Raw genomic sequence first — 567,661 nt, 5'->3', positions numbered from 1 at the left:
GCTGGGCTCTCTTACCCGCTTGCTTGCTTACTCCGAGGCCGCCTCAGCTCCTGGCAACCAGCACCCCCTAGCCAGCCCCAGAGGCACCATTCTCCTGGGGAGCTTGCAGCCAGGGCTGCTGCAACAAACAGCTGTGCAAGCCTTTGGGAGGCAGAGACGCAAGAGGGCATCAGAGGAGGGAGGGAAGGAAAGACAGACAGATGCCAGTGTTGCCCGCGGCACCCCTGACCATCCTTCAAGGCACCCCAGGCAGCAGCGGAGCATATAATAAAAATAAAAATAAAAATAAAATGTTTTATTTATATCCCGCCCTCCCTAGCCAAAGCCTGGCTCAGGGCGGCTAACAACAACAAAAGTAACACAGCATTCTAAAATCAATTCATTCTAAAATCAATTCAGAATCAAATTAATGGCAACCATTGGGCTAGAGTTCTGTGAGGATTACCAAAGGAGGGGGTCAGGCTGTGCCCTGGCCAAAGGCCTGGTGGAACAGCTCTGTCTTGCAGGCCCTGCAGAAAGATGTCAAGTCCCGCAGGGCCCTAGTCTCTTGTGACAGAGCGTTCCACCAGATCGGGGCCAAGGCCGAAAATGCCCTGGCTCTGGTTGAGGCCAGGCTGACCTCCCTGTGGCCCGGGACCTCCAAGATGTTTTTGTTTGAAGACCGTAAGGTCCTCCATGGGACATACCAGGAGAGGCGGTCCCGTAGGTATGTCTGCGCCGCCCAGGGCGGCCATGCTCCCAAGGGGGACGGGGCATGGAGGAAGCACTCCCAGGCGTGAGATAGCTGCTCGGGTGCACGGAGCGGCACGCGCGCCCTGCAGCCGGAGGTAGAGCAAGCCGTCCATTGCAGTGGAATGAGCCACCAATGGCGGACATTCGGTGCACCACCTGCCCGTGACTCCCAAGCCTCCCCCAGGTAGGACCCTCGTACCTACGGGACCGCCTCTCCTGGTATGCCCCACGGAGGGCCTTAAGGTCCATAAATAGCAACACCTTAGTGGTCCCGGGCCCTAAGGAAGTCAGATTAGCCTCAACCAGAGCCAGGGCCTTTTCAGCGCTGGCTCCGGCCTGGTGGAACGCTCTGCCTCATGAGACCAGGGCCCTGCGGGATCTGATTTCTTTCCACAGGGCCCGTAAGACAGAGTTGTTCCGCCTGGCCTTTGGCTTGGAGTCAACTTGATCCCCTCCCCTCTTTCCTTTTTCCTTTTGTGATGGAACTCCTATTTGGGGACTTCCCTGGCTTTTTTTCTGGCCCATGTAGGACCAGTCTGGATAGTTGGCCTTGGTGAAGACGTGATGTTTTCATCCCCCAAAAGTTTTCGATTTGAGTTTCTACTGAAATGAGGCTGCATTTTAATGTTGTATTTTAATCTTGTTCTTAAGTTGCATTTTAATCAATTGTTTTTATACCTGGTGTTAGCCACCCTGAGCCCGGTCTTGGCTGGTGGGGTATAAATAAAATTTATTATTATTATTAGCTGTCAAAACAAAGGGGGAAGGAGGGAATACCGCTGGCAAAGCGGCGCAGCTCCCCCCCTTCCCCCAACGGCTTGGGGTAGGCATTGGGCAGGCAGCACGCCAAATGTCACCCCCCTCAGCGAAGACCCCCGGGGGTGTTCTGCCCCCACCGTACCCCCCTCCCTCCGCCCCTGACCCCAGGGTGCCACAACACACTGGTTGAAAACCACCTCCTAGGCATTTGATGGCTGAAAGACATTGTTCCTGGCAAAACCTTGAGATCCCTGGCTGGGAAAAGGGTTTTAAAAAAATATTTTCAGAATATTTTAGCAGAAACTGAGTGATATTTGTAAAGAAAAAGATCAAAGGAATGTATACAAAGCAGAAAGAAATGATATTATACAATGTAAACCTGTGTAAAAAAGAATGTTATATCAAACAGTATAATGAGAAGGACGGGGAGGATTGTGCGGATGAGTACGTTTACTATGTAAATAACTTTGTCTTTTTTTAAATTTGATTTCTTTGTTTCTTATCTTCGTTACTTCTTTATTTCTTTATAAATTTTCTATTTTATATAATTTTCTCTTTTTTAAAAACATAATGTTTGTATAGACATGCAAATTTTTTAATCAATAAAGAATTGATAGTAAAGAAATAAATAAATTCAGAATGCTTTTAAAAAAGAAAAGTTTTATTATTGATGTGTTTGCTACACTGGGCTCCTTCGGGAGGAAGGGTGTGATAGAAATTGAAAAGTCGGTAACAATAATAATTCATACTTTGCTTGTTTGCACTGTATCCCACCAGACCGCTCACTAGGTGAGTTCTTAGTTGGTGGGTATGAAAGAGTATCACCCACCTCTTGGCAGCTGTGTGCTTTCCTGCTTACACAAGCAACCAGCTAGGCGGTGGCCCTGGATAAAGATCCCCCGAAAGAAACAAACAAAATGGGTGTGTGGAAATCCTCCATACGATGATAAGCTTCCTTGTATAATCACAAGATAGTGGTGTGTAAGCTAGGAAGGGCTGATGACCTTTTTTTGTTTAATGCAAAATCTAGATTAAATGCTCTAGGGTTGACAACAAGTGGAAGGAAGCAATTCTCTGCCCTCACCCACAAAGCATGTGTCATCGTGATATCCTTTGCCAGCAGGTGATGTGATGTCCAGTAACATGAGCTGCGGAAGTCGCTTTCTCAAGAGGAACTCGCTTCCTGTCTTATTTCTAGGTATTTGCCCCTTCCATCCTGCCTATATCACCTCCCTCCCCATTTCCTCTTCTGCTTTGGAACGAGTCATATCTGCACACACTTTCTCCTCCTCAACTAGACTTCTCCTTTTCTTCCAGTGCAGGCCCACCCAGGAGGCAACGTGAGACGACTGCCTCAGGTGGCAGGATACACAGGGGTAGCAGATCCAGCCTCCACTGCTACGGCCACTGCTGCAGTGTGCTCCTTCAAGGCCAGATATGCAAGCTCCTTGGCAGTCCCCCATGCCACCTTGCTGCTGGTCTCCCCCCACCCTTGATGTTGATCTTTATTCCCCCTCCCTTATTCTTGATGGAGATCTTCACTCGTCCATTTTTCCATGGCAGACGGGAGGCGCCATTTTGTGGTTTGCCTCAGGTGCTAGAATATCTTGCGCCGGCCTACTAGTCCTTGGTAGTTGGACGATATATTATACAGTTGCCTAGGGAACTGCAAGGCCCCCCTGTTGAAGCCTGGCCTACGCAGAGTGCAGAGAGTGCAGAGCTACAGTTCCCAGCACCTTGAATTTATTGCAGTCCCCAGGATTGTTCAGGGAGATGACATAGCTGCATACGCACCATGGCGTGCCTCTGAGTCTTGTTCTACCCCCTAGGACCCTCGTACCTTCGGGACCGCTTCTCCTGGTATGCCCCATGGAGGACCTTAAGGTCCATAAAACCTAGAGGTCCCGGGCCCTAAGGAAGTCAGATTAGCCTCAACTAGAGCCAGGGCCTTCTCAGCATTGGCTCCAGCCTGGTGGAACGCTCTGCCTCATGAGACCAGGGCCCTGCGGGATCTGATTTCTTTCTGCAGGGCCTGTAAGACAGAGTTGTTGCGCCTGGCCTTTGGCTTGGAATCAACTTGATCCCCTCCCACTCTTTTCTTTCTCCTTTTTTCTTTTTGTGATGAAACTCCTATTTGGGGACTGTTGTGTATTGAGTCAAAGGATTTTATATCTGTATTATTGTTGTCTGTATTTGCATTAGGGTAAAGTAACTGCCTTTTGGTTCCAGAGGGTACAGCTACTATTGGTTCATTTAAGCTGCTGTATTTGGATCCTCTCAGTGGCGTAGCGTCGGTTGTCAGCACCCGGGGCAAGGCAAGTAATTTGCGCCCCCTAACCCGTGGATTTGCGCCCCCTAACCCATGGATTTGCGCCCCCTAACCCATGGATTTGCCCTAACCCCAGATGTTGCGCCCGGTGCGGCCTGCCCCCCCTGCACCCCCCACGCTACGCCACTGGATCCTCTGTCTTATTGGTTTCCTCCAAAAGGCAGGACTGTGATTGCCTGATATTGTTCCCTCCAAAATGTATCCTTTCTAGCTAGTTCCCTGTCCCTATAAATGTAGCTCTCCCCTCCTCAGTTCTCAGTCTTGTTTGCTGTAATAAAGAAGCGTTACTACAGAACTGTCTCCAGCATATTATGTCAAGAGAGCTGAAATCACAAACCCCACGTCACAACAACTGGCGACGAAGGTGGGATCCGGAATGCTGAGGAGCGGTTAAACGCAGCCCTGCCTCAGAGTCCGGATTGTAGCTAAGAACAAGACTCACTGGCCGGCTGAGAAGACGACCCTGCCCACAGGACAATGGAGAGTCCAAGGGTATTGGAGCCCTTCCAGCCATCAGAGCCCCACACGTGGGAAGACTACGTCGAACGCTTTGAGTTCTTCGCAGTGGCTCAAGGGATCACCGATGCCAGCAAAAGAAGGGCCACATTCCTGAGCTACTGTGGGCCTGAGACCTTCAAGCTGGCCAAGGCATTGCTTGCTCCAGCGAAGCTAAGTGAGACACCTCTCAAAGATATTCTTGCCTGCCTGACAAGCCATTTGGCGCCTACTGAGACCAAGATGGCCCGGCGGTTGGAGTTTCATAAGAGGCAGCAGCGTGCTGGGGAGTCTGTATCTGCATTCCTAGCTGAACTGCGGAAGCTCGCTCAGCACTGCGACTTCCAATGTCTGGAAGAGACTCTCCTGGATCGGTTTATCGGTGGTCTGAGCAGCAAGAAAGCCAGAAGACGCATCGTGGCTAAAGAAGAGGTTACCCTTGCTTCAGCCTTGAAGGAGGCCGCTGCCACGGAGAATTATGAAAGAGAGGAGCTTGATGCCAGTCGCAAGGCCCCTAAGATAGAAGTTGCGCATGCCATGGACGAGCTAGAGGCTACTCCGAGCCAAAGCCCAGTCCGTGGGGTTGAGTCAGTGCGTCAGGCCTGCACAGTGCACAAAGATCACCGAGGCAGGTGCCCTGGTTGTGGCGGAAACCATGAGCGGAAGAGTTGTCGTTTCCGGGATGCTATGTGCCGGACATGCGGGAAGACAGGTCACATCGCCAGGGTCTGTAGATCGGCGGCGCTGGGAGCGACAGGAGCAACTAGACTGGAGCATCGCAGACCGTCCACGGCAAACCATGTTCTAAAGGACTGCCACTACGTAACGGAGATCAACGGGAGGGTCGTGCAGTTTCCAGCGCAAGGCAAGGCACACGTCAAGGTGAAGATTGAGGGTCAGCTGTGCGACATGGAGGTGGACTCCGGATCTGGATTCACTATCGTGTCGGACCAGACCGCGAGGACATTCTTCCCCAGGGGTAAGTTGCCCCCTCTGGAGCCCTTCCCGGCAACCTTGCAGTCATACTCAGCGGGCCGCATCCATGTCATGGGAATGTGTGCCGTGAGAGTACAGTTCCGGGACAAACAGGCGGTACTCAAACTGGTGATTGCGAAGGGCAGTCGCCCCAGTCTCCTGGGCACTGACTGGTTCCCCGCCCTGGGACTGAGTATATCAGGGCTTCATTCAATCCAAACCTGCCCTGAGATGAGCGAGGCATTATGCAAAGAATTTGCCGGTCTCTTTAATGGAAAACTGGGTTGTTATAAAGGGCCCCCAGTTGACTTCGAATTGGACCCTGGGGTGGCCCCAATCCGACTCAAACCAAGGCGAGTGCCATTTGCACTGCAACCCAAGATCGAAGCAGAGCTGGATAAATTGGTCAAGCAGGGAGTTCTCTCACCCGTGGACTCTGCTAAGTGGGAGACTCCAATTGTCACGCCCCTTAAAGCAAATGGGGAAGTCAGGATCTGTGCAGATTACAAATGTACTATCAATAAGGCACTCAGGGGAAACTCATACCCCATTCCAGTCGTATCACATCTGTTGGCTAAACTGGCTGGGGGCAAGGTGTTCGCCAAAATTGACCTGGCACAAGCTTACCAACAGCTGCCAGTAACCCCACAATCAGCGGAAGCACAGACTATTGTCACACATAAAGGGGCATTCAGAGTTAACAGATTACAATTTGGAGTTTGTGTGGCCCCAGGGATTTTTCAAGGGCTCATGGAACGCCTGTTAAGAGGTCTGCCGGGGGTCTTGCCATTTTTTGATGACGTTTTGATTGCTGGAAAAGACCCACAGGAACTGGTTGCGCGTGTCCGTGCAGTGTTGCTCAAGTTCAAGGAGGTGGGGTTGCAACTGAAAAAGGAAAAATGCAGTTTTGGGGTGCCAACCGTGGATTTCTTGGGGTTTAAAATTGATGCATCAGGCATCCACCCCACAGATGCTAAGATTAAGGCCATCATCGAGGCACCACGACCACAGAACAATACGCAGTTGCAGTCATTCCTGGGACTTATTAACTTTTATCATTCGTTCTTACCCCACAAAGCTTCGGTAGCTGAACCATTACATCAACTGTTGCAGAAAAAGAATGTGTGGCGATGGGGGCAGGGGCAGCAGAAGGCTTTTGACTCCTTGCGAGGAATGCTGAGTAGCAGGAGCGTCCTTGCTCATTACGATGAGTCGAAGCCGCTGGTCCTGGCATGTGATGCCTCTCAATACGGCCTGGGGGCGGTGCTGAGTCATAGGGAACCGGATGGGTCGGAAAAGCCAATCTCTTTCTATTCCCGTACGTTGTCGCCCACGGAGCGCAACTATGCTCAAATTGACAAAGAGGCGCTTGCAATTGTGGCAGGAATCAAAAAGTTCCATGATTATGTGTATGGTCGCCATTTCTCCATTGAAACGGACCACAAACCACTGTTAGGGTTGTTCAACCCGAACAAACAAACGCCACAAATTCTCTCCCCCAGAATGTTGCGTTGGTCTATATTCCTGAACGGGTTCCAGTACACCTTGACCCATGTGCCGGGGAAACGGTTGTGCCACGCTGATGCGCTGAGTCGATTGCCTCTTCCTGGCGGGAGCAATGTGGATCCTGCTCCAGCGGAGCACATAATGATGCTGGAAACACTTCCGGGGGCTCCTGTAACGGCTACTGATATAGCTGAGAAAACGAGGAAAGATGCTGTTCTCTCCCGTGTGCTCACTTGGGTGGGGAGGGGGTGGCCAGGTGGTCTGCATGAAGACAAATTCAGGCCTTATGCGACAAGGCAGCACGAGTTGTCCATGCATAAGGGTTGTCTCCTGTGGGGAGATAGGGTGATCATCCCAGCACCACTGAGAAACAGGGTTCTTGAGACGCTTCACATGGGACACCCGGGAATGGTCAGGATGAAGTCGCTAGCCCAATGTTATGTGTGGTGGCCTGGAATGGACCAGAACATAGAACAATGGGTACGAACATGCAAGGCATGCCAAGAGGTGCGGCCAGAAGTGGCCAGAGCACCAGTTCACTGGTGGGAGCAGTCCAGATCTCCCTGGAGCCGGCTGCACTTAGATTTTGCTGGGCCATTCCAGGGGAAGATCTTTTTGGTTATTGTCGATGCATATTCCAAATGGTTAGAAGTGGCGATGGTCCCTAGCATGGCATCAGCTGCCGTAATCAAGGTGTTGAGGCAGCTGTTTGCAACCCACGGGTTACCTGAGACCATTGTATCAGATAATGGGGCAGCTTTTGTATCCCAAGAATTCAGGGCATTCTTGGCTGATAACTTCATAAGAGGGGTCACATCCGCGCCCTTTCACCCATCCTCCAATGGGCAGGCTGAGCGCATGGTAAGAACAGCCAAAGAATCCATTGCGCGCTTAATGGAGGGTAACTGGTCAGCTCGCATCGCGCGAATGTTATTTTTGCAGCATGCGATGCCGTGTACTGCGACGGGCAAGTCGCCAGCTGAGCTGCTCTTGGGTAGAAGACTGGTAACGGTGCTGGATTATGTCCACCCTGATAAAATGCCAAACCGTAATTCAAGAGAAACCCCCCAGGCTGAGGCTGACACAACAAGGTATCTCGCCCCTGAAGATCTGGTCTGGGTGAGGAACTATTCACGAGGTCCGTGGTGGGTGGCTGGTGTGGTCACCCGGACTAGTGGACCAGTGTCCTACTATGTGACCTTGGAAAATGGGCAAGTTTGGAAGAGACATATAGATCAGCTGAGGCGCCGGGCGCTCAGCAGGGAGGGGTCAGATAATTCATCCCTGGCTAACAACGCAGAGCTGCAAGACCAGAGTGAAAATGGCCCAGAGGTGCAGTCACCAGGGGCTTCAGCAAGTGAACCAGGGTCTGCTAGTCCTCAGGATGACGAGGTACAGGTAGGGGACCCTGCGATGTCTGGGACTCCATCTGTTCCTGACGAAACCCCTATAGCAACCCCCCCTACCACAGGTAACATCCAATCCAGAACCGGCAACACCTGTTGTCAGGAGATCAAGTAGAAGTTGTAGGCCCCCACAGTACCTGAGAGATTACGTCTGCAGTGCTCACTAGGGGGGGAGGGGTGTTGTGTATTGAGTCAAAGGATTTTATATCTGTATTATTGTTGTCTGTATTTGCATTAGGGTAAAGTAACTGCCTTTTGGTTCCAGAGGGTACAGCTACTATTGGTTCATTTAAGCTGCTGTATTTGGATCCTCTGTCTTATTGGTTTCCTCCAAAAGGCAGGACTGTGATTGCCTGATATTGTTCCCTCCAAAATGTATCCTTTCTAGCTAGTTCCCTGTCCCTATAAATGTAGCTCTCCCCTCCTCAGTTCTCAGTCTTGTTTGCTGTAATAAAGAAGCGTTACTACAGAACTGTCTCCAGCATATTATGTCAAGAGAGCTGAAATCACAAACCCCACGTCACAACAGGGACTTCCCTGGCTTTCTTCTGGCCCACGTAGGACCAGTCTAAATAGTTAGCCTTGGTGAAGATTTGACGTTTTCACCCCCAAAAAGTTTTTGATTTGAGTTTCTATTGAAACGAGGCTGCATTTTAATGTTGTATTTTAACCTTGTTTTTAAGTTGTATCTTAATCAATTGTTTTATATCTGGTGTTAGCCGCCCTGAGCCCGGTCTTGGCTGGGGAGGGTGGAATATAAATAAATTATTATTATTATTATTATTATTATTATTATTATTATTAAGTAGACCTGCTGAAATTAATGGACATGACTAGGTTTGTTCATTTTGGTGAGTCTACTTACAGCTCAACACACTTGAAGCGCCATGGCCTTCCTCCAGATTGTGGGAACTGCAGCTTGTTATTTATTTTGGGAATTGTAGCACTGGGAGGGATAAACCACAGACGCCAGGATTCAGCTGGGGGTGTGCTTTAAATGTATGGGGTTGTTTCCAATGTGAGTCCTGTTCAGAGTAGACCTATTAAGGTTAGTAGACCTGACCAACTTAGGTTAATTAATTTCCTCAGTTCGACTCTTGGTGCAACTTGGTTGAAAACAGCTGATGGTGTGCATAACCCGTGGCTGTTAAAAGTGGTACAACAGTGCTTTAAAGTGGTATAATAGTGTGGATATGACATCATCCGATGTTCAAAACGTCACCCATTTCCCTTCTACTTTTGCACCCTTTTTTCATTTCCTCTGTTCTGCACAGACTCATCTCCTAGCGTCCCCTTTGGCTTCCTTCTCTGGCGCCTTCCTTCCTGTTTTGCACCATGTGGTTTCTCTTAAGGGTTTACTTGGTGGTAAGGGTGCCCTGGGACAAAAAAAAAATGTGACAGTATTAACAAATAGAGAATAAGAGAAGGGGCAGAACTATGGACGTAAACCATCACAGGCAGACGGCTCACAGTTAACAAGCTTTCCACGAATCATAATTTCCCATGACTTTCCTTTCATTGAACATATTTTACAGGAGGGCTGCTTAAGAACGTAAGCACATAAGAACCCCCCAAGTGTCCCTATTTCCCAGGGACAGTCCCAGATTTACAGAAGCCATCCTGGTTTCTGATTTGATCCCGGAATGTCCCACTTTTCCTTAGGATGTCCCTATTTTCATCGGAGAAATTTTGGAGGGTATGCAGTTATGCACCCCCCCCCCCAAGTCAAGGAGATGAGTCAAGGAGATACAACCTTTAGAAAACGTCTTAAGGCAGCCCTATACAGTCATACCTCGGGTTAAATGTGCTTCAGGTTGAGCGTTTTCAAGTTACGCTCCGCGGCGACCTGGAAGTAACGGAGCATGTTACTTCCAGGTTTCCCCGCTCGCACATGCGCAGACACTCAAAACACGACCCACGCATGCACAGACGCGCAGTCGGATCTTACGTTCTACTCAGGATGTGAACGGGGCTCCGGAACACATCCAGAGGTACCACAGTATAGGGAAGTGTGTGTGTTTTTAATGTTTAATGTTTTATTATGTTTTTATATATCTTGGAAATCGCCCAGAGTGTAATATAATAATAATAATAATAATAATAATAATAATAATAATCATAGAATCATAGAGTTGGAAGAGACCACAAGGGCCATCGAGTCCAACCCCCTGCCAAGCAGGAAACACCATCAGAGTACTCCTGACATATGGTTGTCAAGCCTCTGCTTAAAGACCTCCAAAGAAGGAGACTCCACCACACTCCTTGGCAGCAAATTCCACTGTCAAACAGCTCTTACTGTCAGGAAGTTCTTCCTAATGTTTAGGTGGAATCTTCTTTCTTGTAGTTTGGATCCATTGCTCCGTGTCCGCTTCTCTGGAACAGCAGAAAACAACCTTTCTCCCTCCTCTATGTGACATCCTTTTATATATTTGAACATGGCTATCATATCACCCCTTAACCTCCTCTTCTCCAAGCTAAATAATAATAATAATAATAATAATAATAATAATAATAATAATAATAGAAGAAGAACAGGACATCCCTATTTTCATCAGATTCAGAAAACAACAAAGATGGCCGAATGACGAACAGGGAATGGCTGGCCAAGGTGAGGGAACATTTACCTCAGGGGTGCGATACCTGAGCTCTCAAGAAGTGATATGAAATGTTTACGAAGGCAACTGGAAGACGTCCAACAAATTCAGGTTGCAATCAAGCAGAATTTAGGGCTTGGCGTTAGGAAATCGAAAGCTTCCTTGACTGCCTGTCACAATTCCGTGAGAGTGATTTAGTCACAGTAGGTTTATGCAACAAAGGCAGGTTAAATGTGATGTAACAAACCCACTCTTCAGAAAAAAGAGGATCAGACTTTTTGCAGCAAAGAAGGTATAGCACCCCTTTACCTAAAGTTTACGGTGATGATCGATTGACGGGAAGTCGTGCAACCTCCCTGCAAACAGATCTGGATGACTGCTCATAGCTGTCAATTTACAGATTTGAAAATAAGGGACCAGCAGCCTCGAAAATAAGGGATCAGCAGCCAAAATAAGGGATCAACAATTACTTTGATAAAATACATATTTTGTTGCATGCAAATGGCTTTAGATCCCTATTAGGTCCATAAATTACCATATAGCACATATTCAACACAAAAAAACAGCAACAATTTGTTGTTGACAAAGCACAGCTGGACATAGAAAGGGCTCCATTACCTTCAGTAGCTTATTTAAGGGATAGCATCAATAAGGGACAGCAGCGGGACATGGCGCTGGGATAAGGGACTGTCCTGCCAAATAAGGGACGCTTGACAGCTATGTGACTGCTCAGTGACTAGTGGGTGTTGTACAACATCCTCATGAGCTTTGTGAAAACAAATCTAGATGGATGCTCAACAAACAGGCCACATGGAAGCTGCTAGGCACAATGGCTATGCTCTCTGCTTCTACAGTCAAAGAGGCAGCCACGTTTCTGAATGTCAGGTGCTGGAAATGGCAGGAGGGGAATTGTGTTCGATATTTGATACTGCTTTAAATGTATGGTGCCGATGGGACTTGTGTGCTGCAAGAGAGAGGAGCCCATAATATCTGGTGTGGCAACATGCTTTCCTTTCACCCACGTTTGCCACGGAAATGTGGTGAGGAAATCCAAGGCTGATGACAGCTTTTGAAATCCAAATTAAACGCATGCCATAGGGCAGCTTCACGCTTGGTTTTGTTGCAGGTTCGCCACAATAACACGCTGGTCTCAGGTCACTGCACACACACAAAAGGCAGGGTGATCGCACAACGTGTCACTTTGTCGAAAAATGGGCCTACGTTTGTCAAAGGGCTTTCAATGGGGCTGCCATTGTGAGAGAACTGGAAACCTCACCACGAATTAGAATGAAGTACACAATGAACTGTAGTTTTTGTTTCCAGATTGCATATCTGCTCCTGATTATTATTATTTGCCGCTACCACCAAACCTCAAATATGCCTTTTCCTTCCCTTCCTTTGCCTCCCACTGAAGCCTCAAGGGGAAACTTAACAGTCTTCCTCTTTTCCCCTCAAAATGGTGGGGCTATGACGCGTCCCTTGCATCTAACAGGATTTGCTCAGCCTGATAATGCCCCGTCTTTCTTTTAAAAAAAGGGGGAATTTCCGCACTGCAGTTCATTTGTGCTCTTGGTGCTTCTCCTGCCTGCACTTTCCCCCGTAACATCTACACGGCGTCATCCTCACCAAAATACCACCCCATTTTGTTTCCTCGTTTAATCCAGATGATTAATCACCAAGGGGGGATTAGGATTTGTTTGGCTTGCCTTTTCAAGTTCAGGTGGAGTACAAATGGGGCTGTCAACCATAAAGGCTTCTTTCCTGCTGGTTTCATATATATATTTTACCTTGGGGGCGGTCAGTGTCAAATAAAACCATAAGAAGAGCCTAAAGATCCATCCAGTCTGGTGTCCTGTTGTCATAGTGGCCTCTTTCAAAACCATCCTAGCTGGTGGCCATCACTACTGTACCTCTTGTGGGAGTGATAATTTTATTGAATAATGCAACCATTTTGAACCAAGGGGGGGCTTTTTTTTAATTGATTCCACAACCCTGATTCACAGGCTGTACTCCACAACGCATCCAAAAAATATGTGGGATGACCAACACGCAAAAGGTCTAGTCAAGACACGAAGGGGTTAATGCCATAGAGTGAGCTGTCCTGCCAGGTTTAGCTAGGTCACTCTTCCACACTCTTCGAAACTTTCACCACTGTGACTAAGACAGTTTTACTGAATGATGTATGGAAAATCACACAAACCTGACCTTTGAAGGGTTTGTGAGTAAACCAATTGTTAATTTACCAAACGTGTGGTCTTTTCCTATGCTGGAGGAAGAGGGAAGCTTTATAACTCACAAGGGCATCATTTTAATGGTCTGATAGCCTTTATTTCCATGTTATACTTTGCTGCATGTTTGTGTCCTGAGGTTGGGACTTTAGGGCACCACACACAGCAGCTATGCTAAGCTGCTTGGCTGTGCTAAGGTGTTCACCATAGGAAACTCATTTCTATGCTCAATTCGGCATGCTTTGGGTGTTCTGCCACAGAAGCCTGTTTCCTGCAGTCACCAGGTGTGTGAGAGAGTTGCTTGCAGGGAACTCTTTTGCACACCTGATTCAGCAGGTTTTGGCTGTGCCGCCCATCAGCTGAAACCTGCTTCCACTCGCCAGCTGGGTGTGCACTTTAATGCTGATTGTGCCTTGGCAGCTGCGTCTCAACACCCACATATCTGATGTCACACATCAGGCGGCTGTAGTTTGGGGGAAACAGTCTCACAGGCCAACTTTGAACCCCTGGTAAGCCAAGATTAAAAGATTTAAACCATGTGATTCCCCCCCAAATAATCCTGTAGTTTATGAAGGGTGCTGGGAACTGTAGCGCTGTGATGGGTAACAAAAGTACTGTTCCCAGGCTTTTTTTGGGGGGGGAAGCTGTGTGCTTTAAATATGTGTTACATGTGTTTTTGATGTATGGTATGGGTGTGACCTTAGAGGCCTTAACCTTCCTTTGCCCTGAGATAACAATCAGCTCTCAAGTCACCAGAAATATGAATCAAGTATTATTTCCCCATCGTTTTTGCTCAACTGATAAAAAAAAACAACGGGCTGGATGAGCCAGCAGGGTGTCGTGGTTAAATGTCAGATTAGGACCAGGGACACCCTGGTAAAAATAATTAAAAAATCCCCACCCACTCACGAAGCTTACGGAATGACCTTCAGCCAGTCAGTGAGCTTCTTCTGCCTCACAAGATGGATGAGAGGATAAAACAGGCTGTTGGGTCATTACCTCCCCGAAGGAAGAGCAGGGTAGATATGACCTTTTTGAAATGGGTGCTTCACCACTCTGTCATCTTGGTTCCCCCACCAGAGTATACGAGTGACACTGAAGCTGTGGGCAGCTCAGGGGACCTCTGAGCGACAGCCTAGCACCCTAAAACCACATATATTCATATACCGACAGGCCTGCCAGTTTAGACAATAGTTTATGGGAAATGGGTGTCCCCCAAAGCCTAGTCAGGCACGGGTTTCCACGATAAACTAGACGTTCCTAGACCATTCTAGGAATTGTGGCTCTCTGAAGGGAACAGGGGTCTTCTAAACAACAGTCAACACCATTAACTACAGCTCCTAGAATTCTCTGGGGGGAACCCACAATTGTTTATAGTGGTATTATAGTGCTTTAAATGTATGGTGCGAATTTGATCTTTATCTGGCCTTTATTGAGCATTCATCCTGATTGGTTATGGGGAAGTTATATGGCAAGGAGTGGTCCTACTGATTTTCTCTCAGGATGTTTGCATGTCTTCCTGTTAATTGTTCATTCACCCCCCCCCCACACACTTTTCAACATGTTTCCTTGTAACTTTCCAACCTGGAAACAGATACCCCGCCCTCTGGCAAGTGGAATTCCCCCCCCCCCGACTGACAGAGCATTTTAACCCACATTAACAGTGCAAACCTAAAGTTATGGCATGTGCTTGAATTCTTCCTGCAAAATGGCGCCAGCCTGGAGATACACCCTAAGTACATCCATGGTCAGATTGGTAACAAGCTCCCTGGATTTTGCTTCTCCTTGAAGGATACGGCTTGACTTTGTTGCGTACGTCACCCAGAGCCCTCTACTCTGCACACAACTTGAGCACAACCTCTCATTTGCTCCTGATAGAGTGAGTTGATACAGTATGTAAGAGCTAGTTGGCAATGAGCCTTGTGTTCAATTGGGTTTGTTATTGGAGCCTTTCTTGGCCGTTTCTTGTGAAAGCCAGTGTGGTGTAGTGGTTAAGAGCAGTGGACTCGTAATCTGGTGAACCGGGTTCGCGTCTCCGCTCCTCCACATGCAGCTGCTGGGTGACCTTGGGCTAGTCACACTTCTCTGAAGTCTCTCAGCCCCACTCACCTCACAGAGTGTTAGTTGTGGGAGAGGAAGGGAAAAGGAGATTGTCAGCCGGTTTGAGACTCCTTAGGGTAGTGATAAAGCGGGATATCAAATCCAAACTCTTCTTCTTCTTGAGTTCATTCAGCTACTCCTAAAAATAAGAAATGTACCTAACACAATTCTTGGTAGCATTACCGATGCTACTGCCTTCGGAAGCAGAGGGTGGAATTCAACCCTCTTGATCAGCACAATAACTTTTAACTGTGCAATTGAACTGTGCCCCTCCCAAATCAGTTAATGATTTCCCCGCTCCCCAACCCTCTGGAGCAGGCATAGGCAAACTTGGCCCTCCAGATGTTTTGGGACTACAACTCCCATGCTCCCTAGCTAACAGGACCAGTGGTCAGGGATGATGGGAATTGTAGTCCTAAAACATCTGGAGGGCCAAGTTTGCCTATGCCTGCTCTGGAGCAATTTGGGGGAAAGGAGTGGGGGAGTCCCACTGAGCAGCTAAAGGTCCTTGCAGTGACAGAACGAGTGCATTGGATACCACCCAAAATCTCCCATCTTGGTGCTTATCACTCACACCTATGTAGTAACAGGGAAGTACTGCTAGGCTATAGCGCTTGACCAGGGTCTTGAAGACCTTTAAATCCCTTCTGAAGCAAGGAAATTTCAATATGCTGAGCTGGTCCATTTAGCTCAGTGTTGTCTACACAGACTGGCAGCAGTTATCTGGGGTTTCAGACAGGGATGTCTCCCAACACTACCCAGAGATGTTGAGGATTGAAACTGGAACTGCCAGCAAATGTTCTTCACCCAGAAGTCCCTCTTTGCTGTCATCTGTTTTATTTTTCTATTATATCTCCTAGCCCACTGGGCTATCCTCCCTCCCCACAACACTTTGACAAAAGTGTCAGTCAGACCAAAAAAAAAAGTGTGTCTCATGTAAAACATTTATTCACTTTTGTTCACAGAACATACAGAGTTCAGACAGTTCATCTGCAATAGCGTGGACACGCACAAGTGCAATTCACAAAAGAAATCTACTGCAATTTCGGAAATGCTGGTGTGGAAGTGGTCGCTGCTTTTGAGAGCATGCTTACACAGTAAGCAAACACTGCTGGCTAATATCCAGAGCAGAATAAATTTCAAGTCAAGTCTCCTATGATGCCTTTGCTTTTCCTTTTCACTGTGTCCTTCTCTGTCAGTGAGCCAGAATTGCTGTGGCTTGTTTTTCCCCCATCAGCCTCAGAAATGTCAGAGCTTGTGGGAGGGCTGTTACCTATCTGATTTTCTGTACTCTCAGAGCTGTCACACTAATAATTTCCCCACCAAACCAGCTAAGAACATCATAGCACCAACCTCCAATGTTCCTAACCCTATTTTAATCTTCATATTTTAAAAAAAATATTTCCCCACTTAAGCTCTAATATGATTATGTCCGGCCACGACAGAGAAAGACGTACATGACAAGTTGTGTGTGTTTTTATTTCAGCCCAATGGTGTAAGCCAGCATTTTCACTTGCAAACTCCCAGTTTCACGCAGATTTAAATTAAGTCAGTTTAAATTAAACACATTAAATTATACATATTATTAACAATTAATTAATATTAATTAAATAAATATTAAATTAATATCCTTCATTCTGCCTGCCAGATGTCTGATCTGCTGCAGAAATAAAATAACATTAAAAAAACACAAAACCTTCCCCTTTCCGTTCAAAATGTAGTGCTGGTTCAAGTTTCTTTTGACGTCAGTCTTGCTGGGTTTGGAACAAAATTGCTCCGGAATGCCAGAAGGAGCTGGCTGTGTTTCAAATGGCATTTAACTCATTCGTGGCTTGAATTCTGCTTTTTCTCAAGCCAGATGTGAGCGCTCCAGCCTGGGCTCCCCCCTCACAGTTCTCTCCCCTCGGGGGTCTTCAGAAAGCAGCTGGCCTCTGCTCCAAAAACTGAGTGATGTCGATGGCAGATTCGGCTGCCTCCCAATCTCCCCAGTCCCAACCGGTGCTGTTGGCTGCCTCTTCGATTTCAACGGAGGCCACGATGAGCTGCTCAAGGAGGTTCTCCTCCTGGGATCCCCTCATCTCTGTGGAGCAGACAGAGACGTTTTCCTCCGCATTCTGGGAGGCGTCCATGACAGAGAATTCTTCTTCAGCACTGTAGACTTGGAAGAAGATGATAGTGAGAAGGATAACGAAAAGGTGTTTGACGTAGCTGCGCTCTTCGGCGGGATAGTAGCGCTTTACCTGTAAAGAGAGGAAGAGCAGGCAGTTAGAAACACAAGAATGATCCCAGATTCGCATTCAGAGTTATGCGTGTTTCCCAGAATCCCTTTCAGCTGGCCTAGAAATCCAGTTGCAGGGCGGCCCTTTTCCCAGAATGCAATGCTGTTTACCACTGCCCTGCACCAAACTCACGAGTGATTTCCCTCTGCTGTCAGCATGTTGCAATGCATTTTTCAAAATACACCCCTCCTAATCTCACCTATGCAGTTACTTAGCTCCACCAACCAATTCACAACCACCCTTCCTCAGATCAAAATTCAAGGGGGGGAGAACCCAAAACAAATCTTGGCTCTGCTCCACTAGGGAGAGTCCTTGCTACCAAACCTTATGGAGGAGAGGGAACACTCTCCTCATTGATTCAGTGGGGAGGGGAGGATCCTATAACATGTTGAAGCAGCTAACATGGGATGTTTATCTGTGAACAGATCCTGCCTCTGTACCTGTTTTAGCATGTTGACTGGATTGCCATCTTCCCTGCTGGCAAAGCTCTTTGGGTTTTCCCCCTTCATCCACTCCCCGCCCCCTTTTTTTTTGGCAAAGCTCATGCGTTCCTGGCAGATGCATGACGTAAATTCAAGAGCTTGCCACCTTACCTTGCAGATAGATGCAAGGATAGGGAAAGTTTTGCCTGTGGGGGGTTTTAGTCAGCCGTGCAACTTTTGGCAAAGCTCAGGAGGCCTGCCAGTAAAGGACTGCATATTATGAAACACGCACCATACACAGAAAACACATTCTGCCTCTACACAAAGAATCCTGGGAACTGTATTGTTTTGTAAAAAAAGTGTGCTGGGAATTGTAGCTCTGTGAGGGGCAAACTAAAGTTCCCAGAATTCTCAGGGGGTGTTCTTTAAATGTAGGGTGCTTGCAAAACCTTATTTAGCTCCTCTCCCTTCTTATTAGAAACCTAGATTGGGAGAATCTGCTGATCTCCCCCAAAGCTGCCACCCTGCGCACTCTTACCTGGGGGAAAAGGTACTACTGAACTCAATGGGCTTACTTCTTGAGTAAATGTGCATAGGCTGGCGCTGTTAAGAGGGGTCCCGTTTCTCTGCCCCTCAGGAAAACCCCTCCCCCTTCCAGATGAACCCAGGAATCCGAGCTCCCCTGCTGGGCGTGGGTGCGTTCACTTACCACTCGGGGATAAAGCACCCTCCGGGATCGCTTCTTGATCCTGTTCGATTTGGAGAGGTTCCTGGGAGCCGGGCTTTCTCCGGCTTCCGGGAGAGGATCGAAAGTGAAGTATTGGGGCCCGGTGGGCTCAGGCCTGCCGGGGCCGGGGACCATCTTAAGGGCGGGCAGAGCTGGCGTGCAAGCGTAGCACATCGTCGCAGTCGCGCCGTACAAGGTATTCATGCAGCGAGAGCGAGCGCAGAGCGAAGCGACTTTTTGTCAGATTGACTTAGGCGCCCGCCGGGCAGGAGCTTTTATGAATGGCAGAGGCCACGCCCCCGCCGCCACCCGATTGGCCGAGGCAGCCTGATGCTCGGCAGACAGCTCAGCCTGGAAAATCCAGACCTTCCAAAGTGCAGAGCTGGCTGGGCGCCCGGGAGGAAATGTGAGGCAATGGCACGCAAACAGAGAGAGAGAGTGAAAACGGAGGGAGGAAGGGCAGGATTGCGTAATTTGCAAAGAGCAGAGCGATATAGGCTGAAAACAAACAAGCGCGCCAGTGCCCTTTCCTCATTTAATAGCTCGCTGCCTATATGGATGCACACATCCAGGGCCGGATTGAGGTTTGATGAGGCCCTCAGCTACTGAAGGTAATGGGGCCATTTATATGTCCAGCTGTCCTTTGTCAACAATGAATTGTCGCTGTTTTTGTGTTGAATATATGCTATGTGGTAATTTATGGACCTAAAAGGGATGCAGGTGGCGCTGTGGGTTAAACCACAGAGCCTAGGACTTGCCGATCAGAACTTCGGCGGTTCGAATCCCTGTGACAGGGTGAGCTCCCCAGAGTCAGTCACTGGACCCTAATGGTCATGGGTCCCTTTACCTTTACCTATTAATATACTTCTTCTTAATCGTATTTCAGTTCAACAATTACTTTGATAAAATACATATTTTGTTATGTGCAAATGGCTTTAGATACCCATTAGGTCCATAAATTAAAAAGGTAAAGGGACCCCTGACCATTAGGTCCAGTCGTGACCGACTCTGGGGTTGCGGCGCTCATCTCGCTTTACTGGCCAAGGGAGCCGGTGTACAGCCTCTGAGTCACGTGGCCAGCATGACTAAGCCACTTCTGGCGAACCAGAGCAGCGCACGGAAAGGCCGTTTACCTTCCCGCCAGAGTGGTACCTATTTATCTACTTGCACTTTGACGTGCTTTCAAACTGCTAGGTGGGCAGGAGCAGGAAAGAACAACGGGAGCTCACCCCGTAGCGGGGATTTGAACCACTGACCTTCTGATCAGCAAGTCCTAGGCTCTGTGGTTTAACCCACAGCGCCACCCACGTCCCCTATGAAAGCTTACGGTGTAATAAATGACTGTGTTGGTATTCAGGGTGCCACAAGACTCTGCTGTCCCCCACACACGCACTGAATGGACAAGGAAAGATTTCTGCATTGCCGGGGGTTGGACTAGATGAAGGTCACAGACAGCAGAGAGTCGAGGACAGAGAGAAATAAGGGCAGGGGAGAGGCAAGGAAGGCTTCGAAGGTAAAGATGGGGATCCTGCACAGGGCCTGGGTGCAGGTTGAAAGCCTGTGTAGGGACTGAAGGAGAGGACACTTCTTACACGCTCTTAAAATATTGTCCTGAGTTTGGGGAGGGGAGACTAGGTTGTATGCCAAGATCCTTCTAATCCTTCTAAGGAACCAAATGTTGTATAATACTGTTTTATAATTTATGATAATTGTATTTTCATGTAATGTTTGCTACTTCCAGTTGATGAAGGTGAATACATCGAAACAGGGCGCTGTCCTGGTTTCTGATCCACAATTGACTTCTGACTTCTGCTCAATGATTGAAACTAAGACCTTCACGTCAAATCTTACTATGGACTAACATGAACTTATCTCTACTCATAAACTCTTATCTTTAATACTGTAACGAATTATTGTGTTATACATATGCTTATGCGTTTGAGTTTGTAATCTCTGTTTGAGTTTGTAATCTCTATTTGAGTTTGTAATCCTTGTCAGAATACATACTTTTGAATGGATTGGTTTTTGTTACAATTGACTATTGATTTGCGGGTAGGGACCGCTCCCTCTATTGAAACTTACATTGGCCTGAGTTCTTGGTGTGCTTTTTTCTTGGTAAGAGCCTTCTAATGCCTGGGTGCTTTGAACAGCCAGACTAGCTTCCTGGTGAGGTGATAGCTCAGGACTGGGCTATTAAGGGAACAAAGGAACAATGTGAGCTAGAAGCTAGAAGCAACAGGCTGGGAAGCCAGAGAATCAGAGCAATCCTTGATTTCTGTCTGAATCCAAGGCTGCAGCTATGGATGAAGCAAGACTCTCTTACGGTGTTAATGCTGTGAACCCCTCTGTCATAGGCTCAGGTTGTACGTAGATACAGTGGTACCTCAGTTTAAGAACAGTCCTGTTTACGAACGATTCAGCTTACGAACTCTGCAAAACCAGAAGTAGTGTCCCGGTTTGCGAACTTTACCTCAGTCTAAGAACGGAATCTGAACGGTGGAAGGGCACTGGCGGCGGGAGGCCTCGTTAGGGAAAGCACCCCTCGGTTTAAGAATGGTTTTGGTTTAAGAATGGACTTCCGGAATGGATTAGGTTTGTAAACCAAGGTACCACTGTATATGTAAATAAACCATACATAATAAAGACACTGCAGTCTACTGTACCTCATTCCAAAGGAAACATGAATCTTGGGTAAGCGACTGGAACCTCTGGAATCTTGCACCACTCAGAGATTGGGGTCGAACATAACAAGATGTTTGTTGTATTTTAAGGTAAAAGGTAAAGGTAAAGGACCCTGGATGGTTAAGTCCAGTCAAAGGCGACTATGGGGTGCGGCATTCATCTCGCTTTCAGGCGAAACGGATCATATGACCAGCATCACTAAACCGCTACTGGCACAACGGGACACCGTGACGGAAATCAGAGTGCACAGAAATGCTGTTTATCTTTCTGCCACAGCAGTACCTATTTCTCTACTTGCACTGGTGTGCTTTTTTTAAATGTATTTTTATTAAAGATTTTCTTGAGTTACCAAGGTATGTGCAATGTCTCTCTCTCGTATGCAAATCAGTATGGCTAACCTGATCCAAAACACCCACCCACCCCACTCACACATGAAAACAAAGACCACCACAGCCAATAACAAATGAACAGCCACACCCTAGGCCAACCCCAACCTGTCTCACCACCAAAGGAACACAAGTGAACAGCAGAGAACCTGCACAAGCAACGCTGACACAAAACCCCATATATATTAAGTAAAATAGAAACATCACCACCCGACCCCACCCCCACTCACCTTTCACCCCTCCACCTCTTTCCCCCTATTTTTCCTAATGTCTCGACAAATGAAACTGATTTGTAAAATCAGTTGTAAAAAAATTTAAAATGTTACACTGGTGTGCTAGGTTGGCAGGAGCAGGGACTGAGCAACGGGAGCTCACCCCGTTGTGGGGATTCGAACCGCCAACCTTCTGACCGGCAAGCCTGGCAAGCCCAAGAGGCTTAGTGGTTTGGACCACAGCGCCACCCGAGGACCTTAAGGTGAAGAATGGGTACATAACAACAATCCTCAAAATACCGGTAGGTAAAATTGGTGATGTTTTCCAAAGACCATCACTTTATCAGGAAGGTATGAGGAAGCAACAGGGGGTGGATGTAGCCGTGTACCCCCCCCCCCCGTAATATGTCATTTTGGTCTCCCCCACATAACGATTCTTTTGCCAAATGTAGCTTCTCTCTGACACACACCCTCCGAGAGCATGAAATAAACAAGCAACTGCTGCAACACAAATATGCCCTTGTCCCGGCATAAACATCCTGCGCAAGGAACACCCCCACAGCATCCCACTGCTGCCTTTAACACGCTCTCTGGCCCCATGAAATTTTGCAAACACACAAACAGTCAGGCCACATTTTGGACATGTGCAGTTGTTGAAATAGAGGTCTGACACATGAAAAGGAGAAGCCAGGGAGTCGTAAGCAGGCCAAGAAGAAGCGTAAAGTTCAGTTATTGGAGAAAAACAAAAAAGAACTGTGGATACGAGAAACAAGTTTAAAGATTGTAATACAGTCTCATTCACTATTTCCATTCATGTTTGATAGCTGTCGGCTGCCACACAACATGATGGGGGCTCAGGGCAGCTGAGACAGGATCATTAACTGCAAACAAAAAGCATGGAAAACCCCCCACCATACCTTCAAAGTTTAATTAATACTTACAATCAGTTTACAAAGTGTTGGTGGGGAAAGTAAAGTGGCTGATAAAATATATATTGCAGTGGAGAAGCAGCGATGAGGTGTGTGCTTAACCCTTTCTCTGATATGTTTTCCCTCTACCCACCATCATGTGCATACACACACACACACACACACACACAGTGGTGCATTCAAGTCATTTTAGACTCTGGACGTAAAGGTCTTACGGAGGGGCTCTTTAGATCAAGAGTCAGCAAACTTTTTCAGCAGGGGGCCGGTCCACTGTCTCTCAGACCTTGTGGGGGGGCGGACTATATTTTGAAGAAAAAAGCATGAACAAATTCCTATGCCCCACAAATAACCCAGAGATGCACTTTAAATAAAAGGACACATTCTACTCATGTAATAACATGCTGATTCCCAGACCGTCCGCGGGCTGGATTTAGAAGGTGATTGGACCGGATCCGGCCCCCGGTCCTTGTTTTGCCTACCCATGCTTTAGATGGTAACGCACATTTTTTCAGTTACTTCGAAAAAAGTCATAAGCCGGCCGTGCTGAGTTAGGGGTCCTCTTGCTCCTTCTGCCAATCAGTGGCACCCATTGAGACTGGTAGGGTGACAGGCAGGGGGGCCACCAGTAGGTGGAGCCAGAGCCAATGACAGGCAAGACCACCTGATTCTTGTTCTGCCCCCCTCTTCCTCCCAGCTGAGTTCTGCAAAGGCAAAACTGAAACTAAGGAGGAGGAAGCGGGCAGGTTTGTTAAGAAGGCAGGCAGGCAGGCAGGCTTGTGGTGGTGGCGGCTGGCTGGGGTTGGTGTGGCGATGTGTCCGTCATCCTGATGGACCAGCCTCTTCTGCTTCTGAGTGCAGACTGCCCAGATGCCTAATATTCAGGACAATTATACATGTCAAAGGATGGGCCAAATTGGCAGTAGAACTCAGCCACCCTGGTGTTCCCTGTAGATTTTGTTGTTTAGTCGTTTAGTTGTGTCCACCTCTTCGTGACCCCCTGGACCAGAGCACACCAGGCCCTCCTGTCTTCCACTGCCTCCCACAGTTTGGTCAAACTCATGCTGGTAGCTTTGAGAACACTGTCCAACCATCTCTTCCTCTGTCGTCCCCTTCTCCTTGTGCCCTCCATCTTTCCCAACATCAGGGTCTTTTCCAGGGAGTCTTCTCTTCTCATGAGGTGGCCAAAGTATTGGAGCCTCAGCTTCAGGATCTGTCCTTCCAGTGAGCACTCAGGGCTGATTTCCTTCAGAATGGAGAGGTTTGATCTTCTTGCAGTCCATGGGACTCTCAAGAGTCTCCTCCAGCACCATAATTCAAAATCCCTGTAGATTAGAAGCTCCTTATATCTCAATTAATTGGCTCCATCCAGTTTAGGACCCCTCTCACTTCTTTTCAGCAGTAAATTTGGATTTCCCGTATCCAGGGGCGATCTTGATAATCCGGCGCCAAACTGTCGTCATTTTGTTACTGGACGCATTGCAGTGGGGTTTCCCTCCCATCATGCCTGAGTCAGAACATTTTCCCCTCCCCACCCTTCACATAGATGCTACTTCCTCTGTGTTTTTCATTGGTTTCTCAAGCATGGATTGCGGTAATGCGCTCCGCCTGGGGCTTCCCTTGTGCTTGACCTGGAAACTGGAGCTAGTCCAGAATGCTGCAGCAGGGTTGCTGACAACACCACGATCCTGTCAGCATATTACACTTCTGCTCAGAGATCTGCACGGGTTGATTTGTTACTGACCCAAGCTCGAGGTTTTACTATTGGTATACAGTGGTACCTCGGGTTAAGTACTTAATTCGTTGCAGAGGTCCATTCTTAACCTGAACCTATTCTTAACCTGAAGCACCACTTTAGCTAATGGGGCCTCCTGCTGCCGCTGCGCCATCGGAGCACGGTTTCTGTTCTCATCCTGAAGCAAAGTTCTTAACCTGAAGCATTATTTCTGGGTTAGCGGAGTCTGTAACCTGAAGCGTATGTAACCTGAGGTACCACTGTATAAAGCTATTACTGGCTTGGGACCAGTTTATTTGAGGGGGAACCACATTATCCCATAGGAGAAGGCAGACAATGTGGATAGAGGTTAGTTCAGGAGTCAGCAAACTTTTTCAGCAGCGGGCCGGTCCACTGTGCCTCAGACCTTGTGGGGGGCCGGACTATATTTTGGGGGGAAATATGAATGAATTCCTATGCCCCACAAATAACCCAGAAATGCATTTTAAATAAAAGGACACATTCTACTCATGTAAAAACACACTGATTCCTAGACCATCCGCGGGCCGGATTTAGAAGGCGATTGGGCCAGATCCGGCCCCCGGGCCTTAGTTTGCCTACCCATGGGCTAGTTCACACAGACTACAGGTATGGATAGGAAATAGCAGTATGGTGTGAAGAGCGTCGAGATCAAATGTGCTTTTGTGTGGGCTACACTTGATCAAATGGGGGGGGGAATATACCCTGAACGTAGTATATATCCTGCTTGCGTCTAGATGGACCTTATATTTTATGAAAGTATTTCTGACGGAGTGTCAACTGTATTCCTGAGAAGACCAAATGTGAACTGGAACTTGTTCTGTTTGCGTCATCTCACGTTCATAGGATGTCAACTCCACTAACATAAAAGTTATAAATATCTCACAGCCCCTTACTCATCGTTCTTGCCAAGAAGTGTGAGGAAATGTGAGAAAGCTGGCAGTAGAGGCAGCAGGAGGAACATTATTTTTCTCATCAAGTAAAGAACTGAAAGTTAGAACAGAGAGAGAGAGAGAGAGAGAGAGAGAGAGAGAGAGAGAGAGAAGGGGGACTGCGGAACTGTTCTATAGAATGCACCAGTTCAAAATGAACTAGTTCTATTTAACAAAGTTCATTGAATTAGTTCAAAAAATCTCTGAACTAAACCTTAAGGTGGTTCCCCCAATTTCCGGGTGAACCATACGTGAATTAAGTTCATTTGGGGGCAGAGCTTTGAGTGTGATCTCTCACCTGTGCTTTTTTAAAACTCTTTTGGCCTTTAAGCTGAAAGATAGCAATTGCAGGGCAAAATAAATTAAAGAATTCACATTCCATTGTGTGTGTGTGTTTTAATATTTTCTTAGTGTTCTTAAGCATATTTAATCCCTAAGCACAGTATTTTGTAACACTCCCGAATGCTGAAAATAAATTGCCAAATATCATTTGGGTCAACTTGAATTTAACAATGAACTGAAGTAGTTCGTTCTGTAAAGGGAGAAAGGTGCACAGAAATTCTTCTTTTCTACATGTTGAACTAGTATTATTTGTTCCTTTTTAAAATGAACTTTCCAAATTCTGCCTGTATCACATTTCATTTGGCCCTAAGTGAAGGTCTCTTTTAAAAATGGAAATTTTACGTGATTTGTTACTAATGTAGGTATATCTGACACGCTGCGTATTCTACATTCCTCCCTATCGTTGGATGTTTGCAGTACACAATCCTAAGTTTCCTCTTTCCTCCCACCACATGACCCAATATGCCCCAAGAAACTGTGTTGTTGTTTTTTAAGCAGTGGGTGAATTTGACAGCTGTTTATAGGGAACTCTGGCAAGAGATATGCTTTGTCTGCAAGCAGCAGTTACTCTTCAAGCCATGTTTACATCTGGACCCAATTCATGGTTATACAACAAAGAATAGGAATTTGGGGAAAGTGTTATCTTGTTTTTTCCTAGTCACATAAATAGCTCGTGTGTCTAAGGGCAATTTGGGTAGATGAATGGAAAGGAAAAAACACTGTACAGTGGTACTTCAAATACTTAATTCGTTCCGGAGGTCCATACTTAACCTGAAACTGTTCTTAACCTGAAGCACCACTTTAGCTAATGGGGTCTCCTGCTGCCGCCATGCCACCAGAGCACGATTTCTGTTCTCATCCTGAAGCAAAGTTCTTAACCTGAAGCGCTATTTCTGGGTTAGCGGAGTCTGTAACCTGAAGCGTATGTAACCTGAGGTACCACTGTATTGGCAATCTTGCAGGCAGTTTCCCCCCAGTGCAGAGGAACTCTGCCATTCTAGAGGGAGAGCCAGCTCTGGGTTCCTTTCTCTCCCTCTCTCAAAAACTATATAATTATTTTTTTTAAACCAGCTTTACAGTCCAAGCAATCCAGGTTCCCTTCATTGCAAGCCAGGGATGAAACATTTTGCATCAGATTTCTAGGAACCTCCATCAGATGATGCCATAGCTGTGTTTCCTGGCCCCACGGCAGCCTCTGAAACTGCTTTTGATTCTTTATTTAAAAAAACCCCGACTGAAACATGAGCAGAATCACGTCGCTGAGCATCATGTGTCGTTTGAGCTTCTGGGAGTGGATGTGGTTGCAGCAGCCACAAAGCCAGCGCTGAGCGCCTTGCAAAGGCGTCATCTGCTGCCAAGTGCTATTTTGGGTTGGTTGCTTCCTGGAAAGAAAGTGGAAGTAAGCTAACGCGCTCCATATCATCTCGCACAATTCAACCGGTTCAGCTGGGTCCAACAAACAGGAAAAGAAAAATGTGGGGGGTCGTGGGAATGTTTCCTTGTTGACCCTGGGCTATCCGTCACGTTGTTCCGAGGAAACCCATTCCACAAGCGCCAGGGTGCACAAATGCAGTGGGCAGTGTTGGGCAAAAGTGACACTAGACGAAATTCAAGTGAAAATATAGGGCAGTTTCAAGAGAAACATTGCAATCTGAAAGTGATAAATGCCACGAATGCCAGAGGCTATAGAGTACAAACCCATGTCTTGTTGGACATTTTCCATATCTGCTATTGAGTCCTCGGAGCACACATTCACACGAAGCAGAAACCAACCTTGCAGGATTTAACAGGATTTATTTGAAATGCATATGCAGGACAAAGGTACAGAGCGATAAATTCGCAATCTGCACACCCCAGTCTGGGTGCGCCCACTTTTATACCCCTTAGAATGCATAGACACGTGTTCACATGTAAAACATGTGATTTACACTAATAGCAATAAGATACAGCTTTGTTTCTTGTGTTACCCTCCTCCTTTTCAGTTCGCCTCCTCCTTTTCAGTTCCCCCCTTCCCATCTGGGGTTACAATAACACCCATTCAGCCTTGCTTTTATCTCTACCCGCCCAGACATTCCAGAGAGAGAGGCCCATTTTCACTGTAACATTTAAGCAAGAAGAAGGGGGGGGGAACCTTGCTCTTCTGGCTGGTGTAAAAACCTCCCTCCCCCCTTTAAGGAAGGGGTTTGGGGATAACATTTGAGAGAGGAGAAAATGCCTCAAACAGTTTTTGGGATCATATAGAGAACAATATTCTAATGGCCCTTCAGTCTCATTTAGCAGGATTTCTGCCTATACTGTCAAACCTCTGCTCCCGAATGCCGCCGTCACTGTACGTTTTGGCTCCCGAACGCCGAAAACCCAGAAGTGTTCCGGTTTTCAAACATTTTTTGGAAGCCGGACATCCGACGTGGCTTCCGCTTGAGAGCAGGAAGCTCCTGCAGCCAATCAGAAGCCGCGCCTCAGTTGTGCAACATTTCGGAAGCTGAACGGGCTTCTGGAACAGATTAACTTTGACAACCGAGGTTTGACTGCATTACCAAAATTACCTACCCGTTCACAACATGAAAAGAATGCTACCCGCAGCGGCACGTCTGCGCACGCGCGGGTTGCTTCTACGCATGTGCGTGACGTCATTTTGCGCGCATGCGCGAACGGCAAAACCCGGGAGTAACCCTTTCCGGTACTTCCGAGTCGCCGCGGGACGTTACCTGAAATAACGTAACATGAAGTGGACGTAACATAAGGTATGACTGTATGCACATTTGCATATTGCTATTTTTTATTATTATTTGGTAAATAAAATATTCTGCTTCTCCTGTTTGTGGTGAAGAACGTTGGTGGGCTGTGACATCCCTAAGACCACTGTCCCTAATCCTGTTCCTGCTTTGGAGGCAATGTTTGCAATCTTATGGTATAGAAACTTGCTATGCCTTTTTAAAAAAGAAGCTGCTGAGAGTCTCAGGAGGCTGGATTTGGCATGCAAAACCAGTGTCCATGCTTGAGTGGTGAGTAGGGATGGGGAAGAAGTTTGATTCAGTTTGCATTTAATGGTGAATCAACCCAGTTTGTGCTTCCTGAAACAATATGGGCGTTGAAACACAGCCATCCTTTGACCTTTGCATTTCTTCAAATTTTGCAGTGCAGTTCTCTAAGCAAGTAAAATGTACCCAAAAAAATATGTACTAGGGAAAAGTAGGCATGTAAATGTATGTATTAGTGAAACTAGGGAAAAGTAGGAATATAAATGTATGTATTAGTGAAACTAGGGAAAAGTAGGTATATAAATGTATGTATTAGTGAAACTAGGGAAAAGTAGGCATATAAATGTATGTATTAGTGAAAATAAGATACAAAATTGTATCATACTGGGGGAAATTGCTTGCAGTTATCAAAACTGTATGCGAAATGTGTTTATTGGGAGAAATTTGCACCTCAATGTTGATGAATTTTCCACTTTGGTGTCCTGCTCCCCAGTCTGCTAGAATTGGCCAGAGCCTGTGCCCTACCATTAGGCAGCAGGGTGAACTGGCCACACCTCGGTCCTGACGAGAAAAAGGCTGCAAATTGTCAAGATGGACGCGGTGTAGGTTTCCATTCTGATTCATTCTCTGACTCAGCAAAGTATCTTTGGCCATCCCAGCCCAGAGCAGTTTTGGAAGTGTTCTTAAGGATTTAATTGCTTTTTAATTAACTGAAATGATGAGCACCTCCTTACACAAACATATCCACCTGCCTGAACATGTACGCAATCCTTTGAAACAAAGAAGAAGAAGGCAAGGTGAACTCTTGTGATATTTCGGCAATGTTTGAGATCTTCCTCCCTCCTTCCTTTCCTCTTTCCACTTGGGAATGGACTTGTCCACATGGGCAGCACTGGGGGGGGGGGAGCAAGGGGCAAGCACCCCCCAGGCAACCCACTTTCCCCAACCCCATTGATGGATTTTGTCAGTAACATATACAGTTGTACCTTGGAAGTCGAACAGAATCCATTCCAGAAACAAAACGTTTGGAAACCAAAGCAGCTACGTTTAGGGAAGTTTTTAATGTTTTAAGTTTTATTCTGCTTTTAGTGTTCTGTTGGGAGCCGCCCAGAGTGGCTGGGGAAACCCAGCCAGATAGGCGGGGTATAAATATAATAATAATAATAATAATAATAATAATAATAATAATAATTATTATTATTATTATTATTATTATTATTATTTCTGTGGGGAAACATCAAGACTGGTGTTGTTTGAGGGGAACATCATGCGGACTGCACAAATTAAATGGGAAAATAATCAGCTGCAGCCACACAGTAAACTCTGGTGTGGACAGGCCCAAGGCCTGTAATTTCTCCACAGAAAAAGGTAGACAGAGGCTTTCGGAGGCGGAGGCCCTTTGTGTGAGAAGAGACAGCATGAATGTCCACTTTGGCATTTTGCCTCTTTGAGGTGCATCTGGAATGCTGGCATGACTGGGCTGGATTTGGAAAAATTTAGATGTGGGCCCACCACTTATTTTTAGCTCAAGGCAAGCGGAAAAGTTGCGTGCCCAGGCAGCAACCTGGGCATTTCCCCTGAAATCTATTCCCTCTTCCCTTTCGCTCTTCTCACCCTGAGGCACATCCTCCTTGGCTAAGGACCAGGAAACCTGGCGGGTGATGCTATTATGTTTTAATCTTTGGTGGGAGTAGAGTGATTGATGACAATTAGGGAGAGGGATGAAGACAAGCTATAAGGAAGGGATTATCAGCTCTAGCCCATGTGAGTCTCAACTCAGAAGTAAATCTCTACACATTGGAGTAGCTGTAGGGTAGAAGTGGTGCAGGCCTCAGGAGAGATGCTGTGCAAATCTTCCTCCAACCTCCAGATGTGCTTTGACAGTAGCAGTAGCAGTAGCAAATAAATAAATTTATTACCAGCCCTTCACCAGCAGCTCTCAGTACAGTGGTACCTCAGGTTAAGTACTTAATTCATTCCGGAGGTCCGTTCTTAACCTGAAACTGTTCTTAACCTGAAGCACCACTTTAGCTAATGGGGCCTCCTGCTGCCGCCGCACCGCTGGAGCACGATTTCTGTTCTCATCCTGAAGCAAAGTTCTTAACCCGAGGTACTATTTCTGGGTTAGTGGCGTCTGTAACCTAAAGCATCTGTAACCTGAAGCGTATGTAACCTGAGGTACCACTGTATAAATATATTTACTTAGAATCGTAGAATTGTAGAGTTGGAAGGGACCCCAAGGGTCAATGCAGGAATCTCAGCTTTAAGCATCCATGACAGATGGCCATTTCCCTGGAGGGAGATTCAGTAGCAGCATGGAACAGGGTCCTTTGGGTTGTGGCTCCACAACTGTGGAATGCTCTCCTCACCGAAGTCTGCCTGGCACCATCATTTGCATCCTTTCAGCACCAAATGAAAACTCACCTCTGCTGCCAAGCATCTGGTGGATTATGAGAAGCTGGCTTGCTGGCCTGTTCGATTGAATGTTCTTGTTGGTTGTTGTTTTTCTGGTGGGTTTGTTTAAGGGCTACCAGAATGGTTTTATGGAAATGTACTGTTTTCTGCAGTACACCTTTTTGACTCATCCCCTTTTCCAAGGGGGGCTTTTTTGCAGCGGGCAACGAATCAGTCAAATAAATAAATAAATAAATAAATAGTAATATATGTTAGGCAGCACAATAGCAGATACAGTCATCCTAAGGCACGGCTTATTGTGAATTTGCAAGCTGTACCATACTGAGCTAAGCCATAGCTTGGCTTAGCATGTGCTCTAAACCTGGACTTGTGGTTTAGCTCTCTCTACATGAGCAGAGACAACACCTTGCCGACAAAGGTCCATATAGTTAAAGCTATGGTTTTCCCAGTAGTGATGTTTGGAAGTGAGAGCTGGACCATAAAGAAGGCTGATCGCCGAAGAATTGATGCTTTTGAATTATGGTGCTGGAGGAGACTCTTGAGAGTCCCGTGGACTGCAAGAAGATCAAACCTATCCATTCTGAAGGAAATCAGCCCTGAGTGCTCACTGGAAGGACAGATCCTGAAGCTGAGGCTCCAATACTTTGGCCACCTCATGAGAAGAGAAGACTCCCTGGAAAAGACCCTGATGTTGGGAAAGATGGAGGGCACAAGGAGAAGGGGACGACAGAGGATGAGATGGTTGGATAGTGTTCTTGAAGCTACCAGCATGAGTTTGACCAAACTGCGGGAAGCAGTGGAAGACGGGAGTGCCTGGCGTGCTCTGGTCCATGGGGTCACGAAGAGTCGGACACGACTAAACAACAACAACATGAGCGGTAACCAAGGTTTGTCCAGTGGTTCATAGTTCGTGGTTTGTCCAGGGGAGATAAACCACAAGCCTGGTTTCGGAAACTTGTGGTTTAGCTACGCACACCAGAAAACAACCAGGGAGCCATGAAGCAGGCTCTTCTGGAACCTGGATGCTTATACAGTCATGTGAAGCCATGGTTTGGCTTGGCTTGATAAGCGAACCAGGCCACCAATTGGCCGCATACGCATCACCATAAACATACCCTCCAACACGTCACAATGAAAAACTGGGGTGCCATCTTCTGGGGCCAAACTCCTGTGCGAGTCAAATCACGCACACAAAATCATGGGCCTGAAAAAGTGCTTTTTCGGGAATTTACGCCCAAAACTGAGATCGTTTTCAGGGGAGAATCACAGCGCAGAATCACATGAGATCACAGCACCCAAAATGGCTGCCGTGCTCTCCTGAGAAGAAACGGGATGTCTGAGGCAGTTGAGGGATGGGCAAAAGAGGACAGAGATTTGCATAAGATGCATATGTGGTAATTTATATGTACAGATGCAGAAGTGGAAATAATCACTATGATAAAGCACAACAGTGGGGAAGCCAGTGACCAAGTGTGCCTGCTCTGTTTGCTGCCTGGATGCTAACTGTTGATGGGCAACTTCAGGGATCCAGCCTTATCTTCCTCTGATACTTTAAATAGACCTTAAACTAGACTTGGACAGGACAGAACATGAAACAAATGGCTCCTCTGTGAAGCCGGACACACACAGGTTAGGGAGAGGGCATTTCGGCATAATAAAGCTGCTCAGTCCTACACTAATATCTTTCCTCCATGAACCCAAGGAACTGCTTTCTTCTCTCTTCATATCTCTCTCTCTCTCTCTCTCTCTCTCTCTCTCTCTTTAATTGCACATGCATGACCTCAGAGCGGCTTCTCGGCTGGTGTAGCATGACTCAGCAAGCGAGTGACGTAGGGGCAAAGAGGTTCTAATGGAGCAGGAAAAGGGGGGAGGGAACGATGCACAGAAAATCTTACAGTAGCGTTCTCCGGATTCCAAAGTATGAGTCAGCGGCTTCAGACAAAGGCTGAAGAGCGAATGCTTGGGCTTGGTTTGGGCTTTCTCTGGCCCCGCGTGTGACCGAAATAACAGAGTGGGAGTTGGCATCTGGAATCCAGGTTGACTACAGTGTCAAACCGAGTTGACGGAAACCAGAAACGAGGCCGACCGGGTCTTTCCCAACTCCTGTGCCTTGATGCGGTGTGTTTACTTTGGGTTCTAGTGAAGCATCTTCCGAGCCAGAGAGAGAGATTGCAGCTGCTGTGTGAGGACATCCTCGCTTTAAACAAAGCAGATGGGAAGGAAAGTTTGGGTTGCGTCCCTGGCTAGGGGAACCACCCCTGCTGCTGCCCACTGGTTTCTGGTCAAAATAAAAACAAACCGATTTCCATGATTGTGTTCCCTGGAGGTCAAGAGCCCACCTCCAGTGGAAACTTTTCTGAATAACAGATTGCTGAGTAACAATTGCTTGAAGGCTTGGGGGAAAGCCGCAGCTGTGTAACAGAACCCCTGCTTTGCATGTAGAAGGTTCAGTCCCTGGCCTCTCCAGGTACGGCTGGGAGAGATCCTGTCTAAAACCCTGGAGGACCACTGCTGGTCAGGATTGACAATGCCGACAAAGTACATGGACCATTGATCTGACTCAGTGTTAGGCAGCTCATCAGCCCACCATGTCCCTAGTCACACAGACCCTCCAAGTTGTTTTCCAATGTTTTCCAATGACGGTCCTGGATTTACAGTTTCTGATTTGATCCCAGAATCTCCCGCTTTTCCTTAGGACGTCCCTCTTTTCACTGGAGAAATGTTGGAGGGTGTGGAATTATGCAACGACAAGAAGATAAGTAACTATACAACCTTTAGAAGACCTCTGAAGGCAGCCCTACATAAGGAGAATTTCAATGTTCAATGTTTTTATATATATTCTGATTTTGTTCTGTGAACCGCCCTGAGACTTTCGGGTATAGGGCGGTACAGTGGTACCTCGGGTTACATACACTTCAGGCTACATACAGTTCAGGTTACAGACTCCGCTAACCCAGAAATAGCGCTTCAGGTTAAGAACTTTGCTTCAGGATGAGAACAGAAATCGTGCTCCGGCGGCGCAGCAGCAGGCCCCATTAGCTAAAGTGGTGCTTCAGGTTAAGAACAGTTTCAGGTTAAGTACAGACATCCGGAACGAATTAAGTACTTAACCCGAGGTATCACTGTAGTAATAAGTCATTTTAAATGAGGTGTGGAGGTCCAGATAGATAGATAGCTAGACAGACAGATATGGCCTGATTCAGTACAGGACATCTTCAGAAAGCAGAAAAGATTGCACTTGCTGACATCTCTTCTGCTACGCAGCCATGAAAGTGACAAGGAGACCTGACTTTTTTTGCCACCTCCAAGGAATGCTAACGGTCAGGAACCTCCTCTTGCTGAAACCCAGGAATTGCCCTTCCGTGGCAGTCTCTGTTGCCTGCTGCTACCGCAACCTTTGCTAAATAATTAGTCAGGGGATAATTAAGGGTTTTGGTATGTGGCTTCGCTCTGGGCAGGTCAGTTGCATTGCGTAACAAGGGTGTTATTTAATGCGCAGGACAGAGATGGAAAAAGACTGATTGCCTGTCGGAGCACAAAACAACAAAGCTCGTATATACGTGCAGATCTATTAAAATGTTGGCGCTAGAAAGCAGTAGCATGAAAAGGTCTGCAGCCCTTCAGTGGGTGCTTACATGAATACAAAAGGACTGTTCGCCACAGCACTAATTGGCAAATGTATAAAAGTCTTGGTATTGCAGAGTGAGGTGGCAATATAATCAGAGCTGGAACCATAGCTCTCAACCGTCCCTTATTTGGCGGGAAACTCCCTTATCCCAGCGCTGTTTCCCGCTGCTGTCCCGGATTGATGATGTCTCTTAAATTTCCCGGGTTTCATGCTCGTCTGGCTCGGGAGGGAAGCAGTGGCTCGGGGTCCTCCGCCTCAAGAGAGCAAGAGAGAGCGCGCACACGAGCTGCCACGTCTCCGTCTCTCCCTTTTCCCCCTCAGGGGCGCGTCGTGAGGAAATGGGTGGCGGCGGGCAGGCAGGCAGCCCCTCTCTTGCAAGACTTCCGCCGCGCTGCTAGGGGAAGCCGGAGGCGGCAGCGGTGGCTGAGGAGGCAGCCTGAGGGAGGAGGAAAAGGAGGGGATGGGGAGGGACGCAGAAGGGCGGCGCTTCAGCAGCCGCCCTGGCACCGCAACCGCCTCATGCCGGGCTCGCGGGCGGCACGGGCAAGAGTCTCTCTCCCTCCCTCTCTCTTGGGCAGGGAAGGGCCGATGGAACACCTCGCGCCAGGACGACGGCAGCCCCGACGTGCTGCTTAGCATCCCGTCCAACCAGTGCAGCATCTTAATGTAGTGATTTCCCCCTCTGCACCCCTTTCATAACTCTATTTTTATAAATAATTTGTCCATCCATAGCTCAAATTTTTACTACAAATTTTCTGTCAATCCTACCAATGTATGTAACTCTTAAAATAGCTTTTCAACTAAATTATAAACTTTCCCCATTCTTTATTAAAGAGGTCCTCTTCCTGGTTTCTAATTCTGCCTGTAAGCTTTGCCATCTTGACGTCGTTCATCAGTTTTGTCTGCCCCTCTTCTTTGGTGGGAGTTGTAGACCCTTAGGATCATCTAGTCCAACCCCCTGCAAAACACAGTCAGTGGCAGCAAAAGCAGCATGGCTCCATGAGTGGCGGATTTCCGTATAAGCTTAGCCAAAATCCCTTATTTTGGCTGCTGATCCCTTATTTTCGAGGCTGCTGGTCCTTTATTTTCAGATGTGTAAGTTGACAGCTATGTTTGGAACATATGAGAAATTAGCACAGTGACATTTCAGAGCTGGGTCTAGGGGCACCACCAGCCCCCACCAACCTCAGCCAGCATGGCCCATAATAGTCAGTGATGGTGGGAGTTCTGAGAAGGAAAGGCTCCCCCACCCTTGTTTTTAGAGAGACAGGCAGAGGGGCTGCTAAAAGAGGGAGCAAACCTAGCATCCACAGACTGCTGTCCATTCCACTGAGTTCAACTGGCCTTCCAATTGGACAGCATGGTGAGCTTATGGAAGCTATTCTCATCCCTGATCTACACTGCTGCTGGGGGTTGGAATACAGTGGATTTTCCCTTCTCCTGCCCTCCACCAGCCTCTGCCAGCTGGGAGAGCCTCTGCCACCAAACAGCTTCCTGCTGCAGGTGCAGAAAGCAGGACAGAAGAAAGGGTGCAGTTGGTGGAGGGCCCTGAAATGGCAGACCCTCCAAGTGCCCCTATTTTCCAGGGACGGCCCCAGATTTACAGAAGCCGTCCCGGTTTCTGATTCGATCCTGGAATGTCCTGCTTTTCCTTAGGACGTCCCTATTTTCGCCGGAGAAATGTTGGAGGGTATGGAGTCATGCGACCTCCGAGCCAAGGAGATAAGTAACTTTACAGCCTTAAGAAGACACCTGAAGGCAGCTCTGTATAGGGAAGCCGCCCAGAGTGGCTGAGGCATCACAGTCAAGTGGGTGTAAAGATGACGATGGAATATGTCCATATTTTATTGGAGAAATGTTGGAGGGTATGAAAAGGGGGATTGGGAAGGTGGAGCTGAACTGGCCAAAGATCCACCAGATCCTGATTCAGCCCAGTGCTCAGAGAAGGACCTTATTTAGACTTCTCTGCTGCATCGGCCTGGAGATGGTGCAGCAAAATGAATTTATGCATTTTACTGCTCCCCCTACCTTAAATAAGAACAGCCCTGCTTGATCAGTCCACTGGCCCATCTATAACGATGATGATGATGATGATGATGATGATGATGATGATTATGATGATGATGATGATGATTTATTATTTCTACCCCGCCCATCTGGCTGGGTTTCCCCAGCCACTCTGGGCGGCTCCCAACAAAATATTAAAAACACATTAAAACATCAAACATTTATGTATGCGGCGTCAGCAGCAAGGGCTATAGTGGCAAAACACTGGAAAGATAAAAATACACCCACTAAAGATGAATGGGGAGTCAAATTGTGTCAGTACTTGGAGCTCGCAAAGCTGACAGATGCAATAAGAGATAAACCTAAAAAGATGGTGAAAGAAGAATGGGAATGTTTAAATAATTATCTAGGGGATAAGGGTTCATTGAGAAAGACCTGGTTATGTTTACAATGATACCACATAGGGAAATGTTCCCTGATACCAAGATGAGGGATTCTTTGGAATGCAGATAGAGAGGACTGATAAGAATAATGATCTGTTGTGACCTTGACGGAAGCGTACAATAGATGAGCCTTCTTGTGTCTTGGCTCATCTTAGTCTTTCTTTTTTCTCTCCCCACCCCCATCCTCCTTCTTCTCTCCTTTTTCTTTTTTCTTTTCCCATAATGCCTTATATTTTTTATAGTTTTTTAGCTTTTTTCATTATTATCATTATTAAGGAGTTTTCTTTTGTAATTTTGGTTGTCTATATTTGTATGTATTTGTTTAAAGCAAAACAAAAGTATTTAATAATAATAATAAAACATCAAACATTAAAAACTTCCCTAAACAAGGTTGCCTTCAGATGTCTTCTAAAAGTCAGGTAGTTGTTTATTTCCTTGACATCTGGTGGGAGGGCGTTCCACAGGGTGGGCGCCACCACCGAGAAGGCCCTCTGTCTGGTTCCCTGTAACCTCACTTCTCGCAGTGAGGGAACTGCCAGAAGGCCCTTGGAGCTGGACCTCATTGTCCCGGCTGAACGATGGGGGTGGAGACGCTTCTTCAGGTCTACTGTTCCAGCATCCTGTTCCCACAGTGACCAACCAGATGCCTGAAAGCAGGACCTGAATACAGCAAGAATTCTTCCCCATTTTGTGTTTCCTGCAGCTGGTATTCAGAGACAGGTCCCCTCAGGCAGTAGCAAGAGAACATCAGGTCTAGAAGCCATTGCTGGCTTCATCCTCCATCTGCCCTGGCTGGTCAAACCTAGACAGCATCTTAAAAAGTAGAGACATCACCTTGCCAGCAAAGGTCCATATAGTTAAAGCCATGGTTTTCCCAGTAGTGATGAATGGAAGTGAGAGCTGGACCATAAAGAAGGCTGATCGCCGAAGAATTGATGCTTTTGAATTATGGTGCTGGAGGAAACTCTTGAGAGTCCCATGGACTGCAAGAAGATCAAACCTATCCATTCTGAAGGAAATCAGCCCTGAGTGCTCACTGGAAAGACAGATCCTGAAGCTGAGGCTCCAATACTTTGGCCACCTCATGAGAAGAGAAGACTCCCTGGAAAAGACCCTGATGTTGGGAAAGATGGAGGGCACAAGGAGAAGGGGACGACAGAGGATGAGATGGTTGGACAGTGTTCTCGAAGCTACCAGCATGAGTTTGACCAAACTGCGGGAGGCAGTGGAAGACAGAAGTGCCTGGCGTGCTCTGGTCCATGGGGTCACGAAGAGTCGAACACGACTAAACGACTAAACAACAAAAAGCCCTGGCTGGCAGGAGAAGCTGGGTTTTGCATGCAATGGTGGCTCCCGCTTCTCTGTTCCACTCTGTTGTTCACCAGGCAGAGTTAGGATTGCTCTCTAAATGTGGGATTTCAATGGGCCAACGCAGGCTCTGTTGTGTTGCATCCCAACCAAGTTGCACAACTCCAGCTTCACCATGAAACTTTTTCCATTTTGGGGGAGGGGATCGGATGCACCCTACAAAGTTTGTGAGCCCTATGGGTCCCGGTTTTTGTGTAAATGTGAAGCTGCAAGCAACTCAGTTTCGCCCATGAAGTTCATTCGGCTAGTGAAAACCAGCTCTCCCTAAGGTGCTGTCCAAGTCACTTCCAAGAATTCATGCTCCAGCAAGCTCTGCATAAACATCTTGCAGCCCATTAACAACCAAAAAGAGCCCCCCTGGCATGTTTACCAAACACAGCACCTTAATAGCTCCTATTTATTCCTTCCTGGCATTCTTTAGGCTTCTGGTATCCAGAGAGACTGTTCACAACACTGTGGAGCGGAGCGGGGAAGAGTTCAGGTTAATGGGCTGCAACTAGGTGACCAGAGGCAAATTGCAAGGTGGGGGGCAACTCCTGTAGTGATGTACTTGGCAGTTTCGAAAAACATTCTTCCAGTAATCCTTGCAACAATCCAGAAAGGTCTGCCAGCTTCCCTGCACTGAAGACGAGACCAGCACTGCGATCCTATGCACGCCTATTCAGAAGTACACCTGAATGAGTTTAGCAGATATTAAGCTCCGTTCACTGCAAAACTGTGACACGGGTTTGGAGTGAAAGGGACAATGCTGGGTTTCTAGGGGATACCAGTGACCCCCAGTCAAAACAAAACAAAACAAAAAATTCCTTCCAGTAGCACCTTAAAGACCAACTGCTAGTTATTGGTATGAGCTTTCGTGTGCTTGCACACGTATCTGAAGAAGTGTGCATGCACGCGAAAGTTCATACCAATAACAAACTTAGTTGGTCTCTAAGGTGCTACTGGAAGGAATTTTTATTTTATTTTATTTTATTTTATTTTGGTATCTGAAGAAGTGTGCATGCACACGAAAGCTCATACCAATAACTAACTTAGTTGGTCTCTAAGGTACTACTGGAAGGAATTTTTTAATTTAATTTTATTTATTTTGTTGTGTTTCGACTACGGCAGACCAACGCGGCTACCTACCTGTAACAATGACCCCCAGTTTGAGTATCAATTACTCAGTTTGGGGGGTTTGCACTACAAAACTTGGAGTTTGCCCTACAAAATGACTATAAAACATTGGCACAGATCTGGAGTGAATGGCGCAATGTTGGATTGAACTACGAAGTCTGGTTCAGCATATCAGTTACTCGGTTTGGGAGGTGCTACAAAAAGCAGGGTTTGCCCTACAAAACGACTACAAAACCCTTGGTACCTTGGCTTAAGAACTTAATTCATTCTGGAGGTCCGTTCTTAACCTGAAACTGTTCTTAACCTGAGGTACCACTTTAGCTAATGGGGGCCTCCCGCTGCCGCCACGCTGCAATTTCTGTTCTCATCCTGAAGCAAAGTTCTTAACCCGAGGTACTATTTCTGGGTTAGCGGAGTCTGTAACCTGAAGAGTATGTAACCTGAAGCGTCTGTAACCCAAGGTACCACTGTAAAAGCATTCTGGGAAATAGTATACAGGCATAATGAAATTTTTAAAATGTTTAAACTAACATTTATTGAAAAAAATAAAAAACAACCAGAGGCTTTTCTACTAGGAATTGTAGGTGCTGATATTCCGAGGGAGCAGAAAAGACTTTTTATGTACATGATGACAGCCGCTCGGATGCTATTAGTCCAGAGATGGAAAGAAGATAAAGTCCCTCGCAGAGAAGATTGGCAAATTAAACTGTTGAACTATGACGAAATGGCAAAACTGACTGGAAAGCTCAGGAACCAAGAAGACCAAAACTTCAATAAAGAACGGGAATTTTTTATAATTTATCTTGGAGACGACTGTAAGCAGATGAAAACATTAGCAGGATTGCAATAACACTTGTAACGTAGCAAGTATTATGGAGATGATGGAGTTATATAAAAAATGGACTATTGGAAAATATGCAGTAGAAAAGGTTAACAACAGGACCCACGGAGAGGAAGGTGCGAGGTCCAGAGATCTGGACGAATCTTTAAATGTGGATGTACGTGATTGTTTTATAATTTTATACTTGCAAAGTCAAATAAAAAATATTTCAACAACAAGAAAAGATTCCATCCTGCCTTTTACATCAATGAATGCAAGGGGGTGTACACGATTCTCCCCACAACTCCAAGCCTGTGAGGTAGATTAGGCTAAGAGGCAGTGACTGGCCCAGGGTCACTCAGTAAGGTTCATGGCCAAGTGGGAATTCGAACCCTGGTCTCTTGGTTCCTAGTCCATCACTCTAACTGCTGCACCAACGCTTGAGGAATATGTTGAAGCACGAGCAGCAGGGCTGTAGAGAGTGGCCATGAATAAGCGAAGGACAATGTTTCTGAAGAAGTGTGCATGCACATGAAAGCTCATACCAAGAACTAACTTAGTTGGTCTTTAAGGTGCTACTGGAAGGAAAAAATTTTTTTGTTTTGACTATGGCAGACCAACACGGCTACCTATCTGTAAATGTTTCTCTGTGAGGCTGGTGCTGCTACTTTCTCCACGAGAAACATCATAGACAATCGCATTGTTTCTTATTCCCAACCCATCCCCATCGCTAAATTAGGAGCGCTGTAAGCCGAGGGTTGTAAACTGCTCCCGCTGGCCCCGCTCAGGGGAGGAAGGCTGTGATCTGGCTATGAGACAGTGGACCTTATACGTGAATAACGGGACCTGCGACGACTCAGAAAGTTGTCTTTGCTGATGTCAGGCCTGCTTGGCGTCTGGGCCGTGATCCCGGCGTCTGACCTGCCACTCCCCTCGTGGTCTAGACATGTCAAGAGAGGACATGTTGCACAATCACTGAATTAGGGGTGGCCGGCCAAAACCAGTCAGCAGCAGCAGCAGCGGCGGCCGAGGGATTCCTAATTCTGATTCTGGTCTGTGAACGTAATAAAGTTCATTCATTCATTCATTCCTCATTCTGCTTTCCTGTTTCTCTCCCTCCAGGCAACTGCTCACAACAGACAGACAGCAGCCCCCCCCCCCCAGCAAATTAATACTGTAATTGCATTGTGGGAGATGAGACTTATTGGGCTCTCTGGAATCCTGATATCACCAGCTTCCTGGATTAATTGCTGGGCCTCCACTCATCTTCAAACAGAGCACATTTTGGTTAGGGTAGGAACTTTATTATTATTTTTTTAAAAAAAGCAAACAGTAAGGGATGGGGTAGGAATAGCGAAGCCATCCATATCAGTTTGCCTTGTTTTCTCATTTTGCGATATTAAGTTGAGTTCCACATCGGTTTGAGATACTTTATTTTTTTAAGTGAAAATTCAACGGTTGAGTGTGAATTTTTCCAAACAGGCACTTTCCTTTTGGAATGCAGTTTTTGCCTAATATCGAGAATGGTGCAAAGGACTTTCCCCATTATAATGCATTTCTGTATGTGATTTTCACTCGTAAGCACATTTCACCCCAGTGAATGCGTTTCAACACTAGTGAGCTTTGCTCCTTCCAGTACACTGGCATTAGTTCGCCTGTCTTCCCAAGTGATGTGTAAAAATTTTCAGAGACACTGTTGGTGGAATCTTTCAAGGAGTTGGAGATGGCATTTATAAGTGGTCCATGTTTCACAAGCATACATGCATACATACCATAGATAGATAGATAGATAGATAGATAGATAGATAGATAGATGATAGATAGATAGATGATAGATAGATAGATAGATGATAGATAGATATAGATAGATAGATAGATGATAGATATAGATAGATGATAGATAGATAGATGATAGATAGATAGATAGATAGATAGATAGATGATAGATAGATAGATAGATAGATAGATAGATAGATGATAGATAGATGATAGATAGATATAGATAGATAGATGATAGATGATAGATAGATGATAGATAGATAGATGATATAGATAGATAGATAGATAGATAGATAGATAGATAGATAGATAGATGACTCTCATTGTTACAGAGGCCAGTCCACCACCACACCCAAAGCAGCAAGCTAGCTAATTGGGGGACAGGCTAAGCATACCCAACTCTGTACTCCAACAGAAGGAACAGATGGGGGCTGGTGGCTTGAGGCAGCCATGCCACTCTGCCCAATGGTAGGGCCAGCCCTGCCTGGTCCAGTTCTGCATCCATTCCATAGCATCCAAGTCTCGTTTCATAATGTGTTTGAGGTCTGCATTGCACTTTTCCATTCCTGTTACCTTCACCATCACAACTGCATTGTGAGCACGGTTGTCACTTTCCCGCCCACCCCCAACCTGGCCTTCTCTTGAGTTTCCAACAGCTGCCTTCTCTACAAGAAATGGAGCCGAGGTAACATTTTAAATCACTCCATTTCCTTGCCAGGGAAGGCATTGCATTCCAAATCGCTGTGGGTCAAACTGGTGTTTAAAGGCACTCCAAGTATGGTCAGGGGGAAAGTGCATGACAACCCTACTTGTAAGACAGGTCAGTGATTTCCCCATTTAACAACCGAGATTCTGGGGCTGAGTCAGAGAGGTGACTATCTTCTGTCTTTCATTGAAGATAAAAATAAAGCATTGTGGGTCTTCCTTGCCAGCTTCCCGGAGACAGAGGGTTGCCACTGTGAGAACTTAATTGTCTAGATGCATTTCAGCTGGGGTTTAGGCCTGGTTTTGGCACACAGACCGCTTTGGTTGCCCTGTATGATTACCTCTGTGTTGGAATTTGCTTTTGGTTAAAAGGAAAATAGGGTAAATAAAAGGAGAATTACCTGGGTGCCAATATCCAGGTTCGGGGCAAGTTTGGTGAGAGAACTCCCAGCAGAGATTTAAAATCACAAAACATGCAACAAAGTAAAGTGTGGAAATATAGGCTGTTAGACCTTTAAAATACCCACTTCTAAGTTGCTTCCAAAGTCCCCCTCTTCCTTTAGCATAGAAAGAGACCACATGTTTGTTAACGATGGTTTCCTCACAAACTCTTCAAAGGTCAGATTCATGTGCTTTTCGATACAGCAGTCAGAATGCGCAGGCAGTGAACCTTAGGTTCCAAATGTTACTAAACACAAAGATGGCTTGATGAAGCCACGTAGTCTGAGCTTGATGCATCCAGCTTGTGGGCTTCTCATAGGCATCTGATGGGCTACTGCGGGAAAGGAGATGATAGACTAGAGTGGCCTTTGGTTCTGAGCCAACAAGGCTTTTCTTATGTCCGAACGTCTGAACAACAGCTGCATCTTATTGTACATTAGGAACATAGGGAGCTGCTTTGTACTGACTGGGACCATTGGTGCAACTAGCTCAGTTGTGTTTACACTGACCGGAAGTGGCTCCCTGGAGTTTCAAGCTGGGGTCTTTCCTGCCTCTATGTGGAGATCCTTCTGGTGGTTCCCTCGCTGCGAGAAGCCAAGTTACAGGGAACCAGGCAGAGGGCCTTCTCGGTAGTGGCACCCGCCCTGTGGAACGCCCTCCCACCAGATGTCAAAGAGGACAACAACTACCAAACTTTTAGAAGACATCTGAAGGCAGCCCTGTTTAGGGAAGCTTTTAATGTTTAATAGGTTATTGTGTTTCAGTACTCTGTTGGAAGCTGCCCAGAGTGGCTGGGGAAACCCAGCCAGATGGGCGGGGTATAAATAATAAATTATTATTATTATTACTCTGATACTGAGCTACTGCTATTCCACTGAAAGAAAATGTCCCTCTGGCAGTTTCACGCTTCCCCTTTCCTCTGTATTTTTTGGTGCTGGTGGAGAAGTTCTGGGTTTCTATGTGATCTTCCCAAGGGGAAAGAAAGGGGATACAATTTGCTCATCTTACACACACACACACACACACACACACACACACACACACACACACACAACGTGACCTCCTTCTGTTTCCTTTGTTGTCTGCAGTTCTGCTGGGGGTTTCTCACATTTCCTCCCCCCATCTGCCTTCTTGCAAATGCTGAACAGGCTTCTCCCTGACCTTTTCGGGAAGTTTAAACAGGGCCTCAGGGCAGCTCTGTGCATGCAGAATGTGGCAGCGAGTTTAAAAGCCTGGGAATGGAGGAGAGACGGGGGAGAAGAATAAGTCATAAAGAAGCGGTTGAGTTCTCTCTCTCTTCTCTCCAGCTACGTCTATTTAATATACATTAGTTCTATTTTTTCACCTTTGCATTCTATGCACAAGTTTCTGGAGAGCCCAGAGGTGCCGTTTAAAGGTTGCTGTCGTTTTTGATCAAGGGGGGAAGAGATTGAGAGCACACAGTCTTATGCAAGCCTATTTAGGGGCGCCTCCTGATGACCCGTTTGTTGAGGGTTCATCTTGAACTACTTGTGCAAAGTACACTTTGCATTTAGATTGTATCTGGTCTTTAATGAGCACTCCATCTGATGCAAGGAAGAGCATTCATCCTGTAATCCTAATTTGCTTCTGGGGCATCCCACACTTCGATGCATCGCCCTGCCACTTTCCAAAGTCCTCAAAAATGGATTTGTTGTGTGAGGGCAACAGAGAACTTCAATAGACTTTAAAGGGGGAAACCTACGTTTCCTGGTGTGCGGGTGAATCCCTCCTGCAAAATATTGACAGGTTGCATTGCTCTCTAGGAGAGGAAGGGAGGGGAACTTGGGTCCTACCAAAACCAGTTCATCATCATCATCATTTATTTATACCCTGCCCATCTGGCTGGATTTTCCCCAGCCACTCTGGGCGGCTCCCAACAGAATATTAAAAAAACAACAAAACATCAGACATTAAAAACTTCCCTAAACAGGGCTGCCTTCAGATGTCTTCTAAAAGTCAGATAGTTGCTTATTTCCTTGACATCTGCTGGGAGAGCGTTCCACAGGATGGGCACCACCACCAAGAAGGCCCTCTGCCTGGTTCCCTGTAACATCACTTCTCGCAGGGAGGGAACCACCAGAAGGCCCTTGGAGCTGGACCTCAGTGGCTGAACGATGGGGGTGGAGATGCTCCTTCAGGTATACTGGGCCGAGGCCTTTTAGGGCTTTAAAGGTCAGCACCAACACTTTGAATTGTGCCCGGAAACTGGGAGCCAATGCAGGTCTTTCAGGACTGGTGTTATATGGTATCCGTGGCCACTCCCAGTTCCAATGGGTCTTCGCCAACCAGTACCTGATGCACTGGGCTACAGCAGAGGATGAGAAGAGAAGCAGAGTCACACCACCAGCTCTGCTGAGAAGCTGGTTCTATTTATCAGGCTCATTCCTTCAGAATAGTCACCTAGCAGAAGCCATTCCATCAGGTTGCAGTTGAGGGAGACTAAAAGTTAAGCCAGGCCACTCTATCTTCTCAGCTGAGATCCACAACTTTTGGCTCTCCTTCAATGTTTCCATTCCAGCTGGCCATCATAAGAGCGTCCTTAGCTTCTCACTTGCCCTGAATGTTAAAATAAACGTTTTTCCCAAAATGCCTGTTCCTTTGACATCTTTACTGGCTCTGGAATTCTTGTGTTAGGAATAATACCTCCCTGCCAAAAGAACCTTATCACAGGCTACTTTTTAGGGGCCCAGCAAAAACACTTCTTTTCAGCCAGGCTTTTGACCTTTAACCTGGATAGTTTTCGATATCGTGGCCTCCTTTAGTGGGTGGGATGTGATAGATCACCTTTTATGTTTGTAAATGTTTTCAGCTCTTACCTAGTTTTATATTGGTTTTCATGTTTTGATTATATTGCAAGTTGCTTTGAGTTTACTTTTTTTAAAGAAGGTGGTTTATAAGAGCAAATAATAATAGTAATAATAATAATAATAATAGGAAAGATCAGGGATGTCCAGTGGCGTAGCGTGGGGGGTGCAGGGGGGGCCGGCCGCACCGGGTGCAACATCTGGGGGTTAGGGCAAATCCACGGGTTAGGGGGCGCAAATCCACGGGTTAGGGGGCGCAAATTACTTGCCTTGCCCCGGGTGCTGACAACCCACGCTACGCCACTGGGGATGTCCAACCGGTCTACCGCGATCGACAGGTTGATCCCCGGTTGATAGCAGTTGATCGCGGGCTCATTTTTCTCCATGGGGGAAAAGGAGTATCTGGCCCTGCCCCCTTGCTTTGTCCTTTATTCGCACACAATTACAAGAACGGAAGACGCAGAGTCACCGCTAGCGGGATTAATATTTGTGTAGCAATTTAGGGCGCCCCCAAAAAAGCGGCAGAACTATTTGTCTTGCCCCCCTAAGAAAAGCTCAGCAACTTTGCCTTGCCCCCCACCCCCTCAAAAGGGTAGATCACTGCTAGTTCCCCCCACCCCTGGAGTAGATCGCAGTCTCTTGGGAGCTGGACGTCCCTGGGATAGATCATTCCAACTCCACCCAACCTTCGTCCTGCCCCCATTGTAATCTGCACGATCACTGCCTGTGCTTTTCTATCTGCTTGGTTAATCTGTTAGGAATGTTTTCAAGTGAATACAGTCTTACATCTCTCCCTGATTGCTTTACAAATTGCCACATCCGAGATTTTGTCACCCTATTTGGCCATGTGATTTGCCTATGACCAGCCAAGGCCTCCTTTAGCCTCTTTATCTCTCTATCTCTCTATTGCATGACAGCCATCCAGCTGATTCCCCCACAGAGCTGACTCCCACTCAGTTCCTCGCTTGCCCCTCATGAGAGATGGGTGAGCTTAATCATTTTTGTACCTTAAAGCACTCGTAGCCCACTGTGAGTTAGAAGCCTCCAAGGTGACAAAATAAAATAACAAAACAAAACAAACCACTCAATATAAATTTTAGCAGAATCACAGAATTGGAAAGTTGGAAGGGACCATCATCATCGACTTTTATTGCTCTAGCCATAGGCCATGGCATCATTCAGAAAAATAACAAAAGGAAAAACAGCAATAACCATAAAAATCATCAGGCACCACACACGCAGTATAAACCACAGCCAAAACTACTAAGATTGTTTGTTGCATAAAATAGAATAGCAGAAGGTTCTCTAGTAAAATGTGCCAAATTAAATATCCGAATCCCCTTTGCAGTTGACCGCTATTTTATCTAGTTCTTTCCTCCTGATCTTCTTGGCTGCCAACGCATAGATAGTGCACACCCTGGAAATTATCTCTTTCAGCTTCTGCCTTCTGGAAGAAAGTACAGGGTTATAAAGACTAGGACTAGCCGCCTGAGAAACAGTTTCTATCCAAATGTGATTTTGGTTTTAAACACAGTGTAAGGTAGTCTCTATGGGAGTATATTGTATTTAATTATGGGGTATCAGAGTTTTTAGGGTGCTAACCAGGCTGGGATAGCTGGGATAGCAGGCTTCTTGGTTTTTGAATGTCTGATGTAGATTTTCTCAATTTTGTTGTTCTGTATGGGACAATGGGGACGCGGGTGGCGCTGTGGGTTAAACCACAGAGCCTAGGACTTGCCGATCAGAAGGTCGGCGGTTTGAATCCCCGCGACGGGGTGAGCTCCTGTTGTTCGGTCCCTGCTCCTGCCAACCTAGCAGTTTGAAAGCATGTCAAAGTGCAAGTAGATAAATAGGTACCGGCAGGAAGGTAAATGGCATTTCTGTGTGCTGCTTTGGTTTGCCAGAAGTGGCTTAGTCATGCTGGCCACATGACCCAGAAGCTGTCTGCGGACAAACGCCGGCTCCCTCGGCCAGTAAAGCGAGATGAGCGCCACAACCCCAGAGTCGGTCACGACTGGACCTAATGGTCAGGGCTCCCTTTACCTTTATGGGACAATGACAATAAAGATAATCGTATCGTATCGTTTCATAGAGTGCTACTTTATAAGTTACAAAGTCATCGGAATCGCTCAGCAGCCATTTCACCCTTTCCACCCTATTCAAGTGAGTTCCATTCGGAAACAGGGGTTCTATGAATCAGTCTCTTGGGTCTATATATAACGGGCACTGCAATAAATAGTGGCACAGGTCCTCCACATGGGGTTGCCCACACAGACAAAGTCTCTCTTCATAATGTACTTTGCCGCTGCGTCCATCCAACACCGCCGAGGGCATCGATTGGAATCGTAAATCTGTGAAAGCGATTCTAAGCACGGCAAGTGGGAGCTTTGGCAGGTAACTGGCCCAGGTATGCTCTGTTTTAATAAGTGGGAACCATTGCGAACTCTTGGTAGAAGCCATCATGGTTCGATCCTTTCTGCATCGGACATAAAGAGACAACCTCTTAAGTGCCTCTTGTCCATCTTCATAGTCACCTGAAAATCTTGTACAGTGGTACCTCGGGTTACAGACGCTTCAGGTTACAGATGCTTCAGGTTACAGACTCCGCTAACCCATAAATAGTACCTCAGGTTAAGAACTTTACCTCAGGATGAGAGCAGAAATCGCATGGCGGCAGCGGGAGGCCCCATTAGCTAAAGTGGTACCTCAGGTTAAGAACAGTTTTTGATTAAGAACGGACCTCCGGAACAAATTAAGTTCTTAACCCGAGGTACCACTGTAACTGATATTGGGACAAGAGTTGGATACCATCCTTCCAACATTTAGTCTGTTTCTGTTCTGTGTGTGACATAGCAGGGAATCTCTCCTCTGAAATAAATTGAAGTGTTTTCACATAATTTAAGCACAGGTAATCAATTCTAGGGATGCAGGTGGCGCTGTGGGTTAAGCCACAGAGCCTAGGACTTGCCAATCAGAAGGTCGGCGGTTCAAATCCCCGTGACGGGGTGAGCTCCCGTTGCTCGGTCCCTGCTCCTGCCAACCTAGCAGATCGAAAGCACGTCCAAGTGCAAGTAGATAAATAGGTACCACTCCGGCAGGAAGGTAAACGGAGTTTCCGTGCGCTGCTCTGGTTCGCCAGAAACGGCTTAGTCATGCTGGCCACATGACCCGGAAGCTGTACGCTGGTTCCCTTGGCCAATAAAGCGAGAGGAGCACCGCAATCCCAGAGTCGGCCACGACTGGACCTAATGGTCAGGGGTCCCTTTACCTTTACCTTAATCAATTCTAGGGAAGGGACCAGGAGGATAACCAACACAAGAATCTTTTGCCCAACGTTGGGCTCGAACCTGTGACGCTGAGATTAAGATGGATACCTTAGCTGAGAGTCCTGCATTGCAGGGGGGTTGGACTAGATGACCATGGGGCCCCTTTCAACTCTACAGTTCTCTGATTCTATGCTCTACCGACTGAGCTATGAGCAGCCACATTAATCAAAATGGCAGAAACAATGGGGGGGAGAGAGGGGCTACTCAAAATATTTCAGAATACTACAAGGAAAATGTCAAAGTTTTAGGTTGCACAGTGAAATGAAAGTATTTCATTCTGGTTATGCAGCATCTTCACAAGTGGTTGTTAGTTTCATTAGGGATAAGAAGTTGCATTATACTGATCCACCAAGTTCAGCGTGGCCTACACTGGCCAGCAGGGTTTCAGGCAGGGGTATTCCCCGGCTGTTCCTGCTAGGTCAGGGATTGACCCTGGTGACATTTGCGTGACCAGGCGCATTGGTTTTATGTAAGCCATTCTAGGAACCTTATCGGCTGAAAATCAGTGTAAAAATGTCTTAGATACTTGAGGAAGACACAGAGCTCAAAGGTAGGGCACATACAGTACAGTGGTACCTCGGATTATAGATGCTTCAGGTTACAGACACTTCAGGTTACAGACTCCGCAAACCCAGAAATATTACCTCAGGTTAAGAACTTTACCTCAGGATGAGAACAGAAATCGCACAGCGGCAGCAGGAGGCCCCATTAGCTAAAGTGGTACCTCAGGTTAAGAACAGTTTCAGGTTAAGAACAGACCTCCGGAACGAATTAAGATCTTAACCTGAGGTACCACTGTACTGTGTCTGCAAAAGGTTCCAAATTTGACCCCTGACATCTCCACCCAGGTCTTGCTCAAAACCCTGGAGAGCAACGGCCAAACAGCTTGGGCTGGCGGGAGCTGTAGCCCCAAAAATAGGGAGGCAAGCAGCTTGGTGGAGGCTGGTGTATACAATACTGACCCAGATGGAGCAATGGCCTGGTGTAAGGCGTCTCTCTTTGCCCCTAGAAAATCTGTGACCCCTACCCTGCTTAAACCCTAGAAAATAAATGGTGGGATTTTGCTTACTAGGGATATGGATTAAAGTACAAGCGGCAGAACTGTGCCAGACAAGCAAATCTGTTAACATGACAAAAGGGGTTGACTGGCCATCAGAGAGGAATCCTTTGGCCTGGGGATGCAGACGTTGCCAAGGTGATGGGGGGTGTATTTGAAGTGACAGGAAAAGAGAGGGGTTTTTTTTAAAGCATGGTGTTCTGGGAAGAAGAAAGACTGGGAGCCATCTTGGGCAGGCTGGCTGAAGGCAGGCTGGGAGCGATGCCTTGCACTCCAAGGCTGCACTGCTGTGGGTGGCAAGCCCCTCTTGAAAGGACCACGTTGTAAGATCTGGACTCCCTACATGGTACTGACCTTTAAAGCCCTAAACGGCCTCGGCCCAGTTTACCTGGAGTGTCTCCACCTCCATTTTTCTGCCCAGACACTGAGGTCCAGCTCTAAGGGCCATCTGACGGTTCCCTCCCTGTGAAAAGTGATGTTACAGGGAACCAGGCAGAGGGCCTTCTCGGTATTGGTGCCCGCCCTATGGAACGCCCTCCATTCAGATGTCAAGGAAATAAACAACTATCTGACTTTTAGAAGACATTTGAAGGCAGCCCTGTTCAGGGAAGTTTTTAATGTTTGATGTTTTATTGTGTTTTTAATATTCTGTTGGGAGCCACCCAGCCAGAAGGGCGGGGTATAAATAAATTAATAATAATAATTATAATTATAATAATTACAGGAGTATTGGTGGCCTCTCTCTGGTTCTGGAACTTCCTCCCCCCGGAGGTATATGGGGTGCAAATGTAGAGATCTGTTCAGCCTACTGAGATACTTTGCCTGAGAATCTAGTTGATTGGCTTGTACTCTTAATTATTCTTATGTAGATAGAAGCCCACTCTCTCTACTGCAGACGGAAGGTGTAAATAGGTGAATAAAGTATATTTCTGAAACCTACGTGTCCCAATTTCCCAAAGGACCACAGACCCTGGGTGAGTGTCTGGACCTCCTCGGCAGAGTGAGGGGGAAACACACTCCACTTTTGTAACAAGATTCTTGCCCGTGGGTGATTGTGCCCAAATATAGACCTCTCCTGTCCTTCACTGCAAGATTCCTTAATGGTCACCATAATGGTGAGGGAATGACTCACCAAGCTATATAGGATGAGAGCTAGTCACCATGTAGGGAGAGAATTACGCAAGGGGGGGGTCTGAACAGAGTCACCCCCCTTCCGATGCAGGTGGGCGGGGTCCAACCAGTCACATGAGATGAAGGTGACTCAGGAGGACATAAGGAAAACTTTTCCACCAGAGGTGTGGAAGTGCTGGAACCACCTCAGAAGTTCCCCTGAAGCAAAACACCACGTTATTTTTATTGTGTGTCATGCCTCAAGGGCCAAGCATCCCTTTTTGTCTAAGCACGCTCTTCCCCCACCCAGACAGAGACCAACTTCAAAGCTTCGGCCTCTAGATCACCACCCAGATGAACTCACCCCTCCCTCACCATCAGAGACAGGGCCGTATAGCCAGACTTTCTCACTAGGCGGGGCTTCAAAGAAATAAACAAATGGAAAACCAGCCATCTCCTCACTGCCAATGCAAACCTCTAGGCGCCGGCCCCCAAGTACCTATATAATTTTAGCCTGTGATTCATTTGCGCCAGAAATGTGTATGTTGCGCAGCGGCAATTCCTTTGAGGGCCTCTCTTTTAGTGTGTGTGGGAAGAGGGGATATTTCGTGTCACGCCTATTCGGCGTTACTAATTTTTTCTGCGATAGTTCCCCATTGCTACCACGTTGTTGCTGCAGCGCAATGAAAACAGGAGAAAAATAAACCACTCGTGAAAAGGTTTTCGTTCCTGAGAATGAAGCAGGGCGACTGCCTCCAGAGTCCATAGCTGTCAACTTTTCCCTTTTCTTGTGAGGAATCCTATTCGGAATAAGGGAATTTCCCTTTGAAAAAAGGGAAACGTTGACAGCTATGCTCCAGAAATCTGCAGGTGCAAAGGGTATTTAACGTGGAATCCTGTATCACTGTCCCAATAGCGTCGTGAGCACAATAAAAAGGGCATCTCAGTGGGTCCTAAGTCCAGTAGCTTTCTTCTCATCCTAAGCTGGAACGTGTTCAAAGGAGGGCAACTAAGATGATCAAGGGTCTGGAAACGAAGCCTTAAGAGAAATAGTTAAGGGAGTTGGGTATGTTTAGCCTGGGAAAGAGGAGACAGAGAGGCGATATGCCATCTTCAAATATCTTGAGGGCGATCTTCAAATACAGGTGAAACTCGAAAAATTAGAATATCGTGGAAAAGCTCCTTTATTTCAGTCATTCAACTTGAAAGGTGAAACTAATATATGAGATCGACTCATGACATGCAAAGCGAGATCTGCTTCTACTTCTCAGAGGTCCAATCTTGCTCCATTTGCAATCCTTGTTTTGCTGATTTCATTCAATATTCTCATTTTCTGAGATGGTTCATTTGGGGTTTTCATCAGCTGTACGCCATGATCATCAGAATGGTAACAAAGAAAGGCATGACATATCTCCCTTGGCATGTCATGAGTCTATCTTATATATTAGTTTCACCTTTGACTGAAATCAATGAACTTTTCCACAATATTCTAATTTTTCGAGTTTCACCTGTATAAGAAATAAAGGCTTGATATATCTCGCTTTGCATGTCATGAGTCTATCTAATATATTAGTTCCACCTTTGAAGTTGAATTACTCTCCTGTCTCCCAAACGCCTGATTTCCTCAGCCTATCTTGCAACAAACTTTCCCATGTCCTGTCTGTGTGCCCTGTGTGAGATTTTCTACCTATCCAACCCAACCCAACCCAACCTTCCGTTTCCCTTGCAGCAGCCATGCTGAAAGCTAACTTTCCACAGCTGATTCATCCACACCAAGAGTCAGAATTCACACGAACCTTCTGTGACATCACAGCTGCTCAGCCAATGGCTAATGGGGCTTCATAGAAAGATATATTTTTAGTTCTGTCAGTTATTCCTTCATGTTGCAAGGGAAGTGGCGTGCTCTGTGTGTGTGTGAGATAAACAGAAATAGTTATTAGCATGTTTGATGCACGGAACAATGGGAATACCACTATCAATGGCCCAGCAAGATCTCTCAACCTTCAGGTCTTCTGGCGTCTCCTTCCACTCTCCTGCCTCCCCCTTGTATGTAACACTCCATTAGTCTGCAAAGAGGATTTTGAACCAAGTTACTTATTATCAGTCCCTGGGTTCCAATTTCCTTTTTCCGCCGCCTCGTGGGGGGTGTCTGAACATTAAGAGTCCTGCTCGGTGACTGCTAATTCTGAGCTCCATTTGAAGCCAGAGGGAGCGAGACTGGGATCCCTTAAAACTAATATACTTCATAATGACGCATTGTTTTTTCAGATTGAGGCCCTGGGAAAAACAGTGCCGGAGGCAGAGAAAGATTACCGTTATTGCGACTCCCAAGTGATAAGTACCGGATGCAAGAATTTCTTATTTAAAGACACCCTGCTCCTATCCAAAATGCCTTCATACCTGACTGAGTCTTCTCTAGGGGAATAATTATTTTCAGGAAGCATAATTCCGCCTCTGGTCCTCACCACCGTAGACAGGAAGTTCTCACGGTGAAGTTACGGCAAACTATCTTACAAAGCCTTGGTGGGACGGCGGGATTGTTCAAGCAGTCCTCACAGAACAGTCTAGAGAGCAGGATGGCCCCTTAGGACAATAATAATAATAATAATAATAATAATAATAATAATAATAATAATTTACTATTTGTACCCCGCCCATCTGGCTGGGTTTCCCCAGCCACTCTGGGCAGCTTCCAACAAAGATTAAAAATACATTAAAATGTCACACATTAAAAGCTTCCCTGAACAGGGCTGCCTTCAGATGTCTTCTAAATGTTATGTAGTTGTTTATCTCTTTGACATCTGATGGGAGGGCGTTCCACAGGGTGGGTATCACCACTGAGAAGGCCCTCTGCCTGGTTCCCTGTAGCTTTGCTTCTCGCAATGAGGGAACCACCAGAAGGCCCTTGGAGCTGGACCCAAGTGTTCGGGCAGAACGATGGGGGTGGAGACGCTCCTTCAGGTATACTGGGCTGAGGCTGTTTAGGGCTTTAAAGGTCAACACCAACACTTTGAATTGTGCTCGGAAATGTACTGGGAGCCAATGTAGGTCTTTCAAGACCGGTGTTATGTGGTCTCATCAGCTGCTCCCAGTCACCAGTCCAGCTGCCACATTCTGGATTAGTTGTAGTTTCCGCGTCACCTTCAAAGGTAGCCCCACGTAGAGCACATTGCAGTAGTCCAAGTGGGAGATAACTAGAGCATGCACCACTCTGGCGAGACAGTCTGCGGGCAGGTAGGGTCTCAGCCTGCGTTCCAGATGGAGCTGGTAAACAGCTGCCCTGGACACAGAATTGACCTGCGCCTCCATGGACAGCTGTGAGTCCAAAATGACTCCCAGGCTGCACACCTGGTCCTTCAGGGGCACAGTTACCCCATTCAGGACCAGGGAGTCCTCCACACCAGCCCGCCCCCTGTCCCCCAAGAACAGTACTCCTGTCTTGTCAGGATTCAACCTCAATCCATTAGCCACCATCCATCCTCCAACCGCCTCCAGACGTTCACCGCCTTCACTGGTTCTGATTTGAAAGAGAGGTAGAGCTGGGTATCATCTGCATATTGATGAACATAGGCTAGCCTCCCCCCAAAATGCTGTCCTCCAGATGAGAGCCAGTGTGGCATAGTGGTTAGAGTGTCGAACTAGGACTTGGAGGACGAGGGTTCAAATCCCCACTTGGCGATGATGCTCACTGGGTGACCTTGGGCCAGTCACTGCCCCTCAGCCAAACCTACCTTCACAAGGTTGTTGTGCAGGTTAAATAAGGCAGAGGAGGACGTTTTAAGCTCTCTTAGGGGAAAATAGGTGGGATATGAACACAAAGTAGGCCAGGCTGAGAGAGATTGGCCCAAGGTCGCCCAGTGAGCTTCACAGCTGTTCAGAATTTGCATTCAGCTCTTAGTCCGACATTCTAACCACTAGACCACACTGCTCATTTCTGATCCACAGCAGAGAAGCTTGCATGTCTCTTAAGATGCTTTTGAAAACAGCAGCATCCCCCCTCCACGCCAATACCAATACACAGTTGAACAATATTTTTATAAGGAGCAGGCAAATTGTCGCATAATACTGCACAAGCTTTCAGGTTCCACAGAATTCTTCATCAGGCAAGATGTTAGAAAAAGGAGGGGTTGGTAGGAGAAACCACACACACTCTCTCTTTAAAGTTATGTTGGCTCTTCATGTGAAACTTTTCTCTTAAACTATTTAACTGGCTTTGCATAATGTTACTGAGTTCAGTACAGTGGTACCTTGGTTCTCAAATGCCTTGTTTAACTTGGAACCCAAACACTGCAAACTCGGAAGTAAGTGTTCCAGTTTGTGAACTTTTTTTGGAAGCTGAACGTGCTCCGTTTGGGGTGTTACGCTTCCAATTTGAGTGTTACGCTGGGGCCTGTCTGTTTTTGCTATTTGTTTTTGTGGCTCTTTTTGTTTTGCTTTTGTGACTGTGTGGAACCCAGTTCAGCTACCAACTGATTGATTGTGTAACTGCAGTACATTATTGCTTTCATTTTATGGAGTTAGATAGTAAAATTCATGTTAAATTGCTGTTTTAAGGGTTGTTTGTAAAAGTCTGGAATGGATTAATCCATTTTGTATTACTTTCTATGGGAAAGCGCACCTTGGTTTTGGAACGCTTTAGTTTTGGAATGGACTTCCGCAGTGGCGTAGCGTGGGGGGTGCAGGGGGGGCCGGCCGCACCGGGCGCAACATCTGGGGTTAGGGCAAATCCATGGGTTAGGGGGCGCAAATCCACGGGTTAGGGGGCGCAAATTACTTGCCTTGCCCCGGGTGCTGACAACCCACGCTACGCCACTGGACTTCCGGAACGGATTAAGTTTGAGTACCAAGGTACCGCTGTACTGTGTTTGCAAGATATCTCCCCCTGGTGGAATAAATCTGTATGCATCTCTCGGAATAATAGGATTCTCTCTAGGAATGTGAACGGTTTTTAACAGAAGGCCTCCGCTTCTGTCCTTATTACTCCTTCTGATCTTAAATGGAACTGGTTTCTAAGTGATATTCCTAGTGAAGAGGACTATCACCACAGTGGTGCAGAAATAGAGAGATGCTGTTCGATTCATCCACAGAGAGCAGCACAGACTGTGTGTTATACTCTTAATATTTTCTTACCAGGGTGGTTTTCTAGGTATAGCACTCTTTAGGCAGTTTCCCACAGGCTGTGAAGCTGGATGGAGTCATTGCCCTACATTTCTCTAGTGGGTAATGTAGGTTTAATCCTCAACGGATTATTTCCATCAACTCCTAGAAGCATGTATACAACGCCAACTTCCAGGGAGACTTCCTGTCCTTTTCAAAAGTGTAACAAGAGCTCTTCAGGATCAGGCCAAAGACCCCTTTTCTCACAGTAGCCAACTTCTTCAGGGAAGACTGCAAACAGAATTGTAGCAGGTTTTTTTGTTTTTGTTTTTTTAGGAGGAGGGATTTTGGCAGGTATAGGTTTTGACATGCAAAGACAGGGGGAACCTTTTTCCCTAGCTGAAAATGACTGAAAATTCATTTCCCACTCATTCAGGTATTATACGTACTCAGTGCTTTTTTTCCTTTAAAAAATGTTTAGGGGTACAGTCATTTTCCTACTCATATTGAAATACTGCCCCCCAATGAGGCCAAACTTAGATTCACAAAATGTTTAGGGGTATGTGTACCCCTGCGTCCCCCCCAGAAAAAAGCACTGTATGTACTTGAGCATATGGCCCAGTATACCTGAAGGAGCGTCTCCAACCCCCATCGTTCTGCCCGGACGCTGAGGTCCAGCACCGAGGGCCTTCTGGTGGTTCCCTCATTGCAAGAAGCAAAGCTACAGGGAACCAGGGAGAGGGCCTTCTCGGTAGTGGCGCCTGCCCTGTGGAACGCCCTCCCAGCAGATGTCAAAGAGATAAACAACTACCTGACATTCAGAAGACATCTGAAGGCAGCCCTGCTCAGGGAAGTTTTTAATGTGTGACATATTAGTGTATTTTTGGTCTTTGTGGAAGCTGCCCAGAGTGGCTGGGGAAACCCAGCCAGATGGGCGGGGTACAAATAAATCATCATCATCATCATCATCATCATCATCATCATTATTATTATTATAGCATGGCCCTCTTTTGCATCGAATGATCCACAGAAACATTATCTGCATTAGAATTGGTATCCTTCTCTCCTTAGCTGGGCTCCTGTGACTTTAACGGCGACACGGCAGGCAGAAATTCAACAGGCAAAGCTTCCTCTTCATTGCATCTTCATGCTGTGTGTTTGTGAAGGTGTGTGTAGATGACTTATTTATATTTGCATTGGGAGTAAATGACACAAAAAACTGTGGCAGGCCTGCTTCCTATTCAGTCTTTTTTAAACCTTGCTGTTGCTGCTTCTAGTACTGGTTTTCTTAAAAGTAAATTAGCCCAAGCTGAAACAACCCAGTGAACTGTAGTGTTAATAGCTGCTGCCACCTGCTGACCAAACTTAGTTTTGCACAGTACCCTTTGGGCTTAATACAATTAGATGTGGCTCTCAAAAGATTGAGGCTTTCATGATGGCACTGGGGCAGATGTGCGTGATCTCACTTTCAATAAAGTGTGTGCCTGCAAAAGCCTCCAGGCAGAGTGGTTGGGACAGTGCATGTCCCATAGCTTTCCACTGAAATCCTGTAATGTGTCTACAACAAATGTTTCAGGGTTTGTTTTTGGTTCTGCTTTTGTTCCATTACAGCGCAAGAGTGGCCCCTCTCCCCTGGATGGTTAGGTCTAGTCAAAGGCAACTATGGGGCTGTGACATTCATCTCGCTTTCAGGCCGAGGGAGTCAGCATTTGTCCACAGACAGCTTTCCGGGTCATGTAGCCAGCAGGACTAAACCGCTTCTGGTGCAACGGAACACTGTGATGGAAACCAGAGCGCACAGAAATGCTGTTTACCTTCCCGCCGGAGTGGTACCTATTTATCTACTTGCACTGGTGTGCTTTTGAACTGCCAGGTTGGCAGGAGCTGGGACAGAGCAATGAGAGCTTACCCCGTCGCAGGGATTTGAACCACTGACCTTCTGATCGGCAAGCCCAAGAGCCTCAGTGGTTTAGACCACAGCGCCATATAATGCAGCAACTTTGGTGGAGCATTGCAGGACAACAAATAAAGTGGCATGGTTTGTGGAGAATCTAGTGTGGAGTGGAAACGCCCCCCCCCCCAAAAAAAGCACTATTATTGCATCTATGACATGTTGCCAAGCACAAACACACTCACCAACAAACACACATCTCAAGTCTGGAGAGATTCTTACTTCCCTATATGTCCCTCAAGCTTTGAACTCGCCATCTCTCTTGCATGAGGGTTTGCATTTGCACTGTGGGTTAAACCACAGAGCCTAGGACTTGCCAATCAGAAGGTCAGTGGTTTGAATCCCTGCAACGGGGGGAGCTCCCGTTGCTCGGTCCCTGCTCCTGCCAACCTAGCAGTTCGAAAGTATGTTAAAATGCAAGTAGATAAATAGGTACTGCTCCGGCGGGAAGGTAAACGGCATTTCCGTGCGCAGCTCTGGTCCGTCAGAAGCGGCTTAGTCATGCTGGCCACATGACCTGGAAGCTGTACGCCGGCTCCCTCGGCCAATAAAGCGAGATGAGCGCTGCAACCCCAGAGTCGGTCACGACTGGACCTAATGGTCAGGGGTCCCTTTACCTTTACCTAGCGCAGAACCATGTGTGTGGACTGGGGCACTAATCCAGCAGTAGAAAAGATGCAAGGCAACTTCGCCACCTCCTCAGCCCATGCACATTCAGACATTATTAGAACAAAGCAGTCTCTTTGTGGGTGTCATGGACTGGTTTGGTGCAGAGGAAAGGTGGGAAGAACCAGCTGAGGAAGGAAGGCTCAGAGTCTGGGGAATTGTTATGTACTGAGTTGAATAGGATCCAAAATGCAGCAGTCTGATTGGTCCTAGAACAATAGGATCCAAAATGCAGCAGTCTGATTGGTCCCAGAACAATAGGATTCAGAATGCAGCAGTCTGATTGGTCCTAGAACAATGCAGCAGTATGATTGGTCTGCAGGAGCCACCCAATCCAGCTCCAGATGGAAGTGAATCCACAACCTGATTGGCCTACAGGAGAATTCCGGAATTAGCCAATCACGTGCAGCCCATTGTGTAAATAATGTATATAAAGCAGATACGTTGAGGGGACTTTCATTCCTCCTCACCACTATGAGCTGAATAAAGAGCATGAAATCCACTCTCGACTCTGAGTATATTTCAGGAATGATGGGAGGGATGAAGATTACTGGCCAGAGGGCAGGTGTCAGAAGCTGAAGAGGTAACAGGGCTTAGTGAGCTGGGAGAGTCCGGGGCAGAGAGAAGTTCAGAATCAGAGGCAGAAGCTGAAGTAGGACAGAGGCCAAGAGGCAGAGAGGAGTCTGGCTGGCGAAGAGCCACAAGTGTCTCCCCCTCCTGCTGCGACCAGCTCCCCTCCCCGCTGGCCTCCCAGAACCAGGAGAGGCATGATAAGAATGGAGGAGCGGTTGGCTTCACACAGGCGCAGTCTCCAATTACTTGGGGGAGAAAACCCTGGAGAGGAGGGAACTTAAGACAGCTGTGGGGAGATGGGGACTTTCAGTCTTGGCAACTGATCCATGGGGCAAGACCTACCGGGGATGAGCTGCTGCGTTCATTAGGCCCGACACTCCGCCAAGTCTGTGCAGGTCGTAAAGAGTTAACTCCAACTTGAACAGTGTGATTTACTGACGGCTCCCTCCTGACCGTGGGGCTCCTTCTTCCCAAATCAGTATGGACTGATGGAGCAGTGGGAGGGGAGCATCTTTTCCTTCACAAACGTAGTGTGGATCTATGAGGATCCTCTCCTAGAGGGCATTGAGCGTACCCAGTTGCTGGCTCGTAAGAGAAAGCCTCCATCGGCCTCAGGAGCACTTCCCTAAAACTTCTCACACACCCACTCCAAGTGCCCTGTGCCCCCTTGACGGTAACATGCACAAGGTGAGCAAACATGCCGCCAGTGGAGGCTGGTCCATTACGGGGACTGGGGCACTGCCAAGCCAATCTGGTTCTGCCCTCATCCAACTTCCTTCCTGCCTGCTTGCATACATCCAGTCCAGGAGATGGCGCTAGCTCTCAGCCACCATTAACAGCCACATTACTAGGAAGTGACCCATCTATGAAAACAACACATAGGTGGCACGCACGCACGTGCGTGCGCACCCACCCACCCACACCCTGCATGGTCCTGAACTGAGCTGGGGCATCCAAACACAGTCAGCTCAATACGTTTTGCCGCCTGAGGCAAAGGACAAGATTATATCTTCCTCCCATTCCATGTAAAGAAACTGACCAGGTTGGGGATAAGACAGTGTCCTGCCCCAACCTGAAGGCAGCAAACAAGCTTGTGGGGGGTGGGTGCACAGCAGGTTGAGCGGCATATATGCCAACATCTTGCTCTGCTTCCCTGGCCTCCAGCTCCTGCCTCCTGAATTGAGTGACACTGTCAAATGGTAGGGCCGGCCCTGCAATGCCATAAGGGGGCCCAGAGGCCTCCTTTCACAGTGATATAAAAAAAGGAGGAATTTCAAGAACCGAGGCCCCGAAGAACAGCATAGTTTCCTTGTCAACACAGACCACAAATGCACACACACACACACACACACACACACACACACACACACGTACGTGCATGTACAGAGGGAGAAAGATTGGTGCTGACATTTGGTAGTGCTGCATTTATTAGTTCCGCCCTCCCGGGCTGAGTCTGCAAACAGCTTTGCAGAGGGCTGTGTAGTCATGCTAGCCTCCGTAATGGATACTGGATCTACGTGCAGTATTCCAGCTATGCGCCACATGCGTAAATATGATAGCGAACATGGGCCGCCAGCATGGCCCATGCAGGGATTGCTTCTCGGAAACGCTCCGTCTTTCAGAGCAAAGGTTACGAAGCAATAAAGCTGTCGCAGAAATATGTCACTGGTCGTCCCACACCAACGAACAGCAGATTGTGTCTTCTTCTATGCTCTTACTATATAGGTCACACTGATTTCCCTTCCAACAGTGATATAAATATCTTACTTGCAGCACTAAATAGTAGTTTCCTAACCAGTGTTTCCGTACGAGTGAAGGCAGAAACATTCCCTGCTTGGAAAACTTTGACTACGCAACGTTCTGTCTCATGACAGAACTGTAAAACTGTTAATTCTAACCTGGGCATTCAGCAACTGAGTGTCAGGTCCGAAATACATCCGGACTGATTTCAGAATCGCAAGGTTTTAGAACTGGTGGAGCTCGACGCTTGTCACTTGTTTCAGTGGCTGAGAGTTAGGTTGCACTCTGCTGAAGAATTTCACCTGTCCTGGTGTCCTGGGGACCACAAACCTGCCCATGTTTTCATCTAAAAGGAAAGCTGAGGCGGTCATCTTCATCACAGGCCATTCTTAAAACTGACTAGAGAATGCCTGCACTAAAACAGAGACACAATCCTCTGCCTAGTTACCCAGAAGTAAACCCCACTGAGTTCAACGCGACCGGCTCTCAAGAAAGTTATGCTTGAGATTGCAACTGCAAGAACGAAACAAGAAGATTTCTAAAAACAGAATGCGTTAGGATGTTTTCTTGCATCGCCTGGTTTTTCAGCCTACTGGCTCTCGTAGCAGCAGCGCCACGAGAAAGCATTTATCGAGTGCTCAAATCGCCAAAGGGAGGCTACCCTCTAGGATTCGAGCTTGGTCACTTGGGCTGGTGACTGATTTATCACTGCACACACACACAGAGGGAGTGGCAGCTAGGAACACGGTAAAAGTGTGGAAAGGTCCTTTGGCACAGGGTCAGCTCTTAAAGTTTCACGTCCCCCAGCAGGGCTGTGGAATCCGCCTCTGGTCTGAGCTTTCCAGCTGCACAGCCACTTCTTCTCAGCTGAGCAATCTCCACTGTTCAGGACCCCCTTGCTTAGGAAAGCGCAGTCTCCGTCTCCTTCCACTTCAAAACTGCAAAGGGAGAGGAAACAGACACGTAAACAAGACAGCTGTTTGCCTGCAAAAATTCAGAGGTGCTTTCTCAACCGATAGGCGCAAAGCAACATGCACTATTAGTTTACTTATATATAGCTCAGTTGGTAGAGCGTGAGACTCTGAATCTCAGGGTTGTGTGTTTGAGACCCATGTTGGGCAAAACATCCCTGCCTTGCTTGTTTTGCTCTGTGCTGCACTCAAAGCTGTCGCTTGCGGCTTCCCTGGAGACCTGATGAAGAAGCAAGATCTGCTAAGAGCAGGGGTCAGCAACCTTTTTCAGCAGGGGGCCAGTCCACCATTCCTCAGACCATGTGGGGGGCCGGACTATATTTTTTGGGGGGAAATGAACGAATTCCTATGCCCCACAAATAACCCAGAGATGCATTTTAAATAAAAGCACACATTCTACTCATGTAAAAACACCAGGCAGGCCCCACAAATAACCCAGAGATGCATTTTAAATAAAAGCACACATTCTGCTCATGTAAAAACACGCTGATTCCTGGACTGTCCTTGGGCCGGATTGAAAAGGTGATTGGGTCGCATCTGGCCCCTGGGCCTTAGGTTGCCTACCCCTGGCTAAGAGTGTTAATGCTGTGAACCCCTCCAGCATGTACTCAGGCTGTATATATGTGTCAATAAAACCATATAAGGTAAAAAGCTAAAAAGGAAAAGGACCCCTGGACATAGCTGTCAAGTGTCCCTTATTTGAAGGGACAGTCCCTTATTCCAGCGCCATGTCCCGCTGCTGTCCCTTATTGATAGATGTCCCTTAAATGTCCCTTAAATGATGTCCCTTAAATTTCAAAGGAAGCAGCTCCTCTCCCTCCCTCCCTGCCAGCCAGGGAGGAGGGAAGCTCCAACTGTGTTGCTTGGCTGTGTTGCTCACCCAATAAGAAGTCTAAGAGCGACTGGGGGGTAGAGCTTGCATGCCTTGTGTGTGGCTAGTTACTGCAAGCTGAGGGATTTTTTGAATGCTGGACGCCATTTTGTTGCATGTGCTGCTGCAAACTTTGCAGTGCAAAGCCAGGCCGGGGAGCCATCTTAAGTTGAGGCTGCATAGGCCTTGTGGTGCATGTGATTCAGATTCTAGTCAGTTGAACCTCTGGTTACAAAGTTGGCTGGACAGTGTTCTCGAAGCTACCAGCATGAGTTTGACCAGACTGCAGGAGGACAGGAAGACTGGAGTGCCTGGAACAGGTGAGGCTGCAGGTCCCTTATTTTGGCTGCTGGTTCCTTATTTTCAAGGCTGCTGGTCCCTTATTTTCAAATCTGTAAGTTGACAGCTATGCCCCTGGATGGTTAAATCCAGTCAAAGGCGACTATGGGGTATGACACTCATCTCGCTTTTCAGGCTGAGGGAGCCGGATTGTATCCACAGACAGCTTTCGGGGTCGTGCGGCCAGCATGACTAAACTGCTTCTGGCGCAACGGGACACTGTGATGGAAACTAGAGTGCACGAAAATGCTGTTTCCCTTCCCGCCTCAGCAGTACCTATTTATCTACGTGCACTGCTGTGCTTTCGAGCTGCTAGGTTGGCAGGAGCTGGGACAGAGGAACGGGAGTGGGGATTTGAACCGCCAACCTTCTGATCGGCAAGCCCAAGAGGCTCAGTAGTTTAGACCACATATATCCTAGACTGACAGCACAGCTCCCACTGACCTCTGTTCTAAGAAAACAAAACCCTGGGTAAGTGCTGGAACCATTGGTGCCTCTTGCCTTTCAGAGATTGGGGTGAGCACAACAAGCTAGATGGCGGGGTATTATTATTATTATTATTATTATTATTACTATTATTATTAAGCTAAACAACAACTACACAACCCACTATGAATGCCTCCAGGCTGTTACTACTTTGTAGGAGGGATTCAAGCACTCACCAGATATTAGGTTTCTGGAGTTCATGTGCATTGAATGTCAACCTAGCGCAGCAAATCCATTATGGAAAAAACACCCCTCACTTTCTGCGGTTAGGAAATGCGCTGAAAAGCGTGGGGTGAACAAATGATGAAAGGGAAGACATGTAAACACCCTGCAAGAAGATCAGGATGAACGCTCTCTGCGGTACAACTGGACCGTAAACAAATCAGAACAGCTGATCAATCAAGACTAGGCATAGTCTAACCGCTACGTAAGCGTTGAGCAAGCAAATCAGGATGTATGCTGACTGGACAGGTTTTGTGAAGGAGCCTGTAAATTGTCAAAGTATTTCAACACCAGAACAAACGACACCGAAACAGCACAAGAACGCCACCAAGCGCAATTCCCAATGATGTCTAGCAAACAGCTGTTGAGAACAAGAGTCTTTAGCTGATGGTGCAATGGATATACGGTGGGGACTAAGCTAAGCTCCCCAAGGGTGTCATTTCATAGAATTATAGAATTGTAGAGTTGGAAGGAACCCCAAAGGCCATCTAGACCAACCCGCTGAAATGCAGGAATGTCAGCAGTGGCCCAGTTGCAGGTGCTCAGGCATGAAGAACTCACAGGTTGTTGAAATCCGTCCCATCGGTCCATTTCCAGCTCCCTCCTGATTCTCTGAGTAGGCCAACCCAGTGGTCAAAAGGGCCTTTGTCTTGCATGGCGACTTTCTGGTTCCGAAAGAGAGAGAATGTGGGGTTCAGTATGTTTCAGGGCTGGATTTTGTACATTTAGGATAGCCAAGGGACCTGACTTTAAAATAACTTGTTTGTTTCTAAGTGCTGGGCCAGCTACCAAATTTATGCATATTATGCGTTTATATGAAAACCAGAGCAGAGTTGAGAGATTAATAGCTAGGTTTCATCTCAGGAGCACTGGGCACCAAGCTCACATATTTGTTTGTTTGTTGGACTGATAAAAATACTTCAGTGCCATGATTTCATACTATCAAAGTGGTATAGGAGTGTCTGTGCATGTGTGCCTACACACACATGATAAAAAAAAAACCTCATAAAGATAAAAATCATAGATTACTGCGTTTGGTGACATAGAGAAGTTTTCAGCCAATGATGCGTGGGAATGTTCAGAGAGGCAGGAGAGGATATATTGTTTATTAATATCCTTATATTAATATTATCCTTATTAATATTGTTTATATAATATACTTAGCAGAGTTTCACATTCCCCTTTTAACGCACAGCAGCTAGCTGGTTGCAGGCTTGTTTAAGTCTCTCAATATCATACAATTCAGTATTGAATTGTATATTCCTGGTAAGTCCCCTTTGTATCCCTCCTAAATGAATAAACATGTCACAATCTTGTGTGAAGTACTAAAAGAAGTTTACTCACATCATCATCAGTTCACAGTTGGATCCCTGAAGGCAGACTTAGTTACAAAGTATATACATGTGGAACTATCTCATATGGGGATAGTCCCAGCGTCTTCTGTTGGCTGGAAGTCAACAGAGCAACCTTAGCTAGAAAGCTGCTCCAATGATGGAGGAAGTAAAAAAGAGAGTCGGAGAGAGAGAGGGCGCTGCGTGCCCTGTCCTTTTGTTACCTGGACAGGTAAGGTCACACCCACCTCTAGTCACATGCAAAGGAAGTATGTCCCAGCCCAGGAGGAAACAGGAAGTTCCGACTGGCTGGACCAAACATTCCCTTGCATGTCCACTCTAGGAAAACAAGGAATGTTGCACTTGACTGCTACTTATGTATCACATCCCACTTGTTGAAACATTAAAACTGAAGACACATCTCTCAGTTTGGATACAGCAATGCAGGAACTGCTGTCATGATGCCTTCCAAACATTGCTGGACTTCAACTCCCATCAGTTCCAGCCAGTGGGAGTTGTAATCAGACAACACCTGGAGCGAACCACATTGGCTACCGCTGCATATTAACAGGACGCATGCTCTGAAAAGAAGCCTTAAAAAAAGTATAAAGCATGCAATCTGAGCACGCCCCTTCTCTTACCAGTTTCTCCAAGTCCCCAACCACAGCCAGGGAGGCACCGAGCGAGGAACAGTGGCGCTGGCCAGCATCCCAGGACCCTTCCAGTTGCAAGACGTGATAGCAGCTCCCTTGGTTCACGATCCAGCCAGACGGGCAACAAGGGGCTGGTAGCTCAGCTTTAGCCTCTGATGACGAGAACCAGCATTGTTTTGTTTGTTATAGAAACCCGTCTGCTTCCCGAGGGACTCATGGCAGGAGACACAAAGATTCCCCACCTCCCGTAATGCAACTGGCCAGTTGTCATGTAACTCCACCCCTCACGGTACTCGCTCCCACCTGTTGCTATTCTACCTGATCATTATATAAATGCATTATATGACTGTCCTGAACTGCAGTCCGAAAGGTGGGATCCTGGCAGCAGTAGGGTGCAGGGATACCAAAGAAGGATGTCCACAACACCAGAGTGATCAGCTCTAGTGCTTTATTAAAGAAAGGCACATAATTACCTCACACTGGTGCAAGGTGAGGATATATATAGCAAGAGTAGTAAAAAAATTTTGTTATTTAGGAGATCTGAATTTAATTCTAAATTATATACCAGAAACGTGGGAGATTACAAAGGGTCAAAAAAAATGGATGTACCGTGCTATATTAGAAGCAAAAAAAACTTGTTCTGATGAATGGGAAGAGCTGCAAAAAGATCCCATTGAGCACATGGATCGACAATATGGACAGACTAGTTACATACGAATGAATTGCATATCGATGCAAATTAAGAATGGATAAATATGAAGAAATCTGGAAGGATTACTTAAGAGATAAGGCGGACAGTGGTGGGAAGTAGGGGGAGGAGAGGTGGGGAAATATTGTTAAAAAGGTGTAGTTATAGTATATCAGAACTCAAATCTGAATTGTTAAATTGTGTTATTGTGGTTTTTGCTGTATGTGGTTTTTGTGGTTGCTGTCTGTATTGAAAAAATGATTAAATAAATTTTTAAAAAAGAAAAGAAAGGTGCATAATTACAGCAAATCAGCCTGCTTTACAGACGCAGGATGGGCACCGCAGCAAGGAGATGGCATGTCTGCACCCAAGCAAACCTTCATACATTCTGTATACACAAAGCAGCACACGTCACTCTGGCCAGGACTTCCTATCATTTCACCTGCTGTCAGGCTTTGAGGAAATGGCTTCCTCCCTCCCTTTGGCCGTGGGTAAGCAGAACAAAGCGAAAATAGTCTCTTACCAGTTAAAGAGATGTTTAATGTTCATAGAGAAAAACAAAGATTCCATTCTCGGAGGAAAGATGCCCCCAATTAAGGTTTTCACCCACTTCCCTCTTAGCCACCCCCATCACTTCCTCATCTGGCAACCTGATCTTGCAACCATTTGGCCTTCTGCATAGCTACCTTATCTGCTCTCCTTGACCTTAGACTGAGTGCTGGGACACTTTCCAGCAAAAGGGAGTCTGTTAATTCTCTCTCTCCCTGTTCTTCTTCTCCTAGCTCTTCTCTACTCAGTTCTACCCAGCTGTTGTCTTCCGAACTATGCCCCTCTGCAAACCACTGCTCCAAATCTATACTGCTCCTGGGCAGCTTCAGGGTCCTGGTCAGGAACAGGAAGAGGGGGAGGCTCCCACCATTCCTCATCAGAGCAGGACTCCTCAGCCTGGTCTCTGACATCTGCCCAGGTGAGGTCATAGGTGGCAAATACCCAAATCTTACAGATAGCTCCCCTTTTCTGGGCTTTTCGGAGCCCAGCACCCCAGTCCCGCAGATAAGGGTAACATCAAAGCAAGCCAGCTAGCTTATAGTGAAGCAAGCGAATATAATCATTTATGAGCTTGTTGCTTCAACAACTACCAATCTTTTGACGGTACCCGGCTGATTCCTACTCACTTGTGAAAACGAAGATGGTTGTCACCAAGCCCACAATCTGGATGATGAACAATATCAGGAGGATCCATGTTATGGAATTTTGGACCCTGGAGTTTGATGGAGTGTCTGTGAAGAAGGGGAACACACTCTGCTTATTTATTTAGGGGTTTGGGTTTGTTTGTTTGTTTGTTTGTTTGTTTGTTTGCTTTTGCTGCGTGCCCGAATTTCCGCTCCGTATATGCTCCCTAGGTGATGTACGACTAAAGCAACAACGAACACAGATTCTAAACTAATACAACTTTAAAAATACAATAAAATCAATATAATACCAAAACCCCGGGAACCCCACCACCAGGCAGAGTATAAGACAGCCATGCCACATAAATCCAATCATAATAAGCGCTAAAACAATCTTGTGAGCCCCATATCCAATTGCCATAGCAGCAGAGTCAATAATAAAATATCAAGCTGCTCAATGCCATGATTGATGGTTAAAACTATCACAATATTATATTGCTTAAGAGGCCCGAGAAGAATAATCTTATTTCACTAATTTCTCTCTTTTTTGGGGGGGGGGGGAATTATACAAAACAACAACAACCACACAGAGTTTTTGTTGTTAGGAAAGCAATGGGACAATGCAATGAAAAGTGTGGAACGAACGAAGATGTGTAAATATCCCGCAAGCAAATCAGGATTGCTCATTGTTGAGATATGTGGCTCTTACGTTCTTTTTACCTTCTTCCTTGTTTTCCTCCAAGTTGAAGTCAACCTGCGGCTCGATCAGCATGAGCTTATCTGTGCTGTCCTTCTCATTCCCACCAGGGACCTCTCCTTTGAAGGGTAAACACAAACCAACTGTCAGGGAACTGCCATCAGGGCCGGAGGGAGAGAGCGGGCTCCGGAGGGATTCCAGAGAGCGTCCTGGGATGGGGAGAGGCAGCCCATCTTCTGGGGAAGGGAATCAGCGTAGCACCAGTGGAGAAGGGAGGCAGATGGGGGAATCGGCGAGGCGGTCCCATGACTCCTTGCCGGGGACCAGCGGGGAGAGTAAGGGTCCTCCACTGCCCACACCCTCCTTGTGCAGAAGGCTTCCGCGCAGGGAGAGTAGGCGGCGACTAGGCGTCAAAGAGCTTCTTTGCTGGAAGAAGTTCAAGAAACGCCCACTGACGGATTCTGCCAGTGATTGAGACAGCCACGGGCGAGTGGCTGTCCGGACAGAAAAGGTTCACTCAGGCAACCCAGCCAGGTGTGGCGCCGGTTTATGCACGAGCAACCCCTAGAACCAGTACACCAACAATGATTTCTGACCATATCTTCCACAGCCGTTGGAAACATTTTGTCCAGATATGTACAGTGGTACCTCGGGTTACATATGCTTCAGGTTACAGACTCCGCTAACCCAGAAATATTACCTCGGGTTAAGAACTTTGCTTCAGGATGAGAACAGAAAATGTGCTCCGGCGGCACAGCAGCAGCAGGAGGCCCCATTAGCTAAAGTGGTGCTTCAGGTTAAGAACAGTTTCAGGTTAAGAACAGACCTCCGGAACGAATTAAGTTCTTAACCCGAGGTACCACTGTATACTATACCTAACATTTTACTACCTAGGAAAAACTACCACATTCATCCATATTTATATTCTAAATCCAAGGCATGGTTTCCGTTTATCTTTAAAATGTTCTCTTATCTGCCTTCTCTCGCTCTAATCAATTCTGGAAGCCTGTACATCGCTGCTACCTTCCAGATTTTTGTGAGCTATTCTTTCACTGTCGGTGGGGACTTATTTTTCCCGTTTTTGTGCTGCAAGCCTTTGAAAAGCTAGGCATGCGGAGTTGAATCCCCACCTCCACCTCAAAAGAAACCAGTTCTGCAAAGCTGCCCTGGTATATCTCCCTCCCCTTGACAGGGTGCAGGGCATGGAACCATAAAACAGCGTGAGAATAAACCTGTGGTTTTACTTCCAGACATTTATCTAATAATTCCCGTAACGTTTGCTTCAGGATATCACAAGCCATGCACTTTTTGTTACAAAATGCTACATTTCTTTACCGTTTCCTTTGATGCAAGTTGCTGCGTTTGAGTATCCTATAATGCCAGAATTGGAAGGCTTTGATCTTGGAAAACTGTCCTCCCCTCTGGGAATCACAGTGTGTGATGAATGATCCCAGGATTTTCTGCAGACTGAACAGAGTGGGGCTTGATCCTCAACACAGAAAAGATTTAATATTTCCTTGTGTATCGCACAGATACTCTGAGCTGACTGTTTTGTTTCATCCACTGTGGTCAGCCGGGTGGCCTCTTCCATTTTTCCAAGAGGTTCATAAGAGCCTGCCTTATTTCTCAGAAAGGTTTCTCTGCATTCAGGGCAGGTGACTTTTTCCTTTAGTTCATCCACCCAGGATCGGTTGGAGCACGATGGGCAAAAGCTGTGCCCGCAGGGTTGTGTGGCTGGGCATTGGCAAGGCTTCAAGCAGATTGAACAAACCCTTTCGCCACCGGGACATATTAGAGAGTGCGCATCCATCACACTGGCTAGAAAGAAGAGAAGAAGAAAATTCTTACGTTTCTAGTAGAGAGCATCATTGTAAACTGGTTGTGTTACAGCATGAGTAGTCAAGATGTTTTTGGACTACAGCTTGCATTAAGGTAAAAGGTAAAGGGCCCTTGGACAGTTAAGTCCAGTCAAAGGCGACTATGAGGTTGCGGCACTCATCTCGCTTTCAGCATTTGTCCACAGGCAGCTTTCCGGGTCATGTGGCCAGCATGACTAAACTGCTTCTGGCGCAACAGAACACCGTAAAAAAACCCAGAGTGCATGGAAATGCCGTTTACCTTCCCTGCCACCGTGGTACCTATTTATCTACTTGCACTGGTGTGCTTTTGAACTGCTAGGTTGGCAGGAGTTGGGACAGAGCAACGGGAGCTCACTCCATAATGCGGATTCAAACCACTGAAAGATTTCTGCTGGAGACCACAACACTAGGCTAGATGGACAAATCTCTGGCCTGGTATACGGCACGTTGTGTTCTTAAGTCCCAACCCATTTACATAAACACTCCAAAGCGTCCCCTCCACAGATACTCACACAGAGAGCAGAAATGACCCAGATACACTATACCCAGATGCCTGCAGAAGAGCTCATTCCAGACTCGACTCAAGCAGAGGTCAAGAAGCAGGGACTATAAGGGATGGCTACCTTCCTGCTAGCCAGCTACTGTAGTTATTTCTCGAACCCCTAATAAGGTGGTTGGCTGGATCCTGTGTGGGAAGCACAACCCATCCATTACCTCTCCCCAAAAGGAATGCCCTCAACAGTCCGTTTCATTGCAGCTGCCCTGAATATCTCTCAGGGTGTGGTGGGCAGTCATCAACTCAGATGGGTCGAAATGACCTATCTGCTGACCCCAATGGACCCTGCAGTGGTTAGGACACCGGCATAAAAATTATAAAGTAGATGCGACCAACCCCGTCACGAAAAACAGGGAGGCTGAGGTGGAAAAAAGATCGGTAAGGAAAGAACAACGGGGTGAAGTCTCAGAAGTGATTGCTGCACTTTAATTAATCCGGCTGCATATCAGAGGAACTGTCGCTATTGTGGAACGAGCCAATTTTCTATTATTCGCAATAGCTCAACATCTAGAAGAATGATTTGCAGTTAATCTAGTACATTTTGTATAACATCTTCTCCGTCAGAAGAATGGCAATGAAGAAAACGGCAAGGTGAGCTTTTGAATCTTCAAAGCATTTCAAGTGTGAAGCCTTGCTATAAACCTAAAGACATCCTTGCTTGGCCGGATACTATTGTTAGTCTCTGAGCAGAAAGAGTTCTCAGTGGTCCCAGCGTGTTCTTTGGCATAAAGGCCACTGGTGAATTTCCCAACAGATCTTGCTCCCACACTTAAATTTCTAAGGTGGTTGGAGTGGTGGGGAGAAACCCGAAGCCACAGTTCTGGATTTTTGCAGAGAACAAATCAGGCCCGGGTGTTCCCATCTCTAGGCTCAGGAGTTGGCTGTTCTGCTTTCTGTGATCACCCCCAGTCAGGAGGGGGAGCAGGAGACTGAACCCCATTCCTTATGGTTCTCTCCTTCCAGTCCACCTATTCAGAGATGTACAGTGGTACCTTGGGTTACAAACACCTCGGGTTACAGACTCCGCTAACCCGAAAGTAGTACCTCGGGTTAAGAACTTTACCTCAGGATGAGAACGGAAATCGCGCGGCAGCAGCGGGAGGCCCCATTAGCTAAAGTGGTACCTCAGGTTAAGAACGGTTTCAAGTTAAGAATGGACCTCCGGAATGAATTAAGTTCGTAACCAGAGGTAGCAGTGTATCTTTTAACAAAAACAGTCCTTGACCTCTTCACCACAGCCCCGATCCTGCCTGTTCTGCTAACTGTTCCCTGACCAAACTTCAGTTTGACAACCAAGAATGACAAGGCTGCGTGGGGCACCTCAGGCAGCATCCAGACTAACCTCTCAAACTTTAAGCAGCATTATTATTTCCATATTACAGATGATGGGTGTGTGTGTGTGCATGAAGGCTGGAAGAAAGCAGCTCGCCTAAGACACCTGGAAAGGATGCTTTCTGGATTGTAGCTCAGGCTAGAATCCTGCACACACAAAAACTGGGAGTAAGCCTCATGAAATTCAATGGGACTTGCTTCTGAGCAGATTGCACTGGCAATATCTTCACTCCCTGTATCATAAGACATGCCGAATAACTTGGAAGATTTTATTCCGCAAGGCAGAATGATAGGTAAGGCAAAAGGTAAAGCACCCCTGGATGGTTAAATCCAGTCAAAGGCGACTATGGGGCTGTGACACTCATCTCGCTTTCAGGCCGAGGGAGCCGGCATTTGTCCACAGACAGCTTTCCGGGTCATGTGGCCAGCAGGACTAAACTGCTTCTGGTGCAACAGAACACCGTAACAAAAACCAGAGTGCACAGAAACACCATTTACCTTCCTGCCACAGCAGTACCTATTTATCTACTTGTGCTGGCATGCTTTTGAACTGCTAGGTTGGCAGGAGCTGGGACAGAGCAACGGGAGCTCACTCCATAATGGGGATTCGAACCACCGACTTTCCGATCGGCAAGCCCAAGAGGCTCAGTGGTTTAGACCACAGCGCCACCCGCGTCCAGCTTGCATTAGCCGCAGCCAGAATGACCATTGGACAAGGAATCTGGAAGGCACCATTCTGGCTGCTCCTGCGTCAAGAGCCTTTTCAGCCGAGGGTGAGCAGTAGGAACAGAAACTGGTCAGTTCAAGCTCTGGTGGAAGAGGAGTTCAGGGGAGAGAACCTGCAGTTTTCAGGTGTGGGAACCACAGCTCTGGGGTAGATCACTTGCTTTGCAAGTTCAATCTTTGCCTTACGTTAAAAGGGATCTGAGAGCAAGTGAAGTGAAAGATTTCTGCTGGAGACCCACAACACTAGGCTAGATGGGCAAATCTCTGGCCTGGTATATAGCACGTTGTGTTCTTAAGTCCCAACCCATTTTACATAAACACCCCAAACCGTCCCCTCCACAGATACTCACACAGAGAGCAGAAATGACCCAGTTAGACTGTACTAGTCCAAACCCCTGCAAAGCAGGAATCTCAGCTAAAGCAGGCCATCCAACCTCTGCTTAAAAACCTCCAAGGAAGGAGAACCCACAACCTCCTAAGGGAGAACGTTCCCCTGTTACTTTTAGCTGTCCTTCACACACCAAGCCTTTACAAATTCTTGGTGACGTACCTGGAATGTCACCGTCTCGAGTTCCTCTCAAACCAGTTTAGGGGGGAAAGTTGAGCTCCTGGCTGAATCCTAGTTTTCCACCCTAACCTCAGGCCTTCTCTTGGCTCTTTCTCAGGGGCAAGGAGATTTGGTCAGTTCTGACAGCTCCCAAGGAAACCGGCAACTAACTGAAAGGGGAGCTCAGCTCAGCACTGGACCTGGGAGGGAGCTTGGAGCGTAAGATGGGTCATTCTGCTAGCTGAGCAGGCTAAATCAGGCCCAGCTTCGTTTTGCCAAGGCCAGCAGACATTAAATAACAGAGGGATGTCAACACGAAGGAGGCCGAGAGGGTTTTTGGAGCGACAGGCGCAAGTGTGACCCACAGTGACCCATGTGGAAGGAGGGAACATTTTAAGGGAACCATTTCAAATCCTGGGCAGTAAACAGGTCAGGTCCGCCAGCTCCAAAGGTTCTGAAATTACAAACCTGAATCCCCTGAGTCAGTACGCAACAGGGCTCCTCAAAATAACGGTAGTATGGAAACCGGAATGCATTTTTATTCACCGCCGTTCTGGTTCCTGGGTCAAACGAGGACTTGGGTCTTTTGGCATGTATGCGTGTTCCAGTTCCCTTCTGGGCAGTTGGTGCCTCCAGACTGTGACAGATATTTGGCATTCGAGCGCTTATGCCTTGCGTTTCATGAAGCTGCAAGTGTAATTCCCTCTGCCAAAGAAGAGGGAATGCTGAATTGCAGAATAATCTCCCTTGCAGAAGATTGCAGAATTCTTGCAGAATTTGGCCGATTTGCAGAACTATCCAAAGTTGTTTGCTGGTATTTGACACACACACTCTGGATTTCTAAGGTCCTCAAAATCATTTTGCTGCTGTCAGTATTCACTCACTGACCTGGCTCGTATGTCACGGTAAACTAAATAATAATAATAATAATAATAATAATAATAATAATAAGAAGAAGAAGAAGAAGAAGAAGAAGAAGAAGAAGAATGATAATTTATTATTTATACCCCGCCCATCTGGCTGGGCTTCCCCAGCCACTCTGGGCGGCTTCCAAAAGAATATTAAAATACTGTGATACATCAAACATTAAAAGCATGTAGCTTATTGGCATTACACAAACATAACAGGCCTATAGCTTGTACTTCCCTGGTCTATTTTACTCCTGCACTGTGCTGAGCTTGGCTTAATGTGTTGACCAAAGATGGGATCATGGTTAATCTCCCCTCACCAGCCACGAGCTGTAGCCAGTTTTATTCATGGCCACTGTTGCAACAGTTATGAACTAATAAAGGCAAGACTTACAACGGTTTCATACATTAAGACTTGGGGGCTTCAGAGAAAGAATCGAACCACTGCAGTTAAAGGTTATGTGTTTATTTAAAGATGTTTTCGCCCTGCTCACTGACCAAAGAGGTTCCAAGAGCAGCTGGCATAAGAGGGCCAGTCGAAAAGTTGCGGCACAAAAGGAAAACGAAGCAGGGAGGGAAGAGGAAAGTAAGCAAGCTCTGGCACCAGTTCTTACAAGTAATCACATTCTTAATAATGATGGGATGGAGAATTTGGCAAGAGGAGGAACTAAATGGAGCCACTCTCTCAGAACAGCCAAGAGAGAGGTCTTGCTTTAGCCTGATGGAAAGACTGCTGTCAAGTTAGTCCAGGCTTTCCCAAACTTGGGTCTCCGGATGCTGTTAGACTACAACTCCCATCATCCCTAGCTGGTGTGAACAGCGGTCAGGGGTGATGGGCGTTGTAGTTCAACAATATCCAAGGACTCAAGATAGAGAAGGGCTGGGTTAGTTAGCACTGGGTTAGTGTGGAAGGTTCTAGAAAGACCACTGCTAATAGGGTTGGCTTACCTCACGCAACACAGGCTCGCAGATCATAGCTTGATTATTATCTACACTTATTTTAAAATATGAGCTCTCATTATTTCCAACAGCTTCTGTTTACCACAAAAATTACTGAGGCAATATGGGATGCAACCTCTTTTTTCTTTTTTTCTCATGCCCTGGCTCATTTACTCCTAGGAAAGAAGGTAAGCAGCCAAATTATTTTTCTGGCATGGTGATAAATTACAAGAGAGCCCCTGTAAGCAAGCCTTATTTCTCAATGGGCAAAATGAGGCTTTAGCTTTTGTTGTTGTTGTTAAAAAGGGGGAGGAATATTAATTTCCATTTTTAACAAATACTTTAAAAACTGAAGTCTTGCGCAAGATTTTTATATTTGCCAAGGAGTGAAGAGGTCTTGTGAAAGACATCTCTCTCTCTCTCTCTCTCTCTAAAAATCCTGATGTACCAGTATGTATTGTTATTCTCTGAGGAGTAATCGCTTTGAGGATTTTTTTAAAACTATCAATCGTTATAGAAATGAAATGAAATACTTAAAATACCCACACACACACACATTATCCACCAGGCTGCCACCCCACCCTGCCTGCCTTCTTCTTCTTTGGCGAACACTTGTGGCCGAGTAAGACTGTCTTCCATAAACACAGTTTTAACAATGAGTCCATAAGTGACTGTGGAGGCCAATTCTGGATCCACATGTCCTTCCACAGTGGGGACATTGGTTTCCGGGCAGGTGTTGATCACGGTGTGGATTTGCCAAGCGTGCCTTCCTCTTAGCACATTTCTCCCTTGCGTCCTGAGTTCGAGTGTCTTCAAAGCCCACAACACCTTTGGTAAAGGCTGTTCTCCAATTGGAGCAGTCACAGACCAGTGTTTCCCAGTTGTCAGTGCTTATACTACATTTTTAAAGATTTGCCTTGAGGGAGTCTTTGAACCTCTTTTGTTGACCACCAGCATTACGCTTTCCATTTTTAAGTTCGGAATAGAGTAGTTGCTTTGGAGGATGACAATCAGGCATCTTCACAACATGGCCAGTCCAACAAAGTTGATGTTGAAGAATCATTGCTTCGACACTGGTGATCTTTGCTTCTTCTAGCCTACTCCTCGCCCCCAGCCTGGGCACAATTTCTCTTCTTCTTCTTCCTCTTCCTCTTCTTCTTCTCCCATGTTTTCAAAAGAGGGCAACCTTCACCCACGCCAAGAGGGTGATGGTGAGAGTTGGGTGCGCCTTGCTTTTGAGGTGCGCTCAGTCCCAGCCGGGTGTGAGCAACAGAAGGGTGCTGTTATGTACTGAGTTGAATAGGATCCAAAATGCAGCAGTCTGATTGGTCCTAGAACAATAATATTCAGAATGCAGCAGTCTGACTGGTCCTAGAACAATGCAGCAGTATGACTGGTCTGCAGGAGCCACCCAATCCAGGTCCAGATGGAAGTGAATCCACAACCTGATTGGCCTACAGGAGAATTCCGGAATTAGCCAATCACGTGCAGCCCATTGTGTAAATAATGTATATAAAGCAGATACTTTGGGGAAACTTGCATTCCTCCTCATCACTATGAGCTGAATAAAGAGCATGAAATCCACTCTCTTCTCTGAGTATATTTCAGGTGCAAACTGGCGACATGCTCCCTTTTTTTAGAGGGAGGGGAAGACTTCTGTGCAGGGAAGAAACCGAAAGCAAACAGCTCGCCATTGCTGCAACAGAGGAAGCTTCCTAGCCCTTAGCCCAGGAATCTGCCTTCTCGGTCAAGATCCCTGGGGCAGGAAGAATCGGTGCAGAGCACAACTTGCTCATCCATGCTTCCGCTTGTCGCATGCCTAGGAATCATGGGTCTATCGCAAGAAAATAGGGGTTCGTCATACATGATTACTACTAAGCAGGGGCAATTAGAATAAGATCTGTTACAGTATTTGATTATTGATGTAAACCCCCAAAATGTATTTTCTATACAGTGGTACCTTGGGTTAAGTACTTAATTCATTCCAGGGGTCTGTACTTAACCTGAAACTGTTCTTAACCTGAAGCACCACTTTAGCTAATGGGGCCTCCCGCTGCCGCCGGAGCATGATTTCTGTTCTCATCCTGAAGCAAAGTTTGTAACCTGAAGCATCTGTAACCCGAGGTACCACTGTAGTTAAGTTTTTACCTCTATCTTCAGTACCTTTCATTTCATTGCTATGGCTAGTGGCTGATGCAAATAAAGATTCTTCTTATTCTGATTCTACTAAGCTACTTTTTTTTTTTGCATGTAAAAAAAATAAAAGGACTTTTGGAAATGGGCAATTCAGCGTTACAACCTGCGCAACAGCGCCCCCTGCAGGAGTCAGCAAAAGGCCAGGCGGCATCTGCCAAACCAGAAACATTTCATTTTAGGGCTCCCGCTTCATATTTGCAAGTGAAAAAATACAAAGTTGAACTTCAAGTAAAACCAGAAAGCAATGCCTGACCCTGCGGTCACGTAGACGAGAGATCCTCGGTAAACAGGGTCTCTCCCCCATGAGCTGTCGGTGATCGGGCTCTGTGTCTCAATGCCCAAGGAAAAGGGTTTGTTTTGTTTTTAAACGTAGCAATAGAGGAGAATTGTGCAAGCACAAGACCCATGGAGCAGCGTGGGAGAGGAGACAGATCCGAGTAGCCGTGCGTAATAAAGGCGCCCGAATATGAATGGCAGAGTCAGTAATTTACAAAGCATCATGATTGACAGGTTGGAAAATAAGTTGAAAAACGTGTATTCCACGCATGTCCCAGTTCCACTGGGCAACAACTAAAATGTGTATGTACCAAAGGATGGGTGTATCAGGGAAATCCAGTTTAAAGGATAAAGAGCATCAGGAAGAAATTTCTGACTGTTAGAGCTGTTCGACAGTGGAGCGGTATCTGTCCGGGGGTTGTGGGTTCTCCTTCCTTGCAGGTTTTAAAGCAGTGCTTGCATGGCCATCTGTCATGGATGCTTTAGTTGAGATTCCTGCATTGCAGGGGGTTGGACTAGATGACCCTTGGGGTCCCTTCCAACTCTAAGATTCCAAGTACGCGCTGGCATTTTGATGGTGATGTCATGTGGATGCTGCAAAAGGGTTTCAACCATGAGCAGCACTGACTCTGCAGTAAACCCAGGGACTTTCACCCTTGAAAGTGATTTTTCCCAGCCCAAATATAGGGATAGACCAAATGGCCTCAAAGGAATGTGGACTCAAAAAGGATTTATATACAGTGGTACCTCAGGTTAAGTACTTAATTGGTTCTGGATGTCCGTTCTTAATCTGAAGCGGACTTTCCCCTTGAAAGTACAGTGGTACCTCAGGTTAAGAACTTAATTCGTTCCAGAGGTCCATTCTTAAGCTGAAACTGTTCTCCCCCCCCCCCCGTTAATATTTTATTAAATTTTACAAGAAAAAAGGAAAAAACCATACAAAAAAGAACAATACATATTAAAACACCAACAAATACCAACAATTAAAAAGAAGAAGGATATTAAAAAATTTAACAAAAAAAGAAAAAAAGAAAGAAGAAAAAGAAGAAGAAAGAGACCTCTTTTCAAATTCTTATCATTCATTACCTTATTTTCCTGACTTCCACCCGCCTCCCTTTCTTGTATTCCACTTTAAAATTGATCAGCAAATTCATTCTTATTAGTTTTATCCTTAGATAATTTCCCTCACGTATTATACTTTCCCAATCCTTATTTACTAGAACCCCTTCATTTCATTTCAATGTCATCAGCATTCAAAGATTTTACAGTGTTTTTGTAGATAGATTTTAAACTTCATCCAGTCCTCCTCCACCCGCTCTTCTCCTTGATCTCGTATTCTGCCGGTCATTTCTGCCATTTCCATGTAGTCCATTACTTGCATCTGCCATTCTTCCAAGGTGGGTAGATCTTGTGTCTTCCAATGCTTTGCAATAAGTATTCAGCTTAAGCTGAAACTGTTCTTAACCTGAGGTACCACTTTAGCTAATGGGGCCTCCCGCTGCCGCTGCGCGATTTCTGTTCTCATCCTGAGGTAAAGTTCTTAACCTGAGGTACTATTTCTGGGTTAGCGGAGTTTGTAAACTGAAGTGTATGTAACCCAAGGTACCACTGTAATGGACAGTGGATTGATGTTGGGGCTTGGCTCCCGGCATTCGCAGAGGCCTCCGGGAGCTCCATAGGCCCCGCGGACGTCCGTGCTTGGCTCCAGGCAGCGGCAAGGCCTCTGAGAGCTCAGAAAACTTACTTCCGGGTTACAATCGTTCGTAACCCCAAAAAATGTAACTTGAAGCGTTCGTAACCCGAGGTACCACTGTACAGCCTTTATCATGGGAAAAGTTATTGAAAGAAGATTTAAAATTTACAGCTTTCTATACGTTGAAAGAAAATTATATGAAAACGATGTACCGCTGGTATCTGTTATACCTAGTAAATCAGCAAGAATGTATAGAAGTGCTTCAAATACGTGTTGGAAATGTAGAAAGAAAGAAGGTACCTTTTATCGTGTGGTGGACATGTGGGGTGGTAAAAGCGTTCTGGGAAATGATATATAATGAACTGAAAAAAATGTTTAAGATGACTTTTGTTAAAAAAACCAGCAGCTTTTTTTATCAGGAATTATAGGTACGGAATAACCAAAAGAGAAGAAAAGTCTGTTTATGCACGCGATGACAGCAGCAAGGATGCTTTTAGCCCAGAGATGGAAAGAAGACAAAGTCCTGACCAGAGAAGAATGGCAGACCAAGTTGATGAACTATGCGGAAATGGCAAAAATGACGGGGAAGATCAGAAATCAGGAAGACCAAATTTTTATTGAGGACTGGAATAATTTTATAACATATCTTAGAGACCAATGTAAACAGGAATACAGTGGACGCTCGGGTTGTGAACGTGATCCGTGCGGGATGCACGTTCGCAACCCGCAGCGTTCGCAACCCGCGTCTGTGCACACACACGTTGCGTTTCGGCGCTTCTGCGCATGCACAAAGCGCGATTTAGCACTTCTGCACATGCGCGACCACTAAAACCTGGACGTAGACCGTTCTGGTATTTCCTGGTGTTGGCGGTCCGCAACCCGAAAATCGCAACCTGAAGCGGCTGTAACCCGAGGTACAATAACACTTGTAAAGTAATATGAACTTTGGACACTATGGATATATAATAGATATAGTACAGTTACAGATAGGTAGCCGTGTTGGTCTGCCATAGTCAAAACAAAATTTTTTTTTCCTTCCAGTAGCACCTTAAAGACCAACTAAGTTAGTTCTTGGTATGAGCCATTGGATTCTTATCTCATTATACATGACAAAGCCATTTTTCACCTTCTCACCCCTTGCTTTTTCCTGTAAGACCTATTGCAGTCGTTAAGAGTCGTCAACAGGCTCATCACAGCTATCTGCCAATCACCCATTCCCACCACCCTTCTGAGTAATACCCCTCCCCACCTTCTCACTATATAGAAGGATCTGGCAACTTCTGTTTCAGTGTATCTGAAGAAGTGTGCACGCACACGAAAGCTCATACCAAGAACTAACTTAGTTGGTCTTTAAGGTGCTACTGGAAGGAAAAAAAATTTTTGTTTTAGATATAGTACAGTAAGAGATGCAGGAATAAAATTTAGAAATGGAACTGAGGGAAGGAGGGAGGGAGGTCTGAAGTTTCGAGAGAAGCTTTTGTTTCTTTTTCTTTCTTTTTCCTTTGGAATTGTTATGTTTGTTGGGTGTAATCATTATGTAAAACTAAATTTACAAATTTGCAAAACAAAAAACAAACAAAAAGCATTTACACACTACACTGGGCCTTCTAGCGGTTCCCTCATTGCGAGAAGCAAAGCTACAGGGAACCAGGCAGAGGGCCTTCTCGGTAGTAGCGCCCGCCCTGTGGAACACCCTCCCATCAGATGTCAAAGCGATAAACAACTACCTGACATTCAGAAGACATCTTAAGGCAGCCCTGTTCAGGGAAGTTTTTAATGTGTGACATTTTAGTGTATTTTTGGTCTCTGTGGAAGCCGCCCAGAGTGGCTGGGGAAACCCAGCCAGATGGGCGGGGGTACAAATAATAAATTATTATTATTATTATTATTATTATTATTATTATTATTACTATTACACTGCACACATGAGTAACGTGTTTTCCATGAATGCTAAGAAGGATCAGACAACAGAAGATGGGCAGAGACCCTGGGGACTTGCTGCCAGTCTGTGTTGGAAATTCTGGGCTAGATCATAGAATTGCAGAGTTGGAAGGAACCCTGAGGATCATCTAGTCCAACCCCTCTGCAGTGCAGGAATTTGCAGCTGTCCCATACGGGGATCAAACCTGCAACCTTGGCATTATCAGCACTACGCTTCCTATATTCCTAAAGGTACCAGTCTAAGCAAAACATAAACAAATATAAGGTTGTCTCACCAGGCTCTCACTGTCAAAACTGTTGGGATAATCAGACCAAAGGGATAGGAGGCAGATGTTCAGTGGCAGGAGCTCTGAGTTGCCTCGTCTGGGGAGGTATTTGAAAAGCCTTCCTTCTAGTGTTCGGGTTCTTGCCACGGGGCATAGACCCTTTCAGCCCAAGATAACAGAAACATGGATGGGTCATGTGATGTTTATCACTTCGGATGCCGAGTGGAACCAGACCAAACCGAAGCAATCTAGTTCCAGCGTCCCAGAAGTTCGCTTGGTGGGGTTGTGTGTGCATGGGAAGCTGGGTGATTTTGCTCCACCCAAGGGTGGACGGCATGACCTCACCAGCGGTGTGCTTATCTGTTCCCAACAGCTGAGAAATGAAGTTCTGGCTTCATACCCTGTATGCAAACATCTACCCTGATCTAGCCTCATTCACTTATACCGCTTTAATTCTAAAACAATTTAAGGTATGTAAATCCATTTGGACTAAACATCAGGTAGTGAAGCTTTCTGACAGTAAGAGCTGTTCGATGGTGGAACGGATTCCCTTGGGAGGTTGTGGACTCTCCTTCACTAGAAGTTTTTTTAAGCAGAAGTTAAGTGATCATCAGGGACGTGGGTGGCGCTGTGGGTTAAACCACAGAGCCTAGGGCTTGCCGATCAGAAGGTCAGTGGTTTGAATCCCCGCGACGGGGTGAGCTCCCATTGCTCGGTCCCTGCTCCTGCCAACCTAGCAGTTCGAAAGCACGTCAAAGTGCAAGTAGATAAATAGGTACCACTCTGGCAGGAAGGTAAACGGCGTTTCCGTGCGCTGCTCTGGTTCGCCAGAAGTGGCTTAGTCATGCTGGCCACATGACCCGGAAGCTGTACGCAGGCTCCCTCGGCCAATAAAGCGAGATGAGCACCACAACCCCAGAGTCGGTCACGACTGGACCTAATGGTCAGGGGTCCCTTTACCTTTACCTTTATGTGACCATCAGTCACGGATGGTTTATTGCAGAGTTTGGGGTCCCTTCTAACTCTACCGTTCTCTGATTCTATTATCCTTTATTTTCTGATATGCTTATCAGGGGAGTCACCTTGCCACTGGCGCTCTGAACGTTATACAATATTTATACAGTAGCTGACACATAACAAGCTTGCAAATCGCTTTGTCAAATTTGGAAAATTGCAAGAGGATTTCAACAAGTTACTAAAACCGGCTATAAAATACTTTTAAATTCAGCTTGTTTAGTGGCTATCTTAGCATCTGTGGTTATTTGCTCATGTGGTTAGAGCAGGATATGAACCAAGCAAACAGCACCTTCATCCCCCAACCCTTGGTACCTGCACATTTTAACAGTCAATCAGAGCAAAGTTCATTTGTGTTATTCAAAATTCTAGGCCCTACTGATTTTTCTAAGAGTCTGAAAGCAGGACCTGCCTTTTAGGAGTTTTATAAGTTTTATCTTAACTATATTTGCTTCAATTCTATGGTTTATTTTAGTGGCAGGAGACTGGATTTTCATTGGGGTGGGGAGTTAAACCAAGTCAAACACACACACAACCCTCAGTGTGAGCATCTCACTTTTATTAGAATACAGCCAAAGAGCATGAAGAAACAGCCGAATAGATACAGGAACTTTCCAAACAGCAAAAGGGTACCAACAACATCAGTTTTTTTTAAAAAAAGAACTATGCAAATCCCTGGGTACAATATGTAAAAGAAAACAACCTAAGAAAAGGCAACAAAAAAGAGTATTATGGCACCCTAAATAACAAATTTATTACGGCATAAGCTTTTGTAGACTACAGCCTACTTTGTTGGATGCAGAAAATGAAATCATAGTTGGCAAGTATATACGAGAAAATGATTAGGTGGGAGCTGGATGGCAATGAGGTATGAAAATTACAGTCAGTGATAACAGGCAGTTTAAATGTATGTTCAGCTGGCACAGTGAGAAAGTTACATTAACACCAAAAGTGGGAAATAGAACAGAGAACCTCCACTGCTTAGTCAGCCCAATGCACTTTGGTTTCTAATTTTGTCAGGGGCACTCCAAAACAAAGCAGCACAGTATTTGTGCACGCTCTGTCGCAAAGGGGTTTTGCATAGAACACAGCACATAGAAAACCAGAGAGTATTGTTTCCTTTGGCAGTGCCTCAAGGGAGATTCGTGTGGGGCTGAACGAGTAAAGGATTTATTTTAATGTTGGTGCCTTCCCTCCACTTCAGTGCCAAACTGCCGTGCCATAGGGAACGTGGAGTGTGTGTGTGCGCGTGTGCATGTGCCAACCTGGCACCCTCCAGATGTTCTAAACTCCATACGGCCATGCTGCCTGAGGCCGATGAGAATTGTAGTCTAAAACATCTGGATGGTACCAGGTTGCCAACAGTATTGATAGAGACATCCCAACAAAGCAATGCACGTCGCATTCCACACCACTCCACCCCCCCAAAAAAAACAAGGCATGCACCGAAAATATGTCCTGATTAATTCCACACCCAGCATTGCATCGATAGGCATGGAAGCTGAGGGGAGTGTTCAACTAATGCGTCCCGCCAGCACCAGGATTTCTACTTGCACAATGAGACTTCCCCCCTCCCCCAAACTGCTGCAGAGCGTTGGCAAGACCGCAGAAATAGGTTGGAGGGGGCAGGGGAGCAGAGGGAGAGAATATTCCATCATGCAAGCAGAAATCCCAGTGTGTCACTAGGTTGGCTACAGCCCCATACGTACAACTGCTGCAATCGTTTGTGTGCCTTTCCCTTCCGAACTGACTGCCTCCTGAAAGGAAACAGGGTCACATGCTTAACCACCTGACCGGTACTTAAGATTTCCATACAGGAAGATGCCCTGAGGGCGTTCCCACCCAAGTGATTTAAGCAGAGGAAGCAAGGAGGGAGCTGGCCACAGACCCCAACTGATAGAGGGGGGTGTATTGCAATGAGAAGTAAGAGTGCTTAGGAGTTGCAAATCCAGGGAATGTCTATATACAAAGAGGAGATTCCTCAGAAATCATAGTACAGTGGTACCTCAGGTTACATATGCTTCAGGTTACAGACGCTTCAGGTTACAGAATCTGCTAACCCAGAAATAGTACCTTGGGTTAAGAACTTTGCTTAAGGATGAGAACGGAAAACGCGTGGTGGCAGCGGGAGGCCCCATTAGCTAAAGTGGTGCTTTAGGTTAAGAACGGTTTCAGGTTAAGAATGGACCTCCGGAACGAATTAAGTTCGTAACCAGAGTTACCACTGTATCTTTTATCAAAAACCAGAGATACCACTGTACTCCCAAGGTTTAATAAGCCCAGCCTCTACCAGTTTGAACTCGATGTCTTCTGGTTCTAACTGGCATATTTTGATGGCCCCCTTCCCAACCCAAAACCAGGGATAGATTTGTTCTCCATTGAATGTGGCCGGAGGGAAGGTAAAGATTAAGGTTTCAGGATTGCTGGCATTGCAAAATGACACCTCCCCTTTGTCGTAATCTAGATACACCTGGATCTTCTTGAGGGGTTTTGGCACGGTCAAGGGAATAGGACCTTGAAGGGTGAAAGCCCAGTACCCCTTGTCTAACCCAACTCTGTCTAGGCCTACTCCCCAGATTCCGGCATCAGGGTTAAAGTCCAGAGGGCCCTTCCTCTCCACAGATTTTCTGGCCACCCCAGCACCCCATTCTATCGCCTCTTCCACATCAACTTCCCAGTAGACTCTCCCCGAGGTGTATCCGTTTAAGCCCAGAACACACTGACGGTCCTCAAATCTCTCAGGGTGATAAGGCATCTCCTCAGGCAACTCGTGCGACTCCCAGGCGCTTCCCTGGTCCTCTGAAAGGACCAGCGAGGTGTGCGCTGTGTCACGATCCAAGTACACACTTTCTGCAAGAGGAAGGGGAGGTTATAGGATGGCTAAGCTGCTCTGCTGAAAAAGAATTACTGTATTTATTTTAAAAATATACTACTTGATATAATAAAAAATCTATGCTGTTTACTTTTTAAAAATTGTAATAAAAATGTACTGTTTTTATTGTAATTATTTGTATGATGTATAATAGATGATAGATGGAGATAAAATACTATCGATGTTTAGTTGTTTTTTAATTATTGGTTTTCCTATGTTTTTAGTGTTTCTTATTTTTATCGGTAAGCTGCCTTGATGTAACGATCTCAGGCAGGCAAGCAAGCCTCGATAAGAATTAATGACTCCCTGGCAGTTTTATGGCGCGTTCATTTACAAGTTACACTCAGAGAGTGGCTCCCAGCCTGCCGCTCTTGAAAGGAGTTGCTCATTCTGAAACTCTGCCTTGGTCACAACAGAAAATACGCCAACGTCCAGCCTTTCCCCTGTTGCACTTCCGTTGCATTCTGACGTTTACAGCTCTCCTGGAATGAGGAGGAGGAGGAGGGGGGGGAATTCCCACACCCCTCTCTCAAAGGAGGAACTCTGACCTCTGACTCTCTGCTGGTTGCCTAGCAACTTCCCTACTGCCATCTATTTCTCCCCCTTCTTGTGAGCTGTCCATGTCTGCTCTAGCTGAGTCAGAGAACTCTTGGTGAAGGGGGAGAGTCGAGCCCAATTCCTCCTGCTCCAGAGTCAGACTCTGTCTCTGCTTGTACTAGCAATCTTTCATCTCCCGAGTCCGACTCTTCCCCGTCCAATTCAGCCACGTCCCTGACACTTGAGGCTGTCAGGGCAAAAGGCAGAATATAAAGAAATACATAAGAGGAAGAAGAATTTCCTTCACCTTTAGCCATGATTGCAAGGGATGCTAGGTTCAGCAGCATCTGGAGGGGAAAGGCTGCCCACATCCTTTGAGTACCGTGACCATTTCTGGGCTCCATCACTATAGCAATCGTAACAGCATCCCAATAAGGGCCATAGTATACAACTGCCATAACAAGGGATCCTGTTCGTGGATCTGCCACACCAAGTCCAGTTTGACTCTCAGCTATCCCCCTGTGAACTCACCTTGTTCATATTTCTTCAGGACTTCATTTCTGGCTTTCCACAGCTCAGTTGCCATCTGACCTAGAAAGGGCAGGGAGGATAACAGAAAGCATTAGAATAGGGGTCCCTAAACCCTTTTGTGGATGAACTTCAGTGATGTTTTCTGCAGCTTGTCTGAGGATTTGTGACTGAAGATGAGGGACTGCACATCCATCACACCAAATATTCCTACTGATTTTTAATTGCATGTTTGTGGTTGTAATTTAGTGTGCCATATCGCAATTTAAATTCTGCTCTGCTGCAAGTGAATGGGCACTGAAGAGAGCTGTGAGGAGGAAGGGGCCTTCTCACGAGTAGGGGTCCACCAAGGGCATCACGCCCAAAGGCGCTCCAGGACTGTGAGCCAGGATTGAAGCCGATAGCCTTGTTTCACTCTATCACAGGAAGTGAACCATCCACTCCTCTCCTGCTTACTGATACCTTTGAATTTCTGAAACGTCTTCTTCAAAGTTTTATTTAGCTCAGTGATTTCGTAGCATTTGTTTTCCAGATCCCCGGAACTGTTTTCCTTATAATGTTCTTCACCAAACCTGGAGAGGGGGAAATAACAGCATGCTGTTCACTTGTCTTCTGTTGATTTGCTTCTGCAAAAATGAACTTTTGAGGAACACAAAATTACACACACACGCGCGTCACTGAAAGTATTGAACCATCAGGAAAACAGCCCAAGTCTATCTCCCACTACACTTATGTTAAGATGGTGATAACGGACAGATCAAAAGGAAGGAGGCCATGATTAGTGCAAAAGTTCCTCTGGAGAGGGACGTAAAAAATTCTACTTGTGGAAGGTGGAGGGAGGAGGCGAAAGGATGAGATACATACCAGTTGATTCTTGACCTCCCCTGCAAAATGAATGAGTCGTGTGTAGTCATAGCTATGTTATTCTGTCTGACACCACGGAAAAGATAAGGGGAGGCATTTGATTTAAGCTCAGCAAAGGATTTAACAATGTTTTATTATGTCCTCCCCCCTTGACTGAGGTTGAATGGACTTTATTTAAATTATCTTTGGACTGGACCAGGAGTTTAAGGGAGCAATTAAAAGAAGATGAACGGCTGCTAACTAAATCTGGCAAGAGCCTGCGTTTGTGAAAAGGCTGGGTTTTTTTATTATTATTATTTATAGCCGTAACCTGTTGGTGAACAGAGGAAGGAATGATCTCCAAGGAATGGAATGTGACCGAACAAAGGAGGATGGGAATTAACTATCTCAACACACCAGGTCTGGGAACAACGTTTATGCAGGACCACAAACATGAAATGGATTTTATATTTATGAAAAGTAACAGAGGTGCTGAATGTGAGGAAACTAGCAAGGTCGGCTGTGCGAATGGACTAACATCAAGAGAAGGATGAAGAGGAGTTTAAACAAGAATGAAGTGGCTACATCAGGAAGTAATGAACATATGTTTGCAACAGGAGTGGGAAAACATTTTGTATTAAATTTAAATAATTTGGACTGGTTTGTAATAATTTGGAAAACCAATAAAAATAATACATGTAAGATACATACCAGTTGGTGAACGTTTCATCTTCCTAGAAGAAGGAGAAACAGAGAAAACGAGTAGTCAAGTTTCTAGGGATATGAAAAAATGGGTATCTATGAAGTTGTAAAAAGTCAACTCCCATTAAAATCCATCGGGATCCCAGTTTGGTGTGTCTTACCATTTTGCAGGGCTCTATGGTGACGTGAGAGAATTTCCACCCCCAAGTGCACCAGTGCCGCTGTTTTTAAGGAATTATTCTGCCAGCCTCGTGTTTAGTTGTAGCACAGAGATTGGTGCAGCTAGGAACTGCAGTTGCCACACAGTGAGCAGATTTAATCCTTAGACCTCATGGCCGTGTGAGGGAGTCTAAACGCATGCGTTTTCCTCATCGTTCGAATCTTGGGGTGGATTAAAACCCCAGGGTGCCATGTGAGATTGCACAACCCTGCTTGCAATCTACCACTTCAGACGGGGGGGGGGGACGGGACCCTCATTGGATTGCTCTCCCCTATTAAACACACACAGATGCCTCCCTCTAGATGGAAAGCTAGAACAGAAAGATAGATTAAAACCCTTCGCTTGGACATGCTAGTTTCTAATGTGCAGATATTTGGGGTTGATGCATTCTAGCATGGAACCGCCTCACTTGTTTTCTGATAGCATTGCTCAGGAAGGCCTATTCCACATTCTGTACATGCATGTTCTTCCGTTTTTGTTTGGTTGGTTGGTTAGTTTGTCGTAAGTGACTTTGGGTTGCCTTGGGCAAGAAAAAGTGACTAACAAATGTAAATCATAGTAGTAGCAGTAGTAACAGCAATAATTGAAATGTGATCAGTTTGGCTAACAGGAAAAGCAGTCTACTTACTTCTGTCAGCTTTTCCAACCTGTTCCGGCATCAACTAGCATTTTTTGAAACACACCCATATGCAAAATTGCATCATTTCTAGCATACCGTACTATTCCTGTAGCACCCTGCTTGTGGTTAACGCTTAGCTGGAATGAAATATTCAACGCAGCAATAGAGAAATTAAAATAATAATTTATTTGTCAGACAAATAAATGAGAGACACAGTGGTATATGGTTACCAAAGCTCTGCCCACTCCAGCCCTGATGGTCAGCACTTATATTTCCTCAGCTCAGCCCCCTTGCTCCTCCTTTGGCTGCCTCTGTCCAATCAGCCTGGTTGAAATTCCTATTGGCTGTTTGCTCGAACCAATCATAAAAGATACACCCATTTCCTATTGCCTTTTATGGGAGACAAAGAGCTATATTTCCTTCTATCTATAAATGGCAAATAAGTAGTCATATATCTTAGATTAACATTATTATACCTTAATTAACATTTCACCTTTTGCCCTATTGCCCTATTCACTGCAAAACAGATGGCTAAAACAGATGGTGCATGGTTTTTTAATTTTTATCTTAAAAGGATCTTGGGTTCTCCTCTCACACATTATCAATGAAAGATCTCCTTCTTTGGAGGTCTTTAAGCAGAGGCTTGACAACCATATGTCAGGAGTGCTCTGATGGTGTTTCCTGTTTGGCAGGGAGTTGGACTCGATGGCCCTTGTGGTCTCTTCCAACTCCATGATTCTATGATTCTATGAAATAAGAATCTAACATAAGAATCTAACATTTCTTACTTTCTAAATCTTTTGCATAATTACATTTAAGCCAATATATTTCATACATTAACATATATAGCTTTTTAGAAGGAAAGGAAAGGCCTTTTCAAAGTAAAAACGGAACTTAATAAAAACAGTTTTGAAAGCAACTCCTTAGATCTACACCCCCCCTTTCAAGCCAGCTGCTGTTTCTATTAGCTCTTTCCCTTTTAACCTTAGGAAGATGTGGCTCAAGTTTAATGGGAGGCACAATAATTATTACTATTTACCAATTCTTAATTGTGTTTTTGTAGCTTGATTGTATTCTATAATTTGTATGGTCAGTGTGACCTTTTGCTCCCAGCCTGTAATTTCCTTTTACAACCCTGAAATACTGCTATAGATAATGGGGCCCTTAAACAGGAAGATAAACAGCTGCCAGAGTATTCAACCACCTGCTTTATGCCTGGCATGAGAGATACAAACATTTGCAAATATATATTTAAGCTCATTTTAAAATACAGATCTTGATCAGATGCCTCATAATACAGATCTTGATCAGATGCCTCATTCCGTCTATAAGACGTTTTGGTTTTTTTTAGCTTAAAACAATGCTTATAAACTGGGGTCGTCTTATACATGGGTAGTGCAGGGGGGCAGTGGAAATGATTTCTATCTTGAGTAGTAGATCACTGGTGTTATTGCGTGTGATAGCCTGCTGCAGCAATGTTCGCTTGCAATTGGTCGCTGCTGCAAGAATGTCCGCTGGCGATTGGTCTCCGCTGCGGCAATTGGGTGTGTGATTGGCGGCTGCTGGTGTCGATCGGAAATAAGATAGGAGTCTTCTCCACTGCGTTTGATCGGAAGCGTTTGGAATTTGGGTGAGCTTTCTTTTGGCATTCCTCCCATTCTGGACAATCTCTCCCCCCCCCCCTTTTAATATTGAGTCCCCAAAATTAGAGGGCGTCTTATCCAAGGGAATAAGACAGGAAAGTGTGGTATTTTTCTCAAATGTGCATTTGAGAAATGCAAGTTTTCCCTTAAAATGCACGTTTTCCCTTAATATGTGCATTTTTGTATGGCATTCACCTTAAAATCTGCCCACAAATTTGGAGAAGTGTGGACTCTGAAGCATAGCTGTGTTCTGATCCGCATACCAGTCTCTGGAAGTTCCCGTCTAACTTCTTTGCCTAAAAATGCAAATTAAGAGCTATCTTTGAGCATCAGGAGCAGTAATGGATTGTGCTGCACAGGGTTCAGTTCCCCACAACAGGAAAGGGATTACGACTGCAAATGAACCATGTCTGCAACTTGCACTTTGAAAACCGCTCGTGCCGCTGCATGAGCAGTGCAAAATCCCATGTTGATTTCTGAAACCTGGGCTTCGCAATCCTCACTGCAGGAGCGTGCATTTTTTACAACACTCTCACCTTGCAAAATTCATCCGATCGGTGACGATGTATCTTCTCTGCCTCACTGATCAAGACATCGACTTGGGGTGGTCCTTTCAGGAGCTCCAGGAACTGCGCCTGATCCTTGAAAGACTGGCAGAAGTTTTCGACCTCTGACCACAGGTATGAAATTTATGGCATGCAATGCCTTAAGAGAGAATATTATGAAAATGATATACATGACCCCAGTCAAGCTTGCAAAAATATATCATTTGCCCGATAACAAATGTTGGAAATGTAAGGAGGTTGAAGGTACATTCTTTCACCTTTGGTGGACGTGCCCAAAGATTAAGGCTTTCTGGGAAATGATTTATAATGAAATGAAAAAGGTATTTAAGTATACCTTCTTGAAAAAACCAGAGGCTTTTCTCTTGGGCATAGTCGGCCATTTGGTGCCAAAGAAGAACTTTTTTTATGTATGCTACAACGGCAGCAAGAATACTTATAGCAAAGCACTGGAAGACTCAAGATCTACCCACTCTGGAAGAATGGCAGATGAAGTTGATTGACTGTATGGGACTGGCAGAAATGACCGGCAGAATCCGTGACCAGGGAGAAGAGTCGGCAGAAGAAGATTGGAAGAAATTTAAGGACTATTTACAGAAATACTACAAAATTAATGAACTCTGAAAAGATGCTGGATTGAACTTTTGTGGTCTCTAGCTGTTATGATAAAGATAACAGGGATTAAAATTGTTTAAGTCATAAAATTTAAAAAGTTGAGTGGAAAATAAGGTGTTAATTAAAAGGAATGTTAAGAGATTAGGATTTGCTGGATTAACAATTTGAACTAGAAAACAAGAAGGGGAGGTACGAGGAAGTCAGAGAAACATGTTACTGAAAAATTGTTATTGAAATTGATTTGTTTTCAATATTTTTCTTTTTCTTTTTCTTTTTGTGTTTGCATAAAATTGGAAAACTTAATAAATATTTATAAAAAAAAATAGTAAAAGTTATCCCGTGTCCTGACAACAACAAAAAAAAAACAACAAAAAAGAAGTTTTCGACCTCAGTCACTAACACCTGGTGTGCAAGGCTTGCCTGATCCTGTAGTGGGACAGAAACAAAGAACAAGCCAAACAAGAAAATTATTCCTCGCAGCAGAACCGTAGGGTCAAACTATATATGCTAAACCTATGATGACTGGATCATAGGCCTGCAAGCATCTTACCCATTGCCTTTCCCAACAGATTTCATGTTATTATTTGGCTGCCTACAGACAATGCATTTAAAACACATGACTTAGCCCCATAGAATCCTGGGAAGTGTAGTTTGTTAAGGGTGTTGAGAAGCGTAGCTCTGAGGGCTACAGTTCTCGGGATTCTTTGAATGAAGCTGCATGTTTTAAATGTATGGTATGTCCCTGGCAAATCAAGTTGATGGAATATGCCAAAAATTAACTGGAAAGCTCAGAAGCCAAGACGACAAATTCAGAAAAGAATGGGAAATGTTTATTATATATATGCAAAAGTATTGTAAACAAGTTAACACACTGGCAGGATTTTAAGAACACTTGTAATTTTAGAAATATAATAGGAAAAAAAAGGTTGAAAATTTTTTGGAGTAGTAATGATAGGCAGTTGAAAAGAAAAATTAAGGAATCAGAGGAGGGGGTGGAGGGAAGATTTGGAGAATTCCTATTTTTGGATTTGAAATTGTTTTGACATACAGTTGTGTGTGTGTGCGACTATTGTTTCTGTTATGGTGATTTTTACCTTTGTATAGTTGGAAGAAAATCTAATAAAATATATTTAAAAATAAAATAAATGTATGGTATGTCCGCAGCCTCTTTTTGATTTATTTCACACATACGTGAGTATTGCTGTTTTCCTTCGGACCACACCAGCGAGGCGGGGTGTGTGTGTGTCTTGTTGTCTGGGCAGCCCAGGACCTCCATACACACCACCCAGGCTTGCACCCTGGGAAGGTCACTTCATTGCTGCTAATGTTTGACTTCACCCTCAGAGGCGCACTCCATTGTCTCTTGTGACAGGCGGGTGCCAACAACATGAGTAGACAGATACAACAGCTTGTACTTGCATTCAGTGCAACGTATAAACAAGCCTCAAACTAGTGGGCAGTTCATACTGTCAGGAAGCTCTTTCTAATGTTCAGGCAAGAACTTTTTGTTCTTACGTGAGGGCTGAAATAAAAAACGATGATGCACTTTTTAATGGACTGGAAAGCGTGCAGGCAACGTGCTAGTTTAGGTAGCCCTCTCATAAGATGGTCAGAGTGTGGTGGTTTGGACAGGACTTCTGCCCTGAGTACTCACAGCTTGGTTGTTTTGATGGTTTTATTATGCTGTGTTACTGCATAATGAAAATAAACACACACACAGAGACACACACACACACACACACACACACAGAGAGAGAGAGAGAGAGAGAGAGAGAGAGAGAGAGAGAGAGAGAGAGAGAGAGAGAGAAACTTGAACCCATTGGTTTGGGTCTTACCATCCAGGGCAACAGAAAATAAAATTTGGTCTCTTGAGTAAGTGCCTGACATTCAGTTACTTGAAAATGACTATCAAATAGCTTCTTAATTCTCTCTCTCTCTCCTCCTGGGGAATGAGATAAGGCATAGCAGTGGGGCAGGGACTTCTCCCAGTCCACAGCAGGCCTCATATGCTGTCTCATGTAAACCAAGCATCCATCTGTAAGTGCTGAGTGCTTATGCAAGACTTACCAGCAGTTCCTTGGCACCACATGCAAGAGCTTCTTTGAACCTTTCAACCGAAGCTTGTTGTTGCTTCAGCTTGCTCAGAATTTGCTCCTAAGAGGAAGTTGTGAAGGGGAGGAGAGAATTGGATTTTAGTTTGTTCCTGCCTTCAGACACATTACAGTTAGATTTCTCAGGTGTAAGAACTTGGAGAAAAGGTCCTTGCATTCAGGAGTAAAAGGTAGTTGCAGTTTCTTTGCAGTTTCCTGCCCCAGAATACAACTCAGTCCCCCTGCCCACATTCAGGCTGCATTCATAGGACAGTTGGTTCTGTTTCTCTGACAGTTGAGTTCTGCAATATATCTGAGCTTCTATATGGAATAAAAGCCACTTCCAGACATATAGCAGAATATAGCGCAAATTTTATTGGCAAGCATTTCTTTTTTTTCCTGGATGCAAATAACATGGGAAATTGGCTATATTCTGCTGTACTACTGGAAGTGGATGGTTGGTGCCTTTTACGCCTCCTTTCGGCAACTCCATCTTGTTCCACCTTGTGGCAGGTGGGAGTCCTGTCACGACAGTCTTCAAGAAAGACCAAGCCTACTGGCTGCTGTTTTGCTCTGGTATTCCTGGCTGGTGTCCTTGTTTTTTTGTCCAAGGGAGCCCTCAGATTTCTCCGTTAACACAACCATTCCCCAGAAGGCCACAATTTTATGTCTCCCACAATGCCTCATTCCTGCGTGAACCAGCGTTTCCCAACTTCACTATAGGGGGTCTTGTAGCCTGGGCAGCCCAAGACCTCCATAGACACTGCCCAGACTGGCACCCCAGGGAGGTCACTTTGGTGTTGCTAATGCAGTGGTTTGACTTCAAAACAACCACATAATCTAAAAAGGGAGATGGGGGGAACCCTTATACAGTGGTACCTCTGGTTATGTACTTAATTCGTTTTGGAGGTCCGTTCTTGACCTGAAACTGTTCTTAACCTGAGGTACCACTTTAGCTAATGGGGCCTCCCGCCGCTGCCATGCAATTTCTGTTCTTATCCTGAAGCAAAGTTCTTAACCTGAGGTACTATTTCTGGGTTAGCGGAGTCTTTCCCAGCTTAGTTCGCTTCTCATGCAACTGGTTTACCACACAGGCACCACGTAAGGGAATAATAATAATAATAATAATAGTAATAATAATAATAATTTATCCAACCACTCTGGGCGGCTCCCAACAGAATATTAAAAATATAATAAAACATTAAACATTAAAAACTTCCCTAAACAGGAAACTTCGGCCACAGTGCACCCAAGCAGTTGTTGCTTTGCCACAGCACACCTAATCCCCACACATTCTAAAAAGATAGGGGCTGCAGCAGACAGTGCTGAGGGAAATACACATTCACAAGTGACAAGGACAAAACTTGGGGTAGGGTACTTAAGTTTCTCAACTTCGCTAGGTTCTATCCCTGCTAGTTCAGAATTAGTCAAGTTCAAGCAAGACACCATAGCCAAGCCAACTGAAGCAAAACAGCGGCTTGGAAGCCTGATTGTTTATTGTTGCAAAAAGGTTCCAACTCCCAAGCAAAAAAACAAGGAAGAAGAAACCCAGAACAAAGGACCCATGAGTAAATCTCATGGGAATGTGTGCAGCTGGTGTTATCTGGTTTCAAAACTTTCAGCACAGCTCGACCTAGTCAGAATACTTGGATGCTTGACTGATAACACCCAAGGTTCTGAGCAGAAGGCAGGCATGAAGGGGCTGAAATAAAATAAAAAAATGGAAGAAGGTTCACACATATCTGTGTTCTGGTCTGCCTGCTCCAAGGTGGATATTGGGGCTTACAACTCATGCAGATAGCCTTTTGGTTGGACCAGAGGAAATTAGAAAGGAAATTAGAGGGGGGGGCGGGAAGAGAGATTAAAAATTAATATTCTGGAATATTTGCACTCTGCGTTTAGTGTAAAAATCTGCCAGAAGCACCTTTTATTACAGTATACATGCAAGTTGGGTCACTCAAAGCATCAGGAGGTTTTTCCCAGGAAGTTCCAAGCAGATCAGACACCTTATATAAAGGCATTTCAAAGTTTCGCTAACAGCAGGCAGAAAAGTACAGAATAGGTTGATGGGCGCAGAAAGACTCTTGCTGTGAAGACAGCATAAGGGCTGCTTTTTTCAGTTTCGTTTTCTGAAAACTCATGACTCCCCCTAACCTCACCCAGACTTTTGTTAGAACTTGAGAAGTGATGAGGCCCAGGCAGCTTTCCCCAACAACATATTGATTAAATAAATAAATGAAACAGAGATAGAAAGCAAGGGAATAGGAATGGAAAGCTCTTATAGGAGGCAGAAGTGAATGTGAAATGACCAGAGCAGGGGGAGGGATGAAAGAAAACTAACAGTTTGGGGATGAGGAATAAGGTATAAATTGAATGCAAAAGGGGATTGGGAGAAGAAATTACAGGAGATGGGTAAAAATAATTTGAGAGAAAGGTGGGGATGGGAAGGGAGCACTAAATTCTGCCTAACATGGGGAGGCTGAGTCACAATACCTCCAGAGCAGATGGAGGAAAACTGAGCTATGGAACTGCTTGCCACAAGGAAGATATTGTGGGAAAGATTTCAGCTATTTCCAAAGATGGGTCAGAGAGCAGTAAAAAGTGATGTTAGTAATTGCCAGCTGATTATGCCAACCTCGGCCTCCATTTTGTGTCTGGCTCTGCCCTTACACCGCCACTAGACACTTGTGGAGTGATTTTGTGGGGTTTTTTTGGCCCCACAAAAATAAGTCTGGCGACTTGTTTTTTTCAATTTAGGGCTACAGATTTAAACAAATGAGAGATGTGATTTGGCAAAAGACGTATTTCTTTTTGTTAACTGATACAGATTGCGCCACATTAAAAAGTTTAAAATGTTGATAAATAAAATATGTTCTGAAGGCATAAGGTTTTTTTTGTTTGTTTAGTCATTTAGTCGTGTCCGACTCTTCGTGACCCCATGGACCAGAGCACGCCAGGCATAAGGTTAGACCATCACAAACACATCCTCTCAGATCGGCTGATTATATAAACAAACCACTCACCCCCCCTTTTTGGTGCCTTAATTTAATTTTGCGTGTTGTCATTTTTCTTTTTTATGGCTAGTGGCCTCAGAAGTTGAATGGGTCTCTCTGGACATCATGTAAGGGCACTGAGGGAGAGTCCTGGCTGAAATTTGACTTTGGGCAAGACGCAACCTATTCTAAAGAAACATTAATAACAATTACAGTGGTACCTCGGGTTAAGAACTTAATTCGTTCCGGAGGTCCGTTCTTAACCTGAAACCGTTCTTAACCTGAGGTACCACTTTAGCTAATGGGGCCTCCCGCTGCCGCCGCGCAATTTATGTTCTCATCCTGAAGCAAAGTTCTTAACCTGAGGTACTATTTCTGGGTTAGCGGAGTCTGTAACCTGAAGCGTATGTAACCTGAAGTGACTATAACCTGAGGCACCACTGTACATACTTTTGCCACCCCCCACCCTATCTGAAAGCTATTATTACCTTTCGCTCGTCAATAGCCTTCTGTATGGGCAGGATGGTGTGGTCCTGATGCTGAACCTCACACTTTGCACAGATCAGGATGCTGTCCTTTTGGCAGAAAAGTGTCAGAGGCTTCTTGTGCGAAGGGCAGGTGCTCTCGGACACGGCTGGCTCTTTCAGGCTTCCCCAGGTGATCTGCCGACTTGCCTCCACCATCTTCTTCAGCGGCCCGTTTTGCTGCAGCTCGGCCTTCAAGAAACACCTCTTGCACCGAGGGCAGCAGACGTTCTTAAGGGAGCCTTTCCAGTGCTTAGTGATGCAAGCTTTGCAGAAGTTATGCCCGCATCCGATGAGCATCACTGGGTCCATGAACTCCTTCAGGCAGAAGGAGCAAGTGAGCTCATGGAGAAGGGACTGGACTGGGTTTGCAGAAGCCATGGCTTTGCTTGAGGAGCGAGAGAGAAAAGAAGAAGCTGCCAACAGTTTCCGGCTTCAAAGAGTGAGAAGGAGAAGAGGGAAGTGTCAATTCTTGTACTGAGATTCTGTATTGTGATGACTTGCATTCCGCCCACTCCAAAAAGAGAGAGAGACACACCTACCTACCCCCCCTCTTTTGGTGGGCACAAGTCTGACTCCGGCCATATTTACACAGGGAACTACTTCAGTTTTATTATAATACATGGTTTAACACACTTTTAAATTCGTTTTTAAGTTTGCCAAACTGCAGGGAAATGCAGAAGCTGTCCAAGTCAAAGTCATTAATTATTTGGGAAGATACATTCAAGCAGTTGTTGAAATTCCAATATCAGCTACAGTGGTACCTCAGGTTACATACGCTTCAGGTTGCATACGCTTCAGGTTACAGACTCCGCTAACCCAGAAATATTACCTCTGGTTAAGAACTTTACTTCAGGATGAGAACAGAAATAGCGTGGTGGCAGTGGGAGGCCCCATTAGCTAAAGTGGTGCTTCAGGTTAAGAACAGTTTCAGTCTAAGAATGGACCTCCGGAACGAATTAAGTACTTAACCCGAGGTACCACTGTATATGGTTACAAAACATGCGTTATCCTCAACTGCACTGTTTACATCGAACATAGGAAAATATCTGGCTCGTATGTCTGAGCAAACTTTAAAAAAATACTTATTGCATTTATATCCAACTTTTCTCCTCCAAGGAGCTCAAAGTGGTGTACGTGGTTCTTTCTGACATGAAAATATGAAAGCATTCAATTTAATATGCTCTCATACATTCTTATATTAAATTTGATGTTATTATGCTACATTTTCTTTTTCCTGTATTGTATACAGTGCTCTTATTCTGGGGGGACGCAGGGGTTCGCATACCCTAAACATTTTGTAAATCTAATTCTGGCCTCATTGAGGGGCAGTATTTCAATATGAGTAGGAAAATGACTGTACCCCTAAATATTTTTTTAGGAAAAAAGCACTGATTGTATATATTTGTATATTGCTTCTTTCTACACATTTCTGTACCTTTTTATGTTTCTTTTATTTTCCTCTCTATCTTTGTATCACTTTATAATTGAAACCTTTTCAATAAAAAGATTAAATATGAAAAGATGAAACCCTGCCTAAGTGTTAAAATTTAGGAGATTAATCTTGACACCTTGGACCACCAGAAATGTAGAAACAAACTTCTCTGTGTTAAGATGTTTCCCAACATTTACATACTTTCCTGTTTTCCTAAAGAGTGTATCTTCCATTTACTATTTTAGGCTTCCTCATCTAAAACCCATTTTTCCTCAGGCATTCCGATGAATCTCAGACAGACAGATTCACTAAAGACAAAAGTATCAAAAGAATCACTACTCAAGATAGATGGTTTTATTTTCCATTTTATTGAAACAAAACTAAGAGGCTCACATACTCAAACAGAAACAATAGCTATGCAAAACGTCTCCACCTCAGAGCAGTAGAAAGGGTTTAGTAAGCAGTCAGGAAGATCTGTCTTCAAGGGGAAAAGGTATAGACAGAATCAGAATGCTAGCATTTCATGAAGATTATACAGGAAGATTATCATTCAGAAGAACCACCCAAGATCTCCCTGACGGCCCCCACCTTTAGGGTGTCAGGAAACTCAAAGTGTATTTCAAATCCTTCTTTTGTAAATGGAGAACAGCAAGATGGATGACGTAGAAATCATAGCAAACACTGACATTCCATAATGGAAGAAAGGATTGTGTTAAATTGACAAGAGATTGAAGCAATCAGTCAAAAACCCACCCCACCCACCCTTTTAAAATACCGGGAAATTCAAATGCTTCTAAAAACATTATTTTTGTAAACAGAAGTATATCCAAGCACTGACTAGATGATCAGTCCTGTTTTTGAATTAATCCCAGAAATATTCTTAGCTGTGTTCCTTTGCAAGTAGATGCAATTAATTGTTTTAAGACATTTACCTGTAATTAAGAGACAGGGGTGAAATGACTGTATTTGTGTGCCTGTAACACCTTTCTTTTCCTGTAATATTGGTCCTGGTAGCAGTTAAATAAATACAGTGGTACCTCGGGTTACATACGCTTCAGGTTACAGACTCCGCTAACCCAGAAATAGTACCTCGGGTTAAGAAATTTGCTTCAGGATGAGAACAGAAATCGTGCTCCGGCGGCGCGGCAGCAGCAGGAGGCCCCATTAGCTAAAGTGGTGCCTCAGGTTAAGAACAGTTTCAGGTTAAGAACAGACCTCCGGAACGAATTAAGTACTTAACCCGAGGTACCACTGTATCTCCTTTATTAAAAGGCTTCTGCTATTAGCCTGGTCTCTATCCCCATCTCCTTTTTCACCCTCATTAAAACTATGTAAAAACTTGCTGGAACTATGTAAAACTTGCTAAATCCTCAGGAATATCACACCTTGGCCTGCCTGAGCCACAGTAACCCCAACATGTGATATAATTTCAGACTGTTTGTAGAGGGGATGTCCTTCTTCTGCAACCAGGCTAGGGACAAAGGTGAGAGCTGTTTCCTAGTTCTGCTGGATCTCTCAGCAGCTTTTGACACCATCGACCATAACATCCTTCTGGACCGTCTAGAGGGGCTGGGAGCTGGGGGCACTGTTATACTGTGGTTTCGCTCCTTCTTCCTGGGCCATGTTCAGAAAGTGGTGGTGGGGGATGAGTGTTCATGAAGGACCACACATATCTGCTATTTGGGTCCCTGAAGCACAGATTCACACAAAGCGGCAAAACGCTCTTGCAGGTTATTAACAGGATTTTTATTTGAAGTGCATATGCAGAACAAAGGCACAGGGCGATCAGTACGCAACCTGTACACAGTAGTCAGGGTGCGCCCCTTTATATAGAATTGCAAAATAGAATACCACCTGATCTCTTGTAAGTCACCTGATTTCTGGGAAATCAAAACTTATAATAAGTTCCTATATTACCATATAAGGTCTTGGTCTTCTCTCCCTCCTTCCTGCAACCTCCCTCATCCTGGTGTGACAATAAATCCTTGTTCTTTATCTCTATCTGTCCAGGCTAGACATTCTAACGAGGGGCCCATTTGCAATGTAACATTTAAGCTTGTCCTTCAATAATAGAACAATTATATTGTAATATGCTCCTTCATTCAGACCCCTGGGCTCTCACTTGTGGGGTGCCTCAGGGTTCTGTCCTCTCCCCTATGCTCTTCAACATCTACATGCAGCCACTGGGAGAGATCATCAGGAGGTTTGGGCTGGGTGTTCATCAGTAATTGGATGATACCCAGCTCTACCTCTCTTTCAAATCAGAACCAGTGAAGGCGGTGAAGGTCCTGTGTGAGTGCCTGGAGGCTGTTGGAGGATGGATGGCGGCTAACAGATTGAGGTTGAATCCTGACAAGACAGAAGTACTGTTTTTGGGGGACAGGAGGCGGGCAGGTGTGGAGGACTCCCTGGTCCTGAATGGGGTAACTGTGCCCCTGAAGGACTAGGTGTGCAGCCTGGGAGTCATTCTGGACTCACAGCTGTCCATGGAGGCACAGGTCAATTCTGTGTCCAGGGCAGCTGTTTACCAGCTCCATCTGGTACGCAGGCTGAGACCCTACCTGCTCGCGGACTGTCTCGCCAGAGTGGTGCATGCTCTGATTATCTCTCGCTTGGACTACTGCAATGCACTCTATGTGTGGCTACCTTTGAAGGTGACCCGGAAACTACAACTATTCTAGAATGCAGCAGCTAGACTGGTGACTGGGAGCAGCCGCCGAGACCATATAACATCGGTCCTGAAAGACCTACACTGGCTCCCAGTACGTTTCCGAGCACAATTCAAAGTGTTGATGCTGACATTTAAAGCCCTAAAAGGCCTCGGTCCAGTATACCTGAAGGAGCGTCTCCACCTCCATCGTTCTGCCTTGACACTGAGGTCCAGCACCGAGGGCCTTCTGGCGGTTCCCTCACTACGAGAAGCCAAGTTACAGGGAACCAGGCAGAGGGCCTTCTCGGTAGTGGCACCCACCCTGTGGAACACCTTCCCACCAGATGTCAAAGAGAAAAATAACTACCAAACTTTTAGAAGACATCTGAAGGCAGCCCTGTTTAGGGAAGCTTTTAAAGTTTAATAGGTTATTGTATTTTAGTGTTTTGTTGGAAGCCGCCCAGAGTGGCTGGGGAAACCCAGCCAGATGGGTGGGGTATAAATAAGAAATAATAATAATAATAATAATAATAATAATAATAATAATAATAATTACCAAAATGCAAACCCTTAAAAGAGATGTTTCTTCTTGGCTCGGGGTTTCTCTTGCCTACTTGCCAGCAGGGGGGAGGGAACTCTGTTGCAACAGAAAAATAAAGATCTGCCTTGCTTTCACTGCCTCCTGCCTCCATCCATTCATCTCTGACCAATCATGGACTTAGGGGACTCAGTCGCTTGGGGAGTTGGGCAGCAAAAGCCACCCACCCCTATTTTTTCTATCTTCTTCTTCTTCGTCTTCCATAAACACGATCATCAACAAACCTTTTATTGGCATCACATCCAAACATCCAAAACAAATCAATACAGAATTACCACTTCCCCAGTGGCACAAAACATTTGCTAAAAGAAAGGAGGCAGAGCAGTCTATTATCACATCTCTCGGTCTCCAGGGAAATCAGACGTCTGCAGTGTATTTCGACGACAAAAAACCAAATAGAGATATTTAGCCACTAACTTGGTGAGCTCCTGATCATTCCCCAGTAATAGAAAATGTATGACCTCCAACTCTGGTTTCAGAGAAGTGTGACCGGCCTAAGGTCACCCAGCAGCTGCATGTGGAGGAGCGGGGAAGCGAACCCGGTTCACCAGATTACGAGTCCACTGCTCTTAACCACTACACCACACTGGCTCTTCCAACATTCCTCTGCATTGTGCTGTATTATACTGGTGCGTTCACAAGTTATCACAGTGGAAAGACATGGGAAGGGGCTTCCCCAAGGATGTGTGTCTGTGGTTGGTGCTTTTTAATGTCTTCATGAATGACCCGTAGTTAAGGGCGGCGGAGAGGAGAAAAGAAAGAGTGTTAAAACAGAAAAGGGACCGAGAGGAGCTCTAAAGGGACGTCTCCAGGTGTTCAATGTAGCCACATAAGATAGCGTACCAATGACACTCCCTTCACCCACGGAAGGGTTTTCCTGAGCAGGGAGTTGCTCAAGCATGCTCTGGTTGTTAGAATTAAGTCACTCTAACCCCTTTAGACTAGACAGCATCTTAAAAAGCAGAGACATCACCTTGCCAACAAAGGTCCGTATAGTTAAAGTCATGGTTTTCCCAGTAGTGATGTATGGAAGTGAGAGCTGGACCATAAAGAAGGCTGATTGCCGAAGAATTGATGCTTTTGAATTCTGGTGTTGGAGGAGACTCTTGAGAGTCCCAGGGACTGCAAGAAGATCAAACCTCTCCATTCTGAAGGAAATCAGCCCTGAGTGCTCACTGGAAGGACAGATCCTGAAGCTGAGGCTCCAATACTTTGGCCACCTCATGAGAAGAGAAGACTCCCTGGAAAAGACCCTGATGTTGGGAAAGATGGAGGGCACAAGGAGAAGGGGACGACAGAGGACGAGATGGTTGGACAGTGTTCTAGAAGCTACAAACATGAGTCTGACCAAACTGCGGGAGGCAGTGGAAGACAGGAGTGCCTGGCGTGCTCTGGTCCAGGGGGTCACGAAGAATCGGACACGACTAAATGACTAAACAACAACAACCCCTTTAGAAATAGCTTGCCTCATTTCCTAATACAGTGGTACCTCAGGTTAAGTACTTAATTCGTTCTGGAGGTCTGTTCTTAACCTGAAACTGTTCTTAACCTGAAGCACCGCTTTAGCTAATGGGGCCTCCTGCTGCTGCCGCGCCACCAGAGCATGATTTCTGTTCTCATCCTGAAGCAAAGTTCTTAACCTGAAGCACTATTTCTGGGTTAGCAGAGTCTGTAACCTGAAGCGTCTGTAACCTGAAGCATATGTAACCCAAGGTACCACTGTAGATCAGAGTTCTCCAAACCTGGGTCTCCAGCTGTTTTTGGACTACAACTCCCATCATCCCTAGCTAGCAGGACTGGCAATCAGGGATGATGGGAATTGTAGTCCAAAATCAGCTGGAGACCCAAGTTTGGGGAACTCTGGTCTATAAGGAAATGAGGCAAGCTATTTCTAAATGGGTTAAAGTGACTTAATTCTAAACATGATCATAATCAGGCACGTTGATGAACTTCTGCGAACATATTGTTTAGGATTTGCATATGATTCCGCTGAATTTGCTCTATCGCCTTTTCTAATGCTGCTGGCTGACTTTTTAAAATATATATATATTTTTATTAAAGATTTATTGGTTTACAAATGTATGTGCAATGTCTCTTCTTTCAATTTACATCTTCTACAGATCAGTTTCATTTGTTGAGATATCAGTGTTACATTAGGAAGAAAAGGGGGAAGAGGTGGAGGGGGGATGGTGAGTGGGGCAGGGTGGGGTGGCAACACTCTTATTCTTCTACTTAGTGTATGTGTGGGGTTTTGTGTCAGTGTCACTTGTGTGGGTTCTCTTTACTATTCACTTATATTCCTTTGGTGGTGAGAGAGGTTGGGGGTGGCCTAGGGAGTGGGTGGTTGTCTTTGATTGGCTGTAGTGAAATTTGATTTCATGTGTGAGTGGTGTGTGTGTGTGTGTTTGGATCAGGTTAGCCACATTGATTCATATGCTGTTGGTGGGTTGCCGGCTGACATTATGAGATTGTTTGTGAGACTTTGGTATTGCAGGAGAGCATAGGAAATGGCCTCCATCTGTGTACACTTGCTCTCTTGAAGAAAGCAGTGCTGCATCATGACTTTGGATGGACACCGAATTCCAAACTGAATCAGGCTTATTCTAAAGAGGGGCAAAGCAACTCTGGACCAGTTTGAAGTGGGTCAGATTGATCCAGAGTGGTTTGGACTGATCTGTATCTCAAAACAAGCTAGAGCAGGCATAGGAAAACTCCAGCCCGCCAGATGTTTTGGAACTACAACTCCCATCATCCCTAGCTAACAGGACCAATGGTCAGGGATGATGGGAACTGTAGTCTCAAAAAACATCTGGAGGGCCGGAGTTTGCCTATGCCTGAGCTAGAGGCAGGGACTGATGGAAGAGTGGGGAGACAGCCCCACCCTTCCCGCGAGCGGCACCCACAGCATCAGTACATGTCCCCGCCCCAATATTATAATCATTATTATTAGAAAATAAAATAGAAAAGTTCTGGGGAAATGGTTGTCCCTCAACAAATATCAAATAAACACCAAGCACTTCTTCCACCAGATGGCAGCAGGTTGCCACATACACACATAAGTCTCTTTTCTTTTTTTCCTTTTTTTATATAATTTTTATTAATTTTTACATATTAGTTATCATTCATACAATAGAACTTCACATCTTATACAATCTTTTTGGACTTCCATCAGCCTCTCTGATGGTCTTCCGTTCTTATCACTCATTCTGCATTTCTTAAATTCCTATTGCCTTTAATTATCTTAACTAACAGACCCCCTCGTTACCTTTTTTTTTTTTTTTTGCAATATTTCAAATAGTCCACCTTACAAAACTTCTCACAAACCTACAAGCGTAATATGATCGTCACAATTACTCTCCAAATAGTCCGTAAATTTATGCCAGTCTTCTGTGAATCTCTGGTCCCACAGCTTTCGAATTCTTCATGTTAATTTATCTAATTCTGCATAGTCCATCAGTTTCATCCTCCCTTCTTCTTTTGTCGGTAATTCTTCTTGTTTCCAATTTTGTGCCAATAATATTCTTGCTGCCGCACACAAGTCTCTTTTCATGTTTATTGTTGCTTTAATGAACATACAGAACGAAGGTACTTCTGTTTCGTGTTTGCAACAGTGGTGAAGTGAGACCTTTGACTTGTAAGTTTATCACCAGCATTCTCTTGGTTCCATCCCTGCCTCTTAAAGCCTTCTCGGACAACACCCACCCACGGTTTGGAGACCTTACAGAAACTTGCTTTCCTCCTCCAGGCTGAGCTCTCTTAGGTGCGGCTCAGTATCCCCATTTGCAGGCAGCACGGCTCTGATCTCCCTTTCAATGGCCTGTGCTCTGGCCTCCAGCCCTCTCTCGAACTCTGCCTTCTTCTCCAGCACCAGCTCCTTCACCGCTTTCCGTGCCGCGTCGCAGCCCTCAGCTAACGCGGCTCGCTCGGCAGCCAGGCTTGGTTGGTCAGCTTCCATGGCCAGGAGGCGGCCTAAGCTGCTCACACGCTCCATGAGGTACTTCTCCGACACCAGGGTGTAAGTCTCGGAAATCATGCCTACCAGCTGGGCCATGCTGGAGGCGTTAAAAACATGCCCGTAAACCAGGTCAGCTGTGAAGGCTTTGGATGAGTAGCTAGAGATCTTCTGGGCTCCATCCACAGTGTCAGAAAATTCTTTCACACTCCAGACCAAGCAGGAATCAATTAAGTTGGAGATCATTTGGAAAAACCTCACCATCTTCTCCCATTGCTCCTTCACCCGCCCCAGGGCTTCCAGGCCTTTGATGAGCATTTTTCTGGCCGTGTCAAAGTCCACCTCCTTAACTTGATAGCCTCTCATGGTGCAGAGAATCTCCGCCAATTCCTCGTTCTGCTTCTTGAAGTTTTCAAAGCTCCTCTGATACTCCTCCCTCGTGGCCTTCAGCGTCTCTCGGCTCTGCTGTACTTTCAGACGGGCATTTTCCACCCCTGAGCTTGCTGCTCCCCCCATCTTGGACACGTTGGGTGGTTTGGGAGAAAAGGCCGGAGACCGAGTGTAGGCCTTGCTATAGGAGTCGAACTCCAAGGCCTTCTTGTGGAGCTGGTGTATCCCATCCAGCAAGCTCTTCCCCACAGAACCAATGCCACCCACCGCCGAGGCCACCTTCTCCAACTGTTGGCAAATATCCAACCCACCTTGGCAAATCTCCTGGGCTTTGACTTTGGGGTCGCACGCTTCCTCTTTCTCAATGGAGTCTCTCAGCCTCTGTAGGTTCTTCTTCACCCACTCCGTTTTGACCTCCCCACTCTTCTCATCAACAATCATAGATGCCTTAAGGCCTCCATGTTCATCCAAGACGTTCTTCAAGCTGGTAGCAAACGTTAACAGCTCAGCAGACTTGGAGCAGATGACACTAGCTGATATAAATGGAAACATCCTGGCCAGTCCCTCCCCACTGCCCATGCCAGCTGCTTCTCCCAGACTCCCCTGCCTCCCTGCTGCCATCCGTGTAAACTCAACCGAAAAAGCACTAAGGGTCTGAGTGAGGGTGGTGACCAACTCCATTCCCACTGCATCCCAGCCTGTGGGGATGGATTCCATGGCTTTCTTGTACTGTTGGAAGGACTCTTCCACATGCTCCCTCATCTGGTGGTGGTACTTTTCAGCCATCTCCTTGGCCTCCTTGGCCGACTTTTCTCTGATCTTGGCTTGCTCCAGAGCCATCTGCACTTCCTCCAGCTCCTTCTCGTAGCCCTGCTTGGCGTTGAGACAAGCCTCGAGGAGTTCCTGGATGAGGTTGATCACATCAGTGAACTTGGCCCTCACCGCCTTGGCCAGCCCACCACACTGCTCTGTCGCCGTCTGGAGGTTCCTCAACTGGTTAGGAAGCAAGGCGGTGACCACCTCGGCCTCCTGGATGAGAGTCCGCACAATCGTTTTCATCTGTTCCGGAATGCCGTTTGCCAGCAGCCTGATTTGGTCCATGTTGACGTGAGCCTCATTGAAGGCGGTCCAACCTCGATTGCTGACTTGGCACAAAGAGGCCTTGAAGGATTCTGGGTACTTGAGGTGCTGGAAGCCTCCCTGTGGTGGAAGCAGGTTGATGGAGAAGTCTCTCTGCCCTGTGGAGATGAAGATCAGCTCCCCCAAGATAGCAATGGAGATGGGCGCTGGCATGAGAAACTCTTCCCAGTTGGCGTACGGTTTCATGAGAAGCTCGGTTTCTTTGCGGACGTCATGTCCTTTGCTGAGGGTCTCCACAGCCTTGACCAAACCATGTGGTTTTCCTTCTGGTGATGCCATCGTGCGGAGCCTGCGGGACAAAAGTGACATGTCATTCGGGAAAGAGGACCTTGAGAACAAGCCCACCACATTTAATTTTTTCATTCACTCACTCACTCACTCACTCACTCACTCACAAACATTACTCTTTTAACCAAACAGATCCACCTAAAAACTGGAGCCTGAGTCACAAGGGGCAGTCACCTGACTAGTGATAGGTCTCTTAAAACCAACAAATTCCTCACCAAGTGTAGGTTGTTGAGACAAGCAAAATCTTGATACTATAGGGAACCAGAAGTTGTAAGTCTCTGAGCATATTCTTGTCAACGTACCTGAAGCTGCAAGATTATAACTCTATCCATTTACCAGAAATAATACTTAGGGGTTGTATGAGCCAGAAAACTGGTACCGTGAATTGGTTTCTTGAACAAACACAAGGGGCCATGATTCTAAGATTGGTAGGCCATTTCGCTTCCCCTTGAGAGACAGCCAGCAGGTGACTCCCAACAGCCGTAATTCTACAGATCTGATTTGTGGTAGGTCATCTGATACTATCTGCATCCATGGGCAATACTGATTATATAAACCATCCTCCCCCAGCTTGGTGTCCTTCACGTATTTTGGACTACAACTCCCATCATGCCTCATCACTGGCCATGCTGGCCAGGCTGGCAGGAGCTGGAATCCAACAACATCTGGAGGGTACCAGTTTGTCACAGGCTACACATACTTGAGCCTTGGAGACTCCCAAGTCAGATCAGAGCATAGTGAGAGTTGGGTTCTTTAGAACAGAGGTGGGGAGAAAGTAGATTGGTATCTACTAGTAGATCTCTGGGTGATTTCCAGTGGATAAGCAACTCCTGTTTAACAAGAGCAGCATCAAAATGATTATTCTCCTTGTCACCACAATTAGACTGCTGAAATGAAGAAAACTTAGGTGTGGATTTTTATGTGGAAAGTCTGTGAGTATAGCTCAGTTCTGGCACTCAGAACAAGTCAGTGTGCTCAGCAGCAGCAGCTCACAGGTAATAATAATAATAATAATAATAATAATAATAATAATAATAATAATATTTATACCCCGCCCATCTGGCTGGGTTTCCCCAGCCACTCTGGGGGGCTCCCAACAGAATATTAAAAACACGATAAAAGATCTAACATTAAAAACTTCCCTAAACAGGGCTGCCTTCAGATGTCTTCTAAAAATCTGATAGTTGTTTTCCTCTTTGACATCTGGTGGGAGGGCGTTCCACAGGGAAGGTGCCACCACCGAGAAGGCCCTCTGCCTTGTAACTTGGCTTCTCGCAGTGAGGGAACCGCCAGAAGGCCCTCGGCACTGGACCTCCTTCAGATATACTGGACCGATGCCATTTAGGGCTTTAAAGGTCAGCACCAACACTTTGAATTGTGCTGGGAAACGTACTGGGAGCCAATGTAGGTCTTTCAAGACCGGTGTTATGTGGTCTTGGCAGCTGCTCCCAGTTACCAATCTAGCTGCCGCATTCTGGATTAGTTGTAGTTTCCGGGTCACCTTCAAAGGCAGCCCCACATAGGGCGCATTGCAGTATTCCAAGCGAGGTAGGGATGGATGGATTTGCCAACTGCAATTCTCTCATTTGTCCAACCTTAGATTTGGTACTCCAATTTCTGCAGCAAATTTGCAACTTTGGAAAAGCCTCATGAAAATCTACTGCATTTTAGTGGCCATTTCTCCTGATACGCTATAATGCATTCACGTATGCTATTTTCAGGAATATATGTGTTTTCATGTCCACTTGATCTTAAAACAATTCCTGTACACATTGCTTGGGTGGAGAACGGCACTGCAAAATTCGGAGAAGTGTATATTTTGAATGGTGGCGTGTTTTGGAATGTGCCAATTTGGTAGGTTTGCCTTCAAAAGCAAATGTAATCTCCCACATCCCTAATCACAGGGAAACATGTTCTTTAGTTCTAAGCATATGTTGTTTTGCATCTTGGTCTGTTTTGTGGCTCTTTGAGTTCCAGTAAAAAAAAAGCAAGGTCCTGCAAATCTGATGCCTGCCCTCCCTTGCTATGGATGGTGCTTGCTTTCTAAAGGCAGCATAAAGGTAAAGGTAAAGGGACCCCTGACCATTAGGTCCAGCCGTGGCTGACTCTGGGGTTGCGGCGCTCATCTCGCTTTATTGGCTGAGGGAGCCGGCGTACAGCTTCCGGGTCATGTGGCCAGCATGACTAAGCCGCTTCTGGCCAACCAGAGCTGCGTACGGAAATGCCGTTTACCTTCCCGCTGGAGTGGTACCTATTTATCTACTTGCACTTTGACGTGATTTTGAACTGCTAGGTTGGCAGGAGCAGGGACCGAGCAACGGGAGCTCACCCCGTCGCAGGGATTCGAACCGCCAACCTTCTGATCGGCAAGTCCTAGGCTCTGTGGTTTAACCCACAGCGCCACCCGCGTCCCTTAAAGGCAGCATAGGGCGCCAGAATGTCAGGATTTTCTTAAAACTTAGTAGCCGTCTGTGAGTTACAGCTGGGGGCGGAAGAGGCCACTGGCCCCAGTCTCTGGATTCTCTTGGAAGGTAGCAGATGTTGAAGCTACAGCCAATTAACTTAGAATCAGGAGGATTCTAGAAGAGAGAGTTATAGGAAAGAAACCAGGCAGGGAAGTCTTGGGGCAGTCTAATGGGTTACCTAGATGGAAGAAATGATACCGAAAGTCAGGGTTTCCGTGTTCTCTGAAATGGCAAGAAGATGTAGCAATTCATGGAAATGAATGGATTTGACAGCTTTGTGCAAGGAATCTGAAATGCGCCTACTTTTAGCTTACTGAGTCAATTTGCCATTTGACTGACTGGTTTATGGGCTCAAACAACTCTGTTGCAACATAATTTGCTGCCCTCACTTTTTGTTATCCTTCTTCAAGGATTGACAGCCTTGGATTGCCTTTGGGTTTACAAAAACACACAAGCCGTTAATCAACTACCCCTGGTAACAACAAGCGGGGTCTGAGCTGGGGAAGGGCAGGGGAAACGGATGGAAAAAGCAGATAGCCATAAAAGTGGATGGGTTTATTAGCCCTTGCTTAACATTCCCTCGTAAAAGGCTCGGAGAGCCTTCCTCTCTTTTGAGGCTATAAAACATTATCTTGCAGATGGGAATAGTTCCAAACATGTGGCCTGTTAGTTAAGAGTGATGTGTCCACAATCAAACAATTAGTTTGGATTCATAATATTGAAGAAGAAAGAACTACAAAATTTGCAAGTTCATGTACTACAGGTCAAAACTACAAAAGTAAAAAATAAAATTGTGTTGCCACTTTAATATAGGTCAATATCAGTCCCTTCATACGATGATAACCATTTGCCCTGAGTGCATTCTTGTGCATATCTCTCTCAGGGTTTACACACTTTTCTTCTCGTCCCGCTGCTTTTCCCTGGGGGAAACTGCTTTTTTACACCGAATTGGAGCAAACGGCAATGGGCTTTTCCGCAGATTGAGGTTTGTTCTGATTAAAAGCTAAAGAGAAGGTCCCCTTTGCAGGGACAAAGAAAGGACAAGCAGAGCGGTCAGTGGGCTGTTTGCCCTTTTCATTTTTTCCATTACAAAACACGTTGCACAAATGTGTGAACTTTCAAATGGTCTACTTCTAAAAAATACGGTACACCCCACCGGGTGCGGGTGGGGGCAAGCTTCTTGTCGCCTCCCCAGCTCTGCTGTTTACAGAATTCCCACTCTGTGTATACACCAGACATTCAAAGCACATTTCCCCCCACATTCTGAGAATTGTAGCTTACCCCTCACAGAACTACAACTCCCAGCGCCATTAACAAATTACAGTTCGCGGGATTCTTGGAAAGGGCAAATGTGCCCTGAACATGCCTTAAAGGTCTGGTGTGGATGCAGCCCCTGATTCCTAGCATTCAGCCCCTTACCCTGATTAACTAGAATCTACTTCCTTTCCCCCAATAAAACTAGGAATCTGTTGTTCTGTTGAGGCAGCCAGTGCTCCCAGTGCTGCCCTTGTGGAACTCAGCAGAGAGAAGGATGTGAGCAAAACTGCCTATCATTACTCTGGCTCCACCTACTGTCCTCTTTTTGTCTTCTGCCAATAGGCATCAGTCACTACTGTGTTGACCCCTTATTCCACTACTGAAGGGTGTCTAATGATGGCTAATGTTTTTCCGTGATCTTCCTCATACGTTATCCCTTTTCTTGCCCTCCCTTTCATAAGCTTACTTCTTAGTGGTGTTCTCTTTTTTAATAATAATAATAATAATAATAATAATAATAATAATAATAATAATTTTTACTGGTTTTACAAATCCGTTCATATAAATAAAATTGTTGCAAATATCAAAATTCAAACAAGATTCTTCCGAATCTCAGGACTTCCCTCCACCCCTCAGTGGGTTCTTAAAATACGTTTGTCAACTGCATACAGTGGTACCTCAGGTTACAGATGCTTCAGATTACAGACGCTTCAGGTTACTTTGCTTCAGGATGAGAACAGAAATTGCGCAGCAGCGGCGCAGCGGCAGCAGGAGGCCCCATTAGCTAAAGTGGTGCTTCAGGTTAAGAACAGTTTCAGGTTAAGAACAGACCTCCGGAACGAATTAAGTTCCTAACCCGAGGTACCACTGTATTATAAGTTCATCCAAATTACAGTCCTCCGTTATGTCCAAAGTCTCTGTTACGTTGCAAGAGTTATTAAAAGCCTGCCAAATAGTCCAAGTTTTTACAGTGTTCTTTTAGACATAATCTACATTTCCCCCAATCTCTATTGAAGTTTTCTGCTTTTTAGTAATGTTCTCCATCCAGCCCCCACGCCGCTCCATTAAAATCCCAAGGCCCACAACTTTGTAGCGCCTCAATAGTCCTCCTCACCACCCTGTTCATTTCGCACTAATTTTTACAGTAAAATGAGCCGCCAGTGCTAAAATCTCCAGGGATCCGCCCTTGCATCAAAGCTCACTCACCTTTCGTCGAGCCAAAAGACAAGGGTGCAGTGTGTTCAGGTCTCAGCTTAGGGCCCCATAAATAGGCTGTGGGTATGTTAAGCCACATACCCCAAGCATTTCGAAATACCTGGCTGTACATGGACATAAATCCTAGTTCCTCCCAAGTTGATGTTTAAACCCTTGGGCTGGGTAGTGAGGAATGGGATGAGCTGCCGCGTCTGCATTCTACATTCCGATTGGCTTACCATCCCTGTTATTTGCAGGTGTTCCTGGAAAGCAAAGTGTAGATTTGGAAGCACGGACAAGATCCAGAGCAAACGAAGATTACGCAAGTGGCCGCTTCCAACAGGGTAAGTCTCTACAGCAAAGGAAAAGTTGGATGGCTGTCAGTGGCGAAGCTGCATGCTCCGGCACCGGGGGCATGGCTTGCGTGCGTCCTGGGGGCATGCGCCCGGCGTGGGGAGTTGCGCGGCGTGTATCTGGGGGTGTGTGGCCACGATAGCACCCCCTCCCCGATGGTGCCAGGGGCGATGCGCTCCCTGCCCCCCCCATTCCTCCGCCAGTGTGGGCAGTAACATTGAGTTTCTGGCACCAAATGGAAAGCATACACAGTGGTACTTCTGGTTGCAAACGGGATCCGTTCCGGAGGCCCATTCGCAACATGAAAGGAACGCAACCCGCAGCGGCGAGTCTGCGCATGCGCGGGTTGCGATTTGCCGCTTCTGCGCATGTGCGTGACATCATTTTGTGTGTCAGCGCAAGCGGTGAAACCCGGAAGTAACCCTTTCCGGTACTTCCGGGTCACCACAGGACACCACCTGAAAAAAACGTAACATGAAGCAAATGTAGCATGAGGTATGCCTGTATGTTTTATGACAGATGACTTCTATCCCCGCTCCCCCGCAATTTAAGTCGGTAGCAAATATAATGGGGCAGGGACCACAGATCATTGATTTTGAAAGGAGGAGTGGAGTTTGAATGCAGAAATTCCAATATTCAATCCCTGGTATCTTCGCTTGAAGATGAAAGGGAGTGGAATTGATCGGAACGGCCACTGGCTACCAGTCAGAGTAGACAATACCGAGGTGAATGGACAAATAGTCTGAGCTGGTATATTCAAGTTTCCAAATAATGCAGAATGTTTTTTTCAGGCAGGACAGATCTAACAACAACAACAAAAAATGGGTATGTTCAACCTTACAAGACTTGCCAATAATGTTACAGTGGTACCTCGGGTTAAGAATTTAATTCGTTCTGGAGGTCCGTTCTTAACCTGAAACTGTTCTTAACCTGAGGTACCACTTTAGCTAATGGGGCCTCCCGCTGCTGCCACACGATTTCTGTTCTCATCCTGAAGCAAAGTTCTTAACCCGAGGTACTATTTCTGGGTTAGCAGAATCTGTAACCTGAAGCGTATGTAACCTGAAGCGTCTGTAACCCGAGGTACCACTGTACATGAAGTCAGAATGTATTTTAGAGCAAACTGGGGAAGGGGAGAGATAAACAAGCTCATGGCTAAACTGGTGACTGGTAGCGAAGAGGGCGTAATTTGTTCAGTTCAGCCTAATATGTACACAAACCGAAACATACCTAGCTAGCCTTTTAAATTCATATTTCTCCAGATACTGCCATGCAGTTCCTTGACCCAAAAATCGGTACCAAAAAACAAACAAAAAAGCATGTGTTAGGGGAAAGTGCACATGAAAATGAATATATTGCTCGATGTAATATACAAAAATGCATTTTTTTTAGAGGGAATTCCTTGTAAGATGTTACATCAGGCAATGTTATTCTGCACAGAAATGCACAAAATTATGTACATTGGTGTACATAAATTAGGTGAAATGCGCATGAGGAGGTGAACAAATTTTAATGCACCTTTTTTTAAAAAAATGCAAACAAATGCAGTCACCAAGGCATTTCAGTGCTAAATAAAAGATTGATTTTAGAAAGCATGATGAAAGAAGAAAAAACAATTATAGTAAAACGTGTAGAAGAGGATAGGTTCCGCTGCCTGATATATCACTTTACTTGTCAAAACCACACCATAGAAAGGTAGTACAATGTTGTCTGTTCTTTCAACACAAAAAAGGCCAGGTTTTCAGCAAACTGAGAAAAATGGGGAACCACAGTAAGTCAATGATTTGATCACAGGGGCCAGCAAAGTTTTTGTGGCTTGGGCCGGTTCACGGTCTCGCAGATGCCGTGGCGGCCAGAGTGTGTGCGCACGCATGCGCAAACACTATTTCTGGCGCTCCTTCCAGCGTGGAGAGGTGCGCAGCTTCCCATTGGCTGCTGGAGCTTCCTGCAACCAATGGGAAGCCGGCCAGCGTCGTGAAAGGCGGTCCCCGCTCTGCTCCGCACCGGTTTAGCGCAACGCACGGGAGCCGAATAAGCAGGTGGCGGGGGTCCCTGAGTGGGCGGCAGGGGTCCATGGGCCAGTAAACAACCCTCATGGGCTGCTTGTGGCCCATGGGCCTTAGGTTGCTGACCCCTGATTGATGGCATCATGCAGACGCCCAGTAAAATGTGAGTGAGTGAAGCATGCCAGGGCTGGGGTTCAGGACACCAAAGAGCTACTTCGTCCGGTTACAAACAGATGATTAACTTGCCACATTATCCTCCAGTTCCCCTTTCGGACCACATTTCATAATGACAGCTATGGTCCTCAGGTGGGTCTTGTCTTAACTTCTGACCTGATATCCCTGGACAATGGGCTTGCATTCCTGAGTGGGGTGGTAAGAGGGGACCCTCTGCCTTAATCTGAGCAAACACGAGCCTGCGTGCCATTAAATGGTCTCGTCTCAATTCTAGTCAGGGATCCTTTGTAGCTGTTGGACAACATTATCCCCATAATTCCTGGCCATTATTTATGTTTGAGGGTAAAGGGCCTTCTCGGTAGTGGTGCCTGCCATGTGGAATGTCCTCCAGTCAGATGTCAAGGAAATAAACAACAACTATTATTATTATTACAGGGACGCGGGTGGCGCTGTGGGTTAAACCACAGAGCCTAGGATTTGCCAATCAGAAGGTCGGCGGTTCGAATCCCCGCGGCGGGGTGAGCTCCTGTTGCTCAGTCCCAGCTCCTGCCAACCTAGCAGTTCGAAAGCACGTCAAAGTGCAAGTAGATAAATAGGTACCGCTCCGGCAGGAAGGTAAACGGCATTTCCGTGCGCTGCTCTGGTTCACCAGAAGTGGCTTAGTCATGCTGGTCACATGGCCCGGAAGCTGTACGCTGGCTCCCTTGGCCAATAAAGCGAGATGAGCACTGCAACCCCAGAGTCGGCCACGACTGGACCTAATGGTCAGGGGTCCCTTTACCTTTACCTATTATTATAATTATTAATTGAATTTATATATAAAACCACAAAATATATAATCAAAATAAAAACAACAGCCCAATAATGCCCCCCCCAAACCACATTTTAAAAGGGCATATCTGATTTTAGAAGACACCTGAAGGCAGCCCTATTCAGGCACGTTTTTAATGTTTGATGTCTTACTGTGCTTAATGTTTTCATTTGTTGGAAGCTCCCCAGAGTGGCTGGGGCAGCCCAGTCAGATAGCTGGCATTATTATTATTATTATTATTATTATTATTATTATTATTGCTGATGGGAATCATAGTCCAATTTTGGGAAGGAACCACACTTGCATTTGACATCTCCCTCCCAATGAACCCCCCACAGTCCAGGCATATGATGCAACTTTTATTTTAACCCACCAAGTTGACCCACCTGCCTGGTTGTCACCTCTACATTTTATTGCCCCTCAGGGCCTTTTTCAGTTTATTCCTTATCGGTAGGATGGCAATTTGTCTCTATTACTTGACTAAAAGGAATGTGGAGGCCACTGCCTCAGGGCGGTTGGCACATCTTTGCTGATCTCTGGAGAAATTGTCTTACGTACAGAAACCAAGCCCTCCTTCCAACACACTGAGGAGGGAATTCCCCCTGCCAAGAGTGAGAATTAAGGCGGTTCACGAGAGAGGAAGAGGATTCCATGGCAATGAGAGTTGATATTATCTTAGGGTCGGTTTTTTACAGGCCCATGTTGCAATTCAGGATGAACTGAGGCTTATGATGGGCTCCTCCAAGCACGTTCCAAGTTACTGTATTGCGTTTGGGCCAATGGGTTTCACTGACCAAAGCCAAGAAGAAAACTAGTGAATGAGTAATCTACTGTTGCTGAATCCACACTGGGTGGTTTCTGCTTTGATCAGTGACGCTCAAGGACGTACAACATAATGCACCAATAACTCAATCTTATGCATGTTTATTTTAATTTCAATTCAATTTGTATACAGTCGTACCTCGGAAGTCAAATGAAATCCGTTCTAGAAGTCCATTCGACTTCCAAAACATTCGGAAACCAAGGCGCGGCTTCCGATTGGCTGCAGAAAGCTCCTGCAGCCAATCAAAAGCCTCGTCGGACGTTCGGGATCCAAAGAACATCCGCAAACCGGAACACACACTTCCGGGTTTGTGGCATTCGGGAGCCAAAACGTTCGACTCGCAAGGCTTTCAGGATCCAAGGTATGACTGTACTGCCTTTCTTTATAACTTATAACTATACCCAAGGAAGGACTAAATATCCAACAACAGCAAAAATCACATTATTGTCCTATAACAGAGAAATCCTAACTCTGACCAGAAAGCAGCAGCTTCCTATGTTTGTTCCTGGGGCCATAAAAAATGCAAGTACTATAATAAAACTTTTGGGAGACAAGTTAGGGAGCTGCATCTCTCTGGGTGGTGGTCATTTCTGGATTAGGGATGCACATTTTTCTTTCACAGTTAATGTGAAGAACTGCTGCGATCTAGAATAAGGGGTCAGCAAACTTTTTCAGCAGGAGGCTGGTCCACTGTCCCTCAGACGTTGTGGGGGGCTGGACTACATTTTTGGGGGGGAGGAGAACGAATTCCTATGCCCCACAAATAACCCAGAGATGCATTTTAAATAAAAGGACACATTCTACTCATGTAAAAACATGCTGATTCCCGGACTGTCTGCAGGCCAGATTTAGAAGGTGATTGGGCTGGATCTGGCCCCTGGGCCTTAGTTTGCCTACCCTTGATCTAGAATAGGTAAAGGTAAAGGGACCCCTGACTATTAGGTCCAGTAGTGACAGACTCTGGGGTTGCGGTGCTCATCTTGCTTTATTGGCTGAGGGAGCCGGCGTACAGCTTCCGGGTCATGTGGCCAGCATGACTAAGCCACTTCTGGCAAACCAGAGCAGCACACGGATACGCCATATACCTTCCCGCCGGAGTGGTACCTATTTATCTACTTGCACTTTGACGTGCTTTCTTTCGAACTGCTAAGTTGGCAGGAGCAGGGACTGGATTTGGATTTGGATTTGATATCCCGCTTTATCACTACCCTAAGGAGTCTCAAAGCGGCTAACAATCTCCTTTCCCTTCCTCCCCCACAACAAACACTCTGCGAGGTGAGCGGGGCTGAGAGACTTCAGAGAAGTTTGACTAGCCCAAGGTCACCCAGCAGCTGCGTGTGGAGGAGCAGAGACGCGAACCCGGTTCACCAGATTACGAGTCTACCACTCTTAACCACTACAGCACACTGGCTCTCGGGAGCTTACCCCGTCGTGGGGATTCGAACCGCCGACCTTCTGATCGGCAAGTCCTAGGCTCTGTGGTTTAACCCACAGAGCCACCCATTGATCTAGAATAGATGATGCCTAATGTGTGGAGTAAAGCGAGGACTATTCCGTCAGGACATTCCTTGAGCAACATTTTCATAAATTCACAACGGTGTCCCAAATTAGCCTCCTTTCACTAAGTTCTGAATCTGGCTTTCTGCATGAAGCTTGCTACACGAGTGTCCTTAATACGCTCTCCATTTCTGTTTCCCCTTCTAGCTCCCATCCAGCATGGCTCTTGTGCATGATACGACTTATAACTCCTCCATCAAGGAACACCTGGAGGCGGGAATGCAGGAGCTTGTGCTCCTCACCGGGCTTCTGCTGCTCCCGTGGTCAAATAAGGAGGAGATGTGTGCTAAAACCCGTGGCCAGGTCACCAAAGCATCGCATCGTTTTTCCGAGGCCGAACAGAGTCTCGAGTCTCGCCTGCAGCTACTCGATTCCCAGTCGGAGGCCCTGATAGCCATGAAGAAACTCATGCAAGATGACCTGCAGGAGAAGAAGGGGGACTTGGCGGACCTCGGAACCCAGATCGTTGCCCTCAAGGAAGCTGAGAAGAAGTCCCAGGAAATGCTGAAAACTGCGGAGTTGCATCTGGAACATACAGAGGAGCAGCTGAGACTGGCTCGTGAGGGAGTGGCAAGGAACCGTGTGGGCCGGGAAATCGGCCTCCGGATGATGGCCCTGCCAGGGCTTGGGTCGTTCATTGGTAGGTTATCCCCTGAGCCAGCAAGTCTTGAATCAGAAGTGGTACCTTCAAGATACCAGAACATCTCACCCCAACCCATTCCCTCAATACACCCATGAAATATACTTGGAGTCGAGTGTGGATTTCATGCTCTTTATTCAGTTCATAGTAGTGAGGAATGAAAGTTCCCCCAAAATATCTGTTTTATATACATTATTTACACAATGGGACGCATGTGATTGGCTAATTCTGGGATTCTCCTGTAGGCCAATCAGGTTGTGGATTCACTTCCACCTGGAGCTGGATTGGGTGGCTCCTGCGGACCAATCATATTGCTGCATTGTTCTAGGACCAATCATAGTGCTGCATTCTGAATCCTATTGTTCTAGGACCAATCAGACTGCTGCATTTTGGATCCTATTCAACTCAATACATAACACCCCAGATGAAATTATCACTGATTTGTCTTTTCTTTTAGGAGCTGGCATGGCTATTGGTTACCAGGCGGCCTTGGACTCAGCAGAGAAACTACTAACTGAGGCACAGCAGGCTGTGGACCTCTGCACAGCCCAAGTGGCTGGCTACAGTGACAAGATCGCACGCCTCTCCCAAAAGGAGCAGAAGGTGCAAACTGGAATCAACTCCGCAAATCAGAGGATCCCCCAGATTGAAGCCCAGTGTGGTGAGCTGCTTGCTCTCCAGAGGGAAGTGTCAGTGCAGCAGTCCTGGATCAGAAACTGCCTTTCCCTGTTGGATCTGTTGGCAGGCAAGATTCACGCAGCTGAAGTCATGTCCAGCTACGCCTGTGTCCCTGGGTTGCTGGTGGATGTCTTGGAGGAAATCGCAGCCGTGTTGGGAGGGAAGGACGGAGCAGCATTCCAGGCTGATAAGGAACTCCAGGCCTCCGTTCTGGAAATCAACAAAGCTGTGAATTCTCTGAGAGCCAGGGCAAGAAAGAATGTGTCCAGTGATGATTAACCTCTCCATGGTCTCTCCAATCAAAATGATTTTAAACAGTACTGCACTGTACCTGTTGCCCATTCCATTCCCCCATTTCTAATGTGTACGAGATGCGTACCTAAATGCTGCTTACCTACACAATTTGTAAGGGTTTTGGTGGCAGGATTTTGTATTGGAGTAAACAAAGTCCAATAACTTTACTAGGTCATGCAGTATTTTAAATCTGCAAATGTCCTGAAAAAATTCTGGATACTGTATTGAGTGTGAAAAGCAACTGTCTTTTGTGTATTTCTCCTGTATATTTTGGCTCACAACTGTTCGCAGGACAAGTATTTTATTGCCCTTTTGTGAGGGTGATGGTTTTTTGTCTGGCTTGGATGTAGGGAGCAAGGTTGGGGTGGCTATTTGCAGTGCTTTTGTCAGCCAGCACCAAAAACAAGACCCAGCCTTTCCCTCCTGCCTATGAAATCGACCTGTTGTGTTAAATCCAGGCTATGTTTGCTGCCCTTTGTATTGAAATCAGTGGGAGTTTAGTCAGTCATAGGTGACTATCTTTTTTGCACTGGTTTTCAATGAGACCTGATTTAGTGTGGATCCAACCCCCTCTCAAAATAAGCTTTCTCCACAAAAGTGATATCATTCCTCCCTGCTTGCTATGGAGAGAATATTGGATGCAATACACTTTGAGAGGCCTTCTTTAGCTCTGTATATGGTGACAACAGTGCAGTATGTCCCGCTGTATTTATTGGGGCTTATTCCCTAATACAGGGACACGGGTGGCGCTGTGGTATAAACCACTGAACCTAGGGCAGGGGTCAGCAACCCGCGGCTCCGGAGCCGCATGTGGCTCTTTTACACCTTTGCCGCGGCTCCGGGGCGGATACTAGCGAGGAGAGGAGGCGCATTGTGCGCCCCGACACTCCCCACTGTGGCGGGCGCTGTACTGGCTGTGACGTCGCATGGGGGCTGTACGTGCGTTAGTCACGCACCGTCCCGACGTCACCTTCCCGCCCACCCGCTACATTGTAAGGGGCATGTACGCTGGTCACTGCATTGAAAGGGGGCATGTACGCTGGTCACTGTTTTGAAGGGGAGTGAAGAACACACACACACACAAAGGTAACTTGTTAATTTAACGTTTATTTCTATGAGGAGGAGTAATTCTGAGGGGTCAAACAAAGAAATAATTTAAAAAAAGGACAAAAAAGTTATTTTTATAATGACGAGTTTTGCGGCTCCCAGTTTTTTTTCCTTCGGAAACGGGTCCAAGTGGCTCTTTTTGTCTTAAAGGTTGCAGACCCCTGACCTAGGGCTTGCCAATCGGAAGGTCGGCGGTTCGAATCCCTGCGACGGAGTGAGCTCCCGTTGTTCGGTCCCAGCTCCTGCCCACCTAGCAGTTCGAAAGCAGAACAGTGCAAGTAGATAAATAGGTACCGCTCCGGCGGGAAGGTAAATTGCATTTCCGTGGGCTGCTCTGTTTCGCCAGACGCGGCTTAGTCATGCTGGCCACATGAAGGAAGCTGTACGCCGGCTCCCTTGGCCAATAAAGCGAGATGAGCGCCGCAACCCCAGAGTCGTCCGTGACTGGACCTAACGGTCAGGGGTCCCTTTACCTTTACCTTACTCCCTAATATAAGTGTTTATATTGTAGCCTCACATAGCTATGATTCTGTAATCTTTAAGATAAAAAATCTGACTCACACATATAATTTCTAGGGGTCAGAGGAGCGGTTAGATTGGAAATGCCATTTTGTCCTTATTTTGATATGTCTCAAATGATTATGGTTTTGCTGAAATACATTTTACTTTTTGTTAATGGTTCAGAATTCTTGCCCTCCATAAGGAGGTCTGGGGGCAGGCTATATACTTCATACAAAGGAGAAGGAAATAGGCAGCGGGTCAGAGAACCTCTGTAATTGTAAGCTGATAGAAAAGGTGTGCATAAAGACTCAAATCAACAAATCCCGGATTGTGTTTGGTGTGGATGCTCAAGAGAAACTTTCATCTGCCTGAGTATAAATTCAAGGTGCTGTGTACAAAACCTGTTTTATGTGCATTATTAAGCCAGATAATAATAAAAAACTTTACCAAAAAAACGGAGCAGTTTAGACATATTTGCAAGATGGGCAAATCCTGCAGCCAGTGGTCAATGAAAGGGCCGGGGGAAAAGAGAGAAAGAATCACATTTTTAAAATAAAAATAAAAATTGAGAAACAGATAACAAGCTGTGGAACTGCCAGAGCCATTGACGTCCTGTCACGGAGCTTCCTGATTGGGTAGTCCACACCCTTCAGCCCCTCCTTCCTCGCTATTGGGCCGGTCGTTCTCTCCTATCCAGGTTATTAGCAGCGGTTGCCGAGATACCGTTAGCAGCATCTCCAACGCTCAGCAAGGCTATCTGTCACTTACGCCACGCCGTCCTCTGATTGGCTGATGTCACGAGGGCGGGCCGTGGCGGCTCGCTTTCCCTTCAGACCCTAGCCCCGCCGATTCGGCGCTGACTTCATTCACGGGCCCGCTCGCCCGCCCATCACGCCTCGCTCCGTTCCGATTGGCTTTGCGCTGAAGGGTGGGGCGTGCCTTTTGCGTTCGTTTCCTCGGAGCGGGCTCGCGGCGCGCGCATGAGCAGTCCGGTCTCCGGGTCGGTTGGTGGAGCGTTAGTTGGCGTCGGCGGAGGTTTGAGAGGAAAAGGGCCGCCGCCCCTCAGTGGTGGCGAGTTAGGGCGCAGCGGCTGCCAGAAGCAGCGTAGCCCATGAGCGGGGATGTGGGAAGCAGCTGACGAGGGTTTTTCAAACTGGGGGGGGGGGGTCTCCAGCTGTTTTTTAGGACTACAATTCCCATCATCCCTGACCACTGGTTCTGCTAGCTATGCATCATGGGAGTTGTAGTCCAAAAAAAGCAGATGGCGACCCCCAGATTGGGAAACTCTGTTCTAGATGAAGTGAAACGGTGGTTTTTATGCTCAACTCGAAATAGAAAGCTTAGTCAGCGATGGGAGACTCGACCAAATCTTGACAAGGAAGTGTGTGAATCCCATTATTTTCTCCAAGGGTTTGCAAACTGCCTGTGTAAAAGTCAAAAAAACTTCCCAGGTTTTTGTCTGCTTAATGGGACCAGAATGAGAGAGAGTGACCAAGTCATCTTATCTGTCTTTTTATTTATATACTACTTTATGCCAAAATATGCTACCTTGATGGCAATAAGGTGTGAATGGGTTCTAGAGAGAGGCTCCTGTGATTTCTTGAAGAACAGTGCATTATTTTATATCATTATATTTATAAAATTTGCATTATTTTATATTACTTCCGTAAGATGTTAGTAGTATATAGCCTCATTGAGTGCTTTTATAGTGGGGTGGTTTCATATGAGTTAGGCCAGGCATATCTAAAGTCTAATCCGGTTGGTTTATCTAAAGGGCCTAAGGCGGTTGGTTAAATCTGGCTGCTGTGGCAGTTTATTCCCTGGGGGAAAATCCTAAAAAAAACCTTAACAACCTCAATGCTAAAAAAATCCTTTGGTCGGCCCCCACAGCCCTTCACTTCATCAAATCTGGCCCTATTTGAAAAAAGTTTGGACACCACTGAGTTAGACCTTGTGTTTTAGAGCTTGGGGTTCAAGCCTGAAAATATCAAGTTAGATTAGGTAAACATTTCTGTATCTTTTGAAGGACAGTGACTTGGGACCATGGACAGAAGGAATGATCCAGACAGACGGCTGAACCCACCGGCTGCATTCAGAGGTTCAAAGCCCAGTGGTAAAGCAAGAGCAAAGTTATTATCTCAATTCCCCACACACTGATTTTTAAAATATTTGCTGCCTGCTTACGATGCAAAGAGAGCACAGCCAGTTATCTATATCTTGCTGGACTCTAAAGTACATGGGGCTGCCTTTGGAGACTTCCCAGAAACCTCTGTTAGTAAAAAGTGCATCTACTAGGTTACCAAAACCAGCCATAGAAGACTCATCCTGCCAGTTCTTAAGCAGTGAAGCTGGTTTCTGGTCACAACTGAACATGATAGTTGTTGCCTATATAGACCAAATGGCTTCTTACTTGGCTATTTGAAAGGCTGCCTTTATTGTATGAATTTGCCAAACTGTCATCTGAAATGACTCCTGCCATGATTTGAAGTTAGGCAATGCATGACTGAAGTGAAGGTTGTTCCAGCATTGTCAAACTGATCTTCCCCCATATCTTTTCTCTCTATCTTTCTTGTGCCAAGCATAGGGCCTGTGCATCATATTCATTTATATACAGTAGCTGCCAACAGCACTGTTTCAACATTTGGACCGATACAAACTGCTTTAGGAAGCATTATTGTCTGGCAAGTGTGATTTAAAAAAACTAGCAAGTCATAGGTAAAGGTAAAAAGACCCCCTGACCATTAGGTCCAGTCGTGACCGACTCTGGGGTTGCGGCGCTCATCTCGCTTTATTGGCCGAGGGAGCCGGCGTACGGGTCATGTGGCCAGAATGACTAAGCTGCTTCTGGCGAACCAGGGCAGCGCATGGAAACGCCGTTTACCTTCCCGTCGGAGCGGTACCTATTTATCTACTTGCACTTTGACGTGCTTTCAAGCTGCTAGGTTGGCAGGAGCAGGGACTGAGCAACAGGAGCTCACCCCGTCGCGGGGATTCAAACCGCCAACCATCTGATCGGCAAGTCCTAGGCTCTGTGGTTTAACCCACAGCGCTGCCCGCCTCCTAGTTGGGCCTTAAATGTAGATTGTGCACAGTTATTCACATTTCAGAATAAGGAAGGGTTTTTCAACTAGTTTCTGGAGCAGCACCTCTTAAGAGCAGCAAATATTGACAGGAGATAATGTTTACATGGTAGTGCAAAGCTTCACCTGTTGGTTTTTGCATATCAAGATATTGTTAAAAGCACAAGGCAAGCCAGGCTATCCCTCCTCCTCCTTTTCTAGTCAGTTCTCACCCCTCCTTTGCTAACTATCTTTGGTGAGAATTTGGGTTAGCTTTGCACAACTTCGGCTAGTATGAAGACCAGTTATGTGGATCTGTCTTCTGCATCTCGATTATGAATGGTTTCCTTTCAGTGAAAGTTTTCCAGATCACCCTATTTCCTGCACTTAAACTCTTTCTAACAGGGCTAGGTGGCAATCTAACGTCATAGCAATCTGCTGTCATTTCTTCCTTAGGGCCAAAGGAGTTGATCCCACCTTCACATTTCCAGAGCCGGTCAGCACCACCTCTAGCTGTCTCTACTACAGTGCCCTGGGATGTCCCTTGCCTTCCTAACTATGAGGCAGTTGAACTCAAGCGAGAAAACCAGAGATTGAAGGATGAACTCCACAGATGGGCCACAAAGGGAGATGAGGCAGAAGAACCAGGAACCAGAACCAGGTGAAATGACCCCTACAATTTCTCCCTTTCCTTTGATCCATTTCACCCTATACCACCCAATTATGAACATTATTTTACTTATTTAATGGCATTTATAGACCAGGTAATCAAAAAACAGAAATCTCTAAGCAGTTTACATAAAACAGTGCAAAAACATTAATCAAAACACAGGTGAAATAAACAGAATGTAAAAACAAGCATGCTTAATAAAAATACAGTGGTACCTTGGTTCTCAAACTTAATCTGTTCTGGAAGTCCATTCCAAAACCAAAGTGTTCCAAAACCAAGGCGTGCTTTCCCATGGAAAGTAATGCAAAATGGATTAATCCATTCCAGACTTTAAAAAACAGCCCCTAAAACAGCAATTTAACATGAATTTTACTATCTAATGAGACCACTGATCCATAAAATGAAAGCAATAATCAATGTACTGTTCTATAAAATAAGTAAGACAGTATTGTAGATGATAAAAATTATTTTTTTTTCTTACCAGCACTGATGATAGTCATTGTTTGGATTGGGGGGCTTTTATCCATTTTGGAAGTCACACAATCAATCAGTAGCTGAACTGGGTTCCACACAGTCACAAAAAGAAATTAACTGAAAAAGCCTCAAAAACAAAAATGCAAAATAAACAGCAAAAACAAAAGCACCAAACCTAATCTGTTCTGGAAGTCCGTTTGACTTCCGAAACATTCGAAAACTAAGACGCGGCTTCAGATTGGCGTAGGTGCCCTGGAAACAATAGCCGACAGCCGCATCAGATGTTCAGCTTCCGAAAAACGTTCGAAAACCGGAACACTTACTTCCGGGTTTTTGGCGTTTGGGAACTAAGGCGTTTGAGAACCAAGGTACCACTGTACATGTTTTCGTAGGTTTGCAGAAATAAAAATAGATTTTATGAGACACTTCCCTTAACTTGTGGTTCTCCACTGAAGAACTGAGTACAATGAGAACCGAGAGCATCTCCTGCTAGGCACATTGTACCCCAGCTTTGCTGTATTTGCTGTATCTCTCTGGTGCTCTTCTCCCCTTTTCCTGGGAATCATTCCATATATTGGAGTTCAGCTTGTGACCAGCTCACTCCTTGAATAGCAGCCCTTAGAATGGAACCACCCTGAACTTTTGAACTAACTAGCAGGACATAACATGGTGGCCCCTGATGGTGGGAGGACTTTATGACAAATTCTTTATCTTACAGGTCATTGGATAGAGGAGCTGAGCCCTCAGGCGTATGTCACACCTTGGCCATGTCCCAACAGGCTGAGATCATCTCCCACCAGCTCCACGAGATCCAGCGACTGGAGGCGGAGCTTGCTGCCTTCCGAGTTGCCTCAGCCCAGCAAGAAGCAGCGGCGGCCAGTCGAGAAAACACCCTCTCTGACCTTCAGAGTAAGCTTGCAATACTAAAAAGCCGGAGCAAGGCGGAGGCTGGTGGCTTGAAGGCAGAGTTGGAGGAAGTCAGGAGCAGCAGCAGACTGGAAATTGAGGCTCTCAAGGTAGAGCTGGAGGAGCTTAGGAGGCAGAGGCGCTTGGAGGCCGATTCCCTGAAAGATGAGCTGGAGTTGACCAAGGAAAGATCCAGACATGAAGTTGGGCTGGCGCGGGGAGAGCTGCAGGGGGCCCTTGAAAAAGCAGAAGCTGAGCAGAGGAGGCAAGAGGAAAGGGTGCGAGAGTGCCTAGAGACAGTGCTCAGGGAGCACCAGGCGGAGGTGAGTGCTCAAAGGAAAGCATTCTGGGAGAAAAAGTTGTTTTGAATGGGTACAGAATAAACACTTGGATTGGCATCTCTGCTAGATAAGTCTCTGCAAGCGGTGGAGAATGCCGGTCCTCCAAATGCTATTGTACTCCAGTTCCCACCAGCCTTAGACAGCATAGCCAGTTGTCAGGGGTAATGGGAATTAGAGTGCATCAGCTATGGGTGGGCTGCAGGTTCTCCATTCCTTGCTCTAGGTTTTCTGGGAGAGTAGCGTGAATAGCAGGTGGTCGCTGCTCACCAGGATGTTAGCCTCTTTCCCTCTTTCCACAGTTGTCCAGGCTTTCTGAAGTCCACGGTGCTGAAGTTGCGTCCCTGAAGCAGCAGCTGCGGGCACTCCAACAGGATTTGGGGGCTCAGCAGAAGGAGGCTGTCCACTTAAGGGAGAAGAGAGACGTTCTCCAGAACCAACTCAGGTGAGATCACTCCTCTAGGTTCTTTTCCTCCAAGGGCCCACTGGGGTTGTCTCCAGGCTGTGCCAAAGGCAACCCCTTGTATTTCTCTCCTTCAGTGCAGCTGAGGCAGAGCTGGCTTCCCAGAATGCTTCGCTCCTGCAGCTGAAGACCTATGTTGGGGAACAGGAGTCAAAGCAGCCTAGTGCTGAACGGGAGCAACTTATGAGCAGAGTGCAGGTGAGACCTGGGGGCTTTTCAGACATGGACAGTTAAAGGTAAAGGGACCCCTGACCATTAGGTCCAGTCGTGGCCGACTCTGGAGTTGCGGCGCTCATCTGGCTTTATTGGCCGAGGGAGCCGATGTACAGCTTCCGGATCATGTGGTCAGCATGACTAAGCTGCTTCTGGCGAACCAGAGCAGCGCATGGAAATGCTGTTTACCTTCCCACTGGAGTGGTACCTATTTATCTACTTGCACTTTGACGTGCTTTCGAACTGCTAGGTTGGCAGGAGCAGGGACCGAGCAACGGGAGCTCACCCTGTTGCGGGGATTCGAACCGCCAACCTTCTGATCGGCAAGTCCTAGGCTCTGTGGTTTAACCCACAGCGCCACCCGCGTCCCACACAGCATCTAAGTGATGATGATGATATTTTATTATTTATACCCTACCTGTTTGACGGGGTTGTCCCAACCACTCTTAAGTGTTGCTGTTGTGCTTTAAGCTACAAGTGGAATACCAGCTTTGCTTCCATCCTTCTGTTCCATCCTGTTGCCCTTTCTTCAGCTTCAGATGGAGGTGGGTGGGGCTGAGCCGTAGTGGGCCAATGGAGAGAGCACTTTAAGACTTCTGATTGTTCCTAGCCATGCCTTTACCTTTCCCACACCTGGCATTACATATCACATCAGGAGAGGGGCAGATGGTCATGGTTTTGGGAAAATGGACATTCCCAGGCCAAGTTAGGAACCCTACTAGGCCTAATTTCACCTGCATGCCTGAGGTTTAACCCCCAACCTCAGAAATGGCTGGAGCAGTACATACAATCTAGTGTAAGGTTACCAGATTTTTTTCAAAGAATCCGGGGACACTTTTTTGAAAAGAGGAAAAAAAGTTATTTTTTTAAAAGTTGGGTTTTTTTTTAAAAAAAGAAGCAGCAATGTCTTCTCTTCCGTGGTCTCCTCTGTCGCGCGGCCTTCCTCTGGGCCCTGGCCTGCTCTCTTGGAGTGCTAGCTGCTGTGGAGTAGGCTTGGGTTGGGCCTGGGCTCGGCCACGTGTCCTTGCCCTCCCGGTGCTCTCCTACCTCTTCTCCTCAGCAGCGGCGGTGCAGCAAGGTTGGGGCTCCCCTCTTTTTTCTCCTTCCCTTTTCTCTCTCTTCCTTCTCTTTCTCCTCTCCTCCTTCTCCCTGCGTCGGCTCTGGGGTTTTCCTGGCCCTGGAGCGCTGCTGGGCAGTCGGCCGGGTGGCTGGGCATTCTCTCTCTCGTCTCAATATGGGTCGTGGGGGGGTCAGCGGTTCGCCCAGTTAACGCGCCGGGCGTCCCTGGTTCCCCCTTGGCAGTGGCAGTCTCAGCAGCCTGGAGCCAGCCTGGTAGCGCAGTTGGCTCTGGCTGGCTTCAGGAGCTGCTCGCTGCCATGGCGCCCACCATTTTGCCTCGCCGGAAGTCCCCATATGATGTGTCTTGTGCCGTTGAACCAATCATGCAACTTTCGTTCCCTGCTAATAAATCTACAACACTTAAAATATAAATCTGGGGACAGTAAATGAAATCCGGGGACGGATTTTGTCCGGGGACAGGTTTGTAAATTCAGGGACTGTCCCCGGGAAACAGGGACATCTGGTAACCATAATCTACTGCAGAGTCGCTTGATGAATCACCAATACCTGGAGAAATTGTGCAAACTGTTCTACTGTGCTTTCTAAAAAGTCAGATTTTCAGAGTTCAGGGGAGTGGAGAAAGGAATGTTGAGCACAGAAAACAGGAATGGAATACTTTGTTCATGACAGCATGCAGATGCCCCATAAAAAGTGAGAGAACAAAGTGTGGCTGTTCCACATGAAATGCCCAGTATGGAAGCAGCCCAGGAAAGGAAAGGTAACACAAGGCACTTCAAATAGCAGAGCTCCTTTTCTTCTGCATGGATTTATGAGTATGCAGTATGACTGCAACATTACTTTGCTCCTATTTCAGCAACTGGAAGAAGAGAAGGATGCCCTGAAAATTACAGCCGAGCTGCTGCAGGTTCGCCTAACTTCCCTCAGCGATATTCTGACGCTACAGGAGATGGAGCTCAGCAAGAAGGTAGATACATTTGAGGACAGTGATAGCGAAGAATAGTAGCCTTGTGGGTCCCAAATAGTAATTACAGAACTGCAAACTACCGTATTTATTGCTCTATAAGACTCACTTTTTCCCTCCTAAAAAGTAAGGGGAAATGTGTGTGCGTCTTATGGAGCGAATGCAGGCTGCGCAGCTATTCCAGAAGCCAGAACAGCAAGAGGGATTGCTGCTTTCACTGCACAGTGATCCCTCTTGCTGTTCTGGCTTCTGAGATTCAGAATTTTTTTTTCTTGTTTTGTTTTCCTCCTCCCAAAACTAGGTGTGTCTTATGGTCTGGTGCGCCTTATAGAGCGAAAAGTACGGTATTCAAAATAGCTCTTTTGATTGACTGGGTATTGGGTACACACCCACTCCCTTCTTAAAAGCGGTTTTATTTCATGCTTGATCTTTTCAGGTGCAGCTTGAGGATCCTCTCCGGCCTGAATCATCTCAGAAATGGCAGTACCTGCTGACTCGGTGGCGGGAGAAAGTATTTTGTCTCCTGGTGCAGCTGAAATCTCAGGAGCTCAGTCACAGGGATACCACCAAAGTGCTAGAAAGGAAGGTATGTGCTTGATTTGAGGGAGGGGGCTGTGTTGGAGTGGAGCAGGGAGAACCTGAAAGCCCAAGCTCCTAGGTAGGTTTTTTGAAAATAGAGTGTGGAAGAGCATGAGAATTGTGAGCCAGGACTCCTGGATTCTCCAGGAAGGGAATTCCAGGTTTCTGTGAGGATTACAGAGATATCTGAATTCATGCTAGTTATGGAGGAGCCTGGAAACTGTTACCAGGCTAGTAAAAAAATAAAAGTTGCTTGCTACCAACCAGACTATCAGAAGAGGGAGAAGTCCTTGAAGATCCCTGCTATCTTTCTACTTGGGTTGTAGATGAAATTATTATTATTTTTTGAATTTATATACCACCCTATACCTGGGGGTCTCAGGGCGTCTCTTGAAAGCAAGCAGGTTGGCAGAAGATGGGTGAAGCAATCTGACGCTCTCCTTTAAGCTTGCTGTGTTGTTAGCAGGCAAATTGTTAAATGCAAAGCTTACGTGGTAATAAGCCAGGTCTTAATTTTCTGCTTACAGGTCAAAGAGCTAGAAGGTGAAGTGGAGTCCAGAGACCAGAAGGTGGCACTGTTGCTCCACAGCCTAGAAGACAAATCTGCTGAAGCTGATATGGAAAGAGTGAGAAACAAAGTAAGTTGTTCTCATACACCCCTTGCCCAAGAAGACTAGTTTAGAAAGGGGCACATCCTTTTCCCCATTAAAACAGGCTTAAGAGCTGAAGGGTGGAGGAGTCCTTGACAAGTGAGTTTAGGGCCTCTCTCTTTCAGGGCGGAGTATTGCTTAGAGCTTTCTCATTCCTTCCAGACTCTGCAGGCAGAGGCATTGCGCTCGAATGATTTGGCACAGGATCTTCAACGAACGGCAGAAACTGCTGAAAATGCCCTTCGGGGCCTGGGGGATTTTGTCAGCAGGTAACTGGGAAAGACAAAGCAATAATGGTTGGATTCCCCCAGCTCTGGTCCTCCAGGTATTGAGGACTGCAGAGAGCCTGAGAAAGGAAAGCCCAAAGGCCATTTATTTGACACCTCCAATTTACAGAAGTCTTCCTGCTCCTTCCTTGCTCTTGGCTAACTTTCATTTAATGGTTTTTACTCCTCCTTTTAAAGTCCAGGCTAAGATGCTGCATCTTCTTCTGCTCCACAGGCTAAGCCAGCAACTGACTGGACAGGAAGAATCATGGAGAGCAGCCTTGTCTCGCCTCATGGGATTGGGAAACAGAGTTGCTTTCGCAGCCAAGAGAGTTGACACTGTCCAAGGTAATGGTGGAAAGCCATTTTGCAATCTAGACATTATACAATCTTCATCGCTAAACCCAAATCTTGATATTCTTGCTGGGCATATCTTGACCCACATGAGACTCAAATTACTTCCCTATAACTAGTGAAGCTACGTGAACCATAATATTATAATCTATTTACTTTGTTTGCCTTGTTCTTATTTATGAGCTAGGATCCTACCCTCACGGTGGTGGATACACACTTGAAAATATGCAGATGGGGGTACTTGCTCAGATTCCATGTAACAAGAAGGTCAAACCATGACTTAGCATAGATCTATGGGCTGTCAGAAAGGAGACTGTGGTTGCTTTGGTCCTTTGGCTGCTGTGAGGCAAGTCATGGTTTGGCTTTGTGTGGCATTAGAATCAGGGCTGAAACGAAGGATTGTTCAGAAACCTGCCTATTTGCGCTAAACTGGTTTGGTTTAGTGTTATGTGTGAACCAGGTCATCGTGTGCTGAAGGCCTCCTTATTCATTCTGTGCCTCGTAAGTCTGGGGTGGTGGTCTCAAGGTTGGATTACTGCAATGCACTTGTGTAGGGTTTCCCTCGCACTTGATCTAGGTCAACTGCAGTTGGTGCAGAGTACTTCAAAACACAGGTGCTGTTAGGCATGAGACCCTGTCAGCATTATAACATCTCTGCTCAGAGATCTGTGCTGGTTGCTGATTTGCCTTTAACAGTTTGGAACCAGTTCACTTGTGGGATTCTCTTACCCTGTATTTGCCCAATCAACTCCTTCGATCTGCAGAACTAGCCCTGTTACAGGGGCTACATAATACTTTGAGGATGTGGGTGGTGCTGTGGTCTAAGCCACTGAGCCTCTTGGGCTTGCTGATCGGAAGGTTGGCAGTTTGAATCCCCGCAACGGGGTGAGCTCCCATTGCTCTGTTCCAGCTTCTACCTGCCAAGCAGTTCAAAAGCACACTAGTGCAAGTAGATAAATAGGTACTGCTGTGGCAGGAAGGTAAACGGCATATCCGTGCTCTCTGGTTTCTGTCATGGTATTCTGTTGTGCCAGAAGTGGTTTAGTCCTGCTGGCCACATGACCCAGAAAAGCTGTCTGCGGACAAATGCTGGCTCCCTCAGCCTGAAAGTGAGATGAGTGCTTCAACCCCATAGTCGCCTTTCACTGGACTTAACCGTCCAGGGATCCTTTACCTTTACCTTATTTATATAATACACTTTCCACACTTGTAAGAAACAATTTTTTTAGTGGGGCGGCACCTACATTTTGGAACTTCCTGCTTATTGACACCAGGCAGGTGCCTTCGCTGTAATTTTTCCAGTGCCTGCTTAAAACGTGTTTTGTTTCTACACAAGCCCATCTAGACATGGGAAAGTTTCACTTTTTCCTCAGCTACTTCCTCAGCTAAAACCATGATTTTATTCATGGTTTGAATATTTTGAATAATTGTATTGCTTTATTTTACATTGTGAACTGCTTAAAGTTTTTTAGAGCAATCAAGTGATATACAAATCTTGTTAAACAAATACTTTTTTAAGGCAGCTACCTCAGGTAGTGGATTGCGAGGGAGGGGTAGGCTCCAGTTCCCCTGTCAGTCTTTGTATGACTTGCCTTAGGTGCTGCAGAGGGCATTGTCCTAGCACCAGAGGTGTTAAGTGGTGTTAAGATATGACTGCCAGTCTGGTTGGCTTCTATACACAGAAAGGAGTGGGAGTGCACTCTTGTTCTTTCCCTGAGGCAGAAAAATATATTGGGTCAGCCGTATCTAAGGGATTTCCTATACCTTTCTTCTGGCTACATTAGATTAAGTTCAGTGACATTTATAACTACAGTCAAAACACTAATTTAGATGGTTGCAGACAACCCCTTTATTCTTTATGATCCATATGTTAATGAATTTCACAACAGTTAAAGTGCTTTCCTTTTTGTCATCGCTAGATGTTGCTCTGTTCACATAATGTTCCCTCCCAACATACCAGACATACTTCAGATTATTTTCAGAGACTCCACAGACAACTTTTCCCCTCCCCTCAAATCTCTCAGGTGCCTTATCTTAATCCACAGATTTAACAACCCAATATTGTGCTATGCATATTTTAACTTTTAAGTAGAAGAAAGGTCACACTGAGTTCAGTTGAGATAACTTCCATATAAGTGTGACTAGGGTTCTGTTCTGTTCTTTCTTTCTTTCTCTCTCTCTCTCTCTCTGCCCTTTTTTGAATGGGACTGACAGGACTGCCTGAAGCTTTAGCCCCAAACTGTAACTCTGTTGACACTTTGGCGCAAGCCTCACTGAATTTGTCCCTGAACAGGCACACACTTAGGCCGTCAAAGGGATTGTCATTCTGTTAGCAATTGTAGAGGTTTCTAATAGAGGTCACTGCATCTTTGCTAAGCTACAGTTCCCACAATTATTTTGGGGAAATCATGATAAAGCAGCATAAAACTGGTAAGTCTACAGTGTGCTGCAAATCCCTCTCAGTTTAAAATCCCTACAGCAGGACTAGGGAACCTTTGTCAGACCGAAGGTCACATTTCCACCTGGGGGCCCTATGCCTGTGGCGGGTGTGACCCAAAAGAAAAATAAGCGGATCCGTGAGTGTAAATTTCGCCTTTGCACAATAGGCTGATTTCTTCACTCAGTCCTCTAGCCTGCATCTAGCAAGCAAGAGGCATGATTAAAACTCAAGTATGCATTCTAGTCAGGCAAAAGCTCTCAAGGACTGTTTGAAGCAGGGCCTGAGAGGGATGAGGTGTGACGAGAGTCTCAAGGTCCAGATAGAGGCTTAGAGGGTCATCTTTGGCCCCGAGGCCTGAAGTTCCCCACCCCTGCCCAGCAGCTTTTCACCTCTTTGACCTGTTCCTGTTATTTCTACAACAACTGTTCATGGCCATAGTTTTCCAGGCTTCAGAGACACGGGGGTTCAGCATGAAGAATGCATGTTTTGAATGAATGTGCAAAAAGCAACAACAACCCAGAACGCAAACTGAACAATTATTTCCATACCTTAATATGCATACTTTGTTTTCAGCACTGTACTTGGGATTTCTGTTGCAGGCCCCAAACATTTTGGCAGGTAAAGCCTCAAGGGCCTATGATCATCTGCACTATTAAAAAAGAATTCTTAATTTGTGGCGTCAACATGCACCTCTCTCCCCCGCCCCTGCATTCTAAATGGAAACTCTAGTCAGCACACATATTTTCTTTTTGCAATATGTTTTCATAGGATCTTCAGTTCTACTTACCAGTGGGATGACCACCTGGACTGTTTTTGTGTTGTGTTTTTCCTCCTTTATATTATAACAATGAATACGTTTGCTTCTCTTTAACAGTAAAGTCTAGAATAGGAGCGGCTAAACTGTGACCCTCTAGACATTAATGGATTACAATACCCATCAGCCCCAGCCAGCAGGACCAATGGTCAGGGATGATGAGAGCTGCAGTTTTGCAACATCTGGAAGGCCACAGGTTCCCCGCTCCTAGTATATAAGCGGCCAAGGTGCCAAAATGAGCTGCTTGCCTAGATTTCTTATTGTTTTTTTAATAGCTGATACACTTGTCAATGAATAACTGAATAATTATGGCTTCCAGGGTTGGTATGCCAGAAGATAGCACTAGCCAGACTTCAGCAAGAGGAGAAATCTTGCACCACAAGATCAGACCATGAGAAGTAAGTTCAAAACTCTAATCTCAGCGTTGGCTGTGAAGAGTTGGTGACTGCGTATACTTCTTCTTTGAAAGGACAGAATGCTTTGTTGCAATGCTTGATTTCTGCTTCATATACAGAAACTAAGACAGACATAAGAGACATTGCCTATGCCATTGCAGTTACAGTCCATTCAAGACATTACCCTTTGAATAGCTCAGTCTCCAGTTAGGAGAATCTAATATCTTCTGTGTTAGAGCAGAGACAGCAAAAGTTGGGAATTAAAGTCCCTGAGTTTCTAGAAATAGCATTTGGCTTTTGTAGGGCAGAGCTGGAAGCCAAGGGTCTAGTCCAACAGCAAAATATCTAACTGAAGCAAAGGCAGAGTTGAATGATCTCAGGGACTTGGCCCAGCCTTGTGGAGGAGTGGGATTCTGGCAACAACAACTTTTTGGTTATCTAGTGCAGCCAGCCAAAATGTTACCCCTCTGCAACTGAAACACTTGAGAGTCCATGGTTATGACTGGACTTCTGATCTCTCTAGCTACTTCCTCCCCAGGATTCAGCCATCTTATGAAGACCTTCAAGCTGAACTACAGATGTTGCACAAAGAACGGGATCAACTCTCACTGGAGCTTAAACGTGGGGCTCAACTCATAGAGAAGAAAGTGGCTGAAGCAAAAGAGCAAGGTGACCAACTCTGGGCCCCCTTCTCACTAAGGTGACAAAGCTGTATCTGTACAGTTTAAGACCACAGGTGAGGGTTCACCTGAACAAATTCTCCATACAGAACAAATTTCCTGCACTCAGAAGACCTAATGTCAGGTAGTACAGGTTGAACCTATTATTCTCCTGCTAGTTTACTATGTGCAGGGAATTTGTGCGAGGAATTATTTTCAGTGAGTCACCACCTGCAGTAAGATGGTCCGGGCACAGAACTAGGCCCTACTGTCAGTGACAGCACCCAGAAACTAGGTGTAGAAAAGCATTGGGGAGGTGATTTGGGTATATTGGATTGCTGGGCACTGCCCTCAACTGACTGTCTCCCCTCTGTCCTACAGCGGAGTTTGAGCTCAGGAAAACAAGGGAGTCATTGCAGAGCCTGCAGGAGGCACTGGAGGCAAAGACACTGGCGGAACAGACACTGAGGCAGCAACAGGAGGCGACAGAGAAGCAGCTGGAGGCAACCTGCAGCAACCTACAGAGGAGTGAAGAGGCTGCAGAGAGTTTGAGGCAGGAGCTGGGACAGTTAAGAGCAGAGTATGAAAGAGGTATCTTAGGGACATGCTGCATTTTTTCTGGGGAAGGAATGATTAACTTCAGAGGTGAGGCATGATGAGCTTTTAAATTGAGAAGTAGAAGCATGCATATGTACTCAGTACTTGGTTTGGGCCCCTTTTGCATCTATTACTGCCTCAATGCAGCGTGGCATGGATGCTATCAGCCTGTGGCATTGCTAAGGTGTTATGGAAGACCAGGAAGCTTCAATAGCAGCCTTCAGTTCTTCTGCATTGCTTGGTCTCATGTCCCTCATCTTTCTCTTGGCAATGCCCTATAGATTCTCTATGGGGTTCAGGTCAGGCGAGTTTGCTGGCCAATCAAGCACAGTAATCCCATGGGCATTGAACCAGGTTTTGGTACCTTTGGCAGTGTGGGCAGGTGCCAAAGTCCTGCTGGAAATGAAGTCAGCATCCCCATAAAGCTCATCTGCGGAAGGAAGCATGAAGTGCTCCAAAATCTCCTGGTAGATGGCTGCATTGACCCTGGACTTAATGAAGCACAGTGAACCAACACCAGCTGATGACATGGCTCCCCAAATCTCTTTTCTGCTGAGAGCAGCTTTTGCATCTCATTTGGAAACCAAGGACCCAGAGTCTGGAGGAAGAATGGGGAGGCACTGAATGCCAGATGCTTGAAGTCCAGTGTGAAGTTTCCACAGTCTGTGTTGATTTGGGGAGCCATGTCATCAGCTGGTGTTGAATTACTGAAATAAATGAACTTTTCCACGATATTCTAATTTCCCGAGCTTCACCTGTACTTGCCTTCTTCAAATACTTTTGTTTCAGTGAAGTGTATTATTGAACTATGATGATGCCTCTCACTTGCCTGGATGGAGAGAGGTGGGTGTGAACGGAAACCCTTGACTCTGGTATAACTGACTTCCGTTGCATGTTTTTCACCCATTTTTGCCTCTAGCCACATCCAATTTTTTCACCTTGCCCCGCCCAGCACCATGTGGCACTTGAGCTGAAAAGGGTTCCCCACCTCTCATCTAGCTCCTGGTAGGCCACCATTTGTGGCTGTGGAGCTGCTTTTGGCTTGGTGAGTCTGGGCCTGCATTTAGAAAAGCATAGAGAGCTGTCAGTGATCAAATGTGCAAAAGGTAAGGGCTGTCCAACAAGAGCAGAAGCCACTGGATACTGAAAACGTGACAACGCTTGTAAATACAGTTAAGAGCCAGAGAAGGCACTGCCACCTGTGAGATTTGATGCATGACTTCCTGATGCAGTACTGTAATGAGCAAGGGATTGTGGGATGGGGGGCAAAAACCCTGCCTATTGTCATTTTCATGCCCTTTCTACATAGCCCTGCAGGAGAAGGTAACTGAAATTGAAACGCAGATGCGCAAGGATTTGTCAGAAATGGAGAGAGGGCTCAATGAAGCACGGAGGGAACACACAAAGGCAGGTGAGCAGCACAACAGCTGTACAGGCAACGACTGATATATACATATACGTATATGCACACATCACAGTGACTTGGAAGTGGCTGGAAAAGGGGGGCCGGGTGTAACGGGCATATGCATGCTCTGCCGTCGCACATGATGACCTGTGCAAATTGCAGATTGCCTGTAAATGGAAAGAGGCTACTGGAGGATGTTTTGGTGCCTGAGGCAGAAAATCCAAAAGGAGTCTTCTTGTGAAAACATACGTATTAAATAGCAGGCACTTTTGTTGACAAAGATTGGGCATCTGATTCACTCTGCCTAATGTAGAGTCAGTACCGAGGGCCACAGCTCAGGGATAGATTATATACTTTCATGAAGAAGGTCTCGAGTTCAGCCACTTGTATCTCCATTTGAGAAAAAAGTTACTTGCAGCAGCGGGACTGGGAAAAATCTGCCTGAAGCAACAATCCCATGTCTGCAACAAAAGATGGAATGGAATCTCCCAACAGAGCATCTGTTTTACATGCAATTGGTCCTAGGTTGAATCCCTGACATTTCTAAGTAGGGCTGAGAAAGATCCCTGCCTGAAGCCCTGGAAAGCTGCTGTCAGCCTTTGTGGATAATACTAAGGCAGATGAACGAAGAGGACTACCTTAGTGTATAGCTGCTTCCTGTGTTCTTAGGGCAGTTGCAGTAGATGACACTGATAGCTGGATCAGTGGTTCGACTCTGCATAAAGTAGCTTTTGGTCTGCTGCACTGCAGGCGGAGCCAAACCTTCTTTACTCCCCTCTCTGCTTCTCACCCCTCTTTTGATCCTCCCTCCTGCTTTGTGTGTCTGCAGTGGTTGCCCTACGCCAGGCTGAGCGACAGGCAGCAAGAGACAAAGCTCGCAGCGACGAACTTGCCAAGCTGCAAGAGTCTGCTACGCAGCAGGAAATGGCACAACTTGAAGGACGTCTGCGGGAGCTTGAGAGGGACAAGAATCTGCTGATGGTACGTTCAAGGAGTGAACGCACATGGCTTCCCCATATTGGTGCCTGTGGCATCCATCAATGTCTGTCTCTTTCCATGCACAGGCTACCTTGAGGGAGGAAGGGCTGTTAGTCCAGCATCGACAGAATCGGCTTGCAGCAGTCCAGGGCCCAGCAGAATCAACTGAGAAGACTGGATCTAAGCCTCCATCTAAAGGTATAGGGTGGGATCCAGTGAATTGCATCAGCAGAACCCTGGGCAAGGACTTCGGCTTGCAAAGCAGAGCTCCCCCCCCCCACTTGCTCCCACCAGAATTGACCCCAGAACAGCTGAAATGCTTGTGCTGACAGAACATTCAACCTACTATTCCACCACACTTTACAGCAGCAGGCAGGCTTCAGAAGAGGCTATGTGCAGTTCTGTTCCCCAACATGTTGCTGCTGTTCTCTATGCCCTCCCCACAAGCATCTGTCTGAGGCAACTGCTTCATTCTGACTAATGATAGGGCTGGCCCTGATAATAGGGAAGCTTGGTATGTCTTGCTACATCCTACATTTGGCAGGTGTGCCATTTCCCTTCCCACAATCCCTTGCAATTCTTATACCTGCCAGATATAAAAGCCTTTTAGTTTCTGTTCTTCCCTATTCTTCTCAACACTCATCCCAGTGGTCACCAGGTTAAGAGCATCTACCTCACTGGCATTCTTCACTGATCTCCATAACTCCATGATCTTATGGGCTTTTCTCCCTCTTCCTACAGAGTCTCTGTTTGCTGTGCTGGATGACCTACAGGTACTGGGTGCTGCTATACTGGGAGAAGAAGAAGCAGACAAAGAGAGAGACACCAGCAAGGGCACTTAAGTATAAATCCCACCAGGAGAAGAAAAATCTACTTGGAGACACCAGGCCGTGGAAATGGATAGAAAGATGTTTGTAAATAAAAATTATTTTTATAGGCATTTATATTGGAAGTGTTCTTTTAAAAAACCTAGTCTCTAAAACACGTCATTACCTCCCACGTCTCATTTCCTCCCTACCAATCTTGGTTGAGGGCTTCTTATATACACTGTTGATGCAAACCACCCACTAACTGCACAAGATACATATATTCTTTTGTTCAGCCTAAAAAATGTTCAGGGTAGTTTACAATGCCCTATACGATTAATACAATATGGGTGATTGGGTAGCTAAACTGGATGAACACAATTACTCAGCAAGAGTATATAATGTACAAAGGATGTGAAATGGAGGGGCAGGGCTTGGCTAGTTTGAGACATGTACAAACGTCACTGAAGTATAGAGCTTAAGACACATCTCTCTGCTGACTGCCAGATTCATTTGTTTTCAATATGACCCTTTGGGTGTCCCTTTCAACTGCTGTTTTCTGATTCTGTGAATACAAAATGACACTCCATTCTTCTTGTGAAGTCTAGCTATAAAACAGCAACTGAGTTAGAAGACCACCTCCTCTTTCAAGCTGTGTATGAATGTTGTTGAAAAACACTCTCTGAGCCTGATCTGCTCCATGGGGCCACAGTGATGCCATGCCCCAGAGAGACGACTCCTGTGGCATAGTTTTAGCAGATGTAATGCAAAGGCAGGCCTGGCCACAAGTGGGGAACGTATAAACTGGGATTCATTTAATTATTATTTTATTTATTAAAATTGTTAGTTGCTTTATCTTGCCCAGGGCAACCCAAAGCAAGTTAAATCCAAACAAGTAGACAACAAACGCCCAGATTCCTTTAAACCAAGGGAAAGAGAAATTCATAAAAAGCATCCCACCAGAGCATTCCGCAAACATGGAGCTACCACAGAAAAGGCCTTGTTGCCACCATCTGGACCAATCCTGGAGGGGGCACATGAAGCACAGTTGAGTCCAGTCCCCGCTATGGTACCCCTCAGTGGTTATAGCAGCAGACATTGTCGACTCCAATCCTCAGTACTGTGCAGCAGACAGGCTGCGCCTTCATCCTGCCTGATGCTTGTGCTCACCTGTACTCCTAGAAGGAATAACAGTGGGGATTGGGGCGGGCGTGTTTTTGTGCACGTGTGAATGGGGCAGTTACTTCCGTGTCTACCAGGAAGAGCGCAGAAGCAGCTCGCATTCTCGATGGGAGGTGGAAGGCGCCCCTCCGCGGCCTCTTTTCCCTCACCCGAGGTGTTTCTTCTTCCACGAAGACAGCCTGGCGGGGCGGGGCGGAGACCCCTGGGCCGCCTGCGTTCCCGCGCGGGCGACAGCGCAATGACAAGCGAGTCAGCTGGGGCCTCGCCGTCCCGCACATGCGCGGTTCCAACGCCGACCCAGCCGCCCGCCGGCCCAGCCAATCTCCTTCCCCAGCTGGAAACGCGCCACGAGCGCGTCGCCCACCCCAGACGCCGGTTCTGTGAGGCACCGGCCAATCAGGACCTTCCTCCGCCCGAGCCCGGACTCCTTACCTCGCGCGCTCATGCACGCTCGCCGCCCCCCTCGCCTCTCTCGGCCAATGAGGACACAGGCTTTCCCTCCAGCCGGCCAATAGGACCCGCCGCCGCCGCCCTCCCCCCTTTCTCCTCCCTAATCTGGACCAATCGCGAGGCAGCGCGCGCCGCTCGGAGCCCCGGGTAAGCCTCCTCGGTAGCGGCCGCCGCAGAAACTCCCGGTTCCAGCTGTGGCTGCCGCTGCCGTGAAAGCCGCCGCCGGCTCCTGCGGGGAGAGAGGCGAGAGGGCCCCGAAGAAGCGCGTTGCCAAGGGGACCGAGGTCTCTGCTTGCGTTGTCAAGGAGACGGGGGTTCTAGAGTCCGCCCCCTGTCAGGAGCCCGGCATTCCGGAGTCCCAGCGCCACACCTGCCTGCGAGAGGATCGCGGGCGGACCAGGTGGTCGTCTCCTTGCAGGGGCCTTCCGGAGCGTCCTTGCACTAGTGCCAGCGGAAAAGGGGTTTCCAGGCACCCAAAGACAACTTGCACCTTCCAGGGCGGGGGGAATAGATCTGCGTCCATTCAGGATTCTGGGCCCCTTTGTCTTGAGCAAATTGCACTCGGAGAACGTCTGAAGTCGCGCTCGTGGCCAAGAAGCGGGCTTAGGAGTGGTTTGCTCACGGGGCGGAGAGAAGGCTTTGCTTTCCTGTGCAATAAGGCCCATCAAGGTAGTAGTTAACGTGTATTTTCCTGGCAAAACACCCCCCAAATCCGTGCTCTACAGTTTATCGTGTAGCTGCAGAGCTTGTGTCCTGTGGTACCCGGTCCATCCTGCCCGTTGGCTGCCCCCCCCCCGATTTGCACTTCTGACTTTTTTCTTTGCACTCCATGCTGCTATATTCCCAGTCTGCACACTGAAGAACTTGCCGCCCTTTCAGAAGCTCCCTGCTCATCCTAGCTGAAGGTGGATTGTGTGGAGTGGATGCAACCGCTAAGCCCTGCTGCCACCCCCACTGCCTGATTCGCGTTCCCACCTATCAGAAGCATCTTTTTCCTCCTGGGTGAAGCCAAGAGCCCTGTCCACCACCCCTTCTGTGCTTGAGGGAGACACCGGGAGCAAGCCATGCTCTCCGAGGCCCTCCCCTGCTTCCAGTTACTCCGGATGGGCCCGGCTTCGCCTGGGGATTCGCCCAACCGGGATCTTTACACCTTCCGGCCTGCTAGGCCCAGCTGCACTTACCGGCTGGGCCGCCGAGCTGAGGTCTGCGATGTCGTCCTGGTGTCGGAGGAGAACCCAGCCTTGGTCTCGCGGATCCATGCAGAGATCCATGCTGAGAGGGATTCTGACAGCACCGCCGGGGAGTGGCGAGTTGGCCTGGTGGACTACAGCACCCACGGTGAGTCCTCGGATCTGTTCGTGCCACCAAGGGTGGGGTTGCATTCAGACCTAACCATTGCAAAGATATTGAGTGGTAGACTCGTAATCTGGTGAACCAGGTTCGCTTCCCTGCGCCTCCACATGCAGCTGCTGGGTGACCTTGGGCTAGTCACACGTCTCTGAAGTCTCTCAGCCTCACTCACCTCACAGAGTGTTTGTTGTGGGGGAGGAAGGGAAAGGAGATTGTTAGCCGCTTTGAAACTCCTTAGGGTAGTGATAAAGCGGGATATCAAATCCAAACTCTTCTTCTTCTTCTTCTTCTTCTACTGCTACTCTGCTCCTGATCCTCAGTGTGGTAAAACAGGTGAAACTAGACATGTTGACCAAAGCTTCAATTTGCATAAATTTATCCACAAGAGGGGTGTGTGTATGTGAGAGACAGACAGACATAACAGCAGATACAAATGGCCATGAAATGTAGTCTGTCATTCCTGTGGGGAACTATAATGGCCTTTTGTCCCCACATTTTTCTGTTTCCACCCATGTGTGTGTGGTTGGCACCTGCCTGTCTTGAGAGACAATGGCACGCATCTCCAGGGGTGAAGCCAAACTGCTGCATTTGCAGCGCCAAAGTGACCTCCCCAGGATACAAACCTGGGCAGTGTGTATGGAGGTCTTGGGCTGCCCAAACTACAAGACCCCTCTCTCACCTCACTGATGGAAAGCAGAGCAATACCTTTGGCCCCAGCTTGGCTGCAGGAGTTGCGGGAAGGAGGCGTACAAGGCGCCATCCAACTGCCTTAGGGCCTCCATTCTGGTTTTGTGTCGGGTTTACTCCTTAAAGGCCTTTTCTTCTCCCAATGACCTCCCGCAAGGCAGCAGAGGTTTAGGATCAGAGCTTTCCTTCTCCTTTGATGAACCCCCTTTCCAGCTTGCTTTTTTTTTTAATAAATTTTTATTGATTTTCCAACATATAATAGAACACAATACAACTAACAACTAACAACACATAAACAAACAAACATATAAACACGTATAATTTCTTAACCTCTTTTTCTTAAACCTTGTTTCAACGACTTCCCCATACCTCCCTTTTCTGCATCCCTGTTTTAAACTTTTCCAGCAACCCCTAATTTCAATGCTTATAATTCAATTTCTAATCTTTTTCCTCTTACCCAATTATTTATCACTGCAATTCTGTTTTACATTATCCATGACATTTTAGCACTCATTAATTTTACAACAGTCCTTAAGATAAACTTTAAATTTCTTCCAATCTTCTTCCACCGTCTCTTTCCCTTGGTCGCAGATTCTGCCAGTCATCTCAGCCAGTCCCATATAGTCTATCACCTTCGTCTGCCACTCTTCCAGCGTGGGTAGTTCTTGTGTCTTCCAATACTTTGCTAAAAGAACTCTTGCTGCTGTTGTAGCATACATAAAGAACGTCCTATCTTTCCTTGTCACCAATTGGCCCACCATGCCCAGGAGAAAGGCCTCTGGTTTCTTGTGAAAGGTACACTTAAGTACCTTCTTAATTTCATTATAGATCATTTCCCAGAAGGCCTTGATCCTTGGGCACGTCCACCAAAGGTGGTAGAAAGTACCTTCAGTTTCATTACATTTCCAGCATTTATTATTGGGCGTCCCCTTTCCAGCTTGCTGAGCCCCATCTGCCTCTCACTTCCCTCTACAGCCTTCTTGACTGTTGGACCCACTATTGGTCTCGTCCACTTAATGTGCTGGAACCTCTCTTTGCATGCAGGGGAAGTCCCTAACAGACCGAGGGTTTGAGACCCATAGGCTACCTTCACCTGGAGCTTGTTCAGTTCGACCAACAAGCAGATTGGACCCTGCAAACTTAATGGGTGGGATCACATGGGACAAGGTAGCAGAGTCAGCCTCCACGCCAAAGGTCCCCCCCCCATACATTTGTTTTGTCCTGCACAAGTGAGAGGGTGCCATCCATTCCTATGGGGAAAAGATAATGACTGTATTTGGGGGTGGTGATGTGGTGTTGCACTTCCTGGCCTCACTGACAGGAAGAAGAAGAAGAGTTTGGATTTGATGTCCCGCTTTATCACTACCTGAAGGAGTCTCAAAGCGGCTAACAATCTCCTTTCCCTTCCTCCCCCACAACAAACACTCTGTGAGGTGAGTGAGGCTGAGAGACTTCAGAGAAGCGTGACTGGCCCAAGGTCACCCAGAAGCTGCATGTGGAGGAGCGGGGAAGCGAACCCGGTTCACCAGATTACCGCTCTTAACCACTACACCGCACTGGCACTGGAGCCCCCCAGAAGGCTATGACATGTCCTGCGCTTAGCATGAAGTCCTGGGCTGCCTTCAAAACCTCCACAAACACACCTGTAGGCATTGCACTGGTTGATACATAGAAAGTGAGCTTCCTCTCTTGCCCCATTATCCCTTCAGGTACTTACGTCAACGCCGTCCGAGTGCCCCACGGCCAGCGAGTGGACCTGAATGACGGAGACCTTCTGACCTTTGGCCACCCCAGCCCAGTCCCTGAGGGCTGTGCCCTGCCACTCCCGCACGGCAACTCCGAGTTCTACTTCCTCTTCCAGAAAGTCCACGTCCGGCCGCAGGACTTTGCTGCTATCACGGAGCCCAAAGCCCCCTGGGCCTCCTCCTGCGGCTTCCGGCCGGTGCTGCCCTCCGGCAACCACCGCATCCGGCCTCTGTCCCGCCACTCGCCCACCGCCCTCTCCTGCCGCTCCAAAGCCACCCTCATCCTCAGCTCCATCGGCAGCCTCAGCAAGCTCAAGCCGCAGCCCTTCACCTTCTCCCTGGGCCGCGGTCGGTGCGCGGAACCCCCCGCTCAGCCGAAAACCTCCCGGAACCGGCGCAAGTCGGCTCACACGCTGCTGCCCGAGCTGGAGGACGAGATCACGCGGCTCGAGGAGGAGCAGTCGACCCCGGGCAAGGAGCAACGGCTGGGCGGTTACGCTCATTGCCATAGCGCCTTGCGGCTCCAGCAGAGAGTGCCGGAGGAGAGCCAGAACTTGCAGGAAGACGAGGGTCCTCCGAAGCTCCACGTCACACCCAGCGGGTGAGTCCCTTTTCGAGTCCGCATTATGGTCGGTACAGCTCGCGCCAGGGGGCGCCGTCATGATTTTCAAGTTTCTGGTTTAACGGAAAGATTTCCATAGCGTTGATGAGCTAAGCTGGAGTGTTTCTCAAGCTTGGGTCCCCGTCTGTTGTGGGACTACAACTCCCATCATCCAGTGGTCAGGGATGATGGGAGTTGTAGTCCAACAACAGCTTGAGGACCCAAGGTTGAGAAACAGTGAGCTAAGGACTTCCCTTCTCTCTGTCTTTCTTTTCCTTCCTTCCTTTCTTCCTTGAAGTATATCAAGTATATATATCAAAGTGAAATGTACCTTCTCTTCCTCGAGTTCAGGGGGCGAACTGGATCCTTCCTTACTTCCCCACTAGTATGTGCCAAGTTTCAAACTTAGTTAGAGCCACCTGTCTGTCAATCACCTGTTATAATGACATCAGGCAACATTTTCTCCTTTCCCCATGCGCTTCCACTGCTGCTGTAGCCACTGCAGCCAGTTTCTAACTCAGCAGCTTCTTATAATATACTTTACTGGACAGCTGAACAGTTAAAGAAATTCTCAGCGATTGGAATAGTGAACTGGAGGCCATACAGTGGTACCTCTGGTTACGTACTTAATTCGTTCCAGAGGTCTGTTCTTAACCTGAAACTGTTCTTAAACTTAAGCACCACTTTAGCTAATGGAGCCTCCCGCTGCCGCTGCGCAATTACTGTTCTCATCCTGAGGTAAAGTTCTTAACCCGAGGTACTACAGAGGTACCTTGGGTTAAGAACTTAATTCATTCCGGAAGTCAATTCTTAACCTGAAACCTTTCTTAACCTGAGGTACCACTTTAGCTAATGGGGCCTCCTGCCGCCATCGCGCCGCCAGAGCACGATTTCTGTAAAGTTCTTAACCCGAGGTACTGCTTCTAGGTTAGCGGAGTCTGTAACCCGAAGTGTTTGTAACCCGAGGTACCACTGTATTCTGTAGAAGTCCAATTGCACACCTGGTAAATTCTGACACACACACACACACACACACACACACACCCGCTGCAGCCCAACAATTGACACATGGGGTTGGGAACCTGTGGCCCTCCAGTTGTTGCAAACCCAAACTCCCATCATCCCTGACTGGGGCTGATGGGAGTTGGAGTCCAACAAATTTCGGAGTTCCTTAGCCCTGCTTTAGCGGCTGTGGACAGGCATGTAAAGCGGGGTGAAGTAACCGGTCAAAACTTGCTAGTTGTACATCCGGTCAGGGCAGTGTAACGAATTCTTGTGCAGACATATGTGGCAACTCACTTTTTCATCTGCCAAAGAGGCCCTGGGGCTTTCTGGAACAGCCAGATTATGGGGCTCATGGGCTTTAGATGGGCAGGAAGAGGCTGGGAATGGCAGCTTTCTCTGGGTTTGCTGGAGAAGGCAGCTTAGAAATGAACCACATGACTATAAACTTGCTCCCAAAGGCATATCAATGCCTTTCTGTCCCCCCTCCTGTGCCCCACGCTGGAAGTGGTTTACAAGGAAGGCACCACTTGGATAACTCAGGTGGTGGAGCATGTGACTCTTAATCTCAGGGTTGTGGGTTTGAGCCCCCGGTTGAGTGGGAGGTTCCTGCATTGCAGAGGGTTGGACTAAATGACCCTCGTGGTCCCTTCCAACTCCCCTCCCCCCATACTAATCCAGAATCCGTGCAGTAGGCATGGTGTCCTGTGGAACATACGGCAATAAAAAGGTCATTTTTAATAAACCTTTTATGTATCTGCAGCTTGTTCTGTCAGCGTTTGGCTTTTTCTCTTCTCATCATTTTCTCTTAACTTTGTTTTTCATCCACTAAACCTCTCATTTTAATATCTGCTTGTAAGCCACCAATGGAAAGGCGTTGGCCTTTGGCTTTTCTGCGGGTGGCGCTGTGGGTTAAACCACAGAGCCGACAGCTTGCTGATCAGAAGGTCGGTGGTTCGAATCCCCGCGACGGGGTGAGCTCCCGTTGCTCAGTCCCAGCTCCTGCCAACCTAGCAGTTCGAAAGCACGTCAAGTGCAAGTAGATAAATAGGTACCACTCCGGCGGGAAGGTAAATGACGTTTCCGGGCACTGCTCTGGTTCGCCAGAAGCGGCTTAGTCATGCTGGCCACATGACCCGGAAGCTGTACGCCGGCTCCCTTGGCCAATAAAGCGAGATGAGCACCGGAACCCCAGAGTCGGTCACAACTAGACCTAATGGTCAGGGGTCCCTTTACCTTTACCCAACAACATAGGAAGCTCCCTTGGACCAAGTCAGACTATTATTAGCCCACCCAACTCATTATTCTACACTGACTGGCACAGACCTCCCAGATTTTTGGCCTGGAGTCTTTTCGCAGCCATACCCAGAGAGGCCAGGGATTGATCCTGGTAACTTCTGCGCACAGTGCAGATGGTCCGCCATCCGCACTCGGGAAATGTTACTGCAGTGCTGATGGGGATGGGGAATGCAGGCGCCAATTTTTTAATTTATCCCTCCCTGTTCCTTTGCAGGAAACGGCGCGGCCGGCCACGGAAGAACCCCCTGGGGAGCACTTGCCAAGTCTTCTCCCAGACTCTGTCCACGTCGGAGCCGTGTGCAGCCCCCAGGTGCCACCTTCCTCAGGATGAGATGGTGGAGTGGGTCCAGTGCGACGGCTGCGACGCCTGGTTCCACGTGGCCTGCGTAGGCTGCAGCTACAGCGCCGTGAAGGAGGCCGAGTTCTGCTGCTCCGCCTGCCGCTCGTAACGCGGGTGGCCGCGGCCACAGAGGCGCCCTCGCCCCTGCCCCCAAATGGGTAATATCGGTGGACTCCAGCAGGACACGCAAGGGCTTTTCCCCTTCTTTAAAGTGGGCTGGTAAAAAAATTGCACAAGGAGTGTGCTTTCAGGGACAAGCAAAACTTACCGTGCGCAAAGAACCTGGCAGTCTCACTCAGAGGAGGCTGTGAGAAAACATACCAGACTTTAGCTTCCTCGCGTCAAGGAGTCAAGTCCATCTCCGAAAACCAAGAGGCCACATTGCACTGGGGAAGACATGGATATTATTACATGGGGAAGTTTCCGGCTAACTCCAGTGCTAGAAGCTGCGGAGGGACGGGACCTCTGAATGTTGCGAGACTTCGGCTTCCATCTTCCCCGGCCACGGACCATTCTGGCTGGGGGCTGATGGGAGCTGGAAACATCAGGAGGGTCACCGGTTCTCCTCCCCTGATTTATGCTGCCCAAGGCCTTCAACTGGAAGGGGAAAGCGATTGCTTGAGAGGGACAATCGGGGCAGATGCCCCGTTTACCTTCCGAGGTCTTCACCCTCTAAACTTACAGGGAAGAACCTGCCGCACTCGGAAGAAACCGCTTACGAACGCCTAGCGTGCAGGTTTTCCCGTTGCACAGTGGTGTGTGCAGAACGGCCACCCTCGCAGCAATAGCCCTGCAGCCTGGGAAGCCGCCCAACTTTTACAGGGCCGGCCTTGGGAAAATATGCAGAGACCCCAGAAGAAGTGAGTTTCTGAGGGCGCAGTAGAGCGGCTGCCTCACCTCAGTGCTCCGGGAAGCTGCCAATTTATTGAAGTAGTGAGACATTGGAACAGCTGCCGAAGAGCAATGCCTGCTGTTAACTTAGCTGGAAAGAGAGTCCCTCCCTCTCGAATCTTTTTACAAAGAAACAAGTAGGGGGTCAACTGTTTTGATGAACTAGGTGGGAGTCTTAGGATGCTATATTCCAGAGTAGCAGCTATAGATAGGCCTTAACTGGAGGTGATGGGGCAGTCATAGAGTGGCAGTCGCCCATCTGCCCTGTTCACTTATGAAGTGCGTGTGTCGAGTTTGGCACCCAAAGGAGCGTGCAGGTGAGAGGGACTTGCACCTCCCGCCATTTTACCTCAAATCTGCTTTTGCTTTTTCGTTCCTCCTTTGCACCAACACTGGGCTAGGTGATCACAACTCTTCTTGCAAATGTGCTCTTTTCATGTAAAGGGAAAAACAAACCAACCCCAGCCTTTCCCCCTTTAGACATAAACATGCACAATCACTGTAGCTGTCCTTGATGCATCTAACTTGGCACTTAAGTAGTTTTGCAGTGAAAGCAAGAGTCTTATGGCACCTTAAAGACTAATGAGAAGATTTATGGTGGCGGCGGCAGCTTTAACAGGCCAGGTCCCATTTCATCAGCTGCACAAAGTGCTATCCTCAGTGCGTGCACATAACACTAAACCATGGTTTAGCAAGCAATAGTTATTAAACCATGGTTTAGTATTACATGTGTGAACCAGCAGTTTATGGTTTGGTCCGAAGTCCTAGTTTGTTGCTGGCTTACAAACCATGGCTTGCTTCAACTACGGTGTAGGACCTTTCACGAGCGCTGCAGATGCTCACCAAATTACAAAGGAATGAGGTAATAGCAGCAGGGAGACAAAACAAACTGGAGAAACAAGCAATGGTTTGTTAAACAAACCAGTTTAGTGTTACGTGAGAACTCAGCCACTGTATGCATACACACGAACATGGTGCGCATGTATAATGTTTGACAAATAGTAGGGCCGAAAGCTCTGAGGCACAAAGAGCGAGCAATGGCTCTGTGTCACTCTGATAAGCAGCCCACATATAGTCACAGCAAGAACAGTGTGACTCATACTGCAGTCCCTGAACTATTATTTTTCTAACAGAGCGTCTCTAGTCCGGAGCAGCTTACGCCTCAATAAATTTGTTAGGCGTTGTGGGTTTTCCTAAGGGACGAGACTGAGCAGATGTTTTTACACAATTCAATAATATTCGTTCATTCCAGCTTCTAGTGTATGGACAGAATCCGGTGATTCACCAGCCAGCAACAGGGGCACAAACATTTGCGCACTTTCATAGGCACACACAATGCATGTAGAAGTCTCATGTGCCTGTACTTCCCTTTAACGGGCAGCAAAAAGCCAGAGCTGTAGCAAAGCCCTTGGTTCCCCCCAGGTTGCCCCAAGCACCACTGAAAATGGTGAAAGCCCAACATCCAGTCCCCAAGGGACGACACCCAGGAAACCACAGCCCAGCTTGTGCCCTCTGGGAAGGTGTGGACTCCATCTCTTTAGAGCCATTACTCCACGTTCTGAGCTAGAAGGAGGCCCCCTTCTTTAGGATGGAATGGGGCAGAGCATTGTGCCAGAAGCAGAGCAATGGGATTCAGGGAAGTTGCAAAGGCTCTGTAAAAACAGGGACGGTGCCCCTTCTTCAGCTGTTGCATCGTGATGTCCGTCAGCCACAGAGACCGCACACTTGCTTCTGCCACTGCTGGTGGGACCAAAGGCTAGCAATGTACCCGCCAAGGAATCTGCCTTCTGAAACGCTGAATCAAAAATAAGCTAACGCAGTGAACTTTCTGCAACATAACCAAAGACTCCTGTAGTTTAGGGAGGGGGGTTTATTCCTGCAAGCGTGTTCTGCCAGTTTGCTTTATTCACTGTAGATGAAAGGATTTGTCCTTTTCCTCCTCTAGGGCACCCCTCCTTTTTGCACCAGGCGTGATCACAGTAATTGAAATAAACCCAAGCTGCAAAAGTTGGCGTCTCCCATTTTATAACAGTTGATGTTTACACTGGGGGATTTCTAGATAATAAATGTATTTATGTAAGGCCACCCTCTTCCTGTTCAGATGAGAAAATTAGATGGCAGGTCGTGTAGGAAGACAAGTCAGAGAATGCAATGGGGGAACAAGGATGACTAAACTGGTTTGCGTACCAGCCTGGTAGGAGTCAGTGTGCTCCTGGTTTAGAAAATGAGACACACAATATGATTGGCAATTTTTTTTTAATAGGGGTCTGTTATGAGAAATGGCATGCATACAGTTCAGAGTGCCAAGAGTACATTACAAAACTTAAAAGAGGCCAAATTATTACAGCTCATTTATTTTTAAGAACACCACTACAACAACCGTGCTTCTCCCATACTAGAGGCAATAGTAAATAATGAGGAGGAAATAAATGGGAAAGGAAGTGAAGAGGAAATCAAGTGCCTCTCACTGTTTTCTCTTTTAAAGGAATTGTTTCAGACGTTTGTCGCAATTTGTGAACGAGGCAAGGCATTTCTAAAAAAGGGACAAATGCCCTTGGGGGGGAAAGGCACTGATTTTTTAATTATTATTATGCACCAACCGTTCTAGAGCAATGTAGACATTCTAGAGTGGTTTTTCCAACCTTGGGCCTGCACAAGATGTTGGAGCACAACCGCCGTCATGAACAATAGTCAGGGATGGTGGGAGTGCCCCAGGGTTGGGGAAAACTGCTAGAGCACCAAAAGGACCATCCTAAATTTTCAGGAAAAGACATGCATTCATGTATCCCAATCTCTTCCAATCAGTCTCTCTCACACACAAATTTCTAAACTAACTTTGGCTTCAAAACTAACTTTGCATTCTTTGCTCAAGAGAGGAAGTCAGCGCCTAGAACGAAATCTACTTTGAGGCTTGACAGTGTGACAGGAGGCCTAAAAGAGAATCCATTTCAGGAGACATTCCAGTATCCTTCTCCCCGGGAATTTTCGTTGCATGGAGGAAAACTGAACCACCCAGTTGTCAACTGCAAAATCAAAGTGTTAAGTTTTGCATCTCAACTGCTGTTTGTCTACCAGGCCATTGTTAAAGCACTTCTAAGCCTCACCGATCTCAACAGGAGAATGTTTCTTTAAAATGCTGAACTTAAAAGCACGATTCTTCTCCAGCTGCTAAAGTCAGTAGATCAGCCTTCCCCAACCCGGTGCCGTCCAGATGTTTTGGACTACGAGTCCCATCAGACCAAGACTTGACTGGGACTGATGGTAGTCCAAACATCTGGACAGCAGCAGGTTGGCAAAGGCTGCTGTCAATTCTTTCAGTCTTGGAGGGGGAGAGGGAGAGAGCTTATGTCCAGATTACAATTGTAGTGATACAATGGAGATTAAAAAGATGGCTCCAGCAAACTAGAACTCTTTTTGTTAAAAGTCCCCATTGATGCTTCTAGGGTAGGCATAGGCAACCTTTGGCGCTCCAGATGTTTTGGCCTACAACTCCCATGATCCCTAGCTAACAGGACCAGTGGTCAGGGATGATGGGAATTGTAGTCTCAAGGGCCGAAAGTTGCATATGCCTGTTCTAGGAGCACCATTTTCTCGCCTTGGGAGTGTGATGAGCAGCACTTTAAAACCATGGTTACAATAAAAAAACTAGATGCCTCAACCGTTTCCCCTCAAAATTGCAATACCGCCAAGAAGTCCTGCATGCCTGATTTAAAAAGCAAAAAATAAAAGACAAAAATTAGACAACCCCTTTCTTAAAGGCTCCTTAGTTAGAAAGCAGGGAAGTAGCCTGAGGGGCTTCTTCCCGACTAAGGCTTAGGATGGAGAAGCTTGTTTAAAGGGGGGGGCCCTCTTCAGCTCGAATGCATTGGGTGGCCCATGACGGCAGAGCCAGAGGGGGAAGGAACGAAGGCGTCCCCTTCGTGGAACGGGGGCAGGTACAGGGCAGCGAAGGCAGCGCCATTGTAGCCCTGGTGGGGTGGGCCCAGCTGGTGGTGGGCGGGGCCGAGCCCGGGGGGCGGAGCCTGGCGCACGCCATGAGGGAAGGGAGGCGGTAGGGCCGGCCCGTCGTAATCATCCCGCGAGCCAGCCCCTAAGTTGCGCCTGCCCTTCTGGCGACGGTTGCAGAACCAGACGCGGACAACCTATAAGGGTGCGGGGCAAAGGGGGAGAAAAGAAGACATATATAGGTTACTGCCAAGGCAACTTCCTCCGTCTTGACCCACACTGCCTTCCTGCCATTTCTCGTCTCCCCAGAGGGTTCTGCAAGACCTTCTCTCTTGGGCATTGCAGAACAGGAACACAAAGTGTCTTGGAATCACCCCCCCCCCACACTCCATGGCCTCAGTCCCCAACTCTAAAGTCGGGAGTGCTGGGACTTGGGTTGCACGTTTTGCTTGTTGAATAATAAATGTCAGAAGTGATTTGATATTTTTTTTACGGCATTATATTAACAAACAATAAACAATAATTAAATCTGCATGTTCAGATCTCGCCCCAGGTGGTAGAACCCCAAGATTTGCAGAAACCATTTGCTGTACAGCCCCAAATGCTGCAGCGATTTGGGTGTGAATTTTGCTCGTTTTTTGTCCCATCCTTTTTTGAGTTATGTCTTTTGGACACTGTAAGCCTGAGGAGTGGCTGTTGATTTTTTTTAATTGATTTGTAAGCTGCTCTGGGGGCTTTCACAGCTGAAAGGTGGGAAATAAATGCTATGAATGAATGAATGAATGAATGAGCATTCATGGGGGCAGGATAGAGACAGATATATTATAAATGGCAACAAATCAGTAGATAAATATTATACCCCACCCACAAAATACTGTAAGGAGCTTGAGCCCATCATGTTGGACCGGGCTCATTTTAATGGTGAAAGATTTTTTTTATTTTTATTTTTGCCAGGAGTAGTGAAGTAGCAGGCGCTTGGGAAGGTGAAGAAAGATGGGTGTCACTCACATCCTTCTCCAGGCTGAGGTTATCAGCAATCTGCTCGATCTCGTCCACGTTGGGCTTGGGGCAGCGCAGGAAGTAAGACTCGAGGGTGCCCCGCACGCTGTTCTCAATGCTGGTACGTTTACGTTTCCGGGCTTGGATCATGGCAGACTCCATGGAGCACAGCTGCTGCACAAGGGATAGCCATGTTTGGTGACGCTGCCAAACCCACAAGCCAGACCCACAACAACCCACCCTTCCCATCAGTGACTGGGCAGACTCTTCCACGCTCCTCCTGCGTGCGCTCACTGGCATAGCCACAAGGAGGCGCTGGGAGCCTCGATAACTCCCTCCCGATTTAAGCCACGGTGAAATGACTCTGGAGTATATTCACCCTCTGGGCTGGCCAACCAACCAACCAACATTGCTACACCACCCTGACCAATAGCCATTTTGGCAAATCCTAGAGCCTCTTTTAGGATGTGGGTGGCACTGTGGGTTAAACCACAGAGCCTAGGACTTGCCGATCAGAAGGTTGACGGTTCAAATCCCCACGACGGGGTGAGCTCCTATTGCTCAGTGCCTGCTCCTGCCAACCTAGCAGTTCGAGAGCACGTCAAAGTGCAAGTAGATAAATAGGTACCGCTCCGGCGGGAAGGTAAACGGCGTTTCCGTGCACTGCTCTGGTTTCACCAGAAGCAGCTTAGTCATGCTGGCCACATGACCTGCAAGCTGTACGACGGCTACCTCAGGTGGTAAAGTGAGATGAGCGCCGCAACCCCAGAGTCGTCCGCAACTGGACCTAATGGTCAGGGGTCCCTTTATCTTAGAGCCTCTTTTACCTTTGATGTTCTACTCTGGTCTATCCTCCCCCTCTCCAATATCAGAATTGTCCACTGTGCTTCAATCTGTTCTAAGCCCTTCATATACCACCATTTCCCCAGATGCCCCCCCCCCAGCTTTCCTCGCTCTTTAAATTCTGAAGTGCTTCCCCTCTCTTCCTCTCATATTCCTACATACCTGGCCTAACCCAGTATGGCTCAACTGATGTTCTCAGCCCCCACTGGGCTGTTTTAGTTGTTGCTGCCGTCCTCCTCAGGCTTAAGGTGTTCTTTGCTTTCTTTATAAGGATTGTACTTCTGCAAATATTGAGGCTGCCCCCAAAGCCCATGACACTTCTCTCTTGGGGACGGATGGTGGCATTTCTGCTAGGAAGGACCAGCACGGGGTGTACAATACACAATGTGAAGTTAAGATTTCCTAGTTCGAATGATTTTCTCCCCAAGTGACCGCCTCTGAGCTTTCTCTTGGCATTTAGGGAAGCTTTTAACATTTGATGCATTACTGTATTTTAATATTGTGTTGGAAGCCGCCCAGAGTGGCTGGGGAAGCCCAGCCAGATCAGCGAGGTATAAATATTTATCATCATCATCATCATCATCATCAAGACCAGCCTTGGATTCATTTCCTCTCCCCTTACACACCACAAACTCACATTTGCCCAATTGTAGCCCTTCTACTCCCACGGTATTGCAAACTCAACACGCACATCCTTCCTCTGTTCTTGAAAGCTAAAGTTCTGGTTAATTGTTCATCCTCCTTCTCCCTAACCTGGCACAGTCGCATCTCGGTCTCTAACTCGACTGCCAACATAATTTGGCTCTCCTATCACTCTGCCCACAACACTGGGTTGTTGTTGTTTTGGCTCTTTTATATTTTGTAAAAAACAACAACAGCAACAAAAAACACCAAAGCCTCAAATCAAGTGGCGTATAAATTTCATGAAATAAATAATAATAAGCAGGTAGTCTTTTTCTAGTCAGTCACTGGCTTCCCTTCTTTAGCATGGACTGCTTGCCTTACTTTCCAAAGCCTATCCTTGCTTCTTGTATCTCTGCCAGTGCCGGATTTACGTATAAGCTAAACAAGCTATAGTTTAGGGCCCCCCCCAAAAAAATTCACTATTAATATACTTCTTAATTGTATTTCAGTTCAGCAATTACTTTGATAAAATACATATTTTGGTATGTGCAAATGGCTTTAGATAAGTATTAGGTCCATGAATTACCATACAGCATATATTCAACACAAAAAACAGTGACAATTTGTTGTTGACAAAGGACAGCTGGACATATAAAGGGCCCCATTACCTTCAGTAGCTTAGGGCCTCATCAAACCTAAATCCGGCCCTGATCTCTGCCCATGACCTTCACCCCCTCAAAAAAAGTATACAGGCCCCTTAAACAACTTCGCCCAGTCTCCTTATCCCTGAACATTAAACTGGCCCCCTCGAGATGTGCAAATGGTATCCCCTTCACCTCCTTCAAATCCACTTTTCCTTCGTCGGCTTTGTCATTTTCTCTTCAGCCTCACGCCCAAACGCGTTGATGAAGCCTTAAGATAGTACTTGTCCACAGTGCCCCCTAGATAACCTCATCTTTCCCTCCCCTTAGAAGTTACTGGCCCGTATTTTTGCTGCTGTAGCAGCATCTGAAATTGGTTCTGCGGCATGTTTTTATGCTGCATACTACCTTGATATTCCCATAATAATTACCCTGCCTATCTGGCTGGGTTTCCCCAGCCACTCTGGGCAGCTCCCAACAGAATTAAAAGCACAATAAAACATCAAATATTAAAAACTTCCCTAAACAGGGCTGCCTTCAGATGTCTTCTAAAAGTCAGGTAGTTGTTTATTTCCTTGACATCTGGTGGGAGGGCATTCCACAGGGCAGACGCCACCACCAAAAAGGCCCTCTGCCTGGTTCCCTGTAACCGCACTTCTATTACTGAAGGGTGGCTTATAAATTTAACACATTTTTATCACTGTTTTGGACTGTAATCTCTTTGGGGCAACATGTTTTAGAATGAACGAGTTGCATCGGACCAAATCATTGCATGTGGAAAACAACTTCTGTGAGCGCATAGCAACTATCCCTCCTTTTCCTTCCTCCTGCCGCCGCTGCACCCCTTAGATTTGCTCTAGGGTTTCTCCCCCTACACTCTGGTATAATTTTCAGGAAGCGCAGGGAGGTAAGAGGGAAATGAATTCTGCTGCACTCGTGGAACTGTGTGTGCAATGACTTAGCTCAGGGGTAGGCAACCTAAGGCCCATGGGCTACAAGCAGGCCACAGAGGTCGTTTAACCGGCCCACGAGGTGCCCCCAAACCAAGTCACCCTCTCGGCAAGCCCCTGCGTGCTGTGGTAAACAGGCGCAGCGAGGTGCGGGGACTCGCAACTGCGCAGACGCAGATAATTGCAGGTGTGCGCACACTCGCACGCACGCAATCCGGTCCACAGAGGGATCTCTGCTGGAGTGAACCAGCCCAGGCAAGGTAAACCCTGCCGACCCCTGATTTAGCTGGATATAATAATAATAATAATAAATAATAATAATTTATTATTTATACCCCGCCCATCTGGCTGAGTTTCCCCAGCCACTCTGGGAGGCTTCCAATCAAGTGTTAAAAACAATACAGCATTAAATATTAAAAACTTCCCTAAACAGGGCTGCCTTCAGATGTCTTTTAAAGAGAAGATAGCTGCTTATTTCCTTCACATCTGAAGGGAGGGCATTCCACAGGGCGGGCACCACTACCGAGAAGGCCCTCTGCCTGGTTCCCTGTAACCTCACTTCTCGCAATGAGGGAACCGCCAGAAGGCCCTCGGTTCTGGATCTCAGTGTCCGGGTTGAACGATGGGGGTATACAGCCTTCAGGTATACAGCCTAAGCTCTTTGGGGCAGAAGCCCATCAATATTGCCAAAGAAACTCTGTGCAGCCCCAGGCAGGGTGGCAAGCAATGGTTTGATAATAATAATTGAGCAACCCGGACGAAGACTTCTCCCCGGCCCCAGGGACACGCCACTCAACTCCCTCTCTCCAGGAGGCTCACCTCCTGCAAATTCTCGTTGGAATCAGCCTCTTCCAGCCAGCGCTGGAGGAGGGGCTTCAGTTTGCACATGTTCTTGAAGCTGAGCTGCAAGGCTTCAAAGCGGCAGATCGTGGTCTGGCTGAACATCTTCCCTGCGGGAGGGAGAAAAGAAGAAGACAGGCAAAAACCAGATTTGGGGACAGGAATGCAGGGAGTGCGCTAGAGGCAGAGGTAGGTAGGCAATGCAACAGGAACTATAACTCTGCATGGTAATTGGGGACTTCCCTGGCTTTTTTCTGGCCCACGTAGGACCAGTCTGGATAGTTGGCCTTGGTGAAGACTTGACGTTTTCATCCCCCAAAAAGTTTTTTATTTGAGTTCCTACTGAAATGAGGCAGCATTTTAATGTTGTGTTTTAATCTTGTTTTTAAGTTGTATTTCAATCAATTGTTTTTATACCAGTGTTAGCTGCCCTGAGCCCGATCTTGGCTGGGGAGGGCGGGGTATAAATAAAATAATAATAATAATAATGAAAAACACAGCCTAGACTCAGATCAGAGGCAGCCCAAGACTGGAGGCAGCTATTCCTGCTTCAATTGCCTCCAACGGAGGGATCTGTGATAACTCTTATGAGTTTTCACCACTAGCCACCGGCTTATTTTTTCACCCAGGCCTTCCCCAGGGGTAAGGGGAAGCCTGGGAAGTGTGTCTAGAGGTCCTGGGCTGCCCAGATGACAATACACCCCGCTGATATGGTCCAAAGGAAAGCAGAGCAATACGTTTGGCACCAGCTTGGCTGCAGGAGTTGCTGGAAGGAGCCATCCAACCATCTGTTGCAAGCATAGGCAAACCTGGCCCTTCAGAAGTTTTGGGACTACGATTCCCATCGCTCCCTGACCACTGGTCCTGTTAGCTAGGGAGCATGGGAATTGTAGTCCCAAAACATTTGGAGGGCTGAGTTTGCCTATGCCTGATCTGTTGCATGCAGACAGCTTCTGGGAGCCACAGGTGAGAGATCAGTGTGGGGGTGGGGGTGGGACCAACAGCGGAAAAACTATCCCAGAAAGAGCACAATGTTTTCCCCACCCTCCTTTAACAGCCCATCCACCACTAGTGTATATGCACCTTGGCTTCAGGCAGAGGAAATATGTAACTTGCTGCTCTGCCTCAGCCAGCAAAATGTATTGATCCAGCCCAGGCATAGGCAAACTCAGCCCTACAGATGTTTTGGGACTACAACTCCCATCATCCATAGCTAAGAGGACCAATGGTCAGGGATGATGGGAATTGTAGTCCCAAAATAGCTGGAGGGCCAAATTTGCCTATTCCGGGTCCAGCCCAATAAGCATTTCCACCTGCTTACTCCCATATCTGCAGGAGGAGAATAAGTTCATTGCGTTCGACTTGTTTCTGGATTCCCATACTGAACACATGAAAGGTCTCCTTTGTGGTATTATTATTATTATTATTATTATTATTATTATTATTAACACTGAAAAATACCCACCATACAGCAGACCCAGGGCCAGTCCCACGTCTGCCTGAGTAAAGCCCAGCGAGATTCTTTTGTGCTTCAGCAATTTGGCAAACTCTTCCAGATCCTCTGAGGTAGTAATAGGAACCTAGGGAGAAAGAAGGGAGAAAAGGTGGGCTTGGGTAAAGAGAACAAGAACAAGGACAGCTTGTTTATGGGAAAACACATCAAATCACCACCATGGCCATCTCACCTCCACAGCCAGAGGTTGTAGCTGTCTTTCCCACTCAGGCCCCCAGGCCTCAAAGTCTAAACCATTGGTCACCAGTTAACCACCAATATTCCCCCAGGAAACCAGTAAGACTTAGATTCTGACCCGTTAAGCCAGGGGTAGAGAACTTGTGGATGTGCTGTTGAACTACAATTCTCATGAGGCCCACCGGAGTGTCTGGGCTAAGCCATCAGCTCATGAGAGGTCTCTCATCAACTCCGTTCAACAGACAGGTCATATATAGTTGCATATATAGTGGAGAAGCCACCATCCCAAGTTGTAATTTGGGGGGAAAGCGCTAGAAGCATCCATGGTAGCTATTTCAATTGCTTTTGTTCAATTTGCCCCTTGCAAACAGCTGAAAGTCAGCAAATTTTGGGTAATAAACCTGATTTGCAATGGGGGTCGAATAATTTTGATTGCATCTCTCTCTCTCTCTCTCTCTCTCTCTCTCTCTCTCTCTCGTGTGTGTGTGTGTGTGTGAGTGAGTGAGAGAGAGAGAGAGAGAGAGACTTTTTGTGAATTAGAAGTGTACATTGCATTATCAGAAGTTGATCACCAAAACAGCCCAGGCTCTCAATCCCAAAGCTAATTTAGCTCTTAATGGCGAAATATTGCTGCCTTGCTGTTGTTTTTTTAGAGCATCTGGATACAAACATATTACTCATGTGCAGAGGGAATGACACTGATCAGCTACCAGGCCCTATTAGCCTGAAAAGCCTTGGGACAAGGTTACGTGTATGAATAAACCTATTTCTCAGTGATGATACCGGAATCCACATGGCAGTCAGTTTCTTGGCAGTCAGACCAGTTTTTTCACAGGGACAGATTAAGTAACTGAACTGTGTGTCTGAGGATACTTCCCAGACTGGTCTGCCAATGAGCAGGTGCTGGGACAATGTGGGGAAAAGTCCCCCCAGGGAAGAATTTTTCTTTGTATACTCCTGCCACAGAGGATGACTAATCACTTAAAACTTGCAGTACTAGTCTTTAGCATATGTTATCTTTCTTCAGACACAGATTAGATCTTTCTCCCAGTCTAGTCAAGCAAATAGCTTCTCTGATAAACTCATATCCTTCACAAATACCAGGGGAATCCAACACATTGGTGTTTTGTTTTTGAACTAAAGGAGCTGATCGCCTTAGCCTTGGGCCAGAATCAAATGGTTGTCTGAATGTGTCCCTGTCTGATGGCCCATCAGAGCCGATCACAACTTTACCAGAATCCCTTCCCAGAAAAAGGGGGGTAGGAGAGAATAAGGAACCCCATTTTCCAACTTCCAACTTTTCTAAAGTGCATTATTTGAGTAATTTTGTTACTTCGATCAACTAAAAATAGAACAAAATAAGGACAAGGTTTCTGGGGGAGGGGGGATGAAGTACAAAAATTAGACTGTAGTAAGTTAAGCTTCTAGATTCTATTCTAAGATGAAGAATAAGAAAATGTAAAACTATCAGATAGACCCCGGAGTGAGAGATTTTATCCGCTGGGTGCTCAAATAACTTGGCCAGCTTTGGATATTAGTCTGCTTCTCCCCACACATCAAGGTGAAATTTGTTGTAACACCTCAGGCAACCAATGTCTTGAAGCAGCCCTACGAGCCCCAGAACCAGCTGAGATGCTTCAACGCTTATCTAAGAACTGGAAAATTCAGGGAAATCTAACATCCGTTAAGACAGGGGCTCCCAAAGTTTCTTCCTCACAGACCACTTGAAAACTGCTGAGGGTCTTGGTGAAGATTTGTCTGCTTGTTGTTATCAACTGCAATGCACTGCCAATGTATATAACAGTTGCCGCCAGAATTCTAATCGTAAAAGGCTGGAAGGGAGAGGATATCCAATCTAAATTAGAATGGCAAAAAATAAGAGTACGCCGAGCTGGCGAGATTATCAGCAAGGTTAAGAGACGTTACAGATGAAAAAATTATCAGAGAGTGCGATATATACAGAGCATATGTAAAAGAACACTGTCAAAAGATCAATCTGTTGGCAAGTCTTGACTGAGCTTCGGTGTGTGTACAGGATAATTTTATAAAATTAAATTTATAGTAGGTCAAATAGCATAGAGAAAAAAAGTTTTAAGTGTGTATTTAAGGAACTTAATTCGGGAACACAAGCGGAAGATCGGAGGTCTTGTCAAATTTAATCACAAATGGATGTACAAGGCAAGTACAGTGGTACCTCGTGTTGCATAACCTGCAGGTTATGAAATCTTCGGGTTATGACTGCGGCAAACCCGGAAGTGTGTTGTGGGCTCAGCTCCTATCAACCCAGCCAGATTATGACCAGGGATGATGGGAGGTGTAGTCCATCTGGAGAGTCCCACATTGGCTACCCCAGATTGGTTGAAGGAACCCTCTTTCTTGGTGCCAATCTCCCACACAATTAAGGGCTGGGAGTTCTTCCATTGTCAAAAGACCTGGAGTGTCTAAGACAGGCAAACTCGGCCCTCCAGATGTTTTGGGACTACAGCTCCCATCATCCCTAGCTAACAGGACCAGTGGTCAGGGATGATGGGAATTGTAGTCTCAAAACATCTGGAGTGCCAAGTTTGCCTATGACTGGTCTAAAGACCACTACATTCGGAAGTGCTATGATACCACTTTAAACAGCTATGGCTTCCCTCCAAGAATTACGGCAGCTGTAAAGATGTTGTTAAGGATGCTGAAAGTTGTTAGGCCACACACACACACACACACACACACACACACAAATTCCCCTCACAGAGCTACAATTCCCAGAGTGGTTTAACAATCAGTCCCTCTTTCCAGGGAAAGCTGGGAAACGTAGTTCTGTGAGGGGGAATAGGGGGTCTCCTGACACAACTCTCTGCACCCATAACAAATGACAGCTCCCAGGATCCTTTGGGGGAAACCATTACTCTTTAATAAAGCACTGTTGACCAAAATGGTCAAAGGCCTGGAAACGATGCCTTATGAGGAACGGCTAAGGGAGCTGGGCATTTTTAGCCTGGGGAAGAGGAGGTTAAGGGGTGATATGATAGCCATGTTCAAATATATAAAAGGATGTCACATAGAGGAGGGAGAAAGGTTGTTTTCTGCTGCTCCAGAGAAGCAGACACGGAGCAATGGATCCAAACTACAAGAAAGAAGATTCCACCTAAACATTAGGAAGAACTTCCTGACAGTAAGAGCTGTTCGACAGTGGAATTTGCTGCCAAGGAGTGTGGTGGAGTCTCCTTCTTTGGAGGTCTTTAAGCAGAGGCTTGACAACCATATGTCAGGAGTGCTCTGATGGTGTTTCCTGCTTGGCAGGGGGTTGGACTCGATGGCCCTTGTGGTCTCTTCCAACTCTATGATTCTATGATTCTATGAAATGTGTGAGGCGAATGTGGCCAAAGCCAGATTTTTTTACACAAAGACGGATCAAGAAAGGCTGGAGAGATACAGGAAAAGTCCAGCGCAGTTAACAGTAAATCAGATCGGTAGTTGGGTTCCTCTTGAGGGTATTTGTCGAGCCAACAGGACAGTGATGAGGGACTGAGGAGTGGCGTGATCGTTCTGTGATATTATGGCAGTGGACAAAGATGTACTGTAACTTTGGAATGAATGTGTATTAAGAACAAGAAGTAATAGTAATTGTGGTTGGAGGCCCATTTCCCTCCCACCCAACTTTCTCGTTTTTAAATACAAGACAGGATTTTGGAACCTGAGAGAGCCATTCCCCTGTGCTCCCCCCTCAAAAAACACAAAAAAAAACCTAGGGTAGGGGGGAAAGAGTGAAAAACCAGCTTAAAAGCTGTAGCTTGATCAGCCCAGCAGGGTAAACAGCCTGAAAGATGAGCTGCGGCCCTTCTCACGCCCCCCCATACCCCACCCCGGCAACATCATCAGTGAAAACTTTTGCCTTCTGACAATTTTGCCTTCTTCTAGAAAAGGTGGAGTTGTCCTCCTCCCTTCAGAAAAAGCAAAAGTAGATTAAAAGGGTCTTTTGTGTTCCCCGCCCATCCCACTTCCATTGATCTTTGGGAAGAGATATTGACTGGACCCAAGTGCAGATACCTCTGGGCAGGGTTCGACTCGCATTGCAGATAAGATCTTTTGCACCCAATAAAGAATACCTGTTCCGCAACACTTCGAGAAACGCAACACTTCTACAATCACCCCCTTTAGCATTTTTAAAATATTTATTTGGTGCAGGTATGAAATCACTTCTGGAGCAGGCTGGCCAAACAGCCGCAAAGCTGCAAAGGCCCTCAGATCTCCTGGAGATCACAGGAGACGATTTTAGCATAACAAGTCAACTGTGCCTCCAATACAGTTATTTGAACTGCCTCAACATAAGGTTGCCACCGCTATTTCTGGCCTTAAGACTATTCCTCTTTTGAAAGCCGGTTGGCGTTCAAAGCTTCTCTGAATTTCAGGAGTGTGAAAAAAGTTCGGCGAGAAATAGCTATTGGTGGCATTTATACAGCTGCCAAACAACCTTGTTCTCTATGTGGATATATAATCCAATTATGAATATGCCATAAAAATGGTCAGCAGAGAGATAAACTCAGTTTCACAGCATGACATAACATGTAAACAGTGGGTTACAATTCAAAGAAGGTGCTGGCAGGCCTCTTTGCAGAGGGCTTTCCACATACGGGGTGCCACTACCAGGAAGGTCCTCATTGAAGGCCAATTTCCCCTTTTTTCCATACTTGTTTCAGGATTTAAAGCCAAATATCCTGCACAGCCGACCATGACCTCTCCTGAGATAGGAGAATTTAGGTACAGTGGTACCTCGGGTTACATACGCTTCAGGTTACATACGCTTCAGGTTACACATGCTTCAGGTTACACACTCCACTAAGCCAGAAATAGTGCTTCAGGTAAAGAACTTTGCTTCAGGATAAGAACAGAAATCGGGCTCCGGTGGCGCGGCGGCAGCAGGAGGCCCCATTAACTAAAGTGGTGCTTCAGGTTAAGAACAGTTTCAGGTTAAGTACGGACCTCCGGAACGAATTAAGTACTTAACCTGAGGTACCACTGTATAGGCCTACCCAGTAATGTCAGTAAAACACCTCTGAGCACATACAGAGTGCATTTTCTCACCACTAGGCAACCACTGCCAGTTCCCACACATATCTGGGCTCCCAGGAAGCCTGTAGCCTCACATGGCAATAGCATCTTTTCTTATACAGTGCTACCTCGAGTTACAAACGCCTCAGGTTACAAACGCTTCAGGTTACAAACTCCGCTAACCTGGAAGAGTTACCTCTAGTTGAGAACTTTGCCCCAGGATGAGAACGGAAATCGTGTGCCAGCAGCGCAGCAACAGCAAGAGGCCCCATTAGTGAAAGCACGCCTCTAGTTAAGAACAGTTTCAGGTTAAGAACGGATCTCCAGAATGAATTAAGTTCGTAACTAGAGGTACCACTGTAGTCTGGAGGCGAGCACATGATTGCAGATGTCATTTTCATCATTTTTACTTTAAAAACGTTGTCATTTTCCACAAGGTAGAACGATATATATTCCCAAGCGTTAGGGTAGGAGAAAACTACCTTTAAATTCAAAGCACCGTTGAATGAATGAAGAGAATTTCAAATGCAACATGGAACATGCCTAGAGCCCTTTAAAAAAATAAAATCAGGATTGAGAAACTTTTTTTGCTTGGTTTTTGCTTTTAATGTTTCTGGAACATAGAAGCAGATGCAAAGCACAGAATGGGGAGGAAGAGAAATTGTGTGCCCCCCCCACTGAAGTAATTAATGCATAAAGGTAAAGGACTCCTGACAGTTAAGTCCAGTCGCGGACGACTGGAGTTGCAGCGCTCATCTCGCTTTACAGGCCGAGGGTGCCAGAGTCCGCAGACAGTTTTTCCAGGTCATGTGGCCAGCAGGACTAAGGAATCAAAACAGGGAAGAATGCAGACAGCACAGGGCACAGAAGGGCTTTGCATTCCTTCCTCTACTTTGGGTGCAGAGACCATTGAGAAGGGCAAGAAAATCGGTGTTCAGCAGGGTTCACAGTGCCACACAGTTGGAAAGGGAGGCAAGCACAAAACTGGCCCTAATCTGCCTGGTCTTTTTGGCCAAAAGACCGGTCAAGCCGAAGGTTCCTCTTGCACGGAAGCCAACGAAAGCGAAGGTATAATCTGGGGAGAAAATACACTGCTGGTTTACTTGGAAAACCCCAGGAAGTACGGTATATTCCAGGAACTAAGATGACATTTGCTGGCATTAAGAAGAAGGGGGAGAGGATGGATTTAATAGCCTGCCTTAAGGAGGACACGTCTAACTAACGGCTTCTAATGCCTTATTTCACCTTACAAATGGAAATGACTCTCTGATGAGATTGGTTTTTAAACTTTCTGTTGTTGCGTGCGTTATGTTGCAACAACTTCAAAAATCCTTCAGCCAGAGAACTTTGATCACGGATGGTGCTTAACGTATGCACTTGTCCTTGCATTATAATTTATAGAATCGAATGAGTACAGTCAGGGCTACTCTAGTGTTTCCTGATTGTGTAATTAAAAAAACGACAAGCCCTCTCTGTCAAAAAACAAAAAGCAGGACAAATTTTTTTTTTATCCCTTTACTGGGATCAACCAAAAGTTAATGATCAAACTAGACATCAAATTTTGCAGGACTCCTCTTTGGACTGGATGTTATGTTCAACAAAACTGATAAAAGGAGGGAAAGACTTAGGGGAATGACTGAAAAGGCTCATTGGTGTGATTTATGAAGAGAACTCAAAACAGAAATTTACTTTTGTGAATCACGAGATGATATGGGATTGTGGTGTCATGTGAGGGGAAGAGAGACAGACAGAGAGAGAGCAACCATTTGTACTAGACCCTCAAAAATGATTATTTGACCTTGATTCAACTCCAAAGCGACTTCAAGAAACTGTAAACCTTATGGGTGTCAGAAATGGTACTACACACACACACGCAGAGAATAAGTTAAGGGGACATGGTGGGAGAGCCCTGATCCCATCTGACAGGACATTTAAAGTGGAAAACATTTGCAGGAAAATATCCAGCATTGCTCTTTGTAAGTTTTAACCCCACTGCCAATCAGTTGTGCTGGGTGACGAGAATTATTGTATGGTGGGGACGGGGGAAATGAGCCTTTCACCATGCTCAGAATTATAAACTTCTACAATCCACTTCTGCTTAGTCCCTAGCTTGGAGACTTAGAAAAGCCACCCCAACACCACAAATATGAGATATGGGGCAGACAAGATGAGGAGAAGAAAATCCACTTCCCCTAAAACAAACACAGTTCCTCCCACCTACAGTTTCTCATTTATAGAAACAGGATGCGTTCCACAGAGAATATATAGGAATGACCATGCAGTCACCTGCAAAAGATGACGAAGATATGTGCCATCTGGCTGTGGGCTGTAAGGTTTTCAATAGGCAAGATCTTGAGCCTGGAGAGTTTATCAATGATCAATGCCCCTGGGCCACAGCAACTTTCCATTTTAAACACAAGCGGAAATAAGCAACATTGATTGCTTTTGCACAAGCTGATATTAAGGAGAGGCTTGCAGAGATGACGGGATAGAACAAACTATCTAGATATCCAAAATCTTCAGTGGACTCTGGCACCAAGTTTTCAGACGTGTCCTTGGAATAAATAAATAAAATATCCTAAGGAATTCCTCCCGGCAACTCTAAGGCCACAAGTAAGTATCTCTATAAGCCATGTAATGAGGGCAGGTTCCTAGAACTAAAGGGGGCCTCATAAGTCATGTTGTTTAACACCCTGCTAGATACTGGAAATTGAGAAGTAGAATATAACATCGCAGTAAGGGCTGTCTCTGCTTGGAGACCACCACTGAGGGAGAGTTCATTACTCCTCTAGGTAATTGCTGAACTGTTCCATTAACACTCAAGGAAAATCTCCCTTCTATAAAAGCCTATAGGTTCTTGTCTTCTCCCTCTGGGGCAGCAGAGAACAAGTTTTTGCTCTTCAGATATCTGATGCATGTCCCACCCAGAGATAGTTTTGTTACTACTATCAAACCAGGTACACACCCCACCCTCAGCTCAATCACTTTGTCCTGTCCTCCCCAAGTTTCGAACTCTGCATTTGAAGAATTTTCTGCATGCCTGTCTTCTGAGGTTTCGGCTATCCTTCTCAGCTTTGTGCCATCTGCCAACTGTGATAAAGATTCCCTCTATCCCTTCTTCTAAGTACTGTAGCCACTGATAAGAACATAAAAGTATATCAGGTCCAGGACTCATCACCCCAAACGAAACCTCTCCCCCCCCCCCATTTTGCTCTTCCAAGTTCTTCAACAATCTTTGAGGGCAGTTTTCCAATCATTTGTGAATCCACTGAACAGTAATATCCTCCAGCTCACGCTTAACAAAAACTTTTTGTCAACTGTTTTGCTGAAAACAAGATAAATTGCATCAAGCAATTGCCACAATCTGCTAAGTTAATAACTCAATCAAAAAAGTGATTAACCTAGCAGGAGCCAGCATGGATTTCTCAAGAATAAATCATGCCGCACTAATCACTGCGTTGTTATCAAGATGCCTCTAATCTCTCCTAGCGGTTTTAGTGTGTTGGCCTGCGAACACCTGGGGAAAAGGAGAGTTCAAGTCACTGCCTCTCAGCCTAACCTACCTTACAGGGTTGTTGTGAAAATTAAATGAGAAGGGGGAGAACCACACACACCACCATCAGCCTCTTGGAGATGAAGGTGGGATATAAACAGACACAGCTATTAGCCATGAGAGCTAGGCAGAACCTCCAGATACAGGGGAAGCCTACCAGTGGATACCAGTTATTGGCAACTAACAAGGAGGGCTGCTGGATTCATGCCCTATTTATGAGCTTTCCAGAGCGCCTGTCTGGCTGCTGATGGCAAAAGATGCTAACTAGATGGACCTGATCCAGCAGGGCTCTAGTATGTAATAAAATCAAGTAGTAGTTGAAGAACACAGAGGTTACATTCTGAAGAGAAAGTACTAGGGTTCAAAGCTGCCCAGAAACACCATAATCTAACCTTGCAAACCTATGGGAGTTGCATACAGAGCATGTTGCCATCGTGCCTCATGCATGCAATTAAGTATAGCCCAACCACAACACCGCTTGAAGTAGAAAACGGTCAACCAGAGGCTAGAGGTTTTTTAGACTTGAATCATAACAGTTCAGATCCCTGCGCAAACCCTGGGCCACTGAAATCTCATTTCCAAGTTTATTCCTGGTAGTTACCACCAAACCCTTTGCGTTTTAAGACTGATAGGAACGCACACTCTGTTGCTTTAACCATGTCCCGGTTTTCCTCTCCCCCAGACAGACCACCCTTTGCTTTAAGACCTGCGGCATGCTGAAAACAGAGATAGATATTCACTTCCTATTTCATACAATAACTATGGGGTACCCAATTAAGTTGACAAGACAGGACAATCCTAGCTAGCAATGTGGAAACTAGGCACAATTTACTTGTTGAACACTCTCCATATTTCCCTTTCCGTAATTCTTATACTCTCTCACCATCCATCTGTAGGGCTGGGAATCCAAAATCCTGTAGAAAGCGGCTGCCAGCCCGTGTAGGTAATACTGAACTAGATGGGCTCGACTCTGCAGAAGGCAGTTTCTTATGTCCCCAACTCATCCCCCTGGGGTTCCCAGACTCACAACAGCATCCTTACCTCATCTCCGCTGCCGCCGCCACCACCATCCTCCTTGACTTCTCCAGAGGCTGCCTGCCCACCTGGGCTGCTGCTACCATTACTCTGGGGACTGGTCTCCTCGCTGCCAGTCAGGCTGCCCAGATCATCATCCTGGCTAGCGGGGCTGCTGGAGCGCTGGGGCTCGTCGCTGGGTGAGGCAGCTCCACCGCTATCTCCAGGCCCAATGCAGGCCGAGGGGTTCGGCGCAAGGCAGCCACCTGCCCAGGTGTGCACATAGGAGGGCCCCGGCTGCTCAAAGTCAGGCTCCACTTTGATGTCAGGTTTGGGGCCTTGGCAAGCAGCTTCCCCGGGCTGAGGGACCCCATAAGCCCCCATCATCACCCCGGGGTGGTGACTCCAGGGGTCTCCAGCAGAGAAGGGGTACCAAGTCCGGGGAGTTTCTCCTCCGCCAGGGTGGGCCTCGAGCATCCCTCCCGGAGGCCCGTAGTCAGGCCTGAACCCAAATCCCTGCCCAGGGGCTGCCCCACTGAAGGCTTCAGGCAAGAAGCCTCCACTAGCTTCATGGTGAGGAACAGCAGGGATGTTGCCAAGGTGAAGCCCTTGGACAGGGAAAGGGTAGGGGCGATCTAACTCTCTGCCCAAGTGCCCAGCCATGGCGAACTTGGTTGTTTTCTTTTTTCAAAAGGCTGGTGCTTAAACTCAAAAAGTGTCCAGGAAGCAGAGTTGTTGCTTTTAATCCGAAGGTGGGAACCCAGGTGTAGATAAACTGATGCTAGCAGAAGTTCAGAAAGTCCAAAGAAACGCAGCCCCTAAAAACCTTCCTAGGCCTTCTTCCCCAAATCAGATTTCTCCCTTTTCTTCAGCTCTTGCAGCCACTCAAAGGATGTTGCCACCACCAGAGAGAGACCCCTAAATGGAAGCCAACTTTAGTAGCACTCACAGTTTGGTCAGTCAGGCGAAAGGGAAAAAATAAGATAAAGCTGGAGGGGAAAAAAAGCTGAGATGATCTGATCAACCAGCTGGCCAGCAGCTAATTATTTTTAAAAAGTTAGCAGACTTGGTGCATCCAAGTCTGGGTCCAAGAATCCCGGTGCAAAGTGAGATGTGAGGAAAGGATGCAGAACAGATCCGCTCTGTCTATAGGTTGAAGTCAAGGTGTGCAGCTGGCTGAAGAAGAGACCAGCCAACGATGAAAGGTCCCAAAAACCCCGAAGTGGTGAGAAAAGTGTCCCCAGACGCCCAGCCAAGGCAGAAGCTACAGCGCTTCTCCGCTCCGACCTCCACCGGTGGGGCGGATTTGAAAGCCTTTGGGGCCATCCTGAAAGCTGCCCCGCCCCTCCGGCTTAAAGAGATCCTGCGCGCCCACCCCTCCTTGCTGCCAGGTATTGGTCAAAGGGGAGTAGATCGGGAGTGAAGACCCCCGCCCTCCCCCTCCCCCTCCTCCCCAGCTTCAAAGGGCCAGCAGCCCCCCAACTACCGCCAATGCCATGGGCCCAACAAAGCTCAGCAGGGCCCGGCCATTCTGCAGCCCCATATGGCCCATTCAGACCTAGACAATAGAGCTCGGGCCTCTACCCCTGGAGGGGGGGTGTGTGGGGGGAGAGATGGCCCTGTGAGAGGGGCAAAGGATCTGGGGGGCTTCAAAGCCAAAGGGAGGAGGAGTTGAGAAGGCTCAAAAGAGGGCGCCCTGTTGGATGGGGAGGAGGTGGGTGGGCGCTTTTGGGGTTCCTGGGAGGGTTGGAAGGGAACATGGGCCATGGAGGGCTGGTTCAGGAAGGAAGGGGTTAATATTAATTAATGGGTTATGAACGGGGATATTCTCATTTTCCGACTCATATTGAAATACTGCCCCTCAGTGAGGCCAAACCAGTGCTGGAGAAGCTAAACAAGCTGTAGCTTAGGGGTCCACTCTCTTGGGGGCTCCAAAAAAAATTACAGGAAAAAAACTGGATGTACATGTCCAAAAAATACATATTTTGTTATGTGCAAATGGCTTTAGATACCTATTAGGTCCATAAATTACCATATAGCATATATTCAACACAAAAAACAGCGGCAACATGTTGTTGACAAAGGACAGCTGGACATATAAAGGGCCCGGTTGCCTTCAATAGCTTAGGGCCTCATGAAACCCAAACCCGGCCCTGGGCCAAACCTAGATTCACAAAATGTTTAGGGTTATGCATACCCCAGAAAAAAAGCATTGGTTATGAACAATGGCCAGCAGAAATACTGTACCATCATTTCTTGGTTTACAGGGGGAACAGTGGTTGACGTTTTTTCTTTCTGGCAGAGCTCTGTCAGTTCAGCAGGTAAAGATTTCCATTTCATTCACGAGTAGGAGGATCTGTGGCCCTCCAGAAGATTTTGGTCTACAATCCATCTGTGACCATTGGGCCTGCTGGCCAGGGCTAGCAGCAGTTGGGGGTCAGACACCACCGGGAGGGCCACAGGTTGCCTATCCATGATTTGGCTGCCCCTCCAGTCTGGGGGAATGGGTGTCTTGAAAGTGTTGCCTAGTGGCCGAAGGTGGGAGTGTTTAGCTTGTTTAGTAAGGCATGCATTTATTGCATTCATATCTCACTTTTTCTCTAAGGAGCTCAAGGTATTTTGCGTGGGTCTCCCTGTGTTATTCTTACAACAACCTTGTGAGGTGGGGAAAGTGATTGGATCTGGGTCAGCCAGCAAGTTTCATGTGTAAGTGGGGACTGGAACCCAGGACTCCTCAAGTCCTACGCCAACGCTCTTAACCACTGCACAGATGGGAGCTGGCTGCAATTGTATATAAAATTTAAGCGCTTTTAATTTTTATTTGGTACAGAATAAAATAGACAATTAGAAGAAAAACCACTTCCCATCCTCTGCAACCATGCAATAAATAAAAGGATAAAAATAATTGCCGTTATTATAATAATAATAATAATAATAATAATAATAATAATGTGCCAGGTTGTCTGAGAAAACAGATAAATTCTGCAGCTAGGATGTAAACAAAATCCATTTCCAAATTATTGCCAGGCTGTTTATTTTTTGCTAATGCTTTAGGTCTCTATTGAGCCCAATTTGGATGAATGAAAACAATTGGTCTCTTCTGAACTGCGTCTTCCTTCTCATGAATCTCAATAGCTGGATAAGCTTAAAAAGGTAAAGGGTAAAGGGACCCCAAGAGCAATTTCTTTCATGGTTTGTGTCGGCGAATTTGCTAACAACTGTAATGGCAGCAACTACAGCCTAACAGCACATCCTATACATGTGTTCTCAGAATTTATAATTGAGTTAAAAGAGGTAGATAGATTTGGAGCCTTGCTCTTCAGTATATCTATCTGAGATTGCAAAGACAAGTTAAGCAGGGAGTGGGGGGAACATAACAAAAATGAAACTGAATTTCAATTTGCTACCTAATTGGTGTGGGGGGAAATTCCATTCAACAATTAAAAAAAACATGAGTATATAATTCATAAACATTAAATCAGTACATTCCCACAGTACAAACATTTCAGCTGCAGGTGTGAAGCCCAGTCCTGTGTGTGTTTACTCAGATGTAAAACTTACTGAGGCTGCAGTTCTAATCCCACTTACCTGGGAGTAAGTCCCATTGAATTCAGTGGGGCTTACCTTTGAGTAGTCATGGCTAGGTTTGCAGCCTGAGTTCCTGTCAGTGAACAGAGAGGAAATTTAAGAAAAAGGTGACCAGGGGTGGGTGCAGCCATGATAGAGGTATATCAAATTATGTATGAGTGTGAAGAATTTGGACAGAAATAATTTTTTGTCTCCCATAATATTGGAGCTTAGAGTCTTGTTTCCAAACAATAGTATGCAATCCTAGGCATATCTGTTACCTCTACTTCTTGGGTTTACTCCCAAGTAATGGTTATCATCAATTGCACTGTCTTCTTCTTCTAGATTTTCTTGGTTTACAAAAGAACATGCATTGTCTCTTTTTTAAGGTTGTAAAGTCTTTTCTACAAATCAGTTACATTCAATATGAGACATTAGTGTTGAGTCTGTTATTCCTAGTTCCCATGACCGCAACACAATGCGTATCTAAAATGTGCCATGAAATCCAAACTGGGCAGTGTTTTGGAGTTGTTTCTTTCCCAAGTTCATCTCTTTCCTCACAGGTTTATCATAGACTACAATCATAAAGTTGGAAGAGACCATAGCTGTCAACTTTTCCCTTTTTTAAGGGAAATTCCCTTATTCTGAATAGGATTCCTTGCAAGAAAAGGGAAAGGTTGACAGCTATGGAAGAGACCCACGAGGATCATCTAGGCCAACTTTCTGCAATGCAGGAATATTTTGCCCAAGTGGGACTTGAACCCAAGACCCTCAGATTAAGTTTATTGTGCTCTACCAACTGAGCTGTGTGCAGTTTCTCCCCATTTCCCTGCCACCCCAAAAAAAACCTGTTTAAAAGTTCAGCTAATCCATAGCGGGTGGCGCTGTGGTGTAAACCACTGAGCCTAGGGCTTGCCGATTGGAAGGTTGGTGGTTCGAATCCCCGCGACGGGGTGAGCTCTCGTTTCTCGGTCCCTGCTCCTGCCAACCTAGCAGGTCAAAAGCACGTCAAAGTGCAAGTAAATAAATAGGTACCACTCCGGCGGGAAGGTAAACGGCATTTCCGTGCGCTGCTCTGGTTCGCCAGAAGCGGCTTAGTCATGCTGGCCACATGACCCGGAAACTGTCGGCGGACAAACGTCGGCTCCCTCGGCCAGTAAAGCCAGATGAGCGTCGCAACCCCAGAGTCGTTCACGACTGGACTTAGCGTAACTGTCATGGGTCTTTTACCTTTTTAATCTGTAGCACACCGCTACACCTTTTTAGTGCGTCCTACTGCATTTGGTGGGGTTTACCCCTAAGTAAGTATGCATGGGATCATGGCCTTAGAGATGATTCACAGAACTGAACCTAGCTCCAGCTGTATCTTGAGTTAAATTAAGTTACATTAAGCATTAAATTTAAAACTATATATAATCAGTTGGGGGGGGAGTTTAAGATAACTTTTCTTAAGAAAACCAGAAGCTTTCCTTTTGGGGATAATGGGATTAGAGATACCTAAACAATATAAAAGTTCATTTATCTATGCGACCATGGCAGCTCATACAATATTTGCCCAAAGATGGAAAGAAGACAACAGTCGTGACCAAAGAAGAATGGCAACAAAAACTATTGGAATATGCAGAAATGGTGAAACTTACCAAAAGAATAAGAAATTAAGACGAAGTATTTAATAGATAGTGGAAATCATTTAGGGTATATTTTCAGAATCCTTGTAAACAGATTAAATCATTAGCAGGATTGATGTAAAGACATGCAGTGACATAACAATTATTGAATGAAATAAAATAAATAATAATTAGGTTTAACTTGGAAATGCAGTAAAAGTATTATAAATATAAGCATAAAAAAATGTCCAGTAGCACCTTATAGACCAACTAAGTTTGTTCTGGTATAAGCTTTCATGTGCATGCACACTTCTTCAGATACAACTTAGTTGGTCTATAAGGTGCTACTGGACAATTTTTTTTTCACTTGTGCACAAATGAATACAAGCTTAAAGTATTTGCAGACGATGTTGTATTAACATTAGAATAACCTCAGACCGGTGTAATTGGAGCACTGGAAGTAATTGGAGAGTTCGGGCAATTGGCAGGTTTCAAATTAAATAGCAAAATGTTGGTCAAAAATATGGATCAAAAACAAATTGAAGATCTACAAAATAAAATAGAAATTATGGCAGTGAGAAAGATTAAATATCTGGGCATATGGTTGACCTCTAAAAATATAAATTTATTTAAAGATAACTGTGTCAGACCAACACGGCTACCTACCTGAATCTATAAATATAAGCAACTGCAGAAAGAGGGGGAAGGAGGTCAAAATGAGATATTGAAAATAGATGCGGAAAACGTTATGTTTGTTGTAAAATGGAAAATGATAAATAAAATGTTAAAAGAAGGAAAGAATTAAATAAAAAACTGAGAGGAGGCCTGCACATAGAAGCAGCCTTTGAAACTGATGCTTTGCACAGTGTGTCTTAACACTTCCAGTTGAGCAGCAACACCTTTCCCCATGTCAGTGATTAGGTGATATCTAAGAGACGCGGGTGGCGCTGTGGGTTAAACCACAGAGCCTAGGACTTGCCGATCAGAAGGTTGGTGGTTCGAATCCCTGCGACAGGGTGAGCTCCCGTTGCTCGGTCCCTGCTCCTGCCAACCTAGCAGTTCAAAAGCACGTCAAAGTGCAAGTAGATAAATAGGTACCGCTCCGGCGGGAAGGTAAACAGCGTTTCCGTGTGCTGCTCTGGTTCGCCAGAAGTGGCTTAGTCATGCTGGCCACATGACCCAGAAGCTGTACGCCGGCTCCCTCGGCCAATAAAGCGAGATGAGTGCTGCAACCCCAGAGTCGGCCACGACTGGACCTATTAGTCAGTGGTCCCTTTACCTTTAAGTTACTGGGTCCCTTTACCTTTAAGTTACTGGATGTGACCTCATTTTTATACCTTGTGTGATAGGCTAGGCTGAGACAGAATGCCTGGGCCAGGAACATTTGCAGAAGGGCAGGCAAAAAAAAGAGAGTAAAATAAAAAAAAAGTTAGAAATGAGTATTAGGCGCATTACTGTATATCTTCCTGTGCTGCAGTGTGACTATTGATTTCTCACTTTTAAGTCTCTCCCTGTGGAGCGTAGAGCAATATTTATGGAGGTAACCCTTGTTTTAGACTTGCAGGAGTGTGTGTGTGTTTGACTAGCCAAAGGGGCCGCCAGGAAGCTTCACAGGCCAAGGAGGGATTTTGAATCCTGTTCTCACTAGTCGATACTGTAACCACAACTACACTGCCCTATCCCGGATTACACCCTTGTTTTGCCAGATCTGTTGGTTTTAATTGCATGGCAAGGTAACTTTTTGCGCCAGCAGCCACAAGCTGTGTGGTTGGTCTAAATCGGTGGCATTTTGTCCTGGTGCAATGAACTCACTACCTGCTTATCACTGGATTTTGGACGCATTAACTCGCCCCTGATTCTGGCAGAAACCAAGAATCTCCCTCTCTTTCCTGGCTTCCTATCACACAATGCATTGTTGGCGACCTCCATTATCTTGTAGAAGAGGGATGAGCAACCATCTCGCCCAGGTGTAGTCCAGGTGTAGCCCTTCAGGTCTTTGTATCAGCCCTTGGACTCTTCTGTCAGAACTAAGCCACACCCTTCTTGAACCACATTCCTCACCTGCCCTGCTTTGTACTCTTCTGAAATGCATTGTCCTCATGGGACTTTCCCCATGATAATGCTTCTTCAAAATCTGAATAGTGGATAGAATGGTTTGAGTGAATGCATAGAAACCAATGCACTGCACAAATCTGAAATTCACAGTCATTACGCTGTCCGCTTATGCCTCTTGTCCTGCATTCTTCAAAGGATGGCCCAGAAGTTAATGTGGCCCTCTGGTTGGAAAAAGTCACTCCCCCCACTCCTTGAAAGATTCCATCAACGGCATCTCCGAAATTTTTTACACATCACTTAGGAAGACAGGCAAACTAATGCCAGTGTACTGGAAGAAGTAAAGATCACCAGTGTCAAAGCAATGATTCTTCAACATCAACTTCGTTGGACTGGTCATGTTGTGTGGATGCCTGATTATTGTCTTCCAAAGCAACTACTCTGTTCCGAACTTAAAAATAGAAAGCATAATGCTGGTGGTCAACAAAAGAGGTTTAAAGACTGTCTCAAAGCAAATCTAAAAAAATGCAGTATAAACACTGACAACTGGGAAACACTGGCCTGCGAGCACTCCAGTTGGACGCCTTTACCCAAGGTGTCATGGGCTTTGCAGACACTCGAACTCAGGACGCAAGGGAGAAACATGCTAGGAGGAAGGCACGCTTGGCAAATCCACACCGTGATCAACTCCCACCCGGAAACCTATGTCCCCACTGTGGAAGGACGTGTGGAATTGGCCTCCACAGTGACTTATGGACACACTGTTGATATCGTGCTCATGGAAGACAATATTACTTGGCTACGAGTGATCGCCAAAGAAGAAGAGAATGTATAATATTGGCAACGACCCTGTTCAATGTTTCAAGAGAAGAAAGAATCATTGTGGGTGGGTGGAGCAAGATTCACAGCACCGCTCATCTGCCTGCGTTATTATATATTTTATTTTAAATATTTCTACAAAGCAGTTTACAAAAACAACAACCACCCTGCTTTAGCTATATTTAAGATGCTCAGAGCAAAGCTACCTAAAGCAGGTCTACTCAGAAAGCAATCCCATTTTATTCAATGGTTTCAAGTAAGCAAGCATGGAGTTGATCCTCTTCAGGAGAATGTTTCCCAAAACAATGATTGCAGCTGCGCTTACATGGGAGTAAGCCCTGCTGGACCCAGAGGGACTTGCTTCCGAGTAGACATGCCTGGGGATGTGTTGTAAAAATCTTCAGATCTCCTGTGGCTGCTATGGGTGTTTTTCTTAACGTAAGGTATTTAGAATGAATTCTTTTAATGGTATACTGTGTTCATTTTTTAAAATGTGTTGCTAGCTGCTTGGAGACCTATGGGTAATAAGTTACTAATATAATAATAATAATAATAATAATAATAATTCGATATTCAGTTCAAAATTTTATTTTTTGTTCAGTTGGCTAAGAATCCGCTCGGAATACAGATATATCAGATTTCTTACTTCAGGGCTGTGAGGGTGGGCAAGCTGTGACCCACCAGAAGCTGTTGGAGCTAATGGGACTTCATCATCGCTCACCATTGAACCTGCTGGCTGGAGATGATGGGAGCCGCAAATTCCAAAAGTCCTTATTCCCTTTCTTCCACCAGTACCCCTGGAAATGGCTAGATCCTTCCCAGAGGGCTCGGGAATCCTTCGGTCTCCCTCCCCAGACTTCCAGTACTACCCTGGATTGACATTTAGTGCTCATCAAGGCCTATAAAAGGAACAAAACCCAACTGATGGGCAAGAGATAAAACCGCAGGAGTCAAGTTCTCTCCCTCCTCTCTCAGCATCTCCCTCCCCTTGGCCCTAGAGGTGTCAATGTTCTGGGACCAGGACAATGTATCAAAGGGCCTTCGGTCCCCATTATCTTGCAGATTGAGTTGTCACCTTATCAATGGCTCTTGCCAAAGCCTTGATAGCTCTCCTGTTGGGTTGGTTTCCTGGACTCCTTATCCTCTCTCTGGCCTATTGGGGGGGTTGCACGCCCCTCCCCACTGCCCACCTCCAAAAAGACCCATCAGCTCTCCTCCAACAATGGGGCATTCACACCTCCCTACTCTTTGACAGTGCCCCCTCCCCAAATTTACCCTGCTCCTGTTGTAAACAACCTCGGCCTGGTGGAAATCAAGGTCAGCTGACCCCCCCCCCAAAAAACCTGATCACCCACCTGCTAACCACAGCCTAGTGTACCTTGTTGTCTATTCAGTGGTTTTTCACTCTCTCTTTTTTATGTCAGGATCCGAATTCAAATCTCACTTCTGCCACAAAGTCTCGTCCCATCTTCAAGAGAGGGAATAATAATAATAATAATAATAATAATAATAATAATAATAATAGTTTAATAGTTACAGGTAGGTAGCCGTGTTGGTCTGCCGTAGTCGAAACAAAAAAAATAATTCTTTCCAGTAGCGCCTTAGAGACCAACAAAGTTTGTTATTGGTATGAGCTTTCGTGTGCATGCACACTTCTTCAGATACACATCATAATAATATTCTTCCTACTATTTTATGATTGCATTTTTATCCCACCTTTTCCTGCAAGGAGCTGAAGGTGGCATGCATGATTCATCTCTCTCTCTCATATATTCTGTTATACAGTTTTGAATACACATTTAAACATCCATAACATATCAATGACTTCCCTTCTTCTCTTTCCATGGTTCATTTTGCATGCTATAAATCCCTGCATATTTTACATAAACTAAACCATTCAGTATTCCATTATTACATCCATCAAAACTTATTTACACTCTTGGATTTATCTTAATGCTGCCAGCGTTTTCAAGTGTACACAATATATTCAATAAACATTTACCTTTCTTCTTTAAACATATGTTCTTCTCCTCCTCTTATTCTGTATGTTGAACCTGCAAGCTGCGCATATTCCATCAGCTTAAGTGACCATTCTTCTTTAGCTGGGACCTCACTCGTTTTCCATTTTGGGGCTAACAAACCACTGGACGTTAGAATCCCTTCCTGATTCTGTCCTTACAACAACACTGTGAGGTCTGGCAGAGAGAAAGTGGCTTGGCCCAAGATCACCCAGTGGGCTTCATGGCTGTGCAGGGGTTTGAACCTTTGGAAAAATCCCTTTCACTGAAGAAACAGCCACTGGCCTGCCTGGCCACGCATATGAACTTTCTAAAAGCAACAAGAAATTTGGGAGTTGACCTGTGTCAGTGCATTGCCCTGAATTTATAACATTTTACCCTATGTACAAAATTAACTTCCTTATACATTTCTGTAGGGTTTTTCATTTTGGGGTGTTTTCCCCCCCAGCGTAAAAACGCATTTTTGTGACATGGACAGATTAAAGGGACTAAACAGAAGGAAAATAAAAAATAAATCCAGAAATCTGTATTGGAGGAATATCTTCATTAGCTCCTCCAAAGTGTCACAAAATACGGTGGTATACTGTACAGTATTTAAGCTAATGTAACTTGGGTGGTACTGTGCTCTAAACCACTGAGCCTAGGACTTGCTGATCAGAAGGTCGGCGGTTCGAATCCCCACGATGGGGTGAGCTCCCGTTGCTCGGTCCCTGCTCCTGCCAACCTAGCCATGCTGGTGTGCACCCTATCCTACCTCACAGGTGTGCTGTAAGGATAAAACGGAGAGGGAGAGAAACATTTAAGCTTAAGGTTCTTGGAGAAAAGGTGGGGTGTGTAAATGTAGCAAATTGAAATAAATCAATAAATAATTCCCCTGTCATCAGTCCCCAGTCCTCTTGGAGACACTCTGCTTCCTGGTCAGTGTTGACTGTGATGCAGGATCCACCCAAATGCTGGTAATGTAACAGTGATATGATTGAGATATATCCTGTAGGAACCCTACAAATAGAGGTTCCCTCCTAATGCAAGGAGGAGGAGGAGGAGGAAGGAGAAGAAGAAGTTGTTGTTCACTGTGCCAGGAATCTTTAACCTTCATATTATAGTCATCTTTTTGCTGGATATGTGCTCCCTGTCCAGAGGCAGGTCTGGGATTCTTAAATTGTTTACAGACCACCTGTTTGTTAACCTTTGCTTGAACAAAGTTTGTGGGGAGGTTTATATGATGTTTGCTGTTTCTTGAGCATTCGTTCCACCCTGTTTGTGGGGAGGTCAAGCCATGTGTTCAGAGGAGGACGTCCAAGATGTTCAAGGGTCTGGAAACCAAGCCTTATGAGGAACGGTTGAGGGAGCTGGGCATGTTTAGCCTGGGAAAGAAGAGACGGAGAGGAGATACGATAGCCACTTTCAAATATGAAGATGAAGCAAGTTTGTTTTCTCTTGCTCTAGAGAGGAGGACTCAAACCAGGGGCTTGGAGTTACGAGAAAGGAGATGCAAACTAAACAGCAGAAAGGATTTCTGAGCAGTTTGACAGTGGAGCCCTAACACTTTTAACAAGGCATTTAAAGGCCATAGCTCAATAGTTGAGTGCATGCTTTCCATGCAAAAGACTCCCACCTGAAGCACACCCAAGGTAAAGGACCCCTGGACGGTTAAGTCCAGTCAAAGGCGACTATGGAGTTGCGGCTCTCATCTCACTTTCAGGCTGAGGGAGCCGGTGTTTGTCCGCAGACAGCTTTCCGGGTCATGTGGCCAGCATGACTAAACTGCTTCTGGTGCAACAAGACACTGTGACGGAAACCAGAGCGCACAGAAATGCTGTTTACCTTCCGGCTGCAGTGGTTCCTATTTATCTACTTGCACTGGCATGCTTTCAAACTGCTAGGTTGGCAGGAGCTGGGACAGAGCGACAGGAGCTCACCCCATCGCGGGGATTCAAACTACCAACCTTCTGATCGGCAAGCCCAAGAGGCTCAGTGGTTTAGACCACAGTACCACCCGCGTCCCTTACACCCAAATAGGTCTTGCCCCAAATCCCAGGAAGCCGCAGCCAATCAGTATAGTGAGAATACTGAGCTAGGTGGATCTGTGGCCCAGTTCAGTCTAAAACACCTTCCTCAAGATACCATGGAGAGACCAATCTGGGTTTCCTTTTAGTCGATTCCTTAAAAGGCAAGACTGTGGTGGTACAAATAACTTTTCCTCTCCTGCTTCCAGGAAATTTGCAGAATAGGGAAAACACACCGACCCCTCATTTATTCAAAGTTTGTGGTCAATCAAATGAACCGAGTCAAGTTTTGCACCACTGTAACAGACTGGGAAGGAGCCATGGAAAGGGAAGGACATGAGTGGCGCTGTGGGTTAAACCACAGAGCTTAGGGCTTGCTGATCAGAAGGTCAGCGGTTTGAGTGCCCGCGACAGGGTGAACTCCTGGTGCTCAGTCCCTGCTCCTGCCAACCTAGCAGTTTGAAAGCAGAAAGTGCAAGTAGATAAATAGGTGCCGCTCTGACGGGAAGGTAAACAGCATTTCTGTGCGCTGCTCTGGTTCGCCAGAAGCAGCTATGTCATGCTGGCCACATGACCCGGAAGATGTACGCTGGCTCCCTCGGCCAATAAAGCGAGATGAGCGCCGCAACCCCAGAGTCGGCCACGACTGGACCTAATGGTCAGGGGTCTCTTTACCTTTACCTAACAGACTGGGAAGGAGCCATGGAAAGGGAAGGGAGTGGCTGGAGCAATGGTGGGAAGATGGCTTTCAGATACAATTCACCCCACCCTCTTTTCCCCCTGGCAAGTGTTTCAAGGCTTTATTAGCTGCAAGAACGATCAGAAATCTGCCGGATGCATGGAAGGCCGTGGACGGGAGGAACTGTGGCAGGCGACCCATAAAAGGGGGCTCTTCCTGTTGTTGTTTTTCCCTGTCGCCCTTCTGCTCCCTACAGGAGGATGTGAGAAATGTCAAGGGCAAACCCAAGGTTACCCAATCTGATTTGCTGGCAGGTGCAGTTGGGAACGTTGCCTTGAAGAGACAGAGTGTTTTGATGCACACTCAGATTCACCAAACTCGGCTGATGCATCTCAGATGCAGGAAACACCACAGGTGTGTGCTCAGAGGTAGGCGGAAGTGTGTGTGTGTGTGTGTGTGTGTGTGGTTGTGTTGTTCCTACTGAAGAAAATATACCATCAACATTTCACATCTGAAAAGAGAGACCCGCTTGCACAAGAATTCCATCTCAAGGGCTGTTATCCAAGCCTATTTCCTATTGCATATTGCTGAAGTCTTCTATTCTGCATTTTGCAACTACATGCTTCCAATTGATAACATTTCTGCCCATTTCCAGCCAAACCATGGTTTCACACAAACAAGCAAACATGCAGGTTCTCAGAGAGACAGTTGTGGCGAACGCACTCCTATCTCTGCTCTAGAAATCCACCTGTTTGTGCTAAGCTTTGCTTTAGCGTAACGCTATGGGCAAACCAGGGACGCAGGTGGCGCTGTGGGTTAAACCACAGAGCCTAGGACTTGCCGATCAGAAGGTTGGCAGTTCGAATGCCCGTGACGGGGTGAGCTCCCGTTGTTCGGTCCCTGCTCCTGCCAACCTAGCAGTTCGAAAGCACGTCAAAGTACAAGTAGATAAATAGGTACCGCTCCGGCGGGAAGGTAAACGGTGTTTCCGTGCGCTGCTCTGGTTCGCCAGAAGTGGCTTAGTCATGGTGGCCACATGACCCAGAAGCTGTACGCCGGCTCCCTTGGCCTATAAAGTGAGATGAGTGCCGCAACCCCAGAGTCGGCCACAACTGGACCTAATGGTCAGGGGTCCCTTTACCTTTATGGGCAAACCAAGTTTATTTGTTATTTCCATTATTATTTGTTATTTCATCAGATGCAGTACGCATAATGGCAATCTGCTCATGACACGGTGCCGAGATGTTTACCCTCATGTTACTGAGGGGGGACAGCTCAAATCTGAACAATGTCGACCGTAACAACATTTTAGCCCCTACTAGGTGCTGGAGGAGACCCCTATTATGGTGCTGGAGGAGACTCTTGAGAGTCCCATGGACTGCAAGAAGATCAAACCTATCCATTCTTAAGGAAATCAGCCCTGAGTGCTCACTGGAAGGACAGATCATGAAGCTGAGGCTCCAATACTTTGGCCACCTCATGTGAAGAGAAGACTCCCTGGAAAAGACCCTGATGTTGGGAAAGATGGAGGGCACAAGGAGAAGGGGACGACAGAGGACGAGATGGTTGGACAGTGTTCTCGAAGCTACCAGCATGAGTTTGACCAAACTGCAGGAGGCAGTGGAAGACAGGGGTGCCTGGCGTGCTCTGGTCCATGGGGTCACGAAGAGGCGGACACGACTAAACGACTAAACAACAACAGCTGGGGTGGCGGGGAAGAGCTAGTGTTTGTACCAGAAATAACTAAGAGTCCTGTGGCACATTGAAGACTAACAAATTTATTACGGTAAAAGCCTTTGTGGACCAGGGAGTCCACTTCATGAGGTACCAGAAAATAAGAGCAGGTGAGCACATGAGAAGTTTGTACCCTGAGGCTGAGCTTTCTCCTTTATAGAGATGGGTATTGTTGTATTGTGAGACATATAAACTCCTCCGGGACCTTTTTGATTTGGCTGAAGAGCCAAACAAACAGACATGCTGTGGGTGTTTGAGAATTTGGAGAGGCTTCTGTACTACAGATTAGTCATTTCGACGTGGTCTCTTAGGGTTGCTTAAGGCCTGATTGACAGATCATGGGAAGCCAAATTATGGCTTACCGTGAAAGAGCAAACTTGCTGGTAAACTAGGAGGGGAAGACCATGGCTGCTTCGTTCCTCCCCCACCCCTGCTGCTGCCATACTATCGAGAGTTAACCATAGTTTGGCTTAGTGTTACAGTCAAACCTCGGTTCCCAAACACCTCTGTTTTGGAACGTTTTGGCTCCCGAATGCTGAAAACCTGGAACTAACTGCTTTGGTTTTCGAACAAATTTTGAAGGACTTCCGAGCTGCGTTTTTCATTTTTTCCCATTGACTTTGCAGCCAGCCCATTGATCCTTGGTTTTCAAACTTTTCGGAAGCCGAACGGTCTTCTGGAATGGATTAAGTTTGAAAACTGAGGTTCCACTGTCCCAGGCTTTTCAGTTTTCTCACCCCAGACGATCCACAAGATATAACCAAGGTTTATTCTTTGACCTACCATGGGGGGGGACCATACCCTCCCAACATTTCTCTGATGAAAATAGGGACATCCCATTCCATAACAATAATAATTTTATTATTTAAACTCTGCCCATCTGACCGGTTTGCCCCAGCCACTCAGGCCAGCTTCCAACATATATAAAAATAATAATAAAACATTAAGCACTCAAAAACTTCTATCTCCTTGGCTCCTGGATCGCACAACTCCATACCCTCCGACATTTCTCCGATGAAAACAGGGACACCCTAAGGACAAACGGGACATTCCAGGATCGAATCAGAAACCAGGGTGGCTTCGGTAAATCCAGGACTGTCCCTGGAAAATAGGGACATGGTTGGATCATGAACCTGGATTCAAATGCAACACTAAACCATAGTTTATCTCCTGGTAGCTCAGGAGCAGCAGGAGCAAAGCAGCTGTGACCCCCCCCCCCCGGTGCACTAGCACGCTTGCTCGTGAATGGTAGGCCATAGTTTGGGCTCAACCAAGACCTAACTCAGCTCTCACTTTCCATTCTGTTTGTTAGTAATCCTTAGCTATTGCCAGGTAGGAATCAGGAGAAGGGATGCTTTGGAAGTCAGAAAAAGGTGATGTGACTTCACAGATGATTCAGCCAATGTGTTTAAAATGTACCCATCCCCTGTTGAAGCTTACCTGACATTACTGTCTAGTTTCCAAAGCTGGGATTCCCCTGGAGACTGATTGAGAACCACCGGTATGTTGTACAGTGGTACCTCAGGTTAAGTACTTAATTCGATCTGGAGGTCCGTTCTTAACCTGAAACTGTTCTTAACCTGAAGCACCACTTTAGCTAATGGGGCCTCCCGCTGCTGCCGTGCGATTTCCATTCTCATCCTGAGGTAAAGTTCTTAACCTGAAGCACTATTTCTGGGTTAGTGGAGTCTGTAACCTGAAGCGTATGTAACCTGAAGCGTATGTAACCTGAGGTACCACTGTACATGGGTACCTCGATTTACAAACACCTCAGGTTACAAACGCTTTAGGTTACAAACTCCGCTAACCTGGAAGAGTTACCTGAGTTGAGAACTTTGCCCCAGAATAAGAATGGAAATTGTGTGCCAGCGGCGCAGTGGCAGCAAAAGGCCCCATTAGCGAAAGCCCGCCTCTAGTTAAGAACAGTTTCAGGTTAAGAACGGAGCTCCGGAACGAATTAAGTTCGTAACTAGAAGTACCACTGTATTTTGCAGGACTCAATTGTTGTCATGCAGTAAGATTGAATATCTGGCAGAATTTGCTGGTTGAATTCCAGGAGGTCCTCATCCATTTGGGGGCTTGTACTGTGGCTGGCAGCTGGTTAGAAGCCACTGTGCAAAGCCACATACCTGCGTGGCTCTAGACTAGCCTTTTCCAACCTGGTGCCCTCCAGATGTTTTGGGCTACAACTTCCATCAGACCCAGCCAGCACAGATGGGAGTTGTAGTCCAAAACAGCTGGAAATCACCAGGTAGGCTGGTCTAGGATAGGGTTAAATCCAGACAGAAAAGTTGCTGAGCTTTTTTTGGCCAAAGTTGTTGAGGATATTTGAGCTAGTTTAATGGAAAATTGGCAAAAACGACACTGCAGACATGGGTTGCCATACGTCCAGATTATCCCAGACATTTGCCAGTTTCCACCTGGACACTGCTGCTAACTGCAGTTTTCTGGATATGTCCATGAAATTCTGGACATACGGCAACCATATAGAGCACAGGTGAGCTGGAAGCCTTTTGCTCAGATCTCAGTCCTGCCATGAAATCAATGAGTGCTGTACAAAGATGCTATGTGTTGTGGTTATTTGTCAACACAATACCCTGCCTGTCCGTTCTCCCCCAGCCCACATAACTCACAAGCAGAGAGCAGTTGCGAACGAGCACCGTTGCGGCTACGAGCGACTCGAGCAAGTGAGCCAGGTCACTTGCTGCGGAGGAAGTAAATAGAACAACACATTTGACTGAGACACAGGTACAGCGCTATTACATACAGTGCACGGATCCCAACCCATGTTCGACTTCTGGAGCATAGGCAGCCACAAGACCAGACGGCGGGAAAGGCATAATTAGCAAGAGGCAATTCGAAGTCGGGCAGAGAAGGTTGTGCAAGCTTCTTACATGTGCAGATTCCACATCGTTGATAGACACGGAATTAGGTAGTCATATAAACATGGTGACACGCATGCACATCTGGGGAAAGGAGCTTGAGCCCAGGATTCTATAGTCCACGCAGAGATGAGATCTAAGGATATGGAGCAGGGCCTTTTCAGCAGTGGCACCGTAAGTAGGGAACAGTCTCTCCATGAAGACCCACCGGGTGTCTTCTCTTCTCTTCCTGCCAATGCTCTTTTTCTCTTTTCCTGTAATGTTTGCCACCGTTACGTTGGGCAGCGATAACCATTCTGATGCTGTTGCTTCAGGTTCCGCTGAGTGCGACCTGTTAACACTGTACATCGCTTGGAGTTGGGTAAAGGGGAAAAAGCAATTGGTGCGCTCTATAAAGAAATGAAGTGACGTCCATGGCCTCTACTCAAATGAGGGTATGTGTTACACAGAGCCGTAGCTACAGGAGGGCTAGCCAGGTTTTTTTGCCCAGGGTGAAGCCTCCAGAGGGGAGCTATTCAGGCTCTCAGTCTCTGCGTGCGCGCAAATGTGTGGGTGTGCCAAACTGGGCCTTTGACCCGGGCGAAATAAAGCCTCGTTTCGCCCCTGGCTTGCACAGCTTTCTAGGCTCAATGCTTCCAGGTAGATAGAATCAGGAGAGCTTGAAAAAAGGGTTTTCTAGCAAAGAAAGAAATACCAGAGACTCTAGATGTGGATTTGAAGATGATCTATATTTTCTAAAAATATAGATCCTAATGCCGGTTTCCCCCCTTTTGAACCAGAAGATGAAGGTGGGATGGTGTGTGTGTGTGTGTGTGTGTGTGTGTGTGAGAGAGAGAGAGAGAGAGAGAGAGAGAGAGAGAGAGAGAGAGAGACTGATGGGTCAGTCATACCAAAGCTGCCTTTCTTTAAAGAGGAAAGGTGGACAATCTAATGGGAGTGGGTTGTTTTTGTTTTTTTATGACTCTGAAGCTGCATCATCCCTCTATTAATCCAGGAGTTGGAGATGTGGATGAGAAGAGAAAGGAGAGAGAGAGAGAGAGAGAGAGAGAGAGAGAGAATATGCACTTAGGGAGGGCATCGGTTTAGTGTGGAGGTATCAAAGAGAGGGTTGTGGATCTCCATCTCTCCACTCTGCAGAAAGAGAAGAGGAGTTGTTGTTAATCAAAGCATTTTTGGAAAAGGAAAGGAACCAAATTCCCAGCGGCCAACCCACATGTGCAGCAGAATCATATCCCCTCTGACCTCTGTGCCTGTCCTGGTATAATTCCTGTTCAGGTATGTAATATGAAGTCTAGTCTGAGTTTACGGCACCGGTTTCAGTCGGTGCAGACATGGTGCGTTTGGCTGGCAACTTGACCCTTCCTGACCCTTGCCCACCTTGGCTAATTGCAGCTAGCCAAAAGGGATTCGCTGAGTAGTTCCCGGAGATAATAAATGCCACATCTCAAGAGGGTGAGGTTCTGGCCTACTTGAAAGAGGCAGCTGTGTGGCCACTTCTTAAGAAACCCACCCTGAATTCAGAAAATTGTAACAACCCTGTTCCAAATAGCCTGCTTTTGTTTTGTTTTTTGCAGGTGAGGTGTTCAAGAAGATTGCAGGCGTCTGGCTCCAGGCACAATTGGAAGATAGATTATCTCTAGACATTTCAATTCAGGTTCAGGTCAAGGGGTGGCACCAGAACAGCTCTCACTGCCCCGTGTGTGACCTCTTGCACAAGAGAGATAGGCAGTGCAAGCATGATTGCTTTATCTTCGATCTCCTCTCTGAGGCTTTTGAAAGGCCCAACCATGATCTCCTACTGGATCTGCTGTGTGGGTTGGAGCAGGGGGCGCAGTGGTCCTACTCCCATCTACAGTGGTACCTTGGTTTATGAACTTAATCCGTTCCGGAAGCCCGTTCTTAAACCAAAACCATTCTTAAAGCAAGGCCCTAATGAAGCCTCCCACCGCTGGTGCCCTTCCACCGTTCGGATTCCGTTCTTAGACCAAATTCTTAGACCAAATTCTCAAACCAAGACACTATTTCCAGTTTTGCGGAGTTTGTAAACCAAATCGTTCTTAAACTGGACTGTTCTTAAACCGAGGTACCACTGTACAGGATTGGTTTCAGAAAGTAACTTTGGGAGTTTGCTGCTCAACCTTATTTAGCCTATGCTATAGGTAAAGGTAAAGGGACTGCTGACCGTTAGGTCCGGTCGTGGACGACTCTGGGGCTGCGGCGCTCATCTTGCTATTTATCTACTTGCACTTTGACGTGCTTTCGAACTGCTAGGTTGGCAGGAGCAGGGACTGAGCAACGGGAGCTCACCCCGTCACAGGAATTCGAACCGCTGACCTTCTGATTGGCAAGCCCTAGGCTTTGTGGTTTAACCCACAGCGCCACCCGCGTCCCAGTATGCTATAGAGCTCTGCAAAGTTTCATCTTGCCCTCCACACTCTTTAACTGGGTGGGAAAACTGTGGCTCTGCAGATGTTCTTGGACTCCTGCCCCCCTCAGCCCCACTTAGCACAGCCAGTGGTCAGGGATGAGGATATCTGGAGAGCCACAGTCTCCCCACTGCTGTGGGATGCCCTCAATATGCCACTGCTCTGTTTCTCTTTGTTAAAATTTATGCCTGGACTCAGCAATGGGAGGGCCAATCAACCAAAACTGAATTCTGACAAAATGGAGGCACTGGGGGTAGGTAGTTCTCATGTCCAGGAAATTTACATTTGATTAGTTGTAGAGAAGATTATGCAGGCCCTGAAAGAGCAAGTATCGAACCAGCATTCCTGAAGTGCCTTTCACCACCTTCAATAAATGAATCTCACCTTGTTGATGTGATTCATGCCTCTAGTAACCTCCGGGCTAGATTACATGCCAGTGCAAGTAGATAAATAGGTACTGCTGTGGCGGGAAGGTAAATGGCGTTTCTGTGCACTCTGGCTTCTGTCACCGTGTCCCATTGCACCAGAAGCGGTTTAGTCATGACACAGAAAGCTGTCTGTGGACAAACACCAGCTCCCTCGGCCTGAAAGCAAGATGAGTGCCCCAACCCCATAGTTGCCTTTGACTGGACTTAACTGTCCAGGAGTCCTTTACCTTTACTTTTTTTTACCTTTTAAAGGACTGCCCCACTGCCACCAGGGTCCAGGAGCAGGCGGCAGCAAGCACCTGGCAGAGGTGAGTGTCAGGCACCATGTGGCAGCAAGGAGCAGGAGGGCAGGGGTGGCATCAAGGTTTCTGCCTCTGGTGGCAAAATTCCCTGGGTTGGCCCTTCACACACCACACACAGAAGCATTCCAAATCACACAGAAAGGTGCCTTATATGGAGACAGATCATCTGTTCGTCTAGGCCAGGACTGCCAACACTGGCCTGACCTGGAGATGCCAAGAAACTGAACCTGGGCCCTTGCCATACATACCGGCGCCAGTCCTGGACACTCGTACACAGTATAATCTCCGTTCTCAGTCTCTGACTCTGTGGAGAGCTGCTCTACTGGTTTGGGGGCTTCTCTGCTGAAGGAAGGAGACAACAGTGTGAGACGAGGGACCTCAGGAAATGGAAACCCCTAGGAAGGCATGGCTCAAAATCCGTTTCGGGGGCCTAATCCGGCCCACCGGTTGGTTTAATCCGGCCCCCCTGTGGCTGTTTATTTCCTGGCTAAAATTCTAAAAAAAAACAACCCTCAATCCTAAAAGAAGCTCAACAATTTCAACCCTAAAAAAAGCTCCACAACTTCAATCCTGAAAAAAGGTCAACAATTTTGGGTGGCCCTTTGGTCGGCCCTCACGGCCCTTCACTTCATCAAATCTGGCCCTCTTTGAAAAAAGTTTGGACACCGACTACGCAGAATTAGATAAGATGACAGGAAGGATTCGAAACTTGCAGGACCAGAGATTCTCAGAAGACTGGAATAAATATGCGAACTATTTGAAAAGCAACTGTAATCAACAGATTACGCTAGTAGGACTGCAAGAAGTTTTGTAAGGAGGAATATATGAAATATTGTAAGGAGGGCTATGATGAGAGAGTTAATAGATAATTAAAAGCAATAGTGAAATTAAGAAATGTAAATTAAGTGAAAAAAACTGGAAAATTTTCAGATGTGGTTGAAGTCCAAAAAATTGTATAAGATGTGACCTATGTTGAATGACTGTTGAAAATGATATATTAAAAATCTAACAAAAATATATATAAAAAAAGAAAGAAAAAAGTTTGGACACCACTGCTAGAGGTTCCAGCCGCTTTCCAAAAATATATCCTCCCCACCCCCGGTTCCTGGATTTACTCCTGCGGTGTGGCAGGAAAGGATGGGGTGGGAAGATTCAAGGACAATCAAAGAAACATTTAAACATTTTGGCGTAGCATAGTCTAGTATAGGATCAGGATCAGAAAAAAGAAGGACTTCTTTGTGTTGATGAGCTCATAGAATGGTAGAGTTGGAAGGGACTGTAAAATCAACTGGTTCAACCCCCTGCAATGAGGAAAAATTTCACCTAACATGGGGCTCAAACCCACAACCTTGAGATTAAGAGTCTTGTGCTCTACCGACTGAGCTACTCCGCAGGCTACAAATAAGTTCTCTGAGCAGCTTGCAACATAAAATATACAATATCCAGTGTTATAAAAAGGAAAAATGACATCAGTTAAGCCTGGGAACAAATTAGGGAAAATTTGTAACTTATTTTAAAGACCATTGCAAACAGTTAAAATTGTTAGCAGGATTGGAATATCACTTGTAGTTTAAGGGTGAATTCCGGATACAATGGAGAAGTAAAAGATTTGGACTATCATAAAAGATGCAGAAGGAAATGATAAATAACATGGGATAATCTTGTTTTTTTATGATCTATGTTTGGTATATTTCTGTAAAATTATAATTTGAATAACCAAATGAATAAATTTAATAATAATAATAAAAAGATTGGGAACAAATCGAAGGAAACAGAGATTAAAGTGGGGGAAACCCAACAAAGTTAAAACAGTTAAATCACTTTTAAAAAGTGGTTTAAAAGACGGGGGAGAATAATCAGGACTATGCCTGGAGCCTGAAAAGACATTCAGTGTGAAATTTCTCCAGCCAGATGTTTCGAATGGCAACTTTCACCTGCCCCACCCAGCAAAACATCTGCAGTGGCCCCAGGCCAGGGGGGGGCCTCTTCCAGCTACTTTCAAGGGACTGAAAGTTTAACCAGAAACCAGCCCCTTTTTGCTCTTAGTGATTGCTCGGCCCCCACCTTCCCACTCCCACGGAGAGATGTGGAAAAGAGCACACTTACTCCTCACTGGTTGTGGTGAGAAGCTTCTTCTGATGTTGATAGTGGTGAACTTGGCACGACTGAGCTAGTCGGGAGTCCATGTACTAGAGGGGATCAGAGAGAATGTAAGAATAGCCCGGCCTGGACCAAAACAAAGGCTTATTTAGCACAGCTTCCCATTTCCGAGCACAGTTCAAAGTGTTGCTGCTGACCTTTAAAGCCCTAAATGGCCTTGGCCCAGTATACCTGAAGGAGCGTCTCCACCCCCATCATTCAGCCCGGACACTGAGGTCCAGTGCCAAGGCCCTTCTGGTGGTTCCCTCACTGTGAGAAGCAAAGTTACAGGGAACCAGGCAGAAGGCCTTCTCGGTAGTGGCGCCTACCCTGTGGAACGCCCTCCCAGCAGATGTCAAGGCAATAAACAACTATTTTACTTTTAAAAGACAACTGAAGGAGGCCCTGTTTAGGGAAGTTTTTAATGTCTGATGCTGTGTTGTTTTTAATATTCAGTTGGAAGCCGCCCAGAGTGGGCGGGGGTATAAATAAATAATTATTATTATTATTATTTCCCACAGTAGCCGAACTGATGCTGGGAAGCTCACTGGCATATACTGCTCCCGATACGAGAGGTAATATATAGCTCTCAGGTGGTGAGTTAGTTGGTGGCCGCTGCATCTTGTGGCAGCGAGTTCCAAAGTTTAACTCGGTTTAAAGAATTGCAGACTTTCGCCTGCTCCTGATTCCCTCCCCCTGTTCAGGTTCTCTGGATGTCCCCCTTGGGTTCCAAAGTGATGATCTGAGGGCTGTCAGGGGGGCAGGGGCTCCCAGCAGCTCCCGCCCCAAGTGAGCATTCAACCAATGGCAAAGTCACATACTGCGCTGGGCTGATGATATCGGTATTGGTTCCCCCGGCTGCCTGCATATGCCATCTTCTGAGTCAAGTGTACTTCCTTCTGTAGCCTGGAAAGGAATCGTATGATGGTTTTTTTTATGCATGGCAAGCAAACAACCTCACAGTCCGCAATCTGAGTTTTGGCACATGTTTACAGCATCACCACAAAAGCTCTCGTGAGAACAGCCTCCCTGCGTCATTTTCATATTCCTGCTTTTTAAACCCAGGCAGGCCCCATTTCCTTCTGTGTGGAGTGGGGTGGGAGGGAGATATTTTGCTTGCAGCATATGGGCCTTTTGAGATCAAGAGTACGATTAAAAAAAGAGGGCCCTGGGGCATGTGCAGAGTGAAAGAAATGGCCGATATCTTTTGCAAAAAGAAAAAAGGCTTCTAGATATCGTGTGTGACCCCCCCTGCCCCAAGATGGAGTGATGGCTAGATCACTGCTCTTTGGCTAGGTAAAGGTAAAGGGACCCCTGACCATTAGGTCCAGTCGTGACCGACTCTGGGGTTGTGGCGCTCATCTCGCTTTACTGGCCGAGGGAGCCGGCATACAGCTTCCGGGTCATGTGGTCAGCATGACTAAGCCGCTTCTGGTGAACCAGAGCAGCGCACGGAAACGCCATTTACCTTCCCGCCAGAGCGGTACCTATTTATCTACTTGCCCCTTGACGTGCTTTCGAACTGCTAGGTTGGCAGGAGCAGGGACCGAGCAACAGGAGCTCACCCCGTCGCGGGGATTCAAACCACCGACCTTCTGATCGGCAAGTCCTAGGCTCTGTGGTTTAACCCACAGCGCCACCCACGTCCCTCGCTCTTTGGCTAGAAAGACATAAATTTAAATCCCCACTCAGTCGTAGAATCATAGAATTGTAGAGTTGGAAGGAACCCCAGAGGTCCTCTAGCTGCAATGGCCGACCACATGAAGGCTCTAATCTACCTCAAAAGGTCCTTACTAGGATAATCTGGGGGTAGGGTGGGGGAGACAATGTATGCAACCCTGACAGGTAGGACAGTTAAAAATATAATAAATAAAAACATTTGAAGAAGCAATCTCTGGGGATGTTGCATCAGAAGGTAAGGCTACCTTCCTTCCATTCTCTTCTGGCCTTTTGTTGCTGCACGCATTTTCTCTGTTGCTTCATCTCTTTCACAAAACCTTATGTCTCAAAACTGTTTCATCGTCCCTTATAGAAGCCAACCCTATGTAACTGTGTTTTCACCTATCTAATCTCATTCCCTTTATTTCAAACGCTCAGTGTTGTGAGTGCTGATGGCTATCTAGCAAAAAAACACCCCCAGAGCAACTGTATCTCAAGGTGCTGCAAAAAAAAACACTGGAGAATTTGGTTTTCAAAACAGTCTAGCTTGTTTGGGTCAATTATTATTCAAAGGAGCTATAACAACAAAGGCAATCCCTCACTTGAACGCTCAACATTTAAAAGCAAATGCAATTAATTACGTACAAACTGCATATTAACTTGTGTATACCAACTCAAATTGAAAAAAACCACACAGCCTGCAGAGATCTCAGTTAGACATTATCTCCCGTTCACATTAATAGGTAAATGGAATTATGGTCTGAAGGCAACAAATTATAGATTTTCTACAGAGTCATACTTGGGGGTTCTTGATACGTGATAAGAAATCAAGGACTTGCATTATGTCCCAGCAAAAAATTGCACCACTCATGCACAATAGCAATGTATCAGCAGAGTTGGGGGAGTCCCAAGATTTGGAAGAGTTCAAAGTACATTTGAAGAGAGGTGGGGGGGGGATGTAATTGTGATGATGGGAACCTGACAACTCTAATGTATACTGAACATGTTCCGTATTCCCAGAATACTGGATGTTGAGCTGCATGCAAACTACACATTTAAAGTGCATTGCTTCTCCCCAGAAAGAATCCTGGGAATTTCAGTTCACCTCTGGCAGGGCTGAAAATTCCCCGCGCCGTTGACAAACTGTGGTTCCCAAAATTCTTTGGGGGGAAGTCACGTGCTTCAAATGTGTGGGGCAGGATTCTATTAAGTTGCTGTGAGCGTGGAACCAGTTTGGCTTGTGTAACAGGACTCCCCCGCCTACCCCGCCCCCCCAGTTGTGCTCTGGAGGGCTGGAGGAGATCCCAGAACAGGTTTAGGAGGTATGGGGCGGGGGGGGGGGGTAGAGGAGGGAACGTCCCATTGTGCAAGCCAACCTCATTCCTTGCACTATGTTGAATTCCACCTGCAGTGTGTACACAGGCTGGCTGCTGGGGGAAAGAATGTGAAACCAGGGGCGAGGGAGCAGCTGGCATCCTGAACAAAAGGCTCTCTGTGCTGCAACATTTTGTTGCAGGCCTCACTCCTTTCTCTTGTTTTTGCTTCTCTCTTTCGCATGCTGACTTTGTCCCTGAATGAATTTAGATTTTAAACTCATTGGGAGCAACGACTGGTCTTTTGGCTTGCGGAACTTCGTAAAGTACCAATGACATCGTTGTGCTAACATCATCATCATCATCATAGCAAATATGGGGGGGAGGACATTTCCTACCTGTACCAGCACATAGCAGCAACCACCAGTCCGGAAACCCCTGTCACTGTGCACATCACCACGAGAGCTGTAAGGACCACAGTTAACCCTTTGAGTGTCAGATATAAAGGAGCACCTCTAGAAACAAACACATAAGGACTGAAGAGGAGCCTGCAGGATCAGACCAGCGGCCCATCTGATCCAGAGTCCTGTTCTCACAGTGGCCAGCTGCAAACAGGAGACCTAAGCACAGCAGAACTCTCCCTCCCTGCGATTTCCAGCTACATCGGTACCTTGGTTCTCAAACGGCTTAGTTGTCGAGCAAATTGGCTCCCAAACGCCAAAACCCCGGCAGTAAGTGTTCCGGTTTGCGAACGTTTTTCGGAAGCCGAACGTCCGACACAGCTTCCGCTTGAGCGCAGGAAGCTCTTGCAGCCAATCGGACCCTGCGCCTTGGTTTTCGAACGGTTTCAGGAGTCGAATGGACTCCTGGAACGGATTAAGTTTGAGAACCAAGGGACCACTGTACTAGTATTCAGAAGCATCCAAACTCCCAAAAGTGGAGGTGGACTATAATGGACGTAGCCAGGATTTTTGTTGGGGGTGGGGCAGAAATGACATGACTGGTAAGTTAGTTAAGTATTTCTATTGCTTTGCTTGATCTAGGGGGGCAGCTGCTATGCCCATGCTCTTTTCCCAGGTGGACGAGCCCCCTCTGCCCCCTCTTGTGTGGTGTAGTGGTTAAGAGCGCGTCTCCGCTCCTCCACATGCAGCTGCTGGGTGACCTTGGGCCAGTCACACTTCTCTGAAGTCTCTCAGCCCCACTCACCTCACAGAGTGTTTGTTGTGGGGGAGGAAGGGAAAGGAGAACGTTAGCCGCTTTGAGACTCTTAGGGTAGTGATAAAGCGGGATATCAAATCCAAACTCCTCCTCTTCTTCTTCTCTACAGCATGTGCAGAAACTGCCTTCTTGACTGGTTGACCCACAATTGGTCTCATCCGCTCAGTCCATTGAAGCCTGTCTTTGCATGCAGGGGAGGACCCTAACTCACTAAGGCTTTGAGACCCGTCGGCTCCCCTCACCTGGTTTAGCCAGATTCAGGTAGGTAGCCATGTTGGTTTGACACAGTCAAAATAAATTTAAAAATTGTCCAGTAGCACCTTAGAGACCAACTAAGCATGTTCTGGGTATACGCTTTTGTGTGCATGCACACTTCTTCAGAAACTGGTTTAGCCAGCCATTCAAAGCCGTTCCCAGATGTGGCTGCTGTTGCATGCTGGCAGCTTCTAGGAGCTGCAGGTGAGAGCTGAGTGCAAGGTGACAAACCATCCTAGAAGAAGCATGATGTACCCCCCCCACAGAGGTGCAACCCCTCCTCTAACACCCCATGCACCCCAATGATATTGTCTAACCCTCTATTAAAGCCATCCATTCGCCACACCCCACATTCCCACTCTCCAAGCAGCCTGGTTCCTGTGTCTCCCTCGCCGCCACCACCCCCCCACATCCTGGCAGAATAGCTCCTACTCACTAAGCGACACCGCTTTGTTCAGACTTGTAGCCGGAGGTCGGGACCTTTGCTTGAAATCCACTTTCACTCTTGTGGGGGGCGTGGTGGCTGAGACTGGGGTGTCTTCATACGACTCGGAAGAAGCTGGGCTGCCGCTCACAGAGTAGGAGGCGTTTGGGGGGAAAGAGGTGGGGAAGGAAGTGGGGGAGCTGGGTGGATCAAACCCCTCCATGCTGCCTGAAAAGCAAGGTGTCAATATAAATAAAGTCTTCTTATTTATGGAGCCGATTTGCTTGCACAAAGCTTATGTGGAGGTTAGACAATGAGTTGCATTAATAGAATCATAAAGCTGGAAGGGACCACAAGGTTTGTTCTAGTCCAACCCCCTGCAATGCAGGAATCTTTTGCCCAATGCAGAACTCGAACCCACAACCTTGAGATTAAGAGTCTCATGCTCTACCGACTGAGCTAGGAGAGTTTGTTTGCCTCAGATTGGACCTAACAGAGGAGTTGAGCCTATGGGTTGCATTCAACCTGGTGCTCATTAGATTATGCCAAGCATTTCTGCTCGTCAACAGAACAATCTCTCCTCTCCTCCACCATATTCTGTTCTGGGGGTTCTCCTGACCTCCCCTCCAGGAGCAGATTTGAGGAGGGTGTGGTGATGCACAAATGAGGAGGGGAGGAAGTTCCTGTGCACTAAGTCTGGTCTTTATCAAGTATTCATCCTGATTAGTTTGCAAGAGAGGTTATACAATATTGTGAGCAGTCATCCAGAATTCTTGTTTATTTACCTGCACCTTCCCGTTAATTATTTGTCCATGCCAGATTTTTCAGTGCACTGTCCCTTTCCAAACCACTCGAAGTCTAATGCTGTTGTTTTAAGGGGCTACCTTTGAAGGTGACCCGGAAACTGCAATTAATCCAGAATGCGGCAGCTAGACTGGTGACTGGGAGCGGCCGCCGGGACCACATAACACCGGTCCTGAGAGATCTGCATTGGCTCCCAGTACGTTTCCGAGCACAATTCAAAGTGTTGGTGCTGACCTTTAAATCCCTAAACGGCCTCGGTCCTGTATACCTGAAGGAGCCTCTCCACCCCCATCGTTCAGCCCAGACACTGAGGTCCAGCGCTGAGGGCCTTCTGGCGGTTCCAGGGAACCAGACAGAGGGCCTTCTCGGTAGTGGCGCTCACCCTGTGGAACACCCTCCCTTCAGATGTGAAGGAAATAAGCAGCTATCCTATCTTCAAAAGACATCTGAAGGCAGCCCTGTTCAGGGAAGTTTTTAATATTTAATGCTGTATTGTTTTTAACACTTGACTGGGAGTGGCTGGGGAAACTCAGCCAGATGGGCGGGGTATAAATAATAATATTATTATTATTATTATTATTATTATTATTATTATTATTATTATGTGGATAGGTTACAGTAGGATGACAGAAGCTCTTCAACTGCATAAACCTAGACTTCTACTACGTACTTGCAACCGGCAAATAGTGACAGTCTGGAGGCACCTTAAATTAGTTGGAAAATCTTTCCCTTACTCCCTGCATTATATCACCCCCTAGTGGAACAGCTGAAAAGGCTCCCTAAGACGCTTCTGCTGAAGAGCATGGTCAACATGCTTTGAATAAATCAGCAAGAAACCAGTTACTAGACCCAATGTGTTTCGAATGAGGCTGTTCTTCAGGGAAACCCTTCAGAACAACCAGTCTGAATCTCCAGGAGAAATCCATCATCAAAGGTAAGGAGATGTGGTCCAGGGAGCTATCAAAAAGGGACCAATGGGAAAACATGTAGTACTTAACAGTGGGATGACCACCTGGGCTGTTTTTGTGTTGTATTCTTATCAGCTCCTTAAGTTTAAATAGCTCATAGGACAGTCATAGTTTTTAGCCTTCAAGACAACACTAGCTAAACGGTGACCTTCCCAGATGTTCACGGACTCCAGCTCCCTTCAGCACAGCCAGTGGGTCTGGAATGCTGGGAGTGAGCTTGATGGACCAATCATCTCACTTGGTATAAGGCAGCTCCCTATATATGCTGGGAAAAGAGGTGCGTCTGTTGGCTTCGCCTACCAGGCCAAGTGGTCTCCATGTCTGAGGGCTTCAGCCCTTTCTCATGCTTGGCCAAGAGGGAAAGGATGAGAGCGAGCAGGTCTTTGGGCTTCTTCTGGCCTTTTGTTTTGCTTTCTGAAAAAAAGAGAGAAGGTGTTGAGAGAGAAAACCAGGCCTTTTGTCACAATCTGCACGATGGGGTGAGCTCCCATTGCTCCGCCTCAGCTCCTGCCAACCTAGCAGTTCGGAAGCACACCAGTGCAAGTAGATAAATAGGTACCGCTGCGGTGGGAAGGTAAACGGCATTTCTGTGCGCTCTGGTTTCCATCACGGTGTTGCACCAGAAGCGGTTTAGTCACAGTGGCCACATAACCCGGAAAGCGGTCTGTGGACAAATGCCGGCTCCCTCGGCCTGAAAGCAAGATGAGCGCCGCACCCCATAGTCGCCTTTGACTGGACTTAACTGTCCAGGGGTCATTTACATTTACCTTTTTTACAGATCCCCTCTCTGCTCCCAGTCTTCTCAGCCATTCAGCTGTCCCTCTAAAGCCCTTGGACTCTTCCCCAGGTCCCTCCCCCCTCCCCACAGACCTCACCCTGCTTAGGGACCTTCTTCTGCACGCAGTTTCCGCTAGAGTCCTCCTCATAATTGGGGAAGCAAGGGCCGCAGGTAGGTGCTCCTTCTGGCCCGCAGCCCAGACGTTGACGGAGCAGACAGTTGACTTTGTACTTGGCTGGGCAGAGGGGGTCTGAAAAATAAATAAATGTTATGGCTTTCTGAAAAAAGTTGCAACAGGGGCACCCAGATGCACCAGCCAGCATTGTTCTTGCGCAGAAGTTTTATCACATCCCTGTCTTCAGCATTTCATATTGAACAAAGATCCTCTCTTGTTATTTTTTCATTTCAATGTGCAAAAGTGTAAGCATAGTCAGAAAACAGGACTGCCACCTTCTTTTCCTTCACCCAGGGCTCCTGCGGGCCTCACAAAAGCAGGGATCAAACAGGTAGAGAGCATTTACCATCTCAGTATCTCTATATGGGGAGGAACTGCACCTGTTGAATGGTTACCTGTCACAGAGCTGTTAATCTCTGAAGGAAACAAAGCAAGGGAAGAATCAACTTTTTTTTTCTCCAAAGGGGTGGGTATACGAAGCAGGGAGGGCTAGCAGTTTGGGGAAATTGGGCAACCAGGATGTCTTTGTCCTTTAACAACATTTCAGTCTCCAGGGCCGTGCCAATGAAGGTGAAAAGCAAGATGTCCAAAGTTATCCAAAAAGGGGTCTAGTGCTTTAGACCAGAGAACAGAATTCTGGGTGAAAAGTAGTCAGGAATTAATCTGAGCCTGGGCTTTGATGCCAGGATTCATTTTTGGAACGCGTGTATAACAATCAGGGCAAGAACATGTACAGAGTGCTGCCACGCTCATCTCACCCATCCCCGAACCAATTTGGCATTTAGCTGAAAGGGGCTTCAGATCCAATGGGATGGATGATAAACAGGCAGCCTTATAAGTTCGTAGAGCAAAGGGTCCAGAAAGGGCTGGTGCCGAGACTCCCGGGCTCCCTAGCGCCAGAACTGGGTCTGCGCTCTAGGGGACCTCGCGTATTATGCTTTCCCATTCAACCTCCGGCCCCCTTTTATCTCCTTTATTGCTCTCCTGCTCCCCCCCCCCGCCCCCATTTTTTCCTCCGCTCTAACGGGCTGGATATTTATCCCCCCTTTTTTGTTCCCCTCCTCTTTTCCCTCATCTGCCCCTTTCTTCTCCTGTTTTCACCTGTCACTCACATCCATTTCTGCTCCCATTCCCTCCCGCCCCCCCCGCTACCCCCACGATCCTGCATCCTTCCCCCCCCCCAGCCAGGTGCCCCCCTCACCTGCTTCCCAGTTGGCCCCCGTAGCTATCAGGGCGGCGAAGAACCCCAGCCATCGTATCGCTTTGCCCTGCATCTCCTTTCAAGATGAATCAGGGTGGGTGGGGTGAGCTAAGCCTTCCCCCCACCCCCAAACCAGTTATCGCAGGGGGCTGTCCCCCCTTTGCAGCTGCTGGCATATAGTCGGATCCGTGAGAAGACCTGGCGCTGGCCGGGAGAGGGACTGCGGATCTTTATGAATGAACTAAGGATGGGAGGGTGTAAGGAGTGGGGTGCGTGGGGCGGGGGGGCGGGGGGGGAGAGAGTGAAAGGCAGGAATGGAGAATTAGATAGATGGAAGGAAAATGCTGAGGGCTTGTCAAGGTGGGGGAGGAATGGGGGACAGACATATTGAGGAATAGCTGGATGGATTGACAGGTTGATTGGAGACAGAGATGGAGCCTTGCATAGCAGATATAATGGATATGAGTCAATGAAAGTACAGATGGGGGTTTAGAGATTAGGGGAGTCGCAGGCCCACAGCTGGGAGACGGAGGTGGTGTTTTGCTCCCCTTGTACATTTTGGCGCATATACCAAGAAAAATATGTATGTATAATTGCTTTCAAGAATCCCAAGGCCGCTCTCCCAGCTTTTTAGTCTAATATTTTGGAAGAGCGGTAATGTTTACTTGTTTAATTTCTCGCAATTACATCCCACCTTTTCTCCAGGGAGCTCAAGGTGGGATACATGGCTCTTCCCCCTCCTCATTTAACCCCCACAACAACCCTGTGAGGTAGGTCAGGCTGAGAGGCTGTGGCTGACCCAAGGTCACCCAGTGAGCTTCATGGCTGAACAGGGATTTGAACCCAGGTCTCCCAGGTCCTAATCACTATGCCACACTGACTCTAACACAATGGATTTCTTAATCTAAAGTTTTAGGGATAGGACTGTACACTTTTTTTTGCGTTTGCTCTTTAAGAAACATAAAGATTAATTTCCTTTCCCCACCCTAAAAGCTTAAGATAATATTTGCAAAGCCGTTGCATATTGCTTTAAACACAAAACATGAACTTAAAAGCGACGGCAGAGGCACACACAGACAGGCATCCCAGTGTGATTCATCTAGTGATTTCTTAATGCAGTTTGATACAAAACGTATTTGCATTTCTGGAACTAAATGCTCAAACAATGACGTGTTTATGTTCCACGAGGTTGCTCCTCCCAAGAAAAGTGTCTACTGTATATGGTTCCAGCTTGGTGGTGGAATTTTATACATGCCTATTCAGAAGTAAGCCCCACTGAATTGTTGAGTTGGAAAGGACTGCACGGGTCATCTATCCAACCCCCTGAAACGAGGAATCTTTTGCCCAACATGGGGCTTGAACCCAGTACCCTGAAATTAAGAGTCTCATGCTCCACCAACTGAGCTATCCAGGATTTACTTCCAGGTAGATGTGTGTCTAGGACTGTAGCTAAAGCATAGCAGCATGCGTTGACATTATTGCTTCTGATTCTGCGATGAATCACCCAACATCCATTCATGCCTGCAGCAAGAATCCCAGATTTATGAAGGAATAATTTCCTGGCGTTCAGATTTCCAAGACCACCCTCCATCTCTTCATTATCAGCAAGTCTCTAAAAAGAAACAAAAACACTTTACATACACAAAGTTATTTGTAAGGTATAAGGAGGCAGAACTTGGAGTGAACACTCCAGAACACCTGGAAAACGAAAGTTGTTGAGCTTTCCTAAGGAAGACCCCAAAATTGTTGAGCTTTTTATTTTCAACACACATACACACACACACACACACACACACACACACACCACCACCACCACCACCACCACCACAAGAAGGCAAGACCTTTTGGAAACCCCCCCCCCCATACTGCCCAGGAAAATCTATGAGGCAGGTCAGGCTGAGAGGCAGTGATTGGCACATTGACACCCATTGACACCCTAAACCATGGGTAGTCTTGACACCCTAAACCATGGGTAGGCAAACTAAGGCCCGGGGGCCAGATCCTGCCCAATTGCTTTCTAAATCCGGCCCACGGATGGTCCGGGTATCAGCGTGTTTTCACATGAGTAGAATGTGTGCTTTTATTTAAAATGCATCTCTGTTTGTGGGGCATAGGAATTGGTTCATTTCCCCCCTTCAAAATATAGTCCAGCCCCCCACAAGGTCTGAGGGACAGTGGACTGGCCCCCTGCTGAAAAAGTTTGCTTGCCCCTGCCCTAACCACTACACCACATTGCCTCAAGTAAGCTAACCACTTCTCACCTATCAACAATTTAATATGTTGATGTTGTTTATTGTGGCTTAATTTTTTTTTATGTAAGTCACTTAGAAACATTTGTATTCTGAAAGCTGGGATACAAATAATAATTAAAAAATCAACTGTGGGGAGTAACAGGTTATGGCGCCTAAGATTTGAGAGCATTTGCTGTTTCACTGTCCGCTCAAGGATAAAACCCAAGCCAGGTCAACAAGGATACTTGGAGTCTCCATGGAGACACATCTATCCACAGCGAGCAGATGCAGGTAAATACATTTTCTAGAGATGACCTCGTTTTCCACAAAGTACCCAGGAATCCTGGCTCTTTTTTTGGGAATATAGAAAACGCCTCTGGAAGAACTCAAGAGTCCCCAGTTAGTCTGGCCACCTCTTTTCCAGCAAGTTGCCTATGTGTGACAGGTAGAAATCAAACAGGTGCATCTTATCCCAGCACAGAGTTGTGCCAATGGAAGGAAAGCTTCACCTGTTGAATTTCTGAATTGTAATGCAAATCTTCTGGCACAGGTCCCTGCAGGAAGGAGGAGGGAAACAGCTAGCAACTCCCCAAGCCCTTTCCTTGGTTAGTGAGGCCTAGCGCAGCCATCTCCTCTCTACTTCCACGCCAATGGTTGCCATAGTAACTGCCTCTCCTGGTTGCCATACTGTAAATTCCTCCAGCTTGGACTCTTGCAGTTGTCATGGCAATGGGATGGCAAGGTGGGGGGGGGAGGGGAACAGGGCTTCCTCCTAAAAGGATGATGCAACCTATTGATGGATTAATGGGGATGAAAAACCACGAATAACAAAAGTTCCAGTAGGGAATATTAGCAGGAATGGGAGGAGAGCAAATGCAAATTGCGGCATATTATTTTGCTCGTTTGTTTGTTTCATTTATTAATCTCTTCCCAGGAAACGTTCCAAAGTAATTTAACAATAAATAAATGAAAACTCAAAAAAGCGTACATTGAAAACATTTTCTAATCCGATACAGATACAGACAAAAATCGCCACTTATCAGGCTTGTTGGAAAAGGAATATCTGTTGAAACTAAAAAAAACCACACCACACCAGTCGAAACAGTGCTTGCCAGATATCTAACTGGAAAGGATGTTCATAGATGCTGCTTCACTTAAAGGCTCGATTGAATGGACCACCTGAGCGCAGTGATTGTTTGGGTGCATAAAGGATGAGACAATCTTTCAGGTATCCTGGCTCCAAACTGTATAGGGCTTTGTAAACCAGTACCCAACGCTGTATTTAGAGTTGTGCAGGCAGTTCCCACACTTTATTCCATCTCCCCAATGATTCCTTCCTTACCTATTCATGTTCAAGCTTTATTTCACACAACATAAAAGCCACTTCAGAGAATCTAGTGGAAGTTTAGTGCCCTGCTCATTGTTTCCAGAATAAAATCAATTTGCAATCCTGTTAACCTGGAAAATGGTGGGGATTTAGCAGTTCAATTTTCTTGGCATTTTCGAGTGTAATCATGCAAAATACTGAACCTGAATAATACACACACACACACACACACATACTAAGCTGCTGAAATCTCTTCTATTATTTGTTGTTGTTTAGTCGTTTAGTCGTGTCCGACTCTTCGTGACCCCATGGACCAGAGCACGCCAGGCCCTCCTGTCTTCCACTGCCTCCCGCAGTTTGGTCAAACTCATGCTGGTAGCTTCGAGAACACTGTCCAACCATCTCGTCCTCTGTCGTCCCCTTCTCCTGATCTTTCCCAACATCAGGGTCTTTTCCAGGGAGTCTTCTTTTCTCATGAGGTGGCCAAAGTATTGGAGCCTCAGCTTCAGGATCTGTCCTTCCAGTGAGCACTCAGGGCTGATTTCCTTAAGAATGCATAGGTTTGATCTTCTTGCAGTCCATGGGACTCTCAAGAGTCTCCTCCAGCACCATAATTCAAAAGCATCGATTCTTCGGCAATCAGCCTTCTTTATGGTCCAGCTGTCACTTCCATATATCACTACTGGGAAAACTATAGCTTTAACTATACGGACCTTTGTCGGCAAGGTGATGTCTCTGCTTTTTAAGATGCTGTCTAGCTTTGTCCTTGCTTTTCTCCCAAGAAACAGGCGTCTTTTAATTCCATGGCTGCTGTCACCATCTGCAGTGATCATAGAGCCCAAGAAAGTAAAATCTCTCACTGCCTCCATTTCTTCCCCTTCTATTTGCCAGGAGGTGATGGGACCAGTAGCCATGATCTTCGTTTTTTTGATGTTGAGCTTCAAACCATATTTTGCGCTCTCCTCTTTCATCCTCATTAAAAGGTTCTTTAATTCCTCCTCACTTTACATTTAAGTAAATGTAGATGCTGGGATTCTGAATAGAACTCTTTAAGCTAGATGCACAACAGTTTGGCTTCAAAATAAAAAAAACACCAATCAGTTCCAGCCTCTGTGTACAGATATATTTTTGAACTACAATAGCTGTTATGGCTTTGAAATAATTCCTTTACACGTGGCCTGTGAGAAATTCTTTACAAAGCCTTTCACATAGAGCTATATGGGTGAAGGTCTTCCAACTGGGACAAGATTTTAATGGCATAAATGAATAAAGCTGTTCTTCTGAATAAAAGATAATCTAACCCTGTTGATGTTTTGTGAATTGCTACAGGGGGTTGCTCTAATATATCCCAGACCTATATACTCCATTAAGTTCTGCAATGCACACAGTGAGTCACATGTACTTTGTCCTAGAAGATCTGTGACTAAAGTTCCTTTTCTCCCTCCTTAAGGAGGAATGCGACTGAGTGGGGCTGTACAGTATTTGAATTCGGATTGTGAGGCTGGGGAAGTGAGGTTTAACTCTTTCTGCTAAACGGCCTCGGTCCAGTATACCTGAAGGAGCGTCTCCACCTCCATCGTTCTGCCCAGACACTGAGGTCCAGTGCCGAGGGCCTTCTGGCGGTTCCCTCGCTATGAGAAGCCAAGTTACAGGGAACCAGGCAGAGGGCCTTCTTGATAGTGGCACCCGCCCTGTGGAACGCCCTCCCACCAGATGTCAAAGAGAAAAATAACTACCAAACTTTTAGAAGACATCTGAAGGCAGCCCTGTTTAGGGAAGCTTTTAATGTTTAATAGGTTACTGTATTTTAGTGTTTTGTTGGAAGCCGCCCAGAGTGGCTGGGGAAACCAAGCCAGATGGGCAGGGTATAAATAATAAATTATTATTATTATTATTATTATTATTATTATTATTATTATTATTACTACTGGTGATCTTTACCCCCAGCCTGAAAACTGTTCCTTTGGACCTGCTTGCCCCATAGCAGAGCACCTTTTGGTCTTAACCCACAGGGCAAACAGCTCTGTGGGGAGTGACAGCACTAGAATCCAGTCTAGAAAATTACGACATGGAAAGGGTGGACTCCCTCCTTTCTATTGTCACAGTTACAACACAAGCTGCACTTCCCCTTTGAATTATCCCAGTTGGGTCTCAGGCCACCATGTCTAGTTTGGCTGTGTTGTTTAAAGAAGAGAATTAAAATCCAGCACATCAAAAGCCCACTAGCCCACAGAGTGGCGCAGAGAGACCTTCCTAGCAATATGCGAATGCAAATAAATAAAAAATGCATTTTTCCAATGCCTCTTAGACATCATTCGCTTGAAAATAAAATCCTTAAACTCAGATGTTCGGCTCCAAACAAGCTTTATTGCATTAACAAAATAACATGGTGTGCCTTGACAGTCAGAGGGATGTTACTGCCGGTGTTGGAGAAGATGGGACTGTGGAGGTCCGTCATTCCCTCTTCAGTCTTGCTTTTCAGTTGCTGGCTTGGGTGGTTTCCCAGTTGCTGGTTTGGGTGGTTTTTCAGTCGCTGGTTTGGGTGGTTTTTCAGTCGCTGGCTTGGGTGGTTTTTCAGTCTCTGCCTTGGGTGATTTTTCAATCGCCGGCTTGTGTGGCTTCATCCGTTCTGAAAAAGAAACACACATGAAGACTATGGGAAAAACATAAAAGGCCAGAAGTTAGGAAGGGAACCTGGCCTACCGGGGCAAATCCTTAACCAAGTTCCTAGGCAGGAAGTCCCACTGAATTCAGAGGGACTTACTTGTGAGTAAACGTGTTCAGGCTTGCGCTGCTCATTTCCAGAAAATCTCATTGGAGAAACCTTGATCCATGAATCTACAGTGGTACCTTGGTTTTCAAACGCCTTGGTTTCCAAACACTGAAAACCCAGAAGTAAGTGTTCTGGTTTTCAAATGTTTTTCAGAAGCCGAACGTCCGATGCTGTTGTCGGCTATTGTTTCTGGGGCGCCTGCACCAATCAGAAGCTGCACCTTGCGTTTTCGAACATTTCAGAAGTCAAACGGACTTCCGGAACGGATTAAGTTTGGCGCTTTTGTTTTTGCTATTTATTTTACGTTTTTGTTTTTGAGGCTTCTTCAGTTAATTGGGTTTTGTAACTGTGTGGAACCCAGTTCAGCTACTGATTGATTGATTGATTGATTGAGTGAGTGACTGCGGAAATGGATAGAAGCCCCCCCCCCATCCAAACAATGACTTATCATCAGTGCAGGTAAGAAAAAAGATTAATTTTAATTTTTATCAATCAACAATACTGTCTTATTTATTTTATAGTACAGTACATTGATTATTGCTTCCATTTTATGGCTCAATGGTCTTGTTAGATAGTAAAATTCAGGTTAAATTGCTGGGGGGGTTTTGGGGGGGTTGTTTTTAAAAGTCTGGGATGGATTAATTCGTTTTGCATTACTTTCTGTGGGAAAGCACGCCTTGGTTTGGGAACGCTTTGGTTTTGGAACGCTTTGGTTTTGGAACAGACTTCCGGAACGGATTAAGTTTGAGAACCAAGGTACCACTGTAGCCTGTTTGCCCTCAAGGGCAGTGGAAGATGGGAGCGGGAGACATCTTGTCCTCAGGCAGCAAAATGTGGAGAGACCATACTGTGGCTCAGGGCTAGAATATCTGCTTTGTATGCAGACAGTCCTAGGTTCAGTCCCCAGCATCTGCAGGTAGAGCTGGAAATGGTCCCTGCCTGATACCCTGGACAGCTACTGCCAGTCCATGCAGGCAATACTGAGCTCCCTATGTTTCAAGTGACATTGTGCCTTCTCCTGTGCCAGGGCCACCCAGTCACCAAGATCTTTATCTGAGCCTCTGCTTTGGGTGCCCTTATCTTATTGGTGTTTAATTTAAACGTCTTAGCTCAGAGTATCATGTTTGTCTCCATTATATTTAATTGGCAAAGATCTGCCCCATCCCTTCAATAAAAAGTGTTTGGAAATAACTTATCGAAGCCCAGTGTGCTTGTAGGTAAAATGCCCACTGAAACAAGCTCTTTCTTTTTTTTTTATTTCTAAGTTAATTCTCCCCCCCCATCCTCCCTGACTTCTGTGCAGTGGTACCTCGGATTAAGAACTTAATTTGTTCTGGAGGTCTGTTCTTAACCTGAAACTGTTCTTAACCTGAGGTACCTTTAGCTAATGGGGCCTCCCACTACCGCCGCGCGATTTCTGTTCTCTTCCTGAGGTAAAGTTCTTAACCCAAGGTACTATTTCTGGGTTAGTGGAGTCTGTAACCTGAAGCGTCTGTAACCCGAGGTACCACTGTATAATTTTATTTATTTATCCAAAATGTTTCTATCCTGTCTGCTAGGACCAGGTCCTCGCGAGGCAGTTTCCAGAAATAGGTAAAAATAATACTGTATAATTTTTTAAAAAGTAATTTAAAACTATGTTGTTGTTGTTGTTGTTTAGTCGTTTAGTCGTGTCCGACTCTTCGTGACCCCATGGACCAGAGCACGCCAGGCACTTCTGTCTTCCACTGCCTCCCGCAGTTTAGTCAGACTCATGTTTGTAGCTTCGAAGACACTATCCAACCATCTCGTCCTCTGTCGTCCCCTTCTCCTTGTGCCCTCCATCTTTCCCAACATCAGGGTCTTTTCCAGGGAGTCTTCTCTTCTCATGAGGTGGCCAAAGTATTGGAGCCTCAGCTTCACGATCTGTCCTTCCAGTGAGCACTCAGGGCTGATTTCCTTAAGAATGGATAGGTTTGATCTTCTTGCAGTCCATGGGACTCTTAAGAGTCTCCTCCAGCACCAATTTAAAACTAAGCACCAGGTAAAATATGAGGTTTTTGAGAGAAGGTTAAACAACAGAAGCAGGGAAGTCTTAAGTATGGCAAATAAGCATTCAGAGAGGGTATTCTATATGTTTTTAAGAGAAGTGTATCAGGATCAGACTCTGAATGCGCTGGAACCTTACCCAACCTGGTGCCCTTCAGCTGTTACATACTACAACTTCCACCAGCCCCAGCTCTCATGGCCGTGCTGGCTGCAGCTGATGGGTTTTGTAGTACAGAAAAGGATACCACCTTGGGGAAGGTGGGTGAATGATAAGACCCCCAGCATCAGCCCACTCCTCTTACCTTTGGCCTTGTTACAAATCCACTTTACGATCTTAAACATACATTTCAGTATGGTCCAAACAAAATTCAAGTTGCACATCTTGGCAGCTTGCTGGTTCACCTTTACCTGCAGGTAGACATTAGGAAGAAATAAGTCACAGATCAGCTCCAAGATATAACCAGGGCAAGCATCTTCCTTTCTGCATAGGATTTCCCACAGTTTTTACTGGCCTTGCTCTTTTACATTTATAACAGTAGGCCAACATGCAGAAATTAAACCGGCGAACGCTTCCTCCATCGCTTCGTCTCCATGCCAGAAAAAGGTTTCACTCGTTATCTTTAATAGTCTGCATCTGAAATAGAATTGCCTTTTCCTTTGGGGTTTTTAAATTTTTGTTTCTAAGATGTATTTGCTGTTTTGTCACTCGTTGTTTGCCATGCCCATTGGCCTCCATTGGGAGGAAGGGCAGGATATAAATTTAGGGTGGATCTACACGCAGGATAAAACTCTGCTATAAATAAGTCAGAAATTAAATCATTATGACAAAAGGAAAAAAAGCGCTATGTAAAATTGCAAATGTTTTTTTTTTTTGCTCTCCAGCACCATCTGGTGTTGCATGTTTACAATGCACTCAAAGTGCTGCTTTTTTCACTAATGTAGCTGAGTTCAGTAGACTGTTGTTCTTGTTCACCTTACAGTCACCATCCCCTTTGCATGCTGTATTGACTTGCCTTCCAGCACAGATGTCTACCTGATCAAAGTAACTTTGCTTCTGAGGTTTTTCTCCCCTAACTTCAGTGATAGTAAAATATCCCCTAAAAATACAAGAACATTTTGTACACAGGGACCATACAGGAGCACTTGACAAAGGACAGACAAGCACATAGGGCTCCTGGTGTGCTCACAACCGTGGCAGGATTGTGCAGAGCTAAGGAAAGGGCTTGTTGAAAGCAAATTCACACACCTATTTGGGAAATACTCTGGAATTGCATGTCATTTGGGCATCACTTTTCAGCATGGGCTTAGTTGGTCAGCTCACCTAAATATGACCATCCTGGCTGCCCGTAGAACCATCAAAGCCTTGGAGAAATTCTTTTATGCAAAAGGCGGCCAGTTGGTTCCTCCAATCAGAAAAGCATTTATCAGCATTTATCAGCAAAGTCCTCCTGATGTTACTGTATGGGGTTGAAATCTGGGGGTGGAATTTAAAAACACTACAACGGCTCGAGATCCTACAAAACTCTTTTGCACGAAAGTTACTGGGCCTCCCCAAGGGCTCGGTTGCTGCACAGTTAAGAACAGAACTGGGCCTCCCCTCTATTGTTGCGAGAGCCCACATTAGAATAATTAGTTTTTATTGTAAATTAATCAATGCCCCAGGCTCCCTACTAGCCAGGCAAGCCTTTTTAACTTGTGCTCATAACAACAAATGGTCCAAGGCCATGGAGATTATCACGGCACACTACTCCCTTCCAGATCTTGACACGCTGTCATCTTGGGACCATCATAATATCCAGGCCTGGATTCTTACAAGAGACGAGGCCATGGAGCGGGCTCAGTCCACCACAGCTCGCCTCTCCAAGTGGTTCCCTAAAGTGAAAGTGGTAAGATCACTGCCCAACTACTTGATAGACTTGACGGAGCCCAATTTGAGAAGAGCGTTTACCATGGCCCGTTTCCATTCTATACCCACGGCCTTCTTGCAGGGGATTTACTCTAAGACCCCCATTACTCAGCGTCTATGTCCATGCACAATGAATGAAGTAGAGGACTTCATACATTTCTTTTTCTACTGCCCTATTTATGAGCTAATAAGAACTAAGCTCCTCCTCTTGATCCCGCCCACCATCACATCTAAGGAAGACTGTTTGAAATCGCTTCTTGTGGATGCAAATCCCCAAATTTCACGTGGGGTGGCAATCTTTATAGTGCAGGCTTTGAAACTCAGGGCTACACTGACTGGGTAGTGTGTCCCAGACCTGGACCTGTTTTAATTCTTTGTATTACCTTTTTAACCTAATGTGCCGAGCCTATTTTGGGGCCATTATATGTTTTATATACATCGGCATTTTAGATTCCCGGCGCTGGCAACTAAATTTTTACATTATTGTTTTAGGGTAATTTAAATGTCACAATGCCAGTAATATCGTTTGAATCTTGTTAGGTTGCTTCTCTCTAGCATTTTTGTCTTATCCTGCTATGGCTGTATGCTAATGCAATAAAGGTTTGATGGATGGCATGTCACTCAGATCAAGGTGCCTTGCCTTGCCCTGCTCCACCCAGCTGCTGATGCAGCTTTTAATGGGTGAATGCAGGGACACCTGAGCACAGAGTTTGTTGCTTCACAAGCCATGCACTGTATCTCCTCCCAATTTAATTCACAAAAATAAATGCAATATTATAAAAAAATATGTATAGATATTTATTACAGAAGGACACATACACATACCGTGTCCATGCTTGCTTGCTTGCTCTCTCTCTCTCTCTCACACACACATGCACACACACAGAAGACCACAAACAAATACCGTATTGGCCCGAATATAAGCTGCACCCAAATATAAGCTGCACCTTTAAAATTCAAGGGGAAAAAAGAAAAAAAGACAATACCCAAATATAAGACGTTCCCTTAAAATTCCGCAGGCATTCACACCTGTTCGTTTTACTGTATGTCTGTTCCAGCAGCGATATCATAAAAGTCAGTTTTTGTAAGGTACCGAATTTAAGCCACACTTTAACTTTTCACGGTTGGAATTGGGGGGGGGGGGAGTGAGGCTTATATTCAGGTCAATACGGTATTAAACAAAACAAAAAGTTCCTCAAAGTAGGAAACATCCCCCCCCACCCCCGCTTGCTTCTCTGGTTACTAGTACAAACAAAAAATTATGAGGAGGAAACAGCTCTGAACATCTTCATGGTGTTGGGCTTTCAAGGCTTTCCTCCATTATCTGATATAGTGGCTACTAAATACTCCTCAAAAAAAAATTAGTGAGAGCAGCAGTGTGGTCAGCACTGGGTAAAAAGCCAGCAGTCCTTTTAATACTAAATAATCCTAATATTCAAATAGCAGTCACATGTTTTTTCCTGTGAGATCCTGCTGGAGCCCAGGATGATCTCAGCCGCCTCTCCTTGCTTCTTCAGCATTGGCCACACATGCACAGACACTCCTTGGATTCTGCCGCCTGAGGCAGCTTCCTCCATCTGCCCTATGGACAGGCCAGCCCTGGCCATATTTCAGGGTTAGGGTTGGTTGAGTGGTGCCAGACAGCTGACTGGCCAGGAAACAGAAGACTGACAAAAATGCCACCACAAGCCTCTGCAAATTCATAGAAGTATAAAATGTGTGCTGGGTGGGGAAGTGTGGCTTTGAGATTTCTTTCTTTTTGCAGCATTAAAAATATTTCTCGATATTCTGAGAGATGTGCCCCAGAAGCCGTAATGGAAGAGTCTCCACTGTTTACAACATCCGACTGTTCTTTGATGAAGGAAAATTACTTCAGTCCAATTAAGCTGAGGCTCCACTGAGCACCCCAATTTCACAAGTCCACATTGATGTTATTTATTAATCGAGGTTAAAGATGAGCTAAGAAGCATTGCATTGTATTCAATGTAGCACTAAGGTGAGACTTGCACAAGGATTTCTCTTTGCACAATGAAATGCTCTCCTCATATCCAGTCCCCACAACTCTCTGGGGAAGATTTGGGGTAGGGGAGGGTCAAAATCTCATTGCACTAGTGATAATTCTAGAGCAAAAATAATAAAAGTAGTTGAATGCTGCCCATGATAACTGAAAAAATTTAATACATTTAACGATGACTTTCATATTTATTTTGTTGTAAAAAAAATAATCAAAATTACCCACATGGGATTAATAAAACTACTGTTCACCAGTAATAGTGGTTTTATTAATTGCATTACAGCAAAGGTAGTTTGCATTCAGCCACCAGAATGGAAGCGCTAGAGGCCAGAAATGGATGACTCTGGCAAGCGAGCCAATCCAACTTCCCTAAGTTTTGGAAGGCAAAATCGCCTGTGTTCCTAGACCAGCTGATTTGGGAAGAACCTCTTCCTCCACGCTGTTTCTCGTTCCAAATAAATTTCATTTGTCTCCCTATCCTCTTTAATTAATTAAAACCCAGTTTTATGTTGCTTGCTTGGTTAGCTATTTATTTGCAGTGGTACCTTGGGTTAAGAACTTAATTTGTCCTGGAGGTCTGTTCTTAAGCTGAAACTGTTCTTAACCTGAAGCACCACTTTAGCTGCTGCTGCCGTGCTGCTGCCGCACGATTTCTGTTCTCATCCTGAAGCAAAGTTCTTAACCCAAGGTACTGTTTCTGGGTTAGCGGAGTCTGTTACATGAAGCATCTGTAACCTGAAGCATCTGTAACCCGAGGTACCACTGTACTGCTTAATTCCTAAACAGGCTTCTAAGCGGCTTGTAAAGTATCAAAGACAGTTACACAAAGATTAAACCGTGAGCACCCATAATTAGACATTAAAACAACCCCATCTGTCTAGCAGTCCGTTTTCCTACTGCTCGAGGAACAGGGTAGGCTTCCACCATTCTGCACCACCAATCGGTGCAGCCCTGTAATAATTTCCCCCCATTTCCCTTTCTCTCTCCAGGCAATCATCATCCTATTGGACCTGTAGGATTCCTAATGCTTCAGGAGCAAATCACGTTCACCTCTAAAGTCTTCTTCCCCTCTTTTCAACCGGCGAACAAAGAAGTTCTAACTTACAAGGTGGCGATGTTTATTCTGTCTTGAATGCCTTCTCCTGGTGATGTTCCAGTGGTCTAAGAATCTCAGGTGCCTTTATGTACGCAGCTTCTCCTTTCCTTCCCAGAACTGGTAGGTGGCTGCTAATTCAGTTTGGGGTGGAGTGATTTTGATTGATCTTTTGCAATAATCCACAGGGAGGTTTGTGCCGGTTCAACTGGTCTCCATCTACTGTCACCTGCTCCTGACTTGTGTGGGTTGTCTAATTCAACCATCGGTACTTAACGCACCTCAGAATGTATTCCAGCCCTTGGTGCTCCATGAATCTAATGTGCAATTGGAAATTGTTCAGGGATTAAAGCAGGAAATGCGGAAGATCAGTGCACAGCAGTTCTTTAAAAGGCTTCTCTATCCTGGGTGAGTCACTAATTGGACAGATTTGAGAAGATTAGCCACACATTAATATGAAATTCACACTCGGCTTGGTCCAATAAATCAAATGCATTCCTGGGCAGCAAACAGACTGTGTCACAATTGCGATGCTTCAAGAGAAGCCAAAGCAATTACTGCCCAAGTCTCTGGAGATAGCTACCTAAAGAAAACCCGAAAGGTACCAAAGCTAAGTCCATCAGCCTTGGAGAGACCACACCTGGAATACTGTGTCCAGTTATGGGCACCACAATTTGAAAAGGATGTTGACAAGCTGGAAGGTGTGCAGAGGAGAGCAACTTGGATGATTAAGGGTCTGGAAGCTAAGCCTTATGAGGAATGGTTGAAGGAGCTGGGCATGTTTAGCCTGGAAAGGAGGAGACTGAGAGGAGATGATAGCCATCTTCAGATATTTGAAGGGCTGTGACATGGAGTGTGGAGCAAGCTCGTTTTCGCCTGCTCTGGAGGGTAGGACTCGGACTATTGGCTTCAAGTTGCAGGAAAGGAGATTCCGACTAGAGATATGGAAAAGCTGTCTGACAGTAAGAGCCATTTGATAGTGGAACGGACTCCCTCGGGAGGTTGTGGACTCTCCTTCCCTGGGGAATTTTAAGCAGAGTTTGGATGTCCATCTGTCATGGATGCTTTAGCTGAGATTCCTGCATTGCAGGGGGTTGGCTTAGATCAGTGGTAGGCAAACTAAGGCCCGGGGGCCGGATCCGGCCCAATCGCCTTCTCAATCTGGCCTGCGGACGGTCCAGGAATCAGTGTGTTTTTACATGAGTAGAATGTGTCCTTTTATTTAAAATGCATCTCTGGGTTATTTGTGGGGCAGAGGAATTCGTTCATTTATTTCTCTCCAAAATATAGTCCGGCCCACCACATGGTCTGAGGGATGGTGGACTGGCCCACGGCTGAAAAAGGTTGCTGACCCCTGGACTAGCTGACCCTCAGGGTCCCTTGCCACTCCGTGATTCTGTGCTTCTGTACCCCTTCATGGATAATAATAATAATAATAATGTATTATTTATACCCCGCTCCTCTGGCATGGTGTAGTGGTTAAGAGCGGTGGACTCGTAATCTGGGGAACCGGGTTCGCGTCTCCGCTCCTCCACATGCAGCTGCTGAGTGACCTTGGGCCAGTCACACTTCTCTGAAGTCTCTCAGCCCCACTCACCTCACAGAGTGTTTGTTGTGGGGGAGGAAGGGAAAAGGAGATTGTTTGAGACTCCTTCGGGTAGTGATAAAGCGGGATATCAAATCCAAACTCTTCTTCTTCTTCTTCTTCCGCCACTCTGGGCAGCTTCCAACTGAATATTAAAAACAATACAGCATCAGACATTAAAAACTTCCCTAAACAGGGCCGCCTTCAGTTGTCACTGCCTTGTCGTGGCGAAGGGGCCTGAATAACTCAGAGAAGCTCTGAGCTATGCCATGCAGGGCCACCCAAGACGGACAGGTCATAGCCGTGAGTTTAGACTAAATGGGATCCACCTGGAGAAGGAACTGGCAAACTACTCCACTATTTTGCCAAGGAAACTCCATGGACATAAAAAAGGAGAAGCTTTGAAAAGAAAGCGAGAGTTTCCAAGGCATGCTCTGGTTCATGGCGTCACGGAGAGTTGAACACGACTAAACAACAACAAGGCTTCTATAACACTAGAAGTGGGGCACCAGGGCTAATGTGACAGAGGAGCTGCCAACATGGTGTCCATGATGCACTTCTGCCCACAGAGACAGAGTCCTCTTTTGTTGCTCCCAGAGTCTCCTTCCCTTCCTCTTACATTGTAGTCAATAGAACAGGCCGTGGTGTGTGCTGCTTGGCTGTGGTAGGTGATCATGGTGCCTCAGAGATACAAACCCAGGCTGTGCGCAAACGCTACCTTCAAAGCACATTCCAAGCACATTTCTCCAGCTGTTTTTGGACTACAATTCCCACCATCCCTAGCTAGCGAGACCTGTCAGGGAAGATGGGAACTGTAGTCCGAAAACAGCTGGAGACCCAAGTCTGTGAAACTTTGCTTTAAAACATAGGCACTGGACAATGGGATCGCAGATTTTCTGCGTCTCATAGTTCCGCTTTCGAGGATTTTAATAGGAAGCATGTGACTTGTTTTCAAGGCTTGGTAGCAAAAAAAAAAAAAAAAAGGAAATAAATATGCAAAGGCAGACAAATAAAAATGCAAATGAAATATGCACTCCCAATGCCTTTTAAACTATGCATTAAACTACGATCAGGCTACGGTGTGTTTATATACCTGAAGGAGCGTCTCCACCCCCATCGTTCTGCCCGGACGCTGAGGTCCAGTGCTGAGGGCCTTCTGGCGGTTCCCTCACTGTGAGAAGCAAAGCTACAGGGAACCAGGCAGAGGGCCTTCTCGGTAGTGGCTCCCGCCCTGTGGAACACGTCCCCATCAGATGTCAAGGAAATAAACAAGTATCTGACTTTTAGAAGATATCTGAAGGCAGCCCTGTTTAGGGAAGCTTTTAATGTTTAATAGGTTATTGTATTTTAATATTCTGTTGGAAGCCGCCCAGAGTAGCTGGGGAAACCCAGCCAGATGGGCGGGGTATAAATAATAAATTATTATTATTATTATTATTATTATTATTATTATTATTATTATTCTGATGGGAGCCATCGTCCAAGACAACTGGAGGGCACCAGGTTGGGAAAGGCAGTGCTAGGGAAGAGATCTGCTTGTGTCTTAGAGCCTTCCTTGCACCTGCTCAATCTGTCTGCTCCTGTCAGGTTCAGTGTTGCAGTTCCGTGGCAGCCCATCTTTCTACTGCTTTTAAATCCCACCTTTCCTTATCATCATCACCCACGTACCTAGAAGACCGCCTCTCCTGGTATGCCCCGTGGAGGACCTTAAGGTCCACAAATGACAACACTTTGGAGGTCACAGATCGCAAGGTGGTTAGATTGGTCTCAACTAGGGCCAGAGCCTTTTCAGTACTGGCCCCGACTTGGTGGAACGCTCTGTCTCAAGAGACTAGGGCCCTGCGGGACTTGACATCTTTCCGCAGGGCCTGCAAGACAGAGCTGTTCCGCCTGGCCTTTGGTTTGGACTCAGTCTGACCCTTATGTTTCCCTCCCCTTATGGTTTTGATCTATGGGCTGCTATTAAAATGAGGCTGCATTTTACATTGTATTTTAACCCGTATTTTAAATTGGTTTCCCCCCCTCCTATTATGTTTTTATTGTAATTTTACTGGTGTTAGCTGCCCTGAGCCCGGCTCTGGCTGGGGAGGGCGGGGTATAAATAAAAAATCATCATCATCATTTAATCCCCACAACAACCCTGTGGAGTTGGCCGGGCTGAGAGGCAGTGCCAGGCCCAAGGTCTTAACGCGGCTTCCTAGGCTCCCGTGCACCAGTGTAAGGTGCTGTCCCATCACCCGTGTTGGACTGAGATTCAACATCCGGGCGGCTGTCGCCGATGGAATGGGAAGGGCCGCCATCTTGCCCTTTACCTCAGGCAACAGAATGTCTCTTCCCACACTGAGTCATTGAGATCTCAAGGCTCAATCTGAGCCTCTCCTTCGGGTGCCCTTAATCCTTTCACGGCTTGCTTTAAGCAGCTTAGCTTCTCAATATCATATTTGGCTCCGTTCTTCGACAAGCTGGAACGTGCTCAGAGGTGGGCGGCCAAGATGCGAAAGTTCCTTGGAGCCAAGCCGTATGAGGAACGGTTGAAGGAGCTGGGTGTGGTTAGCCTGCTAAAGAGGAGACTGTGAGGAGATAGGGTAGCCGCCGTCAGATATCTGAAGGCCTGTGTCACATGGAAGAGGGAGCAAGCTTGTTTTCTCCTGCTCTGGAGGGTAGGATTCGAACTCATGGCTTCAAGTTATAAGAAAGGAGATTCTAACTAAACATGAGGAAGAACCCTCTGACAATAAGAGCTGTTGCACAGCGAAGCTGTCTCCCTCGGGAGGTTGTGGGCTCTCCTTCCATGGAGGTTTTTAAGCAGAGGTTGGATGGTCTTCTGCCATGGACGCTTCAGCTGAGATTCCTGCATTGCAGGGGGTTGGAATAGATGACCCTCAGGTTCCCTCGCAGTTCTCTGATTCTCTGATTATAAACCCTTCTTCCAAAAAGTTCAAATGCGGATTGATGACCTGTGGCACTCTTATTACGAGCAGGTTGGTGCAGCCAGTGCCCCCCCCAATAGCTGTCACCGTTTCCCTTTTTAAATGGAAAATTCCCTTATTCCAAAGAGGATTCCTCGCAAGAAAAGGGAAAGGTGACAGCTATGCCCCCCCCCCGCACCCAGAGGTACATGGGGCGGCTGGTGGTCTCACCTGCCAGGATTGTCGTAAGGCACCAGTTTGCATGGATTGGACTCGCCAGGTTGGGTGACAAAAATGGGAGCTGTAATTTGTGCTGGCTATTCCGGTTGGGCAAATCATGGCAACTGTGTGTACATAACTCCAAAGGTGGCGCTGTGGTCTAAACCACAGAGCCTAGGGCTTGCCAATCAGAAGGTCGGCGGTTCGAATCCCCGCGACGGGGTGAGCTCCCGTTGTTCGGTCCCTGCTCCTGCCAACCTAATAGTTCAAAAGCACGTCAAAGTGCAAGTAGATAAATAGGTACTTCTCCGGCGGGAAGGTAAACGGTGTTTCTGTGTGCTGCTCTGGTTCGCCAGAAGTGGCTTAGTCATGCTGGCCACATGACCCGGAAGCTGTACGCCGGCTCCCTCAGCCAATAAAGTGAGATGAGCGCTGCAACCCCAGAGTCGGCCACGACTGGACCTAACGGTCAGGGGTCTCTTTACCTTTACCTAACAGACTGGGAAGGAGCCATGGAAAGGGAAGGGAGTGGCTGGAGCAATGGTGGGAAGATGGCTTGCAGATCCAATTCACCCCACCCTCTTTTCCCCCTGGCAAGTGTTTCAAGGCTTTATTAGCTGCAAGAACAATCAGAAATCTGCCGGATGCATGGAAGGCCGTGGACGGGAGGAACTGTGGCAGGAGACCCATAAAAGGGGGCTCTTCCTGTTGTTGTTTTTGCCTGTCGCCCTTCTGCTCCCTACAGGAGAATGTGAGAAATGTCAAGAGCAAACCCAAGGTGACCCAATCTGATTTGCCGGCAGGTGCAGTTGGGAACGTTGCCTTGAAGAGACAGAGTGTTTTGATGCACACTCAGATTCACCAAACTCGGCTGATGCATCTCAGATGCAGGAAACACCACAGGTGTGTGCTCAGAGGTAGGCGGAAGTGTGTGTCTGTGTGTGTGTTGTTCCTACTGAAGAAAGTATACCATCAACATTTCACATCTGAAAAGAGAGACATTCTTATACAAGACCTCCATCTCAAGGGCTGTTATCCAACCATGTTTCCTATTGCATATTGCTGAAGTCTTATATTCTGCATTTTGCAACTCCAAAGGGACATCAGTTCCTCCAGCCAGTCTATCAAACAACCCTGGCAGGGTCACAAGCCCACTGGCAGCCCCACTGGCAGTCCTAGAGAACATTGGCGGAGGACAGTTATACAGTGGTACCTCGGGTTAAGTACTTAATTCGTTCCGGAGGTCCGTACTTAAGCTGAAACTGTTCTTAACCTGAAGCACCACTTTAGCTAATGGGGCCTCCCACTGCTGCTGCGCCGCCGGAGCACAATTTCTGTTCTCAACCTGAAGCAAAGTTCTTAACCTGAAGCGCTATTTCTGGGTTAGCGGAGTATGTAACCTGAAGCGTATGTAACCCGAGGTACCACTGTATAGCCAGATCTTGTCTGGGATACCTAAACAGTCCTTTGTAGAATCATGCCCCCTCTCGCCCTCCCTCTCCCCCTTCCTCTCCCTTCCTCTCTCTTCTTCTCCCCCTCTTTTTCTACCCTCCTTGAAAACCATGCCACATATATGCATTCCAAAATTGCCATTTCTCAGCCAGGACATCCTGCTGACTCAGTTCCAGCTTTTGAGCATCTTCCGGGTATTCTGTGGGCATACTCTCCGCTAGTTTACAGTCCTATTATCTGCATCGCAAGGCTCTGGTAAAGCTCATTAGCACCAGAGTGTGCTATTCATTCTCTGATTATCAAACCATGTTCTTCCCGTACAAACGTCCCACACGTAGTATTTAGGAGGCTTGGCATTCTCAGTCTAGTGATGTAACAATCACTGTGTTTGGAGCTCAGGCAGCAATAAAGCATTGGGCCATGGGGGCTGTGTACACACAGTCTCGTTTACTCTGCATCCAGTACACTTCCACTGCTGACTTGGAAAGCAGAGTACACAAAATGGTAAAGGTAAAGGTAAAGGGACCCCTGGCCATTAGGTCCAGTCGTGACCGACTCTGGGGTTGCGGCGCTCATCTGGTTTTACTGGCCAAGGGAGCTGGCATACAGCTTCCGGGTCATGTGGCCAGCATGACTAAGCCGCTTCTGGCGAACCAGAGCAGCGCACGGAAACACCGTTTACCTTCCCACCAGAGCGGTACCTATTTATCTACTTGCACTTTGACGTGCTTTTGAACTGCTAGGTTGGCAGGAGCAGGGACCGAGCAACGGGAGCTCACCCACTCGCGGGGATTCGAACCGCTGACCTTCTGATCGGCAAGTCCTAGGCTCTGTGGTTTAACCCACAGCGCCACCTGCATCCCTACACACAATGTTAGTCTAGATCAATTCTGTCTCTCTCGTCCAACTATCCTGTATCTATCCTGCCATTTATTATGAAATGGCTGTGTGTGTTTCCCCTCAGACCAGCTTTGACCAAATTGAGAAAAAGAACAACCTATTCCCCCCCCTTTGGAAATTATAGGGACAGAACTACCTGAAATATACTTGGAGTCCTGTAGTGATTTCATGCTCTTTATTGCAGCTTGTAAAACAGTGCTTAAATTGCCCACCCCCCCAAACCTCAGGCTTTTATATACATTATTTACACAATGAGTCCCGTCTGATTGGCTGATTCTGCTTCCCTCCTAGAGCCTGATTGGTCTTTTCCTGCAGTTGTTGCATTATACGATCCTACCAGCCTAATAGGCTGATTAACTTCTTCCTGGAGCCTGATTGGTCTTCTCCTGCAAGCCAATCAGTTGTTGCATTTTAGGATCCTACTTGCCTATTGTTCTAGGATCCAAGGTTAGTACATAACACTACCTAAACTGTATAGAAACTTATTCATGTATGCGACTACAGCGGCAAGAATGTTACTCGCCCCAAAATGGAAAGAAGCAGAAGTCCCAGCAAAGGAAGAATGGATATGAAAACTTATGGAATATGCAGGAATGGCAAGACTTACCAAAACAATAAGAAATCAAGATAACAAACTTTTAATAAAAGAATGGAAATGGTTTATTGAATATTTACAGATAAATTGTAAACAGATAAGAACATTGGCAGGATTAGTGTAATAACCTGCAGTTTTATAAGAGTATATATTTAAAGCTGATGAATAAATGAGCAAATTAAGTTAATTTGGATATGCAGAAGAGAATAAAAATAAATTTAAGGTACCACAGAAAGAGGGGGAAGGAAGTTGAGTTTTGAAATGTTAAAATGATTGTAAAATTAGTGAAATGTATAAACCTGAAAAGCATACATAATTTTTTTTTAAAAAAGAGAGAGAGAGAGAAAGAACGACCTATGCTTATACATACTATAAAACACATTCAAAGCACAATTTTCCCCTCAAAAAATTCTGGGCCCTGTAGTTGGTTAAACGTTGCTGAGAATTGTAATTCTGCAAGGGGTTTTGTGGAGGGGAAGAGTGTGTTTTGAATGTGCCTCGAAGGGTATAGTGTGTATGCACCCACAATTCCCAGTCATCCTTAACAAACCAACAACATGTGCACAACCAAAGTTAGTGGTGTAGGGTTTATTCCTTCTGGGAAGCCTGTAGGCTCCCCCACCAGCCATGTGATATACAGTTACTAACTGCACACTTGTATGCATGAAAGTGGTAACCTGAGCCCAAGTTGCAAATAGGTGCCGCCCTTCTTAGTCTTTTTCTCTCCTGCTTCCTGGAACAAGTAAGGAGCCATGCGGCTTTGGCTCCCGACTCAGAAAAAGTGCAATCTCTCCAAAAAGGAAGGTCTTAAAGCCTGCATCTTTGCTAACTCAAAGATTGCACAATCCTTTTGTAAAGAAACCAAGTCTGTTTTTTTAAAAGTCATTTGGAATCTTTATTCGTCTTTGTTTTACTGCCAGCAGATGGAAGACTTGTTTGATGTAACTTCTGGAAACTCTGTGAGTGAAATCTTTGCTTATTTGCAAAGCGAAGTATCTGTGATTTATTTTAGCCTAGGTATTTTGTTAAAAGGTGGGTGAGGGCAGAAGTAAATCTAACAAAGTTTTAATGTGCTTGGTAGCAATCGCGATTCTGCTTAACTCAGCTACTGGAGAGTAGGAATCTCTCTTTCAAACCTCTCTCCAGCAAATCACACCCTGAAGGACTGCTCCCATTGCTGTCTCCCATTGCTATGGCAATCTATTCTTCTTATCTCTCTCCAGTCCACTGAAAAGCTTCCTTCACAAGCTGGTTTTTCGTTGTTACCTATTTTCTTAACATCTTATGGACACGCTGAGACATACAACGAAATGTTTTAGGAGCTCAAGGGACAACAGCAACAGATGCCAGTCACCATGTTCCTCACAAAGAAAGGAAGCAGCAGCAGCAGCAGCAGCAGCAAATCTGCCCGTACAACCCATCTCTGGTTATGAACCACAGCTTAGCGCTTCTTCTGGCTTCCGGTCAACCTTCCTGGTCTTCATATCATCATCCAGTGAGGGAGAGGAAGACTAAGAGCTGCATTTATCCTTCAGTGGTAAGTGTGGCAATTTTTAAAAGGTTTTCTATGGGTCGTTCCAGCTTCACGCTATTTTGGCTTATACATGCGATGACCAGGAACATAACCACCATGTAAGATGAATGGTACCTGTAGATAATAAAACAATCCCATCAATCTAGCAGGTTCTATAATAATTCTTCCTATATCCTTTTCTATCTCCAGACAACAATTCCATTTGGCTTTCAGACTTCCTAATACTTCTGGGACGCGGGTGGCGCTGTGGGTTAAACCACAGAGTCTAGGACTTGCCGATCAGAAGGTTGGCAGTTCGAATCCCCGCAATAGGGTGACCTCCCATCGCTCGGTCCCTGCTCCTGCCAACCTAGCAGTTCGAAAGCACGTCAAAATGCAAGTAGATAAATAGGTACGGCTCCAGTGGGAAGGTAAATGGCGTTTCCGTACGCTGCTCTGGTTCGCCAGAAGCGATTTAGCCACATGACCAGGAAGCGGCTGGCCACATGACAGCCTGTAAAAGTAAAGGTTACATACGCTTCAGGTTACATACACTTCAGGTTACACACTCCACTAACCCAGAAATAGTGCTTCAGGTTAAGAACTTTGCTTCAGGATAAGAACAGAAATCGGGCTACAGCGGCGCAGCGGCAGCAGGAGGCCCCATTAGCTAAAGTGGTGCTTCAGGTTAAGAACAGTTTCAGGTTAAGAACGGACCTCCGGAACGAATTAAGTACTTAACCTGAGGTAACACTGTATAAGGCTAACAGAGCAGGGTTAGCAGAGTCTGTAACCTGAAGCGTATGTAACCTGAAGCGTATGTAATCCAAGGTACCACTGTACTGTGATATGCTTAGGGCCTGGAAGAAATGTGTTTATAGGAACACCATGTGCCTGAAATATGAAATGCTTCCCTGTTCTCTTGTTTTTATTATGTATTTTGTGTTCTCATTTTTTATTTTTATGTTGTGAACTGCCCTCTGATCTTTGGATGAAGGGTGGTATGCAAATTTGAAGAAGAAGAAGAAGAAGCCCAGCTTCGGCTGGGGAGGGTGGGATATAAATAATAAAAAAAATATTATTTTATTATGGGAGGATGTGCAATTATTTTGATTTTTTTAATTTAAAAAAGTCCTAGAGGTTGTAACCAACTAAGTTAAACTCAGAGGAGGCCCATTAACATTAATGAACATAAATTAGTCATGTCTAAAGTTCTGTGAGCCTATTTTGAGCAGGGCTAACCCCAGGGAGGCTCACCTGGCGCCTTAGAGATATATCTTTGGGCACCAGGCAAAAACATTCCTCTTCTCCCAGGCCTTTGGCTAATTAAACAATCTACAGCCTTTAAAACTGTGGAGGGGGTATTATTTTGTTTGCTATTATGTTATGTAGCTTTGTGTTTTTCTATTGCAAAGCAAATTGTGATCTCCGGTGAAGGGCAGTGTAGAAATTGAATAAATAACAAATACAGTGGTACCTCGGGTTACAGACACTTCAGGTTACAGACTCTGCTAACCCAGAAATAGTACCTTGGGTTAAGAACTTTACCTCAGGATGAGAACAGAAATTGTGCAGCGGCAGCGGGAGGCCCCATTAGCTAAAGTGGTACCTCAGGTTAAGAACAGTTTCAGGTTAAGAACGGACCTCCGGAAGCTGAGGTACCACTGTCATAAAAATAACCACGCTGGATACAACTTGTGCTTGCCAAGTTGTGGCCATCTGCTTTTAGAGAAAGGAGAGGGGCAGTGAACACAACTTGTACCTTCCCTGTACCCAAACCACGTTGTTGTGTCTCTTAAAACCCACCCGCAGCTTCCCACCCAAGACAATTCGCTCGGAAAAGAAACCGCCAGACACAAAGGCTCAGATCCAAAACGAGCTTTATTATGCTTTGGAATTTGGGGCTAAGATAATATCATGGAGCCCCTTGACAGTCAGGGGGAGACCCATCCATGCTCTGCCAGCGTTGGAGGAGAAGAGGAGGCCAAGTCCATCATGGAAGGGAATCAGCAGATGTTCTGCCCCACCTCACTTTGTCTTCTCAGCAACCTTGGGAAGCTTGGGAGCCTCAAAAGGACGCTCAGGCAGTTCTGGAAAAAAAAAACCACACACATGTGAACCGGGGAGAAGCACAAAAGGCCAGAGGCCCAGAAAGGAAGCAGGTTCCTTGGGCAGCAAGGTGTCAGAGCAGTATTTGCCAACCTGGTGCAGTGCCGATGTTTTGGATTACAGCTTCCATCAGCCTCTGCCAGCTTCTTGGCGAAGTCATGGGAGTATATAGAGTCTGCCTTGCCTGCCCTCCCTGCCTGCTTCTAGCTAGCCTGCTCCCCTCAGGTGCAGTGAAGGATGCTGTCCTATTGTCAATGTTGAAGTAAGGCTCAGGACCCCAGGAGAGACTCTCTTCCAGGAGAACCAGGGCGTTCTGCCTCAATGTCCTTGCCCTAGGTAGTCTCAAGTCTGGGATTTCTGTGCCTTTCCACCATAACACCAGGGGGCTATGTAAACCTAGCTTGCAGGAGAACCACTTAAGGATAGCCTCTGCCAGAGAGGCATGTACTCAAAACCTCCTCTATCTCTGCAGAGGAGCTTATTTAGATGACTTGCTTGCCCTGCCCAGCACATCCCCTGGGCATCTCCCTCCCTCTCTGTGAGGCTCCCTGCCTCACCACCCTGAGGGACAACAACTCAGCTCCTTCCTTCCTCTCTGGCAGGTGAATGTCTTGCCTTGCCCCTTCTCCCACTGGTGGAGCCTCTAAGGGGTGTTCGGCTGCAGTCTCCTCAGGAGTCAAAGCTTGGTTGGTTTCTGGTGGCACAGATCAGGACCTACTCAAAGGGACAGGTGCCCGCAATGGACCAGAAGATTCCTGGCACCTGGTGGTGTGTTTGTAGACAGAGAGGTGCTTTTATCTCTTTCCAAGCTCTTTTGGTGTTCCACAAGTCTCAACTGAGAAAACTTTCCTTTGTTTATCGTACAGCGTACGTTTTGCCCCGTCTTCTAGAGAGCATTCTTTTATTTACAACATTTCTATCCCATGTTTTGCAGCGCTACATCCTCACAAGGCAGCTCCCAGGTATAGTGGAGAATAATAAAATAAAAGTGGAAACAGAACACTCAACACTCAACCCTATGAGGCCAGCATAGGACAGGAGAGGTTAATTGGGGAAGGCTAAGCAAGACAAATAAGCCTTAAATGAGCTCATTTAAAAGCAACCAGAGATGTTCTGTATGTTTTTGTTAGAAGTACATTCCGTGTCCGTACAGCAGCTTTCTCTGATCTGTTGGGCCCCCCATATGTTTCGGACTACAACATCCATCATCCCCAGTTCTCAAGGATGATGGGATTTGTAGTCCAAGACATCTGGAAGAAACCAGGCTGGGGAAGGCTGGTGTACGGTGATGCTGTTTTCATCAAACCACCGGTCTTACCTTTGAACCCGAAAAGCAAATTCTTCAAGGGCCTTAGGAAACTCTTCACTGTATTCACAAAACAGTCCCAGAGAGAACTCTGACCCGAACACGAACTAAAGCAGCAATTACACATCTTGGCAGCTTCCTGGATTCACCTGCTTTGGAGAAATGGGGGTGAAATGTATCACTGCGGCCTTAAGACAGACAAGGTGCAAAAAGGCCTGTGGCATTCTCCCTCCTCCCTAGAATCCCCTGTTATTGTTAACTAGCCTTGTATCTTTGTGTTTAATGGAAGGCCGGCATTCTGAAATGAAGCCATCACTTCACCTGTGTGCTGGGAAAAGCTTCACTTGGTTTCTTTCTGCCTATGGGCTGCTGTTTGATGTACAGGGGCTGAGCTGTTAAAAAGTCGACCAGGCTATTTTTCACCTTACCGCTTTCCTAACACCCATGCGCTGCTGTATTGATTTGATAGAGAGCAAGGGAGAAAAGCTGACCCTGCTAAACTTTGCTCCGCTTCAGAAGATTTTGCCCTCTAACTTTTGTTCTAGGGAAATGCCTCTTAAAAGTGATCTTCAGTCCAGTAAATGGTTTACACGGGAACCATTTAAGGCGAACAGCTCATCCTATGTTTCTTTGCTCAGAATTAACCCCGGCAGTGTTCAATAGGGCTTACTCCTGAGTGAGCCGACTGCAGCCTAAATCAGGGGTCAGCAACCTTTTTCAGCTGTGGGCCAGTCCATTGTCCCTCAGACCTTGTGGGGGGCCAGACTATATTTTGAAAAAAAGAAGAAGAACGAATTCCTATGCCCCACAAATAACCCAGAGATGCATTTTAAATAAAAACACACATTCTACTCATGTAAAAACACCAGGCAGGCCCAACAAATAACCCAGAGATGCATTTTAAATAAAAGGACACATTCTACTCATGTAAAAACACCAGGCAGGCCCGACAAATAACCCAGAGATGCATTTTAAATAAAAACACACATTCTACTCATGTAAAAACACCAGGCAGGCCCGACAAATAACCCAGAGATGCATTTTAAATAAAAGGACACATTCTACTCATGTAAAAACACGCTGATTCCCAGACCATCCACGGGCAGGATTGAGAAGGCGGTTGGGCCGTATCCGGCCCCCGGGCCTTAGGTTGCCTACTCCTGGCCTAAATCAACCCAAATACAATGTTAAATGTTGATTTGAGCGGTTCAAGGAAAAATGGTGACCTGTTCTTTGCTAAATAAATAATAAACCAATCCCACGGTCCTGAATTCGCAGAGGAAAAAGCCTGTGGATATAAAGGTACACATTTTTCTTCTCTGCACACAGAGGAGCATGAGAAATCAATCAATCTTAATCACTTCCCCTGCTTCTGTGTCGTTACGGCATGAGTGCACAAGTTGCTGCGGCCGAGGGATGCAAACTTAAATTTCCCACAGCAATGCATCATACGTGAATTCAGATATGCAGGAAACCCTGGCATCTACAAACAGCTCTCCCAGCAAGATCTCAGATTCAAGCCTTTAATGAACTTCTGCATTTATCGGATAGAGCAGAGAGCAGGGGTGGGGGAAGAGAGAGAGAACCTGTCTGTCTGTGGCTGTCATGATACCGTGTTTTTTTTTAAAAAAGGAAAAATCCAAGAATAAAACATGGGACTGTACCGCAGATTGTGTATTATAATAACATCAGTACAGTAATGTTATCATAATACACAATCTGTGGTATAGTTTAAAATAAAGTGATAAAATGAAACAGCCGGAAAGAGACACATGTGGCTATCGCAGAGGCTTTGTGATACAGCCCACTGGAGACCAGAAGACCTTAATGTTCAGTTCAGAAACCAAATGTATTCTTTCCCATTATTCTGGTTTTTTTTTTTTTTTAAATGCATTAAACTATTTCTAAACCCTCCACTCGCATAAAATGTCAAGGCAGAATACAACAACATATGCAGGTGCAATAAAACATAAGATACCATTTTTTTAAAAAATGATCGTAAGAAATGGCTGTCTCTTTAGGGGAAAATTTAAACAACTGAATAGGCCTGTTAAGAGATGTATTAAAGTTAGCAGCAAGGACTCCTGGCCTGCCAGATCTCAGCCGGAAGAGGATTTGCACAGCATGTGAGTGGAGAAACTAAATGCCTGACTTCTAGCTGAAGTCAGTCGGGCTTCTGAAATATGGGGGACAACCAACTAGTCATAGAATTATAGAGCAGGAAAGGTTTGGAGGGGTCATCTAGTCCAACCCCTTGCAATGCAGGAATCTTTTGCCCAACGTGGGGCTCCAACCCACATCCCTGAGATTAAGAGTGAATAAAGAGGTTCCTACTTACAAGGCAGTGATGCTTCTCCTGTCCTGGATGTCTTCTCCTGGAGATGTTCTGTTCCTCTGGGAAATCCAGGTGGCTTTATGTACCCAAGGTCTCAGGTCTTCCGGTCCTGAATCGGCCAGTCACGTGCTCACCAGCGAGGTTAGTCACGAGTTCTTCATATAGCCTTGGAAGTTTTCCCTGCCCTGTACGGTGCTCTATAAACCTTTAAGTGTTTAATTGAGAGCAGTTGAGAGACAACTGAAAAGTTCAGTAAAAGGGCTTCCCTGTCCTGAACATGTCACCCATTAGCCAGATTTGGGGCGATAAGACACACATGGATATTAAGCACAAGCTCACGTTGGCCCCATAAATAAAATGCAGGGCTGTGCGGCAAATAGCCTGTGTCACAACTGCAATGCCCTCAAGATATCGCAAAGTAATTGCTGCCTTTGGTCCCTGGAGGCAGTTGCCTTCAAAATAAGGAAAGGGGAAAAAGAGATCATGACTAGGCAAGCAGAGAGGTTTATCTGCCTTGGACATGGTTTAAAGTGGGCAAATGTAAGCCTCCAGGGACATGTCCACTCTTGGTTCTCAAACTTGGTTCTCAAACTTAATCTGTTCCAGAAGTCTGTTTGACTTCCGAAATGTTTGAAAACCAAGGCGCAGCTTCTGCTTGGTGCAGGCGCCCAGGAAACAGTAGTCAACAGCCGCATCAGACGTTCGGCTACCAAAAAACGTTCGAAAACTGGAACACTTACTTCTGGGTTTTTGGTGCTTGGGAACCAAGGCGTTTGAGAACCAAGGTACCACTGTATAGCTGTTAATCTGCTCCCCTCCCCCTTTGAATTTGACCAGAGTAGTCCACCCCTGCGTGTATTTGAATTTTGTGGAATCAAAGAATCACTGTAGAGTTGGGAGGAACCATGAAGGCAATGCAAGAAGCTTTTGCCCAACACGGGGCTCAAACCCACAACCCTGAGATTAAGATCTACTGACTGAACTACAAAGGAGCAACTTTGGTGTTTCCAGGAGGCATGCTGTGTTTGCCCTCACTTTCTAAGTTGTTGATACTATAATGGCAATTAATTACCAACAAATACACAGATAGCTGTGCATGCATCTCCTCTTCCTCCTCCTCCTCCTTCTTCACATCCCCCCCCCCACAGGAAATGCACAAAACCACACAGCTGGGCAATTGCAAATTTGCTCATGCAGTTTTCTGGTTTTGTGCAAATCTGAGGGATCAATATAAGGGGATACGGTCCTTTCAGGAGTGCTGCAGAAACAGGAAGTCTGGAAATGAAATGAAAGCAACTGTAAATTCTCAGCGCACAATTTTCAGATTGCTGCTCAATTTATCTGGTGCAGATTTTTTTTTTTAAAATGTGGTTTGCTTGTACCTCTTCTGGTTTTGTGCAAATCTGAGAGATGAAAAGGAGCACAGATGTGCACACACAAACCTATACACACACATATATTGCTGCATGAAACATTAAAAACTTCCCTATACAGGGCTGCCTTCAGACATCTTCTAAAAGTTGTATAGTTTATGTTGTATCTGTTTGACCTCCACAGGGCGGGCACCACTACCAAAAAGGCCCTCTGCCTGGTTCCCTGTAATCTCGCTTCTCATAGTGAGGAAACTGCCAGAAGGCGCTCGGAGCTGGACCTCGGTGTCTGGGCTGGATGATGGGGGTGGAGACGCTCCTTCAGGTATACTGGGCCGAGGCCCTTTAGGGCTTTAAAGGTCAGCACCAACACTTTGAATTGTGCTTGGAAACGTACTGGGAGCCAATGTAGGTCTTTCAAGACTGGTGTTATGTGGTCTCGGCAGCCACTCCCAGTCACCAGTCTAGCTGCCGCATTCTGGATTAGCTGTACAGTGGTACCTCAGGTTACAGATGCTTCAGGTTACAGACTCTGCTAACCCAGAAATAGTACCTCGGGTTAAGAACTTTGCTTCAGGATGAGAACAGAAATCGTGCAGCGGTGGCACGGTGGCAGTGGGAGGCCCCATTAGCTAAAGTGGTACCTCAGGTTAAGAACAGTTTCACGTTAAGAACGGACCTCCAGAACGAATTAAGTTCTTAACCTGAGGTACCACTGTAGTTTCTGAGTCACCTTCCAAGGTAGCCCCACGTAGAGCATGAGGAAAATAAATGAAAACACTGAGGAAGAGGGTGGGTGTAGCAGAAACTGATCCATTTACCCCAAAACACTAAAACAAATTGTGTGAGGCCCAAATGGAGAGGTTTGGAGCCTGATTTTCCCCAGCTTACTGGATTTATAGAGGAAAAGCATTGAGGCCGGTGTTGACGGACAATGCAAAATATGGACGATGTAAATTAAATGGGAACACAAACAGCTGGGAACACACAGTAAACTCCAGTGCAGATGAGCCCCAGGACTCTCTGTTTGGTGTTGGGGAATCTCCCGAGGCCGCAACTCCTCTCATGTCTCACCCCTCCCTTGCCCTGCTTTGCACCCTCCTTGGGTGTTTATACCTGCCTGGAATGTGTCCTTAGACTCTGAAAATGCCTCTTGCTTGTCTGGGTGGGAAATGCAGAGGTGTGTGAGTGTGAGTAACTAGCTTTCTGTGCGAAGGTAAAATTCGGATGAGTTGCTCTGCCCACTTTTGCCTCTGGCCCCGCCCACCACTGCCGCGTGGCTCTTGCAAGGTTGCCAAGGCAGAAATAATAATAATAATAATAATATTTTATTTATACCCCTCCCTCCCCAGCCAAGACCGGGCTCAGGGCGGCTAACAACCAATAATAAGAACAAGTTGATTAAAATACAATTTAAAAGATAAGATACGACATTAAAACAATTTAGGGAGCAATCTCTTCTTAGGAGGAGAAAGGAAAAAGAAAGAGGGGGAGGGAATCAAACTGATTCTGAGCCAAAGGCCAGGTGGAACAACTCTGTCTTACAGGCCCTGCGGAAAGAAATCAGATCCTGCAGGGCCCTGGTCTCATGAGACAGAGCTTTCCACCAGGCCAGAGCCAGTGCTGAGAAGGCCCTGGCTCTGGTTGAGGCTAATCTAACTTCCTTAGGGCCCGGGACCTCTAGGGTGTTGCTATTTATGGACCTTAAGGTCCTCCATGGGGCATACCAGGAGAGGCGGTCCCGTAGGTACGAGGATCCTAGGCCGTGAAGGGCTTTAAAAGCACCCAGCCTCCAAAAATGTACCCCCACAACACAAATGCTAAATACACAACACCCTAACCAGGCTTCTCTGATAAAGGAAGCTTTGAGAGCTAGAGGGTCGCTCTCAGCCATACACAGAAGCCCTTACATAACCTCGGCTTCTTTACATTTTTGGCTCCTTAACCTGCTAAACCTCGCCAGCCAAAACCACCTGCTGCAGCAACCTTTAATTTGCAAACAGGCATTCTTAATGGGAACTGAAATATTACATGCCTCTGTCCGTATTCATAATCGTTGCTGCAAGAGAACTAATGACATTTTTTTTATCATACGTAAAACCACACTTGTTCCGATTCTAATGATTACAGCCCACTGAGGCAGTTTAACAGAACCATTTAAGTGCAGGGATTAGTTATTTTACACCACAGCAACTGCTATAAATTTGTAGCTTTACTTTGCAATCTGTCGCACCACTGTATTTTTTACCTCAGCAGCTGGTGACATCACATCTCAGCGACAACACACCTCGTTTCACTCTCCCTTACAAGTTGGGCTTGTTGCCTTTTCAACAATAATCTCACCTAGGATTACCAAAAGACCCTGTAGAAACCCCACTTATTTTGTCTGTAGTTCATCTCACCTGCTCTATTAGTCAGGGGGCAATGGCATCATGCAAATTATTTTAGCATCCACCCCTTTAATGTACATACATACATAATTTTATTTGTACAATGGTACCTCAGGTTAAGTACTTAATTCATTCCGGAGGTCCGTTCTTAACCTGAAACTGTTCTTAACCTGAAGCACCACTTTAGCTAATGGGGCCTCCTGCTACCGCTGCACCGCCGCCACACAATTTCTGTTCTCATCCTGAAGCAACGTTCTTAACCCGAGGTACTATTTCTGGGTTAGGAGAGTCTGTAACTGAAGCGTATGTAACCTGAAGCATATGTAACCCGAGGTACCACTGTATGTACCTTCCCAAAGTTCAAACCATGCTCAAGGCGGCTTAGAATATGAAAAAATATGTAAAAGGTAAAGGTAAAGGACCCCTGGACGGTTAGGTCCAATCAAAGGCAACTATGAGGTTGTGCTGCTCATCTTGCTTTCAGGCCAAGGGGGCCAGTGTTTGTCCACAGGCAGCTTTCCGGATCGTGTGGTCAGCATGACTAAACCATTTCTGGCACAACGGGACACCGTGACGGAAACCAGAGTGCACGGAAATGTTGTTTACCTTCCCGCTGCACTGGTACCTATTTATCTACTTGCGCTGGTGTGCTTTCGAACTGCTAAGTTGGCAGGAGCTGGGACAGAGCAACGGGAGTTCACCCTTTCGTGGGGATTCGAACTGCTGATCTTCCGATCAGCAGGCCCAAGTGGTTTCGACCACAACGCCACCCGCATCCCTTTACCTGAAAAAATATGTAACTATAACAAAACAAAAGTAGTCATAATAAATGAACCATTAAAAATACACAGCTAGACTGAACACTTTCTACAGAAATCACAAGATCGGAAATAAACATACAAAGAACAACAACAGGAACAACATCCCCAGCCAACCCCCTAGATTGAACACAAATCTCTTGCTATGCCTTCACTCTAACTTTCTGGGGGTGCCACTGTGTTGCCACCCTCTGGGCCTCGTGGAGGAGCCACATGAAGAAGGGCCTCAGATGATGGCTGCATAGGCCAAATTGGTTCATATGTAGAGAGTTGGCCCTTTAGAGCTCAAAAACAGCTCTTTGAATCGCGCCTGGAAACTAATTGGCAGCCAGTGCAATCGGACCAGGATCAGTGTAATAGGTTCAGACCGTCTTGCTCTGGTGAACAACCTGGCCTCCGAATTCTGCACCAGCTGAGGTATCCATACTGTCTTTAGAAGCAGTCCTATGTGTTGCAGTATTCTAACCTAGAGGTTACCAGATCATAGACTACAGTAGATAGGCTATCCCTGTCCAGATAGGGGCATAGCTAAGCCACCAACCGAAGCTGATGGAAGGCACTCCATGCCACCGAGGCCACCTGAGCCTCAAGTGACAGCAACAGATCCAGGAGTACTGTTGAGATTTCCATTTCACCTTAAGGAGCAGACGTGTGGAACTGTTGTGTGTCACATGTCTGTTTACATTCCAGCACAGTTTGCTGGGAACTTCCGTTGTGTATTGCTTTTGCTTTTCCCTTCTCTCTGAGACGAAGAGAGAGAGAGAGAGAGAGAGAGAGAGAGAGAGAGAGAGATGTTTCTTTGTCCTGGTTTATGATTAATAAATATGTAGTTGTAGGAAGCATCCACAAGCCTCGCGCCTATTCTGTGTGCACAGTTTGATCTGCTGATAGTGTGCCCTGGCTTTGAAGCTCGGGTCACTGACTTACGTCAGGGCAGAGGCTGATGGTCTTTTCAGCAGGATGGCTGGAAGGGGATGGCCCAGCTGGGGCTAGCAAGCTGGTCTCTCGGCCCTCTGCATGTCGACAGTAACACCACCCACCCACACTTCTGTGTGAACCCCATAAGGCCTTGGGGAAGTGGCGCAGAAGCATTTTCTAGCCTGAGGGCCACATTCTTTCATGGGCAAGCTTCTGGGGGCCACGTGATAGTTGTGGGTGGAGCCTGGGGCAATTGCTCCTGCTTTTGGTTGGACGCTGTTTGGAGTAGGCATTCTTTGGTCTGACCCAGACAGGGCTCTCCATATGTGCTTAAAAACCTTTGCACAAGTTTCATCTGCTTCTGCATGGCAGCAGCTTTTAAAAGACAGCAATCAGTGTGGTTGTTGCTTACCAGTTTGCATGGGCAAATTATGCTGCACAAACGATCGGTGGGTCACTGGGTATAACTCATGCGCTCAGCCCATCTGATTCTTCTCAAAGAGGAAACCAGGCTGTTGCAGACGAGGAATCTATTACAGTGGTACCTTGGCTTAAGTACTTAATTCGTTCCGGAGGTCCTTACTTAACCTGAAACTGTTCTTAACCTGAAGCACCACTTTAGCTAATGGGGCCACCTGCTGCCGCTGTGCCGCGCCGCCGACGAGAATTTCTGCTCTCATCCTGAAGCAAAGTTCTTAACCTGAGGTACTATTTCTGGGTTAGCGGAGTCTGTAACCTGAAGTGTATGTAACCTGAAGCGTATGTAACCCGAGGTACCACCGTACAGAGAAAGGGGCAGAGATTGTCTAAGAAAAGTTTGCAGTGTTCCTTTCCAAATCAACGGGGCAGTGACACTTTGGAATATCATGCAGTTCCAGTTACGTCAATTTAATATGGATAGAATAGGATGCACAACTTTAACTTTCGCTCCTGCCTTTTCCCTCAAGTGCTTAGGCCAGATTACCTCCTCTTCTATTGCTGAGAACTTTCAAACCAAGCCGTTTAGGCGTTTCACAGTTGGGTGCCTAAATTAAATCCACCATAGATTATTTCTTTCAGCATTTAATGACCCGTGGATTAAATCTATCGATATATATAATCCCTTCACCGTTTGCAAATCCATTACTCACAAGGAAAGGAAATCCTCATGATGGCTACTAATTAGCCAAGCTGTTGTGCGGTGCTACTTTGTCACAAAAATAGCAACAGACACCGGGAGGCTGGGATCTGGGGTGTAACAGTGCATCCAATACAGTGGTACCTCAGGTTACATACGCTTCAGGTTACATACGCTTCAGGTTACAGACTTCCCTAACCCAGATATAGTACCTCGGGTTGAGAACTTTACCTCAGGATGAGAACGGAAATCATGTGGCGGCAGCGGGAGGCCCCATTAGCTAAAGTGGTACCTCAGGTTAAGAACGGTTTCAGGTTAAGAACGGACCTCCGTAACGAATTAAGTACTTAACCCGAGGTACCAATGTATATTCAATCCACTGTGTGCGGCAATGTAAACTTCAAATATCCCTATTTATACAGTCCTTGGGCCCCTCCAAGCTGGTGTCTTTTCGCAGGTATATTCTGAAACCTGTCATTGATGCAACCGTAGTGCATTGCAAGCAGTTTTAAACTGGACTGTCCACATGGCATTCTTTTTTTATTAGCGGCTCTGCAATGCTTCCCCAATGCTACCATGTTATTGCCATCTGGAGGGGACAGTCCTGCACTGTAGTGCAGCGAACGTGGGGCAAAAATTAAAATAAACTGCGATATTTGCGGTATAAAAAGTTACAGGATTTCAGTAGGATGTCTGATCGGAAATGAAGGAGAATGCCTGCCCCAGACCTTTTGCAGGTGCAAACACTATTGAAAGTGAGATCACGGATAACCGCCATGATACTACAGTGGTACCTCTGGTTACATACGCTTCAGGTTACAGACTCTGCTAACCCTGAAATAGTGCTTCAGGTTAAGAACTTTGCTTCAGGATGAGAACAGAAATCGCGCTCTGGTGGCGCAGCAGCAGCAGGAGGCCCCATTAGCTAAAGTGGTGCTTCAGGTTAAGAACAGTTTCAGGTTAAAAAGGGACCTCCGGAATGAATTAAGTACCGTATTTTTTGCTCTATAAGACTCACTTTTTCCCTCCTAAAAAGTAAAGGGAAATGTGTGTGCGTCTTATGGAGCGAATGCAGGCTGCACAGCTATCCCAGAAGCCAGAACAGCAAGAGGGATTGCTGCTTTCACTGTGCAGCGATCCCTCTTGCTGTTCTGGCTTCTGAGATTCAGAATATTTTTTTTCTTGTTTTCCTCCTCCAAAAACTAGGTGCGTCTTGTGGTCTGCTGCGTCTTATAGAGCGAAAAATACGGTACTTAACCCAAGGTAGCACTGCTGTGGGTTAAACCACAAAGCCTAGGACTTGTTGATCAGAATGTCAGCAGTTTGAATCCCCGTGACGGGGTGAGCTCCCGTTGCTTGGTCCCTGCTCCTGCCAACCTAGCAGTTCGAAAAAATGTTAAAATGCAAGTAGATAAATAGGTACCGCTCCGGTGGGAAAGTAAATGGCGTTTCCGTGTGCTGCTCTGGTTCGCCAGAAGCGGCTTAGTCATGCTGGCCACATGACTCGGAAGCTGTACGCTGGCTCCCTCGGCCAATAAAGCGGGATGAGTGCTGCAACCCCAGAGTCGGTCACGACTGGACCTAATGGTCAGGGGTCCCTTTACCTTTTAATCATGAAAGTGCATGAAATTCAGCAACCAGGTTGCTCACGGGAGCAAGACGGTTTGAGCATATTACACCGATCCCTGGTCCGACTGCACTGGCTACCAATTAGTTTTCAGGCTCAATTCAAAGTGCTGGTTTTGACCTATAAAGCCTAAAATGGCTCAGGACCACAATACCTCAAGGACCACCTCATTCCATATAAACCTTCCTGGACCCTGAGATCATCTTCTGAGGCCCTCCTTCGTGTGCCTCTTCCTCAAGAGGTTTGGAGGGTGGCAACATGAGAACGGGGCCTTCTCTGCAGTGGCTCCCCATCTGTGGAATGCTCTCCCCAGGGAAGTTTGGCTGGTGCCTTCATTATACACCTTTAGGCACCAGGCAAAAATGTTCCTCTCTAACCAGGCCTTTGGGTGATTTGATTGACATCCTATGCCCTTTTAAAATGTTTTTGTTGTGGAGGGGAGTTATTGGGTTGTCGTTTATATTTTTATTATGCATTTTGTGGTTTTATATCTTGATTTTATTCTGTGAACCGCCCTGAGACCCCTGGGTAAAGGGCGGTATATAAATTCAAATAATAATAATAACAATAATAATGGTCAGGAGACCTTCTACCCCCCCCATCTTCCTGTCTTTTGCCCCATTCTCTGTTTTTTGCCCCTATTTTAGGCTTTTAGAAATGCTTTTGGGGTCCCTTACCTTTCCCACCCTGATCTGGCCACAGTGATCCATGCGACAGTCACTCCAGGCTTGACTACTGTAATTCGCTCTACACGGGGCTGCCCTTGAAACTGTCCCAGAAACTCCAGCAGGTGCAGAATGATGCAGCGAGGCTCCTTACGGGGTCCCTGCCATCGGAGCATGTTCACCCAGTGCTTTACCAGTTGCACTGGCTCCCAGTGGAGTATTGGGTCAAGTATAAGGTGCTGGTTTTGACCTTTAAAGCCCTTTGTGGCTTAGGGCCCTTGTATCTACGGGACCATCTCTCCTGGTATGCCCCGCAGAGGACCGTAAGGTCCATGAATAACCATAGTTTAGAGGTCCTGGGCCCTAAGGAAGTCAGACTATCCTCCACCAGGGCCAGGGCCTTTTCAGTGATGGCTCCGACCTGGTGGAATGCTCTGTCCCATGAGACTAGGTCCCTTCAGGATTTAACCTCCTTCCGCCAGGCCTGTAATACAGAGCTATTCCGCCTGGCCTTTAATTTGAATTCAGCCTGATCTTTCATTTCCCTTCTCTTCCCTCCCACTCCCCTTTTATGAAGATCACCCGCTCTGAGACCCCACAGCTAATTCTCCCCTGGCCTCCCTGGTGACTATATAATGCTTATTAGATGGATTTCCCCCAAATTGATCTCCAAATTTTGAATTTTATTGTTATTCACGATTTTATACTGTATTCTATGCTGCTTTTACAATTAGGTGTTTTAAATTTGTTATTAGCCACCCTGAGCCCGGTTTTCTGAACCGGGAAGGGTGGGGTATAAATAAAAATATATTATTATTTATTAAAATGCTGTTCAGTGTGACAGTTGAGAGTTGCCATAGTTTAGGGTTCCACTCCTCCTCTGGTCTGTATCATTTGAGACAAGGCAGGAGTGAAAGGGGTGTGTGTGTGTTAATGGATCTTGTCTCTCACACATCCCAGATCTCCTTGACTCAACCTTTTCACTGGCTCTTGCTCTCTTGCCTTCCAGAGCGGATCTTAGCAGCTGATAACCTTGGAAAGCTTTGCTTGCCAGTCTCTGCAGATCAAGCAGCTCCGACAGGCACAAGGTCAGGTCAGACTCCCCTCCCCGCCCCGCCTGTGTTGAACCAAAGGTGAACTGTTCCGGAAGCTTTGTGGTAGTCGAGATAACCCCACAATTAATTGGTAGATGTTGCCGCAGTGAGCAGACACCTCCTTGCTTATATGCACTTGCTTTGATATACGTTAATTGTCTTGCTTGGATGTCATCCTTATCTGTGGGATTGGGGTGCTGGGCTCTGAGCCCAGGAAAGGAGAGCTAGCTGTAAGTTTTGGGTAATTGCCACCTATGTCCTCACCTGGGCAGGTGAAGTGATGGGAAGTCCTGGCCAAAGTGACGCATGCTGCTTTGTGTATGCTTGGGTGCAGAAAAGAGATCTCCTCTCTGCGGTGTCCGTCCTGTGTCTGCAAAGGCTAGGATAACTGGCAGGCTGCTTTGCTGTAAGTCGACTACACCTTTCTTTAATAAAGCATTGGAACTGAGCACTCTGGCCTTTTTCGTCTCGTTCTTTGGTATTTCTGTACCCAACTACTCGCACAAGCCCTCCTTTGGACTGGTGGATCAGAGCATCCCTACATCCAAGTCCAGTACTCTAGCCATTACAGTGGTACCTCGGCTTAAGAACAGCCCTGTTTATGAACTATTCGGTTTATGAACCCCGCAAAACCGGAAGTAGTTTGTGAATTTTACCTTAGTCTAAAAACGGAAGCCGAATGGTGGAAGGGTACTGGCAGCGGGAGGCCTTATTAGGGAAAGCACACCTTGGTTTAAGAACGGTTTCGGTTTAATAACAGACTTCCGGAACGGATTAAGTTCGTAAACCGAGGTACCACTGTATAACACACTGAGTGTGTTTTACTTCAGTAAAATTTATTTCCTCTTCCTCAGAATATTGCAGCTTGTGCTGTGTGCTGTACAGTGTAAACATACAAGTAATGGCTTTCAAGTACAGTAATCATTTTGTATTTGTTATTTTATTTTGGTTTGTGGATCTTGGAACTTTTAGTTAAGAAAAAACACGCAGATCCTGTTAATTTATAATCTGCTGTAGGCTTCGTGCAAAGACACACACAAGCAAATATTCCAGGCAGGCAGCAAAGGGCCTTGATCCTAAGAATAAAGTTTCCTTGTGTGTTGGCAGCTATTGGAAAGAGGATGTGAGGAATGCAAAATATGGTTCCCAAGCTGCAGAAATCTGAGCAGGGACCACATTCAAATCATGTATCACTTGGTGCTGAAATAGCTCGTCTCTCTGGAAAGGCGGTTCATTACAAGCGGAAAAGCCCCATTGCCGTGTGTGCTTCTCATGGCTAGCATGGTTTTCATGTTCACTATGACACGGCATTGTCTAAAAGTTCCATTTTTCAAAGCAGATGCTTAGCTGTTACATGTGTATATTTTTAAGGAATATCACAGGCACTGCATCATTTATAGGGACCCTGTTTTGCAAAAAGCCAGTGGCCTTTGCTTGTGCTCAAAGCTTCTTTGGCTGGTACTGGCATTTAATGAATGTGGCAAATTGATACCCATCTTCATCTACAAATATAAACACATGTGGCTTTTTACAGAGGCTATTGTGTGGGTTGGTAGCCGAGCAGGTTTTGAATGGCAGAGAGGCACGGATAGTGGGTGTGCTGCAACGACGGATGCTGCTGTTGATAAGGCTGAATAATGGGCAGGTGCTTATCCTTGCTTATATTGTATTCCTGGCACATGGTATCCCTGCCATGCCCCTATTTCAAAATGACACCAGTCAGGACCTTACTGGGACAAAGCTGATGACGCCCAAATATCTGGCTGCCAGTCTCAGAGAGCTGTGAAGGATCGGTTAATAATCCTGGGAATTGTAACTCTGGGAGTGGAGTAGGGGGTTTCTCAACAACTCTCAGTGCACTTAACAAACTACAGCTCCGAGGATTATTTGGGGAAAGCCAGGACGATTTAAAGTGGTAGCACACTGTTTTAAATATATAGTGCACATTCCTGCTGGTGGTACTAAATAGAAACAACTTACAAGAGAAACTGCTGTTTGTTCCCATCTCTTTTCATATTCATATCTGATGACACACACACCCTGCACTCATATGAACCTGATCAGACTTGGCTGTTGGGGTTACCTGCACAATTACATACCCTCCAACATTTATCGGATGAAAATAGGGATGTCCTATTCCATATTAATAATACAGTGGTACCTCAGGTTAAGAACTTAATTTGTTCCGGAGGTCCGTTCTTAACCTGAAACTGTTCTTAACCTGAAGCACCACTTTAGCTAATGGGGCCTCCCGCTGCCGCCGCGCCGCTGGAGCACGATTTCTGTTCTCAAAAAAACTTTAACACAATACATCTAAATATAATAATGTCCTAATACATTATTGTTGTATTTAATCGTTTAGGCGTCTCCGACTCTTCGTGACCCCATGGACCAGAGCACTCCTGTCTTCCACTGCCTCCCGCAGTTTGGTCAAATTTATGTTAGTAGCTTCGAGAACACTGTCCAGCCACCTCGTCCTCTGTCGTCCCCTTCTCCTTGTGCCCTCCATCTTTCCCAACATCAGGGTCTTTTCCAGGGAGTCTTCTCTTCTCATGAGGTGGCCAAAGTATTGGAGCCTCAGCTTCACGATCTGTCCTTCCAGTGAGCACTCAGGGCTGATTTCCTTCAGAATGGATATGTTTGATCTTCTTGCAGTCCATGGGACTCTCAAGAGTCTCCTCCAACACCATAATTCAAAAGCATCAATTCTTTGGTGATCAGCCTTCTTTATGGTCCAGCTCTCACTTCCATGCATTACTACTGGGAAAACCTTAGCTTTAACTGCTAGGCCTGATGAAAATTGAACTAAATCATTGACTAGTCTAACAAGTGAGATAATTGGTTTCAGCATTTGAGATTTAGGTATTCTTTGAGTTGTCGGAAGGGACAATGTGTAGGCTTCTTGTCGGAAGGACAATGTTGGCAGTTTCCTCTTCTACCCAACCCTATTAAAAGATGGTCCTTGAGTGATTTTTTATGTCCAGAACTCCATAAATAATTTGCTGTGGAATGAACTTTTGTAGGCCATGGGCAATTTCATCAGATGGGTGAAGCAGCATTGTAATGGTAATTACAATGATGAAGCTGGTGGTAAGAGCAGCAAAAGCAATAATTTGCCACTAGCCCAAAGTTTTGCAACATGGTACTCCTGGTTCATACCAGACACTGCGAGGTGAGACGTTGGTCATGTAGGAGACACAAGGAGTGGAATCTAGTTGGAAGAAAGATACAGTTGCTTGTCTTTTCCCCACAGCTCCACAAGCATGACTGAAATTAAATGTATAGGAAACCTGAGCTCCTACTTCACTGCATTTTAGGTGCACACAGAAAGGGTTATAAGTGCACATCTAAAATGCAGAGCATGATTAAGACAGACCTGCAGTTGCAAAGACGTGTATCACACAGGTACATTTGTTAGGGATTTTGGATTGAATGAAGCTCTCTGGTAAATATACAGCTGGTGGAAAACCTGGATTTGCAAAAACATAAAGATAGAAGGCTTGGAAAAGCCAGTCCTAGGCGAAAGCTAGACGTAGAGAAGGGGCTCAGAATGCAGCAGCCGAGGAAATGGTGGTAGAGATACATACTCTTGACATCCTCAGAGGCACTATCTTCAGCAGGGGACAATGTCTTGTTCACTGCAAGGACCTCTGGGTTCTGCTTATCTTCTTTATTAAGGATGAACCTACAAATATAGTGGAATAAGTGGTACAGTCTTGGGCTGGTAGGATGGATTATACAATTTCATACTGCTGGTGGAGGTTTGCATTTTAAAATGCTTTGCTAGGAAGAGGATATTTCTACAAGTAAAGAGCTAAAATAGGGAGAGGGCTAAGCTACCCCCCCCTTTTGCTAAAGAAAAAATATCTGAGGGAGGTTGGAGAGAACAGGTTTTAACATTTGCCCTTGGTGCCAAAAAAACTCTAGTGTGAACCCTTAAAATCCTTTAATCTAGGGGGTTGTCAATGACTAATATGCACTTTTTTCTGCTTGTACACCTCATTTTTTTGCTCGTTCTTAACTTTTGTTGAGGGCTCCGGCTCCGTGTTGGAGAACCTGATGTGGTTTGTAAAAGCTGGGCTTCAACTTATGATTCCCACCCACAAGGGCTTCTGCTTGCACAATAGGACTTTCTCCCCTCCCCACAAACTACACCTTAAATCTACTCTGGGGGAGTCAGGAGAATACCTTGAATAGGGGTAGGAGAGGCAAGGGATCGTTTCACCTGGCAAAGCAGAATGCTTTCCCTGACAGAAGAATCAACTGTTGAATTCCTCCCATTGCTTCAAAATTAAAATAGCTTTTTAAAAGGAATCTAGTGATTGCCAACACGGTGCCTGGAGGGGTTTTCCATGGCACCCCAGAAGCTCCTCTCTCCCTACTGAAATTAGGTTTGAAAGAAGCATTTTCTTGTAGCCAACAAAGTAGCTTGTATTTTGTGCATCTGTGTGTGTTTGCAAGTGCCCACAGCAGTTTCTCTGGCTTGCAAATGTCACCATAGTCCCCAAGGGGTTGTGACTCCTGTTCTGATGTGAGTGATGTGATCTTTGGCCTGAGTGATCCTTAGGCCCTGTGTGTCCTATTTTTCACAGGGCAGTCTTCTCTTTGAAGCCTCGCTCCATCTGAAAGGCTGGCCCAAATCTGGTTTAAAGGAAAAATCCATTCGAAGGGAGGGCAGGGGTCTCGAGGCTGCCCCTTCACAGGAAGCAACTAGATGGCGAAGCAACTGTGGATAGTCTTCTCCACAACGGTGAGATGTACAGTGGTACCTCAGGTTACAGTCGCTTCAGGTTACAGACTCCGCTAACCCAGAAATAGTACCTCGGGTTAAGAACTTTGCTTCAGGATGAGAACAGAAATCGTGCGGCGGCATCGGGAGGCCCCATTAGCTAAAGTGGTACCTCAGGTTAAGAACAGTTTCAGGTTAAGAACGGACCTCCGGAATGAATTAAGTTCTTAACCAGAGGTACCACTGTATTGCATTTCTATTTGACCCCAAATGTGCATCTACAAATACTTAAATAAATGTAAGTGATTGCTAGGCAAATCTGTGGCCTCTTTTTTGCTGACACACAAGTGAATCCTAGAGGATCTTTGAGGAAAAGACCTTGCTTATCTCCTGATAGAAATCCTATCTAGACGTATAAAGCTGCAGAAAACAAACCCAAAGAGTTTCCGTAAAGAACAGAGAACACAAGGATCACACACACAAATAACAGGTGAGAAAAGAAGAGGCGGACCTCAGGCTGATTAAAGAAAGCAGTAATTTGTTTTCGCCATAAAAATAACAGCCTTCAAAGGATGAGTGTGCATGCGTTGGTGCCCCAAATCAAAATCTCTTTTATAGGTTTACAGCTCCAGGTAGCTATATAAATTATGGCCACCAATGCAGATATACTGACGCATCCGTCTCCATTTGTGAACCATGCAATCATCCGCCTACTCTGTGTCCACGTCAACATTTCATTACATCTTATGATTGCTCATGCTCATGTCGACGCCGGGATGTAATCTTCCCTTCTCTCATTGCTCTGCAACAGAGCGGAGCGGAGATTTTTCCGCAGAAAGGCTTTGGATAAAATTTCTGAGATTTTTCCTTTATCTGACTCTCCTCGGGCCCCTCCAGACGGCTGCTTTCATGTGGGTGTGTTCCACAACCTGTGCTTGACACAATAATTAGTGCATTAAGAGAAGATTTATTCCGTTTTTAATTTGTGCCACCTCGCTGCAACCACCTAATTGCTATCTGGGAGGAGGAACGGGGTGGGCTACGGCACAGCAAAAGCAGGACAAAAATATATCAGAACGTTTATGGTGTTAAAAGTTATGGGATTTGAGTAGGCGCTCATGGGATATGCACGGGTTGGAAATGAAGCAGTACAAATGTCCCAAAATCTTTGCAGGTACAAACAGTATTGTAAACGTGGGCTCATGTGTGACTGCCCTGAAAACATCATGTGTGCACGTCATCATGTGTTAAGTTGTGGGTGAACATATCAGACGACACAGCGATTCTTCAAACAACTCTTGTTTATTCACAGGCCAGAACAGAACTGAACTGAAGGGTTCAGCCAGCCTGCTTATATAGAGCTCCACTACAACGCAACAGTAACAACTTTCTGTAACTATCCAATCGCTGAATGCCACTTTCAATCCCTTATTTGCATATGTGGACCTGAGTGAAAACTATCTACAGTATCCCCCTGCTGGCCCAGGGTGAGAACTTCAGTACATAACATCATAAATGCACAATAAAAAGGATTGCTGGAGGGGACTTTCTGCAGAGTGGCCATCTTTTTTCCCCTACCAAAATTCTCCACTGTTTTCCCATAGTTAATCTTTTGCATGCTTTTGTCACTGTCGGTACTTTGAACTTCCTAACAGTTGAGCGGGTGGTATTCAGATGGTTTATGCTAGCAGCCCCCAGAAACAACAACAACAACAACAACAACAACAGTTTATTATTTGTACCCCACCCATCTGGCTGGGTTTCCCCAGCCGCTCTGGGCAGCTTCCAACAAAGATTAAAAATACATTAAAATGTCACACATTAAAAACTTCCCTGAACAGGGCTGCCTTCAGATGTCTTCTAAAAGTCAGATACTTGTTTATTTCCTTGACATCCGAAGGGAGGGTGTTCCACAGGGCGGGCGCCACTACCAAAAAGGCCCTCCGCCTAGTTCCCTGTAGCTTTGCTTCTCGCAGCGAGGGAACCGCCAGAAGGCCCTCAGAACTGGACCTCAGTGTCCGGGCTGAACGATGGTGGTGGAGACGCTCCTTCAGGTATACAGGGCCGAGGCCGTTTAGCTCAGCCCAGTTAACTAAGTACTGTGGATCCCTTGTTTTTTCAAAAGCCAATTTTCCTGCTTTTGAAAACATTGATATATTTGTGGTAGTTTTAGTTATGGGAATGATGTAACCATAGCCTCCAACTTGTCCCAGAGCGAAACCAGGACGCATCTGCCAGGACATTCTCCTGTGCAAGTCATGTGACCTATGCAAGAGCTTGGCCCCCTAAAATATGTTTCGGGGTGCCACAATCTCGCTCAATATGTGTGTTTGGCTGTAATCTTGCTCTCAAATGGGATGTCCCAGACAGTTGATGGGTATGTGCCATGGACAATATAGGCCTTTGGTCTGACCCAGCAGGGCTGCTATGTTCTTATGACCTCTCTGTGGTGGTGATGAGCCGCTTCACGTCTTGGCTGTAGTTTAGAAGTACTCCCTAAGTGGATCGGGGCCATCATGGCAGTCAGTCTCTCTCTGCCTCCTCTCTAGTGGTTGCCAGGAATGTGGGGATCACAAATATGAGTGCTTTGTTGGGTGCTATGTTTTGCTTTCTGCTGGGAGAGGGAGGATCTCGCCACGGGGAAGCCATTTTAGGCAGCGTCGCCATAGCAACCAGAACATATGTGTGCCCTGTCTTGCAGCTTGTCACATGTAGCCTCTCATCTGATTGAACTGACAAAGGAATTGCAAGAGGATCAAGCTGCAAGTGTCAACTTACGGAACTGGAGGATTCCCCCAATATATTTTACTGTACTTTGGGAAAGCAATGCAAGGGCTTGAAGCTCTGCTGCCCCTGGGTGGAAGCAATGAGTTTGTACATGTTTGCTGCGATTACTTTAATGGGGGGACAAAAAAAAAGGAGCAATTTAAGGCCCTCTTTCTGGATCTGATCCAGGAAGCTCTGCCACAGCATTGATGATCAGTGCTGCTTTTACCATCAGGCGAAGCGAGGCTGTTGTGGAAAGGCATGAAGTTGCAGCAAGGAGAGGTCTGTGCTATAATACTGCCAGCCCTGTGCTCCCTCAGTTAGCCTGCTGCCCACAGGTGATGTGGTCGATGATAACCTGTCACCTGTGTTGCTGTAAGATTCAAATGCCAACCTGATGGGCTTCTGTATGAGGAACAGATTAAGGTTCCCAGATTTTTTCCAATGAATCCGGGGACACTTTTCAACTTCAATGGATTTTGTATGGGACTGAGATGTAAATCTGGGGAAATGGGGACGTCTGGTAACCTTAGAATAGATGGCATCGTCTTGTCCGCCTCAGGCAGCAAAATGCCTTGGGCCCAGGACCAGCCCTACCATTAAGCAAAGTGAGGCAAAGCTTATTACATTGATAGGGTTGCCATATTTCAAAAAGCGAAATACTGTTTTGGAGCTATTTTTTTTAAAGAAAAATCTGCAAAAATTACCGTATTTTTTGCTCTATAAGACTCACTTTCCCCCTCCTAAATAGTAAGGGGAAATGTGTGCCCGTCTTATGGAGCGAATGCAGGCTGTGCAGCTATCCCAGAAGCCAGAACAGCAAGAGGGATTGCTGCTTTCACTGCGCAGCGATCCCTCTTGCTGTTCTGGCTTCTGAGATTCAGAATATTTTTTTCCTTGTTTTCCTCCTCCAAAAACGAGGCGCGTCTTGTGGTCTGGTGCGTATTAGAGAGCGAAAAATACGGTACACTGCCGACATGGCTTGCCATACTTCTGGATTTTCCCAGACATTTTGCCCATTTCCACCCAGACACTGCTTCTGACTACAATATTCCGTGTATGTCCAGGAAATTCTGGACGTATGGCAACCCTGTTACAAGGATCTCTGGTCCAGATCCTTTGTATGTGTATCATTCTATCTGTAGCAGATTTAACTCCGCCCCCCCGGCAATAGTAGGAGAAAGGGGAAACCGAGAGTCAGATTGTGCTTTGGACCTGGGAGCGCAAATCCCTCAATGACCACCTATAAAGGCAAGAGAAGGGAAGGCGAGCATTTGCAAACACACACACACAGACACACGATTCTTGAGGAGAATTTCCCTTGCAAATTTTGCAGGATTGGCACACTGGTGTATGTTATAATTTTTCATACTATCCCAGTAAGTTCCTGTGGCGTGCCTTGCATAGGGCCTGCACAAGATATTTTGGCACCTAAGGCAAACCAAAAAATATTGAGACATGCTGGGCAGTTGCAAGCCTAGGACACCTCAGGATCAACCCCACCCTAGGGATGGTAGGAGACCAGCGGTGCCTCCTATTCACCAAGAGGCCACTGCAGAGGCAGTATTTTTTTTGGGGGGGGGCTGTTAAGGTGGCAGCAAATCTGGTCTCCAATAAGCATGCATTGGCTATTGCTACCATTGTGGCAGCGGCCGCAGCAGTGCATTCCTTTGAGGCCAGATCTGCTGTCCCTGTGGATCTTGCCACCTTGTGCAAGAGAGCCAGTGTGGTGTAGTGGTTAAGAGCGGTAGTCACGTAATCTGGGGAACCGGGTTCGCTCCCCCGCTCCTCCTCTGAAGTCTCTCAGCCCCACTCACCTCACAGAGTGTTTGTTGTGGGGGAGGAAGGGAAAGGAGATTGTTAGCCGCTTTGAGACTCCTGAAGGGGAGTGAAAGGCGGGATATCAAATCCAAACTCTTCTTCTCTTCTTCTTCTTCTTGTCTCATGGTGTGCCAGCCCTGGTCTTGCACTAGTTGGCATTTATGAGACTTAAGAGCAAATGGACTAAAGCAAAGATCTGCAACGGGGGCACAGTTTGGGTATGGTGAACCTCTTGCCTCATGAGGAATTGTCGCTGAATTCAGCGAGACGTGTGTTGAATAAATAAGAGGAATTCGCTCCGACACTTCCCTGTGGCCCCGAACACCACTGTGATCTTCTTTTGTGTTGTCATTGCTGATCCGGATCTAGATCAGGGGTCAGCAGACTTTTTCAGCAGGGGGCCAGTCCACTGTTCTGCAGACCTTGTGGGGGGCCAGATTATATTTTTTGGGGGGGGGGGAATGAACGAATTCCTATGCCCCACAAATAACCCAGAGGTGCATTTAAAATAAAAGGACACATTCTACTCATGTAAAAACACGCTGATTCCTGGACCATCTGCAGGCCAGATTTAGAAGACGATTGGGCCGGATCCGGCCCCCGGGCCTTAGTTGTCAGGAGTTCAGCCTACACTTGAGTAGGACTCTGGCAGAGACACATGCCTGACTGGCATATTCTCTCCCTTCTGGTCGATTGTTCGGGAGCTTCATAAGCTTTCTTCAGTCCAAACATCACAGCAACGAATGCCAACCGACACCGGCACACTTAGGGATCCGCAGAGTTTGCCCAGTTCGCGTGACAGACCTCAGCAACTCAGCATTTTGGCTAATCTACTTTATTTACATATAAATACACACAGAGCACTGCAACATGGCTCCCTCTCTCTCTAGCATCAGACAGCAAAGAGAGAAAGAACAAAGGACAACAGTCCCACTTCATTGAACACAGTAACACAAACATCCTGTTTCCGTCACTTCCCACTCTGTGGAGTCAAAACATACACTGTCCTGTGAAAGACAAAAATCCCATGACTGCAATCATGGAGCAGGAATTCTAACAGCCTACCTATGATCTGACTCTGGGGTTGCGGTGCTCATCTAGCTTTATTGGCCGAGGGAGCTGGCTTACAGCTTTCGGGTCATGTGGCCAGCATGACTAAGCTGCTTCTGGAGAACCAAAGCAGCGCATGGAAACGCCGTTTACCTTCCCGCCGGAGCTGTACCTATTTATCTACTTGCACTTTGACGTGCTTTCGAACTGCTAGGTTGGCAGGAGCAGGGACTGAGCAACAGGAGCTCACCCCATCGTGGGTCTAAGGGACACGGGTGGCGCTGTAGGTTAAACCACAGAGCCTAGGACTTGCTGATCAGAAGGCCGGCGGCTCGAATCCCCACGATGGGGTGAGCTCCCGTTGCTCGGTCCCAGCTCCTGCCAACCTAGCAGTTTGAAAGCATGTCAAAGTGCAAGTAGATAAATAGGTACCGCTCCAGCGGGAAAGTAAACGGCGTTTCCATGCGCTGCTCTGGTTCGCCAGAAGCGGCTTAGTCATGCTGGCCACGTGACCCAGAAGCTGTACACCGGCTCCCTCGGCCAATAAAGCGAGATGAGCACCGCAACCCCAGAGTCGGCCACAACTGGGCCAAATGGTCAGGGGTCCCTTTACCTTTTACCTTTGATCTAGACATAGCTGTCAACTTTCAGATTTGAAAATAAGGGATCAGCAGCCTCACCTGTCCCGGGGACAGTCTATGGGATATCTAAGAATCCGGGATAGCAGCGGGAAACGGTGCTGGAATAAGGGAATTTCCCGCAAAAAAGGGAAGGTTGACAGCTATGGATCTAGATATTGCTGGTAGCAGGAGAGCTTGGATCATGTAACCCCAAATTCCAAATGTCACAGCTCCATGTGGGAATGGGATGTGAAGTGCACATTAACTGGCCCTGCCCCCTGCAGCTTCATCCCCCCACACCAACCTTGTGAGGTATGCTAAGGGCAATGACTGGCCGAACAGTACCCAGTGTGAACTCGAACCCAGGTCCTAGTCTAGCCACTGCACTGGAGAATCAGGTCTGCGGACACCCGTGTTAGCCGGTGCACACGTTGCAAAGAGTTTCTGCTTTAATGGCTAGAAATGCATTCGCTTCGACCAGGGAGAAAAGTCAGCAGAAGAAGATTGGAAGAAATTTAAGGAATATCTACAGAAATATTATAAAATTAATGAACTTTGAAAAGATGTTGGTTTGAACTTTGGTGGTCTCCAGCTGTTATGATAAAGATAATGGGGATTATAATTGTTTTTGTTACTAAATTTAAAAAAAAAGTTGAGTGGAAAATAAGGCGATATTTTAAAAGGAATGTTAAGAGATTAGGATTTGCTGAATTAACAAATTGAACTAGAGAACAAGAAGGGGAGGTATGAGGAAGTCAAAGAAACATGTGACTGAAAACTGTTATTGAAACTGAATTGTTTTTAATTTTTTTTTCTTTTTCTTTTTCTTTTTGTCTTTATATAAAATTGGAAAATTCAATAAATATTCATTTAAAAAAAAAAAAAAGAAATGCATTCGCTTCTGCGGCCTCGTGTCAGCAGCCAGGATGGCCAGGTGTTTAAGGCCACTTTTAGAGGGGAAATCGGAAGAGATTAAAACGAGTTTTCTATCCATTCATAGAACCCGCAAAGGGCAATTGAGCAGCAAGCCTCCTTCTCCTTTAAGGCGCGGGGCGAGGCATAATTAGGCAGCGGCCCCTTTAAATAAAAACCTTCGTTCCTCCGCGCTTTCCGAGCGCGTCTGATTGTCCCGCCCCCTTCCCCGTTCCGTGAGCGCACGCACGACGCATGCGCAGCCCGGGAAGTTCTTTCTGGGTTCTGAGGTTTGGTCCACGCGGGTTCTTTGCTGCTGCGTCTGGCGAGCGGCGGCGATGGTGAGTTTGTGACGTCACGGGCTGGTTCTGTGACGCAGCTGCCATTGCTTTTTCTCCCCCTTCCTTAAAGCAGGGTGCAGGAGGCAATGGTGTGTGGGGCTATTATTATTATTATTATGCAGTCAGGGAAGCCGCTTGCAAGTCGGGGTCGGTGGGGAGTCGGCGAACTTTTCCTGCTTTTAATTTCTGGACTCAGAACACAGCAGCCTGTGTTTGGGCGATGAATGCAGGCAGCAGGGTAGCTTAAAAATGCACCTTAAATACTAACAGCGTCGCCATCATCATTAGGATCAATGCTTTTTATGTTCTCCTTTTCATAGTAGAGTTGGAAGCGACCACGAGGGTTATTTACTAGTCCAAGCCCCTGTAATGCAGAAATCTTTAGCCCGACGTGGGTCTTGAACCCACAACCCTTGTGAGTTAAGAGCCTCATGCACAACCTCAGCTGAATTTCCTTAAACAGTTCCTTACACTGGCCTTAGACATCAGAGATAATGTGTTGCCAGGGTCCACCCTATTTCTATGACTGTAATCCGTTTTATTTTATTTTTTAAATATATCTTTATTCATTTAAAATAAATACAGTGGTACCTCGGGTTACATACGCTTCAGGTTACAGACTCCGCTAACCCAGAAATAGTACCTCGGGTTAAGAACTTTGCTTCAGGATGAGAACAGAAATCGCACGGTATTGCGGCAGCGGGAGGCCCCATTACCTAAAGTGGTACCTCAGGTTAAGAACAGTTTCAGGTTAAGAACGGACCTCGGAACAAATTAAGTACTTAACCTGAGCTACCACCGTACATTTATGAAAAACAGACGCACATACAAGTAAACAAACAAACGTACAATCAAACAAATAACAGGAAAACCAAACAAACCACCACACTATAAGATAAAAGAAGATTAATATAATTATCATATAAATTCCTGGTATTGAACACAATTTTAAAATTTATAGAAAAGAAATTTAAAACTGACTTCCAATTAATCTCACTGTACTATAATCCATTTTAATTGTTGCTAATTTGAAAAGTGTTGGCAACCCACCCTGGGGCCTGCTGGTGTAGGGCGGGTAATAAATTTAATAATGGTGTTGATAATAGCACCATTATTGTTGTTCCGTGTAACACCGTATTAGTGTACGACGACTTGGCAAAGAGCACTGTTTCCTACCCCGAAGGGCTTTTAGCCTAAATTAGAGGCAAGGAAACAGTGGAGCAAAGGGGAAACTGAGTCGTGAATGGGCAGAGGAAAAAGGATGATGGGTATTTCGGTTACCTGTAGTTGAGCACTTGTTGCCACAGGGGCTAGAAACCTCTTTTCAGACTGTGGGTCCTATTCCTTTCTGAGCCTCTACGCTGACAGGGGCACGATGGGAGTTGTAGTCCGAAACATTGGGTGCTCCCACCGTTTGTTGGAAGCTGATATGTATATATGTGATGTGTTTGGTGCATAATGCTTCCAGCTGAGCAGTGGAATAAAAGTTGTGCGAGGCCGTCTTGTCTTTAAGTGCAAGGGAGTCTCTGGGTCAGGGGTAGGCAACCTAAGGCCGGGGGGCCGAATGCGACCCAACTGCCTTCTCAATCCAGCCCACGGATGGTTTGGGAATCAGCGTGTTTTTACATAAGTAGAATGTGTCCTTTTATTTAAAATGCATCTCTGGGTTATTTGTGGGGCCTGCCTGGTGTTATTACATGAGTAGAATGTGTGCTTTTATTTAAAATGCATCTTGGGGTTATTTGTGGGGCATAGGAATTCGTCCATTCCCCCCCCCCAAAAAATGGCCCGCTCCCCCCCAAGGTCTGAGGGACAGTGGACCGGCCCTCTGCTGAAAAAGTTTGCTGACCTCTGCTCTGGGTGATCTCTTAACATTTGTTCTTCCTTCATTGCAGCTTTTCTACTCATTCTTCAAGTCCCTGGTAGGGAAGGACGTGGTGGTTGAACTGAAGAATGATTTGAGGTACAGTTGGGTACAAACACATCTTGCTCTCCTTAGGGAAAATCCAGGAGCCTTGGTCCCGGATCCTAACCCTTTTCTAAAAAACAAAACAAAACTTATTATTTCTACCCTGCCCATCTAGCTGGGTTTCCCCAGCCACTCTGGGTGGCTTTCAACAGAACATTAAAAACAAAATAAAATTTCAAACATTAAAAAACTTCCCTAAACAGGGCTGCCTTCAGATGTAAAAATAAAATTTATTTCTCAGCTTTTGCACCCCTCCCCAAATATCCCATGTGTCCTGGCTAGCTTTTAATTGTGCCTTTTCTGCTTTTTTACAGTATATGTGGGACCTTGCACTCGGTGGATCAGGTATGAATTACACCTAAAGCCTATTTCTTCCTTACAGATTATAAAGGTAAAGGTAAAGGGACCCCTGGCCATTAGGTCCAGTCGTGACCGACTCTGGCGTTGCGGCGCTCATCTCCCTTTATTGGCCGAGGGTCATGTGGCCAGCATGACTAAGCCGCTTCTGGCGAACCAGAGGAGCGCATGGAAACGCCGTTTACCTTCCCACCGGAGCGGTACCTATTTATCTACTTGCACTTTGACGTGCTTTCGAACTGCTAGGTTGGCAGGAGCAGGGACCGAGCCACGGGAGCTCACCCCGTTGCGGGGATTCGAACCGCTGACCTTCTGATCGGCGAATCCTAGGCTCTGTGGTTTAACCCACAGCGCCACCCACGTCCCTTGTTTACAGACTATACCCTACCCTAATTCTTAGTGGACTGCGTAGGCGCAGCTTATAGTTAAACTATGGAACTTGCTCCCATGGGTGGCAGTGATGTCCAACAACTTGGATGGCTTTAAAAGGGGGTTTGGCAGATTCACGAGATAAGGCTACTTGCAGCTAGTGGCCATGATGACTAGGTTCTGTCTCAAGAGACAGAATTGCAGGAGAGGAAGAGTGTTGTTGCTCTCATGCCCTGCTTTTGGGCTTCCCACAAACATCTGTTCAGCCGCTGGGAGAACTAACTGGGCCACTGATCTGATCTAGCAGGTTTTGCTTATGTTATGTTCTAGGTTTTATGAAAAATATGTGCATTTTGGTTCTTAAAAGGGCTTCATGTTTGACTGTACGATATGTGCAAGCAGGCTTACAGAAAGCAGAACGTCTCTTTAGTAGTGCGGCTATAAGGTTTTATTTATTTTAATTGTGGGGTGTGACAGAGATGTGTAAAATGATGGCTGCCACGAAGAAATTGGACTGGGAGAAGTTTTCCTTCCTCCTGTCTTGTAATACTAATGGGGCCACCCAGGGAAGCAGAACGTGTTGGAAGACTGGACGGGTGAAGGAAAAACCGTCACAGAGCTTATTCTTGAATTCGGTCCACGAAGAGCAGCGATTGCCACCAACTCAAAAGATTAGGAAAATTCATGGGGAAATATAATTGTTAATGGCGGCTACCTCTCCTGGCCATGTTCTGCGTCCACAGTGGGAGACAGCGCCCCTCTGAATAGCAGTTGCGTGGAAAAGCAAATGGGCTGTTGGGCTCAGATTCTGCTTGAGAGTTTCTCGTTGGGGTCTGGTTGGTCACCGTGATGATGGGATGCTGACACAGATGCTCCCAGCAGGGCTCTATGTTCAGTGGAAGCTGACCAGAGGTGTTGATTAAGGTGGATGAACAGCAAAGGGGTAATGAACAGGCCGCTAGGCAGAATGTTGTATTACTTTTGAACCTTGCTTGCTTAGTTCCGCTCCACCCTCTCTCTTCTCTGACTTTGCAGTATCTGAATATCAAGCTCACAGACATCAGTGTGACCGATCCAGAGAAATACCCTCACATGGTGAGTGATGGACGTGGGGCAAAAGGGTGGATTTGGGACGGCAGGCGTGAGAAGTGTCAATGAATGCCGAGGTAGAAATTGGTATCTCTCTTGCTGGCTTTTAACCTGTAAAGCCCCATAACCAGTGCAGGGATTTTTCTTGGTGGTGGTTGGGGGGAGATCTGAGGGACCTCTATAAAACCCGCAAGTCCTACTCCGAATTTCCACAGGCTTACCCTGATTATTTGTTGTTTTAGAGCAAGGGTATGTAACCTAAGGCCCGGGGGCCGGATGCGGCCCAATCGCCTTCTAAATTCAACCCACGGACGGTCTGAGAATCAGCATGTTTTTATATGAGTAGAATGTGTCCTTTTATTTAAAATGCATCTCTGGGTTATTTGTGGGACCTGCCTGGTGTTTTTACATGAGTAAAATGTGTGCTTTTATTTAAAATGCATCTCTGGGTTATTTGTGGGGCCTGCCTGGTGTTTTTACATGAGTAGAATGTGTGCTTTTATTTAAAATGCATCTCTGGGTTATTTGTGGGGCATAGGAATTTGTTCATTTCACCCCAAAAAAAATATAATCCGGCCCCCCCACAAGGTCTGAGGGACAGTGGACCGGCCCCCTGCTGAAAAAGTTTGCTGACCCCTGTTTTAGAGCCATTCAAAACCACTTGGCATTTTAAAAAAATCTCAAGGTGTTATCCAGAAATTACAACCAAATGAAAATAATAATTATTAAAACAAATAAAATCAGGGATTCAGAAATAGCGAGGCCCGGTCTTAGGCTCAGAGAAAGCCTGGGCAAAAAGATATTTGAAGCCGGTAATAGATGATGTTCTACCCAAGTCTCATTTTAGCCACCTGGAAACAGGAGTTAATGGGGTTTTTGAAAATGAATTGGGGAGGGAGTTAATTTCCTACCCCTCATCTGGTGCCCTGTCACCTCCCCCCACCTCAGAAACAACCTTGTGTGGTAGATCTGTGGGTGCTGTTTGGCCACAAGGTTACCCAGTGGAGGACTTGAACTGTTGCGTCCCCCTAGTCCAGTCCGGACGTTTCTGATCTCTGCACCCTGTAATGCTATTCTTCCTCTCCAGTTGTCTGTCAAGAACTGTTTCATTCGTGGCTCCGTCGTCCGCTATGTCCAGCTTCCAGCCGATGAGGTCGACACGCAGCTGTTGCAGGATGCTGCCCGCAAGGAAGCTTTGCAACAGAAGCAGTGAGGGCGCTTCCTGCTTTCATCCCCCTCCCCCTTTCTGCACTGTGTGGTTTTCCTGGGAAAGAGTTGAATGAAGATGTGGGGAACCTGGCCCAGCTTCCATACCTGCCCCCCCGTGCCATGGAAGCTGCCACCAATATTCTGTGTGCGTGCGCGCGCGCACACACACACACACACACACACAGTCCTGCACCCATTGGGAGGCAGAATGCATGCCCCAGGCTAGAGTTGGTGCTTGTCTCCAATGGCTTGGATCCAGACTCACCCTTGCAGAAGGCCCACGGGAATCAATAGGAATTTAGTCGCGGCTACCTGAAATCCCGTCGGGTTTTGGTGGGTCTGTTCCAAGCGCATCGAAACCTGGGTCCCAACCCTGCAAGAAGCAACAAATTGGTTTCTCTCTTGCTTTAAGTTCAAGGAGGTTGTCTGTACACTCCTGTTCCGTTCCTGGTTGGGACGCTGAACCCCCTTCCATGGTAATGGCAGCAACTTTTTTAAAAAAAGTAATTATTTTGAGCCAGTAGTTCAATTTCCCAGCCCCTGCAAAAGCTTCTAGTATTTCATCTGCTCTACCCGTGGCACTGTTCAGTAGTGGGAAACGTTACTTCTTCACAGGGGGGGGGCTAATATCCCACCATATTTCCTTTCCGGGTTTCCCCCCCCCCCAACCCATTGTTTTTGTCCTTCCTTCATTTGTTCTCCTACCTGTGTTGCCGGTAGAGGCCACAATCCTGTGGGTATTCTAGGTGGTGCAGACTTGAGTTCTGCGATCTATAAATGCCAATTAGCAGTACTGGGGGTGGTTCAGATTGTGTGGCAATGCTCCTTTTGGCCAGCAGAGGGTGCCACATGGCCAGCCAACTTTCCCTAAGCAAACTTGATTCTCCAGCTGTTTTTGGACTACAACTCCCATCATCCCTAGCTAGCAGAACCAGCGGGGAGGGATGATGGGAACTGTAGTCCAAAAACTGCTGGGGACCCAAGTTTGGGAAACCCTGCTTTATAGCAATTTTTGTGTTTGGCCCGCAAATACAGGACCTGCCCATGTTTGTATTTTCTTGTATTTTGTTTTCCTCATGTATTTTGGTTTTTTTTTTAAAGAGGGCAAATTGAAAGAGAAATTGTATGTAAAGTTGCGGAAGAATAAAAGGTTGCATTTGAAAGATTGTGATTGTTATGGGCTCGGTCTAGGACTTGGGGAAAATACCACACCCATGGTTCTGTATGAATGACACATAATAAGGCCATGCACTTAATTTTCCATGCCCTGCAGCCCAACTTTGGATGGTTGGCTTTTAGTACTGCTCTGCCCCTTTATCCAAATCCGTCTTCGTGCAATGATGGCTAGAACCTTGCTTTCACATAATCGCACCAATAAATTCATCATGCGTTTTGCAAGTACACAAGTTCTTTCTACCAATGAAAGCCAGGCAGATAACACACATTTATATCCTAATGTGTTTCCTGTGTTTATGTAACCTGACTGCCGCTACACAACCCTCCTATCCCTTGACTTAAAGCAGCTGTGTGAGAAGGAAGACCGTACGCCTGTTTGTCAGCATTCTATAATAATAATAATAATAATAATAATAATAATAATAATAATAAAATTTATTTATACCCCGCCCATCTGGCTGGGCTTCCCCAGCTACTCTGGGTGGCTTTCAACAAAATATTAAAATACAGTAATGCATCAAACATTAAAAGCTTCCCTAAACAGGGCTGCCTTCAGATGTCTTCTAAAAATCTGGTAGTTGTTGTTCTCTTTGTCTGGTGGGAGGGCATTCACAGGGTGGGCGCCACTACCGAGAAGGCCCTCTGCCTGGTTCTCTATAACCTCGCAGTGAGGGAACTGCCAGAAGGCCCTCGGAGCTGGACCTCAGTGTCTGGTTACAACAGTGGGGGTGGAGATGCTCCTTCAGGTATACTGGGCCGAGGCCGTTTAGGGCTTTAAAGGTCAGCACCAACACTTTGAATTGTGCTCAGAAACTTACTGGGAGCCAGTGTAGGTCTTTCAGGACCGGTGTTATGTGGTCTTGGCGGCTGCTCCCAGTCACCAGTCTAGCTGCCGCATTCTGGATTAGTTGTAGTTTCCGGGTCACCTTCAAAGGTAGCCCCACATAGAGCGCATTGCAGAAGTCCAAATGACACCATATATCCTGTGTGTTGCTTTGTTGGGTTTCTAGAATACATATGTAGAATAAGACACAGCTAGGACTTCAAAGAATGGAAGATTCTACTGTGCAGGGAATCCAGCTCACAGGAAAACCATCTCTTTGGAAACCTGCCTTATGCAGAGTCAAATAACTGGCAAATCATTGGTAGTTTTTCCTAACTTAGCAGCAACTTTCCAGAATTCCAGGTCTCTCCTACTACTAACTGGAGTAGCTGGGAATTGAAACTTCTGCATGCGTAGCAGTTATTCTGCTGCTGAACTGCAACCCTTCACCAAAGAACAACAGTCCCTTCCTGTTCATCATCGCCACATCATGCTTTGCAAACTTGGGTCGGTTTTAGAAACCGGATACTGCACTCAATGGCCTTGTGCTGTGACCCTCCGAGGCATTCCCATATTCCTCCTTGTTAGCTTATTTTGTGGAGTTCTTGAAGGCTGCAAAAAAAAAAAAAGTTGGGCAATTTATCAACACATGCCCTGCTGATCCTCTGCATGTAATAAGGAACATAAAAACCAGCTTTGGAGATTTGCCGATTTATTAACTTCTGCTTCCCACTGGCAGTCTGATGACTTAAAAAGATGGATCTCCTCCTCAATGGCCTCATTGACCATCCCAGAGGGCTTGTGGTCAAAAGCAAGGAGGACTGCCACTGTGAACAAGGCACACAGCCAAGGCTACACTACTGTATCCTCCAAGGCTCAGCAAAGGGGAAGGATACCCAGGACCCTGGGTGTCTGTATTGGAGAGAAACTAGAGCAGGCTTCCTCAATCTTGGCCCTCCAGATGCTTTTGGCCTACAACTCCCATGATCCCTAGCTAGCAGGGCCACTGGTCAGGGATGATGGGACTTGTAGTCTCAAAACATCTGGAGGGCCGAGATTGAGGAAGCCTGAACTAGAGCATTCTGGGGGTGTTTGTGAAACCATAGGGCAGATGCAGGGAACCTTTGGCCCTCCAGATATTGCTGACTGCTATGTCCCACCAGCCCTGACAAATGATGTCACAGGAACGGTGGGGGCTGCCAGCTGGGGAACCCCCAAGGGAAGAAGGCTGAGAGCCAAGGGAGAGGTGGGATAATGGTGAGTGGTCAGAGGGAGAAGACTGGGAGGAGGAGATGTCTGAAGCTGAAGAGGTAACAGGGCTTAGTGAACTGGGGGAGGGTGGGGGAGTCCATGTCAGAAGTCCAGAATCGGAGGCAGAAGCTGAACCAGAAGAGGAGGGGGGTCAAGTGGCAGAGATGTGTCTGGATGGTGAAGAGCCTCAGCTGTCTCCCCTTCCTGGTGCGACAAGCGCCCCTCACCCTGGTCTCCCAGAACCAGGAGAGGCATGAAGAGGGTGGAGGAGTTGGCTTCACGCAGGCGCAGTCTCAAGATTGCTTGGGGGAAACCCTAGAGAGGAGGGGGCAACTGTGGGGAGACAGGGACTGTCAGGGAACTGCCATCGGCTCAGAGGTGAGAAATAGAAGGGCAGTTGTGTTACAGGGAGCCTCCGAAAATCTTGCAAAGCAGTTCCTCTTCCGGGGAGGAGGAAAGCCCCACCTCCAGCGGTGAAGAGGTACAAGGACCAGAGGATGCTAGTGAGCAAGCCGGAGGGGAGGGAAGCACGCCCTTGCCATCGCCCATCCTGCGCAGTAGTCTGAGGCGCAGAGAGGGGCGGAGATGGTTGGGAGTAGCGAAACTTTTATGTTGGGGGAGGTACAAAAAAAGACCACTCCCGGATTCTGCTAGCGATTGAGCCAGACATGAACTTATGACGCTCTTCACTGTAAATAAAGGTAAAGGGACCCCTGACCATTAGGTCCAGTCATGGCCGACTCTGGGGCTGCGGCGCTCATCTCGCTTTACTGGCCGAGGGAGCTGGCGTACAGCATGGCCAGCATGACTAAGCCGCTTCTGGCAAACCAGAACAGCGCACGGAAACGCCGTTTACCTTCCCGCCAGAGCGGTACCTATTTATCTACTTGCACTGATGTGCTTTCGAACTGCTAGGTTGGCAGGAGCAGGGACTGAGCAACAGGAGCTCACCCCGTCGTGGGGATTTGAACCACCAACCTTCTGATCGGCAAGCCCAAGGCTCTGTGTTTTAACCCACACCAAAATAAAGCCTGTAAAAGACAGGTTGGAGTCCTGCCTGGTTACTCTCGAGCAAGCGCAACAGACATCTGACAGGGACCTTCAGTCTCAGCAAATGCTTCATGGGGGCAAAACCTGGTGGAGATGAGTTGTACTCATGAGGCCTGACGTTTCCTGTTTTTGCTAATGAAGGGTTAACTCCCAGTTGCTCAGTGTGATTTATTGCTGGCTCCTTCCTCTCACATGGAGGGCAAAGGGTCCCCCCCAGGCCCGCCGCCTGTACTCTAGGCTTGGGTTTTTTGCCAAAAACTCTTAAGCGCTGGCATGGGTCCTCTCATGGCTAAGCAGCTGCGACCGCTGACGGAAGCATTTCCCGCAGTGTGCGCAGGCGTAGGGCTTCTCTCCCGTGTGCGTCCTCCTGTGCTTGGCAAGCAGTGAGCTGCGCGCGAAGCTTTTCCCGCAGTCCGGGCAGTGGTACGGCCTCTCCCCGGTGTGGCTGCGGGTGTGCGCCGTCAGCGCCGAGACCTGCTTGAAGCCCTTCCCGCAGTCGGAGCACTTGAAGGGCCTCTCGCCCGTGTGGGTCCTGGCGTGCGCGATCAGGATGGACCTCTGGCTGAAGCTTTTCCCGCAGTCGGCGCACCGGTACGGCTTCTCCCCCGTGTGCGTCCGCTCATGCACCGTGAGTGTCGACCTCTGGCCAAAGCTCTTCCCGCAGTCGGAGCACTTGTGGGGCCTCTCGCCCGTGTGGGTCCTCCTGTGCGCGATGAGGTGTGACCTGTGACGGAAGGCGTCCCCGCAGTCGGGGCATCCGTACGGCCTGCCTCCTGTGTGGACCGTTCTGTGGGCGATGAGGTTTGAGCGGTGGCTGAAGCCTTTCCCACAAGCCGGGCACTCAAAGGGCTTCTCCCCTGTGTGGGTCCTTTCATGGATGGTGAGAGTCGACCTCTGGCTGAAGCTTTTCCCGCAGAAAGAGCATGCGCACCGCTTCCCTTCTGGTTGGGAGATTTCATGCTCTGGGTGTCTGCCATGAAGGCGACGGCCCTCTGCTTCCTCTGAGCAGCTTTCTTGCTGTTGCACAAATGTTGCTTCCTGGTCAAGTCCGCAGGAAACATTTCTTTGGCCTCTTCCTGGCAACTTGCGACGTGGTTCTTTATCCTCAGGGTGCTCTGTCTGGTTTCGCTCCTCTGCATGACGCTGCCTATCTTCTCCTAGAATCGGGAGAGAGTTTGTAACGTGAAGGTTATTGTTTGTCAGGGACTGGGCAGAGGAGGAGTGGTGGAGACCGCCCTCCTCAGCCTGACTCTTCCGGAGAAGAAGAAGACTGTTCAGAATTACAACAGGGGTTTGAGGGAGGTCACAGCTCAGAGGAAGATGAGGGGGGAAAGCTGGGAAATAATGGGAGAGTAGGAGGAAAAAGAGGAAGAAGAAGATGGACTCAGTGTCTTTAGAAAGCATTCTCTCAGAACCTGGCGGGCATTGAAAGTAGGAGAGCAGAGAGCTCAAAGGCAAAAGGCACTTTTCAGCACCTGTAGTGATGACTCATGAGGAAGTGGGAGGGACAGAGGGGCTGGGGTTTCACTCGGAGCAACACAGTTATTTTGAGAGGCTGCATTTCTAAGCCTCTCTCTGTGAATATTGAATAAAAAGCATTGGTGAAAACTTTCATTTTCCTACAGGGACGCAAGTGGCGCTGTGGTCTAAACCACTCAGCCTCTTGGGACCATTGCTCGGTCCCAGCTCCTGTCAACCTAGCAGTTCGAAAGCACGTCAAAGTAGATAAATAGGTACCGCTCTGGTGGGAAGGTAAACGGCGTTTCCGTGCACTGCTCTGGTTTTGGTGTTCGGTTGCGCCAGAAGCAGCTTAGTCATGCTGGCCACATGACTCAGAAAATCTGTCTGTGGACAAACACCGGCTCCCTCGGCCTGTAAAGCGAGATGAGTGCTGCAACCCCGGAGTTGTCTGCGACTGGACTTAACGGTCAGGCGTCCTTTACTTTTACCTTACAGTGGTACCTCTGGTTAAGTACTTAATTCGTTCTGGAGGTCCGTACTTAACCTGAAGCACTATTTCCGGGTTAGCGGAGTCTGTAACCTGAAGGATATGTAACCTGAAGCGTATGTAACCCGAGGTAGCACTGTACTTCCTTTTCTTATCCATTCCTGGCAATCCACCATGGGGGGTTGGATTCTCTGACGCCTGACATTATTATTATTTGCCCCTGCACTACAATGAAAGAAAACAACTACACAGCTTTCATGTGGGAAACCCTTTCCAAAGTGATGTTCCTTCCAACTTGAATTCTCCTCTTTGGTTATGTGTCCACCTGCTTGCTGCCTAAGTCAGTGATGTGTATTAATTTCAATGGGTCTACTCGGTGTAGAAGTAGCATTGGATACAACCCCCCTGGATCCAGCTTTTACCCATAATCCCTTGAAAAAGCGGACTATGTGTGCATGCATAGGCCTTTTGTCTTTCTGCAGGTGGGGGGCTAATCTGGAGGAAGGGGAAGATGAATTACCAGAAAAGGGAGCCCCCACAGCACTAAAAAAACAACAGTTTGTGCCCAAGGGCCAAATGTAACGCCTGGTTTAGAGGTCCTCGCTTTTTGCTTGCACTTTATCACTTCCACTACTTCCCGTGTGTGTGTCATTAGATGCCCTGTTTTTCTGCTCACCGCCTGGAATCAGACGTACAAATACGTCGCGCTAACACTTTTCGAATGGCGGTTTCCATATTGTTTTAAAACGCCTTGATTAAAAACGTTGCGAAGAAGCTCGTGCCACTTTCACTCAAGCCGCACAGATTTAAAAGAGCAGCCAGGAATCAGAGACACCGAGAACTGAACGACAACCTAAACTGTAGCTCGTTTCGAGAACTCGCGATAATCCGCTGACCCAGTCACAATAATTCCTCACCTGGGGAGCTGGCATCACCATCAACCTTCTGGCCGAGTTCTCTGCAGGGTGGTTTCTGCCAGGCACCCGATAGACCGTCACTCTCTGCCTCTGCGCAATGTATGGCTGCCACCTTGCATGGCCCTGGTTCCTGAGAAAGTCAAGGAGACCCAACTGAAGGCATGGGATAAAGTCCAAAGCTGAGCAGGGATTTTGCTCCCACACCTTTCCCCCCAATAACCAGCATCTGAAAAAGCCAAGGAGACCCAACTGAAGGCATGAGGTAAAGTCTAAACCTGAGCAGGAATTTTGCTTCCACCTCCATCATTCTGCCCGGACACTGAGGTCCAGCACCAAGGGCCTTCTGGCAGTTCCCTCGCTGCGAGAAGCCAAGTTACAGGGAACCAGGCAGAGGGCCTTCTCGGTAGTGGCACCCGCCCTGTGGAATGCCCTCCCACCAGATGTCAAAGAGAAAAACAATTACCAGACTTTTAGAAGACATCTGAAGGCAGCCCTGTTTAGGGAAGCTTTTAATGTTTAATAGGTTATTGTATTTTAATGTTCTGTTGGAAGCTGCGCAGAGTGGCTGGGGAGGCCCAGCCAGATGGGCGGGGTATAAATAATAAATTATTATTATTACTTGTTTCTCAATAACCAGCACCTGGCTTTCTCACCTGAACGTCCTGCTGCCGCCTCAGGAAATCCTCTGCCAGGGACACGGCCTGGGAACAGGTTTGTGGCGAACAATCCCACACCCATTTCTGGAGTTCTTGGGGCAGGACAGACAGAAACTGCTCCAGAATCACCAGCTCCAGGATCTGCTCCTTCGTGTGCCTTTCTGGCTCCAGCCACTGGCGGCAAAGCTGCCAGAGCTGCCCACAGGCCCCTCGGGGGCCATCAGCCTCCCGATAGTCGAACCGCCTGAAGCGTCGTCGCTTCGCCTCTGTGTCCAAGATGGCGGAGTCCCCCTCCTCCAAGTCTTCCTCTTTCACCCTCATGCCATTTGCCTCGGCTTCGTCTGACCATTTGGCGTCTTTGCCAAGGCGTGGCAGGAACTGGGATAACGCCCCCACAGCTCCAGGCTCCTCAATGGTGCTGGCTGCTCCTTCAGAGGTGGACAGAAAAGCCTTAGTATCGGCTGGTGCGGCCCCTGGCAATTGTGGGCGCCTCCATTCTGAACAGGGCAACTCAACCCTTTCGATAAATTCCTGTAGCTGAGCCTCCCAGAGCTCCTGCAGCTGCTTAGGAGCTTCCTGCTTCATCTCATCCAAAATGGTTATTTCCTTCAAATCCCCACAACTCCCCACACGGATGGCACAAGGGCTGTTTCCTGCACTGTTCCTTGGCCCAGGGTCTGCAAGCTCCGGTTCCTCCATTTTCAATCCTTGCTCAATCATTGCTTGGAGCGGCAGAGCCAGCCCTGACACATCTCCCTTTTCAGCAGCCATTTTGTCCCTCCAAAGGGTGGAGGTGGGGAGTTTAACTGGCGCTCCTAGTTAAGATGCACAGGCTTGATGAGATAATGGGTGGGTTTCTCACCCTTATTAATCGTCACAGGTGGAATGCAATATTCCTAGGCTGAGGAGAGGGGCTGTTCCCTGAGGTAAAGATGAGACAATTGCCTAAAATTAGATTACATATATTTATGAAACTTATTACCCACGCTTCACCACAAGTCCCCATGAGTGGGCTAGAGCAACAGACTATGTATATACAATTATGAAAACAGATAAAATTAATGCAGTAATAAAACAGTTCAAAAAGGAACAGTATAAATTCAGCAAAAGAGGTGTGCCCAGCAAAACAAAAATCAGAAAAAGTGCATTGTTCTTTGGCCAGGGTCCACACATGTTGAGGAGCCTTGGTAGGCCTCTGGAATTTGCAGTCAACCCAACTCTGCCCTTTCAGGGAAGACACACAGGTTTCATCGCTTATGTCACGCCAAGCATTGGAGTAGCAGGGATGATTCCCAGTCCCGGGGTCAAGGCTTTGGACATTGTTTCCCAAACTTGGGTCCCCAGCTGCTGTTGGACTACAACATCTCTAGCTAGCAGGACCAGTGGTTGGGGTCAGAGATAATGGGAGTTGCAGTCCAAAAACTTGGAGGCCCGAGTTTGAGAAACTCAGGAGTGGAGATGGTCACGCCAGAAGTGATAAGGCCATTCATTGCGTTGAGCAAGACTACAGGTCTTACCCTACGGGTGTGTGTGTGTGTGTGTGTGTGTGTACCTTTCGCAGGCCGCCCCTGCCTCCTGTCCCCAAGCCTTGCTATAATCTAGAACCAGGACGTTTGACCAAGGACATGGGCTCCCAACACCACCTGAGAGGCCAAAGGCTTCCCCGCTTTCTGCTCATCTTGCGCTACCCCAGACCCGGTTTTCTGCCCGTCTCGATTTAACCCTCCAGATCCACCCTCCCAAAAAACCCGAAGCTGTGAAGATCCATCATCCAGTGCGCGTGGGAAATTCAAAGCCCATTTTCCCACGGTGGCGGAAAATTTTCCCACGGCCGGCGGGCGGGCCAGCAAGTGACTTTTCAGATGCCTCCTCCTCCTGCTGCTGCTGCGCCACCGGGGCTGCTTGGGGACGAGGGCTTTTGTCCGCCCGACCCTCAGGAAGGACCACCCGGCACGGCGGGGAGGATGGCGGGTTCGTGGTCTCCCTCCAGGTGTTTGCTAGACGCCAACTTGCATCCTTGGGAGGGGTGGGGTGGGGGCTGCAAGGGTCGCCATTCCCGGGGCACTGCAAAAAGGGGCACCAAGCTGCAAGGGGAGGCAGCTGGAAACAAGGGGAAAGGCGGAGGCGACGTACTTCTCAGCCGACGGCTGCCCTGCAGCCCGCGTTCCAGGGGCATCCGAGCGGCACTAGCGGCCCTCCCGCCAGGAGGGGGCGCTCCACCGCTCGACTTGGAAAAACGGCAGCCTCTAACCTAAGGCAGCCTAACTGCCTACCCGCGTGTACTGCTCTGCATTTTTCTAGTTCTACGTTCACGGCTCCCTTTCTCAGCCGTGGCATCATCACCAGCTGTCCTTAAGAGGTACTTCCGGTCCTGTTTCCTCGTTAACAGGTAAAAGCTGCTCTACCGGAAGTGCGCGCTATATGTCACTCTACACTGCGCCTTCCACCGGGCTGTTGGGAGCAACGTGTTGCTCTATAAGAATCGGGAGGCGGAAGTCTGGCTTTAGGGTCCTTTTCCACCGAGGGCTGGCGACGGAACTGCCTGTGTAAAAACCAGGTATGATGCAAACCGGTTGCAATACAGGATGTCTATTTATTTATTTATTTGCTTCATAACATTTATGCACCACTTAAGCAAACAAAGAAACAAAGCAGCAACCCTCAGCGCGGTTTACAATAAAGATTAGGCAATAAACTGGCAACCCTGCATTAAAAACATACAAAAGTTTAAATGCTAAAAACAGGTCAGAATGCCCTATAGGGTGAAATAGTCCCCCATATATCCGTGTGTGGTCCACACAGCTGCATCTGGCGAGCAATGCTTTAAAGCAGAAGTCTTGTAACAGCTTTCATTAGGAATATATATGTATTAGGAAAATATTATATTTAGATGTATTAAAGTGTTTTTCTGTTGACTGGTTTTTTTGTTGTTGGAACGAATAAAGCAAAATTAAATAAACAAAAGGAGTATCTCGCCTTAACTCCTTGTAATGTAGCTTCTGCGTGGACCATGCCCAGGATCATCACCTTGCCCAGCCTAACAAAGCCCTCCTCTGCTGCCCCCTCAAAACACCCCACAACTTAAGACTCAACACTTAACATTTCCCCTTTCATGACTCCCAGCCCCCCCCGTCCCCCCAAAAAATCATTTAGCTTGAAGAAGAGTTCTAGAGAATTGAAAAAAACTTGCACACTATTCTGTGACTTTTATGCTGGCCTAATGGTGACAGCAGCCACGAAATTAAAAGACGCCTGCTTCTTGGGAGAAAAGCAATGACAAATCTAGACAGCATCTTAAAAAGTAGAGACATCACCTTGCCAACAAAGGTCCGTATAGTAAAAGCTATGGTTTTCCCAGTAGTGATGTATGGAAGTGAGAGCTGGACCATAAAGAAGGTTGATCGCCGAAGAATTGATGCTTTTGAATTCTGGTGCTGGAGGAGACTCTTGAGAGTCCCATGGACTGCAAGAAGGTCAAACCTATCCATTCTGAAGGAAATCAGCCCTGAGTGCTCACTGGAAGGACAGATCCTGAAGCTGAGGCTCCAATACTTTGGCCAGCTCATGAGAAGAGAAGACTCCCTGGAAAAGACCCTGATGTTGGGAAAGAGAAGGGGACGACAGAGGACGAGATGGTAGGACAGTGTTCTCGAAGCTACCAGCATGAGTTTGACCAAACTGCGGGAAGCAGTGGAAGACAGGAGTGCCTGGCGTGCCCTGGTCCATGGGGTCACGAAGAGTCGGACACGACTAAACGACTAAACAACAACAACAACAACAACAAGGCAAGATGAGCGCCGCAACCCCAGAGTTGGCCACGACTGGACCTAATGGTCAGGGGTCAGTTTACCTTTACCTAAGGATAGAAGAGGCACACAGGCAAAGGTCCCTATAATTAAAGCCATGGTTTTCCCAGTAGTGATGTATGGAAGTGAGAGCTGGACCATAAAGAAGGCTGATCGCCGAAGAATTGATGCTTTTGAATTATGGTGTTGGAGGAGACTCTTGAGAATCCCATGGACTGCAAGAAGATCAAACCTCTCCATTCTGAAGGAAATCAGCCCTGAGTGCTCACTGGAAGGACAGTTCCTGAAGCTGAGGCTCCAATACTTTGGCCAGCTCATGAGAAGAGAAGACTCCCTGGAAAAGACCCTGATGTTGGGAAAGAGAAGGGGACGACAGAGGACGAGATGGTAGGACAGTGTTCTCGAAGCTACCAGCATGAGTTTGACCAAACTGCGGGAAGCAGTGGAAGACAGGAGTGCCTGGCATGCTCTGGTCCATGGGGTCACGAAGAGTCAGACACGACTAAATGACTAAACAACAACAACAACAATAATGGTAGTGGCACTACTACTGCGTCATGCCCTTTCCACATTCATTGATTCATTTACTTATTTTCTCAGAAGGGTATATCACCCTCCATCTGAAGATCTCAGAGGTGGGGTGGGGGTGGGGTTTAACAGCATAAAAATACAGAATACGACCACAAAGGACATAATATAAAGAACAAATCAAGCCCATAACCCTCTCCCACCCTCACACCCCACAAAGACATTTAAAAGGACATAGAATGTTAATCCTTCGTATGAGGAACACCATCATTTCCTGTGGCAGCAGCTGCGGAACTCCCTGCGCCTTGAGACCAAGCAGGTGCACCTTTGCCACACTCCTTTCTACACCAGCTGAAAACATTCCTGTTTTAGGAGCCAACCCAGATGCTTAATGGTTGAGGTGGCTTTAATGTATTTTAGTATTTCTTTTTGCATGCATTATAAAGTGCGGGAATTTTTATAAAACGAACAAAGGAGTCAATCAATAGCGTTCTTACAGGGATTTCAGAATATTTATTGCAGGGCAATATGCAGGGCTCGAGGTGCTGAACTAGGCATGGGAGACCGGAGTCCAGGCCCTCAGATCCTAACAACTGGAAGGGGGCAGAGGTGCATAACACTTCTCCTTGTTTTCTTAAAAGGAAGAAAAGAAGGAAGCCACCAGCTGGGATTTGAAAATTAATAATAATAATAATAATAATAATAATAATAATAATAATAATAATAATAATTTATTGGTACTCCACCCATCTGGCTGGGTTTCCCCAGCCACTCTGGGCAGCTTCCAACAAAGATTTAAAATACATTAAAATGTCACACATTAAAAACTTCCCTAAACAGGGCTGCCTTCAGATGTCTTCAAAGCATTTCGTGGGTTGGACTAGATGACCCTGGGGTCCCTTCCAACTCTACAAGTGCCATGCGCTGCAAATTCGTGGCGGTGACGCAGGCGTTGCAGCAGACGGCTACAGGCGGGGTCCTTCCGCAATGGGAAAGTAGCACGTGGGGGGGAGAAGCTGCAACCGGCTGGACTTGCAGGTAAGAGGAAGACCCCGCCCCCTGCCTTCCCCTGAACCCAGGAGTCCTGCCATGGGGGGGGGGGTTCCCCCACCCCAAGAAAAAGACCCTCCGAGCATTTCATTCATTGCCGGAGAGAGACTTATTGCAGATTCTCAGTCCAACTCCTTCCCACCCCCACTCTAGAACCCCATTTGTCTCCAGCAAAACCCGGGAGTTTCGACTCCTGTTCCCAAGTTTACTGCAGTTTCTGGTTTCCTCCCAAAGAACCCAGAAAATTGCTCTTGGATTTCCTCCCGCGATCCTTCCGGAGAAACCAAAGCTGTTTGGCTTCTGCCAAGACCCCATTCACTTCCCTGGCCTTTTCCAGAGTCAGTGTAAGGCAGTAATAATAATAATAATAAATTTCATTTATACCCCGCCCTCCCCAGCCAAGACCTGGCTCAGGGCGGCTAACACCAAATATAAAAACAATTGATTGAAATACAGCTTAAAAAACAAGATTAAAATACAACATTAAAACATTAAAATTCAACCTCATTTCAGTACTAGAGCGACATGGACCCGATGGCCTGGCTCAATATAAGGCAGCTTCCTAGGTCACTATCCAGTCCCAGTTTACTACCTGCTCCTCACTTTAGTTTTAATTTCGTCAATCAGCGCGTCTCTCTTTCTCTCCCACTCTCTGCTTATTAAATAAAAACCTGAGCCCAAGTCCAGATTTAAACAGTTAGTTCTTTTTCTCATCTTTCCCCCCACCCCAGTTCACATGCAGATAACTTGTTGTATTAGGATGTAAACTCAGAGGTCTGTTGTTTGATTGTTCGTATTGAGGGGGCGGGATAGAGATTTAACATCCTTTGCCTCACACCAGCAGAAGGTGGTCCTTTTGTACTTACGCGAGTTAATTCATTTGGATTTTTGACATGTCATGGTTCCAAGTCCTCGGAGCCTGTGACGTTGAAATAGTTTAAAGTAAAACTATATACATGCCTATGCTTCAAATTGCACATGGCTTTTTCACCCAACTGCTGTTTGAACCTGTTCCCCCACCCCAGTGCCTGAGGGAGAGCTGAGAGAGGCAGATTTGGGAGCCAGGGTGGGGACCGGAGAATTGAAATAGTAATAATAACAGTTTACAACAGAAATGAAATTGCTGAAATGCAGGATTCCCTTGACATAGAAAGAGTTTGAAGGCAAATTGGGGATCAGGGCTCTTGCCAAATTAAACTCCTCTCCTCCACATGGTGGTGGAATTTTTTAAAAAAGACCCCTAAAGTTGTAAGGCCTTTTATACTTAACTCTGTGGACAAACATATTGGAGGTTGGAAATCCTGAGGAAAGAGCTGTCTTTTGTTCTAGCCATCTGTGGCATTTGTATACAGTGGCACCTCAGGTTTCATACGCTTCAGGTTACATACGCTTCGGGTTACAGACTCCGCTAACCCAGAAACATTACCTCGGGTTAAGAACTTTGCTTCAGGATGAGAACAGAAATTGTGCTCCAGTGGCGCGGCGGCAGCAGGAGGCCCCATTAGCTAAAGTGGTACCTCAGGTTAAGAACAGTTTCAGGTTAAGAACAGATCTCCGGAACAAATTAAGTACTTAACCCAAGGTACCACTGTAGACCGATGAATACTTGTTTGCATATTGCATCACCTCAGGTGGGCAGAAATCAGGTTTGTGGTACAGTGGTACCTCGTGTTAATAACTTAATTCATTCTGGAGGTCCGTTCTTAACCTGAAACTGTTCTTAACCTGAGGTACCACTTTAGCTAATGGGGCCTCCCGCTGCCACCGCACAATTTCTGTTCTCATCCTGAAGCAAAGTTCTTAACCCGAGGTACTATTTCTGGGTTAGCAGAGTCTGTAACCTGAAGCTTCTGTAATCCGAGGTACCACTGTACTGGCCTTGGTTTCTGCTAGAACCTTGAGATCTTCCAACTGAAGCCTCAAGCAAAATAATTTTGATTTCAGGGATTTGGTTTGACTTGACAGCACTGAGCTGAACTCAGAGTTCTTTCTCTCTCTCTCCCCCCCCCCCACTCCTAGTTATCCCCTCCCTCAACTTCCCTCCCCACATCTCAACAGTGCAGTGGTACCTCGGATCACAGACGCTTCAGGTTACAGACTCCGCTAACCCAGAAATAGTACCTCAGGTTAAGAACTTTGCTTCAGGATGAGAACAGAAATCGTGTGGCAGCAGCAGCAGGAGGCCCCATTAGCTAAAGTGGTCCTTCAGGTTGAGAACAGTTTCAGGTTAAGAACGGACCTCCGGAACGAATTAAGTACTTAACCTGAGGTACCACTGTATCTTGGCCTTAAATTGTTGTCAAACAGTTAGGAGTTGGAAACCTTCACCAGTTTAACTCAGATCACCCAGAGATCTAGCAGGAGACCCCAAACTGCCCTCTGCCCTTCTCTGACCTACCTTCCTGGAGCGTAAGTTCCTTCGATCTAGTCTTGCCCTCTGCAGGAGCAGAGAACGTCTTCTCCCTCATCTCCACGACAGCCCTGTTGTATTTCCAAGAGGGCTCTTAACGTCCTCCCTCTTAACGGTTTCATTGCTCTTTCTTTCCAGGTCGCCATGCCAACTCTGTACCTTTCCCCTCATCCGGATAACTTCCAGAATCTGCGGGTTCTGGTTGCGGCCCGCTATGGCCGACACGAGCCCAGGGTGGTCTCCCTGCCTCCTGACAAGGAGCTGGGGAATCCTTCCTTCTCTGTGCCCAAACTCCCAGCTCTGGAGACCCAGGCGGGCGTCCGTGTCTCTGGCGCAGCGGCTGTTTCTTACCTGCTTTGCCCGGATGCCATGAGAGGGCAGAGCCCAGAAGCCAGCGCCTTGGTACGGCAGTGGGTCAGTTTCGCAGACTTGGAGATCGCTCCTGCAGCCTCCGCAGCTGCTTTCTCTGTGCTGGGGGTCTCCAAGCAAAGCAAACAGGTGAGAGGCAGGCTAACTCTGCCGTGACGGGGTAGGGTACTGTGTCTAACCCATAGCGTGGTGGTTAATGGAGTGGCTGTGAGCCAGGAAGAAAGGGCGCCGGAGTGGGCAGGGCAGGGAAGGAAGTGCTAAAAAAAAAAGGCTCTGAAAAATGACTTTCGTTTATTTGAAGCAAATGAACAAAACGAAAAGCATAAACATACATACAAGTGCTGTACACTTTTCAGCACCCGCCCAAAACGTTGTTTAGATGCAGGTGGCGCTGTGGGTTAAACCACAGAGCCTAGGACTTGCCAATCAGAAGGTTGGCGGTTCGAATCCCCACGACGGGGTGAGCTCCCGTTGCTCGGTCCCTGCTCCTGCCAACCTAGCAGATCGAAAGCATGTCAAAGTGCAAGTAGATAAATAGGTACCATTCTGGCGGGAAGGTAAACGGTGTTTCCGTGCCCTGCTCTGGTTCGCCAGGAGCGGCTTAGTCATGCTGGCCACATGACCCGGAAGCTGTACGCCGGCTCCCTTGGCCAATAAAGCAAGATGAGTGCCGCAACCCCAGAGTCGGCCACGACTGAACCTAAAGGTCAGGGGTCCCTTTACCTTTAACCAGGCATGTATAATGCTGGATTGTGTTTTAATCTGGTTTCCCGCTTTTCGTTGATCTTAATTATTTTTTTGAAAGTTTAAAATAGTTGTGTTTAACTGCTTTGACTGATAATTTTATTGCTCTGTTCTTTTCACAATCTGCTCTAAGGTTTTTCTTTTAACAGTCGTGTGCTGTATACATTTTGTCAAATAAATACCATATTTTTCGCCCCATAGGACGCACCGCCCTATAGGACGCACCTAGTTTTTTTTGGGGGGGGAAATAAACAAAAAAAATTTATTTCCCTCCCAGGCACAGGGCTGGCACGGGGGAAGCCTGAGCTTTCCCCGACCCCAGCCCCCAGAACAGCTTGCTATCCGCAAGCCGTGGGAGCCGCGCTGGTCTCCCCAGGCTTGCGGACAGCTGTGCGAAGCCCGGGCGCGCTCTTCAGCGCGCCCGAGGCTTTGGAATGCAGGCAGCGCTGCGCGACCTTCCGGAGGCCGGCGCAGCTTGGTGCCGGGCTCCGGAGGGTCGCGCAGAGCTTCCTGAAGCCTGGAGAGCGAGAGCCTCTCACTCTCCAGCCTTCAGCAAAAGCCTGTATTCGCCCCATAGGACGCACCCACATTTCCCCTTCATTTTTGGAGGGGAAAAAGTGCGTCCTATAGGGCGAAAAATATGGTAAATAAGCAAGCACATTATGCAGCTGAGCCCCACGTTGCTGTGCGCTGTTTTCTTTCCCTACTTCCGCAGGATCCAAAGGTCATGGCACCAGCGTGTTTAACAAGACCCCAAACACTTTTTGATTCATTGTTTTTGTTTGATTTCAACTCCCCCCTCCCCCAAATCATGAGCAAGGGCATTTCGTGAGCTAGACCACATTCAAGGCGGAAGGCACACAGTGGCAGGGAGTAGTGCCAATGTACTTCAAGAGAGCAGGAAGGTCACCTTTAATTCAGGGACCCCTTATGCAGAAAGGCCCTGCAAGGAGTCCAGGCGGCAGGTATCTTCTGAGCATTGTACCATGAGAGGCGGTGGTTTGCGGGTGTGATCACACACTCTTCTCTTGCCCAGGTGACGGACCGTGCTGTGGCAGAGCTCCAGAGTCTCCTTGCGGTGTTGGACGGCCACTTGAAGCTGCGGACATACCTGGTGGGCGAAGCCATGACGTTGGCCGATGTGACAGTTGCGTCTTCTCTGTTGCTGCCGTATAAATATGTGAGTCTCCCTGCAGCTTCCCTCCCATCCTCTGCTCCAATGGGGCATCGGTACCATAATTTTGCAGCAGTTTCTACTACTCTGCTTTTGTTGGGGCAGGGAGTCAGTGGCTCTGCACTCCGTTGGTGTTGACCTTTAAAGCCCTAAATTGCCTCGGTCCCGTATACCTGAAGGAGCGTCTCCACCCCCGTCGTTCAGCCTGGACACTGAGGTCCAGTGCCGAGGGCCTCCTGGCGGTTCCCTCACTGCGAGAAGCCAAGTTACAGGGAAGCAGGCAGAGGGCCTTCTCGGTAGTGGCACCCGCCCTGTGGAACGCCCTCCCACCAGATGGGAAGGAAATAAGTAGCTATCTTATCTTTAAAAGACATCTGAAGGCAGCCCTGTTTAGGGAAGTTTTTAATATTTATTGCTGTATTGTTTTTAACACTCGATTGGGAGCAGCCTAGAGTGGCTGGGGAAACCCAGCCAGATGGGTGGGTATAAATAATAAATTATTATTATTATTACTATTACTATTATTATTACTACTACTACTACTATTATCATCTGCAGATGTTCTGCCTTAACGCTGTTGTTGGGTTCCTGTCCTTCTCACCTATATTCATAATGGTGTATCTCGTGCTTGTGTTCCTCTCCTCATCTCCAAATGATTCCTCTAGGTTCTCGACCAATCTCTCCGCGCTTCATACACCAACGTCACCCGGTGGTTCCTGACCTGCGTCAATCAGCCAGAATTCCAGTTTATCTTGGGTCCAATGAAGCTGTGTGAGCAAACGACTGTTGTGGGGACCCTGAAATCAGATCTCAGAGGTAAGGTGCTGCTACCGTTGTCCTCGTTCCCAGATCCTCGTGAATTTGCTGAGGGCAAAGAAACCTCAAGGAAGAACAGAGCTACACTCTGTATTGATTGGGAGAAAAGGTTGTTGTTGTAGTGACAATTTAATGTTGAACTGGGTAGGCTTTTGGTCTGACCTAGCAAGGCTTTTCTGATCTTGTCGCCCTCAATCTGAATAGGTGGGCCGCAGAGTCAGGGATCCTCTTCTGATTTAGTAATCATCATCATCAACATCAGTGCTCTTTAAAAACAAAGGAAAATAAGGTGTTGGTACTTACCATGAAAGGGACGCGGGTGGCGCAGTGGGTTAAACCACAGAGCCTAGGACTTGCCAATCAGAAGGTTGGCGGTTCGAATCCCTGTGACGGGTGAGCTCCCGTTGCTCGGTCCCTGCTCCTGCCAACCTAGCAGTTCGAAAGCACCTCAAAGTGCAAGTAGATAAATAGGTACCAGTCTGGCGGGAAGGTAAACGCCGTTTCCATGCGCTGCTCTGGTTCACCAGAAGTGGCTTAGTCATGCTGCCCACATAACCCGGAAGCTGTACACTGGCTCCCTCGGCCAATAAAGCGAGATGAGCGCCGCAACCCCAGAGGAGTCTGCGACTGGACCTAATGGTCAGGGGTCTCTTTACCTTTACTTACCATGAAATTGTTACGGTAAGTGCCACACTTTTAACATGGGGGGGGGGAGGTGCTGGTACCTTGTATCCTTTAGTACCCCCAGAAAAAAACACTGATGGTAATGATGATGATGACATAATAATATTATATTTCTTATACCCTGGCAATTTGACTGGATTTCTCCAGCCACTCTACATGGCTTCCAACAGAAATACAAAACACAAAATAGAGCTGCCTTCAGATGTCTTCTAAAAGTCAGATAGTTGTTTATTTCCTTGACATCTGATGGGAGGGCATTCCACAGGGCAGGCGCCACTACCAAGAAGGCCCTCTGCCTGGTTCCCTGTAACCTCACTTCTCGCAATGAGGGAACCGCCAGAAGGCCCTCGGAGCTGGACCTCAGTGTCCGGGCTGGACGATGGGGGTGGAGATGCTCCTTCAGGTATACAGTATAGGAGTTTAATGGTTAGCACCAACACTTTGAATTGTGCTTGGAAACATGTGTTGTTCATACGGGCACAGACATTTTGGCAGTGGCAGGGAGATGTGGGTCTAGTGCAGGGGTGGCGAACCTGCAGCCCTCCCAACTATTTATCTGGGCTACAATTCCCATCATCCTTGACCATTGGCCATGCTGGCTGCAGCTGATGGGAGCTGGGGCCCAACTGGAGGGCAGATGGCAATTAAGCAAGATTTATTAACAAGGCTGCTGCACATTGGTTTATTTCCTTTCCTCTTAAGAACCTAAGGCAGAGTTTTCAGAGCCCAAGGAGCTCACAGAGCCGCCCAAAAGCGCATCCCAGCTAAAGAAAGAAGCCAAAAAGAAAGAAAAACTGGAGAAGTTTCAGCAGAAGAAGGAAAAAAGCCAGCTGCAGCAACAGCAGCAACAACAGGGGGAGGTAAGAAAAACAAAACAAAACAAAATAAAATCCTTCCAGTAGCACCTTAGAGACCAACTAAGTTAGTTGAGGGAAGATTTAAATATTCCAGAAAAGAAGAAAATAGGATCCTTGTGTGTGAGAGAGATATTTTTCAGTGCTATCTATTCCAAAAAAAGAGCTCCCTGCATGTAGAATACTAGTGTGTTGGGGATTGAGGGATTCTGGTCTCGCCAAGATTTGAGCAGATTTGAGAGATGCTTGGGGAAAGGAGAGGGAAGACAAATTCCATGACACTTGTGCATGCGATGTTTTGGATAGATGCCACCCAACGTTTGTTTAATTATTTTATTATTGTCTGGGTTTTCTTACCTACTCCATTACTGTACGTTCCCAGGGCAGGTTGAATCAATGCTAAACGTCATTTCAAACAATTTTCAGTCAGAAGAATAGAGTGGGTTCTTAAAATACAGCTCAAGTTGGTGTGTACGTATATGTACGCGTGTGTATCACTAATAATAAATAAATAAAATTTATTTTAAACTTCGCCTTTTTCCAGTAATAAATAAAACCGGGAAAAGGTGAGGTTTAAAAAAATTGCACACTGAACTTGCCTGAATTCAGGAAAATAGCGAAGAGCTCAGGGCAGGGGTGATAATAGTGTTTGAGGCCTGTTTCCACCTTCCTGCCCCCATCCTGATTCTTTGCAGAAAAAGCCAAAAGTTGAGAAGAAGGATCTAGGGGTCATAACCTACAACATCCCAACTCCCCCAGGAGAGAAAAAAGGTAATGTAAGTGGGGTGGGGGTGGGAGGGAGCTGGGCAGGGCTGGAGTTCTCTGGCCCACACTGTGCTCAGGCGTCCGACATGCCAACTGTGAAGCCCGTTAACCCAAGGGGGGGTCATAATGTAGCCGAAGCAGCAGCACCCAAACACAGCAGGGAGGTATTAGGAGACCTCGAAGTCTCTTTTCTCCTTCCAGATGTGGAGAGCCCGATGCCTGACTCCTACAGCCCCCAGTACGTTGAAGCCGCCTGGTACCAGTGGTGGGAGAGCCAGGGCTTTTTCAAGCCAGAGTATGGGGTGAGTTTGAGCCTGGGGCGACTGCGGGGCGGGATTCTCTCACTCCATCCCCCCGGGCAGGTAACATGGCCAGCCCAAGACTTTTTGGCGCCTGAAGCCAACAACAAAATGGCCGACACGCACACCCCTCAGCCAGGGAAGAAGGGGCAAGGGAAGATTACACCACCGATGAGCAGGGGTGGATAAAGACCTATGTTGGGATCTGCCGCTCCTGCGGACCTTGCTGCCTGAGGCGGTTGTTCCGCCTTGCCTCATGGTAGGGCCGGCTCTGTGGCTGATTCCCGGAGGGCCGCCTGCCTCACGAACATTGCTCTCCTTTCCAGCGTCGCAGCGTCTCCGAGCCAAACCCCAAAGGCCTCTTCATGATGTGTATCCCTCCGCCCAATGTCACCGGATCCCTCCATCTTGGCCACGCCCTCACCAATGCCATCCAGGACTCTCTGACCCGATGGTGAGGTTTCCTTCAGTTGCCTTGACTACAGCCTTCTGGCCTTACGCTAGGGCCCTTCCTAGACGTCTCTGTCAACTTGGACCCTCTGTTCTCCACCCCTTAACTGGCATTCTTTGGCCTTGCCAGTGTGGTGTAGTGGTTAAGAGCAGCGGACTCGTAATCTGGTGAACCGGGTTCGATTCCCCGCTCCTCCACCTGCAGCTGCTGGGTGACCTTGGGCCAGTCACACTTCTCTGAAGTCTCTCAGCCCCACTCACCTCACAGAGTGTTTGTTGTGGGGGAGGAAGGGAAAGGAGATTGTTAGCCGCTTTGAGACTCCTTTGGGTAGTGATAAAGCGGGATATCAAATCCAAACCCCTCCTCCTCCTTGCCCCCATTTTGCCCTGCCTGAGAGCTGATTCACATGACCCGGAAGCTGTATGCCGGCTCCCTCGGCCAATAAAGCGAGATGAGCGCCGCAACCCCAGAGTCGGCCACGACTGGACCTAATGGTCAGGGGTCCCTTTACCTTTACCTAATTTGTACAGGTTGAAGAATTGGGCTGTTCCCAGTATGGAGGCTTGCATTTTAAATGAAAAGTAGCCTCAGGAGGCTACTCTTTATACCAGAGGATTCCTAGGAGAGGGAATTGTCCTGGAATTCTGCTCAGTATTGATCCAGAGCAGAGCCTCAACGTATAGTTAACAGAGTAAAAACTGAAACACATTGCAGGATTCCCCAAAAATAGACCAGAGGCAATTATATTTCATCCAGAAGAGCTTTCCTGAAGGCAAATGAGCATAATGATCACAAATCCAATACATTCAGGATTGGCACTGCCCATAAGAAATCCAGTTGCAGCAGACTTAACTTAAACTTACAATATTGTATAATAAGTCTAAACCTTAACACTGAGCATGCTATGTACAGAACACCAGAAGGAAAAGAGATAGAGAGAGAAATTGAAACCCAGGCTCCTTCTGGCCTTACTATTATAGTCAGCATGAGCTTGACAGAAAAGATAACAACCAGTTTAAGCCAGCTGCACTCAGCTTCTCTGAAGGAAATAACCCAAACATCATGGACCTTCTGCTTGTTTCTTTCACACAGAGAAGCTTCCAGAACCCTCTTGAATTAATTAGAATAGGAAAGATCTCTACACATCAGATCGATGCTTTCTGTACTAAGAAATGCAAACTGACAGGAATGTAGCTTAGACCTTTCCCCAAAGCTAGTTTTCCCACTCAAAATTCCCCTTTCCCTGTCCATTTGCCTCTGTGGTATTCTGGAGAAAGAACCACACTTTCTAAGCACAAGTATGCCACCCTTTGAACCCTGGGGGGGGGACCCCAGGGTTCCCCAAACAGGAGCATGGCCTTCAAGGCCGACGTCATAAGTTTGGCATGGCCAAACTTGGCCCTCCAGATGTTTTGGGACTACAATTCCCATCATCCCTGACCACTGGTCCTGTTAGCTAGGGATGATGGGAGTTGTAGTCCCAAAACATCTGGAGGGCCGAGTTTGGTTATGGCTGTCATGGGAAGATAGCCAACAAAATGTGTCCAGGTGTTGTTGGACTCCAATTCCCATCCTTAGTTGTCAGGGATGTTGGGATTTGTAGTCTGGCAGCACCTAGAGAACGCCGCATTGGCTGTTCCTGAACGACGTTGCCTGACAAACAGCTGCTCACGGCCCCTGTGTCTTCCAGGCACCGGATGAAGGGGGAGACCACTCTGTGGAACCCCGGCTGCGACCATGCCGGCATCGCCACGCAAGTGGTGGTGGAGAAGAAGCTGTGGAAGGAGCAACGGAAGACGCGGCACGACCTTGGGCGAGAGCTGTTCGTCGAGGCAGTCTGGAAATGGAAGACCGAGTGAGTTGTCTCAAGGCTGGCCCCATTTTTCTGAGCGCCTTGAACCTCGTCCCTGTGCCGTGTCACGTCTTCTAGAGACACAATGTGCTCAGGGTGCTTTTTCCCTCTGGCTCTTTTCTTGCAGAAAAGGCGATCGGATCTACCACCAGCTAAAGAAACTGGGCGCCTCAATGGACTGGGACAGAGCTTGCTTTACAATGGACCCGGTAATAATAATAATAATAATAATAATAATAATAATAATAATAATAATAAATTTATTATTCATACCCTGCCCATTGAAAGCACGTCAAAGTGCAAGTAGATAAATAGGGAAGGTAAACGGCATTTTCGTGCGCTGCTCTGGTTTTGCCAGAAGCGGCTTAGTCATGCTAGCCACATGACCAGGAAAAACTGTCTGCGGACGAACTTTGGCTCCCTTGGCCAGTAAAGCGAGATGAGCGCCGCAACCCCAGAGTCGTCCGCAACTGGACTTAACTGTCAGGGGTCCTTTACCTTTTAACCCTACCCATCTGGCTGGGTTTCCCCAGCCACTCTGGGCGGCTCCCGACAGAACATTAAAAGCACAAGAAAACACCCAACATTAAAAACTTCCCTAAACAGATGTCTTCTAAAAGTCAGATAGTTGTTTATTTCCTTGACATCTGGTGGGAGGGCGTTCCACAGGGCAGGCACCACTACCGAGAAGGCCCTCCGTCTGCTTCCCTGTAATCTCACTTCTCGCAGTGAGGGAACCGCTAGAAGGCCCTCGGAGCTGGACCTCAGTGTCTGGTCTGAGTGATGGGGGTGGAGACGCTCCTTCAGGTATACTGGGCCTGACGGATAAGATCAACCTGGTGGGACGCCTCTATTAACCATCGCTGACCTGTTCAGGAAATGACTGGTCATGCCAGTAGTCTTCTAGGACAGCAGTGACAGACTTTAGACTTAGGGGAGCCACCTAGTGTTGTGTTCCCCCCCCAATGTTGTTTTTTAACTAAACCCCAAGATCCACCAACTGGATTTTGCAGTTATATTTCAGAGTCGAACAGCATGCGATTTTGTTTGCATCCCGCAAGAGGTGGAAGCGGCTGAACTGAACTTCTCCCTTGCTTTGCCCACAGAAACTCTCCAACAGCGTCCAGGAGGCTTTTATCCGGCTGCACGAGGAAGGCGTCATCTACCGCAGCACACGCCTCGTGAACTGGTCGTGTGCCCTCAACTCGGCCATCTCCGACATAGAGGTGACAGGGTCGGGAGAGGCTGGGCACATGGGATGCTGTTGCCCTAACTTCAGTTTGCCCTAGTTTAGCTCCTTGGTCAGCTCCCCTCACTTGCTTGCCTTCCTACTTTCAAGCTGGCCAGGTGTGGCCCTGAATGCCAGCTCCCTCCTCCTCAGCCTTAGCGTGGCCAGAGTCACACCATACATTTAAAGACCACTTTAGACAGCCATGGCTTTGCCGCAGAGGATTCTGGGAGCTGCAGTCTGTTACGGGTGCCGAGGGTTATTAGGAGACCCTCGTTTCCCCTCTCAAGGGCTGCAGTTCCTAGAGTGGCCTAACAATCGATCCTTTCTCACAGGGAATTCTGGGAATTGCAGCTGTGTGAGGGGGAACCACTCCCAGAATTCTTTGGGGGAAGCCGTGCCTGCTTAAAGCAGTATCACATCACTTTGAACGTACAGTGTGAAGGCGGCCTTTGTTGAACTCATCAGGGAAGGAAGAGGAGGACAAAATGAGAGTCATTGGCTCCGGCACCCCCTACTGTTTGCCCCCTTACCGTCTCCCCACCAGCCCCCTCTGGGTGGGAGAGAACGCAGGATGGGCATCGGGCCAGCTATTGCCCCTGTGTTAGGCCCAGTGAGAAGAGTGTGACACACCTTGGGCACCTTCCCCTTCGCAGGTGGACAAGAAGGAACTTACGGGCCGGACGCTCTTACCTGTCCCCGGCTACGAGAACAAGGTTGAGTTTGGGGTGCTGGTCTTCTTCGCGTACAAGATTGAAGGTTCTGGTGAGTCAGGAAACCTGGTGGGCAATTGGGTTGGGATCAAGATCTGACGCCCTTTCTTTTTTCTCTGACTCTTGGCTCGCTCCGTTGTGGGACCAGCGTTTCTCAGAGAGGAGCACTGACCTGCCATTTTCCTTCCTTCCTTCCTCCCTAGATGAAGAAGTGGTGGTGGCCACGACTCGTATTGAGACGATGCTGGGGGACACCGCTGTGGCTGTCCACCCCAAGGATCCCCGGTACAAAGTAAGTAACCGTGAGGGCCGCTAGCAGAGAGCTACTGAAATTGAAACAGAGTCCGCAGAGCAATAGGAAAGAATAAGACTTTACAAAGGGTACAAGGGGAAGAAACTCCATCAGAACAACTTTTCCCTCCCAGCTCCACCAATTGTCAAATCTCAATAAGTTTTCCCGGCTGACATATAACTCCAATCAATAAACACATGAGACGTAACCGGCTGTGTTCTTAGATAAATATGATATACTATTCATAGTATCAAATTGTAAATTTCGACAGAAGTAACTCATGAAGTTCAACAAACGAACAAAGCAGAAGACCCAGTGGATCAGATCATTCTATAGTCAGTTCATGCATAAGGTCCATCCATGTAATGGTATCCATTCCAACTGTCTGTTCATAAAGTCCAAACCATCCACATGAAAGGTTGTTACAGTTCCACAAAATCCTTTCACAAAGTCTAAGACAAGGATTTCCGGAATATAGGCCTTGTTTCTCCGTCCTGGGCTTCATCAGTAGTTAAAGCTCATATGTGATATTACAGGACAGTGGATCCTATGGCATAGTAGTAGCTGTTGAAATTTACAATTTGATCCTATGAATAGTATATCTTATTTATCTAAGAACAGAGCTGGTTACGTCTCCTGTGTTTATTGAGTATGCTTTACGTGACCATAGGTTTGTTTGTTGTTGATTTGATGTATAACTCCTAGCATCTGCTTCCATCCAGCCCAATACTGTAATAGGATGAATGATTGCTGGCTGAATGATTCTTGCTGCACTTCTTAATGAAAGACAAATGAACACCTGTAGTGTTCTAGGTTGGATTTATTTGAAAGGGTTATTGCAGCATAGTGTCTCCGAAAAATTTCACACATCACTTGGGAAGACAGGCGAACTAATATCAGTGTACTGGAAGAAGCAAAGATCATCAGTTGCAAAGCAATGATTCTTCAACATCAACTTCGCTGGATTGGTCATGTTGTGCAGATGCCTGATGATTGTCTTCCAAAGCAACTACTCTATTCTGAACTTGAAAATGGAAAGCATAATGCTGGTGGTCAACAAAAGAGGTTCAAAGACTGTCTCCTGGCAAATCTAAAAAAATGTAGTATAAACACTGACAACTGGGAAACACTGGCCTGCGAGCGCTCCAGTTGGAGAACAGCCTTTACCAAAGGTGTCATGGACTTTGAAGACACTCGAACTCAAGACGCAAGAGAGAAACGTGCTAAGAGGAAGGCACGCTTGGCAAATCCACACCGTGATCAACTCCCACCCGGAAATCAATGTCCCCACTGTGGAAGGACATGTGGATCCAGAATTGGCCTCCACAGTCACTTACGGACTCATTGTTAAAACTGTGTTTTTATGGAAGACAATCTTACTCGGCTACGAGTGATTGCTAAAGAAAGAAGAAGTACCAGAGTTAAGGTGTTTTTTCTCAATTGTGCCTGGGGCCTCCTCTGTATTTCCAGATATGGTTAGTATGCCCAGACTGATGAGGCAGCATTTCCTGTATTTGCCCAAGCTGCTTAAAAGCTCCCTCCACTTTTTCTTTTTGGAATAAATGAAGGACAAGTAATCTCGTTTCACTCGATGGAATACGGCACCTTGGTTAGCGACGAAAGTTGTAACAGGATGAGAAGGCAGTTCAAACACAGCTGGTGTGGGCAACCTTTGACCCTCCAAGTGTTGCTCCAGCTCCCGTGAGCCCTGTCAAACATGACACTAATGGCCAGGGATGATGGGAGTTGTAGTTCAGGAACATCTGGAGGGCCACAGGCTCCCCTACACTTGAAAATATAGGATATTTTGCCCTAGGAAGAGTGTTACAGGAATGGAGAGCTGAGTTGGTTGGGCTGCAAATGCGTGGAATGGATCTTCTCTTAAGGACTGGATGTGGGCAGTAGATTCTACTTCAAGAGTATTCTTTATTTGGGTGATCTGGGAATACTTTAGCGAAACTTTTCTCCTCTCTCTCCATTTGTCTTCCAGCACCTGCACGGCCGGAGAGTCCTCCATCCCTTCACTGCTAAGTGCTTGCCTATAGTTTGCGACGACTTTGTAGACATGGAGTTTGGAACTGGTATGTCTGTTTATATATATATATATATATATATATATGTATGTATGTATGTATGTATAGATACAGTGGTGCCTCGTTGAGCGCCCATTCCGTCCAATGTCTGCGGCAAACCCGGACGTACCGGAACGGGTTACTTCCTTTTTTTTTTTTTTTAAAGCATTTATTAATTTTCCAATAAAAACATCCAATTAACATATCAAATCAGATCCAATAAAAATAAAAAACTAAAATAAAAAAGGTCCAATTGTCTTCCAAATTGTAATAATTTTGTTTTGACTTCCCACGGTCTGAATTTCGAAGCGCATTCAACATCATAGTCTTGCCTCTCATCATCCTCAATGTTATTCATAATTCCATGTCCGATTTTTCCCTTCCACCTTTTGACTCTGGTTCTACGATCCTCATTCATGTCAGAAAACAGATACTTTTTTTTCCCTATGGAGTGCAGATTTGTCCGTATATTGTACTCCTTCAGCTGTTTTTTCATCGCACCGCTTCATTTAATTGCATCCAATTTCAAAGTTCTGTCCAGCTCTTTGAGAGTTGTTATTTTGGCAGCTCCCAGATCGTTAATCTTTCCCGTCCAGGTGTTATCAAAGAAACAGAGAGAAATTTCCTTCTGTACCCTCCTTGTTGATTTATCTTAAACATACTGTTTGCAATGTAGCCATATATCAGACAGTTAGCAATTGGCCTTTGGAATCTTCCCAGTCCCCCCTCTGGGCCCTGGAGGGGGGCTGCCAGACATCCATTTAGCCCTCTCTCTCGCTCGTAATCAAAAAAACATCTTTTTGCAAACAGTTGTATATGTAATATTGTTTCCAGTCTTTATAACCAACCATCCGTTAGCTCCTGTTTCTCTTAATCAGGGAAGTATTTCAGATATTCAGTAACGACGTGGTGGGTAGGAGCCATTTTGTCCTTTGTCCTTTGTTTTCGTCTTTAACAGACATTTCCGGTCTTAAAAGAGAAGTGGCTGCGAGTAGATCCCAATTATATATGAAAGACCATCTGAACTCACTTTTTGAAGAGCAATTTAAGTTCTTAATGAGACTTGGCATGCATTACAGATTGTTGATGTTAAGGATAAAAGAATGTTTTTTTTACATACCAAGCCCCTCCACATTCCAAACGTCATGATGAGGATCTCTTTGAAGTTCGATCTTTTGCACCAGAGACTGTACATACTGCAGGTTTTTTTCCAGCTTCTTCAATTCAGAGCATGTCTGTTTGTTTTCCAAATCTTTATATTTTCCCAAACAGATGCGTCCGGCTATGGGGTGGCATCACAGGAGTGTCAGTCCGTCCCTTGCTCCGTGACCCAGTGCCCCTGCCGTCTGCCACATCAGCAGTCTGGGGCAGACCGCGGGTCGTTGAGACAGTCCTCCCCTGCCCTGTGGAGGCTGCCAGGGATCTAATTACCCCCATATCAGCCCTGAATTATCGGAACGGCTGAAGTCTGATTGTGTGGGATCAGCCATTTTCCACGGCTGGAAACAGGAAGTCCCCCGGAACGGGTTACTTCCGGGTTACTTCCGGGTTCGCCATTCGTGCATGCGCAGAAGTGCAAACTGCTCCGCGCACGTGCGCAGATGCGGCGCTTTGTCCAGTGTCCTTTTCGGCCAGCAACCGGGGCTCCAGAATGGATCCCAGTCACAAAGCGAGGTACTACTGTATATATTTATATTTATTAATTTTTCTGTTCTACAATTTAGAATATTCATTTAAACAACCTTAAAATATCAGTGATTTCCCTTCTTCTCTTTCCATGGTTCATTTTGCATAATGTAAATCACTGCATATTTTATATAAACTAAACCATTCAGTATTCCATTATTACATCCATCAAAACTAATTTACACTGTTGAATTCATCTTAACGCTGCCAACGTTTTCAAGTGTACACAATCCCCCCCCATATTCAATAAACAGTTCCCAATCTTCTCTAAACGTATGTTTTTCTTGTTCTCTTATTCTATATGTTAGGTCTGCAAGCTGTGCATATTCCATCAGTTTAAGTTGCCATTCTTCTTTAGTTGGGCTGCAGTAGTGGCATACATAAATAAACTTTTTTTTGACACCTTGGAATTTCCATCTGAATTATCCCCAACAAAAAAGACTCTGGTTGTTGTTGTTGTTTGGAAAAGTGTTTTTAAACATTTTTTTCCAACTTATTATAAATTATTTCCCAAAAGAACTGGTATGTCTAGGTGGAGACGCTCCTTCGGGTATACTGGACCGAGGCCGTTTAGGGCTTTAAAGATCAGCACCAACACTTTGAATTGTGCTCGGAAACGTACTGGGAGCCAATGTAAATTTAAATTTAAACTTTCCCCCTCTCCAAGTTAGTTTTGCGTTTCTGACAGCAAGCTTGGTTTTTCAGCTGAGTGAAGGTCTTCTGTGAAAGCTCAGGCAAGTTCTCCTGAGCTCGTGAGCCTTACTTGCAGGCACAGCAGCCTTGGTTCACAGACATTTGTAACCTTTGTGCTGCTGTGGAACTCCCTCTTGAAAGACTTGTTGGTTGTGTATTAGTTTACAGACACATGCACTATGTGCACTTTCAGATTGTCCTCCTTTGGGTGGTGACTTGGCGTTTAGGGGCATGCTGTTTATGTATTTACAGTGGTACCTCAGGTTAAGTACTTAATTCATTCTGGAGGTCCGTTCTTAACCTGCAACTGTTCTTAACCTGAAGCACCACTTTAGCTAATGGGGCCTCCTGCTGCTGCCGCGCTGCCGGAGCACGATTTCTGTTCTCATCCTGAAGCAAAATTCTTAACCTGAAGCACTATTTCTGGGTTAGCGGAGTCTGTAACCTGAAGCGTATGTAACCTGAAGCATATGTAACCTGAGGTACCACTGTAATAGGATTTATACACTGCCTGATCATGTTAAAAAAAAAAAAAAGTCCTCAAAGCTATTGGGGTAGGTGGGGCTGTTCCTGATGAACTTCACCACCTCAGGTTCTGCAGCTACAACACTGGGTGTAACTCAAAGAGCCTTCTGGTTGAAGGCTGGGAAAAGCACCTGCCCAACTGCATGCAGTTGGGAAGCAACCTGAACAGCCACCAGTTAGATCTAAAGGCAGGATGGATGCTGTCCTCTTCTAATATCTCCTCCTCCTCTTCCTGCGTCTCTCAGGTGCTGTGAAAATCACCCCGGCCCACGACCCGAACGACTACGAGGTGGGCCTGCGCCATGGGCTCGACTTCATCACCATCATCGACGAAACCGGCTGCCTCATCAACGTGCCCCCCACCTTCCAGGTATGGATGGGAGGAGCGGGTTGTACGGTGGATCTCTGTTGGAGATTCAGTGCCAGTTTCTGAGAACCACAAGTGGGTCTGGGTAGCGGCGTAGCTAACCGCTTGGGTGCCTGGTGCGGCGTGTGTGTCCTGCAGCCAGGGGCAGACGCAAGCCCCTCGCTGCTCGAAAAAGCAGTGCGGAGCTTGCAGGCAGTCTGCCCACCGCCTCCCCCCACCCCAGGAGAGACACATGGCTCAGGCATGCTGCAGGCCCCATGGTGTGGCGCACAGTGCCCCCCAGTGCCCCCCACCTCACCTTGCTTCCAGTGGCGTAGGAATAATGATAATAATAATAATAATTTTTTATTTATACCCTGCCCTTCCCGGTTCAGGAAACCGGGCTCAGGGCGGCTAACAACAAATTTAAAACACTTAATTGATGCTACAAAAAAACCAGCATAAAATACAGTATAAAACATGAATAACAATAAATTCAGAATTCAAAAATCTATTTAGGGGGGAAATCCATCCAATAAACATTAGATGATCACCAGGGCTAGTTGGCTAAATTAGTCCTATTTGGGCCGGCGAGGAGACCAGGGGAGAATTAGCTGTGGGATCCCAGAGCGGGTAATCTTCATAAAAAGGGGAGGGGGAGGGAAGGAAGGGGAACAAAAGATCAGGCCAGGTTCACACTGAAAGCCAGGCGGAATAGCTCTGTCCTACAGGCCCTGCGGAAGGAAGTTAAATCCTGCAGGGCCCTGGTCTCATGGGACAGAGCATTCCACCAGGTCGGAGCCATCACTGAGAAGGCCCTGGCGGAGGATAATCTAATTTCCTTAGGGCCCGGGAAGGGGGGTGCAGTGGGTGCGGGAGTTATTTTTTCAAAAAAAGATGTTTTTAAAGAAACACACACACATTTTTGCCATTTTGTCACCCCCCTGAGTGATAACACCTGGGGTGGCCTGCACCCACCACACCCCCCTTCCTACTCCATTGGGTCTGGGGAGCTGTTGCCCTCAGGTCCTGCTTGCAGGTCTCCCAGAGGTTGGCCGCTGTGAGAGTAGGATGCTGGACTCAGTGGGGCTTCGGCCTGGTCCACCAGGCGGTTCTTAATGTTGCGATTGGACAAAGCAGCCTCTGGTTTCATATCTGGGAAGGATAAGGCTGTGGGTAGTTGCTGTCTCCAGTATTGGAGGTAGTAGTAGGCCTCTCTGTGGAGTCGCAAGCGGGGAGGGTGACTATGGCATTCAACCCCTTCTGGAGGGCTTGAGGTTAGAATCTGGTTGGCCACTGTGAAAGCAAGATGCTGGACCAGATGGGTCCTTGGCCTAATCCAGCGGGCCTCTTCTTAGATGTTTATAATCTGTTTATGCCTGGTCCTGGTTTGTAATGGGTTGAAGGATGGGTTTGGCATCCGCTAGGAGCGTGAGGATCCCATCTCAGTGATTTGGGCCTAGGTCACTGACATGGACCTTCCAGTCCTCTCATTTTTTTCTGTGGGATTTGACATCTTTCCACAGGGCCTGCAAGATGGAGCTGTTCCGCCTGGCCTTCGGCTTAGACTCACTCTGACCCCTTATATGGGATTTGGTATATTAATTTTCCAATGGCTTTTTTGCTGGTCCATGTAGGACCAGCATGAATAGCTGGCTCGGGGGAATATCTGATGTTTCCTCCCTTTATGGTCTTGATTTATGGGCTACTACTAAAATGAGTCTGCATTTAAGCTGTATTAAGCCGTATTAACTGTTTGTTTGTTTGTTTGTTGTTTTCTATTACATTTTATTGTAATTTATGTTTGGTGTTAGTCACCCTGAGCCCGGCCCGGGGAGGGCGGGGTATAAATATTATTATTATTATTATTATTATTATTATTATTATTATTACTACTACTACTACTACTACTACTACTACTACTACTATTCTGATGTTCAGTGCTTGTTGCTTAACCCCAGACACTATAACTAAAGGTAAGCAGCATGCTTTGGGGAACCTCAAGGTTTTCAGAAGTACCAAAATACGTTTAGGCAAAACAGTAGCAGCCCTAAGGTAGGGGACCCCCTTCTCCCACAAAACCCAACAACAGCCAAGAGAGGACCGAGCTTGCTCAGTAGCTCTAATGTGGTGGCTGACTGTTGTGAGAAGAAGAAAGGGAGGAAAACTGGAGGGGCACGTGTGGAAAAAGGAGCCAAGTTTCTGGAATTCCCGAGAAACAGTGTTCCACGCTGCAACATTTTGTTGTAGACCCTGCTGCCAGTTTACCTTCTCCTTAACCCGTTTCCAGGGCATGAAGCGGTTTGATGCTCGTCGTGCTGTGTTCCAACTTTTGAAGGACGCAGGGCTCGTGAGGGATGTGAAGGACAATCCCATGGTGGTACCGATCTGCAGGTGAGGAGAGGATGATGGGGGAGAGGAATAATTTTGATCTGGGTGGTGGGACCTTCTGGTTTTTGGCTGGCAGCCCTGTTCTCTGAAGCGACCTCTTCGTGGATGCTTAGGTTGCACCTAACACAATGGGTACCGTCTGTCAGAAAAGGGTTTGATGTTATGGGAGATGTGTATTCTGAGGTGTACAAAATCCAAAAAAAGAGAGTTGGAAGGGACTTTGGAGCCCTCCAGCCCTGATCCCTTGCTCAGTGCGGGGTCTAGGTGCCAGATGTAACTGACGGATGGATGTTCAGCCTCTGCTGAACTGCCTCCAGGAAAGGAGGCAGCCCGTTCCAGTTGTAGCACTGCTACAAATGTAGAGTCAAACCATACTCTTTCCGGTTTCAGATGTAACGGCAAACTGCGGTTTGCTCGAACCAGGTTGTGAGTGAGGCAATGGGCCCATAACCTAAGGGGGTCAGAGGAGTGTGCAAGCTCAAAGCAGTGACCCCGTGGTTACGTATGACCCGCGAGAGATGGTTACTGGCCCATGGCTAAGCTATTTAGTTTACGGTGAGATCCTAACCATGTCTGCTCAGATGTAGTTGGGGGAAGCTTCAAAGGGTGCGATACCTTGGGGAGAAAGAATTCCGAGGGATGGAGGGTTTTGAAACTGGTTAGATGGAAGGGCATTCTGTATGCAGAAAAGGTGGAAAATACCTTGCCTGGTGTGGAGAATTGTAGAGTTGGAAAGAACTGCAAGGCTTCATCTAGTTCAACCCCCTGCAATGCAGGAATCTTTTGCCCAATGTGGGGATCGAACCCACGACCTTGAGATTAAAAGTCTCCTGCTTTACCGACGGAGCTATCCCAGAAATAGGAAGAGCAATGAATCGTTCTAGTAGGAGCCTTTATTATCATGGGGAGGAGATCCTTCTGCCATCCATTGGCGCTGGCTGCACTCGCTTGCTGGAGCTAATCCTGTTTCCCACTTTCCCCCTGCTCCGGATGCCTGCAGCCGTTCCAAAGACGTGGTGGAGCCGCTCCTGAAACCCCAGTGGTACGTGCGTTGCGACACGATGGCCCGCGGAGCGGCTGAGGCAGTGCGCCGGGGCGACCTGCGCATCGTGCCAGACTTCCACCTCAAGACCTGGTTCAACTGGATGGACAATATCAGGTGAGGGTTCCTGTGGGATTGCCCAGTTCCTGTGGTGCTGCAGGGGGAGGGGGCCGAAGGCAGTGGGTGGGGGGGCATAAAAGGCAGGCAAAGGGGACAGTAATATAATAATAATAATAATAATAATAATAATAATAATAATAATAATAATGATGACAACATTTTATTACATATACCCCGCACATCCGGCTGAGTTTCCCCAGCCACTCTGGACGGCTCCCAATCAAGTGTTAAAAACAGTACAGCATTAAATATTAAAAACTTCCCTGAACAGATGTCTTTTAAAGAGAAGATAGCTGCTTATTTCCTTCACATCTGAAGGGAGGGCGTTCCACAGGGTGGGCGCCACTACTGAGAAGGCCTTCTGTCTGGTTCCCTGTAACCTCACTTCTCGCAGTGAGGGAACCGCCAGAAGGCCCTCGGCACTGGACCTCAGTGTCCGGGCTGAATGATGGGGGTGGAGACGCTCCTTCAGGTATACAGGACTGAGGCCATTTAGGGCTTTAAAGGTCAGCACCAACACTTTGAATTGTGCTCGGAAACGTACTGGGAGCCAATGCAGATCTCTCAGAACCGGTGTTATGTGGTCCCGGCGGCCACTCCCAGTCACCAGTCTAGCTGCCGCATTCTGGATTAATTGCAGTTTCCGGGTCACCTTCAAAGGTAGCCCCACGTAGAGCGCGTTGCAGTAGTCCAAGCGGGAGATAACCAGAGCATGCACCACTCTGGCAAGACAGTCCATGGGCAGGTAGGGTCTCAGCCTGCGTACCAGATGGAATTGGTAGACAGCTGCCCTGGACACAGAATTAACCTGCGCCTCCATGGACAGCTGTGAGTCCTTAATGACCCCCAGGCCACACATCCTTTTGTTCCGGCGAGATCTCTCTGTGCGTGCTGGTCCTTTGGTTTTTGTGTGCTGTGCACATGCACCCACATTCGCCAGACATTTTAGTGTTCTGTGCTGAGGGCTTTCATGACTCTTTTCTTCTCTCTCTCTCCACCAGGGACTGGTGCATTTCTCGGCAGTTGTGGTGGGGCCACCGTATCCCGGCATATTTTGTGACTGTTAACGACCCCTCCGTGCCACCAGGAGAGGTAAGACACTGAGGGCAGATGGTGGGCCAGATAGCCGAGGAAACGAAACATGGAAAATGTTTGGGATGCATAAATGGCCATCTCCATGGTCCTCTATGAGCAGGTAGCCCAGGGTGGGATTAGAGGGCTTGGAGGAACGCCTGGAAAAGAGCTATTTCCCTGTTATTAAATTCAGATTTCCAAAGAGAAGCTGAAAGCTAAGGGGCAACGCTGCTGTTTATTTGAAGCATCCACTCCGCCAAACAAACATTCTTTAGCCGAATAAAGGCTTCCAGAATGGTTTGCAACAGATCAATAATAACAGAGCCCTTGCCCTTCTGGTTTATAGTGCGAAAGAAACAACACAAAAGGGAGAGGAAGAAAAGGAGACATATTGGGCGCTATTGTTACAGAATGCACAATAACAACCTTGTTTCCTTCAAAACAAGGAATAAGCTTATGGGAAAAGTCAGGAAGCATGCACCAAAATGCCTGGGAAAGTCTCGCAAAATGAATATGGTAGCTTACCCTGGAATAAAATGAGACTGTACATGCATGATCCCTCTCTCTCTTCTGGGAATGAGCATGGGTGGAAGATAGAGAGGGTTGTGTGAGGGGCGTATGTGGCCCTCGGAAGGTTGCCTGGAAAGGAAAGTGGCCCCTGAGCTGGAAGATTCCCCTCCCCCGCTTTATAGCTTGTATTTATTGTCCCATGTTTTTAATCAGGTTGGGGAAACTGTTTTAAATAATCTGTCCTCTTCTGCCCAGGATACGGATGGTAGATACTGGATAAGCGGCAGAACTGAGCAGGAGGTCAAAGAGAAAGCAGCCAAAGTCTTCAAGGTGCCTGCGGAAAAAATCTCCCTCCGGCAAGGTACAGCAGGGGGAGGGATAAGGTGGGTTGGTGGGAGATTTGCAAGGAGGTTGTGAAGCAGCGGGAGCCGTCATCTTATACTGGCTGCCGCCCTCATCGCAAAGAGGGACTCCCATCTTGCACATTACACACACAGCGTGGTGGTGGGGTTGCCATACGTCCAGATTTTCCTGGACATGCTCTGGATTTCTAGGGTGAAATCACCGCCTGGGCGGGTTTTATAAATTTTGGAAAAGGTCCAGGTTTTTCTTCTTTTTGCTCGCCCTGAGGGAGCAGGCGAGCAGTTTGGCCGGCTGAGCGGGCCCCGCTTCTCCCCCTCGCCGAATTAAAAGCTGCGTCAGGCCTCCCTCCTCTTCCCCTCAGTGGTCTCTGGGTCCCGGCCTGGCTGCAGGCCTTCCGTCACTGCGGAGCCACTCGCCAGAGGAGGCTCCCAGGGAGGCAGGTATGGTGAAGGCCTGAGGCAGAAGGGCAGAGGTTGAGGCGGAAAATGGAAGCCTAACCCGCCCCCGCTCCTCAATATCATTGCTGCCTGCCGCTGCAGGAAAGTCCTCTTGCGACTGCCAGGAGTACTAGACTCCCTCAAGGGACCTGTCAGCGCTGTGCAGCGCAAGTCACCTCTGACGCGGCTTGAGCAGCCGTTGGGGGCCACCGCTGCTGCTGGGGAAGGGCCAGCCAGGACCAGAGAGGATTGTTTGGGGATAAGCCGTGGCTGTTAAAGCATGCTTTAAATGTATAGTGTGTGGGTGCCATAATCAAAGCACAATTTTTGATGTTTATTTGCCCCTTGAACAGGGTGAAAAGTTACTTATTCTTGGATTAAATGAAAGCTAAACTTGCTTGTTAAGGGATGCGGGTGGCGCTGAGGTCTAAACCACAGAGCCTAGGGCTTGCTGATCAAAAGGTCAGCGGTTCGAATCCCCTCGATGGGGTGAGCTCCTATTGCTCGGTCCCTGCTCCTGCCAACCTAGCAGTTCAAAAGCACGTCAAAGTGCAAGTAGATAAATAGGTACCGCTCCGGCAGGAAGGTAAACGGCGTTTCCTTTCACTGCTCTGGTTTACCAGAAGCAGCTTAGTCATGCTGGCCACATGACCCGGAAGCTGTACGCCGGCTCCCTTGGCCAATAAAGCGAGATGAGCGCCGCAACCCCAGAGTTGGTCATGACTGGACCTAATGGTCAGGGGTCCCTTTATCTTTAAACTTGCTTGAATATAAAGAACAAAGGTCCTGATCTCCCTCTCTCTCTCTTACTAGACGACTATATTTCTCTTGTCTCCTTTGCAGATGAGGATGTCCTGGACACCTGGTTCTCGTCCGGTCTGTTTCCATTCTCCATCTTTGGGTGGCCAAACCCCGTAAGTCCCTCTGTGAAGCAGGACTGTCAGGTCTTAGTGACGTCTTGGCCTTTTGTATTACTCCTGAATCTCTGTTGGGAGATTCAGGGATATACTTTGCACAGTTCAGATATGGCATTCTCCGCAAGACGCAGTTATGGCCAACCAGATGCCTGTAGCAAACCTGCAAAGCAGGATTTGAATTCAAGACCCAACTTTTCCCTCCTGCAGTTTCCAGCTGCTTTTATTTAGAAGGAAGCTGTCCTGACTAAGCAGAGCCATCATAGCTGGTAACTTTACCCTCTGTTAATTTTTCTAACCTTTTCAAAGCTGTCCAAGTTGCTGGACCTGCGGCAGTTAAACTGTGTTCTGTGCAAAGAAGTACTTTCTTTTTTCTGCCCCCAAACTTCCATCAATCATAACAGCATTCCAACAGTTCATAACAAGTTCCGGTCTTGCGAGAGAAGAAAAGAAGCCTTTCCCGATCCGTGATGTTGCAAACCTCTGTCATGTCTCTTCTTAGCTGCCTTTTCTCTGAACTGAAAACTCCCAAATGCTGCAGCCTTTCTCAGTAGTTTCTCCATCCCTTGATCACACTGATTCCCCCTTTCTGAACCTGATGATGAGCCTCAGGTCTTAGCCTGTCCGTGGCTACTAGCCATAATGGCTGTGTCCTACTTCCCCTGTCGGAGGCAGTGTGCTTAGGAATGCCTAGTTGCTTGGAAGAACGTCTGTTGCACTCAGGTTCTGCTTGGGAGCTTCTGAACTAAATATGCAGGATTCATATCCCCCCACCATCGTTCTTATTCGTTCACCCTCTCCAACTTTTCATTTCTCTTCTAGAGCGAAGATCTCCAAATTTTTTACCCGGGGACCCTTCTGGAGACTGGGCATGATATTCTGTTCTTCTGGGTAGCCCGCATGGTCATGCTGGGCCTGAAGCTTACGGGGAAGTTGCCGTTCAGAGAGGTGTGGTTTTCGGCCGTCCCTCCCTCAACCCCATTCTTCATGACTGTGTGTGCTCACGGTGGCTTATGTCGCATGCAAGTACCCATAGGTTCCCTGCACAAGCATGCAATCTGCCATTTGCTGTGCAAGGTTTTTGAAGTGCTTACTTAAAAAATAAAAAGAGTAGCCAAGTTACTAGTCCTCATGGAGGTAACACAAAAACCTGATAACACTGACGCTCCACCCCCATCCTTCAGCCGGGACACTGAAGTCCAGCTCCGAGGGCCTTCTGGCGGTTCCCTACCTTCAAGAAGTGAGGTTACAGGGAACCAGGCAGAGGGCCTTCTCGGTAGTGGCACGCACCCTGTGGAATGCCCTCCCGTCAGATGTCAAAGAAATAAATAAATCTGGAAGGAATATCTGGCTTTTAGAACAAAAAAAAAAATTCCTTCCAGTAGCACCTTAAAGACCAACTAAGTTAGTTCTTGGTATGAGCTTTCATGTGCATGCACACTTCTTCAGATACACTGAAACAGAAGTTGCCAGATCCTTCTATATAGTGAGAAGGTGGGGAGGGGTATTACTCAGAAGGGTGGTGGGAATGGGTGATTGGCAGATAGCTGTGATGAGCCTGTTGACGACTCTTAACGACTGCAATAGGTCTTACAGGAAAAAGCAAGGGGTGAGGAATAGGTCTTACAGGAAAAAGCAAGGGGTCTTACAGGACCCTTGCTTTTTCCTGTAAGACCTATTGCAGTCGTTAAGAGTCGTCAACAGGCTCATCACAGCTATCTGCCAATCACCCATTCCCACCACCCTTCTGAGTAATACCCCTCCCCACCTTCTCACTATATAGAAGGATCTGGCAACTTCTGTTTCAGTGTATCTGAAGAAGTGTGCATGCACACGAAAGCTCATACCAAGAACTAACTTAGTTGGTCTTTAAGGTGCTACTGGAAGGAAAAAATTTTTTTTTGTTTTGACTATGGCAGACCAACACGGCTACCTATCTGTAACTGGCTTTTAGAAGACATCTGAAGGCAGCCCTGTTTAGGGAAGTTTTTAATGTTTGATGTTTTATTGTGCTTTTAATATTCTGTTGGGAGCTGCCCTGAGTGGCTAGGGAAAGTCAGCCAGATGGGCAGGGTATGAATAATAAATTATTCTTATTTTATTTTATTTTATTTTGTTTTATTTTATTTTATTTCAGGTATGCTTATCCATGCAGCTGCTTATTGATCACTTCAGTGTTAATGATCTTTGCCCCCGAACGCACTTGATTGAACCCAGTCCTCTTGTTCTTGGGGTCAGACTTGGAGTGCTGGGAAACCCAAATATCGTGCTGGACAGTTCCCCAACCATAGATTCGCTTGAAACTACCACAGAAGTTTTACTGAGGCCTAGCCACTTGATCCTTAAGTTGCAGTTCTTCTGTAGTTACATTTTTCTGTTTGAGAGGCCATAACCCTTGCGTGTAGCATAATTAGTTTTTCCTCTAACGGAAGCCCTGTGAGGGCCAGCTCCTGCTAAATCCTGGGGAACTGAGTGCCGTTTGAAACATCAATCCCTTTCCCACGAGAAAAACACTCCCCTGCAGAGCAAAATGTTAGAAAATAGCATGCAAATCATCATATGTAGCCATTTTACTTTATGTACACACATGGAGAAGCCAGGTATTCCTGCAGTGTTAGATATCTTAAGAGATGTGTGCAGTCAGCTGCTCATAAACATTTTCATGCTTTGCCCTGCAGGTCAGCTAATGCATAGTGTTTCAAAACATTCCCTGAAGATCAGAGGGATTGGGCCAAGTTTACGATTGCAAGCCTCTCCCCTCTTGCCACCCAAGCCTACATTTTACCCCTGTTCCTCCAACTAACCCTCTTTCTGCGACTCCTGCCAGGTTTACCTCCATGCCGTCGTTCGGGATGCTCATGGCAGGAAGATGAGCAAATCGCTGGGGAACGTGATCGATCCGTTGGATGTTATTACTGGCATTACACTGGAGGTAAGCGATGGTTTTAGGCCAGGGAGGGGGAAGCCACACACACAAAATGTGGGGTAAGAGAAGAGGGCTCTTATCTGGGATTTTTTCCTCCACAAAGAGTCTCTCTATTGCACTTCCAGCTTTTTCATCCAATGAAAAGAAAAACCCTTTTCCTTTCCCCCCAATTCATATAATTTTTATTAAATTTTCTGTTTTACAATTTAACTCATTTAAACATCCTTAAAATATCAGTGACTTCCCTTCTTCTCTTTCCATGGCTCATTTTGCATATCATAAATCCCTGCATATTTGACATAAACTAAACCATTCAGTATTCCGTTATTGCATCCATCAGAACTTATTTACACTGTTGAATTTATCTTAACGCTGCCAACGTTTTCAGGTGTACACAATTTTTTTTACCATATATTCAATAAACGTTTTCCAGTCTTCTCTATACGAATGTTCTTCTTGTTCTCTTATTCTGTATGTTAAGTCTGCAAGATGTGCATATTCTGTCAGCTGAAGCTGCCATTCTTTAGCTGGGACCTCACTTGTTTTCCATTTTGGGGCTAATAAAACACGGGCTGCAGTAGTAGCATAACCTTTTTTGACACCTGGGAATTTCAGTCTGAATTATCCCCAGCGAAAAGGACTCTGGGGTTGTTTTTTTTTTTTGGAATTGTACTTTTAAACATTTTTTTTCAATTCATTATGGATCATATCCCAATACTCTTTTACCCTTTTGCAAGTCCACCACATGTGAAAGAACGTTCCCTCAACCTCTTTGCATCTCCGGATGCAACCCTTTTCCTCTTATCTGTCTCTGCAGGGCCTCCATGCACAACTGCTAGAGAGCAATTTGGACCCATCTGAGACAGAGCGAGCAAAACAAGGACAGGTAATGTGTTTTCCCCCCTGTTGCTGCCAGTTCCCCCCTAATGCTGATGTTGTAATGGATGCTGCAAAGAACACCAACATGACATGGCCGTGTGTGTGTGTCTGTATATATGTCAATCACCGTATTTTTCGCTCTATAAGACGCACCAGACCACAAGACGCACCTAGTTTTTGGAGGAGGAAAACAAGGAAAAAAATATTCTGAATCTCAGAAGCCAGAACAGCAAGAGGGATCGCTGTGCACTGAAAGCAGCGATCCCTCTTGCTGTTCTGGCTTCTGTGATAGCTGCGCAGCCTGCATTCGCTCCATAAGACGCACACACATTTCCCCTTACTTTTTAGGAGGGAAAAAGTCTTATAGAGCAAAAAATACGGTAGTTAGGAGGCTAGGTTCAAGGTGCTGGTGGTCTTGGTGTACAAAACCCTACACAGCTTGAGACCAGAACACCAAAAAAATTGCCGCATCCCCTATCTACCCAACCAAGCGCTGTGTTCTGCAGGAGAGGGCATCCTGCAAGTGCCGTCCTGCCCAGGTCCCTTCCACACGATGTCAGAATTAGGCCTTTACAGTGGTGGCAGTTCCTGTCCTGTGGAACTCCCTGTCACTGCATGTTAGACAGGCACCTTCTCCGTTGCCTTTTTGGCCCCTGCTGAAGGCATTTTATCTTTTAACAAGGCTTCCAGCATCTTCATCCCAGTTGGTCTGTCCTGGATCTGAACTGACGATATGTACGTGTTCTTGTTGCTTTGAACTGTTTTTGTATTTCTTGTCTTTTAAAGTTGTTTGCAGCTGCTTTTGTATTTGTTATTAAATTGTAAAATTCCTTCCAGAGGCTTCGTGAGAAGTGATTCATAAACGAAATACAGTCGTGCCTTGGAAGCCAAACACCTTGGCACTCGTACGTTTTGGCTCCAGTTTGCGAATGTTCTTTGGAACCCAAACATCCAATGGAGCTTCTGCGGCTTCCGATTGGCTGCTGGAGCTTCCTGCAGCCAATCGGAAGCCGTGCCTTGGTTTCCGAAAGTTTTGGAAGTCGAATGGACTTTTGGAACAGATTCCTTTCGGCTTCCAAGGTACGACTATACCCACATACACAGTCTCCCTCCCTCCCAGAATTATATGATAGCTTCAAGTTTACATATTAGACACACATTCTCAACTGGAAGCCAGTCTAAATAAGCACTTTCAGTTCTGAAAACTTAATGGTGAGGATTAAATACTTTACTTGTGATTCCTTCACAGAAGTCGGATTATCCCAACGGGATTCCAGAGTGTGGGACTGACGCCCTCCGTTTTGCTCTCTGTGCCTACACATCCCAAGGTAATTTATCCCTCTGCCTGACTTCATTCTCTCTCTCCCTCCCCCCCCCCTCTCTCTCTCTCTCTCTCTGAGTGAAAGAGGCCCTGCTGTTGTTGTCCTATCCCTGCTCCAAAAAAGGGTTAATGTCGAGCAGGGAAAAGCTCACAAATCGTTTAAACTCTGCTAAATTATATAAACGTTCCCACAATCACAGCTTAATAGCCACTGATAGCTTTGTTTTCCCTGTGAATTGGTCCAGTCCTCTTTCACAGCCATCACAGTGTGGTACGCTAGTTTGACATCAACTGATAGGCAGTGCCTACAGAGGGTGGTGAATACAGCACAAGATATTATGGGCTGTCCTGTGAATCCGCTGGATGAAATAGCGGAAGAACGTTGCCTCAGGAGAGTGAGGAAAATTCTCAGGGATGGTTCACACCCTGGCCGGCACTTTCTTGATCTCCTGCCCTCAGGCAAAAGATATAGAAGCGTGATTAGTCGCACCAACAGGGTAAAGAACAGCTTCTATCCGTGGGCTGTTAGGCTGCTGAATGAAAAGATAACAACAGGGCAACGGACTTTCGGGTTTGGTGGGTGTGCGTCAGTAAACGAGGGGAATTCAGACTAAGAGAGCTGAGTGGGGAGTGCTCGTGTAATCTCACTGTATACAAGTTGTACAAGTGACAATAAAGTATTTCAATTTCAGTGGACCCTTTCCTTGATGCAGAAGGGCTCTTGTGCCTCTCCTGCTTGTGTTTCACAACATTCTCTGCTCCCTCCAGGACGGGATATAAACTTGGATGTGAACCGCATCCTAGGCTACCGCCATTTCTGCAACAAGCTGTGGAACGCGACCAAGTTCGCCATCCGCGGTCTCGGGGACGGGTTCAAGCCGCAGCCCAGCCCAGAGGTGAGCCTCTTTTCGAATGATACCCTACTCCATTCTCTCCCCCCCGCCCCTGCCCCATCCTTTTTGGAACTGCAGGGGGGGCAGTGCCTCCTGCAGCTCAGCACAGACTGCAGGGTTTGGAGATCCAGTACGGCACAGGGGTTGAGAGTGCTGTCAGGGAAAACACAGCTTCAAATCCCCTCTTAGCTGTGAAGCTCGTAGTGCATGGGTTGGCAAACTAAGGCCCGAGGGCTGGATCCGGCCCAATTGCCTTCTGGATCCGGCCCGTGGACAGTCTGGGAATTGCAGCGTGGATCTGATTCTGATGATTCGGGCTGCGCCACTACCTCCCCCTCTCCCTCACACAAACCGCGGCGTCGCCTCCTCCCTCCCTCCTGCTGGCTTCTCCCCGCCCTGCCTAGAGGAGGAAGGGGGCTGGGCTTTGTTGAGCTGTGGTTGGCTGAGTGCCTCCGCTGCCGCCGCCAGCCCCTGCTGCTTGCAAGGCACAGGTAAGCAGCCACCGGGCCTCGTCTGGTGCTGTAGAGAAGGGAGGGGAGAGTCGTGGGGGGGGGAGGATTCCCCCCCAAAAAGATAGTCTGCCCCCCCCCAAGGTCTGGGGGACAGTGGACCGGTCCCCTGCGGAAAAAGCTTGCTGACCCCTGTCGTAGGGTGATGTTAGGCCTGTCGTCATTTCTCATTCCAGTCTACGTCACAGGGTTGTTGTGAGGATAAAGTGGAGTGGGGGGAGCGGAGGGGAGTCTTGTGAGGCACCCTGAGCTCCGTGAAGGAAGGCTGGTGGAAGGAATAAGGCTTGGGTGCGCCCAGGTCAGGGGGGCGGGAGTCCTAGGAATTAACACATTGCCTTATCCATTTAGAAACGGCCGTGTTTTGTTGGTTTCTGAGAACTCCCAGGTAATTCCAATGAGCAAATAATCATGTGCCCTCTCGCTTTCCCGCCTCAAAGCCCTGCCCTCAGACAAGGGCCACCGGGAACGATTCCTTATTTAACAGGAAATGCCTTTTTCAGCCCAGTGGATCGGAGAGCCTCATCGACCGCTGGATCCTGAGTCGCTTGAGCCATGCTGTGGAGCTGTGCGATGCAGGATTCCAGGCCTACGACTTCCCTGGCATCACCACAGCAGTCTACAACTTCTGGCTCTATGAGCTCTGCGATGTCTACCTGGTGAGTGGGGTTTCTGAAGGGTTTTGTTTTGAGCTTTTTTGCCCCTTTTCCCTTCTGGGGAGGTGTGACATCTGTAGCTGGTGGATAGTTCATTTTTGTTTTGTCATTTTGCTACCAAGAATACGTTAAAATGTAATTCGGGGGTGTGTGAGGGCCTAGATTAGGCCTGTGGCACTCCAAGACGAAATGTTGGGACTACAACTCCCATCATGCCCTGCCGCCGGGGCTGATGGGAGTCGGAGTCCAGCAACATCTGAATGGCCCAAGCTACCCCATTCCTTGCCTGGAGTCTTACTTTTGGACGCGGCAATCTCAGTTCAGGAAAGCAGCGCTCAGCCACAAAGCTCACCATGCAGACTTAAAAGTAGTCTGAGCAGACCACAACCCCATCAATAATACCATAGTACCCTGATCATAGTACCCTGATATTTAGGGACGTGGGTGGCGCTGTGGGTTAAACCACAGAGCCTAGGACTTGCTGATTGGATGGTCGGCGGTTCGAATCCCCACGACGGGGTGAGCTCCCGTTGCTCGGTCCCAGCTCCTGCCCACCTAGCAGTTCGAAAACACCTCAAAGTGCAAGTAGATAAATAGGGACCGCTCTCCGGCGGGAAGGTAAACGGCGTTTCCGTGCGCTGCTCTGGTCCGCCAGAAGCGGCTTCGTCATGCTGGCCACATGACCCGGAAGCTGTCTGCGGACAAGTGCCAGCTCCTGGCCTCTTGAGCGAGATGAGCACGCAACCCCAGAGTCGGTCACGACTGGACCTTACGGTCAGGGGTACCTTTACCTTTTTTTTTACCATGATCTACTTGACAGAGCTGTTTTGAGGACCTGAGCTTCTTGGAGGAAGAGACAGGTGCAGATGTAATACTGACGCATAATGCACATTTTTAACTGTCCCAGGCGTACTGTGAAGACTGCTCTTGTATTTCAGAAGTTGCATGGTCGCCACAGGTGCACGGAATTGCATGTAGGCGAATACATGGAGTTGTGGGCAGGCTGGCAGAGGAGGGGCAGCTCATTTGCCCTTTGTCTGCTAGCCCTCTTGGTCGAAGTCCAATATTATTTCTTAACTCTCCTGTCAGCTTGTGTTTCCATGGCAAGACAGGTTCTCTTCTCACCCATTGGCCCACCCACTTTGGCCTCTAGCCCCGCCCACCACCTGAATGTGGCCCTCGGAAGCTGGCCTGTAAGGGAATGTGGCCCTTGTTCCTGACTTCTGCCCTTTTGAATCCCGCCCCCCTCAGGAGTGCCTGAAACCGGTGTTTGCCAGCCCAGATGAGGCCGCGATCCAAACGGCCCGGAACGTCCTCTACACCTGCTTGGATGCCGGACTCCGTCTTCTCAGCCCTTTCATGCCCTTCGTCACTGAGGAGCTGTTCCAGCGGCTGCCTCGGCGGTCCCCCTCTGACCCCCCCAGCATCTGCGTCACTCCTTACCCCTCCACAGAGCAGGTAAATCCTCAAGCTCACAGAGTCAGGGATGTAGCGGTGCAGGGACCTTTCCGTTCATAATGGAACGTGAAGCAAAATCTTGAACCTAGAAACAATGTGCTCGTATTTATCGTGTAGCTTTGTTTTGAAACGGAAGTTTAGAAGAGCATGAATTACTAGAAAATAACGACAGAAGGAGAAAATGTACAAATTGTTGTTACACCAGTGTGGTGGAGTGGTTCAGAGCGGTGGACTCGTAATCTGGGGAACCGGGTTCGCTTCCCTGCTCCTCCACATGCAGCTGCTGGGTGACCTTGGGCCAGTCACACTTCTCTGAAGTCTCTCAGCCCCACTCACCTCACAGAGTGTTTGTTGTGGGGGAGGAAGGGAAAGGAGAATGTTAGCCGCTTTGAGACTCCTTAGGGTAGTGATAAAGCGGGATATCAAATCCAAACTCTTCTTATTTAAGCGTTTTGTTTTCTTAAAGTTCTTCAATCAATTGTAACGCCACTTTGCCAAGCTGACACCCCTTAGTCCTTTTCATTTCTATCCTGTCGTTGAACGAGTTTATAGGCCTGCTTCACAGCATAAGGCTGTCAGAGCAGTTTGAAATACGGAATAAAATACGGAAGCGCAAATAACAGTACAATCATACCTTGGGAGCTGAACGCCTTGGCACTTGCATGTTTTGGCTCCCGAACGCCGCAAACTCGGAAGTGAGTGTTCCAGTTTGTGAATGTTCTTTGGAACCTGAATATCCAAGCGGCTTCCATGGCTTCTGATTGGCTGCAGGAGCTTCCTGCAGCCAATTGGAAGCCATGCCTTGGTTTTGGAAGTCAAATAGACTTCCGGAACGGATTCCGTTGGATTTCCGAGGTACGCCTATAAAACCAAGTCAGCAAACTCCGAAACAATAAAACCGTCTCATCAGATATAAACCGATCCTCTGTAGATGACAGGGGAAAGCCTTCCTAAAGCTTCAGTAGCCCTGGTGTTCTGGACTACAGTTCCCATCAGTCACAGCTAGCACAGAGGGCTGATGGGAGGTGTAGTCCAAAGCCCCAGGTTCGCGAAGGCTGAATAATAATATAAGAAAGCTCAACCTTCTGTCCCTCTCTCTATAAAACCAGGAAAGGAAGTGTCTCTTTTTGGGTCAAGTTCATTGCTTTATCCCCTTCTGATTTGTTGACTCGCGATACCCAAAACATCACTTTAAACCGGGGCACTGTTAACCCTTTTCCCGCCTTACCCCAGTACTGCTGGAGGGACGAGGGCTTGGACCACACCGTGGACTTCGCGCTGAGCATCATTAGGGCTGTTCGATCGCTCCGGGCGGACTACAACCTCACCAAGACCAAAGCTGACTGTGAGTGGAGGGGGGGGGGAGGGTCTTCATTTGGAACAAAGGAAGCTGCCATTGGTCCTCAGAGCCCGAACACACAGCAAAATCTCAAGGCAGAATAAATCAGCGTGTGTGTTGTGGTTTCTCAGTTGCCTGGGCCCTGTGGCTCAGAGTGAGGCTGAGAATGCAGTTGCTTGGCTGCAGGATTCATAGCTGAGCAGGGATTTGAACTCAAAGGAGACCTGTGGCTCAGTGGCAGAGCAGTGGCTTTGCACGCAGAAGGTCCTGGGTTCAATCCCCGGTGTCTCCAGATAGGACAGGGTTCCTAATTTGACCAAGGGATGGAAAAGGGGATCTAAGAGGTCCTGAGGGAGGAGGAATCGAAGGGTAGAGCCAGCCCTGCAAGGAACGTCAGCCGCAAAAGCCAAGGGAGGTTCAGACAGGCCAGCATCTCCTTTTCTCCAGCTCTGAGCTCCTCTCCCTCTGCTTCCCAGGTTACCTGCAGTGCCTGGATCCCGGAACAGCACGGTCCGTATCTTGCTGCTCCAGCTACATCCGGACTCTCAGCTCCTCCAACCAAGTGCTGGTTCTGGAGCCTGGGCAAGCGCCCCCTCCTGGTTGTGCCGTGGCCATCGCCTCCGACAAATGCACCGTCCATCTTCTGCTCAAGGTACGCAACGTCACCTGCGCGACCAGCCAGCGAGTTTGGGGCTCTGGCGTCAGCCACAGCCCAGCTCTCCGGTCTCTCCCACCAGCAACCACCACTATTCCCTGTCACCTCACTCTGTTGCCTGACTCTGTCTGCTTGGCCCTCCAGCTGTTTTTGGACTACAGCTCCCATCATCCCTGACCACAGGTCCTGTTAGCTAGGGATGATAAGAGTTGTAGTCCCCAAACAGCTGGAGGGACGAGTTTGGTCATGCCTGGTAGCCCAATGTTTCCCAAACAGCTGTTTTTGGACTACAATTCCCATCGTCCCAGACCACTGGTCCTGCTTGCTAGGGATGATGGGAGTTGTAGTCCAAAAACAGCTGGAGACCCAAGTTTGGGAAACACTGCTCTAGCCATACATGTTAGGAAGAATAAGCTGTTCAGCGCTGTTTTGATGGCTGTTAATTACAAATAATACATTTCTGAAACAGATAGCAGCCATGCTTTCTCAGCTTTTCTTAAAAAAGAAATAATCCACAAGGACTAGGACTCTTTTCTGAAAACTAATAGATTTCAGTGCATGCTCTGTTGATTAACCTGTGCATGGATACTCTTCAGTAGGGTATTCACTAGTGGGGATCTGTATCTTATTTTTGGAGGTAGGGGCATTTGTGTCGTGCCGGTCGATGGAGGCCGAGAGAGAGATGGACTCTCCCTGCTGTCCATTAATTAAAATGCACTCTGCATTTCCCCCCATCCCCTGTACTTTTCCATCCTCTTGTGCCAGGGCTTGATCGATGCCGAGAAGGAGATTTCCAAACTGGCGAGCAAAAAAGCAGAGCTGCAGAAGCAAATCCTTCGGCTGCAGGAGCGCATGGGCAGCCCGGACTACGCTGCCAAAGTGCCTGCCAAGGTCCAGGAGGCAGATGCAGCCAAGGTAAGGAAAACCGCTCCCCCCCCCAAAAAAACCCTGAAAGTCGCATATGCAACGCTTCCGGGGCTCTAGTGACGAGCAACGTTCCTGCTGCCGTCGCCTGAGCCAAAGCCATTGAGGGCTTTTTAAAGGCCTTGAATTGTGACCGCAAGAAAGTTGGTTGCCAGTGCAGGCGTTCCAGGTTAGGCCTATGAACATCCTTGCCTCTTCATTCTGGACCAGCGACCTTTGGCCCTCCAGGTGTCGCTGAACTACAACTCCCATCATCCTGCGTGACTCGCCATGCTTGCTGGGGCTGATGGGAGTTGTGGTTCGGCAGCACCCGGGCAGCCAAAGGTTCCCCACACACGTTCTGCTTCCCAGACTCTCTAAAGGAAATCCCCTTGTTGAATGTGTTGCAGTAATCCAACCTGGATGTGAGTAAGGCAGAGAGAGATGGGGAATCGGCCCGTGGGCCACGTTTCCTTGGGGTCAGTCTTGTGGGGCCCGAATGCCCCCCTGCACACTTCTCCATCTGGGGATTGTCCCAGTTCAACAGCACATCCCAGCCGAGCGCAGAGCGTTTGGGATAGCTCTGTCGGTAGAGCATGAGACTTGCAATCTCAGGGTTGTGGATTTGGGCCCCATGTTGGACAGGAGATTCCTGCAATACAGGAAATTGGACCAGATGATCCTTATGGTCCCTTTTGACTCTACAATTCTATGACTCTACGAGGGCACAGAGCAGAACTGGCTAGAGGTGGGGTCTAGGGAGAATCCCAAGGGCTGGGGTCAGAGGCTTAAGAGGCTGCATTTGACCAGCAGACCTGAGCTTCCCAACCTTCGGACGAAGGCTTGCAGCTACATCTGACTTCCTCAAAAAGAGGTGCAGGCAGCTCACCCGTCTCAGCTGGGCAAGTGCCCTCCAGCCACTGCTGCCACCCTAACCCGATGCTAAGCTGCATCTGGGAGGACTCCCAAATTGCAAACCTGCTTACTGTGGCTCCTCAAGCTTTCCTGCGCTGAACGCTAGCTTTCAACAGGCTTCCTACCCCCTAGGACAGCCTTCCTCAACCTTGGCCCTCCAGATGTTTTTGGCCTACAACTCCCATGATCCCTAGCGAGCAGGACCAGTGGTCAAGGATGATGGGAATTGCAGTCTCAAAACATCTGGAGGGCTGAGGTTGAGGAAGCCTGCCCTAGGATATCTCTCTTGGGTTTTAGGCTCTGGTACCTAACGCACAGGGGACGCGGGTGGCGCTGTGGGTTAAACCACGGAGCCTAGGACTTGCCGATCAGAAGGTCGGTGGTTCGAAGCCCCGCAACGGGGTGAGTTCCCGTTGCTCGGTCCCTGCTCCTGCCAACCTAGCAGTTTGAAAGCACGTCAAAGTGCAAGTAGATAAATAGGTACTGCTCCAGCAGGAAGGTAAACGGCGTTTCCGTGCGCTGCTCTGGTTCGCCAGAAGCAGCTTAGTCATGCTGGCCACATGACCCGGAAGCTGTACGCCGGCTCCCTCGGCCAGTAAAGCGAGATGAGCGCCGCAACCCCAGAGTCGGTCACGACTGGACCTAATGGTCAGGGGTCCCTTTACCTTTACCTAACACGCAATGGCCTTGCCAGGCCATTAGTTTCAGCTGTTTTAATTAAATAAAAGTGTGTTGCTTACGCTTCCCTCGCACGTCTGCTTTGTTCACATTGACGCTGTGTCATTAGGGACCCCAGGTAGCTTGTGGTGCCCATTTTAAGAATGGGGAGGAACGATGAAAAAGAAATTGTTTGGTTTTTTTCCCCTTTCCCCAGCTGAAACAAAGCGAGACTGAATTGCGGAAGTCGGAAGAAGCCATTGAGAACTTCAAGAAGATGCTCTGAAGACGCTGATCCTAAGGGGTGGGGAGGAGGGAGAGGAGAACGTTAAGCCCTTTTACCTTGAGAAAAGAAGACTCGTCTTCGGTTCAGCTCTCCTTGGTTTATTCTATTTTCTGCAGAGACATTAAAATATTTTGCTGAGTTAGAAGGTTGCGGTGTCATTAGTGTGTAAAGAAGCAAGCGAATGCAAGGCATGGCCAACCTAGCCCTTTGGGTCTGCTGGCAGGTTCACATGTTGGCACTGGTCAGTTGTTTGCTGCAGCCTTCAAGTGATGACTCCGAATGTGTGAATGGGCCATCGATGTCGCAGAGCATTCAAACGCAAAGGTTTAGTGGAGTTGGTTTGTACATCCACCTGCAATCAAACAAAGGGTAATAAAATAAGGAGAGCTCAATTAAAGGTAGACAGGGCTGTAGACAGGGCTCGTCCTACTCAGAGTAAACCCATTGAAGCTAATGGATATGGCTAACTTAGGTTCATTCATTTCAGCATTACTGCTCTGTATAGGATTGGAGTCAATGCTGTGGATCTGTTTGGAGTTGAGTCAAGACCATGCTTAATTTATTTCTGCACTTAATTACCAAGAACAGTGCAATTCACTATAAACCATACAAATTTGTATAGGTTCCCCGCATTAGTGCATGTGTAATTTTTACTGAAACCCTGGTCATCTTAACTCATCCACCTCTTTAAGAAGGCGGAGTCCGTTCCCTATATACTTCAGGCATATATTTTGCAGTCCTAAAAGACTAGACACTTATTTATTTTTTTTGTTGAACAGGGGACATTTTGCTTTTGCTTTTATGCCTACTCCCTACCTGTGATGCACACACAGTCCTAACGGCAAATTCACACATGGCATTCTTGGTGTGTCCCCCCCCCCCCGACCTTGGTTGAACTTGTATAGCATTTCTATGTAATCTTATTGCTGCTATTATTATGATTAGACTTGTTAGTCGCTTGTTACCCAGAGCTCTTCAAGAAATGTTTAAAAACCTCTTCTGGTGCTGCATAACAGAACAGAAATATTATTTTGGTGCTGAAGCAGTCCCCCCTACACCAAAACATCCAAAAATATGGCCCCTTTAAGAATGTGCTGCAAAAGGCATAGTGAAATGGTGGTTCAGCATGATGTGCTTTCCCTAGACATTGGGAGGGACTCCGAGGGTCATCTAGTCCAACCCCCTGCTATGCAGGCATCTCAACTAAAGCATCCCTGACAGATGGTCCTCCAACCTCTGCTTAAAAACTTCCAAGGAAGGAGAGTCCACCACCTTCCAAAGGGAGTCCATTCCACTGCCAAAGAGCTCTTAACTCTCAGAAAGTTCTTCCCGATGTTTCGCCGGAATCTCCTTCCTTGTAACTTGAAGCCCTTGTTTCAGTTACGACTCTCCAGAGGAGAGGAAAACCAGCTTGCTCCGCCTTCCATGTGACAGCCCTTAAGATATTTGAAGAAGTCTATGCGTTCCCCTCGCCTCCAATTTTAGCTAAAAGGCTCTGCCTGTCCCATCCTCTGCCCGTGAACCTGTGGTAAGTTTATCTACTCAAGAATGTCCCGGTCCTCAAAACTTTCAAATGTTTAATCACGTCTCTCTCTCCTGAGTACATTCACAGGCCAGCTGAAGAGCTTTTGAATAGCCCAAAGCATTTCTCCTAGCAAGATACACACATATATGTATCTCAGCAAGGTGAAATAGGGTTTCTGAATTGCTCCATAATTATTCTGCTTCTGTAGCTGTGCCCTTAAACTTTGTGTGGCGGAATTAGATAGTTGGCGAAACTTTGCACAGCAGGGCTATAAACATTTGCAACTGCAGATCCAGGAGCTGTGAAAAAGCAAAGCCTGGGAACTCAAGTTCTCACACACGCATCCTTACCTAACTTGACAGCCAAACCTAAATCTTATCGCCCGAGTACCCCAGAAGAGTTGGGCTCTCATGCCTCCTGGTCTGCTAGTCCTGTCTCCTCTGCTATTCTCACAACACGCCCTCTTAAAGCATTCAGCAGTTTCTTGCCACTATGACTCAGTTCCATCTTCTGAGCCAAGAAACCACTTAGGTTAATGCGTAAGAACCTTGTCCCTGATGGGTGAAATTGGCTCTCTTGTGGGTTAGCCGTAATGCAGAGGAGTGTCTGTGATGGAGAATGCTTGGGTGTACTTTTTTAAAAAATTGCCCTCGTGAGCACACAAGGGCCTGTTCATTCCCTAGGGAGACCAGCTGCTTCCAGAGTCAGCCCACTGGTTCACCTAGCTCAGGATTTCATACACTGGCTGGCAGCAGCTAGCCACGGTTTCAGTCAGGGATAGCATTTCCAGTCCTACTTGAAGATGCCAGGAGTTGACTGGGGCCTGCTCTGTCACTCTGAAAGATGGCTCTTTTCTAACAAACACACCTGGGAAGCACTGTATTCTGGGGAAAATACGACCCACCTTGCTCTAATTTCCATGCCAGGATGCTGTTCCTTGAGAAGAGAAACCATCCCCGGGAATGGTAGGGAAATCAGGGCTGACTCAATACATTTTGACACCTGAGGCAGACCACAAAATGGCCAGGGAAGAAGGGGAACAAGCTGGGAATAAAAACACACATCAGGAACGGGGGTGGGGGGGTGGAACTCGTAAGGCTTACTGGGAAATGGTATACAATGAAATGAAAAAGATGTTCAAAATAACGTTTGTTAAAAACAACAACCAGAAGTCTCTCTCTTGGGAATTATAGGGACAGAACTACCTAAACTGTATAGAAACTTATTCATGTATGTGACTAATGGGAAGAATGTTACTTGCCCAAAAATGGAAAGAAGAAGAGGTCCCAGCAAAGGAAGAATAGATACAAAAACTTATGGAATACGCAAAAATGGCGAAACTTACCAGAAGAATAAGAATAATTGTTTTCTGTAACATAAAATCATTCAATAAACATTATTTTTAAAAAAGAGAGAAAAAATAAGAAATCAAGGTAACAAACTTTTAATAAAAAAGTAGAAATGGTTTATTGAATATTTACAAATAAATTGTAAACAGATAAAAACACTAGCAGGATTATTGTAATAACCTGCAGTTACATAAGAGTATATATTTAAAGAAGATAAATAAATGAGTAAGTTAAGTGAATTTGGATATGGATATGCATAATATATTGAAAATTTAAGGAATTGCAGAAAGGGGGAAGGAAGTCAAGTTTGAAAATGTCAAAATGATTGTAAAATCAGTGAAATGTATATATCTGAAAAGTATAAATTAATTTTTTTTAAAAAGGGTGGTGGAACTCAAACCACCCATATCCTGGCCTATACAGTGGTTGAAGTGGGAATCAAAGGCTATTATGGGGTGGGGTGGGGGGTTAGTGAACTGCTCTGAATCCCACCAGGTGGGCACAGAGCCCAGGATACCCCAGAGGGCATCCCTGCCAGAGGTGGGAGGAAAACAGCCCCTGAGGCGGCTGTGGAGGTGGCACAGATCCAGTCTCCAAGGAGTGCACCACAGGCGTCGCTAAAACCTTAGTAATGGCTGCGGCAGCAGCAGGTGGCAATTCCCTGGAGGCCAGATCTGCAGCCCCTGCGCATCTTGTCGGCTGAGGTGGTCTCCTCATGGTTGGGCCTGCGGAAGGGAATTGTGTGTGCATGGGCCTTGTTACAGCTCTCAGCATGATTAACAAACTACAGTTCCCAAGTCTTTTGTGTGAGGGGGGAGGCAGAAGGCGTACGATGTTACCATTATGCCAGTGTAGCGTAATGGTTAAGAGTGTTGGACTAGGCCTGGGAGGCCAGGGTTCGAATCCCTGCTAGGCCATGAAGCATCGCTGGGGGACTTTGGGTCAGTTGCAATCGCTTAGCCTAATTTTCCTCACAGGGTTGTTGTGAGGAGAACTGTGTATACAACGTTGAGATCCTCAGAAGGCAATGGTTGGTATATTAAATCATGGCCGTAGCCAGGGTTTTTGTGGGGGGGGCAGGCCTTTTGTTAGGGAGTGGGGGCAGAACCTCAGATTGCTATGTCTTTTTATTGAATGTTATTGATTAAGTGGGGGGCAGCTGCCCTTCCCTGCCCCGCCCCCGGTTACACCCATGTAATATAACATTTATTTATTTATTTATACATACATCCATACATACATACGTACATACCCTGCCCATCTGGCTGAGTTTCCCCAGCCATTCTGGGAGGCTCCCAATCAAGTGTTAAAAACAATACAGCATTAAATATTAAAAACTTCCCTAAACAGGGCTGCCTTCAGATGTCTTTTAAAGATAAGATAGCTGCTTATTTCCTTGACATCTGATGGGAGGGCGTTCTACAGGGCGGGTGCCACTACCAAGAAGGCCCTCTGTCTGGTTCCCTGTAACCTCACTTCTCGCAATGAGGGAACCGCCAGAAGGCCCTCAGCGCTGGATCTCAGTGTCCAGGCTGAATGATGGAGGTGGAGACACTCCTTCAGGTATACAGGACCGAGGCCGTTTAGGGCTTTAAAGGTCAGCACCAACACTTTGAATTGTGCTCTGAAACATACTGGAAGCCAGTGTAGGTCTTTCAGGACATGTGTTATATGGTCTCGGCGGCCACTCCCAGTCACCAGTCTAGCTGCCGCATTCTGGATTAACTGCAGTTTCCGGGTCACCTTCGAAGGTAGCCCCATGTAGAGCGCATTGCAGTAGTCCAAGTGGGAGATAACCAGAGCATGCACCACTCTGGCGAGACAGTCCATGGGCAGGTAGGGTATCAGCCTGCGTACCAGATGGAGCTGGTAGACAGCTGCCCTGGACACAGAATTGACCTGTGCCTCCATGCACAGCTGTGAGTCCAGAATGACTCCCAGGCTGCGCACCTGGTCCTTCAGGGGCACAGTTACCCCATTCAGGACCAGGGAATCCCCCACACCTGCCCGCCCCCTGTCCCCCAAAAACAGTACTTCTGTCTTGTCAGGATTCAACCTCAATCTGTTAGCCCCCATCCATCCTCCAACCTCCTCCATGTATTAAATGAATGAATGAATGAATGTAGATGGGGCCTAAATTTCAACTGCAAGGCCAGTCCACGGTTGCATATGGAGGACTGCCACCCCCTTGCCCTTCCCTCGAATTACGGGATTATTTTAATTATTTGGAGGAGAACGAGACGTGCAGTTCTTGGGATTACTGGGAATAAGCGCCCCCGTGCAAAAAAACAAAAACCTCTTTGTAAGACAGTGTACGCGGGACGGGGCCGAGCATTTAATAGGTCAGCTGGGGTGGAGGAGAGTTTCACAGCCAGGGTCGGCGGGATCACCAGGGGGCCAAATCCCCCCCCCCCCCGCGGGCCTTGCTTTAACCAGAAACCCCGGCCGGCTAGTCCTTGGGAGAAGAAATGATGGGGGGGGGGGACGCGCATTGCACCTGCAGGATCTCTCCGCGCTGCCTTCTAAGGGCGCATCCAGAAAAAATAAAAACAGGTGGAGAGCCTCGCCCGGGGAAGCGGGTGGATTTTGAGAGGGGGTGGGGGAGGCAACCCCGGACGCCTGGGTCCCCCAGGCAGCACCCGGGGGCTTGATCTGCGCGCCCCGCCCTTTCCCTCCCACTCTCCCTTCCTCCTCCGTTCACGTGCGCTGTAATTATAGCCCGTGACTGCAGCGGCGGCACCGGCTGGCATCGTACCTACTTCTTCTTGCCCTCTATTAATAGGGGCGGGAGATCCGGTGTCCCGGCAGAGGGGCGGCGCCCGCGGAGGCAACAACATCAACCCCCCCCCCCCGCCGCTTTGCCGAGGCGTGGGAGGATAGATTGTAAAGGAGGCGCTGCGTGGTGGGCTCCCCCCTCCCGCGCGCTCCCCTCTCATTCCCGGGGCTTCTCCTCCGCGACAGGTGAGCTGCTTCTGAGTCAGTTCCTGCGGCTGGAACCTGCCCGGTAGGTCTGGCGTCTTTTTTAGGGGATCTTGGAGAGAGGTGAGTGGTTTGGGGCTGGGGAGATCTGAGAAAAGGGCGGAGTGCCTTCCTTCCCAGGGGATCGTGTTTGTGTTTGTTTTGCTCACTTCGTGTCAATAAGCTGTCGTAATATTCAGCTTGGGGGGGGGGGGCCTCTGGTTTTGGTCCTCACTTGCCGTAGGAAACCCATCAACCCATCAATACTTTTCCGACCCTCCAAGTGTCCCTCTTTTCCAGGGACAGCACCAGATTCGCAGAAACCGTTTCTGATTTGATCCGCTTTTCATTAGGACGACGTTATTTCCATCGGAGAAATGTGGGAGGGTATTATGGAGGTATGCGACCCCCCCAAGCCAAGGAGATAAGCAAATATACAATCTTTAGAAGACATCTGAAGGAAAGTTTTTTGTTTTTTGTAAAGTTTAATGTTTTATTATGTTTTTTATATACGTTGGAAGCTGCCCAGAGTGACCACCCAGTCAGATGGGCAGGGACTAATAATAAGAATAATGGAACAGGACATCCCAATTTCCATCAGATAAATGTTGGAGGGTGTGAATTTTTTTTAAATTTTATTTTTGCTATATGTGTGGCACTGTGGGTTAAACCACAGAGCCTAGGACTTGCCGATCAGAAGGTCGGAGGTTCGAATCTCCGCGACGGGGTGAGCTCCCATTGCTCGGTCCCTGCTCCTGCCAACCTAGCAGTTCGAAAGCACGTCAAAGTGCAAGTAGATAAATAGGTACCACTCCGGCGGGAAGGTAAACGCCGTTTCCGTGCACTGCTCTGGTTTGCCAGAAGCGGCTTAGTCATGCTGGCCACATGACCCGGAAGCTGTACGCCGGCTCCCTCGGCCAATAAAGCGAGATGAGCACCACAACCCCAGAGTCGGTCACGACTGGACCTAATGGTCAGGGGTCCCTTTACCGTTACCTTAATCGTCTCATGTTGTATCATTGCTTAAAATGTAAAGGAAAACTGGTAGTGGCGCAGGAGGCTCAAGTTGCAGGCCAACTGGGTGCCTGAACAGCTCCTATTGCAGGGGCAAAAGTAGGCTTTACTTCACCTGGTTTGGCACCCCACCCCATGTGAATTTGCGTGCGTACACACACACACACACACACACACACACACACACAGGCTTCACACAGGCAAAAAATCTGACTAGCCTCCCCTAGTTACAGCACTGCCTATTGACTTGTGTGTTCGTTCCCATTTTGCTTGTCCATGTGTAACCATATAACAGTGAAGTGTGTGTTGCTATTCCTGTGTTGTGTGTTGAAAGCTGCAAAGGGGGTGGGTGCGGCTTGTGTAGCACACGGCGTTCTGCCGACTGTTCTTCTACTACTTAACAGCCTACAAATCTCAGGTGGGTAACTTATTCTCATGACTGCAGGTCATAGCAAACATTGTCGAACGCAGTTATTCGGTGTTGCCCGTGCTTGGCAAATGACCCAGTGGCGAATATAGGGGTCAGTGAAACAAAAGCACTTAAAGAGAGTGTGCCGTTATTAAGAACGTTATCCTTATGGCAATGGCCGTAAGTTGGTTTCTACAAGATAAGATTGATGTGGTTTTGCCGTGGCAAATGCAAACAGATATTTCCAGAGGTATAGCCAGACAGCAAAAAAACAAAACAAGGAGACTTGTGGCTCCTTTAAGCGAATTGTATGATACCATAAGCTGTGTTGGACTATTGCCTTTGTATATAAAAAAAATAGAGTTGGTCTGAAAAACAAACAAACTGGCCCTCTTGTTCCAGATTCGCGGTTGATATAGGGCAGTCTTTGCTAACCTGGTCCCCTTCAGAAGTTTCGGACTGCAACTTCTATTCTCCCAGGCCCAGCGTGGAGCACTTTCCCTAAGTTCAGGGATGGGGTCCTCCAGATAATTGCTAGATTCACTGAGCCTCCGGATAATTGTTAGACTCCGATCAGCCTCAGTGGGCAGGAGCTGGCGGGAAGTGGAGTCCGGTAATGCAAGCTGGTTTGCATGTCGCTTACGCCTGCCCTGCTTAAAAGGAAAGACTGATGTTTTAAGAATTGCTAATGGTGTGGAGAATGTAGATAGGACAAGTTTTTTGGGAGGTCCTTTCTCATAGCTCTGGGACTTGGGGATGCCTAACAAAATTGACCAGCAGTAGAGTCAGGACGGATCAAAGAAGAGACAGAGAGACAAAGGTTCTTCATAACAGCATGTAACTTACGGGACTCTCTGCTACAATATACAGTGGTACCTCTGGTTACAGATGCTTCAGGTTACAGACTCTGCTAACCCAGAAATAGTACCTCAGGTTAAGAACTTTGCTTCAGGATGAGAACAGAAATCGCGTGGCGGCAGCAGGAGGCCCCATTAGCTAAAGTGGTGCTTCAGGTTAAGAACAGTTTCAGGTTAAGAACGGACCTCCAGAACGAATTAAGGTACCACTGTATGGTGGTGCCCCAGTTCCCTCTGGCTTAGAGGGCTTTAAAAGGTCGAGAGGCACAATCTGATGTATCACAATCTTTTGACCAAAAGGAACTGTTAGGAAAGGCTGTAGCTCTCTGGTAGACGCCCAGCTTTGAACACAAAAGGTCCCTAGTTCAATCCATGGTGTCTTGTATCTTTTAAATAATTTAATAATTAAAATAATTTTTTCATTTAATATTTTTTATTTTTAAATTATCTTTTAAAATAATTTTTATTTGGTTTTACAAATATAAAATTATAACAATCCAAATTACATATCCATATTTAGAGATTTCTCCAAATCTCTGAACTTCCCACCTTCCCTTCCATGGGTCCTATTGTGCACCCTCTCAACTGCATATTATATCATAATCTATTTTTGTATCTCTCCATATTGCCCATAAATTTCGCTACATTACAAGGGTTATTAAAATCCTGCCGATGTTGTCATCTGCTTACAGTGGTCTCCTAGATAAATTAAAAGTTTTTCCCATTCTTTGATGAAGTTTTGGTCTGCTTGGTTCCTGAGCTTTCCAGTCAGTTTTTCCATTTTGGCATAGTCCATCAGCTTAGTTTGCCATTCCTCTCTGGTAGGGACTCTTGTCTTCTTTCCATCTCTGGGCTAGCAACATCCATGCGGCTGTTGCCGCATACATGCAAAGTACAGTGGTACCTCAGGTTAAGAACTTAATTTGTTCTGGAGGTCTGTTCTTAACCTGAAGCACCACTTTAGCTAATGGGGTCTCCCGCTGCTGCTGCACCGCCACCGCACGATTTCTGTTCTCATCCTGAAGCAAAGTTCTTAACCCGAGGTAATATTTCTGGGTTAGCAGAGTCTGTAACCTGAAGCGTCTGTAACCCAAGGTACCACTGTATTTTCTGTTCCTTTGGAATGTCGGTACCTAGAATTCCTAATTAAAAAAGCTGCTACTGCTGCTGCCACTTCTTCTTCTTCTTCTTCTTTACAAAAGTTATTTTAATTTTTTTCCCCAATTCATTATATATTATTTCCCAGAATGCCTTACATGTCCCCCACATATGAGAGAAGGTGCCTTCCTTCATGGTCTCTTGTATCCAGGTGGGGCTGGTAATGTCCCCTGCTTGAAATCCGAACAGCTGTTGCCCATCAGTGTTGAAGAAGAAGAGTTTGGATTTGATATCCCGCTTTATCATTACCCAAAGGAGTCTCAAAGCGGCTAACATTCTCCTTTCCCTTCCTCCCCCACAACAAACACTCTGTGAGGTGAGTGGGGCTGAGAGACTTCAGAGAAGTGGGACTGGCCCAAGGTCACCCAGCAGCTGCATGTGGAGGAGCAGGGAAGCGAACCCGGTTCCCCAGATTACGAGTCCACCGCTCTTAACCACTACACCACACTAGATCTCTCTCTACATTCAGGACAAAAAAGCTGGAAACAGAACCAGGATAGATGGACTTTGGGGTAATCCAGCAATACAGCTGTTCTGGTCTCCCTGAATTTAGGACTGTATTTAAGTTTACACGGCTGGCCTTGCCCATTCACAACCAGACAAGATATAGCTCAAAAGGTGCCAGCTAAGTGAAGGAATGCCCAGGCTGCTTTCGCTGGCTCCCAGTTCGTCGAGAGTTCGGGTGTACGCTGTCAGTTCTTCAGTGTCACCAGAGCTTTCTGTGGCACACCCCCAGTCGGTGCAGGGGGGAAGCGGGTAGGATCAGCCATGCTTGGGAACATTGTGAACTTGGATTCATGTGCTCTCAGCAGCATGCGCCACCCCCGCTGTTTCTCTGTGCTGTTTTTGTCAGTTTGGGGCGTGTGTGTTATCCAGGAGTGTAGCCAGAGCTGTTATCTTCTCAGCCCAAGCTGCTTTCCTTGCCAGCCGAGTTCTAAGAAATGGCACAGATCTCAACGGTCAACGTGCAGAGTTTGCGTGAAGGAGGAGGGGGAAAAACACAAGAGACCACCAAAAAGAGACAGATACCACGGATTCCACTGCGTGTGTGTGTGTGTGTGTGTGTGTGTGTGTATTTCATGCAGCCTTGGACTGAAGCCCTTGCTAGGTAAGGAGGAGTTCTGTTCAGGTTTATCTAGCATGAAAATATCAATGGTCTGTAGGAAGAGAATGGCAGTCATTCTCCATCTCACAGCAGGCCAGTGAATTGTCCAGAGAACGTTTTGTTAATGGTCGGCAAGGAACTGGAAGAATGACACGCTTCTAGAGATTACTGACTGGCAGATACTCATGCTAGAATATCTACAATTAGCAAAACTGACGGGATCGGTTAGAGGAATATCGAAACAAAAAACAACTAGAGAATGGATAATATTCAAGAGCTATGTAAATCTTTATTGTACAAATAATTCCATATTAGCAGAAATTGAGTGATATTTGTAAAGAAATCGATTAGAGGAATATATACAAAGTAGAAAGAAATGATATTACACAATACAAATCTGTGTTAAAAAATAATGTTTATATTACAGTATAATGAGAAGGCTGGGAAGGATTGTGTTGATGAACACTTTTATTGTGTAAATAATGTTGTCTTGTTTTTTCTTTTCCTCTTTTTTGTTCCTTTAAAAATTTTCTATTCTCTACATAATTTTCTTTTTTTTCATAGGTAAAGAAATAGCATATAAAGTTTGTATAGATATGCAAATTTTTAATCAATAAAGAATAATAATAATAAAAATGGTTGGTATAATATCTTGTAAGTAAGTAAACCACGTGGCTGCTGTGATGAATCTATGCATGGAAGTGTTTAGTCTCTGCATGTACAGTTTCTCTTCGGCATGTGTGAATCCACTTGCTTGGGTCGTTTAGGGCTGGGATCGCCAACGTGGTGCCCTTTGGGTGCTGCTGTATTTTGTTGCAAGCTCCTCAGAGTGGCTAGGTACAGGAAACAAGTTATTATTATTACATTCCTCCAGCTCTCATCAGTCCTGCAGGGTGGACCTTGGTAATACGGCGCAAGGTCAAAATCTGATCCTCTCACACCCCTTGCGCCGCCTTCTCAAAGCTGGCGAAAGCTGGGCAAGTGCTTAGGAGATGCCAGAATTTGAACCCAGGATATTCTGCCTGCAAAGTAGATGCTCCACTACTGAGCGATGGCTCTTCTCATTGTGCAGAGGCCTAGCCTTACCCCCTCATGAGCACACCTATATAATGCATGCATTTGCAGGTACACTGTTATTATTTGCAAGGGGGACGGCCACATTCACACCTGAGAAGATAAGTGAAGTGGGCTGTTGTGCCTTCCAGGTAAGATCCTGTGATTGTTTAGCTGCACAATTCCGGTAAGAAGTCTCAAATCTACCCTAGCAGAAGCCACTCCTGCAAAGCAGCGGAGGAGAAACCACCAGCCGCTTTGCAGAACAGAGAATGCTGCGAAGTCAAAAACAGTTGACTTTGGGCCTGAGCCAGCAAAGCACTCCTTACGGTTCTTGAGCAAGAATTGCCTACTCAGGATCACCAAATACAGGTTAGTTACAGCTCGGGACGAGAAGATCCTGAGCAGGCATTATTGCACCGTAAATTTAAAGTGCATCATGGGATTCTGGTGGAAAAATAAAGTAGACCCAAACGAGACTAAATTCAGTCTGCTCCTGCTGTAAAAGATGAGCTTCTTATTTACTCAGGGAAGCAATTCCTTTTGTGATGTGTTGTTGTTGTTTCGTCGTTTAGTCGTGTCCGACTCTTCGTGACCCCCTGGACCAGAGCACGCCAGGCACTCCTGTCTTCCACTGCCTCCCACAATTTGGTCAAACTCATGTTCGTAGCTTCGAGAACACTGTCCAACCATCTCGTCCTCTGTCGTCCCCTTCTCCTTGTGCCCTCCATCTTTCCCTACATCAGGGTCTTTTCCAGGGAGTCTTCTCTTCTCATGAGGTGGCCAAAGTATTGGAGCCTCAGCTTCAGGATCTGTCCTTCCAGTGAGCACTCAGGGCTGATTTCCTTAAGAATGGATAGGTTTGATCTTGCAGTCCATGGGACTCTCAAGAGTCTCCTCCAGCACCATAATTCAAAAGCATCAATTCTTTGGCGACCAGCCTTCTTTATGGTCCAGCTTTCACTTCCATACATCACTACTGGGAAAACCATGGCTTTAACTATACGGACTTTTGTTGGCAAGGTGATGTCTCTGCTTTTTAAGATGCTGTCTAGGTTTGCCATCGCCTTTCTCCCAAGGAGAAATGTGATGTAGTGGGTTTGAAAAGTGCTTTGGAATTTTGTTTCTGAATTCTTTTTAGGTTTACTATTTCCTTGGATTCTTGTTCTTCCTGATAAATGCATCCAATATGGACCATCCCCTGGCCTGGTTCTGGCGCTTCCTGTGGCTGCTGCCGCTGCTGCATTTGCCTCTGCGAGGAGCCCACGCCTTCTTCCCCAACTTCTGGTCTCGCACCATGGCTTTCACCTGGGACTCCGTCACCCACCAGGACATGACCGAGGAGGCCATCCTCAACGTCACCTTGCGCATCTTTGTGGAGATGCAGCATCCCAACAAGGGGAAACTTATCCGGGAGGAGGACTTCAAGGTGAGAGGAACGGCGGGTCTGGACACCAGCAGGGCTGCTCTAGTCACAAACAGAGGTCTTTCCATATGAACCTTCCCGGACCCTGAGATCACCTTCTGAGGCCCACCTTCATGTGCCTCCTCCTCGAGAGGTCCGGAGGGTGGCAACACGAGAACAGGGCCTTCTCTGCAGTGGCTCCCTGTCTGTGGAATGCTCTCCCCAGGGAAGTTTGCCTGGCGCCTTCATTACACACCCTTAGGTGCCAGGCAAAAACTGTTCCTTTTAAACCAGGCCTTTGGTTGATCTGATTTACATCCTATGCCCTTTTAAAATGTGTTTTTTTGTGGGGGGATTATTGATTTTTATTATTATTAATATTATCATTATTACTGTTGTTATTATTATTAATTTTGTGTTTTTATATCTTGATTTTTTTCTGCGAACCACCCTTAGACCCAGGGTTTATGGCGGTATATAAATTTAATAAAAAAATGAAATGAAATGAAATAAAATAATGCTAGCCTAGGGGTGGGTGGGCTGAAATCGTAAGTAAGCAGGAGGAGCAGCAGCTGGTGTTCCAATATCCAAGGTGCAGGTGGAACATATAATAACAATCACAATCACAATCACAATAATTTTATTTATACCCCACCCATCTGGCTGGGTTTCTCCAGCCACTCTGGGCGGCTCCCAACAGAATGTCAAAAACACAATACAGCATTACACATTAAAAACTTCCCTAAACAGGGCTGCCTTCAGATGTCTTTTAAAAGTCAGATAGTTGTTTATTTCCTTGACATCTGATGGGAGGGCGTTCCACAGGGCGGGTGCCAAGAAGGCCCTCTGCCTGGTTCCCTGTAACTTCACTTCTCTCAGGGAGGGAACCGCCAGAATGCCCTCGGCGCTGGACCTCATGTAATTCCTCCGCCACTAAAACAGGCACACACAATTTATGGATGCAGGGAGTTGTGCTGAATGAGGCCTTTGGCCCATCTACCTCGATTGGAACTGACCCTTCAGGGTTTCCTATACAGTGGTACCTCAGGTTATAGATGCTTCAGGTTACAGACTCCGCTAACCCAGAAATAGTACCTCAGGTTAAGAACTTTGCTTCAGGATGAGAACAGAAACCGTGCAGTGGCAGCGGGAGGCCCCATTAACTAAAGTGGTACCTCAGGTTAAGAACAGTTTCAGGTTAAGAATGGAATGGCTCCTAGGAAGAAGCCAGTTATGCCTCATTCGCACCCGTGCTGTCTGCACCCACTGCCCTGGTTCCCACTGTTACAGATGAAAGGCTCTCCTGATCTGATTTCCCTCCCCGTCTCTCACCTAGGGCAGGACCCTCCTGGCTGACGACATCTTCGCAGCTTTCTATGGTCCTGAGGTGTCGGCTAAGCGCTTCCGCGGGGCTATCGCCCAGGTGGCCAACGCCAATGCCGCCATGGACTTCACAAACACCACGCGGGACGACCCTGTGCTCCACTTCGATTCTGAGCTCATCCACTCCACGAACAGCTGGCTGTTGCAAACCCGCAAAGAGATCCTCCAAGCTGTGCGTTCAGAGCAGTACGTCATCGCCCGGGGCAAGCTGGGGCAGCTGCTCCATACCTTACAGGTGCTTACTGAAATGTAGGAGAAGCTGGAAGTAGTAGAGGAAGGTGGCATTCAGCTTTGAGGTAGAGAACTTAGCCCAAGCCCTGATTTGATCTAGCCGTCTTTGTCGAAAGCAGGGTTGAAATCCATTCTAGGGGGTCTCTGTTCATTGCAGAATTTGCACCGTTGTAGATCTGCAGCACGCGGCTGGCACTGTGGGTTAAACCACAGAGCCTAGGACTTGCCGATCGGAAGGTCGGCAGTTCGAATCCCCGCAATGGGGTGAGCTCCCGTTGCTCGGTCCCTGCTCCTGCCAACCTAGCAGTTCGAAAGCACGTCAAAGTGCAAGTACATAAATAGGTACCGCTTCAGCGGGAAGGTAAACGGCATTTTTGTGCGCTGCTCTGGTTCCCAGAAGCAGCTTCGTCATGCTGGCCACATGACCCGGAAGCTGTACGCCGGCTCCCTTGGCCAATAAAGCGAGATGAGCGCCACAACCCCAGAGTCGGTCACAACTGGACCGTTTACCTTTACTTTAGATCTGCAGTACAGAGTTCCCATAATTCATCACCTGCGCCAAAGTTAAAATTCCTCTCAGGTTTTAGCCGTAATCTTTGGTTTGTAAACGAAAGACACCAGAACTATCAGGGCACAGCTGCTGCACTCCTTGACAGCAGCCTCGGCAGATATATGGAATATGTGAAAACGGTATGATTTCTGTAGAGTCATATTATGATTTTCTGCATACCCTTTTCCCTTTAACTCATTTCCTGCGCTTGCATTCCTTCTGCAAAGTACAAGAAACACTTGTTATTTATACTATTTAGATCTACTGCCTTATGAAAATGTGATTCACCATTTCTCCCCTATTGTGTTTTATTGTATTCTAAGCCATGGGCAAAATTAAGAGAGTATTTAAAAAAAAACAAAAAAGGGCAAAAATATTCCATGATGTTCTCCCAGCCAATGTTAACCTTTTGGGTTCAAAAATGTCCCTTGTGCTTTTTCAGGCCAAACAGCAACTGAGAGAAGCAGATAAGATTTGTTCCTACACGCAACATGTGCAGCTTTGTTTTGCATTGTTTTATATTTTATTTTATTATGTTATGTGACTAAAGATGCTGTGAGTGGTTTTTTAAATCCTTTGTCCCCCATACTGTGGTCCTGATCAGAGTAGGCTCCCTGCACCTGCTGTTTACATGAGGGAAACTCTCCCATTAATATATTCTGGGTCTCAAGATCAGCTGTGGGCCAGCTGTAGCCCTTTAGCAGTGAGGGGAAGGAACTCTGTCCAAGCTCAGAGGAACTAGTGTTTTTAGTCACACAATCAAGGTGGTGGGGTAGAATCCTCTGCTTAAGTCCTCTTCTTTCCACCATTTCTACGGCATTTGCTCATATCACTCTTACTTTTATTATTGCTTGCTTTCCCAGCTTATTTTTCCCACTGTCTGAACTTTTATTTTCTTCTCTACCCATCCGAAACTGTTGTGCCTTAGCAGATCCTGCAAACCTGTTTACAATCCTTTTGCAAGTACACAATAAACATTTCCCATTCTTTTAAAAAATTTCTTGTCATCTTGATTTCTGAGTTTCCCAGTTAATGTCACCATTTCAGCATAGTCCATTAACTTGGTTTGCCAGACTTCTTTGGTTGGGACCACTTCCTCTTTCCATCTTTGGGCTAACAGGACAGGCGGCCATCATAGCGTAAACAGTGTCCACTAATAAACTTCTGTTCCGTTTAGGATTTCTACAGTCACAGCAACTGGATCGAACTTGGCCATCGGAAGGTACACCCGCACCTCTTACAACCAGGCCATGAAATCAAGTCCATCGCAGAAGGTGTGGTTTTAGAACTTGATGATGATGATGTTCCACCTCAACTTGGGGAGTATTCGTTCTGTTGGTTCCTGGGCTGGGTGAGGTTGGAGACTTGCTGCAAAAACTCCTCAGTTAAATGAGGAGGGAAGAGAAACTGAGGCCTGTGCTATGTTGTGTCTTTTGTTTAATCTGTAGGGTGAACGCAGGACTCCTGGGTCCCTGGCTTGCTTGCTATCTTAGGCAGTGGATAGACTAGGTGATTTTAGACCCTGAACTAAAATTACACATGTGTAACTCACACACAGGGGACGCGGGTGGCGCTGTGAGTTACACCACAGAGCCTAGGACTTGCCGATCAGAAGGTCGGCGGTTTGAATCCCCGCGACGGGGTGAGCTCCCGTTGCTTGGTCCCTGCTCCTGCCAACCTAGCAGTTCGAAAGCACGTTAAAGTGCAAGTAGATAAATAGGTACCGCTCCGGCGGGAAGGTAAACGGCGTTTCCGCGCACTGCTCTGGTTCGCCAGAAGCAGCTTAGTCATGCTGGCCACATGACCCGGAAGCTGTACGCCGGCTCCCTTGGCCAGTAAAGCGAGATGAGCGCCGCAACCCCAGAGTCGGCCACGACTGGACCTAATGGTCAGAGGTTCCTTTACCTTTATCTTAACTCACACACAGACACACAGCTTGTTAGATAGCCATGTGTATTACCAACTTACACAGCGGTTACATTTCAGGGGTAGCACATAAAGCCAAAATGACACATAATAAAAACACATTTTCCCTGTACCTCCAAACACTCTCCCAGTGTGAGTGCAAGGGCGGGTGGGATTGCTGACATCTCCCTGTCCCAGATGCCCACCTCCTATTTTTATTTTTTACATTTTTCCCCAATGAAACACATAAAGCTGAATTCACAAGTTGTAATATGTAACTTGCAAGTCGACTGTATGTGCTTGTAAAGCACACCGTTCCTCTTCTTCCTGCTGCCTGCCTGTGCTTTGCAATTGCTTCTACATTCTTGACACGCTGAAGCAAAAAAAAAAAAAAAAGTTTGCCAATCCTTCTGGAAAAAAAAGACATACTCTGAGCATATGCAGCTTCGTCTTTTTTAACTTACTTAAATCACAAAGGTAAAAAGGTAAAGGTAAATGACTCCCGGATGGTTAAGTCCAGTCAAAGGCGACTATGGGGTTGCGACACTCATCTCACTTTCAGGCCGAGGGAGCTAACGTTTGTCCACAGACAGTTTTCTGGGTCATGTGGCCAGCAGGACTAAACCGCTTCTGGCGCAATGGGACACTGTGACGGAAACCAAAATGCACGGAAACGCCATTTACCTTCCCGCTGCAATGGTACCTATTTATCTACTTGCGCTGGCGTGCTTTCGAACTGCTAGGTTGGCAGGAGAAGGAACAGAGCAACAGGAGCTCACCCCATCACGGGGATTCGAACCATCAACCTTCTGATCGGCAAGCCCAAGAGGCTGAGTGGTTTAGACCACAGCCCCACCCATGTTCCACACTTAAATCATTCCACCACTGGGACTGCAGGATTAAATGAAATTTACTTCTGATGCTAGACACAGTTATTTAGGAATAAGCACAATTTTCTTGTAGGAAATACCTTTTACAAGATGATGTCTGGAGCTATACAGATGCCCATCTGGCCACCTCCCAAGCATAAGAACGGATGCTGTGGTGTCCAGAACCAGCCTTGGAGGACCCAGGGATATCCATGCCACCTGAGGTGTCCAGGCCTTGGGGCCTTTTAGCTGCTGCCCCATCATCCGCTGCTCTCTGTAAAGACTCAGAAATTAACTCTCAAGCTCCAGCCCAGGAATAGGCAAACTCAGCCCTCCAGATGTTTTGGGACTACAACTCCCATCACCTCTAGCTAACAGGACCAGTGGTCAGGGATGATGGGAATTGCAGTCTCAAAACATCTGGAGGGCTGAGTTTGCCTATGCCTGCTCCAGCCCTTGCAGCAGACCCCCCGTTAGGCTTTGTTGAGGCAGGCTTATCCAGACACATTGTTTTGTTCTTAAAATTGATTGATTTTTATCTACATTTTAATAATTTAATGCCTGCTGTTTTTACTTGACAACCTTTTGCGTAAACTGTTCGGAGCTTTGCTTTGGGTAAAATAAAATAATAAATAAAATGAGTAGAATAAAATAAGTAGGCTTTCTCTCCTGCTCCCCTCCAGCCGGCGTACGAACCTGCACGGACTGCTCTGACTGGACGTGTCGGGGAAACCTCTTGGAAGGTCTCCTTGAAAAGGGGCTCCTGACCACCGGTTTCTATGGCGCCCAACCTGAAAAGCCAATCGGTATGCTTTTGTTGCCAGAATATAGCGGGAGGCTCTGTTTGAGGCCTGGGGTTTTGTGTCTGTGTGTTTAGTACTAAAGACTCAAAGGGCTTTGTTCTTCTTCATTTGTATTCCTTCTGCATCTCCCAGCAGTTCACACTGAAACCCTTTAGAATTTAATGGAAATTCGTTTTAGAGAAGCGCTTTTTCTCTCAGGTTTCTTCTCACGGGATTGATTTTTCTTTCCTGACAGCTTCTTCTTGTTTTGTTTTTTTTAATGCATAAGGCTGCCAACTTTTGGATTTAAACATTTTGACAAGTTCAGCTCGGTGTCCGGAGAGTGTGCAAAGGTGTGTTGCCTTCATGGTGGGAACTAGCAGCTTTTTGTTTTCCTTTTCCTCTTTGTTGCTTTTGGGCATGTGGGAAATGTCTGTTCCCACCCCACCCCCTGCCCTCAAGACAAGGACCAGCTTTTCAAAGGAACCTTTGCAAAGAGCGACAGGATTCTTCTGTGCCCCTGAAGGGTATCACTGTCTGAATCATAAGAATAAGAATACATTATAGGGAAATGGCAGTTCAAAACACTGAACACTTTTACACCCCTGGGGAAAACGCGGTGAAGCTGAATGTTGGAATATTTGGGGCAGACGAAAGGCAGGGCTTCCTTCACACAGCGTGTAGTTAAACTATGGGATTCTCTCTTGTAGGTGTCAGGGATGCCTATCAATGGCTGCCAACCACAATGGCATGTTCTCCCTTCACGGTTGGAGGCAGTAAGCCTCCGGATAACAGGTGCTGCAAATAGCAGGCAGGGAGAGGAGCTGTTGTGCTCATGAGCTGCTTACGGACTTCCCATGGACAGCTGGTTGGTCACTGTTTATTCCTCCTCTCCCCCCCATTTATATTTTATTGAAAATATTACAATAGGTTAAAATGAATAGGAAAAAGAGAAGGAGGAGGATAACAGTAACGAAATACAGTAGTACTTCGGGTTACATACGCTTCAGGTTACAGACTCCACTAACCCAGAAATAGTACCTCAGGTTAAGAACTTTGCTTCAGGATGAGAACAGAAATCGTGCTCTGGCGGTGCGGTGACAGCGGAAGGCCCCATTAGCTAAAGTGGTGCTTCAGGTTAAGAACGGACCTCCGGAACGAATTAATTACTTACCCCAGTATATCTGAAGGAGCGTCTCCACCCCCATCTTTCTACCCAGACACTGAGGTCCAGCTCCGAGGGCCTTCTGGCAGTTCCCTCCCTGTGAGAAGCCAAGTTACAGGGAACCAGGCAGAGGGCCTTCTCGGTAGTGGCGCCCTCCCTGTGGAATGCCCTCCCACCAGATGTCAAAGAGAACTACAACTACCAGATTTTTAGAAAACATCTGAAGGCAGCCCTGTTTAGGGAAGCTTTTAATGTTTGGTGTATTACAGTATTTTAATATTTTTTTGGAAGCCGCCCAGAGTGGCTGGGGAAGCCCAGCCAGATGGGCGGGGTATAAATAATAAATTATTATCATTAATATTATTATTATTAACCCGACGTACCACTGTACCGTTAGAACAGGGGTCGGCAAGGTTTACCTCACCTGGGCCAGTTCACTCCAGCGGAGATCCCTCCGTGGGCCAGATCCCACATGCTCCTGCCATTTCTGGCAGCGCAGACCTGATTTCCGGCGCTGTGAAAGCGAGTCCCTGTGCTGTGCTGTGCCAGTTTAGCGCAGCGCGCAGAGACTCGCTGAGCAGGCGGCTCTGATCGGGAGTTGCTCATGAGCCAGTTAAATGATCCCCATGGGGCGCACGTAGCCCATGGACCTTAGGTTGCCGACCCCTGCGTTAGAATGTAATTAGGGTTGCAAACATATGTAATGCATATGAACATAGACACTGAGGTTCAGCTCCAAGAGCCTTCTGGCGGTTCTCTCCCTGCAAGAAGTGAGGTTACAGGGAACTAGGCAGAGGGTCTTCTCGGTGGTCGCGCCCACCCTGTGGAACGCCCTCCCAACAGATGTCAAGGCAAAAAACAACTATCTCACTTTTAAAAGCCATCTCTAGGAAGCCCTGTTTGGGGAAGATTTTAATGTTTGATAGTTTTTTAATATTCTGTTGGGAGCTGCCCAAAGTGGCTGGGGAAACTCAGCCAGATGGGCAGGGTAGAAATAATAAATTATTATTATGATAGACTTATCATATCCCTTGTTTATACATCGGTTCAGGAGTTGAACTATGGTTTCGATAAATACTTCCCAAATACCATTAAATCTGCCAATACGTGATCTTCATTGAAAACCAATCTGTTCAAGAGTTGATGTCTCTCTATGGATCAAAGGAAGCTATATTTTTTAGTCCTTCCAGTGTATCAATATTAATCTTTTTTGCAGGTGTAAAGTGCCTGAGATCAGGTTGGTCACTGAGGAAGCAGAATGCTGGGCTTAGCCTGGCCACTAGCAGGGTTCATCTTAGGGTCATATGTTCCCCTTTTTTACCGTCACAGTTATCTAAAAAGAATTCTGTCTGGGCCTGTGAAAGTTCCTTGTTGGTTGGCTGGCAATTCTGTTTTTTATTATACTAAGTGATCCGGTGGCAAATGGGGCTTTTTGGTGTGCCGTGCAGTAGATGATGGTCCTTTTAAGCAATTCTCTCTTGCTCCACAAATTTCAGTTGGGTTGGCGGTCTTATTTTATCTCTCTCAGCCCTGTTTAGGTAAAGGTAAAGGGACCCCTGTCACAGGGATTCGAACTGCCGACCTTTGATCGGCAAGCTCTAGGCTCTGTGGTTTAACCCACAGCGCCACCTGCATCCTCTCAGCCCTGTTTAGGGAAGTTTTTAATGTGTGACATTTTAATGTATTTTTAATCTTTGTTGGAAGCCGCCCAGAATGGCTGAGGAAACCCAGCCAGATGGGCAGGGTACAAATAAAAAATTATCATCATCATCATCATAATCATCATCATCATCATCTGTTTGCTTATTTCCCCGTCTTCCAGGAAAGTGCAGCCATGGCGGGAGATTTGACGACAGCCGCCACAGGGAGCCTCGGGGTGGTATCAATAAGGACAGCTCCTCGTTCTTGTTCTCGCCTCATAATTACCTGCACAGGGAAGCCGCTGCCGTGGCCCAGGAGGCCTCAGTACACTTCCTGGAGAAGCTCTGGCGGGAAATAAAGAGCAAGCCGTTTATGAGGTAATGTTGCCCGTTCCGTAAGCCTATGTATACATAATGCTTCTTGCTCTGCTCACGTCTGCCTGTCTGCGATTGATGGATTTCTTTGCCGCTTCCCATTCAAATGAATCCCAAACAATAGACGAAGACAACTTGTAGAATGTCGTGCTTAAAGCATGAGTTATAAACACAACAAACAAATCATCAATAAAACCGGGATCCTTTGGGAGAAAGAGTGAGGGATAAATATAATATTTATGATCTTTAAAACTATGTGAGGGAATACAGCCACTGAAAATAAGCCGAACATTACTGTGTTTCTGCCCCCCTCTCTTTCTCCTCAGTCCATTAAAATGCTCCCAACCCTTCGTCGACTCCAAGTGAATAATTAACATTGACGGCTGTACGTCATGCATTTGCATTTGAGGTAGTAGGGTTCTCTGTCTTTGGTGCCAAGGAGTAGAAATGCAGAACTGTGCAGCCAAAGATGTCTGATCAAACTGATGTTGATGTTTCTCCTGACACCTCTTTCTTCTTGGGACTCTTTTTCTTTTTGGCACTATTGAATCCCCGGTCTACAGGCTCACAACCTTTTTTGCCCGAGGCGGGGCTTGAACCCACAACCTTGAGATTAAGAGTCTCACGCTTTACCGACTGAGCTATTCCAAACAAAACAAATTTTGCTGGCGGCAGCGGGATTCAAACCCGTGGCCCCCCAAAGAGACTGGAGCCTTCATCCAGCACCTTAGTGGCTCCAGGGAGAGGGGGGGAAACAGAGTTATCACTGATGCAACTGAGCCCACGGGTGCCACATTGACAGTTCTAGGGACAATGACTAAGCCACAGCTCTTGCCGTTTTGTTTCCAGGCTACTGGATATCAGTCCAGCTACGGGCTTGAGCTTTGTTGTGGACACCACTGGAAGCATGGGCGAGGAGATCAGTGCAGCCAAGCGCCAAGCCTGGGAGATCATCACGGCACGCCGAGGCACCCCCCAGGAGCCAGATTTCTATCTCTTAGTCCCTTTCAACGACCCTGGTGAGATGGCTGATGAGGGCCCATTTTCAGTGGGGAGGGAAGTGTTTTTTAAAAAATAAATATTACATACAGTGGTACCTCGGCTTAAGAACTTAATTCGTTCTTTAGGTCCGTTCTTAACCTGAAACTTTTCTTAACCTGAGGTACCACTTTAGCTAATGGGGCCTCCTGCTGTCGCTGTGCGATTTCTGTTCTCATCCTGAAGCAAAGTTCTTAACCCGAGGTACTATTTCTGGGTTAGCAGAGTCTGTAACCTGAAGCGTCTGTGACCCGAGGTACCACTGTAGTCGTTAAATGTGAGGAAAGGCCGTATCTGGCTCAGTGGTAAAGCAGCATCTGTTTGCACGAAGAAGGTCAAAGAATCGGAACCACAGAGTTGAAAAGGAACCACAGGGGTCATCTAGTCCAACCCCCTGTAATGTGGGAACCTTTTGCCCGACGTGAGACTCAAACCCACGACCATGAGGTTAAGAGTTCTCATGATCTACCAACTGAGGTATTCTCTCAGGGAAAGAAGTGTTTCCTGTCCCAAGAGTCAGTCCCCAGGACCTGTAGGTAGGGCTGGTAGAAACCTCTCATCTGAAACCCTGGAGAGCCACTGCTCAATGTAGACGGAACTGACCTTGTTGGACCCAGTGATCTGACACAGTATTGATTGATTTATTAAATTTATAGCTTACCCTTCCAGAGGGGCCAAGAGGGGCCAATAAGAAGAGATAAAGCAATAAGAACATCTTAAAAAAAATAGAGATCTCAACTTTGAAGGGTTTATGGTACCTGCCTAATCCTTGAAGAGAAGACCTCCTTCCAAAATTGTACGGAACAGAGCTCCTGATAAGATGGTGTCTGCAAGAGACCCTCTCCTGCAGGACTTTGTGGTTGTTTGGCTATACAGTGGTACCTCGGGTTACATACACTTCAGGTTACATACGCTTCAGGTTACAGACTCCGCTAACCCAGAAATAGTACCTCGGGTTAAGAACTTTGCTTCAGGATGAGAACAGAAATCGTGCTCCGGCAGCGCGGCGGCAGCAGGAGGCCCCATTAGCTAAAGTGGTGCTTCAGGTTAAGAACAGATTCAGGTTAAGAACGGACCTCCGGAATGAATTAAATACTTAACCCGAGGTACCACTGTACAGTGGTACCTCTAGTACCTCTAGTTACGAACTTAATTCGTTCCAGAGGTCCATTCTTAACCTGAAACTGTTCTTAACTAGAGGCGTGCTTTCACTAATGGGGCCTCTTGCTGCCGCTGCACCGCCGGCACACAATTTTGATTCTCATCCTGAGGCAAAATTCTCAACTCGAGGTAACTCTTCCAGGTTAGTGGATTTTGTAACCACTGGCAGAGGAAGAGGGGGGCGGTTGGAGCGCACGATCCCGGTGGCGTTCCGTCGTGGCTGCCCCCCCCTGCCCGCGCTAGACGCCCCACCCCCACAGGAGGTGCGCCCCACCCCTGGGACATGTGCCAGTCCTGCCCTGCTTGCTCTCTGCCCCCCGGTGCCGGAGCATGAAGCTCCACCACTGTTTTTAACCTGAGGCGTTTGTAACTTGAGGTACCACTGTATAAGGCAGCCTTTCTCAACCTGTGGGTCCCCAGATGTTGTTGGACTACAACTCCCATCACCCCTAGCTAGCAAGGCCAGAGCTCAGGGATGATGGGAGCTGTAGTCCAACACCATCTGGGGACCCACAGGTTGAGAGCCACTGGTATAAGGGGTGAGGCTATCATTCATGCATCCCTGGTACAGGGCCTTTATATCCCAGAACCAACACCTTGAACTTGGCCTGGTAGCTGATTGGCAGCCAGTTCAATTCTTCCCACAGTGGAGTAACGTATTGGCCATGTCCTGCCCCAGTGAGCCGTTGAGTTTGTGTGTTTTGCATCAGCCAGCCACAGCTTCCGGACCAACCTCAACGGCAGCCCCACGTTGACTGCATTGCAGTAATCAAGCCTGGAGCATACCAGCTTGTGGACAACAGTGGTCCAGCTATCCCGGTCCAGAAATGGCCGCACCTGCCTTACCAGCTGAAGCTGGCAGAAGACATTCCTAGCCACTGAGGTGTTGACTGGGTCTCTAGTGACATTTGGAAAGCACCCAGCAGACTGCGTATCTGCCTTTTCAGCGAATGACGCTTGAAGGCAATTAAAAGCAGTATAATGCAAAGTAAAGTACAAAGTCAACATAAGAATAAGGCACATGAAACGTCAATAAAACAGTCAGCTGAGCCATACCTTGCCAGCTTATTGGAGAAAGGTCTGCCTGCATAAAAATGCTTTTGCTGCTGGAGGGAGGGAGGTTCTTGGAGACTGGGCAAGACTGGCTTCTCTCGACAAAGGACCTCTAGAGACTGGGATGAGGTGACCAGAAAGCCCCCTCTTTGTCTCCTGTCAACCCCCCTTCAGATGTTGGCAGCTGGAAAGAAAGGCCTCTCTCAAAGACCTTCAAGACTTGAACAGGCACTTTAGGGGAACATGGTCTTTCTATGTAGCTTCCTGACTTGTATGAGTTTTAGCTGGGAGAAACCTCTGACTCTTCCAGATGGTGCTGAACTACAGCTCCCATCAGCCCCAGCAAGCACAGCCATTGGCAAGGGATTATGGGAGCTGTAGTTCAGCAACATCTGGAAGGGCACTAGGCTAAGAGGCAACAGTTAAGCGGGTTCAGAATGAGGAATATTCTGTTCCGTGGTGCTTAAATGTGAGTTGGCAGGTGGGAACGCTGCATAGAAAATGCCATCCAAAATCTGTTTATAGGCCCAGGTAAATGTCAGGCCAGGAAGGTTTAAGTCCTCAGGAATACAAGGCTTAAACTGTCAAAAGAAGTTGTCATGAGGAAAAGCACAGCTAAGAACAGAACAGCCAGTTTATTCGGTGACAGTGAAGCCAGGAGTCAGATAAGGAAACTATTGCATTGCCATTATAATGGAGGCCTTATATTTGCCTTCTGTTGGCATTTGATTAGACGCTAGGAGAGGATATACCGTATTTATTAGATATTACCCTTCCTTCCTCACATTAGTGAGTTCAGCAGTGTGCCATCCCTTTGCAGCTTAAAGGGAAGCTAGTTTATCCTTTTAGTGTTGGTAATCCAGAACGCTTTAAAGCAGACTGGATTTTCCTGTATTTCCCCCTTTTCTCCCCCTTAAAATAACAATCTCACACAAACAGTCTTATAAGAGGCAAAAATAGTATCTGCTCACTCAGAATAAGTCTTAAAGAACGACAGGTACAGTAGCTTGATGTGGGCACACTTAAAACGGTAATTAAGTTACAAAGGCATACTAGGTCCAGCTTAAAAATGGAGTCTGAGCTTAAGTCGGTCACGACTGGACCCAACGGTCAGGGGTACCTTTTCCTTTAATATATAATATAATATAATATAATATAATATAATATAATATAATATAATATAATATAATATAATAATATAATATAATATAATATTTATAGCTGTTTAATTCTTACAGTTGTTAGTTGATGCTGGCTCATACATGCATGTCCATCCCTTGGAGACCACAGGTTGACGTGTAGATTTACACTTATGAATCTGCTGTTGCAGGTCAAAAAAGAAATAATTTTAATCATAGTGCCTCTGATGCCATGCTGTTCCATTGAGACAGTTCATTTATTCATTTGACATGTGTCTGCATGAATCGGCATTCATGCTCTCTCATCCCTCCAGAGTTTGGCCCCGTCCATAAGACCAGCAACCCGGATGAATTCTGGAAAATCCTCAACACCATTAGCCCCCTGAAAGGTGGGGACGAGCCAGAAATGTGCCTTTCTGCACTTCAGGTTAGTATCCATGCGATATCTTTAAGGTCTGTGTCATTTTCTAGATCTCGGCGCTGTAAGATAAATGCTGCCGAGATAAATGTTTATTCTGCAATCCTTTCGTGAACTTGCAACCTCAAAGGACACCTTGATACGCTAAGGAGAATTGTGCGTCTGTGCTTGTTTCTGGAAACAGCAAGGGGCAAGAGCGCTCTTGGGCTCGAATCCTGTGGGCAGGTTTCCTGTGGCATCTGGTTGGCCACTATGAGAACAGGATGCTGGATTCGATGGGCCGTTGGCCTGATCCATCACGCTCTTCTGATGTTCTTATATCTCTATATCAAAGCCTTACTGCATGTGCAGAGCTAATGTGCCTGGCAGTGGCAAATGGTCAGAGAAGTGATTCTTAGGACCAGAGCCAAGCCACACCGTGAGAGAGAATGAGGAGGATTTAGGGTGTCATATAAAGAGGAGGACATTGTCAGGTGTGCGTGCAGAACCCAGGCCCTGTGACCAATAGGACTCTGCAGGACTGGGGCTTTCCTAAGTTTGTTCTGAAGAGGCAAGGCACAGCCTCACAGGTGAGGCCAATTGGTAACTCACAGCACCTGGTGGCAAGAGCTGGGAAGGGATATAAGGTCAGCATTTTCCCTTCGGCTCTTTGCCACATTCCCTGCCTTGCTGCGTTTGACTCCTTGACTCCTTGCTTCTTGGACCCCTGACTTCGTGACTTCTTGCTTCCTGCCCCTCGGACCTTCGGACCCTTGGCTTCTTGACTCCCGGCTCTCTGACTCTCGGACTCTTGGCTTTCTGACTCCTGGCTTCTGGACTCCCGTTCCTGCTCCCACCCTGGTCTTGCCCCCGGTCCCGACGTCCCCAGCCGGGACTTCGATCGCCCCTGAACTGGACCATGACAGACATGCCCATTTTTTTTAAGTTTTAATCTGGCGAAGTCAACCTCTGGCTGATCTGCTTCACGTGAATGTCATAACTGCAAGGAGATAGAAGTTTAGGGCATTTTCCAAAAGAAGAGGATTTAAAGGGGTACATAATTAATTTGTAATGTGCAAGTGCTTGTCTTTGTCAGGGGCTGGTCTGGATCGGAAGATGTGATCGCAGGGAGATCAGCTCCTAACAGAAGAGGAGGGGGAATATTCCCACCCCGCCCCCTGAGTCCAGCGTTTCCAGAAGCAGAGAGACAGGCAGACACAGAAGCTGCACAGTTGAGAGAGTAGCTCCCCAGCTATGAGATAGTAGCTAAGCAACCAGAAGGGAGGGAGCAGCTGGGCGATACATCAGTTGAGAGTGGGGGGGGGAACACCTCCCTCCCCCCGAACTCAGAGGTCCAAGCGTGTCAGAGAACAAAGGAGACACCGGGGGAGGGGACTGTTGAAAATTCCGTTCCACCTTAAGGAACAGACATGTGGAATTGTTGCATGTCACATGTCTGTTTACATTTCAGCACAGTATGCTGGGAACTTCCGTTTGTGTATAGCTTTTGTTTTTCCCGTTCTCCCTGAGAGGATATGAGAGAGAGGCGACATGTTTCTTTGCCCTGATTTATGATTAATAAATCTGTAGTTATAGTATGGCTTCACAAGCCTCACGCCTATTCTGTGTGCGCAGTACACTCTGCTAATAGAGTGCTCTGGCTTTTGAAATCCGGGTCACTGATTTACATTGGAGCATGGGCTGATGGATGGAGATGGCACAGCTGGGGCTTGCCAGCTGGCCTCCCAGCCCTCTGCATGTTGACAGGAACTTCCCACTGGCACGCTTCTTGCTGCGGAAGTGGGGAGTCGTCTGAGTAGGCAACTGATATCCTTGCGGAGGGTTGCCTGTTTGTGCTTGCAACATAACGCTGTAATAAAAGGACTATCCATCTACCAAATGCTCGTTAATTCTTAGCGGCGAGCTACCAGAAGGGAGAGGGGAACTCCCGTACTTTTGACAGTCTTGAACCTACAAAATGGAGAGCCTGTTGGAGCCAAAGCAACCAGCCGTAAGCTCTTCCAGGGGTTTTTTTTGGCTGTTATTTATCACCAAGGAGGTGAATGCTGTCCTTGGTTCAACAGATAGGAATCTCACCTGTCCTTGTCCGCTTCTCCAGCTTGCCCTCCAGAACTCGCCCCCGTACTCCGAGATCTTCGTCTTTACTGATGCATCCGCTAAAGATGCACACCTGAAGAACAGCGTGGAAGCCCTCATCCAGGAACAGAAATGCAAGGTGGGCTGGGCTCTTTGCTTTTCATGATGTTCAATTTTGAAAAACACTAATAAGGGATCTGAATTTTTGTTAAAGGTAAAGGTAAAGAGAACGCTGACCATTAGGTCCAGTTGACCGACTCTGGGGTTGCAGCTCTCATCTCGCTTTACTGGATGAGGGAGCCGGCATACAGTTTCTGGGTCATGTGGCCAGCATGACTAAGCCGCTTCTGGCGAACCAGAGCAGCGCACGGAAACGCCGTTTACCTTCCCACCGGTGCTTTTGAACTGCTAGGTTGGGAGGAGCAGGGCCCGAGCAACGGGAGCTCACCCCGTCACGGGGATTCGAACCGCCGACCTTCTGATCGGCAAGTCCTAGGCTCTGTGGTTTAACCCACAGCGCCACCCGCGTCCCTATTACAGTTCTGTAAAAATCCAGGGCGAAATGGGCTGTGTAATAATACAATGAAACCATCTGTCCACCCTGCCCCCAATATAAAGCTGCTTCCCCCCCCCCTTCCACTTGATGTCAGGTGACCTTCCTAATAACAGAAGATCCCTCCAGAACCCGGGTGAAAAGGGAAACACTTTCCCCAGACCGATTCAACCTCTACATCAGCCTAGCTCACAGCTCCGGCGGCCAGATCATATTTACGGACAACGAGAACATCCAGCGGGTGTCGGAAATCATCGGTGAATCCAGCACATCTTCGGTAATGGGGGGGGTGGAGAGGGGGAAATAGGGGGGAATGCTTATTTTTAAGTACAGTGGTACCTCAGGTTACATACACTTCAGGTTACAGACTCTGCTAATCCAGAAATAGTGCTTCAGGCTAAGAACTTTGCTTCAGGATGAGAACAGAAATCGTGCTCCGGCGGCGTGGCAGCAGCAGCAGGAGGCCCCATTAGCTAAAGTGGTGCTTCAGGTTAAGAACAGTTTCAGGTTAAGAACGGACCTCTGGAATGAATTAAGTACTTAACCCGAGGTACTACTGTACTTGTTTAAACATTGTAAAATAAAACCCACAGGCCTATTCATTAGGACACTTTTTTAGTTTATAAAAATTTTTTTAATTGGTTTACTTAAACCAGGGGTAGGCAACATAAGGCCCGGGGGCCGGATCCGGCCCAATCGCCTTCTCAATCCGGCCCACAGTCCTGGAATCAGCGTGTTTTTACATGTGTAGAATGTGTCCTTTTATTTAAAATGCATCTCTGGGTTATTTGTGGGGCATAGGAATTCATTCATTCCCCCCCCCCCATATAGTCCGGCCCCCCCACATGGTCTGAGGAATGGTGGACCAGCCCATGGCTGAAAAAGGTTGCTGACTCCTGACTTAAACTGCTCAGCTAAAAGTTGCAGCCCTCGGGAAGGAATATAACAAAGAATCATAGAGTTGGAAGGGACCACGTGAGTCATCTAGTCCAACCCCCTGCAATGCAAGCATCTTTTCACCGACGTGGGGCTCAAACCCACAAACCCCGAGATTCAGAGTCTCATGCTCTGCCGACTGAGCTATCCCAGTCTATGTAGCACTACACCGATCATCAGTGCAAGCCTTTCAGCTTGCCTGATGGAACAGCCTGCCCTCTCCTCCCTCCCCTCCCCCTCTGTCTAGGGTTTTCCTGACCCATCTCCCAGCCCTCTATGGGGGGTGGGAAGAGCAGGGGAAGCCCCACTGTGCTAGCAGAAGTATTTGTGCAGGCTTCTGCTGGTGGGGCTTTGTTAGCTGAATCGTGCCCCTGATTTTGTTGTCGTTTGAGAGAGATGAATTGTGCCCCTGATTTTGTTGTCATTTGAGAGAGATAACCAACCTGATCCTACGACGGGCATAGGCAAACTCAGCCCTCCAGATGTTTTGGGACTACAACCCCCATCATCCCTGACCACTGGTCCTGTTAGCTATGGATGATGGGAGTTGTAGTCTTAAAACATCTGGAGGGCCGCGTTTGCCTATGCCTGTCCTACAATGTGATGGCTTAAACGACATTTCCATAATTATTTTTTTAAAAAGCATTGTGAAAGGCTCTACCTTCAAGTTGCTGTGCATTCAGAAAAACACACATTCTGCTTCAAACCACACATTTATTCACATGTTTCCCCCGTCGCTTCACTCTTTTCAGGTGACCCTCTTCCGCCACCAGAAAGGGAATATCTTCAGCCCCAAGGGGTTTCAGCGGAGGAGAAAGGAAGCGGCGCAGCTGGAGGATCACACCTTCTGGATTGACAGCTTGGTGGACAAAGTGGTCTTGACCATCCAAGGGGGCGTTCGGGCCTTTGAGATGCAGAACCCTGCAGGTAGCACGATCTGTGGCTTTTCAACGGCACCTGTCTGCTCTCTCAAGTGGGTTGCCCCCAGGGTGGATTTGATTTAAATCAAATCAGTTTAAATCACGATTTAAATCGCTAGACAGTAAGACTTGATTTAAATCAATTTTTTAACAGAAAAACTCATTTTTGCTAGTATAACCTTAATATTTACAACCAGATGAAGGTTTCAATTTTTGGAATAATAAATTTTCAGAGTAGTTTTTACAGTTATATCAAAAATTACTGATTAGGTTATACTATTGGAAATGCATAGACAGATAATTATGAAATTATTGTGAGGTTTTGTAAGTTAACTGTTTATTTTTGGACAACTTTTCTGCTGTACTTTATTGGAAGGAGAAAAAATATTCATTTCCTTAATAACAATTTAAACAATTGATTTAACTAAAACAATAACATTGTAGCATATGTATCCGTGTTTGTTAACTGATGTGGTTAAACAATTAAAAAAACAAAAACTTAGACTGAGTTTTAGCACACATGAAAAACTTAAAACAAATCTTTGTTTCCTGATGAATAACCTTTGGACTATAATGTAACTTAAATAGAAAACTATCCTTAGAAATATTTTTCCTCCAAAAGCATTTTATTTTTTAAAAAAACAATTTAAATAAAAAAACCCTGATTTAAATTTTTAAAAATCCAATTTTTAAATTATTAGTTAATTTTTTAAAAAATTATTTTTAGCCACCCTGGTTTCCTCTGTGCTTTGGGTTCTACTTGCTTTATGTTTTAGGTGCTGTGCAGAGGGTAAGAAATCATGTTACGTTAGGGCCAAACCACACTGCCGTTTATCCGGTGATTTCAAGTCACGACTCAAGACTTTCCTTTCTTTCGCCCTGCCACTTTCCCCAGGGAAAAAGCCCCTAGTTTACTGCTGAATCGGAACAAACAGCAATGAAGTTTTTCTGTGGATTAATGTTTGCTCTGATTCAGCTGTAAACGGTGTATTTCCCCGGGGGAAAGCAGCGAGACAAAAACAAAAGCAAACCTCTTGGACCCATGGCTTGAATGGCAGGGACCTGTGGATGGGCTCTTAGTCACAGGGGAATTCCAGTCAGGTATTTCTGGTGGGATCAGTCCTTCTCTTGCAGTGCAAGTTTGTCACAGTGCCCACACTATTTCAGTGGCATCAGAACGCCAGCATGTATAATCTCCTTTTCATTTAATCTTAATCTTCTGGCAGAAAATCCAATAAATTAGAAATAACCTGTTGCGAATGGGCTGTTTGCAGTTACTGAATCATCCTGCCTGGACACTGAGGTCCAGCTCTGAGGGCCTTCTGGTGGTTCCCTCACTGTGAGAAGCGAAGTTACAGGGAACCAGGCAGAGGGCCTTCTCGGTGGTGGCACCCACCCTGTGGAACGCCCTCCCGTCAGATGTCAAGGAAATAAACAACCTAATAATAATAATAATAATAATAATAATAATAATAATAATAATAATAATAAAAAATAATTTATTTATACCCCCCAGCCACTCTGGGCGGCTTCCAACAGAATATTAAAATACAATAATCTATTAAACATTAAAAGCTCCCCTAAACAGGGCTACCTTCAGGTGTCATCTAAAAGTCTGGTAGTTGTTGTTCTCTTTGACATCTGGTAGGAGGGCGTTCCACAGGGCGGGCGCCACCACCGAGAAGGCCCTCTGCCTGGTCCCCTGTAACCTCACTTCTCTCAGTTAAGGAACCGCCAGAAGGCCCTCGGAGCTGGACCTCAGTGTCTGGGCAGAACGATGGGGGTGGAGATGCTCCTTCAGGTATACTGGACTGAGGCCATTTAGGGCTTTAAAGGTCAGCACCAACTACCTGACTTTTAGAAGACATCCGAAGGCAGCCCTGTTTAGGGAAGTTTTTATCGTGTTTTTATTATGTTGGGACCACCCAGAGTGACTGTGGAAACCCAGCCAGATGGGTGGGGTATAAATGAGGACGATGATGATGAATGGACCCGTTTGCAGTTCTAAGCTCCCACCTGGAAGCATTTATCCATTCCAGCCAATTTTAAGGGAATAACGTCTAACCCAGTTTATGTTTTCCTTGTGAGCGTCCATGCAGGTGTAAGACAGGCTTCTTCATCAGCCAGCGGTCCATTGGCCAAGATCCAGTCCATTGGCAGCATCTACAGAGCAGTCCTTTCTCCCCCTCTCCATGCTGGTAAATGGACGCTGACACTTCAGTCACAAGGCCACTATTCTCTGCACGTCCAAGGTGAGGAAAGGCTAAACCGAGGTGCTGGAATAAGTGAGGCCACAATTCTGAGCTCCATTTTTCCTCTGAATGATCTTGCACACACCTGGAGGCGCTAGGGAGTGCCAGTTGCATCAGATCTATTATTGGCCTAAAACTGTGGCCATCTTTTTTGGATCTTTGAGCAAACAATTGCTCCGACACGGTAAAACTCTGTTCTCTAGAGCAAATGATTTCTAGTGAGGTCTGGAGGGTGGCAGTATGAGAGCAGGACCTTGTCTGCAGTCGCTCCCCATCTGTGGAATGCTCTCTCCAAGGAAGTTTCTTTTATTCTTGTTCTTACTGAAATTCTATATCTATCTCTCTATCTCTCTACCTCTATCTATCTATCTGTCTGTCTATCTGTCTGTCTATCTATCTATCTATCTATCTATATCTATCTATCTATCTATATCTATCTATCTATCTATTTCTGTTTTACAATTTAGAGTATTAATTAAAACAACCTTAAAATATCAGTGACTTCCCTTCTTCCCTTTCCATGGTCCATTTTGCATATCATAAATCCCTGCATATTTTCCATAAACTAAACCATTCACTGTTCCATTATTACATCCATCAAAACTTGTTGACGCCGTTGAATTTATCTTAACACTGCCAACGTTTTCAAGTGTACACAATTTCCCCCCCATATATTTAATAAACATTTTTCAATCTTCTTTGAACGTATGTTCTTCTTGTTCTCTTCTTCTTTATGTTAGGTCTGCAAGCTGCACATATTCCATCAGTTTAAGTTGCCATCCTTCTTTAGTTGGGACTTTGCTCGTGTTCCATTTTTGGGCTAACAAAATGCATAAATAACCTTTTTTTTATACCTGAGAATTTCCATGAAAAAACGTTTTACTTGTTGACAGGTCAGAGCACCTTTGACTTCCTCTATTACTTTGCGGTTCCAAAGGACGGACGCCACCCTGGGCTTTTTATGATGGATAGTTCCCCTGTGCAAGGTATGTATGGGATCTTTCTCCTTCAATGGCTCAGTGTTAGTTTTCACACAGCTGTGCAGCAGCAGCAAGGGGTTGCACTGGGGAGTGACAGTGATTTTTTTTTTTTAAGTTAAAAAGTCCTTGTCATTATCCAGTCTTAAAATACCATAGGAAGTGGACTGGGAATTAGACACTGAGGAGCAACAAGTGGTCTTCTTCATGTGGCAAATTTCCCTATGGGTCTACTTCCACCCAGCTGTAAGAAACATCAATAAAATCTGCACAAAATGTGTACTTCATGCCACTGAGAATATTCAGAAAAAACAAGTTCACCAGTGTGTTGGAAAGAATGAACCATTAAGGGATCATTTAAACGTATGTGGTGGGCCTATGGGAAAAGTGACCCAATTTAAGCAATCAAATTTTTCTTGATTTTAGAAAGGAATTTTAAAAATTTTTAAAAAACCCAATACTGAGTTTATTCATGGGAGAACACCAAGATATAATATGGAAACCATTTGTGGGATGTGCATTGTTAGAAGACGGAGTTTTTATAGCTCAAACCTAGACATTTAAAGGATTTCACCTGTCTTTTAAAAAATCTATTGGCAAAACGCAAAACATTTGTCTCTTCATAGTTTTTTGTTTAGCTTTTCATCTGTGCTCTCCGTAGAATTTCAGTTTAATATGTTCTGCTTTTTCATAATGTTGGTTTTTGGAAAATACTTCCCCCCACCCCCAAGCCTTTCTCTCTATTAACTGTCCGATATTCTTTGGCAGTCAGATACAAAACAATCCCTCTGTTGGTTCCATTCCACACCTTGGCCTCACCTGTTTCCTCAGACATTATTGCTTGCTGCCAATTTCTAGCCTAATTGCAGGCTTGGATACTTCCAGAGGCCCTGCTAATAAGCAGCCACACTTAGCATTTTTGGGATTGGATGAAAACAAAAAATACAAGAATAGCGCTGCTGGATTTGACCAACGGCCCATCGAGGCAGGCATCCTGTTCTCACATTGTCCCGTCAAGATGCCCCCAAGGGGAAGTCCAGTCAAAGGAAACTATGGGGTTGGAGCACACATCTTGCTTTCAAGCTGAGGGAGCCGGCGTTTTTCCTCAGACAGCTTTCCAGGTCATGTGGCCAGCATGACAAAACCACTTCTGGCGCAACGGGACACCGTGACAGAAACCAGAGTGCACAAAAATGCCGTTTACCTTCCCGCCACAGTTGTACCTATTTATCTACTTGCACTGGTGTGCTTTCAAACTGCCAGGTTGGCAGGAGCTGGGAGAGAGCAATGGGAGCTCACTCTGTTGCGGGGATTCAAACTGCCGACCTTCTGATCATCATGCCCAAGAGGCTCATTGGTTTAGACCGCAGCGCCACCTGCATCCCTACTCTTCCGTCCTGTACTCTCCCAGCAACAGGCGTGGTCCAATGAGCTTTTGCCTTTCATTTCTTTTTCTTTTTAATTTTTTTTATTCATTCTTCTTTTTCATTCATTACATACATCTCAAAATTCTTAACATTTACTATATATTCCTCTCTCCCTCCCCTCCAGGGCTTCCCCCAACTTCTGCTTCTGGTTTGTTTCTCTTTTCACCCACTTTGCTATCTCCTAACAGAAAAAGTTATTAATAACATAACATCAAGCCTGAAAACAGAAAAATAAATGTAAATACACACCGTAATATTTCACTATTTTCTAATACTAATAATGTGAATGTTTATTTAAATCCTGCCATCAAGTCTATTGACTTTCTTTGTTTCTGCAAATATAATATACAGTGGTACCTTGGGTTACATACGCTTCAGGTTACATACGCTTCAGGTTACAGACTCCGCTAACCCAGAAATAGTGCTTCAGGTTAAAAACTTTGCTTCAGGATGAGAACAGAAATCGTGCTCTGGCGGCGCGGTGGCAGCAGGAGGCCCCATGAGCTAAAGTGGTACCTCAGGTTAAGAACAGTTTCAGGTTAAGAATGGACCTCTGGAACGAATTAAGTACTTAACCTGAGGTACCACTGTAAATGGTTCCCATTCTTTTTCAAAGTCGCTGTTGTCTTTTTCTCTTAATCTGTCTGTCATTTTGGCCAGTTCTGCACAGAGCTTTTGCCTTTCCTTTCAACAGGCCTGCCCACTTACCTGGTCGTTATGGCGACTGGTTTGAAGCGATCCCATGAGGCTGGCTCAGTTCAGCTGAAAGCTGTGAACCTGGAGGGGAGGGGAGGCAGCCTCGAGCAGCTGAAACTGGAAGGAGGAGCCAACCGGACGGACCTGCTGGCGGCCAAGCTGCCTCCCACCCTGATGACCGACAGCAGCTTCTCTGTAGTGCTGCGGGCTCTGGATGGAGACGGCCGGAAGGTGGAGAGGGCTGCCCCACAGGCGACCACTGTGGAGGCATCCCTGCTGGAGGTAAGGCAGGGAAGCGAAGAAGAGAGCCATGCGTCTCAACTTGGGGAAGCTGCAGTGGCGGAGGAAGCGGGTGTGTGGTGGGTGCGGGCTGCCCCGGGTGTCATCACTGAGGGGATAGACAAAAATATGAGGTGTTGTTTTTTTAAAAAAAATGGGCTCACAAAACTTTTTAGTACAGTTTAATTGAAGTACCTGCAGTTTAAATAAACATAGAATCATAGAATTGTAAGAGTTGGGAGGGACTAGTCATCTAGTCATCTAGTCCGACTCCCTGTAAAGCAGAAACTGCAATTGTATGCCAAGAAACAGGGAATTATGTTCACATGTGGGGGTGGGTAATATGTGTAAATATGTGCAATTTTTCTGGCAAAGGGTGTTGAAGGAGATAACAGAAATCACTGGGTTAAAGCTGACCAAAAGCTCAGAGGTAGCATTAATTTCAATTTTTGATGGGGTGGAAGGTTTGCAGGCTATGAAGGACATGCTCACAAGTTTGACAGCTGCACACATTATTATAGCTAGGAAGTAGAAGGGACAAGCAGAATATAAAATGGAAGAATGGTATAAAGAGGTATGGGATGTAGCTATTAATGATAAATTAATAAGTGCCATTAAGGTAAGATGGGGAATATGCAGGAGAAACAATTTTGAGGAGATATGGAGGGTGTTTGTAGAATTTGTACTGTAAAAATGGAATAATAATAATAATAATAATAATAATAATAATAATAATAATAATAATAATAATATATTTTTTATACCCTGCCCATCTGGCTGAGTTTCCCCAGCCACTCTGGGTGGCTCCCAATCAAGTGTTAAAAACAGTACAGCATTAAATATTAAAAACTTCCCTGAACCAGGGCTGCCTTCAGATGTCTTTTAAAGATAGGATAGCTGCTTATTTCCTTCACATCTGAAGGGAGGGTGTTCCACCAACACTTTGAATTGTGCTCGGAAACATACTGGGAGCCAATGCAGATCTCTCAGGACCGGTGTTATGTGGTCCCGGCGGCCACACCAAGTCACCAGTCTAGCTGCCGCATTCTGGATTAATTGCACTTTCCAGGTCACCTTCAAAGAGCCCCACGTAGAGCGCATTGCAGTAGTCCAAGCGGGAGATAACCAGAGCATGCACCACTCTGGCTAGACAGTCCATGGGCAGGTAGGGTCTCAGCCTGCGTACCAGATGGAGCTGGTAGACAGCTGCCCTGGACACAGAACTGACTTGCGCCTCCATGGACAGCTGTGAGTCCAAAATGACTCCCAGGCTGCGCACCTGGTCCTTCAGGGGCACAGTTACCCCATTCAGGACCAGGGAATCCCCCACACCTGCCCACCCCCTGTCCCCCAAAAACAGTACTTCTGGAAAGGGGTTAAACCATCGCAAGAGGTGTTGAAATTTTGGGAGGTTGGATAGTTACAATGGAATGGTCTCGGTGGTGGAGTGCACATGTTTATTCTTATTTATTTATGATACTTTGTCACAAAAAAAGAAAAGAAGAAAAAAGAAACTGCCATTGGCCCAGTCCTGTGGGGGATTCAGCAGGTGCCTTCTGTGCCAGTTGTTAAATGCCTGCTGAAAAAAAAAATGCCATTCTGCCAAGCCTGTGCAGGCAATTAAGAAAACACTTTCCCGCTAAGCGTTAATTGAAATCTGCTCTGAGCTTTTTGCTGTTTTTTATTGTAAGGTTTTATGGCTGTAAACTGCTTTTTTTAATGACATTTTAAAAAATAAATCAAGGGGCACACCGTCATGCTTTTTTGGTCTGTGCAAGTAAAGGTAAAGGGACCCCTGGCCATTAGGTCCAGTCGTGGCCGACTCTGGGGTTGCGGCGCTCATCTCGCTTTATTGGCCGAGGGAGCCAGCGTACAACTTCCGGGTCATGTGGCCAGCATGACTAAGTCGCTTCTGGCGAACCAGAGCAGCGCTGTTTACCTTCCTGCCAGAGTGGTACCTATTTATCTACTTGCACTTTGACGTGCTTTCGAACTGCTAGGTTGGCAGGAGCAGGGACCGAGCAACGGGACCTCACCCCGTCACAGGGATTCGAACCGCCGACCTTCTGATTGGCAAGTCCTAGGCTCTGTGGCTTAACCCACAGTGCCACCCACATCTGTGCAAACCTAACTGCAAATATGCACCTGAGCATTTGCGCATGCCTTCCTTTAGGGAGCTCTAACCTACGCCCTGCTTTGTTCCAGCTGAGCACAGATGCTCCGGTGTTCCCAGGGAGACCTGTTGCCGTTGCCTGGAAGGTGACGAATCCCGGCTCACCTAAGCAGTATGATCTGAGGGTAAGCAGTGTTCCTGGGTTCCCGGTCAACATCTCCAGCTCCAGGTAATTCTGATGAATGAGCAACCATGGAAGACACCAGTTCCTAGCATTGTAACTCGGCGTTTTCTAGTCTTTTATGCCCTGCCCTGCCCCACATTCCAAAGGCAGGGCTTGTGCGCATTCCACTATCGCACTGTGCAGAATGCAACTTCCTAAAAACTGAATTTCCTTTCCAAAATAAGAAATGTTTTAAGATCCTAAGGCTGTGAACGTTCTTGGAGATCTCAGGATCCTGTGCATGTGAGAACGCATCCACAGGGATGCGTACTCAGTCCGCTCCTTTATATTCTCTACACGTACGATTGTGTCGCTGCTCACCCTAGTAACAGGGTTGTCAAATTTGCAGATGACACAACCGTGATTGGGCTCATCCCTGAAAGGGAGGGTGAAACGGATTATAGAGATGAGGTGGAGCGGCTGACAGAGTGGTGCAGAGCTAACAACTTGCTCATAAATACAAGGAAGACAAAGGAGCTTGTGGTGGACTTCAGGAGACAGAAGAGCAATATCCAGCCACTTTTGATTGATGGGGTCTGTGTGGAGAGGGTAACAACGTTCAGATTTTTGGGCATTGAATTACAAGAGGATCTGTCCTGGAGTGTCAACACAAGGGGGCTTGTGAAGAAGGCGCAGCAGAGACTGTACTTTTTGAGAATTCTAAGGAAAAACCATCTTCCGCAGAAACTGCTGCTTGCCTTCTATCACTGTGCCATTGAGAGCGTGCTCACTTATGGCTTATGTGTGTGGTACGGAAGCTGTACTACCCAGGACAGGATGGGGTTGTGCAGAGTTGTTAAGGCAGCAGAGAGCATTGTTGGCTGCCCACTCTCCACCTTAGAGCAGATTTATGCCACAAGGTGCCATAGGAAGGCACTGGACATAGTAAAAGATCCATCGCATCCTGGTCACTGTCTCTTCGAGCTCCTGCCATCGGGACGGAGATACAGGACGATGAAGACAAGAACGAGCCATCTTAAGAACAGCTTCTTCTCCAGAGCAATCTCGGCCCTGAATGGGAAGCCTGGACTTTGAAAGTCATCTAATCTTCCTTGCTGTACTATACTGTATTGTTTTAATTAGTGTTTTTATGGAGCAGTCAAGTAATTTTGTTGTCCCTGAGAGGGGGCAATGACAATAAAGATATTATTATTATTATTATTATAAAAGCTGGGTGGTGAGGGTTTAGGCCTCTGCGGGTCTTTGTCCCCTACCTCCTCATGTTTAGAGGGGAAAGAAATTAGGGGTGTTGCCTCTCTGATTAGCGGTGGAGGCAATTTTGTTGCTGGTCATACCATATTGTATTGATTTTACCCAGGGGTAAGCAAACTTTTTCAGCAGGGGGCCTGTCCACTGTCCCTCAGACCTTGTGGTGGGCTGGACTATATTTTTTGGGGGATGGGGGGAATGAATGAATTCCCATGCCCCACAAATAACCCATAGATGCATTTTAAATAAAAGCACACATTCTACTCATGTAAAAACACGCTGATTATCGGACCGTCCATGAGCCAGATTTAGAAGGCAATTGGGCCAGATCCGGCCCCCGGGCCTTAGTTTGCCTACCCATGATCTTACCTTACAAACTCCTGGTTTTATATGAAATACAGTCTATACATGTTTTAAACAGCTAGATAAAATACTGAAGCTGCTTGATAATGTTTAGGCCACCCATCTATTTCTTAAATATTAACTTCTTTCGGACTTGCGTTCGACCAAACTATTCCTCCAGCCGAGTCCTCCAACATGATTAATGACCTGAGCGTTTGATGAGGCTCCAGGCACGTTCCCCCATTACGCAGAGTATACAGCAGCAGGGAAGGACGAGAAATATGAGCTACATTGCGAAGAGTTTTATTTCTAACTACGCAGACAGAAAAGAAAATACATCCTCTGTCTGTGAGAGCAGAGAGGCAACTGAAACAAAGGAACAGGAAACCAGTAATATAAGCATCCGTCTCCCGTGAGACTTCCAACAGTCTGGAATCTCTGGAATGTAAACAGAGTCTTGTGACTCCAAGCACTGCACCCGTGGCACAAACAGAAACCTAACAACTTCCACTCCCCTTTACTGCAGGCTACAATTGGACTTTAACCAAACTGCAACCGGACTCATTACCTTTAATGTACCTGATGCCACTGGTCCTGGCTCTGTGATCACCCTGACGCTGCAGGCCAGCCTCCTTCACCCATCTGGGGATCCTAGCTTTGCCCATCTACAGCTGCTTGTGATGCCTCTACCTCTGGTGAGTTTTTGGGGGGAAGAAAACTGGGGAGCAGGGTGCCCACGGGAGAATTCCTGGAGTTATTCTTTGATTATATATTGGGATGGGGAACCTGTGGTGTGTGTCCCCCCCCCCCGATGCTGGACTCCAAATCCCATCAGCCTGGTCAGCATGGCCAGTGGATGATGGGAATTGTAGTCCAACAGATATCTGCACAGGTTCCATACACATGGTTTGCTTGAAAACCATCAGAAGGATGCAGGCTTGTCAAAAGGAGCAAGGAAGTACTCATGGGTCATAGTGTTACAAGTTTGGGGAGGACAGTCGCTTCCAAACCCATGATCCTGTGTATGCGATAGAATCTTTAAGGGACAACCAATCAGACTGCTCTCTTTGTGAAGAAAAGATTTTTTAAAATAATAATAATAATAAACACAAAAAAGAAAACAAGCTAGCTCCATCTTCCATGTGGCAGCCTTTAAGATATTTGAAGATGACTATCCAGTCTCCTCTTAGCTTGGCTAAACATACCCAGCTGCCTCAGCTGTTCCTTATCAGGCTTGGTTACCAGACCCTCTATCCGAACACCTCGTTTCTGGATATGCTGTAACAAGAAGCTCCTCTTCGCCCACAGGTGCAGAACCCAGTCTCCTCCCCAGCCTGCAACGTCACTTCTGTCGGCGGGTCCTGTGGCCCACCGCGGACCCCTTGCCATGACCAGCGTTGGACGGCCACCTTGCGGATCTGGGACGAAGCTGGCGTCCGCTCGGTGCATGTGGAAGGGGGCGCTGTGGTCGCTCACCACGCTGACGGGCTGGCGGAGTCCGTCGCTTACAACTCGGACTGTTGCTCGCAGCAAGCTAGGCTGGTGGTCACCAACCTTCTTGGGCAGAAGTATCGGTGCCAAGTGGCGTCGGCGCCCCCTGCTCTTACTGTGAAGCCAAGAGCGTCCCCTCCTGAGGTCCTTAGGAAGCCTGTGGCGGCAGCAGGGGCTGCTGCGTCCTGGGGGTGGGCATTAATGGTGTCCATGGCAATTGGATGGATGATGTGTGTGTCATAGGGGAAACTCCCGGCTGGAGGAAGGGACCTCTCTGACTGTAGAGGCTGTAGGGATATTGTGGCCTTTTGCCTTTCCGAGGAAGAGAATGAATGAGCTTGGAAGATGCCAAGCAGATGGGCAGGTCCTGAATTCTGGGCCTTCAAAGCACAAGGCGGGTCCTGACTACTGACGTGTGTATTGTACTGTGATTGATAGGTGGTAAAACGCTCCGAGCCTCAGATTCCACCCTCTTTACCTGATCTGAGCTGCTCTTGAGCTTCGCGGCGGCAGAGTCTATCTGAAGAGAACAATAGAAGAAGCTTCCGTATAACTGAGCCAGATCTTTGGGTCATGTAGCCCAGTTTGAGCTGTCTGGTAGGGGTGCCTGCTGGCTTTTCAGCCTTAACCACCTGAGATCCTTTTAAGGGGCAGTGGCAGGGTTGAAACTGGGACTTGCGCATGCTGTACCACATGCTCGACCAGAGGGGCATGGCTGCTCCCTGGAGGGAGATGTGTGGGGCCCAAACCCACATCCTTGCTGCTATGAGTTCCATGCGCAGAAGGGCATTACTAGCCAGACTGAACAGGCCATCTTTTCCCCATCTCACATACTTTTTCCCTGTCTGTGCCCCCATACCCTTTTAATCATTTGTCTATCTACAGCCTCTACTTGTGTGTTGCAGTTCTTACCCGTTCTGCTTCTGTGTATGTCTCCCCATATTATTTTGACCTGGCCACCAGAAGTGTGCAAGGCTAACTGCTTCATTTTTGCCGGCTGGAAACAGGTCCCCAAGTCTCCTGTTACCCCTGAAATGGCCCCCAATCAGTTTATCCTACAGTTGTCGTCCTCTTCATTCCTTTACCCCAAAAGTCCCCTCCATTCTTTTCACACACCCTTTCTAAATTCCTTTCTTACCGTGGCTGTATAAAACTTTTCAGAGTCCGTGCTCGATGCCTGGACACCCTCTGTACACCGTTACCTTTTGATCAGCGATCGATTTCCATTCTCTATTTGCGTACTCAAGAGAATTCTCAGGACTGGCCCTACTGTTAGGCAGAGGGAGGCGGCTGCCTCAGGAGGCAGATGCCAAGGGTGTTAAAGCATTGGAGAAGAGAGCTGTGTGCACGCCCCACACAGACTGCCCTGCACCCCCTAAAAGAAGCCTGCTCCTCTTACGTGTGCAGTGGGAAAGTGCTGTCCCATTGCCTGAGTTGAAACAAGGTTTGGTAGCCAGTCTGGCTAGATTCTGTGCATGAAATCGGGGGTTGCCAGTGGAGAATCAACTTTGCTTCAGGCAACAAATGTTATAGGCTGGCCCAGGAAATCTTCCTTCGCTCTTCCTTCCTCCTGTTCTTACGTGTGCCTTTCTTCCCACTCCTATTTTCCTGCCTCTCTGCCACTTCATCACTGGGTTAGTCCGTCGCAGGAAAAAAACAGCGGAGCATCCTCTGACACCCTTTAAGAAGTCTAGCCGGGATCTAGTAGCTGTTGAACCTCCACACCTTCTCCTTTTGTGTGAGTGGCCCAACCGGCTATCTGGAGAACCCTTTTATGGTTCCTCTTGTGAAAGAATTGGGAATTGGCAAGCCTTGCCAATCCATTTCCAGTTGCCTCTTCCTAGATTAACCTGTGCAGGGGATTCTGGCTGGAACAGAATTGGTCCCTTCCCCTGCTCAGGTGGGTCTGTCTTGCCGCCTCCTCCCATCTTGGGCCCTGCCATGGCCTCCCTCCCTCTCTGTAACCCCTGTTCCCTCAGGCTACTGCTAGTTAGCTGCAGTGAGATCTGGGCCATTCAGTCTTAATATGACTGAGCTGGGAGAGGTGATGATCAAACTTTCCCCTGTGTTGTTTTCCTGGTCAAACTGAAAAAACCTGTCCCGCTTTCCATATAGGAAGCAGCATGGTGGGGTGGGGGGAAGATGGCAGATATTTCAGTTGAGGAAATAAATAGTGGCTTTCCTGCTGAAAGCACTAGCTTCTTCCGCAGCCACTGTGAAGTAAAGAAAAAGTTAGGAGCATCGACCACAGGTCTTCCACCAATTTGGCTTTAAGCGTGCCTTAAGATCTGAGATTCTTCTCTGCATGAAGCGTTCCTCTTCTCCAGACTTCCTTTCAGTTAAACTTGAACTGTATATTTTTGCCTACTGGGTCTAAATCGTCCTCTCTATATTTTTATGCAAATTATTTTTTAAAGTTCTGGATATTTTAGTTTTCGCTGTATGAGATTCGTGTTGTTGTTGTTTCGTATATAGATAGATATTTGTTTAATGGATAAAAAGAAGCATTTGGAAATTTTTCGACTTTTGTGTCAACTGAAATGTAGAATGGTGGTGTCTTGCTTTTTTTCCTCTTGAACTATTTCAATAATAAAATGTGCAATAGGTTTTGAGGATCCCCGCCCCCCCGGGGGGGGGATGTGGGAGTGAGCTTAGGGTGCAAAATTAAAATAACAAATATGTTTTAATCACGCATAAATTTCAGTTCTTTTCTATACAAACGTTTGAATAAATAAAGTTTGGTTGGTTGTTGGTTTTTTTTTAAAAAAGGGGTGATAACTGGGGGATGCGAAAGGGGAATAGGGAATATAAATTATTCACATTTGAGTAGTGTTATATTGTTGAAGCCAGCAGGGGGAGCCATAGATTTGAGGTTTGGATTGCTGCTAGCATCCGTATGAGAAAGTGATTAAGATAATCAATGCTGGCTTTTAAAAATACCTGCTTAGTGGGCAGGGCCTGGCAGCTTATGTAGAGTCAGGCACTGGAGGCCAGTGGTTCAGATCACTTGAAAAATCCTAAATACCCAGCTCTAAATGCCAGGTTTGAAAATGGGGTTGAAATCCACCCGAGGCTTACGCTCTGGTTGGAAATTACACAGAAGCTGATCCACGCCGTACTTCTAAATTGTTGTCACCTGTGCCAGGAGTAAGCCCTGTCCCCAAATTTCAGTCACTTATCATTTACCATTTCTGTTCTGCAAATGAAAAACCCTTAGGACACCTATTGATTTTTGCTGTTGGGGTTTAACAGAGTCCGTCGTATTTTTTCCAAGGAAATCCCAAACCAAGCAAGCAGACAGGTGCCTTTCTCCTGACACACGACACATATGGCTTTGTTCCGAGACATTTTATCACCCTGAGACACATTTGAATAGGCTTGGGTGGAAAAAATTACCCCTGTATACTTCAGTTTTGTGGAAGTTATTGAGGGTAGAAAACTATTGAAGGTAGAAAACGACCATGTGAAACTAGCAGTGCCCAATTTTTGCTTTCCCTGGATTAACAAAATGACCCAATACCGAACATGAGCCAAAGAGATCAAATGGGCACACAGAGACCTGAGGGATAGCTCGGTTGGTAGAGCACAAGATCCTTAATCTCAGGGCTGTGGGTTTGAAAGATTCCTGAATGAGTGTCTCCACCTCCATTAGTTCTGCAAGGCAGCCAGATGGGGTGAAGCACTCCGAGCACAACTCATTGTTGGTGCTGACCTTTAAAGCCCTAAACAGCCTCGGTCCAGTATACCTGAAGGAATGTCTCCACCCCCATCGTTCTGCCCGGACACTGAGGTCCAGCACCGAGGGCCTTCTGGCGGTTCCCTCGCTACGAGAAGCCAAGTTACAGGGAACCAGGCAGAGGGCCTTCTTGGTAGTGGCACCCGCCCTGTGGAACGCCCTCCCACCAGATGTCAAAGAGAAAAATAACTACCAAACTTTTAGAAGACATCTGAAGGCAGCCCTGTTTAGGGAAGCTTTTAATGTTTAATAGGTTATTGTATTTTAGTGTTCTGTTTGAAGCCGTCCAGAGTGGCTGGGGGGACCCAGCCAGATGGGCGGGGTATAAATAATAAATTATTATTATTATTCCTGCACTGCCAGGGGTTGGACCAGATGATCCTTGTAGTCCGTTCCAGTATGATTCTAGAGGACTGACCAGGTCTTGGCACCCTACAAATAAGTAGATTATGCATATACCTATGGGAAGGGTCCCTGGCAAATATCTATAGGCAAATCCTATGTAGGGGGTTGCTTCATATTTCCCTCCCTGCAATACAGGAATGTAGATGACGGCCTACAGCAAGTCAGGCCTACCATCTAGCACAATCATGTTTGCCTTGACCGGTAGTGGATATTTAGGGAGTCAGGCATTGGTCTTTTTCATAGGAGCAAAGAAAGCTGCCGCAAACAGAGTTTGACCATTGGTCAGTACTGTCTACACTGATTGGCAGCAGGTCTCCAAGGTTCCTGGAACATTCCCAGCCGTACCTAGAGATGCCAGGGATTGAACTGGCGACCTTCTGGATGCAAAGAAGATGCTCCATCAACTGAGCTCCCATGCCCTAGCTGCTCCCATTACCTGCTAGCCTAACATCTTTTTAATGGAAGGCGTTAGGATGCCATGGCTTTGCTATGCCCTTCCGCTTTTCCGTCTTTTAAATGGGAACCAGAAGTAAAAGCTGTGTGCCACTCTGTCCCCCCCCCCCGGCTTCATGGCTGTCCTGTCAACAAAGGCCATCAGAAAATAAGCTTAATAAGAAAGCGACTTCTTCAAAAACAAAACGGGAAGAGCTAACGGAATGGTGTTGAATTAGAGGAGGAATAATAATGTTGGTGCGTTGGCTTAATCTTTGGACCACGGAAAGAGCACCCGAAGCTGCCACAGATGACCTCTTCGTTTCGGTTCTCCCCACAATAGCAATGGCCTACCTCACCGAAGAAGGGAAATATAACCAGACTAAGAGTGCTATACAGTGGTACCTTGGTTCTCAAACGCCTTAGTACTCAAACAACTTGGAACCCAAACACCGCAAACCTGGAAGTAAGTATTTCGGTTTGCAAACCTTTCTCGGAAGCCAAACGTGCTCCGTTTTGAGCGTTACGCTTCCATTTTGAGTGTTATGCTGAGGTCTGTCTGTTTTTGCTATTTATTTTGCGTTTTTGTTTTTGTGGCTCTTTTTGTTTTGTTTTTGTGACTGTGTGGAACTCAGTTCAGCTACTGATTGATTGTGTCACTGCAGTGCATTGCTTATTGCTTTCATTTTATGGATCAGTGGTCTCGTTAGATAGTAAAATTCATGTTAAGTTGCTGTTTTAGGGGTTGTTTTTAAAAGTCTGGAACGGATTAATTCATTTTGCATTACTTTCTATGGGAAAGCACGCCTTGGTTTTGGAACGCTTTGGTTTTGGAATGGACTCCCGGAACAGATTAAGTTTGAGAACCAAGGTACCCCTGTACCCAGTTATCAAAAGGCAAGGTCTATGTAATTTGGCAGCCAAGGAGAGAGTTATGGTCCTGTCTTTTGAAGGAAGATTTGAGTGGGAACATAAGAGGGACAATGTTCAGCAGCTCTAGGATATGGCACATAGCAAAAGTGCCCCAAAGGAAAGGGGCGTCTCATTCATTTTCGTGAGCAGGGTTTCCTGTTGCTGAGGGGCCATGAAGAGGGCAGGGCCTGCTCTGTGCCTCCCGATTCTAGCCTGCCGCCTTCGGGTGCAACAGAGTGTCCTCTCTGGTCACCAGCACTGAAAGAAGAGTCAGCCGCCAGTGTAGCCAGCACAGAATAGGGGAGGCGCCATCTTGTCCTTCACCTCAGACAGAAAAAAACGTTTTGGAACCAGACCAGAGCCCAGCCATGTTTTCTGCATCACTGCCGAGTGTGAAATGTTGCGTCTTAACACAAAGTCCTAAACTCATGCTAAGAAAACAAGGTTCTAGGCTTCAAGCTGGAGCAAAACGTCTTGAGTTGTGCTGATGGAGCAAAAACCGGGGCTGGGTTGGTTCTAGGCTGTGGGGGGCCTTTGAGCAAGAAGAAGAAGAAGGTTTGGAGTTGCTATCCCGCGTTATCACTACCCGAAAGAGTCTCAAAGCGGCTAACATTCTCCTTTTCCTTCCTCCCCCACAACAAACACTCTGTGAGGTGAGTGGGGCTGAGAGACTTCAGAGAAGTGTGACTGGCCCAAGGTCACCCAGCAGCTGCATGTGGAGGAGCAGAGACGCGAACCCGGTTCCCCAGATTATGAGTCCACCGCTCTTAACCACTACACCACACTGGCTCCCACCCTCCATGGGTGGGGGTAGGTGGGTGGCCTCCCTCACCTAGTCCACCTCCTCAGTGTAGCAAGTCAAGGGGCCTTGTGGCACCCGGGAGTGGGGACCTGCCCAATGTCTGACCCAGCCAACATTTGAATGGCAGCCCTGGGCCAGGAAACATTCTTTCCAGCCTCTCCCTCAATGTTCCACATCTCTGGCTCCTTCCCTCAGACAGGCCAATTGCCTTCCCACCTCCTCCTTTCCATGAATGTCAATAGCCCTTTGTTTCCAGCTTTTCATAGTAACAGCAATCCTCTGTCTCGAAATATCTCCCAAGCAAATGATGCAAACCGAGGGGATATGCACATATTACGGCTACCATCCCACATCCACTAGCTCTCCACTGAACAGCAACGTAAAGAGGTTGGCGTATGCAAGAGTCGGACAATTGGTCCATCTAACTCAGTACTGGCCTACGCTGCCTGCTAGTGGCTCTCCAGGGTTTCAGATAGGCGGGGAGGGGGCGACATTCACCTACTTGGCGACACCGGGGATCGAACCTGTGACCTTCTGCATGCCAAGCAGATGCTCTATGACTGAGCTGCGGGCCCCTCAGATTGGGCTGGATGACTAGAGGTCTAGCGTTCCTCTAGCGCCTCTTGCAGGAGCAGGCCGAAATGGCATAAAGGAGAAAACGTTTGCGACGCCCCCTTCACAAGAAAGGTCTGTCTGAAAGATGGCCAGTCAAAGGAAGTGATGTCACGGGCACAGGGGGGACAAAGGGACATCGCCGTGCTGCTGACCGTCGACAGAGTGTGGCCTTGGCTGTCAGATAAAGGTGGACTCCTTGTGGCTGGGTAGTCTGTAGCCGCGGGTCTCTTTCAGCTGCTTGCAAAGAGCTGCTTTCTCTTGTTCCAGCTGGGCAATGCGGTCGCTCTTCTCAGACACTTCCTGTATACGATACGATATCTTTATTGTCATTGTCCAATACAGAACAATGAAATTGAATAATAATAATAATAATAATAATAATAATAATAATAATAATAATAATTTATTTATATCCCGCCCTCCCCAGCCAAAGCCGGGCTCAGGGCGGCTAACAACAATAAAATAGTGCAACATTCTAAAAACATTTCATTATAAAAATTAATTAAAATCAAATTGATGGCAACCATAAGCTTAAGATTGCCAAAGGAGGGAGTCAGGCTGTGCCCTGGCCAAAGGCCTGGTGGAACAGCTCTGTCTTGCAGGCCCTGCGGAAAGATGTCAAGTCCCGCAGGGCCCTAGTCTCTTGTGACAGAGCGTTCCACCAGATTGGAGCCACAGCCGAAAATGCCCTGGCTCTAGTTGAGGCCAGCCTAACCTCTCTGTGGCCTGGGACCTTCAGGATGTTTTTATTTGAAGACCGTAAGTTCCTCTGTGGGACATACCAGGAGAGGCGGTCCCGTAGGTACGAGGGTCCTAAGCCGTATAGGGCTTTAAAGGTTAAAACCAGCACCTTAAACCTGATCCTGTACTCCACCAGGAGCCAGTGCAGCTGGTATAGCTGGTAAATCTACATAAGACATTCAAAAACCCCTAAAAACTCTGAAACCCCATTTTAAAATATAATATACTCCTATAGAGACTCCTTATACTGTGTTTAAAACCAGAATTGCATTTGGGTAGAAACTGTTTCTCAGACGGCTAGTCCTAGTCTTTATAACCCTGTAGCTTCTTCCAGAAGGTAGAAGCTGAAAGAGATCATTTCCAGGGTGCGCACTATCCTGCACTATCTCTGCAGCTTTCTTATGGCACCTGGAAGCATAGATTTGATCCAAGGTGGGAAGAGTGCACCCAATTATTCTCTCTGCAGTCTTTACAACCCTGGACAGCATTGTTTTTCCCCTGGCCGTACAGCTCCCAAACCACACACACAGACCATAAGTTAATACACCCTCAACAGTACAATGGTAAAATGCCATCAAAAGGTCCTTTGAGAGATTGTTTTTCCGGAGGATTCTCAGAAAATATAACCTCTGCTGTGCTCACTTCATCGGGTCTTTGCTGTTTTCTCCCCAGGTTAGGTCATCTCTCAACTTCATTCCCAGAAATCGAAACACCGATACCGTTTGTTAGGCAGCCAAGCAGCGTTATCAAGAACAGAACCGCTATGTTGTTGCACTGGACTTCATGAATGAGAGGGGAATACAGGGACTCAGTTCTGGGGGATCAAGGTGGACACCTTTTAATGTGTCCAAAATCTGTGTCTCAGGAGGTTACCTTGGTCTGCCTCCTAAAAGGGCGAGTCCTGAGGCAGCCACTGGCTTTCACTATTGCTTGACTTGTCGGCATCCGTCTGTCTCGAGAGACAATGGAGTGTGCCTCCGGGGGTGAAGTCAAATGGCTGCATTAGCAGCACCGAAGTAACCTCTCCAGGGTGCAAGCCTGGGCTGTGTGCATGGAGGTCCTGGGCTGCCCAGATGACAAGACCTCCCTCTTGGCCTCGCTGATGGGGTCCAAAGGAAAGCAGAGCAAGACATTTGGCACCAGCTGGGCTGCGGGAGCTGCCGGAAGGAAGTGTACAAGGCGCCATCTAACCGCCTTAGGGATTCCGCTCTGGATTTGTTTAGGATGTACTCCTTAGCCAGGCATAGGCAAACACGGCCCTCCAGATGGTTTGGGACTACAGCTCCCATCACCCTAGCTCACAGGACCAGGGATAATGGGAGTTGTAGTCCCAAAACATCTGGGGGACTGAGTTTGCCTATGCCTGTCCTTAGCCCTTTCTTGTCCCAAAGTAGCGGGCACAGATTGTTCCTTGGAGTTTACTCCCGAAGCCTTTCTCACAAATGTGTATAACTGTAAGGCAGAGGAGGTTTAAGACCAGAGTTTTCCTTCTCCTACACAAGCTCCCTTCCCAAGTGGATGAGCCCCATCTACCCCTCACTTCCCTCTACAACATGTGCAGAAACTGCCTTCTTGACCATTCGACCCCCTGTGGGTGTCGTCCCACTCAGTTCCACCACTCTGTCTTTGTGCATCTTGGCTTTTTGTTTAAATGGGCCAGCCTGTGGGTTTCCCCCTTACCTTGATCAGCAGGTGGTTCTGTTCCTTGAGGACTGTGACAGCTTGCTGCTGAAACTCCTTCTTTCCCGGTGGATAAAGGGGCCCCCCTAAACCAGGAGGTGGGACTTCAGGCTAGAGGAGTGGGGAAACCCGCATAACTATCTGAGCACAACTTCCTTACACAACATACCACCCATTTTTTTATCCAGCACTCCTGTGTTGCAAAGGGGCCTCTCAATAATAATAATAATAATAATAATAATAATAATAATAATAATAATAATAATAATAATGACAACAACTATTTATAATTTATACCCCGCCCATCTGGCTGGGTTTCCCCCAGCCACTCTGGGCAGCTTCCAACAGAATATTAAAACACAACATCCTATTAAACATTAAAAGCTTCCCTAAACAGGGCTGCCTTCTAAAAGTCTGGTAGTTGTTTTTCTCTTTGACATCTGGTGGGAGGGCGTTCCACAGGGTGGGTGCCACTACCGAGAAGGCCCTCTGCCTGGTTCCCTGTTGCTTTGCTTCTCACAGTGAGGGAACCGCCAGAAGGCCCTTGCCATCATGAAAATGACATCAGGTGACCTGTTTTAGTTCTGACAGTCAACTGGTCCTCAGGGCTTCTGTGCACGGCACTGTACAAGCCTCGACAATCAGCTGGTTGTTGGCACTTGCATCTAATTTTGAGAGGAAGCAATTGCGCTGTTTCAGCTCTATGCAAGTAAGAAATCTTGTATGTATGCACCATTTATTAATTTACGGTGTTTATATACTTTTCGGGCTGCTGTTCCTGTGTCCCTTTGCTCTTACCTCATCCTTGCCATACCTGAGCAGGCACTAACTCCTGCCTCTTGCCAAGCCTATCTTGTCTGCTTCTTGGATATTGAGAGCATCTCAGTCCAGTGTACCTGAAGGAGCATCTCCACCCCCATCATTCAGCCTGGACACTGAGGTCCAGGGCTGAGGGCCTTCTGGCGGTTCTCTCACTGCGAGAAGCGAGGTTACAGGGAACCAGAGAGAGGGCCTTCTCAGTGGTGGCACCTGCCCTGTGGAACGCCCTCCAACCAGATGTCAAGGAAATAAACAACTATCTGACTTTTAGAAGACATCTGAAGGCAGCCGTGTTTAGGGAAGTTTTTAATGGCTGATCTTTTCTTGTGTTTTGAATATTCTGCTGGGAGCTGTCCAGAGTGGCTGGGGCGGCCTGGCCAGATGGGCGGGGTAGAAATGAAATGAAACGAAACGAAATGAGAGTGCTTGTTCTCTGATCACAGGCGGACGCTGTGCAGATGTGTTTAGAGGCATGTGCCCTGACCAAGCAAGGTAAAAAAGGAGTCGAAGGTGTCTCCAGATGTGCCATCCATCCGAAACAGTCTTATTCCAACATGGACCACGTCCTTATTTTTCTATTTTAGCACACATTTTGCTGACCAAGGGAGGCAACCCCTCCTCCCAGTGCTTAACATTTGGATACAGCCTTCTGGAAAGCTACCGAATGCAAAGCCCATGGAAATGAGAAGGACATGTATTCAGGCAGTTCCTGCTCACTTCCGCAGAGCCTCTTCAGGTGAACTTGCACCTGACAGGTGAGATCTGTCTGTTTCGCCTTCCACCCCCTTGTACTGGAAACGTGAGCGATCCTCCCCCCCAAGGCAGTCTTCAGCGTCCCCCCAGGACAGAACTGCCCCAACCCCAACCCCAGGCCCTCCCCTCCCCCTCCGTCCCCACTGACCTTTCCAGGAGAGGCCAGCAGGTTTTTCAAGCACAGGTTCACCTCCTGGATCTTGGCCAGCAGCAGGCAGCTCTGGTTGGAGTAAGGGTCTGGGAAATAGCTCTGCGGTTGTGCAAGAACAACAGTGAGCAGGGAAAAGCAAAGCAAAACTCAGCATAGAAATTGGAAGATTGCAATTCAAAGAGTTGTTGTTTTTCAAAAAAAGGTAAATAGAAAAAAGGTATGAGGATGTTTGCAGTTAATATACGACCTTTTAGCCCATGTGTGAAAATGTGTATGTGGATGCGGGTGGCGCTGTGGGTTAAACCACAGAGCCTAGGGCTTGCCGATCAGAAGGTCGGCAGTTCGAATCCCTGTGACGGGGTGAGCTCCCGTTGCTTGGTCCCTGCTCCTGCCAACCTAGCAGTTCGAAAACACGTCAGAGTGCAAGTAGATAAATAGGTACCACTCCGGCGGGAGGGTAAATGCCGTTTCCGTGCGCTGCTCTGGTTCGCCAGAAGCGACTTAGTCATGCTGGCCACATGACCCGGAAGCTGTACGCTGGCTCCCTCGGCCAATAAAGTGAGATGAGCGCCGCAACCCCAGAGTCAGCCATGACTGGACCTAATGGTCAGGGGTCCCTTTACCTTTACCTTTAACTGAAATAACCACCTTGGCTTGGCTTAGTGTGGCAGCATCAACGAGGGTCTTGCTAAGCCAAGATTTGGCTCAGTGTGTTGTGTGAACCAGTTCAAAGATTTCACACTGAAAGTGACCTTTGGCTCCTAATCCCTGCTACCTTTTATTCCGAGCTGGGGAGCTCCCTAAATGTGTGACAGTTGTCAAATTAAACATACGTGCTTTGAAAAGGGGACATGTAAAATCCACAGAACCTCATGTGTATCTCAGCCTACTGAATGCCACGCCACAAATACTCCATCATCACACAAGGCCTGCCCTTACCTGGAGCAGAGTGAGGCAGATGCCTGAGGCACCTGATTTTGGGTCTCGTGAAAGGGCTGCCAATTGTTAGCTATTTTATTTTTATTGCAGCCTTACTGCCCTGGGAAGCGAGATGCGCTTGTGGGATTTTCTGCCCCAGGTGCCAAAATAGCCAGACCACCCTTAGCACCTTTAGATACCACCTAAGGGTGGCATCTGCTCTCCCTCGGGCCCTGCCTGGTACTTACTGCCTCCGTTCCCATGTGCTTCTGACGCCTCTGGGCCTCCAGGAGGTGGCGCTGAAACCAGTCGCGCACCCGCTCAACCATCTCCAGCCCTTGCAGCAAGGCGTCCCGTTCCCGTTCCAGCTCTTGCATTCGCTTCAGCTGCAAGACAGGGGGCAAAGTCAAGATTCTAGCTTGTGAGTTGCGGGGTGGGTGGGTTTCTTTGATTCAGCAGCACAGAACGACTTTGCAATGCTCAGGAGATCTCCATCTAAGGGAGAAGGGACCTTGCAAAGAGGGATGTCAACATTTCTGCACAAAGTAGCAAAGAGGTGTAGCTCAAAGGGTGTAGAACCCATGCTTTGGGCGCAGAAGGCCTCAAGTTCAGTCCTAGGCACCAAAGATGATGATGATGATTATTATTATTATCATCATCATCATCATTTATTAGATTTATATATCACCCTTTGGACGCGGGTAGCGCTGTGGGTTAAACCACAGAGCCTAGGACTTGCCGATGAGAAGGTTGGCGGTTCGAATCCCCGCGACGGGGTGAGCTCCCGTTGCTCGGTCCCTGCTCCTGCCAACCTAGCAGTTTGAAAGCACATCAAAGTGCAAGTAGATAAATAGGAACCACTCCGGCAGGAAGGTAAACGGCGTTTCCGTGCGCTGCTCTGGTTCGCCAGAAGCGGCTTAGTCATGCTGGCCACATGACCCAGAAGCTGTATGCCAGCTCCCTCGGCCAATAAAGCGAGATGAGCGCCGCAACCCCAGAGTTGGTCACGACTGGACCTAATGGTCAGGGGTCCCTTTACCTTTTTAAAATGCTAATCAGACCTGATTGAAGAGGAACGTTTTTGCAGGGTGCTTAAAAATTTTATAGTGAAGGAGGCAGATGAATCTCCCTGCGGAGAGCGTTCCACAAACAAGGAGCCACCACAGAAAAGGCCCCGTTCTTGTGTGGCCACCCTCAGGACCTCACGTGGAGGAGGCACACGAAGAAGGGCCTCAGATAATGCAAGGCAGCAGAGGAGGCGGGAATGGGCAAAGCGACACCCTTCTGAACTCCCCGGAAAGGGCACCTGCCAAAGCAGCAGCAGGAGGGCAGGAGCCCATTGCCAACCAGGGCACCCAGAAAAGCAGCACATAACACCTGTGCTAGGAAATCTGAACTGGTTGCTGATTTGCTACCAGGCCAATTCCTTTTTTTTATAATAAATTTTTCTTGATTTTACAACATATATTAAAACACAATACAACTAACAATTGACGACACATAAACAGACAAACATGTAAACACGTATAATTTCTTAACCTTTCTTTCTTGAACCTTGTTTCCACGACTTCCCCATACCTCCCTTTTCTGCATCCCTGTTTTAAACTTTTCCAGCAACTCCTAATTTCAGTACTTGCAATTCAGTTTCTAATCTTTTTCCTCTTACCCAATTATTTATCACTGCAATTCTGTTTTACATTACCCATGACATTTTAGCACTCATTAATTTTACAACAATTCTTAAGATAAACTTTAAATTTCTTCCAATCTTCTTCCACCGTCTCTTTCCCTTGGTCACGGATTCTGCCAGTCATCTCAGCCAGTCCCATATAATCAATCACTTTCGTCTGCCACTCTTCCAGCGTGGGTAGTTCTTGTGTCTTCCAATACTTTGCTAGAAGAACTCTTGCTGCTGTTGTAGCATACATAAAAAACGTCCTGTCTTTCCTTGACACCAATTGGCCTACCATGCCCAGGAGGAAGGCCTCTGGTTTCTTATGAAAGGTACACTTAAGTACCTTCTTAATTTCATTATAGATCATTTCCCAGAAGACCTTGATCCTTGGGCACATCCACCAAAGGTGGTAGAAAGTACCTTCAGTTTCCTTACATTTCCAGCATTTATTATTGGGCGTATGATAAATTTTTGCAAGCTTGACTGGGGTCATGTACCACCTATAAATCATTTTCATAATGTTCTCTCTTAAGGCATTACATGCCGTGAACTTTATACTGGTAGGCTACCAGGCCAATTCCAAGGTGTTCCTATTAGTCTGTAAAGCCCTTAACAACTTGGGAGCAGTTTACCTACTGGATCGCCTTACTCCATATATGCCCGCTTGATCACTTTGATATGCAGAAGGGGCATTTTGACATAAACATTGTATGTATGTCTCAGAAAGTGAGACAGCTCAGTTGGTTAGAGCGTGGTGCCGATAACGCCAGGGTTGCAGGTTCGATCCCCGTAAGGGACAGCTGCGTATTCCTGCATTGCAGGGGGTTGGACTAGATGATCCTCAGGGCTCCTTCCAACTCTATGGTTCTATGAGATGCCCCAAACCTCCAAACCACAATGAAAACAGCACCCCGTATCAAAACATCGGTTTGCGACAAGAATACAGCCCCTTCGACAAAATTGGCTGCTAAACTGCACGTCCAATGCAATACCAAAAGAATGAACACGGGAATAACCTGAGATGCATGTCGATGGAGTTTCTAGTGGGAGGAATCCCAAAAGGCAAGGTGCCACCATGGAGAAGACCCTGCTACCCACAGAACACCTTCCAGGCTCTCTCGAGGGATGAGGAACAAAGCATTTCCTCTTTTCTAGGGTTCTACTAATTCCTTTTTAGAACTTCAAAACATTGGATGTCTGGGAGGAGGTAAGGTCTAAGAGAGGCCAGAACAAAGGGGTGTGGGTATTTGTGTGTGCCATCGTGGTCCCAGCTACCTGAGCCGCAGAGAGACTCACCCAGAAGAAGAAGCGCAGGGCCTCCAGGCTGCTGAGGGCCGTGTCCAGTGGGACGATGAGGATGGTGTAGCCTCTCTGGACTGCCATCATGGCGCAGTGGGGGCCGGGAGGCAGCAACGCCCAGAGCAGGAGGGAAGGGGGCCACCCTGGCATCCCAGCGGGGCAGCGAGGTCCCCTCACAGTAGCGCCCCTGCTTGAGGAGGGGGGAAGTCGCGCTCTGACGATGTGGCTCCTTCTTCTCTCCCCACAAGTCACGTCCCACCTGATTCCAGGCCAGTGCCGTCACGGAGAGCTCCGCTGCCAGCAGCCAAATACTAAAAAAGCTCACCTGGGCCTCCCCTTCAATTCCTTCAGGAACGTTTATCTGAGCCTTTCCTCATTCCTCCTCAAACATTGGACTCTCCTTTCATCCGGTCCTCTTTTCTCTAAGGCACTTTTTGCTCCCCTACATAGCTGTCAACCTTCCCCTTTTTTTGCGGGAAATTCCCTTATTCCAGCGCCGTTTCCCACTGCTTCCCGCAGCTATCCCGGATTGTTGGATATCCCGTGGACTGTCTGCGGGTCAGGTGAGGCTGCTGATCCCTTATTTTCAAATCCGAAAGTTGACAGCTATGCTTCTGATCCCTTATTTTCGAGGCTGCTGATCCCTCATTTTCAAATCTGAAAGTTGACAGCTATGCTCCCCAGTCACACCCTCTTCCCAAAATCCTGTCACGACCTTCCTCCACAGCGGCTTCCCTCTCCCATCCCTCAGCTCTCGCCCCTTTCAGATGCTCTCTTCTGTCTCACACACACCTCCATCAACCTTCTCCTCATTCACTCATTCACACCCTTCCTTCCTTCCTTCCTTCCTTCCTTCCTTCCTTCCTTCCTTCCTTCCTAGCGTTTCCACCCTTCCTCGCCCTTTTCTGCTGCCCGCCTGGTCTTCCACATTTGAATTCTTTTCTTCAAATGGATTTGCGCTGCCTGCTCTCCTCCGCTGCTAACCTCTCGCCTCGGCCTTCTCCTCTGTTTTCCCCTCTTCCCCTCAGACCCCTCTACTGCCCTTGGGGCAAAGCAACAGTGTCCGGAATCTAACCCCCCCCCTGTCATCCCATTTGGCTGAAATCAGCACTTTCCCCCCAGTGCATCGTGGGATATGCTTTAAAGCCTCAGTTGCCCTGGACAATGGTGGCCATAATCCCAGCCTTTCCAGCTGGCTGAATGTGCTTGGGGTGCAAAGAGAGGTGAGCAGAACACACTGCTCTGCCAATTTACGATTGCAACATGAAGAAAAGGCCTTGTTCAAAACTATATCCTCAACTTTTTGGGGTGTCAGCTGGCCCTGGCCGAAGGTGTTTTAGATTGACTTTTTAATTTTGGGTGCTTCCAAGGCTATAGCGATTTCTGAAGATGGGTTTCAATCACAGGCCAGAAAATTCGGTTTGCACAATTACAGTGTCATAGAATTGTAGAGTTAGAAGGACTCTCAACTACAGCAACAAGCCCACTTCCCCCAACCCAACCCCAAAATTAAGACTTTTCGCAATAAGGGAAGTAATAAGGGCCCTGGTATTAACGGGACCGCCTCTCCAGGTATGCCCCGCAGAGGACCTTAAAGTGAATAACCATAGTTTAGAGGTCCTGGGCCCTAAGGAAGTCAGACTATCCTCCACCAGGGCCAGGGCCTTTTCAGTGATGGCTCCGACCTGGTGGAATGCTCTGTCCCATGAGACTAGGGCCCTTCAGGATTTAACCTCCTTCCGTTGGGCCTGTAAGACAGAGCTATTCTGCCTGGCCTTTAATTTGAATTCGGCCTGATCTTTTATTTCCCTTCTCTTCCCTCCCCCTCCTCTTTTATGAAGATCACCCGCTCTGAGACCCCACAGCTAATTCTCCCCTGGCCTCCTTGCTGGCCCAAGTAGGACCAATTCAGACAGCTAGCCCTCTAATTGATTTTTGAATTTCATTGTTATTCATGTTTTTATACTGTATTTTATGCTGCTTTTATAATTAAGTGTTTTAAAGTGTTTTAAATTTGTTGTTAGCCGCCCTGAGCCCGGTTTTTGAACCGGGAAGGGCGGGGTATAAATAAATTATTATTATTATTATTATTATTATTATTATTATTATTATTATTATCATCATTATTATTATTATTATTATTATTTATTAATGCAAACTGGAAAGCGTGGGGTAACACTTGAGGCAACGTGGTCTAACCTGCCAACAAACGAACTACTATAAACACTCCATAAACAGCTGATGTTGTCTGTCCTCCCTGCAAACTCTGTGCGAGCAAATCAGGACAAATGCTTGATAAAAACTGGATGCCTGGAAGCCGCTTCAGAGCCAAAGCGGGCATGCATTGAAATATGTAGCAGGCAGCTGCAGACGGCACTTTTCAAAGCTCATTACAGAGGGAGGGCAGCCCTTCCCCGCAGAAGGCAGACAGATCAGAGCAGAGAAGGCAAACACATCAGACTGAACGCTTTTTAAACAGGTCATCCGGAAGCAACTTTTGGTAATCATACCTTTCAGGTCCAACTGGCACCCTGGAAACAACTAACAACACAAGCCGTGTGGAAGCTAGACAAAATGTGCATTAATACAAACAAACACACACTTAAAATAAAATATGAACTGCATTCCTTTCTAATCTGGCCTTGTCTGTCTTATCTCCTTTCAGCATGAACCCGGACCTCCGTGGGGTGAGGGGAGCGGCCATGGAAGGGGTGGGAAGAGAGAAAAGCAATTTTGAATAGGGACAAAATGGCTGGGGGGGGGGATTTGGCCTACTTTTGGGGTTGACACAATTACTTTGTTGACACAAAACAAATCGCGGAAACTGTTGCTGGATTTCTCTTTCCTGCTGCAAATTTAGTTGGTTTCATTGCATCTTGGATTGCTCCTGTCCTTAGTTCATATAAGTACCATGGGTTTTAAGTCGGTGCATGCCAGAAATCGTAGGATTTTGCAATTTCTATTTGCTTTCGTCGGGTCTGAGACCGTACAATGACATTTGTATTGATTAAGCCACCCCTGCTCTTTGCACGCCTTTAACTCTCAGCTCAATTTCATCCTCGTGATCTCCTACGGAGAATGCAGGCAATAATAATAATAATAATAATAATAATAATAATAATAATAATTTATTATTTATACCCCGCCCATCTGGCTGGGTTTCCCCAGCCACTCTGGGCGGCTTCCAACAAAACACTAAAATACAATAACCTATTAAACATTAAAAGCAGGGCTGCCTTCAGATGTCTTCTAAAAGTTTGGTAGTTATTTTTCTCTTTGACATCTGGTGGGAGGGCGTTCCACAGAGCGGTGCCACTACCGAGAAGGCCCTCTGCCTGGTTCCCTGTAACCTCACTTCTTGCAGGGAGGGAACCGCCAGAAGGCCCTCGGCGCTGGACCTCAGTGTCCAGGCAGAACGATGGAGGTGGAGATGCTCCTTCAGGTATACTGGACTGAGGCCGTTTAGGGCTTTAAAGGTCAGCACCAACACTTTTGCTCAGAGTGCTTCACCCCTATGTGGCTGCCCAGCAGAACTACAATTTTTGAGGTCACGCAAGTCAGGACCACATGGAAGAGGTTTGCGATGTAAACACAACCTTGGACGGAGCAACCTCAAAGGACAATTGCAGCCTGAAGGCAGGTTTTTTTTAATTAATTAACGATGCTGATTTGTATTTCTTGAGACTTGAATAATCCTCCTGTCGCTGGGGAAAAAAGAAGAGGGAAAAAGACATTGTTTTCCGTTTGCACACAAAGGTGTGGCATGTGGAATGCCTGACTAAAAATGACGCTTAGGATGTTTGCAGAGCGTTGGCTGGGGTTTTTTTTTATCACATTTAAGTTGCACAGCTAATAGTGGATTGGAATGTCCCAAGGCTGGACTTTTTCCAATAAAGAAAGGGGTGGGAAGATGCACTTGGAACGTGTGGCTTGACACTCGTTCTGATGTCATATTAACTCCCCGCAAACACATCAGAAAGGAGGCTCAGTGACCAGGTTGTCTGGAAGGGCCCTCAGGAGACATTCCCTGGGCTTCCTCACCATATCATATTCCAAGGCATTTGAAATGGTGTGTCTTCGCGGTTCCTTCGGAAGTCGGATACTCCGGCGCCTCCCAGCTTGACAGAGGGAACTGTTGATGCTACGCGACCGTGTGACTCCTTTCCCATCGGATTCTCCTGGAGAAAGAGATTCATTATGCCATAAACATATTTTCAAAAGAAGGGGTTGGGGAAGGAACTTACAGGTTGATTTGTTGTCGTTTGATCTGATAAACTTTTGAGCATCCTGCCATTTACAGTGGACCTCATACTGCTCCCTCATGCAGGTTTCTTGTGCCACAATATAATCCTCGTAGGAATACCAACCCATATTGGCGACAGTCACACCATACATTTAATAATAATAATAATAATAATAATAATAATAATAATAATAATAATTTATTTATATCCCGCCCTCCCCACCCGAAGCCAGGCTCAGAGCGGCTAAAAACAGTAAAAGTAACACAGTTTACATAAAATCACAATCAATCAATTGAAATATATTCTAAAATCAATTCATTCTAAAATCAATTCAGAATCAAATTAATGGCAACCATTGGGCTAGAGTTCTATAAGGATTACTGAAGGAGGGGGTCAGACTGTGCCCTGACCAAAGGCCTGGTGGAACAACTCTGTCTTGCAGGCCCTGCGGAAAGATGTCATCCCGCAGGGCCCTAGTCTCTTGTGACAGAGCGTTCCACCAGATTGGGGCCACGGCCGAAAAAGCCCTGGCTCTGGTCAAGGCCAGCCTAACCTCCCTGTGGCCCGGGATCTCCAAGATGTTTTTATTTGAAGACCTTAAGGTTTTCCGTGGGACGTATACCAGGAGAGGTGGTCCTGAGCTTAAACCACCACGGCTTCCCACAAACAACTCTGGGAGCTGTAGTTCATTAAGGGTGCTGTCAGTTGTTAGGAGACCTCGCTGTTCCTCTCCCAGAACTACAGTTCCCAGAGTGCTTTAACAATCAATCCCTCCTCCCAGGGAATTCTGGGAATTGCAGCACTGACAGTTCCTCCCCCCGCCCTTCGCTCTCGACACGAGAACTCGTGAACATCCAATGAAACTGAACGTTGGGAGGTTCAGGGCAGATAAAAGGAAGTGACGGAGGTCATCGTTCAGCTATGGAACTCACTGCCACAAGAGGAAGTGATGGCCAACAATTTGGATAGCTTTGAAAGAAGATTAGGCAAAGTCATAGTGGCTGAGGTTATTAGGGACTGCTAGCCATGACGGCTATGTTCCCCCACCACTGCCAGAAATGGTATGCCTTTGAATACCAGTCGCTGAGCAATCACAGGTGGGGAGATCGCTGCTGCACTCAGGTACCGCTTGCAGGCTCCCCGCTCCCCCCCCGGCATCTGGGTGACCCCTGTGAGGGAGCTGGGACAGAGCAACAGGAGCTCACCCCGTCGCGGGGATTCGAACTACTGACCTTCTGATCAGCAAGCCCAAGAGGTTCAGTGGTTTAGACCAGTGTTCCCCAACCTTGGGCCTCCAGCTGTTTTTGGACTACAACTCCCATCATCCCTCGCTAGCAAGACCAGTGGTCAAGGATGATGGGAATTGTAGTCCAAAAACAGCTGGAGGCCCAAGGTTGGGGAACACTGGTTTAGACCACAGGATGTGCTGATGGTCCCTCGTTCCCCTTACAGAGGAATTCACAGGAAAAGGGGTATTGACTGTTCAACCACTCTCAGGATTTTAGTGAAAAGAAGAGAGGTCTCCTAAAAACTCTCAGCACCCTGAACAAACTACAGCTCCCAGGATTCGGGGGGGGGGGGTAGGGAGCCATGACTATCCTTGTTCCTCCAAGGCCAATGGTCTGTCAAGTCCAGAATTCATCCCGCTTGTCACAGTGACCAAGCAGAAGCTTCTGATGCATGGAGCAGAGCAGCCACAAGAGCCTTTTCCTCTAGGTGAATTTGTGTAAGTCCCTTTTAAAGCCAACAAAGTGAGTTCCATAGCTTAACTCTATGCTTAACTCTGCACTATGTGAAGTAGTTCTTCTGCTCATCCTGAACATCCCACCATTCGGTTCCACTGGGTAACCCTGAGGGAGGTCTAGTATTATGGGAGAAGGTGAGAATGTTCTCTTCTCTACCATGCATAATTTCACACTTCTACCATGTTCTCCACGCCACAGAACAGCGATTCAAGGGCCATAGCTCTGAGGCAAAGCTTCTGCCTTGCATGAAGAAGGTCCCAGGTTCAGTTCCCAGCATCTTCAGGTAGGGCTTGGAATAAGAATAATGATAATGATAATTTACTATTTATACCCCAGCCACTCTGGGTGGCTCCCAATCAAATATTAAAAACACAATACATCATTAAACATCAAAAACTTCCCTAAACAGGGCTGCCTTCAGATGTCTTTTAAAAGTAGGATAGTTGCTTATTTCCTTGACATCTGACAGGAGGGCGTTCCACAGGGCAGGTGCCACTACCGAGAAGGCCCTCTCCCTGGTTCCCTGTAACTTTGCTTCTCGCAGTGAGCGAACCACCAGAAGGCCCTCGGCACTGGACCTCAGTGTCTGGGCTGAAGGATGGGGGTGGAGACGCTCCTTCAGGTATACAGGACCGAAGCCGTTTAAGAATGCCCTCTGCCTGGTACCCTGGAGAGCTGGTGCCACTGAAGTGTTGACGATACTGAGCTCCATGGACCAATGGTCTGACTCAGTTAGAAGACAGCTTCCTGTGTCCCTAATGGCTCCTTTTTCCATCCCGGCACAACAACATGTTCCTGCCACAACTTTCCTCTGACACATTGATGAAAGAAGCCAGTCCTGCTTTGCACCTGGTTACCCTTGACGCAGCAGGAACAGCAAGCGTTGGAGGGCAGGATATAGGGACACAGGCAGAAAGCAGGGGAGAGGCCCACTGGGTCCTACGTTTGCTTTTTTCTTTTCTTCTTTCGACGAGCGCTTTGTTCCTCATTAATTCTGTCCCTGGAAAGTCAGCCGGGGCAATCAATCCCGCTGGACCTCCGCCAGCCTGGGCTCAGTTAATCAATGAGCCCCTGTAATTAGTGGCTCTAATTAAAGCAACTGGGATGTGGCAAAGAGAGAGAAGTCCATTTCAGAAGCAGAATGAACCACATCGAAAGGCAAATAGGGGCCACCCCCCCTTTTTTAAATGGTCACAACCCTGTGCCTTTAATAGCAACCTGACATTAAGGCTGTCAGGCAGGTGGAGGTTCACCTGTGGCTCCTTTCCGGGAAAAGGCTCATGTGCTAAAATGTGTGTGAAGGAAGCCACTGGAAGAACAGGGAGTAAGGGACAGGGAACAGGACGGCAACTGTATTGCCAAGGCCTTAAGGACGACAAACTGCCCTGAATCCATGTGGAGACATTTTCCCCATCCCAATTCCTCCCCTGTTCTCACTATTGTTTTCTGGGCAACAACTTAAGGTGTTGGTTTTTCCATGTAAGGGTGCTTCCAGACAACCTGCCTACTGAGCATTTATTTAACAAACCAATTTATAAATTGCTTCACTGTAAGAAGGTAAGATGAACTGCATCAGGGCAGTGGCCCACCTAAGTCCTACATCCTTTTCTCACAGGGGAAAAAACATGAAAGGGGATGTATGTGGCGCTGAGCCACCAAGCCCCTCGGGCTTGCTGATCAGAAGATCGGCAGTTCGAATCCCTGTGACGGGGTGAGCTCCCATGCTCTGTCCCAGCTCCTGCCAACCTAGCAGTTCGAAAGCACACCAGCGCAAGTAGATAAATAGGTACCGCTGTGGCGGGAAGGTAAACGGCGTTTCTGTGTGCTCTGGCTTCCATCACGGTGTCCTGTTGCGCCAGAAGCAGTTTAGTCATGCTGGCTGCACGACCTGGAAAGCTGTTTGTGGACAAACGCCGGCTCCCTCGGCCTGAAAGCGAGATGAGCACCACAACCCCATAGTCGCCTTTGACTGGACTTAACCGTCCAGGTTTTGAATTATGGTGCTGGAGGAGACTCTTGAGAGTCCCATGGACTGCAAGAAGAACAAACCTATCCATTCTGAAGGAAATCAGCCCTGAGTGCTCACTGGAAGGACAGATCCTGAAGCTGAGGCTCCAATACTTTGGCCACCTCATGAGAAGAGAAGACTCCCTGGAAAAGACCCTGATGTTGGGAAAGATGGAGGGCACAAGAAGAAGGGGACGACAGAGGACGAGATGGTAGGACAGTGTTCTCAAAGCTACCAGCATGAGTTTGACCAAACTGCGGGAGGCAGTGGAAGACAGGAATGCCTGTCGTGCTCTGGTCCACGGGGTCACGAAGAGTCGGACACGACTAAACGACTAAACAACAACAACAACAACCGTCCAGGGGTCCTTTACCTTTACCTTTCTCTATCAGCGCAAGGATTTCTCCTTCCCCATCTCCTCCCTCTGCATCCCCTGCCCCCCAAAATTTTCCCCTAGTCCTACAGAACAGATTTGGGGGTGCATGGGGGAAGGAGTTTGGGGAATCCCCTAGCGCTAATACTAATTATTACACTGGCTCCAAAATGTATTCCAAAAGCCCCCACATCTCTGCAGGTTCTCAACCAGAATCAGGTAGGAAAACTGCCTGAGGAGGAGCAAGCAGTCTGAGCTGTTAAGTGGCAGTGAGGAAGCAAAGAAGGAGGCATGGGAAGAAGGAGAAGCTGACCGGGCAAGCTCTGCTCAGAGCTCAGCTGATGCACAAGAACCACAGTTCACGGGATGTATGGTGCCAGTCGGCTGCTACAGATTGAGTGTTTGCCTCCCAGACAATAAGGCAGTTCCCGGCCAACTCAGCAGATGGAGGGATGCCCGTGGCCCAGCGCCAGGCACTGAGAGCTGCCAAACTCTCCCCTACGCCGCTGCGGACAGCAGCTGGGATATCAACTCTCAATCGGCAATGGATCCAGGAGCCTTTCGTTCCCAACCTATAGAATCCTGTTACTTATCGCGGTGCTAACTTCCCACTCCCACCGACTTGGATCTGAAGACCCCCGTTGCCTTTTCTTCTTCCCCGCTCTGATTTCATTCAACCTGGCATGCATTTGGGATCTCCAGCCCGGATCAAGTTAAGGCAAGGAGAAGGCCTGCCCTCCCCGCCCCCCTCCAAACTCATGCCAAAATAAACTGACGTATGCCAAAGCAAAAGTGAGTTGCTCTTTAATGCAGAAAAACAACAACTGTGTGTCTGTGTGCCAGCCCGGCTCTCTTGTTTGCTAAGTTGTACAACGGCCCAGAACAGGCATAGGCAAACCCTCCAGGTGCTTTGGAACTACAATTCCCATCATCCCTAGCTAACAGGACCAGTGGTCAGGGATGATGGGAATTGTAGTCTCAGGCAAACTCCGGCCCTCCAGATGTTTTGAGACTACAATTCCCATCATCCCTGACCACTGGTCCTGTTAGCTAGGGATGATGGGAATTGTAGTTCCAAAACATCTGGCGGGTTGGAGTTTGCCTATGCCTGGCCCAGAACATTCATTTCATAAACTATTTCTCGTTCCAACAGCTGTATTTAGAGTGGGCAACTTGAACTTCTGTAGAAATCTTAAAGCTACCTGTGCACTCCTGCCCTCTTTTGAAATTGACAACCATGCCGTGCATGATTGGGGGCCAAATGGATCCTTCTAGGCCTCACCAAATGGACCTTGGGACTCTTCCCAAGTCACACACCCTCTTCCCAGATCACACCCCTTGACCAGCCTTGACCTACCCTCCTCAAGTGTTTTTTGCATGGCTGGAATGTGTCCTTGAACTCTGTCAATGCGTCTTGTCTGCCTGGATAGAGAACGGAGATGTCTGTGCGCAGAAACTAGCCTGCCGTACAAAGGTAAAATTTGCATCCTTTGCTCCACCCACTTTCCCCTCTGGCCCCACCCACCGTTGGCAGGTGAACCCGAAAAGGTTGCCCCAATCCCCTACAGAAAAGGACCAGATGGTGCTTCTCCTAATCCACAGTTTCACCTGCTCACTTTCTTCGTGTCAGCAAGCCTTTCACAAAGAGGGGGCTCATCCCCAACCCAGGGGTCTGATGACGCCTCTCAGGGAAACTTTCCTGTCCTCCGCAAGAAACCCCCCACTAATTTCATGGTTACAGTCGTTTGCCCTTTGACAAGGTGGATCTTTCGCTGGATCCAGCAGGGCTCTTCTTCACGTACTTAGTATGGAGAGATGAACCTCAGGGTGGATAAAAATAAATGATTTTTTTTTAAAAAATTGGATTTTAAAAAATTGGATATTTTTAATTTAAATTGGATTTTTAAAATAAAAAAAGGTTTGGAGAAAAAAAAACTTTCTAAAGATAGTTTTCTATTTAAGTTACATTATAGTCCAAAGGCTATTCATCAGGAAATAAGGATTTGCTTTTCATGTGTACTAAAACTCAGTCTAAGCTGTTGTTTTTTTAAAAAATTGTTTAACCTCATCAGTTAACAAACATGGATAAATATGCTATAATGTTATTGTGTTAGTTAAATAAATTGTTATGAAGGAAATGATTGTTTTTCCTCTTCCAATAAAGTACAGCAGAGAAGTTTCCAAATTTAAACAGTTAACTTATTAAACCTCGCAATAATGTCACAATTATCTGTCTATGCATTTCCAACAGTATAACCAAATCAGTAATTTTTGATATGACTGTAGAATCTACTCTGAACTACCAAAAATGAAACCTTCATCTGGTTGTAAATATTAAGATTAGACCAGCAAGAATGAGTCTTTCTGTAAAAATAAATAAATAAATAAAAATCAAGTCTTATTGTCTAGTGATTTAAATCAAATCCACCCTGATGAAGGTGTTGTCAGAATCCAGTGGGCACGGGAGGAGAAAAGTTTGCTGCATCAGCTGCCGGGGAGGGAGGAGGTGGGGAGGGTTTCAGGCGTGTGAGAAGCGAGGGACCACAGCCAGTGCCGGATTTACGTATAAGCTAAACAAGCTATAGCTTAGGGCCCCACCCTCTTGGGCCCCCCAAAAAAAATTTAAAGAAAAAAACAACGATGTACATTTCCAAAATATAAGATAAAAAAACAAATAAAATAAAACCTACATACAACTACAGTGGTACCTCAGGTTACATACGCTTCAGGTTACAGACTCCACTAACCCAGAAATAGTGCTTCAGGTTAAGAACTTTGCTTCAGGATGAGAACAGAAATCGTGCTCCGGCGGCACGGCGGCAGCGGGAGGCCCCATTAGCTAAAGTGGTGCTTCAGGTTAAGAACAGTTTCAGGTTAAGAATGGACCTCTGGAACGAATTAAGTACTTAACCCGAGGTACCACTGTACAGTGTTTTGTGTTGTGTAGGCTCCTATGATGTAAGTAATGGGCCCCGCCTGCTGGCCTGCTCCCTAAAATATCACTGGTTTGCTCATTTCTATATATAGGGTGCCTACATTCTGCATGGACTGGTTGCATGGCAACATGTGCAAATGGCTTTAGATACCTATTAGGCCCATAAGTTACCATATAGCTTATATTCAACACAAAAAACAGCGACAATTTGTTGTTGACAAAGGACAGCTGGACATATAAAGGGCCCTATTACCTTCAGTAGCTTAGGGCCTCATCAAACCTCAATCCAGCCCTGACCACAACTCTGGGGCCGTGAGTGCAGGGAGCGAACGAACCACAGGCAAATTGACCCAAATACACCCAGCTTGGTTTGCAAAGAGAACGTCAGCAACGTCTAAGCAACACGATGACCATGTACATATGCAATAAACAATCTTTTATATTAGTCCTTCAAACCATAACAAGTCCAAAACGAAACCTTTAGTCTCAAAGTCTCTGAAAATCTTTAAATGAAGCGAGCTACCAGACTTTGTACGATGACAGACAAGCTGTGAAGCTTTGTGTATTCAGCAAATATGATGTCCAACATTGAACAGTGATTCCGGATACAGTGGTACCTCGGGTTAAGTACTTAATTCGTTCCAGAGGTCTGTTCTTAACCTGAAACTGTTCTTAACCTGAAGCACCACTTTAGCTAATGGGGCCTCCTGCTGCCGCTGCGCCGCTGGAGCACGATTTCTGTTCTCATCCTGAAGCAAAGTTCTTAACCTGAAGCACTATTTCTGGGTTAGAGGAGTCTGTAACCTGAAGCGTATGTAACCTGAAGCGTATGTAACCCGAGGTACCACTGTATAGACTACTGCTTCATAGAATTCTTCGTCAGCGTGGTGGGAGAATATAGAATTGCTTCATAAACCCATCTTATTTCAAATGAATGTATGTAAATGAAAAGATCAAATGCTGTGGAACAGTGCTCATGTGATAATGTAGTCACTGCTCTTGGCAAAGAGAGCTGCAGGCGAGACAGAAACACACCAGCTGAGGAAATGCCCCTGCCCAAATGCGCACTCCTCCGCTGTCTCTCGAGACAGACAGAGGCCAGCAATAATACCTGACGCGGAGTCAGACCACTAGTCCATCTAACTCATATTTCCCACACGGACTGGCAGCAGCTCTGCCAGGTTTCAAGGGGGGGGGGCTACCTGTTTGAAATCATGGCATGCCTAACAGAGAAACTGAAGGATGATAGGCAACTGCAAATGTTGCCGGGGAGGGACAGGCCGGAGGAGAAACGTGGGGGTGGGCAGGCCGGTTATTTATGCAGTCTAATCCCACTCCCACTCCTCAACTCCAGCCTCTGGGGCTGTCCAATGCGTGGCCCATTAACAAAAGCGCCTTACTGGGGAGCTGGGGTTGGGAGGGGGTGGATGAGAGCAGCCGGGTAAGAGGATTGGTCGTCTCTATGGCTGGGGAGACAGGATCAGGAGCGCTAAACCCCTGGCCGTATGGTGCTGTGGCGGAGTTGCCGCAGGCTTGCCAGGGGCGCAGAGGCAGAAGGGAGAGAAAGAGCGTGTTTGCAGAGGGGGAAAAGCAGAGGGGCCCACACATACACCTTCCCCCTCTCTCTTGCTGTGTTTAAGAACTCGGGTTAAGAACTTAATTCGTTCTGGAGGTCTGTTCCTAACTTGAAACTGTTCTTACCCTGAAGCACCACTTTAGCTAATGGGGCCTTCCGCCGCATGATTTCTGTTCTCTCTCTCTCCCTTTTTTTAAAAAAAATAATTTTTATTGATTTGAACATATAAATTATAAAATGTACCACAAAGCTTATCACTTATACAATCTTTTTAGACTTCCATCAGCACCGCTGATGATCCACCGTTTTAACCACTTCTTAACTTTATATTGCCTTTACATCTCTTAACAAATCATCCTTCCCCATCTCCATTTTTGCAATACTTCCAATAATACTCCTCACAAAACTTCTTGCAAACCTACAAGCGTCGTCTGATCTTCACAAATACTTTTCAAATAGTCTGTAAATTTACTCCAGTCTTCCGTTAATTTCTGGTACCGCCGGTTTCGAATCCTTCCTGTTAGTTTATCTAGTTCTGCACAGTCCATTAACTTCATCCTCCATTCTTCAATCGTCGGTAACTCTTCTTGCTTCCATTTTTGGGCTAGTAATATTCTTGATGCTGTTATTGCATATAAAAAGAGCTTACATTCCTTTCTATTTATATCACTCCCCACAATGCCCAGTAAATGATTTCTGTTCTCATCCTGAAGCAAAGTTCTTAACCCGAGGTACTATTTCTGGGTTAGCGGAGTCTGTAACCTGAAGCGTCTGTAACCCGAGGTACCACTGTATTTCTCATTTCCCCCTTTCCCTCTTGATCGCACCACTCCGAAGACACACACAAACATACCCTTCTGTTGCCATGCTGCAAAAACAGCAGCTGCCCCAAATCTCCACAACCTGCAGTATGCCTGGCACCCCTCTAGAAATCAAATCCGCCTGGCTGACCACTGTCCAAAGCAGCGTGCCACACAAGCAAAGAAGAGAGAGATGTGCCGGCTCCTAAAAAGAAGCGTTGCAAGTCTAGAGTGAATCTGGGGGGGACCCAGATGTTGCTGAACGATGGCTCTTCATCACTCCTTAACCATCACGGCTGGGGTGGATGGGAGATGTAGTGTGGCAAGGGCCGGAGGGCCGCAGAGTCTGCACCCCTAAATTGAGAGGCAGAACTTGCATCTTATGTGGTGAAAGGCGGGAGGAGGTTAGATTGCTACCTGGACTTCACAACAAACACTTTATGCCTGTAAAAAAAAAGCTAACGACAGGTCCAGGTGAATAGTTTTGGGCCAGCGTTCTCATGCTTGCTCTCTCTATTGGGGGGAGCTTTGGATGTGGAGCATTTGAAGAGGACAATGTCCCCAGCCACCCAAAATGGTGCAGTCTTAAGAGAGCTCTACTATTTGCTCCTTTCTGACTCTCATGTGCCTCAAATAAGCAAAATAAAGACACTTCTTTTCCCTTGGCTTTTGACACCTGAGGTATATGGGGTGTTTGATGTGGGGTTTTTTTGGACCCCTCTTATTACATAAATAAATAAATTTGGATACCGCCCTATGCCCCGCAGGTCTTTTTATGGTAGCGAGTTGTTTTAAACTGTTTTTAATATTGTGTTTTGATGCTGTACGCTGCCTTGGGACCTTAGGGTGAAAGGCACGTATAGAAGAGAAGAAGAAGAAGAGTTTGGATTTGATATCCGGCTTTATCACTACCCTAAGGAGTCTCAAGAAGGGACACGGGTGGCGCTGTGGGTTAAACCACAGAGCCTAGGATTTGCCGATCAGAAGGTCGGCGGTTCGAATCTCCGCGACGGGGTGAGCTCCCGTTGCTCGGTCCCTGCTCTTGCCAACCTAGCAGTTTGAAAGCACATCAAAGTGCAAGTAAATAAATAGGTACCGCTCCGGCGGGAGGGTAAATGGCGTTTCCGTGCGCTGCTCTGGTTCGCCAGAAGCGACTTAGTCATGCTGGCCACATGACCCGGAAGTTGTACGCTGGCTCCCTCAGCCAATAAAGTGAGATGAGCGCCGCAACCCCAGAGTCGGTCACGACTGGACCTAATGGTCAGGGGTCCCTTTACCTTTACCTTTAAGGAGTCCAAAGCGGCTAACAATCTCCTTTTCCCTCCCTCCCCCACAACAAACACTCTGTGGGGCTGAGAGACTTCAGAGAAGTGTGACTAGCCCAAGGTCACCCAGCAGCTGCATGTGGAGGAGCGGGGAAGCGAACCCGGTTCACCAGATTACGAGTCCACCGCTCTTAACCACTATACCACACTGGCTCTAGAAGAAGAAGAAGAAGAAGAAGAAGAAGAAGAAGAAGAAGAAGAAGAAGAAGAAGAAGAAGAACAACAACAACAACAACAACAACAACAACAACAACAACAACTAGTGCAGGAGCAGAGGAGAGGGCGCCAGTCTGACTTGGATCCTCCCCTCCCAACGCAATTGATCAGAATGTATGGGAAACAAAATGCTTTCTCACGGCAGTACACATAATTCTTCTCCCACTCTTATCCTTACAACAACCCTGCGAGGTAGATCAGGCGGGGAGGTAGGGACTTGCCCAGCGGCACACAGGGAATGTCATGGGATTTCATTGTGCTAACCACCGCACTGCTCTGTCTCTCTCAACCCGAGTCACGCTAGCTAGGGCTTTTAAAGCTCCTGTGCCATTTAATGGACACTCCCATACGTCTGATGAAGTGGACCGTAGTCCGCAGAAACTCATGCCACAATAAATTTGTTAGCATTTAAAAGGGCAAACGCAAGGCTCTTTGTTGTTCTTGCTGCAAAAGGCTAACACAGATACTCCTTAGGGAAACATTAGAAAGCGGTATGGCCATTGAAAAGCATTAGCTCTTGACTTCTGTACATCAAGCTGATCCGGACAGCTGGCACCGCGAAAACAAACTCAACAAAGAGGGAAGGTCTCCTGCCTTGCTGGCGTGTGTGTGTGTGTTACAAAACCTGTGTTCACACTCCTGTTCACTGCGTACTCACTGCATTTCCAATGCTGGGCTTTCAATCCCCCAACACAGCACATTATCCAAAATGTGTCCTGTGCTGACTGCAATCCTAATTCGTCCCTAGCCCAAGATGGGAACCACGTCTGCACAAGGAAAATACATTATGCCGACGTGAGCAGCCGAGAAGAGCTGTGAAATGCACCCAAAACCCCTCCAGCAACTTCACTGTGCTCTAAGGGAGTAATGTGAACAGACCCCCGCATCAAACTCTGGATTCCCTTATCAACTTTCCTCATTGCCTGACCTCCCTCCCATCCTGTCCTGTCCCAATAACCAGCTTTCCAGCTTGTCGCTTAAGCCCTGTAGACCCAGCAATTCGGAAGGAGCCAAATGGAACTCAACTCTCTTCTGCAACAGCCAGATGAGGACCACCCAGGTCCCCTACATCCCGCTTTGATTATAGGGGCATAGTCAGACCACTGAGCTCATCACTGTGCACACTCTCCACACAGAACAAATGCCAGCAGCATTTGGGGAACTTTCCCCAGCAACCCTACCTGGAGAGGCTGGGGTTAAATCTGCAAAACCATGTGCTCTGCCCTTCCCCAATTCTCATCATCATCAGACCTTTTATTGGCATCACATACAAACATCCACAACAAATCAGTACAGAATTACCACTTCCCCAGTGGCACAAAACATTTGCTGAAAGAAAGGAGGCAGAGCAGTCTATCGTCACATCTCTAGGTTTCCAGGGAGATCAGACGTCTGCAGTGTATTTCGATGACAAAAACCAAGTAGAGATATTTAGCCACTAACTTGGTGAGCTCCTGATCATTCCCCAGTAATAGAAAATGTATGACCTCCAACTCTGGTTTCCATTTGGGGATGCAGAGTTGATCTAGAAATTGTTGGCGGAGATCAGCATATAGTTTACAATTAAGAACCATACGTGTAAGGGTTTCCACCAGGTGGTCTTCACACGGTCAAGTTCTTCCCCAATTCTGCAGGACACGCCCCCAATAACAGAAGCAGGAGCATAGCAGAAAGGTGCAGACTAGCAAGTCCAAGTCCAATTTAATTAATTGCCCCCTGGTAATCAATTCATTAAACTGAGCCTCAGTGAGACATCAGAAGGCCTGGTTCCCTTCCATCACCTCCTCAAAGCTACTGGCACACACATTCCCAGAGGACCCAGGAGTCCTAAGGCAGCGGTAGACAATATGGCATTCGCCGGATGTTTTGGACTACAACTCCCATCATCCTCTCCCATTGGTCGTGCTCCCTGGGACTGACGGGAGTTGTAGTCCAAAACATCTGACGGGCACCATGTTGGCTTACTACTCCTGTCCTGAGGCTTCTCTCTCCGGCCACAATCTCTTTCCCAAGAATACATTGGTACCTCAGGTTAAGAACTTTATTCGTTCTGGAGGTCCGCTCTTAACCTGACACTGTTCCTAACCTGAGGTACCACTTCAGCTAACAGGGCCTTCTGCTGCCCCCATGTGATTTCTGTTCTCATCCTGAACCAAAGTTCTTAACCCAAGGTACTATTTCTGGGTTAGCGGAGTCTGTAACCTGAAGCGTCCATAACCTGAAGCGTCTGTAACCCGAGGTACCACTGTAAAAGCACCACAGTTCCCACTATTCAGGAATCCTGGTTTTGCGCTCCAGTCCCACAGCAGCACCCCTGACCCCAAGCCCAGGCCTCCTCCTCTCTCACTTACGTATCCGACTCAAGTTCTTCATCGACTGTGAAGTTGAGTTCTGCCCCTCGCCGGCCTGCCCGCTGACTCCAGCGCCCGACTCTCCAGCTTTCTCGACCTCCTTCTCCTCTTCTTCTTCGGCCCGGAGGAGGGCGATTCTCAGCCCGGCCACCAGGCGGGGGAAACTCAAATACCCTCCGCAGGGCTCTGCCACTTGCTGCAAGGCCTGGAGCACACCGCCAGGGAGCTGACACCTCTCGCTGTCCCCCGGGGGGCTCACCCCACAGCCCCCGCGGCCCCAGCGGCTCTCGATTTCCGAGACGTGGACGGTCCCGCTCCGCTGGTCATCCAGGATCTCGAAGAGCGTCCGGAGGCTGCGGAGGAAGGGGCGTGGGAGGCGGGTGCCTCGGGCCGGAGGAGGGGGGTCCTCTGGGGTGGGAGGGAGGGGTGGGGCCGCCAGCCCAGAGCTCATTGGGAGTGGGGCTCAGGGGTCCTCGGGAGGCCAGGCGATTCGCAGCAGGGGGAGCCAGGAAGAACCCCAAGAGCTTCTCTGGAAAGAGGGAGCAACTGGGATTCAAGAGAGAGTGCAGGAGAAAGCCTTAATTCCAGTGAAATGAAACAGTGGGGCTGGCGGCCAGGAGGGGAGAGTAAATCTGGAAGGGGAGAGAGGGCAGGCAGCGGAGTCCTCAGGACATCTGGGCTTTCTGGGAGGGGACTAGGCTAGTGGGCTAGAGAGCAGCAGAAGGTCTGGGTGAGGAAACCAGGGCTCCTGCGGCTACGGCTGCTGCTGCCGCCGTCTGCGTGGCCAGGATTGCTCTGGGGCTTTGCTGAGGTCTCTAGTTTGTCAGAGTCGGAATATCTGATTGAGTCAGATTGGCCAAGCCGGTCCACGGAGCAGCAGGGGTGGGGGGTGCGGAGGGGGTCAGCTGGGATTGGAATCATGTGACCCATCCCAGATAATCGCCCTGGACGCCAGATGATTAGCGGCTCTGTCTAACGAGGTGGCATCTCCTCTGGGGCAGAGAGAAAGAGAGGGAGAGAGAGAGAGAGAGAAGGTTTGGCCTCCTGGTGGGTAGCTGAACTCTGAAGCTGGGGTCAGTGGGGTCATCTCTCCTTCCTTCCTTCCTTCCTTCCTTCCTTATTTCTTTCTTTCTTCCTTCCTCTCTTTTTTATGGGTACCATTAATGTAAGATTGTAGGTCCTTCCAAGTACACATGCTGCTATGATTTAAATAATTGAGTTCTGAACAGACAACCAATTTCAAATAAGTTTAAGCCATGCATTCTAACATAACCTTTTGTTTAAGATTATTTGGGTTTCTCTCTGAGGAGAGTTTATTTATTTAACATGTAAGGCACTGGCAAATATGAGATACTCTAGGAAATGATATACAGTGGTACCTTGGGTTACATACATTTCAGGTTACATACACTTCAGGTTACATACACTTCAGGTTACAGACACTTCAGGTTACAGACTCCGCTAACTCAGAAATAGTACCTCGGGTTAAGAACTTTGCTTCAGGATGAGAACAGAAATTGTGCGGTGGCGGGGCAGCGGCAGCGGCAGCGGCAGCGGGAGGCCCCATTAGCTAAAGTGGTACCTCAGGTTAAGAACAGTGTCAGGTTAAGAACGGGCCTCCGGAACGAATTAAGCACTTAACCCGAGCCGAGGTACCACTGTAATCTCCCCTGCCATGAAATAAACTGGGGCATTTCATTCCCAGCCTGTCTGTCTTCTAGTTCAGCTCTGGCTTGAGGAGCTCAGAGTTTCCTAGTTCAGAAACTGGTTTGAGAAACCAGGAAATCTTTGCTGAAGCAGAATATGAAACAAGGAAAACATGGGCCCATGACTTTATTCCCAATCAGGCAAGCCGTGGTTTATAACAGGCATAGGCAAACTCGGCCCTCTGGATGTTTTGGGACTACAACTCCCATCATCCCTAGCTAACAGGGTCGGTGGTCAGGGATGATGGGAATTGTAGTCCCAAAACATCTGGAGGGCCGAGTTTGCCTATGCCTGCTTTATAAGATGGGGTTTGTTACATCTGAATGAGGCTGTGGCCTCCTTGCTCCTTATGGCTTTGAGCTAAGGGCATATCCACACCATTTATTTGAAGCACATCCAATGCACATTTAAAGCACACAGCTTCCCCCATAGAATCTCGGGAACTGTAGTTTCCCCTCGACGGAGATGTTATTCACATCACCTTTGACAAACTAATGGTTCCCGTGATTCTTTGCGGAAATAAAGTGCTTTTAAACAAGTGTTTTAAATCTGCGTTATGGATCTGCCCGCAGTAAACACTCCCCCATCACCTGAAAACTTGCCTCTGCTCTCTCCAGGGGAATGAGACAAGAAGAAAACATCTGCCACTCTAAGCAGAAGCTAAGCATCCTTCCGTAGAAAGGGATTTGCCAGGCGAATAACAGCATGCGAGGGTGGGGGTGGGGTAAGGAAAAGGAATGGGGGATGAGAACCAGAATATAGGGGAAGTGATGAGGAGAGAAAGAGAGAGAAAGAGACTCTGAATCATTATCATTTTGATATTAATTGGAATACAAATGTAGAGCTGCCATACGTCCAGATTTTCCCAGATATTACCAGGATTTCAAAGGTGGAATTGAAGTCTGGAGGGAATTTCCAAAAGGCAGCACTTTGGATCTTAGGGAAGTACAGTGGTACCTCGGGTTAAGAACTTAATTTGTTTTGGAGGTCCGTTCTTCACCTGAAACTGTTCTTAACCTGAGGTACCACTTTAGTTAATGGGGCCTCCCGCTGCACCGCTGCCACACGATTTCTGTTCTCATCCTGAAGCAAAGTTCTTAACCTGAGGTACTATTTCTGGGTTAACAGACTCTGTAACCTGAAGCGTCTGTATCCTGAAGCGTCTGTAACCTGAGGCACCACTGTAAAAAGAAAAATCGCCGTTTAAAAAAACAAAAGCAAAAATCCCTCAACAACTTTTGGCAACCTTAACCATCTTTGCTTTGTCAGAGATATTGGCTGCTACTGCATTTCCAGACCAAATCAGTTTGCTGATTTTGGCTTACGAACCCAGCATGGCCTGGGATCCCCATACCTGCAAGACTGTAGCCCTATATTCGCACGTCATGTGTGGAAGGTGTAAAGGCAAAAGCGAGGTTGTGCCAATTAGACACACTCCCCCTGCATTCCTACACCTGCAATGGACATACCCCTCAGCTTAAGGTTACCAGATTTTTTTTCAATGAATCCGGGGACACTTTTCAACTTCCTACTAGATAGATGGATTTTGTCAGGGAACTGATTTGTAAATCCGGGGATTGTCTGGTAACCTTTCCTCAGATACCTGGTTGGTAATACATGCAGGAGGGAGGAACTCCTCCCTGTGAACACGACCCCTGATTGGTCAGAGTTCTTGCCTGTCTGGAGTTAGTCGTGCGTGCGCACCTCTGTATCTGAGAAGGCTGTGGATGCTGAACACCTGGCTGCAGAGGGTGTGGCTGGCATGCACATCAGTGCGCAGGGGTCACGGAGAGTGGGTGCGAACCCTCGACCCCCTCACATGCTTGGCAGCCACAAGTAGGGCCTCAAGGAGGGCTGGGGCCTATTCAGTACTGGCCCCGACTTGAAATAGTACCTCAGGTTAAGAACTTTACCTCAGGAAGAGAACAGAAATTGTGCGGCAGCAGCAGGAGGCCCCATTAGCTAAAGTGGTGCTTCAGGTTAAGAACAGTTTCGGGTTAAGAACGGACCTCCGGAACGAATTAAGTACTTAACCTGAGGTACCACTGTATGTTTTTGCTGCAATTTTATTGGTGTTAGCTGCCCTGAGCCCGGCTCTGGCTGGGGAGGGCGGGGTATAAATTTATTATTATTATTATTATTATTATTATTATTATTATTATTATTAATAATAATATGATACCAAATGAATAGCTGGGGTTCCCTGTCTCTTCCTCTATTAATCCTCTGGCAGCCCTTGACTCCAGACTTGCTTCAATCACATCTCTCCAAGTTAATATAAAGTCCGCCACAAGAAGCAGGACTCACCCTGAATCTGAGGACTGAGCTCTCTTGGGAACTGTTCACCTCTCTTTTCGATCCCACCTTTTCTCCAAAAAGCTTGAGGTGGCGCACACAGTTTCCCCTCCTCATCTGCTAATCGCCACAACAGCCCTGTGAGGTAGGTCAGACTGAACGGCATAAGGTCACTCAGCGAACTTCATGGCCAAGTGGGGATTTGAACCCTGTTCTCCCAGCTCCTGGCCTGTCACACTGGCCCCCTAGACTGCATCAATACTTTCTAGCCTTTCTGAAGTGCTGCACAACCTTCCTTCTGGTCTGGCTGATGGGATTTCACAAAGAGAGATGTCCCTGGTCACCTCCAGTCTGTCTGTCGGCATTTTGCAAGAGCACATACCGGGAGTTTAGGTTTGCACAACTGAAGTGGATTAAAGCACGCTGTAGCCCTAGTGCAACAAATCTGCTCAGGGCTTTTGTGGTTAGGTCAGAGTGTGACTAGGAAATGGATGAGGAGTGCAAGACTTATCATTTCCCACCAGGCTTCTGATAGACTAAGATGGTGCAAAGATATTGTTTGTTATTAATGTGCTGACAGGGCTTCCTGTGGCTGTTATGAAGGGTGGTTTCCCTTTGTTTCATTTTTGGCTATCATCTACAGTGGTACCTCAGGTTCAGGACTTAATTCGTTCCAGAGGTCTGTTCTTAACCTGAAACTGTTCTTAACCTGAAGCACCACTTTAGCTAATGGGGCCTCCTGCTGCTGCTGCAACGCCGCCACACGATTTCTGTTCTCACCCTGAAGCAAAATTCTTAACCCGAGGTACTATTTCTGGGTTAGCGGAGTCTGTAACCTGAAGCGTATGCAATCCGAAGCGTATGTAACCCGAGGTACCACTGTATTTACAGTGGTACCTCGGTTTTAGAACAGCTTGGCTCCTGAACAACTTGGAACTCGAACGCTGCAAACCCGGAAGTCAGTGTTCCGGTTTGCAAACTTTGCTTTGGAAGCCGAATGTGCTTCGGAGCTTCCGATTTTACTGTTGTGCTGCTAATTTGCACCCCCCCTTGTAATCAAAGCCTTCTTCCTTCTGTTCTCATTGTTGCGCTGCTAATTTGCTTCTCCCCCAATGCAATCGAAGCCTTCCATTTCTGATTGCAATGTTCTGAGGTGATATTTGGAGCTTATATTTGGTGCTTTTGTTTTTGCTATACTTTTGCATTTTTGTTTGTGTGGCTTTTTCATTTTTGTGACTGTGGCTCGTTCTTCGTTTTATGATTGATTGATTGTGTGACTGCAGAAATGGATAAAACAATAACTATCATCAGTGCAGGTAAGAAAAAATAATAATTTTAATTTTTATCATCTACAATACTGTCTTATTTATTTTATAGTGCAGTACATTGATTATCGCTTTCATTTTATGGATCAGTGGTCTCATTAGATAGTAAAATTCATGTTAAATTGCTGTTTGGAAGGGATTAATCCATTTTGCATTACTTGCTATGGGAAAGCGTGCCTTGGTTTTGGAACGCTTTGGTTTTGGAACAGACTTCCAGAACGGATTAAATTTGAGAACCAAGGTACCACTGTATTTGTGTTTTTAACGGTATTGTAGCCACTTGGAGACTTTTGGATAACGTGTTTAACAAATATAATAAATTATTATTATTAATTATCAATAATAATTAGTTGTTGTTGTTGTTAGGAAAGTGTGAGGTGAACAAAGGATCAACAGGAAGATGTATTAACACCACTCAAGCAAATCGAGAGGAAATCAGGATGGCTGCTCGTTCTCATGCAACTTCCCCACAAACAAATGAGAAGACATAGTCTAACCTCAGAGTGAATTCTCAATAAACAGGTGATCTGAAGAAGCCCTGAGATTGGCTGGTGTAGTTGCTCCGTTTGTGTGCTTTTCTTGCTTTTTTATTTTATTCTTGTAGTTTTAAAACCACCCCCTCTCCGCTGTTCTAAGAGGCTTTGAGCATGTGCTGGGAAAACAACATATAACAGTTTTAAGAAAATATTAGCTGATGATAGTGATCCTTGTGACCTACCCTTCAGTCAAAGTTAAGGAGGCTTCAGATCTGACGCTGACACAGTGGGTGCAGGAAGCAAAAGTGTCTCTTACTTTCCTTCCCGTCTGCATCTTGTCCAAAATCGAGCTTTGCAAGTTTCCTCTTGTGGTACTTTAGGCCTGGATAGCACCCACCCTGTCCTTAAATTTTAAGAGAAGCGGATGCTTTCTGCCATATGCGAAATGTTCCACCTTGTGGCCATTGGCTGAAACGTCCCCGTATTAATTAGTAAAAGGAAAGGGAGTTGGGGGTTGGAAAAGAAGGAAAGTTAAACTTGAGGGATTAAAAAAAGCTAACGTTCAGAAAGGATGTTTATGTTTCAATGGCTGTGCAGTTAAAAATAAATAAATTGTAAAGCACTCAGAAGCCTTGTCCGGCACTAAGCGATATCTAAATAAGTAATTAAAAGCTTCAACAGCACTCTCTCTTTCTGAGGTTCCCAACAATTGGCATTCAAATAGCATGCTGCCTCCAGCAGTAAAGATGGAAAATAGCCTTCAGGGTTAACAGCCACTGATAACCACCATCAATCTGTTTAATCCTCTTTCAAAGCCTTCCAAGTTAGTGGCCATCACCGCCTCTGGGGGAGCAGATTCCATCGTTTAACTATTTATTTATTTATTTATTTGTTTGTTGTTGTTGTTGTTGTTTAGTCGTTTAGTCGTGTCCGACTCTTTATAACCCCATGGACCAGAGCACGCCAGGCACTCCTGTCTTCCACTGCCTCCCGCAGTTTGGTCAAACTCATGCTGGTACCTTCGAGAACACTGTCCAACCATCTCGTCCTCTGTCATCCCCTTCTCCTTGTGCCCTCCATCTTTCCCAGCATCAGGGTCTTTTCCAGGGAGTCTTCTCTTCTCATGAGGTGGCCAAAGTATTGGAGCCTCAGCTTCAGGATCTGTCCTTCCAGTGAGCACTCAGGGCTGATTTCCTTCAGAATGGATAGGTTTGATCTTCTTGCAGTCCATGGGACTCTCAAGAGTCTCCTCCAGCACCATAATTCAAAAGCCTCAATTCTTTGGCGATCGGCCTTCTTTATGGTCCAGCTCTCACTTTCATACATCACTACTGGGAAAACCATAGCTTTAACTATACGGGCCTTTGTTGGCAGGGTGATGTCTTTTTAAGATGCTGTCTAGGTTTGTCATTGCTTTTCTCCCAAGAAGCAGGCGTCTTTTAATTTTGTGGCTGATTTAAATACAGTCATACCTCAGGTTACAGACGCTTCAGGTTGCGTTTTTTTCAGGTTACGGACCACCGAAACCCGGAAGTACCAGAACGGGTTACTTCCGAGTTTCGGCAGTCGCGCATGCACAGAAGCGCTAAATCGCACTTTGCGCATGCGCAGAAGCGCTGAATCGCAACCCGCACGTGCGCAGATGCGCAGATGCGGGTTGCAAACGTGCATCCCGCACGGATCACATTCACAACCTGAGTGTCTACTGTACTGGTTAATTGTAATTTTACCCGAAAGTTTCATCCACTTCTGTGAAGAGGAAATAAAACATTACAGCCATTTTTAGATTTCCCCCCATAGCCAATGGGGAAGGGGGGTGGAGAGGAAACAGAGCTTTGGAATTAATAGATCGGATTCAGACCCAACTACCTCCTCAAAGCAGAATAACTACACAGAGCAGTGGTGGCCAAACTTGGCCCTCCAGCTGTTTTGGAACTACAATTCCCATCATCCCTGGCCACTGGCCCTGTTAGCTAGGGATGATGGGAATTGTAGTCCCAAAACAGCTGGCGGGCCAAGTTTGGCCACCACTGGCATAGAGTGTATCCCAAACAGGCTTGGCTGCTTCCAAACCCTACAGATTACAGATAAAAGATCACAGCACACTTCTAGGATTAAGCACGGTATTGTATTCTCTGGCATACAAATATTCTTCAAGATCATATTCAGAGGTTAAACAGGTGGCCAAAGGAAAAGGACTTTTTCTAAGGATGCTAAATTGCCAGCTATGGAATCCCCTTCGCTGGGATAACAACTTTGTTGCATTATTAGAGAGCGTATTAATACTGTTTGGTTTTCCCTGACTCTTTGAATGGATAGCTGCTTCGCTTTCTCTCTGCAGTCTTGTTTTAAGATTAGATATATCTATATTCATTACACACACATAATAATAATAATAAAACTAATAATAATAATTTGGTCAGGGGTACCTTTACCTTTACATCTATATTCATCATAATAATAATAATAATAATAATAATAATAATAATAATAATAATAATTTATTTATACCCCGCCCATCTGGCTGGGCTTCCCTACTCACTCTGGGCGGCTTCCAACAAAATATTAAAATACAGTAATGCATCAAACATTAAAAGCTTCCCTAAACAGGGCTGCCTTCAGATATCTTCTAAAAGTCTGGTACTTGTTGTTCTCTTTGACATCTGGTGGGAGGGCGTTCCACAGGGCGGGTGCCACTACCGAGAAGGCCCTCTCCCTGGTTCCCTGTAACTTGGCTTCTCGCAGTGAGGGAACCGCCAGAAGGCCCTCGGAGGAGGACCTCAGTGTCCGGGCAGAACGATGGGGGTGGAGACGCTCCTTCAGGTATACCACACACACACACACACACACACACACACACACACACACGGGGTGGCTGCCTCTGCTCATTCCACTTGCCAACCCCGTCAACCCCTTTGTCTTTCCCTCACACCTGACCAGCCCCTTCCCTTTATAGCTCATCTACCTCCTTGCCTCCCCCCCACAGCCCACCACATCCCCCCCAACTTCCTCAAGCCCCTCCTCTTACTACTGATGCATTTAACAGAGGGAAGGTAGACGCTTCACTCAGCGGTTTGCCAAACCACTTCACTGTATGAAGGGCCTCCTTTCCTCTATTAAACAATTCACTTGGGCCTGCCTGCGACTTCCCATGCTGTAGTTGGCATGGCCACCTACTGGCGGCAAAGCAAACTGCAGAGCGTGACGATACCTTACATTTCTATGTATATAGGAAGATACAGTGTGAATAGTACTGCTACTACCACTACTGATTGAATTGTTACAAGCTTAAAAGTATAAAAGAGTGGTATAAATACTTTAGATAAATAAACATAATGATGCAATTTCGCAGAAGGGAGAAAGTTTACTCTTTTTTTTTTAAAAAAAAGATGAATAAATGCATAACAACCTGCAATTTCCTATAACAAATATTCAGAGACTTCCATAGCATCCTCATTGGCCCTGCTATATGTTTCTGAGTTGTGCCCCCTCCCCATTCCAAACAGGCCTCACCTTATCTCTGTTCTACCACCCATATTCTCCCCCTCCCCGATTCTCCATTCCCCTATGCCTTCTTAATTACAGTCATACCTCAGGTTGCGAACATGATCCGTGAGGGACGCACGTTTGCAACCTACAGCATTCCCAGCCTGAAGCGCTGTGTCTACACATGCGTGTGACGAGATTCAGTGCTTCTGTGCATGCGCGTGACGTCATTTTGTGTTTCTGCGCATGTGCCGAAACCCAGAAGTAACCTGTTCTGGTACAACCCACAAATTCACAACCTGCAGCGTTCGTAACCCGAGGTATGACTGCAGTTTTTTGGGGGTCAGGGGCCAAGATGGCAACAGCTGCAGAATAGAGCATGGAGCCCTGGGAATCCCTTTGCTAACCTGCCCCAGAGTGGCAATGAGGCTGTGGGGGGAAGGGAAGGGATGTGGTGGTCAAGAGAACAGATGCTACCTGCAATTCTCTCGAATTTCTACTGCAGCCTTTGCTTCCTGGTGATGGTCCCTTATGGACACAGAGAACAGTGATCTTGGAAGTCAGGCTTGAATAGAATCATTTGAGGAGAGGTGTGATAGGTTTACGTGATGCCAGCTCTTCCCAAAGGCCTTAGAATATGAGCTGTGCAAAGGGGACGAATATCTGTTTAATGGGATATCTGTTTTTAGGTTTTTAAAAAAGAGGCTCTTTGAAAAGCAGTTGGGGACTCAGAAGTAGCGAGGAAGTCTGTGCTTTGATCTGCAGAACTGGCCCTTTTGCAAGGTTCATTATGCACTTGTAAGAAATCGATCCTTTCGTGTGGCAGCACCTACGTCCCGGAACTCCCTGCCCATTGAAGGTGCCTTCATTGTACTGTGTTCGGCGCCTGATAAAAATGTTTTCCTGCCAGCGGCCTACCCAGGCATGTAACTTTAGTTTGCAATTTTTCACTTTTTCTGGTCATTATTATGAATTACTCGCCCTTCACCCTAAGGCCCCAGATTGGGTTACAACATTAAAATACAGTGGTACCTCGGGTTAAGTACTTAATTCGTTCCGGAGGGCCGTTCTTAACCTGAAACTGTTCTTAACCTAAAGCACCACTTTAGCTAATGGGGCCTCCCACTGCTGCTGTGCTGCCGGAGCACGATTTCTGTTCTCATCCTGAAGCAAAGTTCTTAACCTGAAGCACTATTTCTGGGTTAGCGGAGTCTGTAACCTGAAGCGTATGTAACCTGAGGTACCGCTGTACAAGGGCAGGTTGGGGTGAAAAGGAGGGCGTACAAGCAGTGCAATAGCAAACGAGGATGAATGCATATTGTGGCATAACCTCAGTGCAAAGAAATGGGAATGAATGCTTCACAAAAGCCAGACATAGTCTAACCCAGGCATAGGCAAACTCGGCCCTCCAGATGTTTTGAGACTACAATTCCCATCATCCCTGACCACTGGTCCTGTTAGCTAGGGATGATGGGAGCTGTAGTCCCAAAACATCCGGAGGGCCGAGTTTACCTATGCCTGGTCTAACCTTAGCATTAGCTTTGTGTAGACAAACAAGGATGAATACAAAATAAACAGGATGTGTAGAGGAGTCCCTTCATTTCACTCTTGTATTCTCCTCTCCTGCAGCCATGGGATGGAGGTCTATGTTAGGGTTGGAGGAGAAATATGATTCAGCTGACATATATTTATTTATTTGTACAAATTATACATACTGCTTATATTTAAACAAAACTCTAAGCGGTTTACAAAGGAGAAAGTTCTCAATTCACACTTTCTGAAATGTTATGTAAAACACAACCATTCTTTGAATTTTGCAATCCTCTGGATTTTGCAATACTGTTCGCAGCCAAGTAAAGTGTATGAAAAATTCAAATGCAAGGGTAAAGGGTGCATTAAAATGTATACAGTGGACGCTCGGGTTGCGAATGTGATCCGTGCAGGATGCACGTTCGCAACCCTTAGCAGCGTGTCTGCACACACACGGGCTGCGATTCAGCGCTTCTACGCATGCGCAAAGCACGATTTAGCGCTTCTGTACATGCCCAACTGCTGAAACTCAGAAGTAACCCATTCTGATACTTTCAAGTTTCGGCGGTTCATAACCCAAAAAAAACGCAACCTGAAGCGTCTGTAACCGAGGTATGACTGTATATTAATGAAATAACATTAAAACACAACATTTATGGGGATATGGCTTTGCAAAAGTGTGTGTTAGTATTGTGCAGTGGTTAGAGTATTGGTCTGGGCCACCAGGGTTCAAATTCCTACCCATTGACCTCGGGCCAGACCTAGCCAACCTCACAGGGTGGTTGTGAGAATACAACGGGGAGGAAAGGAACTATGTGTACCAACTTGAGCTCGGAGGAAAGGTGGTATACAGTGGTACCTCGGGTTACATACGCTTCAGGTTACAGACGCTTCAGGTTACAGATTCCGCTAACCCAGAAATAGTACCTCAGGTTAAGAACTTTGCTTCAGGATGAGAACAGAAATTGTGCTCCGGTGGCGTGGCAGCAGCAGGAGGCCCCATTAGCTAAAGTGGTGCTTCAGGTTAAGAACAGTTTCAGGTTAAGTACGGACCTCCAGAACGAATTAAGTACTTAACCCGAGGTACCACTGTACAGTGCTTTTTTTTTGTACCAAAAAATGTTTAGGGGTACTCTCCTTTTTCCAACTCATATTGAAATACTGCCCCTCAATGAGGCCTAACGTGGATTCACAAAATGTCTAGGGGTATGCGTACCCCTGCGTCGTCCCCCCAGAAAAAAACCCACATTGGTGGTATATAAATGTAAACAACAGCAACAACATTGCGCAAAATTGCACACAAACGTGTGTATGCAGTATTAGGAGAAATTCGCTGATGAATTTCCCCTTGAGGACTTGCTTTAAAAAAATACAAAAATACAAAGTGAGCTGTGAATGTGGAGAATTGAACTTGTGACAGGAAAAAAAGGAGACACTAAGAGAAGCAGGAATTGACAGGTTTAACCACCCTTAGTCTTCAGTAGGGCCATGGGACAGTTTCTCATCAGAGGGTGGGGTTGGTGGGGAGACACAGGAAGCAGCTTCAAGGAGAGGGGAGGCCAGCTATGCCTGAGAAAGGAAAGGGTGTCATCCTGTTAACTCAGTATAACAGAGAGAGAGGGGAGGGAAAAGAAAGGGAGAAGGACAAGCCGAAGGGATGGACTGGGGGAATCTCCGATGGTGCTTTCAGCCCTGATCTGATCCTCTTTTACCTCTCCAACTTTCCCCCTTTCTTCTAAGCCAGAACCAGAGGTTTTTTGCCAAACCTTCCCTAAAACTAGAGGGTGGAGGAAGAGGAAATCTGCAACCAGTAGCTCTTTGGAAAATCTGGCGTGGACCAGCTTCTTCCAAATTGTGCCTCCTGCACAATAGCGCCTCCTAGTGCCATACTGGTGCCAGTAGTGAAGCCCCTGCCTCCCCTCCCCAGGAACGCCACTCTGCTCTCAAGCGGGGGGGGGGGGGGAGGAGAGAGGAATATATATATTGGTTATTTCTTCCCTTCCACCTAATGTTTTTCTCTCCCCCCCCCCCCCAATAACAGAACCTAGAAGTGAATGATGGGCTGTTTTAAAAAGGATGTGGCTTGTGGCCAGCCAGTCTCCCATTCATTGGAGTGCACAGAGGTTTATTGTGCTGTTTCAAGTCCACACCCACCTGCATCGCTCTCTTGGCAGTTTCCTGTCTGTAAGTCAGGGGAGTCAAGAGTCACGGCTGAGGAGCTGAGCTCAATGAGATTCTGAGCCTCCTTCGCTCCCAGGATTCGTCAGTCTTAGCTACACAAGAATATACGTCCATTATATTTGTGAATGTGCTATTGTTGTGTTATACCTATTGGCTGAAGTTAACTTTTTCTGTTAAAACACACAGACTATTACAGTCATACCTCAATTTGAATGTGCTTCGGGTTCAGCGCATTCGAGTTGCGCTCCGTGGCAACCCGGAAGTAATGGAGCGCATTACTTCCGGGTTTCACCACTCGTGCATGCGCGGTAGCAGCAAAACGCAACCCGCGCATGCGCAGATGTGCCATCGCATCTTGTGTTCCGTTCAGGATGCGAACGGGGCTCCAGAACGGATCCCGTTCGCATCTCGAGGTACCACTGTATTTGGATTTGGATTCATGGATTGTTTTATTGATTGCTGTGCCATCCCTTGATGACACATCTAAATGCGTAGGAAATAAATCCATTAAAAATATAAAACTTACCCGCTTGAGAACCCAGGAGTCCTGGAAGGTGAGAGAGCAGGTCAACTGTTAGGTCTGAACATCGACCGATGGTCTGACTAGCATAAGGGTTCAAGTCTATGTGGAAGTTATATTCCTTTTATCCAGGCAGGCTGTGATGTAACTCTGCGAAGAAGGAAAATGCAATTTGCACATGTTCAGAGGCACCCTCAGCACATCACTACACAAGCCCCAGGGCTGGGGCATGTCTCAGCAGAAATGATGTGCCAAAGATGAAGCTATACAACAACAGAAATGAATATGAGGAGGAAACAGCTTGTTCTTAACTGGGAAAGGCAATTATTTACAATTTGGTCTTGCACACAGAATAAGAGGAATAGCCTTTCTTGCACTTAGTTTTGCTGTCCATTTAAAATGTCAGTTTTTGAGTAACGCACATGCTCTTACCATGAAGAAAAGTTTTATGTCACTAAAAACTGTGCTTGCTTTTTATGCAACAGAAGGTGGTTCAATCTACATATTTTGGACATTTTGAAAGGGGTGTCGCTCGGTGGTCCTAGCTTCAGTCCCTGGCAACTCCAGGGAGGACAGGGAAAAACTTTCTGCCTGATCTCCTGGGAAGCTGCTGCCAGTTTGTGCTGACAATACTGAACTAGATGCACCAGTGGTTTGACTCACTGCAAAACCGCTTCCTATGCTCCTGTTCGTCTGTGTGGTGATGGTATATGAAGTGTAAAAGCTTGTTTATACAACTGCTGTATCCAACTGCCATTCAGAGGTTACTTTATCCATAAGGGAACTGTTATCTCCCCACCTTCTAACTACCAAGTGGGTTTTCTTACATACCACACGGCACTAAATGGGTATCTATACTACTACAGTGGTACCTCGGTTTAAGAACAGTCCTGTTTACGAACTCCACAAAAACGGAAGCAGTGTCCTGGTCTGAGAACTTTACCTCGGTCTAAGAACAGAATCTGAAAGGTGGAAGGGCACCAGCAGCAGGAGGCCTCATTAGGGAAAGCGTGCCTCAGTTTAAGAATGGTTTCAGTTTAAGAACGGACTTCTGGAACCGATTAAGTTCATAAACTGAGGTACCACTGTAATGTTATAACAGTCACTTTGTTGTTTAGTCGTTTAGTCGTGTCCGACTCTTCGTGACCCCCTGGACCAGAGCACGCCAGGCACTCCTGTCTTCCACTGCCTCCCGCAGTTTGGTCAAACTCATGCTGGTAGCTTCAAGAAGACTGTCCACCCATCTCGTCCTTTGTCTTCCCCTTCTCCTTGTGCCCTCCATCTTTCCCAACATCAGAGTCTTTTCCAGGAAATTTTCTCTTCTCATGAGGTGGCCAAAGTATTGGAGCCTCAGCTTCAGGATCTGTCCTTCCAGTGAGCACTCAGGGCTGATTTCCTTCAGAATGGAGAGGTTTGATCTCCTTGCAGTCCATGGGACTCTCAAGAGTCTCCTCCAGCACCAGTATTCAAAAGCATCAATTCTTCGGCGATCAGCCTTCTTTATGGTCTAGCTCTCACTTCCATACATCACTACTGGGAAAACCATAGCTTTAACTACACGAACCTTTGTCAGCAAGGTGATGTCTCTGCTTTTTAAGATGCTGTCTAGGTTTGTCACTGCTTAATTATGGGAATTGTAGTTTGCTGCAGAGGCTAAGAATTCTCTGTTGGGGACCCGCAGCGAGCCGCAATAGAACAATGATTCCCAGGGCTTGCCAGACTGAGGAGACGGCATTTACGCCTGTCTAAGAAAGCAGCAGTGATATGCCCTGAGACTATCAAAATGAGAGGCCGGCCTCCCTAAAGAAGCAGAATCATTTCTGTAAATTGAATCTCACCCTTCCTCCAGGGAGCCTCCTAGCCTCACAAGAATCCTGTGGGACAGGCCAGGCTGGGAAATGGCAGCTAGCTACATGTGAGCAGAAGCAAGGGCTTAAGGTAATACATGTATGTATATACCATGTTTGCATCTCGCCCTTCCTCTTAAAGGCAGCTCCCAGCACATTCACATTAAAGTACCTTTGGCTCCTTAACCTTTGCCTCCTTGCATTGCGACGAGTTTGTAGAACGGACACAGCTACACCCCCTCCATTTTACAGCTATAGATGTTGGAAAAAATCACAGCAAACGCCTATATTTACAAAACAGGAAGGAGCGGCATGGCTGAACGTGGGAGGAATCCAGGTCTCCCTGATCTGGGTGCAAAACTCGACTCCACCCTCGGCACGCCTATTCAGAAATAAGCCCCACTTTCATTTCCCCCAGGCCAGGAAAGCCAGCAAGGAAGCAGCTTGTACAGGGAGCCGATACAGGAGCTGGCTTTGCCACCTCTTCCTGACTCTCATTAAAGATTTGCTCCAGGAAATATCTGGCGCAAGTGCAATTTCCATATACTTCTCCTCCCAACTCCTGAGGACCCTCCTAGGCAGCAAGTGGGGAGCTTTGGCAGGGATTGGAGTTGACTGATGGCTTGCCATCTGCTTTGTTCCTGTGGGTCTGGAGGAGATGGGGTGGGTGTGAGAGAGAAAGCTAGCCAGGAAACCTCCAGCCCTAGGGGCAGGTATGTCTGGATCTGATAGCTCCTCAGCATCATTAGCTCTGTGTGGAGATCTGCTGGAGGGCCCAGCTCGCCTTGCTCATCAGGACCTGAGGTCTGGACAAGGCTGAACCCTGACACGCATTGCATCCAATGGGACTTACTCCCAGGCAAATGTGCTTAGGATTGCAGCTGTAGCCCTGTGCGCTTTGCTGGTTCTCGGCGTGTATTATTATTATTATTATTTACTAAATTTGTTAGTCGCTTTATCTTGCCCAAGGAAACACAAAGCGACTTACAGCAGTACCTCGGTTCTCAGACTTAATCCGTTCTGGAAGTCCATTCCAAAACCAAAGCGTTCCAAAACCAAGGTGCACTTTCCCATAGAAAGAAATGCAAAACGGATTAATCCGTTCCAGACTTTTAAAAACAACCCCTAAAACAGCGATTTAACATGAATTTTACTATCTAAAGAGACCATTGATCCATAAAATGAAAGCAATAATCAATTAAAAAGGTAAAAGTTAAAGGACCCCTGACTGTTCAGTCCAGTTGCGAACGACTCTGGGGTTGCGGCACTCATCTCACTTTACTGGCCGAGGGAGCCGACGTTTGTCCGCAGACAGTTTTTCCGGGTCATGTGGCCAGCATGACTAAGCCGCTTCTGGCGAAACCAGAGAAGCACACGGAAACGCCTTTTACCTTCCCGCCAGAATGGTACCTATTTATCTACTTGCACTTTGACGTGCTTTCGAACTGCTAGGTTGGCAGGAGCAGGGACCGAGCAACGGGAGCTCACCCCGTCACAGGGATTCGAACTGCCGACCTTCCGACCGGCAAGCCCTAGGCTCAGTGGTTTACACCACAGCGCCACCCACTGTACTATGAAATAAATAAGACAGTATTGTAGATGATAAAAAAATATTATTATTTTCTTACCTGCACTGATGATAGTCATTGTTTGGATGAGGAGGCTTCTATCCATTTCCGCAGTCACACAGTCAATCAACCAGTAGCTGAACTGGGTTCCACACAGTCACAAAAACAAATTAACCGAAAAAGCCTCAAAAACAAAAACGCAAAATAAATAGCAAAAACAAAAGTGCCAAACTTAATCTATTCCTGAAGTCTGTTTGACTTCCAAAATGTTCGAAAACCAAGGCGCAGCTTCTGATTGGTTCAGGTGCCCTGGAAAACAATAGCCGACAGCCGCATTGGACGTTTGGCTTCCGAAAAACGTTCGAAAACCGGAACACTTTCGGGTTTTCGGCATTTGAGAATCAATGAGTTTGAGAACCAAGGTACTATTGTACAACCAACCCCGCCATGGATACCTCAAACCAAGGGTGGGGGGATAGAAATACATTAAAAACATTCCACCCACTTTGAAAGGCCAGAGATAAAGGCCAAAGGTCTGGTTACAGAGGAAGGTTTTCGCCTGGCACCTAAAGATATATACAGTGGTACCTCAGGTTACATACGCTTCAGGTTACAGACTCCGCTAACCCAGGTCTCCTAACAGGTAACCCAGGCCTCCTAACAGGTAAACGGTGTTTCTGTGTGCTGCTCTGGTTCGCCAGAAGTGGCTTTGTCATGCTGGCCACATGACCCGGAAGCTGTACGCCGGCTCCCTTGGCCAATAAAGCGAGATGAGCGCCACAACCCCAGAGTCGGCCACGACTGGACCTAATGGTCAGGGGTCCCTTTACCTTTACCTTTACCAACTCTCAGCACTCACAACAAACTGCAGTTCCTGAGATTCTTTGGGGGAAGCCATGTCTGTTCGAAGCGGTGTGAAACTGCTTTAAATGCGCAGTCCAGATGGTGCCACTGGTCACCCAGACAGGGTTAGCTTTCTTTCTGAGGGGCTCCTGCTGAATCCTGTCAGAATGAGCAATAGCAGAGGCAGTGTTTCCCAAACTTGGCTCTCCAGCTGTTTTCAGACTACAAATCACCCCGGTCTTGCTAGCTAGGGATGATGGGAGTTGTAGTCCAAAACCAGTGGAGACCCAAGTTTGGGAAACACTGGGCTAGACGTTCCCTCCAAAGGATGGGAAGAAGCTGCGGCGCTCCAGATGCGGTTGGACTCCAGCTCCCGTCAGGCCCAGCCAGCGGTCAGGGGTTGATGGCAGTTGGAGTCCAGTCACATCTGGAGAGCCAAAGGTTCTTCGTGCCCCAGTTCTGCACTCAAGGCATGCATCCTTGCTTGTTCGCAGGCCTTTCCCTTCCGACACAGACACATAAACATCATCGTGACAGGCATTTTAGTAACAATATGGGGTAGCAATCATAACTGTGGTAGTAATTATTTTTGCAATAACAAGAACAAGGGGATGAAACACAATGGAAGAGTCAATAAAACTGGAGCAAGAGGATTTTTGTGTTCTTTTCTCCGAAGGAAAATAGCTCAAAAGGCCTAGCCAGCCCAGTTGTGGGAGCGGGAATACTAGCTGGATATTGTGAGAAGTTTACAAGCAGGGCAAGATTGCTGTTTAACCCCCAACAAGAGGTGTTCTGTTTCTAAATGTACAGCTTGCACTTAGGTGTCCTCGATAAATTTGTCTTGTCTTGTCTTTATTTTTTTAAGGCAGCATGTTGTGGCAACGAATCCCACAAGCTTGTTAGATGCTGCATGGAGAAGTAACCCTTTCTCTGCCGGTCCCAAATCCACTAAGAAGTCAAATTCAAGGCCTGGCTCCAAATTTCCGTGCTTGGGAAGAGAAGTTCTTAACCATTCTCTCCACACCAGTTCTAGAAACCTCCAGCACCCATCTTTTAGTTATGTAAACGAAGCCTATCGATTAGAAGGCCATAAATTACCCCCCCCCCACACACACTTTTTAAGGTGTACATTTAGGCAAGCTTTTTTTAAAAGAAAAACGCTCCTGAAAACGTAACTCATGAATGCAACAAATGTAGGCCTTTGCAAAGTGTGAAATGTGCAAGTATGCTTTGCCAGAGAGAGCTATACAGTGGTACCTCGGGTTAAGAACTTAATTCGTTCTGGAGGTCCGTTCTTAACCTGAAACCGCTCTTAACCTGAAGCACCACTTTAGCTAATGGGGCCTCTCGCTGCTGCCGTGTGATTTCCGTTCTTATCCTGAGGTAAAGTTCTTAACCTGAGGTACTATTTCTGGGTTAGTGGAGTCTGTAACCTGAAGCATCTGTAATCTGAAGCGTCTGTAACCCGGGGTACCACTATATTGGCTACAGCTCTCAGCTGAGTGTTACTTGTGACAAACCCAGGTTTCTAGAAACTAAGAGGAAAATGGGAAAGCGGCTTCATACTGAAATGGAGGGTTAGTGCATCCAGCTCAATATTGTCAACAATGAGTGGCAGTGTAGGCTCCCAAGGGTTTGAGACTCTCCCAGTCCTAGATGGAGATGGTGGGGGGTGGGGACTGAACCTGGGACCTTCTGCTTGTGGAGCAGACACTGCCCCCCACCAATCTAGGGCCCTTCCCGTTTGAGCCATACAATGCGTGAAACAGCCCAGTCGTTTTTATTTCTGCCAAAACTATCTCCCTGCCCCCAGCAGTGATGTATGGAAGTGAGAGCTGGACCATAAAGAAGGTTGATCGCTGAAGAATTGATGCTTTTGAATTATGGTGCTGGAGGAGACTCCTGAGAGTCCCATGGACTGCAAGAAGATCAAACCTCTCCATTCTGAAGGAAATCAGCCCTGAGTGGTCACTGGAAGGACAGATCCTGAAGCTGAGGCTCCAATACTTTGGCCACATCAGGAGAAGAGAAGACTCCCTGGAAAAGACCCTGATGTTGGGAAAGATGGAGGGCACAAGGAGAAGGGGACGGCAGAGGACAAGATGGTTGGACAGTGTTCTCGAAGCTACAAACATGAGTCTGACCAAACTGCGGGAGGCAGTGGAAGACTGGAGTGCCTGGCGTGCTCTGGTTCATGGGGTCACGAAGAGTCGGATACGACTAAACAACAACAACATCTCCCTGCCCCTCGAGAAAAGTGCTTTACGTTGGCCAGAATAAGCTTGGGAGACGGAGCCCCCATGCCTCCGGGAGACTCTACCCTCAGCTCAACAGGACTGGCAGGCTTTTGTAACATAGCCAGAGCCTGAGAAACCTGTTGGACCAGCCGCAATGGGGCAAACAGTGTCGCTTACGTCGCTGTAGCCCATGGAAAGAGGCGGGCCACTTTTATGCTTTAAAACAGGGATGGTATGTCAGGGGGTGGGGCAGAAGCCTGTGGCCCTTGGGAAGCTGCTGGCACTGCCTTGCCCACCTGCCCCAGCCAGAGGGGTCAGCGGGGAAGGACCATGGGAGCTGCAGTGCGCTGCAAACATCTGGAGACCCACAGATTCCCCCACATTTTGAGGGGGAGGGGGACAAGCTATCAATTGAGTGTCCTCCGTAGCTACAAGGGGTTGGGGGGCTAGCTGGGTTTTTGCCCCGGGTGAAGCCTCCAGAGGGGCCTCCCAGCTGGGTGGGTGGTGCGTGCCAAACTTACTACTACTACTATTATTATTATATTTATACTTTTCAGGTTTAAACATTTCACTGATTTTACAATCATTTTGATATTTCAAAGCTTGATTTCCTCCCCCCTCTTTCTGCGGTTCCTTAAATTAATTTTTAATATCTCCTGCATAACCAAAGTAACTTATTTGCTCATTCATTCACCTTCTTCAAATATATACTCTTATGAAACTGCAGGTTATTACAAGAATCCTGCCAGTGTTCTTATCTGTTTACAACTTATCTGTCAATGTTCAATAAACCATTTCCATCCTGTTATAAAAAGTTTGTCATCTTGATTTCTTATTCTTCCGCTAAATTTTGCCATTTCTGCATATTCCGTAAGTTTTTGTATCCGTTTTCTTTCCATTTTGGGGCAAGTCACATTCTTGCTGTTGTAGTCGCATACATGAATAAGTTTCTATACAGTTTCTGAGCACAATTCAAAGTGTTGGTGTTGACATTTAAAGCCCTAAACGGCCTTGGACCAGTATACCTGAAGGAGCATCTCCACCCCCATCGTCCAGCCCAGACACAGAGGTCCAGCTCCGAGGGCCTTCCGGCAGTTCCTTAACTGAGAGAAGTGAGGTTTCAGGGGACCAGGCAGAGGGCCTTCTCGGTAGTGGCACCCACCCTGTGGAACGCTCTCCCATCAGATGTCAAAGAGATAAACAACTACCTGACATTTAGAAGACATCAGGGAACTTTTTAATGTGTGACATTTTAATGTATTTTTAATCTTTGTTGGAAGCTGCCCAGAGTGGCTGGAGAAACCCAGCCAGATGGGCAGGGCACAAATAATAAATTATTATTAAGGGTAAAGGTACCCCTGCCCGTACGGGCCAGTCTTGACAGACTCTAGGGTTGTGCGCTCATCTCACTCTAGAGGCTGGGAGCCAGCGCTGTCCGCAGACACTTCCGGGTCACGTGGCCAGCGTGACGAAGCTGCTCTGGTGAACCGGCACCAGAGCAGCACACGGAAACGCCGTTTACCTTCCTGCTATAAAGCGGTCCCTATTTATCTACTTGCACTTAAGGGTGCTTTCGAACTGCTAGGTGGGCAGGAGCTGGGACCGAACGACGGGAGCTCACCCCGCCGCGGGGATTCGAACCGCCGATCATGCGATCGGCAAGTCCTAGGTGCTGAGGTTTTACCCACAGCGCCACCCGCTTCCCTAAATAATAATAATAATAATAATTATTATTATTATTAAAGTCAGGCATAGCCAAACTCGGCCCTCCAGATATTTTGGGACTACAATTCCCATCATCCCTGACCACTGGTCCTGTTAGCTAGGGATGATGGGAGTTGTAGTCCCAAAACATCTGGAGGGCCGAGTTGTCGCCATGCCTGGTTTAAGTAGCCCCTATAAATCCCAAAGTGACATGGGTGGTGCTGTGGGTTCAACCACAGAGCCTAGGACTTGCTGATCAGAAGGTCAGCGGTTCGAATCCCCGCGACGGGGTGAGCTCCCGTTGCTCGGTCCCTGCTCCTGCCAACCTAGCAGTTCGAAAGCACATCAAAGTGCAAGTAGATAAATAGGTACTGCTCCAGCAGGAAGGTAAACGGCGTTTCCGTGCGCTGCTCTGGTTCTCCAGAAGCGGCTTAGTCATGCTGGCCAATAAAGCGAGATGAGCGCCGCAACCCCAGAGTCGGTCACGACTGGACCTAATGGTCAGGGGTCCCTTTACCTTTATAATTCCCAAAAGAAAGGCTGCTGGGTTTTGTGTTTTGTGTTTGTTTTTTTAAAAACGTTATTTTAAACATCCTTTTCATTTCATTATACACCATTTCCGAGTAAGCTTTCACCTTACTACCAGACCACCACAACTGTGCGTGCCAAACTTTGACCCAGGTGAAATGAAGCCTAGTTTCCCCTCTGCTTTTAGGGCTTAAGGAAGAGGCTGAGAAAGTGGAAAAGGGGCAACGGGAGCGAAATCGGAGGAGAGGGCGAAGCGAAGGAGGTTGGCGCAAGAGAGAATCCCACCCCGCGGCTGCTCCACGGCCCCCCAGCCGGGGCTGGTCCTCTCTCTCTCTCTCTCTCTCTCCCTCCCTTCCTTCTCTCCCTCCGCCCGCGCTCTGCTCCCATCCGCCCATCCTCGGTGACTCACGGCTCGCCCGGGCTCAGTTCCTGGGCGTGGCCCGGAACGGCGGAGGGAAGTTGCTTGAAGTTGCGAGAGGCTTTGCTCTTCTTTCTCTTTTTGAGCCGATCGGCGCGGCCTGTCGTCCTCTCCCTTCAATCCACCGAAACTTCTCCTTTACACCCCCAAAGCAGCTTCCCTCCCTCCCGCCCCCCAACCCCAGCGCGCCCAGCCTCCCTCGAGATGGCCGAGGAGCAGCCCCAAGTCGAGCTCTTCGTCAAGGTAAGAGCAACGCTGCGCCCTGCGCGCCCTTTCCTGCGCCTCCTTTCCTTGCGGGGAATCGGGGAGCGTGGAAGCTGGAAAATCATATATATACGAGCTCCCTCTCCGGGGGAAAGACGCATCCGATCCTCCTTGGCCGCCACCCTCTCCTCACTTTCCTCCCTGGCTGGGAGAAGAAGCCCCCGCCGCGCCCTTTTTGGGCAGGCTTCTGTTTTCCTTTCTTGCTTTTCTTAAAAATACTTCCCCTGGCGGTTATCTGTCTGGTTATCTCGGCGCCTCGTAGCGTGAGAATGGCCGAGAGTTAAAAAAACAAACAAACACAAAACTTTCGTTGAAGGCGCTTGGCTTGAGGGGGGGGGGGGCGGAGAGGGGAAAGCCGCTTTTCTGTTGCAGCCGGAGAGAAACAAAGAAACATGTGGTAACTCTGAAAATAAAGAAGGGGTAAAGGCTGCCCAAAACTGTGGTTGGCATGTCTTTAATGTTAAACTCTGGACCTGGTTGTTTTAAGTGCAGGATGATGGGCATTGCCACATTTGGGTTGGCGAGGGAGGTGCCCGTTTTGCTGAGTTTCTGCCCCAAGTCCTAGAGGGTGCTGCTGGTTGGAAATTGCTTTCCTGCAGTATTTTTTTTATATAAAAAACCTCTTTATTTGCTGTCAATCTTATTTTGGAAATTGCTTTCCTGCAGTTGTGTGTGTGGTTAAAAAAAAACAACTTTTTTTGCTATCAATCTTATTTTGGAAGTGGCAGTGGCAAGTTAGAAAAGAGGTGGGAGAGGGTTTTATTTATATTAAATTTGCGTCCCGTTTCCCCCCCCCCCTGACTTTTCCACCAAGAACCACAAAGTGATGTAAAAATGGTTCCAGCCCCACATCTTTCCCTCCTCTTGCCACAGCCTTGTGCAGTAGGTTTGGCCGAGAGGCAGTAGTAATTGCCATGAGGTCACTCAATGCACTGAGTCAAACTCTAGTCTTCCAGGTCCTGGTCTGACACTCTTAGCCACGCTGCATGACGAGGGCATTTGGCATTTCTGGCACAGATCCATTGCCCTGGAGCTGCGTGGAAAGGGTGTTCCGAAAGGCAAGGCAAACCCATCCCCTTTTTGATGAAGTTGCGGTGGTCCCATGTCTTCTGTGCTTCTGGTCCATAGATGGCCAACTCGCTTGTGCAGGAAGGGGTGTGGTATCTCTAGACAGGAGCAGGAGGACTCGTGGGCCAGGATGTGGTGTGGAGGTTCAGGTCTGCATGCTTCTTCAGCACTCTGAAAGTAAAGGAAGGCAGGAGGCAGCTTCATACCAGGTCTGTCTGGTTTGGCATTGTCTGCACGGACTGGCAGCAGTTCTGCAAGGCTCCAGGCAAAAATATCTTCCAGTCCTATCTGGAGATGCCGGGGACCTTCTGCATTCTTGACCCACTGAGCTATGGCTCTTCCCTAAGGAATCAGTATGATCTTGTACATTGGACTTGGGAAGCCGCCTAGGACTGAATCAGGCTTCTAGTCCCATCTTCACCCTGCTGCCAAGATCTCAGGTCTTCCCCATCACCTCTTAACCCGAGGCTACGTTTAGGTGAAGCTTTTGGGGACTGGACATTGGCATGCACTGCATCTAAGCCAAGTTACAGGGAACCAGGCAGAGGGCCTTCTCGGTAGTGGCACCCGCCCTGTGGAACACCCTCCCACCAGATGTCAAAAAGAAAAACAACTACCAGACTTTTAGAAGACATCTGAAGGCAACCCTGTTTAGGGAAGCTTTTAATGTTTAATAGGTTATTGTATTTTAATATTCTGTTGGAAGCCACACAGAGTGGATGGGGAAGCCCAGCCAGATGGGCGGGGTATAAATAATACATTATTATTATTATTATTATTAGGCCCCTCCCCATGAGGCAAGGCGTGGTGGTGTCTCTGTTCTGCCTTCTTAAATCGGTACCCTCCTCCTGCCTCCATTGCTTCCTTCTATTCTGGCCTTTGGGGATCCTTTGGTAAGCTGAAGGGTTAGTTGCTTCCCATGTTTGCACCAGCTGGCTCAGTGTCCAGACTTGCACTGTGAGCAAGGTAGGGCCTGTTGCAACCCTGTGTGGTGGGAATGTGCTGTGAGGCAACCTTGGTCCTCTTTTGATTTGTGGCTCCGCAGCCTGCTAGGCCATGAGTGCTTTTGAGTTGCATATGTATATTTGTTTGTTTCAATCAGGAATGCGGGGCCTTCACCTTGGGAGCCAATTGTGGCCTTCTAAGCCTGGCCTCAATGTGCCCTTGGACACTGGTCATGCTTCCGTGGATGGGGGAAAGAGAGGGCTGGCTGTGCGAGCAGCTTGTGTGGAAACAAGCCTACCTCACAAAGGCAAATTTGACATTCATTGCATCGCATATTCCTGCATTGCAGGGGAGTTGGGCTACCTCGTGGGTCGGCAAACTAAGGCCCAGGGGCCGGATCAGGCCCAATTGCCTTCTGGGTCTGGCCTGCGGACGGTCCGGGAATTGCCGCGTGGATCACCAGCACACACGTTCTTTCCCTCTCCCTCCCTCAGTGGTGGCGGTGCCTCCGCCTCCTCCCTCCCTCCTCCTGGCTTCTCCCCGCCCTGCCTAGAGGAGGAAGGGGGCTGGGCTTTGTTGGTGCCAGCAGCAGCAGCGCTTGAGCAGCCGCCATTTTAAGGAGCCCCTCTCTGGAGCCCTTCCGTGCGCCTCTCATAGTCTACCCCGCCGCCCCAGTCCCTGCTGCTCACAAGACACAGGTAAGCAGCCACTGGGGCTCATGGCGCTCTTGCATCATCCCCCCCCCCAAATATGGTCCGGTCGCCCACAAGGTCTGAGGCACAGTGGACTGGCCCCTTGCTGAAAAGGTTTGCTGACCCCTGGGCTAGATTATTTTCAAATTCTCTACAATTCTATGAATCTATGGACCTTCTTTTGCTCTGGCCACGACCACCGCTGGTGTGTTGCCCTCAGAAGGGAATGTGGCCTTCAGCCTGGAAAAAGTTCCCCCACCCCTGCCTTAATTCTAAAAGAGAGAAGTGTAGGTGCCTGTGAAATACGTTCTTCTCGCCCCCAGTTTTCTCCTCCCGTTGCCAAGTGTGAAGCCACAAGGCTCCTGCCACTCCTAGTAAGACTCACTGTGCCATTTCCATGCTCACCTTTCAGTGTTTTCCATCAGCTGCTGCTTCTCTTCGCATCCCCCCTCCTCCCCGGTGACATCCCTCATCTTACAAGGGCACCAGGTGGGTGTTGCCCCTCAACCCCCCACTGAGCATATCACCCTCTAGGCGTTTCTTCCGCAGCGCCATCGATGCCTTGCCTCTCCTGTCCAGTGAGTCGCTATATTTTTGTTAAACAATTAAATGGGCCTGTGGTCCAGGTATGCATGATGAAAGCGCAAATCGCTTTGTGCAATTGCGGCAAATGCCACAAAAAAGTATCTGTTTTGTTGCAGTTCTATTTTCAGTGGAGTGCGCCATTTTTGAAATCTGAATGAGCCACTGTTCTCATGTTTCATCTCCCTTATTCACTGCGCCTCAGTTGACGATCTCTTTGCCTCTGTGCTCTGTAACATGGAACACATATGAAGCTGCCTTATGTATTGAGTCAGAATACAAGTCTATCTAGCCTGGTGCTTGTTTTTATTTCATATACTATATCGCTGCATATTTAGCTCTCCTTTCTCTTCCCAAATGCTTGGGGCATCATACCTAGTCCTGCTACTCCCCATGTTATCCTGACAGCAACCTTGCAAGTTCGGTTAGGCTGAGAGGCAGTGATTAGATCAGGGTCACATGGTGGAGCAGGGATTTGAACCCTGCTCTCCCAGGCCCTAGACTGGCACTCTAACCCAGGCACAGCCAAACTTGGCCCTCCAGCTGTTTTGGGACTACAATTCCCATCATCCCTGACCGCTGGTCCTGTTAGCTAGGGATGATGGGAGTTGTAGTCCCAAAACAGCTGGAGGGCCAAGTTTGGCCATGCATGTTCTAACCACTATGCCGGAGGTGTTGTCTGGTTGTGTTGCTTCCCTGAAGCATTTGGCAACATGCAGTTCTTCCTGTACTCCTGTCCTGGCAACCCACCCACCCTCTTGCCTGCCTTCATGTTAAGACCCTCCACCCATTCCTAGCTCATGTCTGGCAGCTCTTTTCTCAAGCAGGCAGAGTTAAGACAAAGCACCACCTTTGGAGCTTTTAATTTCCGAAGCTCATTACAGTTTTTTAGTGTCCGGAGCTCATTAAGCTTTCAAGCTCTGTCGCTTTTTGAGTTATTCTGCAAGCTGGCGGGTTTCTTCTGATCCGTGGGTTCGCAGTAGGACGTAACCTCTGCTAAAGGTCCTGAGGGCAGGCAGCAGTGGCTTTTAAATCCCAACTGGACCCGGGATGAGGGTCATATTCCCAGGCCATTCAGGTATTAAAACAACTGGCCTGCGTGCCTGAAATTGGGAGACTGGGGTTCTGTGACCTTTACCTCCTTACCTTTCAGAATGGTGCAGGGATGGACACGATACTGACAAAAAGGGTGAGGGGTGTTAACTGCTTTGTGGCTTAGGGCCCTTGTATTTACGGGACCACCTCTCCTGGTATGCCCCGCAGAGGACCTTAAGGTCCATGAATAACCGTAGTTTAGAGGTCCCGGGCCCTAAGGAAGTCAGACTGTCCTCCACCAGGGCCAGGGCCTTTTCAGTGATGGCTCCGACCTGGTGGAATGCTCTGTCCCATGAGACTAGGGCCCTGCAGGATTTAACCTCCTTCTGTCGAGCCTGCAAGAGCTATTCCGCCTGACCTTTAATTTGAATTCAGCCTGATCTTTTATTTCCCTTCCCTCCCCCTCCCCTTTTATGAAGATCACCCGCTCTGAGACCCCACAGCTAATTCTCCCCTGGCCTCCTTGCTGGCCCAAGTAGGACTAATTCAGCCAGCTAGCCCTGGTGACTATCTAATGCTTATTCGATGGATTTCCCCTAAATTGATTTCTGAACTTTGAATTTTATTCTTATTCATGTTTTTATACTGTATTTTATGCTGCTTTTACAATTAAGTGTTTTAAATTTGTTGTTAGCCGCCCTGCGCCCTGAGTTTTTTGTACCGGGAAGGGCGGGGTGTAAAGAAAAAAATATTATTTATTATGTAAGCACCCCAGAATAATCTGGCTGACAATTGTTGGGAACAGGGTGTTTGGCTGCATGGACTTTGTGTCAGGGCCATGCAGGATATTTGAATCTTCCTTTTCTTTTCACTTTAACACACCAAGAAAGACAATTATCCGTATACATCAACACAAAAGAAAACGAAAAATAATATACCAAAGAGTAATCACAAAATGTTGAAATAAAAATGGCCTTTTTCTGTAGACCCGACTTCCCGTCCAGGCGACGGAGTAAGGATCTTTGCATGTTCTTATGCCTTACTGCCTCTTTCAGCTTCCCCTGGTTTTGTTTCCAGGTTTCCCTCATAAGAAGAGGTCTTCTGGACCAGGCCAAAGACCTAGTCCAGCCTCTTGTTCCCATAGCAACCAGCCAGATGCCCATAGGTAAAACACAGCCACTGTGTGTAGTATCTAGTGGTAGTCTTATCCACCATTTTTGTCTAATATTCTTTTTAAAACCATCCAGTTGGTACCCGTCACTCTCTCTTTTGGGACCCGATTCCTTAGTTTAAGGATGCGCTGTGTGAATAACTGCTTTCTTTTGTCTGTCCTGAGCTTTCCAGCATTCCACCAGGTTCTGGCATTATGAGAGAGGGAGAAATCCTTACCCACTTTTCCTATACTGCTCAAAATCTTACACATCTCTGCCATGCTCCCTTAACCTAGAAGACTAATCTCCGGGCCTGACAAAATAGCTTGGTTTGTCTCCTGGGTGGCTACAAAAATTTTATAAACGTATTCAGGAGTATATGAATCCTCAGTAGCCAGAAATGAGATACTGCAGTGTACGGTGTACTGTAGTTTTCCGTGTATAAGACTAGTTTGTTTCTTTAAAAATTCTGCTAAAAAATGAGGGTTGTCTTATACATGGGTAGTGGTTAGTTTGGTTGCTGCTAGCAGCTATTGTGCATGTTACTGGTTGCTGCATCAATGGGTGGTGTTGATTGGCTGACGCTGCGGCAATTTCGTGGGCGATTGGCATCTTATGCCAGCGATGGGACAGACGAGAGGTGGATTTTGCGACGCGTGCGGGTGAGCGATGTTCGGCAGTCCCCCACCCCCCAAAGCTCTACAACTCTGGGCAATTCTCCGAAAAAAAAGCTAAACAATTCTCAATTCTGTGCCATCTCCCCCCATTTTCTTAAATGTGAGTTCCCCAAAATAGGGGGCGTCTTATACACGGAAAAGTACGGTACTTCTCAAGCACCTGGTTCCTAGTGGAAGGAAGAGACCCAGAATGATATAACAGAGCCGTTTCTTTTAATGACTTCAATATTTCTCAAGTCAAGGCAGAGAGCAGCGTTCGAAATGGACTGGGCACATTTTGCACCTGGCTATTGGCCACTTGCAACCAATCTTGAGTTTCTAACACTGGCACAAAACCTATGTAGGTGTTCGTTTGTTTTTCAAAAACCTGGGCAGGCCGGTAGCAGATAATAAACAAAACAGGAACGCTCGTCATTTTAATACGAAAGGGGAAGTTGCCCCCCCCCCACTTACCATGGGATGCTGAGCAGGCAAATAGTGGTGTGTTGTAATAAGGCACTGTCATATTCTGAGGAATATTCAAACACGCAGTCTATAAATTTCCTGGAAGATGAGAAAGAAAAAGAAGGAGAGATTAGTAACCAGAGAACCACAAATTTGGGAGGCCAGTTAAACCTTGCCCTCTTCAAGAAGACCATGGTAAAAAGGTCCAGGCTGACACACTGGGAGTTAGAGATTTTTTGACTGCCTGAGTGGCTGCAGGGAGAAGGCAGCCATCCCAGCTCTGAGCTGAGGAGGGACTGTGGCTTGGTGGCTGAGCAAACTGATTTGCATGCAGAAGGTCCTGGGTTCACTCCCCAGGTTAGTACAGTAGTACCTCAGGTTAAGAACTTAATTCGTTCTGGAGGTCTGTTCTTAACCTGAAACTGTTCTTAACCTGAGGCACCACTTTAGCTAATGGGGCCTCCCACTGCTGCTGCACAATTTCCGTTCTCATCCTGAGGTAAAGTTCTTAACCCAAGGTACTATTCCTGGGTTAGCGGAGACTGTAACCTGAAGCGTCTGTAACCTGAAGCGTCAGTAACCTGAGGTACCACTGTACTGGGGAAAGACTCCTGTAGCTGAGGCTGATGGGAACTGTAGTCCAAAGCATTTGGTGGGTACCAAGTTGGACGTGGGTGGTGCTGTGGTGTAAACCACTGAGCCTTGGGCTTGCCGATCGGAAGGTCGGCAGTTCGAATCCCCACGAAGGGGCGAGCTCCCATTGCTCGGTCCCTGCTCCTGCCAACCTAGCAGTTCCAAAGCACGTCAAAGTGCAAGTAGATAAATAGGTACCGCTCTGGCGGGAAGGTAAACGGTGTTTCCGTGCACTGCTCTGGTTCGCCATGCTGGCCACATGACCCGGAAGCTGTATGCCAGCTCCCTCGGCCAATAAAGCGAGATGAGCACCGCAACCCCAGAGTTGGCCACAACTGGACTTAATGGTCGGGGTCCCTTTACCTTTACCTTTACCCCAAAGATGCGCAGCACAGAAATTGCAGGGTGTGTCTCCCCCCCCCCCCCCCAACTATGTGAGGATATAAACTCATTCACAGCATTGGACTCGGGCTTTGTGATGGCATGGAATGTTCATAAGCATTTTACTTGTTCAAGGGCAAGGTGCCCACAGTAGAGCACTGACAGGCTGTGACATTTCTCTGAGAGGAATTAAAAGGTCATTTCTCCTATAACAAACATCACATGGTTTAGGGACAGAAGGGACCATGTATTTTTGTCAAGAAGGGAGTAGACAGGCAAAAAAAAAAAAAAAAAGAGGAGGGTATGTTCAAATGTTTGATCTAAAGTAGGCCAGCGTAGAATTTAATTTATTTTAACCTTGCCCAAACCTGAAGGCTTAGAGCAAGTAAACACCATTTCCTTATAATAGCCTGCGAAGGTAGGTCAGGTTTATTGTTTGAATTCTGTAGGTGGAGAAACTGGCGCTGAAAGGTAATTGACTTGCCTGGGGAGATCAGAGAATTGCAGAACTGCAGAGTTGCAAGGGACCTCGAGGGTCATCTAGTCCAACCCCCTGCAACGCAGCAGTCTCAACTCAAGCATCCATGACAGATGATGATCCAATCTCTGCTTTAAAATCCCCAATGAAGAAGATTCCACAACCTCCCGAGGGAGTCTGTTCCACGGTCGAACAGCTCTTGCCCTCAAAAAGTTCTTCCCGATGTATTTATCAGTGGTGACTGCGGCTGAATTGAGAAAACATGGTTCTCCCTTTAAAATGTGGCAAGGAAGAAAGGAATGAGCTGCCTCGCTCTACTTGAAGGGCACTGCTTGAAGTGTGTGCCTCCCTTGCACAATGCATAATTAAATCAATGGTATTTTATATTGCAAGGTGTGATGGACTCTGGCTTAGATACATTCTTTAGCTTAGGTCTACCAGCAACCAAAGGTCCGTATAGTTAAAACAAAGGTCCGTATAGTTAAAGCTGTGGTTTTCCCAGTAGTGATGTATGGAAGTGAGAGCTGGACCATAAAGAAGGCTGATCGCCGAAGAATTGATGTTTTTGAATTATGGTGCTGGAGGAGACTCTTGAGAGTCCCATGGACTGCAAGAAGATCAAACCTCTCCATTCTGAAGGAAATCAGCCCTGAGTGCTCACTGGAAGGACAGATCCTGAAGCTGAGGCTCCAATACTTTGGCCACCTCATGAGAAGAGAAGACTCCCTGGAAAAGACCCTGATGTTGGGAAAGATGGAGGGCACAAGGAGAAGGGGACGACAGAGGACAAGATGGTTGGACAGTGTTCTCAAAGCCACAAACATGAGTTTGACCAAATTGTGGGAGGGAGTGGAAGACAGAAGTGCCTGGCGTGCTCTGGTCCATGGGGTCACGAAGAGGCGGACACAACTAAACGACAACAACCAGCAACCATTGGTCGTCCTAGCAAAAATGGAACTTCTTTATGCAGAGGCATAAATACCAGGTGCTGGGGACAGCCAGATACCCCCTGTTGCTTCTCATTTGCAGAGTCTGTATGTCCCCAGAGGCATCTCTGGTTGGTCGCTGTTGGAACATAATATTGGTCCAGATGGAATTTTATCTGGTTTGTCGAAGCCCGGAAACCAATGCTCCCACTGTGGAAGGACGTGTGGATCCAGAATTGGCCTCCACAGTCACTTACGGACTCATTGTTAAAACCGTGTTTATGGAAGACAATCTTACTCGGCTACGAGTGATCGCCAAAGAAAGAAGAAGTGGGTTGGCCCCTTATCTCCCCGTGTCAATCGTCACAACTATGTCAGGTGACCTGTTTATGCCTGTGCTGCCAATCAGCTGATCGGTGCGGCTTGCAAAGTGCCAGAAGCGAAGCTTAAGCAGGGCCTGAGCGTCAGCTGATTGGTGAGGCTTTGCAAGCCCAGACAATCGGCAACCTGCCCCCGTTAGCCCAGCCAGCTGCAGGTTTCCCTGCCTCTCACATGACATTGTAAAGGACATCTGCTCTAGGACAGGTGGGCTTGGGCTTAATGTCCTTGTGGGCCAAATGGGGAGGGGGCCTGGAGTGGTCCAGAGACTGGAGATGTCTCACTCCTAATCAGGGCAGCAGTTCTATTTTGTGCCTGCAGATTGTCTAATTTTACATTGGCATGGGCAATCTTTTCTCTGTTGAGAGCTGCATTCCCACGGTGGCGTTTGGGGTGGGTGGGGGGGATGCACTGGAGATTGCATAGTAGGAGCAGGCAGGATCAGAGCCGAAAGTGTGTGGGGCCACCCCTCTTCTTTTCCCCCTTGGCCATGTGTTTGCCGGATTCATATGTGCTACCCTGGCAGCATGGGGATTGCTGCACAGAGAAGCAACTCCCATGACATTGCCAGTGCATCGTGTTTTGCAAAGGAAAACACCCCTGTTTTTCCTTACATTGAAAATTCCTTCTCATCCCCCCCCGCCCGATAAAGTCCTTCATTGAGCAGGGGGGCTGGAATACATGAGCCGTCGGGGTCCTCCCAGCTCTCAAATTATGTTTTTAAAAGTCACAGTTGCAGAAGCAGGTGCTATTGCGATGGGGCTCCCCCCCTCAACCCTCCGGAATTGGCTTGTGGGGATCAGGAGAACCCCAAAACAGCAGCAGGGGATCATTTCACCTGGCAAGCTGAAATGTGTGCACTGACAGAATGACTGCCATAGCGCTATGCTGAATTCCTTCCTGCGATTCTGTTGCTGAAGGATATATTGCTGAAGGATATTTTCTGCTTGTGTTGTGTTGCTCTGTGATAGTCCGTCCTGCACTGATTTACGATACGATAATCTTTATTGTCATTGTCCTATACAGAACAACGAAACTGAAAATCTACATCAGACATTCAGAGAGCAACAAGCCTGCTATCCCAGCCTGGTTAGCCCCCTAAAAACTCTGATACCCCATAATTAAATACAATATACTCCCATAGAGACTACCTTACACTGCATTTAAAACCAAGAAGTAAACCAAAACCCCACAACTGTTTCTCTCTCTCTCTCTCTCTCTCTCTCTCTCTCTCTCTGTGTGTGTGTGTGTGTGTATGTGTGTGTGTTTGTAAAAACAAACAAAAACAAAGCCTTTGCTTAACAGAATCCTTACTATCACATGATGGATCTGACTGCACTGAGCTTAGGCTGCAGTTAGGGGGTTGGCGAATCAGTCTTTATTTCTGGCCTGTGTTGGTTTTGTGTGTGTGTGGTCAGGCATAAGCATTTCCCGTCCTGTTTTGCTTCAATCTAAGAAGCTTCTTTTGTAAAAAATAAAAATAAACGCAAATACAGACATGCACAGTGTGTTTTTCTCACAGATTGTGCGTTTCTAAATATGCATTTTACGTGCTGTTTGGGCATGCTTTTGAGCCGAGAGGTGCAGAATCTAAAAGCGACCAGTGTCCTGATCTGCAAGCCAGGTCCCTGAGGTGGAGATCTGGCCAGCTCCTCTCAGAATTCACTGATAAATTCCTCAAGCATTCCTAGCTGCAACTGAGATCCCTTTTAGTAACTTGTGCTATCTAGATAAGTAGCTATGGGGGCGTAGATAAAGCGGAAGCAGTGAACTGGTGTGTGTGTGTGTGTGTGTGTGGGTGTGTGTTGCACATGTGAATATGTATGCTAACACTTCTCTTTTTTAAGAAAAATAAAAAATAAAAATATGTTCTTCAGATTTCTCCGAATAGAAAATTAGGGGCAAAATGTCATTCACCAGGAACAGGTAGCAGAATATTGGAGCTGTCTCTGGTCAGTTAAGAGAGCTGGGAGCATATTATTGTCCCTTACTAAATTTATGACCTGCTCTTCTCTGGCTGAGGCCTGGGTGGGTGCAGGAATTTAAAATTCAGAATTAAATAACACCTGGAACAGAGCACAGTCACGGGAATAAGGGGGTGGGGGCTGAAAACACACACCTCAGGTGTGTTTGGCCAGGTGTGTTTGACCAGCTCAGCGACGGTGCACAATTTTGTATACAGTTTCAATAATTCAGTCCTTAGGAGATGGAGAGCTGCCTTTATTCCAGATCAGAGAATTGGTGCATGAAGCCCAATGTTCTTGACACTGGCTGGCAGCGGGTCTCCAGAGTGTCAGTGGTCCTTAGTATCTCAATGGGAAAGGTTCAGATAGCAGATGAAAGGAAAGATCTTAGGGAGTCACAGCTAGTCATAGACCACAGGTCACCAACCTTTTTGGACCAGAATTTTGAGAATGTTCTGTGGGTGCCAGCCACAAAATGACTGCTTTTTTGTTTTGGGGGTGGGGAGGAATGGCATAACTCAAAATTAGAGAGATGGCGAAGCTTTCCCCAGAGTTGCATTTTCATACAGGAAAAGGCTTAACCGGTTGAATTTCTGCCTGCTGGGCAGCCGCTAAGGGCACAAGAACTCCATCCCCCCACCCCCAGTTGCCAACCTGAAACCAAACATAGGCTGCCATCCCATAATCACTTGCCTGGGCGTAAAGCTCTATTAAACACAAAGGGACTTCTAAGTTGACATGCCCATTATTGTTGTAGATGTTCTGTGTGGTATTAATGTATCGGATAAAGGAACTTTAATAGAGAAATTGCTTTGAAGGGTACTTGCGCGCTGTGATTTGTAGCTTTCTTTCTGGGGAGGATTGGATAGTTACCGTATTTTTTGCTCTACAGGCCGCACTTTCCCCCCTCCAAAAATGAAGGGAAAATGTGTGTGCGTCCTATGGAGCGAATGCAGGCTCCTTGGCTTCAGCGATAGCAACGCGAAGCCTCCGAAGCGCAGTGGGAGTGCTCCCTCCACACTCTGGAGGCTACGCGTTGCTTTCACTGAAGCCTTTGGAGCGCAGCGGGAACTTGCACTGCACTCTGAAGGCTTTGGGTTCCTTTAGCTGAAGCCGGGAGAGCAAGACTCTCCTGGCTTCAGCCGAGAGGGAGAGCTGTGCAGCGCCCCTTCAGCGAAGCAGGAGGAGAAATAGAAGGGGCTCTGTTTCTCCTGCCGCTTCGCTGAAGGGGCGCTGAGCAGAGAGGGGGAGAATTTCCCCCCCTTTTCTCCCCCTCCTATGGTCCGGTGCGTCCTATAGAACGAAAAATACGGTAAATTCTTTCTTTTTCTCTTTTTTAAAAGCAACTCCACAGTCCAGGAGCCTTGCCAGGGGGCTACCAACAAAAGCTATAGGGGATTTTATGGTGCTCGTGGGCAGTGCATTTTAGACAGTAGCAGACTAAATGGTCAAAATACTCTGACCTTGAATATGGGGGGAGAGTTATATAGGCCGAACTTTTCTCCAGACGTCTCAGTCTTGATGCATGTGTTTGTGTGTTTAAAGTCTCTGTTTTTCATCCAAACACCCTGATCCTGTCAGCAAACAGATTCTGTTTGAATACCATGACAAAGTGCCCTCTGTGAGGGTCTTAATTCATCAGGAATGTTTTGTTCCGAGCCAGGTTTACCCTCCAACCAGAATTGTCCGTTGGGGGCCATTTTTTATTCTGAGGCAGCCTGGTGATCGATAGCTTGGAAGCACCTCAGGTGAGCTCTTTGTTTTCCCAGTCATGCTGCAGAGGGGGGGAAAATAGCCCTATTGTGGTGATTGAATGGGGCAACAGGGGAGCGGTGGCTGGCAAGAATCTGCTTTATTTGCCTGCGTTAGCAGCACAGAGGATAAATCAGAAAGCTGAATGGGGAGTCCGTGGGACACCGCTCACAAATACATAATTCAACTTAGTCCCTTCCCGGAATGCCTGCTCATTTGTGCACAATATCTGCAAACTGTACGGTATAATTTTAAATGCTGTGGTGTGCTCCGTTTATGGCGAAGGGCAGGTTACGAAGCTTGCCAAGGGTAATAATTAATTGTGAAGGCTGTTGGCTGGTTCCACAAACTGAATTGATTCAATAAATCACGTGCAACTAAACCACTCCTCAATTAGGTATTACCTCTGGTGCGCCATGTTACGAACGAACGTGACTTTGCCTCCCATTTCACTTCCAGTCATAACTTTCCCAATTTATTTATTTTTATAGTAAACCTTTTGGTTCTGACACCAAATATATTTGCACCGGCTTTTTAAATAATCTTAAAAAAGAATAAAACAGAAGATGAGCCCTACTGGATCAGGCTAGTGGCGCATCTCACTGTGGCCAGCCATGACCCATGCCTATGGGAAACCTTGTAAGCACAAGGGCGTTCTGCCCATGTGTATTTCTCAGGAACTGGAATTCAAAGGCTTGCTATCAAGGGATAACGTAACCATTGTGGCCAGTAGCCCTTGCTAGTTTTATCCTCCATGTTTTCATTTTTATGTTTCCAGTAGCACCTTAAAGACCAACTAAGTTAGTTCTTGGTATGAGCTTTCGTGTGCATGCACACTTCTTCAGATACACTGAGATACTCAGATACACTTCTTCAGTGTATCTGAGACACTCAGATACACTTCTTCAGTGTATCTGAAGAAGTGTGCATGCACACGAAAGCTCATACCAAGAACTAACTTAGTTGGTCTTTAAGGTGCTACTGGAAGGAAAAAATTTTTTTATTTTTGACTATGGCAGACCAACACGGCTACCTATCTGTAACTTCATTTTTATGGTACCTTATGGTAAAGGTAAAGGGACCCCTGACCATTAGGTCCAGTCGAGGCTGACTCTGGGGTTGCGGCGCTCATCTCGCTTTATTGATCTTTATTGTCATTGTCCCATACAGAACAACGAAATTGGGAAAAAATCTACATCAGACATTCAAAAACCAACAAGCCTGCTATCCTAGCTTGATTAACCCCCTAAAAACTCTGATACCCCATAATTAAATACAATATACTCCCACAGAGACTACCTTATAAAGGTAAAGGGACCCCTGACCATTAGGTCCAGTCGTTGCCGACTCTGGGGTTGCGGCGCTCATCTCGCTTTATTGGCCAAGGGAGCCGGCGTACAGCTTCCGGGTCATGTGGCCAGCATGACTAAGCCGCTTCTGGCGAACCAGAGCAGCGCACAGAAATGCCGATTACCTTCCCGCCGGAGATACCTATTTATCTACTTGCACTTTGAGGTGCTTTGGAACTGCTAGGTTGGCAGGAGCAGGGACTGAGCAACGGGAGCTCACCCCGTCGCAGGGATTCAAACCGCCAACCCTTTGATCGGCAAGTCCTAGGCTCTGTGGTTTAACCCACAGCGCCACCCGCGTCCCTTACTTTTATGGTACCTTCATTTTTATGGTACCTTCCCAAGCTTTCTTATAACAGGAACTTTCATGAATGGATATCCTCTGGAATGGATTTCCTCTGGATGGATATCCATGAATGGAGGCTACATACCTCTCTCTGCCCCCCAAAAAGATGAGAGTGGATTGCTTCTTCCAAAATTTGGCGACCAATACCTATTGGAACATCCTCCCTGTAAAACCTATTAATTGTTTGGCAGTTTTCTTTTGCCTCAGTTGGTTTCAATTTTGTGCCACTGTCTTCTCATTGGTATAATAATAATAATAATAATAATAATTATTATTATTATTATTATTATTATTATTATTATTATTATTTATTCCCTGCCCATCTGGGGTATGGTTGTTTCCCTAAACAGGGCTGCCTTCAGATGTCTTCTGAAAGTCAGATAGTTGTTTATTTCCTTGACATCTGATGGGAGGGTGTTCCACAGGGCGCCACCACCGAGAAGTCCCTCTGCCTGGTTCCCTGTAACCTCACAGTGAGGGAACCGCCAGAAGGCCCTCGGTGTCCAGCAGAATGATGGGGGTAGAGATGCTCCTTCAGGTATACTGGGCCAAGGCCATTTAGGGTTTCAAAGGTCAGCACCAACACTTTGAATTGTGCCAGGAACATGCTGGGAAGATGTTGCTTTATGGTCCGAGTTATTAAGCTTCAATGGTTGAACATTGGTTCCATAAGATTTATATACTGCTTGATTGTAAAACAGCAACATCCTCCATAGTGCTTTACAAAAACAGGGTGTGTGAAATTATCAGGAAAAACATTTAAAACCAACTATTTACAATTTTTTAAAAAAATTTGAAGTCAGTCAGATTAAGACACATGCCAGCATTCTACATAGCTGGATAGGCTTGCTAAACAAAAATGTTTTTAGCAGGCGCCGGAAAGAGAACATTGAAGACGCCTGCCTGATGTCTATAGGCAGGGAGTTCCAATGTATGGGTGAAAACGAACATGTTTGCATTAGGGGATGTCCTGAAGTAGAGGACCTTATGCATTATATCTTGCGCTGCCCCTTATATAATGAAGCAAGAGAATGATTTTTAGCACTTATAATGACAAGGTCCCCTGGCCAGAACCCCTCTGACATGACTTTATATCTCCTTGCAGACACACCACTCCTGGTCTGTAGCACTCTTTGCAACTGCTGCTAGGAAAATTAGAGCAAATTATATAGCCAAGATAGCCACCAACGGTAAAGGAGATGAATTTATTTGACCCTATCTACATCAAGCTAGAGACACGGGTGGCGCTGTGGGTTAAACCACAGAGCCTAGGACTTGCTGATCAGAAGGTTGGCAGTTCGAATCCCCGTGACGGGGTGAGCTCCCGTTGCTCGGTCCCAGCTCCTGCCAACCTAGCAGTTCGAAAGCACGTCAAAGTGCAAGCTCTGGTGGGAAGGTAAACGGCGTTTCCGTGCGCTGCTCTGATTTGCCAGAAGCGGCTTAGATATGCTGGCCACATGACCTGGAAGCTGTACGCCGGCTCCCTCGGCCAATAAAGCGAGATGAGCGCCGCAACCCCAGAGTCTGTCACGACTGGACCTAATGGTCAGGGTTCCCTTTACCTTTACCTTTACATCAAGCTATATTCTATCTTTATGACCAAACTCCGAATATAATTGCACATTGTATTAATTAACCTTGTTTTTTAACATATTAGTGGGCATGTGGTGATTTTTGCCTATAAATTTTATTGTTTAATGTCTTAACCTGTATATTAAGGTACTTTTTAAAGCTCTGTTTAGAGTAGGTAATGTCTTGATAATATAAATGTTTTAAGTTTTTTGTATTAATCCAGCGTATTTTCTTTTAATTGTTGAATGATTCTGTGTACATTGCGGCAGCCTTTGGCTATGTGCAATGAAACTGATTGACTGACTGACTGACTGACAATGTATGGGTGTGACCACACCGAAAGATCAAGTTCTTACGAATGTGGAATGAGTATCGTGTGGCACTGGCAACAGTGCTGCTTCCACAAATCCAAGGTTGGCAGGCGTATTTAGAAAGGCATTCAGCACATTGTTATAAACAGGTCAAATAAGTTGTGCAGGCCTAGGGTGGAGCTGTACTGTGGGACTTCGAGTCTCTCCCTCTCTGCCACATCTTCCCCTGTCGTCTTGGATTCCTGTTTCAAGGAAACCTCCTGGCTCCCTGTCGTCTTTGTCAGGCGCCAAGGTAATCACCGGAGAAAGGGCTGTTTTCTCTTCCAAGTAAATTTTTATTATTTTCTTTACATACCGTATTTTTCGCTCTATAAGACGCACCAGACCACAAGACGCACCTAGTTTTTGGAGGAGGAAAACAAGAAAAAAAAATATTCTGAATCTCAGAAGCCAGAACAGGAAGAGGGATCACTGTGAAGTGAAAGCAGCAATCCCCCTTTCTGTTCTGGCTTCTGGGATAGCTGCGCAGCCTGCATTCGCTCCATAAGACACACACACACTTCCCCTTACTTTTTAGGAGGGACAAAGTGAGTCTTATAGAGCAAAAAATACGGTATTCTTTTTCCAACAATCAGGAATAATTTATTGAATATTTAAAGGTGAACTGTAAAAGTGTAAAGACACTAGCAGGACTGAAATAATACTTTCAATGTAAAGCAGTAGGGATATAAGAATAATGTGCGCGATAAGAATGGATTTAATATACCAATTGCAGGGAGGGAAGTCAAGACTCGGCAGAGTCAAAGGGAATATATGGTAATAATAAGGAAGGGCTGTTTTCTCAGCTGCTTTCCCCATCACTGAATTCAGCTGAGAGAGCAGCAGGCAAAGGGAAGGAGAGTTTGGGGAGAAGAAAAGCAGCAGACTCAAGGCTTTTGGCAGCCTCCAGCAGGTAGCTCGGTGCTTTGCAGGGCAGAAGGTCCCAGGTCTGCAGCAACCCTGGAGAGCAGCTTCCAGTCCGTGTAGGCAAAACTGAGCTGGATGATCCAAGTGATCTGACTCACTGGAGGTTATCTTCTTCCAGGTGATAAGCTGAGTGCATTCTGCAGGGGCTCTGTTCAAAGGCGGAAAACTGGAAATGCACGCAGGATTCCCTACCTATAAAATGGACCTTTGCCTGTTTTTCTCCTTAAAGGAGGAAGTCTTTCCCAGCATGGAAAACTATTAACAGTGGTACCTCCGGTTAAGAACTTAATTCGTTCTGGAGGTCCATTCTTAACCTGAAACTGTTCTTAACCTGAGGTACCACTTTAGCTAATGGGGCCTTCCGCGGCAGCTGCGCCGCCGCGCGATTTCTGTTCTCATCCTGAGGTAAAGTTCTTAACCTGAGGTACTATTTCTGAGTTAGCGGAGTCTGTAACCTGAAGCTTCCAACAAAAGATTAAAAATACATTAAAACATCACTCATTAAAAACCTCCCTAAACAGGGCTGCCTTCAGATGTCTTCTAAAAGTCAGATACAGTAGTACCTCGGGTTACAGACGCTTCAGGTTACAGATGCCGCTAACCCAGAAATAGTACCTCGGGTTAAGAACTTTGCTTCAGGATGAGAACAGAAATCGTGCTCCTGCGGTGCGGTGGCAGCAGGAGGCCCCATTAGCTAAAGTGGTACCTCAGGTTAAGAACAGTTTCAGGTTAAGAACGGACCTCTGGAATGACTTAAGTTCTTAACCTGAGGTACCACTGTAGAAGATTCCTGCTGGATCAGACCTTGCAAATATGGGCCTGAAGCCAGATTTCTTTGAATCTATTTCAGACTTCAGAGAAGCAGTCTCAAAAGAGCTGTTTTGCAATAAACGGCTAAAATTACTTAACTTAATCCATTAATCACACAGAAGCCAAGAAGTTAGGGGGATGAACTGTCAACAGTCCTGGTTTCAGATGACGGTCAGCACTGCAACTTACCAGTGTTTGACTTCTTCTCTTTTAGCTGCAATCTGACCTTTTCATTTTTTGTTTTAGTACTTCTGCAGACATGTGACCATGCCACGGAGGCATGTGATCACGGGTTGTGCCCAACTAAGCTCCTACTCTTGAGTAGGCCGATTGATTGAAACTAATGAGTCTAAGTTAGCCATGTCTGTTAACTTCAGGGTCTGCTCTTAAGTAGGACTAGCGTGGGTCATTGGCTCCAGCAACTTAATTTGTAGGGGGGGAGGAATAATAGAACTGTGGAGTTGGAAGGGGACCCTGAGGGTCATCTAGTCCAACCCCCTGCAATACAGGAATCTCAGCTAAAGCATCCATGACAGGTGGCCATCCCACCTCAGAAGGAGCATCTCCACCCCCATCGTTCAGCCCTGAGGTCCAGCTCTGAGGTCCTTCTGGTGGTTCCCTCATTGCGAGAAGTGAGGTTACCAGAAACCAGATAGAGGGCCTTCTCGGTGGTGGTGCCTGCCCTGTGGAACGCCCTCCCACCAAATGTCAAGGAAATAAACAACTATCTGACTTTCAGAAGACATCTGAATGGAAGTTTTTAATGTTTGATGTTTTATTGTGCTTTTAATATTCTGCTGGGAGCTGTCCAGAGTGGCTGGGGAAACCCAGCCAGACGGGTGGGGTATAAATAATAAATTATTATTATTACTATTAAATAGAGGTCTAACAAGACTGGCCTAGAAAATGTTTATTGAGTATATGGGGGGGGGGAATTGTGTACACTTGAAAATGCTGGCAGCATTAAGATAAATTCAACAGCAAAAATAAGTTTTGATGGATGTAATAATGGAATGCTGATTGGTTTAGTTTATGTAAAGTATGCAGGGATTTTATGTTATGCAAAATGAACCGCGGAAAGAGAAGAAGGAAAGTCTCTGATACCTTAAGGTTGTTTAAGTGAACACTCTAAAAAGTAAAATAGAAAATGTAATAAAATATATACGAGGGGGCGGGGGAGAAAGGACTCAAGCCAGGAACCTCTCAGATGAAATAAAGCAAGCTTGCGTTTGATTGCTCACAGGTCCCCACCCTCGTCTTCAGCGCAGGGGATAATAATATTGATCTTCGTTACTAGGTGTTATTACAGCAACGTAATGTACCTAGAGTGCTATTTAAAGGGCGGGTATTATTACGCTTCAGGGACGCGGGTGGCGCTGTGGGTAAAAGCCTCAGCGCCTAGGGCTTGCTGATCGAAAGGTCGGCGGTTCGAATCCCCGCGGCGGGGTGAGCTCCCGTTGCTCGGTCCCAGCGCCTGCCAACCTAGCATTTCAAAAGCACCCCCGGGTGCAAGTAGATAAATAGGGACCGCTTACTGGCGGGAAGGTAAACGGCGTTTCCGAGTGCTGTGCTGGCTCGCCAGCTGCAGCTTCGTCACACTGGCCACGTGACCCGGAAGTGTCTTCGGACAGCGCTGGCCCCCGGCCTCTTAAGTGAGATGGGCGCACAACCCTAGAGTCTGTCAAGACTGGCCTGTACGGGCAGGGGTACCTTTACCTTAACCTTACTTATTATTACGCTTCACAGGGCACAGTCAGAAACCATGGAATTCCCTCGCACAAGATGAGCTCTGCAGGGGCAGCAGTGAAACCCTGGAGGAGGGAGGGGACAAGATAGTGCCCCTCCCATCCTGGTTGTAAGATGGCAGCCAGGTGCCGGCACCCTGAGGTTGGTGGGCCGGTGCCCCGTTTGCCCTGGTTAACCAGGCCTCCCCTGCCACTGGTGAGATTCCCTCTCCTACAGAACTATTAAAGGCACAGGAGCATCTTCTCCTTCGCCTTTTCTTTTTGCATTTGGCTACTTTGCTGGCAGCAAATTTACCTGCACGCCGCTTTTCCGGGTCTCTTGCGCAGCTGTGAGCTCCTCGCAGGATTTCTGGCTGCGTGGAAAGTTGTGGAAGGGACGTTGAGTAGGACTAGCCGCCTGAGAAACAGTTTTTATCCAAATGCGATTTTGGTTTTAAATGCAGTGTAAGGTAGTTTCAATAATAATAATAATAATAATAATAATAATAATAATAATAATAATAATTTATTTATACCCCACCCATCTGGCTGGGTTTCCCCAGCCACTCTGGGCGGCTTCCAACAAAACACTAAAATACAATAACCTATTAAACATTAAAAGCTTCCCTAAACATAATATACTCTGTGGGAGTATATTATATTTAATTATGGGGTATCAGAGTTTTTAGGGGGTTAACCAAGCTGGGATAGCAGGCTTGTTGGTTTTTGAATGTCTGATGTAGATTTTTTCAATTTCGTTGTTATGTATGGGACAGTGACAATAAAGATCATCGTATCGTGAAGTTGGCAGCTCTGGGCGGAAGCCTTGATCCCAGATGATCGACATTCTGCGGATCCTCCTCCGTGTACACCAGGTACGGCGAAACTCGGCCCTCCAGATGTTTTGGGACTACAACTCCCATCATGCCTAGCTAACAGGACCAGTGGTCGGGGATGGTGGGAGTTGTAGTCCCAAAACATCTGGAGGGCCGGGTTTGCCTGTGCCTGGTGTACACCATCAGAAAGGGTTTGCGGAGTGAGGCCCTGAGAGGGCTGCAGTGCCCCTGAGACTTGCATCGGCAGGCAAGTCCTGTCCTCCCCGCAGCATTGCTTTCAGGGCTCTGCAGCGACACTCACTTCATCTTGCCACATCCTTCTCAGGTGTGCATACAGCTTCTGGAATGTTGCACCATTTGCATTAATTAACCCTAGCGCAGAATCTGGATCTCCCTGAATCAGCAGGTGCATTCTGCATATTTGTGGCACCTAACAGAAACTGCGCCTCCCTCCCTCCCTCCCTCTGTTCCCCGGAATCCATTTCCTCACAGTGTAGCTTGTTGTTGGCTTTTTATTCCCTTGTTTTTATTGTCCGGGTTGCATTTGACCTGAGCACCGGCTCCTGGGTGTGTGTGCGTGTGTGGGCAGGAACGCTTTCACAAACTACGCTTGTGCTGGAGTCGGTTGTCCCTGATTTGCTTCTGTATCTTTCCTGGATTAGGCCAAAGGCTGTGGCAGAGGTAGAGCGTTATCAAGCCACAAATTATTCCAGCGTGAGTGTACTCTGAACTAATCCGTAGTCAGGAAAGAGGACTTAGAATCTGGAGTCCTGGGTTCTTTGAGTTGGCGGTGGGGAGGGAAGAAGGAAAGTCTACTGTTAGGTTAGCCAGATGCAAAAGGGGAAATGGATCCTGTACCTTTACTAGTTGCATGGCAGGCTGCACTTGCTGAAATCCCCTCTCCTATTACAGATGCATGATGATGATAATTTATTTGTACCCCACCCAGCTGGCTGGGTTTCACCAACAAAATATTAAAAACACAACAAAACATCAAACATTAAAAACTTCCCTAAGCAGGTCTGCCTTGGGATGTCTTCTAAAAGTCAGATAGTTCTTTATCTCCTTGACATCTGATGAGAGGGCGTTCCACAGGGCGGGCGCCACCACCGAGAAGGCCCTCTGCCTTCTTCCCCACCTTCGTTTACAGTTGACCATCCTATCTACCAATAAAAAATTATAAGATTTTAGCTATGATAGTCCATATTGGGGGAATTCAAAAAGACAGTATATTTATTCATTTGTTGGTCGGTTTAATTGAATTCCATTTATGAATCTCTTCCGATTTGCAATTTTGCAAATAAAAACGCCACCTACCAAAACAACTGCAATTAATAAATTTTGCTTGATCCGGCCGCAAATGTCGGAAAGTTGTGAGCGAGCTTCTCAGATGTTCGACTGAGAATCAAATCCCAGCCAGTCCATCTTCCGGAAAACAAGGCTTTAGAGCCGTTTTGCCCCCAAATAGCAACTAAACATTCTGTTTTGGTGACTACAACCTTGGTTTAAGGAGCCATTTGAGGCCTAGCTTATATACCTAAGTTTGTAACACTGGTCAGAAGGCGAGATGGCAAATTTGAAAGTCATTCCAGTTTTTCATTTTTACCCCCTTTCCCTTTTTCAGGCAGAAGATGTTGTACGTGTGCTTTAAGCTCGGCTGCTCTCGTCATGGTGCGAAATGCAAATACATAAATATTGGGTTAGAGACGGGAAGAGTGCCAGCAGGCTTGGCTTTAAGAGGAGAGGAAAGGGGTGGCGCTTGGGAACAAAGTCTCCTTACAATGTCTTTTCTGTGTGTGTGCTCTAGTGGAAGAGAGAGAGAGAGAGAGACGCGGAAATAGGGATCCCCGGTTCCCTCTGCCTATATTTAGTACCTGCAAAATGTCATTTCCTTAGAAATGCTGGTGTCATCGCTGGCTGGAATGGGCCCTTGAACTCTATTCATGCCTCTTCCTTGCCTGAACGGAGGAAGGAATTGGTTGAAACCAGCCTTCTGTGAGGAAGGAAAAATTCATATCTTTTGCCCCACCCACTTTTGCCCTTGGCCCCGCCCCCTGCTGATGTGGCCCCCCAAAAGTTGCCCGGTGGCCCTTGGGCCTGAAGAGGGTTCCACCCTGAAGGAGATGTCTTTTCAGATTACGGACCTGGTGGGCGTTTGCCGGTCTGGGCTGCCTTTGCAGGTTCAAAGGAGCTTGAGGGATCAAGTGGATTGGAAGGTTGGAAGGAATTCGTGAAAGGGAATAAGCCGTAGTGATGAAGACGTCTCCTCAACTGCCATTTTTAGGGGATTGGAATAGAGAGAGCGGCCGGGTATCCCACTTTGAGGGCAGGAGTCCGGTCCTTAGCATGGTTGCCAACCACTACTCAGCTACACTAAGTGCTGGCCAGGGGAGTAGCATTTGGCAAGTAAAATTAAGGGTTGGGATTCCTGGGTTCTCCTAAGAGAAGTGGTAAAAAAACACACGGTAAAGGACCCCTGACAGTTAAGTCCAGTTGTGGATGACTCTGGGGTTGCGGCGCTCATTTCGCTTTACTGGCCGAGGGAGCCAGTTTGTGTCCGCAGACTGTTTTTCCGGGTCATGTGGCCAGCAGGACTAAGCCGCTTCTGGCGAAACCAGAGCAGCGCACGAAAACGCCGTTTACCTTCCCGCCGGAGCGGTACCTATTTATCTACTTGCGCTGGTGTGCTTTTGGACTGCTAGGTGGGCAGGAGCAGGGACCGAGCAACGGGAGCTCACCCTGTCGTGGGGATTCGAAGCACCGACCTTCCGACCGGCAAGCCCAAGGCTCAGTGGTTTACTCCACAGCGCCACCCACGTCCCAAGTGGAGTAGGACCTAATTCAGGGTGGACAACCTTCTCCACCTTGAGGGCCACAGTCCCTCCCAGGCAGCCTTTTGAGGGCCATGTAGCAGAGCAAAAGTGAGGAGGGCGACAAATGCAAAATTGTCATACGTAGGGCAGGCTAGTTTCTACATGTGCTCACATATCCCTCCTTCTGTGCCCTCCATTCAGACAAGCAGGATTCCTTGTCAAGAGTTCAAGGGTGTGTTTCAGCAGGACCAGTGACGGTGAGGTTCTCCTCTCCTGGCATAATTATTTAGAGTGGGGTTGAATGTCTGTGGCCCGGACTCCTGGGTTCCTTGGGAATGGATGATGCGTGTCTTCTCCAAGAGCGGAATGTATTAGGTGGAGATAAGGGGGCGTTGGGTGGCTGAGTAACTTCTGACAGCCCATAGTGGAATTTCCCGGCTGCCGTTCAAAGGCTGAAATGAACATCTCCTTTCTAAGTCTCCGAATGATGTCAGCCTGGGAACTCCCTCTTGTCTCCTCCAGATCAGACTAGGCTGGCCGCCCCAAGCCACAGGGAAATCATGTGACTTCATCTCCACCCTCCATCCTTGTGTACATGTTTTCTCCAGAAGCTAGTCAACTTATCACTTTTATGGCTCATTCTTGCTTGATCTTTTTCCAGGGAAGGGCAGATCTCTCTTTTTTTCCCATGTAAGGGTTTGCGGTTTTCTTTCTGTGCCCGATTTAGCAACTGGAGAGTCATGGTTTTTTTTTTTTTGTTTTTTTAAAAACCTGCTAGTCCCTGGAAGAAAGGAAAGGGCAGGGTTGCCAAGAGAACGATTAATCACGATGGCAGAAAGTGGTTAGGAAAAGGCACTGGGGATTATTTAGGGTAGAAACATTGGTGGGGCTGCTGGCTGCCTATATTTACAGTGGTACCTCGGGTTAAGTACTTAATTCGTTCCGGAGGTCTGTTCTTAACCTGAAACTGTTCTTAACCTGAGGTACCACTTTAGCTAATGGGGCCTCCTGCTGCTGCCGTGTGATTTCCGTTCTCATCCTGAAGCAAAGTTCTTAACCTGAAGCACTATTTCTGGGTTAGCGGAGTCTGTAACCTGAAGCGTATGTAACCTGAAGCGTATGTAACCCGAGGTACCATTGTATAGAACTTTGCACAGTCATGGTTTCCCTGCAAAGAATCCTGGGAGCTGTAGTTTACTCCACCACAGAGCGATGCTTCCCAGCAGTCTCAATAAACTACAGTTCCCAAGATTCTTGGAAGGTGGTTTAAAATGTATGGTACATATGGTATGCAAAATGTTCAGGGGAAAGCGCTTGCGGCCTTTTAAAATTATTAATTTTCGGTTTGGAAATTTAGCAAGTTAAAAAAAGGAGAAAAATTTTTTTCTTCTTCTTCTCTGGATTGCCAGATTCTTCTTGCCATCGGGACTTCTCATGCAACTGGGATGCCCGTCAAAATTGCAGTCTGTTGAGTCACGGGAAATTGACAGTGTGGCTGGATGCAAAAGGAAACAAGGCTCTCTCACACCTTTAATTACAGGGATCGGGAAAACTGATATTGCTGGGCTATAACTCCCATCATCCCTCGCTGTTGCCACCGACAGTTCTAGCTGGGGCTGATAGCAGGAGTCCTGATAGCACCTAAAGGGCCACAAGTTCCCTGCTGCTGACTTAATAGTTTTTTGGGTGTGTGTTTTTTAAATCTCATTTTAAAATATATATTGGGTTTATTTTTTTTTAAAAAATCTTTTTAGATGCTTTTTGGGTTTTTGTTTTCTTTAAAATTGTTTTGTTTTATCACGGATCTTGGGCTCCTTTTGTTTTATCACCTTGGGCTCCTTTGCGAAGAAGGACAGGATATAAATCTAATTATTTAAGTTCAAGCAAACTTATTAGTACTTGCTCAGAAGCCCCGTGTAGCTTGCATGACAGGTTACACTGGAGTTCCCTCTTCTGTACAAATATGAAAGGTGCAGGAGCTGCCATTTTATATATTTTATATTTTATATTTTATATTTTATATTTTATTTTTGCTACCATGAGTATATCTTGCACAGTGACAGTCGAAAAATGGAGGCGGTTACATCAGCACAATGTATTCTGCAACCTGAGTCAGGTTTTCGAAGAATTTTAGATGTGGGTTTTTCGTTTCGTTTTTGTTTGCACGGGAATAGCGAATTGCCAAAAAAAATTACAAACAGCCGATCGACATTGCAGAGCAGCTCTTAAGTCTGGCGGCCATTTTGATTGATGGCTGGCTCCACACGCCTTTCTGTCTGGGCATTTCTATAGCAACTTCTTGTCCCTTGTGCCTGCCAGGCTGGCGGCGGCTGAGGGGTAACCATTGCTGAGTAGTCGAAGTAGGAACTGGCTGCACCATGTTTAGCTGGTGACAACTCAACTTTCTGGAGGATGTTTGGGGAAGCCCATCTGTTCCCATGGCAACAGTTGGTGGCCGTAGTCCTCCATGGAAGATGATTCATCTTATCTCCTCCCTGACTGTATGGGTTACTGGAGCAAGAGATCTTCTTCCCTTTGGCAACTGTTGATAAGAGATCCCTGTTGTCTATGCAGCCCACTGTCCCCAGAGGTGCTGGCTTGCCGCAAGTTTGGCCATTCTGTCTGGGGTCGCACATTGCATCTATTTTTTCCCCCAATAATTTTTTATTGTTTTCTTTCCATAATCTTTCCTTCCATATATTTCATACATAGGTAAAGGTAAAGGGACCCCTGACCATTAGGTCCAGTCGTGACCAACTCTGGGGTTGCGGCGCTCATCTCGCTTTACTGGATGAGGGAGCCGGCGTACAGCTTCCGGGTCATGTGGCCAGCATGACTAAGCCGCTTCTGGCGAACCAGAGCAGCACACGGAAACGCCGTTTACCTTCCCGCCGGAGCGGTACCTATTTATCTACTTGCACTTTGACGTGCTTTCGAACTGCTAGGTTGGCAGGAGCAGGGACCGAGCAACGGGAGCTCACCCTGTCGCAGGGATTCGAACCACCGACCTTCTGATCGGCAAGTCCTAGGCTCTGTGGTTTAACCCACAGCGCCACCTGCATCCCTTATTTCATACATACATCAACATATAAACCATTTTGCTCTACCAAGCCATGACTTCCCTCCTTCCCTTCAGTTGGTATCCCTTGTCGCATTCTTTCGCATATTTTATCCTCTCATTTTATTTATTTTACATTATAGGAGTTACTTCAGTCCTGCTAGTGTTTTTAAGTTTTTACAACTGTCTTTTAAATACTCAGTAAATTTACTCCAATTATCCTGGAATCTCTGGTCGTCCCGGTCCTGAATCCTTCCCGCCAATTTGGCTAGTTCCGCGTCGTCTGTCATTTTCGACTGCCACTCCGCAATGGTAGGAACTTCTTGTGATTTCCAATTTGGGGCCAACAAAGTCCTTGCCGCAGCTGTGGCATACATGAATAATCTTTGGTCCTTTAGCTTAATTTCCTTTCCCATCAGACCAAGCAAAAAAGCCTCTGGTCTTTTGGGAACAAAGGCCCGTATAGTTAAAGCTATGGTTTTCCCAGTAGTGATGTATGGAAGTGAGAGCTGGACCATAAAGAAGGCTGATCGCCAAAGAATTGATGCTTTTGAATTATGGTGCTGGAGGAGACTCTTGAGAGTCCCATGGACTGCAAGAAGATTAAACCTATCCATTCTGAAGGAAATCAGCCCTGAGTGCTCACTGGAAGGACAGATCCTGAAGCTGAGGCTCCAATACTTTGGCCACCTCATGAGAAGAGAAGACTCCCTGGAAAAGACCCTGATGTTGGGAAAGATGGAGGGCACAAGGAGAAGGGGACGAGAGAGCTCGAGATGGTTGGACAGTGTTCTCGAAGCTACGAACATGAGTTTGACCAAACTGAGGGAGGCAGTGGAAGACAGGAGTGCCTGGCGTGCGCTGGTCCATGGGGTCACGAAGAGGTCGGACACGACTAAACAACAACAATATTTCAATATTTTTAAAGGCTCATTATAGGAGAGCACATTGCATCTAAAGTACGTCATCAAACGCGGTTATAGTAAAAGATAATAAAAGCAGCTCCATTAAGGCCGCCTCCTTAAGTGCAGCACCCCCTTCAGTGCAGTTTGGCCTATTGGATCCTCCTGTCTCTCTCCTCATTTTGGACTAGGAGAAATCCTGCTGCAGGCCTGCGCTCGGAGCCCTCCCAGGAAGTTGTATAGAACCCTGTTGATAAACCTGCTTAGTTAGCGACTCCTGTGTGGCAAGCTAAACAGAGATCAAGGTTCAGCAGGAGCTCCCAGCCTGCAGGGGAGACCGAAACCTGCAGAAAGCATGCCAACTGATCACCAGCACTGTGATTTACAGCCACTTTGGAACAGGGCGACTCTGTTTTTTTCTTTTTTCTTAAAAAAAAAAAGTTTTGGGTGGCTGTGACCTTTGTAAGTGCAAAGAACCAATACTATATTTCACTGTGGTGGAAGGTATTATGGGCTTTCGTATGCCACTGTCTCCCTCTAGTGGTTAAAAGTCAGACTCTCAGTTTTATTAAGTTTTCAGTTTTACAATTTAAAGTACGCATTTCTACATTCTTAAGACATCAGTGACTTCCCTTCTTCCCTTTCCATGGCTCATTTTACATATCATAAATCCCTGCATATTTTACAAAAACTATACCATTCAGCATTCCATTATTACATCCATCAGAACTTAATTACACCGTTGAATTTATCTTAATGCTGCCAGCGTTTTCAGCTGTACACCGTTATTTCCCATACATTCAATAAACGTTTTCCAATCTTCTCTAAATGTATGTTCTTCTTGTTCTCTTATTCTATATGTTAAGCCTGCAAGCTGCGCATATTCTGTTGGCTTGGGTTGCCATTCTTCTTTGGTTGGCACCTCACTCGTTTTCCAGTTTTCGGGCTAACAAAACACAGGCCGCAGTAGTGGCATACATAAACAACATTTTTTGACACCCGGGAAGTTGCAAGTCAGTCTCAGCCCTTTCCTACATGCTTTTGTGGCTTCCTGAAGGCCAAGTCGCTGGTAAAAAGTGCTGTGATTCTGACTCTCATAAAACACCCCACTCGTACTAACCATCCCAGGGTGCTCAACCACTGCCACAATGTCCTTTCTCCTATCAGATCAAAATTGTTCTATCAGATAACAGCAAAGGTTGCTAGGTTGGTAGCTGGGGCAATCAGAATAAGGGCCACTAACTGACGGCTGATTCAGGACTTTAAATTGTGCTCTTATATCAGACTTCCTTTTCTGCGTATACTGTAATGTTTTACTGTTGCTATGGCCATTGGCTAATGCGAATAAAGTTTTATCTGTCTATCAAACACTGCCCTCTCTCTGGCTTGCAGCGGGAATTACTTTAGCTACGTTTCCAGAATTACTTAAGCTATGTTTTGGGTACCATTTCAAGGCTGCAGGGTTAGCTAGCAGAGTGGCTGGGGAAATAAATGATGATAATTGTTATGTACTGAAGTTCTCGCCCTGGGCCAGCAGGGGGATACTGTAGCTAGTTTTCACTCAGGTCCACATATGCAAATAAGGGATTGAAAATGACGTTCAGTGATTGGATAGTTACAGAAAATGGTTACTGTTGCGTTGAGTGGAGCTCTATATAAGCAGGCTGGCTGAACCCTTCAGTTCAGTTCAGTTCTGGCCTGTGAATAAACAAGAGCTGTTTGAAGAATTGCTGTGTCGTCTGATATGTTCACCAACAACTTAACAATGATGATGATGATGTACATAAGACGAGCTGGATTAGGCTAAAGACGGGTCTAGTCATTGAATTATAGAATGGCAGAGTGAGATTGAGGCTTAGATCTCAATGTTTTGGTTTCATTTCCTCAGGCCGGCAGCGATGGAGCCAAAATCGGGAACTGCCCCTTCTCCCAGCGACTCTTCATGGTCCTTTGGCTCAAGGGCGTGACCTTCAACGTCACCACGGTGGACACCAAGAGGTGGGTAGAAATTGCCAGAAGGGCACCCTAGGGCGCCCTCCCTTTTGCTACGGACTCGCATGTGCATCTCCCCCGTCCGGCCAGCATCGCTTATCTTCGCTCCGGGATCCTTCCCGCAGTTAATATATTCTTCCTGCACTCTTAATATCTTCTTCTTCTTCTCTTCCTTGTAGGAGGACCGAGACGGTGCAGAAACTATGTCCCGGAGGTCAGCTCCCGTTCCTGATGTACGGGACTGAGGTTCATACAGACACTAACAAGATTGAAGAGTTCCTTGAGGAGGTCCTCTGCCCTCCCAAGTAAGAATTATATGAGGCAATTGAGCTGATCGTGGGCGTACCAAGGATTATTATTGTATACCTGAAGGAGCGTCTCCATCCTCATCGTTCAGCAAGGACACTGAGGTCCAGCTCTGAGGGCCTTCTGGCAGTTCCCTCGCTGCAAGAAGTGAGGTTACAGGGAACCAGGCAGAGGGCCTTCTCGGTAGCGGCGCCCGCCCTGTGGAACACCCTCCGACCAGATGTTAAGGGAATAAACAACTACAGTGGTACCTTGGGTTAATAACTTAATTCGTTCCAGAGGTCTGTTCTTAACCTGAAACTGTTCTTAACCTGAGGTACCACTTTAGCTAATAGGGCCTGCTGCGCAGCCACCATGCGATTTCTGTTCTCATCCTGAAGCAAAGTGCTTAACCTTAGGTACTATTTCTGGGTTAGCAGAGTCTGTAACCTGAAGCGTCTGTAACCTGAGGTACCACTGTATCTGATTTTTAGAAGACATCTGAAGGCTGCCCTGTTTAGGGACGTTTTTAATGACTGATGTTTTAATGTATTTTTAATCTTTTGTTGGAAGCCGCCCAGAATGGCTGGGAAAACCCAGCCAGATGGGCAGGGTAGAAATAATAGATGATGATGATGAGCATTTTTTAGGAGATCACCCCCTCAAAGGGGCAGGCTTCTTCTGAGGGGCAGGGGGCAGAACCTCCATTTATTGAGTACTTTCAATGCTTTTCAATAATTTTTGTGGATCTAGGGGAGCTGGTTAGGGAAAGGGGGTTGCTGGTTCTCTAGGAGGAGTTGCAGGTGACGCCACTAAGCAAGGCCGCTTAACGGTTGGTGATAAATCTGCCTTCTCTTCCACAGGTACCCCAAGTTGGCTGCCCGTAACCCCGAGTCCAACACAGCTGGCCTTGACGTCTTTGCCAAGTTCTCTGCCTATATCAAGAACTCGAACCCGGGGCAGAACTCCAGTGAGTATCTTGGCCCCCAAATCTTCACTGGGCGGCCTCTTCCCAAGTGTTTTGATTCTCAGATTGGTCTTTTTCAGTTGGCCCCTTCTTTCCCAGGCCTCTCAGTGAACTGACTGGGATATCCTTTCGTTCTCACTGGCTTCTTTCCTCCATGGGCTTCAGTTGCTGCTTGCTTGCATCTTCGTTTTTTTTTTTTTTTTTTCTCCTTCCAGTATCATATTTTTATTTTTCCATATAAACACAATACAACAAACATAAACATACAAAAACCAAAACAAAACAAAAAACATGTATCATTTCATATCCTAATTTCATATCCTATCTTCCCCGACTTCCTCATGCCTCCCCTTTCTGTATTCCAAATTCTTATCAATTGTTCAGCAAATCTTCCCTTATTTTGATTTAAATTTAAACTATTCTTCCTTATTCTCCTTGTCTTAACCATTGCTAATAGTAACCATTTACTTTCCAGTCCAACATCATTCTAACTTTCATTAACTTTGTAGTATTTCTTTAAATAGTCCTTGAATTTTTTCCATTCTTCTTGCGCTGCTTCTCTTCCCTGGTTTCGGATTCTGCTCGTCATTTCTGCCAAGCCCATATAGTCTATCACCTTCATCTGCCATTCTTCCAGTGTGGGTAGTTCTTGCGTCTTCCAGTACTTCGCAATGAGTATTCTAGCTGCTGTTGTAGCACATTCATATCTCCCATCAAAATTAAGTTGTAATCCATATGGTCCATCAAGATTTCATGCAACTTCTTAAAAAATTCAGCTTTCCCTTCGTTTGGTGCATAGATTCCCACTATCAAGTACTTCTCTCCTTGAGATTGAATTTCAATTGCCAAATATCTTCCTTGATCATCTTTAAAGATTTGTTTCGGTTGCAATTTTTCTTTTGCATAGATCACCACTCCTCTCTTTTTTACTCTGTCTGAAGATATAAATTCCTGTCCCAGTCTTTTATTTATTAGTAATTTTCTGTGTGCTCTTGTCACGTGGGTCTCTTGTAGGCAAATCAAGTCCAATTGGTCTTTCTTTAAGGCATGAAATATACTTTTTCTCTTCCTGGGAATGTTTAAGCCGTTACAATTCCAGGTTAGAAGTTGCAGAGCCATGATGGGATTATTTACTCCTTCCTCCTACAGCTCCCTGTTTTTGTTCCTCGTCCGTCGGTGGTGCCGTGTTCGTGTCCAATGATGGATGCCCCTGTCCTGGAAATGTCTCTTTCTGTAGGTCTTCTTCGTGCTCTCCCAAGAACTTGTCTTTATCACTTACAGTCTTTATTCTTCTCTTCTTTCCCTTATATTTAAAAGACAAGCCTTGGGGAAATTCCCACCTGAATGGTATGTAGTTCTTCTTCAGCAGTGTCACCAGGTCCTTATAATGTCCTCTTGCGTCCAAGATACTCTTAGGGATGTCTTTAAAAATCTCAATAAAAAAGTCTTCAATTCGAAGGGCTGTTTGGTAGTGCAGGTTCAGTATTTTATCTCGCTCCTCCTTTGATCTTAAAGTAATAAGACAATCTCTGGGTCGATTCTTCCTCTGTCTTATTCCCAATCTAAATGCACTTTCTATCTTAAAGTCCTCTTTCTTCAACTCCTGCTTCCAAAAATCAGAAAATTCTTTTGTCAAATAATCCACCAAGTTGTCTCCTTCCTTTTCCGGCACAAGTCTGATCTTTAGGTTCCTCTCCTTGCGTTGCATATCCTGCATAGAGAGTGCCAGTTCATATTTGTCCAATTTCTTGTAAACTGGTGGAAATTTTTCCTCCGCAGCAGTTGCAATTTCCTTAGCTTCCTCAGCTATCTTTTGTGTTATAGATGAATCTTCCAATAATTTCCCAATTGCTTCTGCATTTGAGTTCACTTTATTCCCTAGGTCAGTTATACTTTTAGTATTTAGGTCAATTTTCCCAGAGATTTCTTCAATTTTTTTATTTGTTTCAGCAACTTGTACTTTAGTTTCAGCAACTTGCAATTTAGTCTCCGCACCTTGCTTTTTTAGTTCCTCCAAAGAGTCATTTATCTTCTCCAATACCTTAGCAAATGATTCTTCTGTAGACATTGCTTTCACTTTTGGCTTTGCAGCCACTATAGTTCCAGAGGCTCCTGTTACAGAAGCCCTTCTTTGCATGAAAGAGTCAATTTTGTATTGTCTGCCAGATCTCAAGGTTGTTTCTTGTAAATCCCCTTTCTCTTTACCATCTGCCATATCAAAGTCTTTTAGTCAAGGTCATTCCCAGACTTTGGAGCTCACAAACAAAAGTTCTCAAATTTTAAACTCCACTTGTTGCTGAAACAATTTGTAGGTCCTCTAGAGGGCGTAGAGTCAGTTCTATGCTTCTCAAAATAATCCCACACTCTTCAAAAAAGAAGGAATAAAAGTTTCCTAGTCCCTTTCAATTTTTCTTTTCTCTTTCAAGGGGATCCCAATCAATAGTGTCCTGTAAGTAACTTTGTAATACCACAGAAACAGTGTTTCAAATTGGAAGTAACCAAAGTCAATTTAAGATACTTTTTATCCTTTTCTCCGGCAGTCCGATCCCAGGTTAAAGAGCAGCGGTACTTAATCCAATTCTTTTAAATTGGCAGGGAAACACTTTTAAAATCTTCTTCCCCCCCCTCCTGCCTTCGGGGGGGGGGGGAGTTCTTTGCTTTGGTGGTGGATTTCTTGAATCCCGCGAGTTTCCTCTCAAGCAGTTACAGCTAGAGTTCCTTTCGCTTTGATCTTGCTACAGAACGGAAAGCAGACTTCCTTTTTAGTGCTTATCCGTCTCGGTGCCCAATTTCTTTATTGCATCTTCGTTTTAATTGGGCGGGATTCATCCAGGTTATTGCATATGAATCCTGGGAGCTATAGCTTTTTAAGGGTGCTGAGGACCCCCCCCTATTTTTCATAATTTTTATTAAAGTTTCCAGGTTTTACATTTCCACATTAACATCTTTCATTATACCAAGGTGGATAAAAATCAATGGTTTTTTTTTCAAAAAATAAACAAAAAACCCATATTTTTTAATGGATTTTTTTATTAAATAGGATTTTTAAAATAAAATGCTTTTGGAGGAAAAATCTTTCTAAAGATAGTTTTCTATTTAAGCTACATTATAGTCCAAAGGCTATTCATCAGGAAATAAGGATTTGTTTTAAGTTTTTCATGTGTGCTAAAACTCAATCTTAAGTTGTTGTTTTTTAATTGTTTGACCACATCAGTTAACAAACATGAATACATATGCTATAATGTTATTGTTTCAGTTACATAAATTGTTTAAATTGTTATTACGGAAATGATTATTTTTCCTCCTTCCAATAAAGTACAGCAGAAAAGTTGTCCAAATATAAACAGTTAACTTATTAAACCTCACAATGATTTCATAATGATCTGTCTATGCATTTCCAATAGTATAACCAAATCAGTAATTTTTTATATAGCTATAAAGACTACTCTGAAAATTTGTTATTCCAAAAATGAAACCTTCATCTGGCTGTAAATATTAAGATTATACCAGCAAGAATGTCTTCCTGTAAAAAAAAATAAATGATTTAAATCAAGTCTTACTGTCTAGTGATTTGAACTGTGATTTAAATCGATTTGATTTAAATCAAATCCACCCTTTATTATACCTATACATTCAACGACTTCCCTCCTTCCCCTTCCAAGGTTCTTGGAAGAAGAAGAAAAGGGTGCTGAGACCTTTTTTCTCCTCCAGTGCTATGATTCCCAAAGTTCCTTGAAAAGAGGGATAAATAAACCACTCTGGGAATTGTAGACCTGTGAGGGGAATAGGGTGACTCTCAGCACCCTTAACAAACTACACCTCCCATAATTCATTGGGGGGGGGTCATGACCATTTAAAGTGGTATGACACTGCCTGAAATGCAGATGGTGCCTTAATTCCTTGATCTCATTGGCTCTGTCATTCTTTTTTTCTTGGATGCCATTGGCTCCCTCTGCCTCTCCCTCTTGCCTCAAATCCCAATGGCTCCCTTTCCAGCTTAGATGCTACTTGAACCCTTCCTGATGTTTTCCCTCGTCACTCCTTGGCTTTTCAATGGTTCCATTCATTCCTCCCCCCTCTCCCCCTGCCCGTCCCCCCCGTATTTCTTAGATCTCGAGAAAGGTTTGCTGAAAGCGTTGAAGGTCCTGGATGTTTATTTGACAACGCCGCTACCGGAGGAGGTGGACGAGAATAGTGCGGAGGACGAGGGTCAGTCCCGCCGCAAATTCCTTGATGGGGATGAGCTCACGTTGGCCGACTGCAATCTTCTGCCCAAGCTTCACATTGTCAAGGTGAAAACCTCTTCTTTTGCTCCTCCTCCAGCCCCACTCCACCCCCAACTCCCGTAAGGCCAGGAGGATTGGATGGAATCTGGGAGTTAAGAGGGCTTTCCCCAGCACAGCAAGTTAAATTGGGACTTCAGATTCCCCAAGACTCAGGTTATAAAGTTAACCTGGCCAGATCTTGTGTGGGATTGGGTTTTAATTTAAATCATTCTTCAAAGGACAAAAGGGCAAAAAGATAGGCATCTCTGTGGAAAGATTCTCCTGTTAAGTACCTGGGCAGATGGCTACTTCAAGATCCAAATACCGTATTTTTCGCTCTATAAGACACACCTAGTTTTTAGAGGAGGAAAACAAGAAAAAAAATATTTTGAATCAAATGTTGTTGAAGAGGCTTCGCGCGGCTATCCCTGATGCCAGAACAGCAAGAGGGATTGCTGTGCGATAGCTGCGCAGCTGCGCATTCGCTCCATAACACGCACACACATTTTCCCTTACTTTTTAGGAGGGGAAAAGTGTGTCTTATAGAGTGAAAAATATGGTAACTTATCACAATATAAGCGTGTAAAGTTGTTGGGTGTGGTTTGAGCTTAATTGAATCATTGGTCTTTCTTGAAATTGAGCTACAGTGGAACAGAAAAATTATTTTCATCCACGATGGCCCCAGCTGCACTACATATTCAAAGCAGTTTGTTATGGTTGCTGAATGGTAGGGAGACCCTTGTTACCTTAGCAGAGCTACAGTTCCCAGAGGCATTGATTGTTAAAAACTGCTCTGGGAACTGTAGCTCTGTGAGGGGAAAAGGGATTGTTTCATGATTCGGTCCAGTACAGTGGTACCTCAGGTTAAGTACTTAATTCGTTCCGGCGGTCTGTACTTAACTTGAAACTGTTCTTAACCTGAAGCACCACTTTAGCTAATGGGGCCTCCTGCTGCCACCGCGCCGCCGGAGCACGATTTCTGTTCTCATCCTGAAGCAAATTTCTTAACCTGAAGCACTATTTCTGGGTTTGCGGAGTCTGTAACCTGAAGCGTATGTAACCTGAGGTACCACTGTATATCTGAAGGAGCGTCTCCACCCCCATCATTCTGCCTGGACACTGAGGTCCAGTGCCGAGGGCCTTCTGGCGGTTCCCTCACTGCGAGAGGCCAAGTTACAGGGAACCAGGCAGAGGGCCTTCTCGGTAGTGGCGCCCTCCCTGTGAAACGCCCTCCCACCAGATGTCAAAGAGAACAACAACTACCAGACTTTTAGAAGACATCTGAAGGCAGCCCTGTTTAGGGAAGCTTTCAATATTTGATGCATTACTGTATTTTAATATTTTGTTGGAAGCCGCCCAGAGTGGCTGGAGAAGCCCAGCCAGATGGGCGGGGTATAAATAGTAAATAATTATTATTTATTATTATGACTCTCGGCACCCTTAACAAACAGCAGTTCCCAGGATTCCTTGGGGTGAAGACATGACTTTTTACAGTGGTATGATACAGGTTTAAATGTGGAGTGCAGCCAATCTCATTGGCTGTGTCCCTTCTATGTTAATGAACACGGCAACAAGAATGCTTGGACAGGGGTACAGTCGTACCTCGGGTTAAGTACTTAATTCGTTCCAGAGGTCCGTTCTTAACCTGAAACTGTTCTTAACCTGAGGTACCACTTTAGCTAATGGGGCCTCCCACTGCCGCTGTGCCACTGGAGCACGATTTCTGTTCTCATCCTGAAGCAAAGTACTTAACCCGAGGTACTATTTCTGGGTTAACGGAGTCTGTAACCTGAAGCGTCTGTAACCCGAGGTACCACTGTATTGTGTGCTGTGTGAGATGTTATCTGTCCTGTTTTGAATCACACAAGCAGGCGGACTTCCGCAAGCAGGCAGAATGCTTTGATTTTACTGAATTCTAAGTTCTGCACCTATTACCAAATTCCTTCTTGTGTGGAATCTCGGAACACATGTGCGCCTGATTCATTCATACGCCATGTTGCCTAAATTATGTTTGATCTCTCCGTCTCAACAGGTGGTGTGCAAGAAGTACCGCAACTTTACCATCCCTGAGGCATTCCAAGGCATCCACCGCTATCTCAAGAATGCTTACGCCCGTGAGGAGTTTGCCAGCACCTGCCCAGACGACGAAGAGATTGAGCTAGCTTATGAGCTGGTTGCCAAAGCTTTGAAATAACAAACTTCTGAGAGTTGGAAAAAGGGACGTAGGGTTTCCGTGGCAGGGATATTGGGGTCTGGGGTTGGGCCCATTGAAGGGTATTTTTATGTATGTACTTACGTTTGGCGGAGGGGAAGGGGGGAGGAAGGAGGGAGAATGACTTATTTTCTGGGAGAGGGGGGGACGTGATTTGAATTTCAGTAAGAACAAGAATAAAATAAAAGTACACATTTGTAAAAATATTAAACCCGAGTGCTTTCCCTGCCTCCTCACTACTGAAAATAATGGGGAACCAGTGAATGGCTACTGAAATATTTGGCTGCTTCTGTAGTATGGAGGAATCTTAATTGGGTAGTTATGCAAAATGGAGAGACTTGAGGGTGATACCATAGGAATCTTATTAAGTATTTGAGGAACGGCGGTGAAATGTTCTGATTGGCTAATTAAGGAGACTGACTGGGTTAGAATGCTGGGGTCCTCCCATGAGTTTTGAGGGACCCCACCGATTGGTCCTGCTGCTGGTGGCTGAAAGAACTCTGGTTGGCTGCTTCTGGTCAGGTGACTAGAAACATCAGCGGTATCTCAGATTTTATCAGTGTGACACCAGCCACTAACTGCCACATGATTATTAGTGTTAGATGCCCAGCTGGGCTGCACTACACATTTAAAGCAGGATTGTACCACTTTAAACAGTCACGGCTTCTCCCAAAGAATCCTGGGAGCTGTTGCTTTTTAGGGGTGGCGAGAGTTGTTAGGAGACACCCCTCACAGGGGACATGGGGAGAATAGTCCCTGGGTGGGTGCGTGGGTGTGATGATGAAACGGGGGCTCCTTGAGTTTGCCTTTAGGAGTCACTTTTGTCAATCTCTTGCGCCAATCCTTCCTTGGCTGTTCGTAGCCACGTGCTGTGTGGCATTGGGAATAATGCCCCCTCGCTAAGGTAAAGGGACCCCTAACCATTGGGTCCAGTCATGACCGACTCTGGGGTTGCGGCGCTCATCTCGCTTTATTGGCCGAGGGAGCCGGCATACAGCTTCCGGGTCATGTGGTCAGCATGACTAAGCCACTTCTGGCGAACCAGAGCAGCGCACGGAAACGCCGTTTACCTTCCCGCTGGAGCGGTACCTATTTATCTACTTGCACTGGTGTGCTTTCGAACTGCTAGGTTGGCAGGAGCAGGGACTCTGCCCCCTAGCTAGATGATGCCTAAAATAACATTAAAACAGCAAACCCCACTTTTTAGTCAAGGCATTCTTGCTAATTGGTGGGGGTAGGAAACCAGGTCACTGTCTCCCAAATCTTGTAGGAAATTCCACGGTTCAAGGTGGTTGTTGCTGTTACGTACCCGTGGTACGCGGTGCATCCAAAGTACCACCTTTCCCCAGCCTTCTGCCCTCCAGATGTAGCTAGACGTACTCATTTCATTTCATTTCATTTATTTTCATTCATTTTATTTATTCCATAAAGCTTATATACCACTTGATTGTAAGGGGACGACGACATCAACGCGGTTTGGATGCTTTAGTTGAGATTCCTCCCTCGTAGGGGGTTGGACTCTACAATTCTATCATTCAACTCCCATGGGAATTATAATCCAAATCATGTGGTAAGGAAGGCTTCAGCAAACAAACAGGGCTCTGCCCCAAGCAGCTTACACTCTGAGTTTTGAAAGCATAGAAAAGGCAAAGAAAGAGGAGAGGCTTGTGTCCCTCTGTTTCTACCGTCCTACCAAATTTCCCCCCTCTTCTTTTTAATGCAAAGCCAACTGTAGCATCAGATACTGTAGCTGGATAAAGTTGTGTGTGCGCTATGGGGAGGGGGGTGGTTTAAAATAAATTTCCGTGCACAAATTGCAGTTAAGAAGATAACCCAAAGAAAGAGATGAAAAAAGCGATGTGAAACCAGGAAAGTTGTTATTTAGACTTCTTCCAGAGCATTTTGGTTATTGGGGGCCGAGAGAAAGCAGCGGTATGAGGTGACTGGTCCCGAGTCGTCTCACACCCTGGGGCATGACTGCTTTGGGGGCTGGCTCTCATTGGAGGTTGACCAGGATGATTGACAGGGGGATCAGTGCGGCTTGCCTCCAGAAAAGGCTCGGCCCCCTGGCAGCTGAGTTGCACAGGTCAGTGTCGCAGCAGGAAGAATAAAAGGTGAAATTGGTTCCCAGCATCGATCGGGTGCCGTGGGCCCCACACATCGAAGAATCCCCACAGGTCTTCTCATAGATAACCAGTTCCAGGGCACCTGAGGAAAAGAGATCAGGGATGAGGGTGAACAGAAGATCAGAGGCAATCCCACATGCACCTATTTCTTCCTTTTCATAGACTTGAAAAGTGAACGTCTGAAATCAGGTGTTTCCCAACTGTGGCCTGTGAGCTTCGTTCAGTCGCTCTAGGGGGAGTCTATAAAATTACGATTCAAAACCCTCCAGTACATTACAATTGCAGGAAAATTACCATATTTTTTGCTCTATAGGATGCACTTTTCCCCTCCAAAAATTAAGGGGAAATGTGTGTGCATCCTATGGAGCGAATGCAGGCTCCTTGGCTTCAGCGATAGCAACACGAAGCCTCCGAAGCGCAGAGGGAGCGCTCCCGCTGCGCTCCGGAGGCTACGCGTTGCTTTCGCTGAAGCCTGGAGAGCGAGGGGTCGGTGCACACTGCCCCTCTCGCTCTCCAGGCTTCAGGAATAGCCGCCTGAAGCCTCCGGAGCGCAGCGGGAACTCATGCTGCGCTCCGACGGCTTCGGGTTCTTTTCGCTGAAGCCGGGAGAGCAAGACTCTCCTGGCTTCAGCAGAGAGGGAGAGCTGCGCAGCACCCCTTCAGCCAAGCGGGAGGAGAAATGGAAGGGGCTCCGTTTCTCCTGCCGCTTCGCTGAAGGGACGCTGAGCAGAGAGGGGGAGAATTTTTTTCCTTGTTCTTCCCCTCTAAAACAAGGTGCGTCCTATGGTCGGGTGCGTCCTATAGATCGAAGAATACGGTACTCTGTGTTCCACCAGGAATCTCCACAATTTTCAAGCAGTCCATGGTCTGGGCCATGTTGCGTGAGGAAAGGAAGATGCCATCTCAGGAAGCTGAGTTATAACGAGTCTGATCCTTTGGTCCACCTTGCTCAATATTGTCTACACTGACTGGCAGCGACTCTCAAGGGATTCACACAGGGACATTCCCAACCCTAACTTGGAGTTGCCAGGGATTTGAACCTGGAACATTCTGCATGATAACTTTGCGTGCTGCTTTCCCTCATCTGGAGCAGCAGGAGTATACCAACTGCAAACAGGAATTGTTATTAACAGTAAAAAAAGGTAAAGGTAAAGGACCCCTGGACGGTTAAGTCCAGTGAAAGGCAACTATGGGGTTGAAGCACTCATCTCGCTTTCAGGCCGAGGGAGCCGGCGTTTGTCCACAGACAGCTTTCTGGGTCATGTGGCCTGCAGGACTGAACACTTCTGGCGCAACGGGACACCGTGACAGAAGCCAGAGCGCACAGAAACACTGTTTACCTATTAACAGTAGTGCATTTATAACCCACCTTTCCTGCAGAGAGTTAAAAGTGGTGTGGAGAGTTCTCCCCCTTTCCCATTTCACCCTCTCAACAACCCTGTGAGGTAGCAGAGGCTGAGAGAGAGCGACTGGCCCCCGTTTCCCCAACAAGCTTCATTGGCTGAATGGGCATTTGAACCCTCAACTCCCAGGCCCTGGCCCAGCAATCTTGCCACTACACTGATGGGAGATACACCCAAACAGGAAAAGTTGGGTCATGTTTGATAGACTTGGTTCTATGTTTTCTGACGTTGGAAAACTGAAAACCCTCCTTTGCTCGTTACTATGCTTTGACTAAAAGAAAGGGCTGGATCTGCTTCCAGTGTAAACAACAGAGAAGCTGGCTTTGGAACCTAAGAGGAGTGGGATCTGTAATAAAATGTGGCAGCGTAGCCTCACCCTGAAACCTGAGCTCAGGGTGCCAGCCGGCCACACTCTCCACTGCAATATTTTAAGCGAATAGGGGAGAGGATGGAGGACAGCATTCATTCTGCTCTTTTCCTCTTCCCAGCTGACACTCAGAAGTCCATTAGAGTTGTACCTTGGAAGTCGAACGGAATCCGTTCCGGAAGTCCGTCCGACTTCCAAAACGTTCGAAAACCAAAGCATGGCTTCTGATTGGCTGCAACCAATCGGAAGCCGCGGAAGCCCCGTCGGACGTTCGGGTTCCAAAGAACATTTGCAAACTGGAACACTCACTTCCGGGTTTGCGTCATTCAGGAGCCAAAACGTCCGAGTACCAAGGCAGTCGGGATCCAAGGTACCATTATACTCCTGAGCATAATGGACAAGCCCAGTGGACAAAGCACTTCCTTCAAAGGTGGTACATAAATCTAAGACATAAAAAAATAAAATAAAATCCAGGTTCCCCCAGTGTGTGGTTGCTTTCCCCTTTGTTTCTTACTGGGCCTGTTTTTGTCTCCCATTTCTATTAGCACTAAATATTTTGAGTTTGCTTCTAGAGGGAGTGGTAGCTTCAGAAGTTCAGGGCTGCTCCCTGTCCATCTCTGAAAACATTCCCTCCTCTCTTCCTCCCACGTTCCCAGGATTTCTTTCTCTGGCCTTGACAAAAGCAGGATCAAAACGTCAAAACTATTGGTAAAAGCGATCGCTAGAAATCTGGCAGCAGAACCTCTGTGCCCTCTGATGACGGACGTGAGGCATCTCTGAGACGGGCCGCACGGTGTGGGGAACTTCAGGCAGTCCAGCGGGGAGATGGTAGGAAACAGGCAGGTGTAGCATCGCAAGGCGGATCCTGAAGGCAAAGAACAAAGGTGGCCTTAAGGCACAAAGTACTGAAAATCAGAGCTCTAAATTGGCACAGTGGTGCGGACCAGGGATGGGCAACATCTTGCCTCCTGCAAATGTTGGACTACAACTCTTGTCACTCTTGCCCATTGCCCAAGCTGCCTGGGGCTGATGGGAATTGGAGTCTAACAGTATCCAGAGGCCAAATACTCCAGGCGTAGAAAAAATGGTAGCCAATAATACTAAAAAACTTATTTCATTTATGAACTGCCTCTTATGAAGTACAGTGGTAACTTGTGTTACAGATGCTTCAGGTTATAGACGCTTCAGGTTACAGACTCCGCTAACCCAGAAATAGTACCCCAGGTTAAGAACTTTACCTCAGGAAGAGAACAGAAATTGTGCGGCAGCAGCAGGAGGCCCCATTAGCTAAAGTGGTACCTCAGGTTAAGAACGGTTTCAGGTTAAGAACGGACCTCTGGAACGAATTAAGTTGTTAAAGGTACCACTGTATCACAAAGCAATTTCACAATTCAATGAAACAGGGATAGCTCAGTCGGTTGAACATGAGACTCTTAATGTCAGGGTCATGAGTTTGAGCTTCCATGTATTTAGGACTACAGCTCCCATCCGTCTCAGCCAGGCAAAAGTTAGCATAAGGTTATATACTACTACTGCGGCCCGTGTTTTGTGAGCCCAAAAATGGAAAATGAGTGAGGTCCCAACTAAAGAATGGCAACTTAAACTGACGGAATATGCGCAGCTTGCAGACTTAACATAAAGAATTAGAGAACAAGAAGAACATACGTTTAGAGGAGACTGGAAAATGTTTATTGAATATACAGGGGGAAATTGTGTACACCCGAAAATGTTGGCAGCATTAAGATAAAACCAACAGTGTAAATAAGTTTAGATGGATGCAATGATGGAATACTGAATGGTTTAGCTTTTGTAAAATATGCAGGGATTTATGATCTGCAAAATGAACCATGGAAAGAGAAGAAGGGAAATTGATATTTTAAGGATGTTTAAGTGAGTATTCTAAATTGTAAAACAGAAAATTTAATAAAGATATTTATAAGAACCCACTTTTTCAGTGGTGCCAACTTGAATAAAATATTGGGTTTGGATACTGACCCACGTGGCACAGTTTATGACGATTCAATTAAATGCATGCAACACGAGCATAGTTTGACTATTCATGACAGCAGTAATCGGGTTACCACAACAGAGCTGCTGTTAGTCCTCCTTACTTCCACAAGGGGGAAACATATTCCTCCAAATCCCATTAATCTCAGGATATGATTATTTCCCCGTGGGCAAGCAGGCCTCTAGCTCTGCCAGATGCTTCTCACTGTAAAGGAACTCCCTTATTATGCTGAACAGCTGTTGCTTTATTCCAGAACATCTTACTTCGATAACTCAATGAAAAGAGCCTTACTGCAGAAGGATCACAGCCTAGCAGCCTTCAACTTTGGGGTGTCCTGGGTGGGGACTCCAAGCTCTTCCCTCCTTCTCCCAAAGTCCTTCCCCCTCTTAGTCCTGCATGTGACTTTTCCTTTTCCATGCAGAGCATCGGCAGATTATAGGTCAGCGCCTTGAATAGTTGCATGTAAGAGAGAGAAGTTAAGACTGTGCTGCTTTCCCCATCGGAATGATGTTGCGGCACTGGGAGAAAGCGCATCAGCTGAAATTCTATACCCCCAACTCACATTTTATAGGCAAACAAGAGGGACGTGTATAGGTAAAAGTAAAGGGACCCCTGACCATTTGGTCCAGTCGTGACCGACTCTGGGGTTGCGGCGCTCATCTCGCTTTATTGGCTGAGGGAGCCGGCGTACAGCTTCCGGGTCGTGTGGCCAGCATGACTAAGTTTACCTTCCCGCTGGAGTGGTACCTATTTATCTGCTTGCACTTTGACGTGCTTTCGAACAGCTAGGTTGCCAGGAGCAGGGACTAAACAACGGGAGCTCACCCCATCGCGGGGATTCGAACCGCCGACCTACTGATCGGCAAGTCCTAGGCTCTGTGGTTTAACCCACAGCGCCACCCACATCCCTTATACGTGTATAGGAGACACGCTTAAATTCTCAGGCCAACAGTCCCGGGCCAAGGCCCCCTTGGCCCTACCGTGTATTGCGGAGGGTGCTGTCCAATTATCTTGTGGCATCTTGAGGACGAACGCATTTATTGTGGCGTGCATTGGTGTCCGCTTCATCAGCTGTGTGGAATGTTATTCCTAAATTGACAGGTATCTTTTGCATACACATGAGTGCAAAGAGAGAGAGAGAGAGAACGGGTAGCAGTGAGGCTGGAAGGAAATGGAAACGCAGGAAAGCAGACTGTGAGAATTGCATTTAAAACGCAAACACAATTGCAGCGATCATCATTCACAAAGCAGTGGCGATGGAAACAGACATCCTGCATTGGATAAACGCCCATTATTTTCATTCAGAACTTCTTGATGAATTGCAGTTCATCTGTTTCATGCTGTAGTCTCCCTTTGAGGATAGAACTTGGGACCTACCATACTCTCCAACAATTCCTCGATGAAAATAGAGACATCCTATTCCATTACAGTGGTACCTCGGGTTAAGTACTTAATTCGTTCCGGAGGCCTGTTCTTAACCTGAAACTGGTCTTAACCTGAAGCACCACTTTAGCTAATGGGCCCTCCCGCTGCTGCGCGATTTCTGTTCTCATCCTGAAGCAAAGTTCTTAACCCGAGGTACTATTTCTGGGTTAGCGGAGTCTGTAACCTGAAGCGTATGTAACGAGCATCTCAGAAGCCAAACATTTCAGTTTTCGAATGCCGAAAATCCGGAAGTAATTGCTTCCATTTTTGAACGCTTTTCAGAAGTCGAATGCCTTCCGTTGTGTCCCCCCACCCCAATTTTCCCCGTTGACTTTGCCAACCGCCCTTTGCGCCTTGGTTGTCGAATGTTCAGTCGAACGGTCTTCCGGAACTGATTATGTTCGACAACTGAGGTATTATTATTATTATTATTATTATTATTATTATTATTATTATTATTATTAACGCCCTGTCCATCTGACTGGGTTGCCCCAGTCACTCTGGGTGGCTTCCAACATATATCAAAACAATGAAACATTAAATAATAAACAAAGCTTCCCTATGTCATCTGAAGGTTGTGTCGTTACTTATTTCCTTGGCTCAGCGGGTCACATAACTCCATATCCTCCAACATTTCTCTGATGAAAATCAGGCCGTCCTAAGGAAAAGCAGGACATTCCAGGATAAAATCAGAAACCAGGGTGGCTTCTGTAAATCCAGGGCTGTCCCTAGAAAATCGGGTCACTTGGAGGGTCTGGCCTTCTGCATGAAAGGCAGATTTTCTGTCTCTGAGCTATGGCTCTGCCCTTTTCCTCCTGTTACGGCCTTCCTTGTGCCAACTTGATTGTAAGCTCCTTGGGGCAAGGATCTGCCCTATTTCTTAAAGTGTAAAGCCCCTGTATGTTGACGGCATTGTGTACAAAGAGTTGTTATTTTTGCACTGTTTTTGCCTTATGGCTGAGGAGGTCCACAGTTTCAATCACAGTCCTCCATGTTCCCAAATGTTGATTAGGCATTCTTCATCCCCACATATATCTATTTGCTAGGCTTCCCAATTTTCCACTCTGTTCCAGCTCTGCTCTGGGAAAACTTTACTGACTACATTTATGCCGGTCTGCCTGTTTAGCACCACAGGAGCTAAACCAATATAAGATAATATAAAACGTTTTTGTTTTTTTTAAAGTGAACAGTTTATCAAGACTTTCCATTTTTTAAAAAACAACAACAACCGGGCAAAGAATCACTAAAAACTTGTGCATGTACACTTATACACTGGGTTACAGCAAACCTAAGAGCGAAACCAGTAGACAACAGAAATTATATACAATCCACAACACATGAACATTCAGTGAAGCAATCAGGGAACCATCACAAAAGCCATCAGCTAGCCAAGCGTAAAGAGAATAATTCTTTTTCAACTCAGTCAGCCTGAAACATCAACCCATCCGTATGTTGTCAGGAATGCATTCCCAAGTATTTTCTTTATATTTGCATTCAGCTATCCTAAAATCCCAGGGTCTACCTGGTTCTCTGCTCCAAATTAGTTGCTCACAGTATAATCCCACACTTGTTTGCTGGGAATCAGGGAAGGGCAAACCTCTCCTTTTCAGTTTATTTCTCATCCTTCCAGGCTTTAAGTTCCCCAGGTCTCGATGTCGCTTTGTGATTTCCATGAAAATCCATCAGCATCTCAGAACAAATTTATCCTAATATATGCATACGTGTATGATTTTTTTTGCCCAACGTACACATTTTCGCGGGTCCCTTTTCCTAACATGATGCATCTTTGCATGCTATTTTCACAAATATATGCATTTAAAAGCAAATCCCCCCACCCCACCCCCGGATAATGTGCATTTTTGAACATATTGTTGTTGTTTTGTTGTTTAGTCATGTCCGACTCTTCGTGACCCCATGGACCAAAGCACGCCAGGCACTCCTGTCTTCCACTGCCTCCCGCAGTTTGGTCAGACTCATGTTTGTAGCTTCAAGAACACTGTCCAACCATCTCGTCCTCTGTCGTCCCCTTCTTCTTGTGCCCTCAAATTACTGTGCTGGAAAAGTGCATTGCAAAATTCAGAAAGGCCCAAATTTTGAAGGGTGGCTTTGATTTGGTTTACAAATTGTTTTGGGAAGTGTGGATTAAGGTGGAGCCACCTTTAAATGTGAACAGAGTCGAATTCCTCCCCTACTGCTACTCAGAAGTAAGACGCTATAGGATTGGGTGAGGCCCGCCAGTTAACTTCCACTTACCTGATGGAAGGAGAAGGAGGCTTGCACAGCTGACCAAAAACACGGCCTTCATCTTTGGCCTTATCCTGTCTCTCTTGGCTCTTGCACTGCCTGACTGGGCTGGCAGAGGGTCCCTTTTAAAGTTTTCCACCCCACTAATGAGCAGCCTTCTTCATGTGATTAACGTTAATTTAACATCCGGGCTTAGAAGAGGCTGGAAAGGCAGAAATTGAGGAGGACAGTGCTTTTCAAACGGTGGCAAGAAACTCAGGCTTCCTTGGAAACTCCCATTTCCTCAGAGTTTCCTTTGTAATGGCGAACACTCTGCTTGAAAAACAGCCTGCTCCCTTTTTAAATTAGCTTGTTTCTGGTAAAATTTTAAAAGTGAAATCCTATGCAAGTTCACCGGCAAATAAGTAGGAAGAAGTAAATAACTCAGAAGTAACAAGTAAGTGTTCAGCCATCCTCTTGAAGCCACCCAGGGTGTTTCTATCAAGAAGGTCCTTGAATAATAGAATCATAGAATTTTAAGAGCTGGAAGGGAACCAAGGGTCATCTAGTCCAACCCCCTGAAATGCAGGAATTCTGAGAATCCTAAAGCATCCATGACAGGTGGCTATCCAACCTCTGCTTTAAAACCTCCAAGGAAGGAGACTCCACAGCTTCCCGAGGGAGACCGTTCCACTGTCAAACAGCTCTCACTGTCAGAAAGCTTTTTGGTATGGAATCTCCTTTTCTGCAACTTGAAGCCATTGGTTCGGTGTTAGAATTCCTGTTCCATGATTGCAGTCATGGGATTTTTGTCTATCACATGATGGTATATGTTTTGACTCCACAGAGTGGGATGTGACGGAGACAGGATGTTTGTGTTACTGTGTTCCGTGAAGTGGGACTATTGTCCTTTGCTCTTTTTCTCTTTGCTGTCTGATGCTAGAAAGAGAGGGAGCCATGTTGCAGTGCTCCATGTGTGTTTATATGTAAATAAAGTAGATTGGCCAAAATGCTGAGTTGCTGAGGTCTGTTATGCAAGTTGCACAAACTCTGCAGATCCCTAAGTGTGCTGGTGTCGGTTGGCATCGGTTGCTGTGATGTTCGGGCTGAAAAAAGCTTTTGAAACTCCCAAACGATCGACCAGGAGGGAGAGAACATGCCAGTCGGGCATATGTCTCTGCCAGTGTCCTACTCGAGTGTAGGCTGAACTCCTGACATTCGGGTCTTACCCTCCAGAGCAGAGAAAACAAGCTTGCTCCATCTTCCATGTGACATTCCTTTCAGATGATTTGAAGATGGCTATCATATCTCCTCTCAGTCTCCTCTTTTCCAGGCAAAACATACCCAGCTCTTCAGCCATTCCTCATAAGGCTTGTTTTGCATCAGTACGTATCACACTGAGGCGAAGGACTCAGAACCTCCTCCTCTTCTTCTTCTTCTTCTTCTTCTTCTTCTTCTTCTTCTTCTTCTTCCCAGTATGTTTCCAGGGCACAATTCAGAGTGTTGGTGCTGACCTTTAAAGCCCTAAACAGCCTCGCCCCTGTATACCACCCCCATTGTTCAGCCCAGACACTTGGGTCCAGCTCCGAGGGCCTTCTGGTGGTTCCCTCACTGCGAGAAGCGAGGTTACAGGGAACCAGGCAGAGGGCCTTCTCGGTGGTGGCGCCCACCCTGTGGAACGCCCTCCCATCAGATGTCAAGGAAATAACTATCTGACTTTTGGAAGACATCTGAAGGCAGTCTTGTTTAGGGAAGCTTTTAATATTTGATGAATTATTGTATTTTAATATTTTGCTGGAAGCGAAGCAGCCCAGAGTGGCTGGGGAAACCCAACCAGATGGGCAGGATATAAACAAATAAATAATTGTTGTTGTTCTTGTTTTATTATTATTATACCACCCATCATCAAAAGATCTCAGGGCGGTTCAGAAGATATACAAGATAGAAGCATAAATAAATACTTAAAACAGAAACAACAAAACAATAACTCCTTCTAACAACAAACACATTTAAAAAGCTGTAGAATATAATCAGCCAAAGGCCTGGTTGAAGAGGTATGTTTTTGCCTGGCGCCTAAAGATACAGTGGTACCTCTGGTTACGAACTTAATTCATTCCGGAGGTCCGTTCTTAAGCTGAAACTGTTCTTACCCTGAGGCGTGCTTTCGCTAATGGGGCTTCCCGCTGCATGCGTGCCTCCGACGTGTGATTTCCGTTTGCATCCTGGGGCAAAGTTCGCAACCAGCTACTTCCGGGTTAGCGGAGTTTGTAACCCAAAGCGTTCGTAACCAGAGGTACCACTGTATGTCACAAAGGTGCCAAGCAAGCCTCCCTGGGGAGAGTATTCCACAAATGGGGAGCCACCACAGAAAAGGCCCGCTCTGTTTTCGCCACCCTCCGGACCTTATGTGGAGAAGGCACACAAAGAAAGGACTGCGATTATGATCACAGGATGGTTTGCATAGGGAGATGTGGTCTTGGAGGTATTGTGGTCCAAAGCTGTACTGATCACCTCAAAGGCTGGGCTAGAAGGCAGTCTTTTAAATAGGTAAAGGTAAAGGGACCCCTGACCATTAAGTCCAATCGTGACCGACTCTGGGGTTGCGGCGCTCATCTCGCTTTATTGGCCGAGGGAGCCGGCGTCCAGCTTCCGGGTCATGTAGCCAGCATGACTAAGCCACTTCTGGCGAACCAGAGCAGCGCACGGAAACGCCGTTTACCTTCCCACCAGAGTGGTACCTACATGCACTTTGAGCAGGGGCTGCAGGAGCAGGGACCGAGCAACGGGAGCTCACCCCGTCGCAGGAATTCGAACCGCCGACCTTCTGGTCGGCAAGTCGTAGGCTCTGTGGTTTAACCCACAGCGTCACCCGCGTCCAGTCTTTTAAATACTCTGGTCTAAAACAGTATACACCGGGATTTACGTAGTGTAACCACTGCACAAGTAAATTATGATGGATGCTGAATAAACAGGCTGCCGGGAGGTGCCCACATCTCAGAAGACCCTGGAGCATTTTGAAGGCGGTTCCTTGGCAGGCAAATCGATGTGAAAAAGAAGCGCTCCCTGAGTCGTCGAAGGCTGAAACTAACTAGATGTAGGTGTGGCTCTGCCTGGTTCTGATGAGGCCCAGATAAGCTGTTTGCCATCAGAGGAAACCGCAGAGTGTGTAAGTTTCAGAAATCGAACTCGAGGCCGAAAGACGATGGTTAAGAATAGCCCCTTTAATCCCGTTACCCCTCGAAGCTGGATAGAGAAGGCGCTACGGCAGGTTGGAAATGAGGGCCTTCAGCTGCACAGAGTTTGTGTGCCAGATTCAATGACTGCTTGCGCTCCTGATCCAAAGCTCCAGGGATTTGAGATTAACAGGCCTAATTGACTTGGCTCCAGGCCTCCGGGGCGAGGCAGGCAAGACGTCAGCGAAAGCGAGCGTCAACAACAGCAGCCTCTGGCTCAGCCAAATCATGCTGGGGCCGCAGGCACCCCGTAACGGGAGAATTGCGGCCCCTGGAACAAACGCAAAAGAGTGAGGCAGTTAATCCTCCGTCCCCCTTCCACCCCTGCCCCTAGCTAAACCCAGGGCATTTGACCAAGCACCCGAAATTTCTGGATTCAGAACGGATTAAGCTAAAAGGCAAAGGGTCTCCAAATCCTCAGCAATTTTTTAAAGCAGGGGTGCGGATTTTTTATCGGTCCGATGGCCCCCTTCCGGAACTTTCTACGGGCCACATGCGATTAGTGGGCGGGGCCAGAGTTAACAAGTGGGCGGAGCAACAGGTGTAGGCTGCATTTCCATTGCTCACCTTCAGAGATTTCTTTCTATGCACAACGCATGCCTTGCTTCTTTCCCTCTAGGCGAGCGAGAAGCATTGGTCCCCATCTGCACTATACATTGAAAATAGCATCGCATCACTTCAAACAGACACAGCTTCCCCCACAGCATCCTATGAAGGGTAGTTTGTTAAGCGGGGGTGAGAGTTGTTAGGGTACTTCCCCCCCACACACACTGTTCACCTCGTAGACCTAACAATTCCCAGAGTTCCCTGGGAAAAGGGATTGACTGCTAAACCCCTCGGGGAAACGTCCGCTTAAATAAAGCTAAGTCAATAAAATGGTTGTGCCACAGTTTGGGTGCCTTTCCCCACCTCTTGCTTTGCAGCAAAAAGTCAGATTTCCTTCGGGGAGGAGGGGAGTGGGTTTGTTGCACGAAAGCAACAAATCCACTTTAATTACGTGTCCTGAATTTGCCAATAGGGGATTGAATCTCGCCTGCGAAAGAAGGACCCGAGGAGCTGCTCCTCTCTGCTGCTGAGGTCCTTTTTCTACTGGAAAAGCCGGGACACAGGACCTTTTTGCAGTCCTTCTCCAAAGGAACCGCTACTTTGGGTTGCTTTTTAAAATCTCATTACAACCCCAGCAATGTTACCGATGCAGATCACGTAGCCTCCTCTCTCTCTCTCTCTCTCTCTCTCTCTCTCTCTCTCTCTCTCTCTCTCAGGATTTATGCCTTTGGCAGGCCTAGCGACTCGAAAGAGGCCCATTTCACTGTTTATAACAACAGGCACTCAGTGTATGGAATCAGCCAGCCAGCTGAGAAGACACGTGGCCCTGCAGAAACATCACATGGTGGTCTAACATGAGGTTGGGGGGCTGCAGAAGTGCTATTCACCCCCCGGCCCCCGCCGAAGCCCTCCTGAAATGGCGTCTTTGATAACAGATAACGCCTGGGCAAACCTTTTGCTACAGGCTTTCTTCGCAGACTCCGCGCTGTCACCTAGTTCAGCTACACATTTCAAGACAGCCCACCAAAGAATGAAGTGGGGCATGATCGGAGGAGATACGCCTTCAGATACCTCTGTACCTCAGGTTACAGATGCTTCAGGTTACAGATGCTTCAGGTTACAGATGCTTCAGGTTACAGACTCTGCTAACCCAGAAATAGTACCTCGGGTTAAGAACTTTGCTTCAGGATGAGAACAGAAATTGTGCGGTGGCAGCGGGAGGCCCCATTAGCTAAAGTGGTACCTCAGGTTAAGAACAGTTTCAGGTTAAGAACGGACCTCCGGAACGAATTCAGTTCTTAACCCGAGGTACCACTGTATCTAAAAAACTGCCTGCTCCTACGCAGATCTAGATGCACCCTCGAGCATCTATGGAAGCCCTCCTCAAATGGTCTTTGCCCTCTGGCATGAGGCAGAACAATGGAAGCGGCAAAGGTTTTGGACCTTTTCAATCCACAGCTCCCCTGAGTGACGGCATCCTTTCTGCGGCACTTCTGTGGGGCTCAGGAGCCCAGTCTTCTCAACCCTTGCCTGCAGAGCCGGCAGCCTCTCACCCTTTTTCAAACACTCTCCCTTGTGGGGTGTTCCCTCAGCCTCCTGAGGGCCTCAGCTCAGTGCCCAGTGCATGCACAAAGCTTGCACAGCCTAAATTAGTCCCTGCTACATAGCAGTTTCAAGGCTTCAAGGCCTGATGAGGAGTGGTTGAAGGAGCTGGGTATGTTTAGCCTGGAACAGAGGAGAGTTGGTAAGAGATATGATAGCCATCTCCAGCTATCTAAAGGGTGTCACATGGAAGATGGAAGCAAGCTTGTTTTCTTTCTTTCTTTTTAAAAAAAGTTTTTACTGTATTTATACTTTTCAAGTTTGTACATTTTATTAGTTTTACAGTCAATTTAACATTTCAAAGTTGGACTTTCTTCCCCCTCTTTCTGCAGTTCCTTGAATTTATTTTTTTAATATCTTCTGCATATCCAAATTCATTTTATTTGCTCATTTAGTTATCTACTTTCAATATATACCCTTATGAAACTGCAGATCATTACAATAATCCTGCCAATGTTTTTATGTGCTTGCAATTTATCTGTAAATATTCAATAAGCCATTTCCATTCTTCTATAAAAAGTTTGTTATCTTGTTTTCTCCTGCTCTGGAGGTAGGATTCGAACCCATGGCTTCAAGTTACAGGAAAGGAGATTTCAACTAAACCTCAGGAAGAACTTTCCAGCAGGAAGAGCTGTGGACTCTCCTTCCTTGGAGGTTTTTTAAGCAGAGGTTGGGTGGCCACCTGTCAGGCATGATCTAGTTGAGATTCCTGCATTGCAGGGGGTTGGGCTAGATGATCCTCAGGGTCCCTTTCAACTCTACAATTCTGTGAGTTCATGATTCTATGGCTCAAAGCCTCTTCAACCTATAGGGGTTGCTGGACTGCCAGCAGCCACCTGCCCCAGTGTGCTGGGCCCGGGGCTAACCCATGAAAAGCGGTCCAGGACCGGACCAGAATCCGGAGGTTCCACTAGGAGTCAGTCCGACAGGGCCAAGGCAAGACACGAGGCAGGAAACCAGGCAAGGCAAGAACAGGTGCAGGATCTCTGGCATACAGCAATGTTGCTCCCACAACCTAGGGCGGGGTCTGACAGCCTTTTATCTTTGTCGGGGTAATGGCCGGTCCTGATCCCCTGGCGACTCACCTCCCTGTTTTGCCCGAAGGCGAGCACTCCTCCTGCGAGTACTCAGGTCTCTCCTTCTCTCAGACCTGAGTCTCTGCAGCTTCGGAGATGTCAGTGGGTTACTATACCCAGGGGCCGCCTCAGCCTCTCCTGACCAAACCGGTAGTGGAGCAGCTATAAGTTGAAGGAAACGAGGTAATCCTCGTATCTGGAGCCAGGGCAGGCTCAGGCCCCTGACTCGGCCCAGCTGGTGCTTGTTGCAGACTGGGACTCTTCAGGATCAGGCCCCAGACTTGGTGCAGATGATGTCTGAGACAAAGGATCCAGACTGAGACTCCTCTGGTTCCGAGTCCCAGGCCTTCACATCCAGCCAGCACAGCTGATGGCTCAGGGGTCATCATCCAACAACATCTAGAGGGCCACAGGTTCCCTGCTGCAAATGTTTTAATCCTGCTGTCGGAATGTTGCTGCTGTGTTGCTTTCTTTAAATAATAATAATAATAATAATAATAATAATAATAATAATAATAATATTTTATTCATATCCCACCCTCCCCAGCCAAAGCCGGGCTCAGAGCAGCTAACAACAGTAAAAATAGCACAGTTTACATAAAATCACAGTCAAGTAATTGATTTACATTCTAAAATCAATTCAGAATCCAATTAATGGCAACCATTGGTCTAGAGTTCTGTTTGGATTACCAAAGGATGGGGTCATACTATGCCTTGGCCAAAGGCTTGGTGGAACAGCTCTGTCTTTCAGGCCTTGCGGAAAGATGCCAAGTCCCGCAGGGCCCTAGTCTCTTGTGACAGAGTGTTCCACCAGATCAGAGCCACAGCCGAAAAAGCCCTGGCTCTGGTCGAGGCCAGCCTAACCTCCTTGTGGCCCGGGATCTCCAAGATGTTTTGGTTTGAAGACCGTATTGTCCTCCGTGGGACATACCAGGAGACGCAGTCCTGTAGATACGAGGGTCCTAGACTGCATGGGGCTTTAAAGGTTAAAACCAGCACCTTAAACCTGATCCTGTACTCCACCGGGAGCCAGTGCAGCTGGTATAGCACCGGGTGAATGTGATCTCGCAGCGAGGACCCCGTAAGGAGTATCGCTGCAGCATTCTGCACCCGCTGGAGTTTCTGGGTCAGTCTCAAGGGCAGCCCCACGTAGAGTGAGTTACAATAATAAAGAAGAAAAGAAACCCAACACATTTTGGATTTTTATTATTCTAGCTGTTTTGATCACAGCCACGAGAAGCTCAGAAAGCACTAATATGGAGAGGGGGGGGAGAGACATTAAACCCCAAGCAGATGAACAGAGGTGCAGCTAAAATGGACACCCCGGGCCAAAGGTTCTGAATAATTCAAGCGAGAGCATCGAGCCGAATGCTTCTCGAGGGAGAGCAAAGCTTATGCTGGGCTCTCTGACGATCTGACCTGCGGGCGAGTGGCTGTCTGACCCCTGTTATGGAAAACAGCAAGAGCCAGTTGAGCCGGAGAAGATGACATCCCACCCCACAGACTGTATGACTTAAGGCTGCGGCCATCAGCATATTTGAATCAGCTGTGTTCTCAGGGCAGGACTCTGGGGCAGAAGTCCCAGGTCCCACACAGCAGAGATGCTTACTATACCTGCGTGTGTTTGTGTGTCAATTAAGGTTTCCTTTTTTTCAAACCAGCTCTTCCCATTTCCTCACCAATTTGCACTTTCTAAAAAAAGTCCTCATAAAAACCTTCCAGCGTTTTAGTGTGAATTTCTCCGAATACACACGGTTTTGCATGCAATTTGGCAAAAGGTTAAACCACAGAGCCTAGGGCTTGCTGATCAGAAGGTGGGCGGTTCGAATCCCCGCGACGGGGTGAGCTCCCATTGCTCGGTCCCTGCTCCTGCCAACCTAGCAGTTCAAAAGTATGTCAAAGTGCAAGTAGATAAATAGGTACCACTCTGGTGGGAAGGTAAACGGTGTTTCCGTACACTGCTCTGGTTCCCAGAAGCGGCTCAGTCATGCTGGCCACATGACCCGGAAGCTGTACGCCGGCTCCCTCGGCCAGTAAAGCAAAATGAGTGCCCCAACCCCAGAGTCGGCCACAACTGGACCTAACGGTCAGGGGTCCCTTTACCTTTACCTTACTTTCCCTAATCTAATGCTTTCTTTTTTTTTAATGTTCTATGTGGTCACGGCCACAAAATGGAAGATGGCAGAATCCCAAAGGATGTGCTGGCTTCAGGCCCCAGGCCCCTGTGAAGCTAAGGTCTGATACCAAGGTGAAGGTCTACCAAGCTTGTGTCCTGAGCATGCTGCAGGTGCAGCTTTCTCCAGATTGAAGTGCAGAGTGTTTGAGGACCAGGACGTTCGCAGGGAAACCAAAATGCTTGTTTACAAAGCTATTGTACTACCAACCTTACTGTGTGTTTGTGAAACACAGACCACTTATTAATGCCATCTCCAGCTCCTTGCAAGATTCCATCAACGATGTCTCTGAACTTTTTTACACATCACTTGGGAAGACAGGCAAACCAATGTCAGTGTACAGTGGTGCCCCGCAAGACGAACGCCTCGCAAGACGAAAAACCCACTAGACGAAAGGGTTTTCCGTTTTGGAGGCGCTTCGCAAAACGAATTTCCCTATGGGCTTCCTTCGCAAGACAAAAGCCCATAGGGAAATCTCCAGGACAGCGGGGAAGCGCAGCGCGTCTTCCCCACTGTCCTCGGACCTCCTCCGAAGGCTGGCGGTGGGGCGGAGAGACCTCCTCCCGCCGCCAGCCTTCGGAAGGCTGCTCCGAAGGCTGGCGGCGGGAGGAGGTCTCTCCGCCCCACCGGCAGCCTTCGGAAGGCTGCTCCGAAGGCTGGCGGTGGGGCGAAGAGACCTCCTCCCTGCGCCAGCCTTTGGATGGCTGTCCTGAAGACTTGCGGTGGGAGGAGGGTTTTCCTTCCCACCGCCAACTTTCAGAATGCTGAAAAACCCTCCTCCCACCGCAAGCCCCGGGAACAGAGGAGAAGCGCTGCGCGCCTTCCCCTCTGTTCCCGTACCTGTCCTGAAGGCTTGCGGTGGGGAGAAAAGCCCTTCTCCGCACCGCCAGCCTGGCAAGCGGTCTCCATAGGAACACATTAATTGATTTTCAATGCATTCCTATGGGAAACCGTGCTTCGCAAGACGAAAAACTCGCAAGAAGAAAAAACTTGCGGAACGAATTAATTTCGTCTTGCGAGGCACCACTGTACTAGAAGAAGCAAAGATCACCAGTGTCAAAGCAATGATTCTTCAACATCAGCTGGTCTGGTCATGTTGTGCGAATGCCTGATGATCGTCTTCCAAAGCAACTACTCTAGTCCGAACTTAAAAATGGAAACCATAATGCTGGTGGTCAACAAAAGGGGTTTAAAGACTGTCTCAAGGCAAATTTTTAAAAAATGTAGTATGAACACCGACAACTGGGAAACTCTGACCTGCGAGCGCTCCATTTGGAGAACAGCCTTTACCAAAGGTGTCATGGGCTTCGAAGACACTCGAACTCAGGACACAAGGGAGAAACGTGCTAAGAGGAAGGCACGCTTGGCAAATCCACACCATGATCAACTCCCGCTTGGAAACCAATGTCTCCACTGTGGAAGGACGTGTTGATCCAGAATTGGCCTCCACAGTCACTTACAGACTCATTGTTAAAACCATGTTTTTGAAAGACAATGTTACTCAGCTACGAGTGATTGCCAAAGAAGAAGAAGACGACAACTGCTAGGAGCGATGCCTCAATGCCTTCCAGATGTGTTGCATCAGGAACAAAGTTTCAAACAAAGATGTCCTCTCTCAAGTCCACATTCCCAGCATGTTCGCACTCCTGTCTCAGCAACCAACGTCTACACTGGCTTGGTCATGTCCACAGAATGGAAGATGGCAGGATCCCCAAGGATGTGTTGTACAAGGAGCTGGCTTCAAGCACCAGGCCCATTGGCAGACCAACTCTGTGTTACAAAGACGTCTGCAAACAGGGCATGAAGGCTGTCAACATCAGCCCCGCCGTCTGGGAATCCCTTGCAGACGACTGCAGTGCCTGGAGACAGACAGTCAGGTTGTGCATCCACAGCAGCGGCCAGAGGAGGAATGAATGCTGGGAGGAGCACAGAGAGAAGATACACCATGGTGCATCTGCAGCAGCACAACTGGACGCCTTCATCTACCCCATCTGCCACAAAACATGTCTCTCCCACATCAATCCTTACAGCCACAGCAGGCGATGCAACTGTCCAAGAGCTTGACTTCACTCACAAAGGCAGACCCCTCTATAGTCTCCTGAGACTGATGGAAGTCAACATTCAGTCCAGAATAACAATGGCCAGGGATGATTGTAGCCCAGCAAAATCTGGTCCCCTGTCCCTGATTTAGCATTTTGAGCTCTTGTTGAGGAAAGCGATTTGGAAGCATCCTTTTTCCAGAGCAACTCCTGTTGGGACACTTGGTATCCTGCAGCTTTTACCTCATAAACACTAGTCCCAGAGATGGAAAGAAGACAAAGTCCCTAACAGAGAGGAATGGCGAGCTAAGTTTGCCAAAATGGCAAAGCTGATTGGAAAACCCAAGAACCAAGAGGACAACAACTTTACGAAAGAAGGGGGGAAATTCATAAGTTATCTAGGAGACCACTCCAGATGGAAACATTAGCAGGATTTTAATTCCACTTGTAAGGTAATAATAATAATAATTTATTATTTGTACCCCACCCATCTGGCTGGGCTTCCCCAGCCACTCTGGGCGGCTTCCAACAAAGATTAAAAATACATTAAAAGGTAACAAATACTATGGACAATATGGATTGAGATAGAAGAATATGCAGTTGTAAATGTTTAGAATGTTTAGAATAGGACCCCATGGAGGGGGTGGGGGGAAGTCACGAGATTCAGAGTAATCTTTACATATGGATATGTAACTGGGCTGTTATAATTTCGTATTTGTAAAATCAAATAAAGATGATTTTAAAAAAAAATCAATACACCGCAACTTGTGTGTCGTTCTGCAGTATGATTTAAGCAAATGCTTTTGTCATAACTTATCGTGGCTTTTCCCCGTAACTGATTTTAAAATCCCATTGCTTGTGTTTGATGTTACGAGAAACCTGCCCCTGAGGTCTACATACGGAGGGAGGGCTGTAAATTATGAAAATCAACAAATAAACGCACACTTCAATTCTGCTGATGTTATAAACTGTTCCTTGCAGCACCCAAGGGGATACAGCACAGTGCTGTCCTGCTTACTGAGTCAGGCATCGCGCGTACTGGTACCATAAACAAGTTTATGACTGTTGCACAGGTCCCTAGCAGGGCACTAAATGAAGGCCTGCGGCAGGGTTTCTTGTCACAGGAAAGAGAGGAAGGGGAGGAGCCTGGAAGCAGTACTTAAGGCAAATGAATTAAGTACTTAACCCAAGGTACCACTGTACTTAATTCATTCCGGAGGTCCGTTCTTAACCTGAAACCGTTCTTAACCTGAAGCACCACTTTAGCTAATGGGGCCTCCTGCTGCTACCATGCCGCCAGAGCACAATTTCTGTTCTCATCCTGAAGCAAAGTTCTTAACCCGAGGTACTATTTCTGGGTTAGCGGAGTCTGTAACCTGAAGCGTATGTAACCAGAGGTACCACTGTACTGGAAGTCCAAGCTGTGTGAGACTCTGATCTTTTTCTGTCTTGGTACTTAAGACCTCAAACGTGAATAAAAAAGGGGGGGCCCGTTTCAGAACATCCACCCTATCTGATCTCCTTTGTCCATCTTGGGTTTCTGCAGGGGTCCCCCCTCCATCAGCAAAAAAGTTTTTTAAAGGAAAAGAGGTGGGGATAAGCTAGGTGAGGACGAGTAGGGGAATACAGCCGGGGAGCATGAATACTTCAGCCTTTGCCCTGACACCACCCTCTGTGCTTTGCAATGAGGACTAGGAACTTGGAAGTAAGTAAAGACCCTCCCAAATCCACATGTTGTGCCATGCACAAGGTTCTGTAGGGATTTTTATTAGCAGCAGGCAAAAAGGAACAGCGACGCAAATTGTTGTCTTCCTGTGCTCTCTCTTTCTCTCTCAACTGATCTTTCTTTTGCTGTGGATCACATGGTATCTTTCTCCTTTTAGTTCAAAACACAGAGCCTCCTGTTGTTTTTTTGTCCCCTTGTCTGTGTCTCTGTGTCAGGGCTGGCCCTGCTGTTAGGCACAGTGAAGCAACTGCCTCAGGCAGCAGATGATGATGGGCGGTAGCAACAGCAGCTCCCGGCTGTTCTTCCAAAGGCCCCCTTTGCCATTCCCACCTGTTGCCAAAGGGTCTTTCCTGAACCCCACAATCTTGCCAGCTGCCTCAAGTACGGTGCAGGGCACTATCCTGTCACCAGCGTTGAAGCAAGACCCCACCCAAACCATGTATTTGAAATACTATCATTTCCTTTAAACAGCCACAAGGAGAAATCTCCCTATATAGAACACATTTTGGGGTACACAATTTTCAATAATATGTGCATCTTTACCCTAGCGCTTGTGTTTTTGTACATGTTACTTGGCTGGAGAACTGCACTGCAAAATTCAAAGGAGTGCGGATATTTTTACTTTTAAATGGTGGTGTTTCAGTTCACATACAGTCATACCTCGGGTTAAATATGCTTCAGGTTGACAAATTTCGGGTTGCGCTCCGTGGCGATCTGGAAGTAACGGAACGGGTTACTTCTGGGTTTCGCCGTTTGCGCATGCGCAGACGCTCAAAATGACGTCACGCGCATGCGCAGAAGTGGGTTGCATTCTACTCAGGACGCAAACAGGGCTCTGGAACGGATCCCGTTCGCATCCAGAGGTACCACTGTATTGTTTCAGAAAGTGTGAATTGGGTAGGTTTGCCTTTAAATGCAAACTGCAGTGGATTTCCCCCCTCAACTCTGTGTTGGTGTTGTTTGACTACAAAACCCATCATCCCTCCCCATTAAGCAAGGAGTGATGAAAGCTGAAGTCCGGCAACTTCTCTTCTCGAACTCTCTGTTACCTCAGGAAATATGCGTTTGCCTGTAAACGACAACACAAAGGGGGAAGGATTTGCAGGACTGAGCTGGTGAACACATGTGGACTTATTAAGACCACCAATGCAAAGTATCTCTCAAGAGGAGAGAGGAAAAGAAGACGTAGCACATGCTGAGATTTAGGAGAGCAATGTTATTCACACATGCAAGACCCACAACAGAGTGACAATTACAAAGCATTTCTCTCTCTCACTCACTCTCTCTCTCTCTCTCACACACACACACACACACGAACACGCTGGAGCAATTTGGAAACATATGCCTCAAATCAGCGAACACAAAACAGAATTCAATTATTTCAACAGGCTTAAGTGCGTCTACCTCTTGCCTTGGATCATGGCCAAGCTGCAAATGGAAACAGCTTTCCCTCAGGGAGATTTATGGTGTAAGAGCCTGAGGGACGAACTGTACCCAAAGGGAGTGCTCGGATCCTGTTTTTTCTCTATAAAATGAACAAATCCCAGAATTCTGCACCGAGGGTGTGTGCGTGTGTGGAAAAAACATTTTAAAATGGTATAAACTGAGGCAACTTTGCACACCTTTGCACAATGTACGTTGCTTTTGCTGCTAATTAGAAATTAGGAACAAGGTGAAGAGGATAAAAAGCTGCATTCGCGCCATTACAGTAAGCAGAATCCAACCTCCTCAGACATGAGGCATGGCCATTCTGGGGAGAATGGGATAGCCACACCATACAACATTTTAGGACTCAAAACTGTATCGTGTGTCTTCTGGGACATGCTCCTGGGTGAGTCATGTGACCTGCGCCTCGCTCTCACCCCCTGAAAAGCACTTTTGGAGGGGGCAACTTCTTGCACAGAGCCCAAAATGTGTGTTTTGGGGTGCCACACAATATTGCTGTTCCCCCCAAAGTGTTTTTTTCAGGGTGACAGTGAAGCATGAGAACGGGTGAGCTCATGGCACCCAAAATGGCTGCCACAATCTCGTGCGGAAATCATTTTGTATCATAGACTTGCAGGAGGACTTGCAGGCCAGCTGGTCCACACCCCAGCTTGAAGCTGGAAATCCAGACCCAGAGCTCCCATAAAAGATGGCTGCCCACCGTCTGTTTCATTGCTGAACTCCTCTTGCCATCAAGAAGTTTGTTTGGTGTTCCACCTAAATCTACTCTCACGCAGCTTAAACCCATTAGATTTCACCCACCCTCTGGGACAGTGGCAAACGAGGCTGTGTACATTCCATCGCATTACTTCCCCCCAAAAAAATCCTGGGTATAAATGAATAAATGATAAACCACAGTTCCCATGATTCCTTGGGTAAAAACAATATTGTGCTTTAATTGGAAAATGTCTACACCAAGGGTCAGCAAACTTTTTCAGCAGGGGGATGGTCCACTGTCCCTCAGACCTTGTGTGGGGCCGGACTATATTTTGAAAAAAAAAAATGAACGAATTCCTATGCTCCGCATTTTAAATAAAAGCACACATTCTACTCATGTAAAAACACCGGGCAAGCCCCACAAAAACCCAGAGATGCATTTTAAATAAAAGGACACATTCTACTCATGGAAAAACAAGCTGATTCCCAGACCGTCCGCAGGCCAGATTTAGAAGGCGATTGGGCCAAATCTGGCCCCCGGGCCTTAGTTTGCCTACCCATGGTCTACACAGCCTTTGGCCTCTTCACTGTTTCAGCCCTGCTGGCAATTTTTATGAACACAATCTATACAGCTTTGGCCTTTCTGCACAGGAATGCACCGTGTTCCTCAAGGTTGTCTGCTTTTTCGTTGTTTAACCACCAACAGTAAACATTGTCTGTCTTGTGGGCCTGGCCATTTATATGCAACCTGCTGCAAATTCCTGCAGTTCTCCGAGTTAATGGCTGCAAGTCTACGTGCCCGTCCCCGCTGACACAAGGAAAACTTGGAAATGCAATGCAAACACTCCAGCAAGACATCCCCAGGGCTTAAAAAAATTATTTTTACAGCTGGAGTTCAGCTCGGGAACCTCTCAGGTGGGCGCCGTTGCCATTCCAAGAGAGCAAGAGCGCTCTGGCTCCTCTTTTTTCTGGAAAAATTGCTACTCAAGCATAGTTGTGCAGTTTCTATACAAAAACTCAGAACTGAGCTATACAAAAGCCACAGATGCATCCCAGCACAGCCCTTGGAGCACAAGTGATAAAATATGAAGGCCAAGATCCATCAAAGAGGCAGGTATGCTTGCTGGGTGTGTAACATGTTATGTACTGAAGTTCTCACCCTGGGCCAGCAGGGGGATACTGTAGATAGTTCAGGTCCACGTATGCAAATAAGGGATCGAAAGTGACGTTCAGTGATTGGATAGTTACAGAAAATGGTTACTGTTGCGTTCTAGTGGAGCTCTGTATAAGCAGGCTGGCTGAACCCTTCAGTTCAGTTCTGTTCTGGCCTGTGAATAAACAAGTGCTGTTTGAAGAATCGCTGTGTTGTCTGAGATGTTCACCCACAACTTAACATGACAGAAAGTGGTCAGAGGAAGAGTGGGATAAGACTGGGAGGAAGTGGTGTCAGAAGCTGAAAAGGTAACAGGGTTTAGTGAGCAGGAAGAGGCTGTGACAGAGAGCAGTCTAGAACAAGAGGCAGAAGCGGAGGCTGGAAAGGAGAAGGGCCAAGAGACAGAGATGAGCCCGGCTGGTGAAGAGGCCCAGGTGTTTTCTCCTCCTGCGATGGGCAGCTCCCATTTCCCCTGGTCTCTCAGAACCCAAAGAGACATGAAGAGGATGGAGCAAAGACAGACAAGACGAAAGCATCTCAGAATGCTTGGGAAGGAACCAAGGGAGGAGAAGACTTAAGGGTCGGTGGGAAGGTGGGGACATTCAGTCCTTGCAACTGCCTCACTAGGGCAAGATCTACTGGGAAGAGTTGCTGTGCTCACTAGGCCTGAACTGTTTTGTTTCTTTGAATAAAAAGTTAACTTCGCTGACGCCTTGTCAATTATTACTGACCTGACTGGCACCCATTTTGCTGGAGCACTTTCCACAGCTAAAAAGGCAAGCGTCTTTTAAAGCGCAGTGGAGCTTGCCTCTTTGGCAATGGGAACTGAGGTGGCAGAAACAGCAAGCGAAAAGGCACCTCGTGTGTGTTTGTATGTGTGTGTAGTTATGGTATTTCTGACCCACGCTTGCCATGCTTTAGATTCCATCTCCAGACCTGTGGGCAAGCAATTAACAAGCCAACATCACAAACACAGCTCTTGTTCAGATCCTTGCAAGTTCCCCCCAGTAACACAAAACAGGGGAGCTCAGGGAATCAAACTGGGCACAATATTCCAGCATGCATAAGCGCACTGAGACAACCGGCTACACAAAGTAAAGGAAGAAGGGAAGGCACAACCAGCTGGTAGTTACACAATACAGAGGCACAAGCCCAACTTGCAGAAGAGAGCCAAGCCTGAAGACGACACATAGACACATTACACCCACAAAAATGGGGGCTGGTGGGAAATCTGAAAACACACAGATGGCTTGAGCAGACACTCTGATAACATAAACAGTAAAACACAAGCTGACTGATAAGTACGTTCCCTCCTTCCTGCCTGTCTCCGGGAGCTAAGCCCACACATGTTCTGATCCACAGAATGCGAGGAGCCCCACAAGTGCAGAAGTGTCACCTTGTCACCTTGGTTTCCACAGAGATGAGCTTGGCAGAGGACCTGGGTATCATGCTCACGTTTTTGGGACGCCATGTTGTTCTCTGGATAAGAGCAATAGAGAGACGGAGCAATGAGGTGCCGTAGCAGAGACAGGGCCACATGACTGATGTGAAGCACCTTAAGACACCACAGAGGTCACCTGCAGATTTTCTGGATTCAACTTTAGGTTTGTGCAACCAAAGTGGGCAGAAAGGCTTTTGCATGAGGACTCTGCCTTTTTCTTTAAAAAATGGACTTTTGCAGTTAGGAAAGTAGCAGGGAAATGCACTGAAAAGCAACGCAGTGTATCTCCAACTTGGGTCCCTAGCTGCTGTTGGACTCCAACTCCCATCATCCCTAGATTAGCAGGACCAGTGGTCAGGGATGATGGGAGTTGTAGTCCAACAACTGCTAGGGAACTAAGTTGGAGAATCAGGAAGACGGGTAAACGCCATTCAAGCCAATCAGGATGGATGGATGCTCAAAAATACAAGTCATTTGGCATCACTAACGACCGCAATTTCTTCCACTAAGAAACACACTGATGATGCCCATTGTGTTTATTTAAAACATTATCCATGTGGAAAATGCCAGTGCCAATATTCTCCATGAACTGTGGTAAAGATTGTCCTCCGTAGTCAGTTCACCACATTCCACTTCCCACCCTCACAGACATTTCGATATTCGCCTCTGGCCCACATTTAGGCCAGGCGACAACGACATGGCATTCCCACTGGGATAACATTTCACCCAGCATGCTCAATGCAAAAGAATCTCAAGACTTCAGTTCTCACAATGTGGTTTTATTTCAGACTTCTAAGTCTGCCTAGAAAGCCTTGTGGAGGCCTTTCAAAAGGGAGAAAGATAGGCTGATATTGGCCCATGCTGGTGTTCCATTCTCAAACTGGAAATATGTTTTCTGTGAGAACGGAAAAACATGTCCTTTCCTGTGGAGGTGAGTGATGAAGACCCTTACTAGCAAAACATTATCTGTGTGCCTATAGCGTGTGCGATGAAGTTAAGTGTGTTTAAGCGCCCCTGAGAATCATATCAACATACCTCTGTTTCTCCTTCCGGCTATCCAACCTTGCCTGCACTGCAGTTTTCAAGCTGCAGACCAAGCCCCATTCAGCTCATTACGTGGTAGTGCAGCAATAATAATAATAATAATAATAATAATTTATTTGTACCCCACCCATCTGGCTGGGTTTCCCCAGCCACTCTGGGCGGCTTCCAACAAAGGTGAAAAATACACTAAAATGTCACATATTAAAAACTTCCCTGAACAGGGCTGCCTTCAGATGTCTTCTGAATGTCAGGTAGTTGTTTACCGCTTTGACATCTGATGGGAGGGCGTTCCACAGGGCGGGCGCCACTACCGAGAAGGCCCTCTGCCTGGTTCCCTGTAACTTGGCCTCTCGCAGTGAGGGAACCGCCAGAAGGCCCTCGGAGCTGGACCTCAGTGTCCGGGCAGAACGATGGGGGAGGAGACGCTCCTTCAGATATACTGGACCGAGGCCATTTAGGGCTTTAAAGGTCAGCACCAACACTTTGAATTGTGCTCGGAAACGTACTGGGAGCCAATGTAGGTCTTTCAAGACCGGTGTTATATGGTCTCGGCGGCCGCTCCCAGTCACCAGTCTAGCTGCCGCGTTCTGGATTAGTTGTAGTTTCCGGGTCACCTTCAAAGGTAGCCCCACGTAGAGCACATTGCAGTAGTCCAAGCGGGAGATAACCAGAGCATGCACCACTCTGGCGAGACAGTCTGCAGGCAGATAGGGTCTCAGCCTACGTACCAGATGGAGCTGGTAAACAGCTGCCCTGGATACAGATTTGACCTGTGCCTCCATGGACAGCTGTGAGTCCAAAATGACTCCCAGGCTGCGCACCTGGTCCTTCAGGGGCACAGTTACCCCATTCAGGACCAGGGAATCCTCCACACCTACCCACCTCCTGTCCCCCAAAAACAGTACTTCTGTCTTGTCAGGATTCAACCTCAATCTGTTAGCCGCCATCCATCCTCCAACCGCCTCCAGACACTCACACAGGACCTTCACTGCCTTCACTGGTTCTGATTTAAAAGAGAGGTAGAGCTGGGTATCATCCGCATACTGATGAACACCCAGCCCAAACCTCCTGATGATCTCTCCCAGCGGCTGCATGTAAATGTTGAAAAGCATGGGGGAGAGGACAGAACCCTGAGGCACCCCACAAGTGAGGGCCCAGGGGTCTGAACACTCATCCCCCCACCACTTTCTGAACATGGCCCAGGAGGAAGGAGCGGAACCACTGTATGACAGTGCCCCCAGCTCCCAGCCCCTCACGACGGTCCAGAAGGATGTTATAGTCGATGGTATCAAACGCCGCTGAGAGATCCAGCAGAACTAGGAAACAGCTCTCACCTTTGTCCCTTGCCCGCCGGAGATCATCAACCAGTGCGACCAAGGCAGTTTCAGTCCCATGATGAGGCCTGAATCCCGACTGGAAGGGATCCAAATGGTCCGCTTCTTCCAGGTGTGCCTGGAGTTGTTCAGCAACCACTTGCTCAATCACCTTGCCCAAGAATGGAAGATTTGAGACTGGGCGATAATTGGCCATCGTGGCCGCATCTAAAGATGGTTTTTTAAGAAGCGGTTTAATAACCGCCTCTTTCAGCGGGTCTGGGAAGGCTCCCTCACGGAGGGAAGCATTCACCACCCCACGAAGCCCATCGCCCAGTCCTTCCCGGCTAGCTTTTATAAGCCAGGATGGGCAAGGATCCAGGAGACAGGTGGTTGGCTTCACTCGTCCAAGCAGCCTGTCCACATCCTCGGAGGTAACAGATTGGAATTGATCCCACTCAACTTGACTAGACAGGACTCTAGCACTCTCCCGCCCCGGCCCTGCTCCCACGGTGGAGTCTACTTCTTCCCGAATCTGAGCGATTTTATCTGCAAAAAACTTTGCGAAATCATTGCAGGAGATCATGTGGCCCGTACTGGGCCCCGATGTTGCAGGTGGTTCCGCTAAATTGTGAACCACCTGAAAAAGTCTCCTGCTGCTGTTTTCTGCAGATGCAATAGAGGCGGTGAAGAAAGTCTTCTTCGCTGTCGCTATCACCACTTGGTAGGCTCGACGTTGAGCTCTAACCTGTGTCCGGTCAGATTCGGAATGAGTTATCCGCCACCGGCGCTCTAGCCGTCTCAACGATTGTTTCATTGCCCTCAGATCCGTGGAAAACCACGGGGCTGCCCGGGCCCCATGCAATCGGAGAGGGCGCTTCGGAGCTAAACAGTCAAAAGCCCTGGTTAACTCCACATTCCAGCGGGCCACCAGGGAATCGGCTGAAAGGCCATCAACATGGGATAAAGCATCCCCTACCACTCTATGGAAACCATTTGGATCCATTAAGTGGCGGGGGCGGACCATCCGAATCGGTCCCACCTCCCTGCAGAGGGGATGGGTCGCAGAGAAGTCCAGTTGCACCAGGAAGTGATCTGACCATGGTTATGTGACATGGTTGCCCCCGGAAGGTGAGATATTTGGGCTTCGGTCCTGGAGCCACAAAGGCAGGAGGACCCGATGGAGGAGAGGGTGAAAGAGCTCTTTAACTCCAAAGTACTTAATTCGTTCCGGAGGTCCATTCTTAACCTGAAACTGTTCTTAACCTGAAGCACCACTTTAGCTAATGGGGCCTCCTGCTGCCGCTGCGCCGCAGGAGCACGATTTCTGTTCTCATCCTGAAGCAAAGTTCTTAACCTGAAGCACTATTTCTGGGTTAGTGGAGTCTGTAACCTGAAGCGTATGTAACCAGAGGTACCACTGTACTAATGGATTGCCTGACATCTAAAAGGTAATAACAGCAAAGGTGCCAGGTGAGTTTGGTGTGGGATACTTTGAGAGCTGAGATGCTAACGCTTAAAGGAGGTCCTTTAGAAACCTTTTGCTCCAGTCTGTTTAGGACTTTATATGTTACAGCTGGAAGCATCAGAAAGCAGCAACTTTCCAGAAACACCCCCCCCCAATTCCAACATCCTAAAAACACTAACCTCCCAAGGTAAGAGAGCAGCTCTCTCCCCTTAACAATCCTAAACACATCATAATATCCTTATCCCAAGGGACCAATTTCCCCCCCAAGTCACGGGCACAAAGCTCAGCACTGCCATTTGTTTTCAATGCCAAGCCCAGAATACCTGCCACGATAAAGACACATAGTAGCATATGCAGAGTGCATTTCCCCCAACCTACCGACAAATCTCAGCTAGCTGTTACATAATCAGGGATCATGAGGTGATAGGGTCGAACAAGAGCGTAAATCCCTGCCTGCGCAGCTCAGAGCGGTATATAAATTCTGCAAGATGAAATAGTTCTGTGCAACTGGAAGGCTCGCTGCGTCCCACGAAAACGACACATAACATCCCATTTCTAAGCAGAATGGCAGGCGATAAAAACTTCATTAAGCACGGAAAGAGGGTGTGGCTCTAAGGAAGGGGTAATATACACATTAAACCACAAGGGTCTCCAAGAAGGATTCTAGTGTGACAAAAGAATTCTCCACGCCCTACTCCGCCCCCCCCATCTCAGTTCCACTCCATCTAACAATTATCAATATTGTCCACTTTTTGGATCGAGTCCACCGGGAGCAAAGAGCTGGAGCAGGAAGGTAGGGAAGAACTGGCGGGGCTGGGAGTCAGCGCTTGCTTTTAACCCCTCGGGAGGGGAGGGGCGTCCCGGAGCCCCGCCCCCTCCCCGCCCCAGCCTGGAGACAATGAGATCCCAGCCCCGCGCTGCGCTAGCAATGGCGAAGTCGGCGCCGCGCCCCCCGCCCAGCCGCGGCCGCTTTCGGGGGTGACGGAGCCCAGCCGGGACCCCTCTCCTCCGCCTCCCCTGCTCCCCGCTCCCGCCGGGGAGAGCGCGCGGGCTGCGATCGCCTGCCTGCCCGCCCCCCACCACGAGGCGAGAGAGCGGCGGCGCCCTCCCGCTTCCCCCCACCCCATACATTCTCCGGCGAGGAGGCGCCTGGTGGATGGAAGCGCCCTGCGAGAGGTGAGAGGGGCACGGGAGGGCCGGGGTGGTTTCTTTTTGGGTGGGGGGGGCGCTGGCTGAGCTAGGACGCCTGGGTTCCTTAGGCGAAGGGGATCTAGCAGACTGGATGTCAAAAGAGGTGTCTCTGGCATGGAGGACTTCTAGGTCCCACCCCTTCCACGGGGTCTGGTAGGATAGGTCATAGCAGGGGTGGTGGTGGTGTCTATTCCCAATTTTGTTTGGCTTGGGAGGGGGCTCTAGGACCCAGGTGGGAGGGAATTGGGACGCCTGGGTCCTTTGGACAGTTTGGGGGCTCTGGGGGTGCGCAGCTAGCAGGAGGTTAGAGCAAGGGGACTTGGCAGGAGGAGTGGGGTCAGTCGGACCCACGGTCGGCGGTGGGGAGGGGAAAGGGGGGCTGACTTGGCGTTCTTGGGTTTCCACCTCCTGGGAGACGGGTGTGCAAGTCAGGCCAGCAGAACAAGGGGAAGCCGAGGCTCCTCTGGGTGGGAGAGGCTCGTGGGGGTGTGGCTTTTTTGGGTGGGTGGGTGGAGATCGAGAGCCAAGAGTCCTGGTTTCTACTGGTCCGGGACTGGGACTGCAGGTGGCGGCACACGGAGGATTGGAACCAGTTCCTGGAGGAGCAGGCGTCTAAGCGCACTGGGAAGGGGGAAGAAGGAACAGGGATCCTTTGGGAAAACACAGGTATGGTTCGTACCTGGTTGGAGAAGAGTGCCAGACAGGGCACAGCACAACCAAATCCACCTGTTTAATGAGAGGGGCATGGGGCGAATTCCAGAGGGGCTTCAGCTGCGTTGGTGAAACCCAGGAGTCCTAGCTTTTGCCCGCCAGGTCCTCCCAGCCTCCTCCAGATGTTTTCCTTTGGCCTTCTGCCAGCTTCTTCCCCAGACTTTGTGACACTTAAAAACAACAACAACAACCGAGAGTGTCTTGTTGACCAGGATTCCTGGGTTCCTTTTTCAGCAGGAGTGTGACATTTGCCAAGAAGACTTTAAAAAAGTTGTGGGGCGTTGCAGAGTTGCTGATATCGCTGTGTTCTGGGGTCGTGGGGAGAAGGAAAGAAGCGTGGAGTTGCGCATGGTGCTTGATTTCCCCAAAAACCACACGCACGCATAGGTTGGGTTAGGCTGTGGCGATGCAGTGATGCACTGCCAACGCACCCTGGATTTTCTGCTGAGAATGGGCTTTGCCAGCCAGCCTGGTGCCCCCTGACACCCGGAGGTCATCAGCTGGGTGGAGACTGGGTTAGAAGGTTCTGAGCTTGCTTGGTGGGGAGAGGCTGTGGCTTAGTGGAAGGAAAATGTGCTCCGCATCCAGGTTCAATTCCTGGGAAGACTCGTGTCTAACAACCTGCCGGCCAGAACGGGTAGCACATAAGAATATAGGAAGCTGCCCTGTATTTCATCCAACTATTGGGCCATCTAGCTCCATACAGTCTACACTGACTGGCAGCGGCCCTCCCAGGTTCCAGCAGGGCTCTCTCCCATCTCCTACCTGGAGATGTCTGGGATTGAACCTGGGACCTTCTGCTTGCAAGGCAGATTCTCTGCCGCTGAACCACAGCCCTGCCCTGGCCCTTCCTAGCACTGAGCTGGCTGTCAATGGTATACGACGCTTCCGACGCTCCTTCCTGAATCTTTCTCTCTGGGGTCCTGTTGGTTCCAGGGTGAGTTTCCTCACCTTAATGGTGTTCTCTATCATAGCAGCTGCTAAAGCTGGGAGTAAGGAGGCTGAACGCTTGTGTTTCATGGGCTTTTGTTTTCTCCTTGTTATTTACTGAAATATTTGCACAGTAGGAATGTATTGATCTCAGCGGGTAAAAAGTTTGTAGCTTGTCAAATTGATTTTCCAAATAGTATATGGATACTGGACTTTTTTGTATTCTGCTTATTAGTGAAGGCGGCTATTCTGTGCCTACTTACCTGGGGGCATGGTTGTACACAGGGGGTGGGCATGCAAGGGAGCAGTGCCTGTCCTGTTGGTGAAGTGTGACCCCGGCTCTCAGCTTCCTTAAATAAACGTTTCCAGCATTTTTAGAACCTGTGATAGGAGACAAAATGGGTAGACACTCTTCTGTTTTGTTTGTGTGAAAAAATTGCCTGCTCCTCCTCCTTCTGTGTTTTATTTTGCCCCCCTGGAAAAATTTGGCATCTCCCACCCTGGGAAAAAGTCCTGTGGTGCCCATGACTGTGAGTTAGTTCCACTTGCATCAGTGGGGCTTACTGTTTAGAAGGCATGTATGGGACATGGGTGGCGCTGTGGGTTAAACCACAGAGCCTAAGACTTGCCAATCAGAAGGTCGGCGGTTCAAATCCCCATGACGGGGTGAGCTCACGTTGCTCTGTCCCTGCTCCTGCCAACCTAGCAGTTCGAAAGCACCTCAAAGCGCAAGGAGATAAATAGGTACCACTCCGGCGGGAAGGTAAACGGCGTTTCCGTGTGCTGCTCTGGTTCGCCAGAAGCGGCTTAGTCATGCTGGCCACATGACCCGGAAGCTGTACGCCGGCTCCCTCGGCCAATAAAGCGAGATGAGCGCCGCAACCCCAGAGTCGTCTGCGACTGGACCTAATGGTAAGGGGTCCCTTTACCTTTTTTATAGGATTGCCCTGTTAATTATGTCAATATTGTTAGAAATTCAGATATATAAGCTAGGCGCCAAATGGCTCCTGAAACCAAGGTTTCAGTCGCCAAACCTTGAATGTCTCGCTGCCATTTTTAGGCAAGATGGCTCTGAAGTCTTATTTTTCAAATGATGGGCTGACTGATTGATTAAGCATCCAGCTAGTTCAGATGACAACCTTGAAGCTAGGTTAAGAACTTTGAGAACTTAAAGAAGAAAAGTCGCTTGATCCAGGGACAATCCACATATTTATTGACCTGTTCTGACCTCTTTTTCTCCTGCTCAGGCTGCACAGAAAAAGCAATTTGGTTCCGGAAATTCATTTCGATTGTGCAGATAAAATGTAACTGATAGAATTCTACAGGGTGTGGGATTAGTGTGTTGAAAACAGTGCAGGTTCAAGGATCTCCAGATGGTGGGGACGTCAGGTGGTTGAAAGCCAAGTGAAATATGTTTGGGAAGAGAAATTGCTTCACATGTCAGTGTGGTGGTTAGAGCAAGCATGGGGAATCCTGTGGCTGATGTTGCCTCATGTGGCCAGGAACCTGTCTCGATGGCTTTGGGCCAGCCCTAACTTTCTCTCTCAGCCCTGGCCTACCCTACAGAGCTGTTGTGATGTTGAAGTGAGAGGTGAGGGGGAAAACTGTTATACCGTATCTTTCGCTCCATAAGACGCACTTTTCTCCTCCTAAAAAGTAAGGGGAAATGTCTGTGCGTCTTATGGAGCTAATGCGTGGTCCCTGGAGCCGAATTGCCCAGGGGCAAAAAGCAGATCGTGTTCTTTTTTTTAAAAAAAGAGGGAAGGGGGTATTGAAACAAAGCCGCTGAGCAGCTGATCAGCAAGCGATCGGGAGGAAGATAAGGGACTCTAGTGATAAAGGAGGCTGCCTGGGAGGGGGGAGGTAAAAGCACATGGATCCTCAGGATTTTTGCATTGGGTCACCCCAAATTCACCATCAGATCACATAGCATGTCTGTGGCCACAGCATGAACCACAAAAATCATACATCCACTGTTTCGTTCAGAATATTTTTTTTCTTGTTTTCCTCCTCTAAAAATTAGGCGCGTCTTATGGTCAGGTGAGTCTTATGGAGCGAAAAATATGGTACGTTGCCTTGAGCTCCTTGGAGGAAAAGCAAGATACAAATGCCGTAAGCATATATATATAACTTGGTTTGGGCTCAGTTTTGTCTTTGATACCAATTTACAGAGTTGGGTCTGGACTCGGGTGAAGCCCTGACAGGTGTGTTGGGCAGAAAACATTCCTAGTTAGAGGTGCCTCTGTGTGTTCATTTGTGGATATACAATTAAAGCCTGCCAACTTTGCTCTTGAAGTTTCCTCCCTAGGATTCCCAAGATTTTTAAACAGATTTTTGGCAATGGGTGGGACGGTTCTCGAGGCCAGCTGTGGAGTTGACTGTACTCAAGAGTTCAAGAAGCAGAGGAGGAGTGCAGTAAGTCCTGAGTTTATTACTTGTGTTCCCACATCATCAATTCCTTTCCCTTCTTCCTGACCAGAACTAAACCAAACCAATAAAAAGAATCCGCTGGATCGGGATCAGCCTTTTCTTTGGAGAGAGGAAGGAATTGGGGCGCAGGTATGTCACGGCCAGCTCCGGTTCTGGTCTTAGACAGCAGAGAAACAAAATAATTAATTAGCAGGTCAGGAGGCAAAATGGGGAGGGAAGGAACCGCTGCTGAAATGTGTTCTTTAAGGAAGTGGCAAATACATATTTCTTTTCTTGACAAGGCTTATATTCCGCCCAGAGGCCCTTTCCTGGTTTTTCTCGCTCTGTGTTGCATTTTTGCTGTGCGTTCTCTGATTGCTTTTGTGTTTTATGATTCCTGTTGGGGAAAGGGCGTGTTGATATGTGCGTCCAGGGAGACTGGCTTTGAGCTGCTTGGCTGTTGGTTAGCAAAACTGCTTCTTGATAAACTTGGGTGTGTGTGTGTCACACACTGAGACAGAGAATGTAGAGTCTACCTCAGGGACAAGTAATTCCAGCTGGCTCGTGCCGGGAATCTCTGTGGGCTTGAAGGTTTTGACAGGGGATGTGCACGGGAAGCGCAAGTGAGCTTTTTCACGGCTCCCACTCAAGACGATCTCTCTTTTTCTTGCCGGATTTTTTTGCCCACCCGAATTTGCCCTCTGTCCAAGCCTTCTGCAGTTCTGCTCACCCTGGCGAGTCTGCCGCTGACTTCTGGCAGGTGTGACGGGAAGAGGGCCTTTCTCCCGACTTGGAAGGTGGGCTGGGATCCTTCTGGCCATTGTGTAGTGCTCTCTGTCACCCCGCAGCTTCACATTTGGGAGGAAAGAGCGGGTGTTGTCTGGTAGCTGTGTGGAAAGGGTAGAGCAGGGATGTGGAGCCTGTGGCCCTGCAGATGGCATTGGCCTCCAGCTCCCATCCAGAAAAGCTATTCACCACATGGCTCCTGGACCCTGGGTTACGGGTGCAAAAACAGAATGGCTAGTCACCTTTTTTCTCACTACAGCAGCACTTTCTATTCATTTTTTCGAAATGCATGAACTATGACACTATTGGCACCAGTGACATATTGCTAATACAGTGGTACCTCAGGTTAAGTACTTAATTCGTTCCGGAGGTCCGTTCTTAACCTGAAACTGTTCTTAACCTGAAGCACCACTTTAGCTAATGGGGCCTCCTGCTGCCGCCACACCGCCGGAGCACGATTTCTGTTCTCATCCTGAAGCAAAGTTCTTAACCTGAAACACTTTTTCTGGGTTAGTGGAGTCTGTAACCTGAAGCATATGTAAACCAAGGTACCACAGTATCACATTTTTAATAGCAGTTCTTAATTGGACGCCGCAAATGTAAATGGGGTTCAGCCCCTGCCATTGTGGCCAAAAACAATAACAATAATTTCTGTCAAAACAAAAAAAAATTTTCTTTCCAGTAGCACCTTAAAGACCAACTAAGTTAGTTGGTCTTTAAGGTGCTACTGGAAGGAAATTTTTTGTTTTGTTTTAACTATGGCAGACCAACACGGCTACCTATCTGTAACTGGAATAATTTCTGTGTGTAATATATGTTATGTAACATACCGACGTACCTTGGAAGCCAAACGGAATCCATTCCGGAAGTCCGACTTCAAAAACGTTCAACTTCCAAGGCATGGCTTCCGATTGGCTGCAGGAGCTTCCTGCAGCCAATCGGAAGCTGCAGAAGCCCCACCAGACATTCGGCTTTCAAAAGAACGTTTGAAAACTGGAGCACTCACTCACGGTTTTTGATTGTTCAGGAGCCAGAACGTCCGACTCTCAAGGTGTTTGGGAGCCAAAGTATGACTGTATTGTGCTAGATTTGAACTTGAATCTTGAATCTCGGTTACCATACGCGGCGCCTAGACTTCTCAAATTGCTTGCATTCAGACGATTCCCAGTCGCAAAATGCACCTGGCTCCCTGCTGATTTTGAATGCTGCTCCCATCACCCTCAACCATTGACCAACTTAGGGGGGGACGCACCATGTCCTCATCCCTGCTGTAGGACCTTGGCCACGCAGGGCCCAACTAGGGGGAATGGCTTTGTAGCTCAGCGGTGGAGCATCTACATGAGGAAGCTCCCAGGTTCAGTCCCCAGCATCTACAGGAGAGGGTGCTTCCCGTAACTCTGGGGCTCTGCTGCCAGTCGGTGTGGACAATACTGAGTTTGGTAAGCCAATTGCGTAATTGTAAGATCTTAAAAAGCAGAGACATCACCTTGCCAACAAAGGTCCGTATAGTTAAAACTATGGTTTTCCCAGTAGTGATGTATAGAAGTGAGAGCTTGGAGCATAAAGAAGGCTGATCGCCGAAGAATTGATGCTTTTGAATTATGGTGTTGGAGGAGACTCTTGAGAGTCCCATGGACTGCAAGAAGATCAAACCTCTCCATTCTGAAGGAAATCAGCCCTGAGTGCTCACTGGAAGGACAGATCCTGAAGCTGAGGCTCCAATACTTTGGCCACCTCATGAGAAGAGAAGACTCCCTGGAAAAGACCCTGATGTTGGGAAAGATGGAGGGCACAAGGAGAAGGGGACGACAGAGGGCAAGATGGTTGGACAGGGTTCTCAAAGCTACCAGCATGAGTTTGACCAAACTGCGGGAGGCAGTGGAAGACAGGAGTGCCTGGCGTGCTCTGGTCCAGGGGGGTCACGAAGAGTTGGACATGACTAAATGACTAAACAACAACAAGACCATTTCCTATGTCTGTTCCTCTAGCCAATGCCAACCTTTTTTGAACAAAATCTCCATGCGGAATCTCCATGCTGCATTTGGTGCAGGTTCTTGAAGGGGCAACAGAGTCCAGCTGACTAGCTGCCCCACATTTCCTTTTCTTGAGGAAAGCAGGGGGTGGGATGGGTTGCCCAGGGAGGGGGGGCTGGGGAAAAGTGACTGCAGTATAGTGGTACCTCGAAAGTCGAACGGAATGCGTTCCGGAGGTCTGTTCGACTTCCAAAACGTTCGGAAACCAAGATGCGTCTTCTGATTGGCTGCAGGAAGCTTCTGCAGCCAATCAGAAGCCACATCACACGTTCATGTTCCAAAGAACGTTTGCAAACCGGAGCACTTCCAGGTTTGTGGTGTTCGGAAGCCAAAATGTCTGAGTACCAAGGCATTCGCAAACCAAGGTACGACTGTATTTCATTTGGTCAGCAAGGCAAGACTGAGATTGAAGACCCCCTGTTCTTTCCATCTCATCTTACCGCATCAGGGAAAAGAGAGGGAGGGGGGCTGAACATCTGTCCTGCTGCCAACCCTTTGGAGTAGCACATCACTTTGGGCATTTGGCTCTTAGGACTCCCAATTGCGCCAGCAACCAAATTTGGACTCCAGTCCAGCCCCTGCCCGCAAGTAATGTGGGGAATAACTTCCATTCAACATGTTGTTGTTGTTGTTGTTGTTTAGTCGTGTCTGTCTCTTTGTGACCCCATGGACCAGAGCACGCCAGGCACTCCTGTCTTCCACTGCCTGCCTCAGTTTGGTCAGACTCATGCTGGTAGCTTCGAGAACACTGTCCAACCATCTCGTCCTCTGTCGTCCCCTTCTCCTTGTGCCCTCCATCTTTCCCAACATCAGGGTCTGTTCCAGGGAGTCTTCTCTTCTCATGAGGTGGCCAAAGTATTGGAGCCTCAGCTTCAGGATCTGTCCTTCCAGTGAGCACTCAGGGCTGATTTCCTTCAGAATGGAGAGGTTTGATCTTCTTGCAGTCCATGGGACTCTCAAGAGTCTCCTCCAACACCATAATTCAAAAGCATCAATTCTTTGGTGATCAGCCTTCTTTATGGTCCAGCTCTCGCTTCCATACATCACTACTGGGAAAACCATAGTTTTAACTATATGGACCTTTGTTGGCAAGGTGATGTCTCTGCTTTTTAAGATGCTGTCTAGGTTTGTCATTCAACATATGTCTGAGTAAACATAGGTTTGGTGGTTCTTTCAGTTTGGCTTTTCTTGCATCCAAACAGAATGCTAATTTATATCGCAACAGATTTATTGCTGTTGCTAGAACAGTGGCTGAATTTTTATCCCGCCTTTCTTCCAGGGAGCTCAATGTGAGGAGCATAGCTTGTGCCACCTCTGGTTTTAGCACCAAACCTCTTGGGTGTGTTAATGGCTCAATGACATCCGGGGAGCTTCCAAAATGAGCAGCGATTTGACCCTGGAATATCCCTGGGCCTAGTCTGGCATTCGCATCACTGTGACACACAGCCTCTCAAGCATATTGTATTATTTTTCAGGAACTGTAACATGAGACCTGCTTAATTTTTGATCGACATGCCGCTGCCCTGCTGCTTTTTGTGTGTAGAATTAACAAACACCAAGAAGGGCACGGCTGCTGTGTGGCAGGAGGGAATCTTGACAGATTCAGCTCGCCCACATCTATACATTTACAGCTCTGCCTTAAGAATCGTGGCTACTCCCAAAGAATCCTGGGAGCTGTAGTTTATGAAGGATGCTCCGGGTTGCTTGGAGAACCCTATTCCTCACCCGGAGCTGCAATTCCCAGAGTTCCCTGGGAAGAGGGATTGGACTGTTAAACCACTCTGCGAATTGTGGCTCTGGGAGGGGAACAGAGGTCTCCTTGCAACTCTCAGGTCCCTTGACAAAGTAAAGGTAAAGGTAAAGGTAAAGGGACCCCTGACCATTAGGTCCACTCGTGACCGACTGGGGTTGTGGTGCTCATCTCGCTTTACTGGCCGAGGGAGCCGGCGTACAGCTTCCAGGTCATGTGGCCAGCATGACTAAGCCGCTTCTGGCGAACCAGAGCAGCACACGGAAACGCCGTTCACCTTCCCGCCGGAGCGGTACCTATTTATCTACTTGCAATTTGACGTGCTTTCAAACTGCTAGGTTGGCAGGAGCAGGGACCGAGCAACGGGAGCTCACCCTGTCGTGGGGATCCGAACCGCCAACCTTCTGATCGGCAAGTCCTAGGCTCTGTGGTTTAACCCACAGCGCCACCCGCATCCCTTCTTGACAGAGTACAGCTCCCATAATTCTTTGGAGGAAGCCATGACAGTTTAAAGTGGTATTGTAGTGTTTTAAATATGCAGTGGCCCTGCTCAATTTATTTCTATACCATCCAAACTCTGTTTAAATATTTCCAGTGAAGGAGAGTCTGCTCTTGCCATCAGAACGTTCTTCCCAGCGTTTAGTTGGAGCTGTCATTTGACTCTTATCTGTTTGGATCCTACCCTTTGGGACAACAGAAAACTACTGGAAAGGCGTAGATGAGTGCAGAGCAACTGCTTTGCATCCAGAAGGCGTCAGTGCTTGGATTCCAGCATCTCCTGATAGGGCAGGGAAAAGACTCCCTGTCTGAAACTCTGGAGAGCCGCTCCTTTCATAACAGAAGATCCAGGTGGACTGAGCCAGGATTGGCAGCTTCCTGCAAACATCACAGATGTCATCAAAAGCAGTACAGAAGAATCATCAAAGGGACTGGACTTGCTTCTCAACAATGGTCCGAATAATTGCGCAGGCACAGCATGGAAACCTCCTTGAGGGATACCCGAAAGCTTAATGACTGAATCTCTGATGGAAGAGTGTCCCAGCAACCCCAAAGGCCTGCTTTCTGCTTGCTTGCCCACAGGAAAGAGATTCTCCCTTTGGCAAGGGAGAAAAGTATTTCCTGTGTCTGCTGCACAAATATTCCCCTAGAGCAGTTGCCCCAAGGAGCCTAGAGAGTTCATTTTGCTTTTGCTTGTGGGGTTTGGGTGTGTGGTGGCGGAGGAGAAGGCGGAGGCCCTTGAGACCACCTTCTGGGTATCTCTGCTGCTTGCAAATCCCATTGTTTTCCTTTCCCTCTGCCTCTCTCTTCTCTCCCCCCCGTTATCCCTCCGACATGAATTTAAACAGAAACATGTGTTGCATTTTTTCCGCCTTAGCGCATCCTGGCTGCTCCCCTTGGCTTGCAAGGCCTTCCCCTGTGGGGTCCTGGTTTCCTTTGGCTAAACGCCCCCAGCTGCAAGACTGGCCTCTATTAGTGACCCTCGCTGACCTCGGCTGGCGACTTCGCTGTCCCAGCCCGTGAGGAGGAAAGTGTCTCTCTCTCTGTGTGTATATGTGGGGATTTCTGGGTGAGGCAGGGGGTTCCTCACCCTCCCCTTTTCCTGCTGAGAACCGATTCTTGGCCAAAACAACCCTAGCAACAAAGGAAGTGCTGTTTGTTGCTGCATTTTGACCAGAATGAGCCGCCCGAGATAAGGGTTGTGTTAACATCGGGAGGCCGGCTCACTCAGTGTCTGCTTCCTCCCATCTCCAATCTCTTAAGATTAACAGCAAACGGGCCTCTGGTCCATAACCACCATCTGTGCAACAGGGTTCACGGGAAGGTGGGGCCGAAATTAAGAAGGATGGAAAACTTGGGAGGACGAAACAGGGCTGTGGAATGCCAAAGCAATAACACAGTATAGCAGGGGTTAGAAGTACAGAATTGTAGGGTTGGAAGGGACGATGAGCTTTGTCTGGTCCAACCTTTTGCCCAACGTAGGACTTGAATCCAAGACCCAGAGATCAAGAGTCTCATGCTCTGCAGGCTGAGCTATGTGACCTCCCAGGGGCCGTATGCCAGTAGTGGGAGGGGCCAGAAGCCAAGGTGGATGGAGCAACTCATGCTCGTTTCATTCTCGCATTTCCCCTTCTATCCTTCATCCAAAGGCAAGCAAGAAACTGATGGTTCCACTCCTAGGCCCGGGGGACGCCAGTGCTTATTGGGGTATGCCTCTCTAGTTCCTCCAGGGGGGTCTTGGTGACACAATGGGGTGCATGCTTGTGGGGTACTTTATCAAGTGTTCCCTCAAATGTAGAGCTGGCTCTGATCAAAGGGAAGAAGCTTTTTCTTAAGGAAAAAAGAAACTGAGACAGATGAGGCTTTTCGTGGCAGATTCGTGCACCAAATTCTGTTCTTGCGCAACCTGACTACAGATTCCCTACAGATTCCTGTCGTAGTTAGCTCTACCTCTCTTTTAAATCAGAACCAGTGAAGGCGGTGAAGGTCCTGTGTGAGTGTCTGGAGGTGGTTGGAGGATGGATGGCGGCTAACAGATTGAGGTTGAATCCTGACAAGACAGAAGTACTGTTTTGGGGGGACAAGGTGTGGGGGACTCCCTGGTCCTGAATGGGGTAACTGTGCCCCGAAGGACCAGGTGTGCAGCCTGGGAGTCATTTTGGACTCACAGCTGTCCATGGAGGCGCAGGTCAATTCTGTGTCCAGGGCGGCTGTCTACCAGCTCCACCTGGTACGCAGGCTGAGACCCTACCTGCCCGTGGACTGTCAGAGTGGTGCATGCTCTGGTTATCTCCTGCTTGGACTACTGCAATGCTCTCTGTGTGGGGCTACCTTTGAAGGTGACCCGGAAACTACAACTAATCCAGAATGTGGCAGCTAGACTGGTGACTGGGAGCAGCCACCGAGACCATATAACAACGGTCTTGAAAGACCTACACCGGCTCCCAGTACGTTTCCGGGCACAATTCAAAGTTTTGGTGCTGAGCTTTTAGGCCCTAAACGGCCTCGGTCCAGTATACCTGAAGGAGTGTTTTCACCCCCATCGTTCTGCCCGGACACTGAGATCCAGTGCCGAGGGCCTTCTGGTGGTTCCCTCACTGCGAGAAGTGAGGTTACAGGGAACCAGACAGAGGGCCTTCTTGGTAGTGGCACCCGCCCTGTGGAACACCCTCCCATCAGATGTGAAGGAAATAAGCAGCTATCTTATCTTTAAAAGACATCTGAAGGCAGCCCTGTTTAGGGAAGTTTTTAATGTTTGATCCTGTATTGTTTTTAACACTCGATTGGGAGCTGCCCAGAGTGGCTGGGGAAACGCAGCCAGATGGGTGGGGTATAAATAATAATATATTATTATTATTATTATTATTATTATTATTATTATTATTATTAAAGCAGATCATTCTGTTACCTAAACTGCAGGGATGTGATAATGCCTCTTGTCAGGGTGGGAGAAGAGAAACGTTTTTGCATGTTGCCTAAAAGATGTACAGTGGTACCTCAGGTTGCAGATTCCACTAACCCAGAAATAGTGCTTCAGGTTAAGAACTTTGCTTCAGGATGAGAACAGAAATTGTGCTCTGGCAGGAGGCTCATTAGCTAAAGTGGTGCTTCAGGTTAAGAACAGTTTCAGGTTAAGTACGGACCTCCAGAACGAATTAAGTACTTAACCCAAGGTACCACTGTATAATAAAGGCGCCAGGCGAGCCTCCCTGGGGAGAGCGTTGCACAAATGGGGAGCCACTGGTGGGAAAAAGGCCCGTTCTTGTGTTGCCAACCCTCCAGACCTCTTGAGGAGGAGCCACATGAAGGAGGGCCTCAGATGAAGATCTCAGGGTCCAGGTCAATTCATAGGGAGAGAGGTGCTCCTTGAGGTATTGCAGTCTTGAGCCATTTTAGGCTTTATAGGTCAAAACCAGCACTTTGAATTGGGAAACTAATTGGCAGCCAGTGCAGTCAGGCCAGGATTGGCGTAATATGCTCGAATAATCTTGCCCCGGTGAGCAACCTGGCTGCTGAATTCTGTACCAGCTGAAGTTTCCAAACCATCTTCAGAGGCAGCCCTATGTATTCTTGAAGGTTCCTCACTTCTGGACTAGGGGATCTGAGATGGAATGGATCTTGAGCTTTCCTCTCTTTAATTTTGAGGGGAGGTAGACGATGCGGATCTGAATCACATCCTCTGGATCTGTTAATCGATGCAATAAACGCCTTTTCTCGGTTCATATCCTGCCTGGACAGGGCTCTTCATTAACTCCCTGGACCGTTTTGGCGTTCAACAATGGGGAGAAAAGATTCTGGAGGTGAACAGATTCAGCTACTGAGCCGCTGACACTGAGAAGCAATTAACTTGATCCACTGATCAATGTGCAGAGGCCAGGAAGGAATTAAGCAGCCTGAGAAGTCTGTTCAGTTGATGAACTGGATCCTTCCGGAGTTTTCTGGGAAAATCAGTTGGGCGGGGATCCTGATTTTTGGGAGAAAATTAATTTCGAGATTTGGGGAAGCAGGTCACCAACTTGATAACTTTGTTCCTCTTTTTAACTCGGTGGTTTGAAGCCTTTGCCTCACTGATGTGTAGGGATGGTTGAACAAAACGGACACAGGATTAAGCCATCGGCCAAGGGAAACCAAATGCAAATGAAATATTCCTCAACTGAATGGAGAACCATTTTTAATATTCAGTTGGAAGCCGCCCAGAGTGGCTGGGGAAACCCAGACAGATGGGCGGACTATAAATAAAAATTATTTATTATTATTATTATTGTTGTTGTTGTTGTTGTTGTTGTTGTTGTTGTTGTTGTTGTTGTTGCAGCTGAATGGTATGAACAGAACTTTGCCATTTCGTGAGAGAGAATATGGGTAGCACCCAGCTAGGTTCTACTCAGAGTTAGACCGACTGAAATCAATAACTTCAGTTGTGCTCATGAACTTAAATTAGTGCACTCTGAGTAGGATTAACGTTGGATACAACATTTTATTATTAAGGGCAAATTGGGGTTCCTTGTTGTTGTTCCTCCTCCCTCACTCTTCTGTTGCAGGCAGGGAGAAACCCCCCCCCCGAATTTCAACTAGGGAAACCTGGGTTTTCCATGCTAGCAATCGGTGGGGCTAGAGGCAATTTTGTGGGGAGGACAGTGGCTCTTCTTACCCAGTGGCGTAGCGTGGGGGGTGCAGGGGGGGCCGGCCGCACCGGGCGCAACATCTGGGGGTTAGGGTTAGGGGGCACAAATCCATGGGTTAAGGGGCGCAAATCCACGGGTTAGGGGGCGCAAATTACTTGCCTTGCCCCAGGTGCTGACAACCCACGCCACGCCACTGTTCTTACCTTCTTACTACAGTGGTACCTTGGGTTACAGACGCTTCAGGTTACAGACTCTGCTAACCCAGAATTAGTACCTTGGGTTAAGAACTTTGCTTCAGGATGAGAACAGAAATTGCGCAGCAGTGGTGCGGTGGCAGCGGGAGGCCCCATTAGCTAAAGTGGTACCTCAGGTTAAGAACGGACCTCCAGAACGAATTACGTTCTTAACCCGAGGTACCACTGTATAAGCTACATTCCAGCCACACAGGTAAGATGTTTTGACATACACATACAGATGGGCCCATTCAGGCAAGCAAAGGTCATTCTTGGGATTGAAGGCCACATTGCAGCCAGGCAGAAGGACTGGAGAAGAAAGTGGAAGCAAGGCTGGTGAGGGGCATGCCTTGGGGAAAATGCTGGGGGCCAGATGGAAAGCCTGAAGGGCCATTTGGCCCCTGGTCCTGAGGTCCGCCACCCCTTCTTTGTTGCCTTCCGCATTGCCTGTTTTAGATTGTAAGCTCCTTGGGGACAGGGATCAGTCTAAAGTCATACCTTGGGTTGAAGTAGCTTCAGGTTGAGCATTTTTGGGTTGTGCTCCGCGGCGACCTGGAAGTAATGGAGCGTGTTACTTCCGGGTTTCGCCACATGCGCAGACCCTCAACATGATGTCACGTGCATGCACAGAAGCGGCAAATCACGACTTGCACACGTGCGGACGCAGGTTGCGTTCACTTCAGGTTGCGAATTGGGCTCCAGAATGGATCCCGTTCGCATCCAGAACTACTACTGTACTGGTAATAATAGTTGTCTTTTTAGTAAAAAAAATAATAAATGCTACTATTATTACCTCTACAAGCAGGACCTGTAACAAAATGTTGCAGTTTAGAGTGGTCCCTCTCGGAATACTCTGTTCAGTTCCTTGTTTCCTCCTGATTTTCTGTCCCCCACCCGCCAAACCATCAATTGATATTCTGTAGCTTATGTTCCCCCCAACTCCCTTTTCTTTTTCTTTTTTGGCAGGGGGGATACATTTGTAAACCCTGGGTTTTTTTATTGGTTCTTTCAAAGCATTTGTATCGTACTCTTCATATTGCACGTGGTTTGCATGTGAATAAAAGCAGAACAGAATAGTACCTCTTGCTGATACCTCTTGTGCATGGATGGCTGTGACACTCACCGCTGAACATCAGAAAGGGAGGTTATTATTTATGACATCCCCATTCGAAAGCCTCCTTGAATTTCCTTCTGCCTTAGAAAGGTAGGACAGAAGTGCTCCAATAAATACTGTAATTACATGAAAACCTGTGCAGGCTTACTCAGAGGCAGGTTCCGCTGAGTGTATGTAGGATTGTAGCATCTCCTCCACTTACGTAAATGCAGTGGTACCTCCAGAACGAATGTTCTTAACCCAAGGTACCACTGTATATAGAAATGTTGGGTAGCCATGAAGTGGGGCAGGAATTGGGACATGATGAGGAGTGGAGTTCAGGCAGATGAGGCAGGGTGTCGCTGCCTTGAAGAAATATGTGTGACATCAGCTTAATCCCTGTCGAGCCAGCTATTAATTTTTTATTTTTTAGTACCAAAATGGAAATTCCTTTTCAGAGAGCACCATGTTGTGCTTCTGTTTTGGAAAACAGCTGGGACTTCTTCTTCTTTCCATTTTTGGGCAAGTAACATTCTTGCTGCTGTAGTAGCATACATGAATAAATTACTATACAATTTAGGTAGTTCTGTCCCTATAATTCCCAAAAGGAAGGCTTTTGGTTTTTTAAATAAAAGTTACTGTGTTTTTCCATGTATAATACTACATTTTTTCCTAAATTTTTGAAGTTTAAAATAAGGGGTGGTTTTATACACGGGAGAACAGCCTTTACCAAAGGTGTCATGGGCTTTGAAGACACTCAAACTCAGGACGCAAGGGAGAAACGTGCTAAGAGGAGGGCACGCTTGGCAAATCCACACCGTGATCAAATCCCGCCCGGAAACCAATGTCCCCACTGTGGAAGGACGTGTGGGTCCAGAATTGCCCTCTACAGTCACCTACGAACTCATTGTTAAAACCGTGTTTATGGAAGACAATCTTACTCGGCTACGAGTGATCGCCAAAGAAGTGCATAGTGCATTTTCTTAATTTTGAGTCCCCCAAAATAGGGGGATGTTATACACAGGGGCATCTTACACACGGAAAAATACGGTATTTTAAACATCCTTTTCAATTCATTGTATATCATTCCCCAGTAAGCTTTAACCTTACCACAAGACCACCACATACAATAAAAAAGAACCTTCTCTTTCTTCTTTTTGGAGAACACCATGTTGTGCTTCTGTTTTGGAAAACAGCTGGAAGTTCACCATGGAACTGAGAAGATCTGTAAGCAATGATTACCAGACTCTCTAGATCAGCGGTTCTCAACTGTAGGTCCCCAGATGTTATTGGACTACAACTCCCATCACCCCTGAGCTCTGGCCTTGCTAGCTAGGGGTGATGGGAGTTGTAGTCCAACAACATCTGGGGACCCATAGGTTGAGAACTGCTGCTCTAGATGATGGGACTTCTGCGATGGGAGGAAACTGACCAGCTACATTTTGGGGAGAGGGTGCGGGGAGGGGAGGCCATCTGTGAATAAAAATGTTAAGACACCTTGAGGGAGAATGTAAGGCGAGCCCTTCTGGTCCAGCAGCCTGTTCTCTTAGCGGCCAACCGGGTGCCCCTCTTGGAAGCCTGCAAGCCAGTTTCTCTTCCCTGCTTGCCAATCTCCGCAACGGGCATTCACATTCATGCTGCTCTTTGGCAGTGGAGGTTATTGGCCCCTGTCTGTCTCGAGAAGCAATGGAGTCTGCCTCTGGGGCAGCGGGCAGCAACCTTTTTCAGCAGGGGGCCGGTCCACCGTCCCTCAGACCTTGGGGGTGGCAGACTATATTTTGGGGAAAAAGAGAGAACAAATTCCTATGCCCCACAAATAACCCAGAGATGCATTTTAAATAAAAGGACACATTCTGCTCATGTAAAAACAGGCTGATTCCTGGACCGTCCGCGGGCCAGATTTAGAAGGCGATTGGGCTGCATCCGGCCCACGGGGCTTAGGTTGTCTACCCCTGCTCTGGGGGGTGAAGTCGAACCACCCTGTTTAGCGGCACTGAAAGTGACCTTTCCCGGGGCGTGAGAAATGGAGGTGAAACATAGTCATTGTGGCTAGTAGTAGCCATTGGTAGCTTTGTCCGCCTGTTGATGGTGCTTCTGTTTTTAGAGAATTGATTTGTTTCCGTGTTGTTCATTTGTTCTGCGTTCTTTAAAAATATGGTTGTTTGTTTGTTTGTTTTTTAAAATACTGGTAATTTTATTAATTTTCAATTACAAAAATCTAATACAGTGGTACCTCGGGTTACAGACGCTTCAGGTTAAAAACGCTTCAGGTTACAGACTCCGCTAACCCAGAAATAGTACCTCGGGTTAAGAACTTTGCTTCAGGATGAGAACAGAAATCAGGCTCCAGTGGCGCGGCAGCAGCAGGAGGCCCCATTAGCTAAAGTGGTACCTCAGATTAAGAACAGTTTCAGGTTAAGAACGGACCTCCAGAATGAATTAAGTTCTCAACCCGTATGTGCCATATTATATTCACACCAAATAGCAATACCAATTCAAATACAAATTAATTACATCAAATAGCAATTCAATTGCAAATCAATTACATATGTTTCAACGGTTTTCTTGCACGCTTCCACGATCTATATAAAAAGAGAGAGAGAGAGAGCGAGAGAGTGCATATGTAAACACACAGACCCTCGTTTTTATAAGTTGGTTTTATAAATAGGTGGGGAGCTGGCTTATCGCAGCTCACATCAGCCACTACACCTGACCAGGCGGTTGCCTAGGATGCCTCCATCTGAAATGGGCCAATTAAGAGTCCTGCCAAATGAGTCCTGCTTTTCCCTCTGGAGGCTGGTTGTTTGTGTTTGTCACCTGCACTATATCCCTATTTCCCCTTATTAATAATGGCAGAAGGCCGGGCTGGAATAGCACCTGCCAGGGAGGGAGGCTTTTTATCGAAATATTTTTATTTTTATTTAAAAAGGTAGGCGGTGTGCAGAAGGGGAGTAGATAAATTCCAAATAGAGTGGTACCTCGGGTTACAGACACTTCAGGTTACAGATGCTTCAGGTTATAGACTCCGCTAACCCAGAAATAGTACCTCGGGTTAAGAACTTTACCTCAGGATGAGAACAGTAATTGCGTTTTTTCCATGTATTCCTTCACTCCATCCCACTCTTTAAGTATTCCCTGATTTGAATGGCCTCTAATGATTGCCGTCAATTTTGCCATTTCCACAAACTCACAGAGCTTACTTTGCTCCATCTTCCATGGGACAGCCCTTGAGATAGGATAGCCATTGCCAGCTATCTCCTCTCAGTCTCCTCTTTCCTAGGCGAAACATTCCCAGCTCCTTCAACCGCTCCTCATAAGGCTTGGTTTCCAGACTCTTGTATCATCTTGGTTGCCCTCCTCTGCACACTCTTGTTGATGGATCACAGGTTTCCGCTAGATCCCAAAAGCCCATAGTCCACTCACCCCAATATAGAAGACTAGAGGAGATGTGGAACTGAAAGCTGTGCGTGGGGTGTTCTTGCCCACACTCAGTGCTTTGTATACCATTTGGGAATTGAACAATTGAGGATTTCTGATGCATTGGCCCACTTTGGAAAGAAAACGAGGAAACTCTGAAATCCAGGGTAGGTGGTAAAGGGACCCCTGACCATTAGGTCCAGTCGTGGCCGACTCTGGGGTTGCGGCGCTCATCTCGCTTTATTGGCCGAGGGAGCCGGCGTACAGCTTCCGGTTCATGTGGCCAGCATGACTAAGCCGCTTCTGGCGAACCAGAGCAGCGTACGGAAATGCCGTTTACCTTCCCGCCGGAGCGGTACCTATTTATCTAATTGCACTTTGACGTGCTTTCGAACTGCTAGGTTGGCAGGAGCAGGGACCGAGCAACAGGAGCTCACTCCGTTGTCGGGATTGGAACCGCCGACCTTCTGATCGGCAAGTCCTAGGCTCTGTGGTTTAACCAATCCACGTATAGGTCCACCCCATTTCTGCAACAGTTTGCAAATGTCAGTATGGAAAATCTTCAGGGGTAGAAGTGTATTTAAATATTTTCGCTCAAAACACCTTTCTAAACAGATTTGATCCTAAAACACACATTTGGGTAACATGCCGGTATGTGCTGCAGAAGTCGGAGACGTTCAAAATCCAAAGGTTAGCAACATTCCAATCTGGACTGTGGATCAGGTCAGTTTGTACTGGAATTTGCAAAGATCAGGCCCCTCGTGCTCTGAACTTTGCAATCCAAACTGGAGCGACTCACGTTAACATTCCGTGCCTGGCCTCAGACTCTGTGCTAATGCCGCCTGGGTCTTTGCAATCTGCGAAATGGATGGAACTGGTGCCGATTTGGGTCGTTTGCATAAATTGCAGCAAAGAGCTCTGCAGGCCACTGAAGTGGTGCCCCCTTGACCTATGGATATTCCTGCTCCGCCCCAGAGATGTCGTCTGGCAGCATCTGTGTACTTGGAACCATATTTCCGCAAGCCTTGTGCATGTCAAAATGTACGCCTTGGTTTTGTGTGTGTGCTCTAAAGAATGTTGAAGAGTTCCAGATGTTGGACTGTTCAGTGCTCAGCTCATGACTGATTTGTGCAATGAGCAACAACAACAGCCCAGCGGCCAGTCCCAAACGCAGGGCATTGATTTGCTGATTGGCTTCCTTTTGGAAGCAATTACCTAATCAGCTTGGTGCTTGAGTGGAATCTATTATTGTCTTCTGGCGCTATTGATTGTCCTTTGGAAGACTGTTTGAAAACTCCCAGAAATTGGGAGCTGGTGGAACCTTAGAACCTTTGATCTGGGACCTACTTAACACACACACACACACACACACACACACACACACACACACACACTCTCCAATAGAAGGCCACAGGGGGATGCAATCCTCAACTAGATTCCTAGCTTCATTTTCTGCACAGTCAGGAATGGGGCAATGGGTACATTTCCCCCCTGCCTTCGGGGAAGCCTGGGGTAATAGGTACCCGCCTCATCCCCTTTCTGTGGGGTGACAGCTGCTTCTTTAGTGGTAGTCAAAGTGTGTGCGCGCACACACACACATGCAAGTGTCTGTGTTATATTCCTAGCCCACCATTATCCCTTGGGTTCAGCGTGTCCCACAGCAATGTCATTAAACTCACATTTATCAATGCTGCCTAAAGGATCACAATCTAAGGGGGGAGGGTTTGAAGGACAGTGCTTTGGCCTGCAGAAGGTTATAGGCTGATCCCAAGCACCTCAAACAGTGGGCCATTGCTATAGAATTGACTATTGTTGTTGTTTAGTCGTGCCTGACTCTTCGTGACCCCATGGACCAGAGCACGCCAGGCACTCCTGTCTTCCACTGCCTCCCGCAGTTTGGTCAAACTCATGTTTGTAGCTTCGAGAACACTGTCCAACCATCTCGTCCTCTGTCGTCCCCTTCTCCTTGTGCCCTCCATCTTTCCCAACATCAGGGTCTTTTCCAGGGAGTCTTCTCTTCTCATGAGGTGGCCAAAGTATTGGAGCCTCAGCTTCAGGATCTGTCCTTCCAGTGAGCACTCAGGGCTGATTTCCTTCAGAATGGATAGCTTTGATCTTCTTGCAGTCCCTGGGACTCTCAAGAGTCTCCTCCAGACCATAATTCAAAAACATCAGTTCTTCGGCGATCAGCCTTCTTTATGGTCCAGCTCTCACTTCCATATATCACTACTGGGAAAACCATAGCTTTAACTATACGGACCTTTGTCGGCAAGGTGATGTCTCTGCTTTTTAAGAATTGACTATAGGTAAAGGTAAAGGACCCCTGGATGGTTAAGTCCAGTCAAATCCAACTATGAGGTGCAGCGCTCATCTTGCTTTTCAGGCCAAGGGAGTCGACGCTTGTCCACAGGCAGTTTTCCTGGTCATGTGGCCAGCATGACTAAACCGCTTCTGGTGCAACGGGACTCCGTGAAAGAAGCCAGAGTGCATGGAAATGATGTTTACCTTCCCGCTACAGTGGTACCTATTTATCTACTTGCGCTGGCGTGCTTTCAAACTGCTAGGTAGGCAGGAGCTGAGACAGAGCAACGGGAGCTCACCCCGTCATGAGGATTCAAACTGCCGACCTTCTGATTGGCAAGCCCAAGAGGTTTAGTGTTTAAACCACAGCACCACCACATCCCCTAAGAATAGACTAGTAACAGCAGACTAGAAGGGCCAGGGGTCTGTCTCGGTGTACGAGAGGCTCCATCCATTTTGGCATTCTGCTGGCTTTTGAAGAGACACCTGTTTACGCTCGCACTTCCTCAATCTCTTAATCTGAACCTCCTGTTTTAATTGCTGTGTTGTTTTTAATGGGATTGTCTTATTGCGTATTTTAATTAGGAATGCATTTTAATTATGAATGTTCCTACTTCCATGCTTGTGTATCTGCTATTTGCACTTCACATACGGCTTAGAAGCCTATTTTGGCATTAAGTGGCATATCAATATTGTTGTTGTTACGTAGATAAGACTGCTGCTTAGGATTTGTGTCTGCGATTCCAGCAGTTTCTTCAATTAACCAGAACATTTCCTTTGATAATAGGGTGTGTACATGGCTAGGTGTCTCTCATCACCGCAGCCCTGTTGTTGTGTATGGCTGGATGTTTTCATTTTGTTTTTACATTGTTCTGCCTTTGCTGTTTCCACTCGTCCTGGGATCCTTATAGTGAAGGGCAAGAGATCGAATGAATGAATAGCTCAGAGGTGAATTATTTGGAAGAAAGCCTTGCCTAAGACTAACCTAGTGAGTAGCCCTGGGCAATGTTGTGATACATTGCCCAGGACTGGTTTGAGGAGTAGAGCGCAATGGTGCCTTCACCCAGTGGTATATTGCAAGTGAAACTGGGTCCCTCCACTTCCAGCACCCAGCATGCAGAGGGAGGAACAAGCTGCGTTGGCCCCGGCCCCGCAAGGCTTCAGCGTGAAACCACCACTGCAGCTTGCTCCTCCCTCCGATTTTCAACATTGAGATGTGTCAGTAACAGTAAACAGGCAGCCCTGTTTAGGGAAGCTTTTAATGTTTAATAGACTATTGTATTTTAATATTTCGTTGGAAGCCGCCCAGAGTGGCTGGGGAAACCCAGCCAGATGGGTGGGGTATAAATAATGAATTATTATTACAGTGGTACCTCGGGTTAAGTACTTAATTCGTTCCAGAGGTCTGTACTTAACCTGAAACTGTTCTTAACCTGAAGCATCACTTTAGCTCTTTTTTTTAAAAAAAATTAATAGATAATTTTATTCAATACAAGTTAAAATACATACATAATCACAACAAAAGAAAATACAAAAGAGAAAAACAAATACATCTATCCAAGGAAAAGGAATTAGAGAATATTTTGTCCCTTTTCATATTTACAGTTATTTATACCTCTATACAATGCTATTCATGATAACACAGTGAAATGAAATGTAAGATATCAGAATAAAGAAAATGGGAACAAAAAGAGAATAAAAAAGTAAAAAAACAGGTCATATATGAAAAGCATCACTTTAGCTAATGGGGCCTCCCTCTGCTGCCGCACTGCTGGAGCACGATTTGTGTTCTCATCCTGAAGCAAAGTTCTTAACCTGAAGCACTATTTCTGGGTTAGCGGAGTCTGTAACCTGAAGCGTATGTAGCCCGAGGTACCACTGTATTATTATTATTATATCACGATGTTTGGCTGGTGATACATAGTGACCTTGAAAAGCTGATATCGGAGACTTCCGGGGTGGCGCCACCGGCAATGGCGGACTCCCTCTGAACTGGAGGGAATAGCTCCGCGGGAAACGGGTCTTCTCCGCTACGGCGAAGCGGGGACCCTTTCAAAAATCACAGGCGGATGAATCCTGTGACCATGGGACTCGGCGGGCACCTTTAGCGCCCCCCCAACTCGCTAAGGAACCCACTAACGGGCTCCGAAGTGAAGAGGGGGAAGTGGCGCGGTGCTGAGAGTCAACGGCTATTTCCGTGGAGCGAAGCCACATAGCCGTTGCCGGAGAGCGCTGCCTCTTTCCTGGGACAATTTGGACTTTAAAACAAGCACTCGTGAGTACTTAGATTCTGAACAATTGGACATCAAATAAGGACTAGCGAGCAGAAAAGAATTGGATCTTAAAATACCTATTTTAATTTGGTACGGAACGGGAAGGTCTAAACAGGAAGTCAGCCTTCTGTTCTTTTGTAAACAGAATAAAGCAAAGACAACATAAACTAGAGCTAAGAAAATCGTCTTTAAAGGACTGGATTCCATCATCTATAATTGTGGAACCCCCCTTTGAAAGCAGGAGAAGGGGGAGGATCATTTTTAGACTGTTTAAAGTGAGTTTAAAGTAAAGTAACTTTCCTCCGTCCTGATACTGGAGCGGGGGTGTCAGGACCGACGTTTGAAGTTCATTGACCAGAAATAAGTGTTTTTGACAGATAGCGAAAAGAAGAGAAACATAGTGATTCCATTGTTCCTCTTCGCATTTGAAAGGAATAAATATTGACAAAGTATCTTAAAAGGGGAAACTCTGTTGCAAGAACAAATAGAAGTTTTCCCCCTAGAGGGAGACTGTGAAACTGTAACCAACTCCATGGAGCCGGCAGCTGTTATAGATTACAATCGTGGGAACAGGCATTTGACCTTGCGGGACAATGTATTCAGAAACCTTGTTGTGTGTCTTTTATAAAACAAATGCCCTACTGGAACAATTACATGAAAAGGTGAATTGGATGGCGACCTCGGCTAGAAATTTGGAACAGGCAGTGGGAAAATATGTGGAGCCCACTCAGGAATTAAATCAGGAGTGTGTTTTGACAGAACAGGCCCAACAGGAATATGAGTTTTCGGACTTGACAAATGAATAAGATATTGGAAAAAGGAGAACTACCTGAAACATGGAAGGAAGCATACATAACGTTAATTCCCAAACAAGATTCGGATTTAATGCAGGTTAAAAACTATAGGCCAATTTCGTTATTGAATAATGATTATAAAATGTTTGCAAATATTCTGGCAAATAGGATGAAAAAGGTTTTGAATGAAATGATACATAAGGATCAAGCGGGTTTCCTTCCCGGGAGACAAATGAAAGATAACATAAGAAATGTAATTAACATAATTGAATACTTGTCAAGCGGGAAGGATAAACAAGCGATGTTGATTTTTGTGGACGCTGAGAAGGCCTTCGATAACATCTATTGGGAATTTATGCTAAAGAATTTAGAATATATGGATGTGGGTCAATCTTTCTTAAGTGGTATAAAGGCAATATATTCAGAACAGAGAGCAAAATTAATTGTGAACAACGTTATAACAGAAGATATTGCCATAATGAAAGGTACAAGACAAGGGTGTCCGTTATCCCCGCTGTTATTCATCTCGGTCCTGGAGGTCTTCCTAAGATCCATAAGAAACAATGAAAATATAAAAGGAGTAACTGTGGGTGACAATCAATATAAGGTTAAGGCCTTTGCCGATGACTTGGTCATAACTATAGAGGATCCTATACAGAGTGTTAAAGAAGTGATAGAAGAAATTGAATATTTTGGTCAGGTGTCTGGTTTTAAATTAAACAGGAAAAAAACCAAAATAATGGTCAAAAATTTAGATCAAGAAGTTATAGAAGAAATACAGCAGCAAACAGAAATGAATGTGGTAAAAAAAGTAAAGTACTTAGGAATCACGTTAACTCCTAGAAATATTGACTTGTTTCAAAATAATTATGTACCAGTTTGGAATAAGATTAAACGTGACTTAGACGTATGGGCAAGAATGAGATTATCGTTCTGGGGAAGAATCGCAACAATAAAAATGAGCGTGCTACCGAAAATGTTGTTCTTGTTTCAGATGATACCAATAATTAAAGGAGTGAATATATTTAAAGAATGGCAAAGAACAATGTCAAAATATATCTGGCAGGGCAAAAAGCCAAGAATTAAATTTAAAATATTAACAGACGCAAAAGAAAGAGGAGGCTTTGCCCTGCCAGACCTGAAGTTATATTATGAGGCTTCGTGTCTTTGCTGGTTGAAAGAATGGATAAAATTGGAGAATACGGAATTGTTAGATTTGGAGGGACATGACAACAGATTCGGGTGGCACGCTTATTTATGGTGTGATAAAAACAGAGTGCATAGAGGTTTTGAAAGTCATATCTTTAGAGGTACGTTAATCGAAGTATGGAATAGGTATAAAAACCTATTAGAGCCGAAAACACCAATGTGGTTATCCCCACTGGAGATAATGAGTACGAAAAAAGTCAATATGACAGGAGATTGGATTACATATGAAAATTTAATAATTAAAGAAGGTGATAAATGGAATTTGAAACCATATGAAGAGGTTAAAGAAAAGGTGTATGATTGGCTGCATTATTTTCAACTGAATGCAATGTTTAAAAAAGAGATGCGGGAGAAAGGATACTCAGGGAAAAAATCAAAGTTTCAGCAAGAAATTTTGAATAGTGATGTAAAAGTATTGTCAAAAATGTATAAACTATTACTTGAATGGCATACAAAAGATGAGGAAGTTAAAACGGCAATGATTCAATGGGCTAAAGATTTTGGTTACAATATACAATTTGAGGATTGGATAAGGTTATGGAAAGAGGGAATGAAATTCACCGCATGTACCACGATAAAAGAAAATGTGATGAAAATGTTATATAGATGGTATATAACCCCAGTGAAATTAGGAAAGATGTTCAAAGTTAGTAATAAATGTTGGAAATGTCAAGAGAAAGAAGGAACATTTTATCACATGTGGTGGGAATGTAAGAAAGTGAAAAGCTTCTGGGAAATGATTTATAACGAGATGAAAAAAATGATGAGATATACGTTTGTAAAGAAACCAGAAGCATTGTTGCTAGGTATACTAGGTAATGATGTTGAAAAGAAAGATGTGAAGCTATTTAGATATGCAGTCACAGCTGCTAGAATTTTGATGGCCCAAAAATGGAAACAGGAAGAAATGCCAACGAGGGAGGAATGGAGGATGAAACTGATGGAATACGCAGAAATGGACAAATTAACATGTAAAATTCGAGACCAACGCGATCAGAGGTTCACCGAGGACTGGAACAAATTTACAGAGTATATCAAAACTGTGTGTGATCAGGAAATAACGCTTGTTGGATTTCAGGAAGCTTTGTGAAGAGAATAGTAAGGAATGTTGTTTAAATGAAAAGATAAAATAAGGACGGTTAAAGTGCAACATAAATTTAAGGAATGTGAAATGTTGTGAAAAATATGGAAATTGTCAGATAGGCTGACGGAAGTCTATAAGATGTATAAGTTAAACGGGATGTTAAATTGTAGATTGGTTATTGTAAATTTGAATAAAAATTAATTATAAAAAAAATAATAAAAAAAAAAAGACAAATGAACTTGGAAAAAGCCAGATTTGGAAAGAAAAAGTTTGGTTTGGCTTGGAAATGGGGGGCTGGATTGACCCCCCTATGCTGAGATGTCTGGACTTTTCAAATATGGCAATGGGCCGTGAGATGTTTGGGATTGTGGGGGCTCTTAATCTTGGAGGGTTTTTGAAACATGCTGTTAAATACCATATGGAATTTAGTGTTGAATATGGAAAAGGGGCTGATCTGTCGAGAAGGGCTAAAAATATTGTCAAGCTGGAGCTATCACGAGCAGGAGACAAGGGAAAATACAGCTACAAATATGAAGAAGAGCTGCGGAAGGGACATGGAAGAGACTTGAGGGCCTCGGATACAAGGTTGCCAGGTTAATGAGCTAGATCGACGTGATAATAAGGACTGACAAAACCCGGAACCAGGAGGAAGGGACGTTGGATGAAGATTGGACTTGTTTGTATTTCTTTTCTCTACCATTAGAACTGTTTTATAAAATGGATGAACATTAGAAAAATGTTGGAATGAAATTACTTGGCTTTAGCAAAAATGTTTAAAGAATTATGAAAGAATGTTATGGTTATGAGAAGCTGGTAAGGGCAAGATTTAAGTTTTAAGCTTTAAGATTTATCTTATTATAGAAAGATAAGACTAAAACAGTTTAGGGTAATGTAATGACAGAATATTATGAAATATGGAAAGGATTTGCTGGGATAATTAACAACTAGGATACAAAGAAAGGGAGGAGGAGGAGGTCTAAGAAAGAAGGTAATGACAGTTGAGGATTTGGAAATAATGAATTTGTTTTTTTTTAATGTTTTTAATTGTTTGTGATGTATTGTTGTATTTTTTTCTTTTTTTGTTTGAATCTGTATCTATATGGTGGGAGGGGTTTGTCTTTTTTCTTTTTTAATTTGTTAATTATTTTTATTTTGCATTTTTCTTTGTCTCTATTTTATTTTGTAACATTTTGAAAATTCCAATAAATATCATTAAAAAAATAATAATGAAAAGCTGATATCGCCCAGCCCTACTCCCAACCTTTGTCCCACCACCACCACCATAGCACATGCTGGCGCCTGTTTGGCGGCCATCTTACGCCTTCAGAAATGGTATCCTAACATTTCCTGAGAAATACTGTTAACTGGACCCACCCGCTCATTCTAGAATGACAGGTGTTTGAGTCATGCAGAGCTGGGTCCTCCCCTAAGAAAGCTCAGGGCATGGAAAGATCCCGTTTATTGTTACAACACCCCTATGAGGTGGGTAGGCCCGAGACAGCATGATAGGTTTGGTGAGCTTCGTGACCGAGCAGGTATTTGAACCCAGAACTTCCTGGCTTTCTGTCATGCTGACTCTCAGTGCAGTGGTTAGTGTGTTGGACTAGGACTTGGGAGACCAAGGTTCGATTCCCCACTGGGCCAGAAAGCTCCCTGAGTGACCCTGGACCAGTTGCTGCCTCTCAGTTTAACCTACTTCACAGGGTTGTTGTGGAGATTCAGTGAGGAATGATATGAATGCAACAAGAAAAATCCAAGCTCTGTTTCCTCTGGGCCTGAACTGGTTCTCCCTCGTTCTCAAGAGCTGACCGGGGCAATTCATTGTATTGCCCCTCAGACTTGAGCGAGAGGAGCGGCTTGCCAGCCAGCCAGCTCAACGGTTCATCCCTCTGTTCCTCCCTTCCAGACCATGGCCAGCGTCTCCTCCTTTGGCAAGTATACCCATGCCATTGTCCGCTGCATCCCTTCCTCCTTCGGCACGGCAGAGACGGCGGCAGACGCGTCCGATGGCGGGGCTGAGCCTGTGGACCTGGCCAAGGCCCACCGACAGTACGGCGTCTACACGGGCATCTTGCGCCAGAAGCTAGGGCTGCAGGTCATTGAGCTGGCTGCGGACGAGGGTCTCCCCTGCTCCACGCTGGTGGGGGACCTGGCCGTGATACAGGGAGACACTGCGCTGCTCACGCGGCCATGGGTGCCGTCGCGGCGGGATGAGGTAAGCTGTTCAATTCGTTTGTGTTGAATCACCTTGCAAATAAACCTGCTGGGGTTGCCAGTTATCTTGCGAGCTACGCTTTTTATTTACCGGGAGCTATTCCCGGGATGTGGGTGGCGCTGTGGGTAAAACCTCAGCGCCTAGGACTTGCCGATCGCATGGTCGGCGGTTCGAATCCCCGCGGCGGGGTGCGCTCCCGTCGCTCGGTCCCAGTGCTGCCAACCTAGCAGTTCGAAAGCACCCCTGGGTGCAAGTAGATAAATAGGGACCGCTTACCAGTGGGAAGGTAAACGGCGTTCCGTGTGCTGCGCTGGCTCGCCAGATGCAGCTTGTCACGCTGGCCACGTGACCCGGAAGTGTCTGCGGACAGCGCTGGCTCCTGGCCTATAGAGTGAGATGAGCGCACAACCCTAGAGTCTGGCAAGACTGGCCTGTACGGGCAGGGGTACCTTTACCTTTTTTTATTCCCCCCACTCCCCCCCAAACGTCCTTGCCTGGTTGCCCGGAGGCAGTTTTGAAGCACTCTAGGAAATGGCTATTTACTAACTTGGCAGTGAGCGTTTACAGTGGACGCTCGGGTTGCAGATGTGATCCGTGTGGGATGCACGTTCGCAACCCACAGCATTTGCAACCCACGTCTGTGCACGTGTGGGTTGTGATTCAGCGCTTCTGCACATGCGCAAAGTGCAATATAGCGCTTCTGCGCATGTGCGACCGCTGAAACCCGGAAGTAACCCGTTCCGGTACTTCCAGGTTTCGGTAGTCCGTAACCCAAAAAAATGCAACCTGAAGCGTCTGTAACCCGAGGTGTGACTGTACTAACCTTTAGGCCTTTGAAGCCCGAGTATAAGCCCAGTCCTTGTGCCAGATTGCTACGGTTGGTTTTTATTTCTTTTTAAATTTTAATGGGCTATTATTGAGGGTGTGACAAGGTCACGGGGATAAGTCGGGAGCGTTCTCAAAGTTAGTCATAACATGCTTCCGTGAGGCGGCAAACGGCTGCCTTAAATACATTTGCCAGCCTCATCTGTGGGCGAGTCTTGCTCTTGAGTAAACATGCACAGCATTGCCCTGTTAAGGTTCCAATCCTGTCCTAGTGGATTTGCTGCCTTCGAAAGGGTGGGGGCGGGGGAGAGCAGCCGGTCGCCAGCTAGCTGTTAGTTAAACCCTGTCAATCGCAGGTCCCATCTGTTCCTCTGTAGGAACCTCTGGGACTAATCCCACCCGTGTCCCCGGAGCGCTGAGGCAAGCCGCCTGGCCGGTTGCCTCAGCAGTTGGCATCGTGCCTCCTTCCCACCCGCCCGGCCATCCGCCATTCTCATGACCCACCTCCCTGCTCTAATGCAGTGTGCTGAATATAGAATTGTGTGTCCATACACACTCTACCCAAGCCCTGGAGAATATTTGGCACCTCTTAAAGGGTCCACATTTCCTTGCCTCTCTCTGCTAATTACTGCCAGACAGAAGTTGATTCATTCTCTCTCTCTCTCTCTCTCTCTCTCTCTCTCTTTTGTGTTTTTCTTCTTATGCTTTTAGTTAAAATAAATATAAGTGTTTTGGGGCACCTTCACCCATGAACTCCCTGTCTAACTATTGCTTCCGTGCCATATGCTGCCATCTTTATTTTGTTTCTGTTTTTTTAAAACAACAGCAACCTCCTGGCAACTCATTTGCGGTGTCTCTGAGCATGCATGGAATGCCTTCCCCACCCCCACCCCTCAGCGGAACGGAGTTGGCCTTTTGAAACCCTTTGAAAAGGGCTTCAGAGCATTTACAGAACGCCTTTCTGCAGCTTAAATAAAAGGAACGTGAAAAGTACTGAGTTTCCCTTGGAACAAGTTTAAAAAAGGCTCTTGTGCAAGTTGGAAATTATCGAAGCAAAGGCACCACAATAGATCCAGCTGGCTGACCACTCTGTACACACATTATCATGTTGACACAGTGTTGGCTTGGCCCAAGACATTTCACTGCCCGAGGCAATTTAGCAAATGGCTTCTCTTCTTTCTCCCCTCATGCCCTGTCCATCAAATTGAGGAGCAAAGTAGTCAGGGAGTTATTTTCTCAGGGAGTCCTGTAAGCACCTCTGGGAGTCAAAATGCAATAATAAAAAATGATATTTACCCTTTCATGACACCCCAAACCAGCTGCCAGAGTTATTCATAATATTTTATTATTTATACCCTACCCATCTGGCTGGGTTTCCCCAGCCACTCTGGGCGGATTCCAACAGAATATTAAAATACAATAACCTATTAAACATTAAAAGCTTCCCTAAACAGGGCCGCCTTCAGATGTCTTCTAAAAGTCTGGTAGTTGTTTTTCTCTTTGACATCTGGTGGGAGGGCGTTCTGCAGAGCGGGTGCCACTACTGAGAAGGCCCTCTGCCTGGTTCCCTGTAGCTTGGCTTCTTGCAGTGAGGGAACCGCCAGAAGGCCCTCACCACTGGACCTCATTGTCCGGGCTGAACGATGGGGGTGGAGACGCTCCTTCAGGTATACTGGACCAAGGCCATTTAGGGCTTTAAAGGTCAGCACCAACACTTAGCCACCTCCCTCTGCCTAATGGTAGGGACGGCACCTAACAAGTGCCTTTTACTTTTTGTATGTGAAGAAGGAGGTTCATGTTGGTAGATGTAATGCTGGGGAGCCCAGTCATTGTTTTATGTGTGCTCCAGTTCACCAGGTTTCCAGTTCAGGGGTCGCACAAAGTTCCTGAGGCCAGCTTCTGGGGCACTTGAGGAGATAGATTTTGATGGGCTTTCCTATGCTTAGTATTTGTTTGAGTTTGTTCTAAGTGTAGTGTTTTGGTCACCTCCTTTGTACAAAGGGTACATCTTACAGCGGTGGGATCCTGTGTAAACCTGGCAAAATAGACACACATGCAGTCATAGTGTGCTGGGTCCGGGGATAACCCGTGAAACGCGGTCCAGGTCCGGTCCAGATTCCAAAGGTTCCACTAGGAGTCTGTCCGACAGGGCCAAGGCAGAATACCAGGCAAGGACAGGTACAGGATCTCAGGCAGGATCTGGCATACAGCAATGTTGCTCCCACAACCTGGGGCGGGATCCGACAGCCTTTTATCTTTGTCGGGGTAGCGGCCGGTCCTGATCCCCCGGTGACTCACCTCCCTGTTTCGCCCAAAGGCGAGCACTCCTCCTGCGAGTACTCAGGTCTCTCCTTCTCTCAGACCTCAGTCTCTGCAGCTCTGGAGATGTCGGTGGGTTACTAGACCCAGAGGCCGCCTCAGCCTCCCCTGACCCAACTGGTAGTGGAGCAGCTGTAAGTGATGGCCCAGCTGAAGGCAACGAGGTAATCCCCACATCTGGAGCCAGGGCAGGCTCAGGCCCCTGACTTGGCCCAGCTGATGTTTGTTGTAGGGGCACCTGTGCAGACCGGGACTCTTCAGGATCAGGCCCCAGACTTGGTTCAGATGATGCCTGAGGCAAAGGATCCGGTGCAGACTGAGACCCCTCTGGTTCTGAGTCCCAGGCCATCACACATAGAATCATGGAACTGTACAGTTGCAAAAGACCCCAAATATCATCCAGCCTAACCCTCTGCAATGCAGGAATCTCAGCTAAAGCATCTAGGACAGTCATTGCATATCTGTGTAAGATGCAACTTTTTGCATGAAGCAGCCCTCAGTCTGGGGTGCTGATGGTTAACCCTTTGTTTCTGAAGTTGTTTATTATTATTATTATTATTATTATTTATTTCACATTTATTTGTCACACTCAATAAAATGCCTCAAAGTGACTTAAGATGATCAAAAATATGCATAGCTTAAAACATCAAAGAGAATAAAGCAACGTTTTTTAAAGGCTCGCCCTGCAGTTTTTATAAAAAGCACACATCCTTCTATTAATTCCCTTTGTTCTCTCTTTTTATAAAGCTACCAGTAATATGTGAACTATGGCATGGAGGGTGAAAAAATGTAAATAGACTGTCGAGCTAAGAACGAGAATGCGGAAGTATCCTGAGGTTATAAGAGTGTGTAAAACAGGAGGAAGTCCAAAGCAAAAATTCATAATATGATAAAGGGAAATCTTTGCTGTGGTCAAAACCCGATAGTACATCCCATTGCTGACTTCAATTAATTAAATTGAAATCTTGGTCTGTGTGAGAGAGAGGCCTGTGAATCATTTGTGAAATAAGCCTGGCCCAGAAGTGTCTGTGGAATGAAAATGAAACGAAAGTCCATGCAGATTTTCTGGAGGCCGTTCTGGCCCTCTGAGTCCCCACACCCCCCTTATATAACCAGGGCTTGAATTAAACTCTGCTATAAATCCGTGCGCCAGATCACAGTTTGGGCTTTCTGGCAATTCTTGTCCTGAGAATATCTGCCTGTCTGGAATTCTATGCAGAATTGTGTGCTTACCGTATTTTTCGCTCTATAAGACGCACCAGACCACAAGACAAGGCGCACCTAGTTTTTGGAGGAGGAAAACAAGAAAAAAATAAATCTGAATCTCAGAAGCCAGAACAGCACCGACTCCTGTTGTTGGGCAGGCGTGGAGTAAAGCAATTTGGGGAGCCGCCGAACAGGGAGATCTTGAGGCAGGCCACTGTGGGGAGTGGTTTATGGAGGCTTGCGTATAGCGTCCATTTTGTGGCCCCTGGGGCCTGTCTGTCAAATGGCAACGTTTGATGGGAGCCAATAATAATGAATGAATTAATTAATTAATTAATTACTTATACCTCACCCATCTGGCCGGGTTTCCCCAGCCATGCTGGGCTGCTCCCAATAGAATTAAAAGCACAATAAAACATCAAATATTAAAAACTTCCCTAAATAGGGTTGCCTTCAGACGTCTCCTAAAAGTCAGATACAGTGGTACCTCGGGTTACAGATGCTTCAGGTTACAGACTCCGCTAGCCCAGAAATAGTACCTCGGGTTAAGAACTTTGCTTCAGGATGAGAACAGAAATTGTGCAGTGGCGGCAGCATGAGACCCCATTAGCTAAAGTGGTAACTCAGGTTAAGAACAGTTTCAGGTTAAGAATGGACCTCCAGAATGAATAACCGTATTTTTTGCACCATAACACTCACCTTTTTCCTCCTAGAAAGTAAGGGGAAATGTCTGTGTGTGTTATGGAGCGAATGCCTACGGATGGTAAGTTCTTAACCTGAGGTACCACTGTAGTTATTTATTTCCTTGACATCTGATGGGAGGGTGTTCCACAGGGCGGGTGCCACTACTGAGAAGGCCCTCTGCCTGGTTCCCTGTAACTTCGCTTCTTGCAGTGAAGGAACCACCAGAAGGCCCTCGGAGGAGGACCTCAGTGTCCGGGCTGAACGATGGGGGTGGAGACTCTCCTTCAGGTATACTGTGTCGAGCCTGGGTTGAGAGTTGCATGAAGAGGTGTTAAGGAAAGGGGATGCGCTAGAAAATGTCTGATCTCTTCCTCTATCCCTGGTGCTTTCCCAGATCAGCAGTGTCAAGAAGGTCTTGGAGGAGCTAAAACTGCGCGTGGTGGAGGTTACAGATGAAGGAGCCACCTTGGATGGGAGTGATGTCCTGTTCACAGGTAAATGACTCCTCTGCCAGTGAGGACGATGGCCCTTCTCTCAGGAGCGGGGAGGTCCAGAAGACGGAGGGAACTTTGCATTTGGGTTAACCTGATAAAATGGGGATTTGTAAGTACACCACGGGGTTTTCGTTTCTTTGTTCTGCGGTAAGGGTGACTAAGCCTTCGAAACTGCTTTTCATAGTGGAAGTGCCATGTAAATGATGATGGTAGCACTGAGGGCGGTGGAGAACTTGATGAGATTCTGTTGAGGGTTTCCCCCCACCCCTGGGGGCTGGTTAGTTTCTGTTCTAATAAAACACACACACACACACACAACACACACACACAACACACACACTCAAAGCTGCCTGGAAGTCAGATTTGCCCTCCAATACCAGATGTCTGCAGGTGGGCATTCATGAAGGGAGGGAGCTGCACTTAATGCATGCTCCGAGGCACTCTCGCCAGCACGGATCTGTATGTTCCAGGACTGCCTCTTGCTATTTGCTAAATGCATTTTAGGGCAGAAACCTGGTGCAAATGAAGCCCTCTCTCCTCTCCACATACATTCCTCTTTTTTTAAGATGATTATTGAATTTTTAGTTACATACTATACATACACATACATTATGTTTCACATTTGTTCTTGCTCTCCCGAGCTGACTTCCCTCCTTCCGGCTTTTTTATGTCGTCTTTAACTTTTCGCATTGTCTTTGTCCATTTTATATATAATTGTTCTTCGATTTTTTCAATAAAATGTCTGTAAACAAATAAATCTTTGTATATATACAATTCTTGTTGTCTGTCTATATTTACAAATATTGTTCAACAATAGTCCTAAGATACATTTTTAATTCATTTTGATACTATAAATTTCTTGTGTTTTCCCATTATGAGGTTTATTTTAGTTCTACCGGTTTCCCTATTTCACATTGTCTTCTCTATATATAACACAATTTTTTTCCCCATTCTTTTTGATATGTTTCGTCACTCTGATGTCAATTTTTTTGCTGTTAGTTTAGCTTTTTCTGCATACTCCATAACCTTGTACTGCCACTCTCCTATTGTAGGCAATATTTGCTGTTTCCACACCTGAGCCAGCAATAACCTCGCCCTGTTGTTGCCCTCTCCACATACATTCCATGATTGTAGCTTTAAGGCTGCAGTCGTAGTCAGATCTGAGATGGGAAGAGATAAACCAGTGTTGTTATGCAGGTCTGGGGAGAGCTAAACCTCAGGAATCTGGCTTGCCCTTTGAACTATTGCCGGTTCTAGTATTCTCCATCTTCTTAATGCCTTTTTTACAGGTAGAGAGTTCTTCGTGGGCATTTCCAAGTGGACTAATCACAGAGGAGCAGAGATGGTTGCGGATGCTTTCAGGGTGAGCTGGAATCTTGGAACTAAACCCCTGACCGTCTTCAGGGGCTGGGAGCTGGAGGCACTGTCATACAGTGGTTCCACTCCTTCCTCCTGGGCCGTGTTCAGAAAGTGGTGGTGGGGGAAGAGTGTTCAGACCCCTGGGCTCTCACTTGTGGGGTGCCTCAGGGTTCTGTCCTCCCCCCCATGCTTTTCAACATTTACATGCAGCCGCTGGGAGAGATCATCAGGAGGTTTGGGCTGGGTGTTCATCAGTATGCGGATGATACCCAGCTCTACCTCTCTTTTAAATCAGAACCAGTGAGGGCGGTGAAGGTCCTGTGTGAGTGTCTGGAAGCAGTTGGAGGATGGATGGCGGCTAACAGATTGAGGTTGAATCCTGACAAGACAGATGTACTGTTTTTGGGGGACAGGAGGCAGGCAGGTGTGGAGGATTCCCTGGTCCTGAATGGGGTAACTGTGCCCCTGAAGGACCAGGTGCGCAGTCTGGGAGTCATTTTGGACTCACAGCTGTCCATGGAGGCACAGGTCAAATCTGTGTCCAGTGCAGCTGTTTACCAGCTCCATCTGGTACGTAGGCTGAGACCCTATCTGCCTGCGGACTGTCTCGCCAGAGTGGTGCATGCTCTGGTTATCTCCCGCTTGGACTACTGCAATGCACTCTACGTGGGGCTACCTTTGAAGGTGACTCGGAAACTACAACTAATCCAGAATGCGGCAGCTAGACTGGTGACTGGGGGCGGCCGCCGAGACCATATAACACCGGTCTTGAAAGACCTACATTGGCTCCCAGTACGTTTCCGAGCACAATTCAAAGTGTTGGTGCTGACCTTTAAAGCCCTAAACGGCCTCGGTCCAGTATACCTGAAGGAGCGTCTCCACCCCCATCATTCTGCCCGGACGCTGAGGTCCAGCACCGAGGGCCTTCTGGCGGTTCCCTCATTGCGAGAAGCAAAGCTACAGGGAACCAGGCAGAGGGCCTTCTCGATAGTGGCGCCCGCCCTGTGGAACGCCCTCCCACCAGATGTCAAAGCAATAAACAACTACCTGACATTCAGAAGACATCTTAAGGCAGCCCTGTTCAGGGAAGTTTTTAATCTGTGATATTTTAGTGTATTTTTGGTTTTTATGGAAGCCGCCCAGAGTGGCTGGGGAGGCCCAGCCAGATGGGCGGGGTATAAATAATAAATTATTATTATTATTATTATTATTCCCTACCTCCTTGCCCAAAGCCTGCGCAGTTGTGGTTCCTAGCTATTCAGTTGTTGCTCTTCTGCTTCTGCTTCCCACCCCTGTTCTAAGGTGTACGGCAGCCTTGCAGTTAAGCAGTAGCCTGGTACCCATAGGTGACAAGGATATTGCCTGCAGGCGAGTGCCTGCAGTTCTGGGCAACTGCTTGAGCAGACTGCTGCAGTAGGGCTGAAACGCTCCACCCCTCCTCTGCCAGCCCCTAGCAGACTAGTAAACATTTTTCCGGCCTTATTCACAAGGCTGGCACATGTTTAGTTCATCTGTTGGACACCCCCCGGCGCTCCGCATGAATAGATGGGAGTGCCCCGGAAACATAACCAGTACAGTGGTACCTTGGCTTACAGACGCTTAAGGTTACACATTTTCGGGTTGCGCACCGCTCCGAACCCGGAAGTACCAGAACGCGTTACTTCCAGGTTTTGGCGCTCACGCATGCGCAGAAGTGCTAAATCGCACTTTGCGCATGCGCATAATAATAATAGTAATAATATTTTATTTATATCCTGCCCTCCCCAGCCGAAGCCAGGCTCAGAGCGCCTAACAACAGTAAAAATAACACCGTTTACATAAAATCACAATCAATCACTGAACTGTGACGCACGTGTGCACAGACGTGGTGCTGCGGGTTGTGAACATGCCTACCGCACGGATCACGTTCGCAATCTGAGGTTCCACTGTAATCTCCTGTGGTGGCACATTAAAGGAAAGATCTGCCTTTCAAGGCCACGGCTGAGCCAACTTCTACTGAGAACCCCCACGTTGAAAACAATTCAAGAAATGAACAGAGACTTCTTTCCTCCCAACTGCTTAACCTTTCCACTGCCTCCTCAGCTATTTTTCCTTGTTCCATGTCCCAATGTGACCCGCATATCATAGCCACACCCAGAGAATGTGTGACACTCTTGGATCTCTGATGAAGAGTTCCTAACCATATCCTTGTCCTCATCTTGGGACTCTTCTTTAACCCACTGAAAAAGAAACTATTGGCTGGTGGCGGATGGGTGGGCGGGGCTGCATTTCTTTCTAATTTTCCTTTGCCTGTGCATTTGTATAAAACATGCTCCCCCTTGTTGTGAAAGGGAGACTACCGAAATATATTTTTTCAGCAGCTCACAGCCATATAATTAGTCTCACCATGTGTGATCCTCAGGTATAAAAAGAAAGCCCCAAATGAGGAGTTGTTGTTGTTGTTGTTGTTGTTATATTTGTTGTTTGTTGATATATTTTATTGTTATATTTGTACAGACTGGGTTGCCCCAGCCACTCTGGGTGGCTTCCATCAGATATATGGTGGAACACCCTCCCACCAGGTGTCAAAGAGAAGAACAACTACCAGACTTTTATTTGTGTTTTCCATGCTTTGAGCATGGTCTGTGTGTACCTGTTAAGTGTTGTGGGAATTTTCTTTAGTTTGTTTGGGAGGAGTGGGTATGTTGTGGTGCAGGTATTTTCAATTGTGTCCCTCTCTAGGTGTACCCATTGTTTTGTCTCATCTTCTAGTATATATGGGATTATATGGCGTATTTGGTTGGCAATGTAATATGCTTCTATGTTGGGGATTCCCCATCCTCCTTCTGAGTTGGGGAGGTGCAGGTATTTGGGGCTTATTCTTGGTTTTTTATGTGAGAAGATGAAACAGATTTGTAAAAATGTTACATGGAAGAAAAAAAAATACGAGGCATTACACTTACACTGTAAAACAAGAAAACCCTTAATAAAATATTTTTAAAAAAAACAAAAAAAAAACTACCAGACTTTTAGAAGACATCTGAAGGCAGCCCTGTTTAGGGAAGCTTTTAATGTTTAATAGGTTATTGTATTTTAATATTCTGTTGGAAGCCACCCAGAGTGGCTGGGGAAACCCAGCCAGATGGGCGGGGTATAAATAAATTATAATTATTGTTGTTGTTGTTGTTGTTGTTGTTGTTGTTGTTGTTGTTGTTGTTATTATTATTATTTTATCATATTATATTATTATTATTACATAATAAAGCATCAAACATTACCAACGTCCCCATAAAGGGCTGCCTTCAGATGTCTCCTTAAAGTTGTATAGTAGTTCTATATAGTTGTATCTCCTTGACATCTGATGGGAGGGCCTTCCACAGAGCGGGTGCCACTATCGAGAAGGCCCTCTGCCTGGTTCCCTGTAACTTCGCTTCTCGCAGGGAGGGAACCGCCAGAAGGTCCTCAGCTCTGGACCTCAGTGTCCGGCAGAATGATGGGGGTGGAGACGCTCCTTCAGGTGTACAAGACTGAGGTCATTTAGGGCTTTACTTGCAGGGGAAAGATCACCTCATTGGTAGTTCCCTGTTAGAAACTTGTGTGGAGCCTCCCGTTGGTTTCTCACCCCTGCCCTTTTCAGACCTGCATGGGGAAAGAATGGGTGGAGCTCTTGGTTGCAACTGTGTGGCATGGACTTCCAGGAGTCTTACGGAATGTCTCTTTGCAGGATTTTGCGGTGTCGACTGTTCCTGTCTCGGGTACGTTGCACCTCCGCAGCTTCTGCAGCATGGCTGGCTCTGAAACGGTTGTCATTGGCAGCAGCGACGTGGCCAAGAAAGCCATGAAGGTAACGTCCACAACCTCCCAGGGGGCCTCTCCTGAGAAAGAGCCGCAAGGCAGGAGTGGAGAGTGCTGTTACCTCAGTTCCTCCTCCCCTTTGGGACATCTGATTGGCCACTGTGAGAATAGGATGCTGGATTAGGTGGGCTACTTGGGTCCACCTCCTCTCCACTCCCAAGAGCCAGTGTGATGCAGTGGTTAAGAGCGGTGGACTCGTAATCTGGTGAACTGGGTTTGATTCCCCACTCCTCCACATGCAGCTGCTGGGTGACCTTGGGCCAGTCACACTTCTTTGAAGTCTCTCAGCTTCACTCACCTCACAGAGTGTTTGTTGTGGAGGAGGAAGGGAAAGGAGAATGTTAGCCGCTTTGAGACTCCTTTGGGTAGTGATAAAGCGGGATATCAAATCCAAACTCTTCTTCTTCTTCTTCAAGAAAGCCTTTATCCCTTATGAATCCCTTATGAGAGTTGCTCCTTCACGCCCCCCAAATACCAGAAGCCGCACCCCACAGAAAGTTGAAGCAGGGCCTTCTGCGTAGCTGCCCCTGTTCTGTGGAGATGTGACTGGTGCCTGCTATCTGTGCTCTTCCTGAAACCACATTATTGAGATAACCAGCTCTTCTGGTTAGTAGAAGAGGTCTCTGCTCCCCCCCCACCATGATCTTTATTAGTGTTTTTTTTAAATTACATACTATACATACACATATTACATTACATTTTACATTTGTACTTGCTCCTGAGAGCTGACTTCCCTCTTTCCTTCTTCTGGCTTTTTTATATCTAAAAATTTTCACATTGTCTTTGTCTATTTTACATATTGTTGTTCTTCCATCCACAAAGTTTGTATACAAATAAATTTTTCTATATATACAAATATTCATTTACAAATATGGTTGATTATCTTAATTATATTTTACATTTTAGTTCACATGTCATTAATGTCTAAGATAGTTTCTTTTTATTTTCCCATTGTGAGATTTATTTCCCTTCTACTGGTTTCACTAGGGACACGGGTGGCGCTGTGGGTTAAACCACAGAGCGTAGGACTTGCCAATCAGAAGGTCGGCAGTTCGAATCCCCGCGACAGGGTGAGCTCCCGTTGCTCGGTCCCTGCTCCTGCCAACCTAGCAGTTCTAAAGCACGTCAAAGTGCAAGACGATAGATAGGTACCACTCCGGCGGGAAGGTAAACGGCGTTTCTGTGCGCTGCTCTGGTTCGCCAGAAGCGGCTTAGTCATGCTGGCCACATGACCCGGAAGCTGTGCGCCGGCTCCCTCGGCCAATAAAGCGAGATGAGCACCGCAACCCCAGAGTCGGCCACGACTGGACCTAATAGTCAGGGGTCCCTTTCCCTTTACTGGTTTCACTATTTCATCCTGTCTATATACGACATAAATTTATCCCATTCTTTTTGAAACGTTTCATTGCCCTGTTGTCGAATTTTCCCTGTTAGTTTGGCCATTTCTGCATATTCCATAACCTTATACTGCCACTCTTCTACTGTCGGCAATTGTTGCTGTTTCCACACCTGAGCCAGCAGTAACCTCGCCGCTGTTGTTGCGTATAAAAACAAATTCTGGTCCTTCTTATCAATACCCTCTCCCACCATTCCCAACAAGAATGCCTCTGGTTTTTTCAGAAACGTCTCTGCTTTCAGAAGAGGTCTCTGTTTTGGGTGTTTACCGTATTTTTTGCTCTATAAGACTCACTTTTTCCCTCCTAAAAAGTAAGGGGAAATGTGTGTGCGTCTTATGGAGCGAATGCAGGCTGTGCAGCTATCCCAGAAGCCAGAACAACAAGAGGGATCGCTGCTTTCACTGCGCAGCGATCCCTCTTGCTGTTCTGGCTTCTGAGATTCAGAATATTTTTTTTCTTGTTTTCCTCCTCCAAAAACTAGGTGCGTCTTGTGGTCTGGTGCGTCTTATAGAGCGAAAAATACGGTGTTCTGTGGTGTTTTTAGAACTTATCTTTCTTGGTTTTGATGTTGGTCAGTTGCCTTGGGGCTCATGTGAATGCCTACTCCCCAATCTCTATGTTAATGAGCTTCTCCCTTCTCTTCCCACTGCCCTCTTTTGTTGAAGACCATGGAACAATTGACCGACCACCACTATGAAACACTGACGGTGCCGGATGACCCGGCTGCAAATTGCGTCTATGCACGGCTTGGTCAGAAGAGCAGTGTGCTTCTGCATCGCAGTGTTGAGGAATATCCTAACAGCGTACAAGTAAGGGGAAAGAGTGCTTTACCTGGTGGGCGGGGTGGGGGGGAAAGGGTTGAGTTTATATCCCTGGACCAGGTGTGGAGGCTGCAAGGAGGAGGAGGAGGAAGAAGAAGAAGAGGAGGAGGATTGCATCTAGGAAGAATAATAATAATAATAATAATAATAATAATAATAATAATAATGTGCAACTTAGGGAAGCGGTTGGCGCCTTGGGTTAAACCACAGAGCCTAGGACTAGCTGATCAGAAGGTCGGTGGTTCGAATCCCCGCGACAGGGTGAGCTCCCGTTGCTTGGTCCCTGCTCCTGCCAACCTAGCAGTTCGAAAGCACCTCAAAGCGCAAGTAGATAAATAGGTACCGCTCTGGCGGGAAGGTAAACGGCATTTCCGTGTGCTGCTCTGGTTCGCCAGAAGTGGTTTAGTCATGCTGGCCACAAGACCTGGTAGCTGTACGCCAGCTCCCTCGGCCAATAAAGCGAGATGAGCGCTGCAACCCCAGAGTCGGCCACGACTGGACCTAATGGTCAGGGGTCCCTTTACCTTTAATATGCCACTTACTTGCCAAAATGGCATCTAAGTAGCTTGCAAGGTTAAAATCCATACCTACTTAAAATACTCAACAAAGCAATTCCATCTCAAAGTATTAAAAGCGTAAACCCTAGCTAGTTAAAAAAATGCATAACAATTAAAGCAATACAGTTGTACTTTGGAAGTCGAACGAAATCCATTCCGGAAGTCCGTTCAACTTCCAAAACATTTGGAAACCAAGGCGTGGCTTCTGATTGGTTTCCAGTTGCGCAGGCACGCCGGAAACAATAGCAGAAGCCGCGCCAGACGTTCATCTTCCAAAAAAAAAGACCATTCAAAAACCAGAACACTCACTTCTGGTTTTCGATCGTTTGGGAGCTGGAACGTTCAACTCCCAAGGCATTTGGGAGGCGAGGTACGACTGCACGCACCATATTTTTTGCTCAATAAGACGCACCTGACCCTAAGACACACCTAGTTTTTAGAGGAGGAAAAGAAGAAAAAAAATATTCTGAACAAAACAGTGGATGTATGATTTTTGTGGTTCATGCTGTGGCCACAGACATGATATGTGATTTGACGGTGAGTTTGGGGTAGCCCAATGCAAAAATCCCGAGGATCCATGTGCTTTTACCTCTTTTAACGCCTCCTTTATCGCCTCCTTTATCGCTAGTGTCCCTTATCTCCCTCCCGACCGCTTGCCGATCAGCTGCTCAACGGCTTCATTTCAACACCCCCTTTCCTCTTTTTTTAAAAAAGAAAAAAGCACAATCTGCTTTTCGCCCCTGGGCAATTCGGCTCCAGGGACCACACATTCGCTCCATAAGACGCACAGACTTCCCCCCTTACATTTTAGGAGGAAAAAAGTGCGTCTTACGGAGCGAAAAATACAGTATGTCAATTCATTTTGGGGCAGAATTTGAGACGCCGTAATGGCCAGCTCAGAGGCTGCCACAAAAGAATGGTGGCTCCTGCGTTGACCTTTGAGCATGGCCTTTTGCAAGCTTTGCAGCCATTCTGTGTGCTCTGTCTCCCCGCGCAAAACCGCCTGCCTTTTCACGAGCTTCAGGTGTGGCTTGGCCACTGCAGGGACGGAGATTGCTTTGGGAAGAGGTCTAACCGGTTTCTCTCTGCCTCCTCTCACAGCCCTTCCAGAAGCTTCCGGACTACACCCTCATCCCTGCGGCTTGCACTGAGGTGGCCAAACTTGGTGGGACTCTCAGTTCCTGCTCTCTTCTCATCAACAAGAAGCTGGAGATCTAGTGCCTATCGAACCCCACAATAAAACGTAGGTTCTTGCATTCCCTCGAGAGGAACCCCATCTCTTGGTTCCTTTGTGCAGGCACCCCGCTTTCTCTCCCCTTAACTTCCTTGTGAGGCAAGGACAGCTCCAAACACGCTAATTTGACCGGCCTTAAATCTCGCAGTTTCTCTCTTTTATTTACATTGGATCTTCGCTTCCACGGAGCCACACGAGTCTCTCTTTATCTCCTGTCTTCTACAGTGTACGCTTTACGAATACATTTTTTTTTACCCCAGAGTAGATAGGTGCTCAACTTTGCTCCAAGTGCTGAAGAAAAAGCCATCGGCAGGAAACTTGAAGTTCTAGCTCTTCAATCAACGACCGCTTTTTTTTAGTGAGGTTCCCTCAAGTTTTTTAGCCCGTTATGGACCGTTAAAGAGCAGCACTGCTCTCCCTTCATCGCTGAGGGGGACGTGTTATGAAACCGGGTGCTGAGAAACATTGGTGGGCAGCCATCTTGGAAGGTGCTTAAGGGATGTGTCCATTGTGAGGACTAGACCCAAGATGGTGGCCATTTCTCTTTCATAGCCACCATGTTGGAAGAACTGTTGAGCCAGGAGACATGGGCGGGTGGGACATAAGTAGCTTTCAACGTGTTTGAGGTGATCCAAGTGCTACAGAACCAGGCAACTCCATTACGATGGATGGTTGTGGGACTAGGGGGTCTCCTGTTCAGTTTTGAATCTCAACACCTGATGATTCGTGTCAGATGTAGGAAGGTGTCCCTAGAGCCACTCCACTTGCCCTGCCATGAGACTCAATAACTAGAATGAGAATGTTGTTGGACTACATCTCCCATCATGCTTGACCATTGGCCATGCTGGCAGGGGCTGATGGGAGTTGGAGTCCAACAAGTTCCACAGGTTCAACCATCCCTGATCTGGAATGACCTCTGACGACTTTCCTTCTGTGACTGCTTGGCCTGCCACATCCATCTCTTATGGTGCTGCAGTTTGGGGACTGGGAGTTCAGAATCAGACCCCCCCACGCTCCCCAAACTCAAAACAATGGCTTCCCCCACTGCCACCCTCAACAGATAACCTCTCTGCATATCCGCAAGGCCGGCGCAGCCACAGAGGAGCAGCTAGATTAAGACAGCGGGTTGGCGAGGGTCTCTGCTCCCTTCCAAGCGGCGCTGTTGTATGTGTTTTGTGTAACGTAGTTAGGGGGCAGGAGTGGGGTGGGGGTCATAGGAATGTTCTTGAAATCTGTAGAGGGAGCGCCCTCTGTTGGGGGGAGTTAGGCGTATTGACGGATGTAGGACTTTAGATTCACTCACTGCCTCTTTAACCCCTTGTGGAATCAATTTAAACAATAATAAAAAAAAGATTGAACCAAGTCACCGTCTTGATGAGTCTTTTTTGCTTTTGCTGCGGGGCGGGTGGGGAAGCTAGGTTCCTGAGCGTAAGGCATGTGGACTAAGCCCCTTCAACACGGGGAGGTCCTGCCTTAATGCAATTAATGCAATGTCTTTAACGGCTCAGGAACGCAATACCTCAAGGGCTGCCTCTTTCCATATGAACCTGTCGGGTCCCTGAGATCACCCTCTGAGGCCCTTCTTCATGTGCCCCCACCTCGAGAGGTGCGGAGGGTGGCAACATGAGAACAGGACCTTCTCTGCAGTGGCTTCCCGTCTGTGGAATGCTCTCCCCAGGGAAGTTCGCCTGGCGCCTTCATTATACACCTTTAGCCACCAGGCAAAAACGTTCTTTTTAAACCAGGCCTTTGGTTGACCTGACCAATACGCTTATAAAATGTGGCTCTTTTTGGGAGTGTGTTATCGGGTTATTGCTCTGCAGAACAGCATTCCTGTTGAGATACAACAGGTGCCCAACTTTTGGAAACACCCAAAGGCAGTTCTGTTGTGACAGACTTTCCAAGTCAGATAACTGGGTCTTTACCACAAGTGTCCATGTTGCATGGTTTCAGCTGTGTGTGTATATTGCTATTTTTATAGGAAAAAGAGGTGCCGGGATTCACCATGAACGACTCCCTTGTTCTCTTATAATGCCAATGGCGACCACCTGAGAGGTGCCGGAATTGAGTTCTGGCTGGGAAAAAAGCCCTGCTGTTTCTGCGTTGTACATCTTCAATGTACAGTGGTACCTCGGGTTACAGATGCTTCAGGTTACAGACTCTGCTAACCCAGAAATAGTACCTCGGGTTAAGAACTTTGCTTCAGGATGAGAACAGAAATCGCGCCATGGCAGCTGGAGGCCCCATTAGCTAAAGTGGTGCTTCAGGTTAAGAACAGTTTCAGGTTAAGAATGGACCTCCGGAACGAATTAAGTTCTTAACCTGAGGAACCACTGTACATCGGCTTGATATGGCTGTTGGAAGGAAAAAGATCAATAACAGTAATGAAAAACAGTAATTTCAGTTCCTCTTTTCAAAGATTCCTGCCCGAAATGGTGTATTTCTGTGGTAGCAATCTTGAGTGAGGCCTCGGCAAGTGAAAGGAGTTGGGGCCTGTTCTTTTTTTTAAAAAAAAAATCATTTTTATTAAATTTTCCACTTTAACAATCCAATCAAATCACATTAAATATTCCAGATTATACATATACATATCAAACAATCCGAATATTCTGCCAGATTATAAATTTCTTAATAGGACTTCCCATGCTTCAAGTCTGGAGGGTTCTGATCATCTCATACTTCTACTGCTTTTCATAGTCACTTTTGATGGTTCCTCTAATTCTTTCTGTTGTTAACCTTCCTTCTTTCACAGTCTCTGAGTTGTTCCCACAAGCAAGTTAAAACAAGCAATGATGCGTTTCTGTGTGGGTTTTATGTCTATGATTCCCCTCTATTGTAGTGATCAGATGGGATCACTATGAGGAATTATAAAATATGCATCAAGCCATTGTGTCCACGATGAAAGCATTGCATTGACTGGGTTTGATTCATTGACAACAATTTCTGATCAAATCCCACAAGCTTCTCCATCTCTGCCATTTGATTTCTCTACGCCTGACAGGCATGTATAAGCATTCTAAACACAGACTGGTGTCACAGGCATCCTGGGTCATAAAGATAGTAGGTAGCTTCTTTGATGTACCTATTGTTAGTTTTGTTAATCTTAGGGCCAGGAAGAGAGTTCACAAAGAGATGGTAAATACTGCCATCCCGCCTCTCCTGTTTACTCCTGTTTATGACCTTCAGGGTTTCCTAAAAGCATTCCTCCTTGCTTCCTATTTTATTTACTCTGGACTACTATGCATGCTCAAATTAGCTCTTTGTAGTTTTAACTTTTAACTTCGTCCCCACGTGGGTGGTTTTTTAAATGCTCAGAGGAAATCTGATTGGTTCTTACGAACACTGTGTAAAAAGTTCTTTTGTGAATAAAATGAGGGTTGGAGAGAATTATTATTATTATACGCACTCCTCCCAGAGTCTTGCTGGTCAAGCCTCGTGTGTATTTTATTAATCAGAGTCCAATTCTTCCTTGCTTTGGGAACGCTACACTCTATAAGTTCGCAGCATCTCCTCGCACGCTGGTGTTTCTGCCGAATCAATCCAAAGGTCTTTTCACGGCTCGAAGCCGTGTAGCAGGAACCCCCCCCCCATCATTCAGTTTGTACAAACTTCACACACACTCACACTCACACACTACATACGCTACACTTCTGTTATAAATTCATAGAAAATCAACCATACATCGGATTTGCACTGTTCCACTTTTATTTTACTCCATGAAGGAAGGACTACAAAATGGGGAAGGTTTGATACAGGCCAGCCATAATCCCTTCACCATCCCAGCACATCCACAGGAGCCCTGCCCAGTTGCTATCCCAACCCTGATGGTCCTAGACAGAAGACAATCAAGATCACAAAGAACTTCCATATGGGAGTGGATTCAGCATGGACTGGAACAAAGGACAATGATCAGATCTTCCCTCAGGGGGCAGGAAACTGCGACTACCTTTTGTCTTCTGAAAATGACTCATGGGGAGGAGGAGAAGGGAATCAGCCAGGTGACAGGACACTCAGGTTACCACCACAACTCCTCCCTCAAACCCTCCTTTCTGTAATGTATGCATGATGTTTCTGGGGGTGGGCTTGACCTACAGGATGGGAATTTCAAAAGTTTTTATATGGTCTTGCACACCATTTTTGTGGGTCTTTCCTCTCACCTGCAAGTGAGGGGAGCACCCTGTCGCGACAGTCTTTCTTCAATAAAGACCAAGCCTACAGGCTGCTGATTTGCTTCAATTTACCCTGGTTGGTGTCTTTACTTTTTGTCCAAGGGAGCCCATCAGATCTTCACTCAGTTCTGATGAAATCAAGTCTAAGCGTTGGGGCCTGTTCTTAGCGCAACCGTGACTGTAGCACATCATTTACAGTCGTTGCGATCATTATTATGATCATTATCCCATTGCCTGTCACGCAAATGTGTTCCAGAGCAATTACGAATTTAGTAAGATGCAAATAACGGCGAAATGCATCAAGGCCACTTGGAAAAACGAAAACAAAAAAACCTACAAATGCTCACCCATCGATACGTATAAAAAGCACAAATCCTACCCACCGTAGTACAAGGGAAATAGACCTCATATCTCAATACTTTAATGGCCAAAAGTTCTGGGTGCCTACAAACAAGACTGTTGGTGCTACGCTGCGCTTCCAAGGAGACCATCGTGTATTGAGGTCTTTTCAGGTAACTTGACAACCTCCCTGACCTTGCAGTCCTAAGAAGGCAAGGGAGAAGAAAACAACAACATTGAAGGCCTATCAGACCACCGGCAGGGCACAACACTAGCTTGGTGGGTCGCTGGTTTCAGGTACAGCAGGCGGAAAACCAACAGGTGCAGTCTTGGCATGGTGCCACAGGGAGGGGGAAAGCTTTACCTGTTGAGATACTAGAATTAAGGCAGAAGCTCTTTTTTTTTTTTTAAGTTCACACCTTTCATCCGTGCCGTAACAGCCTGGATTTTACACGAAAGCGCTACACAGCTCTTGGAATAAATTACTAAGTTTATAGAACCTGCCATGTTTTGTGGCACTGTACTATACGAAATCGGCCCTGAGTGCTCACTGGAAGGACAGATCGTGAAGCTGAGACTCCAATACTTTGGCCACCTCATGAGAAGAGAAGACTGCCTGGAAAAGACCCTGATGTTGGGAAAGATGGAGGGCACAAGGAGAAGGGGACGACAGAGGATGAGATGGTTGGACAGTGTTCTCGAAGCTACCAGCATGAGTCTGACCAAACTGCGGGAGGCAGTGGAAGACAGGGGTGCCTGGCGTGCTCTGGTCCAGGGGGTCACGAAGAGTCAGACAAGACTAAACAACAACAACAACAACAATGTTCTGGGTGCTGAATTTACTTTCTTCTTCGGATAGCACGGAGCGCTCGCTGCCCTGTCTTGCTAGCGTTTTGGGGGGACAAGGGAAGCTTCCAAAGGTTTCCTTTTTTTCCTTTCCCGGTCGCACCCCATTTGAGAAGAGACTGTGGAGAATGCAGCAAAGGGTCCCTTTGGGCAGAGTTCCCTTTGGAAACTTCCCACCTCGGCCTCTCGGAGCAGCAGCCATACGGTAGGAAGGGTGAAAGTTGCTCGAAGTCTAAGCCTTTGTGTCTATCACAGCTTGAATGGCTAATGTGTCGTTATGGATATAGGTAGCCCCCGGGGCGTGGAGCAAGTTCAAGGGGCAAAACTCGGGCAGGCCACTGGCCACGTTGGCTTCGCTCATGGGGCGCTGGAAGGAAGACGAGGTCTCCAAGGGGCGGAAGGAGGTGGAGATGTGGCGCTTGTTGACTTGATCTAGGAGAGTGAAGGTGACCTGGGGGGGGGGGGGAAGAGGGCAAAAGAAGGGATGTCTCTCAATTGCAAATTTCAATCCATTGTAACCATCACAGCTTCTGAGTGGTCTTTCATACGTCATTGGCAGTGTTAGATATATATGAGCTCGTTGCCAAATGGAACCTTAAATCACAACGGCATGTCTAGGCACCGTCCTCCATGGAGTTGTTTATTATTATTATTATTATCATTTTTATACCGCTTTATATTTTAAAGGGGGGGGAATCTTAAAGCGGTTTGCAAAAACATTGAAACATCAAGCTTCTAGCTTCAGCGAAAATATTTCAGATCCTGCTCTAAAAACGCAGCAACATTAGAAAAGAAGCAATGATTTGATGTGCTATAAACATGCAACACCAGTTGGCGGCAGAGAGCAGGAAATTTTTAATACGCTTTTTTCCATAAGGTTTTTGTTTTGTTTTGTTTTTTGTTTTGTTATAGCAATCTAATTCCCAACTTATTCATAGTGGTCGTCACCCCCTGCCCCGCCTGTGTGTAGATCCACCTTTGGTGACATTTTGCTTTCCCCGTATTTATTTACCGACTTAATTTATATAGCTGCCCCGTAGCAGAAGAACTCGGAAAAGCCAGTGAGGTGTAGTGGTTAGAGTGTCGGACTAGGACTTGGGAGATCAGGGTTCAAATCCCCACTCGGTCGGGAAGCTCACTTAACCTACCTCGCAGGATTTTTGTAGAGATTAACTGAGATGGGGAATGAACCATGTATTACTTGAAGAGAGAAAGTGAAAAATGAACGCAGTAAATAAGATCTTCTGCTTACCTGCTTAAAAAAAATGGAGGCCAGCCCAAATGGAAATGTCGGTCGCCAGCCTGGCTTCCCGAGATCTCCACATGGTCATAGCACCAGTCGCAAAACACACCGGTTGTTGGACTCCAACTCCCCTCAGCTCCAGTCAGGGATGATGGGAACTGGAGTCTAGCAATGCCTGGAAGTTTACAGGCTGCACACCACTGCCTTATGGTTCTTATTCGACTCTCCTATACCCCCAGCAGGACCGTGTCCCAGAGGGACGCGGGTGGCGCTGTGGGTTAAACCACAGAGCCTAGGACCTGCCGATCAAAAGGTCGGCGGTTTGAATCCCCGCGACAGGGTGAGCTCCCGTTGCTCGGTCCCTGCTCCTGCCAACCTAGCAGTTCAAAAGCACATCAAAGTGCAAGTAGATAAATAGGTACCGCTCCAGCTGGAAGGTAAACGGCGTTTCCGTGCGCAGCTCTGGCTCGCCAGAAGCGGCTTAGTCATGCTGGCCACATGACCCGGAAGCTGTACGCCGGCTCCCTCGGCCAATAAAGCGAGATGAACGCTGCAACCCCAGAGTCAGCCACGACTGGACCTAATGGTCAGGGGTCCCTTTACTTTACCTTTATACCCCCAGCACAAAAGCCCCCATACCTTGTGCCGGAAAGGCCACTTGAGATGGAAGTCATGTTCTCCTCTCATCAGAACGAGGAAAAGCGAGAGGTGGGTGCCTGCTCCTGCCCCGTCTCCGTTCAGGAACAGCTTGAGACAGAGCTTGTAACCGTAGCGGCTGGTGTAAAACACTTGGGGGCAAAAGGGAAGGAAACAGGTGGCGTCAGAAAGTTGGGTCTGTCATTGAAAGTCTACTCAATATTGATCCAGAGCAAATTCCAATGTGTATACAGTGGTACCTTGGGTTACATACGCTTCAGGTTACAGACTCTGCTAACCCAGAAATAGTGCTTCAGGTTAAGAACTTTGCTTCAGGATAAGAACAGAAATTGTGCTCCGGCGGCGCACCAGCAGGAGGCCCCATGAGCTAAAGTGGTGCTTCAGGTTAAGAACAGTTTCAGGTTAAGAACGGATCTCCGGAACCAATTAAGTACTTAACCCGAGGTACCACTATAGTTGGCAGAGTAAAAACTGAAACACGTTGCAGGATTCCCCCAAAATACAGTGGTACCTCTGTATGCGAACGGGATCCGTTCTGGAGCCCCGTTCACATCCTGAAGCGAACACAACCCGCATCTGTGTGTCTGTGTGGGTCGCAATTCACCGCTTCTGCGCATGCGCGTGACATCATTTTGAGCGTCTGCGCATGCGTGAGCAGCGAAACCCGGAAGTAACGCGTTCCATTACTTCCGGGTTGCTGCGGGACACAACCCGTAAACGCTCAACCTGAAGCAACTTCAACCCAAGGTAGGACTGTAGACCTGAGGCAATTAAATTTCATCCAGCAGAGCTTTACTGAAGGCAAATGAGCATAATGGTCACAAATCCGAAACATTCAGGATTGGCACTGCCCATAAGAAGAAGAAGAAGAAGAGTTTGGATTTGATATCTCACCTTTCACTCCCTTTAAGGAGTCTCAAAGCGGCTAATATTCTCCTTTCCCTTCCTCCCCCACAACAAACAGTCTGTGAGGTGAGTGGGGCTGAGAGACTTCAGAGAAGTGTGACTGGCCCAAGGTCACGCAGCAGCTGCATGTGGAGGAGCGGAGACGCGAACCCGGTTCCCCAGATTACGAGTCCACCGCTCTTAACCACTGGTGTTGCATGTTTATAGCACTATATGAAGTGGAATACACATATATGTGCTGCAATAGTTAAGGCCAAAGTGACAGCCCACCATATTAAATCCTATTTTTTTTCTCCAGTAGGAAACAGATTTATTCCAGCTGTATTGCAAGTGTTTGGCATGAAACTTTGTGCCCAACTTCTATACGGCACACCAGTGTGGATTTCAGGTGACCTCAAGAGGTTGGATAAATTTCACGCATCCCTTCTGAGGTCATTATTAGGACTTGCAAACTCTGTAAAGTATGAAACAATATGTTGTGAGCTGGGAATATTGCCTTTATCAGTAAGAGCATGGCTGAGGACCTTGAAATATTGGATCTTCCTCCATTATAGAGCCCTATCCCCTAATTCTCTACTTTACGATCTTTTAAGTGATAGTGCAATTCACAATCTATCATTGACTTGCAGGAGAAAATTGGATTCGATAGGGCTCACTCTAACTGATTTTGAAATTTCTGATCCCAAAGATACATGGGAAATTACCAGGAAGACACTTACAGAAAAAAGTGTCCTCGCCATGCTTGAGGTTGCAAAGCACAGCACCTGCTCTCCTACCTACTTAAATCTCCCTTTGTGTAGAGATTTCCAAAAGGGATACATGACAAATCTGAAGAAACATGAATCATGTAGGCTGTTTATGTTGGCCAGATTTAACATGTTTCCCTCGGTGGTAGTGAGAGGAAGATACTTAGCTATCCCAGAATCAGAGCGTCTCTGCAAATGCGGAAAACAGGAACTCGATACTCTGGAGCATGTGTTCTTTTCCTGTGATTTTGGCAGTTATGGCAGAAGACCATTGTTTGAGGCCCTAAAATTTAATAGACAGATTTTTACACAACCAACTGTTCAGGACCTGCTGGCGGACAGCGATGATCAAATTACTGTTATAGTGGCTGAATTTTTGAGTGCTGTCCATGAAGAAAGAATGGGCCATGATAGAGAGACTTAGTGGTTCTTAAGGGTAGGTGATGTTGCTGTGTTGTATTATATTATCTATGTACATCTATTTATTTTTTGGAGTTAAAAATAGGACTGGGATAAATTGTGTTCGCTGAGCCCGTATTTTATACAGTCTGTATATGATGTATGTTTGATAATGTGTGGTGTGCTATGCCTAATAAAGGATTTTGAATGAAAACCACTACACCACAGTTTAAGAGCTGGCTCCTCTTCACAGGGAACGTTCTTACAAAACCAGAACCCCCCTTTGTGTTTCTTTCCTCTTTGCGCTTTCAGGTCAACTCACTGGGGGAGTACAGGGCAGGCCTGTTTCCTGTTTGCACCTCCTGCAGTCTGAGTCCCATCTCGGGGACTTTCCAAAAGAAACACCCGTCGTACGTGGTTTGCTCCAAGATTTGGAGGCGGGATGCTAAGTTGCTGATCATCACATCCTTCAGGGTCAAGAGGGAGTCTTGTTGTTGCACCTGGAAGGAAATGAACGGAGTGTTGTGAGGAACCTGCCGTCCATTTGAGTGTGAGGTGAACAGAACATAAAGCAAAAATGTTCATAGGGACATGAGAGGAGCTGCCTCAGATCATCTCAGTATTGTCTACACCAGGGTTTCCCAAACTTGGGTCTCCAGCTGTTTATGGACTACAACTCCCATCATCCCTAGCTAGCAGGACCAGTGGTCAGGGATGATGGGAACTGCAGTCCAAAAACAGCTGACTGGCAGCAGTTCTCCAGCCCTAACTAGATTTGGTGGGCAAAATTTGTGCTCTGTCACTGAGCCCAAGGCTCTTCCTCAAAGTCTTTTGCATCGAATTATTCATACCTTCAGTAACAGAGGAATGGTGGAAACTGCCTAACGCAGTCATATCATTGTTTCATCTGGACCAGTGTTTTGCAAAATAATAATAATAATAATAATAATAATAATAATAATAATAATAATAAATTAATAATGGCCCTGCGCTGCTCTATAAAGTTCTGGAAACGGGATGTTTAAACAGCAGCATAGAAGTGTTTGCAAAAGGACTTCAAAGCACAGTGTCACCTGGTACCACTAAGGTGCCAGGTGATTGACAGGTGGGCAGCCCCACCCACCTGTCAAATTTGACCCTCCAGGCATGGGAAGATAAGGCTCCTCAGCCTGCTGATGTAGCGGAGCTGCTTTGAGTGTTCCAGTAGTGCCCTTATAAATGCTAAGGAATGAACCCTACACAAATCTGGAATGGAGTCCCTACGGTGGTTGAATATGTGCCTTGAACGCCTCCTGGCAACTCCTGCAGCCAAGCTGGGGCCAAAAATCTTGCTTTTCTTTCTTTTGGACCCCATCAGCGAGGCTGAGACTTGTCACCTGGTCAGTCCAGGACCTCTGTATGCACTGCCCAGGCTTGCGTTCCGAAAAGGTCATTTTGCTAACGCAGCTGTTTGCCTTCACCCCCGGAGACGCACTCCATTGTCTCCTAAGACAGATGGATGCCGACAAATGCTAAATAACAGTGGATGTACCATGCTATATTAGAAGCAAAAAAACTTGTTTTGATGAATTGGAAGAGCCTCAAAAAGATTCCATTGAGCACACGGATTGGTAACATGGACAGATTAGCTACATACGAACGAATTGCATGTCGGCGCAAATTAAGACTGGATAAATATGAAGAAATCCGGAAGGAATATTTAAGCGATAAGGCGGATAGTGGTGGGAAGTGGGGGGGGGAGAGGGGGGGGAAATATTGTTAAAAAGGTGTAGTCATATGTATATCAATGTATTCAAATCTGAAATGTCAAATTGTGTTATTAGCATTATGGTGGTTTTTGTTGTATGTGTCTTTTGCGGTTGTTGTTTGTATTGAAAAAATGATTAAATAAATTTAAAACAAAACAAAAAAAAAGCTAAATAGCATTGCAGAAGGTCTGTCGTGGGGACAGGTGCATCCTTCCAGATATGGCCATATTCCAGTTTGCACCAGCATAGCCAGTGGTCAGGGAACAGGGGAGTCATAGCCCAAGAAAATCTGCAGGCCCATAGGCTCCCTGTTCCTACTCCAGTGTTTCCTGAGAGTGGATCCTAGTCTTTCCAAGCTGTGGTCTGCATGAGGCTGTCTCCTACCTTCTCCTCCAGGTAAAGGATCCTGGCCATGGCTTCTCCGAGGGCATTTGCAGGGGCCTCCTCTCTCCTGCCCAGCTCCCGACTCAAAACCGAGACGATGTTCTCCAAGGTCTTCTGCCGTGTTTCCAGCTCTCCCAGTTTCTGCTTGCACGGAAGGTCGGACTTTAGCCTCTCCCACAACTTGTCCAGACCCGATAACTGCTGTAAAGCCCCGAGCAGGTGAGAGTGCTGGGACGCCATAGTTCCACCTACTTGTTCGTCGGGAGCCTGCTGATATCGAAGGCTAACCTGCAGGAGAGCATCGCCCATTGTCATTTTGTTGTTGTTTTTTTAAAGTATTTTTATTAAGCAATTTCAGCATAACAAAATATCAATCCACATAATCAATCACATTATTTCCCCACCCCCAAGGACTTCTCTCAGCCCCCCTCTCTGATTTCTTTGCACATATTGTTCTCTGCATATTATAAAATTGTACATATCCTTGCCTTATCTGTCCTGTGTTCAACTAATAAATTTGTGGGTGTTTATTCAAAACCTGCCAAGGAGTCCAAATCATTTTGTTGTCTTTTTAAGTAATTTGTAAAAAGTTCCCATTCTTCCTTGAAGTCACTGTTGTCCTTTTCACACAGTTTATATGTCAATTTGACCAATTCTGCATAACTCATCAATTTTTTTTGCCACTGTTCTTTCGTTGGGATTTCCTCATTCTTCCATCCTTGTGTTAACAAGACTCTTGCCGCTGTTGTAAATAAGTTCTTTATTTTCTTGGGCTGGTCACACTTCTCTGAAGTCTCTCAGCCTCACTCACCTCACAGAGTGTTTGTTGTGGGGGAGGAAGGGAAAGGAGAATGTTAGCCGCTTTGAGACTCCTTCGGGTAGTGATAAAGCGGGATATCAAATCAAAACTCCTTCTCTTCTTCTACCTACCTACCTACCTACCTACCTACCTACCTACCTACCTACCATCTATCATCTCCTTAAGACCCACCATGTCAAAATGGGTGAGGAGCTCAATTCCTTTCTCCTTCAGGCATTCAGGTGAGGACATTTCACAGCTGAAAGGCAAGAAAGTAAAGAAAAGAAAGGAAAGGTCAAGACCACTCCTGCCAACTCAGGCCTACATAGTCCAATATCCTGCTTCTCACAGTGGCCAACCTGATACTTTGAGCAAGACAGGAAGAAAATGCCCATCTCTTATAGTCTGACAGTATGATGCCTCCGAGGCTCCACTTAGCTCTTGTGTCCATTGTCCAGGCCCGGCCTGCATCAGCAACTGGTGCGGTGGCGGCAGGGACAGCCCAAGACATTTTGTCACCTGAGGTGAACCAAAAAATGGCGTCCCACCTCTCTGCCAGGGAAGAAGGGGACAACCTCCCCTTCCCTCAATGGAGTTAGACTCCAGCCTTTTTTCTGGCTCGAAACTTGCCAGACCTGTAGTATGTTCCCATCAATATCATGGGTCACCACCTCTCTACTACCCGTGTTGCCAGTTGGTATCCTTCCAGGGCTCTTGGAAATTACTTCCATTGTTATGTTTGTTTCAGAACTGGTTCGAGGTTTCCTTCTCAGATATAGACTGGGGCTTTGCCTTATTGTTCCTACTTTGCCTTTCTCTTTACTGCCCCTTGAGCTGGATATGCTTAAGCCCTAGAAGTCTTCCAAGCTAAACCCCTGGCACAGCTACTATACGGGGCTCAGATTTGGACTGGTAACCACCTTAGCACTTTGGAAGCTTTTCAATCAAAATCTCTAAGGCAGATTTTTTCCTGTACCGCCATGCGTCCCAAACGCATCATTGAGACTGGAGGCAAGTCTCCCTTCAGCAGAAGTATGGACTTGGCAAAGAACTCTTAACTTCTGGCTCCGCCTAAACTCAAATCCCCCCCGGTTTACTATCCCTAGTACTTCAAGACTCCCATAAAAGTGCCTGGCTTAAAACCGTCTATCAAAAACTCTTGTGTCCTATCCCCACAACACCTACTCACCATGGGCCCTACTAAAGCAAACAGTCTAACCGGTCAACGTCTAAAAGTTCTGAGCATCAGAACAACCTGGCCACTATAAGGAAATTCTGCCCTTGGTATGTTCATTTTCCACCTCTCCGTTCTGATTCTCTGGCCCCATATGTACACAAACTTATTGTCCCAAAATACAGACGTGTTTTTACACTTGCAAGACTGGATGTTTTGCCATCTGCGGTACTTGAGGGTCGTTTCCAAAAGATCCCACCTGAGAAACGTCTTTGCCCCTGTGGAGATGGTAGCACCGAAACAGCGGCACACGTCCTCCTGTCTTGTACTCTCTACAAAGACCTGAGGAACCAGATCATCACCCCACTCGTACTAACCATCCCAGGGCGCTCAACCACTGCCACAATGTCCTTTTCTCCTATCAGATAAAAATGAGCCGATAACAGCAAAGGTTGCTAGGTTTGTAGCTGGGGCAATCAGAATAAGGGCCACTAACTGACGGCTGATTCAGGACTTTACATTGTGCTCTTATATCAAATTTCCTTTTCTGCGCACACGGTAATGTTTTACTGTTGCTATGGCCATTGGCTAATGCGAATAAAGTTTTATCTATCTATCAATGGAGTTAGACTGCCGGCCGCGTTGCCAGATTCCTTGCCGTTCAGCCACTGCCAGAGGTTTTTAACTGTCACAAGCGCAGTATATGGTAGATCCTCTGCAAACGATTACAGCCATTTTGCATCCCCTCCCTGGCTCCGGCTATTGTGCCTGGGAGCCCTGCTTTGGGTTCCCCCTTGTTTTTAGTTACTCAGGCTGCAGTTCAAACATTCTGGGTTTCCCCCAACATTCCTGCCAGTCATGCGAGGAGATCACAGTTTCTCCCCCCAGATGCAGCCGACGTTTATTCCACTCAGCTTTGTCACCAGATGACATCAAGTGTCAGGGATTTTTTTTTCTGCTGTTAGGGGGGAGAGAGCCCCAGGGGAACCCCACTTCTGAGATGTGCAGGGGAGGGGAAGCAGCGGGTGGCTGGCTGGCTGGAGGCAGCGGCAAAATGTAATTCCCCAGCTTTCAGGAAGAAGGAAAGACCTCATGTAAGCTGAGAATGGCACAGGCATTTTCCAGAGTGGGAAGGGGGAGAGTCGCTCGGACCACGTTTACGACCATAAATTTAAAGCGCTGTGATGCCACTTTATTATTATTATTATTATTATTATTATTATTATTATTTATTTATTTATTTCGTATACCATCCTATACCCGTAGGTCAAAGTTACAATATACGAAGCACAAAATACACAAACAAAATAACAAAAGCACAAAATGCATAATCAGAATAATAAAAGCACAAAATACAAGGTGAGTCTTTTAAAAGAAGTCCCGTGGAACATGTGTACTGTGTATCCATGGGGCCTCTTTTAATAATCAGAATAATCCAAGCACAATCAAAATAATCCAAACAATTAACCTACAGTGGTACCTCGGGTTAAGAACTTAATCCGTTCTGGAGGTCCGTAATTCGTTCTGGAGGTCCGTTCTTAACCTGAAACTGTTCTTAACCTGAGGTACCACTTTAGCTAATGGGGTCTTCTGCTGCTGCAGCGTGATTTCTGTTCTCATCCTGAGGTAAAGTTCTTAACCCGAGGTACTATTTCTGGGTTAGCGGAGTCTGCAACCTGAAGCGTCTGTAACCCGACGTACCACTGTATACACACACTAATAAACAATACACTCCCCAACAAAAGCCCCTAAACAATACTCCAGCCTACAAATACAAAAATCCAGCTCACATATAATGTTTAACAATTGAAAACAACCCCGCTCTCCAAATAAAACAGCACCCACCCAAGTTAAAAAACCCATCGAACAGCTCTGCTCCCCCCCCCCCCCGAATTCTGGGAGCTGTCGTTTGTTAAAGGTGCTTTGAATTAGGAGATCTCTATTCCTCTCCCATTCCCAGAGCTTCCCGTGAAGAGGAATTGAATGTTAAACCACTCTGAGAATACCCAGCCCTACGTGTTGTGAAAATGCTGGGGTTGAAACTTGCCCCCCTCCCACACTTAGTTCAACTCCTAGCTTCGCCCCAGACTGAAGTTTCCAGCTGCAGTCTTGTCACACGAGGATTCGAACAATCGACGGCGTTCCTTTGAGCATGTGCGAAGTATTTTCTCTTTGCCACCGTGTAGCTACTGGGAGTTCTTTAAGCGCCGGGCAAAAACTTTCTTTCTTTACCCAGGCTTTGGCCCTTCATCCAAAAGATTTTAAAGTGTTTTTGGCCTCTTGTTGGTGGGGCAGGTCTCATCAATTGCAATCCGTCCCAAATTTAGTTTTTGAGAAGGAGGAGGGAGGGGCAGAGCTGATCCTGCGGCCGTGCTCCCACCGAAAAGCTGTACAGTGGTACCTCAGGTTACAGACGCTTCAGGTTACAGACTCCACTAACCCAGAAATAGTACCTTGGGTTAAGAACTTTACCTCAGGATGAGAACAGAAATCGCACAGCGGCAGCGGGTGGCCCCATTAGCTAAAGTGGTACCTCAGGTTAAGAACAGTTTCAGGTTAAGAACGGACCTCCTGAACGAATTAAGTCCTTAATGCTGTACTGTTTTTAACATTTGATTGGGAGCCACCCAGAGTAATAATAAATAAATTATTATTATTATTATTATTATTATTATTATTATCATTATCATTATCATTATCATTATCATTATCATTACTACTACTGGTAGATCATCTCCTTTGCATGCAGGTTCTATTCTTGAAATCTGCCACAGGCAGCTCAGTTGGCTGGAGCATGGTGCTGATAAGGCCAAAGTTGCAGGTTTGATCCTCATAGGGGAAAGTCGTACTTTTATTATATTTTTTATTCTGTTTTTAATACTCTGTTGGGAGCCTCCCAGAGCGGCTAGGGAAACCCAGCCAGATGGGCAGGGTATAAATAAATTATTATTATTATTATTATTATTATTATTATTATTATTATTACAGTGGTACCTCGGGTTACATACGCTTCAGGTTACATACGCTTCAGGTTACAGACTCCGCTAACCCAGAAATATTACCTCGGGTTAAGAGCTTTGCTTCAGGATGAGAACAGAAATCGCGTGGTGGCAGCAAGAGGCCCCATTAGCTAAAGTGGTGCTTCAGGTTAAGAACAGTTTCAGGTTAAGAACGGACCTCCGGAACGAATTAAGTACTTAACCCGAGGTACCACTGTATTCCTGCCTTGCAGGGGGTTGGACTAGATGATCCTCAGGGTTGCTTCCAGCTCTACAATTCTGCGATCCTATGTCCCAGTAGGGCTGGGAGAAACTGCTGCTCAAAACCCCAGAGAACCACTAATGCAGCAGAAAATACTGAGTTGATGGACCAGTTGCCCAGGCTTCCCTAAGACACAGGCAGCTAAAAACTCCTGCCTTCCCCACCCCCCTTTCCATCAAGAACATAAGAACACTGGATCAGGCCAAAGACCCCTTTGCTCCAGCATCCTTCTTCTCACAGTGGCCAACCAGATAAAATAAGAGAAGCATAGAATTGCTGGGTTTGAAGGGACCCCAGGGGTCATCTAGTGACCAGGATATTATAGCAAACTTTTTCAGCTGGGGGCCGGTCCACTGGCCCTCAGACCTTGTGGGGGGCCGGACTATATTTTGGAAAAAATCTATGAATGAATTCCTATGCCCCACAAATAACTCGGTGATGCATTTTAAATAAAAGGACACATTCTACTCATGTAAAAACATCCTGTACCATCCATGGGCCGGATTTAGAAGGCAATTAGGCCGGATCCGGCCCCCAGGCCTTAGTTTGCCTACCCATGATCTAGTCCAACCCCCTGCAGTGCAGAAATCTTTTTCCTAACACGGGGCTCAAACCCACAACCCAGAGATTAAGAGCCTCTTGTTCTACCGGCTGAGCTATCTGGGGAAACCCGCAAGCAGGATTCAAGCAGAAAGCCTTCTCCCTCGCCATGGTTTCCAGCAGAAGCCTGACTCCCACCGAGCATGAAGACAGAGCATTGGCCATTGTGGCTATTAGCCACGGATAGACGTATCCTCCATGAATTCACCCAGTCTTCTTTTAAAGCCATCCAAATTGGCGGCCATTGCTGCTTCTTGTGGCGGTGAGTTCCGTAGTTCCGACTATGTGACCCATGAAAAAGCGCTTTCTTTTATCTGCCCCGAATCTTCGAACCTTCAGCCTCATTGGATGTTTACGAGGCCTAGCGTCGGGAGAGAGGGAGGGGGGAAAAACTCTCTATGCTTACACAATGCTAGAAACCTCTACAGTGGTTCTCAACCTGTGGGTCCCCAGATGTTGTTGGACTACAACTCCCATCATCCCTGAGCCTTGCTAGCTAGGTGTGATGGGAGTTGTAGTTCTTTTTTTAAAAAAATTAAAATTTCTAATTCACAGATAATTCCTTTTCCCATCATCACCACCCACCACCCCTCACCCCACCTTTGCGTTAGACTTCCAATCTACTCCACTGCAATTTCTTTCCACTTCTATTACTTTCTTTCACACACCTTTAACGTAATTTCATGCTTCTTTTTCTGTTACACATTGTTATCCGTCTTATTTAGTATTTCAGTATTTAAAACGGAACTTGTTTATTCTAATAGGAGTTCTGAGTTCCGGAAGGTGTTTAAAGGATACTTGCAAAACCATATTGAAAAATCGGGAGTTGTAGCCCAACAACATCTGGGGACCCACAGGTTGAGAAAGGCTGTTAGCATGTCACCTGCCGCTTGCCTTTTCTGAAAAGTCACTCCTGCTGAAATCCATCCACCCTCCAGCCCTGAAAACGATGTTGTATGTTGCCTTCCCCTCCTGCCACCAACCATGTACCTCATTGTCTTCCTGGGTCCTGCAGATGCCCGTCATGTGCCTCTCTCTTTCTGAAGCTTTCTGGCTTCCCATCTGAAAGCAGGACGAAGTTTTCCCCCTCCCTTGGATGTACCCAAGCAGAGTGGGCAGGGAAAGCTGATTGGTTGGCCGCGGAGGCTGTCACAGCTGATGGGTGGGGGAATCCCAAAGCCAGGGAGGAAGTCCAAGGTAAGTCATCGTGCCAAATCAAAATCAGAACTGAAAACAGAGAGCGCTTTCGATTTAACTTGCTCAGCCAGCTTCAGAAGGGTGGTAAGTAACTCATTGGGGGAAAGCCACACGTGTTGCATGCCGAATTGCAGAATCACAGAGTTGGAAGGGACCCCGCGAGGTCATCCATTCTAACCCCCTGCAACTAACACATCCATGACAGATGGCTGTTAGGTAGGGCTGAGAATGTCGCCTGCCTGAAGCTCTGGAGAGGTGCTGCCAATCAGTGCAGACAACACTAAGATAGATGGACCAGTGCTGTGGCTCAGTATAAGGATTGTGTGGCAAGATTTCGCCTTTCTACCCTGGTTTATTTATTTACCCTGAAATAATGATGTTATAAGAAATAATAATAATAATAATAATAATAATAATAATAATAATAATAATAATAATAATATATTTACACCCCGCCCATCTGGCTGGGTTTCCCCAGCCACTCTGGGTGGCTTTCAACAGAATATTAAAATACAATAGTCTATTAAACATTAAAAGCTTCCCTAAACAGGGCTGCCTCCAGATGTCTTCTAAAAGTCAGGTAGTTGTTTTTCTCTTTGACATCTGGTGGGAGGGCGTTCCACAGGGCAGGTGCCACTACCGAGAAGGCCCTCTGCCTGGTTCCCTGTAACCTAACTTCTTGCAGGGAGGGAACCGCCAGAAGGCCCTCGGCGCTGGACCTCAGTGTCCAGGCAGAACGATGGGGGTGGAGACGCTCCTTCAGATATACTGGACCAAGGCCATTTAGGGCTTTAAAGGTCAGCACCAACACTTTGAACTGTGCTCGGAAACATACTGGGAGCCAGTGTAGGTCTTTCAAGACCGGTTTATGTGGTCTTGGTGGTCGCTCCCGGTCACCAGTCTAGCTGCCGCATTCTGGATTAGTTGTAGTTTCCGGGTCACCTTCAAAGATAGCCCCATGTAGAGCGCATTGCAGTAGTCCAAGCGAGAGATAACCAGAGCATGCCCCAGTCTGGTGAGACAGTTCGCGGGCAGGTAGGGTATCAGCCTGCGTACCAGATGGAGCTGGTAGACAGCTGCCCTGGACACAGAACTGACCTGTGCCTCCATGGACAACTGTGAGTCCAGAATGACTCCCAGGCTGCACACCTGGTCCTTCAGGGGCACAGTTACCCCATTCAGGACCAGGGAGTCCTCCACACCAGCCCACCTCCTGTCCCCCCCAAAACTGCTCCTTTTCCCAAGAGCACGTATAGAGTCCTTATGTAAGTTCTCTATTGGTTGGAGAAAATAACAGAGGCTAACCAGAGAATATTGAGAAGCAAAGCAGCTAGTAAGCCTGATCTTTATTAAAGCTGTTGCAACAGGGTCTCAACCCTCTGCCCCACGCAGGAGGGAGGAGGAACCCAGAACATTGGTGTGCAAGCTCTTATACAGACTTTTGAAATTGCCCACCCTGTAGCCCAAGACCACACCCTGCAACAGCATACATACATCACAGAAGGAGGCGGTCAATAGCAGAGGAGGCGGTCTACAGCAGAAATTCTGTCTGCCAGATACCTTATAATGGTCACTGATTGCACTTTCTGGGCAGTCTGGCCATTCTTTTGTGATGGTAAATACTCAGTTCCTGAATCTCTTCCGCATATTGATAGTGTGCTCAGCTTAACAGATACTTGCCAGACTGTATTAGAAAAGGGAGGTGTAAGCCCTCAGTTGGCAACCTTAAGTTTACTCACCCCCTCACCTGCCTGGGCCAGCTGTGAACAGGGTAAAATATAAATATCTCCAGGATCGAGAAGGAGGAAGGTGGGGAAAGTCCCTCAGGTCAGAAAAGCAGAAGCAAGAAGTGAGAAAAGGAAGCTTCGGTGGTAAATTTCAGGTGATCTCTCGTCCCCCATCTGTTGCCACATTTGCTGTCATCATCGTATGACCTACTTGTCGACCAGAGGGACTCCCCGCCTCAGGACAACTGCAAATTTCCAGGCCCTGCTGAAACGCACATGCCTACGTTCTGTGTTGAGCTGGGGGACGGGGAGGAAACTTTCAACCACATGGAAAGAAAATCTAAAAGGGAGTCAAGAAACCCCCATTGTGGTCATAAATTGTGGTCAGCGATGAGTTACTTGTGGGCGGAAGGTGAACTTCTAGAGGAGATGCTGTAACCAGACAGCCTGAGCCCCTGATTCCTAAGCATCTAATAACAGCAACAAGAAGGGAGATTTTCCTCCCTCGAAAGCAGTGCCTCTTAACATGTTTTGGGTCATGGACTCCTTTGAGAATCTGGTGAAAGCTATGGACACACACACACACCGCATACAGATACTGTGATAAGAATTTTAAAGTCTTGTTGTTGTTGTTTAGTCATTTATTCGTGTCCGACTCTTCGTGACCCCATGGACCAGAGCATGGCAGGCACTCCTGTCTTCCACTGCCTCCCGCAGTTTGGTCAAACTCATGCTGGTAGCTTCGAGAACACTGTCCAGCCATCTCGTCCTCTGTCGTCCCCTTCTCCTTGTGCCCTCCATCTTTCCCTACATCAGGGTCTTTTCCAGGGAGTCTTCTCTTCTCATGAGGTAGCCAAAGTACTGGAGCCTCAGCTTCAGGATCTGTCCTTCCATTGAGCACTCAGGGCTGATTTCCTTCAGAATGGAGATGTTTGATCTTGCAGTCCATGGGACTCTCAAGAGTCTCCTCCAGCACCATAATTCAATGTTCTGTGTGATGTTCTATTGTGCTTTTAATTCTGTTGGGAGCTGCCCAGAGTGGCTGGGTGGGGTATAAATAATAAATTATTATTATTATTATTATTATTATTATTATTATTATTATTATTACAGTTATCTTAAAACATTTTTAAACAAACACACCCAGCCACTATCACGGAAAACTTAAGAGGACATACAACTCAGGAAGCCGGATAGGAATTTTGATCACCCCTCTCCTAAAAGAACAAAACAGACACAAGAAGTCCTGGACTCAGGTCTAGATACAATTTTATCCAGAGCCACCTAGTGGCGAAACAGTATAATTACACTATCCACTCACAGTCTGTTTTCGCAGCCTAGAGTCATGTTTCCTCATAGAGAACTCTCCTCCCTTCCTCTTTCTCATCCCCTCTCCTGTCGAGTTTCGCGGCCTCCCTCTTGCACGTTCTTGCCACAGTTCCTCTTGAGAAGCAGAAGCTGCCGTGCTGCGGAAAGGCACGGTTGGAGAACCCCCCTCTCCGCTTTCCCCCATGAAGCCCTTTCCTTTCTTAATTCTGGCCGCGACCGCCCTGGCTATTTTGATGACAGATGCTTGCAGGGGTAAGCCGCAAACCCTTCCCAGGAAGAGGCAAGGAAACTTCGAGGCAGGTATGACTTTATTATTATTATTAACTGACAGATTCTTCTGGTTTCTGGTAAAAGTTCCACACCAAAAACAATAAGGCACACAGCTTCTCCCAAAGTATCATGGGAACTGTAGTGCACTCCCTCAAGAAACTATATTTCTCAGAACACTTCCTGTTCCCATGAGTCTTTTTTGGGGGGTGAAATATACTCAGATGTGTGTGGCAGTCAGCTCAGCGGGATCCCACCTTCGTCGCCAGTGAAATATACTCAGAGTCGCAAAGTGATTTCATGCTCTTTATTCAGCTCATAGTGGTGAGGAGGAATGAATCAAAGTCCCCTCAAAGCATCTGCTTTATATACATTATTTACACAATGGGCTGCACATGATTGGCTAATTCCGGAATTCTACTGTAAGCCAATCAGGTTGTGGATTCACTTCTATCTGGAGCATGATTGGGTGGTTCCTGCCAACCAATCATACTGCTGCATTGTTCTAGGACCAATCAGACTGCTGCATTCTGAATCCTATTGTTCTAGGACCAATCAGACTGCTGCCTTTTGGATCCTATTGTTCTAGGACCAATCAGACTGCTGCAGTTTGGATCCTATTCAACTCAGTACATAACAGGGGGGCTCATGAGCTTTAAATGTATGGTGTGTACACATCCATGTGTAGACAGCCATTTAAGGCTGCTGGGAATTGTACCTTGGTAAAGACTATACTACAGTTCCCAGGATTCTTTCGGTGTGTGTGTGGGATGTGTTTTGAATGTACTTTAGAGGTTTGGTGTTTATGCGGTCTATGACACCATTCCAACATGATTCATGTTCCCACTCTGTGGGAGTATATTGTATTTAATTATGGGGTATCAGAGTTTTTAGGGGGTTAACCAGGCTGGGATAGCTGGGATAGCAGGCTTGTTGGTTTTTGAATGTCTGATGTAGATTTTCTCAATTTCGTTGTTCTGTATGGAACAATGACAATAAAGATTATCGTATCGAATGACTCCAATGTCACAATTTCAGTTAAAAAAATATCTGCGGGATTCTGTTTTCAGTTCCATACCCGAGACAGACCCCTGGAACTAGGGATCCCCCTCTCACCGGAATGCAGCCGATAGAGCATGAAACTCTTTGACCTCAGGGTTGTGGGTTCGAGTTCCACACTAGACTAGACTAGATGGCTCTCTTCCATCTCTACAATTCTATGATTCTCACAAAATATTTCAGTGTGATCATTGCCACCTCGTGTTGCCAGTGGCGTAGCGTGGGTTGTCAGCACCCGGGGCAAGGCAAGTAATTTGCACCCCCTAACCCGTGGATTTGCGCCCCCTAACCCTAACCCCCAGATGTTGCGCCCGGTGCGGCCGGCCCCCCCGCACCCCCCACGCTACGCCACTGCGTGTTGCTTAGCAGTTTTCCCACTCTCATACAAATTAACTCATGGCAGTGCTTTCAGTGGAGGCTGGAGAAGAGGTCGAAATTCCCTGCCAACTTCAGGGGCCCAAACTGACTTGGTACTGGATTCCGTGGTACCCCATCTGTGCTGGCTTCAGCCATGGAGGCAAGCAGGAAATATTCTCTACAAGTTCGGTTGGAGAAGACCATGTGCTGCTGGAGTGGTTTCAATCGCGAGCAGAAAAGCAGGGAGAAAAGGGAGAGAGGAACTTAGTCCTCATCCTCAAAAACCTCTACATGAATGACTCAGGCACTTTCTACTGTTCCAACGGCAAAAGGAATTCGTCACAGATCTACTTCTCCGTGGAGCCTGGTAAAAATACTGGGAGGTTACATGGCAGTGTGGGTGCCAGATTTACTTATAAGTTAACAAGCTATAGCTTAGGGCCCCACTCTCTTGCCCCCCCATTTCACTAATAACATACCGTATTTTTCGCCCTATAGGACGCACTGGCCCATAGGACGCACCTAGATTTGGGGGGGGGATAAAGGAAAAATAAAATAAATAAAGGAGAGCTGCGCGAAGCCCGCTCTGGGAGCTTGCGGGGCTGGGGGCGGGGGAAGCCCGCCACCAGCCTCCAAACCATGTGGGCGGGCAGCGGGATGGCACGCTGCGCCTCCCCGCTGTCCCCCGAGCTTGTGGGGCTGGCAGTGGGGCTCTCCTGAAGCCTGGAGAGTGAGAGGGGTCGGTGCGCACCGACCCCTCTCGCTCTCCAGGCTTCAGCTAAAGCCTGCATTCGCCCCATAGGACGCACACACATTTCCCCTTCATTTTTGGAGGGGGAAAAGTGCGTCCTATAGGGCGAAGAATACGGTACTTCTTCTTAATTGTATTTCAGTTCAACAATTACTTTGATAAAATACATATTTTGTTATGTGCAAATGGCTTTAGATACCTCTTAGGTCCATAAATTACCATATAGCATATTGTTGTTGTTGTTGTTTAGTCGTTTAGTCATGCCTGACTCTTCGTGACCCCATGGATCAGAGCACGGCAGGCACTCCTGTCTTCCACTGCCTCCCGCAGTTTGGTCAGACTCATGTTTGTAGCTTCAAGAACACTGTCCAACCATCTCGTCCTCTGTCGTCCCCTTCTCCTTGTGCCCTCCATCTTTCCCAGCATCAGGGTCATTTCCAGGGAGTCTTCTCTTCTCATGAGGTGGCCAAAGTATTGGAGCCTCAGCTTCAGGATCTGTCCTCCCAGTGAGCACTCAGGGCTGATTTCCTTCAGAATGGATAGGTTTGCAGTCCATGGGACTCTCAAGAGTCTCCTCCAGCACCATAATTCAAAAGCATCATATAGCATATATTCAACAACAACAAAAAAGAAACCACCGACAATTTGTTGTTGACAAAGGACATCAGCAAAGCTAACGGATAAGTGCCATGAAAAAGACAGTAGTGATTTTTTAAAAAGAATGGGAACCTCTCATAAACTATCTCAGGGGTCAGCAAACTTTTTCAGCAGGGGGCCGGTCCACTGACCCTCAGACCTAGTGGGGGGCCGGACTATATTTTGAAGGGGGGGGGGAATGAGCAAATTCCTATGCCCCACAAATCACCCAGAGATGCATTTTAAATAAAAGGACACATTCTACTCATGTAAAAACACCAGGCAGGCCCCACAAATAACCCAGAGATGCATTTTAAATAAAAGGACACATTCTACTCATGTAAAAACACGCTGATTCCCGGACCGTCCACGGGCTGGATTTAGAAGGCAATTGAACCGGATCCAGCCCCTGGGCCTTAGTTTGCCTACCAATGAACTATCTGCAGAAACAACTGAAAGGAATGGACTCAGGAGCTTCACAACTTTACTTAACAAAATGCCTGAAGAATAACATTGTAATAACATTTTGACAGATAAGGAATAGCAGATTGTATCATTTAATGTAACAAACCAGAGGGGAAGCTGAAGGAAGTCAACGGGCAGTGGGGTGGGATGTAGAATGTATGTTTGGAAATTATTTTGATATTTGTTGTTAGAAAAGAAAACTAATAAAAATTATATACAAAAAAAAAGAAAAAGGACAGCTGGACACATAAAGGGCTCCATTACCTTCAGTAGCTTAGGGCCTCATCAAACCTAAATCCGGCCCTGGGTGGAGCTTAGATGCACATTGGCCAAATCCACTTTAAACGCAGTGTTATACCGGTTTAACAGTTAATAACAACAACAACAACAACAACAACAACAACAACAACAACAACAACAACTTATTATATATACCCTGCCTATCTGGCTGGGTTTCCCCAGCAACTCTGGCTGGCTCCCAACAGAATATTAAAAACACTGTAAAAGATCAAACATTAAAAACTTCCCTAAACAGGGCTGCCTTCAGATGTCTTCTAAAAGTCAGATAGTTGTTTATTTCCTTGACATCTGATGATAGGGTGTTCCACAGGGCAGGCGCCACCACCAAGAAGGCTTCTCTCAAAGAATCCTGGGAACTGTTACTTGTCAAAGGTGCTGAGGTTTGTTAGGAGACCCTTCCCAGAGCGACAATGCCCAGCACCCTGAACCAAAGACAGTTCCCAGGATTCCTTTGGGGAAGCCGTAAGTACCGTATTTTTCGCTCGATAACACGCACCTGACCATAACACGCACATCGTTTTTAGAGGAGGAAAACAAGGGAAAAAACATTCTGAATGAAACAGTGGATGTATCATTTTTGTGCTTCATGCTGTGGCCACAGACATGTGATCTGATGGTGAATTTGGGGTGACCCAATGCAAAAATCCTGAGAATCCCTGTGGATCCATGCTTTGTAACCACGTTTTTGCACCATTGCAGCCCCAGGCAACAGTGGGTGTGTGATTTTGGGGGGGGCAGGCTGTAGCCATGGACATGCTATGTGCTCTGATGGTGAATTTGGGGTGACCCAATGCAAAGATCCTGAGGATCCATGTTTTGTAACCACGTTTTTGCACCATTGCAGCCCCAGGCAACAGTGGGTGCGTGATTTGGGGGGGGGCAGGCTGTAGCCATGGACATGCTATGTGATCTGATGGTGAATTTGGGGTGACCCAATGCAAAGATCCTGAGGATCCATGTGGATCCATGCTTTTTAACCACATTTTTGCACCATTGCAGCCCCAGGCAACAGTGCGTGTGTGATTTTTGGGGGGCAGGCTGTAGCCATGGACGTGCTATGTGATCTGATGGTGAATTTGGGGTGACCCAATGCAAAGATCCTGAGGATCCATGTGGATCCATGCTTTTTAACCACATTTTTGCACCATTGCAGCCCCAGGCAACAGTGCGTGTGTGATTTTTTGGGGGCAGGCTGTAGCCATGGACGTGCTATGTGATCTGATGGTGAATTTGGGGTGACCCAATGCAAAGATCCTGAGGATCCATGTGGATCCATGCTTTTTAACCACATTTTAAGTGGGGAAGGAAGGAAAAATACAGAATGGACAAGGAGCACGAGAGGGGTGTGCAGAGAAGCAGCTGGCTAAGAATGCAGGAGAGGGGTATAACGGGAGGGAGGAAAGGAAGGCAAAAGTTTTCCCTCACCTACCCACCCAAGCCAGCCAGCTCTCTCTCTCTCTCTCTCTCTCTCTCTCTCTCTCTCTCTCCCTCCGGCATGTTTTCAGCAGCACCGGAGCACAGAGACGACACTCTGCTTGCCTGGAGGGGAGGGGCTTTCCCTGCTCTTTGTTCCGTTTGAGCAAACACAGCAAGGAAACAGAGGAGGGTGGGCAGTAAGACCCTGAGGCAGAATGCAGGAAAGCAGCCACTTCCTCTTTTCAGGTTTCCCTTCTCCGAGACGCGCGATTTGATTTTTGCCTGATTTTTTTTGCCATTTGGCTCCAGGGACCACACATTCGCTCAATAACACGCACAGACATTTCCCCTTCCTTTTTAGGAGAAAAAATCTGCGTGTTATAGAGGGAAAAATACGGTAATCATTAAAAGTGGAATAAGCTTTAAATTTGTGGTGTGGATCCAACATGACCTCAGATGATTTCAGACCCTCCAAGTCTCCCTATTTTCCAGGGACGGTCCTGGATTTACAGAAGCTGTCCTGGTTTCTGATTTGATCCCAAAATGTCCCGTTTTTCCTTAGGACATCCCTATTTTCATCACAGAAATGTTGGAGGGTATGGAGTTATGTGACCCGCTGAGCCAAGGAAATAAGTAACTATACAACCTTTGGAAGACATCCGAAGGCAGCCCTGCATGGGGAAGTTTTTTTAAAAAAATGTTTAATGTTTAATGTTTTTATATATGTTGGAAGCTGCCCAGAGTTGGCTGGGGCAAAATGAATTATCTGATGTCCAAGGAGGAGAGTAATTTGTAACCCCATCAGAACACTGTGCTGGACAGAGAGATTTGAACCTCTCTGCCCACCCCAGTGTCATGTTAATTTGTTTTCTTTTTCCCAACACTGCCACAATGGGGGCATGGAAGGAAATGCAATCAGGACCTCGAAATGTAGAGTACCGTATTTTTTACTCTATAAGACTCACTTTTTCCCTCCTAAAAAGTAAGAGGAAATGTGTGTGCGTCTTATGGAGCGAATGCGGGCTGTGCAGCTATCCCAGAAGCCAGAACAGCAAGAGGGATCGCTGCTTTCACTGCGCAGTGATCCCTCTTGCTGTTCTGGCTTCTGAGATTCAGATTTTTTTTTTATTGTTTTCCTCCTCCAAAAACTAGGTGCGTCTTGTGGTCTGGTGCGTCTTATAGAGCGAAAAATACGGTAATTGGGATGAAAGAACCGTAGTCTCTGTTAGAGGAATAGCATAGGAGGAAATCCGGTCACGGGAAGAACTGAGGTTAGCTCCCCAGGCCTTATCGTTCTTATCCATTTGTTCATTTATGTCAGATAAAGAAAATGGAATTCATGTCAGACCTTCTACCACACCCCCTCAACACCATGGTTCGGTAACCCTCTCCTGTAATCCCTGTAAGGACCAGAGAAGGGATAAATCTGATGGCAACACGAAGATCACATGGACCCAAAATGGCCTGCCGGTTTCCAACAATAGTACAGATATCCGGGTAAAAAGGAACGTCATAACAATAGAACGTTTTTCTAGCCGCTATTATGGTCTCTGGAGCTGTTCTGCCTGTCAGAATGGCTACTGTTTGGAAGGCAATTTAGAAAATCCAAGAATGGAGGATGACACACTGTCTGAGCCAAACCCTCATGTGGAAGGTGAGTGTCGAGTTTGGCAAAGGCTTGTAGACATTTTAGTTGTGATAAACAGGCCCAGTTCTTCCATGAGTGTTCATTCCAAGGTTTCTTATAATTCCATCATTCAGTCATTCCTTGATGGCTGCAAACTGAATGTGTGGACTGACTCTCAACTGAGAAGCTTGACCTTTCAGTGTTGATGTGATGTTGTAATAATAATAATTATTATTAATAATAATAATTTATTTATATCCCGCCCATCTGGCTGGGTTTCCCCAGCCACTCTGAGGGGCTCCCAGAATATTAAAAACACGATAAAAGATCTAACATTAAAAACTTCCCTAAACAGTGCTGCTTTCAGATTCAGATGTCTTCTAAATGTCAGATACTTGTTTATTTCTTTGACATCTGATGGGAGGGCGTTCCACAGGACGGGTGCCATTACCAAGAAGGCCCTGTGCCTGCTTCCCTGTAACTTTGCTTCTTGCAGGGAGGGAACCGTCAGAAGGCCCTCGGAGCTGGACCTCAGTGCCCGGGCTGAACGATGGGGGTGGAGACGCTCCTTCAGGTATACTGGTCCGAGGCCGTGTAAGAGACCTATTATTGTATCTTTTATCTGTGATGGCTTATTCATACGTACAAATCACCACCCCATCATACAAGGAACATGCATGTCTGCAACAGCCCATAGATGACAAGGCACCACTTAAAACAAGAAACAAAGACAGGGTTTTTGTACCTTAAAGGATGCATTACCTTACTGTATTGTAATAGCTTAGGGCCCTCATATTTATGGGACCAACTCTCCTGGTATGCCCCTCAGCAGAACTTAAAGTCCATGAATAACCATATTTTAGAGGTCCCAGGCCTTAAGGAAGTCAGACTATCCTCCACCAGGGCCAGGGCCTTCTCAGTGATGGCTCTGAACTGGTGGAATGCTCTGTCCCATGAGACCAGGGCCCTGCAGGATTTAACCTCCTTCCGCTGGGCCTGTAAGACAGAGCTATTCTGCCTGGCCTTTAATTTGAACTTAGCCTGATCTTTTATTCCCATTTCCTTCCCTCCCCCTCCCCTTTTTATGAAGATTACCCGCTCTGGGATCCCACAGCTAATTCTCCCCTGGTCTCCTCGCTGGCCCAAATAGGACTAATTCAGCCAGCTAGCCCGGGTGGTCATCTAATGTTTATTGGATGGATTTCCCCCCTAAATTGATTTTTGAATTCTGAATTTATTGTTATTCACGTTTTATACTGTATTTTATGCTGGTTTTTTGTTGCATCAATTAAGTGTTTTAAATTTGTTGTTAGCTGCCCTGAGCCCAGTTTTCTGAACCGGGAAGGGCAGGGTATAAATAAAAAAATATTATTTATTATTATTAATAGGAGCTGCTTTTCCCACCATGGAGATACATTTACAACAGGGGTGGGGGTGGGGGACTTTGGCCCTCCAGGTATATCTGAACTACAACTCCCATCAGCCTCAAGAAGCATAGCCAATGGCCAAGATTAGGGGGAGTTAAACATCCAGAGAACCAAAGACTCCACACACCTCAGAAGTAAGCCGAAGGGTTGTTTTGGCTCAGCTTTGAAAAAGAAATTTTTGATAGGGGATGAAATAATAAAAGCAGATCAGAGATTATTTATGTATGCTACGACTGCCGCCAGAATTTTAGTAGCCCCAAAATGGAAAACTCAGGAAATACCAACATTAGCGGAGTGGCAGACAAAAATGGTTGAATATGTAGAATTAGCAAAACTGACCCACAAGATCCATCACCAAGGGGAATCAAAGTTCAAAAATGAATGGAGTAAATTTGTTGAGCATATAGGTAATAACTGTAGATGTTTAAAGACGGTAGTAGGATTAAAATTAATTTTGTGATGTGTATAGGATGCTATGAAGAATCTGCGAAAAAAGAGAAAATTCAATATGAAAGCGTGTTGGAGGGAGGGAGGGAAGTCCGCACGCGGTAGAGCGTTTAGAAAACAAGTGGACACATGACTGCTGAATTTTAGAGTATTTATTTTGTTTGTCTATGTTAAAGAAAACTCAATAAAAAGCATTTGAAAATAAATAAATAAATCTTTGCATTCAGGAGAAAGGGCAGGTGGGGAGGGGAATTTTTGGGTGGGAGTCCCCTTTGTATGTAAAGCTGCCCCACCCCATCTTCCTCCTGCCCAATGAGGTGTTTGCATTTCTAAGCTGGTTGTCGTTTCCCACCCCCCCACCCCCAATGATGTAGGGAATATGGCTGACCCGCGTATAATTGGGGGCTGCGTAGCTGGACTCCTTGCTCTCGTCTTGGTGGGAGTTGTCGTATTCCTCATCTGCAGGAATCGTCGCTCACACAGCATCAGGTACCGAAATTGGAGTGGTTTTTTTATGTATGTTACTTAGACTGGAGTTTCCAGTCCATGCAATCATCCGTTTGTGCCTGCAAAATACTGGTTTCTGAAAGGATTCAATATGTCTCCACATAACCATGAACTTGTAACATACATTTATATTCTGATACAATCAGACCAACAGCGCCACCTAGAGATGCTGAGGTTCAATACTCCTTAGAAGAACTCCTGAATAGGCAAATATCCTTGGTTTTATTTCTGAATCCACATTCCAAGTTTGATCTTTTTATTTTTGCAATGACCCAAGTGGACTGAAATGGCTAGCTTTTATGTAATGGAAATTTAGCACTAAAGTGGAAGCATTCTCAGAAATTCCAAGAATTTTTTTCCTAGTCCACTTACATCAGAGATGGAATTTTTCTCGCTATTGGTCCTTGGGCTTGCCAGTCGGAAGGTCGGCGGTTCGAATCCCCGCGACGGGGTGAGCTCCCGTTGTTCGGTCCCAGCTCGAAGGCACGCCAAAAAGTGCAAGTAGATAAATAGGTACTGCTCCAGCGGGAAGGTAAACGGCGTTTCCATGCACTTCTCTGGTTTTGCCAGAAGCAGCTTAGTCATCCTGGCCACATGACCTGGAAAAACTGTCTGCGGACAAACGTCGGCTCCCTTGGCCAGTAAAGTGAGATGAGCGCCGCAACCCCAAAGTCATTCACGGCTGGACTTAACTGTCAGGGGTCCTTTACCTTTACCTTTTAAAATCCAACTCTGTTAAGTGACCAACTTTATCAGTCTCTCAGAGTCCAATAAATATGTGCTCTGTCACCCCAGAACTTTGGTCTCCTTGGAACTTGGGGTCATATCCAATGCTACTCATACATAGAATATACCCATTGAAGGCAATAGACGCAACTGACTTAGGTTTATTGATTTCAATGGGTCCCCTGGATACAACCCCTGGTCTCCAACCAGATGCTGTGGACTTACACTATCTCAGGATCTCTGCCCTGTCACCACATGCTCTGAAAGCCATGACTCGGCTCAAGCATCTAAAATGTAACCGGCCAATCCTGAAATAGCATTCCACGAGGCTCTGGAAACAACAGCCGCACAACCAAATCACAAAATTGGAGCTGTATGGACAGAGTCTCAATTTACCGTGCCTTATCAGAAGTGTATTGTTGTTGGTGATATAAAATGCCCACTCAAACACAGCACATTTCTCCTGTCCGAATGAACACTGTGAATAGCAAACACGCAGAAAGCATTTCTCTGTCATTCTTTTAATCCCCAGTGAGACTACGAAGGCGAAGGAAATGCAAGCGAGGAAGGACCCAGATGGTGAGTTGTAGGGCTTTTGTCCTACTTATGGCTCTTTTTTAATTATGGCATGAGGATGATGGGAGTTGGAGTCCAATGCCCAAGGCTGTGGTTTCACTCTCCCTGTCTTATGCCCTTCTTTTGATCCCAGGACCAGAAGGATCTTCAAAGAGAAGAGAAGAAGCAGAACCTGGAACGGAAGACCACACCTACATGGAGGTAACCTCTAATTGGTTAACTTCTCCTGTTCCTACTGAGGATAACCGGGGGCCTGATCCTATTGTTATAGGAGTTGGGGGCTGGTATGGGTAAAGGCTTAATAAAGACTGGACATAGGAGATCAGGGTTCAAATCCCCGATAAGTCATGAAGCTCACTGGGTGACCTTTTTAAAAATAAAGTAATAATAATACAAATAAAAATGAGACCATTATTTATCATAACTATGCAACTTTCCCCCCCAAAAAACCCCAAACCACTTCTTGAGATGGTGTGACTCCTTTCTACAAATATCTTCCCAATTTCCTCAAAGTCATTTCTCTTCCATATTCCCCTTCTTACTTTGACAGTGCTCGTTAATTTATCATTAATTGCTGTATCTCACACTTCTTTATATACCATTCCATGGTTCACCTTAAGCCGTTTGGGCCAAGCTCACGCTTTTGGCCTAAATTACCTCACAGGATTGTTTTGGGGATGGGAAAGATGCATGTGCATGTCACTTGATCTCAGAGGAAAGGCAGGAATTAAATAAATATGGAAAGTTCGGCTTGCAGGCTTCCCATTGGCACCTGGCTGACCCTTGTGGTCAAAAGGATACTGGACAAGATGCGTCTTTGGTCTGATCTAGCCAGGCTGTTCTTAAAACTATTTATTTTTGCCTCGTGGTGAGAGCCACTGTAGTGTAGTGGTTAAGAGCGGTAGACTCATAATCTGGTGAACCGGGTTTGCTTCCCGCTCCTCCACATGCAGCTGCTAGGTGACCTTGGGCCAGTCACACTTCTCTGAAGTCTCTCAGCCCCACTCACCTCACAGAGTGTTTGTTGTGGGGGAGGAAGGGAAAGGAGAATGTTAGCCGCTTTGAGACTCCTTCGGGTAATAATAAAGCAGGATAGCAAATCCAAACTCTTCTTCTTCTTCTTCTTCTTCTTCTCGTGTCTCTTTTCTCTTTCCCTCCCCAATGCCATCCAGGCAGCCGATCAAATCAAATACTCAGCTCTAGAGTTCAGAGAGGCTGGAGGGTGCCAGACTAAGATGGATAATGGGACACCAGCCGTCGTATACGCCGAAATACCCAAGAGCGATTTAACCAAGAGGGTTGGCTAGTTGCTGCTGCCACTACTCATCTCAAGCATCACTAGCAGAAACAATTCCTTCCAACGAACTCAGGAATTTCTGCAAATGTTTTAACAGCTCAGGATAGCAGGAAAGCTTGATAGGACACCGTCTGAAGAAAGTATGAGCAGGAAGTGTCAGCAGCTGTGAACTATTGGGGTCAGAGAAGGCGGATGAGTGGCAGCCGATTGAAAGGAAATTTCCTGCCTTCGGATTACAAAATATCAGAAACCACATGCACTGCAATACATTTCTGTCTCCTGTGAATTGTGCAGTGGCAAGTTTAGGAGCGCCGCGTCATGATGGTGGTCACAGCCACACTCCTTCTAAAATTACACAACCTTCTAAGATTATACAATCATTTCATAAACCCACAATAATACTACTTAGAGATGCATAGCAATGTCTCCATGGGTTGGCCATCAGGTAGATCTATTATTTTTTGTGCACACACACTGGATGCAAAGGAAAGAGGAGCGTGCAGACAACCTCAGTCGTGATAAGTAAATCTGTGTTTATTCCTGCCAGGAAACCTGAGGTCTTTTTTGGGCATGTGCTGAGGCATTTCTGTAGATGCCTGGACACCTTTGATTTTCATTTTATAATACCATTTTCTCAATATTCCAGCTCGGCACAAAATGGCAGAAGTAATGATAATGATGTTAATCAGTGCTCCCCCCCCCCTATAAATATAGGTGCCGGTACTTACCATGAATTTGTTAACTAATAGTAATACAGTGGTACCTCAGGTTAAGAACTTAATTCGTTCTGGAGGTCTGTTCTTAACCTGAAACTGTTCCTAACCTGAGGTAACACTTTAGCTAATGGGGCCTCCCGCTGCCGCCGTGTGATTTCTGTTCTCATCCTGAGGTAAAGTTCTTAACCTGAGGTACTATTTCTGGGTTAGTGGAGTCTGTAACCCGAAGTCTTTGTAACCTGAAGCGTCTGTAACCCGAGGTACCACTGTAATAATAATAACTGCTGCTCCAAGTCCAGCAAGGATTTGGAGCACCAAAGGCTGCTTCTTCCTTTCCTTCCTTGCCTGCAGGGGCAATTTTTTATTTTTTAATGCAGCTGCTTTGTGCAAGAGCTCTTCTGTGCAAAAGAGTTGGTTTTTTTAAACAACAACAGCAGCAACAAACCACTGGGAATTTGCATCCATTCTTATCAGCTGATGGGAGGAAAATGGATGTAGGGGGTTTGGTGATAGTTAATTTCAACTCAAGTTTGACTTCCTGCAGTACTGGATGAACCAACAGGGCAGCTAAGGACATGCTCAGGACACCAGAAAAGCAGGAACACACACACACACACAAAAGAAATAATAATAATCTGACATTCGATTTTTTTTTTAAAAAAAAATTGAAGTAGTCACCATGGGGGAGAAAATCAGAATTTTGTTAGGTTTCCTTACAACCCACTCCAAACCCTTGCCCTGTCCGCCCCACCCCTCTTCTCATTTTATTTATTACTTATTCCTACCTAAACCAGGGGGCACCTACGGATACAAATTGAAATCATGTGAGGAAATCAGATCCTGTCATGTGTTGCAATGTTTTACTTTTTTAAAAAAGTTTATTTTATAGTTTAGCATGGTTTTCATTTTGAATGATGTGGTGGGCGGCACCATGACATTTTCAGTGCTTAAGGCCTCTAAAGGTCCTAATCTGGCCCTGACTCTGTGAGATTAAGGAAGAGGCGGATCTCGAAAAAGCATTGATGGGAAAGGTGTGTGTGTGTGTGTGTGTGTGTGTGTGTGTGTGTGTGTGCGGTGCACACACACCAAACCAGTGGTGGCGAATCTTGGCACTCCAGATGTTTTGGAACTACAACTCCCACCATCCCTAGCTAACAGGACCAGTGGTCAGGGATGATGGAAGTTGTAGTTCCAAAACATCTGGAGGGCCAAAATTCGCTACCACTGCACTATACATTTAAAACACCTTAGAAGCACCATCATTCCCTCAAGTAATTCTGGGAGCTGTAGTTTACCCCTCACAGAGTTCCCAGCACCGCTTTAACAAGCTACAAGGCCCAGAATTATTTGAGGGGGCAAGAATGCGCTTTGAATATATTTTAAAATAGGGTTGCCATATTCCCCAAAGTGAAAATCCGAACAAAGTTGTTGTGCTTTTTCCCTCTCTCACAGCCAGAGAGAGAGAGAGGCAGCCAGCAGAAAAGGTAACAAAAAGCAGGCCTGTTTAAAGGAAGCAGGAGACTGGGGTGGCTTTTGGGGACATGGAGTCTGAGGAGCAAAAGTCATATGTGGGAACCTCTTGTTCACTGTTTCCGGAGGCTTTGAGAGGAAGCAGCAAAAGGAACTGTGCAGAGGAGATGTAGAAGTTGTGGTTGCCAATGTTCGAAGTGTGGGCGTCGGAAGTGACGGTGTCAGACAATGACCGCATAAACCGTGGTGCTGTCTTGAGCCCAAGCAGAGGTGGATTTCCTTCGGGGATATTCCAGTTGTGCATAATGGAGGGAAGCAGGTCCCTGTGAGGAGAAGCCAGCAAGAAAAGAGAAAGGGCGATTTAGGGAGTTGAATGTGCAGCGCCTCCCCCAACTTACCGTATTTTTCGCTCTATAAGACGCACCAGACCACAAGACACACCTAGTTTTGGGAGGAGGAAAACAAAACAAGAAAAAAAAATTCTGAATCTCAGAAGCCAGAACAGCAAGAGGGATCACTGCGCAGTGAAAGCAGCAATCCCTCTTGCTGTTTTGGCTTCTGGGATAGCTGCGCAGCCTGCATTCGCTCCATAAGACGCACACACATTTCCCCTTACTTTTTAGGAGGGAAAAAGTGAGTCTTATAGAGCAAAAAATACAGTATATCCTAGCCCCGAGCTCCGCCAGGAATGTCCAGCCAGTATTTACCTCATCCAGACTCTTCCTCTGGTAAAGTTCCTCGTTCACTCTGGCTGGATTTATCGCAGAAGCGCAGCCTTGGGATCGCCGTGACAAGTGGGATGAAACAAACATGAAATCATTTATCAGGGCAATTTCTCTGGGCCATGTGTGGAACTCCCCGCCGTGGGAATTTCATGAGGAAAGATGCCTTCTCCCAACATGATATCCTTGGAGTGCATCTGTGGAACGCCCTCCCACCAGATGTCAAAGAGATAAACAACTACCTGACATTTAGAAGACATCTGAAGGCAGCCCTGTTCAGGGAAGTTTTTAACGTGTGACATTTTAATGTATTTTTAATCTTTGTTGGAAGCCGCCCAGAGTGGCTGGGGAAACCCAACCAGATGAGCGGGGTACAAACAATAAAATTATTATTATTATTATTATTATTATTATTATTATTATTATTATCATCATCATCATCATCTCCCACCAACCCCTGACCACTGACCAGTCTGGAAGACGAAGCTTTTGTTAAATGGCAAAAGGAAGAACTTCTCATTCATTCCTCACCTGTCCTCTCCTTCCCTCCTCTCTGCTTCCTAGAAAGATAATTGCAGGAGTCTTAGGGCTACATACATTTTATGGTCGACATGGCAACGTCAGCAACCGTGGTACTCTGAACTAAACTCTCCATCTCTCCTGCACCTGTTTATAGGAATAGATCATTAAGTCTTCATAAAGTGTGTGTGAGAGTATGGAAGTGAGAGCTGGACCATAAAGAAGGCTGATCGCCGAAGAATTGATGCTTTTGAATTATGGTGCTGGAGGAGACTCTTGAGAGTCCCATGGACTGCAAGAAGATCAAACCTATCCATTCTGAAGGAAATCAGCCCTGAGTGCTCACTGGAAGGACAGATCCTGAAGCTGAGGCTCCAATACTTTGGCCACCTCATGAGAAGAGAAGACTCCCTGGAAAAGACCCTGATGCTGGGAAAGATGGAGGGCACAAGGAGAAGGGGACGACGGAGGACGAGATGGTTGGATAGTGTTCGTGAAGCTACCAGCATGAGTCTGACCAAACTGCGGGAGGCAGTGGAAGACAGGGGTGCCTGGCGTGCTCTGGTCCAGGGGGTCACGAAGAGTCGGAAACGACTAAACAACAACAACAAAGTGTGTGTTTCCCTATCCATGGCTACCAGTGATGGGGACTGAGAATGACACACTATGATGCCATCATAATACAAGTGCCATTTCATTATATCTGCTGGCTCTAAGGGGTTGTTTTGATCTTAACCCGGCCTGGTACTAACAGGAAGGCCCAGATGCGTGTCACCGTGGAGCAGGGATATAAAACTGTCTTGCGTGAAAATGTCAGAGCACTGGTCTGCCTGCTGCAGGGATGAGGGAACCTATGGCTCTCCAGATATTGTTGAACTCCAACTCCCATCAGCCCCAGGGGCAGATCTACTCTGATACTCATGAAGCTTAGCTTCAAGGCCCTTAATCCTGGAGGAGCTCCAGAAGCAAATTTAGTCCACATTGCTTAAACTTTAGACCTCCAAGGTCCACCACTGCTGCCAGCTTCTTCCTCCTTAGTCTCAGTGTTGACCTTGGAGGATGGGGACTAAACTAGAATGAGCTGGCTCCTCCTGTCGTTGGCTTTGGCGCCACCTACTGTTGACCTCCCTGTCTCCCGCCCTACCAGGCTCCATAGACACCAGACAGCACTGCGTTCACCGCCGCCAAGTCCCTCCACGGAAAACACCTTTGACTCACCTGGCTGCTAGCTGCCTCTTCCACATCCACACGGCTGTTCCAAGAGCAGCCAGGACCAGAGCCAGACCAAGGAACACCAAGGCCCAAATCCAGATTTCGGTGCCCTTCACTCCACCGGCTTCTGCAGGCGCAGCATCCGTAGTCACGGCAGCGGCAGGACTTGGCGAGAGAAATGACACCAAATAGGGAGGCAGCTCAGCAGAAGCAGAACCTTCAGGGAAGGGTTTGGAGGTTGTTTTGAAATGAGGAACAAACAGCGCTTTTCACCCTAACCTCAAAATTGCCTGTCGGCCTTCCTTGGAAGCAAGAAGGCCAGCCAGTGTAGGCAGTCATAGAATCATAGAACTGTGGAGTTGGAAGGGACCCTGAGGGTCATCTAGTCCAACCCCCTGCAATGCAAGAATCTCGATCCTAAGCTAGATGGTCCAATAGTATCACTTTGCATTGGCAGCTTCATCTGCTCCTATGGACTTGGGATCTTTTGCAAGTGCTTTGGCAAATATCTTTGGTTGGTCCTCACTCCTGAACCTCTGTAACATAATTGATCCCTCATGGTAGAATACCAGCCCTGAGATGCTGAGGATAGCACTTTTGTCAAGGGATAGTAGGAGACAATCCATCTCAGGGCTACAGGCCTGGCTCTTGTGCATCCAAGATTCTCATAACTGAAAGTATTTTCATTTAGGCAAGCCGACCCAGACAAAATGGCATGCCATCTTATTGTGTTTGTGTTTGTTTTAACACTGCTTATCACTACACATATAACAAAAATGTAAGTATGTCATCACGCTGCAGTTCCCTTGATGGCCCACAGATGGCACTGCGAACTACACCATGACCACAGACTTCTGAGAGCAGCTAGGTCACTCACAGTGGTGTTGTAGGGTGAGGAAAAGGGAGATGGATATTTCATATTGTCATACCCTCCAATACGTTGGGTCCCAAAACTGGGACCCGCATCTTCCTGGACATGCTCCTGCACATGACGCACACAAGATCATGGAGCCCAAAAGACATGCTTTGGGGGGGCGCTCTCTCACATGAGAGCATGGAGCTTTCCAAAAGCTGTGAAAGATCGTACCACCGCAAAAGTGCTTTTTCTGGGGCGAGATTGCAGCATGAAATTGTGTGGGGTCACAGCGTCCAGAATGGCCACCGTGCTCTTACATGAAAATGGGATGTCCTGGTTTTACCAGGGCACTTGCTAGGTAGGTATTATTTTATACGCAAAATGCTTAGAGGTTCCTGTTGATTAAGTGGCATATGAATCTTATCAAACCAAATGAAATATATAGCATTGCACTAGGTGGGATATCTTCTATCCATTTGGCACTGAGATGGAAAAAGCTGTACCTGCTGCAGTCTTCCTTTTCTGCGCAAGTCCTCAGAGCCAGGATGGGGAACCTGTGGCCTTCCAGATGTTTTTGGACTCCAACTCCCATCAACCCCAGCCAGCATCAGCCAATGACGGGGGAGGATAGGAGTTGTCGTCAAAGAACATCTGGAGGACCATAGGTTTTCCATACTTGCTTTAACGCAGAGGCTGGATGTAAGCTGGACAACCGCACAGAGTATTTCAAATTCACCTGCGCCCTTCTCTCGGACGGGTGGCTCCAAGCAAATTTCAGAGACCCAAGTGTGATTGGCAAGAGAGTGGCATTCCCAGCGCCCCCAAGCCCTCCGCCGGGTGGACAGTAATTGGACAAGGGACCCGTAATTGGTCTTCTCGAACCAGCGCTCGTTGCCCAGCGGTTTTGAGTTCAGCATCCAGCGAAAAGAGTTTTCCTTGAAGTTGCCTGGCGAGCGGCAGTGACGGCAGCTGAGCCGCAAAGAGGAGGCGTTGAGCCACCGGAAGGAGACAATGACGTTGTTGTGGCAGCCTGGGGAGAGAAGAGGAAAAGGGACGAATTAGCAGGCCGAGCTCCAGGTTCAAAGAGGTCCTCAGCAAAGTACCGTATTTTCCCATGTATAAGACGCCCCCATGTATAAGTTGACCTCTTTTTTTAAAACCCCAAATTAAGAAATTAAGTTGTTTAGCTTTTGGGGGGTGGGGTGGGGGAGGTCACGTCCTCCAATCACTCACCCACCTGCCCGCCACTGCCAATCGCTTGCCACAGCCACTGCCGATCGCACACCTTGCCGCAGCCAATAATCACCTGCCCAATCGCCGCTGCCCATCTCCTGCTTGCTGCTGCCATTAATTGCACGTCCCCCCTTTACATTCACTATCCGTATATAAGATGACACCCAATTTTTGCCTATTATTTTTTTTAGCAAAAAGCATTGTCTTATACACAGAAAAATACGGTACTTTCTGGTCAGCCCCCCGCCCCCCCCCAATATTCGTAGGCTTATGTTTCTGGTCTTCTCTGATAGCAATGGAGGGCAGCTCAGAGCTGCCATCAAACCTCACTCACAATGCCCCTACTGGAGCAATTCTACACGGGCCAAATCCACACTATAATTTTAAAGCGCTATGCAGTGGTACCTTGGTTTAAGAACAGCTTAGTGTATGAACAACTTGGATTAAGAATGCTGCAAACCTGGAAGTAGGTGTTTTGGTTTGTGAACTCTGCCTTGGAATAAGACCATGTTTCGCTTCCTGTTGAGTGTGTTCCATTTGTAAATTGAGTCCCCCGCTGCTATGGGAAAGCAGGCCTTGGTTTAAGAATTGGTTCCAGGCTTCCGGAACGGATTAAGTTCGTAAACTAAGGTACCACTATAAAACTTTAACAGCCAAAGATTCCTGGAAACGATAGCTCATTAAGGGTGCTTATCCCCAGAGTGGTCAATCCCTCTTCCCAAGGAACTCTGGGAATTGCAGCTCTCTGAGGAGAAGCAGGGGTCTCCCAAGCCCTTAACAAACTGCAGCTCCCAGAATCCTTTTGGGGGAACCCATGACTCTCACTGTGGCGCCATAGCACTGTAAATGAACAGAACTGTGAGGAGTTGAACAAGATGACTCCCAGCCCTGGCCATCCCAGGGCAAGGGTCAGTGCTAGGAGTCGGAAGGGTGCTGGGTGCCAACACACCTGGCCTGACGAACAGCATCACTTGGCTGAGGGCACTTGTGGGAGATATCCTAGATGTGGCTGCATTTATTGTGCTGTTTTTTTCCTTCTAGCTGCCTTCCTACAGCTTAAGATGGTTGGCTTGCAGTTGCTGTGAGGAGAGGATAAAAAGAGCAGAGATCCCCAGATATGGAAAGAAGAAGAAGTCCCTACCAGAGAAGAATGGCAGATCAAGTTGATGGATTATGCCGAAATGGCTAAAATGACCGGAAGAATCAGAAATCGGGAAGACCAAAATTTTAATAGGGAATAGGAATTTTTTTTTAACTTACCTTAAAAACCATTGTAAACTATTACAATCGTTAATAGGTTTGGAATAACACTTGTAATTTAATGGTGAATTTTTGGATACAACGGAGAAGTAAAAGATTTGGATTATTATAAAAGATGCAGGAGTAATGATTGACAGTAGGACCCACAAAGGGGAGGTGGGAAGTCCAGGAGATTCTCTGGAATCTTGTTTCTATGTTGTATGTTGGATATGTGACTCTCCAATTCTGTAATTCTGTCGCAAGCCAAGAACAAGGTGGCCTTGTCTTCTGTGTTACAGAGGCCAGTCTTCTATTCAGGGCTGGATTTAGGTTTGATGAGGCCCTAAGCTACTGAAGGTAATAGGGCCCTTTATATGTTCAGTTGTCCTTTGTCAGCAACAAATTGTTGCTGTTTTTTGTGTTGAATATATGCTATATGGTAATTTATGGACCTAATAGGTATCTAAAGCCATTTGCACATAACAAAATATGCATTTTGTCAAAGTAATTGTTGAACTGAAATACAATTAAGAAGAAGTATATTAATAGTGACAGATCGTGAAGCTGAGGCTCCAATACTTTGGCCACCTCATGAGAAGAGAAGACTCCCTGGAAAAGACCCTGATGTTGGGAAAGATGGCGGGCACAAGGAGAAGGGGACGACAGAGGATGAGATGGTTGGACAGTGTTCTCGAAGCTACCAGCATGAGTTTGACCAAACTGCGGGAGGCAGTGGAAGACAGGAGTGCCTGCTGTGCTCTGGTCCATGGGGTCACGAAGAGTCAGAGATGACTAAACGGCTAAACAACAACAACATATTAATAGTTAAATACACTTAAGAAGAAGTATAATAATAGTGAAATAATTATTAAGCTCTAACTTAAAATGATTGGGGGCCCCATTACTTACCGTATTTTTTGCCCTATAAGACTCACTTTTTCTCTCCTAAAAAGTAAGGGGAAATGTGTGTGCGTCTTATGGAGTGAATGCAGGCTGCGCAGCTATCCCAGAAGCCAGAACAGCAAGAGGGATTACTGCTTTCACTGTTCAGAATATTTTTTTCTTGTTTTCCTCCTCCAAAAACTAGGTGCGTCTTGTAGTCTGGTGCGTCTTATAGAGCGAAAAATATGGTACATCATAGGAGCCTACACAACACAAAACACTGTTGCTGTATGTAGGTTTTATTTTATTTGTCTTTTATCTTATATTTTGGAAATGTACATCCAGGTTTTTTTCCTTTAATTTTTTTGGAGGCCCCCAATAGAGTGGGGCCCTAAGCTATAGCTTGTTTAGCTTATACATAAATCCAGCACTGCTTCTGTTTCAAGAGGTCCTCTGTTTGAAGGTCTGTATAGTTAAAGCTATGGTTTTCCCAGTAGTGATGTATGGAAGTGAGAGCTGGACCATAAAGAAGGCTGATCGCCGAAGAATGGATGCTTTTGAATTATGGCGGTGGAGGAGACTCTTGAGAGTCCCATGGACTGCAAGAAGATCAAACCTATCCATTCTGAAGGAAATTAGCCCTGAGTGCTCACTGGAAGGACAGATCGTGAAGCTGAGGCTCCAATACTTTGGCCACCTCATGAGAAGAGAAGACTCCCTGGAAAAGACCCTGATGTTGGGAAAGATAGAGGGCACAAGGAGAAGGGGATGACAGAGGACGAGATGGCTGGACAGTTTTCTCGAAGCTACCAGCATGAGTTTGACCAAACTGCGGGAGGCAGTGGAAGACAGGAGTGCCTGCTGTGCTCTGGTCCATGGGGTCATGAAGAGTTGTACACGACTAAACAACTAAACAACAACTATAGAGAGAAGGCGAACTCTTCTTATTATTTGAGAAACATACCTGCAGTCACATCCAGCATGGTTCGAGTCTCTGAGCCGTCGGGCGAACGGCAGACGTAGGTGCCTGAATCGCTCATGACCAGATTCCGGAGGACCAGGGATCCTGGTGTCTGGTTTGCCAGCCGCTTGTCGAACCGAACAGGAGCCACCTCACTTCCCGTAAGGCTCCAGGTTATTTCCACGTAACCCCTATGGACCTCGGCACACCTGGGACTCAGAGGGAGCCAAAACCAACGGGTCCCGGGGCTCACGGACTCGCAGGGAAGCGTGGCCTGCTCCCCAGAAGCGCGGACGATTCTCTCGGGGACGAAAGCTGATGGAGAAGAGAAATGGAAGTGTTAATGTCTCCTCTGCCCAAGCCCCATCCCTCCTCACCCCACACTTGCAAGGCCCCCCACAAAGGAATGAAGGAAGCTACCTTATACTGAGACAGGGCAATGGTCCATCTGGCTTAGCAATGTCCACACTGGCTGGCAGCATCTCTCTGGGATTTCACACAGGATTATTTCCCAGCCCTACCTAGAGAGTCCAGGGATTTTTCTTTGTATATAAGTAAAAGTTTAAGCTACAATAATTTAAGAAGATGGATAGAAAATAAGGGGTTTTTTAACTGTAATGTTATGAGATAAGGATTTGCTGGATAAACAATTTGAACTGGAATACAAGAAGGGGAGGCATGAGGAGGTCAGGGAAATATGTTATTGAAAAATAAGTTATGAACTTTATGTGTTTTTATTATTTTTTCTTTTTAATTTTTTCTTTGTTTGTATAAAATGGAAAATTCTAATAAATATCTTATATATAAAAAAAGAGAGTCCAGGGATTGAAGCTGGAAAGTTCTGCAAGCGAGGCAGGTGTTCTGCCATTGAGCTGTGACTCTGTGCCCTCTTAATTCATTCTTTGCTTTGGAGATTCGGCTGTCTGGTTTATTTGAGCCTCGTATTCCTTTTATTCCTTTATTCCTTCCTTTATGATTTTCTATTTTATACATTTCAATATTTGTACAATCGTTTTAACGTTTCAAAACTCAACTTCCTTCCCCCCTCTTTCTGCAATTCCTTTATTTTATATTATATTTTATGCATATTCCAAATTAACTTAACATATTCATTTATCCATCTACTTTAAATATATAGTGCTACCTCGGGTTACAGACGCTTCAGGTTACAGACTCCGCTAACCCAGAAATAGTACCTCGGGTTAAGAAATTTGCTTCAGGATGAGAACAGAAATTGCACGGCAGCAGCAGGAGGCCCCATTAGCTAAAGTGGTACCTCAGGTTAAGAACAGTTTCAGGTTAAGAACGGACCTCCATAACAAATTAAGTTCGTAACCCGAGGTACCACTGTATACTCTTAAAACTGCAGGTTATTACAATAATCCTGCCAATGTTCTTATCTGTTTATTTGTAAATATTCAATAAACCATTTCCATTCTTTTATTTAAAAGTTTGTTATCTTAATTTCTTATTTTTTCCGGTGAGTTTTGCCATTTCTGAATATTCCGTAAGTTTTTGTATCTGTTCTTCTTTCACTGGGACTTCTTCTTTCAGATTCTGGGCAAGTAACATTCTTGCCGCTGTAGTTGCATACATGAATAAATTTAGGTACTTCTGTCCCTATAATTCCCAAAAGCCTCGCATTCCTGCCCTGCCCTTCCTCTCAGTCACTTTCTGACTTGGCAACAGCAGACCCCTCCATGCTAGGATTCTTCGAACGCTTCCGTTCTTCCATTCTTTAACCACACAGATCTGTGTCCTGTTCTCTGTTTTCCCATGCCAAACCTTTCACTTACCAAAAAAATTCAAAAAATTCCTACAGATAAATAAAATAATTCTCCCAATTACACCTGTGTTTGAGACGCAAACATTCATTCAGGGCCCAATGACATCTTCTCCCAACCACCCCCCATCCTCCTCCTTCTTGATCCTCACAGACAGATCTTTTACCGTGCTCTTTGCTCAGGACGAATAATCCTATCAGTATCCTCAGCCAACAAAACTCCATATTGTTCAGTGCTCTGCCATTTATTTCATAACAATGATAATTCCTGAAGCGAGAGGGTGAACTGCGCTGAACAGGAAAGCATTATTCACCGAGAAATGTTATCTCTCCCTGTGGTGGTGTCTTGGGCTTTTCTATGAAAAGTCAAACGGAAAGGAGCTACATTTTAATCGCCTCCCGGCAGACACAGTATAACTGGATGTGGGCCTTCGCAGGAGAGGAGAATGAGAGCCTGGAAGGCTGGCTCACAGTCAGTTAGGATTATTTCTATTTATGCCCATCTTCCTCGCGGGTGGCGCTGTGGGTTAAACCACGCCGATCACAAGGTCGGTGGTTCGAATCCCTGCAACAGGGTGAGCTCCCGTTGCTCGGTCCCTGCTCCTGCCAACCTAGCAGTTCGAAAGCACGTCAAAGTGCAAGTAGATAAATAGGTACCGCTCCAGCGGGAAGGTAAACGGCGTTTCCGTGTGCTGCTCTGGTTCGCCAGAAGCGGCTTAGTCATGCTGGCCACATGACCCGGAAGCTGTACGCCGGCTCCCTTGGCCGATAAAGCGAGATGAGCGCCGCAACCCCAGAGTCAGCCACAACTGGACCTAACGGTCAGGGGTCCCTTTACCTTTACCTTTTTCCTCATCTCTGAGGGCTTCTGGAAAATAACACTCTGTTTCTGGTGACAGAATTGAGGAGATGCTACCTGATTCCGAAGTATAGTCATACCTTGGGTTGAAGTAGCTTTGGGATGAATATTTTCGGCTTGGCTCCGTGGCGACCCGGAAGTAACGGAGCGTGTTACTTCTGGGTTTCACCGCTCGCGCATGCGCTCAAAATTACATCACGCGCATGCGCGGAAGCGACGAAATGTGACCCGTTCACGCGCAGACATGCAGTCGCATGTTACGTTCGCTTCAGGATGCGAACGGGGCTCCGGAACGGATCCCATTCGCATCCAGAGGTACCACTGTACAACACTTACCACATTTTGAAATGATAGCATACCCTCTGACATTTCTCCGATGAAAATAAGAGATGTCCCATTCCATAATGATAATTGTACTATTTATATCCCACACATCTTAACTGGGTTACCCCAGCCACTCTGGGCAGCTTCCAACATATATAAAAACATAATAAAACATTAAACAAACTTCCCTCTATAGGATTGCCTTTAGAAGGCTCAGGGGTCGGATAACTCCACACCCTCCCAACATTTCTGCAATGAAAATAGGGACATCCTAAGGAAAAGCTGGATATTCCAGGGTCAAATCAGAAACCAGGACGGCTTCTCTAAATCAGGGATGTCCCTGGAAAAATAGGAACACTTGGAGGGTCTGTAATAGACATTACAATCTGGGGGTGGGCCCTCATAAAACCAGCAGAGTTTAAAATTCAGCTCATTTTGCCACTTGGGCGAACCCTTTTAGCAAACAGAGGCCACACCTGCACTATACATATAAAGTATTATGTTGCTGCTTTTTATAGTCATGGCTCCCCAACAAAGAATCTTGAGAACTGTAGTTTGTTATGGGTGCTGAGGGTTGTTAGAAAACCCCTATTCCTCCTCCCAGAGCTACGATTCCCAATCCCTCTTCCTAGGGAACTCTGGGAATTGTAGTTCTGAGGGGAAGAGATAGCTCCCTCCCAATAACTCTCTGCACCTTTAACAAACTACAGTTCCCAGGATGGTAAAGCCATGACTGATAAAAGTGGTATCATAGTGCCTTGAACGTATAGTACAAAGATGGCTGGGCAGCAAAATGAGGACACCGTTAACAGGGAGCAAATGAACAGTTTCATTATATGACATGTGGAAGATGCAGCAAAATGGCGCAGTGTGGAAAGTTACTTTTCGGGATCTGTCCCCACCCCCTTAAAAAAACACTGTTAGCATCCTGCGGCTACTAAACTGGCCTGTTTTTGCCTAACTCTGCTTTTCTGCTACAAGGACACCTGCAAATTTGCAAGTGGAATGAGGGTGTAGAGGGCAACTAAAAAAAAGAGACGTTAAAAGTGCCAGTGAGGGTGCAATGAATGAAGCCAAACTTTTTTGTTGTTGCCATATTCTAGGTTTTACAATAACATATAGGACCCAGGAGGGGGACTGCCATCGTGAACAGTGCAATGTTTGTTTGTTTCAGCACTTAAGAGATGCGCCAAGCGGTTGCAGCTGTGTGCCCTGGAAGTGGTATCTAAATTCTTATGAATTCTGCTGTGCGGTCTTCGGGAGCATTTGCTGACTTTGCATAAACTGGATTTTATGCCGAATCACCGTTTTGAGCAGTGCAGAACCACAGAGAGCTGTAACAAGGGCATTAAGCTGTGCACACATTGGCCCACCTAAAGCTGCTGCTCTAGTCATGTTTGGTGGTACTGTTATATCCTTCGACCTCAACACTCTTACTTCTGTTGGTGTAGCCTAGAATTGTATTAGTCCTGTTTTTCATTTTGTTTTTGCTGAGCTTCAGGATGTTGGAAGAGAAAACTCACTTTCTGGGAACTAAATGAAACACTGAAGCAGAATTGGTGCAGCGGGCGAGTTCATAGCCTGTGTCCGTTCTCTTGGGCCGAAGCCTTGCCAGGGGTATCTCTGCCACACTTGCTGCCAGAGCTGGCCCAAGACATTTTGGCGCCTGAGGCAAACCCAAATAATGGTATTTGCACCCTGCCAGGGAACAATGGGTGAGTGAATATCTACATCAGGAACAAGACGGGAGGGAATCAAATCAAGCTCACCTGATGTTTGAACTGGGAATCAAAGGCCATCAAGGGGGGAAAGGAGCCTAGGAGACCCCTGAAGATGAGTTTGGATTTGATATCCCGCTTTATCACTACCCAAAGGAGTCTCAAAGCGGCTAACATTCTCCTTTCCCTTCCTCCCCCACAACAAACACTCTGTGAGGTGAGTGGGGCTGAGAGACTTCAGAGAAGTGTGACTGGCCCAAGGTCACCCAGCAGCTGCATGTGGAGGAGCGGGAAGCGAACCCGGTTCACCAGATTACGAGTCTACCACTCTTAACCTCTACATAACGCTACACCACCTGAGGGCAGTCCCCACTAGTGGGCAGAGACCAGCAGGGCCTTCTATTCACTGAGAGGCCTCCATACAAACTGTCCAGGCTGGCACCCCAGAAAGGTCAAGTTGGTGCTTCTAAGACAACAAAAACAACGCAGGAGGCAGCAGTTACGAGTTACCGGTCTCTGCAGCCACAGCAGGTTCTGCGATTCCCAAGTGTTTTGACTTCACCCCCAAAGGCGCAATCCGCTATCTTTCGAGACAGACAGATGCCTACCATATTGCTGTGCACTGCCCTGGTATTTTGCAAGAGGGTGGTGCATATAAATACTATTTTAAACCAATAGAATCCATAATTTGTGGCTGGTAACGGTCAGCAACCTTTTCCTCCAGTTTACCTAAATGGGTCTTAAAAGCACTCAAGTTGGTGGCCCCCTGGTCAGAGGAGCTTCCCCCATCTTCAACCTTAGCTGGTTTGAGGAGGAAGGTAAGAAAATAGCTTCAGGATGCCCCATTTAACGCAAGTGTTAAAGAGAGTCATCTCTTCCCTCCATCTCCAGAGAATTGCCTTAGTATTGCACAGGTAGTTTGTTCTTCTGCTTCTTTGGTGATCACTTGTGAGTCCGTAAGTGACTGTGGAGGCCAATTCTGGATCCACACGTCCTTCCACAGTGGAGACATAGGTTTCCGGGCAGGAGTTGATCACAGCGTGGATTTACCAAGCGTGCCTTCCTCTTAGCACATTTCTCCCTTTCGCCCTGAGTCTGAGTGTCTTCAAAGCCTGTGACACCTTTGGTAAAGCCTGTTCTCCAACTGGAGCACTTGCAGGTCAGTGTTTCCCAGTTGTCAGTGTTTATACTACCTTTTAAAGATTTGCCTTGAGAGAGTCTTTAACCTTATTTTG

At 46.8% G+C, this 567,661-nt stretch overlaps 20 protein-coding genes and 2 long non-coding RNA genes across 53 annotated transcripts; 9 read left to right on the top strand and 13 right to left on the bottom strand.

Moving 5' to 3' along the window:
- Positions 1-16,050: 16,050 nt before the first annotated feature.
- IER3 (immediate early response 3) lies at positions 16,051-18,806 on the bottom strand. Its single transcript, XM_083594828.1, has 2 exons — positions 18,535-18,806; positions 16,051-17,364 (listed from the first exon to the last, which is right to left on the bottom strand). Exons 1-2 carry the CDS (start codon positions 18,754-18,756, stop codon positions 17,038-17,040), a joined length of 549 nt encoding a protein of 182 aa, XP_083450954.1. The 5' UTR covers positions 18,757-18,806; the 3' UTR covers positions 16,051-17,037.
- A 42,696-nt stretch (positions 18,807-61,502) lies between these two features.
- LOC310757037 (uncharacterized protein) lies at positions 61,503-82,792 on the bottom strand. Of its 10 annotated transcripts, none has more exons than XM_083602134.1 (10): positions 82,512-82,792; positions 77,743-77,786; positions 75,369-77,410; positions 74,752-75,193; positions 70,599-71,081; positions 69,287-69,382; positions 68,570-68,674; positions 66,695-66,858; positions 65,284-65,387; positions 61,503-62,771 (listed from the first exon to the last, which is right to left on the bottom strand). In XM_083602134.1, exons 5-10 carry the CDS (start codon positions 71,071-71,073, stop codon positions 62,570-62,572), a joined length of 1,146 nt encoding a protein of 381 aa, XP_083458260.1. In that variant the 5' UTR covers positions 71,074-71,081; positions 74,752-75,193; positions 75,369-77,410; positions 77,743-77,786; positions 82,512-82,792; the 3' UTR covers positions 61,503-62,569. The 10 variants fall into 10 exon arrangements, 6 of the variants coding, with proteins under 6 accessions (XP_083458260.1, XP_083458264.1, XP_083458263.1 ...); XM_083602138.1 differs by having other exon boundaries at positions 77,743-77,964; positions 82,512-82,766; XR_014545022.1 differs by lacking the exons at positions 74,752-75,193; positions 75,369-77,410; positions 77,743-77,786 and adding an exon at positions 63,269-63,456 and having other exon boundaries at positions 61,503-63,200; positions 64,080-65,387; positions 82,512-82,702.
- A 1,262-nt stretch (positions 82,793-84,054) lies between these two features.
- On the bottom strand, positions 84,055-98,783 carry LOC310756880 (zinc finger protein RFP-like). Of its 2 annotated transcripts, XM_083601789.1 has the most exons (9): positions 98,230-98,783; positions 94,726-94,812; positions 93,046-93,084; positions 92,017-92,148; positions 89,008-89,030; positions 87,916-88,025; positions 87,457-87,516; positions 85,742-86,366; positions 84,055-85,589 (listed from the first exon to the last, which is right to left on the bottom strand). In XM_083601789.1, the coding sequence occupies exons 1-8, from the start codon at positions 98,644-98,646 to the stop codon at positions 85,753-85,755; spliced, it is 1,482 nt and encodes a 493-aa protein (XP_083457915.1). In that variant the 5' UTR covers positions 98,647-98,783; the 3' UTR covers positions 84,055-85,589; positions 85,742-85,752. The 2 variants fall into 2 exon arrangements, with proteins under 2 accessions (XP_083457915.1, XP_083457914.1); XM_083601788.1 differs by having other exon boundaries at positions 84,055-86,366.
- A 7,317-nt stretch (positions 98,784-106,100) lies between these two features.
- LOC310756651 (uncharacterized protein) lies at positions 106,101-113,730 on the bottom strand. Its single transcript, XM_083601149.1, has 2 exons — positions 113,647-113,730; positions 106,101-108,719 (listed from the first exon to the last, which is right to left on the bottom strand). The coding sequence occupies exon 2, from the start codon at positions 108,707-108,709 to the stop codon at positions 106,667-106,669; it is 2,043 nt and encodes a 680-aa protein (XP_083457275.1). The 5' UTR covers positions 108,710-108,719; positions 113,647-113,730; the 3' UTR covers positions 106,101-106,666.
- Positions 113,731-113,838: 108 nt separating this feature from the next.
- LOC310757110 (uncharacterized protein) lies at positions 113,839-122,312 on the top strand. 2 transcript variants are annotated; one of them, XM_083602282.1, is made up of 3 exons: positions 113,839-113,978; positions 119,507-119,999; positions 120,457-122,312. In XM_083602282.1, exons 2-3 carry the CDS (start codon positions 119,519-119,521, stop codon positions 120,954-120,956), a joined length of 981 nt encoding a protein of 326 aa, XP_083458408.1. In that variant the 5' UTR covers positions 113,839-113,978; positions 119,507-119,518; the 3' UTR covers positions 120,957-122,312. The 2 variants fall into 2 exon arrangements, with proteins under 2 accessions (XP_083458408.1, XP_083458409.1); XM_083602283.1 differs by lacking the exon at positions 113,839-113,978 and adding an exon at positions 117,946-118,163.
- A 1,216-nt stretch (positions 122,313-123,528) lies between these two features.
- Positions 123,529-140,820, top strand: CCHCR1 (coiled-coil alpha-helical rod protein 1). 4 transcript variants are annotated; one of them, XM_083600740.1, is made up of 19 exons: positions 123,588-123,722; positions 123,841-124,337; positions 124,392-124,692; positions 126,095-126,299; positions 127,501-128,011; positions 128,329-128,471; positions 128,567-128,687; positions 130,636-130,746; positions 131,180-131,329; positions 131,850-131,960; positions 132,135-132,241; positions 132,474-132,586; positions 136,166-136,244; positions 136,780-136,910; positions 137,282-137,491; positions 138,807-138,908; positions 139,732-139,883; positions 139,967-140,078; positions 140,622-140,820. In XM_083600740.1, the coding sequence occupies exons 3-19, from the start codon at positions 124,623-124,625 to the stop codon at positions 140,720-140,722; spliced, it is 2,529 nt and encodes an 842-aa protein (XP_083456866.1). In that variant the 5' UTR covers positions 123,588-123,722; positions 123,841-124,337; positions 124,392-124,622; the 3' UTR covers positions 140,723-140,820. The 4 variants fall into 4 exon arrangements, with proteins under 4 accessions (XP_083456867.1, XP_083456866.1, XP_083456865.1 ...); XM_083600741.1 differs by lacking the exon at positions 123,841-124,337 and having other exon boundaries at positions 123,529-123,614; positions 124,606-124,692; XM_083600739.1 differs by having other exon boundaries at positions 123,588-124,337.
- Positions 140,821-142,366: 1,546 nt separating this feature from the next.
- On the top strand, positions 142,367-152,240 carry TCF19 (transcription factor 19). The gene is made up of 3 exons (XM_083602146.1): positions 142,367-143,656; positions 146,065-146,701; positions 149,217-152,240. The coding sequence occupies exons 1-3, from the start codon at positions 143,383-143,385 to the stop codon at positions 149,449-149,451; spliced, it is 1,146 nt and encodes a 381-aa protein (XP_083458272.1). The 5' UTR covers positions 142,367-143,382; the 3' UTR covers positions 149,452-152,240.
- A 174-nt stretch (positions 152,241-152,414) lies between these two features.
- On the bottom strand, positions 152,415-171,309 carry POU5F1 (POU class 5 homeobox 1). Of its 2 annotated transcripts, XM_083601984.1 has the most exons (6): positions 170,397-171,309; positions 160,541-160,655; positions 159,055-159,185; positions 155,187-155,351; positions 152,962-154,375; positions 152,415-152,786 (listed from the first exon to the last, which is right to left on the bottom strand). In XM_083601984.1, exons 1-5 carry the CDS (start codon positions 171,030-171,032, stop codon positions 154,085-154,087), a joined length of 1,338 nt encoding a protein of 445 aa, XP_083458110.1. In that variant the 5' UTR covers positions 171,033-171,309; the 3' UTR covers positions 152,415-152,786; positions 152,962-154,084. The 2 variants fall into 2 exon arrangements, with proteins under 2 accessions (XP_083458110.1, XP_083458111.1); XM_083601985.1 differs by lacking the exon at positions 152,415-152,786 and having other exon boundaries at positions 153,202-154,375; positions 155,187-155,348.
- A 17,278-nt stretch (positions 171,310-188,587) lies between these two features.
- Positions 188,588-202,085, bottom strand: LOC310757124 (neural proliferation differentiation and control protein 1-like). 3 transcript variants are annotated; one of them, XM_083602319.1, is made up of 9 exons: positions 201,824-202,083; positions 200,545-200,697; positions 199,970-200,083; positions 197,910-198,125; positions 196,399-196,465; positions 193,850-193,934; positions 192,996-193,078; positions 191,138-191,228; positions 188,589-188,864 (listed from the first exon to the last, which is right to left on the bottom strand). In XM_083602319.1, exons 1-9 carry the CDS (start codon positions 201,894-201,896, stop codon positions 188,799-188,801), a joined length of 948 nt encoding a protein of 315 aa, XP_083458445.1. In that variant the 5' UTR covers positions 201,897-202,083; the 3' UTR covers positions 188,589-188,798. The 3 variants fall into 3 exon arrangements, with proteins under 3 accessions (XP_083458446.1, XP_083458445.1, XP_083458444.1); XM_083602318.1 differs by having other exon boundaries at positions 188,590-188,864; positions 191,138-191,231; positions 201,824-202,082; XM_083602320.1 differs by lacking the exon at positions 191,138-191,228 and having other exon boundaries at positions 188,588-188,864; positions 201,824-202,085.
- A 5,643-nt stretch (positions 202,086-207,728) lies between these two features.
- LOC310757338 lies at positions 207,729-210,605 on the bottom strand. The gene is made up of 2 exons (XR_014545070.1): positions 210,485-210,605; positions 207,729-208,010 (listed from the first exon to the last, which is right to left on the bottom strand). It is a non-coding gene; the product is annotated as an uncharacterized lncRNA (long non-coding RNA).
- A 41,622-nt stretch (positions 210,606-252,227) lies between these two features.
- On the top strand, positions 252,228-258,512 carry LSM2 (LSM2 homolog, U6 small nuclear RNA and mRNA degradation associated). Its single transcript, XM_083602640.1, has 5 exons — positions 252,228-252,356; positions 254,252-254,319; positions 254,640-254,670; positions 256,087-256,146; positions 257,228-258,512. The coding sequence occupies exons 1-5, from the start codon at positions 252,354-252,356 to the stop codon at positions 257,351-257,353; spliced, it is 288 nt and encodes a 95-aa protein (XP_083458766.1). The 5' UTR covers positions 252,228-252,353; the 3' UTR covers positions 257,354-258,512.
- Positions 258,513-260,043: 1,531 nt separating this feature from the next.
- Positions 260,044-267,549, bottom strand: LOC310756729 (uncharacterized protein). 2 transcript variants are annotated; one of them, XM_083601360.1, is made up of 4 exons: positions 267,304-267,549; positions 265,168-266,091; positions 264,515-264,644; positions 260,044-262,806 (listed from the first exon to the last, which is right to left on the bottom strand). In XM_083601360.1, the coding sequence occupies exons 2-4, from the start codon at positions 265,939-265,941 to the stop codon at positions 261,911-261,913; spliced, it is 1,800 nt and encodes a 599-aa protein (XP_083457486.1). In that variant the 5' UTR covers positions 265,942-266,091; positions 267,304-267,549; the 3' UTR covers positions 260,044-261,910. The 2 variants fall into 2 exon arrangements, with proteins under 2 accessions (XP_083457486.1, XP_083457487.1); XM_083601361.1 differs by lacking the exon at positions 267,304-267,549 and having other exon boundaries at positions 265,168-267,191.
- Positions 267,550-273,108: 5,559 nt separating this feature from the next.
- Positions 273,109-308,914, top strand: VARS1 (valyl-tRNA synthetase 1; the record flags this gene model as incomplete). The annotated part of the gene is made up of 30 exons (XM_083600440.1): positions 273,109-273,462; positions 275,114-275,257; positions 275,917-276,067; positions 277,454-277,611; positions 278,301-278,376; positions 278,572-278,672; positions 278,996-279,123; positions 280,811-280,975; positions 281,100-281,181; positions 282,079-282,198; positions 282,857-282,965; positions 283,117-283,205; positions 285,196-285,286; positions 288,427-288,551; positions 290,818-290,921; positions 291,919-292,077; positions 293,082-293,172; positions 293,920-294,025; positions 295,308-295,378; positions 296,201-296,326; positions 298,206-298,310; positions 299,122-299,190; positions 300,433-300,511; positions 301,273-301,400; positions 302,407-302,562; positions 303,811-304,017; positions 305,251-305,362; positions 305,833-306,008; positions 306,777-306,926; positions 308,704-308,914. 30 exons carry the CDS (start codon positions 273,109-273,111, stop codon positions 308,770-308,772), a joined length of 3,801 nt encoding a protein of 1,266 aa, XP_083456566.1. The 3' UTR covers positions 308,773-308,914.
- Positions 308,850-314,490, bottom strand: LOC310757483. Of its 2 annotated transcripts, none has more exons than XR_014545254.1 (2): positions 314,402-314,490; positions 308,850-309,124 (listed from the first exon to the last, which is right to left on the bottom strand). It is a non-coding gene; the product is annotated as an uncharacterized lncRNA (long non-coding RNA). The 2 variants fall into 2 exon arrangements; XR_014545255.1 differs by lacking the exon at positions 314,402-314,490 and adding an exon at positions 310,648-310,835.
- VWA7 (von Willebrand factor A domain containing 7) lies at positions 314,328-353,323 on the top strand. 8 transcript variants are annotated; one of them, XM_083600600.1, is made up of 18 exons: positions 314,453-314,650; positions 320,413-320,572; positions 321,342-321,629; positions 322,942-323,223; positions 324,947-325,043; positions 327,227-327,349; positions 330,313-330,508; positions 331,355-331,524; positions 335,211-335,323; positions 337,413-337,529; positions 338,041-338,220; positions 339,632-339,806; positions 341,899-342,051; positions 342,945-343,037; positions 345,150-345,433; positions 347,636-347,772; positions 349,844-350,012; positions 350,626-353,323. In XM_083600600.1, exons 3-18 carry the CDS (start codon positions 321,390-321,392, stop codon positions 351,049-351,051), a joined length of 2,955 nt encoding a protein of 984 aa, XP_083456726.1. In that variant the 5' UTR covers positions 314,453-314,650; positions 320,413-320,572; positions 321,342-321,389; the 3' UTR covers positions 351,052-353,323. The 8 variants fall into 8 exon arrangements, with proteins under 8 accessions (XP_083456727.1, XP_083456722.1, XP_083456724.1 ...); XM_083600601.1 differs by lacking the exon at positions 320,413-320,572 and having other exon boundaries at positions 314,328-314,650; positions 350,550-353,323; XM_083600596.1 differs by lacking the exon at positions 320,413-320,572 and having other exon boundaries at positions 314,347-314,650.
- Positions 352,204-383,770, bottom strand: SAPCD1 (suppressor APC domain containing 1; the record flags this gene model as incomplete). Its single annotated transcript, XM_083602218.1, has 7 exons — positions 352,204-354,451; positions 354,573-358,010; positions 360,132-360,242; positions 361,852-361,953; positions 363,021-363,158; positions 369,788-369,924; positions 383,320-383,770. 6 exons carry the CDS (start codon positions 383,768-383,770, stop codon positions 357,888-357,890), a joined length of 1,062 nt encoding a protein of 353 aa, XP_083458344.1. The 3' UTR covers positions 352,204-354,451; positions 354,573-357,887.
- Positions 383,771-384,406: 636 nt separating this feature from the next.
- On the bottom strand, positions 384,407-563,936 carry LOC310757070 (uncharacterized protein). 3 transcript variants are annotated; one of them, XM_083602207.1, is made up of 7 exons: positions 563,693-563,936; positions 561,746-562,057; positions 558,164-558,457; positions 556,578-556,788; positions 555,372-555,400; positions 554,826-554,893; positions 554,136-554,441 (listed from the first exon to the last, which is right to left on the bottom strand). In XM_083602207.1, exons 1-7 carry the CDS (start codon positions 563,748-563,750, stop codon positions 554,340-554,342), a joined length of 1,074 nt encoding a protein of 357 aa, XP_083458333.1. In that variant the 5' UTR covers positions 563,751-563,936; the 3' UTR covers positions 554,136-554,339. The 3 variants fall into 3 exon arrangements, with proteins under 3 accessions (XP_083458335.1, XP_083458333.1, XP_083458334.1); XM_083602208.1 differs by lacking the exon at positions 555,372-555,400; XM_083602209.1 differs by lacking the exons at positions 554,136-554,441; positions 554,826-554,893; positions 555,372-555,400 and adding an exon at positions 384,407-384,419 and having other exon boundaries at positions 556,567-556,788.
- Positions 405,957-443,966, top strand: CLIC1 (chloride intracellular channel 1). Of its 2 annotated transcripts, none has more exons than XM_083602454.1 (6): positions 405,957-406,227; positions 435,930-436,039; positions 436,213-436,338; positions 437,182-437,288; positions 441,396-441,577; positions 443,583-443,966. In XM_083602454.1, exons 1-6 carry the CDS (start codon positions 406,189-406,191, stop codon positions 443,742-443,744), a joined length of 726 nt encoding a protein of 241 aa, XP_083458580.1. In that variant the 5' UTR covers positions 405,957-406,188; the 3' UTR covers positions 443,745-443,966. The 2 variants fall into 2 exon arrangements, with proteins under 2 accessions (XP_083458580.1, XP_083458581.1); XM_083602455.1 differs by lacking the exon at positions 405,957-406,227 and adding an exon at positions 409,496-409,531.
- On the bottom strand, positions 445,146-453,549 carry LOC310757305 (uncharacterized protein). The gene is made up of 3 exons (XM_083602624.1): positions 453,345-453,549; positions 448,401-448,523; positions 445,146-445,970 (listed from the first exon to the last, which is right to left on the bottom strand). Exons 1-3 carry the CDS (start codon positions 453,394-453,396, stop codon positions 445,759-445,761), a joined length of 387 nt encoding a protein of 128 aa, XP_083458750.1. The 5' UTR covers positions 453,397-453,549; the 3' UTR covers positions 445,146-445,758.
- DDAH2 (DDAH family member 2, ADMA-independent) lies at positions 475,031-519,912 on the top strand. Of its 3 annotated transcripts, none has more exons than XM_083602384.1 (7): positions 475,031-475,447; positions 503,512-503,820; positions 509,249-509,348; positions 510,638-510,711; positions 514,411-514,530; positions 516,604-516,747; positions 518,418-519,912. In XM_083602384.1, the coding sequence occupies exons 2-7, from the start codon at positions 503,515-503,517 to the stop codon at positions 518,532-518,534; spliced, it is 861 nt and encodes a 286-aa protein (XP_083458510.1). In that variant the 5' UTR covers positions 475,031-475,447; positions 503,512-503,514; the 3' UTR covers positions 518,535-519,912. The 3 variants fall into 3 exon arrangements, with proteins under 3 accessions (XP_083458510.1, XP_083458511.1, XP_083458512.1); XM_083602385.1 differs by lacking the exon at positions 475,031-475,447 and adding an exon at positions 475,997-476,128; XM_083602386.1 differs by lacking the exon at positions 475,031-475,447 and adding an exon at positions 479,517-479,662.
- Positions 521,071-536,897, bottom strand: LOC310757139 (TNF receptor-associated factor 1-like). Its single transcript, XM_083602340.1, has 8 exons — positions 536,812-536,897; positions 530,979-531,045; positions 529,988-530,275; positions 528,178-528,355; positions 525,787-525,935; positions 523,893-524,355; positions 522,810-523,576; positions 521,071-522,098 (listed from the first exon to the last, which is right to left on the bottom strand). The coding sequence occupies exons 1-6, from the start codon at positions 536,814-536,816 to the stop codon at positions 524,137-524,139; spliced, it is 906 nt and encodes a 301-aa protein (XP_083458466.1). The 5' UTR covers positions 536,817-536,897; the 3' UTR covers positions 521,071-522,098; positions 522,810-523,576; positions 523,893-524,136.
- MPIG6B (megakaryocyte and platelet inhibitory receptor G6b) lies at positions 540,093-552,298 on the top strand. The gene is made up of 7 exons (XM_083602153.1): positions 540,093-540,374; positions 541,804-542,124; positions 546,647-546,979; positions 549,201-549,315; positions 550,592-550,638; positions 550,769-550,836; positions 551,808-552,298. Exons 1-7 carry the CDS (start codon positions 540,257-540,259, stop codon positions 551,940-551,942), a joined length of 1,137 nt encoding a protein of 378 aa, XP_083458279.1. The 5' UTR covers positions 540,093-540,256; the 3' UTR covers positions 551,943-552,298.
- Positions 563,937-567,661: the final 3,725 nt, after the last annotated feature.

Source organism: Podarcis filfolensis, assembly GCF_964270895.1.
Source record: "Podarcis filfolensis genome assembly, chromosome: 2".
Taxonomy (NCBI): domain Eukaryota; kingdom Metazoa; phylum Chordata; class Lepidosauria; order Squamata; family Lacertidae; genus Podarcis; species Podarcis filfolensis.
This window is presented reverse-complemented; position numbering and strand designations above follow the sequence as displayed.

What these genes read in the sequence shown, in the direction of transcription:
- TCF19 (XM_083602146.1), top strand. Translation starts at nt 143,383, where the DNA reads ATGCTCTCCGAGGCCCTCCCCTGCTTCCAGTTACTCCGGATGGGCCCG. An exon ending in GGTGGACTACAGCACCCACG is followed by an intron (nt 143,657 to 146,064) that starts GTGAGTCCTCGG and finishes TTATCCCTTCAG; the next exon opens with GTACTTACGTCAACGCCGTC. An exon ending in CTCCACGTCACACCCAGCGG is followed by an intron (nt 146,702 to 149,216) that starts GTGAGTCCCTTT and finishes GTTCCTTTGCAG; the next exon opens with GAAACGGCGCGGCCGGCCAC.
- LOC310757110 (XM_083602282.1), top strand. Translation starts at nt 119,519, where the DNA reads ATGGCTCTTGTGCATGATACGACTTATAACTCCTCCATCAAGGAACAC. An exon ending in AGGGCTTGGGTCGTTCATTG is followed by an intron (nt 120,000 to 120,456) that starts GTAGGTTATCCC and finishes CTTTTCTTTTAG; the next exon opens with GAGCTGGCATGGCTATTGGT.
- IER3 (XM_083594828.1), bottom strand. Translation starts at nt 18,756, where the DNA reads ATGAATACCTTGTACGGCGCGACTGCGACGATGTGCTACGCTTGCACG. An exon ending in GGGTGCTTTATCCCCGAGTG is followed by an intron (nt 17,365 to 18,534) that starts GTAAGTGAACGC and finishes CTCTCTTTACAG; the next exon opens with GTAAAGCGCTACTATCCCGC.
- LOC310757070 (XM_083602207.1), bottom strand. Translation starts at nt 563,750, where the DNA reads ATGGAGTTTTGTTGGCTGAGGATACTGATAGGATTATTCGTCCTGAGC. An exon ending in CGTCCGAGAGAAGGGCGCAG is followed by an intron (nt 556,789 to 558,163) that starts GTGAATTTGAAA and finishes CCTTCCCTGAAG; the next exon opens with GTTCTGCTTCTGCTGAGCTG. An exon ending in AAGAGGCAGCTAGCAGCCAG is followed by an intron (nt 555,401 to 556,577) that starts GTGAGTCAAAGG and finishes TTATCTTTCTAG; the next exon opens with GAAGCAGAGAGGAGGGAAGG.
- DDAH2 (XM_083602384.1), top strand. Translation starts at nt 503,515, where the DNA reads ATGGCCAGCGTCTCCTCCTTTGGCAAGTATACCCATGCCATTGTCCGC. An exon ending in TGCCGTCGCGGCGGGATGAG is followed by an intron (nt 503,821 to 509,248) that starts GTAAGCTGTTCA and finishes GTGCTTTCCCAG; the next exon opens with ATCAGCAGTGTCAAGAAGGT. An exon ending in TGGTTGCGGATGCTTTCAGG is followed by an intron (nt 510,712 to 514,410) that starts GTGAGCTGGAAT and finishes GTCTCTTTGCAG; the next exon opens with GATTTTGCGGTGTCGACTGT.
- MPIG6B (XM_083602153.1), top strand. Translation starts at nt 540,257, where the DNA reads ATGAAGCCCTTTCCTTTCTTAATTCTGGCCGCGACCGCCCTGGCTATT. An exon ending in GCAAGGAAACTTCGAGGCAG is followed by an intron (nt 540,375 to 541,803) that starts GTATGACTTTAT and finishes AACTCATGGCAG; the next exon opens with TGCTTTCAGTGGAGGCTGGA. An exon ending in CTACTTCTCCGTGGAGCCTG is followed by an intron (nt 542,125 to 546,646) that starts GTAAAAATACTG and finishes CATTTATGTCAG; the next exon opens with ATAAAGAAAATGGAATTCAT.
- CCHCR1 (XM_083600741.1), top strand. Translation starts at nt 124,623, where the DNA reads ATGGACAGAAGGAATGATCCAGACAGACGGCTGAACCCACCGGCTGCA. An exon ending in GAGGGAACACACAAAGGCAG is followed by an intron (nt 138,909 to 139,731) that starts GTGAGCAGCACA and finishes GTGTGTCTGCAG; the next exon opens with TGGTTGCCCTACGCCAGGCT. An exon ending in GGGACAAGAATCTGCTGATG is followed by an intron (nt 139,884 to 139,966) that starts GTACGTTCAAGG and finishes TTCCATGCACAG; the next exon opens with GCTACCTTGAGGGAGGAAGG.
- LOC310757139 (XM_083602340.1), bottom strand. An exon ending in TCCTTTACCTGGAGGAGAAG is followed by an intron (nt 528,356 to 529,987) that starts GTAGGAGACAGC and finishes ATTTCCTTCCAG; the next exon opens with GTGCAACAACAAGACTCCCT. An exon ending in GCCTGCCCTGTACTCCCCCA is followed by an intron (nt 525,936 to 528,177) that starts GTGAGTTGACCT and finishes TTTGCCCCCAAG; the next exon opens with TGTTTTACACCAGCCGCTAC.
- LOC310757037 (XM_083602134.1), bottom strand. Translation starts at nt 71,073, where the DNA reads ATGGATGCGCACTCTCTAATATGTCCCGGTGGCGAAAGGGTTTGTTCA. An exon ending in TTGGGGACTTGGAGAAACTG is followed by an intron (nt 65,388 to 66,694) that starts GTAAGAGAAGGG and finishes TTTCGGAACCAG; the next exon opens with AAAGTCGCCATGCAAGACAA. An exon ending in GGGACGGATTTCAACAACCT is followed by an intron (nt 62,772 to 65,283) that starts GTGAGTTCTTCA and finishes CTCCCTTTGCAG; the next exon opens with TTTTGAAGTGGAAGGAGACG.
- LOC310757124 (XM_083602318.1), bottom strand. Translation starts at nt 201,896, where the DNA reads ATGCAGGGCAAAGCGATACGATGGCTGGGGTTCTTCGCCGCCCTGATA. An exon ending in CATGGAGACCACTTGGCCTG is followed by an intron (nt 198,126 to 199,969) that starts GTAGGCGAAGCC and finishes CTTGCTTTTCAG; the next exon opens with GCAGCATGGAGGGGTTTGAT. An exon ending in GATATCATCAGCCCAGCGCA is followed by an intron (nt 193,079 to 193,849) that starts GTATGTGACTTT and finishes GATCCCCTCTAG; the next exon opens with TACATGGACTCCCGACTAGC.
- LOC310757305 (XM_083602624.1), bottom strand. Translation starts at nt 453,396, where the DNA reads ATGAAGGCCGTGTTTTTGGTCAGCTGTGCAAGCCTCCTTCTCCTTCCA. An exon ending in CCTCCTTCTCCTTCCATCAG is followed by an intron (nt 448,524 to 453,344) that starts GTAAGTGGAAGT and finishes CTTTGCCTTCAG; the next exon opens with GATCCGCCTTGCGATGCTAC. An exon ending in CGTCATCAGAGGGCACAGAG is followed by an intron (nt 445,971 to 448,400) that starts GTTCTGCTGCCA and finishes TCTTTTCCTCAG; the next exon opens with GTGCCCTGGAACTGGTTATC.
- POU5F1 (XM_083601984.1), bottom strand. Translation starts at nt 171,032, where the DNA reads ATGGCTGGGCACTTGGGCAGAGAGTTAGATCGCCCCTACCCTTTCCCT. An exon ending in GCGGCGGCAGCGGAGATGAG is followed by an intron (nt 160,656 to 170,396) that starts GTAAGGATGCTG and finishes CTTTCTCCCTAG; the next exon opens with GTTCCTATTACTACCTCAGA. An exon ending in ACCTCAGCCTGGAGAAGGAT is followed by an intron (nt 154,376 to 155,186) that starts GTGAGTGACACC and finishes GCACCCTTATAG; the next exon opens with GTTGTCCGCGTCTGGTTCTG.
- VWA7 (XM_083600596.1), top strand. Translation starts at nt 321,390, where the DNA reads ATGGACCATCCCCTGGCCTGGTTCTGGCGCTTCCTGTGGCTGCTGCCG. An exon ending in GTGAATCCAGCACATCTTCG is followed by an intron (nt 338,221 to 339,631) that starts GTAATGGGGGGG and finishes CACTCTTTTCAG; the next exon opens with GTGACCCTCTTCCGCCACCA. An exon ending in TGAGATGCAGAACCCTGCAG is followed by an intron (nt 339,807 to 341,898) that starts GTAGCACGATCT and finishes GCGTCCATGCAG; the next exon opens with GTGTAAGACAGGCTTCTTCA.
- LOC310756651 (XM_083601149.1), bottom strand. Translation starts at nt 108,709, where the DNA reads ATGGCATCACCAGAAGGAAAACCACATGGTTTGGTCAAGGCTGTGGAG.
- LOC310756880 (XM_083601788.1), bottom strand. Translation starts at nt 98,646, where the DNA reads ATGGCTTCTGCAAACCCAGTCCAGTCCCTTCTCCATGAGCTCACTTGC. An exon ending in GATCGGATGAATTTTGCAAG is followed by an intron (nt 89,031 to 92,016) that starts GTGAGAGTGTTG and finishes TCCTTCTTCTAG; the next exon opens with GAAGATGAAACGTTCACCAA. An exon ending in CCTGAAGAAATATGAACAAG is followed by an intron (nt 86,367 to 87,456) that starts GTGAGTTCACAG and finishes TTCCTCTTGCAG; the next exon opens with AAAGTGTGTACTTGGATCGT.
- CLIC1 (XM_083602454.1), top strand. Translation starts at nt 406,189, where the DNA reads ATGGCCGAGGAGCAGCCCCAAGTCGAGCTCTTCGTCAAG. An exon ending in ACCACGGTGGACACCAAGAG is followed by an intron (nt 436,040 to 436,212) that starts GTGGGTAGAAAT and finishes TCTTCCTTGTAG; the next exon opens with GAGGACCGAGACGGTGCAGA. An exon ending in GAGGTCCTCTGCCCTCCCAA is followed by an intron (nt 436,339 to 437,181) that starts GTAAGAATTATA and finishes TCTCTTCCACAG; the next exon opens with GTACCCCAAGTTGGCTGCCC.
- LSM2 (XM_083602640.1), top strand. An exon ending in GAACTGAAGAATGATTTGAG is followed by an intron (nt 254,320 to 254,639) that starts GTACAGTTGGGT and finishes GCTTTTTTACAG; the next exon opens with TATATGTGGGACCTTGCACT. An exon ending in CAGAGAAATACCCTCACATG is followed by an intron (nt 256,147 to 257,227) that starts GTGAGTGATGGA and finishes CTTCCTCTCCAG; the next exon opens with TTGTCTGTCAAGAACTGTTT.
- LOC310756729 (XM_083601360.1), bottom strand. Translation starts at nt 265,941, where the DNA reads ATGGCTGCTGAAAAGGGAGATGTGTCAGGGCTGGCTCTGCCGCTCCAA. An exon ending in GGCGGCAGCAGGACGTTCAG is followed by an intron (nt 264,645 to 265,167) that starts GTGAGAAAGCCA and finishes TGACTTTCTCAG; the next exon opens with GAACCAGGGCCATGCAAGGT. An exon ending in TGGTGATGCCAGCTCCCCAG is followed by an intron (nt 262,807 to 264,514) that starts GTGAGGAATTAT and finishes TCCCGATTCTAG; the next exon opens with GAGAAGATAGGCAGCGTCAT.